Source organism: Thalassophryne amazonica, chromosome 16 (genome assembly GCF_902500255.1).
Source record: "Thalassophryne amazonica chromosome 16, fThaAma1.1, whole genome shotgun sequence".
Taxonomy (NCBI): Eukaryota; Metazoa; Chordata; class Actinopteri; order Batrachoidiformes; family Batrachoididae; genus Thalassophryne; species Thalassophryne amazonica.
Window position 1 is genome coordinate 63,822,236 of NC_047118.1, and position 576,716 is coordinate 64,398,951.

The window sequence follows — 576,716 nt, forward strand, 5'->3', positions numbered from 1 at the left end:
AACTGTAAGAAACCACCTAAAGGAAATGGGATTTACATACAGAAAAGCTAAACGAAAGCCATCATTAACACCTAAACAGAAAAAAACAAGGTTACAATGGGCTAAGGAAAAGCAATCGTGGACTGTGGATGACTGGATGAAAGTCATATTCAGTGATGAATCTCGAATCTGCATTGGGCAAAGTGATGATGCTGGAACTTTTGTATGGTACCGTTCCAATGAGATTTATAAAGATGACTGCCTGAAGAGAACATGTAAATTTCCACAGTCATTGATGATATGGGGCTGTATGTCAGGTAAAGGCACTGGGGAGATGGCTGTCATTACATCATCAATAAATGCACAAGTTTACATTGATATTTTGGACACATGACAAGGCTTCAACCTGCAAAGCTGATCTGGCAACAGCAATCAGAGAAAGTTGGAGCCAGATTGATGAAGAGTACTGTTTGTCACTCATTAAGTCTATGCCTCAGAGACTGCAAGCTGTTATAAAAGCCAGAGATGGTGCAACAAAATACTAGTGATGTGTTGGAGTGTTCTTTTGTTTTTCATGATTCCATAATTTTTTCCTCAGAATTGAGTGATTCCATATTTTTTCCCTCTGCTTGGTCTAAAAAAGTAACCGTTACTGACTGCCACAATTTTTTTCCTGATTTCTTATAGTGTTTCTTAAAGCCAGAAAGTTGCCATTTGAAATGACTTTAGTTTTGTGTCATGTCTGTGATCTGCTTTTTTTTCTACAAAATTAAACAACTGAATGAACATCCTCCGAGGCCGGTGATTCCATAATTTTTGCCAGGGGTTGTATAACAAGATGTTAAATCTATCATAAACATACTTTACAGTTGCTTATAAGAAAGAATGAACATGTAACTGTTGTATCAAGCTATTACAATATAAACATTACAAATACTTACCTTTTTAGGCTGTTCCAAATACATTCTCCACCTCAGCACATGAGACAGAGAGAGGAAAAAAAAAGCTCTAGATGAAACAGTCCTCTGTGATTCCAGAAGTGATTAAAGGTGGTTTTCAATGCCCAACTGTAACAGAAAATGATTAATCCGCTACAAAGTAATTATTTTATATACAGCGTCCAGCGCAAAAGCAGGTTGGAATTGTAGCGTGCAAGAGGGCAGAGCCAAAAATAGCCTGTCCTGTCCTCGTAGCCGCCAGGTTCTGGATAACGGGCTTGTTAACAGCCTCGCCTCACCACAAACATGCCTCTAAAAATCCTTGTTTGTCCTCGTAGTACCTTGTACAAAACTGCCCCACACTATTGTTCCTAAATTTTGAACTTCTTGAAATTAGGGCCACACTTAAAGATGAGCCTCGTTAGCCGAATATTCTGCCTCTAACAGCCACTATTCTCCCACGATTGTTGAATAACTGGACTCCTACAAAAAAAAAGCTCCGTGGCTCATTAATCATCCTTCATTATTCGGTGGGACCAGGGCTTGATTCCTCTATAACTGGAACACATTCTCCAGCCCTTTTTTAAAAATGGTGACCACCATCCCAGTTTACCAATCCCAGAGGTACTGTCCCCAACTTCCATGCAATATTGTACAGGCATGTCAGCCATGACAACCCAACAACATCCAGACACTTCAGAATCCAAGGGCAAATCTCATCTGCTCCCAGCAACTTGCCATTGAGGAAATTTCTGACTACTTCAGTGACTTCTGCTAGGGAGATGGCACCAGACCAGATCCACCTGACTCTTCCATCCTTGCCTCATCAATGGATGCAAGGCAGTGAAGTTGAGAAGATCCTCAAAGTGTTCTTCCAACCCCTGGTAGATCTCCTCCATTGCTGAAAATACACATCCATTGCCTCATTCTTCTGAGACACCAGATAGAACCACTTTGAAGCTGACCTAAATTCATTCTCTGTGGTCTCGCCAAATTCCTCCCACACCAGAGTTAGGCACCTGCTGACTCCACAGACGTCTGTGCCATCAAGACACAAAAGCCCAAAGTAGTTAACCAAAGGTAGTAGCTGTGTCCATATTCCTGGCATACATGGTGGGTGTCAGGGCTCTTCTAGGGTGTCCCTGTCACCAATCTTGTTCATGATGCTCATGGACACAATTTCAGGGTGCAGTCATGGACTGGAAGGAGTACAGTTTGGTGATTCAGAATTACATCGTCTGCTTTTTGCGAGATGATGTGTTCTGTTGCTTAATTCTTCCTACTCCAGTGCACACTGGGGAGGTTTGAGGCAGAGTGTGAACTGACTGGGATGAGATTAGTACCTCCAAATATGAAGACCACAGTCCCCTGTCAGAAAGGGTGGACTGTCCCGCTGGGTCAGGGGAGAGCTGTTGCCCCAAGCAGAAGACTTCAAGTGTCTCTGGTCTTGTTAATGAGTGGGGTTAAGTTGAAGCGTGACATCAATAGACCGATTGTGGCCGTGTCTGATGTTCTGCGGATGCTGTACAAGACCATCGTGGCTCCCATCCTCGCCTATTGTTATGAACTGTGGTTAATGACCAAAACAACAGTCATGCATACAAGTGACGCAAATGACATTTCTATGTTTGGTATCTGGCCTTACATTCCTGGACAGGGCGAGAAGCATTAATATCCATGAGGGATTTGGACATAAAGCCTCTATTTCTTTGCACTGAAAGGAGCCAGTTGAGGTGGTTCAGCCATCAAGTGAGGATGCCCTTGGTCATTTCTCTAGGGATGTCTTTCAGGAATGTCCAACTGGAGGAGGCCCCAGGGAAGAGTCAGGACATAATGGAGGGATCATATCTCCTAGACAGGCTTGGGGAGTAACGGAATACATGTAACGGCATTACGTAATTAGGATACCAAAAAAAGGTAACTGTATTCCGCTACAGTTACAGAAAAAAAAAGACGTATTCAGATTACAGGTATATTTAGTAACAATGGGGATTACTTCGCAGGATTACAATTTTAATGCATTTTATATTATCATCCAGGGTTCTAGCTAGCGCAAACTTGCGTTACGGCCCGTTACGCTATAATTTTGGACCGTTAACGATTTCAATACAGCGTCTGTAATCAACCATTTCTGCAGCGCGACTCCAGTTTGAAGCGTGAATCGAAGCAATGCTTCGATTCAATGGCTCGTGGCTCTTTGATTCGCTGCTCTTCAGAAGCGGTAAGTCCGCTTCTTCACCCCTCTGAAAGCCATTAAAATATCATGAGTCACTTTTGTGTGGATTAAAGTTATTAACTGGGACTCTGGTCTTGTTGCAGTCGAGAAACGAAAATCGTCCTCCGTTTTGTCACAGCTTCAATGCTGCACGGCTCTCTGTTGAGAGCCCGCTAATAACTTTAAATCAATCGTCGCTTTAAATAAAATGACACCTCTTACAAACATTGCAATACAGACAATAAACTTCAATCGACTAAAACGTTTTTCCTCCCAAAATGAGACGTCTTGCATTCTTTATAAACCTGACCTGCAGCACAGAACTCAGCTCAAAGGTATGGAAAGACAGTTCATGCCAATAATAATGTCTGAAAGGAAATGCTTTTGACAAACACTAACAGATTTTATTTCTGTTTATGTCCAGAGATCAAGGATCCACCATGTAGCGTTTATTATGTCCAGAGTTTAAGGATCCAGTAATCAATTTCATATTTATTTACTTTAAGACTCAATAAAATGTTGTTCAATTTCAATTTAATCAGCTTCTAAAGCGCCAAATACAACAAAGCCGTCTCAAAGTGCCTCACACAGAACAGTTCAACATGAAAAATATAAATAAATAAAAAATGCAAATATCTAATTAAAAACAGAAGTAAAAGAATAAACATAACAAAATAAAAACTACTCATAAGAAAGAGAATAAAAATAGGTTTTAAGTCTTGACTTAAAAATGTCCACGGACTCCGACTGCCTCACTGAGGGCCATGTACTGGCTAACCCAGAATGAGACTGCCCACTCAACAAACTTTTTTTTATTTTTTTTTTTTATGTGATGGGTTACGTGATGGACTCGTGGAGGAGATGGCAGGTCATGTGCCTTTACATGCTTTCTGTGGAGGACGTTGAAGATGTGTACATATTCGGCTTGGTGGTTGACCGGCTTTCTGATGTGTGGAGCGGGCACTTTGCTGGTTTACCGGAAAATCAAGAAAGTGGAAGCAGCTTTGATTGGTCCTTCCAGGCTGCCCTACATGATTGATTTGATTGGGAAGGCAGTGGCTGCGCAATCGGCGGGGGTTAACCGCACGTTGGAAAACATCTCGAGCAGGATTGCGGCCCTGGAAACCTGCTATGACCGTCTGTGAAGACCACATTCTACATTCAGATGCATTGAGAGCCACTCTGTTCTCAGAACTGTGGAATCTTTCAGGCGTCTGCTAATCTGGTTATTCATTTGGCTTCCCCAAATACAGCTGCACTTCAAGGTCGCTGTGACAAACCTCCTCAGAAGATCAACACTTAAGCCTCGCTCCCTGGTCTTCCCCCTCCCCTCAGCTTCTCCAGCTCTGTTAGAACTGTTCAGGACTGCTCAGACTGCGCAGGGCTGCGTCCCTTCCCCTCCAGGATTGTCGGACAAGGCCGTTGACGGCACCAAACAGGCTGCCTCCGGAGTGTTCTGATAACTGGTCCTTTCAAATCTCGGTTGTCGTCCTGTGTCCTGTTTTGTCTCTGTGATTATTGTTTTTTCTGTGCTGATGGGGATTTTTTTTCCTCATTGCTGCTGGTGTAATGCAGCAGCTATGAGGTTTTTTTTTTTTTTTTCTCCTTTTCCCTCGTGTTTTGCTTTCATATATATGTTTTATGTACCGGGCCGGCCCATGTGTTGTGTGTGTGTGTGTTGTTTGTTATGGATCGGTGTTGGTTTACTCAGCCCTGCTGTTGACCAAGGCAGGGATGTACATCTGGAGCTGGTCCCCGGGCGCCTAATGGCGACTTCTGCTCCTACTGGCAATTAGGATTGGGTTAAATGCAGTAGACACATTTCATTGTGCAGGGAACATGTTCATGTTCTATATTGTGCATATGACAATAAATTTCTTTGAATCTTTGAATCTTGAATCTTCCCCAGCCTTCTGGACATGATGAAGGGACTGAACATGGACCTGGCTTTTCCCCTTTGGGTACCCCTAGAATGGCCAATTTTTAGCTTGAATTTTCAAAAGCTTCCCCCCTTCCGCTTCGCTCCCTCGACATTACCACTACGCTAAAATTTTATCCTTGCTAGAACCCCGTTATCTGTATATAATTTTTTTTTCTTTGAAATGAAAACATCCCTTCATGGACAGCGACATGACGTCTCCTAACCGGGCAAAATATTGATGAAGTTCCCAGATGTTAATGCATTTTCAATGGAGATCCGTGACTGGACACACTCAGAAAAATGCTCGCAAAATACATGTTAAAAAATGCCATTTTGACCTGGATATTGAGCCAGTAAAATTAAATTACATTAAATTATGTCAGGAAAGTATTAAACTTACTCTGACACTCACACATTCCCAAATATTAGTGTTGAACGTTACACGGATCTGCACTGTTCAAGCTGCTGAGCTGAGACGTCCTGGTGCAGCTGCTATTCAGCGCAGCGCAGCTCCTAAAACCATTACAATACATTTATATACATATTCTATTTTACACAATTATCCTTTATTGACTGAGTTTCATTCATGAAGTCAGTGGTGTGGATACACATCTCACTGTGTGGGTGTGACTGTGAGCGGCACAGCGCGAGTCATTATAATCTCATTATTTTAAAGGTGCAAATAAAAAAATCCTGCGTCTTGTTGAACAATTTTAATCACTAACGACAAGTATTTTAACTAGACATAAGTGAAGAGTTAATGGTCCGAGTCATCGGGTGACACAGGTACGGCAGGAGACATACAGCTGTTTATCAACCAAATATCACAGACAAAGTGACAAGAAGAACCAAAACCACTTACTTATGGAAGGAAATATTGTCTCCCTTGTTCCTCCGTTTGTGGCTTTGCCAACATGCACAGCTTTCCGACATATTCCACCTGTTTCTTGAACTTCTATGTGCGCAAATCACTAACTTGCCCGGAATTAAAATGGGGATCACACCTCCTTACTGACAGTATTTACTTAATGGTTTTCATTATGCTGTTGTTCTTATTTTGAAAGTTTGAGTGTACTGATATGTTCAACATGGTGCGAATTTACTGAACAAGCAGTAGACTTCTTTTTTTTTCGTTTGTGTATTGTTCTGTAAGCCACTTTTAATTACAAATTAATCCGCACAGCACCGCCTGAGTTTCATATCCTTCATTTGTTTGGCATTTTTTGTTGAAAATTTAGCAGGTGAACACTGGGTGTGTTTAAAACAATATTGTGGTGCTCTTAATTCATAATGTGAAGTAAAACAGAGCATGCCATGTAAAAGAAACAGTTTTTGCTTAAACTGTACTATGTGGTCAAGACTATTTATATTTAGTTTCTTTTGTCTGTATTAGCATATTTGATATTGGAGTAATCCAGAAGTAATTGAAAGTAATCAAATTACATTACTTTAATATATTGGTACTTGGATTACATTACTGATTACATTTTTCAACAGGTAACTAGTAACTGTAGCGGAATACATTTTTAAAGTAACCCTCGCAACCCTGGTCAAAACCATGAAACATTATCTGAAGCAATTGTTTGATAGTCAGTCCCTTCTGCTGCTCCCTTGTTTTCACTCGGGTTCGCCACATGTTGATTTAGCACAAGTTTTTTTTTTACGCCGGATGCCCTTCCTGATGCAACTCCACATTACATGGAGAAATGTGGCAGGGGTGGGATTTGAACCAGGAACCTAACCTAACCTAGCATGGTGTCTAACCAGATCGTTACTCTGGATGGCATTTCCCTGATCTCTAGTAATACTGTGAGAAATCTTGGAGTCATTTTTGATCAGGATATGTCATTCAAAGCGCATATTAACAAATATGTAGGACTGCCTTTTTGCATTTACGCAATATCTCTAAAATCAGAAAGGTCTTGTCTCAGAGTGGATGCTGAAAAACTAATTCATGCATTTATTTCCTCTAGGCTGGACTATTGTAATTCATTATTATCAGGTTGTCCTAAAAGTTCCCTAAAAAGCCTTCAGTTGGTTCAGAATGCTGCAGCTAGAGTACTGACGGGGACTAGCAGGAGAGAGCATATCTCACCCATATTGGCCTCTCTTCATTGGCTTCCTGTTAATTCTAGAATAGAATTTAAAATTCTTCTTCTTACTTATAAGGTTTTGAATAATCAGGTCCCATCTTATCTTAGGGAACCTCGTAGTACCATATTACCCCATTAGAGCGCTTCGCTCTCAGACTGCGGGCTTACTTGTAGTTCCTAGGGTTTGTAAGAGTAGAATGGGAGGCAGAGCCTTCAGCTTTCAGGGCTCCTCTCCTGTGGAACCAGCTCCCAATTCAGATCAGGGAGACAGATACCCTCTCTACTTTAAGATTAGGCTTAAAACTTTCCTTTTCGCTAAGGCTTATAGTTAGGGCTGGATCGGGTGACCCTGGACCATCCCTTGGTTATGTTGCTTTAGACGTAACTGTGGGGGGGTTCCCCATGATGCACTGTTTCTTTCTCTTTTTGCTCCGTATGCATCACTCTGCATTTAATCATTAGTGATCGATCTCTGCCCCCCTTCTCAGCATGTCTTTTTCCTGGTTCTTTCCCTCAGCCCCAACCAGTCTCAGCAGAAGACTGCCCCTCCCTGAGCCTGGTTATGCTGGAGGTTTCTTCCTGTTAAAAGGGAGTTTTTCCTTCCCACTGTGGCCAAGTGCTTGCTCATAGGGGGTCGTTTTGACCGTTGGGGTTTTTCATAATTATTGTATGGCCTTGCCTTACAATATGGAGCGCCTTGGGGCAACTGTTTGTTGTGATTTGGCGCTATATAAGAAAAAAGTTGATTGATTGATTGATTGAACCTTCTGCACTATAATGTTTAAATGTTTTGAATCACTTAAGTATTTTCTAAACTAAAGAGCACTTGTATATTCTTGTCAAAGACATTGATCCTTTTTCTGAAGCAATTGTTTCATTTACTATTTTGAATTATTTAAGTATATATAGGAACCAAGGAAACCCCACTTTTCATTCCAGTTCATGGGCATTATTTCAGGCTTGTCAAAACCATGATCATTTTCCTGAATCAACTGTTTCATGAACACTTTGAACTTTTAAAAGTAGTGAAGTTTTCATTAAAAAAAAAAATCACTGTCCACCTGTTTGCTATTTAAGGCATTGTCAAACCACGACAACAGTATCTGAAGCAACTGTTTCATTTACTGATTAAACGTTTTGAATAACTGTTTTATGAACCAAAGAGCCCTTTCTATCCACTATAGGTCACCATACTATTTCAGGCATGTTAAAATCATAGATCATTTTCTGAATCAAGTACTTCATGTAGTATGTTGAGCATTTCAAAACATCACGTTTTCTGAAGCAAATCGTTGTTGTGGTTCGAAGTTTCAAAAAGCTTCATTTCTGCTCCATCACTGTGTGAAATAAATCCTGGGGGGGGGGCTCTAAGCCCACTTACATCTACCCCCATAAATACACCTAATGTTTTCTGCATTTGTTCCTTTACATTCTTCGGACTGAACGCTTCAAAGTGTTGTTAACGGATTTTAGTAGTTTTTATTATTATTATGAAGAAGAAAAATAAATAAATATTGAATGAAAAATTTCTTTAGCCGTCAACAAAATGCCTGAAGTCCATCCCCACATGATAAAGCCATACGTTGATGAAAATGTGCAGTAATTTGACATTTTTGTGGATTGTGTGTGAGAAGCAGAAAATGAATGAGCAGCGGCTCAGCCCTCACCTTCAGCCCGGCAGCCTGCAGCCCGCGACGTTCAGCATCAGAGCGGAGCACCGAGGACGTGCAGTACCCACAGGAGGCCTCTCGGCTCCTCTCTTTACGATTAACTTTAGTTTAAAGTGTTCTTCTATTAGCGTCTGTGCTTTTCTGACAGTCACATCAAACGCTGACTGTCTGTTGCTGCAATATCCACGGCAAAAATATACAGTTCCTGTCGTGCCTTTCAAAATAAAGTCTCTTAACAGAAAAATAATAAATAAAACAGCGCCTTAGTTCAAATGTTTGCACTTGTATCTGTTGACCCCAGTTTTAGAAAACAAATTTAAGCTTTACCTCGCAGAATATTTATATTATACTGTATTATCCCTTGCAAAAGAGATTTGATCTCAATGGGACTAACCTGGTTAAATAAAGGCTAATTAAATTAAATTAAATTAATTATATTTCAAACTTTTCATTTTTATGGACAGCATTTTAAAATATACAGAGGAGCAAAATTTTATAATGCAACCACGATCACAGGGGCAGTTCCAGAGTTGAATCCACACCTGCTGTGCCACACATCAACTTTATATCACAAAGAGCATACATGTTGCTGATTAAAAAAAATATCTGGTTTCATCTCAGCCTGTTTTATTAGATTCAATTAGATTAGATAGAATTATATTAATCCCTTTGGAAGACTCCCTCAGGGAAATTGAGGTTCCAGCAGCATTGTATAGCAGCACACAGGGTAAGAAGCACACAGAGTATCAAAAGTAGAAGTATAAAACAATTTGCAAAATGTAAATACAAATATAAATACCAGAAATACTGCTCACTACTGTCTTATGGGCTACTACTGTTCCTCTCCTTCCCGTCCCCTGTCTTCATGTTACTCCTCCTACTCCCCCCCGCCCCAAGTGGTGTCATAAAGACATATCCAAGTTCTCTGGTGCCTAGTGATGCCTCCTTTTCCAAACCACATCACTGTACTTCGTCAGGAACAACAGATTTTTAGGTTTAAAAATAAACACACAACTTAAGGACATCATAAAGATCATATATGTGGCCAAGATTTTTTGCTTTATTCTCAGCCTGTTTCATGGTGTCACAAAAACATACAGAGCTAAGTTCTCTGATGTCCAGTGAGATCGCCATTCATGACCACACAATTGTACTATTTCAGTATCAACCAAAGATGATTAGTTTTATAATCAAACACACCCATGACTGCTGGCCTAGGCTCCAGCTACTCTGTGACCCTACAGTGGAATAATCAGTATAGAAAATGAAAGAATAAATCACAGCACACACACACTCACTATCTTTATGACATCATAAATATCGTACATATTGCTCACTCAGAATTCAAGCTTTAAAAGTTTATTTTAATGTCAATTAGTCCTCCAAGAAAATAAACAGCAATGCTTTGGGAATCTTTTTACTTGCTTGTCTTTTGTCAGCCTATTCAATCATTGTAACAGCTTGTTGATATGATACATGGGTATGCTCCTTTTCTTTTTAATCTCTTTAGATGGAGTTCACTTGACCTGAAGGTGCTGTAAGTGTTCATTATCAGGCCCTCTCCTCTTAGGTTGATGTTTCACAACAAAATTATTCTGAGGACATATTATTTTCTACCCATTTTCTCTGCGGCATTCTCTGAATCAGCTCAAGAAGCCTCCCTGGGTGCTTTGATGTGTATGCGCCCAAAACAAACTTTTCTAATTGATCAAAGTAAAAAAAAAAAAAAAAAAAAAATCTCTATTGCATTTTTTGAAATATAAAGCTATTTTAGGTTCCTATAATCAAATATATTTTGGGTTTCATTATTATTTGTACAAAACTAATAAGCTGCCCGCTTCAGCTCTGGCGAATTAGTGGAAGTTGTTTTCTATTATTTGCACGAGATTTTTTTTTTTAAACTACAAAATAAATTATTTTGGCTTATTAATGAGCTGACAGGCAAATAAATAATGACGACAGCCATTAATTGCTGATCTAAATTTAATTCTCTCTGGACACATTTATTAGTTTGGTTCGCTAACTTGCTATTATTTCCGTTAAACTTTTTGCTTGACACGCCTCCAAAACAAATGTCGCTGTTTCCGGTACGAGGAAAGCCCCCCGCTTCACAAACCGGGACTTTAACACACGCGCGAACAAATATCCTGTTTGTGTTTGGAAAATAATAATAAATAATATAAATAATATAAAATAAAAATAATAAATGATAATTTGGGAAAAAAATAAATTATTTTACGGCAACAAAAATCATGGCCTGATCCAGTTTACAACGTCATGACTGACGTTTTGAAGCGCTCGTGCACCATAGCTGGACTCAGAGCGTCACGGTCACGTGACAGATTCTAACGTTTATTCACCTTTTTTCCCCTGGTGCACATTCTAATTCTCTTTTTTTTCCTACATCTATGCAAACAAGTCACTCTTCTGAGTAAAAAAAAAAAAACATTTCCCCCAGACATTTCTATCACTGCACTTTATTATAAATGTTATAAGGTATTCTTATGTAGCTGTGCTATGAAAATAAAATCATACAACCTTAAATACAAACATGAATGTATGATGTTCTGTCTGCGCCAAATCTGATCATCATAGTTTCTATCATCCCGAAAGGGAGACTGTCAAAAAATGAAGTGTTGCTACGGTAACAATCAAAAGCCACTAAATTCTGCTCATTACACACGTCAGTAACTGCTGAGGCTACAGAGCAGATTTTGACCTTAAATTACGCAGTGATGCAGCTGTCCCTCTTTGACCTTTGACCATAATGGCGTGACCACTTTTGGGGGGAAAAGATGTGGGCAGCTTGCCAGGATAATTCTGATAGGCATGAGATTTATATTGAAAACAAAAGGATGCACAAACTAATTTTAGTCAGACGACAAAAAATTTAATAAATGATGATATAATCACGAACACTCTAGTGTTTGTCATTGCGGCATCCCAAGAACCTGCTAGTGGACACTAGCAGTAAGGGAAGCCGTTTGGCTGAAGAAGGAGACCTGTCATGCCTGGTTGTCACAGAGGTCTCCAGAATCAGCGTAAAGGTACTGGTAGGCCAGAAGAACTGCAGCCTCAGTGGTGACTGAGGCAAAAACGCATGCATGGGAGAAGTTTGGAGAGGCCATGGAAAATGACTTTCGGTCAGCCTCAAAATGGTTATGGCAAACTGTCAGGTGCCTCAGGAAGGAGAAGCAGTTCTTTGCTCTGTGTTCAGCAGAAGAGGAGAGCTGCTAAACTGGACTGAGGATATTGTCAGGTGGTGGAAAGAACACTTTGAGGAGCTCCTCAATCCTATGTACTGTCATGTCCTCTGTTGAGGAGCTGGGGATTTCTGCACATTTCACTGAGCAACATAATTATCCAAAAGTGCCCTCAATTTCAGTTTCTAGTATTTCTAACAACACACCAAGTAAATTTGGACAGCATTTCAGTCCTCCTTTTGATGACAGATACAAGATTTCCAGTTGTTCTGCCTGGTTCCTTTCATGTTCATACCTAATTAACATGAATTAGCATATTTTGGGCCCTTTCATCCCTTCTACTGTTCTCTATTTTTTAAATATGTTATTCCTGGGGTAAATCAGAGGAGAATCCCACATGAAACATTGTTTTTGCAATTAGTGGTGGGTTGGAACCTTAAATCGAATAACTTGACTGGACTCTCAATTTACCAGTAGTTTTATACTCCTATGCTCACCTATGGTTGGGTAATGACTGAAAGAACAAGATCACAGATACAAGCGGCGGAAATGAGATTCTTCAGTCAGGTATCTGGACTCACACTCGTGGACAGGACGAGAAGCTCAGCTATCCGAGAGGGAGTCAAAGTAAAGTCCCTGCTTCTTTGTGTTGAAAGGAGCCAGCTGAGGTGGTTCAGGCACCGGGTGAGGATGCCCCCCAGTTGTCTCCCTAGGGAGGTCTTCCAGGCATGTGCAACTAGAAGGAGGCCCCGGAGAAGACCCAGGACATGCTAGAGGGATATTTCCCAGCTGGCTTAGAAACACATAGGGATCTTTTGTTCAAAAAAACATTACTTTTTATCACAAAACATTTGACAGGACTATAGTTAAGATCTTTTTTAGAAATACTGTGAGGAAAAATAAGTATTTGAACACCCTGCAATTTTGCAAGTTCTCCCACTAAGAAATCATGGAGGGGTCTGAAATTTTCATCTTAGGTGCATGTCCACTGTGAGAGACATTAAAAAAAAATAAATAAAAAATAATCTGGAAATCACAATGTATGATTTTTTTTAAATAATTTATTTGTATGTTACTGCTGCAAATAAGTATTTGAACACCTGTGAAAATCAATGTTAATAGAGTAGTCTTTGTTTGCAATTACAGAGGTCAAACGTTTCCTGTAGTTTTTCACCAGGTTGGCACACACTGCAGCAGGGATTTTGGTCCACTCCTCCCCACAGATCTTCTCCAAATCTTTCAGGTTTGGAGTTTCATCTCCCTCCAAAGATTTTCTATTGAGTTCAGGTCTGGAGACTTGCCAGGCCACTCCAGGACCTTGAAATGCTTCTTATGGAGCCCCTCCTTAGTTGCCCTGGCTGTGTGTTTGGGGTCAATGTCATGCTGGAAGACCCAGCCATGACCCATCTTCAGTGCTCTTACTGGGGGAAGGAGGTTGTTTGCCAAAATCTCGCAATACATGACCCCATCCATCCTCCCTTCAATACGGTGCAGTCGTCCTGTCCCCTTTGCAGAAGAGCACCCCCAGAGTATGATGTTTCCACCCCCATGCTTCACGGTTGGGATGGTTTTCTTGGGGTTGTTCTCATCCTGTTGTGAAAGTGTAGTGACACGGACCCACAACAGGGGGCGCAAATGAACGGTCAATAGATGAGCCAAAAAGTAACAATTTAATGTTGTGAAGGTGCACAACGAATACACAGACAATCTCAGAATCTGATAACAGTCAATCCACAAAGGTGACGTGTGGGCAGGCTTGAGGATAGAAGACGTCTGTCCTGAGAAGAGCCGGAACCATACGATTTCCGCCGCCACTGAACCTGGTGAATACTGGAGCCGCCAAGTCCCGAATAACCAGGTGATCACCGTCCCCGACTGTCGGATCTGGTACTGCTGGCGAAGAACAGACAGTCAAGTGTGGGTGTGTGTACACCCCGTAACAACAACGGTGGGAATGCCACCTCCACCTCTAACACACACTCGTGCAGCGTCTGTTTAACCACTTATCTGACGGACGTAGGACGAAACAGTCGCGACCCACACCGGTCCTCTGGTTGACAGCTGCAAAACAATAGCTCTTAGAATCAATTAATACTGACAGTGACAGTTACCTCCATAGAAGTACGATATCTCGGCAACGAGGTGGAGATGACGTCTGGTCTTTATAGAGTGAGATGCTGTAGAGTAGATGGGTGACAGCTGTCAACAGCTGTCAAGAGATAATGAGTGACAGCTGTCACCCCCGGCTGTGTCCGTGGCGGCAGCGCCCTCTCGTGCCTGAAGCCCGCACTTCAGGCAGGGCGCCCTCTGGTGGTGGGCCAGCAGTACCTCCTCTTCTGGTGGCCCACACAACACATCCTCTAAACATGGTAAGTGGAGTTGATTCCAAAAAGCTCTATTCTGGTCTCATCTGACCACATGACCTTCTTCCATGCCTCCCCTGGATCATCCAGATGGTTACTGGTGAACTTCAAACAGGCCTGGACATGTGCTGGCTTGAGCAGGGGGACCTTGCTGCCCTGCAGGATTTTAAACCATGACAGCATCATGTGTTACTAATGTAATCTTTGTGACTGTGGTCCCAGCTGTCTTCAGGTCATTGACCAGCTCCTCCTGTGTAGTTCTAAGCTTTTGTCAGAATCATCCTTACCCCACAAAGTGAGATCTTGCATGGAATCCCAGACCGAGGGAAATTGACAGTCATCTTGTGTTTCTTCCACTTTCTAATAAATAATCATAACAGTTGTTGTCTTCTACCAAGCTGCTTCCCTGTTGTCCTGTAGTCCATCCCAGCCTTGTGCAGGTCTACAGTTTTGTCCCTGGTGTCCTTAGACAGCTCTTTGGTCTTGGCTATGGTGGACAGGTTGGAGTGTGATTGAGTGAGTGTGTGAACAGGTGTCTTTTATACAGGTAACAAGTTCAAACAGGTGCAATTAATACAGGTAAAGAGTGCAGAACAAGAGGGCTTCTTAAAGAAAAATTAACAGGTCTGTATGAGCCAGAATTCTTGCTGGTTGGTAGGTGATCAAATACTTATTTGCAGCAGTAACATGCAAATAAATGATTAAAAAATCATACATTGTGATTTCCAGATGTTTTTTTAGATTATGTCTCTCACAGTGGACATGCACCTAAGATGAAAATTTCAGAACCCTCCATGATTTCTAAGTGGGAGAACTTGAAAAACCATTTTCCTCACTGTAACTAACAGGGTACCCAGGCAACGGCTAGGTGTGATATTTTGTAGATATTTGTGATTTTCTTCACCTTTGACTGTCCAGGTTTTAGATGATAGGTCCCTGGAGTCAACGGCGTGAAAGGGTTTGAGGATAATTTAATAAAAACACTGAATTCATGTACTTGCAGAGATAATGATATGCAGTACTTTTGTATGACATGAAGGCCCCCTGGTGGTGATTGCATAAATTAGTGCACATAATCAAGGTATTGCATGTCTTCTGGACATTTTTTTTTATTTTTCATGTATACATTACACAAGTGTGGTGTCCAGTGTGGTAGACCTACTATGCAACATTATGTAACCACATGTAGAGTGAAACCCTACGGCAAGAGTGACGTACATATGTCACATCCTTATAGTGCCATTATGGGCCATTTGTGTCATAAAGTAGAGACTTGACACAGAATTCATATGTAACTATTTGAATTCTGTGTTTTTATGAAATTATTCTCAACTTACAGTATGCACATAATGAAGGTATTCCACATATTCGGGAGGATAAAATAAATGTTATAATGTCCCTTTTTTGGCCAGTAAAAGTTTTTCATGGACATACACACAGATGCAGACAGCTGTCTTTTTTTACAATTACATGAGAAAATAATTAAGCTGTTTATTGTAATGTCTCCAAGTAATGCCTTTAAAATGTTCTGTCTTATAACAAATTAAGAAATTTCTTATATATGAGAAGCTGAAAAAGACAAAATTTTGAATTATTTTGCTGTTGAAGAGTTAGTAATTTTATGTAACCCAAAACATCGCCATAAAAAGCTGTATTACATCATCCTACCAAACAGAGTGCTGGATTTTAATGTTTATTAACGTATTGAAGCATTTCAAAGTGCAAAAAGAAGCAAAGTTATAAAATGAACATTTAGGAACTTCGCTATGAAAACAGCAGTGACTCCTTCAGTTTGCCATCATCACAGAGGCACGTTGTAACAGTGAGATTGTAAACATAATGCTGCATTTACACATAGGCAGGACGTGTTACGAATGTCAAATCTGCATCATTCTTGGTACATTCCTGACATTCTTAACGTGACTTAACGCATCTGAATAGGTTTCTTAATAGTACGTGTTGGTGCGTGATATTCGTGATTTTCGTGGAGCATGTTTTTGGCTGTCAAAAAAATCTTCCACGAATGTCACGCACCACCCTCATTCTGCCTCATGTCGTAGTGGTCATAACTGAGCGTGTTGATCCATCTTGATTAGTGATGATCCTTAATAGAGTGTGACAGCGTTCTTCTCTGACGTGTGCCCAATTAAACCCTGCTGCACCGCATTCAGTTTCATTGCTGCAGTATGCTGAAGGACAGTGACGCCAAGTCGGCTAAAAGTTTTGTTCCAATGCTCCTCAGCGTGCTCCTGCAGGTGTTCCACTCGCTACTGCTGCTGTGCCTGATGTTTGGGAAAACAAGCAAGACGAGAGCCGCGTGAAGCCACACATATGGCTCTCTGTCTCCTCCTCCTTTCTGCTCCACTCCATGGCACAGAGCCCAACTAAGCATGCAATTACAAAGTTCTTGTGCTGTGGATTTTGAGGAGCAAACTGGAGCGATCTGAACTGATCAGCATCTGATGGATGAATATGGAGGTGTGTGTGGAGACAATCTGCCTCACTGACAACGTGACAGAACGTAACGATGCGCTGTTACGTGCAATAGCGCAGAGCAGCGCGGAACATTATTCTTGACCGTACGTAATGGTTCCTGATAATTTGCCAGCAACATGTGCCATTAATCGTAACGCGTGGTAACAGGTTGCAGCAGTTCCTGAGGACACCTGATGCCTCTGCCTCAAATCAACACATTCGTGATCAGCGGCCAAGAATGTGTACTTCGTGGCATTCGTGACTTGTCGTCGTTATGTGTAAATGCAGCATAAAAGTACACAGCGAGCTGTAGGGTGGCTCAGGAACATCAGCTGTTGGCAGCCCAGAAAGTACACAGCTCCCAAAGGTTCATGAGTAAGCCCTCACAGAGTCCACTGGACTGTAAAGGCCTCTGACATGGACAACGCCAGATCTGTCACTGTCAACACCTGTGTGAAGAGGTGACAAGAGTCAGAGCAGCACAGTGTGCGTGCACAGCGGAAATGCCGTGTCACTACTCACGTTGGTGTCGCTGCGATAGCTGAAGTCACGCACTTTCTCCCCATTGGCCCACACAGACTGCGGCGGGGACATCACCCCTAACACCTGCAGGCCCCCTAAAACCAGACCATCAAGCATCCCATTCAGCCGCAGAGGGTCACTCACGACCTGCGACTAAAGCAGAGGAGAGAAGTGAAGGTTTGAAAACAAGAACTCAGACGTCCAAATCCGTGCTAAGGTATTGCTCAGCTCTTATCTACCTGCCCCGCACTGAAGAAAAGGTAGCAGTAGTTTCCTGTCTCAAATGTGTCAAGGCTGTCCCCATCGTCCCAGAACAAGTCACCCCAGGCCCAGCCTCCTGCTGACAGCGCCACCGTCAGGAAGAAGGCATTTCTGCGTGAAGCTGTGGTTGTCAAAGCAGGCGCCTGCACAGGAAGCAGAGAGAACATTTAGAGAATCATCGAAAAGGCCCATTTTTCTACAAAATCACAGGATGACTTTTTAAAGAAAAAAGTTGAGTTCATGAGTTATATCTTACCACTAGATGGAGTCACTACCTTAAAAACAGGAGGGTGAGAAAGCCTCAGACATATGGGCTTAACCTCTATTTTTATGTATAGCTGCTTCCCGTGTCAGACGTTATAGTCAGAGAGACACTGAGGTCACGAAGCGGGAGGTCACTAACTCAGTGTCATAGATCGAATCACTCTAAAAATTGGTAGATATCTGAAGCTTAAATTCAGCATTATTTCATCATAAAAGACGGAGGAAGCGATCAGAGCGCCGCAGCTACATGAGCTGCTAGCTGATGCGTTCACTGCGCGTCGGTCATTTCAGTTAAGAGGTTTACCTTGTCATCTGATGGTTAATAATCCCATTAATCCACTTGGGTGAAGAGAGTCTGTCTCAGAAGAGCTGCTGAGCTCCGAAATGACGCATGCGCAGTGGAGGCAGGGTGGACCGTTTGGTCTGCGACACCGGGATGAGCACAAACTATCTTAACTTGTTAGCACCCAATGCCTTATTGAGCATCAGAGTCGCAGCAGGACCACATGGGTGAGAGACAAACCGTGGATTGTTTGCAAAAAACTTGTTTTTATCACAAATAAAAGACAAAAACAAAATGGTGCATGTTGAGGGAGTGTTTCTACAGTTGACACCTACCTGCTGGGGGATAATGTGTCCCTCCCTCACATGGACGTTAATGATGTCCAAAGGAGCTGGAAGGAGGAGGTACTGGCCTTTACTGTAGAAGGGCTGGCCCTGAGAGGCACCAAACATGAAGCAAACCTTTAAAGAGTTTGCATTATGCACACACCTGGTTAGGTAGAATATATAGATACAGCGCATTTGGAAAATATTTACAGCATTCAATTTTCCACATTTTGTTATGTTTAGCTCTCATCAACTAGCAATCTCATCCCTACAGTGAAGCATGGTGGTGGCAGCATCATGCTGTGGGGATGTTCTTCAGCAGCAGGAACTGGGAGACTAGTCAGGATTGAGGAAACGATGAATGCAGCAATGTACAGAGAAATCTTGGATGAAAACCTGCTCCAGAGCGCTCTTGATCTCAGACTGGGACGACGGCTCATATTTCAGCAGGACAATGACCCTAAGCACACAGCCAAGATATCAAATGAGTGGCTTCAGGACAACTCTGTGAACGTCCTTGAGTGGCCCAGCCAGAGCCCAGACCTGAATCTGATTGAACATCTCTGGAGAGATCTGATGGTCCCCATCCAACCTGATGGAGCTTGAGAGTTGCTGCAAAGAGGAATGGGCAAAACTGCCCAAAGATAGGTGCACCAAGCTTGTGGCATCATATTCAAGAAGACTTGAGGCTGTAATTGATACCAAAGGTGCATCAACAAAGTAGTGAACAAAGGGTGTAAATACTTATGTACATGTGATTTCCTAGTTTATTTTTTTTTTATTTTTGCAAATTTATTAAAAAGAAAAACTTCATGTTCATGTTTCATGTTGTCGTTATAGGGTGTTGTGACTAGAATTTTGAGGGGAAACAAAAGAATTTACTCCATTTTGGAAAAAGGCTGTAACATAACACAATGCGGAAAAAGTGAAGCGCTGTGAATTCTTTCTGGATGCACCGTACTCCCAATAATACAGTAATCAGCAGGTGCCTTAAGTTTGTAGCTGTTAATATTCTATAGAAGTTGTGGTGATTCATTCCTAAAACAACAACAATAAATACACAAATCCAGTTCTGGAATAAACATGCTGCTGATGTTTCTGTTGCATGAAACAAGAAAACAAAAAAACAACACACAAAAAAAACAAAAACACAAATCCATTTCTGGAAAAACATGCTGCTGATGTGTCTGTTGCATGAAATGAAAATAAGCTGCTTTTTGCCACGCTCCCTCTCCCTTTAAAAATTGGGTATCACCATTGCTCTCCTATTGACCATGTGGGTGTGTTTTGTAGCACACAGATAGCACAGCCGGCATGTCCAAATCAAGCAGGAGTCTTGATATGGACAGAAACATACGAGTCCTTCTTGGCCTAAATGTTTTTTCCAATAAGAACTTTTCAAATTTGAGAATATCTCACATGATTCCTCAAATATCTAAGTGCAAAAAGAAAATACAAAAGATCTTGCAGCATGCAACAGCATTAAAGTAAATGATATTAGTTTTGTTGAGAATTATCTTTTGCTGGTAATATGCTTACATACAGACTCACATTGTGCAGACTGTACCAGGTTCCAGGGGGAAGGTAAGCAGACACTTCCACTGCTCCCTGTTCTAAAACTGGGCTAATGAGAAGAGAACTCCCCCACAGGAACTGTTGGTCTATGGTCTGACAGTTAGGGTCAGCAGGAAACCTAAGCCACAAACACAGGAGAAAACAGGCAGTTCATTAGGACAGAATAAACTGGAATGCCTGGAACTGGGCCACTGATCTTTGGGTCCTTAACTACTGAGTCACCTATTCTGTTTATACTGGCATGAAACAGTCACTTTGAATATATATATATATATATATATATATATATATAAACACACACAGTAGTGTTCAGAATAATAGTAGTGCTATGTGACTAAAAAGATTAATCCAGGTTTTGAGTATATTTCTTATTGTTACATGGGAAACAAGGTACCAGTAGATTCAGTAGATTCTCACAAATCCAACAAGACCAAGCATTCATGATATGCACACTCTTAAGGCTATGAAATTGGGCTATTAGTAAAACAAAAAAGTAGAAAAGGGGGTGTTCACAATAATAGTAGCATCTGCTGTTGACGCTACAAACTCAAAACTATTATGTTCAAACTGCTTTTTTATCAATCCTGTGAATCACTAAACTAGTAATTAGTTGTATAACCACTGTTTTTCATGATTTCTTCACATCTGCGAGGCATTAATTTTGTTGGTTTGGAACCACGATTTTGCTCGTTTACTAGTGTGCTTGGGGTCATTGTCTTGTTGAAACACCCATTTCAAGGGCATGTCCTCTTCAGCACAAGGCAACATGACCTCTTCAAGCATTTTGACATATCCAAACTGATCCATGATACCTGGTATGCGATATATAGGCCCAACACCATAGTAGGAGAAACATGCCCATATCATGATGCTTGCACCACCATGCTTCACTGTCTTCACTGTGAACTGTGGCTTGAATTCAGAGTTTGGGGGTCGTCTCACAAACTGTCTGCAGCCCTTGGACCCAAAAAGAACAATTTTACTCTCATCAGTCCACAAAATATTCCTCCATTTCTCTTTAGGCCAGTTGATGTGTTCTTTGGCAAATTGTAACCTCTTCTGCACGTCTTTTATTTAACAGAGGGACTTTGTGGGGGATTCTTGCAAATAAATTAGCTTCACACAGGCATCTTCTAACTGTCACAGCACTTACAGGTAACTCCAGACTGTCTTTGATCATCCTAGAGCTGATCAATGGGTGAGCCTTTGCTATTCGTTATTCTTCGATCCATTTTGATGGTCGTTTTCCATTTTCTTCCACGCATCTCTGTTTTTTTTTGTCCATTTTAAAACATGGGAGATCATTGTAGATGAACAGCCTATAATTTTTTGCACCTGCGTATAAGTTTCTCCTCTCCAATCAACTTTTTAATCAAACTACGCTGTTCTTCTGAACAATGTCTTGAATGTCCCATTTTCCTCAGGCTTTCAAAGAGAAAAGCATGTTCAACAGGTGCTGGCTTCATCCTTACATAGGGGACACCTGATTCACACCTGTTTGTTCCTAAAACTGATAAACTTGCTGACTGAATGCCACACTACTATTATTGTGAACACCCCCTTTCTACTTTTTTTTTTTTTTTACTAATAGCCCAATTTCATAGCCTTAAGAGTGTGCATATCATGAATGCTTGATTTTGTTGGATTTGTGAAAGTCTACTGAATCTACTGGTACCTTGTTTCCCATAAGAAATATACTCAAAACCTGGATTAATCTTTTTAGTCACATAGCACTATTATTATTCTGAACACTACTGTGTATATATATATATATATATATATATATATATATATATATATATATATATATATATATATACATACATACATACATACACACACACACACACACACACACACACACACACACACACACACACACACACAACACACCACACACACACACAGCACCTTTTAATCAGAATACTGCATCACGTCAATTCAGCTTCTGGGATATTGATCTGGTCAGTTAATTAGCGTGGGGGGGGAGTAATCAGTTTCAACTGCTTTGGTGTTAAGGAAATTAACAACAGGCGCATTAGAGGGGCAACAATGAGACAACATCCAAAACAGGAATGGTTTTACAGGTGGAGGTACTGACATTTTTTTCCCTCCTCATCTTTTCTGACTGATTTTACACTAGTTTTTCATTTGGCTAAGGTCAGTGTCACCACTGGTAGCATGGTGGTGTGATACCTGGACCCTACAGAGGTGTCACCGCTAGTCCAACTCCTCCAGGATGGCACATCAATATGTGCCATGGACAGAAGGTTTGCTGTGTCTCCCAGCACAGTCTCAAGACCATGGAGGAGATTCCAGGATACAGGCACTTACTCTAGGAGAACTGGACAGAAGGTCCTCAACCCATCAACAGGACCAGTATCTCTTTGTGCAAGGAGTAACAGGATGAGCCCTGCCAGAGTCCTACAAAATGACCTCCAGCAGGCCACTGGTGTGAATGTACCTGACCAAACACTCAGAAACAGACTTCATGAGGGGACCTGAGGGCCCGGCGTCCTATAGCAGGCCCTGTGCTCACTTGCTGGCAGCATGGAGCTTGACTGGCATTTGCCATAGAACACCAGAATTGGCAGGTCCACCACTGGTGCCCTGTGCTTTTCAAAGAAAGCAGGTTCAACTTGAGCACATGTGAATTATAATCAGGCATGCACGTAACTGGTACTCATGGTGCTTGTGCGTGCTAAAAACAAATGATGTGCAGCAGAAAACACAAAGGAAGTATTTCATAGGAGGAAAGCAATGACAGATTGTAGAAAAAATGTAGAAAAAATGTTTCCCTCTGTCTGCTGTGCATCAATGATTTTTAGCACACGAGCACCATGAGTACCAGTTATGTGCACCCCTGATTATAATGTAGAAAATTTTGTGTCTCATAAGCATGAATTAAAAAAAATAATAAATTAGTTTTTCATAATCATAGAAGAAAAGTCAAAAGATTAATGTTTTAATCTCATAATTGGGCAGCGCAGTTTCGTTTTTGAGGGTGGGCACTAAAGGGGTAAAATAGGACGCATATGATGTAATTCCTCTACTTCCGTGGACAAAAACACAGCATTTTCTCTGAGTTTTTGGGCAAATTACACACAAAGTGAAAATACAAAGACAAAGTGACGATGCGGTGGGAAAGTGGACGTGTTACGTATGTTTATGACCTGGAGCTCAAACATGTCAAGGTGGTTTTGCAGGCGAGAGAACGGAGCTAATCTGGTTAGTTGTGTAGGCTAATACTTACCGACACGACCTCTCCCATTTGCCTCGTCTTCCCTTCTCCACTGGGAACCGGAAAAAAACAAAACAAAAACAAAAAACACTTTCACGACTGCTTCGGTGATTGCAGCTGAAAACAAAACAGTACACCATTCTTCCGCGTGAAGTTATACTGTGTATATATGGGACAATGGGACCGGCTATACTCATAAGTGGTCAAATCCCGCGATATCACGTAGCTTTCAAACGAGACTGCGCTGCCCTATTACGACATGGAAAGTTTAGCTTTTGACTTAGTGTCTCATAGTTTTGTCTACATGTTTGTCTTTTCGCCATTATTCGATAACTGTTCGTCACACCCACTCTCCCCTGTATGCAGAGAACAGAAGACACATACTCCATGAAGAGAGGTCTGGCCACAGTCTCAGCAGATGTGTGAGCATGATGAAAGAGTGTGTAGAGAAATGGAAGGAGGGAGTAACGGAGATTCACTGCCGTCCTCATGGCAGCCTGGGCCTTCTTCCCAAAAACATACGGCTCCTGAGGCTGAAGATCACAGACACTGATAATGAACACTAAAACATAAACAGCACAGGCAGTGCAGACAGTTACTTCAACGTAAAATTCTCAGACAATGTTGGAGGCTGCAGCTCTCACAGCATTGGGCTTGCCGTTGTGGTTCCTCATAAATGGGTAGAAGGCCCCCAGCTGCATCCAGCGCACACACAACTCCTCAGTGGTGTTGCCACCAAAGCCACAGATGTCAGCTCCGACCAGGGGAACCCCGAACAGACTGAACTGCAGCACCGCTGGACACAACATGTACAGAACAATAAAGTCTGTGTTCTCCACAGAGAAATGACCAAAAACAGTTTCTGATGTTCTGCTGAACCTTTTGATCTGCAACTGAAATCATCGGAGGCTAACATCACAGTGTACATTGTACAAGAGTAAAGCACTCGTTAGAGTGTAGAAGACTACCGAGCTCCAAAACACGCCACCCCACGTCAAACATATCTGTTACAGTCCTTTATCCAAATTCAGATAAAAAAAAAAATCATGGGCTATATTAAAAGGTTTCCATGAAGGTCAGTTGTAGTGTTTCATCATATATTGCAAAAAATAAATAAAATAATTATCATTTCTTAGTCCTACCCCTTTGTGTAAATATCAATTCGAGGACAGCTTTCATAAAATCAATTTCTGGTTTTGTCATATGATCGCCATCATTATGTACTTTCAACAAGTTTCAGAATAGTTGGCCCACTGGTTTATGTTTATGTAAGTAAACTAAATGGTATCAATATAAAAACAAAATTAGTTTAACAGAATTTAAAAAGATGAGATATGTTTAAAGCTTCAGTGTGTGGGATTTAGCATCATCTAGTGGTGAAGTTAGTGGTTCATTACCCAGCTAACACATAACATTTTGGTAACATTATATATTGGTTATATTTAGGTTATGGTTATCAGAAATGTTTCTACAACGTTTTCCTAATGTTATTACTTCCTTTTATTGACAAGTCATGTTTCTAGTTGAGGGAAATTTCACAAATATATTAATTCTAGTGTCACAGTCTTTCTTACTCCAAATTTCTTTCAGTGACTATACTATGACTTTACTCAACGTTACCAGAATGTTCTGGGAACCAAAAAGAAACTTTCCTTAAAAACATTTCCAGAATGTTAGGCCTAACGTTCTCAAAACATTTGTGCTAACATTACTGTAACATTCGAGAACTTTAGAGCAAAACCTTTATTTTTTTAGCTGGATATGCTGTTGCCAGTCATGATATTGTTTGGACTCACAGTTTTGCTTCTTTCTTTCTTGTGCTCCTTGTGATGGGGATTCATGCTCACTTGCCTTCTCTTATTATAAGCAATACGGCTGCTCCCGTTTTGTTCGGGGTCGCCACAGCGACACAGCCAGATCCGTATTGGTATTTGGCACAAGTTTTACGCCAACTGCCCTTCCTGATGCAACTCCAGTTTGACCTGGAGAAACACACACAGCCGCTGATGTTCCAAAGAGATCTCCCATCCAAGTACTAACCAGGTCTCGCACTGCTTAGCTACTGAGATCTGATGGGATCAGACTGACACAGAGCAGACCAACTGCATAAGCAATATGTATGATCCCCGTTTAAAAAAAAAAGTTTAAAAATTGTAAGCTTGCACTTAGCAACCAGTAGAAACTGAATCCTCTACTTTTTCTTCAGTCTTTTGGGTGCAATGCAAAATGTGAAAGCCTGAGTAAGTACTCCCCTTTTGTGCTACTGTAGAGGTGAAAGGAAACATCCAGTATTGTAATAATAGTATCAGGGACCTGGATCAGATCATACCTATTTCTTTAAATGAACATCCTGATGCCATGAAAAGTCTACTATTGTATAGAACAAATAAAGACTTCTTACCGAAGAATTATATATGGTTTATAAAATATACAAACAACATTACATTTTATACTTAAGAATATTTGTTTCTTTAAAGTTAAATATTTACCACAAATTACCGTCGACATAATTAGTGTAAATAGCAATGTAATTATGTATCCAACATGGGGCTGCAACATGTTGGTCTTGAAGCGAGGGCCCACTCCCATGGAGATATGACAGCCTGAATCTAACCTCATGAAAAGACATTGATTTTGCAGTTAATTATATATAAATGAACAAACAGTTATGACTGCTGTATTCCATTTCTGCCGATACTTGCTCCTAAAGCCTACAACACTGTAGCTTTAAACAAAATCACATGACTTCTAAAACCTACAGGAGGGAAATTATTAACAAAACAGCACTGTTCTATGATGGAAAATATACATGGATTTTTCAAAGACCTTGTGTCCTCACCAGGGATGGAGTATCGAAGCTGTTCCCAGTCACTTTGGACATCTCCTGTCCACACTCCGGAGAAACGACCAATGCCGGAGTATGAGGAACGCGACAGGACAAAGGGTCTCTTACCACGGGTATTTATAAGGGCACTGAAACCACACCCAGTACAAACAAATAAATACATCTCACAGAAAACTCTACTTACTGTGACCTTAATGTGGTCTCTGTTCTTCAAACCCTAATAATAATAATAATAATAATAATAATAATAATCAGTGTGATTAATGTAACTGTCTGAGAAATATATTTAAAAACGCTACATTTTGGAGAATTTGCTCTGGTTTAATTTTAACAGTCATATATATATATATATATATATATATATATATATATATAGTAATGACGAAGTGCGCGCGAGTGTGGAGGCAAAATATCCTGTCCAAAATAGCATGTCCTCTCCTCGTAGCTGCCAGGTTCTCGGATAATGGGCTTCTAACAGCCCTGCACTCACCACAAACATCCTTGTTTGTCCTCGTAGTACCCTGTACACAAACTGCACCACGCTGTTTTTGATAAATTTTGAACTTCTCTAAATTAGCACCACGCTCAGAGATGAGCCTCGTTAGTCAAATATTCTGCCTCTAAGAGCCTCTATTCTCCCACGATTGTTGAATAACTCGACTCATACCAAAGAAAACATGCTATGTGGCTCATTATTCATCCTTCATTATTCGGTGGCACCAGGGCTTACGGACACAAATACGGTACCCTGCAGCCGAATACACGTCAGCAATTAGTGAAGAACTGACTGGAGCACTGTGCACGTGTTGTAATCAAAAGCAAAATATGAAGTTTGTGTTTTTTGACTGAAAATGTGTGAACAAATTTAAACTTTAATTGTTGTATACAGTCAACTTAGTGAAATTGACTGTACATCATTAGCCATATTTTAAATAAAGTCAAAGAACATAAACAGTTTGCTGATTCAGGACAACAAGTAGACATGATGAATTAATTATAACAGCGTGTTGTCACTTATAACGCCCCACAACAAAGCTCATGTTTGTTTTCCCCTCAGTGATCACCAATGAAGTCATTTGTTAAAACGCAGTAAAAACACTGACTGTGAGTTGGAAGTCTGATGGCTACATGATCTAACAACCTGTGAGTGGCGGCAGCTTCCGTCAGTCCATAAACGTTGTGCAGGTTGTAGTGAGTGGACACATTCTGCTGAGCCGACACACAAAGAGTTCCCGAGTTCAGCCGTCCGCCAACGACCGCTGCACACACAACAGTCACATACAACAAAAGATCAATTCAAACAATAATCAATGACGAGGGTATCTGCTCATTTTTATATGTATGAATCAACTACAGTCTGACCAAGCTGACAAACAGCTCAAACCTACTCAAACAGGTGCCATTTTGGTGACTGGACTTTATAGAGGACATAGTGTACCTCGTTCAGAAGTTATCATCGAGAAACTGCTCTTGGACACATTTTCCTCAAGTCTGTTTGTTAACCGACCACAGAAAGTATCTCACAATAAATAGATAAATGTTTTAGAAGACATATTGCTCAATATTTGGGATTTCTCTTGAACACTTGTACATAAATAGAATGTGTTTGAACTTTTCAAAAACTTCACAGTGAAAGAACAATTTGAATGACAAATCAAACAAAGATACACAAAGAAAAAATTAAACCATTCACATCAGCACCACTTTCAGCTTGAGCATAAAAAGTTTATATTATATTATATTACATGAGGCCGCTGAAGCAGAATAGAGATGTGATTACGTGGTGTATAAGGGGGGTTCTCGAAGTCATTGTCAGGACAACCATCCACTGAACCCTGGACAAAACTGGCTGGTTCATTCATGTCCTGGGTGATAAATGGGAGACAAAAGTTTGAAAACTGAAAACAGAAAATCTCTAAATAATTAAAGACAACATCATGACCATAATACAGTGAGCAAATTAAAGACTTTACTCTGTGAGTGAAACAAACTCACAATCCACAGACCATCCACAGGAACTTTAGAGTGAAAAGTTCTGATGCAGTCGTCCCACCAGCATCTCGTTTCAGGGTTGGTGAAGTCAGGAAAGGCTGTGGGTCCAGGCCAGACCTGGATTAAGAGAGGACGGGTAAGGTGACATCTATACAAACACTGACATGCAACACAGGTCAAATTCACCCCACAAAAACAAGACGTCTGACCTTCCCTATCAGGACGTGTCCGGTAGCATTTTTAATGAAGACGTCTCGTTTCAGTCCGTCATCAAAGGGGGCATAAGTTCCAGGAGGACTGGTGCTGCTGATCCCAGGGTCCTGAACCACAAACCAGGTGTCAGCAGGTTAACTAATACTCACTACCACCAGATAGACAGAAAGTTATTCAATAAAACAATTAAACTATTAATCCTTTATTACATTAATCATTTATTTCACCCCATTAAACGTCATGACTGCGTTTCGCCTGGCTGTTCCAGATAGATGGTTATTTTAAAGATATGGGAATGGACCGGTCCTCTTGATTGGGTGGTTGCCATTTAGTACCCAATGCAGATAGATACTTGGTGTCGTGGATGTGGTGAAGCACAGCACCAGCGCAGGGAAAAGACTTGACTTAAACATGAGGATTTATTATTTTCTGCTTTGAAATGAATGGAATTTGACTTTTACAAGCTGTGTACTAACGGCTGAACTGCTTTAAACAGATATTATACTTCAATTTGAAATGGATTCATCAGGTTTGCATCAACGTTAAAATGTGTTACAGTGGAGTTAATGGTATATGCTTTTGTTTAATCTAGACTAGAACATAGTAACTTTTTGTCTTGTGGTTTGCCACACACTAAAATTAGAGGTCATTAATTGGTTCGGAATGGAGCTGTATGAATTCCAGTCAAAATCAGGAAGTTTGACCATATTACCCCAATTTTGGTCTCACTTCAGACATGGATCTGCATGTTCATTTGGTACAAGTTTAACGCAACTCCACATTACATGGAGAATAGGCAAGGGTAGTCTTGAACCGGTGTCACCGACCGAACAGTCCCCGCTAAAAATCGGTCTGCCTTTTGCATCTGCACATGCGTCATTAGCCGCGGTTCACTGATTAAAACCTCGTTTCTGTTTAAAAGTGCACTCCAGTCATCATTTATCTCAGCAACCGATAACTAAAGGTTTTGTACAACAATCATTTCCACATAAATTCAGCATTATTTAATCAAAAAGACAGATGAAGCGATCACAGTGCTGCGGCTAAACGAGCTGCTAACTGATGCGTTCACTGCGTCATTTTAAAGCGTCACGGAATTTCGCCAGGTTTCTGCTTAAAATGGCCTTGTTTCTGCTTAAAACTGACTTTAGAATGATTTAAGAGGTTTTACCTTTATCATCTGATTGTTAATAATCCCATTAATCCATTTGATTGCTTTGGGTGAAGAGACTCCATCTCAGACGTGCTGCTGTGGTCCAAAATGATGCATGCGCAGATGCAAAAGGCGGACCGATTTTCAGGGGCGGACCGTTCGGTCTGCGACACCGAAACCTTCTGCTCTAAGAACCAGAGTAGTGAATGATTTTCTGTGCGCAATGGATTCAGACACCACTATGGTTTTGGTGCTTTAAGATCTCAGTGCTACATTTGATATCGTGGATCATCGTGTTTTACTTGATAGGCTGGAAAATGATTTTGGGATTACTGGAAGTGTCCTTGCTTGGTTGATGTCATACTTGTCCAGTCATTCTCATTGTGTTGTGTATACTAACACTACCTCTGGCCTTGGTGACGTAAAATTTGGGGTTCCACAGGGGTCTGTGCTGGGCCTCTTGCTTTTCTCCCTTTATATAGCGCCCCTTTGGCATATTCTGCAGCATTTTGGGATTGCCTTTCATTGCTATGCTGATGATACTCAATTGTACATGCAGATAACTGCAGGTAATCTTATCCACATAAAATCATTAGAATATTGCCTTGTATCAGTGAGAGGTTGGTTGTCTAGTAACTTCGTACTTTTAAACTCTGATAAGACTGAAATGATGGTTCTTGGTCCAGCCCGACATCAGCATCAATTTTACCAGCTGGCGCTTAGTTTGGGTTCGTGTGTTATACATCATACGGACAAAGTGAGGAATCTTGGGGTACTTTTTGATCGTACGTTGTCCTTTGACCTCCACATTAGAGATATTATGAGGACTGCCTTCTTCCATCTGCGAAACATAGTGAAGATTTGTCCCATCTTATCTATGGCTGATGCTGAGATTCTGATACATGTATTTATCTCTTCTAGATTGGATTATTGCAATGCTTTATTTCCTGGTCTGCCACAGTCCAGCATTAGGAGTCTGCAATTAGTGCAGAATGCTGCTGCCAGACTTTTGACACAAAACAGAATGTTTGACGACATTACACCCATTCTGGCGTCCCTTCATTGGCTTCCGGTTTCTGCCAGATCGGATTTTAAAGTCCTGTTGCTGGTCTATAAAACTGTTCATGGACTGGCTCCTTCCTACCTGGCGGACTTGGTCAAGCCCTACGTACCGGCGAGGCCCTTGCTTTTGCAAGGCGCAGGACTTCTGTGTGTTCCAAGGGTGAATAAAAAGTCAGTGGGGTATAGAGCTTTCTCTTACCGTGGCCCTGATCTCTCGAACGATCTACCTGTATCTATAAGGCAGTCCGACATGGTGGAGACTTTTAAATCAAGATTGAAAACCCACTTTTTTAGACTGTCTTATCGTTAATTTATTATGTTTTTATGTTTGCTTTGTAATTTCTTTTTATTCTACTATGTTTTTACCTTTTTACTGTGCCCTTTTCGATTTTAATTCACTTTGTACTGCTATGAATTGTGTGTTGTGTGAAGCGCCGTGAGGCAACTGTCGCGAGATGGTGCTATATAAATTAATAAAATTGAAAATTAGTAAAAAATTGAATTAAAGAAACAAGTGCACTAACCGCTTAGTCTAGTTTTATTTTAGGTGTAATATAGCCTGGTTGGCAGTGCTTTCATTTCCAATTGTTTAACAGGAATTAAAACACTTAACCATATATTAGCTGAGTTTTTAAACCCTTTATAAAATAAATTACATGATTGTAAAGCTGGAGTGAACTAATTACATTACAGAAAGTGGTTTTGATTGATTGGGGCTTCAATGAGAAATGTAGTTTGTTCTTTGGACAGTTTTTTTTTATGTAAATACAATCAACAGATTAACTTAAAATAATAATTAACTGCAGCCTGATTAAAGCAATGATACTATGAACAAGTTAAACATTTATGTGTTGTCTGTGTGGCTTTTTGTTTTGACTGCAGAAAATGCCCAAACAGGCTAACATGTGCTTATTACTTGGTAAGATGTCAAAAATCAAAGATGTCACACCAGAATCAGGATGTACTTCATGCCTCTGCTGTGGAATTCCTCCACCATCTCTGGGAGATCCCCGAATCGCCAGGGGTCAAAGGTGAAAACAGTGCGATTTTCTGCATAGTCTAGATCGTTCCACTGCACATCCTGAAGGAAAAAAAATGATCACCTGAGCAATTTTACATGTACTGACAAATGTCAATTGTGGCAAAGTGGATTTTATCTCTATACCTGAAATATGTGTGTACTCCCCTCTGAGGTACTTGGGCAAATTTCCCAGAAACTTTATGTGTATTTCCAGACCACAATGGAAACAAGTGTTTTTTTTCACTTTGTTGCACTATCCGTGTATTTTAACAGGCAATTATGTATGTATTTTGTGCATTAGTTTACTAAATAAATTCAGTCATATGTATGCTGACCACAAAATTGCCCTTCAGGTTCTGTTTTAGCAAAAGTCACTGTGGTCAAAGCCAAAATTATGAGCCCCCCCCCCCACACACACACACACACACACACACATACAGAGCGCCGACATACTGAGAGCAGAGACAATTGGCGATATGTGGCAGCACTCTTTCCTAGCTAGATTAACATTGCACACTGCATTTGCTCTTGATGCATGGCAAATCCAGAGTCATGCATGTGTTATTGTTACCTAATGCGGTTCATTTAGATCTAGAAAACACATCTGAAAACTTATTTACATAATCTGACTTTTAACACTGAAAAACATTGCTTTTGCTAAGTTCTTTTATTTAAGCATATGAACAACCATCCAAATCTAAACATCGCCTGCTCTTACATCTGATCCTTGAACACTTAAATACGCGTATGAATGAAAAACAATAGGAATCAAACATTTTTAGACATTTTACTCACATAAGAAATCTGTGGCTGTGTTAAATTAATGAGTGTTTTAGTACAAAAATCCACTACTCGACATACAAACGCGCACGAAAGACACATTTTAGATAACTCCATGACAGTTATTAAAGCGAGTTACTTCCATAAGAAATTAATTAAGAGTGTAATGTAATTAATGTTTGACATATATGTGCAAAATAAACACAGCTCTTTATGCTTCACCTTTCTGATGTGCTTAAATCATGATTGATTTTCAGAATAATATTTGGTGGTATTTTTCATTGGTGCTGTTAAAAAATACATATTTCTGGCCTGACACTGAGGTCAATCAAGTTAACATATTTGTGAGGTTATTAGCTCTAGAATTATTAACTAATCTAAAATACCGTGTTATTTTTTCCACCCATAATTCTAATACAAAAGCCTGAAAGACAGAGCCTGCCTTCACACTATGTCCTGTAAGCATGAGCTGCGTGTTGCTGTATTTTATCATATTTTTGTCCTTTCTGTATCTGGAAATTTGCATATTTTATATTAGTTTTCAGATCAATGTTTGCATCCATATGAACTACACACTCTCATTTTAAACTTTCTGGAGAGTAAAACCATGCATCCAATGTGATAAATTTGCAAGCACTCTAGAAATTGGAAAAAATATGGAACTTGTCAATCAAAACACAGAGACACAATGTCGCCACTCTTAGTATGTAGGTTTTTGCCGATTTCTGCCAAACATGTAATGACAAACAAAGTTTACCCCAAAAAATGTCCTTAAATAATCAATTTTGACATTTGAAGGATCTGATTTTCATAAGGAGTTGGACTAAATGTGGCACATACAGTGCATCTGCAAAGTATTCACAGAGCTTCACTTTTTTCACATTTTATGTTACAGCTTTATTCCAAATTGACTACATTCATTTTTTTCCTCAAAATTCCACTCACAACAACCCATAATGACAACATGAACAGTTTTTTTTTAAATGTTTGCAAATTTATAAAAAAAAAAAAATCACATGTACATAAGTATTCACACCCTTTGCTCGGTACTTTGTTGATGCACTTTTGGCAGCAATTGCAGCCTCAAGTTTTCTTGAATATGATGCCACAAGCTTGGCGCACCTATCTTTGGGCAGTTTTGCCCATTCCTCTTTGCAGCACGTCTCAAGCGTCATCAGGTTGGATGGGGTGCATTGGTGCATAGCCATTTTCAGATCTCTCCAGAGATGTTCAATCAGATTCTGGGGTCTGGCTGAGCCACTCAAGGACATTCACAGAGTTGTCCTGAAGCCACTCATTTCATATCATGGCTGTGTGTTTTAGATCATTGTCCTGCTGAAAGATGAACCATCACTCCAGCCTGGAGCAGGTTTTCATCCAGGATGTCTCTGTACATTGCTGCATTCATCTTTCCCTCAATCGTGACTAGTCTCACAGTTCCTGCTGCTGAAAAACATCCCCACAGCATGATGCTGACACCACCATGCTTCACTGTAGAGATGGTGCCTGGTTTCCTCCAAGCATGATGCCTGGCATTCATGCCAAAGCGTTCAAGCATTGTCTCATCAGACCAGAGAATTTTGTTTCTCATGGCTAAGGCCCTTCTCCCCCGATCGCTCACTTTAGATGGTGGGCCAGCCAATAGGAAGACTCCTGGTGGATCCAAACTTCTTCCATTTACGGATGATGGAGGCCAAGCACCCTTCCCCAGATTTGTGCCTTGAGACAAAGGGTGTGAATACTTATGTACATGTGTTTCCTTAGTTTTTTTTTTATTTATTTTTAATAAATTTGCAAACATTAAAAAAAACGTATCATGTTGTCATTATGGGTTGTTGTGAGTGGAATTTTGAGGAAAAAAAATTAATTTAGACAATTTTGTAATAAGGCTGTAACATAACAAAATGTTGAAAAAGTGAAGAGCTGTGAATACATTCCATATGCACTGTACTTTCAGAATATTTCCATAATTGTTATAGCACAATCAGCCAGAAGTCAATCACTTCTACAAAGTTCAAGGTCATTGGGGTCAAATACCAGTTACTATCTTCATGCCCATGTGTACTTTAACCAATTTTTTTAAAATGTTCAGTATGAAAGAACTGTTATGGAATTGCTTTTAAGAGTGTGGGTTTTTCCTCTCTGTGTTCAGTTACCAGAGGAAACTGGGCGTCGTGCATGCGTTGGACCACCTCCCGTGTTGCATTAGTGGTGGTGTAGCCCCAACGACACAGGTGAAAGCCCAAAGACCAGTACGGAGGCATCATGGGATAACCTGCAGATGGATAAATGGAAACATTTTGTACAGTTTGCTTCTGTCACCCTCAAATATACTTAGACTGACAACTAAGAAGTGACGATAAAAATGGACCACACATACCAATGACCTGTAGGTACTGTCGGATGACACTCTGAGGGTCCGGACCTAAGAAAATGTAAAGATCCAGGATTCCACCAATGGCCACCCAGGTAAGAGCCGGCGTTGGTTGCAGTGACACCTCTGAGAACACAAATAGCTTCTTCATACAATAAGCTTCAGAAAATAACTATAAGAGATGTAAAAACAAAGTGATAAGTGTCATTAGGTTAATTACAAAAGGTGTGTTCATTATAGAATCATTATAGAACATACCATACATACCAAACATACCATATTGGTATGTTTTTGAATGTGTGATGACTGGATAGTTACTGTATTTTAAATGCAGTTATAATTTTTTGTTATATTTTATATATATATATTGACTATAATTTTGTTATATTTCTACTCTGCAATGTTTTACGTATTATGTCCTGCATGTCCTACTGTCTTGAGATATGTCAATGGTAAAACCAAAGATGAATGTCCACTCTGTAGACAACAAATGTTTCGTATTCGCAATCATTGAACAAAGAAATTATTATCTTTGAAATTTTATTTTTTACACATTTTCACTAGGAAAAAATACACAAAAACTCTAAGTATTTTATTGTTTTGCCGACGACACTCAGTTTTACATCTCTAACTCTGTTGGTGATCTGAGACCAATAAAGGTGTGTTTGTGTGCACGTGTATGCGTGGCTCTTTGTGATTTGTGTACAAGTGAGGGTATTTTTTTTATTTTCTGTGACCTAATTTATATCATTCTTTGTTTTTGTTTGCTTTTAATGCAATATTCCTTTAATGCTTGGTTTTTCATGTACAACAAGGTTACTTCAATAAAAAGTACCATATGAATACTAAGACACTCAAGAGAGTCCACACCTTTGCCAAGGCCACATAAACGACTTCTGGATCCTGGACTCACAATATTTACCAGATCAAAATGAAAATAAAATCCCTAACTTTCTACAACATTATCCATCTGCTCACTAGATTTCATGAACATGCTCTCACAGTGTTTTGAGTTAAATGCTGCTATGTGGATCTCAGTTCCAGAATATATTCCAGTTCCCCTCCCAAATTGAATAACTTGTTTCCTGGAATATTATCTATTTGCGGACCACGTTGAATTGAAATCCACACATTACTTCCTTGGCAGAGGTAAAAATGGTCTGGCCTACCAACAGCATTGCTGTTCAGAAGAAAAACTCCATTTGCCATGCCGTCCTCTTCCTGTACGATGTAGAACGGGTGGGAACCATAGGAGTTAGCATGAGCCTGTGGAGCAGAACAGCATTTACAGTGGGAGGAGCAACAGAAACAACAATTAATATACAGTACATGAGGAAACATAAAAATGGCCACTCGGCTCGCCACTTAAAAACAACATGACTCTAAGTCATAATCGGGAACACTTCAGTCAGTTTGGTCATATCGAGTTCAGCATGTGCTCACTCTGTTTTTATTTCTGTCAGGCATGGCACAAACCGAGCAGGACACAAATGCAAAACTCTCACAAACAGACTGGTGTAAGAAAAAAGTTTAATTACAAGCTGGGATTCGGTACACAGGAGGTCCAGGAGCGAAGGCAAAGTTACAGATGTGAGGCTGAGGCTTGGTCCAAAAACAGGCTGTGGTCAAAAACACGGCGTGGAGGTAATCAGAGGCAAAGACAAGTACAAGGTCGAGGGCAAAACAAGGTCAGATACCGGCAGGCTGAATACAAGACGTGAGTGTTGGAAAGTGAAATCATTCAACAATCGAGCAAGGGACTGTAAGGCTGTGAGGGTTTAAATAACTGGTGATGTAATTAGTGGAACAAGACACAGGTGTCAGGGAAGGTTCTGGAATGGGGCATGACCAGGGAAGATAAAGGTAAGTGCAAGAGAGTGAAGGCAGGAAAACACAGTGGAGTGATGAAAGTAACAAAGACACGTGAGCAAGTGCAAGAGCGGGAGTGAGTGAAAATACAAAGCAGACAGAAACAAAGTGTGAGACACAAACACAATGGCTGGTGCAGTGATATGGAGTGGGAATATATTTGGGCAGAACAGAAACAGAATGACAACAGCCAGTGACTATAAGATATAAATAAAAGGACTTAACAGATAAATAATAAATGGAACATAATCAGAGATAAATAATGACCAATACCTGTGACAAAAGCAAAATACCAAAAATGTGATAAACCGAACTGTAGATCAAAGCATAAATGAACAGAAACAAACTAGGACTGAAGTGACTAAGTGAACATGAATGACAAATACCAGGATAACAAAAACAAAACTAATGATAACATAAGCATGACAACCTGACATGAACATGAAACAAGACCAGACATACCCTAAGTGGGACTATACATGACTAAAAGACAAAAGGCTCAGAACATGAAAGAGGAAAAAACAAAGTCCAGAATCAAAACAGCTGGCCCAAATGGGCCAGATCATGACAGTACCCCCTCCCAATGGATCGCCACTGGCAGTCCCCAGAGAACCACACCCGCAAGATGACTACGGGTGGGGAGATGGGGGAACGGCAGGAGGGCACAAACAACCAAGATAACGGGCTGGAATTCAACAGAACTGCCTATAAACAGAAACAGCAAGCCGGGCCGAACAACTAACCGGGAAAAACCAACCCCCACTAGGGGCCAATCTGGTACAAATGAGGGAAGAACCGTGCAGGCGGATAAATGGGCAAACGTGGCATCCGGAGGACAACCATGAGGCGGGCAACAGTGAAACGGAGAGGCCGGAGGCCGGCTACATGATACAGCAGGCCCAAGATGACGGATAGAAGAACCCCGAACAACCCCAGGTGAGTTGGGAAGTCGGTCCTCATGGGTAACTTGAGCTACAGGGGAACACCCAGGACAGGTGGCAGGAAAAGTAAGAGGCCCTGGGTCAACCTTAGGGCACAAAATGGCAACTTGATCAACACTCCCTAGGGTAACCAACCTAAGCAGCCGTAGTGGACACACTGACTTTATGAACTTGACAAATGCACAGAGAGAGAGGAACTTTCTCATGAACGAGATGTTTAAGAGGGGGAACCTGGTAAAACAAAAACCCATTAAAGAAAAACAGACAACCCACAGAAGTAACTGAGGAAAAGCGAAACTGCTGAAAGACACTGGAAACAAAACCCATGCAATATCTGAAAGTAACATGTGGAGAAACAAATATAAAGACCCGCACTGGATGTAACCAAAAATAGCTAACCCAATCACGGAACAGAGCAAAAAAGAAACCAGTAAACAGCCTGAGGGAAAATCTTTCTTACATAAGAAACATAAAAATGGGAGAATCCAATGAAAAGAAATGCTATGAGGGTCAAGAGAAATTAATAAATCAACAGCACAACCCCTAGTGGAGCAAAACTGAGTAACCATGGACCTTAATACACGAAAAAAAACCTTTGAAATGGACTGACTGAGCTGACAAAACAGGACAAACAAACAAAAAAAATGTGCACGAGAGAACTGCTTAACCAAGGGGATCCCTGCCTGACTGGAAAAATCACTAAGGGCCCTTGGGCAAGGCCTTTAATCCCCTATTGCTCCCGGTGTGTAGTGAGCGCCTTGTATGGCAGCACCCTGACATCGGGGTGAATGTGAGGCATAATTGTAAAGCACTTTGAGCGTCTGATACAGATGGAAAAGTGCTATATAAATGCAGTCCATTTAACCAAGGCTTACATTCGGAAGAAAATCCAGTGACACGTACTCAGGGGGTTACCAAAAACAGAGAATTTACAAAAAGACCTCGCTGAAAACTTAGCAAAACTGCAATTAGGGAGATGGAGCCATTTCAAACAAAAATGTAAACATTGCACGGTCCAGAAACATAAAGGCACACAGAAAAACAAAATAGAAAAAAACATTGTTAAACTCTTAGAGGCGAAGTCCTTAGACCAACCAAAAAGGTACTGACTGGAAAGAAAATAATGTTTTCCTGGTGGACACAACAGGTGGAATATTATTTCAAAATCCATTTTTTTTTTTTTTTTGGATTCTTGCTCTCAATCGGGACGGTTGCATTTTTCTCTCCTCCTCCCTCCCCAACTTTCCTGCTACTGTAGCGTGTTTTGTCTGAGAGGCTGCCAGCCCTGCTGCTCTGGAAAACGGCAATATGGATCTGATCAAGTGGTTTCTGAACGCAATTGATACTATTTTTTCCACAAGGCATTCGGGAGCGGAGGACCCAACCTGTCCTGCCGGGACACATGTTGCGGGTTACGTGATGGACAGCTGGCGGAGGTGGCAAGTCATGTGCCTATACACGTTGTCTGTGGAGGACGTTGAAGATGTTTACTTATTTGGAGCTGTGGTGACCGGGTTTCTGCTGTGTGGAGCAGCCACAGCACTAGTTTACCGGAAAATTAAGAAGGTGGAGGCAGCATTAATTGGCCCGTCCAGGCTGCCCCACATGATTGATTTGATTGGAAGGACAGTGTCAGCTCAGTCGGCGGGGGTCAACCGCACGTTGGAATCCATCTCGGGGAGAATGGCTGCACTGGAAAACCGCTTTGATCGTCTGTAAGACCACATCTCTCCTCTATTCAAATGTATTTGGGAGCCACTCTGAAGTTTCAGACAGTGGAATCTGCCAGGCATCTGTTAATCTGGATATCTATTTGGTTTCCAAACACCAGCTGTCCTTCAAGGTCGCTGGGATAAAATCCTCCCACCAAAGAACACTCCTGATAGCCTCGCTCCTCGTCTCCCCCGCCTCCTTGTCTTCCCCTGCCCCTCCCATCCCAGTCCTGAGATGTTGACTGTGGGACCATGAGACTCTGGTGGACTGATTCAGGACTGGGATCCCCCCTCCCCCAGGATGGACAGATAAGGCCTGATGGCGCCTCAAGGGCGGCCTTTCCGGGCTGTCTGGACACTGGACACATCCAAGTCTCGGCTGTTGTCTGTCGTGTTTTTTTGTTTTTGTTTTGACTGTTTTCTGTGCTATGGGTTTTTTTTTTTTGCTCTCCAGTGGTGCTGCGGGAGTTCAACTCAGCAGCAATGGAGGTTTTTCTTTCCTTGTGTGTGCTTTTATGTGTGTTCATGTACCGGACCGGCTTATGTGTGTTGTTGATGTTAAGTGTGTCATGAGGCCGGTCAAGGTTTGCTCAGCCCTGCTCGTGACCTAGGGCAGGGATATACATCTGGAGCTGGTCCTCGGGCGCCAAAAAGGCGACCTCTGCTCCTAACTGGCAATTAGAATGGGTAAACTGCAGTAAACACATTTCATTGTGTAGGGAACATGTTCCTATGTGCATATGACAATAAACTTCTTTTGAATCCTTGAATCCTTTGAATTATGTCAAAAAACAAGCAAACAGTCCTACCAGCAGAATCGTCTTCATTCTTCTTCGAGAACGGTACCGAAACTTTGGCGTAGGGTGGAAGTGCTGGTGCAGCAGATCTGATGAGATCGCCTGAAGATGGGCGTGACGCAGGTTCTCCCAACAATGCTGACGATTCCGGAAGAGGGCACGTTGCGGGAGATGCCTCACAAGGAGCCGTGATGTTTTCCAGTAGCTCTGGCAGTTCAGACCGCGTGAGCGGTGCTGACGGCTCTGGAGGTGAATGCCTGCTACAGGTTCCCAGCGGTATGAGGGCCGTGGACTGCTGAGGCATGGAGTTCCTCCCTGGATCCATCACTGAAGACGAGGGAGAGGGTGACAGAGCTGCTGCGAGCCGAGAAGACGAGAGCATCTGCGAAGACGATGAGCCGACAGTAGGCGCTGGTGTGGTCAGTTGCTCTGCGTCTGGTGACGCGTGCTCCACGCGATTCATGGCTGAGGGTTCAGGTGGTGAGAGCTCTCCTTCCGAATGCTGAGGAGATATGACATTTCCAGCAGGTGCTTCAAAATACATGAACGGTTCAGCTTGGAAAGGAGGCGGGGACACAGGGGAAGCCCCGGGAAGTGCAGATATGCGCAATGATGACGTAGACTTTCCCGATGGCTCTGAGGATGAACTCACTGACGTCATCCCTTCCGAAGGGTCAGGCAAAAATTGCTCTTCTGCGCTGGTGACAGAGGAGTATGAAGGAGCCGAGGCCTGGAGCTGAGGCGAGCGCTTCCTCCTTGGTGCTGGGATTGGAGCTTGGCGAGGCATTTGTGGCATCACTGCGGCTGCCGGGCCATGTGCCTGTCCTCCTGGCTGCTGCGGTCCGGGTGGCGTCTGCGTGACTAAGCGTTGTGGAGCTGGGGTAGGGCGTGGGCTGGGCGTGGTTAGCATCGCTGCAGGTGACAGCCGGGGATCTGATGTGGATGAAGGCGGAAGTGTGATAGCAGCGTCAGAGAGGGTGATGGAAGGAGGCGGACTCAAACCGGGTTCATATAGTTCAGACACAAACAAAAATACATGGGATCTTCAATATATAGTGGGATTTGACCTTGATCAAACAGCACCTTGATATTATTTAAGTCTGGGTACGCAGACATAATGTCAGGCTCAGCCTGCAGTATTTCATCTCAAGCTGAAAAAATACGTTGTCTGCGCCAACGATCTGAACTGCCCAAAAACTCAAAAAAACAAGTCCAGAATTTTAAAAAATACCGTGGCGATTTCTTAAAGCCTCTGACCTTCAGCCTCAGATGTCATCTCATCCTCAATGTCCTCCCACTCGGAGTCGCTGTCTGTGAGTGAGAGGCTGGATGACAGGTGGCATTCGGGCTGATTTAATCCAGGCTGGGAATTTTCCCGCAGCAAAAAATTCATCCAGCTTTTCAAGGTCTGGGAAATACTTACACAGCCAAGTGTTCACCTCTACCAGGTCCAGGGAGATAATCAAACTTCTTCTTGGGTGTGAAGCAGGAGTGGAAACAGTCAAAAAAGATGTCAATTTCTGAAAAAGTGTCACAGATGGTGGCAAAATCTGCAGCTGAGACAGCAGGAAGAGAGTTTGCTGTGTCCATGATTGGCTCGATTGTTCTGTCAGGCATGGCACAAACCGAGCAGGACACAAATGCAAAACTCACAAATAGACTGGTGTAAGAAAAAGGTTTAATTACAAGCTGGGATTCGGTACACAGGAGATCCAGTAGCGACAGCAAAGGTACAGACAGATGTGAGGCTGAGGCTTGGTCCAAAAAACAGGCTGTGGTCAAAAAACATGGTGTGGAGGTAATCAGAGGCAAAGACAAGTACAAGGTCGAGGGCAAAACAAGGTCAGATACCGGCAGGCTGAATACAAGGCAAAACAAGGCAAGGACGTGAGTGCTGGAAAGTGAAATCATTCAACAATTGAGCAAGGGACTGTGAGACTGTGAGGGCTTAAATAACTGGTGATGTAATTAGTGGAACAAGACACAGGTGTCAGGGAAGGTTCTGGAAGGGGGCATGACCAGGGAAGACAAAGGTAAGTGCAAGAGCGTGAAGGCAGGAAAACACAGTGGAGTGATGAAAGTAACAAAGACACGTGAGCAAGTGCAAGAGCGGGAGTGAGTGAAAATACAAAGCAGACAGAAACAAAGTGTGAGACACAAACACAATGGCTGGTGCAGTGATATGGAGTGCGAATATATTTGGGCGGGTGTGAAAGAAACATAGAACAATGAACAGAGCTAAAACAGAATCATATATAAACCAGACCTGACAGAACTAAGAAGATGGCAGTAAACAAAGAAATGAATTATCTTAAAACTATAACCGGAGTGAGATGGATAAAAATATAAAAGTGAATGCAATAAACAATGGTGAGATGACAGTATAAACTATGACTAAATAATGAACAGAATGACAACAGCCAGTGACGATAAGATATAAATAAAAGGACTTAACAGATAAATAATAAATGGAACATAATCAGAGATAAATAATGACCAATACCTGTGACAAAAGCAAAATACCAAAAATGTGATAAACCGAACTGTAGACCAAAGCATAAATGAACAGAAACAAACTAGGACTGAAGTGACTAAGTGAACATGAATGACAAATACCAGGATAACAGAAACAAAACTAATGATAACATAAGCATGACAACCTGACATGAACATGAAACAAGACCAGACATAACCTAAGCGGGACTGTACATGACTAAAAGACAAAAGGCTCAGAACATGAAAGAGGAAAAAACAAAGACCAGAATCAGAAAAGCTGGCCCAAATGGGCCAGATCATGACAATTTCAGGTTTAGGTGTAACCAAAATGTTGAAAGTGGAAATATCTCTGCAAATTGCAGAACCTAACTTCTGGAATCCAGATCCTAATCAAGATCTGGCTGACCTTAGATTAACACTTAATTCTGACAATGTAGCTTGTGTAAGAAAATTTTCAATCATTTGGAGGCATTTCATCAGTGAGATGGGCCAAAATGTCACAAATATGATGTAAGAAGCCTTTAAAAAGCAGCAAATGTGGCAAATGAGTTGGAAGAAAAAGAATGAATGAATGAATGAATGGCCATATTATCTCAATTATAATGAATACTTTATTAATCTAAAACCTGCATTTTAATCTGACGCATCCACAAAATCACTCCTTCAAATGCGAAACTTCAATAATCAATAAATTACGTCTGGTAGGATTTGGACTTTTGTATTCTCATATGTGTGGGTCTTCTGTTTAGTTACTTTGTTTTACTGTTTTCTTTTGATATTAGTTCTCTTGCTGGTTTTTTGTCTCTATCTCTCTTGTCTGGCTCTTGGTGCCTGGTGGTGGGTGTTTCACTCTGTCTGGCCACACCCTTGTTCTGGTGCTTTTTACACACACACACGCACACGCACACGCACACACACACACACACACATACACACACACACACACACACACACACACACACCTGCTTCTAATCTGTAGCTCATCACCTGGGCGTATATAAGCTTCACTTGGTTCTCTAGTCCCTTGCCAGATCGATGCACCTTGTGCCTTCTTTCCAGCTCTTTTTGTATTTTTCCTCGTCCTGCCTGCCTCATCGTGTTCTTTGACCTCCTGCCTGTTTTCTAGACCACGCCTTTAGCCTGATGATTATTGTACTGTTGTATTTTTTGGACTGCCTTCTCATGTACCAACCCCAGCGTATCCTGCAAGTAAACTCTTTTAAAAGCCAGAGCTGTTTGTCCGAGTCCTGCATTTGTGTCGAGCCATTCCAGACCACCCAGCCTGATAAAATAAAAATATAAATCAATTAAATTACCCCTAATAACAGACATCTTGACCCCCAAAATTTTCCCCCACTATGCTTAACACTCAAGTTACCGGGTGGGGTCATTTATGATCCCGGGCATTCTTGTGCACCATTTTAATGGGTTTCTTACCATGAATTTCTCAATCTATTTATCCTGCATTTGTTCATAGAATTTTGCAAGGATCGCCTGATCCGTGTGGCACGTATAATCCAAACTTGTGCGGGGTCAGTTTTGGCCCCACGGGAAGATCTGTGAGATGTGCAACATTGTACTTCAGATGGTGTTGTAATGTGCCAACTCTAATCATTATATTTTACTGTTCTGCAGGGATCATGGCTAACAGACCTAGAATAGCAAGATTTACAGCTGCATAAGCTTTAAGACTGACTCTTGATGCCCAGAGTGAGGATGAAAATAGCTCATGATTGTCACAAAGGATGAACAATGGGTTCATTGAGATTTGTGTTAAAGTATTGGCATATCTGCTAGTCACCGGTTCTTTTATATTTGATGCTATCTTATATTTGTCGCACAAATAGCTTCGTCGATTGAGGCTTAAAGGAGGGCTTGCTACAGTACTGTAACTCACATCATGAGGTGCCATGTCTCTGTTCCAGAGAGTCAGAGAGGTCCAGTTAAGGTCCAGGAGGAGGGCAGTGTAATGTTCTCCAAGACCTGACACAAGAGAGGAGGCGAGTGCGGTGGAGATCTGCAGGTACTGATCAGCGAACAACAGAGGAGCGACTGTGGTATTCACACTGGACAGGAAAGAGGTGGAGAACATGAACTATGTCATGTCATCAACATAACAATGTCACTATGAGGTAGAGTGGAGGCTGAGCGGTAAAGACTTTAACTGTGAGCCACGACACTTCATCAGCAGTGGCGACCCAGTGAAGACAATATGAAGTAAAGCAGCATTAGCTTTTTGATTAAACATGGGGAAATTAATTGCACCCATGACACAAGTGGAGAGCTGCAAAGGTTTAGATTTTGACTGACAGAATTTTGCATTAATCAAAAAAAGGTAAATTTTGTTGCAAATTGCAAAATGATACAAATACCATAAATGGCATCACCCTTCTACTAACAATTAATGTAACACTAGACATGACAAAATATAATGTTGTACACAAATCACTGGTGCCCGTCTCATATAGTATAAAAGGCAGAATATGTTTGTGGACCTGAGTATACAACTATTAAGCAGAGTGGGATAGGGCAATGTCCAAATACTTATGGACCTCAGTCATTGCAATCGCCACCAGGGGCATTTCAGTGACACAGTATATAAAGTTCTCCTTGGTTAACATGACAACCATCTAAAAGCCTCTTGCTGAAACAATCATACAGAATCTATGTTGTAACAGACTTATGGAGTCTGTGTATCGGTCCATCTGTCCAGAGCATCACGTGCACGTGAAAATCTTGTTGATGACATCACAACATTAGGAGCTAATGTTACAGCGACAACAGTACTGATTAGTCATGCTCAAGATCAGTGAGCATGATGAAAGCTGGATTAAATCTCACTCAATGCCATTATGGCCTAAGTCGCCATAAAAAAAAGAAAGACAACAGTAAGACAATTCACCATAGCAATGGTTGGAGAAAAGAAATGGCTCAGTTCTACTATTTTGCCTCAGTGCAGTTAATACTGATTATGTACATTAATTCAGGCAACTGCCACCAATTACAAATGTTTATGCTCTGACAGCCAGGCACTGCCCGCATTCCCTACTGGTAACAGCATCAAACAAAATATGCGGAAGTGTGAAAAGCTACTCACATCACTCTTCCATTGGATTTACGACGCACAATAAAGCCAAATGGATCAGGGTGGAATTCCGTTGTATAGAGAGGATCCTGGGTGTCAAGATTCCTGTGGGAATGACCAGCAGGAAGCTGTACTTCATATCGCTGAGATGACGGGTCCTTAAACTACAGAAAACATAGTTAACAGAATGAGTTATGCATTGAATTGTGTCAAGTTAGTTTAACCATGTTTATACTGTGCAATTTTTTTAATATATTTCCCTCTGGATATTTCTTTCCTACTGGAGAATCTATGAAATAACAGAAGGACAAGTACTCACAGTGATGTGTAGGCACCCTGCATCCTCCTCTACCACGTCTAAACGGAGAGTGGCGATATCTCTGGGGAGATAGGATGGGTTGGTCCGCACCAGTGTGGCAGTCTGGCCTTGCCAGGTGGGAGTGAGCGGACCCATTTTATAGCCGGGGTAAGTACTTGGGTAGAAGCACCATGGTGGACCTGTAGAGTCCGGCAGAGGCGCGTAGCAGCACCCTCTGTCTTCACACTGTGACCGGCTCAGGGCTCTGTCTCTGGCACAGTCAAAGCGGCTCTCTGGATCCACTGTGCATTGCTCATTTCTGGAAGCAATTTCCTCCTCTGTGGGTGGGATAAGCCAACTACCAACAGAACCGCTCTGGGGTTCTGATGGACGATTAACACGTCCATTAACAGTCTGTTCAGCACGGGCTGACCTTAAGATCCTGATGTCACTGTCAGACAAGTAGCTCAAGTGCAAACAAATCGACAAAGCAAACCCCATCAGGAAGACGATGAGGACAGACTGCAGCTCCATGCCCGAGGTGTGCCGAAGACCCAAAGTGACTGACAGGAAATTATAGAAAAAGATAAAAACCACGATTATATTTTTCAGGCATCATGGAGGTGTCAGTAAATTGATGTTTGCTGAAGAGTCCAAAATCAAATTCAGTTGGTTTTAATAAACAATGCTGATGTTTAGTGTAGAGTTCATGGAAAACTGTTGAAAATAGTTTTTTTTAACCTCCCCCAAGGATGTAATAAAATCATCTGCACTTATTTGCCTCTCTGACTGTTAGCAGGATTACGTCAAAACTACCGCACTCAAAGGCTGCAGTAATATCCAATGGTACTACCTCATCCTTCTTTGAATTATCACGTGGGGCCCACCAATGCTGTTCACTGAGTCCCTTCTTGTTTCTCATATTTATAGAAACTTTAGCTGTGAGCATTAGAGCAAATGAGAATATTAAGGGTGTGTTTGTGGGCAACAGGAAAACAAGATGCTTATCTATGCTGATGATATTTTAGCTATCATCGCTGAACCTCTTTCTTCCTTACCGTATCTGATGAGCACCATAGAGTCTTTCTCAAGGGTATCGGGATATACAGTTAATTGGGACAAGTCCGAGGCAATGCCTTTGTCTTTCGTCTGTCATCCATACATGGTAGAGAGATTTAAATTCAAATGGGTACCAAAGGGAATGAAGTATTTGGGAATCAAACTTTGTCAAAATATGGAAGACATGCCTCAGTTTAACTTTGATCCAGTGTTGCTTAAAATTATGACAAATTTAGAAAAATGGGAAAAACTACCAATTTCACTCTGGGGTAAGATCAATATAATTAAAATGATTATATCCCCTCAGTTCAACTATGTATTAATGATGCTGCCCATTGTAATACCATTGACTATCTTTAAACAGTATGAAAACTTACTTAAACAGTTTTTATGGGAGGGTAAAAAAGCCAGAATTAAAATGACCAAACTGTATGCACCAAGGGAGAAGGGTGGCCTGGGACTGCCCGACCCAATTTTATACTACTTATCATTTGAAATGGTCAAATTAGTGAAATACTGGGAGCAGACTGGGGGAGGACTCGATTGGTTGAAGTTAGAAGCTGATATCTGCACTCCTTTTGAGCCAAAACATAAATTATCGCAAAAAAAAAGGACTCCACAAACCGAGTTCTTATACATTCTGGTCAGGTTTGGCTGAAAGTACATAAAATAATTAAACAATCCCATTCTGTTCAAAAATATGCATCACTTTGGAACAATCCTTATATTTGTACTGATAAGAAACCTGTGTTTTGGGGAAAGTGGCATTCCTGTGGTATTCATACCATCGGAGATTTATACAGAGATGGGCATTTTATGTCCTATGCAGAACTTGTTTGCAATTTTAAACTGGAAGGGAAGGAAAATTTTTGGAAATATCTACAAATGAGACATTGTGTGACATCCAAATTTAAAGAGGGTGGTGAGAATCTCATTCTAGATTTTATTAAGTTGCCACGAGAACGTCACACTGCCTCTCAATTCTACATGTTGCTGAATAATGATAGAAGTGGTGATTCTTCAAATATCAAAATGCTATGGCAGAGGGATCTTGACATGGAAATCTCACAAGACAAATGGTTGGATATGTCAAAAAATGGTAAATATGTGAAGGAAGCCAGAAGTAAATGCATACAGTATAAAAATTTAAATAGGTACTATCACACTCCATCTAGGCTACATACAACCCCTGGCAAAAATTATGGAATTACCGGCCTCAGAGGATGTTCATTCAGTTGTTTAATTTTGTAGAAAAAAAGCAGATCACAGACATGACACAAAACTAAAGTCATTTCAAATGGCAACTTTCTGGCTTTAAGAAACACTATAAGAAATCAAGAAAAAAAGATTGTAGCAGTCAGTAACGGTTACTTTTTTAGACCAAGCAGAGGAAAAAAATATGGAATCACTCAATTCTGAGGAAAAATTATGGAATCACCCTGTAAATTTTCACCCCCCAAATTAACACCTGCATCAAATCAGATCTGCTCATTGACATTGACTCTATGCCATGACATTGACCCTATGTGTCTTTTTGCAAGGAATGTTTTTGCAGTTTTTGCTCTATGGCAAGATGCATTATCATCTTGAAAAATGATTTCATCATCCCCAAACATCCTTTCAATTGTCCAAAATATCAACATAAACTTGTGTATTTATTGATGATGTAATGACAGCCATCTCCCCAGTGCCTTTACCTGACATGCAGCCCCATATCATCAATGACTGTGGAAATTTACATGTTCTCTTCAGGCAGTCATCTTTATAAATCTCATTGGAAAGGCACCAAACAAAAGTTCCAGCATCATCACCTTGCCCAATGCAGATTCGAGATTCATCACTGAATATGACTTTCATCCAGTCATCCACAGTCCACAACTGCTTTTCCTTAGCCCATTGTAACCTTGTTTTTTTCTGTTTAGGTGTTAATGATGCCTTTCGTTTAGCTTTTCTGTATGTAAATCCCATTTCCTTTAGGCGGTTTCTTACAGTTCAGTCACAGACGTTGACTCCAGTTTCCTCCCATTCGTTCCTCATTTGTTTTGTTGTACATTTTTCGATTTTTGAGACATATTGCTTTAAGTTTTCTGTCTTGACGCTTTGTCTTCCTTGGTCTACCAGTATGTTTGCCTTTAACAACCTTCCCATGTTGTTTGTATTTGGTCCAGAGTTTAGACACAGCTGACTGTGAACAACCAACATCTTTTGCAACATTGCGTGATGATTTACTCTCTTTTAAGAGTTTGATAATCCTCTCCTTTGTTTCAACTGACATCTCTCGTGTTGGAGCCATGATTCATGTCAGTCCACTTGGTGCAACAGCTCTCCAAGGTGTGTTCACTCCTTTTTAGATGCAGACTAACGAGCAGATCTGATATGATGCAGGTGTTAGTTTTGGGGATGAAAATTTACAGGGTGATTCCATAATTTTTTCCTCAGAATTGAGTGATTCCATATTTTTTCCCTCTGCTTGGTCTAAAAAAGTAACCGTTACTGACTGCCACAATCTTTTTTTCTTGATTTCTTATAGTGTTTCTTAAAGCCAGAAAGTTGCCATTTGAAATGACTTGTTTTGTGTCATGTCTGTGATCTGCTTTTTTTTCTACAAAATTAAACAACTGAATGAACATCCTCCGAGGCCAGTGATTCCATAATTTTTGCCAGGGGTTGTAGCATGAAACTTATGCCTGATAATCTTTGTTGGAAATGTAAAATTGAAGTTGGGACGTTTATACATTGCTTTTGGAAATGTTCTTCTGTTTCTCCATTTTGGACTAAAATCATTGCTATTCTGAAAAGGTGGTGCGGATCGGAGGTACCTTTAACACCAGAACTGTGCTTACTAGGAGACAGGTCGCAAGTTCCCAACATCCCCAAGACAGCTTTCTCTGTGCTCATGGTTGGACTTGTAACAGCATCAAGAATAATTTTGAGACACTGGAGGACTGCCACTCATCCCAAATTGAAAGATTGGTTAACAGCAATGGCAGAAACTGCTTCTTAAGAGACTATGCTTAACAGACTGAGCGACAACACAGAAGACAAGGACACAGATTGGGACAACTTTTGGAATCATTTAAAATCGCAGGACACTACAGGTAACATTTATATAGTAATTGGACTTCAGGTAAAGGTCAGGATCTTTATATATTCATGTATGAGATTAAAATTCAGTGATGTCATAAACCTGTCCCATGTAAGACTGTGAAATAGGGGAGGGGGGAGGGACATGCGCCAGCCATTTTTTTTTATTATTATTATCATTGTTTTTTTATCCTGCACATTGTTGTACATTTTTTGTGTATTTTCGCTAAGTTAAAAATCAATAAAAATTTAAATTACAAAAAAAAAAAAAAAAAACTACCGCACTCATTTTGGTGAAATTTTCACCACAGATAGATATTAGAGCATGGAAGAGTCAACTGAATTTTGGAGGTGATCCGGTTCACATCAAGATTTCACTTTGTACAGGCTTTGAAGGATTAGGTTAAAAAAAACAAAAAACTTCACAGATTCTCACCAAATTTTCACCACAGATATATATGAGGCCATGGAAGACTCTACTGGATTTTGGAGGTGATCCAGAATCAACATTTCACTTTATATAGGCTTTGAAGAATTATGTCAAAACTACTTAATGGATTTTCACCAAATTTCCACCCCCCATGCTGGTATTAGGCCTGGGAAGACTCCATTAAATTTTGGAGGTGATCTGGATCTGGATTCTGGATCAGGATTTCACTTTGTAGACTTTTATGGATTATGTCAAAACTACTTCATGGATTCAACATCATGATGTAAAACCAAGATCAGGAAGACACTACGTTTTAGTTCAAAATGGCTTAATAAGTTTAAAACTGTCTATCTTACAGACGTTTAGAAGCAGATTAAAGTAGATCATCTGGAATTTAATCAGATGAAACTTCTAGGACATTTAGTCATGTTTGCAAAGTGTACAAAACAAAATCTCAGTGAAATCATGACACAAACCTTAGTTTTAATAAGTCAATTTTTTCTTGCCAACTCATGTAAACTGATTAGCTCTAATCATAAGCTTTATATATGAATAAAACACACAATGACGTACTGCAAAGACATAATTGGTATAATGTTGGTGCACTATAATTACTTGAGATAAAGAATATTTAAAGGTACTTCCGCAAACTATCAATACTAAAGAAATTATGACATTATAATTTACAAGACAAGCACTTTACAAGAAATAATGGCGCATATAAACGTTCCCGTTTATACAACCCTGGCAAAAATTATGGAATCACCGGCCTTGGAGGATACTCATTCAGTTGTTTAACTTTGTAGAAAAAAAGCAGATCACAGACATGACACAAAACTAAAGTCATTTCAAATGGCAACTTTCTGGCTTTAAGAAACACTATAAGAAATCAGGAAAAAAAATTGTGGCAGTCAGTAACGGTTACTTTTTAGACCAAGCAGAGGGAAAAAAATATGGACTCACTCAATTCTGAGGAATAAATTATGCAATCACCCTGTAAATTTTCATCCCCAAAACTAACACCTGCATCAAATCAGATCTGCTCGTTAGTCTGCATCTAAAAAGGCGTGATCACACCTTGGAGAGCTGTTGCACCAAGTGGACTGACATGAATCATGGCTCCAACACGAGAGATGACAAATGAAACAAAGGAGAGGATTATCAAACTCTTAAAAGAGGGTAAATCATCACGCAGTGTTGCAAAAGATGTTGGTTGTTCACAGTCAGCTGTGTCTAAACTCTGGACCAAATACAAACAACATGGGAAGGTTGTTAAAGGCAAACATACTGGTAGACCAAGGAAGACATCAAAGCGTCAAGACAGAAAACAAAGCAATATGTCTCAAAAATCGAAAATGCACAACAAAACAAATGAGGAATGAATGGGAGGAAACTGGAGTCAACGTCTGTGACCAAACTGTAAGAAACCACCTAAAGGAAATGGGATTTACATACAGAAAAGCTAAATGAAAGCCATCATTAACACCTAAACAGAAAAAACAAGGTTACAATGGGCTAAGAAAAAGCAATCGTGGACTGTGGATGACTGGATGAAAGTCATATTCAGTGATGAATCTCGAATCTGCATTGGGCAAGGTGATGATGCTGGAACTTTTGTTTGGTGCCGTTCCAATGAGATTTATAAAGATGACTACCTGAAGAGAACATGTATATTTCCACAGTCATTGATGATATGGGGCTGCATGTCAGGTAAAAGCACTGGGGAGATGGCTGTCATTACATCATCAATAAATGCACAAGTTTACGTTGATATTTTGGACACTTTTCTTATCCCATTGATTGAAAGGATGTTTGGGGATGATGAAATCATTTTTCAAGATGATAATGCATCTTGCCATAGAGCAAAAACTGTGAAAACATTCCTTGCAAAAAGACACATAGGGTCAATGTCATGGCCTGCAATTAGTCCGGATCTTAAGCCAATTGAAAAACTTTGGTGGAAGTTGAAGAAAATGGTCCATGACAAGGCTCCAACCTGCAAAGCTGATCTGGCAACAGCAATCAGAGAAAGTTGGAGCCAGATTGATGAAGAGTACTGTTTGTCACTCATTAAGTCCATGCCTCAGAGACTGCAAGCTGTTACAAATGTTGTATGGCTGGGGGGCCTGGCTGCCTTTTTGTTTCTGTCTTTTGTTTTTCCTTCCAGGTGGCTTGCATTTGGGACTGAGTGGCTGTGTAGCTGAGTTTATCAGGACCTCACCCTGATCACCTGCGGCTCGTCAGGACTCACAGCTGTGGTGCATCTACATGGATTGGAACATGGTGGCATTTAAGACTGGAGTACACAGTGTGTATTTGCCAGAGACTCGACCTTGTGACCAGACGGGTGAGATCGTCGTCTCGAGAGCCATCTCATCATCAGTGGATGCAGAGAACGTCCAGGTTTGATGCATGGTCTGTGAAAGAGGAGGGGGTGAGGTCTCACGCTCGTCAGCACACTTCCTGAGGTACGTTAGATTTTGTGACTAACATTTATACAGTCAGTAAATATGGTATCCCTCACACCTTATTATATTGAGCTGTATGTAGTCGTTTAATCAGCTTCCACTGCTGTGGAGTTTTGTGAACTGGATGTTCCATGCCTGCAGGGTGGGAAGCTGATTAGTAATTAAGCCAGGAAGTGTTTGCTGTTTGTACACCTTTGAGCGTTCTCTCTGTGTGTTGAGTGTGGACTCATAATGATTCCTTCTTTCACAGACTCGGTTTGTCGCGGCCACCTGGGGGGTGTCGGCGGGGTCCTTGGGTCCGAACCAGTTCTGGCTCCGGACCGTTAGCGCTGCTGGGAGCGCACCGCAATCCACCACGCCAGACCGCGCACTTTTATATTTTTCACAGCACTCTTATGTTCATTAAACTCTGTTATCCTTTGTACCGTGCTCTGCTTATTTTATACTGGGTCCTTCAAACGCTGGTCGGTTCTCCGGGCTGCGTCTGACACATAACAGTAGTCTCTGGCCAAACATCACGGACCCAGCGGTAGCAGAGACGGTAACGCGCCGGGAAGGCGGCAGCAGACGTTCAGAAGTTATCCGGATCAGTTGCGGGTGCTCTCCGCCCGGATGGTGCGCGTTGGAGAACCCATTACCGAATACTGATTTGAGCGCTCATGCAGCCGTGTTCCTGTGTGTGCCTTATCCGAGGGTCGTGGTGGAGTGTGACTGGCGACGGCTTCGCGTCACGCTCCGACCGGATAAGAGGTTTAAACGGGAGCTGCAAGAGTGTGTCTGTAATGGGTGCACGCGCACGGCGGAGCTCTGTGGCACGGGTCGCTGTGCTTCCCATGTGACAGTTGTAGCCCCATTTCCCCGGATGAAGATAACTACTGCGTCTGTTGTGTCAGCTCCGGTGTTATTTAGTTGAATCACATTTTTGGTTGTGTGCTGCTCACAGGAAAAGCAGCATGAGTTTGTTTTCTCAGTTACCAAAGGGGTTTTTTCATTTTTAGCACTTTGGCTCCCTCTTTTGGTGACTGAGTCACATTACCGTCAAGCTCTTAAGTTGGAACAGGTGTGTTCCATTTGTTTGAGCTTGACGGTATAAATCACTTATTTGTTTTGTGTTAGTTCATTTTGTGTGGGTGTTTTTTGAGTTGGTTTTTGTGTGGGATTTTATTTTTTGTTTTTCACTATTAGGGTCTGGGGTTGTGACCCTGCAGTCTGTCTGGAAAAAAAAAGGACCCAAGCAACTTTGTGTTAGTCTGTTGGTCTTTCTTTTTGTTTCTTTCGGTTTCGCCTCCCGGGGTTTGATGGGACGGTCCCCTGGGGGATCATGGGGGGGTATTTGGGTTGTTTTTTCTTTTTTTTTTGTTTTTTGTTATGCCCTCTCTTCTCCTCTGACTCCAGCCGTGTGAGCCGTAGTGTCGGCGTTGCTGGAGTGGTGCAATTTGGTTATGCTGGGCGTTTCCCAGGTAACCTCTGCACCTGGGGGGGATGTTTTTGTTTGTTGTTTCCCTGTTCCACCTCCGGCTTCAGCACGCCTTTGAGCCGTCTGCCATCGGCGTGGCTGAGGTTTGGGGCAGTGGGCTATACCCGCAGCTGGTGGCTGGTTTAGAAGTCGGAGGAGTGGCGCCGTTTTGTGCTGTCTGCCATAACCGCTGTTCCACTCCTCCCGGTTGGCTTCTGGGGTATAGTCACGGTTGGTGACACTGGACGTGCTTCCAGTTTCCACTGCGCCAAGGGGGTGGGGTTGGGGTTGTTTTGTTTGTATGTTTTTTTTTTTCTCCTTTTGTTTTTCCCCCCAGTTTCCGCCCTCAGGGTTTGACTGTGGTGTCCTCTGGGGGGGAAAGGGCTGTGGGTCCATCTAGCCATAGATGGCCAGGGCTGGGTCCGTTGGTAATGAGGGGAGGCGTCTCCTGGGGTTGATGGAATGGTCCTCTGGGAGGCGCTGGGAGTCCCCGTGGGTGACGTTGGATCCCAGAGGGACCTCAGCTGTGGTTATTACTCCTGGAGCTGGCGGGATGTCCTCTGGGGGGTGTTGGTCCCTACATGTCGTTGGGGGGGGGGGGGTGTTAGCAGTTTTATTTGCAAACTTAAGTTTGGGTTGTTTTTCTTTTCTCCCCTTCCCGGGGTTTGATGGAACGGGCCTCTGGGGAGGGGGGGGGGGGTGTTTTGGTTGTTTGTGTTTGTCTTTTTTGTTTTATGACTAATCAGACTGTGAACATGGTTGGACAAAGGCTGACCGCACAGGTTCAAGAACTCCTGGCCACACCTGTGCTAATTGACTGATAGAAACAAGGGCAAAGATGCAGCCAGAGGAGAAGACACCTACCGTTCTGTAGATGAAGATTCTGTTGGAAGATGAATGCGGATACGGTTTCCAGCCATGGTCCCTGGAGGGGGGTGTTTCTCCTGGGCCAGGTTTGTGTGGTCGCCGGGAGGCTTCCCGTGAGGGTGGGGTACTGTTGTATGGCTGGGGGGCCTGGCTGCCTTTTTGTTTCTGTCTTTTGTTTTTCCTTCCAGGTGGCTTGCATTTGGGACTGAGTGGCTGTGTAGCTGAGTTTATCAGGACCTCATCCTGATCACCTGCGGCTCGTCAGGACTCACAGCTGTGGTGCATCTACATGGATTGGAACATGGTGGCATTTAAGACTGGAGTACACAGTGTGTATTTGCCAGAGACTCGACCTTGTGACCAGACGGGTGAGATCGTCGTCTCGAGAGCCATCTCATCATCAGTGGATGCAGAGAACGTCCAGGTTTGATGCATGGTCTGTGAAAGAGGAGGGGGTGAGGTCTCACGCTCGTCAGCACACTTCCTGAGGTACGTTAGATTTTGTGACTAACATTTATACAGTCAGTAAATATGGTATCCCTCACACCTTATTATATTGAGCTGTATGTAGTCGTTTAATCAGCTTCCACTGCTGTGGAGTTTTGTGAACTGGATGTTCCATGCCTGCAGGGTGGGAAGCTGATTAGTAATTAAGCCAGGAAGTGTTTGCTGTTTGTACACCTTTGAGCGTTCTCTCTGTGTGTTGAGTGTGGACTCACATAATGATTCCTTCTTTCACAGACTCGGTTTGTCGCGGCCACCTGGGGGGTGTCGGCGGGGTCCTTGGGTCCGAACCAGTTCTGGCTCCGGACCGTTAGCGCTGCTGGGAGCGCACCGCAATCCACCACGCCAGACCGCGCACTTTTATATTTTTCACAGCACTGTTATGTTCATTAAACTCTGTTATCCTTTGTACCGTGCTCTGCTTATTTTATACTGGGTCCTTCAAACGCTGGTCGGTTCTCCGGGCTGCGTCCGACACATAACAATAAAAGCCAGAGGTGGTGCAACAAAATACTAGTGATGTGTTGGAGCGTTCTTTTGTTTTTCATTATTCCATAATTTTTTCCTCAGAATTGAGTGATTCCATATTTTTTCCCTCTGCTTGGTCTAAAAAAGTAACTGTTACTGACTGCCACAATTTTTTTTTTCCTGATTTCTTATAGTGTTTCTTAAAGCCAGAAAGTTGCCATTTGAAATGACTTTAGTTTTGTGTCATGTCTGTGATCTGCTTTTTTTCTACAAAATTAAACAACTGAATGAACATCCTCCAAGGCCGGTGATTCCATAATTTTTGCCAGGGGTTGTATACATTTTGTTCATTTAAAACAGGGGTTGGCAAATTGTTCCAGAAAGATCCAAGAGGGTGCAGGTTTTCTTTGCAGCCACTGATTCCACCAGGTGATTTCGCTGATTAATATCACTTTGAGCAGATGGAATAAGTTAATCAGCGAAATCATCTGGTGGAATCAGTGGCTGCAAAGAAAACCTGCACCCTCTTGGATCTTTCTGGAACAAGTTGCCAACCCCTGATTTAAAATGTCAAGCTTTTCTAGTTTCAACTAATTTTAAAACAGCTGCAGTACAACATTCGGACACCAAGGTGTGCTGTCGTCATACAAGATGAGAACTTTGAAGTTAACACAAGCGTGGCTTAAATGGTCGTCAAAAGAGAAAGGCACCACGACATTATATTTAACACATTCATATCGACTTTCTGCTCCGTTAATCTTTATAGAAACAATTAATTTTAAAAGGTTTTTAAACTACACCTTCTTATAGCTTTAGCTAGCAGTTAGCTAACACGAAGCGCTCGTTCAAATGTGCAACGAATATCAAACCAATTACATATGAGCAGAAGCAGAAAGAAACAAGGCTTTTCTTTCAAAAAATCAGCGGGCAACATAGATATTAATATGTCTAAAATGAACTAATATCTTTGTTTAGACAAGAATGTGACGTACATGCATAAGATCTTCTTCTTTTGATTTTTTGATTGATAGAAAACCAGCCTTTGGTGCATTACCGCCACCACCTGATCCGGAGGACTAATCAGAACCATAGACTGTATGATCAGAAAGTTTTTAACCCCCTACCATCCGCCTCATTTTGGCTTGTCAGTATCTCAAAGAAAAAGTGAAATTTGCCATTGATGGGATATACAGGCTTAGAAAGGGTTAATTCATGATAAATCCATATTGGTTCCAAACTGTTTGAGTTAATCAGTTATAACCCTTAGTTTGACCTTTCAAGGTCACCCAAGGTCAAGGGCATGTTGCCAAAACCTGCAGCATTGCAGCCAATGAGTGTCTTAGTGGCTTCCCTCACTTGTGTCCTTCATGTACATAGTCTGTAAAGATTGTACTGTACTGCAATGAGAGTGCATTGCAGTCTGTGTGCTGCAGTCTGTGTTCTGTGCACAGTGCCATTAACATGCAGACTTTTTATCTTGCCAAAACAAAGTTTTTCAAGATATTTTAGTCAGTATGTATGTTTGTATTTTGTTTTTTTGTAATATTGCATTTTTCACCTTTAACTCACTGTGTAGCACAGTTTACATCGCAGACTCTTGCAACTTCACATATAGCAGCCATAGCATGGTACCTTTCAGCACACCAAATGAGCAACCTCAAGGTCAAAGGTCAAGGTCACAGCAAGGTCAAACAAGCGAAATTCAACAAAACAACTTTCCTGGTCGCAATTTTTGAAATTTTGCCTCCAAATTTGGCATGAACATAGTGATTGGCTTTGCCCATAAGCCATTACCTGGGATAAGCAATAAACCTTGACCTTCAGGGTTTACCTTGAGGTCAGAGGTAAACTAAATTAGGTCAAATTTCATATTACAGTAAAACATGTCCTGTAATACAGTTCTATGGAGATACTTTTCAGCACACAAAAGGATCAAGCTCAGGGTAAAAGGTCAAAATCACAGAAAGGTCAAACACTAAATAAAAAAAAAAAAAACAACTTTCCTGGTCACAATTTTTGAAATTGTGGCCCAAAATGTGACATGCATATAGTGATTGGCCGTGCCCATAAGCCATTAGCTGGGATAAGTGATTGACCTTGACCTTCAGGGTTTACCTTGAGGTCAAATGTGAGCTAAAGTCAGTCAAATTTCAGATTTCAGTAAAACATGTTGTGTAATACATCAAGTTAAAGGGCTTGACGAGAGGATCCAGAACATGTCAAAAGTTTTAAGGTATGATGTCATTTGATGATGTCATCATGAAAAAACTGCCAAATTTGTGCTTTTTGACTCCAAATTTGAAATAAATATAGTGAATGGCCTTGCCCATCAGTCCCTCTTCATGGTGGTCGTCTCTCTTGTTCATCTTTTTGTAAGATACTCATCACCCTTTGGGTGACAGTTTAAATTTTTCTATTATTTTTTTCCACGTGTGATTGTACAGTTAGAAATGCATGGTTATTATTAGTGCATCTACTTTCTTTCAATATAGCTCTGTCAGCTTTGTTCACCTTCTTGTAATTTATAATTTATTTATTGACTAGTTTATTTATAGTGCTTCACCTCACACTACCTTTGAGTGGATGGGTGGGGGGTTACCTTACCAGAATAACTATGTTTTATTTTTAGCATTACACTTTGGTGGGGGGTTTTCCCCTCTTGAGGAATGAGGGGGAAAAATTTGTCATTGCATAACCAAACTTTTCCTTCTGTATCACTACGGATTTTTTTCCCTTCAACTAAAAAGACCTTTGAAAGAAAGAAAACTGAAATTGTTAATTAACTGATCTTAAAATTGTCAACACCATTAACACTGTATTGTATAAAAGGTTGATATGCTTAGCTACTATAAAATTATGAACATCATTCTTACAAATTGCTCAAAGTATATGTGAAGTTGTTCTTAGAGTTTGTAAAACTACCATTCAAATGAGATAAATAAATTGAAAGTTTCTCTCTCCTGATTGTGGACAATCATGGAATACTACTATTACTGTTAGGGGTGAGATAGTTGTGAAATTTTTTTTAACGTTGTTTTGCCTGCAAATGTGCCATGAAACATTCAGGTTTTATCATAGAAACTTTCAGTTATCACAAACTGTTGTCACTTTTTCATTTGGGAAATATGTTGCGTTGGAACTGCAAGGAAACCATGCCATTATACACCAACTTTGTGAAAATGACACAGAAATCACAGGTGGCATTTTTATGCACCTGCATTTAAACCCTGGCTCTTCCACTCAACAGATAACAAAAACTCAGTTGTCCTGCAGGGTACCTGACCCCAGTCCGTGATCTCTGTACTCCTCTGACGCTGTGGTTCAGAGTTCTGGTTAACCAGTTATTTTGTTCTTCCTCATATCACCTGCCGACCGTCAGCTCCGTCTTGGCCGCCTGATCCTGTTTCCTTGTTTCTGGGAACTGGCTCTACAACCTGCACTATTCATTATTCTCTTTACAATAAACTGCCATATTTTCTACTTGGTCTGTTCATGCCATTTGGGTCCTAATAACTCTTTCATTTGGGTTTCAGTCCCTAACAGCATTATGTTGAGTGTCATATGCAGGGGTTATGTTTTCAGAAAGAGAGCTGGCGGGGGTGGGGGGTGGGATTTGGCATTTAAAGTTAGACTGCATTACAAAACATGAGAAATTTTGAAAAATTAAGTGTATAACTGCGTAATCTGGGCATGAATGACTCACTTCTGTTGTTTTTGTATGAAGTTTTCATTCAAGTTTTCAAACCAGAAGGATTTAAAAAACCTTCAAATTTGCAAAAATTCCACGGGAGAAGGACTGAGTTTTTTCCCGGTCAATGGAAAAACAAGTAGTATAAAAGTATAAAAATCCTTCCATTTAATTTTTTGCATAATCTCTGTCCAAGTGACAGCTCAACAGAAAATAACATGCCTAAGTAGCTTCGCTTCATGTTCGATCCCAGATCTGAGGATGAACGTACACCACACACCATCACCCAAATGAATTTGGAGTGCTTGCATGGAGTTACAAATGGACAGGCAGGTGTACTAACATTTTTTCCACCAGACGAACATCCAAATCATCAAACTGCAGTGACTACAATGTTGCCTTGTGAAGATGTCACAGGTGTAATACATAGTGAAGCTTTACTACCCACAATGAAAGAGCTGGCTTCTGATCACCAATCATACACTGCACTTTTTGTCAGCTGCAACAAGTCCTTTGGAGCACAACTGTGTATAGCATTTGTCAATCACCACAAGAGATCAGACGGTGTGCTGAATGGTTGAAGTACAGAGTGGGTTGTATAACTGCAAGCAACCTGTATATGGCAACACACAAAGTGAAGGGATCATTGCCAGACTATTCTATCAGTCAACAAAATACCTCCGAGTCTGTGATGAATTATGGCCCAACAGCCTTTTCACCTGCCATCCACTGGGCTCAGTACAAAGAGGGAAGTGCACTTAGGTCATTCAAGAAGATCATACGAGAACAGCACACCAAGGTCGAGGTACATGGATGTGGACTCTGTGTATGACTGCTGAAACCATAATTACTGCTTCACCAGATGCAATGGTCACCTGTCGTCATGGCACCTCATCAGTGGAAGTTCAACATCCACACAAGTACAGGAAGAATTTTCCTTGATCCGATGCATCCATATTACACCCACGTTCAGGCACAGATACTAGTTACCAACAGTAAAAAGATTTTTTTTTTTATGTAAAAACTGTTTCCCCACATAATAAGTTCCAGTTTGAAGAAGTTTCATTCAATCCATTGTTCATGGAAGGAGTTGTTGAAAAGGCGACACGCATTCAAGAACATCATCATCCCAGAACTCCTGGAAGGCTCTGTTAGGAAAAGTATCACTGATGATCCCAACAACAATGTTGCTTCTAGTGACCCAACAATAAATGAAGGCATTGCATCCAGTGAAAGTAAACAGACTCCTATATCGACCACAGAATATCCTTGCCAAGTTTGCAAGCAGGAATGCAGTGAGGAACTACCCTCACATGAATATGAGCATTTGTTGTGACAAGTGTGACAACTGGTATCACAGGGTGTGTGTTGGCATTAAGGGACAGAACGTTTCCTCAAAACTTAAGACTTTCTTTATTGTCATTGCACAAAAACACACAGTGAGTCTTTGCTTAGCTACCAGTGCACACACCAAAAACAAACAAGTTATAAATACCTATAAGACATAGCTATACTCAACAAAAATATAAACGCAACACTTTTGGTTTTGCTCCCATTTTGTATGAGATGAACTCAAAGATCTAAAACTTTTTCCACATACACAATATCACCATTTCCCTCAAATATTGTTCACAAACCAGTCTAAATCTGTGATAGTGAGCACTTCTTTGCTGAGATAATCCATCCCACCTCACAGGTGTGCCATATCAAGATGCTGATTAAGACACCATGATTAGTGCACAGGTGTGCCTTAGACTGTCCACAATAAAAGGCCACTCTGAAAGGTGCAGTTTTGTTTTATTGGGGGGGGTGATACCAGTCAGTATCTGGTGTGACCACCATTTGCCTCATGCAGTGCAACACATCTCCTTCGCATAGAGTTGATCAGGTTGTCAATTGTGGCCTGTGGAATGTTGGTCCACTCCTCTTCAATGGCTGTGCGAAGTTGCTGGATATTGGCAGGAACTGGTACACGCTGTCGTATACGCTAGTCCAGAGCATCCCAAACATGCTCAATGGGTAACATGTCCGGTGAGTATGCCGGCCATACAAGAACTGGTACATTTTCAGCTTCCAAGAATTGTGTACAGATCCTTGCAACATGAGCCGTGCATTATCCTGCTGCAACATGAGGTGATGTTCTTGGATGTATGGCACAACGAGCCTCAGGATCTCGTCACGGTATCTCTGTACATTCAAAATGCCATCAATAAAATGCACCTGTGTTCTTCGTCCATAACAGACGCCTGCCCATACCATAACCCCACCGCCACCATGGGCCACTCGATCCACAACAATGACATCAGAAAACCGCTCACCCACACGACGCCACACACGCTGTCTGCCATCTGCCCTGGACAGTGTGAACCGGGATTCATCCGTGAAGAGAACACCTCTCCAACGTGCCAAACGCCAGCGAATGTGAGCATTTGCCCACTCAAGTCGGTTACGACGATGAACTGGAGTCAGGTCAAGACCCCGTTGAGGTTGACGAGCATGCAGATGAGCTTCCCTGAGACGGTTTCTGACAGTTTGTGCAGAAATTCTTTGGTTATGCAAACCGATTGTTTCAGCAGCTGTCCGAGTGGCTGGTCTCAGACGATCTTGGAGGTGAACATGCTGGATGTGGAGGTCCTGGGCTGGTGTGGTTACACGTGGTCTGCAGTTATGAGGCTGGTTGGATGTACTGCCAAATTCTCTGAAACGCCTTTGGAGACGGCTTATGGTAGTGAAATGAACATTCAATACACAAACAACAGCTCTGGTTGACATTCCTGCTGTCAGCATGCCAACTGCACGCTCCCTCAAATCTTGCGACATCTGTGGCATTGTGCTGTGTGATAAAACTGCTCCTTTCAGAGTGGTCTTTTATTGTGGGCAGTCTAAGGCACACCTGTGCACTAATCATGGTGTCTAATCAGCATCTTGGCATGGCACACCTGTGAGGTGGGATGGATTATCTCAGCAAAGGAGAAGTGCTCACTATCACAGATTTAGACTGGTTTGTGAACAATATTTGAGGGAAATGTTGATATTGTGTATGTGGAAAAAGTTTTAGAACTGAGTTCATCTCATACAAAATGGGAGCAAAACCAAAAGTGCTGCGTTTATATTTTTGTTGAGTGTATATTTTATATATATATATATATATATATATAAAACAAACAGTAATATTTGAGAAGTGAAATGAAGTTTATACGATTCACAGAAAGTGTGCAATAATTCTTTAAACAAAATTAGGCAGGTGCATAAATTTGGGCACCCCAACAGAAAAAAAAAAAAAAAATCAATATTTAGTAGATCCTCCTTTTGCAGTAATAACAGCCTCTACACGCTTCCTATAGCTTCCAATGAGAGTCTGGATTCTGGTTGAAGATATTTTGGGCCATTCTTCTTTACAAAACATCTCAGGGTTGTTGGTTTCCGAGCACGGACAGCCTGCTTTAAAATCACACCACATATTTTTAATAATATTCAGGTCTGGGGACTGAGATGGCCATTCCAGAACGTTGTACGTGTTCCTCTGCATGAACTTCATTTCACTTCTCAAATATCGGTGTGTTCGTTTGCTATACGATATATTTGAAATTTCTGACAACCAATGATTTATAAGGGAAAATCATGAAAATTATCATGGGTGCCCAAACATTTGCATACAACTGTGTACATATACATATAATTTACTTATTTATATGTGTGTATACACACACACACACACACACACACACACACACACACACACACACACACACACACACACACACACACACACACACACACACACACACACACACACACACACACACACACTCACTCATAAATACAAAAAAGAAGTCATGGTAATTAAAAGTAATTGTTATAATTAAATTGTAATTCTATATTATTAGTCCAGTATACCATGCCATTTTGTAAATACTTTGCTAATTACTGCAACAGTCCACGTTATTATGTTATGCAGTATCAATTGTTTCTGGCCATCTTGTTTTGTAATAATGCATATACGTACATGTATATCAGTGTGAGCATTCAATTAATATAGCTGCTTTTATTTTGTAATAAAATGTGATTTTTAAACTCAATTTTCACCCCACAATTAAGTTCTGACTAACCTTCATCAGAGCACTATCATATTTACAGCTTAAAAGATGAATCCTTTAGCATTAAAAATTATGAATCAATAGTGTGTACACATCATATAATATTCAGCAATACTGAGAATGATGGAGTTCACTTAATGATGGAGCTGTCCAACTGCAAGTTGTTTATATTTGTGTATTTGATTACAATAATAAGTTTGATACCAATAGGAATCAAAACTTGAATTTTACAGAATAATAAATGGCAAAATAACCTTTGTCATAAAATATTTATTTATAAAACTAAAAGTCAAGATTACAATAGGTACAAATTGTTTAAATATCAAGTAAACTGGTGACGCTGGATGATTAAGAAGGGAACGATTGCTTCTCCCTGCTTTTCTATTTTTTTGAGGTTCAGTTTTTTTGTTTAGGTAGAATTTTTTTTTTTAGGTTGACGTTTTTGAGGCTAAATATTTTTGATGTTAAACAAATTCAACCATAGAAATTCAAATTCAAACTCTGATGGCACAGATTTACTTCCATATGTGACAACGAGACCAAATCGAAAGAAGACGTGATAAATTGCTGAACATTGGATGATTGAGGCAGGGCTCAATTGCTTCTCTCTGCTTTTCTATTTTTTTAGGTAAATTTTTTTTAGGTTGAATTTTAATTTTATTTTTATTTTTTTGGTTGAAGTTTTGAGGCTGAATATTTTGATGCTAAAAATGTAGACTGGGTGGGCATACTCCCAGGCCCCCTCCAGGATCCTTGTGAGAGGGAATTGCTGGTCGGTTGTTACACGACCAGGACAGAAGCCGCATTGTTCCTCTTCAATCAGAGGTTCGAATATCGACTCAACGCTCCTTTCCTGCACCCCAGAGTAGACTTTAGGGCCCTGTCCCACTGGCATTTAGGAGGACTTGCGGATGGAATGCGCACAAAAGTGGCCCACATCTGCCAAACAACCGCAATAACCGTGTAACATTCCTGTATGAGTCGGCCGCCATCCGAACACATCCGTGATCATCCGCAGAGGCACGCATGTCCGCAGCAGCAAATCCTGCTGCGGATGAGATCCGCATCACTGCCTGAACACATACTGAAGACATACGCAGGACATACACAACCAACGCGCCGCATATCCCCTGTCATCCTCTGATATCCGCAACCGACGGGTTGGCGGCGGACCGGGACAGCGTGTAAAACAGATATGACGTGTGCCCAGTACGGCCACATCACGGTCGCAAATGGTATGTCGTGCATGCAGACAGAGTGGGCATGGATGAAGCGAGTGCAACACGGCCGCTGTGCCCCTCATGGGGGCGCCTCCGTGGTCGTCTTCGCTTCTGTTCCCTGTAATATCCGCTTTTCTTCCTCATGTATTCGCTGATCCACCCCGGGACATTTGTCATTTCCGCCCACCTTTGTTGCAGACGCTCAGCTTTTGTCTCCTCATTTCATGCGCAAATCCTCCTAAACGCCAGTGGGACAGGGCCCTTAGCAGGGAGGCTGAGTAGTGTGATGCCTCTGTAGTTGGCACACACTCTCTGGTCGCCCTTTTTAAGTATGGAGACCACCACCCCAGTTTGCCACTCCTTAGGCACTGTCCCAGACCTCAACACAATGTTGAGGAGACGTCTCATCCAAGACAATCCCTCCACACCCAGAGCCTTCAGCATTTCTGTATAGATCTTATCAACCCCCGAGTTGTTTGAATACCTGTTACTTCCATCAAGGAAATTGATGAAAATCCTCCATCAGGTTCCAGCTCTGCCCCTACTATAGAGGACGCTCCGGTCTGATGCAGGAGTTCCTCAAAGTATTCCTTCCAGCGTCGGCTAACATTGCCAGTTGAGGTCAACAGAGTCCCATCCTTACTGTAGACAGCTTGGATGGTTCCCCGTTTTCCCCTCCTGAGGTGCCTCATAGTCTGCCAGAAGCACCTTTGTGCCGACCGAAAGTCCTTCTCCATGGCTGCTCCAAACTCCTCCCACACCCGCTGCTTTGCCCCTCCCACAGCAGAGGCTGCTGCCCTTTGGTACCTTGCAACTGCCTCCGGAGTCCTCTGAGATAACATATCCTGGAAGGACTCCTCCTTCAGTCAGACGGCTTCCCTGACCACCGGTGTCCACCAGGGTGTTCGAGTGTTGCCGCCCTTTGAGGCACCTAAAACCTTCAGGCCATAGCTCCCCGCTGCAGCTTCAGCAATGGAAGCTTTGAACATTGCCCATTATGGTTAAATTCTCCCAACCTCCACAGGAATGCTAGAAAAGCTCTGCCAGAGGTGCGAGATGAAGATCTGTCAGAGAGTGAGCTCCTCTAGACGTTCCCAGTTCGCCCGCACTACCCCTTTGGTCTTACCAGGTCTGTCCAAATGTAAATTCTGATTTAAAAATAATCCCTAAATCTATTCAGATTACAGAGTTCTGATCTGCTGGAGGCTTCTTTCTGGCCACCTACAGCCCTCTATTTATGGCATTTTATGTCAAACATTAAATGCTTTGAACAGATGTCTTTTGTAAACCAGATTTCACCAACCAGTGAAAAATGAATTTGGAGAAATTTCACAATCTGTATTCTCGCTCTCTCTGTGCAAACACTTTTTCAGTAAGGCTTTTAAACCATGTAGTTTAATAAAAGAACAGCAGATGGAAAATTTACGCTATGAAACAGCACATGCAAGAAGTGCCTGTTTTGCAGAACAGAAACATGGTGCATCCATTAAAACAAGCAGTTTGGGATGTATTACCTGAGTCACATGAATCCATGAAATCATTTCAAAGCTACATTATGTATGGATTTAGTGACACTTAAAGGTAAGGTTGCACGTTGGATCATGTCGTCGCCCATCATGATTTTGCTTTCCTTTACGTTTTTGTTTTTTGGCAATTCATGCTCCATTGACTTCTGAGCGTCCATTACAAACATATTAGCCTGCACTAGCAGCCAGTCATCAGTGTGCAGGGGAGCAACCACTGATTCCTTTTCTTTCTTGTCCAGTCTTTTGGCCATGCTGTGAAATGCAAATGGTGGAGTAATTCTGTCCCTTTTGGGTTGCTGTATCAATATGGCGGTGCATACCATGGCGGCGTCCATGAAGGGGCCTGCTCCCATGTCAATATGAAGGGCTCTTTGTTACCTTAAAAAACACACTGAATCCTTGTTTTATATGCAAATGAACATTTGCTTGTGAAAGCTATATTCCATTTCTGCACTCATAATCCTCCATTCTGTAGCTTTAAGTGCATGTACACGGAACAAAAGTATAAACGCAACACTTTTGCTGCCATTTTTCGTGAGCTGAATTTCATGAACATCTAAAACATTTTCTACATACACAAAAGACCTATTTCTCTCAAATACTGTTCACAAATCTGTCCAAATGAGCACTTCTCCTTTGTCGAGATAATCCATCCAACCTCACAGATGTGGCATATCAAGATGCCGATTAGACAGCATGATTATTGCACAGGTGTGCCTTAGGCTGGCCACAATAAAAGGCCACTCTGAAATGTTCAGTTGTGCTTTATTTGGGGGGAGGGGGTGTCTGGGGTCAAAAAACCGGTAAGTATCTGGTGTGACCATCATTTGCCTCATTCAGTGCAGATCATTTCCTTCACATATAAGGCTGCTTTCCATTACACAATGCTAGATTACACAATGTTAGATCTGTGTAACAACAACCCAAGGCACTGCCTAATGATGTCATCAGCGCAACCACAGTGCTGTGTAACACACACAAAACTGACATCTCACTACAGAAGAGACCATATTTATCTGATGGGAATTGCATGGTGAATATTTTCTTTACCTTTCACAGGATCATGCAAACTAACTATAGGAGGAAGGACTCTACAGGAAGGACTCTGTGTTGTAAAGTTACAACATAGAGTCAGAAATATCTCTGAACTTTTCTGCCAAATGTGTTTGATCTATGATCAAAATGTAACTGGTGGGTGTATTGCAAAAATTATTAAAATATGACAGGAGAGGAAGAAGTGAAAATGTAAAAGTGACAAATCACAGCCTTTGCGGTCTTAGTCCTTTAGCAGGCTACGGGGATGGCTCGTAGCCACGCAGAGGGCTCTGATCTAAAGCAGTTGTCTTTGGTTCACCACACCCAGGGATATGTGTGAAACATTACAGTGCAGGCAGGAAGCAGTATTTTGTTAATAATCACCTGCCTCGTTTAGGCGCCCGGTCTGAGCACGGTTTAAAAAAAACAAAATACACTTGAGCTTTTAATCAAGGAAATACAGTACCCACTTTTCTCGAATCGGCAAGTGTCAGTGCTGAACTTCATTTCATACCTCTGTTACTGGGCACATCTAGACTGCTCTGTCCGGTATATGCGAGGGGTTTTTAACGGAAATGCATTGCGATTGGGCGGGACGTTTTGTCCGATGCAAGCAAAAATCTAGTATACGTATATGGTGTTTATTACCTAGAAAACCTTACAAAAGCATTGGGAAGAAGTTTGCTTTTGTCCGGTGAGTGCGAGTATCTGGTTTATACGATGACAGTTTCGGCAGGTTTTACTATGTAGTGAGCGTGTCTTCTGGCATTTCTGTAATATACTTCTATGGTGGTGTCAGATCGGTTTCACTTAAGTGTCGAAGATGAAAAATCCTTCATTATGAATAATCTGCTCTGTTTGTGTTGATTCAATGAAAAGTTAACAGCTGACTTGATTGCGCCATGAAAAATTAGTGTTTGGTTGACTCGGTGTACCACTAGAGGGAGCCCACATACCACCAGTGGTATGCATACCAGTTTGAGAACTATGGCTCCAAATTATTCAATAAATAAACAAACAGGCCTGATTGTCAGACTTCATCAATTGTCAGAAAACATCTTCCATTTCAAATGTTGGCCCATGTGAGATCATCTCTTCGAGAGGGATTTTAGCTTGTTTTGAGAAATTGTCAATATTATTAGTATGTTTTATCATTTTCTATAAATTGACCCATCTTTGACGTGGTATTTCTATTCAGCTCACTTTCTACCCTTGTTCTACCTTAAAATAGAACATAATTGCCCCAGTACTCCATCAAGGCACGAAAAAGACCATTTTGAAACTAATTAAAGATTTTAAGGCGAAATGAGGTCTTAAAAGTTTTATTACAGAAAAAAAGCACTATTACAGCAGCACTTACTCCAACTCAACATCTTCATTCTTCTTGACTCATATTCATCATAGCTGTTCTTTAAATTTTGAGTCACAAAGAAGAAAGAGACAAACATTTCTCATTGGTTCAACGCCATCATAACATCGTTTTTCTTATAGCATTGTACATCCACATCTTACGTAAGCAATATTCAAACAAATTAAGTTTGAGGAATGTTTTCTAAAAATTTAAATCAAAACATGTTAAAACACCATAAGATATGTTAAGAAATATAAATTGATGTATTAAAAAATTAAAATGCAATGTTAAATTTGCTCCTAAAAATCATTCTATTCTTAAGAAGCATGAGAAAGAAATTGTACTTGAAACTGAAAATGATCATCAGAACCAACAACTCACGTGAATCATCAAATGAATAATTTAATGCTTATCAGCAGTAAAAATAAATAAGGAAAATAAGGGGGAGAAAACTAATGCAAAATATAAAAACATTATGAAATATTTTCATGATTTATAAACATGTTTTCTTAACTTGATAATATACTGCTGAAGCTATTATATTAAAAACTTCTGTACATCGTGCAAAGCAGAAATTTGGCTACAGGAAGTGTGTTTGTGACACTGGAGAAGTCAGGAGGTTTAGTTCTGTATCTCTGTATTTAATTTTGCATTCCTTTATTTTTGGCTCTTTTTCTTGTACTTTCTCAGCCTTCTTTGTTCCATATTGCATTTCGTCTGGATGAACCAAGTGTTAATTAGTAAATGTGAGGCATAATTGTAAAGCTGTTCTCAGACAGAAAGTCGACGCTCACTTTTTGGCCCACGGATATGCAAGTTGACGGAGCCCGTTATCACATGACTATTGTTCAAGAAGAAGCCAGGTCTTTCACCATGATGTCATAAGCAACTGGGCCTCGGAATGTAAATCCAAGGTAGAAATGAATGTTTTCATTACCATGAGGCACTGAAGGTACATAAAGAGGAAGGATATTGAACTTCTTTTTCTGTGGGCCCTCAAGATAAACGGCTCCATCTTCAGTCCATCCAGAAACACGTTTCAGCATCTTGGCAATTTCAGGCATTCTCCACGCTTTCCCGCTAAACCATTTTATGCGTTTCTCAGAGACAGAGAAACCCTTGGTAACACTTTCAAACTTACTCTTGTGGACAAACTTATTCAATCCACTTCCATTGCCCAGAAAAAAGTGTGTGTAAATCCTCCTCTTCCGCTGTGGAATATCTTTCATCTTGGTCCAGTAGCTCTTTTCCAGGTGTTCGATGGCTGTTTGTACAGTTTCATATTTGATTTCTTTCTCATGGTCTGTATCATCATCTTCTGGCCAGAATAGTAAAGTCAGCAAAAACAGAGCACTGGGTAAACATTTTCTTTTATCAACTGGGAACTGGCGACAAAGTGCCTGCATCTCTCTCAGCGGAACTGCCTTTGCAGGACTAGGTGAAAGGCAGTTCCGAGCGATATGGGCCACGATGTAATTGACAATATCCCGTTGTGTTAATCTAGCCTCTAAAGGATTTTGAGGGTAGAGTGACAGAATGCACTCCAGCACATCTGCTGGATTCTTTGGGTCAGTCAACTTGGAAAGAAGGGATGTTACATTACCCCCACCAAGGCGACAAATGACCATGCGCTTCTGAAAAGGTGTCAGACTGGATGGGTTTGACTGCCCTGGTTGAAGTGGAGTATTATAACCTTCACTGAAGTACTTCCCATACTCAGATGATTTTTTTGCTAGCCATGCTAATGGATGGCTTATCTTTTCCTCTGGACTTACCATGGTTCTTTCTCCTTCATCTGCATCAACATCTGTCTGGAAGTAACTCAGATCTTCTGAAATCCATTCTAAGGCATACTGCACTGTGTTCTTAAGGTTCTTCAAAGAGCCATGAAACCTTTCCCATGGTTCATTGACTTCCTCAGGAATGTAATCTGTAAGCAAGTACTTTGTACATTCAGAAAGGCCATTGGCTTTGTTTGAAAACACGTCCAATGAAGAAATGAGTTTGAGTAGGCTGCATCCAACCTCAGCCTCAGCAAAAAAGCATGAATTGTTTACAGATTCCATATCTGCAAGAGCTGCTTTCTCGGACTCTTGAAAACACTCCAAGGCTTTCAGAGCAGTCTCAACAGCATCTGATGTATTTTCTGCTGTTTTTAGTTTGTTGTCACTATCAATAGCTTTGCACTTTGCTTGGAACCATTTCCTGTACACCTGACCTTTGGTGTCGAGAATGTAGGAGTTGTGGGGCAGGTCTTTGGCTGCAGTCTCTGCCCAGTATTTTGCTTCTTCAAACTTCTCATATGTATAGTGAATACGAGCAAGCTGTTGTGCAAAGAATGGATCTCTCTGAAAACGATAGCAGGCCTCCTCAAGTACTTCAATTGCTTTGTCTGGGTGTTCATATTTACACACATGCTCAATCAGAGGAGAGAAAAAACTGTCATACGCGTCCCCTCGGCTTATCCTGGATCGCCTTATGAAGAGAGCTCTCAAAAAGGACAGATACTCCTCCCTTCCAAACCTGTGCTCAAAAAGCACATCCTGATGGAGCAAATCTTGTGCCAAACTGCTGTGAGTCCACTTGTTGCCCAGAAGCTGTTGGAGAATTTCCTTTGCAATAAGTGGATGGATGATTCGGACTGAGTCGATGTGTGTCGTGTCATCTTTAAGATGCAAGAAGACTAGTTTGGCCGGATCACTGAGAGAGTTCTTAAACTCATGTTGGCGAAACCTTTCCAGGTGGATTCTTAACGAAAGCAAAGCTTCACAATGTGACTGAGAGATAAAAGAGTCCTGGACATATGTATTCAGCAGTGCAACATACTGAATGAGGCGGGTGTCAACGGATTCGTGATTGATGTCTTGGAGCAGATGTTCCACAAATCCTTTAACATATTTCTCATCAAATCCCTCACACATCAAAACAAAAGTAAGGATGAACTGTGGCTCATAATCTTCTTCAAGTACCTCTCGCTTCCCAGCAAACATCTTTTTCTCTTGAGCTGACAGTTTGTGAGTGACAGACACGTTCTGTAAGGGAGACTCCTTGCATCTTTTTTCTGGATCATGGGATCTTCTACAGCTCAAAAGAATGAAACACAGCATTCCATTTGGCATTCTCTTGGTGTTAATGGCAACCTCTAGCTCATTTCTGATGTCATCGATGTATTCTTTATCGGAGTCTTCAATGAGAAGAAGCACAGGAACACACCTCTGTGGTTCTTCTTCTTCATATTCTCTGAACTCAACGGCGTGCTGTGCCACAACCGCAGCAGAGTATGATGGCTTCAGGATGGCGCACCTGAGATTTTTCCTGTTGTTCCACAGCACTTGTCTTGCCACAGTGCTTCCACCACTTCCTGGATGATGGTAGATGTTAATATGGTTTACATGAGTCTGATCTGCATTCACTTCCAAAGCGTTTTTGAGGAGTTTGGACACATCACGATAAGCATCTCTTTTAATGACCTCGCCGACATGCTTATGCTCAGCAAGCCAGAAATTCAGCCAGGTCACTCGCCCTCCACGGTAGAACTGATGCTCAATACTTTTTTTCTCCTCAGTGATGAACTCTTCTGTAGTTTCATCGCAATGATCAACTGTCAGAATCTCAAGCGAATACATCTGTTCCTCTTTGTTTGTTTTGAGGAGACATGTCCCCTTTGAGAAGACTGCTAGTTTTTTGGTGGCATGTGGATTTGTTGGCTGTATTTGCTGCATAGTTGCATTAATGTGACTCATTTTCATCCCGACAACACTGGAATTGTCAACCATTTGTGTTCCACATGAACCCTCTGCAAAGCTTTTCCACTTCTGAAAGTTTTTCTCTGATTCACAAATGCAAATGATGTCTTCGTGGCCTTCCATGTCTGTGAAAAACTCATAAAAGGTGTGCAAGACTGGTTTCTCAACTGGTGATGTGAGAAGGAAAATGACCTGAAATGTCCCTTTTGGAAGAATTTGTTTTGAAATCAAGGACACCGATTCCCGCAAGAGTGTCATTTTTGTCTTGATCCAAGTCATGTCATCACATTCAATTTCATTTCCTTTAAAGTCAGTCCGGCCATTACAAAAGATCCAGCTAGTTTGCTCAAACAAATGCAACTGGCGTGTGAATTCTTTGATGCCTGTGCCACTGGGCATCCTGTAGCTCTGCAGAAAGTGCATGTTTGCAGCATGATGCAGAAGGTATTTACTGCAAAGGCCTGATGTCTTTGAGTCAGGGTCAAAGTCAAATACACAGAATATGTTCATGTTATGCAGCCATTCAATGTGACAGAGGTCTTCAGGCTTGAATTTGTTGGTGACAAATATGAACCATTTCTCCTTTTCGATGAATTTCTTCCCACTAGTCATCAGCATCATCAGTTTCCTTCCAAGGTCTTGGCAGATGTGTGGTGCATTGAGGAACTGGTATCTTTCTGCTTCTTCTCTTTGGACATCTCGATCTCTGACTCGCTCGTAGAAGTCACTTCTGTCTTGTTCACTCACTGGCTCCGTTTTCGCCCCTACCCTTCGGTAAATTGTTGCTTTCTCAAATTCGACTTTGTTCGTAGAGTCTTTGAAGTTTGGCAACTTAACAGAGTATACTTTATTCTTAACAATATTTATTGAGGGAACAATATCAACCTCTACCACATACCTCTTTTCTTTACCTTCTCGATCTACTACCTCAATGAACCGAGGTGGCCGCACACATTGGCGTACATGCTCCTCATTAGAGGAGAAACTTCTCTCAATGTAGTCCAAGGCATCAATATAAATGTCTGTCTCTTTTACAGGGACACCAATAATCTCACCATGTGTATATTGATTATTATCCTTACTGTCCATCACCCCAAAGTGTATTGTGCCGTTTGTTCTGATATTCATACAGCCAGTGGCAAATTTCAGGACCTCTTTGGCAAATTTTGCTTGCAGTCTTGCACGATCCAATTTTGCAGCTTCAGCTAAAGATTTAAATTCATGGCATGGAGATATCAAATCAAAGGCACCTGACTCGGGCTGGAGGACCCTGTGCTTTACATATAAGAAATCAATACCTTCTGTATCAAATGGTCGTGGTTTGCAATCTTCCTTTGAGGGCAAAACACACAGTCCCTGAGCAGTTTGTTTCTCCTCCAAAACATTCTGAGTTTGAGCTGGGGAACTTCCACAAGTTGGAACAATCTGAACTGATTTCTTCTCCACCTCATTTTTTCCCGCACTATTGGACTTTTTCTTCTCCTGAGACTTTTTCTGAGAGTTAATAAGCTCATCCCTCCTTTTAATAATCAAGTGAGCAGGTCCTGATTTCATGCAAAACTCTTTCTTGAGGTAGTCCTCATCCACAGAACAAAGGATTTGTCCATTTACTTCTTCGTCATAGAGATTTTTTACATACTGTTCCTTCACCCCGATAGATTTGAGCCAGATGCTCACTTCTGATTCTGTCCAGTCCTGGAGTGGCTGCTGAAGGTTGTCAGCTACATAATGACAGAAAACAAGAATACGAAATTTACTATTCAAATTAGAAATCCAACATAGTCATCTACTAAAAGGTTTGTGCTTTAATATTGTTTCTTGTTTGAAATCATATTTATCCATTCAAACAATACGTTTTACATAATAAAAGTATTTTCCAATCGTCTGTTGCAAATATGGGGCATCCCAAGGTGCTGTTCTAAGTCGTTTGTTATTTTCATTTTATATAGTACATCTTGAACAGGTCATATGAATCTATGGAATTACGTTATCCTTTATGCCAATGACACTTTAAAAGCCCATTAATGCAAATATCTTTCCGATTAATAATTATTTGAACTGATATTCAATAGTGGAATAAATGTCATTCACAGCTGTGCAGATTCAAAACAATGAGGTTCAATAATCAATTGTAAAACTGCATGTCAGTGCTGCTTTATCATGTATCAGTGATTGAACTAAGGTATTATTGAGGCAACACACCTGAATCACTGGGGACCCGAATAAACACATTGAAATTAACCATTTCATTGTCATTTTAAGTCATTCAGCCATTTCCAGGTTGGTCAAAGTAAAATCAGGTTGCATTAAGCGAGTGGGCAACTGGCTTTTTAAACACAATCAACACGATGCGTCTTTCAACAAAAATCCAGAGTCAACGGGAAAACATCACTTCATAAAAAAAATAAAAAAAAACTCAGGAAATTTTTTTTTTGTTACAAAAACCTGCCTTACTGCTGGCGAGAAATGTCGCTGGAAGGTATTGCATTCACTGCACAGACTTTCGGGCTCTGTGTTTCACTGTTTTGGTGTAGTCACGGAGGCAGTGTTTTCCAGACTGAAGCATGCCTTTACCGAGTGGACAAGGCCGAAATCCCACTTTTGCTCAAAATGTCAGTGTCCTAACTGTGTTACGTGCTGATAAGAGATATAGCGAGCTACATTACCCAGAATCCTCAGCAGTACCGAGGTGGGAGTTGCAGGATGAACATGTCACTCAGTAAAAGTTCAGAGAGAAACCCATGCTGACCATCTCCAAGCCTTCTTTTAAAATGCACTACCCAGCATAACGTGGTGTCAGACAAAGGAGTCTGTAGAGCAGGGGTAGGCAACCTGTTCCAGAAAGAGCCATGAGGGTGCAGGTTTTCTTTGCAGCCACTGACTCCACCAGGTGATTTTACTGATTAATATCACTTTGAGCAGATGTAATCAGTTAATCAGTGAAATCACCTGGTGGAGTCAGTGGCTGCAAAGAAAACCTGCACCCTCATGGCTCTTTCTGGAACAGGTTGCCTACCCCTGCTGTAGAGCGACAGATGACTGCAGACCACAGAGCGACTTGTAGCTAAGCAACAAGGTGAGCTACCAAAGGTTACAAGCAGGCTAATCAATGCTAATGGCGGAAGCTAGCGGCAATGGCAGCGAGAGCAGCAACATGCCAGAGCTAGCGTCAGGGCAAAGTCCACAGCAAAACTCCACTACGGATAAGCTAGGTCTAAGTACACCCTCACCCACGCACTTCACTGGAAATCTTGCTGATAACTGAAAACATTTCAAGCAGAGATTTGAATCTTTATATATGGCTGCAAGTGGAGCAGGAGAAAGATGAGAAAGTGCAAGCTCAAATCTTTCTTCATATGATAGGTGAAGATGCACAGGACATTTGTAGCAGTTTTCAGACTGATCCAGAAAATCTCAAATTGTTGGGCGCTGGTGAGTGATAACATGGAGTCATGTTTTTGCGGCGCTCCTGACGAGGGCAAACTTTTTTATAAATATTTTACTTTTTTCGGTCAACCCCAAATAGAGCTGACCAACTCACAGTATACTGATCCATCAAAGCTTTTGGTTCCCAATTTTGCACACCAATTATGACAGATCAGAAGCTGCCATGAGCAAAAATAAATCCTATAAAGTCCACGCCGCTAAAGCCCTGGGCTCTGCTAGAGCCTTGAGCGACAAGGCTGTGGACGTATCTGAGGTGATGGCTGGATACTGTCTCATAAAGACTCATGCACGCATGATTTAAATGCCAAAATAGGCTCTGCACGGGACAATATGGCGAAACAAGAAACTCGTCTGAAGGATCTGGAAGGCAGACTGAACATGTACTTGGATAAGATGACGAATATGGAGGGGGATGTCAACTGGCTAAAGTCAGAGGTTGCTATGCTACACCTAAAGCTAGATGACCTGGAAGGACGGCAGCACCGAGGCAATGCTCGCATTATCGGGATAAAAGAGGGAACTGAGAACAGCAGAGGCCAGCGACCTACAGATATTTTTTTTTAAAGGTACTTCAAGAGCTGCTGGACCTCGACTTTGCTCCGACTTTGGACAAGTCCACCATGGCCTGCAGCCACCACCCAGCGAAGGAGAACCCCCGAGAGCTATTGTGGTGAAATTTCACTATTTTCAAGTGAGAGAGATGGTGTTCCGTAAAGCTGCCCGCACAACCTCACTGACCCTCCGTGGATAAAAAATGGGTATCTTCCCCGACTACACCGCTGTGGTGTAGAGGAGAACGGATTTCACGGAGGCTAAGTGGCACCTGAGGAACTGTCAGGGGATCAAGTTTGGGCTCGTCTTTCCCACAGTTCTTTGTATTACCATGTCAACAGGCCAAGAAACACGATTCAAGGACCCATCTGTAGCGACTGACATTATTCGGAAGAATCTAAAGCCTTAACACCGTATTGACGGCTAACAAGAATTACCAGCTAACTGCTGATGATAGTTTAAGACATTGAAAGGGGAAGCTTCCACTCAGATCATGTAACTTTCCTTTTTTTCTTGAATGCAGGACTAGTAATGTGGTCTTTATTTATTTTTGTTTGCTTGTATGTGGACCCCCGAGGGAGGCTAGACATTGCTACACGAGAGGCCCGGGGCTTCCCTCCTTGTTGGCTGCTGGTGAAGAGCCGCTGGCAGGCCTCATACATTGTGGTCGCGTTGTTGCCGAATGTGACGTTGCTCCGCGGGTGTCGATATGAAAAATATTATTCCTATTATTATTACAACATAAAAAATAATGAAATAAATCTAATGTAAAAAAATACCACAATCTAATCCTCATTTCCAATGTTATTTAAGAGTTGTTGATTTTAAAAAAAGCTTGCTGTTGCTGACCAACTTTACGGAGATGCAGATTTCATTTTCCAACAGGACTTGGCATCTGCACACAGTGCCAAAGCTACCAGTACCTGGGTAAGGACCATGGTATCCCTGTTCTTATTGGCCAGCAAACTCGCCTGACCTTAATCCCATAGAAAATCTATGGGGTATTGTGAAGAGGAAGATGCGACACACCAGACCCAAAAATACAGAAGAGCTGAAGGCCACTATCAGAGCAACCTGGGCTCTCATACCACTTGAGCAGTGCCACAAACTAATCGACTCCATGCAACACCACATTGCTGTAGTAATTCAGGCAAAAGGAGCCCCAACTACGTATTGAGTGCTGTACATGCTCATACTTTTCATGTTCATACTTTTCAGTTGGCCAACATTTCTAAAAATCCTTTTTTGTATTGTCTAAGTGCAACCCAAATTCCAATGACGTTGGGATGTAAAAATGTAAATAAAAACAGAATACAATGATTTGCAAATCCTCTTCAACCTATGTTCAATTGAATCCACCACAAAGACAAGATATTTAATGTTCAAACTGATAAACTTTATTGTTTTTGTGCAAATATTTGCTCATTTTGAAATGGATGCCTGCAACACGTTTCAAAAAAGCTGGGACAGTGGTATGTTTAGCACTGTGTTACATCACCTTTCCTTCTAACAACACTCAAACTTTTGGGAACTGAAGACACTAATTGCTGAAGCTTTGTAGATGGAATTCTTTCCCATTTGTGTTTTATGTAGGACTTCAGTTCAACAGTCCAGGGTCTCCATTGTTGTATTTTGCGCATCATAATGCACCACACATTTTCAATTTTCAGGTCTGGACTGCAGGCAGGCCAGTCTAGTACCCGCACTATTTTACTACGCAGCCACGCTGTTGTAACACATGCAGAATGTGGCTTGGCATTGTCTTGCTGTAATCGTCCCTGAAAAAGACATTGCTTGGATGGCAGCATGTGTTGCTCCAAAACCTGGATATACCTTTCAGCATTGATGGTGTGATCACAGATGTAAGTTGCCCATGCCATGGGCAAACACACCCCCATATCATCACAGATGCTGGGTTTTGAACTTTCACTGGTAACAATCTGGATGGTCTCTTTCCTCTTTTGTCCGGAGGACACGACGTCCATGATTTCCAAAATCAATCTGAAATGTGGACTCATCAAACCACAGCACTTTTTCACTTTGTGTCTGTCCATTTCAAATGAGCTCAGGCCCAGAGAAGTCGGCAGCATTTCTGGATGTTGTTGATGTATGGCTTTTGCTTTGCATGGTAGAGTTTTAACTTGCACTTATAGATGTAGCGACGAACTGTGTTAGCTGACAATGGTTTTCTGTAGTGTTCCTGAACCCACATGGTACAATCCTTTATACAATGATGACGGTTTTTAATGCAGTGCTGCCTGAGGGATCGAAGGTCACGGGCATTCAATGTTGGTTTTCGGCCTTTCTGCTTATAGTCTATCGGCGTAGGTAATTTTTTAAAACTTCTGGGAAGAATTTTCAAAAATGCAGTTAATTTATTCTAAATACTCCATAAAGTAACAAAAGGCATGTTGCCAATTTTTATGAGGGGTTTCGGGTATTTTGAGAAAGGAAATGTATTTAAGCGTGAAAAATGGGGGAGGTGGCCCAGAAAGCTAAATCATTTGGCTGTAATAATAATTATATCGAATGCAATTTCTAAAAAATATTGTTCTCTAGTTTTTTATTATAATAGCAAATTAAGAAAGTATTTCAAACACAACAGAAATGTTCTTTATGTCGTTTTTTTCATCTTTTTATTTAGCTTTAAGTGTCTTTCCTTGTTGATTCTTTTGACCATATGCATTAGGGCTACTTCACATCGTCATCAACTTCCTCATCGTCGTCTGGTGGCAGAGATGATCTATTGGCACAAATGTCCTCTTCTCCTCTGCAGTGACGGAGTTCTGTGCAAGCTTGTTCTTCTTACAGGAGCACTGTCTGGTACACTTCATTGAATATTGGCTGCTTGCACCACAGGCACACTTCACTAGCTTTAGCATACAGTCTGGTGCTAGAGACTCTCTGGACAGCACAGGCATCAGTTTACCATCTTCTTCATTCCAACCTAGAGTGAGTGGATCAGGGTTGACTGGTTCCAGAATGATATCCTGAGTCCAGATGTTCCCTTGCAGATGAGCCCGTCGAATGTGTTCGGCCCAGGCTCCTGGTGTTGGTGGAAGTTTGTCCACTCCCTGGTCTGGTTTCAATTGCTTGAACAATACCCACCTCAGATCTTTGGCTTGTGTAACTTTTACTCTTTTTGGGCAGAAGAGGGCACACAAATGCTTCACAGCCACCAGCAACCTCTGTTGATGGCTCATCGCCAACACCCAGGTTTATGAGGGCAGAAATCACCTTGGGGACAGCAGCCATAAAGGTGTTGAAAGATGTCACCTTGCCTTTTCCTCTGATATGCCCTGTGGTGTCACACCCTGTAAGTGCATGCCAGTTGATGAGGGCAGCTGCCTTTCTAGGTCCAAGAGCATCAGAGATAGGCTGCAATAGAAGTGTGCGGCAGCAGTCTCCAGTACCCATGATGAGTGCAGCATTTCTGTCAAGTTGAGGCACTCTACGGAGAGCCAACAGAAGAACATCTGTGTCCTCTGAATAGATGTGGACAGTGACACTGGCTACTCCCCCCTCCCCCGCAGACAGAGAGCCGAGCAGCGCTGCAGCAGAAAAAAAACTCAAAGTCTTCACATAAAACGAGCTCCTTCTGCATGCATAGCTCCAGAAATTCATTTATAGGCTTTATTTTACAGTTGAAACCCTTCATGTTTCCAAAGTTTGCTCATATACAGTGTGAGAGTGAAGAGTCTCTGGTTCCCTCAGACACACACAGAGAGAGAGAGAGAGAAAGAGAGAGAGAGAGAGGAGAGAGGAGAGAGGGGGAGAGAGAGAGGGAGGGAAGGAGGAGGAAAAAGTGTTATTAGATGTAAAAAAGCAGGGAAGCAATTTTAATAAACGATCAGCTTCACCACACAGCCTCAGTGAAACAGTGAAGTGTGAAAAACTGATTCAGAAAGTTTTTTTAATCCAGGATTTCATCTTTAAAAGAGCAGATTTACTCCTTTACTTCTTCCAGAATTTTTTTTTTCATTTTCTTTTTATTATTGTTGTTTATGCACCAATGACACCAGATCAAATTACTTGTATGTGAGAACTTACTTGGCAATAAATTTGATTCTGATTTGACAATCAAATCAATCCAGATTTAGCTCTTGTTCAAACAAGACAATTAGGGTTTTTTTATATATATATATATATATATATATATATATATATATATATATATATATTAATTAATAAGTATGCAATTCCACTCAAAAATGTTGAAAAAAAAAAAAAAAAAAAAAAAGCTAAACTGTCAACATGACAGAAAAACTCTGCCTGGACTCTTACTGGACTAAAGGTACAGTGTGTCATTTTTTTTAAAGAAGACAGCAAATGTTATGTCCATCAAATATTAATGTGTTTTTAAACTTTTCGATGTCATATACGTATTTTCTTAACAGACAGAAAAATACAAAAAAGAACGTATTTTGATATTACAACATAAGTGTAAATTTTTTTGTCTCTTATTCTTGCTTTAAATGCATCTAAAACCAGTCAAAATGACTCGCAACGTACCGCCTCGGGTGATAATTGCCAACAGCACCCCCATACTAAAAATTTCTGGGGAGAACCCTGTATCGTGTGCACGAGACCACTGTATGGAGAGTGCGTTCATAGCATCTTCTTGCAAGATACTGTGGCGGGAAACATTAGATAACAAACATCGCATCAATTAACATGCCTTTTGAAGAATATATTGAACAGAATGTCCTTTCTAAAACCTCCAAAACCGGGCCAGATACCAGGGAAAGCGCCAGTCAAACGCAAAGCATCAACCCCTGCAAGTGCAGAAGCTTCAAAGAAGAGGTATGAAGAGAAAGGAAGAGAGAGGAAGTTTGTGAGTAGCTGGACACAGGTTTATCCGTGGCTGGGGCAGAAGGAAGAGGACAACACAATATACTGCCATGTCTGTCGGGATTTTCCTTCAATTGCGGACCAGTAAGTCATTTTTAAATGTTGAAATAAAATAATTTGATTTGCTTTATCAAAAAACATACTGGCAAATGATCATGCATTGAACAGTGATGAATTCAGAAAACACAAGGAGAGAAGCAGATGCATATTGGCATCTACCAATTATTTAAAAATTTTCCCCAATTATGAACAATCGCAGGAGAGAAACATTATGAGCTATGTCTTGGTTAACAGATTAAAAGGCTCGAGGCTATGCATGCAATATGTAAAAAAAAAATAGTTTTTTGGAAATTCAATTTTATTACCCACACAGGAGAGAAGCAATTTCTGAAAAAGTGTAATTTCAGGACTTCCACAGTAGCATGCCCCCAGACACCCCTAGGTGACACGCGCCATTGGCGTATGTATCGAGTGCCTTTGGCACGCTTCATGCGGCTGGTTGTCCGGACAACCAGCTTTTCCTATAGAACAAGTAAACCACCAGGGTTACTTGTCCTATGGACAAGTACACTAAAAAGCTTAATGTCAATGCCTGCACAGGAACACCTAAAATGTCAACCCCAAATAATATGTTCACAATAATCTTGAAATGGTCAAGGAACTTGGTAAAAATACCAGTGCAATACGTAGTAAACACGGCGGCGGCATGTTCACTGTTTTCGGCGATCTTTTTCAAAACTTTCACCATTTATTTCCTATTCTTTCGTGAAAATAACCTAACTAAACACGGATGAATGCAATGCCAGGCACTCAAAAATGGCAAAAACCCGAAGTTAATGAAGGTGGTCCGCAAGTAGTAGCTACACTATCGCTGCTCCGGAAAAATAACAAAGGCGATAAACAGACGCTAGAATCAAAAATGCTATAATTATAGTATTAGAAACAGCAGCAACAAAAATCAAAGCCTCCCTTACCATTCCGTATTCTGCAGCCTTTCAAAATCCACTGGAATTGGCACGTCTCTTGCATCTGCTTCAGCTCCGCCATAAGCACCGTCTGCATTATTTTCGCTGCCAGAATGCTCCTGGTTTGAATGTTCGTCCGAAAGATACGGCTCCAATCTGTAGGGTCTAATCACTGCTGCAACATCCTCAGGATCCGAGTCAGTCTCGATTTCCTCACAGAAATAATCCACACTTGAAGAGGAATCAGAAAAGTTCGCAATCTTGTCACTGTCCATGCTGAGGTCCATCTGTTCCTGTTGTCAATCTAACAGACAAAGACGGGACTCTACACGCTGTGACATCACAGCATCACATGCCCTGCTGATGGAACGCTGCCAGCGCGCTTTCCAAGAAACACACTTTTGAGAAGTTGTACAAACTTTATTTCTCAGTGATGATTAAAATCACTTTCAACATACTATATTGTATGTATATTTTTGATATTTATATCAGTTTGACCTAATTTTTTAGGTGTCATATCCACTTTAAACATGCAATCATGAAATGTCTTGTCAGCATCGTCCCTGGGACCAAAGAGATGGCACTCTTTTAGTACAGCCTTCAGTTTGGTGATTGCCTGGTCCTAGCATACAACCTTGGCCTGGGAGAGGCAGTGATGCTGCTGTGCTGTAGCTCTGTCAGAAATTGTAACCAGCTGCTCAATCTCTTCAGAGAGCCTTGCTAGCTCAGGTCCTGTGAGACAAAACTTGAGCAAAGTCTGAGGGTATGTTGTGATTCCTGATATGTTTTTACATATTTCTCTATAAATATTTATTTTTGGTTAGTATGAACACTATTGTTAAAATATAATATCTTAAAATTATATTTTAAGAGCACTTTGTTAAAGTAATCTTCTTAAGGTGCATTTACACATAACCAAGACGCGTTACAAATGTCATTTTTCTGTCATTCGTGACACATTCCTGACATTCTTAATGTGACTTAACGCATCTGAATAGGTTTCTTAATAGTGCGTGTTGGTGCGTGATATTCTTGATATTCGTGGAGGATGTTTTTGCCTGTCAAAAAAATCTTCCACGAATGTCACACACCACCCTCATTTCGTCTCATGTCGTGGAGGTCGCAACTGAGTGTATTGATCCGTCTTGATGAGTAGTGATCCTTAATAGAACGTGACAACGTTCGTAGTGGTTCCTGTGATGGTTCTTGGAGCCCAAACTGTCACGCATTATTACGAAGTGACACGGAAACTGTCAAGTTTTGACACGACAATTAAACTCAGCTCCAAATGTCGTTCCACAGTTCCTGCTGAAGCTCCTCAGGACGCTCCTGCAGGTGTTCCACCTGCTGTTGTAACCGATGAGCGGGAGAACGAGTCTGAGCCAGAGGAACCAGAGGAGCGAGAGGAGACTCACGTGCAGCCAGACATCTCTGCACCTCCTCCAGTCCGGCGGAGGAAGAATCGTGCGCACAATTAAACCCTGCTGCACTGCATTCAGTTTGATTGCTGACACCAAGTCGGCTAAAAGTCTAATTTCAGTGCTCCTCAGTGCGCTCCTGCAGGTGTTCCACCTGCTGCATGTGCCTGTTGTTTGGGAAAATGCGCGAGACGAGAGCCGCATGAAGCCACACATCTGGCTCTGTCCTCCTCCTCCTCTCTGCGCCACTCCATGGCACAGAGCCCAACTACACGTGCAGTCACAAAGTTCTTCTGAAAAACTGGAGCGATCTGAATTTGGTTGGATGAATATGGGTGTGTGTGTGTGTGTGTGTGGAGACAATTCACCTCATTCACAACATGACAGAACTTAACGATGCGCTGTTACGCGCAATAGCGCGAAACACTATTCTTGACCGCGCGTAATGGTTCCTGATAATTCTCCAGCAACACGCGTCATTAATCATTAAGAATAGTGTTTCGCGTTGTATTCTTGACCGCGCGTAATGGTTCCTGATAATTCTCCAGCAACACGTGTCATTAATCATAACATGTGGTAACAGGTTGCAACAGTTCCTGAGGACACCTGACGCCTCTTCCCCGAATCATCACATTTGTGATCAGCGGCCAAGAATGTGTACTTCGTGGCATTCATGACTTGTCGTCGTTATGTGTAAACGCAGCATTACATAGAAACAGCATTTGGAAAATTAGGGTTTTTAACACGTTTAAATATGGTTTCAAAAACTACCTAAACCATTATAGAAAAATTGGCAACATCACTTTTTGTATTCAATATAGTCCAAATATTAGTTTTAGCATGGTTGCCAAAATTCTACCCAAAATTTTTAAAACCTTTATTATTTTTTTTTAACATTAGCCGATATACTATTATGTGTAGAAAGTTCTCCAGATTCTCTGAATCTTCTGATTATATTATGGACTGTAGATGATGGAATCCCTAAATTCCTTGCAAATGAACGTTGAGAACATTGTTCTTAAACTGTTGGACAATTTTTTTCACGCAGTTGTTCACAAAGTTGTGATCCTCACCCCATCTTTGCTTGTGAACAGTTGAGCCTTTTGGGAATGCTCCTTTTATACCCAATCATGATACTCACCTGTTTCCAATTAACCTGTTCACCTGTGGAATGTCCCAAACAGGTGTGCTTTGAGCATTGATCAACTTTCCCAGTCTTTTGTTGCCACTGTCCCAGCTTTTTTGAAATGTGTTGCAGGCACCCATTTCAAAATGAGCAAATATTTGCACAAAAACAAAAGTCTATCAGTTTGAATATTAAATATCTTGTCTTTGTGGTGTATTCAATTGAATATAGGTTGAAGAGGATTTGCAAATCATTGTATTCTGTTTTTATTTACATTTCACACAATGTCCCCAACTTCATTGGAATTGGGGTTGTAGTATGTGCTTTGTAAAAGAAAGAAAATAAAATTGTGTGTGTGGGTGGGAGGAGTAAAACAGTTATTCATGCACTCACCCATAGTTTCTTTTTTCTTACATCAGCGTGTTCTTACGAAGTCTGAAACACAAAAAGCACAAGCATTTACAGTTAGAGCATTGCTGTTAAGGACAAATAAAAATAGACATCTCACTAAATTTCAGATGTAAACTGGTGTGAGGTGTGAGGTACAATTTGCTTTATCATTCATACCAATGTTTAAGAAAAATGTCAAATTGGATTGAGGTGAGAGCAGGAATGACTTATTTCAAAGATGAAATCAGTAATTTACTAATGTGGTCTACTTGGCTGGAACTCTGATCTTTGCCTCCTGGTTGTCCATGATCTGACAAGTGTGTGTTGTTTTATTTGTTAGTATGTCCAAAGCAGATGGTCACCCATCGAGTCTGGTCTGCTTGAGGTTTCTTCCTGTCATCAAGAAATGCCAGAGTGTTTTTCCTAGCCATTGTTGCTAATGTGCTTACTCATGGCAAGGGTAAGGTTTAAACCTTGTTTGTGTGTGTGTTTATCTTGTAATTTGGTGCCATATAAATAAACTGATGTGAATGTTTTTGTGATGTCCACTTTAGATTTTTCACTAACTTCACATTTGTTTTTCTAAATAATTCAGCAGAAAACAAGTTAGATCAAATTTTACAGGCAAAAATGCAAAGTTAGTCCGATTCAAACTTTTGCTTTCATCCTTTGTCTATGCTATACAGATGTGTTGAAGCAACATGGGCTGTATGATGCGTTTCCCACTGTGGCTTACCAAGGTTGGTTTCCCAGTAGCTATGTTTGTTGTTGACTTAGTGGGGGTGCCCCGTATGCCTGCATCCACGTAACACATCAGGGTCCCCAAGGGTGCTGCAGGGCTGCTGAAGTTGGAGGGTGAGCCGATATGGTACTACTCTCGGTCCCACTACACTGCGAGGTACATTTGAAAATGATCTAACAGCGATGCCTCACATTCACCCATTCACACAAAAATGTCAGGGTGCTTACCATGCAAGGTGCTCAACTACACACCAGGAGCAACTTGGGGATTAATGGCCTTGCCCAAGAGTCCTTAGTGATTTTTCTGGTTTGATGGGGATTTGAACCAAGGATCCTCTGGCCTCAAGCTCACAGCATGAATCACTTGGTCATAACCTTCTATGTAACATAAACAGTAACAAAAATAAAATATTCTTTAAAAAATGCCATAGATGCAGTAAGCTTGAAAATGCTCACACTAGACAGAAAAACTAAACGCATTTAGCAAGTTGTCAGAATGCAAACAAAGCAGAATAACAAAATGACCATTTCCATTAACTGATGGAATGTAGCTGCTGGGTTGTGTGTTCTAAAGATAAATGTCATTCCAGTGAGGGAACTGTAAATCCTGTAGACATGGTGAGATCCACCAAATATTCCTTTTTGTTTTTTCATCTAATACTGCTGTAAAATCTTTTATTTTGGTTAACAGGCTCTTCATCTGTTACTCTGTCCACACTTGCACCTTCATGTATTTCAGAATGTCATGTGATGCTTTCTGTCCGTCATATAACCTGTAACAGCAGAAAAACTATTTCTATTACTGTTTTTTGAAACAAGGCTTATTTGAATGGCCTGAAAAATCAACTCATTCGAGCATAAAAACTTTTTTCCAACATGTGACTATCACCAAAAACATGTTTACATGAAACATATTTTCAATTCGCTGCTTCATTTTGCACAATTTGGAAGGTCATGGAAGGTGACTATTGTCATTTCATTGTGGTTGCTGCTTCCTCTGTTCTGTTCCACATGTCTGGGGTCTTTTTTCTGTCTCCCTGCTGTAGCTAAGGCACATGAAGAGGCAAGGAGGTGCCCTCCCAGAACAGAGCCGCATTGCTAAATAAAGAAGCAATGAAAAAGATTTCCATTTCCCTAAAGTGGTCCTAAATTAAATAAATTAACTTTATTTATTTTTGCAGTTTAAAATATTTTGTCTCATTTCCAGCAACAGCCCAGCTGTAAATTCATAACGTGACTGAAAAATAAAATAAATTAAATTTATTTCCTTAACTTGAAGCACTCAAGAGTGCAAACCTCCGCCAAGGCCATGGGGTCACTGACGCCATAACATCTACACGCCGTGGAATCACTGAACCTAAAAAAGTCCAACAATGATGTTTGCTCAGTAGTAAAAAAGTTTCAAAAAAGTTTTTTTAGTTTGGGAGGTCCTGCGACTTGTACTACAGTTTGATAGATATACAGGAAATCACGCATTCATTATTAATAATAATTATTTTTATAGGACTTTCCCAGGAATCGTAGTTTGTCTTCTGGGGTGCTTCTGGCAAAATTTAAACATGCAGTGGTCCAGCCTTTGATTAAGAAGCCCAGCATTGATCATACAGTCTTGGCTAATTATAGGCCCATCTCTAATCTGCCTTTTTCATCTAAGGTTTCAGAGAAAAATATTTATTGCCAATTAAGTCAGCTTTTGAATGAAAATGGGATTTTGGAAGCATTTCCGTCAGGTTTTAAGCCGTTTCATAGCACAGAGTCTGTGTTACTTAGGTCTTTAATGACATTTTCTGGCATGTGACGCTGGGAACTGTGTTATTTTGGTTTTACTCAATTTAACTGCTGCTTTCTATACTGTTAATGACAGTATTTTATTATTTCGACTTCATAATTTGGTGGGCATTGGTGGTACTGTGCTTGAGTGGTTCCAGTCTTATTTGACAGACAGGATGCTTTCTGTGAATATTGGTGGCTTCAAATGTTCTGTAGTCCCTTTGTCATGTGGCGTTCCACAGGGCTCTATTTTGAGGCCTTTGCTCTTTTCACTGTATTTATTGCCTCTTCTTAGTAGGTACGCCTTCTTAAGCTGGATCGTGCTAACCGATACTCAGCATTGAGGCCAGGCGTTACTCAACGTACCAGACCCATCATTATAAAATTGATAATACTAGTTATGAATAAGTTGTGTCTCTGTACCTGGAATGTAAGGGGTATTCACAATCCTATTAGGTGGACAACAATACTTGCATGTTTAAAGAAGGATGGTATAGATGTTGCTATGCTACAAGAGGCACAATTTGACGATAAAGAGCATTCAAAGTTGCAGCAAAGTGCATTTGGACAAGCATTTTGCTTCATATTTTACATTAAGAAGTAAAGGAGTAGCAATTCTAATAAAGAAAAGTGTACCTTTTAATATATCTAAGTGTCAAGGACCCACAGGGTTGCCATGTAATAGTCAAAGGAACTCTGCAAGGTCGAAACATCGTAATGATGAACAAGTATGCTCCACCTGCTTATTCAGTTACTTTCCTCACTAAATTGTTTCTGGATTTAGCTCCATTTCTTTCTAATTCTACTGTTATTGTTGATGGGGATTTTAATTTAGTATTTAATCCGATTATAGATAGATTTCCACATAGTAGTATGACTCCCTCTCTTCAGGCTAATACACCTTCTGCTTTATTTGAGGAGGTTGGGCTGACTTATGTTTGGAGGTGCATACACCCTTTGGATAAACATACACCTTTTTTTCTACACTGCATAAGTGTCAAACCAGAACTGATTACTTTTATCAAGAATGGACTTACATTTAGTTTCATCATGTGATATAAAAAGTATAATTATTTCTGATGATGCTGGAGTGATTATGGACTTAAATCTTAATTATTATTATTAGTATTGTATCAGTCTTGTCACTGGAGATTTAATAATACAATTCTTAAAGATGAGAAACTTATATCTTACTTTTCTACAGAATTTAAAGTATTTCTGAAAATTAATATTCCCTCGGCCAGCAATGCCTGAGAAACATGTAGGGCTTGTGCAAGAGGGCTAATTATTTCATATTCTGCAACAAAGAAGCGTCAAAGAGGGGAGAAAATTTTTTTTGAGAGAGTGAGATAACGGATAAAGAAAAAGTCTATATTCTTTCTCCATCACTGTGGCAGGAAATTACTACACTTAGGTCTACTTTAAATTGCCTTCTTACTAGGGATGCAGAGAAGAAAATTAAGTATGCTAGATAGAGGTTTTATTAGTATGAAGACAAAGCGGGGAAATGTCTGTCCTATTTTGTTAAGAAGAGTGCGGAATCTGATACTATTGTGGCTGTATCTGACAAAGAAGGCCATAAGATTTACAAAAATAGACTGATAAATGACTGTTTTAAGAATTTGTATATTAAAAAAAATTTTTATTCCTCAGAACAAGTGGATAACTTTTTTACTCAATTTAATTTCCCAACTTTGTCAGAATAGCAGAAGTTGCCCTTAATGCTCCTGTAACAAAAACTGAAGTGATCAGAGCTATTACATTACAAAATGGAAAGTCGCCAGGGCCCGATAGTTTCTCTTGTGAATTTTATTAACAGTTTCAAAATATTCTGGTACAACCTCTGTGGGATATGTTCAATCACTCTTTAGCTGTAGGTGAATTCCCAAAAACACTGAAGGAGGCTAGTATATTTTAATTTTGAAAAAAGGGAAGTGTCCTGAATTTTGCACATCTTATAGGCCTGTAGCCCTTTTAAATGTAGATAGATGCTTTCTAAAATCGTAGTCTTCTGTTTGGAGAATCTTGTACCAATATTGGTAAAGGAAGACCAGACAGGTGTTATTAAGGTCTGGAACTCTGTTGAACGCCATTCATGTTTTTAAACAAAAAATTCTATTTGTGGTCTGGTGCTTTTCCTCGATGCAGAGAAAGCATTTGACCGAATTGAGTGGTCATTCTTATTATCTACACTGGGTAAATTTGGGATGGGGACAATTTAGAAAAATGGGTTAAAATTATATATACTAGAGCACAAGTAGCAGTTTTGACTAACAGAATCCAGTCTGACTACTTTAACACTTACAGAGGTGTGATGCAGGGTTGTCCTTTATCGCCCCTTTTATTTGCTTTAAGCTGCGTTTACACATAACGACAAGTCACAAATGCCACGAAGTACACATTCTTGGCCGCTGATCACGAATGTGATGATTCGGGGCAGAGGCATCAGGTGCCCTCAGGAACTGCTGCAACCTGGTACCATGCTTTACGATTAATGGCACATGTTGCTGGAGAATTATCAGGAACCATTACGCACGGTCAAGAATAGTGTTCCGCGTTGTTGCGCGCTGTTGCACGTAACAGTGCATGGTTAAGTTCTGTCACGTTGTGAACGAGGTGAATTGTCTCCACACACACACACCCATATTCATCCAACTGTTGCTAATAATTCAGATCGCTCCAGTTTTTCAGAAGAACTTTGTGACTGCATGCGTAGTTGGGCTCTATGCCATGGAGTGGTGCAGAGAGGAGGAGGAGGAGATGGACAGAGCCAGATGTGTGGCTTCATACGGCTCTCCTCTCGTGCGTTTTCCCAAACATCAGGCACATGCAGCAGGTGGAACACCTGCAGGAGCGTGCTGAGGAGAACTGAAATGCGACTTTTAGCCGACTTGGTGTCAGCAATCAAACTGAATGCGGTGCAGGAGGGTTTAATTGTGCGCACGCTTCTTCCTCCGCCGTAAGTCTCCTCTCGCTCCTCTGGTTCCTCTGGCTCAGGCTCGTTCTCCCGCTCATCGGTTACAACAGCAGGTGGAACACCTGCAGGAGCGTCCCGAGGAGCTTCAGCAGGAACTGTGGAATAACACGTGGCTGACTTCGCGTCACTGTTCCTCTTCGGCATACTGCATCAGACTGAATGTTGTGGAGCCGAGTTTAATTGTGTGCACGTGACAGAAAACTTATTCGTCGTGGCGCGCAGTGAAATGTGACGCTGCGTTACAAGTCATGTCAAAACTGGACAGTTTCGTGTCACTTCGTAATAACGCGTGAGTTTGGGCTCCAAGAACCATCACAGGAACCACTACGAACGTTGCCATGTTCTATTAAGGATCACTACTCATCAAGACGGATCAACACGCTCAGTTGCGACCTCTACTACGTAAGGCGAAATGAGGGTGGCGTGTGACATTCGTGGAAGATTTTTTGACAGCCAAAAACATGCTCCACGAATATCAAGAGTATCACGCACCAACACGCACTATTAAGAAACCTGTTCAGATGTGTTGTCACTTTAAGAATGTCAGGAATGTGTCACAAATGACAGAAAAATGACATTCGTAACGCGTCTTGCTTATGTGTAAACTTACCATTAGCTATAGAGCTACTTGCTGGGGCTATAAGTGTGACAACTACAATACGTAATTAAGAGATCAGACAGTTGTGTCAAAATAACATTGTATGCAGATGATGTTTTAATTCTCCTGACCAACCCTGAACCAGCTATATGAGGACTTATTGATGTGATTGACAGATTTAATAGATTTTCTGGTTGTAAGATTAACTTGGCCAGAGGCTATGCCCTTGGTTCTCTTTCAATGATACCAACTATAGAGCTTCCCTTTCCTTAATGTCTCCTAATGGGTTTGAGTATCTGGGAAATCAATTATATAGAGCTAACTTCATACCTTTATTTTTGAAAAATTAAGCAGGACTTAGAAGGTTGGATGTCTTTACCGATCTCTGCGTTAGACCATATAGCCCTGGTTAAAATTAATGTGTTGCCCAGGTTGCTGTATCCTATTCATCCTATTCAAATGGTCCCTGTCTTATTCGCCAAAAGGGTGTTGAAGATATACGAGTAAATGGTGGGCTCAGGTCTTATTTGGAACAAGCGTAGACCCAGGTTAAAGATGACAGTACTACATTTACCAAGTTGGAAGGGGGGTTTGAATTTGCTTAATATTACAATATACCAATTGTGCGCCCACTTAAGGTTTATAAAATGACTGGGTTAAGGGTCAAGATTCAATTTGGATGACTACTGAGGCGGCATTGTCACAGTGCAGACTTAAGGACTTATTGTTTTTTGATAAGTTTAAGGAACTTAAAGTTCATTGTACAAATCCTGTAACATGCAACGCTTTAAAAGCCTGGCGACTTGTGTGTCGTTTTGAGGGAAGCGCGAATATTACCTTTAGGTTTACTCCAATAATAAATAACCCTGCTTTTCCATCAGGCTCTTCAGATTCTTGTTTTCATTCATGGCTTACTAGGAATATCAAATCTCTCAATGATCTGTTTTTAGAGGATGAACTTTTGCCATTTGAACAACTAATTAATATAGGTTCCTGAAACAGGACTTTCTTTTTCATTTTTGCAAATAAGACATTAGATTATTCATAGTACAACTCTTATTGATCACCCTGAAATATCTGCAGTGAAGAAAATCCTGTTTGGACAACAATCGAAAGTATTTTTGAGTTAATTTTATCGAGTACGGAATGGTTTACATATTACAGATACACAGGGGGTAGAGGTGTGTGGAAGGAGCTGTCTGTGACTATAGATAAAGAAATATGGGATGCTATTTGGTCTTTTGCAAAAAAGATTTCAATTTGTACTGTGACAAGAGCAATAAAATTTTAAATTTTACAGACTGCAGATATCTCTTCATTGCAGGCACCTCTTTAACCAAATTCTATACCCTTTGTGTCTGAAGTGTAAAACTGAAGTGGGAAACTCCCCGTTTATGGTCTTGTCATGAGCTTCAAAGATATTGGCTGAAAATTAACAGTGAAATTGAGAAAATATTTAATATCAATATAGCAGTGGACCCTATGACTGACTCTGGGGCTGCCAAGCAAATATGTTAAAAAAGTAACTGATAAAAGAATGTTTAAGACTGTTAAAAGACTGAATATTTTAACATTTGCAGTAATGAAAAATATTCTTTTGCAATGGGTTAGTGATAAGTCTCCTGTCTGTGGCTGACGTAAAAACATTTTTTTGATCTTTCTTTGGAATACCCGATAATGAAGACCAGTTTTACAAAACATGGTGTCCTTTTTTGGACTATATTGGATTGGACCCCTCTTGTTTATGTTAAATGGAGAGAGAGAAAAAAAAAAAGAAAATCCCAATAAAAACAATGAAAATGAATGATCAGGCCTGTGAGAGCCAGAATTCTTGCTGGTTGGTAGGTGATCAAATACTTATTTCATGCAATAAAATGAAATTAATAATAATAATAAAAAAAAATCATACAATGTGATTTTCTCAATTTTGGTTTTTGTTTTTAGATTCTGTCTCACAGTTGAAGTGTACCTACGATAAAAATTACAGACCTCTCCATTCGTTGTAGGTGGGAAAACTTGCAAAACCCACAGTGGATCAAATACTTATTTGCCCGATTCGCAATATTCACGACAGTTTTGAGGCAGGACATGACTATTCTCAATGGGGCGCCACAGCGAGAGACAATATCCATGACCATGTGTAATGATTCCTAATGAATCGCCAGCAATTTGTGCCATTAATCGGAATGCGTGTTAACAGATTGGGACAGTGCATGACGCCTCTGCTCCGAATAATCAAATTCAATTTCATCTCCATTAACAAAATAATAATAATAAAAAAAACTGACAAACATTTTCTCTTTTTTTATTAAAGTGAATACAACTTTCTTCCATACACATATATAAAATAAAAACCTGGCAGCACCACAACAATTTGGTTAAAAATAAAACATAGTGCTAAAAACTTATTCACTTACAGAGCTTGGCATTACTTCTTAAACTGGCATTACTGTGATGTCAGATCATAAAACCAAACCCTAAAGGCAGCTCTTTGTCAGCAAAATAACATACTACCAGGAAAAATTTGAAGAAACTAAACATCAGGGCCAGTTTCTTATATTCAATTTCTACATGTTGTGTGGGCTGTAGTCAAAGTTTCCACTGTTTTTTGATTATTCTGATTTGGCAGGTGGTAACTTGGGTTGGGTGGTCAGGTGGCTCGCTGTGATTGCTGATGAAATAGTGGACTTAGTAGAGGACCAAGCTGAGATGCTTGCACATCATTTAGGAGAGGTTAACTCACCTGTTCCAGACTAATATGACCCCAATGAACAACTTGAGATATGTGCCAAAATCTCTATCAAAGACAAACAGCCCAAAATGCCCACACCCTTTTTCATCCCAAGTGTTACTTCAAATACAGATGTATTTTCTAAACAGCAGCAGCTACAGATTTTCCAAGGTGTTGAACATGTTGAAAATGACCAGTACATTTTTGGGAGGGTCAAAGAAAAGTGTAAAATTTCTATTTTGATATTTTAAGAGAAAATGACTAAAATAAGTGGGTCAACGTATTACCACACATCCAAAGAAAATGAACATTTTCCAAATATTTAATTTTTATTTTCAGTCCTACTGTTATCAATGGAATATGCATTTAAAGTGAAAATACAAAAACTTTGTATCTTTGGCAGACAGCACTATCTAGAGATCTTAAATGTTTTAAAGATTATCAGGGAACATCCACAACAGAAAGTTTAAGATATTAAATATGTGGCAATTCCAGACTGTATGTAGGTCATTTGACCTGATGTTTTTTTCGTAAAATATAAAAATTTGAAATTTTACACTCTATGACCCTTCTAAACATGTACTGGTCATTCTGAGCATACCAAGTACCTTGGAAAACCTTCAGCTGCTGCAGTTTAGAAAATCCAGCTGTATTTGAAGTAACACTTGGGATGAGTGGTCATTTTCGGGCTGTTACATGCTTGTCTCAGCGAGGTCCCAGACTAATTTTGTTCATGTAAATGTGGAGCTGATGAGTAGGATTGAGAAAGGAGAGCCTGAAGACCATCAAACAATTGCCCTATAATGCTTTCAGTTGAGCGGGTACTTTCTTCCATAAACCTGGAACGAAGCCTCTCTTCTCTTTCCAGATTCCTCTCGTGCTGCTGTTGTATACTGTCCAGGAAAGATCTCTGCTGGGCTGACCGATCACTCAGGAGCTTGGCATCACCAGATGATGACTTTCGATCTAGAAAGAATGTATAATTGCAGATAGCAAAGAAAAAAAGGTTTGTTTTTCTCTTTGTGGATCTCTCAGTCATGTATTATACCAAAGAATCATCCTGCTTCTATATTCAAATATGTTGTAACTTATCCACACGGCTTTTGACTTCACAAAGCTCAAAACAGGAAAACAAAATTGAAATGAAAATGTTTGTGTCTCAACTGTCTAAAGGATATTAACTGTCATATTCTGCTGGAACTTTGTAATATTACCATTTCTAAAAAATAAAGCACTGCAAATAAATAAATATGCAATGACTTGAACATTTTTTTTTTTCAACAAGCTCTACAGGAAATTTCAATAACTCACTGGGGTCTTATTTTGCAGCATATTACTCTTTAAAAAAGCTCACTTTTTTTGTCTGGAGCCTCCTCTGTGTGGTCTTCAGGTTGTTAAGCTGCTGTCATCAATCTCCTCCGACGTGCTGTTTCCATCATCATCTGTATATAAGAGCAGAAAATAACGTGATGTACTAAAGTGAACGAGGATAAAGAGTGTTGGTTAACTCGATGCCAGACTGTGGTCATGCACTTTACTCCGCAAATAAGCTTATGGGATAACTTAACATGAATCCCCAATATTAACTTGAACTAAAGCCACACATTTGGCTCAAAGTACATCTAGTAAAAAAAAAAAAAGAAATGCTGAGTTAGCGTGATATTATCAGGAGTTACCTCCAGGCTTTCCGGTGTCTTCGGTGAACTTTCCTCGGGTGGAAAACCGACTTCTACTCCAGTGTGCTCCTTGGAAAGCAGTCGACCTCCGATTATTACTCCATTAATACATAATAAGTGAAGCTGGTTGGAGCCACGCCGCTTCTGCTCGTTTTTAGCTGCTTGTACAAAGCGCTCGTTGCTTCCCAGCGGTTTTTAATTTGCTCTACTGACCTGCTGACTCGGGACACAACAAGTCTATGCTGCCAACTTACGTCCGTCAAGCTTTTCCACTTATTTTAAATTATTTAAAAAAGTTGACGAGTGTCGGATCTTGTAAGTCCAGCTGTATTATTTCCGGGAACATAGAGCAGGAAGCGTCACGTGGTGATGTGACGTAACAGACATGCGCAATAAGGCTTCACACAGGCGGACAATCCGATGTGCCGTTTACATGGAACGCGATCGGGTTAAAACAGGGTTACACCACCTCCTCTAACCCGATCATAATTTCGATTGGATTGGGCTATTCTAATCAGATGGAGCTGTTTACATGGCGTGATTTTGATCTGATTGTTCAATCTGATTGTTCAATCAGATTACTTTTGGTCCATGTAACCGCAGCAGCGCGCCTTTTTTGTTTGGAGCCGGAAGTTGAAAATCACATGATGCGTTGCGTCACGTCTTAACAACCGGATAGTGGGACTTTCAAAAACGTGATCCAGAACTAGGCAAATGACTGTATTTGGAGTCAGCCTGGGTCAGTCTGCCGCTAACGTGAACCCCACATAATGGCTCTTTCCTGTGATCCAGGGAGATTTGTCCAGGTTCTGTCACTAAATCCAAGCATTCCTCCTTACTGTTTTTGCTGGAAATGGATGGAAAGATATTCCGTGTCTGTAACGATAGGTGATACAGATGCAGCATATAATTTTAACACGAAACGAGCGAGATGGCAAACGAGTTGCTGTCGCCCCCAGAATACCTAATACAGAATACCTACAGCAGGCGCTGAACGAGGGGGCCGGAAGTATCAAATCTCCAAAACCTTACTGAAACAACAGTAAATATTAACCTGATATTGACCTATATAATTCTAGTTTATATGGTAAAGACGTTTTGTAGAATGACTACTAGATTTACTCGTATTCTTAACGAGCTTACGCATTTCCGTCACCGAATAGGATTCCGTTTGTCGACTGGAGATCCAGTGAGTCAGCAGAAAAACGTAAGAGCGACAACACAAATATTAATTTATATTCTGCACTCGCTTATAATATAATATAAGCACACATGTTAAAAGAGAAAATGAAAAAGATGGCGCGTTACTTACCTACCTGCTCAGTATTTTAGGACACAGAGCGGGATCGGACACAGTCAGTTGGTTTAGTTTCTGGAGAGCTGCCCCGCCCCTCCCCGCTGCTCCAATCATCTGCGGCGACACGAGCCGCTTTCTTGAGGTTTCGTTTTTGGAGAAACGCAATGGAAACAGCAGGAAGCCACCCCGTGTCACAGAAACTCGTGCCAAATCAAACGTCGAATGCCACCGTGTCTCAGCATTAAAATGAGCAACTTAGGAAAAATCCAACTGTTGCTATCACTGCCCATTTTCGCAACTAAAATCTCAAATAGAAATACGTTTTGAGCAGTAGTGGAGATAGTTGAGAGTAACATAAATACACAAAGTATTCAGTGCTACACACTTTTTACAGAGTTTATGTCACAGCCTTATTCCAAAATGGATGAAATTTTTTTCCTCAAAATTCTACACACACTACCCCATAATGACAATGTGAAAAAAGTTTTGAGATTTTTGCAAATTTGTTAAAAAAAAAAACACTAAGAAATCACATGTGGGTGATTCTTAGACTACGGGCACTTATGTCCTTTGATCATATTGTATGAAAGACAGAAAAAAGGGGGAAATTTCACACTTTTATAGTTATCTTTGCAATGAAAGTGTGTTAAGAAAGTTGTTCTAGTAGTCTATGATGACTTTTTCACCTTTTTTCAGCATCATTATATGCAAATATTGCCGTTTTGTGCTTGTCCCACACCCAGACTTTTGATCTTCAATGATAAAATGAATGGTAAAGAAACATTTTTCTAATGTTTTAAAATATCTCTGAATAAAATATCAGTAAAATAATCAAAACATAATTGGAGTATTCAATGTCATACAACTGTTGTGATTTTTTTAAACAAAATGTAGTTGTCCCACACTATTGCCGTAATTTCCACCACAACACTAATGTCCCTTTAAACAGTTTCTATGAAAGATTGTTTGGGTAGTTTCTATGGAGATAAACAGTGACATCAGAGCACATGTATATAGCGCCAAATCACAACAAACAGTTGCCCCAAGGCGCTTTATATTGTAAGGCAATGGTGTGGTGGAAATTACATTTACAAGGCCAATAGTGCCCGTAGTTAAAGGATCACCCATGCACGTAAGTATTCACAGCCTTTGCCATGAAGCTCAAAATTGAGGTCAGGTGCATCCTGTTTCCACTGATCATCCTTGAGATGTTTCTACAGCTTAATTGGAGTCCACCTGGAGCGAATTCAGTTGATTGGACATGATTTGGAAAGACATACACCTGTCTACATACAAGTTCCCACAGTTGACAGTGCATGATAGAGCACAAATCAAGCATGAAGTCAAAGGAATTGTCTGTCGATCTCCGAGACAGGATTGTCGAGGCACAAATCTGAGGAAGGGAACAGAAATATTTCTGCAGCTTTGAAATTCCCAGGGAGCACAGTGGCCGCCATCATCCATAAATGGAAGAAGTTCGGATCCACCAGGATTCTTCCTAGAGGTGGCCGCCCGTCTAAAGTAAGTGATCAGGGAAGAAGGGCCTTATTCAGGGAGGTGACCAAGAACCCAATGGTCACTCTGTCAGAGCTCCAGCATTCCTCTGTGGAAGAGAAGAGAACCTTCCAGAAGAACAACCATCTCTGCAGCAATCCACCAATCAGGCCTGTATGGTAGAGTGGCCAGACAGAAGCCACTCCTTAGTAAAAGGCACATGGCAGCCCACCTGGAGTTTGCCAAAAGGCACCTGATGGACTCTCACACCATAAGAAACAAAATTCTCTGGACTGATCAGATAAAGATTGAACTCTTTGTTGTGAATGCCAGGTGTCATGTTTGGAGGACACAGGCACCATCCCTACAGTGAAGCATGGTGGTGGCAGCATCATGTTGTGGGGATGTTTTTCAACAGCAGGAACTGGGAAACTAGTCAGGATTGAGTGAAAGATGAATGCAGCAATGTACAGAGACATCCTGGATGAAAACCTGCTCCAGAGCGCTCTTGACCTCAGACTAGGTTTATCTTTCAACAGGACAATGACCCAAAGCACATAGCCAAGATATCAAAGGAGTGGCTTCAGGACAACTCTGTGAATGTCACTGAGTGGTCCAGTCAGAGCCCAGACCTGAATCCAAATGAACATCTCTGGAGAAATCTGAAAATGGCTGTGCACTGACACTCCCCATCCAACCTGATGGCACTTGAGAGGTGCTGCAAAGAGGAATGGGCAAAACTGCCCAAAGACAGGTGTGCCAAGCTTGTGGCATCATATTCAAGAAGACTTGAGGCTGTAATTGCCACCAAAGGTGCATCAACAAAGTATTGCGCAAAGGGTGTGAATACCTATGTACATATGCTTTCTTAGCTTTGTTGTTGTTTAAATACATTTTCAAAAAAAAAAACTTTCATGTTGTCATTATGGGGTGCTGTGAGTAGAATTTTGAGGGGGGAAAATGAATTTACTCCATTTTGGAATAAGGCTGCAACATAAAATGTAGAAACAGTGAAGCGCTGTGAATTCCTTCTGGATGCACTGTAAGTACACTTAGGTATAAAGTACAGCTATTACGGCTGTTGTTGGACCACATTAGTACAAAGAGCACTGCAATTTCCTGATAGGCAATATAATTTGAATATCAAAGTAATTGCTGGGAAAGTTGTTCCCTGGACCAGTTCTCCTATTTAAGACTACTATAAAATAACAAATTACAAAAATGTTTCATATAAAACTACATTTTCATGATATCAGCATAAAAGAATTGTGAAGTGTTGTGAATTGACATTTGTTCTGCAGGTACGCTTGATGGATTTGTAGAAATTAAAATTTTATTTAAGTTTAACAACATAACTTGGGGGGAAAATGTACTGGAAAAATGAAAAACTACTGTAAGCTGTGGCCAAACCAATGATTGCATGTAAAAATAGAAATAAACTCTGATGTCAAGACTTGCAGCTTCAGACTTGTTCTCTAAAGCGGTTAAGTCTGAAAAGGGAGGAAACCCTTTAACTAAAAGGTCGGACTGGTTGTTCAACAAGCTTTGTTGCAGTGACTTAAAAAAAAAAAAATCTTGTAATAAATGTCAGTCTGAAATGATCCAGACTGTATGAATCATCTTTTAAGACAACTGGATGAATACCAATGAACCCAAATGCTCATGTGTCAATGAACAAGCACAACTTTAGTATAAAAAAAAACTAGAATTTTATGTGCACGTCAATAACTTCATTCTCATCCCCTTGAAAAATTTATCTACAACATTAAACGTTCTGCAGCCTGACCTCTAAACTCACAGCTGAGCAAAATAATCACAAAATTAAAGTTTCTGAACACCCTTTGGAACCGTTTGCTCAGTCAGCACGGTAAGTCTTGAGAGAAGAAGCAGTTTAGCAGCATTATCTAAAATAAAGCACATTTAGGGTAATGCACTTTAACAATGCCTGAAAGCAAAGTGCTATTTTTTTTTAAAGGCACATTGGTAGAATTAAACCATTTATCATTAATGATCCAATCTCTAGAAAAATATACATATCTGTGCAGTGAGCAGGCTCACTGAGAAATGCAACACTGCACGACCGTTCAACAACATCCAGACACGTTTCTGCACAACAAATGGATTTTTGAACATGTAAAATAAAATAGATTGTCTTTGCTACATGAAAGCATCCAACAAAACACTGTTGGTTTAACACACTTCTTCAAAGTGAAGGCAGCAGACCCATGAACGGTTCTGTTGGGGATTACTTAATACATACTGGGCAGAAGGCACTTATTTTGGGGTGCAGCTGCTCCACCTTGCAGGAGGTTCCAGGCACTGCAAACTGGTCACCACCAGAGGGCAGCACTCATTCAGTGTCCCTCTATACTTCTGCGTGCATTGGCTCCACTGGACCCTGGTTCAGTTCACAGTGGCTCACCGTGTGATGTAGCAGAGTCTGACACTGTGTGCACGTCAGACTGACTGGATCCTGTCTGTGTCAGTGGAATGGAAGCAGATTCTGAGGCATGGTTCTCAGTCTGTGTGGATAGTTCTGGTACTGTCTGAACTTGTAAATTTGAAGCTGTAGGTTCTTCTGGTGCAGGAGGAGCCTCCGATTCAGTCCATATGGTATCGGAGACCTGCAGCTGCTGTGAAGGTTCTGCAGACAACAGTAACTGTGTATGTGAGGAAGGTGATGGTGTGAGTGTTTGTAAATGTTGACTGTGCGTCTCCTTTTGTTCTTCCATGTCCTGGATTTGTGATTGTACAAGCCGCTCTGCAGTAGAGTAATATGGCAGGAATGGCCGCTCTGCCGCACAAGACCGCATGGCTCGGTAGGTGTGCATCAGCAAGTGGGGGAAACGGGATGTGAAATAGGAGACAAAGTCATCAGGGATGGAGCCCAGCGTCTCCTGGACCTCAGCAGGCAGCTCTCGGTAATGATGTTTCTGTTGAGCAAAGCAAAGCTCTAAGTCTGACAATGAAGAACAAAACCAAACATTTAAATAACTCACTGTCACAGTTACCAGGACAAATTCTTACCTTGTTTCTCATTGCACGAAGCAGGTCTCTTACTGAGCCTCCTTTATAGGAGCGAAATTTACGGAGATCTGCCGAACAAAGACACCAAATGCCATCCATCCATCAAAACAAGAACCAAACATTTTATAACATTTTTTAAAAGCAAACCTATCAATAAAGTGCCAACATTTAATCAGTGCAGTTTAAAAACAAAATAACCAAGAACAATCAGAGATTTCTGACATCCACCAAGAGTTGACAAGGACTCAAAATAAAAGATATGTGATTCACATGGTGACCTGGGCTTTACCTGGATCTGGATGCCACAACACAATGCAATAATTGAATACTGATCCAGAATGGTCTGACTGATTGAGTTGTTGCAATCTGATATTTAATTCACAAGCTGAAAAAAAAAAAATAGTGTCTTCCTGATCTTGGTTTTACAACGTGATGTTGTACCTTTCTGCTGCAGAATCTGCATAGTGATCTGGATCACTCCCAACAAATCGTGAGAAAGGATTTGTATCCAGTTCACCTCCAAAATTCAATGGAGTCTTCCATGGCCTACTATCTATCTGTGGTGAAAATTTCATAAAAATCAGAGCAGTACTTTTGACATAATCCTTAAAATCTACAAAGTGAAATCCTGATCCAGAATCTGGATCCAGATCACCTCCAAAATTCAATGATGTCTTCCCAGGCCAAACACCAATGTGTGGTGAAAATCTGTTCCGTTTTGACGTAATCTTTCAAAGCCCACATAAAGCAAGATCATGATCCAGAATCCAGATCACCTCCAAAATTTAATGAAGTCTTTTATGGCCTAATATCTATCTGTGGTGAAAATTTTGTCAAAATCTGTACAGACGTTTTGACGAAATCCTGCTAACAGAAATATACGCCAATCTAGTCCATGGGCAAAGCAGGTTTTCAGTACCACTGAAGGTGACCAAACGACACTTAGAATCCAGCCTCAGTGTACCATAGCCTACACAAAAATGTATGATAACCATCACTGGGTGGGAGCTGTAACCAGCTACAAGTCAATGAAGAATTACACAGAGGTCAAAATGTAAAAATGCTCCAATCATGTTGAAAACTATATCACATTATTTGTCTGATCAAAGCTATTCTAAAAAGGTATAGTTTGGACTATCTGTGACCGAATGTTATGGAGTTATGGGGTAAAAACAGCAAAAATGGTGACAAAAGGTCAGTTTCAGTTTGTACAGGGGTCAAAAGTTAAAGTTGCTCCAATTTCAGTAAAAAATGATGCAAATTATTGTTTGGGTTAATAGGGTTCTAATAAGGAATAGTTTGCATCATTTGTCATGCTTAGTTACAGAGGTGTCAAATCCAGCTTCAGAAAGTAAAAGTCCAGCCACATATTTGTTCCATCTTCCCAATAAACCAGCTGATTGTAATTAGTTCAGCTCTTCAGGCAGGTGGATGAGCTAATTATTGAGATCACCTGTTTTAGGTGCACAGGTAGAAGCCACACATGGGAGGGTTTTTACTTTCTGAAGCTGGATTTGACACCTTTGCTTAGTTATCACATTACAGGGTAAAATAGGTCTCAAGTCATCGAATCCAATGGACATCAACCTTGTTTGACCTTTACTTTGGAGACCAAACATTCAACACATTCAAAACTATTCCATTTATTAATCCTTTTATTTCAACAAATGTTGTTGTTGTCCATTCGGCTGCTCCCGTTTTTGCTCGGGGTCGTGTGCATCATTTTTCTACTGAAATTGGAGCAACTTTAACTTTTGACCCCTGTACAAACTGAAACTGATCCGTGTTGCCATTCTTACTGTTTTTACCCCTTAACTCCAGAACATTCCAGCACAGATAGTCCAAACAATACCTTTTTGGAATCGCTATGATCAGACAAATAATGCGATATAGTTTTCAACATGACTGAAGCATTTTTACATTTTGACCTCTGTGTAATTCTTCATTGACCCCTAGGTGGCTACAGCTACCACCCTGTGATGGTTATCATACATTTTTGTGTAGGTCATGGTACACTGAGGCTGGATTCTAAGTGTCGTTTGGTCACCTTCAGTGGTACCAATCAGGTCAAAATTGATTATTGGCTCCTGGACTAATGATTATTAGATCCTTGGTGAACATAACCAGTGAACAAAGTTGGGGTCAAAAACAGAACTGGATCACCTGTGAATTTTACAACAACATGAGAACTGATCAGAAAAAGTACTTTGTTCCAGAGTCTGACTGTGTGTGTGCAAAGATCCGGCATCATACCTGTCTGCAATGGCACTGTGATGTGTTTTCTCCAGTCGCACTTGACAACAGCTCTACCTCCTCTCTCCAGCTGCCTCACAACTGATCCGTCTAACAGTTCCTTTTCTATTCTGTCACTCACATCCTGCAATAAGCCACAGAAGACCTCACTGCATGCACCAGACGTCTGCAGTCTCAGTTATTTTACATTATCGTGTTAGTTAAAACTGAAAGGGAGAAAGTTAAGGTAATGTCTAATATATCTATTGTTCAAAATCAAAGACATGCATTTATTTAAAGAGATCACAGCAGCCAACATGCTAATTTTATCTGTTTTTCACCATCTAGTTGCTTTAGATTATTGGTTAAGGAACTTTCACTTTTATTTAGCATAGCTATAAAACATACAGTAGTGTTCAGAGTAATAGTAGTGCTATGTGACTAATACAGGTTTTGAGTATATTTCTTATTGTTACATGGGAAACAAGGTACCACTAGATTCAGTAGATTCTCACAAATCCAACAAGACCAAGCATTCATGATATGCACACTCTTAAGGCTATGAAATTGGGCTATTAGTAAAAAAAAAAGTAGAAAACGGGGTGTTCACAATAATAGTAGTGTGGCATTCAGTCAGTGAGTTCGTCAATTTTGTGGAACAAACAGGTGACCTAAAGAGAAATGGAGGAATATTTTGTGGACTGATGAGAGTAAAATTGTTCTTTTTGGGTCCAAGGGCCGCAGACAGTTTGTGAGATGACCCCCAAACTCTGAATTCAAGCCACAGTTCACAGTGAAGACAGTGAAGCATAGTGGTGCAAGCATCATGATATGGGCATGTTTCTCCTACTATGGTGTTGGGCCTATATATCGCATACCAGGTATCATGGATCACTTTGGATATGTCAAAATACTAGAAGAGGTCATGTTGCCTTATGCTGAAGAGGACATGCCCTTGAAATGGGTGTTTCAACAAGACAATGACCCCAAGCACATTAGTACACGAGCAAAATCTTGGTTCCAAACCAACAAAATGAATGCCTTGCAGATGTGAAGAAATCATGAAAAACTGTGGTCATACAACTAAATACTAGTTCAGAGATTCACAGGATTGCTAAAAAAGCAGTTTGAACATAATAGTTTTGAGTTTGTAGCGTCAACAGCAGATGCTACTATTATTGTGAACACCCCCTTTTCTACTTTTTTTTACTAATAGCCCAATTTCATAGCCTTAAGAGTGTGCATATCATGAATGCTTGGTCTTGTTGAATTTGTGAGAATCTACTGAATCTACTGGTACCTTGTTTTCCATGTAACAATAAAAAATATACTCAAACCTGGATTAATCTTTTAGTCACATAGCACTACTATTATTCTGAACACTACTGTAAATCGTGTTCTCTGAACTTTTACACCGTGCGGTTCTGTGGTACACTTTGGAGCTGGAACTGAGTACAGTGATTGAAAATAGCCCAGCTTCAGGGCGAATACTGCCATGAACACTACTGGCCAGTAGATGGCAGTAGAGACCTTGAAAACTTGCCAAAACAAAATTCCACATAATCTGTGTTGCTGCGTTTAAGATGCGTGGAATTTAATAAATGTAAACACAATAACAACATCTATAAACCCAGAGAATATATTCACAAGAGTTTTAGGCACTAGAGTTTAATGCTGTTGCCCGTGGAGCCTGATCAGGGTGTCTCAAATGCATTTCTTATGTAGTGAACCTACTGAGATTACCCTATCCTACCCATATGGTCTATTTGAAGAGTTTCAGTCAGGTTTTAGAATTCATCATAGTACAGAAACAGCATTAGTGAAGGTTACAAATGATCTTCTTATGGCCTCAGACAGTGGACTCATCTCTGTGCTTGTTCTGTTAGACCTCAGTGCTGCTTTTGATACTGTTGACCATAAAATTTTATTACAGAGATTAGAGCATGCCATAGGTATTAAAGGCACTGCACTGTGGTGGTTTGAGTCATATTTATCTAATAGATTACAATTTGTTCATGTAAATGGGGAATCGTCTTCACAGACTAAGGTTAATTATGGAGTTCCACAAGGTTCTGTGCTAGGACCAATTTTATTCACTTTATACATGCTTCCCTTAGGCAGTATTATTAGACGGCATTGCTTAAATTTTCATTGTTACGCAGATGATACCCAGCTTTATCTATCCATGAAGCCAGAGGACACACACCATTAGCTAAACTGCAGGATTGTCTTACAGACATAAAGACATGGATGACCTCTAATTTCCTGCTTTTAAACTCAGATAAAACTGAAGTTATTGTACTTGGCCCCACAAATCTTAGAAACATGGTGTCTAACCAGATCCTTACTCTGGATGGCATTACCCTGACCTCTAGTAATACTGTGAGAAATCTTGGAGTCATTTTTGATCAGGATATGTCATTCAAAGCGCATATTAAGCAAATATGTAGGACTGCTTTTTTGCATTTACGCAATATCTCTAAAATTAGAAAGGTCTTGTCTCAGAGTGATGCTGAAAAACTAATTCATGCATTTATTTCCTCTAGGCTGGACTACTGTAATTCATTATTATCAGGTTGTCCTAAAAGTTCCCTGAAAAGCCTTCAGTTAATTCAAAATGCTGCAGCTAGAGTACTAACGGGGACTAGAAGGAGAGAGCATATCTCACCCATATTGGCCTCTCTTCATTGGCTTCCTGTTAATTCTAGAACAGAATTTAAAATTCTTCTTCTTACTTATAAGGTTTGAATATCAGGTCCCATCTATCTTAGGGACCTCATAGTACCATATCACCCCAATAGAGCGCTTTGCTCTCAGACTGCAGGCTTACTTGTAGTTCCTAGGGGTTTGTAAGAGTAGAATGGGAGGCAGAGCCTTCAGCTTTCAGGCTCCTCTCCTGTGGAACCAGCTCCTAATTCAGATCAGGGAGACAGACACCCTCTCTACTTTTAAGATTAGGCTTAAAACTTTCCTTTTTGCTAAGCTTATAGTTAGGGCTGGATCAGGTGACCCTGAACCATCCCTTAGTTATGCTGCTATAGACTTAGACTGCTGAGGGGTTCCCATGATGCACTGAGTGTTTCTTTCTCTTTTTGCTCTGTATGCACCACTCTGCATTTAATCATTAGTGATTGATCTCTGCTCCCCTCCACAGCATGTCTTTTTCCTGGTTCTCTCCCTCAGCCCCAACCAGTCCCAGCAGATGACTGCCCCTCCCTGAGCCTGGTTCTGCTGGAGGTTTCTTCCTGTTAAAAGGGAGTTTTTCCTTCCCACTGTACCAAGTGCTTGCACAACAGGGGGGTCGTTTTGACCGTTGGGGTTTTTACGTAATTATTGTATGGCCTTGCCTTACAATATAAAGCGCCTTGGGGCAACTGTTTGTTGTGATTTGGCGCTATATAAATAAAATTGATTGATTGATTGATAATGCACCTGGACACAGCATGTCGACACTAAACCCTTAAAAATTAGCGCATTACTTTAAAACTAAAACATATATCTGATATTTTCACTTTATAAAACATCAATCAATTAAATTAAATAACCTGTCCGAAATTAGTTTAGTTAAAATTTGAACCATAAGTTAAAAATGTATGCCTCTGGATGACTTGGGTGATATTGCCATCGTATCAGTATGGGGTTAAAAGAAATGATTTTTTTTTTTTTTTTTTGGTGACCAGTTTTCCTTTGCCTGCAGAGGATGGAGCGGTTTCTACTGGAAGCAGCTCTCCTCTGTTTGCAGAGTGTAGAACTACATATCTGCTACAAAACATTTAACAGGTACTTGTAGGTGCTCAACTGATTTTAAATTTTATAAGTGTTTGTAGCTGTTCAGCTTTGTTTACCACACTAACGGTCTAAAAAATTATCGGACAAAAATTTATCGGAAGATAATTAGTCTGATAATGGTTTTCAAAGTTATCTGAAAAGATAATGAAAACATTATCTTCGATAATTATCGGTTACTGGATTATCGGAACTGTGCCCACCACTGAGTTTATGTAACGGAGGCCAGCAGGTGTCGCTGTGCATAGGTAGTTAGTAAGCCTCACTCTCAACAGCGCAAAGAATTCTCTGGTCACAAGGCCAGAGCTCTGGGTTTTAGCCCTTCTGTTAGAGAGTCCGACTTCCATGCCAGAGATCGTGAGTTCGCGTTCCGAGGGGAGTGACTGGGCGGAGTCATAACAACACAACGCAGAGTGTAGCCGCTACATTTATACCATTATGAAAAACTGCAAGTTCTGTTCATAGGCTGCCATTTAGCATTTTTCATTGTTTTTTGTTGTTGCTGTTTTTTAATAAAGCAGATTATTGTCAACAAGTAAACCAAAGAATGCATAAAAAATTTTATCCCAAAATATGATAATTTTTTAGTCAGAAATTTGTCACTTTTTATTGAAAATAACTAGATTTACATAAGTTTAATTAACTATAAATTGTTAAGTTACTAAAACTTTAACAATTAAATTTTTGAAAATTATTTTATTTAAGTTGGCAAACTCAAATGGTTTAAGGCAATCAGTTTCCTCAAATGGTTTGAGTTCAACTAACTTATTGAGTTTTACAGTGCAGAGGTATGTAGAAACAAGGCGTGAAAGTAAGGGGTCAAGACAAATTTCTGCGACTTCTAAGCAGCTTCTGGTTCACTGCATTTGTGGTACTCTACATTACACCCTGCTATGGGCTTTAAATACACTTTCACCAAAAAAGGAAAACGTATACAGTAAAACCGTCATCGTATAAACTGGATATTCGCACTCACTGGACAAAAGCAAAAGACCCAATGTTTTTGTATGGTTTTCCATATAATAAACACCTTATACAATGGATTTTGTATAACAGATTTTTGCTCACATGGGACAAAATGTCCCAACCCATTGTAATGTATTTACATTAAAAACCCCTCACATGTACTGGACAGAGCAGTCTGGACGTGCCCAGTAACAGAGGTACGAAATGAGGTTCAGCACTGACACGCGCCGATTCAAGGAAAGTAGGCAGGGCGTAATTCAAAGCTGGTGACTATTAACAAAATGTTGCTTGTTGCCTGACCTGTAATATGGTGTTAAGTTTCACACAGATATCCCTGGGTGTGATGAACCAAACTACTTTAGATCAGAGCCCTCTGCATCGCTGCAAACCTCTGCACCTGCTAAATTGGAGACCACAGAGGACTGTGATTTGTCACTTTTACGTTTTCACTCTTTCCTCTCCTGTCCTATATTAATAGTTTAAAATATTACATTTTGATCATAGATCAAATATGTTTGGCAGAAAAGTCTGCAAATATGACCAACTTTTTAACAAGGAGTCAGAAAAAGACACTCAAATGACCCACAATTCATGGAGAAAATTGTGCATACCGTGTCATTTGGATTGGAGGTCGATAATTGTTTTATACGTATAACGGATTTTGTCCATTTTATACATATACCGGTTTTGATTGCAACAGACAACATTCGCTGGTCTACCGAAATCCAATGAATGCAAGTTTTACTGTATATATAAAAAGAGGCAATAGCTGTTGTTACTGCATTTTGAAAAGTAGATTTTCAGGGATGCTCCCCCCCCGCCACCAAAATCACCTGGAAGAAACGCAGCTCTTTCTCTAGGCTCCAGAAAAACGGATGTTTGAGAACGCACTCAGCTGAAGGCCTCTTACACGGCTCCATGCTCAGCATCTGGTCCACTAAATCTCTGGCTACAATGTCCCCTGAAAGAATAAACACAAGCAAACCTTTTAGAACATTTGTTATTAAATTACACGGCCTTCCCTAGGTGTTCCAAACTGTGACACCTACTATCCACACCACCCCATTTTAGGGCCCTGTCCCACTGGTGTTTAGGAGGATTTGCGCATGAAATGAGGAGACAAAAGCTGAGCATCCGCAACAAAGGTGGGCGGAAATGACAAATGTCCCGGGGTGGATCAGCGAATACATGAGGAAGAAAAGCGGATATAACAGGGAACAGAAGTGAAGGCGACCGCGGAGGCGCCCCCATGAGGGGCACAGCGGCGGTGATGCACTCGCTTCATCCGTGCCCACTCTGTCTGCATGCGCGACATACCATTTGCGACCGTGATGTGGCCGTGCTGGGCACGCGTCATATCCGTTTTGCACGCTGTCCCGGTCCGCCGCCAAGCCGCGCCAACCCATCGGTTGCGGATATCAGCGGATGACTGGGGATATGCGGCGCGTTGGTTGTGTATGTCCTGCGTATGTCTTCAGTATGTGTTCAGGCAGTGATGCAGATCTCATCCGCAGCAGGATTTTTGAGCCGCTCAAAAATCCTGGCTGCGGACATGTGTGCCTCTGTGGATGATCATGGACGTGTTCGGATGGCGGCCGACTCATACAGGAATGTTACACGGTTATTGCGGTTGTTTGGCGGATGTGGGTCACTTTTGTGCGCATTCCATCCGCAAATCCTCCTAAACGCCAGTGGGACAGGGCCCTTAATGATCAGCATTAAACCGGCACATTACTAACAATAGTTCATGTTATTCCTCACCGTGTTTGTCAGTTTGCAGATAGTCCAGACTGTACGCCCCGAGCAGGATGTTTGCTTGTCTCTGCAGAGATTTGCCAAAGGGGTGACTGCCCTGCGACACCACGTAATAAAATACGCAACCAGCCGAGAAGATATCCACCGCACATGTCTGCAGAGAAACACATGCACACGTTGATAGATAACACCAAAATTTAACAGCTTCAATAAAACAATTAGAAGTGAAGAAATAAAAAGATAAGAATTAAAACAAAAATGGCATAAAATTTTGTAAAACATTTTGACTCTGTCCATGATGATGTCATCATGCAGCCACAGTGTAAAATACAGTGGTGGGCAATTAGTTTTCCCACTGAGCCACGTGAGTAACAGAAAATACTGTGGCGGGCCGGACCAAGAAACTGAACTCAATTCTGCTCATATTCATTTTATCTCTTTATAAAAAGCAGTCAATTGTATTGTTTTAAAAAGTTGTGATTATGATTAAGCAATGAAAAACAGGCTTAGTAAACACACCAACATTATATAATTAATTCTATCAAAATTCCCAAAAACAATAGAAAACAAACCATTTCTCAAAGATCAGCATTCAATCAGCTTCATACAAAATGCTATTACATTCTGCTTTTAGTCTAACCACTTAATTTGCCATTCTTACATTTCACTTTATTATTATTCAGTGAGCGATTTTGTCTCTGTTGGGCGGGCCTGAATAAGTACACTGACATCACAACACACTCTGATGTATATATAATACAACAGAAAATATCCATTTCAGTTCTGGGGTCATTTTAATTGTTTTAACTTGCATTCACTTCAAAAGTTCAACGTTTTTGCTTGTCAGATTTGGAGAACGATCAGTTGTAATGCATTCTGATCCGTCCAATTTCAGGCCGAGTTTGCATTTACACTGGGCTGTGTCACACTCGCACACATCATAGCTCTTGTCCAGAGCCAACGGGAAAAGTTTGAAATTGTCCGCTCTGTTTTGCAGCTGAAGTTCTCATTCCCCATGATGAGCTCGATCTTTTTCATTACGTTTTGGCGGGAGGGGGGCACGTTCTTGAATGCTTTTTCCCCAGAGACTTACTGTTTTTTTGTGATTTTTGTAGGATATTAGAAAGATGGTCTTGGCCACTGCATCCCTGGATGTGCAGAGCTTCACATGTCCAGGCAAGCTCATCAGCAATCAGGTTTTTGTATTTACTTGCACATTTAGTCTCATAATGGCAAATCAAATTGTATTCTTTAAACACAGCAATCTGTTCTCCACTAACTAAACACACAGTTTTACTTTTGACTTCAGTAAATAAATGCGCAGTAGTCCAAGTTTTATTAAAAAAAAAATACAAATTCTGCATAATTCTTTCTTATATCAGCATGATCTGATTTTGGGGGGGCTAACAGCTAATGCATTGCTCATAAACAGCAGGGATTTAAAGCAAAAATAAATAAATAAACAAAAAATCTTCTGACTAAATTTATTTTACCACCTAATCGTAAGCTTTTCACACTACCTTTTTCAAGAAACCCTCTTGCGATCATGTCCTTGAATAGTAAACTGAAACAGTAAAGTTGTACACACGCACAATATACCTAAACTGAGAATGAAAGACGCCTTCAAAAAACAACACAGTTGTATTTCATGGATGATGTGTAAACGTATTCATGTTTAATTTCTAATTTCTAAATGATTTCACACAGACCAGTCAGAGATGGCCAAAGGGCCGGATGTGCCCTGAGGGCCGTACACTGACCAGGTCTGGTCAAATATGTCAGTGAAGCTGGAGGAAGATGAGTGCCATCAGCCAGTTGGCACTCATCTGCCCCTTAGTGCATAACTTTGAAATTTTATAACATCAAGCAAATATGTGAAAAACATTTTCTAAATGGGTGTCCTTTACATTAGCTTGTGAGCTGAAGATTAAATATTGCAGCAGTCAGAGGAGAAGTTCATTCTGACATGGGACCCTGCAGCACTGGGACTCTGGCTGGCTGTAAATAATTGTGATTTACTGTGTTATCTGTTAAAATTACGCAGCGGTTCCTATGCTTTGTGGGTGTGTGTTGCATGAAATAGGTTATCTCTTGGGGTCATGTGTGAAAGAGGCTCCAAGTTACTGTCCCTAAAAAAAAAAAAAACAACATTATGTGCACTGAAGTCTTCTCACAAGCATCACTACAATGTTTTATACCTTCCAATTTTTATCTCTGATAGAGCTTTTTCTTATATGAGATCTAAATTCCTGTAGACAGTTATTAGGGAAGCCGACAAAACTTTTCGGTGTAAGATCCTCTGATATCTTTAGTGGGCCATAGGGATGGGTATTGATGAGATTTGATCGTTATCAATGCCATTATCGATTCCACTTATCGATCCAATTCCTTATCAATTTCCTTATCGATACCTCTTGTGAATTTTCTGTGTATTAAAAGTAGGCTTTACAGGTTTTCTATGTCAACAGTGTGCAACATTCACTATCTTTTTTATTTTTTTACCACCGTTGTCGTGCGTTACCTGTGCTGCTCCGCAGCCTGTCTAGTGGATTTTTATTTTATTTTTTACCACTGTTGTCGTGCGTTACCTGTGCTGCTCCACAGCCTGTCTCAGTGGATTTTTATTTTATTTTTACCACCGTGTCGTGCGTTACCTGTGCTGCTCCACAGCCTGTCTAGTGGATTTTTATTTTTATTTTTTACCACCGTTGTCGTGCGTTACCTGTGCGCTCCACAGCCTGTCTAGTGGATTTTTATTTATTTTTTGCCACCGTTGTCGTGCGTTCCTGTGCTGCTCCACAGCCTGTTCTAGTGGATTTTTTATTTATTTTTTGCCGCCATTGTCGTGCGTTACCTGTGCTGCTCCACAGCCTGTCTAGTGGATTTTTATTTTATTTTTTTGCCGCCAATTGTCGTGCGTTACCTGTGCTGCTCCACAGCCTGTCTAGTGGATTTTTTATTTTATTTTTGCACCGTTGTCGTGCGTTCGCTGTTGCCGTGCGTTACTTGTGCTGCTTCATGGCCTGTCTGGTGCCTTAACTAAAGCACTCCTTCTGCTGAATCACCTCTAAATTATTTACACATTATTCACTTTGCGTGTTTTTTAGGAATCCACTAGGTTGCGTAGCTACTAGCTTTTAGCCGATTTAGCATGGCGGCTTCTCCTGTCTCTCCCGCACTTTTCTGCTCTGGTTGTGAAATGTTTAGTTGTTCCTCGGCTTCCTTTAGCAGTAACGGTACTTGTAATAAGTGCAGCTTATTCGTAGCTTGGAGGCCAGGCTGGGCGAATTGGAGACTCGGCTCCGCACCGTGGAAAATTCTACCAGCTAGCCAGGCCCTGTAGTCGGTGCGGACCAAGGTGGCTTAGCCACCGTTAGTTCCCTCCTGGCAGATCCCGGGCAGTCGGGAAAGCAGGCTGACTGGGTGACTGTGAGGAGGAAGCGTAGCCCTAAACAGAAGCCCCGTGTACACCGTCAACCCCTTCACATTTCTAACCGTTTTTCCCCACTCGACGACACACTCGCCGAGGATCAAACTCTGGTTATTGGCGACTCTGTTTTGAGAAATGTGAAGTTAGCGACACCAGCAACCATTGTCAATTGTCTTCCGGGGGCCAGAGCAGGCGACATTGAAGGAAATTTGAAATTGCTGGCTAAGGCTAAGCGTAAATTGGTAAGATTGTAATTCACGTCGCAGTAATGACACTCGGTTACGCTAATCGGAGGTCACTAAAATTAACATTAAATCGGTGTGTAACTTTGCAAAACAATGTCGGACTCTGTTGTTTTCTCTGGGCCCCTCCCCAATCGGACCGGGAGTGACATGTTTAGCCGCATGTTCTCCTTGAATTGCTGGCTGTCTGAGTGGTGTCCAAAAAATGAGGTGGGCTTCATTGATAATTGGCAAAGCCTTCTGGGGAAAAACCTGGTCTTGTTAGGAGAGACGGCATCCATCCCACTTTAGATGGAGCAGCTCTCATTTCTAGAAATCTGGCCATTTTCTTGGATCCTCCAAACTGTGACTGTCTAGCGTTGGGACCAGGAGGCAGAGCTGTGGTCTTATACACCTTTCTGCAGCTTCTCTCCCCCTGCCATCCCCTCAGTACCCCATCCCCGTAGAGACGGGTGCCTGCTTCCAGACCACCAATAACCAGCAAAAATCTATTTAAGCAAAAAAATTCAAAAAGAAAAAATAATATAGCACCTTCAACTGCACCACAGACTAAACAGTTAAATGTGGTCTATTAAACATTAGGTCTCTCTCTTCTAAGTCCCTGTTGGTAAATGATATAATAATTGATCACGTATTGATTTATTCTGCCTAACAGAAACCTGGTTACAGCAGGATGAATATGTTAGTTTAAATGAGTCAACACCCCCGATGTCACACTACTGTCAGAATGCTCGTAGCACGGGCCGGGGGCGGAGGATTAGCAGCAATCTTCCATTCCAAGCTTATTAATTAATCAAAAACCTAGACAGAGCTTTAATTCATTTGAAAGCTTGTCTCTTAGTCTTTTCCATCCAAATTGGAAGTCCCAAAAACCAGTTTTATTTGTTATTAGCTATCGTCCACCTGGTCGTTACTGTGAGTTCTCTGTGAATTTTCAGACCTTCTTTCTGACTTAGTGCTTAGCTCAGATAAGATACTTATAGTGGGCGATTTAACATCCACACAGATGCTGAGGAATGACAGCCTCAACACTGCATTTAATCTATTATTAGACTCTATTGGCTTGGCTCAAAAAGTAATGAGTCCACCCACCACTTTAATCATATCTTAGATCTTGTTTTGACTTATGGTATGGAATAGAAGACTACAGTATTCCCTGAAAACCTCCCTTCTGTCTGATCATTTTTAATAACATTTACATTTAACCCTGATGGACTACCCTGCAGTGGGGAATAAGTTTCATTACACTAGAAGTCTTTCAGAAAGCGCTGTAACTAGGTTTACGGATATGATTCCTTCTTTATGTTCTCTATTGTCATATACCAAACACAGAGCAGAGTAGCTACCTAAACTCTGTAAGAGAGTTAGAGTATCTCCGTCAATAGTTTTACATCCTCATTGAAGACAACTTTGGATGCTGTAGCTCCTCTGAAAAAGAGAGCTTTAAATCAGAAGTGTCTGACTCCGTGGTATAACTCACAAACTCGTAGCTTAAAGCAGATAACCCGTAAGTTGGAGAGGAAATGGCGTCTCACTAATTTAGAAGATCTTCACTTAGCCTGGAAAAAGAGTTGTTGCTCTAATAAAAAAGCCCTCCGTAAAGCTAGGACATCTTTCTACTCATCACTAATTGAAGAAAATAAGAACAACCTCAGGTTTCTTTTCAGCACTGTAGCCAGGCTGACAAAGAGTCAGAGCTCTATTGAGCTGAGTATTCCATTAACTTTAACTAGTAATGACTTCATGACTTTCTTTGCTAACAAAATTTTGACTATTAGAGAAAAAATTACTCATAACCATCCCAAAGATGTATCGTATCTTTGGCTGCTTTCAGTGATGCCGGTATTTGGTTAGACTCTTTCCTCTCCGATTGTTCTGTCTGAGTTATTTTCATTAGTACTTCATCCAAACCATCAACATGTTTATTAGACCCCATTCCTGCCAGGCTGCTTAAGGAAGTCCTACCATTATTTAATGCTTCAATCTTAAATATGATCAACTTATCTTTGTTAGTTGGCTATGTACCACAGGCTTTTAAGGTGGCAGTAAATAAACCATTACTTAAAAAGCCATCACTTGACCCAGCTATTTTAGCTAATTATAGGCCAATCTCCAACCTTCCTTTTCTCTCAAAAGATTCTTGAGAGGGTAGTTGTAAACAGCTAACTGATCACCTGCAGAGGAATGGTCTATTTGAAGAGGTTCAGTCAGGTTTTAGAATTCATCATAGTACAGAAACAGCATTAGTGAAGGTTACAAATGATCTTCTTATGGCTTCGGACAGTGGACTTATCTCTGTGCTTGTTCTGTTGGACCTCAGTGCTGCTTTTGATACTGTTGACCATAAAATTTTATTACAGAGATTAGAGCATGTCATAGGTATTAAAGGCACTGCGCTGCGGTGGTTTGAATCATATTTGTCTAATAGATTACAGTTTGTTCATGTAAATGGGAATCTTCTTCACAGACTAAAGTTAATTATGGAGTTCCACAAGGTTCTGTGCTAGGACCAATTTTATTCACTTATACATGCTTCCCTTAGGCAGTATTATTAGACGGTATTGCTTAAATTTTCATTGTTACGCAGATGATACCCAGCTTTATCTATCCATGAAGCCAGAGGACACACACCAATTAGCTAAACTGCAGGATTGTCTTACAGACATAAAGACATGGATGACCTCTAATTTCCTGCTTTTAACTCAGATAAAACTGAAGTTATTGTACTTGGCCCCACAAATCTTAGAAGCATGGTGTCTAACCAGATCTTTACTCTGGATGGCATTTCCCTGACCTCTAGTAATACTGTGAGAAATCTTGGAGTCATTTTTGATCAGGATATGTCATTCAAAGCGCATATTAAACAAATATGTAGGACTGCCTTTTTGCATTTACCGCAATATCTCTAAAATCAGAAAGGTCTTGTCTCAGAGTGATGCTGAAAAAACTAATTCATGCATTTATTCCTCTAGGCTGGACTATTGTAATTCTTTATTATCAGGTTGTCCTAAAAGTTCCCTAAAAAGCCTTCAGTTAATTCAAAATGCTGCAGCTGGAGTACTGACGGGGACTAGCAGGAGAGAGCATATCTCACCCGTGTTGGCCTCTCTTCATTGGCTTCCTGTTAATTCTAGAATAGAATTTAAAATTCTTCTTCTTACTTATAAGGTTTTGAATAATCAGGTCCCATCTTATCTTAGGGACCTCGTAGTACCATATCACCCTAATAGAGCGCTTCGCTCTCAGACTGCAGGCTTACTTGTAGTTCCTAGGGTTTGTAAGAGTAGAATGGGAGGCAGAGCCTTCAGCTTTCAGGCTCCTCTCCTGTGGAACCAGCTCCCAATTCAGATCAGGGAGACAGATACCCTCTCTACTTTTAAGATTAGGCTTAAAACTTTCCTTTTCGCTAAGGCTTATAGTTAGGGCTGGATCGGGTGACCCTGGACTATCCCTTGGTTATGCTGCTTTAGACGTAGACTGTGGGGGGGTTCCCATGATGCACTGTTTCTTTCTCTTTTTGCTCTGTATGCATCACTCCGCATTTAATCATTAGTGATCGATCTCTGCCCCCTCCACAGCATGTCTTTTTCCTGGTTCTTTCCCTCAGCCCCAACCAGTCCCAGCAGAAGACTGCCCCTCCCTGAGCCTGGTTCTGTCTGGAGGTTTCTTCCTGTTAAGAGGGAGTTTTTCCTTTCCACTGTTTGCCAAGTGCTTGCTCACAGGGGGTCGTTTGACCGTTGGGGTTTTTCATATTATTGTATGGCCTTGCCTTACAATATAAAGCGCCTTGGGGCAACTGTTTGTTGTGATTTGGCGCTATATAAAAAAAAAGTTGATTGATTGAGTTGATTGATCATGTACATATCATGTAGGCCATTACACAAGCATATTTTATATTTCCCTTCTTACAGTGTATATTTCTTTTTATTACATTATTACATTTTTATTACATTGCTTGTTATATTCTGTTGTTCTTACCAGCATGCTTATTTTATGTTATTTCATTTTTTCCCTCCACTTATATTTAGATATTTTATACTTAGTTATTTATATATATATATTTGGGCATCCAGTGTGGGCAGCAAAGTAAGAATTTCATTGCACAGGGAAACATGTTTCTTTACTGTGCATATGACAATAAAAGCTTTAAATCTTGAGTCTTAAAGTAAATAAATATGAAATTGGTCACTGGATCCTTGATCTCTGGACTTAAATAAAATCTACATGGTACATCCTTGATCTCTGGATATAAATAGAAATAAACAAAATCTGTGGTTTTTGTCAAAAGCATTTCTTTTCAGACATTAATGGCACAGATGTAACTCCATAGCTCCGAGCTGAGCTCTTACAGCCGGCTGCGCTGCACATGAGCATCAATGCAATTCATTAAAAACAGAGGATCATTTTGGCAGCAAAAAAAACATTTTGGTCAATTGTAGTTTATTGCTCGTATTACCGCATTTGGAAAGAGGTGTCATTTCATTTAAAATGCTGATTCGCTTTGAAGTTATTAATTCCGACTGGACTCTAACTTGACTCAGCAGAGAGCGGCGCAGTGGTTGGAGCTGTGTGAATGGAACGAAGGACAATTCTCGTTTCTTGCCCGCAACAAGACTAGTGTCCCAGTTAGTGACTTAATACACACAAAAGTGACTCACGATTGACATATTTAAATGGCTTTGAGAGGGGTTAAGAAGCAGACTTGCTGCTTCTGAAAAGCTGCGAAGCAAAGAACCACCAAAACAGCGGGTCAGAAGACTGCTTCGTTACTTCAAGCTTCAAAGCGGAGCCGTTACAGAAGTGGTTGATTACAGACCCGCTGCAGGGTCTGTAATCAACATAGAGAAATGATCATTTTCCTGACAAACACCCTCAAAAACAACGGCCGCTCTGAAGGACCGATAAGGGAATCGTTAACTGAAGCAAAAAGGCTATTGATGTCAGTGAATCGAATCATTTCTTAACGATTCTCGAAAAGAACCAGTTCTCAATACCCAACCCTAGAGGGCCACGACTTAATTGCCAATGATCTCATCTGATATTTAGGATTTTACAGTCTGTATCTGTGAAGGCCCTTTCTTAAAACTAAACTAAAAAAATAAATAAAAAAAAAAAAAAAAAAAAAAAAAAAAACCTCACCGGGTTGTCTTTGCAGTCCTCACTGAGGACCTCGGGGGCGATCCAGCCCTCAGTGCCTGGCACACCAGACCTTCTACTGAAACTGTTGCGGCCCACTCCTAGCTTCTTACACAAGCCAAAGTCAGAGATCATGGCCTGCACCCGACCATGAGCATTGGGCATGGACACCAAGATGTTGTGGGGTTTTAGATCTCTGTGGACTGGAGACCAAGCAGGAGGGTAAGAAGAAAAACAAGCCAAGATGATTTACTTCAACTGCACACATAATGGCAATAACATTGAATAAAGAATAATGAGAATGGACTGTTTTAAGTAACAGATACCTATGTTCAGTGAGTGCAGATGGGCCAGCCCTGACATGGCCTGCTGAAGGAGCATTACAGGCTCTAATCCATGACGGTCAAAATCCTTCCTCTCCACATACTGAAGACAGACATGACAACTCAGACTCTGCTTATTCAAGTACAATAACTGTTGTATACTAGCTTCCAGGTTGTTTACACCCCCACCAGATAGGCAAAAATAGGACAGTAGCTTTGCCGTTAGGTAACCATTAAACCAGTAATTACCTCCTGAAGAGTTGCGGCACACAGCTCGATGGCGATGTATTGGAACTGACGGTCCCTCTCAGTGCAGAAGTAACGTATGACATTTGGGTGTTCATCTGACTCCCTCAACAGCTGAACTTCTCTGTCTGCAAAGCTGAAGCATTCTGGGAGAATTCGCTTCACAGCCACTCGGCGGTTGTCAAACTGACCCCTTACAGCAGCAGAAATAAAAGTGCTTGGATGTTACATCTTACATACAGCGTGACTACTTCATTACCCATTACATGAAAATCATCAGCCTTACCTGTACACAATGGTGCCCTCAGCACCGTGACCTAAAACCTCTTTGGGATGGAACATTATGTTTCCCACTCTGACAACAGCAGATTCTTCATCTGATATGAGAAATTAATTCACATCAGCATGATATACTATCAATATCACTGCATTTCAGACATTTGTGGTGACTTATAATACAAGCTAGTTTACTAAATGAATTACTGTAATGGGTTGGAAAAGGTAACCGTGGTAATGCTGTTGATTTAGTAGCTCATGTATCATCCAAGAAGCAATGCAAGTTTTTTTTGTTTGTTTTTTTTACCTCTGTCTTCGTGCTCATTGGTAGAGCTCACCAACTCAGACAACGACAGGTTGGAGTGGTTGGAGGCACGTGGGGTGACATTAGGACTGCTGTGGTCTGAGCAATCAAGACGATTTCGGGCAACTTCTAAGTAGTCACTCTCTTGGGCCAAGCCCAGGCTCACGTCTGTAGATGGGAAGGGCTGCTGCCTCTGGAGGAGCTCCAACTTCTCCTCCATCTGCCTCTGGAACTCCTGGTGCTGCAATAGTTGCTGCTTGCGCACACTCTATAGTAGGAAACAACAAAACCTCTAAATCTTCCAAAAACATACAAACCTGGTGTCACTTCAACACACCACTAGGTGGTGATGTTGACTTGCCTTAGGGTAAATAATTACAAAGGCCACCCAGCCAGCCAGGAGGAAGGTGGAGAAAATAATGGTAGCCATGTCTTTCAGCATAGAGTCCACAGGAGCCTCTGGACGCAAAGGGCGACCACCAACCCCAGGTTCCTGGATCGATGTTCCAGGCACAGGAGAAGGGGCACTATCATCCATACCGCCACTGTCATTCACCTTCTGTAATAAGGAGGCAAAGCAGTGAGCAATGTGATCTATGAAAGAGTATTTTATGGCTCAGATAATGAGACAGACCTCCTCTACTTTCTTATCAGTCGTAGGAGGGATGACGTTGCCGTGATTACGAGGAAAACAGTCAGGGAACTTCTCCAAGATTTTGGTGTGAGCTTCAGGTGGGGTCTCATGATGACCTGAAAATGAACTCAGGCATAATTAAAAGAACAAACAAACACGACAACAGGCAAACCTATGATCATCTTGGTGGGCATGATTAGACATGACAACAGACGGGCAATTAATGTTTATCCATGAAGTAAAATTGAAATTACAGGACAAATATGTTTATTGTATTTTCAGCAAAAATATGAAGAAGCATCAGTGAACATACAAATTCAGTATCTCAGAAAATTAGAATATTGTGAAAAGTTTCAATATTGAAGACACCTGGTGGCTCACTCTAATCAGCTAATTAACTCAAAACACCTGCAAAGGCCTTTAACTGGTCTCAGTCTAGTTCTGTAGGCTACAGAATCATGGGGAAGACTGCTGTCTTGATGTCTTGCATGGGCTAAAGACAAAAAGGACTGGACTGCTGCTGAGTGGTCCAAAGTTATGTTCCCTCCACGTTGCTTGAGGTCCAGTGTAAAGTTTCCACAGTCAGTGATGGTTTGGGGTGCCATGTCATCTGCTGGTGTTGGCCCACTGTGTTTTTTGAGGTCCAAGGTCCACACAACCGCCTACCAGGAAGTTGTAGAGCACTTCATGCTTCCTGCTGCTGACCAACTTCATGGAGATGCAGATTTAATTTTCTAACAGGACTTGGCACCTGCACACAGTGCTAAAGCTACCAGTACCTGGTTTAAGGACCACTGTATCCCTGTTCTTAACTGGCCAGCAAACTTGCCTGACCTTAACCCCATAGAAAATCTCTGGGGTATTGTGAAGAGGAAGATGCCACACGCCAGACCCAACAATGCAGAAGAGCTGAAGGCCACTATCAGAGCAACCTGGGCTCTCATACCACCTGAGCAGTGCCACAGACGACTCCATTCCACACCGCATTGCTGCAGGAATTCAGGCCAAAGGAGCCCCAACTACGTATTGAGTGCTGTACATGCTCATACTTTTCAGTTGGCCAACATTTCTAAAAATTCTTTTTTGTATTGGTCTTAATTAATATTCTAATTTTCTGAGATACTGAATTTGGGGTTTTCATTAGTTGTCAGTTATAATCATCAAAATTAAATGAAATAAACTTTTGAAATATATCAGTCTGTGTGTAATTAATAAATATATAAGTTTCACTTTTTGAATGGAATTACTGAAATAAAATCAGCTTTTTCATGATATTCTAATTATATGACCAGCAGTTGTTGGCGATATAGACTTAAACTCATAGAACAATAAAAGAACATAAACTACAGTGAGAACTTTATCATTCTTGACACAACTACCTATACCTGTGCAACCAAAAGCTCACGTTTCAAATTTTGGAGAATTTAGTATGAAATGATGAGGAAACATTAACTTTGTCAAACTTATACAGTAGTCCATCCTCAAGCACAGGGTAGTGTCCACACGATACAACAAGACATAGTGTGCAATGATGTCACAAGCATCACGTGGTTTTGTGTCCAAAGTGGCCAACTCTGTGTATATACAGCGTGGCCGATACTGGATCGTTGGTGGACAGCCAAGCTAATTTGTCCGATATAGCTAAAGCACGCTATCCTGAACGTCAGAAGAGGTAGTTATAGAAAATACAGAAAATCAACATGGATCCCTACAATATTTCCCTCGAGAAGTTCACCAGTTTTATCGATTTATCGATTTGCGAAGCCAGATGTGCGATATCCATATGTCATTTTCAACTACTTTATCAACACACATCACCCTACACAGGAGAAGCCCTGCAGCCATATAAACGTTTGCATGCCTACAGCTTCTTCGCAGCTGGATGGGTGCAGAATGTGGTCATCAGTCGGGTTACTGTTGATGACATCTCTGTAATATAAGCCCGAGTAGTAAAACTCGCCTGTATAAACTCACACGCACTGGTTAAAAGTCCCAGTGTTTTTAATATGGTTTTCCATGTAATAAACACCTTATATAACAGATTTTTATAACGGATATTCACTCACATCGGGACAAAACGTCCTGTCCAACTGCAATGCATTTCCATTAAAAACCCCTCGTATGTACCGGACAGAGCAGTCTGGACGTGCGCAGTAACAGAGGTACGAAATGAAATTCAGCACTGACACTCGCCAATTCAAGGAAAGCGGATACTGTATTTCCTTTATTAAAAGCCCAGATGTTTATTTTTTTTTTTCAAACTCTGCTCAGACCTGGGACCCACAGTCTGCATCGAACATCGCAAAAGGGCGTGATTTACTTTATGGTTTCACTCCTTCCTCTTCACGACATGTTTAAATAGCTTTTGCAGTACGCATACTGATTATATTTCGATTATGGATCAACTACATTTGGCAGAAAAGTCCACAATATGACCAACTTCACAACAAGTGGTTAAGTAGTCAAAAACTACAAAGTCAAATGACCCCGCAGTTCATGGGAGGAAATTGTACACTTTACCTCATTGAGGGCCAAATGAATCCAGAAATTGCATAAAGCTTCGGGACTCTGGCGAGGACAGCCGCATCTCCTTCTCCTCTCCTCTCCTTCTGTGTGTTTCTGTGCCCACCCCCACCCCCCTCCCCGCCCCTGCTCATGCAACTCCCTTCCCCCTTTGGGGGCAGTGCTGCTTTAGCTGCGGCAGCTCCCCGTTTCCCCCCAAAGCTTGGCTGCGCGGCCACGTGCTGCTGCGGCTCCCCACACTCACATTTCCTCAATTCGGATGACAGACTGTTTCAAAGTTTAGCATACATAAACAATCAAATGTACATGCGGTTGTTTTAATTCTGATGTGTGCCATTATTACGTTCAACTAGTAATAATTGTGGATTAATTGCTGTATTTTTGTCTGAGGTAACTAGGTGTGAAACGAATTGCTCTTTTAGGGATCAATAAAGTTGTCTGAATCTGAATCTAAAGATGTGACGGAGAACTTTACAACTGTCACATTTCCCACGCTCTTATATCAGGCCGGAAAACGATTTTAAAAAGTATCACGGAGCCCTTCTTTTGACGCCTCCTGTAATCATATGCACAGCAATGAAACACCATGTTGGTATAATTTGTCACAAATAAAACAAAAGAGCACATTTGCCGTTCATGCAATGCGGAAGTTGCCATCCAGTATGGCTGTGTGACCACATATCACGTGATCCATGGCGTCACCTGCACACTATCTATTCCAGCAGCAGTCTATCAACTTGTAGACTTCATGATGCAATAACAAGTCTATCAAATGTTCCTGGAAATTATGACATTATTCTATTTTGGAAATGACTTTGTAAGCCTTAACATATGAAAGTTTAGACTAGTTTAGACTTTTTTTTGTGTGTGTACCTATGATAAGCAGGTAGTTCCTCATGAAATTGATGTGATGCCGCTCGCGGAGCACTGCGTTAAACTTTACATTAGTGCTCGGTGTGATGAAGCACCCATTGTCCTCTTCAGTCTCCTGGCTGTCAGGACCCTCTAACATGGGGAAGGTGCTGCCACGAGGCTGCAAATGTACACAAACATCTACACTTGGATCAAACTCGAATGAAGGGCACAATACTCTCAGTGTATGATTGCATAAGCAAAACAACCAAATACACTCTGGGAAAAGTAAACATGTATTTCAAAGAGATGAACCAGTGGGGCAAAGTGACCAGAGATGGGGCAAGATAAAACCACTGGAACAGAATGAAGGCACACAGGCTCACATGCTTAACTTCAAAGCATTGGGAAATGAAAAATCTCAGTTTTTAGAAAACATGACAAATATTTGTCAAGAACAATGTACGGGTGATTCTTTAACTACGGGCACTATTGGCCTTGTAAATGTAATTTCCACCACACCATTGCCTTACAATATAAAGCGCCTTGGGGCAACTGTTTGTTGTGATTTGGCGCTATATACATGTGCTCTGATGTCACTGTTTATCTCCATAGAAACTACCCAAACAATCTTTCATACAAACTGTTTAAAGGGACATTACAGTGTTGTGGTGGAAATTACGGCAATAGTATGGGACAACTACATTTTGTTTAAAAAAAAATCACAACAGTTGTATGACATTGACTACCCCAATTATGTTTTGATTATTTTACTGATATTTTATTCAGAGATATTTTAAAACATTAAAAAAAACATTTCTTTACCATTCATTTTTATCATTGAAGATCTGGGTGTGGGACAAGCATAAAATGGCAATATTTGCATATAATGATGCTGAAAAAAGGTGAAAAAGTCATCATAGACTACTAAAACAAAGTTCTTAACACACTTTCATTGTAAAGATAACTATAAGATAAAGATAACTAAGTGTGAAATTTCCCCTTTTTTCTGTTTTTCATACAATATGATCAAAGGACATAAGTGTCCATAGTCTAAGAATCACCCGTACACAGAAATTAATTTTTAGAAAATTCTTTAAATCTTTAGTGAGAGAGAGAGCAAGAGAGACCCATGTGACCTAATCTGAGCTCTAGGATGGGGTGGGAATGAAAGATGGTCTACCATGGGGATTGCAACAAAATGTGACACTGTGTAGTTTCAGGAAGTGGTAGAATGAAATCTCTCTGACATTCTGTCGCTGGTCTACGAATCCATAGATCCTAGAGGGATAAAATAATAATTCCTTTCTCAGCCACTCTTTCCTAGAGTGCCTTGATTAGAGAGAGTGGCGACATGAGGAATCGAAAAAAAATCGGTCACGTGACTCATGGTGCCTTCTTGGGTTCAAAGTAACGTTAGCTGTTAATGTGTCTGCATGTAAATCCAGCTATTATTTATTTGCTGAAAATGAGGGTTGTTGAGCATTTGGATTCACAGTCACAGCAAGGGCTTCAAGATGTACAGATTCCCATCAGATCCGAACAGAAGAAAAATTTGGGAAAATAAAGTCAGCTGTGTGGGATGGAAGCAGACTTCATCATCAAAGCTTTGAGAGGTAAATTTATTGTTCAGTCCCATGTACAGTAAAACTCACCTAAACTGTTGTCGTATAAACCAGATATTTGCAGTCACCGGATAAAACAGTCCCTAAGTTTTTATATTTTCCATGTAATAAACATCGTATAGGGCAGCACGGTGGCTTAGTGGTTAGCACTGTTGCCTCACAATGAGAAGGTCATGGGTTCAATTCCCGCCTGTGGCCTTTCTGTGTGGAGTGCATGTTCTCCCTCCGGGTACTCCGATTTCCTCCGATATCCAAAGACAGTGTTGTGTGGGCCGCCAGAAGAGGAGGTACTGCTGGCCCACCACCAGAGGGCGCCCTGTCTGGAGTGCGGGCTCCAGGCACCAGAGGGCGCAGCCGCCTCACAGGAGCAGCCAGGGTGACAGCTGTCACGCATCACCTGCAACAGCTGTTACCAATCATCTGATCGGCAGGGGTACATCAGCAGGACGACGTCTCCACCTCTTTGCCGAGATATCGTTCTACCTGGAAGGTAACGTACTCAGCTGACTGTTTGACAGTGATCTTTTGTGACTTTTGTGCGACTCCTTTTCCAACGAGAGGTGGAGGTAGTTTTCCTGCCGTGCGGATTGCTGGGTGCAAACGCGCCCACATTTAATTGTTTTTTGTTCCTTGCCAGCAGTACCAGGTCCGACACGCGGAGGCAGTGGCCACCTGGGAGTTCGGGACTTGGCGGCTCCAGTATTCCCGGGGTCTGGTGGCGGAGGAAATCGTGTGGTTCCGGTTCTGCTTTGGACAGACGTCTCCTATCTTCGAGCCTGCCCACACGACACCTTTTGTGATTTGGCTTTTGTCTATTGTTGTAATCTGTTGTATTTGTTGTGCCCATTCACAACAGTAAAGTGTTGTTATTTGACCTCCTCCATTGTCCGTTCATTTGCGCCCCCTGTTGTGGGTCCGTGTACCTACACTTTCCCAACAGGATATCTCGGCCAACGTCATGGACCCCGAGGGGCGTCAACCGGCTGTTGAACGGCCAATGGAAGAGCAGGGCGCACAGGCGTCTGCAGGAGGAATGGTCGGTGAGTTGCAGCGAATCCTCACCGCTTTTACGGCTCGGCTGGATCTGATGACCGAGCAGAACGTCCTCCTTAACCGCAGGGTGGAGGCGCTCGCCGCGCAGGTGGAGGTGCGCCCTCAGGGTGCTGCTGCGGCTCCCCCTCCTGTCGATCCTGTGCGCAACAGTGACGTTCCACAGGTCGTTCAACGACCCCTCCCACCTTCCCCTGAAGCATACATAAGCCCTCCAGAGCCGTACGGGGGTTGTGTGGAGACATGCGCGGACTTTCTTATGCAGTGTTCGCTCGTCTTCGCACAACGTCCCGTCATGTACGCGACTGATGCTAGTAAGATAGCTTATGTGATTAATTTGCTTCGCGGCAAGGCACGCGCTTAGGCTACAGCGCTCTGGGAGCAAAATTCACGGCTCCTTCTGACATATGATGGGTTTGTGAGGGAGTTCAGAACAGTGTTCGATCACCCAAATAGAGGAGAGACCGCTTCAGCTGTGCTGCTGTCAATGAGACAGGGGCGCCGGAGCGCAGCTGCTTATGCAGTCGACTTCCGCATCGCGGCCGCGAGGTCCGGCTGGAATAACACTGCCCTCCGCGCCGCCTTCGTAAACGGACTGTCATTGGTCCTGAAGGAGCTCCTGGTGGCCAAGGACGAACCGCGGGATTTAGACGGGCTTATTGATCTCGTTATACGATTAGACAATCGGTTAGAAGAACGCCGTCGGGAACGAGACGAAGGGCGTGGCCGGGCACGCGCCGTCCCTCTCCCTTCCGGTTCCGACTGAGTTCCGCCCTCCCCACGCCCTCTACGCTCCGTGTGGTGACGGCTCCCCCTGTTGACGAAGCTATGGACACGAGCAGGGCCACATTTAGGGCACCAGATAGACAGAGGAGGCTGGCCCACGGAGCGTGCTTTGTTTGTGGCTCAATAGAGCATCAAGTAAGGGACTGCCCCGAGCGGTTAAAACACCAACGCCCGCCCCTAGACACTGGGTTAGGGGTGGGCCAAAACATTCATGTAGGACACACCCATATTGCCACACGACTCCCAGTGACAATCCTTTATGAGGATTTAACCCTGAAGGCCCCAGCACTGGTGGACACGGGCTCTGAAGGGAATCTGTTAGACAGCAGATGGGCCAGGGAGGTAGGGCTCCCTCTGGTGGCGCTTACCTCGCCTGTGCAGGTGCGGGCACTAGATGGCTCCCTACTCCCTCTAATCACACATAAGACACCACCAGTAACTCTGGTGGTGTCAGGAAATCACCGGGAGGAGATCGAGTTTTTTGTGACTCCTGCCACCTCCCGCATGATTCTAGGGTTCCCCTGGATGTTAAAACACAATCCCCGGATCGACTGGCCGTCCGGGGTAGTGGTTCAGTGGAGCGAGACCTGCCATCAGGTATGTTTAGGTTCCTCGGTTCCTCCCGGTTCCCAGGCTAAGGAGGAGGTCAGAGTGCCGCCCAATCTGGGGACGGTGCCGGTGGAGTACCATGACCTTGTGGATGTGTTCAGTAAGGATCTGGCGCTCACCCTTCCCCCCCACCGTCCGTATGATTGTGCCATTGATTTGGTTCCAGGCGTTGAGTTTCCGTCCAGCAGGCTGTACAACCTCTCACGACCGGAGCGTGAATCAATGGAGACCTACATCCGGGACTCTTTAGCCGCCGGGTTGATCCGGAATTCCACCTCCCCGATGGGTGCAGGTTTCTTTTTTGTGGGTAAAAAAGACGGCGGACTTCGTCCATGCATTGATTATAGGGGACTGAACGAAATCACGGTTCGTAATCGATACCCGTTGCCCTTGTTGGATTCAGTGTTCACGCCCCTGCATGGAGCCCAAATATTCACGAAGCTAGATCTTAGAAATGCGTATCACCTGGTTCGGATCCGGAAGGGAGACGAGTGGAAGACGGCATTTAACACCCCCTTAGGTCACTTTGAGTACCTGGTCATGCCGTTCGGCCTCACAAACGCCCCCGCGACGTTCCAAGCATTGGTTAATGATGTCTTGCGGGATTTCCTGCACCGATTCGTCTTCGTATATCTAGACGATATACTCATCTTTTCTCCGGATCCTGAGACTCATGTCCGGCATGTACGTCAGGTCCTGCAGCGGTTGTTGGAGAACCGGCTGTTTGTGAAGGGCGAGAAGTGCGAGTTTCACCGCACTTCTTTGTCCTTCCTGGGGTTTATCATCTCCCCGAACTCCGTCGCTCCTGATCCGGCCAAGGTTGCGGCAGTGAGAGACTGGCCCCAACCCACTAGCCATAAGAAGCTGCAACAGTTCCTCGGCTTTGCAAATTTCTACAGGAGGTTCATTAAGGGCTACAGTCAGGTAGTTAGCCCCCTGACAGCCCTGACCTCACCAAAAGTCCCCTTCACCTGGTCGGATCGTTGCGATGCCGCGTTCAAGGAGTTGAAACGACGCTTCTCGTCTGCACCCGTTCTGGTGCAGCCCGATCCTAGTCGCCAGTTAGTGGTTGAAGTGGACGCCTCGGACTCAGGGATAGGAGCTGTCGTTTCCCAGAGCGGGAAGACCGATAAGGTCCTTCACCCGTGTGCCTATTTTTCCCGCAGGTTGACCCCGGCCGAACGGAACTATGACGTCGGCAATCAAGAACTCCTTGCGGTGAAAGAGGCTCTTGAAGAGTGGAGACATCTGTTGGAGGGAACGTCCGTGCCATTCACGGTTTTCACTGACCACCGGAACCTGGAGTATATCAGGACGGCCAAGCGGCTGAACCCCAGGCAAGCCCGCTGGTCACTGTTCTTCGGCCGTTTTGACTTCCGGATCACCTACCGTCCCGGGACCAAAAACCAGAGATCGGATGCCTTGTCCCGGGTACATGAAGATGAAGTCAAAGCGGAGTTGTCGGATCCACCGGAACCCATCATCCCGGAGTCCACTATCGTGGCCACCCTCACCTGGGACGTAGAGAGAACCGTCCGGGAGGCCCTGGCACGAAGCCCGGACCCCGGAACTGGGCCGAAGAACAAACTATACGTCCCACCAGAAGCTAGGGCTGCAGTCCTGGACTTCTGTCACGGCTCCAAGCTCTCCTGTCATCCAGGGGTGCGAAGAACCGTGGCAGTTGTCCGGCAGCGCTTCTGGTGGGCGTCCCTAGAGGCCGACGTCCGGGATTATATCCAGGCCTGCACCACCTGCGCCAGGGGCAAGGCTGACCATCGCAGGGCATCAGGACTACTCCAGCCGCTGCCTGTGCCTCATCACCCCTGGTCCCACATCGGCCTGGATTTTGTCACGGGCCTCCCGCCGTCCCAGGGTAACACCACCATCCTCACGATAGTGGACCGATTCTCCAAGGCGGCCCACTTCGTGGCCCTCCCGAAGCTCCCAACAGCCCAGGAGACAGCGGACCTCCTGGTCCACCACGTCGTCCGGCTGCATGGGATTCCAACAGACATCGTCTCCGATCGCGGTCCCCAGTTCTCCTCGCAAGTCTGGAGGAGCTTCTGCCGGGAACTGGGGGCCACGGTGAGTCTCTCATCCGGGTACCACCCTCAGACCAACGGGCAAGCAGAACGGGTAAACCAGGAGGTGGAACAGGCCTTGCGCTGCGTGACTGCCGCGCACCCGGCGGCCTGGAGTACCCATTTGGCCTGGATCGAGTATGCCCATAACAGCCAGGTGTCTTCAGCCACCGGCCTCTCCCCTTTTGAGGTGTGTCTGGGGTATCAGCCCCCGTTGTTTCTGGTGGTTGAGGGAGAGGTCGGTGTGCCCTCGGTCCAGGCCCACCTACGGACGTGCCGTCGGGTGTGGCGTGCCGCCCGTTCTGCTTTGCTAAAGGCCCGGACGAGGGCAAAAGCCCATGCAGACCGTCGGCGGACCCCGGCCCCTGCGTATCGGCCAGGGCAGGAGGTGTGGTTATCCACAAAGGACATTCCCCTCAAAGTGGACTCCCCCAAGTTACAGGACCGTTACATCGGCCCTTTCAAAATCCGTAAGGTCATCAGTCCAGCCGCAGTGAGGCTTCAGCTTCCGACCTCACTGCGGATCCATCCTGTGTTTCATGTGTCCCGAATCAAACCACATCACACCTCACCCCTCTGTACTCCGGGTCCGGCGCCGCCTCCTGCCCGGATCATCGATAGCGAGCCGGCTTGGACAGTACGCCGGCTCTTGGATGTCCGTAGGATGGGCCGGGGCTTCCAGTATTTGGTGGACTGGGAGGGATACGGTCCCGAAGAACGCTCCTGGGTGAAGAGGAGCTTCATCCTGGACCCGGCCCTCCTGGCCGATTTCTACCGCCGCCACCCGGACAAGCCTGGTCGGGCGCCAGGAGGCACCCGTTGAGGGGGGGGTCCTGTTGTGTGGGCCGCCAGAAGAGGAGGTACTGCTGGCCCACCACCAGAGGGTGCCCTGTCTGGAGTGCGGGCTCCAGGCACCAGAGGGCGCAGGTGCCTCACAGGAGCAGCCAGGGTGACAGCTGTCACGCATCACCTGCAACAGCTGTTACCAATCATCTGATCGGCAGGGGTACATCAGCAGGACGACGTCTCCACCTCTTTGCCGAGATATCGTTCTACCTGGAAGGTAACGTACTCAGCTGACTGTTTGACAGTGATCTTTTGTGACTTTTGTGCGACTCCTTTTCCAACGAGAGGTGGAGGTAGTTTTCCTGCCGTGCGGATTTCTGGGTGCAAACGCGCCCACATTTAATTGTTTTTTGTTCCTCGCCAGCAGTACCAGGTCCGACACGCAGAGGCAGTGGCCACCTGGGAGTTCGGGACTTGGCGGCTCCAGTATTCCCGGGGTCTGGTGGCGGAGGAAATCGTGTGGTTCCGGTTCTGCTTTGGACAGACGTCTCCTATCTTCAAGCCTGCCCACACGACACCTTTTGTGATTTGGCTTTTGTCTATTGTTGTAATCTGTTGTATTTGTTGTGCCCATTCACAACAGTAAAGTGTTGTTATTTGACCTCCTCCATTGTCCGTTCATTTGCGCCCCCTGTTGTGGGTCCGTGTACCTACACTTTCCCAACAGACAGGCGGGTTAGGTGGATTGGAATCGTTAAATTGTCCGTAGGTGAGCGAGTGGGTGTGAATGTGTTTGATTGTCTGTTTGTGGCCCTGTGACAGGTGTACCACGCCTCGCGCTCTATGACTGCTGGGATAGGCTCCAGCCCCCCACGACCCTTGATTGGACTAAGTGCTTGAAGATGAGTGTGTGTGTGTGTAAACATCGTATATAACTGATTTTGTACAGTGGATTTTTCGCTCACATCTGATAAAATTCCCGTCCGATCACAATGTATTTCCATTTAACCCCTCGCATGTGGGACCAGAGGCATTTACGTGATTAAAAGTCCGACCGTTTATTTTTTTCACACTGTGCTCAAAGTTGGAGCCACAGCCTGACGTGCACCTGTTAAATCCTCAAACACAACAAAAGGCTGTGATTTGACACTTTTCTGCTTTCAATCCTTCTTCTCTCATCACATTTTAATAGTTTTCGCAGATAACATTTTGATAATGGATCAAATACATTTGGTAGAAAAAAAAAATTCAGAGGAAATTTTTCCCCAGTCATTAATGAGGCGTACATCCCGAGGCAGGATTCCTGTAGATGTTCGGTGCCTCCGATCACAATGTATTTTCATTAAAAACCCTGAGCAGTCTGGACGTGCAGAGGTACACATTAAAGTTCAGCTGTAACACTCGCCGATTTGTGGAAAGTAGGAGAGGAGTCATTTCTGTGATTAAAAGTCCGACCGTTTAGTTTTTCAAACCGTGTTCAGACTGGGACCTGAAGTCTGACATGCATCTCTTAAATCAGACACAAAAGGCTATGATTTGACACTTTTCTGCTTTTAATCCTTCATATTATCCATCATATTATATAGCACGCACGCTGATAAATGGATCAGATAAGTCTGCACATTTACAGCAGGAAGTTGGTAAAAGAGAAAAATATACAGCTTACCTTTGATATGGAGGTGATGATTGTAGAAAGAAAAGCTTTTCGAGGGTCACATTAGTCCATAATAAAGCATAATTCAGAGACGGAGATCTTTAAAACTGTCACGCACGTCATTGTATGACATGGAGTTACAGAGAAGCAGCTGCACAAATCAGGCTTTAAATTAATTAAATAAAATCATTAATTGTAAATTTGATAGCTTAACTATTTTTATATGTATTTTGATAGCACCTGTACCTGGATGTGTTGCTGTATGTGCTTAAATTATTTTTAAAAATGTTGAAAACAATAAAGGTCCATTCAGTAGTTCAGCGCACTTGAACTCAAAATGGAGCCATGTTCTGAGTTGACGCCACTCTCCATTCAAGGCACTCTACTCTTCCCTGCCCCTCCCCCCTGCACCCCCACCGAACAGAAAAAAAAACATCTGTTGGAGGCTTTTAACACACCTAACAAACAGTATGTGGATTATAGTCTGACTACCTTCTTGATCCCAGAAGCATTTTTAGCCTCTAAATGTGTTTTTTGGACATCTCTGGGAAGCAGCTGCCACCTGGTATCTTAAAAAAGTTCAACAACTATGTAATGAGTACAGCTGTCTCTTTATAAACATAAGGACAGGCAACAGTTTGACAGGGTAGGTCTCATTTGCACAAAATGTACACATGCAGAAATCTCACATGAAACGTTCATCTGCAGCCAGACTGAAGCTGCCTTGACACTTGCACAAATTTAATCTGCGCACTGGTACGCAATCTGCCGTGCAGGAGAGTAAACTCGTTGTAAACTGTGCACGGCTTTGTGCAAGTGCGCAAAGAAGTTTTGAAATGTTCAAAATCTCTGTCATGCATTAATTATGTGAACTTCACACAAACATTGTGCAAACAATTAAAAAACACTGAGTGTCAGTGCTAGGCATCGTGTCAGTGCACCGCATCACAGCGCAGCTCATCTGAATGATTATAACGAGATGTTAAATCTATCATAAACATAATTTTACAGATACTCATAAGAAGTTATGAAAATAGAACTGTTTACCAAGCCATTACAATATAAGCATTACAAATAATGACCTTTTAGACTATTCCAAATGCGTTCTCCACCTCACAAAGCCCACGAGAGGGAGGGAAAGAGAAAAAAGCTGCAGCTGAAACGGTCCTCTGTAATTCCGGAAGCAATTAGAGGTGATTTCATCAGCCAAACTCAGAGAAAATGATTAATCTGCTATGAAATAATTCATTTATATACGCAGTGTCCAGCCGCACAAAGTGTGGCATCCAGCTGGGAACACAGCAGGTGGCAGATATTCATCCAGGATGTCACAACGGCATCACAACAGATGTCTTGATGCCATGATGGCATGTCACAACGAAATTGCGCGACAGTGTGGGGATTAAATGTGTCAAAGCACCTTAAGAATGTAAACGGGACAGAAAAACGCAGAGCACAGAGGGTGCGTTGTGTCATTCTCTGCACAGGATGCCCTTAAGCCACTAAGTCAATACATCAAAAATAGTTACTAGTGGCTATATCCTCCTAAGTATCTGGTAGGTAGTCAGGAGGATACTAATGTGTAAAATGCTATGTAGGTACAGGTAATATAGTGATGTAAAGGATGGTTTGACAGTTGAATGGACAGATGTGAAACAGAAACATGAAACTTCACTCACCACCACTGTGACTCCATCATGCACCAGGGAGGGTGAGGCATAGAGACTAGTGGAGTATCTACCCACATACAACGTGGCCCTGAAAGAGAAAAAGCACATTTGCTTCCTCACTTATGTGAAATACAGCGGGTAGAAACTTGTGTGACTCACATGCAACCAGCACACTCACTCACTCACAGTTCAAAGACTCTATGACATAAAATGTGACATAGTACTTGCAATCAAAGTTCTCAATAACACAGAAATTGTCAAAATAATCCAAAAAGAGTATTTTCTAGTAATCATTTAAAACTGGTGACACATCTGGGAGAAACTGAATCATGGACGGCTATGGATGGTTATTGATACAACTGGACTGTAAATTGTCTTCCACAGAATGATATGCCCAAAGGGGGTCTGCCCCATTTTCAGAAGGCCCAGTTGTCAGAAAATGTGTCTTTTGGGGATTCCATACATGTGTATGTTTTCAGAGACTTTATTTTTGACACTGAACTTTGTGCAACAATTTACAGTAATAATGTTATACAAAAGGTGTTAGAGGATATATTTTGTTGGCTAATGCAGCTGTTTTTCATGGTTTGTTTGTCGATTTATGTGCAGTTCCTCTGCTTGCAGTGTTGAGCTAAGTACATGTTCATATGCATGCTATTCATTTGGGCTGGTGTTTATTTTTTATTTTTGAATTAATTTTAAATAAAGCTGAAGACATTTTCTACTTTTCACGGTTATTGTTCAGAGGTTTTTCTACTGAAATCCAACTGATTTTCTAACTACCAGGCCTCCTGATGAATGGCACTTCTGACAACTATAGTGCCTGGAAAAAACTTTGACGTAGGGTCCACGCGCATAACAACGACAACAACGATGACCACAGATGGATCATTCATTATATAGACTCACATTGTATTGCATGTGAGTCAATAAACTACAATATTATAGTTTTATACATGAAATAAAGTGACAGAATATCAGTAACAAATTCAATTGAGTTCTCATTAAGCAAAATTTTTTAAATAATAGTCACCAAGTCGTCAAACTCGAAAAATCCCTTTTGTCTATTCCACCTAGACCCCATATAAACAAAGCATATAAATATAAAATGATACTGCAGTATAAAACCAGAACTGCTGCATTTCCTGTGTCACACCAACCAATCTCTCATCACCATACCTTCATTTAATATTTTCCAATGATTCATAGGCATCAAAGTTTCAACACGTTTCGTGTGTGTTTGCTAATACTTGTTCTTTGGATAGCATTCAATCCAACTAATGGCTGAAGGCTGACATTCATTTTCAAATATTTGGCAGATTTATGTAAAAGCAAGAATCCAATGACCAAATTTTATTTTTCTCCTGATACCAATTCTGATATAGGTATAAAAAAGGTGTCTGACGTTGTGGTTACCAATCAGATATATTTGCATAAAATATTAGATTCCATCACAGGTGCTCAAATCGTTTTTTCTGAAAATCAACAAATTAAACTGGATGCAGGGCCACAGGCCAAAACTAAACCTTGATGTTGTGCGAACAACATACAACCCCAATTCTAATGAAGTTGGGACATTGTGTGAAATGTAAATAAAAACAGAATACAATGATTTGCAAATCTTCTTCAACCTATATTCAATTGAATACACCACAAAGACAAGATATTTAATGTTCAAACTGATAAACTTTATTGTTTTGTGCAAATATTTTCTCATTTTGAAATGGATGCCTGCAACACATTTCAAAAAAGTTGAGACAGTGGTAACCAGAGACTGGGAAGTTGATGAATGCTCAAAGAACACCTGTTTGGAACATTCCACAGGTGAACAGGTTAATTGGAAACAGGTGAGTGTCATGACTGGGTATAAAAGGAGCATCCGCAAAGGCTCAGCCATTCACAAGCAAAGATGGGGTGAAGATCACCACTTTGTGAACAACTGTGTGAAAAAATAGACCAACAGTTTAAGAACAATGTTTCTCAATGTTCAATTGCAAGGAATTTAGGGATTTCATCATCTACAGTCCATAATATAATCAGAAGATTCAGAGAATCTGGAGAACTTTCTATACATAAGCGGCAAGGCCGAAAACCAACATTGAATGCCTGTGTCCTTCGATCCCTCAGGCGGCACTGCATTAAAAACTGACATCATTGTGTAAAGGATCTTACCACGTGGGCTCGAACACTTCAGAAAACCATTGTCAATTAACACAGTTTGTCGCTACATCGACAAGTGAAAGTTAAAACTCTACCATGCAAAGCGAAAGCCATACATCAACAACATCCAGAAACGCTGCCGCCTTCTCTGGGCCCGAGCTCATTTGAAATGGACAGACTCAAAGTGGAAAAGCATGCTGTGGTCTGATGAGTCCACATTTCAAATTGTTTTTGGAAATCATGGACGTCGTGTACTCCGGACCAAAGAGGAAAAAGACCATTCAGATTGTTACCTGCGCAAAGTTCAAAACCCAGCATGTGTGATGGTATGGGGGTGTGTTAGTGTCCATGGGATGGGCAACGTACACCTCTGTGATGGCACCATCAATGCTGAAAGGTACATCCAGGTTTTGGAGCAACACATGCTGCCAGCCAAGCAACGTCTTTTCAGGGACGTCCCTGCTTATTTCAGTGAGACGATGCCAAGCCACATTCTGCACGTGTTACAACAGAATGGCTTCGGAGTAAAAGAGTGCGGATACTAGACTGGGCTGCCTGCAGTCCTGTCGCCCGCTGAAAATGTGTGGCACATTATGAAGCACAAAATATGACAACGGAGACCCTGGACTGTTGAACATCTGAAGTCGTACATCAACCAAGAATGGGAAAGAATTCTACCTACAAAGCTTTGTTCTCAGTTCCCAAACACTTATTGAGTGTTGTTAGAAGGAAAGGTGATGTAACACAGTGGTAAACATACCACTGTCCCAGCTTTTTTTGAAACGTGTTGCAGGCATCCATTTCAAAATGAGCAAATATTTGCACAAAAACAATAAGGTTTATCAGTTTGAACACTGAATATCTTGTCTTTGTGGTGTATTCAATTGAATATAGGTTGAAGAGGATTTGCAAATCATTGCATTCTGTTTTTATTTACATTTTACATAACATCCCAACTTCACTGGAATTGGGGTTGTACACACAATAACCTGCATTATATTTTGCAGAACATTAACATTCTAAATGAAAAATATAATTTCAAAATAATAAACCAGTCTAACAGTAAATTATTAATAATTATGAAAAACAAGGGGAATGTGGGTCAAATGTGGCCAGAGGTACCCCAAGTTGGGCAGCAATGCTCTCAAGTTGATAGGACTACATACAGGCTTACTACAAGAAGCAATTACAAACACCCACATTTCATTTAAAATGATGGCAGGTACTTGCGACAGCAGACTTCAAACAATAGTCTCAGAAGGTGTGAGTAAATTCTAGTCAAACTCATTACTTATGATGTTAATAAGTGCTCATTAAAATGACAGTACATGAGAAAGAATATCAAATGCGGCTTGCACCAGTACGAATAAATGTGTTAGTATGTACATCTCGTACTTTAAAAGTAAAAATAATCCTCATGACTACAGAAAAAAAAGTTTACTACACATTTACACCATGTAAGATTCACCCTACAAATAAAGTGCAACAATGTAACAATCAGAAAAGAAGACCAACCCCCCCTCAAAAATCTATCTATAACAGGAAACTTTGAAAAAGAAAAATTAAACAAAAGTGTTACTTCCAGTCATCATCTTACATGAATTTATTCTTGGGCTTCTTCTCCCTGGGAAATGGATACTTCCACTGAGTAATGCGGCCGACCTCTCCAGACATAAAAGTGAGGTAACGCAGGGTTTCCACGGCCACATTAGTATGTGGAACCTTGCAGAGGCCTTCACGTTGCCAAACATACAGAGCCACCACTGGAGAGTTATAGTTCTGGACCCACTGAACATCTCCAGACTCACTGTCCACAGTCACCACCAGACCATCCCCATTGGACACAAAATGAGCCATCTCTGGAGGACCAAAGAGCATAAACATGATGGCACAGATTTCTAACTTTAGAGCACACTGGAGGTGTTTCCAGCTATCTTACTGTATTTGGTGTCATCATCAGGAAGGGTGGAGGCATAGTCAGAGTAGGTGGCATTCCAGCGCAGCTCTCGGCTCTTGGTGTCATACATGGTGATGGTGTATTCTAATATGAGGATAAAGAAGACATGCCCACACAGAAAGATGAAATCAGATGCCCTGCACTGACATGGCATCTCATGATAGTTATTATGTCGGCAGAACCTCGATAATTTTTGTCACTTGTACGTATGTTGCCTGTTGTGTTCACATGTGCAATTGTTTTCAATAGAATGTTGCCAACATGACGGCAGAATAAACAGCATGGTTTTTACAACTGTAGTGCAGCATCTGAGTGTCGCCCACCACAGCACCTACGCTAAATTAACAGAATGTATTTATTTGCGCTCTGATTGGCTGATTACCGGTCTGATATTTTCTCATATTTGACCAGTTACCATGACAATCGGTCCACAACGTATATTTTCATTACAAACCAGCAAGCTAAAAACATGATGAGAAAAACCAAGTCAGACATGAACGTACTCAAATATCTAAACAGCACTGGAAAAAACACACAGATTGGAAGCTTACCAGCTAACGACTGGACCATCTGTTAAGATAGTGGAGGTGAAGAAGGTGAATGAGCCCAACACCGTAAGCAGCATATTCAAGTGACACTAAGTTTTTGTGTTTATATATATATAGCAGTGGTCTCCAAACTATTCCAGAAAGGGCCAAGAGGGTGCAGGTTTTCTTTGCAGCCACTGACTCCAGCGGGTGATTTCACTGATTAACATCACTTGGAGCAGGTGGGATGAGTTCATCAGTGAAATCACCTGCTGGAGTCAGTGGCTGCAAAGAAAACCTGCACCCTCTCGGCCCTTTCTGGAATAGTTTGGAGACCACTGCTATATATACGAGGTCTGTTAGAAAAGTATCCAACCTTTTTATTTTTTTCAAAAACCTGATGGATTTGAATCACGTGTGCTTGCATGAGCCAACCTCGAACCTTCGTGCGCATGCGTGATTTTTTTCACGCCTGTTGGTTGCATCATTTGCTTGTAAGCAGCCTTTGTGTGAGGATGGGTGGAGTCTCTCGTCGTTTTTTTCTTTACAAGGAAATGGCGGAATGACTGGAGCAGCGCGACTGCATCAAATTTTGCCACAAACTGGGCAATAGCCAGGTGGAAACCATTTGGATTATTCATACGGCTTTCGGTGACGATCCTCTGGGCATCACACAGATTAAGGAGCGGTACAACCGGTTTAAAGACGTCCGCACAACGGTGGAGAGCGCGCCGAGCTCCGATTGGCAACAACACGCTGAAACGACCGGATCATTTCCAAAGTGAACACTGTGGTGATGTGGGACCGTCATGTGACTATCCGAGAAATTACGAAAGAGGTGGACATCAGCACTTTTTCGGCACATTCCACTGTGAAAGAAGATTTTGCCATGAAAAGAGTGGCGGCGAAATTCATCGGCACGAAGCTGAACGCGCAGCAACAGCGCCTCCGTGATGAAGCCTCACAGGACATGCTGTGACGTCCAGCTTGTCCACAATTTCTCGGATAGTCACACGACTGAAAAGCCACCGAAAGCCGTCTGAATCTTCCGAATGGTTGACAAGCTGGGCATGTCACAACATGTCCCGTGAGACTTCAACATGGAGGCGCATTTGCTGCGCCATCAGCTTCATGCCAATGAATTTTGCCGCCACTCTTTTCATGCGCACGAAGGTTTAAGGGTGGCTCATGCAAGCACACGTGATTCAAATCCATCAGGTTTTTGAAAAAAATAAAAAGGTCGGATACTTTTCTAACCCTAACCCTCGTAGTAAGTCCGTTCAGCTGCTCCCTTGTTTGCACTCGGGGTCGCCACGGCAAATCCAAGGTGGATCTGCATGTTGAATTGGCACAGGTTTTACGCTGGATGCCCTTCCTGATGCAACTCCACATTACATGGAGAAATGTGGCAGGGGTGGGTACCTTCTGCACTGAAACCAAGCACATTAACCACTTGGCCATATTACCCATATAATAAATGAATTATTAACCTCGCTTACTCAGTCTGTACGGGGATATCAGACCTCTGTTTTTCGCACCGTCAACACCTCGGTCTGATATTTCCCTGTACAGACCTCTCACTCGGTTAATAATCATTTATTTTTCTGACATTTTTAGCCACTATATTGCTGCTGTTGTCAACACATGCTGTCGATGTCTGAGCTTCAGATGACTTATAAAAAGTCTGATCTGTTATACAACCCTGGCAAAAATTATGGAATCACCGGCCTCAGAGGATGTTCATTCAGTTGTTTAATTTTGTAGAAAAAAAGCAGATCACAGACATGACACAAAACTAAAGTCATTTCAAATGGCAACTTTCTGGCTTTAAGAAACACTATAAGAAATCAAGAAAAAAAGATTGTGGCAGTCAGTAACGGTTACTTTTTTAGACCAAGCAGAGGAAAAAAAATATGGAATCACTCAATTCTGAGGAAAAAATTATGGAATCACCCTGTAAATTTTCATCCCCCAAATTAACACCTGCATCAAATCAGATCTGCTCATTGAGAGAAGCTGCAGAGAGGTCTTACACACCTCTCTGCAGCTTCTCTCCCCCTGCCATCCCCTCATTACCCCATCCCCGTAGAGACGGTGCCTGCTCCTAGACCACCAATAACCAGCAAAAATCTATTTAAGCATAAAAATTCAAAAAGAAAAAATAATATAGCACCTTCAACTGCACCACAGACTAAAACAGTTAAATGTGGTCTATTAAACATTAGGTCTCTCTCTTCTAAGTCCCTGTTGGTAAATGATATAATAATTGATCAACATATTGATTTATTCTGCCTTACAGAAACCTGGTTACAGCAGGATGAATATGTTAGTTTAAATGAGTCAACACCCCCGAGTCACACTAACTGTCAGAATGCTCGTAGCACGGGCCGGGGCGGAGGATTAGCAGCAATCTTCCATTCCAGCTTATTAATTAATCAAAAACCCAGACAGAGCTTTAATTCATTTGAAAGCTTGACTCTTAGTCTTGTCCATCCAAATTGGAAGTCCCAAAAAACAGTTTTATTTGTTATTATCTATCGTCCACCTGGTCGTTACTGTGAGTTTCTCTGTGAATTTTCAGACCTTTTGTCTGACTTAGTGCTTAGCTCAGATAATTATAGTGGGCGATTTTAACATCCACACAGATGCTGAGAATGACAGCCTCAACACTGCATTTAATCTATTATTAGACTCTATTGGCTTTGCTCAAAAAGTAAATGAGTCCACCCACCACTTTAATCATATCTTAGATCTTGTTCTGACTTATGGTATGGAAATAGAAGACTTAACAGTATTCCCTGAAAACTCCCTTCTGTCTGATCATTTCTTAATAACATTTACATTTACTCTGATGGACTACCCAGCAGTGGGGAATAAGTTTCATTACACTAGAAGTCTTTCAGAAAGCGCTGTAACTAGGTTTAAGGATATGATTCCTTCTTTATGTTCTCTAATGCCATATACCAACACAGTGCAGAGTAGCTACCTAAACTCTGTAAGTGAGATAGAGTATCTCGTCAATAGTTTTACATCCTCATTGAAGACAACTTTGGATGCTGTAGCTCCTCTGAAAAAGAGAGCTTTAAATCAGAAGTGCCTGACTCCGTGGTATAACTCACAAACTCGTAGCTTAAAGCAGATAACCCGTAAGTTGGAGAGGAAATGGCGTCTCACTAATTTAGAAGATCTTCACTTAGCCTGGAAAAAGAGTTTGTTGCTCTATAAAAAAGCTCTCTGTAAAGCTAGGACATCTTTCTACTCATCACTAATTGAAGAAAATAAGAACAACCCCAGGTTTCTTTTCAGCACTGTAGCCAGGCTGACAAAGAGTCAGAGCTCTATTGAGCTGAGTATTCCATTAACTTTAACTAGTAATGACTTCATGACTTTCTTTGCTAACAAAATTTTAACTATTAGAGAAAAAATTACTCATAACCATCCCAAAGACGTATCGTTATCTTTGGCTGCTTTCAGTGATGCCGGTATTTGGTTAGACTCTTTCTCTCCGATTGTTCTGTCTGAGTTATTTTCATTAGTTACTTCATCCAAACCATCAACATGTTTATTAGACCCCATTCCTACCAGGCTGCTCAAGGAAGCCCTACCATTATTTAATGCTTCGATCTTAAATATGATCGGTGGCAGTAATTAAACCATTACTTAAAAAGCCATCACTTGACCCAGCTATCTTAGCTAATTACAGGCCAATCTCCAACCTTCCTTTTCTCTCAAAAATTCTTGAAAGGGTAGTTGTAAAACAGCTAACTGATCATCTGCAGAGGAATGGTCTATTTGAAGAGTTTCAGTCAGGTTTTAGAATTCATCATAGTACAGAAACAGCATTAGTGAAGGTTACAAATGATCTTCTTATGGCCTCGGACAGTGGACTCATCTCTGTGCTTGTTCTGTTAGACCTCAGTGCTGCTTTTGATACTGTTGACCATAAAATTTTATTACAGAGATTAGAGCATGCCATAGGTATTAAAGGCACTGCGCTGCGGTGGTTTGAATCATATTTGTCTAATAGATTACAATTTGTTCATGTAAATGGGGAATCTTCTTCACAGACTAAAGTTAATTATGGAGTTCCACAAGGTTCTGTGCTAGGACCAATTTTATTTACTTTATACATGCTTCCCTTAGGTAGTATTATTAGACGGTATTGCTTAAATTTTCATTGTTACGCAGATGATACCCAGCTTTATCTATCCATGAAGCCAGAGGACACACACCAATTAGCTAAACTGCAGGATTGTCTTACAGACATAAAGACATGGATGACCTCTAATTTCCTGCTTTTAAACTCAGATAAAACTGAAGTTATTGTACTTGGCCCCACAAATCTTAGAAACATGGTGTCTAACCAGATCCTTACTCTGGATGGCATTACCCTGACCTCTAGTAATACTGTGAGAAATCTTGGAGTCATTTTTGATCAGGATATGTCATTCAAAGCGCATATTAAACAAATATGTAGGACTGCTTTTTTGCATTTACGCAATATCTCTAAAATCAGAAAGGTCTTGTCTCAGAGTGATGCTGAAAAACTAATTCATGCATTTATTTCCTCTAGGCTGGACTATTGTAATTCATTATTATCAGGTTGTCCTAAAAGTTCCCTAAAAAGCCTTCAGTTAATTCAAAATGGTGCAGCTAGAGTACTGACGGGGACTAGAAGGAGAGAGCATATCTCACCCATATTGGCCTCTCTTCATTGGCTTCCTGTTAATTCTAGAATAGAATTTAAAATTCTTCTTCTTACTTATAAGGTTTTGAATAATCAGGTCCCATCTTATCTTAGGGACCTCGTAGTACCATATCACCCCAATAGAGCGCTTCGCTCTCAGACTGCAGGCTTACTTGTAGTTCCTAGGGTTTGTAAGAGTAGAATGGGAGGCAGAGCCTTCAGCTTTCAGGCTCCTCTCCTGTGGAACCAGCTCCCAATTCAGATCAGGGAGACAGACACCCTCTCTACTTTTAAGATTAGGCTTAAAACTTTCCTTTTTGCTAAAGCTTATAGTTAGGGCTGGATCAGGTGACCCTGAACCATCCCTTAGTTATGCTGCTATAGACGTAGACTGCTGGGGGGTTCCCATGATGCACTGTTTCTTTCTCTTTTTGCTCTGTATGCACCACTCTGCATTTAATCATTAGTGATCGATCTCTGCTCCCCTCCACAGCATGTCTTTTTCCTGGTTCTCTCCCTCAGCCCCAACCAGTCCCAGCAGAAGACTGCCCCTCCCTGAGCCTGGTTCTGCTGGAGGTTTCTTCCTGTTAAAAGGGATTTTTTCCTTCTCACTGTAGCCAAGTGCTTGCTCACAGGGGGTCGTTTTGACCGTTGGGGTTTTACATAATTATTGTATGGCCTTGCCTTACAATATAAAGCGCCTTGGGGCAACTGTTTGTTGTGATTTGGCGCTATATAAAAAAATTGATTGATTGATTGATTGATTGATTGATTGACATTGACCCTATGTGTCTTTTTGCAAGGAATGTTTTTGCAGTTTTTGCTCTATGGCAAGATGCATTATCATCTTGAAAAATGATTTCATCATCCCCAAACATCCTTTCAATTGTCCAAAATATCAACATAAACTTGTGCATTTATTGATGATGTAATGACAGCCATCTCCCCAGTGCCTTTACCTGACATGCAGCCCCATATCATCAATGACTGGAAATTTACATGTTCTCTTCAGGCAGTCATCTTTATAAATCTCATTGGAAAGGCACCAAACAAAAGTTCCAGCATCATCACCTTGCCCAATGTAGATTCGAGATTCATCACTGAATATGACTTTCATCCAGTCATCCACAGTCCACAATTGCTTTTCCTTAGCCCATTGTAACCTTGTTTTTTTCTGTTTAGGTGTTAATGATGCCTTTCGTTTAGCTTTTCTGTATGTAAATACCATTTCCTTTAGGCGGTTTCTTACAGTTCGGTCACAGACGTTGACTCCAGTTTCCTCCCATTCGTTCCTCATTTGTTTTGTTGTACATTTTTCGATTTTTGAGACATATTGCTTTAAGTTTTCTGTCTTGACGCTTTGATGTCTTCCTTGGTCTACCAGTATGTTTGCCTTTAACAACCTTCCCATGTTGTTTGTATTTGGTCCAGAGTTTAGACACAGCTGACTGTGAACAACCAACATCTTTTGCAACATTGCGTGATGATTTACTCTCTTTTAAGAGTTTGATAATCCTCTCCTTTGGTTCAATTGACATCTCTCGTGTTGGAGCCATGATTCATGTCAGTCCACTTGGTGCAACAGCTCTCCAAGGTGTGTTCACTCCTTTTTAGATGCAGACTAACGAGCAGATCTGATATGATGCAGGTGTTAGTTTTGGGGATGAAAATTTACAGGGTGATTCCATAATTTTTTCCTCAGAATTGAGTGATTCCATATTTTTTTCCTCTGCTTGGTCTAAAAAAGTAACCGTTACTGACTGCCACAATCTTTTTTCTTGATTTCTTATAGTGTTTCTTAAAGCCAGAAAGTTGCCATTTGAAATGACTTTAGTTTTGTGTCATGTCTGTGATCTGCTTTTTTTCTACAAAATTAAACAACTGAATGAACATCCTCCGAGGCCGGTGATTCCATAATTTTTGCCAGGGCTTGTACACCCAATTGTTCCGTCTTGTGTTCACAATGACGGATTGTTCATAAGCCAAGATTTCCAAGTGCAATAGTTATGACAAGCCCACATGGACCACACTGGACACTGAAACTCTGCAGAGAATTTGTTTTTGGGTGTAAAAACGCTGCTTTGCAGGATTAAATTTCCTCTCTTTCTAAGGATGAAATACAGAGAATATAAGTGAGCAGACTGTGCAAAGCTAAACCTTACATGCAGGTCGGTTTGTTTGTCTCATGTGCAGAAATAATAATAATAATAATAATAATGGCTCAATGTAGGCCTGAATGAGGAAAAACTGCACATGATCTACTAATATAAATGCACATTTGGCCCATCGATGCATGTGGCTGTTGCCGCAATCAAAGTGTTGCAACAGAAAGCTACAAAAATCTGAGCCCACTGCGCTTTTTGGCACCAAAATGAGAGCAACCTGAACAAGCTTTGGTATCAAGTTCACTGTAATGTTTATCATGCCAGCTTCCTCGGGCATTATGATCTACAAAAACAAAGCATGCACTGTTTTGTTGTTGATGCTCAGGCATGTATACTGAACAAGAAGAAGGATGAGGACGAAGAAGAATAAATAAAGAATTTGGATTTAACAGAATGGAAGACAAGTTAGCTTCATTCAACAGTTAAACATAAAAGTAAACTGCAAAGAAATGATACTGTTTTGGATGTTTTGTTGCTGCTTCACTTTTTACCCGTGCGCCCCAGATAAAGTAGAGACGACGACGGGCACAGCATCTCAGCGAATGAAGATGTCAGGGTTTGCTGTTTCTCACCAGTCAGGAGGTCCACCACGTACCACAAGTCCTGCTTCTTTCCTGTGCACAAACATCAAAAGATTACCAACACAGAGGGCAAAGGTCATCAAGAGGGGTATGACATCTATATGTTTTTTGTTTTTTTACTCTTCCATCCAGAAAATATGACATGGATGGTGCTCAAAAAGTACTTCTGATACTGCATCAACATGCTGGTGGCAAGCAGCAGATGTAAATGAGATGTTCCCACATTTCTAATAAGAGGAAAATGGAAAATCTGCAAATGCTGGACATCTAACGCTACAAACTTTGGACTTGTTCCACTTGCTTCCGTGACAAGTACAAATCAGATTACAGATTGTCCCAGTATATTACTGGTGTGGCCCAGATTCAAGAATATCAGTTGAAAAATCCCTTTTCAGGTTGGGGCTTAGAGTCATTGCTTTCCTGCATGTTGACAGGGAGAAGCGTTTCTTTGCCACATGGACAAGTGTTTGTCCCAACATCCAGTCATATGTCAGTCAGTAAGAGTGATGGCTCCCAACCCCAGTCCTCAGGGACATCTAACCTGCACATTTTTCACCTTTCCTTTCTCTGCTAAAAACTGATTAGGGAATTCAGGTGCTCAGCCAACCAGACTTGAGTAGGATTACTGCGAAACGTAATTAGTTACTGAATACAAATACAGTTGGAGTATTTTTGGAATACCTACAATGTAAATACATTAATAAAAATGATGCACCTCATACATACAGGCATGAGAAATCCTCAAATTTGTCCAGGGTCTGGGGGCCCCCTAGGGCTCCTGCCAGATCCATGGCAAAGACCTGCCAGGGAGTGAAGCCCCCAGAACCTCCTGGGTTTTAGGCAAAATTGGACACCCTTTCAAGCATTATTTTGGTGTGTTTAGGCCTCAGTATGTTAAATGCCCACAAACTAAATTGTCAGTAAGATGGAAATCATTTGTCATTAGTCCTACCATCAGTGGTCTTGCCTAACAGATGCTTGGAAAAGTTACAGTACTTATTCAGTTATTTTTCGAAACTGTGGACTTTTGCCAACTTGGCTGTGCACACACTTTGAACACAACGCTTGGCCCAGTGAGCTCAAGACCGTACAGGGTAGAAACAATGGACACTTCCTTCAACTCTGTTAATTTTTTGAGAGATTTTGTTGATTTCTGCATCCAGACATGCGCAGAGGCTGCCATCTGTAGGCGAGCATGAGGCCGTTTTAGCCCAGTTAACAGGCTGCATACACGCACAGCTGAAAATCCCCACAAGGCCATTTTTCAGACGCTGCTTGTACACACAGCTGTATTTCTTCCACTCATACCTGTCAGTTACTGTATGGATGACAGACACTCATGAGTGTGCACCAAGGTGTCTCAACAGCAGAGTATAAGGTTGTTTTTAACAGGCTGTGTTCACAAATAAACAACATGCACATGCAGCTACAGCCCCTCCTTTCACAGTGTGATTTTTACCACAACTGCATTGAAGTTAAAGCAGTTATCACTTTTAAAACAAGTCATCATGACATGAATCACACTTAAGGAAACTCTGCAATTAAGCTACAGTTCACATGTTCCAATGTGTGTGTGGTCCATATGAACCACACATCAACTGTGATGTTACACCACTACGAGCAGCCAAAAAACCCCAAAACATTTTCTCTCGAATTTGCATTGATCTCAGGAATGGTCCAGATAGTCCTAAAAATCCAGAATTCTGAAAAAATATTGAAACTTCTCAAGCCTGCACATACTAAAACCAGACAACCACAATATATGTTTTTTGTTTTTGTTTTGTTTTGTTTTTTTTAATCTGACAAGCTATAAATTCATTCACAGGGGAGTTGGAGCCAACGCAGCAGTCATTGGGCAAGTGGTGGGGTACACCCTGGATGGGACACCAGTGCCACATATGGACAGACAAACACATTCACACTCTCACTTACACCTACAGCCAATTTCAAGTTTCCAATTCACTTAACATGGCCCACTTTGGAAGTGGGAGGAAGCCGGAGCACCCAGAGGGAACCCACGCAAACATGAGAAGAACATGCAAACTCTACACAAAAGGTTGCGGTCCAGGTGGGAAGCGATCCCAGTACCTTCTCACTGTGAGGCAACAGAGCTAAGCATTAAGACACCGTGCCACCCCTCTAATTATAAATTAAAACCAGGTATCTCAAAACATGGATTCATTTTCTAAAAGGATACATGGACAACCTTTATTGTACCGTGACTACAACTTTGGCACAGCAGTTTTTTGTTTTTTTTTTAAGTTAAACATTTACACTGTACTGTGAAAACTCATCAAAAATCATACATGGTAGCCAAGTCCAATCAAGTAAGAACAGCTATTAGACATTTATTAACGTACACACAGTACTGGGTGTCACCATTCAACTATTAAAGGTTACCATAATGTTCTTGGTGGAGGTATTAATCCTGACAAAGCGTCTCTGTACCTGAAGCTCAATGCAGGGCGTGGCCAATGGCATTGGCTTATTTAGCCAGCAGTTCAGGTCTGTCACACTCTACTTTGAAAACCTCACACGGACCGATGTGACAGAAGAGAATTTCAGCCTCCAGCGTTTTCAGACATTTGCACCTGCAATGTGCTTTGTATCAAGACATTCACTTGTATAAAAATAAAAGCGTCACTGATAATGAGGGAAATGGCACCTGCTTCCCCTTCAACATTACCCAGTCACTCAGGATGATTATCTTTTAGACCTGTTCAAAATGTCAAATGTTACAAAATCTTTTGGACCACATGTTGTTCTTGTTCCACTAATAAAATAAAAGATCTGTGCCAAATTTTACTGTAATCGGATGTTGTTTAGTGGTCCCCCACAAAGCAATAATTTTCCCCAAAGAAGCAATGAAGAAATCCAGTAATTCCAATAATGTTCTCCTCTGGGTGACCAATCAACCACCACTTTTTGCGAATAGAAGCCATCACATGTGCCTGTAAAAGAAAAATAATGGCATCAGAGTCTTCTCCCATTAGGGTGACGTTGCCTTGCCAGTGGAGGGAGAGGAAAATGTGTCACTCTGGGGGACCTCTAAATCTTATCTGATTGAGCTCAAAATTGGTCTGCACCTATAAAACCCCAACTGGAACAAAAACAACATGTGACCTGAAGTCTCTTACAACTTATATTTTTTCACTATATAACATGAACAGCCCGAGGAGTCACCCAGGGATGCTGGATCCATTCATATATGATGAGCATTTCACAAAAACTATATTCATCCTCACCATCATAGTGCTTAATGTCACAGCGGTCAGTAAAAAAGGACAATTCAGCAAACACAATCACGTTTTCAGCCTTACCCATGTAAAGGACGCCATCAGATGTTCGACAGGGAGAGGCTTGGACCAGTTCAGGAATAGTGAAGGGCAATTTCTGTTTTTTTTTTTGTTTTTTTTTGGTGGGGGGGTGGGGAGAGGAAAAAAAAATAGAAAGCTTAAGATGGGCTCCCTGAGACTACCAGATCATGCACAGGCATAATGTTACTCAGTCAGTGTTTGTAAAACTTTGTAAAAACCTTGTAACTGTTAGAATGGCCTAAGCAGTGGGTCACCCCTCTGAGTCTGGTCTGCTTGAGGTTTCTTCCTCAGTATCATCAGAGGGAGTTTTTCCTTACCACTGTCGCCTGTGTGCTTGCTCTAGACCTCAGTGCTTGCTCTGGACTTGTTTTTAATCAATTAGACTGCACGCAAAGCAGCCAAGTTAAATCCAGCCTGTAACATTAAGTGGTCTGAAGACATTTGGGTGTGCGTCACGGAACATTTCGACAACTACTCGTTTGAAGTGCCTTGAGGCAGCTTTGTTGTGATTTGGTACTAGATGAATGAAATAAACTGGAATTGGAATTCAGTGGGTCTGCAAAATTTCTGTCAGTAACTGGATTAGAAACTACTGCATATTCAGCTTTGAAATATTGGATTCTGAAAGCTACAGGTAAGAACCGGTGCACCTGTTATTTTGAGCCACATTGGCATCTTATCATTTGCAGTATTCTTTCATATATAAATTTTAATAAGAATGTTGGTACAGTGGGACATATCTGGGCTTGTTTGCATGCAACTGAATGCTTGCTTCTAGTCACAGGGTTCTGGGTGCCATAAATGCCACTGCTGCTTATCTTATAACAAAACGTTGCATTCACAGACAATGAAGCAACTTCAGAACGAGCATGTATTAATTTCAGACTGATGTACACAGGCCCCACAACTTGATCCCAGATAAGCGGTTGAAGATGAGTGAGTGAGTGAAATGTACATATGCGGTGAAAAAGACCGTTTTCACCTGAAGCACAGAACTGAGAAGTGAGATTATTTGTGATAAAGTTATTTCCTCTTACAGTCAGGCCTTCGTTGTTCTTTCCTCCCAGAGAGTACAGGCTGCCATCATTTGGGTCAGGCAAAAAGGCTGGCCTGGAAAGTAAAAAGCGGAAACGGCATGACATTGCACGACCATCATAGCCACGAGGTCACTTTAGCAGCTGAAAGATACTTACTCTGCCACATGTGTTGGGACCTGAAGAACTGGATCTGTGAGCAGAGACAACGTGAAAAGATGCAAGTCAGGATTAACAGGAATATTAACCTGCAATGGAAAATATGGCCACCAGCAGGAGTGACGTACTCGATCACACAGACCAAAGTCCACATGCAAACAGATTCCCTTGCGGCAAACAGGAAAGTCAAACAATCGTGTTAAAGGTTTTTCGTGAACGAGTCAGGCAATAACTTTGGGAACACAAATACAGTCTAATGAGTTCACATTAGCTTGAGTCAAAAAATGTACTTGTGAGCCTTCAAACGAGCTGCTGTTAAATGCTGCTTCCAACCAGTTACCCAAGGAAAACTTGCCAAGCAGATTTTTAGTCAAAGGGTTACTGTTTCAGTGGAAATGCATGCTAGTGACACTGTAGAAATATACTTTGATGTTTCCAGCTTTTACAGTGCGACATTTCTATTGTTGCAGATTTGAGTGAATTTGTGAAACGGGACAAGACACAACATATACAGATACCACCCGTGGAGAATTAGCAATAGCTCGCCTGTGCACTCACTCCTTCGGCTCCACTATCTGACCAACCTCCTCTACTTCAACAAATTCAACCACTTTACACAACCACATGTCGGCAAATGGAATAAATTGTCAATCAACTTCCAAAAAACACACAGCCGGCTTGTACTTTGTAATTTGAGAGGAATTAGAACCGACAAGGTACCACACAGGTCGGGGCTCAACTGTTCACACAAATAGTGCAGCAAATAACTGAAACAATAATTCACATGATGATACAAGCACCAATCCAGCAAAAATTTTCCTTAGATGTTGCTCTTTTGAAAAAACTGAGGAGCCACTTGCATTTTCAATAGGCGGCCACGTAGGGGTCAATTGAAGAATTACACAGGGGTTAAAATATAAAAATGCTCCAATCATATTGAAAACTATACTGCATTATTTGTCTGATCATAAAGATTCCAAAAAGGTATAGTTTGGACTATCTATGACTGAATGTTATGGGGTAAAAACCTTAAGAATGGTGACAAAGGTCAATTTCAGTTTGTACAGGGGTCAAAAGTTAAAGTTGCTCCAATTTTACTAAAAAATGGTGCAAATTGTTGTTTGACCTACTTGGATTAATAAATGGAATATGTTGTGTGGGCCGCCAGAAGAGGAGGTACTGCGGGCCCACCACCAGAGGGCGCCCTGCCTGAAGTGCGGGCTTCAGGCACGAGAGGGCGCTGCCGCCACGGACACAGCCGTGAGTGACAGCTGTCACTCATTAATTCCTGACAGCTGTCACTCATTAATTCCTGACAGCTGTCACTCATTCTTCATCATCTCACTCCATAAAACCCAGACGTCATCTCCACCTCATCGCCGAGATATCGTACTTCTATGGAGGTAATATTCTCTGCCAGCATTCAGTGATTTCCAGAGCTATTGTGTTGCAGCTGTCAACCAGAGGACCGGCGTGGGTCACGACTGTTTCGTCCTTCGTCTCGTCAGATAAGTGGTTAAACAGACGGTGCACGAGTGTGTGTTAAAGGTGGAGGTGGCATTCCCACCGTTGTTGTTACGAGGTGTACACACACCCACACTTGACTGTCTTTGTTCTTCGCCAGCAGTACCAGATCCGACATCGGGGACGGTGATCACCTGGGAATTCGGGACTTGGCGGCTCCAGTATTCACCAGGTTCGGTGGCGGCAGAAATCGTGTGGTTCCGGCTCTTCTCAGGACAGACGTCTTCTATCCTCGAGCCTGCCCACACGTCACCTTTGTGAATTGACTGTTATCAGATTCTGAGATTGTCTGTGTATTCGTTGTGCACCTTCACAACATTAAATTGTTACTTTTTGGCTCATCTATTGACCGTTCATTTGCGCCCCCTGTTGTGGGTCCGTGTCACTACACTTTCACAACAGGAATAGTTTTGACTGTGTTGAATGCTTGGTCTGTAAAGTACCGGTTAAATAATGTTGACGTCCATTGAATTCTATGACATGTGACATATTTTACCCTGTAATGTAATAATTAAGCATGATACATGGTGCAAACTATTCCTTTTTGAAACCCTATTAACTCAACCAATAAGTTGCATCACCTTTGAACAAAACTGGAGCAACTCTAACTTTTGACCCCTGTACAAACTGAAACTGAACTTTGTCACCATTCTTGTTGTTTTTACCCCATAACTCTATAGAATTCAGTCATAGATAGTCCAAACTATACCTTTTTGGAATCTTTACAATCAGACAAATAATGTGGTATAATTTTCAATATGATTGGAGCATTTTTATATTTTGACCCCTATGTAATTCTTCAATTGACCCCCTACGTGGCTGCCTATTGAAAATTCAAGTGGCCTGTTGGTTTTTTTCAAAAGAGTAGTATCTAAGGTGTACTTATGACAAATTTGGTGCTTGTATCACCATTTGAAGGATTCCTCTGTAAATATTCTGTTATCTGCTGCAATAAAATCCCACTTAATGAGGTTAAAACATTTATACACCCCCTAAGATATGCTCTCTCGATGAGAAAGAAGACATTTTGTAATTTAAATAATAATAAGAGGCAGCATGGGGGCTTAGTGGTTACCATGGTTGCCTCACGGCAAGAAGGTCCTGGGATCACTTCTCACCTGGTCCTTTCTAAGTGGAGTTTGCATGTTCCCTCTAGTTTCTTTCCACTTCCAAAGATATGCAGCTGAGGTGAATTGGTGACTCTAAATTGACTGTAGGTGTGTGAGTATGAATGTGTTTGTCTATGTGTGTCCCTGAGACAGACTAACGTCCTGTCCAGGGTGTACCCCGCCTCTTTCCCTATGAGTGTAGTGTTAGGCTACAACAGTCCTGTGACCGTTATTTGGAATAAGTGGGTATAGAAAACGAACGAACGAACGAACCACCACCAAATCTGACATGTACGAGGTTTGTCCAAAAAGTATCATACCTTTTTATTTTTTTCAAAAACTATATGGATTTGAATCACGTGTGATTACATCAGCCAAGCTTGAACCTTCGTGCGCATGCGTGAGTTTTTCCACGTCTGTCAGTTGCGTCATTCGCTTGTGGGCAGGCTTTGAGTGAGCACTGGTCCACCCCTCCCGTCGGATTTATTTTGTCTGAGAACTTGCTGAATCTCCTGTAACAGTGGAATGTGCCGCAAAAGTGCTATGTCCAGCTCTGTTGCCATTTCTGTGGTAGTCACATGATGTCCCAGATCAACACAGCGTTCAGTTTAGAAATGATCTGGTCGATCCAGCCTGTCGAATGGCCGCTCGGCCACTGTGGGCGGTCTTTAAAAAGGTTTTAACAGTCCATAATCCGCGTGACGCCGACAGAATCTTCACCGGTATCCAACTGAATCTATCGAATGGTTTCCAACTGCCTGTCTCTAACAGTTTCTGAAAAAAATTTTGTGGAGCAAAGCAGCAGCCTCTCAGCAAGCTCTCAGACAAAAGAAATCCGACGGGAGGAGTGGACCAGTGCTCACTCAAAGCCTGCCCACAGGCGAATGACGCAACCGACAGGCGTGGAAAAACTCATGCATGCGCACGAAGGTTCAAGCTTGGCTGATGTAATCACACGTGATTCAAATCCATATAGTTTTTGAAAAAAATAAAAAGGTACGATACTTTTTGGACAGACCACGTATTGAGGCAAGAATTAATCAAGCAGGGTCAAGATGGGCCCCATTCACTAGACTTGTACCATCTAACTTGCATGATATTACCACCGCCATAGAAAATGCAGGAATTAGCAAAGTATGACAAAGTTTGGGATGGAAAAAGATTCATTTTCAATCACCTTGAAAATTCCATGACAAAATTACAGAATATCTCGGTGTATCACGGACACTCTCCCACATGCTGTGAAGTTTTGCAAGGCAGTCAATCAATCAATCAATCAATTTTATTTATATAGCGCCAAATCACAACAAACAGTTGCCCCAAGGCGCTTTATATTGTAAGGCAAGGCCATACAATAATTACGTAAAAACCCCAACGGTCAAAATGACCCCCTGTGAGCAAGCACTTGGCGACAGTGGGAAGGAAAAACTCCCTTTTAACAGGAAGAAACCTCCAGCAGAACCAGGCTCAGGGAGGGGCAGTCTTCTGCTGGGACTGGTTGGGGCTGAGGGAGAGAACCAGGAAAAAGACATGCTGTGGAAGAGAGCAGGGATCAATCACTAATGATTAAATGCAGAGTGGTGCATACAGAGCAAAAAGAGAAAGAAACACTCAGTGCATCATGGGAACCCCCCAGCAGTCTAAGTCTATAGCAGCATAACTAAGGGATGGTTCAGGGTCACCTGATCCAGCCCTAACTATAAGCTTTAGCAAAAAGGAAAGTTTTAAGCCTAATCTTAAAAGTAGAGAGGATGTCTGTCTCCCTGATCCGAATTGGGAGCTGGTTCCACAGGAGAGGAGCCTGAAAGCTGAAGGCTCTGCCTCCCATTCTACTCTTACAAACCCTAGGAACTACAAGTAAGCCTGCAGTCTGAGAGCGAAGCGCTCTATTGGGGTGATATGGTACTATGAGGTCCCTAAGATAAGATGGGACCTGATTATTCAAAACCTTATAAGTAAGAAGAAGAATTTTAAATTCTATTCTAGAATTAACAGGAAGCCAATGAAGAGAGGCCAATATGGGTGAGATATGCTCTCTCCTTCTAGTCCCCGTTAGTACTCTAGCTGCAGCATTTTGAATTAACTGAAGGCTTTTCAGGGAACTTTTAGGACAACCTGATAATAATGAATTACAATAGTCCAGCCTACAGGAAATAAATGCATGAATTAGTTTTTCAGCATCACTCTGAGACAAGACCTTTCTAATTTTAGAGATATTGCGTAAATGCAAAAAAGCAGTCCTACATATTTGTTTAATATGCGCTTTGAATGACATATCCTGATCAAAAATGACTCCAAGATTTCTCACAGTATTACTAGAGGTCAGGGTAATGCCATCCAGAGTAAGGATCTGGTTAGACACCATGTTTCTAAGATTTGTGGGGCCAAGTACAATAACTTCAGTTTTATCTGAGTTTAAAAGCAGGAAATTAGAGGTCATCCATGTCTTTATATCTGTAAGACAATCCTGCAGTTTAGCTAACTGGTGTGTGTCCTCTGGCTTCATGGATAGATAAAGCTGGGTATCATCTGCGTAACAATGAAAATTTAAGCAATGCCGTCTAATAATACTGCCTAAGGGAAGCATGTATAAAGTGAATAAAATTGGTCCTAGCACAGAACCTTGTGGAACTCCATAATTAACCTTAGTCTGTGAAGAAGATTCCCCATTTACATGAACAAATTGTAATCTATTAGATAAATATGATTCAAACCACCGCAGCGCAGTGCCTTTAATACCTATGGCATGCTCTAATCTCTGTAATAAAATTTTATGGTCAACAGTATCAAAAGCAGCACTGAGGTCTAACAGAACAAGCACAGAGATGAGTCCACTGTCTGAGGCCATAAGAAGATCATTTGTAACCTTCACTAATGCTGTTTCTGTACTATGATGAATACTAAAACCTGACTGAAACTCCTCAAATAGACCATTCCTCTGCAGATGATCAGTTAGCTGTTTTACAACTACCCTTTCAAGAATTTCAAGAAGGCAGTGACCTTCCGGGCTACAAATCTATCAAAGTAAGAACGAAGTTTTAGCAATTCATCATGCTATTTTTGCCTTCAGTGTTATTTGGTTTGCAAATAAATAAATAAATAAATACACATATTTCACCTTGTAGAAAACCATTTTTACCCAAGGCCAACATATGGCCATCGGGTATTGCGAAGACCTGGCGTCCGCCTGTCCGTCTGCCTGTCTGTGTTCAACATAAGTCCAGTTTTGTTACTGCCACAGTATTCAAATTCACAGAGAACATTCTTGGGACACAGACCTTGGAGAAGTTCAATGATGGCTAACTTTGACATATTTTAAGAGGTTAAAATGTCACATTCTGTTTGAATCTGTTCTACATCGTTTTTGAGTGGCGGGGGATGACAGCCAAGAGTAGAGCTGCACCGTGACGTCAGTGGATGGTCTCTTCAAAACCGCTTTGCTTTGTGTTTATATGCATGTCTCTCATATATTATGTACAACCCCTGGCAAAAATTATGGAATCACCACCCTTGGAGGATGTTCATTCAGTTGTTTAATTTTGTAGTAAAAAAGCAGATCACAGACATGACACAAAACTAAAGTCATTTCAAATGGGAACTTTCTGGCTTTAAGAAACACTATAAGAAATCAGGAAAAAAAATTGTGGCAGTCAGTAACGGTTACTTTTTTAGACCAAGCAGAGGGAAAAAAATATGGAATCACTCAATTCTGAGGAATAAATTATGGAATCACCCTTTAAATTTTCATCCCCAAAACTAACACCTGCATCAAATCAGATCTGCTCGTTAGTCTGCATCTAAAAAGGAGTGATCACACCTTGGAGAGCTGTTGCACCAAGTAGACTGACATGAATCATGGCTCCAACACGAGAGATGTCAATTGAAACAACGGAGAGGATTATCAAACTCTTAAAAGTGGGTAAATCATCACGCAGTGTTGCAAAAGATGTTGGTTGTTCACAGTCAGCTGTGTCTAAAACTCTGGACCAAATACAAACAACATGGGAAGGTTGTTAAAGGCAAACATACTGGTAGACCAAGGAAGACATCAAAGCGTCAAGACAGAAAACTTAAAGCAATATGTCTCAAAAATCAAAAATGCACAACAAAACAAATGAGGAACGAATGGGAGGAAACTCGAGTCAACGTCTGTGACTGAACTGTAAGAAACCGCCTAAAGGAAATGGGATTTACATACAGAAAAGCTAAATGAAAGCCATCATTAACACCTAAACAGAAAAAAACAAGGTTACAATGGGCTAAGGAAAAGCAATCGTGGACTGTGGATGACAGGATGAAAGTCATATTCAGTGATGAATCTCGAATCTGCATTGGGCAAGGTGATGATGCTGGAACTTTTGTTTGGTGCCGTTCCAATGAGATTTATAAAGATGACGGCCTGAAGAGAACATGTAAATTTCCACAGTCATTGATGATATGGGGCTGCATGTCAGGTAAAGGCACTGGGGAGATGGCTGTCATTACATCATCAATAAATGCACAAGTTTACGTTGATATTTTGGACACTTTTCTTATCCCATCAACTGAAAGGATGTTTGGGGATGATGATATCATTTTTCAAGATGATAATGTATCTTTCCATAGAGCAAAAACTGTGAAAACATTCCTTGCAAAAAGACACATAGGGTCAATGTTATGGCCTGCAAATAGTCCGGATCTTAATCCAATTGAAAATCTTTGGTGGAAGTTGAAGAAAATGGTCCATGACAAGGCTCCAACCTGCAAAGCTGATCTGGCAACAGCAATCAGAGAAAGTTGGAGCCAGATTGATGAAGAGTACTGTTTGTCACTCATTAAGTCCATGCCTCAGAGACTGCAAGCTGTTATAAAAGCCAGAGGTGGTGCAACAAAATACTAGTGATGTGTTGGAGCGTTCTTTTGTTTTTCATGATTCCATAATTTTTTCCTCAGAATTGAGTGATTCCATATTTTTTTCCCTCTGCTTGGTCTAAAAAAGTAACCGTTACTGACTGCCACAATTTTTTTCCTGATTTCTTATAGTGTTTCTTAAAGCCAGAAAGTTGCCATTTGAAATGACTTTTTTGTGTCATGTCTGTGATCTGCTTTTTTTCTACAAAATTAAACAACTGAATGAACATCCTCCGAGACCGGTGATTCCATAATTTTTGCCAGGGGTTGTAAAAGCTAGCGAGAAATAAACACTTCTAAAAATCTAAAACGCCATTTTTAGAAGCTAATAATACCTCTGAACTTATTTTGCAGATGTTAGCATAGTGATGTCACAGGCTGTTAGCTAGCTGCAAAACTAAGTTTCGTTTGTGTGTAAATATGTCCTCTTTGTCATATATTATGTAAAAGATAGCAAGAAATAAACACTTCTAAAACTGAAAGCACTCTTTTTGTAACCTGATAACAGGTGCACGCTAACTTACGCCAACTCAAAGCTAGCTTCCTACGGAATTAAATTTGTCTCATTAATACTAGCAAATGCACAGAGGGTGATCTACAAATATTCCTTGATTTGCATAACTTCTGCTTTTGTCAAAAGGTCATGTACATGCACACGCAAAGCCTCCTGCAGACGCTGTTAAAACATAAATATTGTTTCTGATTGACTGATTAATAGAGGGGCTTCATTAAACATGTACAAATTGTATGTAAGACAACAGGATCTTAATAATTAATTAAACAACTACAAATTATAAAGAACACAAGGCTCATACGGCCGACGCTATTTTAGCATTGCCTTATATTATTCATTACAGACAAGGTTCTATATTATTATACCGTGTGAAACTATTGAAAAAATTTAATTTTGTCTTAAGATGTACTTTTTTTTAAAATAAGCCTGCCTAAAGGGCCATCAACATTAATTATGCTGAATCTTCTGTTAGTTACTGTTGTGTGGTTGTTATTCTGAGCCTATTAATACTAAACACCACTCACACAACAAGAAAAGTGATCAGCTGGAACACCTGCACCCTGACAGTTTACTACAGACCTGTCAAAAACAGTTAACAACGCAACTAATTCCATTTTAAAAGCACTGTACTTAACCAAAGACAATATTTTTCTTCCAGACACCAACCCCCCCACCTTTAATCCAAACAGTTGAACACACTTTTCTGTGCAGTGTGAATATACAGGGTGTGGAACAGATGGTGTTTATCTCTGTGAAGGTGCCTGAAAGGTCAACAGCAGCAGCATGAGACCATAGGAATTATCCAAAGGTGGACAATGAATGCTGTGTTCAACAGGCATCAGTGTGCTTTAGGTGTAATTGCACAGTGGGAGGTGTTAAATAGACGGATTGTCGACCAAGCAGAGCTCGAAATGTGTGTTTGGAAAGCTGAAGAGGGCAGACACACCCGATCAGGAGATAGATGTGTCCGACACCGGTTGTCTGGGTTGTACACTGTTTAAAGAAAAGCTGCATGCTTCTCTCTAATTGGGTGACATTTATCTGACTGGAGCCCAACCTGTTTAAGCCTGGTATGGTCCTGTTGAGAATGAGATCTATATTCAGTAGGTGATCCAGAAAAACAGGTGTTGCAAAGGAAACAGGCTCTACTTTTGTCTGATCTCGTGGGCATTGGGTGGCTCCTATTATGCTGTGAGTCCATTTGACCCAATTCCACTTCTGAGTTTGATAAAACCCTCATGCACTTTGCTTAAAATTGGCTTGAATGATCATAATCTTACATAAGTACAAAAGTAGATAGACTGATATGTTGTGGAACATTTGTACAGGGTCTGTACACAAAGATAATGTTGAGGGTCATTTTGACCACAACAGCATTCAAAGAGATTTGCAGAGAGAAAATAAAAACATGTTTGATGTGCACTGTTATAACTTGTTCTGATTACCCTGTAGGGTCAAAGAGAAGCCTCACCACACTTTTGTTCAAACCTGTAATAGACTTTGTCAGAGGTAGAGCAAGATGAATAAGTCCTATGCAGGCCCTTAGGCCGATCAGGCCGGTGCTTATCCCTGATACCTACCTGAGTCTACGGCTCCACATGGACACTAGTCCATCACAGGTTCATCCCCATTCAAAGACAGTACCCATTTACAGCAGGGTGCATTGGGACAATACAGATGAAGTGGTCTGACCAAAGATACAAGAAGGCAGCATGAAGCATACACCTGCAATCAAACCAAGGCAGGTTATACCACAGATCTACCTGCTCTGAGGTAGATGAACCCAAATGGGCTCTAAATAGGGAGGGGTGCTATTTCAAAAAATTTGGAAATCTATAAATGTTTGCATGGAATATGGAAATATACATGGAATAAACCATAGCAGGATAAATTTTGGGTCATTTGGTTCCAAAAACCCATATGGACGGCGCCAGTGAAGGTATCGGGTTCAAACATCGCCAAAAAATATCCCCGAAAATGTCATATCTTGAGAACTGCTGCACCTAGAGACTTCAAATTTGGCTCCAAATGTTGCTTGACTCCAAGTTTCTATTGAACTTCTATAGTAACATAAGCCTATCTGGTGTTTTTTAAGAGTAATTGACAAAAAAACTAATTTCAGTACATATGTTATGACCAATTGTAACAAACAAAATCTATGTAGTTTTTATTTCAGGAACATCAGTTGAGTATAATCATCACATGTAAAGAATGACATGGCCACAATGACCTAATTATAAGCAACAGAGTGGTTTTCTACGTCAACAGCACATATACAGCACATAACAGCACATATAACAGCACGTTACTTGAAATTTTCAAACGCTCCATCCATATGGGTTTTTGGAACCAAATGACCCAAAATTTATCCTGCTATGGTTTATTCTGTGTATATTTCCATATTCCATGCAAACATTTATAGATTTCCAAATTTTTGGAAATAACACCCCTCCCTACTCTAAATGCCAACTGCCAAAACTCTTGAAATTATTTTTGACTGAGCTGACATGGGGGAAGTGGTTCAGAGGCAGAGGATGGTACAAGTGAAGAACCAGATGTTCATTTTTCATCTGGTGAAGAAGATTAAGACAGTAAGTCTGCTTTAGTCTCACCTCCATCACATTAGACCACAACAAGCATCAAAGACCCATTTTTTTCAAGATGGCAGCTTGTTTTTGTTTGCTCAGTGTTTGTCTGTTTTTACTGTTTTCTATGGATTTTATTGCATTTTTTCACTTCTGAAAAAGGTTTTTACTTTGCTGTACTTAATTTATTTGAGGTATTTTGGACATTTTTGGGACTGTGGCCTATTTACCCTGTTATTTTTGTGAGCTGTTCTGAGGCCTGTCCTCTTGTTGCATCTACTCAGAGATCTAGGGATCTGCTACAGCAGTGGTGTCCAATGTATTCCAGAAAGGGTCTAGAGGGTGCATTGATGATGAAAGGGTGCTTTGAGCAGATGGGATGAGTTCATCAGTGAAATCACCTGCTGCCATCAGTGGCTGCAAAAAACCCTGCACCATCTTGGCCCTTTCTGGAATACTTTGGACAACACTGTGCTATAGTGTGGCTTGTCCACACTCTCACGAGCGCCATTAGCTTAGCTTATGACAAGCTAAAAGTGGACGCTCTCGGTATGGCCAAATAACTGTCCAGTTTCTGGGTATTAGGTGTTAGTATACGCCCGCGGCCGACGTACTTGATGAATTCCTGCTCAAAAGTAGTTCCCAGATAATTGTGATATATTCCTGTGAGATAATGAGTATATCTCATCTAAACCAATTCTAAAATGTACCAGTAATAAAAATATAAAGATAACTGAAGTTTTAAGAGTGGCCGTAATAAATATTTAAGAAACCTAAAGTTTATGAGCAACTTCACCTATCGCTCATTTATGAGCATTCTTAACATTGACACGATGGAGTTTGATGCAAAGAGTTCAGAAAGATACGATTGGAATGTTTTAATTACCATTTACAGTTGGCGATGAAAGACTTGGGTGTTAACTTTGTGTTAAAGTCAGAACAAGAAGCTGCACTGAAAGAGATCTTTCTGGGAAGAGACACATTCTGTGTGTTGTCGCTCCAAGAGCGGCATGCTGAGCAGGGTGGTGAAAGTAGTTCGGTAAGCTCAATCTGTGGGCGCAAACTATCCCACAATGCTAACATAGCAGAGATGTCGGTTCAATGACAGTGGCACTCTGATCAGGGTGTGGCTCATCTTTAGCCTAAAGCTGTAGCAACAATACAGCAACACACACTGCAAATCAGCAACACATAGACCTATCCCCTGCAGTGTGGTTTGCTTATACCCTGAATTGTAGTGTCAACTCAGCTATAGTGGCCAGGTTGGCTTGATCTGGGTGCCATCTACCCCGCACTGAGGCTAGTGCTGTTTTGCTGGGGCCTGTGCTGGTTGCTGAAGGCATCTACTCCATGCTGGGGTCTGTGCTGCTCTGCTGAGGTCATCTTCATCATTCTGCGGTCTGTGCGGCTAATTAATACATATGAGGTCTATTAGAAAAGTATCCAACCTTATTATTTTTTTCAAAAACCATATGGATTTGAATCACGTGTGATTGCGTCAGACAAGCTTGAACCCTCGTGCGCATGCGTGAGTTTTTCCAAGGCCTGTCGGTTGCGTCATTCACCTGTGAGCAGACTTTGACTGAGGAGTGGTCCAGCTCCCTCGTCGGATTTTCATTGTCAGGAAATGGCGGAATGATTTGGGCTTTTTTTTTTCCATCAGAATTTTTTCAGAAACTGTTAGAGACTTGCTGCTGGAAACCATTAGAAAAATTTATCTGGCTTTCGGTGAAAATGTTACGGGCTTGGTAGAGAATAAGGAGTGTTACTGTCGCTTTAAGGACGGCCCCCAGCGGCTGTGGGGCGCGCCGCGCTCCGAAGCTGCCATCGACAGGCTGAACGACCATTTCATTTCTAAACGGATGGCTGTCTGGATCCGTGACCAGTGTTTGCCATGCCAGAACATGTCCCATGAGGCTTCATCACGGCGTTGCTTTGCGCCATGCGGCACTGCCGCGACACGCGGAATTCCTCCGCACGTCTGTCTCAATGTGCCGAAAAAGTGCTGATGTCCACGTCTTTTCACAATTCCTGTGCTAGTCAGACGACGTCCCGGATAAAACACAGCGTCCAGTTTGGAAATGAACGGCACATTCCACTGTTACAGGAGTTTTTGTCATGGAAAGAGGAGCGGAGGCTTCGCGCTTCGCGGCGGTGCCGCATGGCGCACAGCAACGCCCTGATGAAGCCTCACGGGACATGTTCTGGCATGTCCAGGCACAACCACAATTTCTCGGATAATCACTCGATGGAAAAACCACCAACAGCTGTCTGAACGCCATCTCAAAGCCATCCTGTGAGACCAAAACGGAGGTGGTTTTGTCTCGCTCTAGTAGCTAATCCATCGTGACGCGCGAAGCCTCCGCTCGGCTTTCCATGACAAAATCTCTTGTTAAAAGTGAAATCTGCCGGAAAATGGTTGATGTCCAGCTCTTGTGATAACCAGAGAAATGGCACACGATGGTCACGGATCCAGACAGCCATCCATTTAGAAATGAAATGGTCGTTCAGCCTGTCGATGGCAGCTTCGGAGCGCGGCGCGCCCCACAGCCGCTGGGGGCCGTCCTTAAAGTGACAGTAACACTCATTATCTACCAAGCCCGTAACATTTTCACCGAAAGCCAGATAAATTTTTCTAATGGTTTCCAGCTGCCAGTCTCTAACAATTTCTGAAAAAATTCTGATGGAAAAAAGCCCAAATCATTCCGCCATTTCCTGACAATGAAACAACGACGAGGGGGGTGGACCACTCCTCACTCAAAGCCTGCTCACAGGCGAATGACGCAACGACAGGCGTGGAAAAACTCACGCATGCGCACGAGGGTTCAAGCTTGTCTGACGCAATCACACGTGATTCAAATCCATATGGTTTTTGAAAAAAATAATAAAGGTTGGATACTTTTCTAATAGACCTTGTATTTACTCTGCAATGCCAAGTGCTGAGAGTTGTGGACAATGGCAATTCTTATGATTTTATTATGTCTATTGACTGCATGGGACTTTGGGGCAAAGGATTGATCCTGGGAGAGTACATCTAACAATGTGTTTAGCCTGTGGGACATGGCTCATAGCTACACTTGCACTATGGATACACTACAAGCTGTGCAACCCACCAATCCAAATGATCAAGGACATGAACTTATCATCTGATCTTCCCAGAGATTTACCTCAATTTAAAAGCCTTGAAGCTCTCCATAATTACCCCACGCTTAGAAAGAGATCATGCTTGGTTCCAAAATACTAGATGTCAAATTTAATATGTAATGTTATGAAGCAGTGACTGTTGTTTGCTTAATTATTACTCTTATCAGGTAATGTACAACCAAACCCTGGCCCTGAGCTGCAGTGTATTCAGACACCATTTGATTTTAAATCCTTGTCTGGTCTTAAAATTGTTCAATTGAATGTGCACAGCTTGTTATCTAAGATGGATAGGGTCAGGATTTGGGTTAAATCAACAGATGCTGATATTGTTGTAATTTCTGAAACCTGGCTGACAAAATCTATTGCTGATGAAGACATTAATGTGGTTGGATACAACGATGACAGTGCTGTTACTTATGTTAAATCAAAATTTGATGCCTCGATAGTTCTGTCTGAATCCATCTGTAAATAACTGGAATTCCTGGCACTGAGTGTGGAAATTGCTAAGGGCCTTTGTATAACTGTCGTTGGGTGCTACAGACGTACAGAAGTATTACAATCTTTGAAGCATCTGTTGTCTAGACTGAATTATAATGAACTTGTTTTAGTTGGTGATTTAAATTGGGATTGGCTTAAAGCAGTATCTGAGGATTTTTAAATGTATCTTACCCAGTTGGTAAATTTACTCACTCGGGCAAACCTCAAAAGCCCTGCGACGTCTACCTTGATTGATTTGATTTTGACAAATGTTCCTCATAAATTCTCATCTCTTGGTGTTTTCTGCAATGATAAAAGTGATCACTGTGTTGTTGTTGCTTTCAGAAACACTAAGGTACCCAAATCAAACCCTTGCATCATTAATTTAGGGACGGTTTTATGCAAATAGTAAATAAACATAAATAAACATGCCCTATTAAGGCGATTCAGGGTAAAGGGCAAGATAATCTCTGGTTTTCTCCAGAGCTGGCAAATATTATTCATGGCCTTCTGACGGACCAGTCATTGGTATACTTTTACATATAAAGTAATACTCGGACTGTTGCCTTCCTACATTTGTACCTTAAATGTAAGTCTAAGTGCTGGTCCTTACTCTTTCCGCTCACAAGATTACTTTTTCTTTTCTGTTCCATATGCCCATACTGAACTGGGTAAAAGGGCTTTTGTCTACTCCGCATCTTTTGCTGTGAATAAGTTGCAAGAGGAGTGGAAATTAACAGCATTAAGTTCACAGAGCGCTTTTAAATCCAAATTCAGACTACTCGAGGCCAACTCCACATCATGCACTTGTTTTTTATAATATTCTTGTAATTTTAATCTTTTTAATTGTCTTTTCTTTGTGTCTGTGTAATTGTGTAACTATGTTTTTTATTTGCTGCTGCCTATCTTGGCCAGGTCTCCCTTCAAAAAGAGGTTCTTAATCTCAATGGGATTTTCCTAGTTAAATAAATAAAAAAGTGAGTTAGGGCCAAGGAAAATTGAACAGTCATGTTCACCTCAGCAAAATGAAGCTTCCAGTGTTCTCAAAATGGTTTTAGGCTCTAAAAGGAAATGCATGAAGTTCCCAGTGAGCTTGTGGAGAATAGAAGGGTGCAGAACATCATCAACAAGAATACTGTAATTGTTGTTTGAATGATGTGTAATCTGAGTGAAGATTACCCCTCTGGAGTCAAATGACGTGCCCTCGCGTAAAAAGTCACATGACCTAATTAAGTGGATGGAACACTCAATCTGCTGCACTCTGAGGCTCCCTTTAAATGCGTGTTGAACGTAGCAACTTCAACCTTTACAGCACTTTTTTTTTTTGTTAATAGTCCTAGTATAACTTACGAGTATTTTTTTACGCCATGCGTTTTCATGAATATTATTGTCATTTTTCGCTGCGCGTTTATGTACACACACGCAGCCACAAGGATCATTTCCTTCTCTACTGCAGCAGCAACAGCGGTGGGAAGAAATATGACTCCTTCTTCCTCATTGGTTGGCTGGCTTGTGAATTTTCCACCAATCAGAAGTCACTAACCCCATGTGTGTTTGATCACAGCCCACCCACGCCACATGGGTCTGATTGTGTGGTCGCCTTCTCTTTCTACCTAAGTGGCTCTACTCTACTCTTTTCTACTCTCCTATTTTACTCTTCCTTTTTAGATATTTAGATATACCTTTGTATACTGGCATAGTTCCACCTTAGAATTGGAATATAATATATAAGATATACCTTACTGAATTTTCATGGAAGATTTAGTTCCTCGACATGGATATACCTCACTTGTAGAGGTGGTTTGGATTTGAAAACACAGATGATGCTCAAAATACAGACGTCAGAATGATGTTGCTGTTAAAAACAGCTCAACAGTGAACTTGTTTCCCCACCTGCGAATTAAGGAATACTAGCGTGTTGCCCGTGGGGATTGAGACTGGGTAGCGTTTATAAAATAGGTAGCTGACATTTTTCAAGGGTGGTAATGAATTATGCAAAGTTTCTATTATGATTTTTAACTGAAAGTGCAGGAAATTAAAATAAGAAAGTTTTGTGAACAATTGTATTTATGATTTGGCACATTTAGTTGATGTCATGTGTTACAACTGGCAAGGTTGAGATATTTTCTTTGTTCAGAGGTTGTCTGGTTACCAGGAACTGATTAATGGTGACATCAACATCCACTGTTCACTTTTTTTTTGTAATTTATCCATAAAAAATAGTCCCATCAACTTTGTTTTTGCGGCGTTCATACTTCACCCAAAATACATAAGCATACCAAACAGCAAATGTCAGCTCTCCCAGTTTCTCCATGACCAAGGGTATACACACACACACACACACACAGCTTCGCTTTTCATATATAGATGAAGAATCTGAAAATCCTGCAAAAAACAAAACAAAACAAAAACAAAACACTAAATCAGCAAGTGTTTGCACAACACACTCTGCAAACGTGATATAATTTCACTAATATTTATGATTAACATTTTTCTATTATTTTTACTTCATTTCTTAAGTTTTAAGAAAATAAATAAGAGCTGTTTTTGTTACACACTGTCCGTCAACGTCATTAGTAGACAATTGACGTCTACTAGTACTTAGATGTTTACAAACACAATTTTGAAGAATATCATCCAACTATCATTATCCTCAAAGTCAGAAAAAAAAATTATATTTTTTTGTCCATATCACACACCCCTGGTGGCAATATAGGGCAGAAACATACATTCCTACAAATGTGTTGTTTTTTGTTTTGTTTTGTTTTTTTGAAAATTCATAATGCACAAAAGTAAATAAGTCCCTTCGCCCCCCCACTGGCGGTCACCAGAGTTGATGTGGCACAAGTTTTATGCCAGATGCCCTTCCTGACATAAATCCACATTACATGGAGAAATGTTGCCACCACCCCTGCTTGTTTCATAAAGCACAAAAGGCAAAAAAATGTTCTTGTAGTAAGCACATTGCCGAAAGGAATATCTCTGAGTCACAGAGAGGATATGAAGCCACAAATTAAAAATGTTAAACACTCCCAATATCCAGAGGCAAACACTACTTGGAACTTCCAGCCTCTGCAGCTACTGTCCAGAGATTTCAAACTGAGCCATCCAGACTTGTATCCAAACAATGGATCTAGTGATGACCAAAAAAAAAAAACCTGATCTGACCCCTCAGTAAGTCAGTAAAACGGCTGCTGCTTGTGTAAACTGCACACCTATACACCTACGCAAAGCACACTTGCGCTCAGCATGTGGAGAGTAGCCAGGTAATTACTTTGACAAAAACTACAAAGGTGACCCTTGATTGGAAAAACAGGGTTGGAAAATAAATGAATGAAGATACTTATTACAAATTTAAATACGGTCTTTGCATTAAATGTGTTCATATTTCTCTTTCCTTTCTTTTTATTTTGCCAGAAAAGCTAAAATAAAGTTCTGTTGTCCAACTCTCTGCCTAGTTTGGCTGTATTTAAGATGTGCGGGTCAAGTTGATGTCATTCAATTTATTTCATTTATTTAGGAAATAACCCTGTTGTGTCTGATGATTTGCGGATGTTATTGCTGAAATCTGAAATCTCACATGATTAATCAATCAGATTTGTGCAACAAATGTAACTGGATTAGAATTCAATTTATTTCATTTATATAGCACCAAACTGCAACAAAGCTGCCTCAAGGTGCTTCACACAAGTAAGGCAAAAGTCATTTTACATAGAGAGAGGCTCACACAATCAACAGTGTCAATCTTATCCAAACATTTAGCCATTTACGGAATCTTAAAACCCTGTTTGAGAGCAAAAGGTCTGTAGGCTATTGGAGCTTAAAGAAACAACAAAGACAAACTGAAGACAAACTGAAGTTTAACAGTCGCCGATCAGTCAGTTGTATTTAGTGTCAACAGACTGAACAGTGGCAACATGAACACGTCTGTAGGCGATACGGCAGCAAACATACTCACTCTTTCTCCAGCCTTGTTTACAGGCTATATTTGCCCACTCTCGCTTAATAATTAATCTGTTTCCAGGCTTAACCGGACGTTTCCCTGCATTTATAGAATCAGAGATAAAATGAATCCCATTGCCAGCCGGCGATAAATCTACACATAAACTAACACCAAATCAACAAATTGCAGGTATATTCAAATCAAATTGAGTAAAAGATGAAAAAAAAATCAAAACTTCACTGTATAAAATAAAAAAGACCAAATATAAACACTTGCACTGAAACATCCATACATATCGAGTTGGTTGAATAAAAAACCTCCAGCGTGTAAAATCAGGCCGAGTCAGAAAACCTTCAAACAACTTCTTTAGAACAGTTTTGACGCCCTCATGAAATCAGGAAAATATGTGCTGTTGAACCTGTGAATGTGATTCCTTTATTCCCTTTTGGAAAAATAAGAATATTTTGTTACTCTTACTTAGCCAAAATGATACCAATCTTTATTTTAATTTTTAACTTGTTGGCTGAACCATTCAGAAGGATGATAATGTCTTTTCCAAGTGTAACCTGAATTAGGATTAAGGTCCCCAAACAAAAAGCTGACAGTGAGGAACACTGGACTAGAGTCCTCTTACCTTCTTTCAGAGTCCACTTTATGGAGCCCGACTTCTTGCTAACAGCATGAAGGTTTCCGTCCAAAGTCGACACAAAGAGCAGGTTTTCTGGTAGGGAGACTGTGCTGGCATCACAGAAGGACTGCAAAAAGCAAAGAAAAAGGACATGATGTTGAAATTGTCTTGATTAATGGTCCAAAACAACATATTTCCTTTAGAGAAAAAGAAATAAAAGCATGAAAAATAAACAAAATTGCAAACACTTATTTTGTTATTGATCAAGTAATCAGCCAGTTATTTTCACCACTAATACAAAACCAAAAAACCCTTAATCACCAACAAGCAGGCATGGGCCTAAACCCAGCCACATCAATATGTCTGATCTTCATGAATAATTATTATTCCTCTCAACATGGACACGGATCCCTCAGAGGTAATATATTAACATACTAATGAACGTGCACACTGATCTGAACGATTGTGGCAGAAGGGTGATCAGCTCTGACCTGAAGCACAAGTAGCGACTGCTAAACTGATACAAGTGACAGATATTTGAATCTCTACTGATTTTACCCAGAAAAAGTACATCTAGGTCAACTCCCTCTGGTGTCACACCAGGTAGTTGTAAGATGAACTTGCACCTCAAATATTTTGGGTCTGCAATGAGTTGGTGTTGAGTAACTGATGGGCACGCACACACAGAGGCAGAGCCCATTTTTTATAGACTCTCTCTGGATGGGGTGGCAAGTTGGACTGCTGCATTAAGGAGAAATTAACACAATGCAAAAATCTTATGACAGTTACAGGCTGGGTTACAGGCTGCAGTTGGCAGTATGTTGTACAGCACTATCATCTAAGTTATAAAGTATTCTAATGATTTTTTATTATTATTCTATCTTCATAGATAACTTAATTAAAAAAAATAAATAAATCAACATTTCCCAAAGCCTAATGAGACATCTTCAGATTGGCACTCTATAAAGAAAATAAACTGAAACAGAATTAGATGTATCAAACATACTGTGCAGTCATGTTACCAATGGTATTAATTATAAAGAAAATAAACTGAAACAGAATTAGATTTATCAAACATACTGTGCAGTCATGTTACCAACGGTATTAATTTTTCACCAATAATAACAATAAGGGTGGGGAAGCATCAGGTGTCTGCCTGGGTGGTTGCCATCCAGGACCCGGGATGGTTCTGTGGTCTGGTGGATGTGACACCAGTGCACAATCTCAATCTTGACTTGTTGAATAATACAAGAAAATCTGTGAATTTTAAAATCAGATTTCAGGTCAACTGGAACCAGTTAAACATGGGTATTTTTCCTTTGGGGAATTAATCTGTGACATCTTGACAGAGTCCTCTCCAGGGCCAGTCCCACTCTCATCCACTTCACATTATGGTATCTGGGGATCAGTATCACCCTGACGGGCCTCAGTGGCTGGACAGGACTTACTTCTACTTCTTGAAAACTTACTAAATCCTATTTGATCACCAAAATAGTTACTTTTCTTTCTAATCAAATAATCATCTGGTTTCTCATTTAGAGGGACACGGATAAAAGTGAAGGTCAACCTTGTGCATATTTTAAATAACAGATTAGAGAAAGAGAGCTTAATTCTGTACTGGTGGCTTTTATAATTGGGCTTGCAGCGAAGGAAAGAAATGCATCAGTTTTCTTCAATTTATTTATTTATGAAGCTCCAAACTACCAAACATAAGTCACCTCAAGGCCTTGCACAGGAGCAACATATAGCTCTTTCTCACCCACGAGCTCGAACATGAGTGACATTTGTATGCTGGGCTGAGACGGTACACAGCCAGAACAGTTTATTTGCACATTCAGAAAGTGTGTAGACACAAGCTCCCATCAGGGTGTTATCTAGAAAGTATGCAATCCTGGCATAAAAAGCAGCTTATTTATCATGGGTCATCAATTCCACTTAGTGCAGAATTGTAGTAGCAAAACTGGGACACACAAGAGTCATAATTGAACAAAGTTTTTAATGTTAACAAGAGCCATCTGTAATACAAAGTGTAGTGGGATCACCCAAGTACACACTTGTGCTAAATATGAATGAAATTGGTCAACTGGTTCTTGAGATATTGCGCTAACAAGTGAAAACTGACAAAGGCGGACAGACATGCTGATCGCTATATCTCCCCAAACTTCATACTGGGGGGACAAAAATGCATAAATTGTCATTATCATGAGTATCATTATTATTATTGTTATGTAAAAACTCTTTTTAAATGTCTTCAAAAGTGGACCTTTAAGGTGGTGGTGGCACAGGGGGGTTCGTCCCCTTGCCTCTCTGGCTACGCACCTGCAGCATTTCTTTCACCAAGAGGAAAACAAGTACAATGAGTAGGAAATCTTATTTACTTATGTCAAAATCACTACCTGATTGGCCGGTAAGAGGAGAGTATCACATGCATCACACACGTGATGCATATTTAAAGCAAAAGGAGCACAAAATAGTTTATCGCTGCATTGGCACGGAGCTCATTAAACAAAGTCAGACTGATGCATGTACTGTTGATCCATAGGAATAAAACAGACTGGCTGGCTGCTGTGTCACACTGGCCAATGACAACACGGCAACTGTACACAGTGGTTACATAAAAATGGAGTAGCTGACTTCTAGTTTAGGCCAACAAAAAAACGGGGTGAGGGGTATCTCGAGAACACACGAAGGCACTTTGTCATTGAACATCACACACACACACTACAAATCTGTTGTGTGAATTTTATTTAGCCAATTTACATTTAGAGACAATCTAATGAGTGGGGGCACATCAAGTTCCTCAGGACCCAACCTCAGGTCCACAGATGCTACCCTAGTTTTGGGCAGTGGCATGAAACTTAAGTATCATTTTTGATGGTGACAAGAAACCAGACAGCCTGCAGCAAACCCACACAGACATAAACTCTCAAAGAAAAGAACTATCAGGGAACCAAATCCACAACCTGCATGCTATGAGGCAACAGTGATAACAAATCGACATGTAACAGTGGACCCATGACACATAATAGGAAAAAAAAATGACGGTGAGAGAAAGATTGCATAAAGACCAAAACTTACACAAAAAGAAAAGCCTAAATTAAGACTCACCCAGTTAAAAAAAAAACAAACAAAAAAAAAAAAACACACAGCTGAATCATAACCACAACAGACGCAAACCTTCATGACGAGGCTTGCGGCAGAATTACCAACAAAGTGGCGATGTGTATTTCACTCACCCTGTGTGGATTTGTAAAAAGCTGCTGCTCTGCAACTAAACTGTGGGCCTTATGACAGAGATCCAACTATGGAACCAAAGCACCAAACGTCATGAATTCTCCAAGTATTCAATATATTTTGTTGCTGTAAAATATCTTCAACCAGTTAACCAAACATTTGCTGACAAAAATATGTTCATGAAACTCAGAAGGAATTGTCTATGGACAATACATAACACTTTGGACAATTTCGGTGTGTTATTTCTTGATACTGTAAATCTGAAAATCAGAGCTTTTAAACATTTTTCCAATCAATATATCATTGATAAATAGCCAAATCTCCATAAACCAGTTAGAACTTTGGAGTTATATTATGATGAAATGTGATAAAAATGTATTATGTCAGAGAAAAAGGTGAAGTTGGTTGGAAAGAAGACGCCTCCTGTGGAATACTTCTGAAATAATATTTAGGATGGCATCATTTGTCAGTGTTAATAAGAAAGGAGTAATAAAATCTCTGGATAAATTCAGAATATCTGATGAAGACACATTTTTCAGCTGCAACAAAACTTTTGATTTCACCTGAAAATAGAGACAATATTTCATGAAATTGGTGATAGTGGTGACACTGGGGTTTTGACTTATTATTTCCAGCACTAGAGTGATCTGGCATTGATCACATTGTAAATGACACACATATCAACACAGCAGGTTGTCGGACACGTGGTTTTACTCTCCAAAAGCTTTCAAAAATGACAAGCTGTGCATATGGATGCAAAATGTATAGATTTTCTGCACATACAGAAAGGACAAAAAATATATATGATAAAGCAACATCCAGCTCATGTCTGTCAGGCAAGTTCATGTCCAAACTTATACATAGTGTGTAGGCTGTACCCTTCAGGCTTCATTGTAATTATGACTGTAAAACTAAAACGTTAATTTACATTAATTATGAAGTTGATGATGTCAAAAAAGTTTAAAGTGAAAAATCTCACAAATACCATGCCAGTAATATATATATATTTTCAATAGCACCAATGAAAAATGACACCAAACAGAAAACACTCAACTCCTGATATATCAAAAGGATTAGTTCCGTGTTTGGGTGCTATTGTGAGTCAAGCATCTGCTAGGCTGTCTCGAGCAAAGCGCAAGGCCCTGAGAATGTCACACATGCAAAAAATGCACAATGGCTTTGATTTCACTGCAACTATGCATCAAGAATTACACAACTATTACTTTAAAATTAATCCACTCTGACTATAAATGTGTATTTCACACATTATGCAAACTTTGCAATAAATCCACGGCTCATATGCATGCTGAACTACGGGGGACGGTCCATCCAGATACACTATGGTCCATTATGTCATTAGGCCTAACAAATTACAGCCATCGTTGCTCGGTGCATACACCTCATGAAGTATACAGCTCAGCCAAAATTAGCAACACAACTGGTACCCAGCACACTGGGGCAGACGGTGCTCAATCAGCTCAGACAGACATCACAAGGACTTTACTAGGGTATTTGACAAGTATAACGGCCAGTCCAACAAGTTTGGACGTTTGTGTTCTCACATATAGCTCATCCACATAACGTCCAGGCGGGTTTGGGTGCAGAGCACGTTTGAAATACACACAGTATTCGTCTGGGTATGACAAGGATAAAAGGTGGGGGTGAAATTGCTCAAGACACACACAGAGAAATCAGCAGTCAGTAATTCAGGCCTGAGCATGTATCATGCTGTACAAATACAACCATCAGAACCACGCAGAGGTGTTGTGTTGTTACGCTGTGCTTTACCCAGCATGCATTTTGTTCTAAAACCCAAGTCATTAAAATTACCAGACCTTTCACACATGGTCAGTGGTGCAAGTCCAAGATTTAACAGTGTTCAGTTTCTGTGCGCTGTTCAACCCCGACTTCAAGTGGTCAAATCTGGAGTACTACAGGGTTTCAGTTGACCTAACCGAAACAAAACAAGCAGGTTTAATTTCCCTTTTCATAGTTTCACAAAATCTCCAATGTAAAAAAAAAAAGGAAAAAAAACAAAACAAAAAAAAAACAGGTCATTAAACACTTGCCTTGAAATGCCCTGCTGTAATCTCACGTCACGCACTGTCAATAGTGTACATCTGTGACCGTTCCCACCAAAAGTGTCACTCAGCTGTTCTATGGAAATCATAACGGAGCCGTTTTTGGGTCTCTCATAACTTCTGTCAGCACTTTTGGTTTCACAAACAAATATTGCTCCTGACATCTGTCAGCCCCCTAATTTTAAAGACAAACCGATATTAAACAACTGATGGATGTTTTTACAAAGTTACCGTTTTAAACACATCATTTATGGTCATTTTACAAAACGGTTTTCAAATGCATGCTGTCATGATGAAACCTCTCAGATCAACATATGTGTAACTGGACAAAAGTGTGGAATCAGGGAGTTTCTCAAGAGCATGAGGAAGTAGCACGAGGTCTGAAATGCCCCACAGCCCCCCCCACCCCAAACCCCCCCAAAAACCCCCCCCAAAAAACCCCACACAGACACAGAAAAAAAAAAGCCCCACCTGTGACCATATTCTTTACTTTGACTATAGATTAATGTGAATGAATGCGCACAGGCTAAAAACATATTTATCTTGTGTGAATTAAATGCATGCATTTCTATTAAATAAAAAAACTATAATGAAGTCTTAACATAATAAGACCAATTTAATTTGGTAAACAATAATTTAGGGGCAGCACGGTGGATTAGTGGTTAGCACTGTTTCCTTACAGCAAGAAGGTCGTGGGATCACTTCCCACCTACTCTTGTCTGTGGGGAGTTTGCACGTTGCCCCCATGTTGGCGTGGGTTCCCTCTGGGTGCTCCGGCTTCTTCCCACTTCCAAAAACATGCAGGTTAGGTGAACTGGTGACTCTACAGTAGGTGTGTGTGTGTGTGTGTCTGTCTATATGCAGCCATGTGATGGACTGGCGCCCTGTTCAGGATGTAGTAGGTCACACCCTCTGATCTCTGGGATAGGCTCCAGTCCCATACGACACTTAACTGCAGTAAGGAGGTATAGAAAATGAATGAATGAATATAATTTATCCATTGATAATTTAAGGCAAGTGTACACAAAAGAAGATTCACATGAAAAGAAATTATACACTACATCTCTCATAGTATGGCACATTAAAAAAAAAAAGTGTTAAAACAAGTCATCAAATTAAATGTAATGCTGCACCATTCTTAGTGACACAGAAATTCCTTAAATAAATAGTTTTTGCATGCATTATAATACTGCATGCATTAAAAATTGTTTTTGGATGAACAGACAGACCTCTTTGATATGGGAGGTGATTGTCTAGTGGTTAAGCGTTGGGCTTGAGACCAGAGGATCCTCGGTTCAAACCTCAGCCTGACCATAAAAATCACTAAAGGACCCTTGGGCAAGGTCCTTAATCCCCAAGTTGCTCCCGCTGTGTAGTGGGCGCCTTGCATGGCAGCACCCCGATATCGGTGTGTGAGTGTGTTTGTGTGAATGGATGAATGTGAGGCATAAGTATAAAGCGCAATGCAGTCCATTTACCATTTTACTAAATACCTGAAAGAGGCATAAGTTCTCAAAAAGTAAGGAAAAAACCTGTTTTACCTTCAGTGTTCCAGTTGGATATTTTGTACAATTGTTACAGTGTGCACAATACATACTGGGCTCAAACAGCAAAAAAAAAAACATTTCACAATTTATTTATTTATTTTTAAAATTGTACCTTTTTTTTCTTAAAAGGCAAACACTTTTCTAAAACACACCAACTTGCTAGAAAGCATTAATGACTGTGCAGCCTACATGTATGATTGCAGAAACCATGACAGGAACTGTGAAAAACTGATCACGTGTAGTGGAGACGGGACAGCCATAGACAAGTCCTCAATCAACGCATTTGAAAGTCAACTGATAAACTTTTTTTACTTGATCAAACATGAGAAATGCTGTCAGTCAGAAGGTTTGAGACAGACGCAGCTGTTTGCACGTTTGCCTTCAGGGCTCTGCAAACGTGAAAGATGACACAGGCTTGGAGATGTTTGAGGTTCCTCCCAGTGACGCTCAACAAATGCCAAATTAAATTTCACAAAAGACACAAGAATACACATCAGGTTCGCACTTTTTAAAGTGAGCGTCGTGGCCCAGAATGTGTCCGTTCAGCTGCTCTCTGCGTGGTTCTGCTCAGCGGGAAGGATGTCACGTAGTCGAGCACACAGTCAAACGACATCTACCGTTCTGATAAGACGGTGAGAAACCACAACTTTTCATCAGCAAATAAGACTGTCTCACAAAGACGACAAGTAACAAATAGTTCAATAAGCTCATCACGAGGAGCACCAAACGACAGAGGTTGTGAGAGAAAAGAGAATGTAGTCAAATAAGGTAGCTGTGCAATTAAAGAAACAGCTGTTCAGAACAAACAGTAAAGCCTAATTATTAAACAATTCTCAAGATTTTAGGCTGGTGAAAAAAAGTTGTTTAACAGCAGATAGAAAATCACAATGACTGGAAAAAGTAAAAACAGGCCACACACTGAACCATGTGACCCCAACACAAACCATTAAGTTCAATGACATACTAATTGCTTGCCCGTATTGTAAATGAAATCCAACAATTTTCCGATTAAAATTTTGAACTGTAATAATTTTTCTTCACGCACATCTTCCCACGGTGCGCTACCATTGTGTGAAGTGTGCTTTACAGGGCTATTCCACACGGCGCCGTTCCATTATGATGACCCATGGACCAAAAAAGTGCAGAAAAAGGGATGAAACAGTTTAACCAACTTGCCTCCTAACAGGTCTGCTTATAAAGTGCAGACCTGGCAACCCGCCCGAAAACTAAATAAAGGAGCTGCGCCCTTAGCCAGATTCCCAGTCATGAACAAAACTGCAACGAACGCTACTTTGGCTTCAAATTTTTACCCCAATGGATCACAATTAAACAGGTTTCAAGCCACAGTCACTATGAACTCCCCGTGTAAAGAAGTTTGACCGTAAATGAAATCTTTACAACTACAAGTATGAATACCTGGCAGTTACCACGTACTATCAACAATTTCAAGAATCGAGATGACATTTTTAAACCGACTGGATGCTGATTTCACATCCGGTGCCGATGATGGCTGTAACTACAACATATACCAAGTTTGTTCAAGATTGACACAGATGGATCAAGATGATGCTTCGAAATGTGCCCCGATTTGCCTTTCAGGATTAAATGGGAAGGAACGGTGCTCTGTGGAAGGAGTTAGGAGGAGTTGCAATTACAAGAGAGACTGATGGACAGAATGATGTGTATGGGTAGGGAGGGGAATATATATACTCGACATCTGCTGGAGTCACTGGCTGCAAAGAAAACCTGCACCCTCTTGGTCCTTTCTGGAATACTTTGGACCCCACTGCCCTAGAGTGTTCACAACTAGCGATTTGAAGCCATATTGTTTTCGACCTCGATCTGTTGCACACTGCATTCACTGAGTTTTATCTGTGCGCTGGAATGCTCTACCCCGAACATCAGCCCACCCACTTTTATAATAAAAGTTGGCTAAAACATCACCTTAAATGAAATAAATTTCCTGACCCCAACACAGTGTAAAAAGCAAAAAATAATGAGTTTTCCTGAAGTTGTTCCCATCACTTACATGTCTTACCTGTGACATCATCAATGTGTCTTGGTCTTCCCAAAGTTCTCTAAATATACCAGGTGACCCACAATAACTTTTGTTTTGCATGGGGAATTAATACTTTTTTAAATTCATTAATTATTTTATACATGCATTCAATGTTTTTTTTTAATCAGTAGTCGTCACATGACAATAACGCCACTTTGAGAGTTTGCAGTACAAGAGTTCTGTGCAAGGTGGAGCAGATCTGGCACAGTCTGGCACGAAATGGGCATTTGTGATGAAATCAGACATTTCATTGGACTATATGGAGGGGTGGGCGTTCCGACAAAAGCAATAATAGCTGTGTGCTTGTGCATCCACCCCCTATTCAGGCAGTTTTTTGCTCAGAATCCTCTGGTGTTCCGAAGCACAGATAAGGTACATGATAACTCCACGGTCATAGCAGTCTTATCGTCACCCAATAGGGCTAAATTTAGATTGAGGAGAACACATTTGAAAATGTTTAATTTATTATTTAAGCATGCAAATAATCATGTGCATCTATACATCACCTGCTCCTATATTTGATCAATGACTATACATTATTTCAATACAAATGTGCACATTCCTAGTAGCCTGACTGTGGGAACAGTGGGGTGCACCTCTTTTTTTTTTTTTTTTTTTTTTTTATAGGCCACTGCTATTGATATTGTACCATACGTAATTTGCAAATTTCTATTAGTACAACCCACAGTGCTATTTAAACTCACAAATGTCATGTTTCATGCACAATCCTAATCCTAAACCCAAGTTTTGAGTTTGAAATTCATTCATTTTCTCCTGTACAGCTTTGATACCATTACATCCCTCTTTATCTCATGATAATCGCCGTACGATCACAGTGGTTTGTTACTGGATATCGTACAAGAACCAGAGCCATTGGGAAATGACATATCTTCCCCGGGTCTCACAAATCAGTAATAGAAAGTGTTGGAGTATCACCAAAGTACACGCTTATGCTAAATATGAATGAAATTGGTCAACTGGTTCTTGAGATATTGCACTAACAATGGTGGCACTGACAATATCTTGAATATCTCACTGTGACCTTGAAACTGACCCCAATCGAATAGTGCTGGGGGATCACCCAAGTACACCCTTTTGCTAAATATGAATGAAATTGGTCAGATGGTTCTTGAGATATCACACTAATAAGCGAAAATGGATGGACATGCTGATCGCTAGATCCCCCGTATTTCATAACCGTGGGATAAAAAGGAATCCAGTCCTGTATCAATAGACACATAAGGGAGTTTTTTAACCCCTGACAAAAAAGGCTTGCATTGTGGAGAAACATTCCATGGATTTTGACAATCACTCATTTAAAGTCACACATAAAGAAAAAATGGCTAATTTTGACTGGTTACAACTTCTTAAATATGGGTACTTTTGCTTTTGTCTTTTTTTTTTTCTTTAAACTGGTGATACAACCACCTATATGGCCCCATACTTGTGTGTGGCTTAGTCCTAGTGCTGATATATTGTAGGTTTGGTTCAGAGTTAATGATACTAGTTCATCAGCAGCTTGGGCGGTTCATTACTGAAACAGCAACTTTGTGCTAGTCTGTTGGGCACCACCTGCTTCACTGAGCAAAGTACCACAAAGCGTTGCTGTGCACATACTTGCCGTAGCATGAAGTGGAAGGTGGTATTCGGTCAGCCAAACTACGTGAGATCTCAGATGTATTGCCCAATTTCACTTTCCAACCCTTTCATTATTTGACAGAGTATAGAACAACACTTGGCAACAATACGGTCAATATGTGGGCCGACCAATTACCGAAAGCATTACATAGTTCAGCCAGTTTTCATCAGGAGGTACATGGCTCATCCCAGGTAACAGCACAACCACCGCTCAGCACAGTGCAGCAGACAGCACCTGACAACATGACTGGGATCTGAATGCACCGGAAGAATAGCCGGTATGTCACAGAAGTCCGAGAGTTCCAGACTTGTACTTGACACCACACATTTCTTTAAACTGAAGTGGTGGAGGATTAGGAAACATGCTGTACTGGATCCAGTGGTTCCTGGAGACCTCTGAACTACGCAACCTCAGAACCAGCAGTGGGAAGACAATCTAAGAACCAACACAACCTCGAAACCACAACGATCTCGGTATCACATGTACTATGTCATACATTTTGGTCACATACAATTTTACCAACAGCCTTGAAAAAAAGGGGTAAATTTGTGCTCTCAGAGGCATTGCAGAGGTGTCGCTGAGCAGCGGGGGCCGTCCAGCTGCCAGAACAGTGTGATTTGACATTATGTCCTGATATATAAAGTCTAGATCCTGCAATCAATGTAGTGTACATACCATCTACATGGTAACATTCACTGTACAGTGAATATCAAATTCAGTGATGTATACCAGGCTGACTCAGTTAAAACAAAATTTTGGGACTCTGTAAAATTCAACGTATAATTTTTGAAGAGAATTACATGAGGAGCACATTAAAAAACATTAGCTCGATAGGACAAATATTAAGGGAGATATGGACCAAAACGTATATTAATACATGTACCGAGATTGTAGTGGTTCCGGGATCACATCGGTACCACTGATATTGAAGTTGTGTGGTTCTGAGGTCTCCAGACACCGATCCAACACACTTCTGCAAACGCAAGTGCCAGAGGAATAGCCAGTATATGATCCATCCAGGACCATACCATTAGCAACAACTTTTAAAACATATAAAGACAGAAACAAAAATCAGACATTTTCTAATAACTCAAATGAAGGTTAAAAATAATCAGCAATTGAAATTATCACTAATTGCAGGTTTAAAGACAAACCGAATAAGTTTACCACGAGGTAGGAGATGGAATATTGGTGATCATCTACAGAAGTTTAAGTTTTGGTGAGCTAAGGCAGAAACGTAAGACTGGACAGTTAAGAATCATGTTTCTTGTCTGTAGGATGGAGTTTCACTGAATGACACACACACACACACATATATATATATATATATATATATATATATATCAAGGCCTTTTTTCCCTGTTTTTTTTTTTGTTTGTTTGTTTGTTTTGTTGTTGTTTGTTTGTTTTTACTTGGGTAGTAGTTTATATCACATTTACCTTTTGCCCAGCGCAGAAAATCATGGTCAGAAAACACATCAGGGCCCGAAAGCTGACTATCCGGATCATAGTGGCAGGTCTCATGGCGGCTTCAGATTACAGAGAAAAAAAACATAGTTTGTCTCCCAAATACATTAAAAAAAATGTCACGTAGAATAAAACGACAAAGGCATGAAGACAGCTGCGGTGAGACAACACTCCAGCTGCTTCTTCCTGGAATGAAAACCGTGTGGGCGGGACTTCGGAAAGATTTCCTCACTAGTGGAGGAGGAGAAAAGGAAACGGAAATAAAAAAAAGAAGAAGAAAAGGGACGCTCTGTTGCCAAATACGTCCACTACAAGCGATCTTTTTCTTTATTTACATTTTTTTTTAATTTTCTGTTAAATAAAAAAGTAATTTAAATAAATAACAAAATTAATAAAGAGAGATCACGGGATAGTTAACAGCATATAACAACAACAAAAGTAGTCACAGCATGAACGTCAAATGTTTGACTTTGCAGAATCTGCCAGTCTGGATAAAATATGTATGTGAAATAATCAAAGAGAGTCCATTGCATACTTAAATCATGTAAACTAACAGAATTTAATATTGACATGTTTAAAGTTACTTGGGGAAAGTGTAAATTTATTTTTAATGCTAAACTGAAACATCCATATATATATATATATATATATATATATATATATATATATATATATATATATATATATACAAATAATGGATGGTAAGGAGTCGAACATAGGGAAATACTGGATGAAGAAAAGTTATATTGGACGAGGCGTAGCCGAGTCCAATATAACAGAACTCAGCAAACCTCGCTGGCAGACGATTTTCTGCTGCTGTTGACATGTTTGTTGCCATTTTTTCAACCAGCGTCTGTCAGCTAGTTTCTGACCTTTGTATGCTGCGCTCTGATTGGCTAGCTGTTGGCAGTAAGCTCTTACGCTATTGGTCAGTGGGAACCAATCCAATATAACTTTTGGTTCTAGCCTTTTTGGATCCTTTTGGATCCAACATAACTTTCTGGTGCCAAGCATGCCAAAATACAGGTAAATGATGGACAGAAAGGCTAATCTGTGATTGGCTATTGCAATCTGAGTGGAGAACATATATATATATATATATATATATCAATCACAGATTAGCCTTATATATATATATATATATATATATATATATATATATATATATATATATATATATATATATATATATACACACTCTTGGAAATTAAAACAAAAAACACAAATGAATGGTGATGTTGATACACCCAGAGCTAGCTTCTGCCGCCCCGGTCTGGTCTGTCGAGGTTCTTGACTTTCACTTTCACTGCCACCCATGGGTCAGCACACAACTGACCCCAGCGGTTCCCCCTACAGGTGGTGAGCCCACAGGTTGGAGATGGAAAGCCCACATTGCCTCTTCAGGCTGAGACCAGCTGGGCTCTGTGGCAAGCCCAGTTGCTAGCAACTTGCTGACGGGCCCTCCGTCCAGACCTGGCTCCCGACAGGCCCCCGGTTTCGTCTGGGCCGGGTCATGTTCCCTCTGCATTGTTAGGATAGAATTTAGCCAAACATTGTACATGACAACAAAATACTTTACTGTCACAATCAACATTTTTCTTTAAAAAATATCAGTCAAAACAACTTAAAACAAAATTTCCTGAGGTAGAGGGCTAACTCGAGGAGAGCGCTGAGTGGGCAGGCCAGGCTGTTGACTGGCACTGCTGATCCACGTGACGGCACAACAAAACACCAAAGGGGGGAGGGTGCACTGCTCCGTGTTGTGTGACACAGCGCAGGGCTGCTCTTACAGACAGAGAGTAGACTTTGATGAATCTGCGTGCGCAGCAGTCAGTGCGTGCGGGAGAGAAAAAAAGCTTGAGTATCGATCTTTTTACACGAGGATCGTTCAGTATCAATACCAGCGTTGGTATCGATATTATTGATATTAGGATCGATCCGCCCACCTCTAAAGAATGAAGCCCCAAACCAGAAATGACATGGTGAGATGTTGAAGAGCTTCGCTCGTTCATGTCCGCAACATTTACATAATAATAGTAATAATAATGTGTATCCACAATATCTATTTATCCAGTAATACATTTGTGAAGTTATTGACAATTTTTAGGATGTTGTTAATTTAGTTTTTTCTGGGCTTGCTTTTGTGGTGCTGTATTGAAATCTGGCAACACTGTGAGGAAGCAGAGGCTCACAGAGCGGATGTGGTCCGAAATACTACACGAGGGCATTTTCTGCTGTAGAAGCGTTTTTTTTTTCTTCTTCTTCTTCTTTTTTTGTTGGTTAATTTCGGTTTGTGCTGTTTGGAGTTTAGATTTTGAATTGTTGCTGATACGTGCTGGCAGGATGTTTCAGTAGGAAATCAAATATTTGGTGTTTTGATGTAGCGTTTGATTATCAGTCGGTCTCGTGGAAAACCTGACAGTAAAGTTGTATTTGTTTTTTCATTTACAAAATCATAAACCCAATGTTGTAACGCATAATGTTTTAATTACTCAGTCAAGACATGTACATATTTTAAGCAAGAAATCATTTCCTTTGTATTTTTTTATTTTATTTTATTACTTTTATTAAATTTTGTGTTAAATTTGATTTCAGTACACAGGAAACGGTTTTGTTTATTTTTATTTTTGTCTAGGTCGTGTTTTTTTCTTTCTTTTTATTGTTTTTCTTATCCAGAGTTGCTGATTGGTTGATGATCGTGGTGCGTTTTCACACATGGCGGCGCCCACGTGAAGGTGAGCGCGCTGTATATTTCCTGTCAGTTAAAATTCCTCCTTGTGCTTTAAAATGATGTTGATGCGTTAGACTTCTGATATGTAAATGAAGTCAACATTCCCTCTGATTTGAACACTTTAACCTGTTGGTGTAAACGTGTTCCACTCGACGGCCTCACTCAGACATTTCTCTGCAGACGCTGTGATTCACCGTTGATGGATTCCTGGACGATGTGAACCGTAAGTGTGCTCATGATGATCTGAAGATGGTTTCTATGGTCATAAGTGATGATTGTGATACGTTAGATATTTGATTCGGCACTGATGAAAATATTGATCTGATGTGACCATCATAGTGAATTTGTTTTTTTGTTTTTTTTTTTATACTGCACTAATTGAATGCAGTTTTGTTCTGCAGGTGTTGGACAGATGTTCTCTGTAAATGGACATGTGAGGTAACATTATTTGTGTAATTTTGCACTGGAAGGTTAACAGTTACACATGCATATAGTTAGTCTGTTTCATTCGTTGGATTTGGTGAAGTACTTAATGTTCTCTTCTTAAATTAGGTGCACTGTCATCAACCTGAGTGGTAGCCAAGCTGTTGGTGAGCTTGCTTCGAAATCAAAAGGTTCCCAGTACAAGACCACCTGTGCCCGTTCTACATGTAATGTGGTGTTGCATCAGTTAGGGCATCCAGCATAAAACGTGTGTCTAATCAACGTGCAGATCCATGTGTGATCTTCGATCGTGAGCAAAAAAGGAGAAGCTGAAAAACTTTAAACCTGTCGTTCTCTGTTGTAGTGCAGCATCAAACCAGGACTTATGACTGGAGTTTCTCCTTTTATAAGCATCCTTCATCCATTCACAAGCTGCAGATCGTCCACGTCTCCGCAACATCCCACTGCTTAGAACTGCCATTTAACTTCTCAAATTACGCTCTATTTTCTTTTCCCTCATCTCTTCCTTTTTCCATCCAAAATCTGACTTTAGCTGCAAACTGTTGTCCCTGTGTGCTCCAATCTGAACGGGAATCACTATGGTAACAGAACAGCGTCATCCTATCATGTAGGAGGTCGTCTTGATAATGTGGTGCGAAAAAAAAGGGGCAATTCTGCAAGCTCCATCGTTCAAATTTCCAGCCGTTTTATGTGTTTGAGAAAATTAAACTCTCAGCCTAAAGTATTTAGAGAAAGTTTGTGAGATTGTTGTGTAGCTGAAGCATCAGTTTACAGCCTTAATCCAGAGCTGCACACACCATCCTGGAAGTGGCAGTCTCAAGGCTATTTATTTCTTCTCTCTCCCCTTCTTTAATGCCTCTGCCTCGCCCTGTAATGACTCTGTCTCGGCCTCTGTATTGTCCGGCCTCAAGGAGTAAGCTGGGGCAGTAATTATTTTTCAACTGAACAAAAAAAGTGCATTCACGGTAACTTTACACATACCATGATCTGTGCAATGCTTGAATGCATTTTCTAGTCAACTATATGCACACATAGAAGCATGCTACGCCTGTGAGTACTAGCAAGTACGTCTAGTGATGGGATGATGATACCTCAAGGAGTGTATTGACACACTACACAAACTGTGTAGGCACTGTATTGACACTGTGTTGGTCGCTCAATAGTGACCCCTGCAGTAGTTATAAAATCATTGCAGGTAAATAAAATGAAAATAAGATCGAAAAGCTAACCTGCTGCAAACGCAACATCAGCCTGTGAAATAGTTAATCGCCAGTCCTCTTATTTAAAATATGATCTCATCATTGCATAATTTCATGTGCTCAATTTGTGTGTTGAGTTAAGCTGTTCATGAGAAGAGTTTAAAATTTGCTTAAAACCTTGTTTAAATGCTAAACTGAGTTGGTTTGTAAAATACAGCAAATTTGTAATAAAATTCAGAGTTAAAATGTAACGTATGTATGGAAATTTGTTAACTCAAGTGTTAAAGCATATGAAATAAAAGACTAAAAATAGATTAATTTATGCATTTTTATTGAGGAACAAAGGTTTCTGAAGTGTCTTTGCTCCAAGGCGATTTCTCCTCTTACATACCAGTTCCCCTGCCTTAGAAAAAACTCTTTCACAGGGTACAGATGAAGATGGTGAGCATAAAAATTTCAGTACGAGTTGATAAAGGTGTGGATATGTTTTCTGGTTATTCTTCCAGTATTGTAAAGGAGTACAAACATATCTAATTGGAAAAATAACAGTAAACAATGCCAAAAGGAGAAACAGATTTACCTTGTTTGGCGTCAAAAGATCAAAATTATTCCAGACGGGAGAAACGTCTTTGAACGATCCATGAAGTCAGTGGAACAAGGTGAGGGCAAACAGAACTCCGTCCAACAAATCCGCAACATGTCGATACAGTTTGTTTCCTTATAAACAATTTGGCGCGGTGCAGTCGAACGACAGTTACTGTATCGGTCACATGATTTTGTCTTAAAGCGATACACGCACCAATACGGGATTTCACTCTTGTGTGCTCGGCACAGTGTTGACGCACCAGTGTTGTTCATCCCATCACTAAGTACGCCCCTTCATCTTCTCCCTTGTTTTCAGGGCCCCCACAGCAGATCCAAGGTGCATCTGCATTTTGATTTGGCACAAGTTTTATGTTGGATGCCCTTACTGATGCAGCTCCACATTATGTCGTGAAATGGGCAAGGGTGGACCTAAAACTTCAGAGCATTATTATATTCCTTTGCCGTGTTAATGTCTGTGATCCCAACACATTATATCTCGAAAGTACACTGCTGTTCATTCGGCTGCTCCCGGTTTTGTTCGGGGTCGTCACAGCGGATACAACCAGATCCGCATTGGTAATTGGCACAAGTTTTACGCCGGATGCCCTTCCTGATGCAACTCCAGTTTTACCTGGAGAAACACACACAGTGTTCCAAAGAGGTCTCCCATCCAAGTACTAACCAGATGCTGCTCTGCTTAGCTTCTGAGATCTGATTGGATCAGGCTGACACAGAGCATTATTTAAGGCCACGTACGACTTACTTGGCTGGGGCTCGAAATTACGCACGAGTCCATGGAAGCATAATAGACTTCGACAGCTACGATGGATTATGTAGAATCCTCAGTCTGGATTTGTTGTGACCCCGTCTTGGCCTGTTATGTTTTTGGAACAGTTTGTTCACTTACTGTTAATTTGACTCACTTATAACTGTAGGAGATAAGATGCCATGCTAATTCGCTGAGGTTTTTGACTTTGTTCCTCGCCCCCTTTGTCAAAACTTGGCCGAGCTGCACTGGATGTCACTCATTTGCCTGATGTTTCAAAACACAGTTATAAACTACGTGTAAAACACGGAGGGTTTGAGTCATATCCAAAACCGAAATATTAAATTTGCATGAGCGTTAAAAAAAAGAGTAGCAAATTCAGAAAAATGTGAGAAATTATTTTGTGTGTTTGGATAAATAATAAAATAAGCACAGTAACGAGCTGCTGGATCCAAAGAACATTTGATGTCTTTGCATCATAAATTATGAAAATGGTAAATTTTTCATCCAACCACAAAGAAACTTATTTCATCTTTCTTTTTTTCCCTCTCTCTGATAGAGTTGCTGATTGGTTAATGGTCGTGGTGCGTGTTCATGGATGGTGGCGCCACCGTGAAGGTGAGCACGCTGTATATTTCCTGTCAATTAAAATTCCTCCTTGTGCTTTAAAATGATGATGTTGATGCGTTAGACTTCTGATATGTAAATGAAGTCAACATTCCGTCTGATTTGAACACTTTAACCTGTTAGTGTAAACGTGTTCCAGTCGACAGCCTCACTCTGACTTTTCTCTGCAGACGCTGTGATTCCTGGACCATGTGAACCGCAAGTGTCCTGATGATGATCTGAAGATGGTTTCTGTGGTCAGAAGTGATGATCGTGACACGTTAGATATTTGATTCGGTACTGATGAAAATATTGGTCTGGCATGACCCAAGTACCATAATTTGTTTTGGGATTTTTTTTTTTTTTTTTTTACTTTTACTGCACTAATTGAATACAGTTTTGTCCTGCAGGTGTTGGACAGATGTTCTCTGTAAATGGACGTGTGAGGTAACGTTATTTGTGTAATTTTGCACTGGAAGGTTAACACTGACTCATGCAAATAAAGAATGTTTCTTCACACTTGGAGTCGTGATGATTTATTTGATTTGCTAAATGATTAACATTCTCGTGTTTAATTAAATGCACTATCAACTGAACCTGAGTGTCATTCTCTGTGGTCATGCAGGTCAAGAGTAGTGCAACATCAAGTCACGACTTGTTTGGACTGGAGTTTCTTGGCAGTTTTCACCAAGTCTCTCCTTTTTTAAGCCAGTTACAAAATCTGATTATAGCTCCGATTGCAACTTGCACAAAATAAGTTAAATTTTGGTATTTGTAAAGTCCTTAAAAGATGATTATATGAGCGAAGTGTCGCAAAGCTCACTCATGGTACAGGGCGTCCTATTCAAATCTGCAGTAAAACAGGAAAGATCAAATGTCAAACACTTCCTGGATTGACAGACGAGATTCTATGGAATCTCGCGGGAAGTCAGTGGCAAGCTCACACTCAAACGAGAAGTGCAGAATTCTCAGTCACAGTGAAACAGGAAATGTCAAATGTTGAACACTTCCTGGCATGGGTGGGTCTAGAGCGGAGGCCAGGGTTTCACTGGACTCCCCTGAAATCTGATTGGACACAGATGATTGACATGTCATGGCACCACACTAGTTGAAAGACCTGCATTTTGAAATCGAGTCACATTGACTGCTAGGTTCCTCCTGTGCAGTAGTTGGTTCTGTGTACCACAAAAAGTTCTAATCCACCTTAAGTAGAAGAAAAATGTTTGCCTCAGGTTTGAACTACACGTCAATAGACCATATTTTATGTATGCCAGACATGAGGTCCAGGTTGTTAAAAGCATTTCTCCTTTAATTCTGGTTGCCTTATGTACATGTTTAAGCTAACAGACAGCAGCTGGTTCATACTCTGTTGCCTTATTAGTGCAGCAGATAACTCAAACAATCCTTCAAATGGTGATACCTGCATCAAATTCAGCACAAATACAGCTGGAGCAAAATTAATGGAGCAACTTTAACTTTTGATCCCTGTACAAACTGAAATTAACCTTTGTCACCATTCTTGCTTTTACCTCGTAACTCCAGAACATTTAGTCACAGATTGTCCAAACTATACCTTTTTTGGAATCTTTATGATCAGGCAAATAATGTGGTGGTGTTTTGGAGCATTTTAATTTTGACCCCTGTGTAATTCTTAAATTGACCCCTACCTGGCTGCCTATTGAAAGTTCAAGTGGCCAATCAGTTTTTTTTAAAGAGTTCATGTCTATGGGTTATTTGTGTCTAATTTGATGCTTGTATCACCATTTGCAGGAATCCACTCTAAATATTCTCTTATCTGCTGCACTATATATGAGATGTAAGATGCTGCTCCTCAGTGTTTCTCAGTTGCCCTCAAAAGTATTGGAACACTTGGTATTTCACACATTTTAATTTGTTTATTCCATTTCAAATACATTTTTTTTTCTAAATTTATCTTCCTTAACTCAAACTGAAAGCAAATCTCTACAACTTGATATAAATTAATTAAAAATATAAAATCCAGCTTCCTGATGAAGTGGTGTAGAGGAGGATTTTCTTAAAAAGAAGACCTGAAAGATCAGCTACAATTTGACAGAAAGTATATTTGAGATGAAAGACTAGATTTGATGTTTTGGTGAAAGAAACCTTTGTATTTCTTAATAATTGATGTAAATAAAGTCCAAGACATATTCAGTGACTTGGAAATGTTCATGTTTCCATCCCCTGACTTGTCTAAAGAAAACTGGCAATAAAACTGATTTACAGGTTTTATCAAGTTTTAGAGATTTGCTTTCAGTTTGAGTTTGAGGAAGATAATTTTAGAAAATTTTATTTATTTATTTTGTATTTCTTGTACTTAAAATGGCTTAAACAAATGAAAATGTGTGAAATTCCAACTGTTCCAATGCTTGTGGGGTAGCACAGTATCTTAACCTTATGATGAGTGCAAAATGAGTGTGGTATTATTACTGTTTTAAGAATATTTAATTTTCACTGTTGCTGCACTTTGTCAGATCATAGTCATATCGTATATCATATTGATATGAAAATTCAGTAAGGTATATCTTCTATTATACATTACAACTCTAAGGTGGAACTCCACAAGTGTTTACTAAGGTACACCTAAGTCTCGAGAACCAGGGATGGTAGGTTGAAAACCTTTTTTTATCCCATTGGAACTCTCCCTACCCACCTAAGTGGCTCAAGAATATGGACAGCATGTAGCAACATTTACATGACAATTTATATGACAATACTGAGATATGATAATTTGGCCATATTTTACAGCCCTACTGTCAACTAGCTGAAAACTTTGAATATTAATTTACATCTACATTAAAAAAAAAATGCTTAAAGCAGCAGGGGGTTAAGAGGGCTGTAACTGGGGGGGGGGGGGGGGGTCAGCTGAAAAGCAAAAATAAAAATGCTTAAAAAGGTGGGGAGTATGGGGGGCAGAGCCCCTCCAGAAGCTGAAAGGCAAAATATGGAAAATGCTTAAAAAGGTGGGGGGTCTGGGTGGGTGGAGCTCCCCCCCCGAAGCTGAAAGGTTTTATTCATGCTCATGCTCCCAAGAACAATTTGGTTAGATTGCAAGGAGCTTTTCCACGCATGTGAGAGGCAAATAATGAAAAATGCTTAAAAAGGCCGGGGGGGGGCTGAAAGGTTTTTTGCCATGCTAATGCTTCCCTGAAGCATTTACTCAAAATAAAGTCTGAAGGACCTAAATGACATGGTGAGATGCTGACGAGCTTCGCTCATTCATGTCTGCGACATATGCATATTAATTTTTGAAAATCAACATATTAAGTCCAAGAGGATGTACCACGTGCCCTGCGTAACTGACCACGTTAGGTCTGTGATGGCAAAAAGTTATTTTTCTTTTGCTCAGTTCAGTTGATTGTTTCAGTAAATATAATTAAACCCCTTTTGATTAAAATCTGGATTTCTTCTTCAGTTTTTCTTCCTTTCGGTATCATGAGACTTTCTTTACCCGAAGCAAAATGTTTTATTGATCTACAATGATTAGAACCATAACATCCTGTGACATCACTGAACACAACAGCAAAGTTTCGTATTTCTGTCTTGGCACCAAACATGAGTGAAACCAAACGGTGTGATGGCACATAAAATATTTTCCATCAAGTGAAGCAGCAAATGTGTTCGCTCACTATGAAGGAATGTTTGACTATTTCCAAGGCACTTTCTGCCTCGTACACTTTTCTACACATGTACATAAAACATATTGTCGTCTGTAAAGTAGCCGAGTTTCCTGGCAGATGAATTAACAGACCCCCCCCCCCCCCCCCCCCCACAACAGATACAATTAAAAACAGCAACTTAAAAAGAAGCATTCATCAGCTGGACATGTCCTGATAAGAAAGTATATGGCTAATATCCAGTATGTCATTTATGATCACTATTCAACTACATCTTAGCAGTGGAATCGATGTTTTTTTATGTAATGCCATATATAAACAAGAACAACAGATTGCTTTGGCAAATATAAACTTGTTTTCTTCAACTCAACAGAATGAGACAAGTCGAGAAATACAAATCCCTCATACCGGAAAAAAAATAAATATTTTGGCTTATTTTCAACTCTTGGCTGTCAAATGTGAGACAATCCTTTATTTAAAGGTGTCTAATGAAGACTACTTGAGGCTTCTTATTGTCAGTTGGCCACCTGAAATAAAATGGAAATATTTTGTCCAAAACAGCAGCTGCAGGTCATGTGACTTAATCACAAACAAAAGTGTAAAATGCAGCATTGTTTTAACAAATAAGAATGGAACAAATTATTGGAACAACAGGGGGCATATTTTATCTGGTTACATGTGACCAACTTATAGCAACAGAAGTAACAGCCAAGTATGAATTAAAACAAGGGCAGAAATGTTCAAAATATGGTAATATTTTCGGGAAAAAATTGGAACGAGCAGTTTTTCTGAAACAAAACCTCAATATTTGTAAAACGTGGCCAGTTCGAAAAAGTCTAGAAATTAGTTAAAGAATTGTGTGTTTTATTCAATTTCTCTAAAACAAACTAATTAAACACATTTTAAACTAATAACAAAAATTACAAAATATAGCCGTGCTTTATGTAAAACAAATTTATAACATGTTTTGGTAAAACGTAAGCCTGGCTATATTTTGACTAAACCAAATTTGGAAAGTGTGGCTGTTTTTATTAAAGCTATGAGAAAAAAAAATTGCAAGGCAACAGCTAACTAACAGCAGGTACTGTAGCCACTTGTACAACTATGCTGTCAAACAATTTCTAGAAGTTTAAAATGTTCATGCCAGATACCTGCGAGACCTAACTACTTTGTCCAGTTACAGCTGGTCCCAGGCTACGGTTCTGGATTTGATTCTTTAGTCTATAAATGTATGCATTTAGGATCGGTTCTCAAAACACTCCCAATTTGCAAAGCTTGGCCACGTTTTAGGAAAAATTTGAAAATGAATTCGTAAATTGTGTGCGTTCATATTTTAAGTAACATGAGAAAATGAAGCCATATTTTCAGAGTTCCAATAGCTTAAGGAAAGATAAATTTGAGAATTTCTTTTTTTATTTCAGTCAGAATTAAATTTAAGACCAACATTACAAAAAATAATTGGAAACGTGTGTGTGCATATATATATATATATATATATATATGTGTGTGTGTACGTGTACAGTAGTGTTCAGAATAATAGTAGTGCTATGTGACTAAAAAGATTAATCCAGGTTTTGAGTATATTTCTTATTGTTACATGGGAAACAAGGTACCAGTAGATTCTCACAAATCCAACAAGACCAAGCATTCATGATATACACACTCTTAAGGCTATGAAATTGGGCTATTAGTAAAAAAAAAAAAAGTAGAAAAGGGGGTTTTCACAATAATAGTAGTGTGGCATTCAGTCAGTGAGTTTGTCAATTTTGTGGAACAAACAGGTGTGAATCAGGTGTCCCTATTTAAGGATGAAGCCAGCACCTGTTGAACATGCTTTTCTCTTTGAAAGCCTGAGGAAAATGGGACGTTCAAGACATTGTTCAGAAGAACAGCGTAGTTTGATTAAAAAGTTGATTGGAGAGGGGAAAACTTATAGTCAGGTGCAAAACATTATAGGCTGTTCATCTACAATGATCTCCAATGCTTTAAAATGGACAAAAAAAAAACCCAGAGACGCATGGAAGAAAATGGAAAACAACCATCAAAATGGATAGAAGAATAACCAGAATGGCAAAGGCTCACCCACTGATCAGCTCCAGGATGATCAAAGACAGTCTGGAGTTACCTGTAAGTGCTGTGACAGTTAGAAGACACCTGTGTGAAGCTAGGTTATTTGAAAGAATCCCCTGCAAAGTCCCCTTGTTAAATAAAAGACGTACAGAAGAGGTTATAATTTGCCAAAGAACACATCAACTGGCCTAAAGAGAAATGGAGGAATATTTTGTGGACTGATGAGAGTAAAATTGTTCTTTTTGGGTCCAAGGGCCGCAGACAGTTTGTGAGACGACCGCCAAACTCTGAATTCAAGCCACAGTTCACAGTGAAGACAGTGAAGCATGGTGGTGCAAGCATCATGATATGGGCATGTTTCTCCTACTATGGTGTTGGGCCTACATATCTCATACCAGGTATCATGGATCAGTTTGGATATGTCAAAATACTTGAAGAGGTCATGTTGCCTTATGCTGAAGAGGACATGCCCTTGAAATGGGTGTTTCAACAAGACAATGACCCCAAGCACACTAGTAAACGAGCAAAATCTTGGTTCCAAACCAACAAAATTAATGCCTCGTAGATGTGAAGAAATCATGAAAAACTGTGGTTATACAACTAAATACTAGTTTAGTGATTCACAGGATTTCTAAAAAAGCAGTTTGAAAATAATAGTTTTGAGTTTGTAGCGTCAATAGCAGATGCTACTATTATTGTGAAAACTCCCCTTTCTACTTTTTTTTTTTTTTTTTTTTTACTAATAGCCCAATTTCATAGCCTTAAGAGTGTGCATATCATGAATGCTTGGTCTTGTTGGATTTGTGAGAATCTACTGGTACCTTGTTTCCCATGTAACAATAAGAAATACACTCAAAACCTGGATTAATCTTTTTAGTCACATAGCACTACTATTATTCTGAACACTACTGTATGTATCAACATGCCTCACTATGGGTAGCAATACTAGAGGGTTTCACGGAATGATTAAAGTCTTTCCCATGTCTTGACATTTAAGACTTTTGAAAGACAATTTTGAGACATTTTAAAACCAATTAAGGCCTTATTTTTACATTAATAAATTAAATGCTACTGCTTTTAAAAAATCCGCAGGACCCTGACTTTACATAAAACAAGAGTCATCAGGAGATGACATGTCCCCCTGGTCCCCACAAATCAGTAATACAAAATGCTGGGGGATCACCCAAGTACATCCTTATGCTAAATGTGAATGAAATTGGTCAACTGCTTCTTGAGATATCGCGCTAACAAGTGAAAACGGACAGACGGACGGACATGCTGATCGCTATACTCCTCAAAATTGATATAGCATGGCCTTGTTGTAGTAAAGAAAAAAAAAGATGCCCCTATTTTTGCTAAAGTAACAAATTTGGGAAGTGTAGCCACATTTTCATAAAAAATTATGCATGGGCAAGAAAAAGCTGTTGTTCCCAATATCACGAGGGAGACAGAAATGTATTTGTACGTTCATGAGATGGAACATGTTGAGCTGCTGTGTTTGCAGACTCATTATTGGTCAAACAAACCTCCTAAAAGCACAACAAACAGTGTCCACAGCATCGCCGTCACTCAATGTGTAGCCAGATTAGCTCGGACACAGGCAGCGTTACTGGATACGAGTCTTTTGTTTGCTGCAAATCACAACCTGTTCACGAACCACAACGAAATGTTTAAACTGCAGCCTCAGAATCAGTGAATGTCAACGATAAAGCACTCATTTGGGAAGGTTACACTAAAGTACACACTGTACAACAAAGGTTTGGCGCAGCTGTACATCACAGGTATTATGGTTCTTCAGAATCAGATGGCTATTCGTCACATTTTGAAAATGCCTCAACACGCCCCGTGTGTTCCATCACAGAACCAACCTTAGTGTTTAATATCACACAAAACTCTTGCTAGATGGCGATCACGGGGTCACCGTTCTCTTCCACTGGCGTGCAGTTGGTGCAGCAGTGTGACTGACACGTTTGAGTTGGTCCTGGTCACTGCTGCGCTGTCATATTGGCACCGTGACGAAATGGTCTGAAACATGAGCAGTCTTTATATGTCAGACGCGTCCGATTCCAAATGTTCTGAGTCCTTCAAGGCATCGTTTGTCACAGTAACCAAGTTGGCATTTGAACGGGTGTCCATGGCAGAGTGCATTATGGGTAGCCACACATCATCCATGTTTGGCATCACAAATATTTTCTGTAAAAGGACAAACAAAAACACAAAAAAACAGCACATTATCAAAATCATGTAATAAGATTTTAGTGAACGTATGAAGAAAGCAGCAGAACATTCAGTTTATTGCATGTTTTTAACGGACACAAACTGCTGCTTATGATTTATATCTGATTTGTCACATTGAACATCCTAGAATTATTTGAAGCTGCAGTGTGGATAATTTAGGTTTGCTTATTAACATGAACGGACTAAAGCATTCATAACCATCTGTTCATTGGTGTGTAATTACTTACATTAACACACCTGTGTGTTTTCATAAGCTCAGGATGAGCCCCACATGGGAGTGGGCCACCATGTTGCATCGCAATGTTGATACAGTAAATGACAAGGAACATACTTCTCATTCTGCAATGTGGTTGGAACATTGTGATTGTTCAGTTTTACAGTTTCTTGTTGCACCCAGAGTCTGGACACTGTCCAGCAAACTATACTTTTTCCCCTCATGGAACAGGTTTCATCAAGAATTTCCTCATGGAAAAGAAAATTTAAGTGCACTGTAAAAAACAAACAAACAAACAAACAAACAAACAAAAAAAACTCAACTAACTCAACTCAATGAGTTAGTTGAACTCAAACCATTTGAGGAAACCAATTGCCTTAAACCATTTGAGTTTGCCAACTTAAAATAATTTTCACAAATTTAATTGTTAAAGTTTTAGTAACTTAACAATTTATAGTTAATTCAACTTATGTAAATCTAGTTTATGTTTTTCAATAAAAAAAGTGACATAAATTTCTCCATAAAAAAATTGCATTACATTTTGGATTAGATTTTTTGATGCATTCTTTGCTTTACTTGTTGACTCTGCGTTGTGCTGTTACGACTCTGCCCATTCGCTCCCCTCGGGACATGAACTCACGATCTCCGGCATGGAAGTCGGACTCTCTAACCAGAAGGCTAAAACCCAGGGCTCTGGCCTTGTGACCAGAGAATTCTTTTGAGCTGTTGGGAGTGAGGTTTACTAACTACATCTGCACAGCGCCACCTGCTGGTCTCCGTTACATAAACTCAATTAAAATGAGTGAATGGAATGCACTGGAAATACATCACCAACACTTAAATGCCCCAAAACTTTAAATGCACTTAAAGGAACTGAGTTGTTATGACAATTCATTTTTGAGTTAGTTTAATTAATGGAAATGAGTCACTATAACTTTTTTCAAAGTTTGAGTTACATTAACTTAATTACTGTATTAAAATGTTCAGTTTAACAGTGTGCTATACAGGCCCTGAGGCCCATTGGTGTCTGTGCTCATCTTCAAACCCCTCACGTGAAGTGCATGAGAGTCTAGGAGATGCCAATCCCCACACAGGTTACTTTCTCAAGGCAATCTACCCATTTACAGCTGGGATGACGAAGAAGTGTCTTATACTCTGACAAAGACAGGTAACATGACCAGAAATGGAACCCAGGTCTACATATCGGTAGCCCAACTCATTATCTTATTAAGCTACCTGCTTTAGAGGTGGTTCAGAATGTAGCTGAACCAACAGAACTTCAAAGTCCTGCACTGAATGGTCTACATGACTGCGCTTGTTGAATCATATGTACCAACTGAAGCATGACAAGGGAGGCTTGTTTGACGTGTCCCCAAATTTAATAAGAACACTGGGTGGTTGAGCATTAGGCATCTGGTCAAGCACCATTGCTATAGAAGAGTCTACTGATGGAGAGAATGTTATGGAGATGAGATTGTGATCACAGGATCAAATCCCAATGACTTCAAAAACACTAAAGTCCCTTGGCTAAGTGTACTTTCATGAACTAAAAAGTGGGCTACAACTATATACTACCTATGAGATTATGTAGAAGAATTTTTAGGTCCATATTTGAACTGTGATGAACTATCAAGTGTCCTGATCCGAACTGTATGTCCTCTGGTTGAACTAGCAGGTGTTCAACCCAAACAAAAGGGCTCTATTAGTCATTCAGTCTGTCAGGGGCTTTCCAAGGCCTTTTAGGTGCTTTCCCGCAGGCCACGTGCAGGGGCCTCAGGCCAGCTGCACGTGTGACTGAGGCCACGTGCGGGGGGGGCCTCAGGCCAGCTGCACCTGTGGCTGAAGGTCTTTTAAAAAAATCAGTTGTAAATCCTTCACGTTTTAAAGGGAGCGTTTGTCACATTGAAATAATGGCCTAACACCTGCTTAGGGTTCACTAGAGGACGCTTCCAATAGAAAACCATGTCTTGGGAATGAAATAAATAAAAAAGTTGAAGGAGGAGCGATGCCCGCGGGTCTCCAATAAATAGACGAGCGCGGTTGTCATATTCAGTCTCTCTAGAGGACTCAGTTTGTCTAAGCTCTGTGTCAAAGGCTTAAATAAACTTAAAAACTCTGTGCATTTTATCTTGCTTAAGGCTGAATTATTCTAAAGTGTTGTGTCCTTTTCTAGCATATCACTTGCAATTAGTTTGTGTTATCTAAAAGACGACATCCTGAGAAGACTAAAGACGAGCCACGACAGAACTTGGCGAGCCAGCCAGGAGGGTCCAGGGGCATTCCGGCAGCCTGGGGCAGTCCAGCTCATCCCTCCAGACCGTAAATAACAGTGATCACGACTAAAAGGTAAGCAGAAACCTTTTATAACTTCTGCACGATCTGGAGGAGTGAGTCGGGATTTCCGCCCAAGTTGACAGGTGATATTTTTAATTGCCTCTTACCCAAAATTTATAAGAGACCAAAAAAAGATAAGACTGAAAATTATCAGGCCTTGTAGATAAAATGCTCAGAAGGTGTGTGTGTTCCCGGGAAAAAGAATGTCTGTGTGAGTGAAAGGTCAGGAATGTTCATGAACTCTGGTGCGGAAAAGAGTGCGTGGAGAATTAACCTGGATGCTTGGGGAATAATTGGTGTTGAAATTCATTACTAACGTGCCGGCTGATAGCATGCGCTGTAGGGGTTAATTTAGGGGAGTATACTGACAAATAGATACAAGGTAATACAAGGTTATTTAAAGAGTTTAACAGAGACTGAAGTGAAATAAGTGAGAAAAAGAGTTTAACAGAGAATACGTGCAGAGGAAGCACAAGATAAGCACCTGAGGGGGCGCAGTAGAAATACCGTACGTGATAAAGAGATTTAAAGAGAAAAGTGCAAAGTAGCACAGCTGACAGTAAGTAAAAGAGCTCAATAAAGGACGTCATTTTTTAAGAAAAGAGAAAAACTATAAAAAAATAAAAAAATGAATGAAGAGTTAGTGCAGAATACATGAGAATTAATGAAGCAGAAAATAGTGCAGTAAGGCACCAAATACACGCTTGTGGGGCGTGGGAGAAGACTAAGTAATTAAGTACACAGTAATATGAGTTTTTTATAAGAAAAGAAAAAGAGAGTATTTTCAGTGCAAAGGCACATTAAGCTCACGAGGAGCTCAGTAAGTGAAAAAAAAAAGTAGAAGAAAGTGCAGAAAGGCACAGGATACGCACGCGAGGCGCGGTAAGGCGTAGAAATAAATGAAATATTGTATGCTCAGAGAGGAGCTGGTGAAAAATAATATATTAAGCACAGGATACGCACGCGAGGCGCGGTAAGGCGTAGAAGTAAATGAAATATTGTACGCTCAAAGAGGGCTTGTAAAAAAATAATATATGAAGTTGCTGGCAGCGCCGGAGAAGCTGTCTAACGTGAAGAAGAGATACATGCTTAAACAGAACACATTGGTGTTAAGTGAATAAAAAGGTTGTTTAAAGCCGCGGAGTGAAAAGTGGCAGAAGTCTAGATAGAGATATATAGAAAGTTGTTTTTAATAATTTTTGTGTATAAAGCTTTTGAAGATTGGTGTGTGGGAGAGTGGAGAGTAATCTGTGTAAAGCTGTGAGGGCTTGCAGGCTGGCTGACATACAAGATTAATGTGAAAGAGTACGAGGAGGAGGTGTTTAGACCCAACAGAAGGACTTGGGAGGAGCATGACAGGCAGAGAGGAAAGTGTGAAACAGAGACAGTGAAGAAAAAGACAGGATAAGAGACTGCTATGTAAATACAGAGAAGGTAGATATTATTTCAAAGAAAGAAAACTAATAAACAAACATAGCAGAAAAAGACGAGAAGCAGAAAGTTAAAAAATTAGAAGGAAAATAGAAAGTCGGGAGCAAAGACATTAGGAAGCGTTAGGGTTGTAAGAGGATTAAATAAATAAAGTTGGTTATAAATCAAAAGAGTTAAAGCTTAGATTATAGTGAAAAAGCTGACAGACTGATCAATGCTTGGGACAGTCATTGATGGGAGACTTAAGTGATGATGAAATAATACTCCCAGAACATTACTTGACAGACGGAGACATCGAAACCCAGGGAATCAGGACACATTTTTGGCTGGAAAGGACCTATTTTGACAGGGTAGGAGCAGAACATTGGCAGGACGAACAAGAGATCAATCAGAAATTATGGCAGATTACTAAGGTAATCAATCTGAAGCACAAGAAAGAACAATTCCCTCTAATTAATTGGGAGCTGCTGATAAGACGTCTGTGGCATCAGGGTTTAACCCCATGGCTGGAGCTGCTTTGTGCTGATCCTAATAAAGAACTTAGCATACCATTAAATCATTTAATAACACTGCCAACCGATCCAGGTGAAGAACTGTTTCCTAGGTTGACTCTGACTGTGGTCCCAAGGAAGGTTCGGTGGGAAACAGGTAAATTTTCGTATTTAGTTAAAGAAAAAGAAGACGGGCATAACAGTTGGAAATTTAATCTTTTTAAGGGTTTAAAATACAAAACAGGTGTTACAGCCAGCAAGTTATTGGTCTGGATCAGGACAGCCCCTGAGGGACTACCAGAACACCATAGAAACACCTCACATAGCGTTTGTCAGGGTTACATGGGTAACTCTCAAGGTCAAGGTCGGGAAAGTACCCCGCTAGACTTAGTACTAAGAAAATATCCAGGAAAACGCACTAAGGCCAACCAATGTATGAGAAAGTGGCACAAAAGGTCACATGGGGGCAGGCAATGGCCTTTGGAGGGATCATTTGATCCGGTGATGTGTGAAGCAGTTGCGGTAGAAATACAGAAAAAAGAAATTAAAGATCAGCAGAAGAACGTGAATAACAACAAAAAACGCACTGAAGAAAAAGAAGTTTTGGCCTTGTTCAAGCAGGAAGCACAGAGGCTACAGCAGAAAAGAGAAAAAATGACAGAGGAAAGATCCAAAGACACTAAAGCCAGTGCACCGAGCTGGGAAGCAGAGCCACCCCCATATAAACGTCATGATATGGGAAAGACAGCTGGACAATTTGTATTAGGAACTCGTGAAGAGGACCAAGGCATGGATGTGGAGGGCAAATTCACACTGACACTAAAAGCTCGAGAGCCACAAGGAGACAGGTCCTCAGTCTGTCAAATGGATCGTACAAGGTCTCCAAGTCCGAAAGTAGGTGGTCGCTCACCACGACCAGCAGGGGGGGCCACAAATAACAGTGACACGGAGGCAGACGAGGATAAAGAGAGAGACCTGAAGGCTCCGCCTGCACATCGAGGTCCACTGAAAACCGTCCCCTCCCACCATAAGTCAGCTGACTGGACCTTCACAGGCTATAGAGGCTCCGAAGAGTGGCACAAGAGCTTCTGTGACACACTGGATCTGGCCAGAAGAGATAATGAAGAACTAGCTGAGCAGCTTCGGCTAGCGAAGGAAAGAATACAAAGACATAGGGACGCCGAGGAAAGAAGAATATTACAACAATCGACGCCCAATCAAGGGAATCACATTATACAGCCACCCACCCGAAAAAATTTCTGGTGAGATTGTCATTGAGAGTGCAAAAGAGGCCCGACTCAGGCAAAGACAACAATGTGTAGCCAAAGACATAGCGGCTTTAGAACAGAATATAACCAACTGGATGGACTGCCTGGAACCAGTCAGTCGCACTCGATCTGGAAGACAGTATGGAGCCCCCACAGAAGAAGAGGAGGACGAAGACCTCATATGCCCATTGGTGGTTAGAAATGGTCATCATGTGTATACCCCATGGAGCTGGACAGACATGGTGGGGCTGGCCAACAGGCTGCCAGACATCACCCAAGGAGCTGGGAGATGGATAACTGCCTTAGAAGAGGGCACTGCAGGGGTAACCTTGTCTTTAGGTGACATAAAAGCCTTGCTAATGCATGTCATGGGAAAACATGACACTGAAGAATTAGCAGGAAAGGTTGGACTAACACAAATGATGGGCACTAATCAACAAGTACCCTGACGTCTTGGATCCCTCTAAATTGGATGATGAGGAGTGGACACCTGAAGAGTGCCCAAAGAAGTTCCTGCACCGATTCCAGAAGAGATGGGCGGAGGAAACAGGAAATGCATGGAACCATTCTCCAGCAACTGAAATCCTGTTTAAAATAACTGTAAAAAAGGCTCTACCAGATGAGGTTCAGAAAGCCCTAGATGGAGTCGTGGGACTATCAAAAATGAATTGGGCTTTATACTCTGAGCATATTTGTCACCATCTTGAAATCTACAAGAAAGAAAAACAAAAAGAAGAAGATGCAGCAAAATCCCTGACGAAAAAATTGGTGCAGATGCAGTTGGGAGAGCTAACCAAAGTCAAGAAAGAAAAAACAAAGACCCAGGCACCAATGATGACCCCTGTTCCTTCTGAGTCGGCAAGCACAGGCCCTACGGCAAACACCCATCAAGGACTGCAAATACACTTTCCTGACGAAGCACTCGCCAACATTATGGTGCTTATGGACATGGAAAACAAGGTCCGACCTGTGCAACCCATGGTATACTGGCTGAAGTTACAACCAGAAAATTCAAATCTTCAACTGGAATGGGAAAAATGGAAGCCCTGGGCAGAACAACACTATGAAGCAGTATGTACACCTAGTTTACCTTTACATGTCACCCTGATGTTCAATGCCAAACAAGAACAAACTAACTATGCATGCTGCTGGGATGCATTGATGAATCAACGGCTGTTTCACATAACCACCACAGAAATTTATTTAGGCCCCCAAGGGGCCGCAGCTTCTGTCAAGCTAACTTCAGCTGAACAACAATGGCATCAAGTGCCGAATGCCACGCCTCATGTGACCCTTTTAGTCTCTGAAAAGCACGAATCCCATGAACTAGGTCCAATGGTAAAGACAGCCTCAGAAGTTGAAGAATGGCAAAACATGGAAAGTCCACAAGTACATCTGTCAAAAGACCAGCAGTTTATACGAATTAATTTAAAAGTAAATGATGAGGCTATAGCTCAAAAAGTGGAGCTCAATCCTAGACCAGAGGGACAGATGGTGTTATCGGCCCAACAAGAGAAATTGTTAGAGCAAATACCACCAGTGGTGTGGTCCAAAAGCAAAACGGATGTAGGACTAGTAAAAACAGCCTTACCAGTAAAAATAAAAGTAAAACCGGGAGCAAAACTGCCTCACCAAAGGCAGTATCCATTAAAACCTCAGGCTATTGAAGGCATAAAACCAGTAATTAAGGGACTAATGGCAGCTGGAGTTTTAATAAAAACTGCAAGCCCATGCAATACTCCTATCTACCCTATCCCTAAAAACAATACCAAAGAGTATCGGCTGGTACATGATCTGCGTCCTATCAATGCAATAATAGAAATGGATGCACCTATAGTACCTGATCCGCATACTATACTATCAAGCATCCCTGCTGGAGCAAAATGGTACACAGTAATCGATCTGTGTTCAGCCTATTTCAGTGTGCCTGTGCACCCAGACTCACAACATTTGTTTGCATTCACATTTCTGGGACAACAGCTAACGTATACACGGCTACCTCAGGGACTGAACCTGTCCCCAGCCATCTTTAACAAAGTCCTGGCTGAAGATTTACAACACCTTGACATACCCAGTACATTGGTGCAATATATGGATGATCTCCTTATTGCATCAGAGACTCAAGAACAGTGTGAAAAAGATTCATTAATTGTATTGCATGCATTGGCAGATGGAGGTCATAAAGTAAGTAAGGACAAATTGCAGTTCTGCAAACAACAAGTAGAATACTTGGGAAGACAGTTGTGTGGGACCACGCGATGTATAGCCCCAAGCCAAGTGGAGGCTATAATCAAGGCTCCCAAACCCCAAACAGTGGGACAGATGCTTTCATTCCTTGGGATGGCAGGGTACAGTCGGCCGTGGATTTGTGATTATGCTATAAAAACTGCACCTTTGCGTGCCATGATTAGAGCAGTGGGGCAAACAAGCAATGCAGCTCTCCTCGTCTGGACAGATCAGGCAACGGGAGCTTTTGAGGCCCTAAAAACAGACATGCAATCTGCTCCCGCGTTAGGTAACCCAGATTATGGGAAACCTTTCCATTTGTATGTTACTGAAAAAGCTGGTTATGCTTGTGCTGTACTAATGCAGGAAACAAATGAAGGAAAACAACCATTGGCCTATTATAGTACAAAGCTTGACAACATTGAAACAGGATTGCCACCATGCTATCAGGGTCTAGCAGCAGCTGCCTTTGCATTTCAAAAAGCATCATCCATAATCATGGGACATGCAGTAACGTTGTACACGTCGCATCAGTTACATGCCCTGCTAACCAGTCAACGTTTTGTCTTAACACAAGCTAGACGCACTGGATATGAAGTTGTGTTGTCCGCCCCAGAAATAACAATACAACGTTGTCACACGGTGAATCCTGCCACCAAATTGACCACACCGTTAGATGGTACTCCACATAACTGTGTGGCAGAGACAGAGAAATTTTTGAGAGCCAGAGAACATTTGTATAATCACGCCATAGATGCAGATCTAACCCTGTTCGTGGACGGCTCATGCTTTCGGGATGCCGCGGGATTGCATGCGGGTATGGGGATTGTTAAACTAAACACGGATGGCGAGACCTTTGAATTACTGGAGTCCCAAGGAATTGATCAGCCTTGTTCAGCCCAACTGGCAGAAATCAAAGCCTTAACTATGGCTTGCCAGATAGCTAAAGATCAACGTGTTAATATCTACACAGACTCAGCCTACGCTTATGGCGTATGTCATGTACATGCAAACATTTGGAAACAAAGGGGATTCCTGAGAGCAGATGGCACCCCTGTCACTCATGGAGAAGCAATTTCCCAACTGTTACAAGCTCTCCAGTTACCGTCTGAGGTAGCCATCATTAAATGTGCAGGTCATCAAAAGAATAATAACATCATAGCTCAAGGTAACAACCTAGCAGATGACGCAGCTCGCAAAGGAGTACAAGGGGAAAATATGTTTCCCCTGCTAACCATCCAAGATTGTGCCCCACTGGTTTCACTTGACGCACTGATAGTGGCTCAAAGTAGGGCCAGTGGAGAAGAAAAACAAATGTGGGTTAAACGAGGCGCTATTGAGACACGTAGTCAGGGGCCAGCGGACAAGCGCAGAAGTCGCAGTAGTCATGGACATTTTGTGTTACCCACCAATTTATTACGACATGCAATCATTTGGGCCCACGGACCCGATCATTGTTCGCGAGTCCAAATTATGAACAAACTAAAAGCTGTCTGGTGGTCACCATATATGGCAGCTACAGTGGACCGTTTGTTGAATGAGTGTGAGGTATGTGCACAGTACAATGTCCGGAAATCATTCACAGCCCCTTTAGCCCACATTCCGGTCCCTGATGGGCCATTCAGACATCTTATGATGGATTTCATAGACATGGGAGCTGAAAATCGAGTTAAACGAATGAGATATGTTTTGGTAGTGATATGCAGATTCAGCCGATGGATTGAGGCAGTAGCCTCTGCAAATCAAGACCATAAAACGGTAGCCAAATTCTTGTGCCGAGATGTCTTTCCAAGATTTGGCATTCCAGATACTATCTCATCTGACAACGGTAGGGCTTTTGTAGCCAAGGTTACACAAGAAACATTCAAACAATTGGGTATCAAACAGAAGTTTGGGTGTGTTTATCACCCCCAATCAAATGGGGCGGTGGAACGGGCTAATGGCATTTTAAAGAACAAACTAGCAAAAATCATAGCAGACAGCAATGGCAAACTAACCTGGCTGGATGCGTTGCCGCTTGCTTTATTGTCAATGCGCTCACAAACTAACCGACTAACCCATTTGACACCATTTGAAGCTCTTACAGGTCGGCCGATGCCTATTCCATACCTGAGAGGACCCTACGAAGGACCATCGCTGGAGCAGCTACAAGACGAATGGCATAATTATCTGAGACAGTTAACCCAAATACACAAAACTATCTTTTTGCAGGTCAAAGGTGCTACAGAAGACAGAGAAGCAGAGATTCCACTCGAAAATCAGAGCATCCAGCCTGGTGATCTGGTTTACGTCAAGGTGTTCAAAAAGAAGTGGGACAGGCCCCGCCGAGAAGGTCCTTTTAAAGTTATTCTTGCCTCACGTACAGCAGTCAAAGTAGACGGTAAGGACACTTGGTTTCATTTAAACCACTGCTGTAGGGTTGGTGGCCCAGCGCCCCTGCGGCCTCGGCAAGCTCGTCTTGGCAGAGCCGCCGGGCCAAGGGGGGAAGCAGGAGAAGCCAGAGACCCTACAGCAGCACCGAGGGACGGCCACGCCTCCCTGCAGCCAGAAGAAGCACCGAGGGAAGGCCACACCTCCCTGCAGCCAGGCGAACACCGGCCAAGGCGCTCACAGAGACTGATTGAACAAAGACGACGCACAGCTTCAGAGAGTAGTGGATCCCTGCCAGATAGAGCAGTGACAGACTCAGATGCAGACTCAGAAACAACTGGAGATGCAGGCCAACAGACAGACAGAAATACAGACCGACAGATAGACAGGCCACAGGAGACATCAGACTCGGACAGCAACTTAGTAGATTTACCGACAGAAGAACCACAGGAAGTACAACCCAGACAAAGCACAGATACACCACACATCCCTAGTGACAGCTCATCTAGTGACGGCTCACTCAGTAGCACATCTAGTAGCACATCTCAACAGTCATCAGAGCAATGATTAAGGAATTATTCAAGGGATTGACAATACTACTGGTGGTCAGTATGGGAGAAAATAGACATCCAAAACATACAACGGAATGTGCCGTGGCCATGGCCGCAATAGCAGCTAAACAAGGCATTCTAAACACAGGAAAAACATATAATTTGGTATACATTAAATCAAAAGCCTACAAGAACATAGGAATACAGGGAAAGCTGGGGGATTACATATTAGGCGAAGCCATTAGCATCAAATGTGAAGAGGAGGGAACACTCAACATAGAGGTAATTTGTGATAAAAGAGGATGCAGGGAAACCAAGCAAGACGTAACTGTTACAGTACATGAAGCCACAAAATGGGTAAAAATCAAACCAAGGAAAAAGAGGACAATTAGAAGCCTAGAAACAAGCAGTCACTTAGGGAGATGGGATCCCAGTACAGACCTAGCCCGCACACAAGGGTTGAAGACCAATTTATTTTACCAATGGTTGAAATTTTCGGCTAGGCAGATCAGTGAAAAGCCTTGCATAGCCTGTCACCGGAAAGGTGTGATACCTCAGGCTAAACCCCTACCTGATATCAACAACTGTTATAGGAGTCCCCAACATAACTCAGACCAAGCAGAATGCTATACACAATGTGTTATGAAAATGGCAGTAGGTGATGAAAAATATGCTGCCGACAGTAAACTTTGTCCAGTGCCCCTAAGTACAGAAGGAACCGTTCCACCTATGATTAAAATAGAGAAAGGGATGATACACCCATTCTGTATAGCTAAAGGCTTAGTAGCACAATACATAAGCGATTGGCAGGTAGGGACGACCCAGCCAAAACACCATATACAGTGTATGCAAAAGCAGCAAGAATACAAACCGGCCAAAACAGCATGGAACATTACCGTCTGTCACACCCTGCCAGCAGCAGGCATACAGTGTGAACAAATAGTACCGGCCACAGGGGGGTCTGTAATTGGACTGAATCTCACTCATGCTTCATGGGTATCTACTCCAAATTTAGCTAAGGGAACGGTACCCTTAGCTGACATCTTTTGGATATGCGGACAAAGAAGGAAACTCCTGTCATCGCTGTCCCCTAATTGGAAAGGCCTTTGTGCTCCTGTGATGCTCACAGGAGCTATAACAGTAATTGAAATGCCAAATTCAATACAACCCATGCCACAGAAACTTCGTAAGAAAAGAGGAATAATGACGTTTAAAACAGACTACAACATCACAGTAAGAAACGGGATACCAGAAGGGATACCCCGACAGTTAGAAGCCATAGACAGTAGCAGAGTTAAAGCAGATGAAGACGCGGATAAATGGGGATGGGCATTGGCTCTGTTCGGGGTTACTCCAAAAATCCGTTCTAGGTTCCAGGAGGTGCAGTGGATTAATTACTTGTGGTATAATCAGCAAAGATACCTGAACTGGACATTGGCAGCAGTAGGAGCCTTAACCGAACAACTGCACGCCACCTCGCTAATGACAATGCAAAATAGATTAGCTATCGAGATGATGATGGCTGATGAACAAGGAGTTTGTATTATGATCAAAGCCACCGAATGTTGCACAGCTATTCCCATGCGTACAGGGGAAGACGGAAATTTGACAGAGCTCTTAATCACACTTGAGGAGATGCAACAGGAACTGTTAAGTAACTCCATAGGAGGGAGAAATGAAACTGACGATTCTGGATACATTGTAGGGAATGGAATGAATATTGGCCCACTATTTTCACTGTTTGGGACTCTAAGGAGAGGGTGGATATCATGGAAAGACTGGTTATACCAGATAGGTGTAATCTTGGCACTAACAGGGGTGGCGGTCTTGCTGGTAATATGTTGTGGTATTCCCTTGATAAAATTTCTGGTCAATAAATTGATTTCATCCACAGTAGGACAGCTCCCACTGTTAGCCATCCGAGCCCTGGAAGAAAGCACAAACGAAACAGACAGAGAACCAGAATATATGGAAATGGATGAAATACCAATTATCCTCCCCGACAGCCCCCAGCTCCCTAATATTGTGGCGTACACCCCAGATAGGGAGGACTGGGATGGACCGTGCTTGGTGATATTGTAGACGAGGAAGAAGACATGCACGCACATTTACATTCACACACATGCACCCACAAAAATGAGGGATAGGATAGACAATATCTGAAAGAATGACATGGAGCTGTAATAATGAACGTATATGTATATTACTAGGACACAGGAGTATGGCTGAGAGACCAGACTCCCCTGATCAGGGACCTATGCCTGATCTGCCTCTATCAAGTCTGATTGGACTCTCAGAACTGTTTGGAGAAGAGGATATACAGGAGGGATGGTCGAGACATGATTGGTCGCCACAGCCGCCATCCATCCAGCAGCTAAACCAGTTGGCAACAGAAGGATCTTCATCGTCCAGCACCTGGCGATGACGGCTTCACAGAATCTGCCTGCAGCAAGAGTCGGCCCAAGGACTCCACCATCACCTGAAGGACCCTTTGGACTCAGGAACACACCCCTTCCGCAGATGCCATGGAGACAGTCACATGTGCCAGTGGCAACGATACCCTCCAGGGGAGGCAGCCAAGGTCGGCCATATGCAGCAACCGCCCGAGTGCATCCTAGACCCAATTCACTGCTAGGACCTGTCCCCAGCTTTCCACCCCCAAGGCAGGAGAGATATTCTGATCAGCCCAGTACCTCTGGAGGAGGATCAGCAGGGGTGGACCTTAGTCGAACTCACCCACCAGGACAGAGGGGAGCTTTGTACAGGCTGCTAAATGCCCAGAGTGTCCCAACCACTTGCCTGTGCAACATCAACAATACTCCCCCCACACACGAAATGCCTTCCCCCTTGTACTTCCTGTCCCCTGGACTGCACAACCTTAATCTGGTCATGGTCACCCCACAGGACATGGCAATCTTGGTTCGAGAGCTTCGTCTTCCACAAGAGTCTGTTCCAAAAACCTTGGAGCAGCTCCTGCCCCTCACAAATCACATTCCCCATGAGCTATTTGAGGAAATCATGCCACAACTGAGTCAGACAGCTGCATACCTGTTAAGGATACACCGTGACAATGCCAACATCTCTTGTGCTCAGGAGGGCCTCCATACTCAACTGTGTGGTCTTCAGTCTAGTATGGACATGCTAGCCAGCATGATGGAGCATATGGAAAGGGAGCAGCTAGGACTGGCCACCACCACCCTGAATGTGGGCAAGAATTCTCTGGGGGCCCTGTACAACCTGGCCAAGCAGCACAAGGAGCTGGAAAGATCCATCAGAGAACTGCACGACTGTCTGAAAGCCAGAATTCCTGATCCTTCCCCCACTACCCCTGAAAGGCCAACCTCCCCATATTCCCCAACTTCTCCCAAAACTTCAGACGCTGAGTAAATGCTGAGGAGCGCGGACTGACGTAATGGCACTGAAAACGGACGATGACCTTGGTTCGTGAGTTTGAATTACGGACTGGTTTCAGAAATCTGAGTGTAAATAAAAAAAAAAACAAAGAAGGATATATGTTAGTAACGAAGGTTGGGTAAATGTCTGTCCTTACCATCATCTGCGTAACACAGATAAAGCTAAATGCATACACATAGATATCACATTGCAAAGTTATAAAAAGGGGACCCTTACACGGCGTGTTTGTAGATTTAGTAGTAAAGATGCACCATAGGGACCCCTTTTTCTTAAATTATAGCATGCCTCAAGAGACATGCATCGCCTAAATTTGGCGTCTGGCCAAAAAGGGCATTAGAAAACAAGCTGAAAAAGAAGAAAAACAAAGTGAAGAATGTTGAGAAATGGCCTATAATGAAAACCATTATATGATTGACTAAGGCAAATGACTTAAGGACGGACATGAAGGGAAACCATTTATTGTGTTTATCATTTAACTAGATATAGCTGCGCTAACCTTAGAATAGTTTCTTGATTGGTTGACTAAATAGTGGTAACGTAGGGGTTATTTGATGCATTTAAGTAATAAATGTGTGACTCTTTAACAAAATAATATGTAGAACCAAGTATAATGGGTTGGAGCCTCTGGTTGAGTGAGACAATAGATGCCAGAAGATGATTGGTTGCACTAATGTCAATGTAATGCCTTTACTTTGCCATGATTAAGAAGTTGCTGTAACTTGTTTTATGTGGCCATTTTAAGTGCCTTGAATTACACCAAAACTCAATGTTTGAATGTCACCTTGCGTTGATATAATCCGGCTAATTGCTCACCTTGTGCCTTAGTATGTAGGTTCACCTGCACTTCAATATATTTACCGTGTGAAGTATCACTGATATTCATATCCGCACCAGAGTTATCAGTAAGTCGAGTGATGTGTTTTTCTTTTTTATTATTGCAATGCACAAATGAAGATGTCTTGTCAGTAAACAACCCAAGAGTATAGTAGTATAGTGCGGGGGGGGCCTCAGGCCAGCTGCACCTGTGGCTGAAGGTCTTTTAAAAAAATCAGTTGTAAATCCTTCACGTTTTAAAGGGAGCGTTTGTCACATTGAAATAATGGCCTAACACCTGCTTAGGGTTCACTAGAGGACGCTTCCAATAGAAAACCATGTCTTGGGAATGAAATAAATAAAAAAGTTGAAGGAGGAGCGATGCCCGCGGGTCTCCAATAAATAGACGAGCGCGGTTGTCATATTCAGTCTCTCTAGAGGACTCAGTTTGTCTAAGCTCTGTGTCAAAGGCTTAAATAAACTTAAAAACTCTGTGCATTTTATCTTGCTTAAGGCTGAATTATTCTAAAGTGTTGTGTCCTTTTCTAGCATATCACTTGCAATTAGTTTGTGTTATCTAAAAGACGACATCCTGAGAAGACTAAAGACGAGCCACGACAATTACTTGCACTATAAAATTAGTTGTGTCATCATTTCTACTATGAAAATAGTCCTGTAGTGTGTGGCTACCCAACCCGGGCCTAACAGACAAATGTTTCCAAATGATGCTCGGGTTCAGGTCAGGTTCAGTCACGTCAGCACAACAGTGAATGTACTTAACTTTTCTGAATGATTATCCCATAGCCCTGCCTCTCTAGGCTAAGCAGTACATGATCACAGGTAGGTGTTCGCCTGCTATGGTATATGCTCCCTAACGCACCTCCTCCAGTGCCTATGGGTTGGCCTGCTGCAGGGTCGTCAGCCGGGTACCACCGAGCCTTGATGTTTCGCCCCTTTGAACCCGGAACATCCCCTGGTGGCGGGGCAGTGACGTCTCCCAGACGCCCCCTGCAGCCTGCCCTTGAGCTAGGTTTTGCCCCAGCATGTATCCCTCCTTTTGAGCCAAAGCCAAAAGCTACTTCTCTCCGCCTCCTCTGCCAGGTCTTTCATTGCTTTTCGGAGACCTGCCCCGCACACACCCACCTCCCTCAGGAGGTGGATGACTGATGTTCCAACGAAGCCACGGCAGCCAACCTCCACAGTGTAAATAGTGGTCCTCCAGCCTGCCTCCCTGCACTCTTCTGCAAGGTCAGAGTATTTGATCCTCTTCCGCTCCCATGCCGCCTCCACGCCTGCTTCCCATGGGACTATGAGAAGCACTGTCTTGGTGCTGCTGGACCACAGCACAATATCTGGACGCAGGCTAGTGGTGATGATCTTGGCAGGAAACTGCAGCTTCCTGCCCAGGTCGACTCTCATATTGCAGTCCTGGGTCGCAAGCAGTGATGACTGTGGAAGCCTCCGAGGAGCCTACAGAGTGGTCTTTGCTCCTGTCTCCCCTTCATGAACAAAGTCAATGTGCCGGTCCCTTAGTGAAGGGTGCCTTTTGCTTGCCTCCTGCCTCTGCCCCTCTAGGACCTCCGCCAGCTTTCTAAGAACCTGATCATGCCGCCATCTGTAGCGTCCTTGAGAGAGTGCAGTCTTGCAGCCTGACAGGATATGGTTGAGGCTTGCACTCCTGGTGCCACAGAGAGGGCAGCATTCCTCTTTGCTCAACCAGAGTTCTAGATTCTGTGGGCAGGGGAGGGAGTCATATGTGGCTCTCACCAGAAAGCTGAGCCTAGCCTGCTGGATCTTCCATAGGTCAGCCGCATTAATGGTTTTTCCAACCACGCACTCCCATGTAGTCCATTCCCCCTGGCGTCCCTGAGCAATGGCCTTGATCTTGAGACGATCACTCTCCATACCTGTCACCTCAGCCACAATCAGCTCCTTCCTCTCTTTCCTAGTTGCCTTTGACCAGAACTTTGGGGCTTCTCCATATCCAAGGCCAGCTCTCCCTACTTGCACTCGGCCGATTATTTCTTTGTGCTGCAGCCTGCTTATTGTCTTGGCAACTTCAGCCTGGGCATCCCACTTACGGCCAGTGCGGACCCGGACGTTGGCAGCTACAACTATATACTACCTATGAGATTACTTGCACTATAAAATTGGTTGTGTCGTCATTTCTACTATGAAAATAGTCCTGTAGTGTGTGGATACCCAACCCGGGCCTGACAGACAAATGTTTCCAAATGATGCTCGGGTTCAGGCCAGGTTCAGTCACGTCAGCACAACAGTGAATGTACGGAACTTTTCTGAAACGATTATCCCATAGCCCTGCCTCTCTAGGCTAAGCAGCTCATAATGAATGACGTTGTTGTTAACAGTGTCATTTAACTTTTTTTTTTGTCTTGGTGGATCATTAATGGGATTTATTTTCGTCGCTAGCAAAATGCTGAAAACACAACGGATGGCTGTGGTGAATGCTGACAGTGAATAAATGGAGCGCTGTGATACTACTAAAATAACTGCATAAAGGACTTTCAGCTTTTAAAATAAGTGATTTTTACTTCTTGTTGGTGGTGGAACAAAGTGGTGGCTTCCTTTGGCTCAGGCTGAGAAATGCCCCCGGATCCCTGTATTATAACATAAAGGGACTTCTTTAAAAATACTGCATTTATTCATAAGCAATTTCCACTATAAGGAATTAAAGTATTTCCAGATGTCATCTTCCAAAATAAGGCTGTCTTATGTGGATAACAGTTTTCATCAGGCTGTGATGATGAATCCAGCTGAAAGAACACAGCAGGTCAGATTAAAAGACTTTATTTACTCTGTGGACTGGGGTAGCCAACAGGACTGCTTCACGTGATGCAAATGTTTGTTTTTGTTAATTAAAAAAAAAGATATTACAGGTAATAGCTTTCTTCACTCTCACACCACTGATGACTATGACCCCGGTGTACACCCTCCCCCATTCCCAGACAACTTCACCATCCTGGAACTTTACTGGTTACATCTTTGTTAGATTTGAGTAAACTGCCTCATTTTATTAGCTTTACTTTTGCTTTGGGAAATATATTATTTATTTCTTCAAAAAAATTTTACTGTACAAAGAACCCACAGTGGAACATATTCATCATTGTTGAACTGTTCATGTGACATCTAATCTTCATGCTTGTCCATGGCTACAAGTACGCATCAAAAGCACATAATAATAAGCTCTTGAGGAGGATAAATGTAGCTCCGTGCTCGACCTGACAGGGCCGTCGTTTGAGGCTCAGCCTCTGGGTGCTCATCTGACTACAGCTCTATAATTATGATGAGGGCCAGAGCCACAGGAATGCTGATTAGACTTATGTGGCAAACCATAAATAAATCCCAAAGATGTCCCTAAAAGACCTGGTTGGTTTTCAGTTTGTGCATTCTTCTATTTCTCATCATGTACCTGAAACTCCTGATCCAGTTTCTTCTCAATCCACTCCGTCACATGACCGAGGGTGACTTCTCTCTCGCCAAGTTTAGGTCGAGCTTTCAGTTCCAGGTGAGGGGGGCTCCGAAAACCATACCTAAATACCAAGAGAACATTTGATGTTTACAAAGTATCACAAAAAAGTATTTGCAGCACTTCACTTTTTCCACATTTTGTTATGTCACATCCATATTCCAAAATGGATGAAATTCATTTTTCCTCAAAATTCTATAATGACAATGTGATTTTTTTTTTTTTTTTTTTTTGATTTCTGCAAAAATAAATAAATAAATTTGCTAACTTTCCGGATGCACTGGACATACATTAACTGATACATACATATGAGGGGAGGATGCTTAATACTCATAAACCATAATACATACAGCCTTTTGCAACCCCACATTTGAAAGATAATATTTACTGTGTGTACTAGGGTGGAAGGTTTGCCAGGGTGCTATATGTAGACCAATCAATGTTAGATGCAAAATATAAGCTGTTCTGTCACAGCTGTAAATCAGTGTTCATACAGTTTATCTTGTGTAATATCTCCCTCTTGCGGCCACTCATTTAATTTACCAGGCTATTTTTTTTTTTAGATTTAACATTTCATGCCCAAAAGATTGTGTAAAAGCTTCAACCACATGGCTTCTGACAAATGCAATCTAAAGCTTGTAGCTTCTCCAATCAAAGTCACTGATGCTCCTTCAGAGTTGTCTTGGTGGCTTTCCTCAGTCGCTCACTGGTTGCACACTGACTCCATTTTTGATGATTGCATTTTGACAACAGCGATGAGTTGTGTTGCATTAAAGGGTGTGAGTAAATATGCACACAGTATTGCCACTTGTAGCGGAGCATATTATAATCATGTGCGTGTGTGTGTGAGAGAGAGAGACTGTACAAAATAACTCAGAAACAGGTCAGCAGACTGTCACCAAAAGTGGTTGGGCTTTTCCTTAACCAAGACTCTATAGATGTTGTATCTTTTGGAATAAACCAGTCAAAGGTCGAGTACATCAGAAATATACCCCGAAAAATACATTTTCCAGGATATCTCCACAGCCAATTGAGCTGCAGAGGTGATCTAAAGCTGATATCGGTCATTATTATCACTTTACCGAGGCGTTGCTAGGCTGGTATCGTAGATTTACGTCAATGCTATCTGGCTATACCCACCCGCTGTGCATAGACAAATGACGTCATAGTGCGCACAGCCCAAGAACTGTCCGCAGAGGAAAACATAAAAAGGCGAGAATTGTGTGTGTGTTGGTCCCAATATGGATATTCCGGATGATTTTCTCATGGACAGTACGACAATGAACAGCGCAGCCAAAGCAGCCAGCTTGATGAGGACGCACTGCTGAATTTGGAGAGCAGCGTGCGCCAGCCGTCACGACAAAAGTTAAAGTGAGCCAACTTGTTATGTACGCGTTACGTGTTGTGTAGCTCATTAAAGTGATAATAATGCAAATAACATGCTTTTGGAGGGCGGTATGCATTTTCAGAGGCCCGACGTTCATGGCCAGTCGCCCAAAATTACAGATATTCACCCGAGTTAAATGCATACCGCCCTCCAAAAGCATGTTATTGTATTATTATGTGGTTTCAGTGACGTGATAATGACGACATCAGTATAATCTGAAAAACACATTTATTATGTGGGTGATTGATGCACAACGTATGCAACGCCGCTCCTAAACTTTTCATTTGTTTTATGCTTTCATTTAATCGTGCTGCACATACTCACTTACAATTAAATTCTACAAAACATTCAGAGGCCTCTGTAGTAGATAAGTTAATGTTAACATACCACATCAGTATTACTTACTAGGTAATACTACCTGTGAACATAAATACAATGAGAGCTATGACAATCTTACATTTGACAGATTATAGTTTTGGCAATTTTGGAATTCACCCACATGATAAAAATAAAAATAAGAATAAATAAATAAATAAAAACTGCACAGCTCAACTTAAAAAATTAACTTAACGTTTTGCATGGATCTTTTTTAAGTAATGTCACATAACCTTTACAGTCAGACTAAATTAAAGCATGTACTTAAGTAGTAAGGTACACTTTAAATGATTAGTCCTCTACAAGGCCAATGAAGCTGAAGAAACTTAATTAAATGGTTTTGGAGTTATTAGGTGGCTAAATTATTTAATTTAAGTTATTCTAAGTCTTCCAATCTACTAAAAAATATCTATGTAAAGTGTTATCTTAATTTTGTGTGTGTGTTTTTTTTTTTAAGTTTTTGGGAACTTATGTCACTTGAATCAAAATAATTTACATGCTGCAATTTCAGCTTTAAGAGCAAAACTGATGTCTAACAGTTGTTTTTAAGATGAACAATTCTGTGACAATGTCTTGTAAGTTTCGTATGAACTCACTAAAATGTGAATGTACTTAAAATAAATAAATAAATAAATGTTTTTTCCTTGCTGAAAATAGTGTTCAATTGAAGTTATAAAAAGTTATAAAAACTATCCCCATGAAGCTTTGTGTGTGTGTTGTTTGTGCTACACTAGGTCCAAACTGGGTTGAAAATCTAATTCCTTGGTCTAGACTTTTGCCAAGATGATTTCTTTAATGCAGTTTTGGGGTCAACCTTCATTGCCATAATGCATTTGGTTAAAATCAGCAAGAGGACCAGGAAGGAGCCGGATGCACAACAAACACACTGGCAGACGTGATCTCGACCCCAATGATTGACCTTTGACAAATTTGACCTTGCTGGGCAATTTTCGAGCCTATCTCCATATGTGTGCCAAGTTTGGTACAAATCAGAGCGATAAATAAAATTTTGACCTTCGACACCAATGACCTTGACCCCAGAATGTGCAGACAGAATGAGAGTTTGTTGGTACACTGCAGAATCAGAAACTTAGATTTAAACCTTTTTTCCCAACAAACCCTTTAAAGGGCAATTTTGGGCTTGCCCATCATCTACATAGCAAGTTTAGTGGAAATTGGACAAATTATACTCTGAAGTACATGTGCATATTTGTAGTTATGTTACTACAATAATGAAGGTACTCGGCCAGCAGAGGGAGCACTGATGTTCTGTATGTGCAATGACAAGCTCCTGCAGCTTGTTTGGAGGTGAACCTACCAGATCCTGTCTGTGGGCGGAGGGGGGATGTTGACTGCCAACGTCCCGCGGCACTCTTGCACCTCCACGGTGAGCAGCAGAGGCGTGTTCGATACCTCCTCCATCTTCTTCTTAATGAATTCCGTCTCGGTGGCTTTCTGGAAGTACTTTGACTTGGCTATCTTGTCCACAAAGCGCATGATCTTGCTGGGCCTGTGGCCTCCCACAAAGCTACGTGAGCAGAGAGTTATGCCAGTCAGGTTTTCAAACACGCTGTGATAAATCAGCAGTGACATTTGAGGTTGTGGTGACTGAGTGGATGAGCAGATTCATGCACGTTCTCACTCACCCTTCACCTCCAGGAACAACGGCTTTGTCACTGAAGAGTTCTGGAGGATCCTCCTCATCCGACGAGCCGGCGCTGGACGATTCCTCATCGCTGTCTGCCAGACAGTATGTCTTTGGCCTGGACCTGTGGCACAAAGTCAGGCCGCAGCAGCTAAACACTAAATCACTTTAAGCAGCTACAATGAAGAATTAATCCTAATCAGTTTAAAAATTAAACTCTAATCCTGATCAAAAGTACTGTTTGAGTGACAAGTGTCTATTCCCAAACTCACCCAAAGTGGCGAGGGTCCAGAGGGGAGGATTAGTGTCAGCCAGAGGGGAAAAAGGGGGAGGAATTATGAAAAATCAGCTGTGACGAGTAACATTTCTCCAAATGCAAACCAACCAGATTAAACATTTATCTCAGGGATTTTCAAATTAAACTAATGTCAGTTTCTTTGGGGTCAGTCGCTGAGAACGCAAAGACTAAAAGAAGCTGTTCAATATATTTAAACATGACAAAACATTTTAAAATCAGGCTCCTTTTTTAAACAGTAAATCGCTGAAGCTGAAATCGCATGAAGCCTTTTTGAAAGCTGGAGCTTAGCAATATTAAACTGCTTTTTCACGGTCAAGGGTCAACTTGACCTTCACCCAAAACTTTAAACGATTAAAAACTATAATTATTAAAAAAAAAAAAAAGAAAAAAAAAAGAAAAATATCTAATTTTAAGATGCAACAATTTATTATTAAAACACCAACTATTGTGAGAATTAATCATTTTATCTTTCTTAAAATGCTAAATTCTCTGACTTCATTTTCTTAAAATATTATTACTTTTTTGTTTCTTTAAGATGTCTTTTCTACTCTGTGATATTAACTAGCATGTTGCCCGTGGGGATCCATGGGCTCTAGATTGGGTAGTGTTTCTAAAATAGGTAGCTGACATTTTTTTAAGGATGGTAATAAATTATGCAAAGTTTCTATAATGACTTGGAATGGTGTGCAAGTCCAGAATGTTTTTAGACCGTTAGACCTTAAAAGTTCTTTGAAGAAGAACTCAGCCCTTTTATTTCCTGTTAATTATGTCTTTTTTGATGTTAATTGACTGTCTTAATGTATTTATAAATTGTTTAGGTTCTTGTTATCATATACACACTATTATTATTATCAGTATTATTATTTTATTTTATTATTACTTCTATTTTGGCATTTGATTTTCAAATGGACCACAATAGAAATAAGTGTTTTCACTTTCTTGTGTCATCCATGTATTTTAACCGATTTATAATTATATTATGTACTTACATTGAACTTACTAAATAAAATCACGCACACTCTCACGCTTTTATTATAAAGATGATTTACTGCTCCCTGCTGGAATGCCGTGTGAGTAGAGAATGTAGTTAGCAGCATCCATTGTCAGTGTTCTCATTGTCAGCTTCTCCAAAAATATTAGTCCTATCAACTTTCTGTTTTTGCTGCATTCATCCTTGACCAAGAATACATAAGCATACCAAACGGCAAATACACACGCACACAGAGGCCACTTAACTATTATAATATAGATATACAGACTGTGTGTGCTTCTTACCCTGTGTGCTGCTATACAATGCTGCTGGAACATCAATTTCCCTGAGGCAGTCTTCCCAAGGGATCAATAAAGTTCTAGCTAATCTAATCTAATCTAATGCTACTGGTACCTGTTTCTATGTCCTTGAAAAGCCCAATTATAATTAAAAAAATGAAAAAAAAAACAACCTTGACCTTTGAATTTGACCCTGGAGAAAGTACAACACAGCCTTATTGATGAGGTGGTGCTTTTGTCTGCACTGTTTAGGATTTTCTTTAGTTGCTGTACTTCAATTATGAGATCAGTCATGCCCCACCCCTTCAAAGGTTAAACTTTTTTCCATCAGAGATCAAAACTTCCCTTGTTTTCAGTTCCATGTTGAAATCTTTTACATTTTATAAAATGAACACCCATTGGATAGTAAATACTTAACAGTTCTGAAATCCTTACCACTCTTTGCCATGTTCCCCGAGACTCTTGCCCTCTTTTCCCAGACGGGCCAGATTCATCTTGGTCTCTAGCGTCATGAGGAAGGAACCCGTGTAGGAGACTTCGAGATCAAACCACAGACCTGGAGACAAAGTAAAAGAAACACATGGAAGACTGTGCTACATGTTTTGCGCCCTCATCACTGTAGCAGCATTCTGACTAATTACTGCGATCTCCCACAGAGCTGTCAGGAAGAGGAGCTGTTCTGCAGAAAACATGGAAAAGGTCAAGCTGAGGCCAGTGGGGTCTCCTCAGTGGCTGAGATCAAGCTATGACCTGCTTACACACTGCACTTCTCAGGAGACAACAATGGAAAGACTGACATGAGTGTCCTTCATTCCTTCAAATGCTTGCCGTCCTTCATCCTCTTTGTTTGGCACTCTCTATGACTGATCTTCGATTTGTAATTTAGTAATATAACACAATGCTAAAATACCCTCGGCTGTATGAGCACTGTCTTCTTTACAATTATTAAAATCCTACTGTCTTACTTACAATTTGTACATGGTCAATGAAGCCCCTCTATCAATCAGTCAATCATAGACAATGTTTAGGTTTAAGAGGTTTTGACAAGAGCGGAAGATAGCTCTGAGTTAGCGGAAGTTAGCGTGCACGCTGACATCCACAAATGTCTTGTAAATAGACAGATAAATAGAGGTGTTATTAGGTTACAAAAACAGAATTTTCAGTTTTAGAAGTGTTTATTTCTTGCTAGCTTTTACATAATATATGACAATGAGGTTATGTTTACACACAAACGAAATGGTTTGCAGGTAGCCTGTGACATCATCATGCTAATGTTCGCAAAATGTCTTGTAAATCTTGTAAGTTTTCAGTTTTAGAAGTGTTTATTTCTCGTTAACCTTTAAATAATATATGAGAAATATGTTGTAAACACATAAATGAAGCGGTTTTACAGAGACCTGCCACTGACGTCACGGTGCCGCTCTACTCTGATTGTCTGTCACCCCGCCGCTCAAAAAAAAAAAAAAAAAGATTAAAACAGAATGCAGCTTTTTAGTCTCTTAAAATACCTCTTGAAATAGGTCAAGATTAGCCATCTTTGAACTTGTCCAAGGTCTGTGTCCGAAGAATGTTCCCTGTGAATTTGAAGACCATACATGATGGCCTCGGGTAAGAATCAGTGTCAAAGTGAAGCTAAGATAGTAGGAATCACCATAGACACTATATACATAGAGGCCTTGCTGCAACATAATCCAGCGTCTCCGCCATATTGGATGGGTCTCTTCACAATAGGTTAGCACCAGAGTCAGCCGGAGACAATGGAGAGTGAGCAAAGATGCCGGTATTTTGTGCTGCTTACGGCTGCAATAACTGCGCAGTATAGAAACCAGATCGTGTTAGATTACCTTGTACAATTAAGACTGAACAATAATTTTGGCTATTTTACCATTTGTAATATTATAATATAATATAATATTATAATATAATATCCCCTCACAGGGAACAGTGAAGGTGGTCAGAGCAGCAGAGAGCGTGATTCACCAAAACACGCAAAGAGAACAAGGTATCAGTGTATCCTTCGTTAACCATTTCGTTCGGGGGGAGATTGGTACAGAGGATGTGTACTTACTTGGGGAGCACATTACAGAAACCCTATTTGAAATTGAGAACCATAATTTCATGCTTCAGTCATTTGTGGTGTCTGTATTTCACAAAGTAAGGCTGCACCACATCGCAAAATTAACTACATTGGAGTTACAGAGTGCCAGCACACACAAGAAGCTGTGCAGAACAGTTCTTTCTCAAGGGTTTAGCTCTCTAGCCCCTGTTGCAAGCCTAACAAGGTAGTTTAAGACCCTGGAATGACCTGAAATTTTTTGCTTTCTTTTCCCAGCCTTATAAAAAATGTTCATCTTTGTAACAAAACCTGGTGTTGTGTGGGCCGCTGAAGAGGAGGTACTACTGGCCCACCACCACCAGATGGCGCCCTGCTTGAAGTGCGGGCTTCAAGCACGAGAGGGCGTCATAGCAACCGGGAGTAACAGCTGTTACTCGTCATCAGCACCAGCTGTCACTCATCCACATCACCACCACCTTAAAGGCCGGACTGCAACTCCACCTCCCCGCCGAGAAATCAGATACCTTGGAGGTAATTTCTCTGCTACACTTAACGCTGACTAATAGTCTGAACTTCTTTGCAGCCGTTTTCCTGTGGTGATGCCTTATCTGTGGGATTGGCATTTGGTGTGATCAGCGACGGCTTCGCTTCACACCCCAACCAGATAAGTGGTTAGACAGGAGCTGCACGAGTGTGTGACTGGAGGTGGAGGTGCTCCCTCCCAAAAGAACACAGACTGTGGGATTACTGCGTGTGCGTACTCACACTCACCTGTGCTGTTTCTGTTCTCTGCCAGCAGTGCCAGGTCTGACAGCTGGAAACGGTGACCACCTGGGGACTCAGGACTTGGCGGCTCCGGTGTTCTTCAGATCCGTTGGCGGTGAGGGCCATGTGGGATCCGGCTCGGTTCTGGACGGGCGTCTCCTATCCTCAAGCCTGCCCACACGTCACCCAATGTGTAATTGACTGTAGTTCCAAACTTGTTGTTGTCTGTATTCCGTTGTGCACAATTTACAACATTAAATTGTTACTGTTTGGCTTATCCATTGCCCGTTCTTTTACACCCCCTGTTGTGGGTCCGTGTTCCTACACTTTCACAACAGGATTTCTCGGCCAGCGTCATGGATCCCGAGGGGCGTCAACCATCGCTTGAACAGCCAATGGAAGAGCGAGGTGCACAGGCGCCAGCAGGAGGCGTGTTAGGTAAGCTGCAGCACATCTTAACCGCTTTTACTGCTCGGTTGGACTTAGTTACCGAGCAGAGCATTGTTCTCAATCGAAGGATGGAGGCTCTCACCGCCCAGGTGGAAGCGCATGCTCAGGGCGCTGCTGCAGCACCTCCTCCTGCTGACCAAATGCCAGAGACAGACATTCCACTGGTCGTTCAACGAACCCCCCACCTTCCCCTGAAGCATACATAAGCCCTCCGGAGCCGTACGGAGGCTGTGTTGAGACGTGCGCGGACTTCTTGATGCAGTGCTCGCTCGTCTTTTCACAGCGTCCTGTCATGTACGCGTCAGACGCTAGCCGGGTGGCTTACGTTATAAATTTGCTTCGAGGAGAGGCACGCGCCTGGGCTACGGCGCTCTGGGAGCAGAATTCACAGCTCCTAATGACTTACACTGGGTTTGTGAGGGAGTTCCGACAGGTGTTCGACCACCCTCATAGAGGCGAGACCGCTTCAAGCGTGCTGCTGTCGATAAGACAGGGGTGTCGGAGCGCAGCGAAGTATGCAGTCGACTTCCGCATCGCGGCAGCGCGAGCCGGCTGGAATGCTGTTGCGCTCCGTGCCGCCTTTGTAAACGGACTGTCCCCGGTCCTTAAGGAGCACCTGGTGGCGAAGGACAAGCCGCAGGATTTAGACAGGCTTATCGACCTGGTTATACGGTTAGACAACCGATTAACAGAACACCGACGGGAGCGAGACGAAGGGCGTGGTCAGGCACCAGCCGTTCCTCTTCATCCCGGGTCCGAAAGGGAGCCGACTTCCCCATGCTCCACAGCCAGGGCACTCCACATGACAACAGCTCCCCCTGCTGACGTTGCTATGGAAACGAGCAGGGCCAAAAGGCGATCAGAGACAAAGGAGGCTGATCCGTGGGGAGTGTTTTCTCTGCAGCTCAACCGAGCACACACAGAAAGAATGCCCCAAATGGTCAAAACAGCAGCACTCATCCTTAGAGACTGGGCTAAGGGTGGGTCACAATACCCACGCAGGGATCCCCGAAAATCTGCACGTATCCCAGTCACGATCCTGAGTGGGGATCTAACCCTTCACGACCCAGCACTGGTGGACACGGGGTCGGAGGGGAATCTGCTGGATAGCAGATGGGCAAAGGAGGTTGGGCTCCCTCTAGTGGCCTTACCGTCACCATTGTTGGTGCGGGCACTAGATGGCACCCTTCTTCCACTAATCACACACCAGACACAGCCAGTGACATTGGTTGTGTCTGGAAATCACAGGGAGGAGATTGTGTTTTATGCAACACCTTCTACCTCCAGAGTGATTTTGGGTTTTCCATGGGTATTAAAACACAATCCCCGGATTGATTGGCCGTCTGGGGTTATGGTTCAGTGGAGCGAAACCTGCCACCGGGAGTGTTTAGGATCCTCGGTTCCACCCGGTGTGACAGCTAAGGAGGAGGTTTTAGTCCCCCCCAATCTGGCGGCGGTGCCAGCCGAGTACCATGACCTTGCTGACGTCTTCAGCAAGGATCTGGCACTCACGCTGCCCCCGCACCGTCCGTACGATTGTGCCATTGATTTGATACCGGGCGCTGAGTACCCGTCCAGCAGGTTGTACAACCTCTCACGTCCGGAACGCGAATCAATGGAGACCTACATCCGGGACTCGTTAGCTGCCGGGTTGATCCGGAACTCCACCTCCCCGATGGGTGCTGGTTTCTTTTTTGTGGGCAAGAAGGACGGCGGACTCCGTCCATGCATTGATTACAGAGGGCTGAACGAGATCACGGTTCGCAACCGATACCCGTTACCTCTGTTGGATTCAGTGTTCACGCCCTTGCATGGAGCCCAAATTTTCACAAAATTGGATCTTAGGAATGCTTATCACCTGGTTCGGATCCGGGAGGGAGACAAGTGGAAGACGGCATTTAACACCCCGTTAGGTCACTTTGAGTACCTGGTCATGCCGTTCGGCCTCACCAATGCGCCCGCAACATTCCAAGCGTTGGTTAATGACATCTTGCGGGACTTCCTGCATCGGTTTGTCTTCGTATATCTAGACGATATACTCATCTTTTCTCCGGATCCTGAAACCCATGTCAAGCATGTACGTCAGGTCCTACAGCGGTTGTTGGAGAACCGGCTGTTTGTGAAGGGCGAGAAGTGTGAGTTCCACCGCACTTCTTTGTCCTTCCTGGGGTTCATAATCTTCTCCAACTCCGTCGCCCCTGATCCGGCCAAGGTTGCGGCGGTGAGAGATTGGCCCCAACCAACAAACCGTAGGAAACTGCAACAGTTCCTCAGTTTTGCAAATTTCTACCGGAGGTTCATCAAGGGCTACAGTCAGGTAGTTAGCCCCCTGACAGCCCTGACCTCCACAAAAGTCCCCTTCACCTCGTCGGATCGGTGCGAAGCCGCGTTTAGGGAGTTGAAACGCCAGTTCTCGACTGCACCAGTTCTGGTGCAGCCCAATCCCAATCGCCAGTTTGTAGTTGAAGTGGACGCCTCTGACTCAGGGATAGGAGCCGTGCTATCCCAGAGCGGGGAGTCCGACAAGGTTCTCCATCCATGTGCCTACTTTTCCCGCAGGTTGACCCCGGCTGAAAGGAACTATGACGTCGGCAATCGGGAACTTCTTGCGGTGAAGGAGGCTTTTGAGGAGTGGAGACACCTGTTGGAGGGAGCATCGGTACCATTTATGGTTTTCACGGACCATCGGAACCTGGAGTACATTCAGACCGCCAGGCGTCTGAACCCCAGGCAAGCCCGCTGGTCACTGTTCTTCGGGCGTTTTGACTTTCGGATCACCTACCGCCCCGGGACGAAGAACCAACGATCTGACGCCCTGTCCCGGGTGCACGAAGAGGAGGTCAAGACCGAGCTGTCAGACCCGACGGAAACTATCATCCCAGAGTCCACTGTCGTGGCCACCCTCACCTGGGACGTGGAGAAGACCGTCTGGGAGGCCCTGACACGGAGCCCGGACCCGGGGACAGGTCTGAAGGACAAATTGTACGAATTGGAGCAGGCCCTCCGCTGCGTGACCTCTGCGCACCCGACGGCCTGGAGTAACCATCTGGCCTGGATCGAGTACGCTCATAATAGCCAAGTATCGTCTGCTACCAGCCTCTCCCCATTTGAGGTGTGTTTGGGGTACCAGCCCCCATTGTTCCCGCTAGTGGAAGGAGAGGTCGGGGTGCCCTCAGTCCAGGCCCATCTGAGAAGGTGCCGTCGGGTGTGGCGTACCGCCCGCTCTGCCCTGCACAAAGCCCGGACGAGGGCCAAGAACCATGCAGACCGCCGGCGTGCCCCGGCCCCTACGTATCAGCCTGGGCAGGAGGTTTGGCTTTCCACAAAAGACATTCCCCTGCAAGTGGAATCCCAGAAGTTAAAGGACAGATACATTGGACCTTTCACCATACTCAAGATTCTCAGTCCAGCCGCAGTGAAGCTGAAGCTGCCAGCTTCGCTGCGGATCCACCCGGTTTTCCATGTGTCATGCATCAAACCTCACCACGTTTCACCCCTCTGTACCCCCGGACTGGCGCCGCCTCCTGCCCGGACCATCGACGGGGAGCCGGCATGGACCGTGCACCGGCTCCTGGACGTCCGTCGGAAGGCCCGGGGGTTCCAGTATTTGGTGGACTGGGAGGGGTATGGACCCGAAGAACGCTCCTGGGTGAAGAGGAGCTTCATCCTGGACCCGGCCCTCCTGGCCGACTTCTACCGGCAGCACCCGGACAAGCCTGGTCGGGCGCCAGGAGGCGCCCGTTGAGGGGGGAGGTCCTGTTGTGTGGGCCGCTGAAGAGGAGGTACTGCTGGCCCACCACCACCAGATGGTGCCCTGCTTGAAGTGTGGGCTTCAAGCACGAGAGGGCGTCATAGCAACCGGAAGTGACAGCTGTTACTCGTCATCAGCCCCAGCTGTCACTCATCCACATCACCACCACCTTAAAGGCCGGACTGCAACTCCACCTCCCCGCCGAGAAATCAGCTACCTTGGAGGTAATTTCTCTGCTACACTTAACGCTGACTAATAGTCTGAACGTCTTTGCAGCCGTTTTCCTGTGGTGATGCCTTATCTGTGGGATTGGCGTTTGGTGTGATCAGCGACGGCTTCGCTTCACACCCCAACCAGATAAGTGGTTAGACAGGAGCTGCATGAGTGTGTGACTGGAGGTGGAGGTGCTCCCTCCCAAAAGAACACAGACTGTGGGATTACTGAGTGTGCGTACTCACACTCACCTGTGCTGTTTCTGTTCTCTGCCAGCAGTGCCAGGTCTGACAGCTGGAGACGGTGACCACCTGGGGACTCAGGACTTGGCGGCTCCGGTGTTCTTCAGATCCGTTGGCGGTGAGGGCCGTGTGGGATCCGGCTCGGTTCTGGACGGGCGTCTCCTATCCTCAAGCCTGCCCACACGTCACCCAACGTGTAATTGACTGTAGTTCCAAACTTGTTGTTGTCTGTATTCCGTTGTGCACAATTTACAACATTAAATTGTTACTGTTTGGCTTATCCATTGCCCGTTCTTTTACGCCCCCTGTTGTGGGTCTGTGTTCCTACACTTTCACAACACCTGGTGAGCGAAGCAAAGGAAAGTGATGTGTGTGTGTGAGAGAGAGAGAAATAAATTCAAATGAACAATCTAAACTTGTTTCTTTACTCAATTCTAAAATTAATTCATTTATATATTTACCAATATGCCATACCATATGTCTTTGTTAAAGACATTGAGACAAAGTCTTTCAGCATGAAAGTATGTATTTTTAATGTGTGACAGCATCCTGTATCGTAAGTGAATCTCTGCTGTTTTAACAAACCAAACCAATGAAAAATCAGGTAAAACGTCCGGGAGTTACGGATTGTTGTTGTTGGGGATACACTTTCCACAGTACAAATAAATGCACTGGGGGTGAAATAGGGACCCATCCAAGATGGCGGGCCGTGCTGATACATCAGCTCCAATAGGCAGCAGCAGTCTTAGCCCGACAACCGGCCTGAATTAGGTCAGAAACCTATCTCTCTCTCGTAGCCTGTGATTGGTTGGCAACCGAGATGCTGATGCTGATCCGAGATGTGTTGTCAGCCTCAATTTGGTCAAGTCTGGGGGTGTGGTGCGAGTGCTGCTCTCCTATTGATCGTTTGCAAAAGGGATTCCCCGACCTAATTTCTCAAACTTTCAACAGAAACGAACGCAACCGCATACTTTTACAACGAAACTGCATGAGCTTCTGAAGTAATGCACAGCAAACAGTCCGTCAGCCTCAACTATTGCGCCATATCATTATCGCGTGTCACGTGACCAGCGCCAGGCCAAGCAGGTGTCAGGTCACAAGGAGTGGGAACTCCTACTCCTAAATGGCAGCCAGTATCCGGCCCAATTCAGGCCGGCTGTCGGGCTGTGGCAGTCCATGAGGCGTCTACGTATATAATGTCTATGGGAATCACACCATCTCAGATCTTGCAAGTTACAGTGAGCTGCAGGTTGTAATTTGCAATGTTTTGTTAACTGTGTGATGTTTTTATTCCACATTTAAAATGTAAAGTGTTGGATTTTAACCTAAACTGTGTGTGTGTGTGTGTGTGTATAGTGAGGAAAATAAGTATTTGAACACCCTGCGGTTTTTCAAGTTCTCCCACTTAGAAATCATGGAGGGGTCTGAAATTTTCATCTTAGGTGCATGTCCACTGTGAGAGACATAATCTTAAAAAAAAAAAAATCCAGAAATCACAATGTATGATTTTTTAATCATTTATTCGTATGTTACTGCTGCAAATAAGTATTTGAACACCTACCAACCAGCAAGAATTCTGGCTCACACAGACCTGTTAATTTTTGTTTAAGAAGCCCTCTTATTCTGCACTCTTTACCTGTATTAATTGTACCTGTTTGAACTTGTTACCTGTATAAAAGACACCTGTTCACACACTCAATCAATCACACTCCAACCTGTCCACCATAGCCAAGACCAAAGAGCTGTCTAAGGACACCAGGGACAAAACTGTAGACCTGCACAAGGCTGGGATGGACTACAGGACAACAGGCAAGCAGTTTGGTAGAAAACAACAACTGTTATGATTATTTATTAGAAAGTGGAAGAAACACAAGATGACTGTCATTCTCCCTCGGTCTGGGATTTATGTAAGATCTCACTTTGTGGGGTAAGGATGATTCTGAGAAAGCTCAGAACTACACAGGAGGACCTTGTCAATGACCTGAAGAGAGCTGGGACCACAGTCACAAAGATTACATTAGTAACACATGATGCCAGCACATGTCCAGGCCCGTCTGAAGTTCACCAGTGACCATCTGGATGAGGAGGCATGGGAGAAGGTCATGTGGTCAGATGAGACCAGAATAGAGCTTTTTGGAATCAACTCCACTTACCATGTTTAGAGGATCAATCAATCAATCAATCAATTTTTTTATATAGCGCCAAATCACAACAAACAGTTGCCCCAAGGCGCTTTATATTGTAAGGCAAGGCCATACAATAATTATGTAAAACCCCAACAGTCAAAACGACCCCCTGTGAGCAAGCACTTGGCTACAGTGGGAAGGAAAAACTCCCTTTTAACAGGAAGAAACCTCCAGCAGAACCAGGCTCAGGGAGGGGCAGTCTTCTGCTGGGACTGGTTGGGGCTGAGGGAGAGAACCAGGAAAAAGACATGCTGTGGAGGGGAGCAGAGATCGATCACTAATGATTAAATGCAGAGTGGTGCATACAGAGCAAAAAGAGAAAGAAACAATGCATCATGGGAACCCCCCAGCAGTCTACGTCTATAGCAGCATAACTAAGGGATGGTTCAGGGTCACCTGATCCAGCCCTAACTATAAGCTTTAGCAAAAAGGAAAGTTTTAAGCCTAATCTTAAAAGTAGAGAGGGTGTCTGTCTCCCTGATCTGAATTGGGAGCTGGTTCCACAGGAGAGGAGCCTGAAAGCTGAAGGCTCTGCCTCCCATTCTACTCTTACAAACCCTAGGAACTACAAGTAAGCCTGCAGTCTGAGAGCGAAGCGCTCTATTGGGGTGATATGGTACTACGAGGTCCCTAAGATAAGATGGGACCTGATTTTTCAAAACCTTATAAGTAAGAAGAAGAATTTTAAATTCTATTCTAGAATTAACAGGAAGCCAATGAAGAGAGGCCAATATGGGTGAGATATGCTCTCTCCTTCTAGTCCCCGTCAGTACTCTAGTTGCAGCATTTTGAATTAACTGAAGGCTTTTTAGGGAACTTTTAGGACAACCTGATAATAATGAATTACAATAGTCCAGCCTAGAGGAAATAAATGCATGAATTAGTTTTTCAGCATCACTCTGAGACATCCCAACTGTGAAGCATGGGGGTGGAAACATCATACTCTGGGGATGCTCTTCTGCAAAGGGGACAGGACCACTGCAGTGTATTGAAGGGAGGATGGATGGAGTCATGTATTGCAAGATTTTGGCAAACAACTTCCTTCCCTCAGTAAGAGCATTGAAGATGGGTCATGGCTGGGTCTTCCAGCATGACAATGACCCCAAACACACAGCCAGGGCAACTAAGGAGGGGCGCTGTAAGGAGTATTTCAAGGTCTTGGAGTGGCCTGGCCAGTCTCCAGACCTGAACTCAATAGAAAATCTTTGGAGGGAGCTGAAACTCCAAACCTGAAAGATTTCAAGAAGATCTGTATGGAGGAGTGGACCAAAATCCCTGCTGCAGTGTGTGCAAACCTGGTGAAAAACTACAGGAAATGTTTGACCTCTGTAATTGCAAACAAAAGCTACTGTACCAAATATTAACATTGATTTTCACAGGTGTTCAAATACTTATTTGCAGCAGTAACATACAAATAATTTATTTAAAAAAATCATACATTGTGGTTTCCGGATTTTTCTTTTTAGATTATGTGTCTCACAAGATGAAAATTTCAGACCCCTCCATGATTTCTAAGACACCCAACATGTAAAATGCCTCTGGTTTAACAGGGTGTCAGGCTCATCTTCCTACCTTGGTGGTCCACAGAAGGTTTGGAGGCACGGAGTATCTTAGGAATGGAAAAGCCCATGTCAAGTTCTGTCAGAGTCAGTTCATTCATAACGTACGGCAGCTGAAAGACAAAAAGATCTCAGGTGATGACGCCTCATTTAAGAAATAAATCTAATCAGAACAGGCATTTAAAAAATAACCATCTTTCACAGGAAGTTATGTGGACTGTCAAGTCTATCTGATCAATAATCCTACAAGACAGTATAAATAGTACGAGTTATCAATAATCCGCTTTCATGTTTTCTTCAATGATGTCAAAGATTTCAATCATTGTTTTAATCCAAAAACATTCTTAAGAGTTCTGATCTCAAAATTATGTTTTTTCCATTTTCCAACTGCAGAAGCAAAAATGTTAATCAATGGGTCTCTCACATCTATAGCAAAGACGACATACATCCTCAAAGGCATATCCGGGATCAGGTTGTGGAGAAAGACTACATAGTGGTCAAATCTTTAAGATAGTCCAAACATCTTGAAAAGTATATAAGATTATTTGTCTGATCATAAGGAGTGTTTGGGCTGAAATTTATGGAATTATGGGGTAAAATCAGTCAAAGTTTTGGTAAACAAAAAACAGAGGCTAATTATTGGTTGAGCTAATATGACTTTAAAGAGGAATAGTTTGGACCATGTGTTAGGGCCCCTTCACACATAGTATGAATAAGTACAAATCAGGGCGAATCACAGCGGAACAGCTCGTATGAGTGAACCACGAAAAATCTAACCCGCTGTGATGGTGTCATGCACGCGACGGTATCATGTGAGCAGGAACACAGTGCAAGCAGCTGGGACGTGGTGCGCCACATCGCACTGCTGATGTGGAGAAAAATAAAATAAAAACCAGCTGTATAATTAGTGAATATCACTGGGTTGATATAAATAATAAATAAAAGGGGACTCAATACAGAACCCCGTGGTTAAATAACCCTGGTTAATTAAAAAAAATAATGCCACTCACGGGATTTGAACATGCAATTTACAAAACTCTGATCACGAGACAGAATCTTTACCACTGCGCTACAATCACTGTCTTACAACCCCAATTCCAATGGAGTTGGGACGTTGTGTAAAATGTAAATAAAAACAGAATTCAATGATTTGCAAATCCTCTTCAACCTACCGGTATATTCAGTTGAATACACCACAAAGACAAGATATTTAATGTTCAAGCTGATAAACTTTACTGTTTTTGTACAAATTTTTTTGTACAAAAAAATTTGTTGTTTTTTGCTCATTTTGAAATGGATGCCTGCAACATGTTTCAAAAAAGCTGGGACAGTGGTATGTTTACCACTGTGTTACATCACCTTTCCTTCTAACAACACTCAATAAGCGTTTGGGAACTGAGGACACTAATTGTTGAAGCTTTGTAGGTAGAATTCTTTCCCATTCTTGCTTGATATACGTCTTCAGTTGTTCAACAGTCCGGGGTCTCCATTGTCGTATTTTGCACTTCATAACGCACCACACATTTTCAATGGGCGACAGGTCTGGACTGCAGGCAGGCCAGTCTCGTACTCGCACTCTTTTACTATGAAGCCACGGTGTTCTAACACGTGCAGAATGCGGCTTGGTATTGTCTTGCTAAAATAAGCAGGGACGTCCCTGAAAAAGACATTGCTTGGATGGCAGCATGTGTTGCGCCAAAACCTGGATGTACCTTTCAGCATTGATGGTGCCATCACAGATGTGTAAGTTGCCCATGCCATGGGCACTAACACACCCCCAAACCATCACAGATGCTGGCTTTTGAACTTTGCACTGGTAACATCTGGATGGTCTTTCTCTTCTTTTGTTTGGAGGACACGACGTCCATGATTTCCAAAAACAATTTGAAATGTGGAGTCATCAGACCACAGCACACTTTTCCACTTTGCGTCTGTCCATTTCAAATAAGCACGGGCCCAGAGAAGGCGGCGGCATTTCTGGATGTTGTTGATGTATGACTTTCGCTTTGCATGGTAGAGTTTTAACTTGCACTTGTAGATGTAACTGTGTTAACTGATCAATGGTTTTCTGAAGTGTTCCTGAGCCCACATGGTAAGATCCTTTACACAATGATGTCGGTTTTTAATGCAGTGCCGCCTGAGGGATCGAAGGTCACGGGCATTCAATGTTGGTTTTTGGCCTTGCTGCTTTCATGTAGAAAGTTCTCCAGATTCTCTGAATCTTCTGATTATATTATGGACTGTAGATGATGGAATCCCTAAATTCTTTGCAACTGAACGTTGAGAAACATTGTTCTTAAACTGTTTTGGGCTATTTGTTCATGCAGCTGTTCATAAAGTGGGGATCCTCACCCCATCTTTGCTTGTGAACGGCTGAGCCTTTTGGGGATGCTCCTTTTATACCCAATCATGACACTCACCTGTTTCCAATTAACCTGTTCACCTGTGGAATGTTCCAAACAGGTGTTCTTTGAGCATTCATCAACTTTCCCAGTCTTTTGTTGCCCCTGTTCCAGCTTTTTTAAAATGTGTTGCAGGCATCCATTTCAAAAAGCTCCAGTTCAGCTTGGGACTCCCACAAAGGCAGTCACATCTCCTCCACTCTCCCTTATCTCTGTTCTCTGCCTTTGACCTTCAAGTCCCTACTTCACCAGACTGTGAATTCCTCAAATTATATTAGATTCTGGATCTATTGGACTACTATTGGATTAACCATGGAATTGATCAGCTGGTCTCTGAATGCTATTGACACCATTTTTTCTACAAGAAGGTCAGGACCGGGGGATCCTACCTGCCCAGATGGAACGTATCCTGCGGGCTATGTTCTTGACTCCTGGGGGTCTTGGCGTGTTGCATGCTTGCCGCCTTTCTCCGTTAAGGACATCAAGGATTTATTCATTTTTGATCTCATGGTAGCAGGCCTGGTACTTTTTGGCTTATGTGCTGCCCTGATCTACCGGAAAATTGGCAAGACGGCGGCATCAAGAACAAGGGCCCCTCGCTTGTCAGTCATGATTAACGAGGTTGGCAAGGCAGTGCATTCTCAGAATGCGATGACTCTTGAACTCAGACGCAAATTGGATGACATCTTGGAGCAGATGCGTGCCTTGCAGTTGAACCTGAAGATTTCAGAGGCTGGTGAATATTCTTAATTCATAATTGGGATTTGGTTGGAAGTGGAACTGTTAAAAGTGATTTCACTGCTGTAATAATAACATTACAGGCTTATCAAGCCTGGAGGTCAAATTGCCCGACTGTTTCCTCCAGAGGAATTTGTTTCAGCCTGGGGAACATTGTCTGTTTCTTATCTCATCTCACAAAGACAATAAACTGTTTTTCTCAGGACTGAAGCATGTTTCATTCCCTTCCCCCACCCCCTCCCTCCCCATCAACAGCTCCCCTTTCCGGAGCCCACCAATGTCATTCTTTCCCCCTTTGGTGGGGGCAGTGCAGTTTTCACTGCAGCCCACGTCTCCCCCCAAGCTGTGGGCGGAGCATCTCAGGTTGCTGCATGACCTTCACCCACTTGCCTCAATTCGGATAACGGACTTCTTCAAACTTAGTGCACATAAACAATGTCAAATGTGTATGTGTTTCCTTTAATTCTGATGTGTGCCATTATTACGGTAAACAAGTAATAATTGTGGACTAATTGCTGTCTGAGGTAACTGGAGTGTAAACATAATTTCTCCATTGTGAGATCTATAAAGTATATCTAATCTAATCTAATGTAAAATGAGCAAATATTTGCACAAAAACAAAAAACTCTATCAGTTTGAATATTAACAATGTCCCAACTTCATTGGAATTGGGGTTGTATAGCAGGAGCTGAAATGGATAAAATCAACAAGGAGATAAATGTATTTTTAAAAAAAGAGAAAAAAGCACCGTGATAACTGACCAAATGGTGTTTGTTACAGCTATTTCTGCTGATATGTGACTGAAAGTGGAGTATTCAAAACAGTCAAAACTATTCCATTTAGTAACTCTGTTAGCCTAACCAATAATTTGCATCATGTTTTACTAAAACTGGAGCAACTTAAATATATTTAAAATTTGTTTACCGTTATCACAATTTATTTTTGAATTTGTGAACACTTGTTCAAATACAAAAGGTGTTTTAGAATAGTAATTTGTTTTCCTACATCTGACAACAATGACACTTTAGCTCTCAGACTCGTACCACAATGCATCTTAAGCCCCTTTCACACCGGGCCTGCTTCGAGTTGCGTCATGTGGCGTCATGATGATCCCAAGTTTATGCAACCTAGCACCGAGTTAATGCAGCCTAATCCCACATTACTGTGAGGGGATGCAAAGGGCGACGCAAAACGGATGCAAAAAATTAAACATGTTTAAACATGTTAAATTTTTTCACGGATGTTCAGCGTAGAGCACTGGATGTAGAAAGGAAGCAGTTTTCACACAAGTTGAGGCAACGTAACGGTACTTAACGTGACTGGATGCCACACCCACACAATATAACGCTACCTGACGCCAACTTATGATTCCTGCTGTGCTCCATTGTTGTCAAGCTATAAATCACACAGCTTGGCTGCAGCTCCTCGGCACTCTCACCTCCTCATGAGTTCTCTCACAATTGTGTGAAATAAAGTCCATCAACTCTTGCTCACAGACCAATCGCCATGTAGAGGACAAGTCTACATCCAGTGTCCTCACGGAGGACATCTCCACATCCACCCACGGATGGATCGCACACGCGATCACCGGCTGCAGCTCCGCGGTCACAGGAAGAAACTAGAAGAGAAATCAGAGCGCACACCTGCAGCGCTGCTCAAGATGAAATATAAACGGAAGAGAAATCAGAGCGCACACCTGCAGCACTGCACAAGAAGAAATATAAATAAAGAGAAATCAGAAGCCGACGAAATAATGTGCGTGTGGTGAATCTAAAAGAGGGACTCGAGCCATCCGGGAAGATGGCACAGTATGTGGAGAAGATACTAGCAGACGCTTTTGGCTGCAAGGATGCTGAATTTGAAGTGGAACGTGCCCACAGAGTCCCGAGCACACCCATGCCTGACCTGAATAAACCCCCGAGGATGGTGCTGGTGCGTTTTCTACACTCCTCGGCGAGAGAGAAGATTTTACGCATAGCCAGAGAGAGGCGCAGATGCGACTGGGAGGGCACACGGCTTTCTATCTTTGAGGATGTCTCGAAAGAGCTGGCGGAGAAGAGGAAGGCATTCGGCCCTGCTAGGAAACACCTCAGAGAGCTCCAGGTGAAGCATCGATTGGTCTACCCGGCTCGTGTTTGAATGGAACGGCCAGAACAAAACTTTTACTGATGGAGAAGAGGCGAAGAGGTTTCTGCTGCACGGGTCATAAGGATTGAACGAAGAAAGAAGTGTATGTAAATATAACATTGCAAGGTCAGTAAGGATGGGCGGGGGGTGTTCACAAGGAGCAGGCAGTCGACAAGTGCTAGTCTCACGGACCAAGTAAACTGAGGGAACTCGAGCTAATGTTGGGGATGGCTCGGGGGGCCGGGGAGGGGGGTCACGGGAGTTTTGTTTGTTCAGTGTGGTTACGCTACACTTTTTGTTCTTTCTTAAGTTGTTCGTTCAGACAACATTCTATATGGGCCAAGAGATTTTTATTGCAAAGTATTTTGTTAAATGCCTATACATTCAAAGCTACTGCTCACGGTATATATTCTAATTCATGGTAATGTCTAAGTATATTAAAATCACATCTTGGAATATAAAGGGTTGCGGAGATCCAATTAAGAGGAGGAAGGTTCTTTCATACTTAAAAACAAAGAACACAGATATAGCGTTCATTCAGGAGTCACATATGGCAGGGGAGGAAGAGGCACAGAAATTTAAAAGGGATTGGGTGGGTACTGTATTGCATAGTTCATACTCAAAGAAACGAAATGGTGTCATGATACTGGTAAATAAAAGTTTAAGTTTTGTATTATCAAAGATGTATAAGGATGGGGAGGGCCGTTTCATTTGTGTAGAAGCCCTAATTAATGGAATTAGGATAATTTTGTGTAATATTTATGTTCCTAACACAGAGGATCCAAATTTTTTTCATTCAATCAATAGTGTAATAGGTAACATGGAGGGTCAAATAATTTTAGCTGGAGATTTTAACCAGGTTATGGATGGCATTACTGATAAAAGCAAATTAAGTGGAAGGTCTTCACCCAGGGACAGAGAGGCATTACATTTGTTAGCGGAGGAAATGGGCTTGGTGGACATATGGAGGCTGGTTAACCCATCTGAGAGAGAGTACACCTTTTATTCACATTGTCATAACACATATTCAAGAACAGATTTCTTTTTGATATCTAGAGCTTTAGTCGACTCGGTGGTGGGATGTGACATTGGAACAATTCTTATTAGTGATCACGCTACAGTAGAATTACTTGTAGATCTGAACGTGGATAGATCAAAGAGGGGTCAATGGAGGCTCAATACTATGTTATTACAAGACAAATTATTTAGTGAGGAGATTTCAGAGGATCTTAAAAAGTTTTATGAAATTAATATGGGTTCCACAGATAAAGCTGCTTCAGTATGGGTGTTGGAGTTATTCTGTAGATACACTGTTTTATTTTATCATGCATGTTTTGTGTTCTCTAAATAATTTAAATTCTAATAAATTATACTGAAATTACCAGGACAGCTCAGAAAGAAGGAGAGCCATGGACAGAGTTTAGATGCAGATTTGAGAGTGTATTTAAGGTCCACAGTGGCATAATGCCAGGAACACCAGTGTATGAACAACAATTGAAAAACGCTCTGATCCAGCAATCCAACAAGGATATAAAAGCTTGGATACAGAAACATTGGATTGGACTGCCTACAGGCACATTGGAAGAAACACGCCCATATTTCAGCGCACAGGTGGTGTTAACATGGTGAGAGAAGAAAGCGATGACCCCACATTCCACTATTACTATACATTTGACATTTCTGAAGAAGATGCTGCAGGATGGGGTAAAGATGTCGTCTTGCAAGCAACAGCCCTACTGAAACATCCTGAACAAAAGATGTCACCACCTGACCTGCATGTCACAATGTGGCATAAAGATCCTCCAGGTCCGGATGGTGACTATGAAAACAAATTGAAAGACATTTCACCTGTAGTTATAAGACCAAAAACAGAATACAGACCATGTGTAAGACAGTATCCATTGAAACCTGATGCAATTGAAGGAATCAGGCCAGTAATAGAGGATTTGTTAACAGCAGGAGTAATAGTGCCATGCCCAGATTCACCATGTAACACACCCATATTTCCTGTAAAAAAGGCTCCGCCCTCAGTGGGATGGAGAATGATTCAAGATCTGCAGGCAGTAAATGCTGCTGTGATTAAAAGAGCACCATGTGTCCCAGATCCACACACCTTGTTAAATTCGCTGAGACCAAATTCTAATAGTTTCTCAGTAATTGACATAAGTAATGCATTTTTCTCTGTGCCAGTACATCCAGATAGTCAATGTTGGGTATTTTCTCCTCCAAACATTCTTAAAACTTTTAACAAGACAAACAGAGTCAAAAAACACCAGTGAGACAGAAAGTCAATTTTAGCTCGCGAGGAGTGCAAGTCAGGCTGTACACCAAAGCTACACTAAAGTCTGGCCTGCGCTCCTGCTCTTTTATTTAGGACTTCCCTACATACATGGGCGGTACAGCTCCTAAGGGGAGGAGTGATAGCGCGTGAGCTGTTGCCGCAGAACCGCTGATTGCACAATACATTCAGGACTTTCAGAACCTTTTTAATCTTGGGCTCGATTAAGATGTGTTTAAGACATCTAACGATTAATCACACTTCTTCTGACACAAGGACTAATGTATCATAATCACACTGTGGTTGGAACATTCAATTCTCTATTCTTTATCTCACTGCTCCGCTTATGGCTGCATTCTGCCTGGGTCATCTTCACATGTCCTGAAAAAGAGCTTAGCGTGCACACAGAGATACCACAACTTGCAGAAGCACGTCATGTCACATATCTTAAGTAACCTTCACCCATCACATCAGTACAGTACACTTTATCAGAGCAGAGAGAACTACATTCTACCAGAGCAGAGAACACAAAACATGCATGATAAAATAAAACAGTGTATCTACAGAATAACTCCAACATTCCCCTCTGTTTATCATGCATTCCAACGGTATTACATCTTCACCTAAAAGTAAACAATTGTTACTAAGCAACCACTTCTTATTCAGATTTTCAGCTGCAATTTTCAGGCACCACAGACTTTAGGTGCGTCAACAAGTCCTTGGCTAAAATGGGAATGGCTTTTACTGGGAGGAGTAGGGACACTAAAGCACAGTAGGCACTCCTTTGGGGACTCCTATCGCATCAATATATGTTGGATCTCCCACTCCTTTCCAATCTCTTTTTACTCTATGTCTGGTTATGCCTTTCTGCCAGTCTTCAGGAATGAGAGAGGCTGTATATGTCATGACTTCTTCAGGTGTCATGGGCATGGCTTTAACTGGTAACAATAATGATATAAATGCACAATAACCTGACACATTTCTTGGCAGTCTGTCAAAGATTCTGTTATCACCACACCACCACCACACGTCACTTCGGCTGACTGGTATAAATGAACCGTTTTCTGTATTATTCGACTACACCACTTGTCTTATTACTTTTTCAGCTAAAGCTTCATAGGCTAAGAGTGTGTTAACTCATCACGTCAACAGTTCAAGCTTGAACTGGAGTTGTGAGCTTTTCAATATCATCATAATTCTCAGTACAGTCATTATAGTTTTCTCCACTAAGGTCTGACTGTTTCAATGCTTGATATTTTGGCATAGTTTGTATGAAGGCCCGTGTTGATCTTTTGGATACGCCCATCCCACACAGTACAATTGTGTATGTGGATGGATCCTCCACTAAAAATGCTTATGGACAAACACAATCTGGATATGCTGTTGTCACAAATTCAGAAGTATTGGATTCTACTTCATTGCCATCGTCATTCTCAGCGCAAGCAGCTGAATTAGTTGCTTTAACTGCAGCTTGTCATTTGTTTAAAGGAAAAGCTGTGACAATCTATACGGACAGCCAGTACGCTTTCAGCACAGTGCATGTGTTTGCAGAACTGTGGGAAGAGCGTGGAATGGTGACATCATCTGGAAAGCCAGTGACTCATGCCACTCTCCTAACTGCACTACTGAAAGCTGTAAAATTGCCTAAACAAATTGCTATATGCAAATGTGCGGCTCACACCAAAGGCTCTGACAGTGTTTCAAAAGGAAATGATTTTGCTGACAAAACCGCAAAGGCAGCAGCAGCTTTTTCTATTTTTCTCCTACACAAAACCCCTCCGGATTTGCATTTAGGTCATACACTGCTTGCTGACATGCAACAGCAGGCAACTGAAAAAGAAAAACAAATGTGGTTAAATAAAGGAGCTACATATGCAAATGATTTGTACTTATGACCACAAAAGAAACCCATATTGCCAAAAAATATGTTTAAATGGGCAGCTATCATGAGCCATGGCATGACGCATGTCTCATCAGGGGGTATGATATCGCAATTACAATCTATTTTTTGTCTTTATGGGTTCGATGCATATGCAAAACAGCATTGTAGAGCATGCATGACATGTGCAAAACACAATTCACAAGGCAATTTGAGACCCCAAAGAGGCAAATTCCCCACACCACAATATCCCTTTCAAGTGATTCATATGGATTATATACAGTTGAGTAAACATGAAGGGAAGGAATTTTGTTTAGTCATAATTGATGCCTTCTCAAAATGGGTAGAATTGTTCCCCACAAAACATGCAGATGCACTTACAGTGGCTAAAGCATTGTGCAAAGACATCATTCCACGATTTGGAATACCAGAAACAGTCTATTCAGATAATGGAGCGCATTTTGTTAATACAATAGTGCAATACGTAGGAGAAGCGCTACAGATTAATCTCAAAAATCATTGTGCTTATCATCCACACAGTGCAGGATTAGTGGAAAGGACAAAGGGCACAATAAAAATAAGATTAAGGAAATGTATAGAAGAGACAAAACGAACCTGGATTGAATGTTTGGACCTAGTAAAATTGTATATGAGAATAACACCAACACCATCAGGGTTAACACCATTTGAGATACTTTATGGATGACCATATCGTCTACCAATTTTGACATGGATACTAAAACAGCAGATGAGGAACAAACATTAGCAAATTTTATGAAAAAGACATTAACACAGAAAGAGATAACTTAAACACATTTACTGCCGAATAATTTTGATCTTCCACAGGACGGCCTTCCAGTAGTCTAGCCAGGAGACTGGGTGTTCATCAGAGTGATTAAGAGGAAGAACTGGTCCAGTCCTCGTTGGGAAGGTCTATACCAAGTGCTGTTAACAACACCAACTGCAGTAAAGATAGCGGAGAGATCAACGTGGATACATCACTGTAAGATACAGCGTGTGTTGGCTGCCTCCACAGTGTAAGGGGAAGTCTGGCTACAAAGGGAGTCTATTTAATTAGCAATAGATTGTCTCAATGCCAGTGAAGCAGGGAGATCCTTGCACTATTAGGTGAGGTTGGTTAACAACACTGTATCCTAGCAATCATGACTGAACTACAGCAGACCCCGGAGCGGCGTGCTCAGCACCGCCGCTGCCGGACTGTTGGTAGGGCAGCCGGTTGCGTTGTGATCTTAGTGTGTTTCGTGCTCCTCGGATTCCTGGCCTGGTGGTTGACCCAAGAATTGCAGCTCACTGTGGACCGAGCCAGAGAACAACGCAAGCAACGTCAGAAGAGGTTTATTCATAATGTGAATGAGACAGATGGACACCCTCATATATACCATACTAATATGTGGTACAGATATGTTCATTTATTGGCTATGGAATTACGTTACCAATTGTTATGTTTGTTCGCAAATACCTATATCCTCAACACACCCAGCTCTGACGGCTAAACCGTACCCTGCTAGGGTGACAGAATGTCTTATCATACGGATGCATAATCAAACTGTATTTCGGGGGCAGTTCTAACACCACTTGCCTCAGTGCAACCACTTATATGATAGGGATTTCAACAGAGGACGTACAAGCGTGCCCAAGTGCTGCTCCATTGACTAGACTGAAGGGAAACGCAAAAATATCATCACGTTAAATTGTCATCACAACGGCCATTCCCAATTTGCTTTTACGGGACAGGGAATAAAACTGTAGGTAAATTAAGAAACGTCTGTGTACCCAAACGTATGTTTTATCAAATAATTTAAGCCTAACCAAAACATAATATGTGGATGGTACTTATCTTCATCACATTGGACGGGGATGTAATTATACAGGCTCCTGTCCATGGGGAACGGATGAATCATGTGCTTATGTTAGTAAGTTTTTGCTACCACCTGTAAATGGTACTCCGGTGTATGATGACATCTATTGGCTTTGTGGTTCCAGACTGTACATGAGTCTCCCACCAAATTGGGGTGGTGTGTGTGCACCTACCCAGGTGACTGACCATACATATGTGGTAGTGCCAAGGACCTCCACAGAGAAGAATGGCAGCACCAGACGGAGGAGATTGATATACCCAGATGTGTTACCACATAATCACATGTGGGGCTCGGATGTACCAAAGGACCAAAAATTGTGGTCTGTAGGAGATAAAATAGCACATTCATTGTTCCTCTGGATAGGAGTGGGAAAAAATTCATTAATGATTGAAACTCTGAATTATCGATTGGGTCTGTTCATGAATGTAACTGAAAAAATAGTAGCAGCTCAAAACACTGAAATAGATGCTTTACGTACCATGGTGATGCAAAATCGCATGGTTTTAGACTTGCTTACTGGTTCACAGGGAGGAGGTTTGTGTTCTGCTGAACACAACATGCTGTACTTTCATCCCAGACTCCATTCATTCAGTGGATATGCAGGACGCATTGGAAGAGCTGAATAAACTTCGTGATGCAATGCATAAAGACACCCTAGCCGTGAACCGGTGGAATCCCTGGTCCTGGTTGACTTCATGACCATGTTGGCAGTTACTATTGAAAATGGTGACACCAGTTATTATAGTCCTAATTCTGATTGGACTTTGCATGTGTTGTGTGATCCCTTATATCAAAACAATGGTTGGCAAAATGGTGTCAAATACATTTGTACAGTGTAATCTGGCCTTCCAACAAACTATGCCAAAATATCAAGCATTGAAACAGTCAGACCTTAGTGGAGAAAACTATAATGACTGTACTGAGAATTATGATGATATTGAAAAGCTCACAACTCCAGTTCAAGCTTGAACTGTTGACGTGATGAGTTAACACACTCTTAGCCTATGAAGCTTTAGCTGAAAAAGTAATAAGACAAGTGGTGTAGTCGAATAATACAGAAAAACGGTTCATTTATACCAGTCCGCCGAAGTGACGTGTGGTGTGGTGATAACAGAATCTTTGACAGACTGCCAAGAAATGTGTCAGGTTATTGTGCATTTATATCATTATTGTTACCAGTTAAAGCCATGCCCATGACACCTGAAGAAGTCATGACATATACAGCCTCTCTCATTCCTGAAGACTGGCAGAAAGGCATAACCAGACATAGAGTAAAAAGAGATTGGAAAGGAGTGGGAGATCCAACATATATTGATGCGATAGGAGTCCCCAAAGGAGTGCCTACTGTGCTTTAGTGTCCCTACTCCTCCCAGTAAAAGCCATTCCCATTTAGCCAAGGACTTGTTGACGCACCTAAAGTCTGTGGTGCCTGAAAATTGCAGCTGAAAATCTGAATAAGAAGTGGTTGCTTAGTAACAATTGTTTACTTTTAGGTGAAGATGTAATACCGTTGGAATGCATGATAAACAGAGGGGAATGTTGGAGTTATTCTGTAGATACACTGTTTATTTTATCATGCATGTTTTGTGTTCTCTGCTCTGGTAGAATGTAGTTCTCTCTGCTCTGATAAAGTGTACTGTACTGAGGTGATGGGTGAAGGTTACTTAAGATATGTGACATGACGTGCTTCTGCAAGTTGTGGTATCTCTGTGTGCACGCTAAGCTCTTTTTCAGGACATGTGAAGATGACCCAGGCAGAATGCAGCCATAAGCGGAGCAGTGAGATAAAGAATAGAGAATTGAATGTTCCAACCACAGTGTGATTATGATACATTAGTCCTTGTGTCAGAAGAAGTGTGATTAATCGTTAGATGTCTTAAACACATCTTAATCAAGCCCAAGATTAAAAAGGTTCTGAAAGTCCTGAATGTATTGTGCAATCAGCGGTTCTGCGGCAACAGCTCACGCGCTATCACTCCTCCCCTTAGGAGCTGTACCGCCCATGTATGTAGGGAAGTCCTAAATAAAAGAGCAGGAGCGCAGGCCAGACTTTAGTGTAGCTTTGGTGTACAGCCTGACTTGCACTTCTCGCGAGCTAAAATTGACTTTCTGTCTCACTGGTGTTTTTTGACTCTGTTTGTCTTGTTAAAAGTTTTAAGAATGTTTGGAGGAGAAAATACCCAACAATGGGAAGCATCCAAAGCTTATTTAAGGGGTAAGATAATTGCACATGCCACAAAATTAAAAAGAGAAAAGTTGGAAAAAGAAAAGATTATGGAGAAGGAAATACAAACATTAGAGAAAAAATCAGCTAAACAATTTTCAGATGATAAATATAAGGAACTTTGTAAGAAGAAATTTCAACCAAATGATATATACAACAGGAAAGCTGAATATGCATTGTTTAGACTAAGATCTAAATTTTATGAGGGAGGGGAAAAAATGGTAAGATATTAGCAAGACAACTAAAACAACAGGATAATCTTTCCAATATACCAATAATCAAAAAGGATGAACAAGTATAACTTCATCAAAGGAAATAAATGACATTTTTAAATCGTTCTATCAGAATCTATATACATCCGCAGGAAAGATTTGGAATTGCCAAAACTAACCACTGATCAAAGGGAAAAGTTAGATGCGCCTATAACAGAAGTAGAAATAAGAGCAGCAATATCATCCATGAAGAACGGACGGTCACCTGGTGTGGATGGATATCCGATCGAATATTACAAGAAATATATAGACATTCTGAGCCCAATATTACAAAAAGTTTATTTAGAAGCATTTGATTTGGAGTCCCTACCAGGCTCATTTAATGAGGCACTAATATCTCTAATTCCTAAAAAAGATCGAGATTCCTCTGACCCAGCAAATTATCGTCCGGTAAGCCTTCTGGGAGTGGACTGTAAAATTCTAACAAAGATACTGGCATCACGGCTGGAAAAAATACTGCCTACGATCATTGATGGCAATCAGGTTGGCTTCATCAAGAACAGATGTTCTGGAGACAATGTGAGGAGACTTATTCATATAATGCACAAAAGTGGGAACATGCCTGGATCCGGTCACGGCCTTCTCCCTTGATGCGGAGAAGGCTTTCGACCGGGTGGAGTGGGGTTTTCTCACGGCAGTCTTGTCTAGGTTTGGTTTTGGGCCAGCATTTTGTACCTGGGTGAGGACCATATATTCAGATCCTAAAGCCGCAGTTCTTACCAATGGGTTGATTTCAGGTTTTTTCTCTCTCTCTAAAGGAATGAGACAGGGATGTAGCTTATCTCCGTTACTTTTCACAATATTTCTGGAACCTTTAGCTTTAAAAATACGTGCAGATTCAAGAATTAAAGGGGTGATGGCTGGGGGCAGAGAACATAAGTTGTTCCTGTATGCGGACGACATCTTAGCAGTGTTAAATGACCCAGTACAGTCTCTACCAGCTTTACTTCAATGTGTTGATTCTTACTCAAATATATAGGGATATAAAATAAACTGGAGTAAGTCGGAATGCATGCCTCTTTCACCTACATGCTTGTCTGGATATGTCTCTCCTTTTAACTCTAGATGGTTGCCGTTAGGTATGAAATATTTAGGTCTTCTTTTGAACCCTAATTAGAAGAAATAATGCAGATCAAATATGGAACCTCTCCCTCCTCAAAATAAAAACAAATTTAGATAAATGGGGGAAATTAAAACTTACATTATGTGGGAAAAATAAATGTGATTAAAATGATAATTTCTCCGCAATTCAATTATGTTTCCATGATGTTACCTGTGAAAATTCCACCAGATATATTTGTTAAATTTGAGAGGATGATAAAAGACTTTTTATGGGAGAAAAAAAGACCAAGAATAAATATAAAAAAGATGTGTTCCCCAAAAGAAATTGGAGGTCTTGCACTTCCAAATGTAAAACTTTATAATCTGGCTTTTGAAATGTCAAGGTTGGCAAAACACTGGACAAAAACGGACTTGGATATGAGCTGGAATCAAGATTGAGCAGGAGTTGGCTGAACCATTCACGTTTCTGGACATTTTATCTCAAGAGTCAAATACTAATTGTTTGGGATTACATGACAACCCAGTCCTCACATATTCAAAACATGTTTGGAGTGAGGTACATAAATATTGTGGGGTATCTCATTTAAGACAACATTATGCATCTTTGTGGAATAATACTGCTATACGAATTGGGAAAAAAAAACTGTCAGTTGGAAGGAATGGATTGAAAAGGGAATTACTAAAGTTGGTCAACTTCATGAACATGGTGTGATAATGTCTTTTGAGGGAATCATTCAAAAATATAGGTTGGAAAGGAGAGTGAATCTTTGGAAGTATTTACAATTGAGAGACTGCATTATCAAAGGCAAATTTACTCATGAAATAAACCCTGTAGTGGAGTATTGTAAACTAACTACTGGAGTGCAAAAAGCAGCTCTGTTTTACAAAGTTTTTATTAAGTTAGGAAAGGACATATGTGATAATTTGAGAGTTGTTTGGCAAAGGGACCTGGGTAGTAATATAAATAAAGAAGAATGGGATAGGATACTTTTGCATTCTTATAAATATATAAAGGAGGCTAGAGGCCAGTTTACTCAATATAAACTTTTGCACAGATGGTACTACACACCATCTAAACTCAAAAGAATGGGGATTATGGTGAATGATAAATGCTGGAAGTGTCACTTAGCCCCTGGAACCTTCTTGCATATGATTTGGGAATGTGGAAAAGTTTACCCCTTTTGGGAAAAGGTTTTAGAATGTTTGGAAAGGTGGATTGGCAAAACAATACCCAGGTCACCAAGATTATGTTTATTAGGAGATCAGTCATTAATTCCAGGAATTACAAAATATGAATATGTGGTCTTGAAGACAGGAGTCATGACAGCAGCACGGGTAATTTTAACGGTGTGGAAGGATCCCTCTCCTCCAACTTTTGATAGATGGATGGATATCACAATGAAGGTAGTTTCATATGAGAAGTTATTGGCAAGGTTAAATGACAATTCAGACATTTATTCTAAATCATGGGGATGTATTTTTGATTAAATAGTGGGGTTGGTTTGAGAGGAGATACTTGAGGCAAAACTTTTTCCTTTTTGAGTTGTGGTAATTTTGGAGAAAATCAATAGAGGCAATTCTAAATTCTATTGACCAAACTGAACTATTAGGCAGTAACTATTATAAATATATATATTTATATTTTGCAGTTTGTTTATTTTATGAAGGGGACACGTATTGTTCAAGGTTGTGTCAATTTTGCCTGCAGTACCTCTTTTTTCAGTACTACTGGGGGGACTTTGTATGAGTATTGTACACTTATGGCATAAATTTTATTTTATATAGTTTTTAAAAATTTTTTTTACTATTATTATTGATTTTTATTTTACTTTTCTTTAATTCCCTTGGGCCCAGTAGGAAATGTATAATTTGGGTTGCTGTCTGTTATGTTTAAATGTTAAAAATGAAAAAATGAAAAAATAAATAAAAACTTGAATTACAAAAAAAAAAAAGAGAAATCAGAGCGCACACGTGCAGCGCTGCACAAGAAGAAAGATAAATAAAGAGAAATCAGAGCGCACACGTGCAGTGCTGCACAAGAAGAAATATAAACGAAGCGAAATCGGAGCGCGCACCTGCAACGCTGCACAGACGAATAAAATGAGAAGAGAAATCAGAGCGCACACCTGCAGCACTGCACAAGAAGAAATATAAATGAAGAGAAATCACAACGCACACCTGCTCATAACAGTCTGGCTGTAGCTCCTTGGCGCTCGTACCTCCTCAAGCGTCTCCCCCCGCTTCGCGCAACTGAGGCAGACATTCCTGTATTATTAGATAAACAGCATATGCAACTTGAAACAGGCGCAGTGTGAAAGGGGCTTTAGTAGAAGACATGGATTTGTGCACGGTAGGGTCAGTACACACCCTGATCTTACTGAGCTTCATTTGGATCTTCTTGGAGACGACATTTGCCCAGTACTTCTCTCCCAGGAAATCCCAGAATATCCGTCCCAGAAAAGCATTTACCCAGGCTTCAGGTTCCACAGTTTCCGCTGAGCTCTTGGGTTCCTGAAGGACACAGATGAACTCTCAACATAAAACCAACAAGCTGAGATGTTGGTAGAACCCCGGTCAGTCTCTTACCTTTGTGGTGGATTTCCGGCTGCCCTCGGGGCTGTGACCAGGGCTGTCCGTGTCGACTGGACTCCTCACCGGTGTCTCTGCATTGACATATTTGGCCATATAGACGTTATAGTCCAAAAGCATTTTCTGCTTGGTGCCTCCAGTAGAACCTGAGATGGTGGCTGCATCTCTGAGGCGGGTCTGACACGACTCCTCCAGGCTTCCCCGGCTGCTGCTCCTGCTGTCAGGATCCAAAGCGCCCCCAGATTGAGTGCTGCTGCTGCTGCTGCGGCTGTTTGAGGGCAAGAAGGCTACAAAGTGCAGGAAAAATGAAGAAATTTAATATGCAAAATGTCCTTATGCACAAATACTTTTTCGAACAAGATTCTGTGAATCAGCCTGACTGAGATCTTCTGTGCCTCACAGTATCATCACTGCAATAGTCATGTTCAACCACAAAACAGCCAGATATTATTAATCATCTTCTCAGTGAGTCTGCTCACTGTGCTCATGGTCCAGCAATGTGCATGTTAATAATTGGGCTCTCTGCACGCCGCGCACACCCACAGTGGAGCTCAGCGAGACAATCCACTGCTCCTCTGTGCGTGTAATCTCTCTGACACGTTCACACTCCTCTGCCGGCTCTCCTCAGGGGGACAACTGTCCCTAAGTTCATGCGCAGACTGAATGTCCATGCAGTTTATCACAAGATGTTTCCACAAATAAAAACAAGTCCACAATTTAAGATCGCAGTCTGGTTGCCTGGAATTACTTCAGACCACTGTGATAACAATATCAACAATTACAACTATTATTTAAGAGTTCTCCAAGTCCATTTTTGGATACACACAATATTGTGCAAAAGTCTTAGGCACAGTGGGCTGAAACACACTAATCAACATTTACTGACACGGCTAATTAAAAATACATATATTCTATCCTGGAGTTGCCCTTCAATGGGTTGGTTTCATTCATGTTTGCTTCACGTGTAGGTGTGTTTTTGAATTACCCACATGGGGTCAAATTTGCGAAGGGTCAATCACTGGGGTTAAAGGTCAAAATTTGAACATTCACTCCAGTTTGCACCAGACTCGTCACACATATGTTGGTTAGTTCCTGTATTACCCAGACAAGGTGAAATTTGCCAAAGATGAATCACTGGCATCAAGGTCTTGCTGTCTGTTCGATGGCCTAGTCTTCCTAGGTCCTTTGTATGGTTTACACCAAACATGGTATGTAGATGAAGTTTGACTCCAGAGTCACCCTTAAAGGGTTCATTTGGGAAATGGTCATTTGAATTTCAACCTGATTTGCACCAAATATGGTCCAAATCATATGTAGGTGGATCCATATGTAAGTGGATTCCCAAATTGTCCTGGCAAGGTCAGTGAATAGTGAGACATTCAGGTGAAGGTCAAGGTAATTGGGTTCCTCCACAGTGAATTGTGTTGTTTACCAGGAAATTTTATCCTAAACAAGGCGACCACACCCATGTTGATGACTAAAGACTAATAGTGCAGCAGATAACTGAAACAATCCTTCAAATGGTGATACAAGCACCAAATTTGACACAAATACTCTTTAGACATTACTCTTTTGAAAAACCGACTGCCCACTTGAATTTTCAATAGGTAGCCAGGTAGGGGTCAACTGAAGTATTACACAGGGGTCAAACTTTGAAAATGCTTCAATCAAATTGAAAACTGTACCACATTATTTGTCTGATCATAAAGATTCCAAAAGGGTATAGACTGGACTACCCGTGACTGAATGTTATGGAGTTATAGGGTAAAAACAGCAAGAATGGTGACAATTTCAATTTTCAATTTCAATTTATTTTCATTTATATAGCGCCAAATCACAACAGAGTTGCCTCAAGGTGCTTCACACAAGTCTAACCTTACTAACCCACGAAGCAACACTGGTAAGAAAAAACTCCCTCTGAAGAAGAAACCTCAAGCAGACGAGACTCAAAGGGGTGATCTTCTGCTTGGGCCATGCTACAGACATAAATTACAGAACAATTCACAAAACGAATATACAGGAAATGCTGTTGGTGCACAGGACATGAGGGTCGCCAGCACAAATACAACTTTCATCTCTGGATGGAGCTGCACCTTAAACAGAGAGAAAAAACAGAATCAGGCATGAGAAAGACAAGAAATACTGTATAATTTGCCAACATTAATCAACAAGAAAAACAGCAAATACTAAGGTGATCACTGGCTACTAGCCCTAAGCTTCTCTAAAAGAACCACAATTTAGGTAAAGTTGAGGCCGCGGCACGCTCTGTTTACTAATAAAATAAATTAAAAGAGTAAAAAGCGTAAAACAAAACTATACCCATATGCTAGCCATATGAAAGGGAAAATAAGTGTGTCTTAAGTCTGGACTTGAAAGTCTCCACAGAATGTGACTGTTTTATTGACGCAGGGAGATCATGCCACAGAACAGGGGCATGATAAGAGAAAGCTCTATAACCTGCAGACTTCTTATTCACCCTAGGGACACAAAGTAGTCCTGCACCCTGAGAACGCAAAGCCCGGGCCGGTACGTAAGGTTTAATTAGGTCAGCTAAGTAGGGAGGTGCCAGTCTGTGAACAATTTTATAGACGAGTAGCAGAACCTTAAAATCTGATCTCACAGGGACAGGAAGCCAGTGAAGAGATGCCAAAATGGGTGTAATGTGATCGAACTTTCTGCTTCATGTCAAAAGTCTGGCTGCAGCATTTTGAACCAACTGGAGAGCCCTAATGCTAGACTGCGGTAAACCAGAAAATAGAACATTGCAGTAGTCCTATCTAGAAGAGATAAATGCATGGATCAGGGTGTCAGCATCAGCCATAGACAGGATGGGACGAATCTTCGCTATATTTCACAGGTGGAAGAAAGCAGTCCTCGTAATATTTCTAATGTGGATGTCAAAGGACAATGTAGGATCAAAAATTACCCCAAGGTTCATCACTTTGTCAGTGTGATGTATGACACACGAGCCGAGGCTGAGTGTTAACTGGTCAAATTGATGCAGATGTCTCACTGGACCAAGAACCATCATTTCAGTCTTATCAGAGTTTAAATGTAGGAAGTTTCTATACATCCAGCTTCTCACTGATGCCAGCCAATCTTCTAAGAATTTTATGTGAACGGGATTACCAGCAGTTATCGGCATGTATAACTGAGTATCATCAGCATAGCAGTGAAAGGTAATCCCAAAATGCCGTAACATGTGCCCAAGGGGCGCTATATAAAGGGAGAAAAGCAGGGGGCCTAAGACGGACCCCTGTGGAACCCCAAATTTCATGTCACTACGGTTAGAGGTAGTGTTCCTGTACAAAACACACTGAGAATGACTGGTCAAGTATGACGTCAGCCATGCAAGGGCACTCCCAGTAATCCCAAAATGATTTCCAGCCTATCAAGTAGACTATGATGATCCACTGTATCAAATGCAGCAGTGAGATCCAACAGCACCAGAACCGTAGTGGTGTCCGAATCCACTGTAAGCAGAAGATCATTCACCCCTTTAGTGAGAGCCATCTCTGTGGAATGATATTTTCTAAAAGCAGACTGCAGTGGCTCAAAGAGATTATTCTCAGTAAGATAGTCCACGAGCTGCCGTGACACCACTTTTTCCAGAATTTTAGAGCAAAATGATAGATTTGATATCAGCCGATAGTTTTTCAATACACTAGGGTTAAGATTAGGTTTCTTAAGTAATGGTTTAATCACTGCAGATTTGAAACATTTAGGAACAGATCCAGAAGTTAAAGAAAGATTAATAATTTCCAGCACAGTCGGCCCAAGAGTGGGCCACAGGTCCTTAGGTTGTGCTTTTTGTTGACGTTATGAGTTTTGTCAGCATGCCAAGTGAGATACTATCAATTTCTGTAAATCTAGGTAATACCTCAGTAATGGAGCCCACCTCAATAGCAGGGTGTAGTGGCTGGGATAAGGCATGCTGGGATATGTTTAACCTAATGTCTTCTATTTTCTTCTCAAAGTAATTCAGGAAATCTTGTGCTGCAAAAGGAGAGCAAACTACAGGTGGTTGTCAATGAATAAGTGTTGCCAACGTGTCGAACAAGAACTTTGAGTTATGCTTGTTTTTGTTGATCAAATCAGAGTAATAGATCCGCTTTGTAGCCAAAAATGCATGCTTATAGTCTAAAATAGCATCATTGGTCATTGGTTGACAAAGGTCCATTTCAGTTTGTCTAGGGGTCAAAAGTTAAAGTTGCTCCAATTTTGAGAAAAAGTGGTGCAAATTATTGGTTGTAGGCAATTCTCCAGACCAGTCAGTGGGACATGATACTGGGAATGTAACAAGCAATGTGTTTTTGTCTGTCCAAAAAAATGTTAGAATAGTTTGTGGTTGGAAAGTTACATTTTTTGCTTAGAAGAATGCCTTGTATACTGATCATGGAGAGTGATGGATGATATAAAGACACTTTTGTTTCTTTGTATTTTGTGTTTGTAGATCAACCTCAAACTTACCACTCTTGCAGGCGGCGGACAGAGTGACACTTCGCCCGACTGATTTAATCTGAGATGCCAGGAGAAATCTTCGAAACCATTCCTCCTTTTCCCGGCCTGTCCTCCCAAACAGGTAGATAGTCAGATCACCTCCTCGGAACGTTTGTTTTTTGGGTTCCTCTCCTGATCCCGGTTCATCCACTTTCTCGCTCTTATCTGATCGCTCCAGTTTCTCACTCAGCCCTGCTGTTCTCTCCTCCGTGGCTTCAGCCTGCTCTCCGTGCGTCTTGGACATAAAGTCGTCCTGCTTTGCCAGCTCAATGCAAATGGGGTACTTCTTGTTCCAAACTCTCTTCCGTGCCAGACTCTGGGGCATCAGATAGATCTAAAGGACAAAAGTTTCAACAGGCATTCAATACACGTGTAGCTGGAAATCTGCTTACACACGTTAGCTCGCCAGAAAGCAGACGTTATAATATGCTTTATGAGATGCCAGTCCACCACTGACAGATTTAGACTTTGTCTAATTATCTAGTAGTAGTGCATTAATTTGTGCTCTTGTGGCTGTGTTGGTCTAAAAGTAAGGTGTGGTCAGGCTCATTGCTAGCATGTCAATATCATCTCGCAGCAAGATGCATTTGCACTGTAGACCAATAGAAATCTGGTCTAAAGTTCAGTGCAGTGTGTTTTTAATTTAACCTTTATTTAACCAGGTTAGTGTCATTGAGATCAAGACCTTTTCTGCAAGGGAGACCTGGAAAATTCTAAAGTTTCCAATTCACTTAACCTGCATGTCTTTAAATGTGGGAGGAAACCAGAGAACCCGGAGGGAACCCACGCAAACACGGGGAGAGCATACAAACTCCTCAGACAAAGGCCACAGGTGGGAATCAAACCCATGATCTTCTTGCTGTGAGGCAACAGTGCTAACCACGAAACCACCATGCTGCTCTTGTTGTGTTTGTGCTATAGAGGGTGTAATACTCAGATATGCCTTGCTTAGGGCACCTTCACACATAGTACGAATGTGGTCGAATTGCGCATGAAGCAGGAGTCATATGCAATACGTGTAAAATCAGAGCTGTATCAACGCCTCGTACACCTGCTGCAACAACTATTTGCACACACCAGCGGCTGAAAGAGAGTGCGCTGTGAGAGCCCATCAAACACTCTTGCGGCAGGTGTCGGCCAAATTCCAGGTGATACACAAGAACATCTAACACTGCTCACTTAGCACTGAGAAAATGTGTGGCCATTCACACTATTAACACAAAAAGGGTGAGCAGACGATCACGTTTGAGCTGGCGGTGAAATCTGTCTAAGTGCCCCCACTACTGTGGAGTTGCAAAAAGCAACACACATGTGGTGCATGTGTCTCGCACGTGTGCGCGTGTGTCGCGCTCCCCCCCTTCCCGCCAACACATGTGGTGTGCTTGGGGGGCACACTTGCATAAAATTCTTATATGTATGTACAGATCTGATCACATGGGGCCCGTACAGTAAGGTCTGATCGCACACAGCATGGGGAGGGGCCTGTCAGCTGATCACAGCACACTGACAGCTGGATGATGGCTCAGTTCACACATTAAAAACACAGAAACCACCGCCAGGACAGGTATATAAATAATTACATTACCTACATACGCAATTACATAACAAGTAACGAAAATGAATGACCACATAATACAGAGTGACACACTGGTCTGGGCACTGAATGGACAGGGGGTGAATGTCCACCCACAGCCGCTGTTGTTGTGATCTCTGCTCCTGGACATCCCAGCTGGAGAACACGTACCGTGTTCTGAAGGACATGAACTTACAACATTCCTCCATGAGGTGTGTGTCCCTGCCTGCTGTCCTCACGTGGAAATACGTAAAACATCTTTGGCCTTTGCACCAGGCTGCAAGCGGCTGCATGCAGCGCACCTCATCCATGTCCTTTTTAAATTTCAGGCATTTTCCGCACCATTTACAGGCCAGCAATGGTAGTGCAGTGGTAAAGTTTCTGGCTGGCAACCAGAGCTTTTGTACATTGCAAGTTAGAATCCCGTGGCATGTATTATTTTTCACAGTAGCTGCGCGATGTGGTTACACATACTCCAGCTGCTTGCACTGTGTTCCTGCTGTGATGGTTTCATGCATGTTCGTGCACAACACTGTTGTGTGCACAAAACCGTCGCAGTGGGTTCGTTCACGCCTGCCCGTCGGCTTGATGTTTTCGTGGTTTGCTCATACGAGCTGTTCTGCTGTGATACGCCCTGATTTGTACAAGGGTAGGCTGAAAAGTTCTAAGGCTCACCAAGAAGGAGAAATGCCATTTCAATAAAACCTGGCATGCATAACGTTCAACTCTTCTGATGACTAACTGTGTTATTTTCTTCCAGGTTGTGAGGTAGTCTGTGGTTCATAGCCAAGTTTGAAAGTTCATGGTAGAGGGGAAATGGCAAAAATGGACAAAATCTGGCATCCCGGTGTGATTAAGTACCTGCATAAGAAGGGGTTAAAGCCCAAGGACATGCATGCGGATATGGTTGCTGCATTAGGGGATGAAGCTCCCTCCATATCTACAGTGCAGAAGTGGGCAGCTGAATTTAAGAGGGCAGAGAGAGCCTTGAAGATGACCCAAGGTCTGGGCGGCCTGCGACAGCCACAACCCAGAAAAACATTGACCTTGTTCATGAAATGGTGATGGACGACAGACGATCGACGATTAATCAGCTAGCAGATGTTGTGGGAATATTCCGTGAGAGAATTGAACACATTCTGCATGAAGAACTTAGAATCAATCAATCAATCAATCAACTTTTTTCTTATATAGCGCCAAATCACAACAAACAGTTGCCCCAAGGCGCTCCATATTGTAAGGCAAGGCCATACAATAATTATGAAAAACCCCAACGGTCAAAACGACCCCCTATGAGCAAGCACTTGGCAACAGTTGGAAGGAAAAACTCCCTTTTAACAGGAAGAAACCTCCAGCAGAACCAGGCTCAGGGAGGGGCAGTCTTCTGCTGAGACTGGTTGGGGCTGAGGGAAAAAACATGCCGTGAAGGGGGGCAGAGATTGATCACTAATGATTAAATGCAGAGTGATGCATACGGAGCAAAAAGAGAAAGAAACAGTGCATCATGGGAACCCCCCCACAATCTACGTCTAAAGCAGCATAACCAAGGGATGGTCCAGGGTCACCCGATCCAGCCCTAACTATAAGCCTTAGCGAAAAGGAAAGTTTTAAGCCTAATCTTAAAAGTAGAGAGGGTATCTGTCTCCCTGATCTGAATTGGGAGCTGGTTCCACAGGAGAGGAGCCTGAAAGCTGAAGGCTCTGCCTCCCATTCTACTCTTACAAACCCTAGGAACTACAAGTAAGCCCGCAGTCTGAGAACGAAGCGCTCTAATGGGTAATATGGTACTACGAGGTCCCTAAGATAAGATGGGACCTGATTATTCAAAACCTTATAAGTAAGAAGAAGAATTTTAAATTCTATTCTAGAATTAACAGGAAGCCAATGAAGAGAGGCCAACACGGGTGAGATATGCTCTCTCCTGCTAGTCCCCGTCAGTACTCTAGCTGCAGCATTCTGAACCAACTGAAAGCTTTTTAGGGAACTTTTAGGACAACCTGATAATAATGAATTACAATAGTCCAGCCTAGAGGAAATAAATGCATGAATTAGTTTTTCAGCATCACTCTGAGACAAGACCTTTCTGATTTTAGAGATATTGCGTAAATGCAAAAGGCAGTCCTACATATTTGTTTAATATGCGCTTTGAATGACATATCCTGATCAAAAATGACTCCAAGATTTCTCACAGTATTACTAGAGATCAGGGAAATGCCATCCAGAGTAACGATCTGGTTAGACACCATGCTTCTAAGATTTGTGGGGCCAAGTACAATAACTTCGGTTTTATCTGAGGTCATCCATGTCTTTATGTCTGTAAGACAATCCTGCAGTTTAGCTAATTGGTGTGTATCCTCTGGCTTCATGGATAGATAAAGCTGGGTATCATCTGCGTAACAATGAAAATTTAAGCAATACCGTCTAATAATACTGCCTAAGGGAAGCATGTATAAAGTGAATAAAATTGGTCCTAGCACAGAACCTTGTGGAACTCCATAATTAACTTTAGTCTGTGAAGAAGATTCCCCATTTACATGAACAAACTGTAATCTATTAGACAAATATGATTCAAACCACCGCAGCGCAGTGCCTTTAATACCTATGACATGCTCTAATCTCTGTAATAAAATTTTATGGTCAACAGTATCAAAAGCAGCACTGAGGTCCAACAGAACAAGCACAGAGATAAGTCCACTGTCCGAAGCCATAAGAAGATCATTTGTAACCCTTCACTAATGCTGTTTCTGTACTATGATGAATTCTAAAACCTGACTGAAACTCTTCAAATAGACCATTCCTCTGCAGGTGATCAGTTAGCTGTTTTACAACTACCCTTTCAAGAATCTTTGAGAGAAAAGGAAGGTTGGAAATTGGCCTATAATTAGCTAAGATAGCTGGGTCAAGTGATGGCTTTTTAAGTAATGGTTTAATTACTGCCACCTTAAAGGCCTGTGGTACATAACCAACTAACAAAGATAGATTGATCATATTTAAGATTGAAGCATTAAATAATGGTAGGACTTCCTTGAGCAGCCTGGCAGGAATGGGGTCCAATAAACATGCCGATGGTTTGGATGAAGCAACCAATGAAAATAACTCAGACAGAACAACCGGAGAGAAAGAGTCTAACCAAATACCGGCATCACTGAAAGCAGCCAAAGATAACGATACATCTTTGGGATGGTTATGAGTAATTTTTTCTCTAATAGTCAAAATTTTGTTAGCAAAGAAAGTCATGAAGTCATTACTAGTTAAAGTTAATGGAATACTCAGCTCAATAGAGCTCTGACTCTTTGTCAGCCTAGCTACAGTGCTGAAAAGAAACCTGAGGTTATTCTTATTTTCTTCAATTAGTGATGAGTAGAAAGATGTCCCTAGCTTTACGGAGGGCTTTTTTATAGAGCAACAAACTCTTTTTCCAGGCTAAGTGAAGATCTTCTAAATTAGTGAGACGCCATTTCCTCTCCAACTTACGGGTTATCTGCTTTAAGCTACGAGTTTGTGAGTTATACCACGGAGTCAGACACTTCTGATTTAAAGCTCTCTTTTTCAGAGGAGCTACAGCATCCAAAGTTGTCTTCAAAGAGGATGTAAAACTATTGACGAGATACTCTAACTCCCTTACAGAGTTTAGGTAGCTACTCTGCTCTGTGTTGGTATATGACATTAGAGAACATAACGAAGGAATCATATCCTTAAACCTAGTTACAGCGCTTTCTGAAAGACTTCTAGTGTAATGAAACTTATTCCCCACTGCAGGGTAGTCCATCAGGGTAAATGTAAATGTTATTAAAAAATGATCAGACAGAAGGGAGTTTTCAGGGAATACTGTTAAGTCTTCTATTTCCATACCATAAGTCAGAACAAGATCTAAGATATGATTAAAGTGGTGGGTGGACTCATTTACTTTTTGAGCAAAGCCGATAGAGTCTAATAATAGATTAAATGCAGTGTTGAGGCTGTCATTCTCAGCATCTGTGTGGATATTAAATCGCCCACTATAATTATCTTATCTGAGCTAAGCACTAAGTCAGACAAAAGTCTGAAAATTCACAGAGAAACTCACAGTAACGACCAGGTGGACGATAGATAATAACAAATAAAACTGGTTTTTGGGACTTCCAATTTGGATGGACAAGACTAAGAGACAAGCTTTCAAATGAATTAAAGCTCTGTCTAGGTTTTTGATTAATTAATAAGCTGGAATGGAAGATTGCTGCTAATCTTCCGCCCCGGCCCGTGCTACGAGCATTCTGACAGTTAGTGTGACTCGGGGTGTTGACTCATTTAAACTAACATATTCATCCTGCTGTAACCAGGTTTCTGTTAGGCAGAATAAATCAATACGTTGATCAATTATTATATCATTTACCAACAGGGACTTAGAAGAGAGAGACCTAATGTTTAATAGACCACATTTAACTGTTTTAGTCTGTGGTGCAATTGAAGGTGCTATATTATTTTTTCTTTTTGAATTTTTATGCTTAAATAGATTTTTGCTGGTTATTGGTAGTCTGGGAGCAGGCACCGTCTCTACGGGGATGGGGCAACGAGGGGATGGCAGGGGGAGAGAAGCTGCAGAGAGGTGTATAAGACCACAGCTCTGCCTCCTGGTCCCAACGCTGGACAGTCACAGTTTGGAGGATCCAAGAAAATTGGCCAGATTTCTAGAAATGAGAGCTGCTCCATCCAAAGTGGAATGGATGCCGTCTCTCCTAACAAGACCAGGTTTTCCCCAGAAGCTTTGCCAATTATCAATGAAGCCCACCTCATTTTTTGGACATCACTCAGACAGCCAGCAATTCAAGGAGAACATGCGGCTAAACATGTCACTCCCGGTCCGATTGGGGAGGGGCCCAGAGAAAACTACAGAGTCCGACATTGTTTTTGCAAAGTTACACACCGATTTAATGTTAATTTTAGTGACCTCCGATTGGCGTAACCGAGTGTCATTACTGCCGACGTGAATTACAATCTTACCAAATTTACGCTTAGCCTTAGCCAGCAATTTCAAATGTCCTTCGATGTCGCCTGCTCTGGCCCCCGGAAGACAATTGACAATGGTTGCTGGTGTCGCTAACTTCACATTTCTCAAAACAGAGTCGCCAATAACCAGAGTTTGATCCTCGGCGAGTGTATCGTCGAGTGGGGAAAAACGGTTAGAGATGTGAACGGGTTGACGGTGTACACGGGGCTTCTGTTTAGGGCTACGCTTCCTCCTCACAGTCACCCAGTCAGCCTGCTTTCCCGACTGCCCGGGATCTGCCAGGGGGGAACTAGCGGCGGCTAACCTACCTTGGTCCGCACCGACTACAGGGGCCTGGCTAGCTGTAGAATTTTCCACGGTGCGGAGCCGAGTCTCCAATTCGCCCAGCAAGGCCTCCAAAGCTACGAATAAGCTGCACTTATTACAAGTACCGTTACTGCTAAAGGAGGCCGAGGAATAACTAAACATTTCACACCCAGAGCAGAAAAGTACGGGAGAGACAGGAGAAGCCGCCATGCTAAATCGGCTAAGAGCTAGTAGCTACGCAACCTAGCGGATTCCTAAAAACACACAAAGTGAATAATGTGTAAATAATTTAAAGGTGATTCAGCAGAAGGAGTGCTTTAGTTAAGGCACCAGACAGGCCATGAAGCAGCACAGGCAACGCACGACAACGGTGCTAAAATAAAATAAAAATCAACTAAACACGCTGTGGAGCAGCACAGATAATGCACGACAACAGTGCTAAAAGAGAAAAAAAAAAAATAAAAAAAAAATAAAAAATAAAAATAAATAAAAACGAAAGCGTTAGCAAGCTAGTTAGCTTGCCAACGCTGATGAAAGTTAGCTGATAAAAGTGCTCCGTCGCGATGTTTTGACCGTTAGAGGTCTTCCTTAGGCGTTGGAGCACAGTAAAAAAGTAAAAAAAAAAGTAAAAAGGTAAAAAAGTAAAAAAGTCTTGAAAAAGACTGTTAATTCAAGTCCAAAGCAGCAGGTAGCAGTCTCTGTGTAAACAGTCCCAACAGAGAGCCAAAATTCTGATCATGTCAAAGGTGTCAGCTCGGTGGGTGCCACGTCTTCTGACGCCTGATTAGAAACGCACCAGACTAGTCATGTCGAAGGCAAACTTGGCGCAATTTGAAGAGGATCCAGCCAATTACATAGAATGTTTTCTTACCCATGATGAGTGTTGGGTTCACCACTTTGAACCAGAGACAAAAAAACAATCAATGCAGTGGAAACACCCAAGGTCACCACATCCAAAGAAGGCCAAGGTTGTTTTGTCTGCGGGGAAGGTCATGATTTCAGTTTTCTGGGATGCCAAGGGCATTGTGTTTGTGGACTATCTTGAAAAGGGACAAAAGATAAATGGACAGTACTATTCTAACCTACTGAGACAGTTACGTGAGGCTATCAAAAAGAAGGGGTGGTGTTCCATCAAGACAATGCCCCAGCTCACAAGTCAACAGTGGCCATGGCCACTATCCACGAGTGTGGATTCGAACTGGTAGATCACCCACCATACTCCCCTGACTTGGCACCCTTGGACTTTCATCTGTTCCCAAACCTGAAAAAAAACTTGGCTGGGAAGCACTATCGGAGCAATGATGAGGTGATGGCTGCCGTTGAGGACTATTTTGACTCTCAAGATGAAAGCTTCTATGTCAAGGGAATCGAAGCACTCAAGCACCGCTGGAAGAAGTGTGTGGAGTTACAGGGAGACTATGTAGAAAAATAACCCTGAATTTGTTCAATTCGACAACTGCATCATAGTCAGCCTTAGAACTTTTCAGCCTACCCTCGTACGTATTCGTACTATCTGTGAAGCGACCCTTAAGCAGGTTCACGAAGCACATAATCTTGCTTGTATACACTCACTCATCTTCAACCACTTACTCCATTTAAGGGTCATGGGGGGAGGGGGAGGCTGCAGCCTATCCCAGCAGTCATAAGGCGTGAGGCGGAGTACACCCTGGACAGCATGTCAGTCTGTTGCAGGGACACATGCACACCTACGGACAATTTGGATGTGGGAGCAAGAGCCAGAGCACCCAGAGAAAACCCACACCAACACGGGGAAAACATGCAAAATGTGCTTGCATACACAAAAAACGAAATTAAAAACAAATACCAAATGGAATAAATGTCATAGAACAAACAAATCATCACCTTCCTGCTTCACCTCAGGGAGCTTTGATGGCCACTGTGTGCTGATGCTCTCTGAGGTTGGTGATGATCTGTTACCTTGCCAGAAAGCCTCTTGTGTTTGCATTCTCAATACCAGGTTGCTGAGTGTCTTGCACACTCAGTTTTAAAAGAAGTGACATGTGACACTCTGGTTAATGTTATGCCCACAATTAAGTAGGTGACTTTAACCAACCCCTTTGAGAGTAGCGCCCACGTTTGTGCTCATATTTTGTGTTGCATAGACAATAATGTGTGGTCGGACATGCCTCAAATGCTGAGGGGGTAGGTAAGGCAAGACCTTACTCATTTGTAGTACCTTAGGATGACTTCTGTTGTGATTTGGCACTAATTGAATTGAAGACAGGGCCGTCAGTGAAATCCAAAAGAAGGGCATTCTAGTATAAATTTTGCTCAAGGCAGGTGACTTTTTGAAAAACCGTCCTCTTCTTTGCAGAAAATAAAGGGTAGTTGTACGAGAATGAGCTTTTCTCTATGACACAATGAAGTGACAAATGGTTCAGACTTTCCTTCAAATATGCAGACCTATGGGATCAACACTCAATATACACAAAGAAATGTGTTGAGCCACCGCACCTTGCTGTTGGTCAGGTCATAGATCTTCTGACTGATATAGGTGACATCAGGTTTGGGTTCATTGTGGGTGGCCCGACGGGAGATGTTCCTGTTGGGTTTAGACAGACGCAGGACAGACCCCTCCAGACGGATGAAGACTGAATGAGTCAAGGTGGCGTGGTACGTCTCTGGGTCATAGCTGTGGATCTCATTCATCCAACCCTGGTTGATTGTGAAGGAAAAATTACAACTTTCAATGACAACATGCCTTTTTCCTTTCCTCGTGTCTGGTAGCTTCATCCTCAGCATCTTTCTCCCTATATACCCTTCATTTCATCTCTGTACTGTCATTGTTTGGAGTTCATATTTTGCCTCTTGGGATTCTGATTCTGCCTTTGTAATTTATACTGGGGAGGTGATGGTTTAGTGGTGAAGCACTGGGCTTCTGACTAGAGGGTCCTCAATTCAAAACCCAGCCAGACCGGAAAAGTTGCTAAGGGCCTTTGGGCAAGGTCTTTAATCCCAGAGTGTGTAGCGAGTGCCTTGCATGGCATCACCCTGACATCGGTGTATGTCTGTGTGAATGGGTGAATGCGAGGCATAATTGTAAAGCGCTTTGAGTTTCTGGTGCAGATGGATGAGCGCTATATAAAATACAGTCCATTTACTCATATTCTCCTTGTGCTCTCTCTGTGTTAGTTATCCTTCGTGCTTTTACTTTGACGTCTGCTCTCTGCCATATTGTTTTTGGGTCTATGCCTGCTCTCTCTTGCAGCAATTCCCTATGTTTGCTTTACAGTTACCTCCACCTCCACTTCCAGCTCTTATCTTTTTATAGTAGAGAAGCTTGAATCTTCGACTGGACTGGGTTGCTTGATGCGAGGACGTTTAGTATGTCTACCAATCTGTTCTTCATCAGGTCAGCAGCTCTCTCCCTTTACCAGTCATACTGCCAACATCCAAATTTATGACTGTCTTCTCCACAATTTTATCCTTTCTTCTCTCTCACTGCATCTACATGCCCTTCCCTGAAAAAGGTAAGTCCTGTATAGGGTGTGAGGCCCATTGGTGCCTGTACTCATCCCAGGATTCTTTAGCATGAATTTATGAGAGTCTATGACTGCCCCTGGATGGGACACCAGTCCATCACAGGTTACTCTGCCAGCCAAGGTCATTGCTTATATACAACAATAAATAGTTGTTTTGAAACTTGGAGAGAAAAATAGTTAAAAATTGAAATGACTATTTGGACGTTGGATTGTCTGGCTTTAGACAAGAACTGAAAAAACAATGTAACCTTTTCTATGCAGACAAAAAAAACAAAACAAAACAACAACAACAAAACAACAAAGAAAGAAAGAAAGAAACTGGATTAGTGGTCTTGCTTGTGTATACCAAGTGATCTAGGGCCTTTGTTTCGGAAATCGGACACTTGCCTGGAAGTTTCCAAAACACTGAGCAAGTTTAATTGAGAACAAGGGGAACAGATCTTTTTTGTCTGATTCTTTGTTTTAAAACAACCTCCAGCCAACACACGAGAAAAAGTAACCTAACTTCACTGTGTTGTTCCTGGTCCCTGAGGGGTTTTACAGTTGTTCTCATTCAGACCGCTGCCTTATCAGTCCCAAAGGAGGCACTCTGAGCAAAGCCAATTTATTTGAACAGCAGGAGAAATTTTAGTGTATGAAGACAATAAAATAAATGTAGGGTACAAAACAATAGCATAGAAATGTGTTTTGTTTACTGGGGAACAACAATATTACCTTAGTACAGTTTCTGCATGAACATAAAACAACAGAAACACACAGAACTCCGAAAAATACTGTCAAAATTCTGTATTTTGTCTTGTATGTTGTATACATTTATGGATCACATTAGATATTTAGCAGTTTTTCCTTGTTTTTCAAAAATTTTATGCACATTAAAAGCTTTAAAGTCTGTTGAATGCTAAAGTGTTTTGGTGCATTTTTACAGCAGCACTGAATGCAACACTTTTATAGTGTTTTATGGCACCTTCCACTGCAGTCAATTAAATACCGGGGAAAAAAAAAATACCTGATCAATAAACTGAAGTTTAACGGAGCACCACAATAAATACAAGTCAATGGCACCCAGGAAATGCAGATAAAAGTGCTTTCAGTATTTGCGTTTAGAATGTGCTTGCCAAGAATGCAAAGTTCAAGATACTGTGACAGTTCTAACATTAAAACGACACAGGATATTTGTTTAATGAAACATCATACATATACTGTACACACTCCTTGGCCACTTTGTTAGGACACCTACTCATCTGCCCATTGAAGCACACAGTTTATCAGCCAATCATGTGGCAGAAGCTTGATGCATTTTGGCAATGTAGACAGAGAAGACCTGCTGAAGTTCAAAACAAGCATCGGAATGGGGAAACAAGATGATTTAAGTGACTTTCAAAGTTCTATTTTTGGTGCCAGGCATAGCGGTTTGAGGATTTCACAAACTGCTGATCGACTGGGACTTTCAGCAACAGAGAATGGTCCAAAAAGAAGACCCATCCATGAAGCAAAAGTGCCTTGTTAATGGCAGAGGTCAGAGATGAATAGGGATGGGTAGTGAAAAGATTTTATTGATATTGAGACCATTATCGATTCCACTTATCAATCCGATTCCTTACTGATTCCCTTATCAATACCTCTTGTGAATTTTCTGTGTACTAAAAGTAGGCTTTACAGGTTTTCTATGTCAACAACATTTTATTGAGTCTTAAAGTAAATAAATATGAAATTGGTCACTGGATCCTTAAACTCTGGACATAAATAAACTCTACATGGTGGATCCTTGATCTCTGGACATAAATAGAAATAAACAAAATCTGTAGTTTTGTCAAAAGCATTTCCTTTCAGACATTATTGGCATGAATGTCTTTCCATACATCTGAGCTGAGCTCTTGCAACTCGCTTTGTGCACATCAGGATGTAATTCATAAAGAATGCAGGATGTCTCATTTTGGGAAGAAAAAAAAAAGTTTTAGGCGATTGTAGTTTATCGTCTGTATTACAGCGTTTGGAAAGAGGTGTCATTTTATTTAAAGTGGCAATTTGTTTTGAAGCTATTAATTCCAACCGGACTCTGTCTCGGCAGAGAGCCGCGCAGTGTTTGGAGCTGTGCCAACGGAATGGAGGATTATTCTCGTTTCTTGACTGCAACAAGACAAGCGTCTCAGTTAGTGACTTTAATCCACACAAAAGTGACTCATGATTGACATATTTTAATGGCTCTGAGAGGGGTTAAGAAGGGGACTTGCCGCTTCTAAAGAGCAGCAAATCAAAGAACCAATGAGCCAGTGGATCGAAGCACTGCTTCATTGGTTCACGCTTCAAAGTGGAGTTGTGCTGCAGATGCGGTTGATTACAGAGCCGCTGTAGGGTCTGTAATCAAGGTAGAGACATGATCATTTTCCCGACAAACACCCTCAAAAACAGCGGCCGCTCTGAAGGACCAATAAGGGAATCGTTAAGCAAAAAGGCTATTGATGTCGGTGGATCGAATCAATTCTTAACGATAACCGAAAAGAAACGGTTCTTGATATGCAACCCTACAGATGAATGGCCAGACTGGTTCAAGCTGATAAAAACGCAAACACTTGTTACAATCAACTCATGCACCAGAACGTCTTTGACGTCACAAGTTTGATCCCTGAAATAGATGACCAACAGCAGCAGAAGACCACACCAGGTGTCACTAGTGTCAGTCAAGAACAAGAAACAAAGGCTACTATGGATATAGGCTCACCAAAAGTGGACAACACAAGACTATATAAACGTTACCTAATATGATGTGACTCGAAATCTGTGGTGCCATTTGTTGTGAAAGTGTAGGAACACGGACCCACAACAGGGGGCGTAAAAGAACGGGCAATGGATAAGCCAAACAGTAACAATTTAATGTTGTAAATTGTGCACAACAGAATACAGACAAGTTTGGAACTACAGTCAATTACATGTTGGGTGACGTGTGGGCAGGCTTGAGGATAGGAGACGCCCGTCCAGAACCGAGCCGGATCCCACACGGCCCTCGCCGCCAACGGATCTGAAGAACACACCGGAGCCGCCAAGTCCCGAGTCCCCAGGTGGTCACCATCTCCAGCTGTCAGACCTGGCACTGCTGGCAGAGAACAGAAACAGCACAGGTGAGTGTGAGTACGCACACTCAGTAATCCCACAGTCTGTGTTCTTTTGGGAGGGAGCACCTCCACCTCCAGTCACACACTCGTGCAGCTCCTGTCTAACCACTTATCTGGTTGGGGTGTGAAGCGAAGTCGTCGCTGATCACACCAAACGCCAATCCCACAGATAAGGCAACACCACAGGAAAACGGCTGCAAAGAAGTTCAGACTATTAGTCAGCGTTAAATACAGCAGAGAAATTACCTCCAAGGTAGCTGATTTCTCGGCGGGGAGGTGGAGTTGCAGTCCGGCCTTTAAGGTGGTGGTGATGTGGATGAGTGACAGCTGGTGCTGATGACGAGTGACAGCTGTCACTCCCGGTTGCTATGACGCCCTCTCCTGCTTGAAGCCCGCACTTCAAGCAGGGCGCCATCTGGTGGTGGTGGGCCAGCAGTACCTCCTCTTCAGCGGCCCACACAACACCATTCAGAGGGTAGAGTCAGAATTTAACAAGCAATACAGCAATTTAGGCTAGTGGTAGTGGTGTAAAGGTGTGGCAACCATGTGATGCTACAATTCTAATATGTACCAAAATCTCTGAGGAATGTTTTTAGCACCTTCTGGAATCTATGCCATGGGTCCAACCCAGTGTAGCAGGCTAGACTGTACCAATGGCAAAATATACCCTGGAATACAAAGCAGCCCGGTCTAGTTTATACCCCAGGTTCCATTTCGGGCTATGCCACTACCCTGTGGTACAAACTGGACTAGCCCAGAATACACCCGGTGGAATAAAACGTGCTGACCCACTTTAAACCAGAATATAGTCTGGGCAAGTGGTATATCTTGAACTGCTACACCACTGTAATAGTCAGGCAGCAGAGAGGCTGAACCTAGAAGCAGCGTATAGCAGTGGTTATAGGAAACTGAATGATGACACTCTGTCATCTTTGAGCATTTTTGTAAAGTTGCATATTTTCCAAATTGTCATCAGCAAAATTGTTTTCTTCACTTTTACAGATATAGTATAAATCTTGTTCCACATTTTCAATCAATTATATGTAATATTGTACTGCAAATATCCTCCAATGTCTATTTTGCATGATATTATTTATAAATACGCTTTGCTTGAGCTGCTGCCCCCGCGACCCGACTCCGGATAAAGTGGAAGAAAATGGATGGATGGATGGACGGAATTATTTATAAAATATCCGCTGAATTAGGTATTAGCTAATTTGCACATTTTCAAACATGATAATCAATGCTTTATTCTGGAATAAAATTACGGGCTCAAGTCTTCCTTTTTGCAATGTATTTCAGTATTTCTATTTCAACATAATGTAACATGAACACAAAATTTTGATTTATTTCACATATAAAGCTAATTTTCGATTGCATTACTAGCTTTTTTCATTGAATTTTGAATAATTAAAACTAATATTTTGAGTTATTTTCTAGCTAGTTAATGAAAGTCACAGCTTCTTTGTAAGCTCTTGAGCCATGATGAGGCCAGCTAGAGATTCCAGTTCTTTGTTTGGTTTTTAGTTTTAATTTTTTTTTCTTTTTTACATTTTCAAATAAAACTAAAACATATGTTTCAAGACTTATCTAAGTATACATGAATATTTCTTAAGTGGCTGTCTGATCAAAGATAATCAAATCCTTGAAGCAACTGGTCAACTCTTGAAGACTCAGCATGCAATTAGTAACATCAGTTATATTAATAGGGGTCAGATACATAGAGAAGCAAATTTCACATGTAATTTCTGCATCAACTATAGTCATAACGATCCGTATTGTTTAGAATGTGGATGGATTGTTAATCTTGGGATTAATACCTTATCTGTATGTGCATGTTGTGTTTGGTCACAATAACATACTAAGTATTCATTGTACATGGTAACTAAGAAAAACTTTGACATTCCTACTCCTAGGCTACATCTTCATCATCATCATCATTTTCATCATCAACAGTATCTTTAGTATGAATGTTTTTCACTTATTTGTAGACTCACATCTGTAATATCTTGTGCATGACAATGCTGAAGATACAAAAGAGCACTTTTTTGTAAAGCAAAGCATATTTGCCGCACAAGAGCATGAAACAACCATCAGTAACTCCCATGTCATAGCCTGGAGGTGAGCCCGGAGGACATGATGCTAAGGGAATCCTCTGTGGGAGGCAACATGTTGATTCGGGGTGTTTTCACCTTTTTGGAGGTGAAAATCTTCAACCTGAGTTGCTTCATATTCAGGTCCCTAGTTTGTTTACCACATTAAAGCCAGACAAAGAAGATTTTCCCTGCTGTTTGCACATCCTTTCTCTCACTTTGTTTGCAACTGAATATCTATAGTTTCCATCAAAACACCGAGTGCTGTGATTTTTCCTTTTCTGAAAGGATATGACACAGAGTCACACCCAGTAATGGCATGAAGTGACAGTAGATCCACGTTTTTTTTTCTGACAGTGCCTCAGCAGTAGTGTTGCCAGTTACTTTGAAAAAGTAATCCAATTACTGATTACTGACTGCTCATTGAAAAATTAACTTACAGTGGCTTGCAAGAGTATTCATACCCCTTGAACTTTTTCCATATTTTGTCACATTACAACCACAAACATAAATACGAGGTCTCTTAGATAATAAACCGACCCTTTTATTTTTTTTTTAACTATATGGATTTGAATGACATGCGATTACACCAATCATGCTTGAACCCTCGTGCGCATGCGTGAGTTTTTTCACACGTGTCGGTGACGTCATTTCCCTGTGGGCAGGCCTTGAGTGAGATGTGGTCCCGCCCTCTCGGCTGAATTCCTTTGTTTCACACGCTGCTCCAGACGGCGCGCGTTGCTTTATCAACATTTTTTCTGGACCTGTGAGGAATATCCGAGTGGACACTATTCGAGAAATTAAGATGGTTTTCTGTGAAAAGTTTAACGGCTGATGAGAGATTATGGGGTGTTTCTGTCGGTGTAAGGACTTCCCACGGAGCGGGACGTCCTGCAGCGCTTCCAGGCGCTGTCGTCGGCCTGTTTCGAGCTTAAAACATCCTAATTTAAGGCTTAATTCACCCAGGACATCGTGAGAGAACAGAGAAGATTCAGAAGAGGCCGGCATGAGGAATTTATGCGGACATTCCACTGTTTAAGGACATTTTTTTAATGAAAGACGTGCGCGCAAATTCGCCGAGTCGTTTCCGTGACGACTCGGTGAATCTGTGTGTGCCGCGACAGGAAAAACACCTCCGTGTTGAAAACCATTTGTAGAATTCAGGCGGCTTTTAATGGCTTTCAACAAGTGAGTAACTGAGAAATTGTTTAACAGCTTGGGCATGTTCCAACTTGCCCGTTAAGATTTCCAACGGAGGTGTTTTTCCTGCCGCGACCCCCCGCGGTCGGGTCCGGTCCGACGTGTGACTCTGCCCGCACGTTCTTTCATTACAAAATGACCGTTAACAATGGAATGTCCGAATAAACTCCTCATGCCGACTTCTTCTGAAAGTTCTCTGTTCTCTGACGACTTACTGCGTCAACAGAGCCTGAAATGTGGAAGTTTTCAACTTGAAACGGCGAGACGCTGCCGCCTCGAAGCGCAGATCGCCGTCAGGCGCCGTGGACCGTCCTTAAAGCGACACTACCAGACCAAAATCTCTCATCAGCCGTTAAAATTTTTACCGAAAACCAGCTGAATTTATTGAATGGTGTCCACTCAGTTGTGCCTTACAGTTTTGAAAAAATTTTTACCAAACAAAGCAACAGTCTCTGAGCCATTCCTAAACAATGAAAAAAATCGACGAGCGGGTGGACGACTCCTCACTCAAAGACTGCCCACAGGCGAATGACGTAACCGACAGGCATGAAAAAACTCTCGCATGCCCACGAGGGTTCAAGCATGTCTGATGTAATCACACGTGATTCAAATCCATATGGTTTTTGAAAAAATAATAAGGTCGGATACTTTTCTAATAGACCTCGTATATTTTATGGAATTTTATGTGAAAGACCAACAGAAAGTGGTATATAATTGTGAAGTAGAAAGAAAATATACATGATTTAAAACATTTTTTACAAATAAAAAACTGAAAAGTGCAATGTGCAAAAGTATTCAGCCCCCCTGAGTCAATACTTTGTGGAACCACCTTTTGCTGCAATTACAGCTGCAAGTCTTTTAGGGTATGTCTCTAGTACTAACTTTGCACATCTAGAGACTGAAAGTTTTCCCCATTCTTCGTTGCAAAACAGCTCAAGCTCAGTCAGATTATATGAAGAGTGTTTGTGAACAGCAGTTGTCAGATCTTGCCACAGAACCTCGATTGGGTTTAGGTCTGGACTTTGACTGGGCCATTCTAACACACAAGTATGTTCTGTTTTAAACCATTCCATTGTAGCTTTGGCTTTATGTTTAGAGTCATTGTCCTGCTGGAAGGTGAACCTCCGTCCCAGTCTCAAGTCTTTTGCAGACTCCAACAGGTTTTCTTCTAAGACTGCCCTGTATTTGGCTCCATCTTCCCATCAACTCTTCCCTGTCCCTGCTGAAGAGAAGCACCTCCAGGGCATGATGCTGCCACCACCATATTTGACAGTGAGGATGGTGTGTTCAGAGTGATGCGCAGTGTTAGTTTCCCGCCACACATAGCGTTTTGCATTTTGACCAAAAAGTTCAATTTTGGTCTCATCTGACCAACACACCTTCTTCCACATATTTGCTGTGTCCCCAACATGTCTTCTGGCAAACTGCAAACAGGACTTCGAGAGGTTTTCTTTTAACAATGTTTCTTTTTTCTTGCCACTCTTCCATACAGGCCAGATTTGTGCAGTGCACAACTAATAGTTGTCCTGTGGACAGATTCCACCACCTGAGCTATGGATCTCTGCAGTTCGTCCAGAGTCACCATGGGCGTCTTGGCTGCATCTTGTTCGGCCTGTAAGTTTAGGTGAACGGCCTTGTCTTGGTAGGTTTACCGTTGTGCCATACTCTTTCCATTTCGGGATGATGGATTGAACAGTGCTCCGTGAGATGTTCAAAGCTTGGGAAATCTGTCTATAGCCTAAGCCTGCTTTAAACTTCTCCACATCTTTATCCCTGACCTGGCTGGTGTGTTCCTTGGACTTCATGATGCTGTTTGTTCCCCAATATTCTCTTAACCAACCTCTGAGGCCGTCACAGAGCAGCTGTATTTGTACTGAGATTAGATTACACACAGGTGGACTCTATTTAGTCATCAGGTCAACATTCGATCATTCAGCAATCATCAGGCAACTTCTGAAGGGAATTGGTTGCACTCAGAAAAAAGGGGGCTGAATATTTTTCCACACTGCACTTTTCAGTTTTTATTTGTAAAAAATGTTTTAAATCATGTATAATTTCCTTTCTACTTCACACTTGTATATCACTTTCTGTTTATGTGTCTTTCACATAAAATTTCAATCAAATATATTTATGTTTGTGGTTGTAATGTGACAAAATGTGGAATGGTTCAAGGGGTATGAATACTTTTGCAGGTCACTGTAGATACTTTACTGATTACTCAATTTTAAAAGTGAGTAACCCTAACCCTAACCCCCCCCCCCCCCCCCCCCCCCCCCCCGCCACTTCAACATGAAAATGATAACCCATTTTGCTAGTACTCACTCTGGGGAGGTGATGGTCTAGTGGTTAAGGTGTTGGGCTTGAGACTAGAAGATCATGGGTTCAAATCCCCACTTGACTGGAAAATCACTAAGGGCCCTTGGGCAAGGCCTTTAATCCCCTATTGCTCCCGGTGTGTAGTGAGCGCCTTGTATGGCAGCACCCTGACATCGGGGTGAATGTAAGGCATAATTGTAAAGCGCTTTGAGCGTCTGATGCAGATGGAAAAGCGCTATATAAATGCAGTCCATTTACCATTTTACCATTTATAGTCACCCTTTCTTGACTTCAATGAACATAAATACTTGTTTTATAAAAAATAAAGTCAGTCTTTCTTTCTTGACCTCATATTTAACTGTCGACAGCACTATAACAGTAAAACTTGCCATTTCTAACTTACATTATTTATAAATGTAATTATTAAATTCTAACATTCAAATTCTCTCTAAACATTTTAGTTGATGAAATTATTATTATAAGCAGCAGCAGCAGTAGTAGTAGTAGTAGTAGCAAAAAAAAGGCTTCAAAAGTGGACCTTTATTCTAGGGGTGTTTTGGGGGGAGGGGGGTGCGTCCCTGCCCCTCTCCACGCCCCCCTTTCCATCTGGATTTGTCCCTGCTTTGGCTTTTGAGCAGAAGAATGGATAATGTTTATTTATGCAGAAAACATGACCAGACTGGCAGGGAAGAAAGTTTCCTCAGTGTTTTTTATATCATGTCATCCTAAGAAAGAGAGTTTAGGTGCCGTCGGGTGGGAAAAAAAAGTGTTAGTTGTTAATGCGCCGCAGATCAGCTGTTTTTACCGAGGACACACGGAGCGCCTCAGAGTTTTAAATAAAGGGGAAAAAAGCATAAAAATGTCTTTGCAAAGCTCAATGCAGGTGTGCAGTCATCACTGCGCTTTGAGAGACGCCAACTGTTTCTTCACTTCAGAACTGCTGCAGAAAACTGCGGATGAAAAGCTCACAGCTTGCTGAAAGTGGGTGAAGTGGGCAGTTCAGTCAAACCCCGACCCCTGCCCATGGGCCAGTTTAATGCTGCGATTGACCCGCAATGCAAAAATAATACTAACGCACAGTGACTTGGAGAAGTAACTTTAATCTGATGGCTCATTTGGAAAAATTAACGTGTTAGATTACTCCTTACTGAAAAAAAGCGGTCAGATTAGAGTAACGCATTACTAAGTAACACATTACTGGCATCACTGCTCAGCAGTCACCTTTACATCAATGAAGTTTCCATTGCTTTGCTTCATGTTCACAGGAACAATCAGCTTGTGCTTCCAGTAGAAATGGAGGAGCAACACAAATATGTCAGCATCATCTGCTGTGATTTGAATGTTCTTGGCTCCATTGTCTCTGGATGTCAACATGTAAGCAATGATATTCACATCTGCTTCCTCGTGTCCAAACCTGTGTTTTTTTTTGTCTCCAATAAGATGCAGCCTGCTTTCAGTCTCTGCTCGACAAATCAAGTTGATCAGCTTCTCCTTGTTTCTGCTGGATTTCGTGATTACCTCCCTTGAGGACAAAGCAGTATTCTGCTGCAAGTCATGCTCTGTTGGGATCATTCCAACGTGATCGCTCATGTGTTTTGACAGAATTCATATTGTAGGGATGGAATATGACCACCACCTCATGCTGCTTCCCCCCTCACAGATTTCACAAATCGTTCAATGAGGTCACCAACTCAGGCCCGGATCCAGACCGGTTTGGACCAATGCAGTTGCATCGGTCAGATTTTTTTACGCATTGTTCGTCATTGGTAAAAAAAAAAAAAAATCTTGAATAATCCCAAATAGTGCCGAACGTGTCCCTGCGGTGAACACAGCTTTTGATTTGATCCCACAATGCACCACGCAGGTGTACACAGGAAAATTCAAACCAGATCAAACAAAAATAGCGTCAGTCCAGTCGAGTCGATGATCATGGCATCCAGGAAAAAAAGTTGTGCAAAGAAAATTGGGCGCTTATTTCAGCAAGAAACGGTGAGTGGTTTATAAATAGTTTTCAGACAATAGTGTGTTTGAAAGGCATTCTATGATGATTGAAATTACATTTTCAGTGGTTTTCTGACCATACATGTCAACCTATACGGATTGTCCGTAAATTATACAGATTTTTCCGAGTTTCAGAGTCATACGGACGTACAAATAAAGTCGGATGTTCAGGGTTTGGTCTGCAGCGGGTCTGTAACGAACCGTTTCTGCAGCGCGACTCCACTTTGAAGCATGAACCCTTGAAGCAATGCTTCGATCCACTAGCTCGTTGGTTCTTTGATTCGCTTCAGAAATGGCAAGTCTGCTTCTTAACCCCTCTCAAAGCCATTAAAATACCATGAGTCACTTTTGTGTGGATTAAAGTCACTAACTAGGACTCTTGTCTTGTTGCAGTCAAGAAACGAGAATCGTCCTCCGTTCCGTTGGCACAGCTCCAAACGCTGCGTGGCTCTCTGCCGAGACAGAGTCCAGTCGGTATTAATAACTTCAAAATGAATTGCCGCTTTAAATAAAATGACACCTCTTATTCTTTTATTCCGGTTGCAGTTGGTGTTTTAAACCAGTCTTTGTAACTGTAATTGTTGTTCATCTTTTTAATTGTCTATTTTTTGTGTTATTGTTTTACTGGATGTGTGAATTGGTGTGTAATTTTGCTGCTGCTGCAAACCAAATTGCCCCTTTGGGGATAATAAAGACTCTTTGAACCTTGAACCTTACAAACGTTGTAATATAGACAAGAAACTACAATCGACTAAAACGTTTTTTTTCCTCCCAAAATGAGACGTGCTGTATTTCTTTACAAATTACATCCTGACGTGCAGTACAGCAACTGCAAGAGCTCAGCTCAGATATATGGAAAGACATTCATGCCAATAATGTCTGAAAGGAAATGCTTTTGACAAAAACTACAGATTTTGTTTATTCCTATTTATGTCCAGAGATCAAGGATCCACCATGTCAATTTTTGTTATAGTGTTGTTGTTTTTAGGACATCATATTTATACAAATAAGAAGTGTTCACTATGGTCCATGAAGTATAAAAAATATATTAAAAGAAGTGTGACAGTGTATGTTGCACACAAATAAAAGAATGAAGATTATTGAATAACAAGATGCGTATGATTTTTATTTTATCCTTGGGCAAAAATGCATCTGTCAGATTTTCTCTCTGGATCCAGCCCTGCAACTGTACCTATCTTTGGCCAAACGAAGTGGTACAGGTGTTCATTACCATCATATATTTTACAGTCAACTGCAGAAGGTGCAGCACAGACCAACTTGACCTTTTCTGGATGGTGCCTTTTAAAGCAAACCAACCAATCTCGCACAACACTTCACCTTCATCATTAAACTTACGTAACATCACCTAAGTCTTCACAAAGACAGGCGATCAGGTGTTTTCTGGTGTATGCATCAGATGGGTTTCCTGGAAATTCTAGAAATGTTTCATGTAAGTCAATGGATGTCCATATGTGTGTAGGATCATCCTTCATTTTTGTGATCAGTTTTGTTAGGGCCAAATTCTTGTCCTGACCTCTTCTGATTTCAGATAGCTGTTTACTTCTTGCACCTTTGAACTCCTTCAAACCGTCTCTGTGATACTGGGCATCTGCTCCATGCAGATCTGATGGGGCTCCCAGTATCCGCAAACATACAAGATCAGCCTTTTCATCCCCTCTTTCATCACAGATGTCTAGTATCTGATCTTTCATGGCCTTTTTACCAGGTACATCATTGGTACTGCACTGGCTAACTGGCCGCCAATGAGATGTTTTTTTTTTTTTGGATCCCTTGGTAGACACTTCACCACCAAAATATGCAGTGGTTTCTAAATTCAAATGACCTTGACTAAGAATACCTTTTTGCAGGAGGTTTACTTTTAGATTACCTTGATATCCCCCTTTTTTCAAATATCTGCTGACATGTATTTTGGATGTTTATGTTGATACAAAGTATCTGTGACATTGTATGTGCAGATTAGGGTTAAATCTTAGGTCTTGTGCTAAATCACAATACATGATACTGGTCATCTCTCTGTTCACTTGAATTTATTATTTTCTGTATACGATCTGGTCCCGCGTCAGTCATATCAAGGGCATCAGCACAATAAAATATTTCCGGAAGGTATAGCATTGAACATTTTCTCTGTCTGCCATGCTGAATAATTCAGACCTTCAACAAGTTCACCTATAATGAAAAACCGAATCCACACAGTGAAAAGTCAATTTTATACAGAAAACAGATATTAGGTTTCATTTTTGGTAACAAGCAGCACTACTGAACACTTCCGACATTCAACACGTTTCATGTATGCCTATCTATAGCAAAAAGTGGATTTCATATGAAGCTAAAATTTGTATTGCAATTCATAAGGTAGACTTGACTTCATATCTCTCTGCTGGGCCTGATTGTTCTATCTATAATATGCAGAATGCTACGTCCCGTGATGTCATGAATATGGTCAGGTGGGTTTATTGACGGATCTGGAAGCATACAAAGACCTTTGTTGTAGGTTAGTGTAAGGTTTTGAATGTATTCGGAGGCCGTGGAATCACTTCCTGAACTCGAAGACGCCATACTTTCTCTCTTTCGTGGTATCAATTTGTGGTGTCAATGTTTGTAAACAAGAAGTATCGCTATATAATGCTTCTCTGTTTAGTCACTGGGTCTGAGCACAGTTTGAAAAAATAAACGCCTGGGCTTTTAATCAAGGAAATAGAGTACTCACTTTCCTCAAATCAGCTAGTGTCAATGCTGAACTTCATTTCGTACCTCTGTTGCGTCTGGACACACCCAGACATGCTCTGTCCAGTACATGTGAGGGGTTTTTAATGGAAATACATCATTCAGGTTTTGTCCGATGTGAGCAAAAATATGTTATACAAAATCTGGTATATACATGGAAATCCATACAAAAGCACTGGGACTTCTGCTTTTGTCCGGTGAGTGCAAGTATCCAGTTTATACGATGACGGTTTAGACGAGTTTTACAATAAATTAGAGGCTGCTCAGATTTAGAGAGGTATGGATTCTCCAAATGCTTACATCAGGTTTATAGCGTTTTAACAGATCAAAACCATAATATTTGACAATAATCAACATCGAACCCAAAACCGTGATATAGTGAGCAAGTTACTGTGGTTTTATAGTCTTCAATCATGAATTGTGACGAGCCCAGTTTTATAATGTGTCTCACCTTGTATATATCTGGTTCTTTAATATCCAACTGAGAAAGATTCCAGTGCTGAACGTTTCGCTTCCCTCTGCTCAATCCCGAGGAGGAGCCCGTAGAGGAGGACAGCCAAAGGACCAGGACAGCCAACATGAAACCTCCTACCATCCCATGCACCACCGCACATACATACGGCGGCATAGGAAGGACTAGATACCAGTACACCAACTGTGTGAGGAAAATGAGCCCAGCTACAGGCACAGTCTCCAACTCTTCCTCAGTTTTTTCTTCTTCTTCTGTATTATGTTCACTGCACATACCAGTACTATCAGTATGGGGCTGCAGGGACCCAGGACCATCCCCGTCTGGGGTTTCTGTGTCAGTACATAACTCAAAATCTTCGCTGTACAGCTCGCAGAAGTCCTCATCTTCCTGTCGAGCTACCAAAGCCGACATGGAGCAGCGGCCCAGGGTTAGAGATGGAGATTTGGACAGAGTGGATGAGGGGGCCTGGGTTTGGGCTAGAGGTGTTCCCAGTGGTGGGAATGAGAAAAACACAGAGTCAGGGCCTTTGCCAGTGGGGGTTGCTTCCTCCTCTTCTCCTTCTTGGCTCTCCTCCTCCCTGATGCTGTAGTTGTTACTGCCTTCAGCATGTCCATTCATAACTGTCATCGCACTGAGCTCCGATGCACTGGATGACAGGGATTTGGCACGAAGCGTGGCAGTTCCCACAGCCGCTGTTCCAGATTCATCCCCCATGATCTTACTGAAAAGCTGCAGGGGGTCTGATATCACCTCGGACAGCCGTCGCTTGGTGTCTTCTATCTTTGCTTCCACCTCTTGAACCTTGAAGAAAGACCTCCCATCTGGGGACATGACTGGGGAGGAGGGGGCCGTTTTGGAGTCACCACCTGCTTGACTGACAGTGATGGTGCTGGTTGATAAGCGAGGCTGTGAGAACTGCTTGAAGAGCTGCATGTTGCGACGTGACTCAACCAGAGGCCGTTGGGATGGCTGCATCTGCTGCTGCTGAGGAGGAGGAGGATGATGATGAAGGTAGTGATGCTGAGTCCCTTCTTGGGGTTCAGTTTTTGAAGTGTCCGTGGACAAAGATTTAACAAAAGATTTCATTAAGTGGCGATGGCGTGCATGTGGTGGTGCAACACCAGTGGATGTAGTTGTAGTTTCCCGAGAGTCAACATCATTGGACAAAGACCTGACCAGGCTGAGGAAAGGCTTTGAGGATGAAAGAGCTGAAGACTTACAAGGGGAGGAGGAACTTGAGCTTGTGAATTGGGGGCTGGCTGAGGTCCGATCAGAGGGCCAGGATGAACTGGCAGGAGGAGTGGAGCTCAGGTGGGAGTATGTAGCACACGGGATAATAGTCATAGCTGCAGACATTGTGTGATGGTGTGTTTGAGCTTCTGAGGGCAGCACATGCAGGATGGTGGGTGACACAGGCAGCATGGCAGCTCCTGAGGAGGACTCTGCACCAGCAGATTCAAATAACAGCTCCTCTTTTGCCTCCAGGCCAGTGATGACAGCCTGACTATCAGCCCCTAATGCTTCTGGACATTGAAGACCACCTGATCCATCAAGCCCAGCTTTAGTTCCAGCAGGTCCCCCAAAGAGCTCATCTTCCTCATCATCTTCTTCCTTCCCTAAAGCAGAGAAGTGGATGGTAATGGTGTCACGAGAAAGAGAGCGCTGCACCTGGAGCTTTGGTCCAGGAGTGTGACATGGTGGAGGAGTGTTTGCGTGCCAGCCGCTGCCCCGGCTGCTACTGCCCTGACTGCTCATCACCACCGTGCACAGGACTTACAGCCTGGAAAAGAGAGAATCCAAAATTAATAGTACACTATTAACAGCAGCCATCACAGATGACAGGCCTTCAGAAAGTACACAAAGCAGTTACAAAGTAGTGGATGCGAATGTTAACGACTTTGTGTAGTTCCAATGGCAGTGTTTGTCGCAAGTGAGCAAAAACAGCATAAAGTGTCACTGAAACAAATCAATATATTATTATTGTAAAGTGGACAGTAACAGAGAGTCAGTGGTGGGCACAGTTCCGCTTATCTGCTAACCGCTGATTAGTGAAGCTAACTTTTTCGTTAGCGGATTTGCTTTTCAGCTAACTCTGAACACCATCAGTGGACCAATTAGCTTCCTTAGCGCTTGGCATCACAGTTTATTGCAACTTGCACCTTTCCCAGAAGCTACTGTCATCTGAGCACTGATATTGATATTGCATGTGCTTATAGACAAAAACAAATAAGAGACAAAATTCAATTTATTATTCAACTAAACTGCAAATATATAAATTTTTTAACATTTATGAAACACTTCTCTAAACAAGGCCATAGGGTCACTGACCCTAAAGAGATTCCCTCCTTGGCACAGTGATCTATTTCTTTTTGTCTCTTTCTCTAAAATTGTATATAATAATAATTAGATTATTAATATATAAACAAAAATAAATTCAAGAAATATTACAATTTGAAAACAAATTCACCCGAACGTGATGACAGCTGCAACTGCTTAATGCTAACGTTTAACATTGAAAATGCCACATACATGCTAACACGTTAGCATCGGGATCCGGATCGTGATCCGGATCACCACTAAAATTTAATCACTTGTTCCTCTTGTCATTTCCAACCACTCCACAAAATTTCATCAAAATCCATTCAAAACGTTTTGAGTTATACTGCTGACAATCAGACAAACAAACACGACCAAAAACATAACCTCCTTGGCGGAGGTAACAAACAAACCCGAACTCCCTTAATGCATGGCAGCAGCAATCAACACTGTGTCTGCTTTAAAGACAGCATGTACATGCAAATATTTGCTTTTTTAAAAATTGAAAACACACTTATTTATGGAGTTAAATTTGTCTAATTAATACCTGCAAATGCACAAAGGGTGATCTACAAATACTCCTTGATTTCCACACGTGTTTTGCGATCCACAAACATTTGTTTTGTAACTCGTGCGTTGGTTTTTACAAGTAAATGTGTATTTGTAAATGTCATTTTTTATTTGTAAAAAAATGCATTTACAACAAAAATGAAATTTCTGTTTGTGAAGTGTGATTCAACATTTGTAGATTACCGATCACACGTTGGTCACTCACACTCCCATTCAGTAGATGGCAGTATTCTATGCATTTTGACGGGGGGGATAAGAGGAGACTCATTTCCCATAATGCCTTTTGGTGCGTGTGTCGGTTAGTCAAATCAAATCAATTTTATTTATATAGCGCCAAATCACAACAAACAGTTGCCCCAAGGCGCTTTATATTGTAAGGCAAAAGCCATACAATAATTACAGAAAAACCCCAACGGTCAAAAGGACCCCCTGTGAGCAAGCACTTGGCGACAGTGGGAAGGAAAAACTCCCTTTTAACAGGAAGAAACCTCCAGCAGAACCAGGCTCAGGGAGGGGCAATCTTCTGCTGGGACTGGTTGGGGCTGAGGGGAGAGAAGTTAGTGCTCAAACCTTCAGAATTAGTGCATTACTTTAAAAGATGTGTGCGATATTTTACCCATTATATCTGGGTAATGTTCAGGTTCCACATTTGGATCTAAAATTTTCCAACTTTTTTGAGACTTTTGTCACTTTCTCCAAATTAATGCTGATGTCGATGAAACGTATCAATTACATGTATCCTGTGATGAAAGATGAGGAAAAATTTGATATAATAAACTGATAATAAGAAAGTTGCTGTATTGCGATAAAACAGTTCAACATGCATGATAAAGTTCCCAATAAAATAATGTCATTAAAATTCCAATGCAAAATTTCAGGATTGTTAATCTGTGGTAGAGGGATGCCCTTCTAGTCATTATATGTCACTGTTCTTTTCTATGTTGATGATACAGTCATATAATGCTATAAAGCTGCAGATTTTATTTCATGATATAGGTAAATGTGAATGTTTCACAGTATTTCTTGTTGTTTGTGGATGACCAATTCATTGCTGTGCTTACGTCACAAAACATTTATTTATAGGTATGTGTATAGGTAAAGGCCAGTGTTCTTTTCTATGCTGATGATATTGTAATAAGATGCTGCACTTAAGTCACAGCAGTATCTTACCACAATCTATTTTTGGGATATAGGCAAATGTCAATATTAAAAGTTACATGTTTGATACAAATGTGCTTGCGAATGTTTAGTTTTGTGTACCAATTTTTTTCAAGTTATGCTTTACCATTACCACTGTATTTTCATTTGGATTAATCTCGTTCCTTGCGCTATGTCTTCACATATTGTTTATAACTTACCATTTTTGTCAATAGTGTAGCTACTCCCCACTCCCCCCAAAAAAACAAACAAAAAGCAAATAAATATAGATACACATTATTGTCTAAAGAACCTGGTTAAATAAAAGTTTAATCAAAATTATTTTTGTTCAATGCTACTGTGTTGTGGTACAAAACTAAAATGACCAAAACCATGTCGCTGTGTAACTATGCCCTATGCCAGCCATAATCACACATCAAAGTACAGTAGTGTTCAGAATAATGGTAGTGCTATGTGACTAAAAGATTAATCCAGGTTTTGAGTATATTTCTTATTGTTATATGGGAAACAAGGTACCAGTACATTCAGTAGATTCTCACAAATCCAACAAGACGAAGCATTCATGATATGCACACTCTTAAGGCTATGAAATTGGGCTATTAGTAAAAAAAGTAGAAAAGGGGGTGTTCACAATAATAGTAGTGTGGCATTCAGTCAGTGAGTTCGTCAATTTTGTGGAACAAACAGGTGTGAATCAGGTGTCCCCTATTTAAGGATGAAGTCAGCACCTGTTGAACATGCTTTTCTCTTTGAAAGCCTGAGGAAAATGGGACATTCAAGACATTGTTCAGAAGAACAGCGTAGTTTGATTAAAAAGTTGCAAAAAATTATAGGCTGTTCATCTACAATGATCTCCAATGCTTTAAAATGGAAAAAAAAAAACAGAGACGCATGGAAGAAAATGGAAAACAACCATCAAAATGGATAGAAGAATAACCAGAATGGCAATAGCTCACCCATTGATCAGCTCCAGGATGATCAAAGACAGTCTGGAGTTACCTGCAAGTGCTGTGACAGTTAGAAGACGCATGTGTGAAGCTAATTTATTTGCAAGAATCCCCCGCAAAGTCCCTCTGTTAAATAAAAGACGTGCAGAAGAGGTTACAATTTGCCAAAGAACACATCAACTGGCCTAAAGAGAAATGCAAGAATATTTTGTGGACTGATGAGAGTAAAATTGTTCTTTTTGGGTCCAAGGGCCGCAGACAGTTTGTGAGACGACCCCCAAACTCTAAATTCAAGCCACAGTTCATAGTGAAGACAGTGAAGCATGGTGGTGCAAGCATCATGATATGGGCATGTTTCTCCTACTATGGTGTTGGGCCTATATATTGCATACCAGGTATCATGGATCAGTTTGGATATGTCAAAATACTTGAAGAGGTCATGTTGCCTTATGCTGAAGAGGACATGCCCTTGAATTGGGTGTTTCAACAAGACAATGACCCCAAGCACACTAGTAAACGAGTAAAATATTGGTTCCAAACCAACAAAATTAATGTTTTGGAGTGGCCTGTCCAATCCCCCGACCTAAATCCAATTGAGAACTTGTGGGGTGACATTGAAAAAGCTGTTTCTGAAGCAAAACCAAGAAATGTGAATGAATTGTGGAATGTTGTTAAAGAATCTTGGAGTGGAATAACAGCTGAAAGGTGCCACAAGTTGGTTGACTCCATGCCTCGCCAACTGTGGTCATACAACTAAATACTAGTTTAGTGATTCACGGGATTGCTAAAAAAGCAGTTTGAACATAACAGTTTTGAGTTTGTAGCGTCAACAGCAGATGCTACTATTATTGTGAACACCCCCTTTTCTACTTTTTTTTTACTAATAGCCCAATTTCATAGCCTTAAGAGTGTGCATATCATGAATGCTTGGTCTTGTTGGATTTGTGAGAATCTACTGAATCTACTGGTACCTTGTTTCCCATGTAACAATAAGAAATATACGCAAAACCTGGATTAATCTTTTTAGTCACATAACACTACTATTATTCTGAACACTACTGTAGGTGTTTGACTCCAGTGATCCCGTGAATAAGGCATCGACTGTATCATCTCGACACTGTGCAGCCAGCGGTCATTCATCACTCAGTGATTTCACTAAACAAGACAGTGCTTTCTTATTGAGTTACTCCTCCACATTGTATAGCCTCCATCAGTCTGAATGTGACAACAAACACCTTTATGGCTTTCAGGTGGCTTAACAGCATGTAATGGACAAACGAGCAAAACACCACAGTTAACGAGTGTGATTTTCTGCATTTCTGAGAAAGCAGCATCCCTTGAGGCTCTCTGCTTGGCACGGTGTCCCCAGAAATTGTATTTTCTGGGATGAAATAAAGCGTTTGCCTCTCACTCGGGTATGCTACATTGGCTTTTGTGTGCGCCACTCTGAGTATATGTCAGCGGCAGTTAAGCTCTGGGTGCAGCAGACTGAGAAGACACAATAAAAGAAAGATGGAACCAGGAAGAGAGAATGATGACGAGCCACAGGGAGTCGCAGATGATGTGCAAACCGTTTTTTAGAGAGAACTTTAGGAAGGAAAGAGTACATATACAACCCCTGGCAATAATTATGGAATCACCGGCCTCTGAGGATGTTCATTCAGTTGTTTAATTTTGTAGAAAAAAGCAGATCACAGACATGACACAAAACTAAAGTCATTTGAAATGTCAACTTCCTGGGATTTTTTTCCAGAGGGAAAAAAATATGGACTCACTCAATTCTGAGGAATAAATGATGGAATCACCCTGTAAATTTTCATCACCAAAACTAACACCTGCATCAAATCAGATCTGCTCGTTAGTCTGCATCTAAAAAGGAGTGATCACACCTTGGAGAGCTGTTGCACCAAAGTGGACTGACATGAATCATGGCTCCAACACGAGAGATGTCAATTGAAACAAAGGAGAGGATGATCAAACTCTTAAAAGAGGGTAAATCATCACACAATGTTGAAAAAGATGTTGGTTGTTCACAGTCAGCTGTGTCTAAACTCTGGACCAAATACAAATAACATGGGAAGGTTGTTAAAGGCAAACATACTGGCAGACCAAGGAAGACATCAAAGCGTCAAGACAGAAAACTTAAAGCAATATGGTTCAAAAATCGAAAATGCACAACAAAACAAATGAGGAACGAATGGGAGGAAACTGGAGTCAACGTCTGTGACCGAACTGTAAGAAACCGCCTAAAGGAAATGGGATTTACATACAGAAAAGCTAAATGAAAGCCATCATTAACACCTAAACAGAAAAAAACAAGGTTACAATGGGCTAAGGAAAAGCAATCGTGGACTGTGGATGACTGGATGAAAGTTATATTCAGTGATGAATCTCAAATCTGCATTGGGCAAGGTGATGATGCTGGAACTTTTGTTTGGTGCCGTTCCAATGAGATTTATAAAGATGACTGCCTGAAGAGAACATGTAAATTTCCACAGTCATTGATGATATGGGGCTGCATGTCAGTTAAAGGCACTGGGGAGATGGCTGTCATTACATCATCAATAAATGTACAAGTTTACGTTGATATTTTGGACCCTTTTCTTATCCCATCAATTGAAAGGATGTTTGGGGTGTTGTGTGGGCCGCCAGAAGAGGAGGTACTGCTGGCCCACCACCAGAGGGCGCCCTGCCTGAGGTGCGGGCTTCAGGCACGAGAGGGCGCTGCCGCCTCCAGGAACAAGCCGTGGTGACAGCTGTCACTCATCATCCATGACAGCTGTCACTAATCATCTACTCACATCTGGAATAAAAGCAGGAAGACACCTCCACCACATTGCCGAGATATCATCTTCTACAAGAGGTAATATCCTCAGCCGTTTTGTGTTATAATATTATTTGTATATTGTGAGTGTTTGCAGGAGTACCGGTACCTCTGTCGGTGGAAGCTGAGAGAGCGCTAGAAGGCACTCTTTTTCCCTGAGGAATCACTACAGTACTCTGCAAGTTATAGAGTGAGAGGGTGGAGGTGGAATTCCCACCAGGATTGTTACTGGGTGTTCACACACCCACCCTTGACTGTCTTTGCTTTCTGCCAGCAGTACCAGATCCGACATGCCGTGACGGTGGCCACCTGGGGACTTCGGGACTTGGCGGCTCCAGTATCCCTCGGGTTCGGTGGCAGTGGAAATCGTGTGGTTCCGGTTCGTCTCCAGACGGGCGTCTCCTATCGTCGAGCCTGCCCACACGACACCTTTATTAATTGACTTGTGTACATTCTGTAATCTGCTGTGTTTGGTTGTGACATTCACAACAGTAAAGTGTTCTAATTTAACTCCTTCCATTGTCCGTTCATTTACGCCCCCTGTTGTGGGTCCGTGTCACTACACTTTCCCAACATGGGGATGATGAAATCATTTTTCAAGATGATAATGCATCTTGCCATAGAGCAAAAACTGTGAAAACATTCCTTGCAAAAAGACACACAGGGTCAATGTCATGGCCTGCAAATAGTCCGGATCCAATTGAAAATCTTTGGTGGAAGTTGAAGAAAATGGTCCATGACAAGGCTCCAACCTGCAAAGCTGATCTGGCAACAGCAATGAGAGAAGGTTGGAGCCAGATTGATGAAGAGTACTGTTTGTCACTCATTAAGTCCATGCCTCAGAGATTGCAAGCTGTTGTAAAAGCCAGAGGTGGTGCAACAAAATACTAGTGATGTGTTGGAGCGTTCTTTTGTTTTTCTTGATTCCATAATTTTTTCCTCAGAATTGAGTGATTCCATATTTTTTTCCCTCTGCTTGGTCTAAAAAAGTAACCGTTACTGACTGCCACAATTTTTTTTCCTGATTTCTTATAGTGTTTCTTAAAGCCAGAATGTTGCCATTTGAAATGACTTTAGTTTTGTGTCATGTCTGTGATCTGCTTTTTTTCTACAAAATTAAACAACTGAATGAACATCCTCCGAGGCCAGTGATTCCATAGTTTTTGCCAGGGGTTGTAGTACACACATAAAAATGTAAAAAAAAAAAAAAACCCAGGTTGAAGGACAGATCAAAAACTAGAGGCCAACAGCGTTAGGGGAAAATGTTTTAGCTTACACAGGTTTTAGAAGAGCTACAGCACGCAAAAGTAGAAATGAGAGAAATTGCCACTTTAATGTCAAACCAAAGCTTTGCTGGGTTAAGCTTTGGTTTTATTCTGAATTTGTCAATTTGTGTAAATACACTCAAAGCACAGACATCAAACAAGTTGTCTATCTCACATTCAAGCACTTCCTCTTTCACACTGATTTGATTCGAGAAACTGCAGTCACACACACTTGTGCTGCATCAGCCCCATCACACTCTGCATGTATGCACCTTCACACCTTCACTCGTTTTGTTGGTTTTCAATGATTGTCTGCTCTTACCTTCAAGTTCCCTTTTAACATTTTTCTTTCATACAGATTTTTTGAGCCTGCCAAGTTTAACATATCTGAGATTTTTTCCTCCTTCATTCAGTACAGTCACTTGCCCAGTTCCGGATCATTGCCGGTTCCAGATCACTGCTGTAGTATTTGCACCACCGTTTCTCGTAATCAGCACGAATAAGCTAATACTTGGTACCAATGGAAAGACTGATGTTTTGTCTACAAATGACCACAAGCTCGACCGGATCCAGCCATCCTTGTGATCAGCAGAGGAATCAAAACATCTGGTGTCTGCGGTGTGCGCGCTTTTTCTCACTGACTCATTCCTGCAAGTTTGAAAGTAACGATCTCTAAGACAAAGGTGAGTTAGCAGGGCTTAATTTGAGGGGGAGCAAGCCGGAGCGCACTCCGGAACCTCGGACGCGCGCTCCGGAATCCCTGATGTTGGCTTCGCCAACTATTTATACTGGATCCGGTGATCCGCCACCTCTCTTGACTAACAAAATATAAAAAAAATCACTGCGATTGCTCTCACTGACACTCACACTGCCCTCCTGTCTGCTGTGCGGAATTGCGCCAAATCTGGCAACAGGTCCAGAGGCTATGCTCGCTGTTTTGATCCGGATTTTGACCGTAGCCGCAGAGCTCCTTGGCCACCGAGAGAGGACTTGGATTCTTTGCGGGTCCCGTATCCCTACCCCCGGAGGCAGTGAGCGAAGGGAGAGCCGTGCATTGTGTTCTGCGTGTGTCTGTTTATAATCTTCTCACACAGAAGAAAAAAGAGAGTGTTTACACAAGAGAGAAAAGTGAGAAAATGTTAATGCCTGTTTGAGAAAAGTGTGTAGTGAGGGGTTTTACAGCCTTAAAACATCTATAGTAATTGTAAAAAATAGCACTGACTACTTCGAGGATTTCGTTTAAGGGACCACTGTACATCATTAAACAGGAATTTGTACTCTATCCGGATTTGGTGTGACTAGTGTTATTAGGCCTACAATACATGCCTAGTTTATTTTCGGTGTGGCGCACAGCGTTGTTCGCAAGCCCCCCCCCTTCTTTTTTTTTCCTGCACCGGAACCACCTATCCTTTGTGCTCCGGGACCTCCCACTTTACAAATTAAGCACTGTGAGTTAGCCATTCGGTGTTTTATGTTCTAGAGTGGGAAAATACTTACTTACTTGGGTAGAAAATGTCAGTGTGTTACTGCTGTTTAATTGCTGCACGCATTTATCTCTGACGTGAAAATTTGCCAGTTGTGGATCACTGAAGCAGCAGCCTCGTGTCTGTAGTTGTGAGCCATGTGGACTTTGGGGGTCATCTCAACATCACGAATGGACATGAATGTGGGGGCTTTTACTTTTTAATTCGGGAGAAATCTCACCTCCACACTTCCTTTTTGCTCGTAAAAACGTATAGCAGTGCCTTCGAAACCAAGTAATATCATTTTATGTTCAAAACACATTCTCGGGCACAGTGTGTATCATTTTGCATTAGAAGGGCTCCAGCCAGATGCCAGGAATGCCCCCAAAGTGACACAGAGTGTCGTGATCCAGAACCGGGCAAAGTGATCCATTTCTGGCAAATATTTGCACCACACATAATGTGGCTTCACACTTTAAGCAGAAGGGCTACACCATCCTGACTTTTTCAGCTAGATAACATCCAAATACCCAATACAACAATACCCAATAAAGGATATTCAGTTGTGTTATGGCTCCGTATAGCGGGACTTTAAAAAAGGTGATCTGGAACTGGGTAACTGTCTGTACTTTTGTTTCTTTTCTTTGCCACATTTGTATCACAGAGACAGAACTCAGAAATCCAGAATAACAAGAAAAGATAAACTTAGCATAGCCTTGTCAGTTTGTCATGGCTATATATGTCTCATGTTGGCCAAGCCAAGGTGCTAAGCTGTTAGAATGGCCTGGAGCAAGCTAACTGCATAGAATGCATCTCCATAGCAACATATCTACTTTCATGATAATTTATTTTATTTAGAATGCCAAATCACAACAAAGCTGCCTCAAGTGTGGCCTCATGTGACCTTACTTGTGCTTCACACAAGTAAGGTGTAATCTTACCAACCCCTAGAGCAAGCACACAGGCAACAGTGGAAAGGAAACCCTCCATCTGATGACTTGAGGAAGAAACACAAGCAGACCAGACTCAAATTGATGCTACCGACACACATTAATAATTGGAAAATTCCAGCTTAATCTACTGTTCACAATTGGTGAAACAGCCATATGGTCTTCCTATAATATCTTGTTGAGTGAAGCGTGTATTTGGACTTGAATTTGAGTCTCCCGGAGTATATTGTGTATTGTCCCTGTGTATATAAGTGTATTTTTGTATAACGGCTGAGTGGATCCTTGTCATTTGATTGGTGCTTTGTATGTCACGTGACATGGATTATTCATCTCATTTGTGTTGCATTGCATTTACTGTGCAAATCTGGTTCCATATGTTTGGTACCACTGCACTCTGCGCACACACACGCACACACACAAAACAAATACACTGCTGCTAATGAAAAGCTTGACTAATTTCTGACGTGATTTTTTTCACGCGGTGCAAGCGTGCTCACACAAGTGGGACACCATTTAGTTTTAAAACAAACGGCGGAGTTTGTGTTCCTGACGAACGACGATTTCTTCTAACACATATACACACACACACACAAAATCCACTCCGCTGTAAGCCGTCTGGAGGCATGAAGAGCTATACGTCACAATTTGGACTCCCATTTAAAGTTCGTATTGGACTTTAGCAGCAGTGGAACACCAAGATGTAAGTCCCTTTTCTGTTGTTTATAAATTAATAAAATATCAAATGACAAGGATCTATTTTAGCCGATATATTAAACAAATAATGAATGTTTTTATATTCTTTCAATGGTACGAATATTTCATGAGGTGAAAGCTGGAACATACCATTCAACGAGCCTCGTTGAATGGTATGTTCCAGCTTTCACCTCATGAAATATTCATACCATTGAACTCATAAACATTCATTATTTGTATATTAACCCACGTGGCTAAACTGCATCCCAGAAAAAGTGAATTTTGATCATTTTGGTCATGCAAGAGTGTTAAACTGTTATTCTCATGTTATAACCCTTATTCTAAAACCTTTATTCTAATTAAAGTGTTGAAGAAAATCCTTTAATGACTAAATGATTTTAAACACACACACAACACACACACACACACACACACACACACACACACACACCACACACACACACCACACACACACACACACACACACACCAACACACCACACACACACAAACACCACAAAAACAAACAAAAGGGGAAAGTTGTCCAACATGACTGATGTTTGCCAGCATGTCCGCCTTGTAAGATCCTGTGGCAATTTTAAAAGCTGATTTCACTTACATCCAGTGACTTTGAGATGAGGAAACTGGTTTGGCACAGTGACAAAAAACAGCCACTTAATCAAAGCTAACGGAGCCACTCTAATTAGCCATCGCCAGCACTGTCTGAGACGAGGAGCGAGGAAGAAGGGAGGGAGGTTAGAACAGCAGGGTACAAGGACAGAAGCACCAGCAGAGGAGAAAGGAGGTGACGAGGAGGCTCATGACTGAAGTACGTCCAAAATACAGACAGAACAACTGGTTTCATGCTCTCACATTTTACCACTCAGTGAGTGTTACATTAAAAAACAACACAGCATAAACTGCACAAAGAAATCTTTGGCACAATAGAAAACCCCTCCCGCGAGTTTTACAAACCAATTAGACACAAGTGTGCACAAAATACAAACAGAATTATTTGGAAAATGCATTGAGAGCTTCAATGAACATGATAAAACGGGTTGTTCAAGTTGCACAATAATCACAATAATTGTGTTGAAACATAAGCAACTTGAAAAGAACTTCAGTCAAGGTGTAATGCATACAATTTACAAAATATTTCTGGATCCATCGTCTTCTTGACCCAAACCTGCCTCTGATTATATTACAGGCTGAGACCAACTAATTCAACAAGTTGTTGTGTGGGCCGCTGAAGAGGAGGTACTGCTGGCCCCACCACCACCAGAGGGCACCCTGCTTGGAGTGCGGGCTCCAAGCACGAGAGGGCGCCAGACCCAGAAGAAGTGACAGCTGTCACTCATCCTCTGCACCAGCTGTCACTCGTTCATCAGCACCACCATAAAAGCCGGACTGCAACTCCACCTCCCCGCCGAGAAATCGACTACCATTACCAAGGTAATTTCTCTGTGAACTTAAGACTGTGTATCTGTCTAAACTCTTCTTTGCAGCCGTTTTCCTGTCGGTGAGACTCGTCTGTGGAGGTGGCGTTTGAGGTGTTCAGCGACGGCTTCGCAACACCTCCCACCCAGATAAGTGTTCAAACAGGAGCTGCACGAGTGTGTGATTGGAGGTAGAGGTGCTTCCTCCCTCTCTAACTGTGGATTTACTGAGTGTGCAGACTCACACTCACTCATCATATTTCTGCTTTCTGCCAGCAGTACCAGGGTCGACAGCCGAAGACAGAGGCCACCTGGGGACTTGGGACTTGGCGGCTCCGGTGTTCTTCAGACCGTTGGTGGTGGAAGCTGTGTGGGACGCAGCTTCTCTCTCGTCGGGGGTCTTCTATCTTTGAGCCTGCCCACACGTCACCTGGTGTTAAATTGACTGTGCAGATTACAGTACGTTTCGTTGTGTATTATCACAACATTAAATTGTTACCTTTTTGGCTTATTCATTGTCCGTTCATTTGCGCCCCCTGTTGTGGGTCCGTGCTACGACACCTTCCCAACACAAGTGTTTTAAAAAATATATTCATAATGATGCCAATACAAATATTTTATTTCCCCAACTTGCCGTAAAGGTCGGAAGGGGGATAGAGAACCATAGACATTATAAAGAATAGTCAACACGTCGACCGCTACTGCCTATTGGCGCTGACGAGCCGTGGGGCCGCCATCTTAGACCGGTCATCCGACCCGCTCCACTCAGTGCTGTTTGGCAGGCGCAGTACATTTAATCCATCCTAATTCTCTGAATACTAAACTGATGTATGTGTGTATATATATATATATATATATATATATATATATATATATATATACACTCAACAAAAATATAAACGCAACACTTTTGGTTTTGCTCCCATTTTGTATGAAGATGAACTCAAAGATCTAAAACTTTTCCACATACACAATATCACCATTTCCCTCAAATATTGTCACAAACCAGTCTAAATCTGTGATAGTGAGCACTTCTCCTTTGCTGAGATAATCCATCCCACCTCACAGGTGTGCCATATCAAGATGCTGATTAGACACCATGATTAGTGCACAGGTGTGCCTTAGACTGCCCACAATAAAAGGCCACTCTGAAAGGTGCAGTTTTATCACACAGCACAATGCCACAGATGTCGCAAGATTTGAGGGAGCGTGCAATTGGCATGCTGACAGCAGAAATGTCAACCAGAGCTGTTGCTCATGTATTGAATGTTCATTTCTCTACCATAAGCCGTCTCCAAAGGCGTTTCAGAGAATTTGGCAGTACATCCAACCAGCCTCACAACCGCAGACCACGTGTAACCACACCAGCCCAGGACCTCCACATCCAGCATGTTCACCCTCCAAGATCGTCTGAGACCAGCACACTCGGAAAGCTGCTGAAAACAATCGGTTTGCATAACCAAAGAATTTCTGCACAAACTGTCAGAAACCGTCTCAGGGAAGCTCATCTGCATGCTCGTCGTCCTCATCTGGGTCTCGACCTGACGCCAGTTCGTCGTCGTAACCGACTTGAGTGGGCAAATGCTCACATTCGCTGGCGTTTGGCACGTTGGAGAGGTGTTCTCTTCATGGATGAATACCGGTTCACACTGTCCAGGGCAGATGGCAGACAGCGTGTGTGGCATCGTGTGGGTGAGCGGTTTTCTGATGTCAATGTTGTGCATCGAGTGGCCCATGGTGGCGGTGGGGTTATGGTATGGGCAGGCGTCTGTTATGGATGAAGAACACAGGTACATTTTATTGATGGCATTTTGAATGCACAGAGATACCATGACGAGATCCCGAGGCCCATTGTTGTGCCATACATCCAAGAACATCACCTTATGTTGCAGCAGGATAATGCACGACCCCATGTTGCAAGGATCTGTACACAATTCTTGGAAGCTGAAAATGTCCCAGTTCTTGTATGGCTGGCATACTCACCGGACATGTCACCCATTGAGCATGTTTGGGATGCTCTGGACCGGCGTATACGACAGTGTGTACCAGTTCCTGCCAATATCCAGCAACTTCACACAGCCATTGAAGAGGAGTGGACCAACATTCCACAACTGACAACCTGATCAACTCTATGCGAAGGAGATGTGTTGCACTGCATGAGGCAAATGGTGTTCACACCAGATACTGACTGGTATCCCCCCCCCCCCCCCCCCCCCCCATAAAACAAAACTGCACCTTTCAGAGTGGCCTTTTATTGTGGACAGTCTAAGGCACACCTGTGCACTAATCATGGTGTCTAATCAGCAATCTTGATATGGCACACCTGTGAGGTGGGATGGATTATCTCAGCAAAGGAGAAGTGCTCACTATCACAGATTTAGACTGGTTTGTGAACAATATTTGAGGGAAATGGTGATATTGTGTATGTGGAAAATGTTTTAGATCTTTGAGTTCATCTCATACAAAATGGGAGCAAAACCAAAAGTGTTGTGTTTATATTTTGTTGAGTGTATATATATATATATATATATATATATATATATAATATATATATATAACTATATATATATATATATATATATATATATATATATATATATATATATATATGTGGAGTATCAATATGATAATATGATCAATATATCAGAGGAAATCATATAATTTCATCATTATATAGCACTTTACACAGTGCTAAAACACACTTTACAGAACAGAGAACATAAAGAACAAAGAAACAATTAGAGAGATAAAAAAATAAACAAGATTATAAAATCAAACCTTCACGTACCTTGTGATGGAATCACTATGATGACCGGTCCAAGATGGTGGCCGCATTTCTTGCACCTCAGCAACCAGTGCGACGTCTACTCTTTATAATGTCTATGCACTCTCCTTCTCGTGCATATTTACAAATACAGATTTATTTGTAAAAACCAACACACAAGTTACTGTAACGTGTAAAAACCAACCAACCACTGATGACAGGAAGCTCCATTTTTCCATAATGTCTTTTGGCATGTGTGCCTATAAATGCTAAAACCTTCTAATTAGTGCATTACTTTAAAACTAAAACATATAGCTGATATGTAAACAAGCTATAGTAGGGGGATAGTAAGAGACGAACATGGTTTCCTTGAGCTGAGGAATTCTGGAAAAGCTAAAAAGGCCTGTGACCAAGAATGCAATTATCTACAATCAACATAAGTCTGTATTTTTCACAGATGGGAAAACCCTTTGAATTGTTAAAGGGTTCCAAGTGACATTGGGGGGAGTGGCCAAAGGGAAGATGTTGGTTGTTCTGAGATTCTGGTGTTAGTGCAACATCTAGTGGTACTATATGGTTTATGGACCTTGAAATTTTGAAATCAGAACTGCCAATATTATAGCATGGTTACATTAGCAACACAGATGGTTGTTTTTGTTTCCAAATGTAGTATTAGAAGACAACAGACAGGCTTCACTGGATGTGTCAGAATTCATAATTGATCAAACTAACACAAAGCCAACTGAATATCGTGATATAAACTGCTGGCATGGGATGCTCATCACACACGTGTGCATTCTTGTTTTCCTAATTTAAAAAACAAAAGGGTAAAACAACAACTTTCATAATATTTGAAAAAAAATGTGATGGTCTCGTGGTTAAAGCGTTGGGCTTGAGACCAGAGGATCCCCGGTTCAAATCTCAGCCTGACTAGGAAATCACTCAGGTCCTTAATCCCCTAGTTGCTCCCGGTGTGTAGTGGGCGCCTTGCATGGCAGCAGCCTCATATTGGGGTGAATGTGAGGCATTGATATGTAACGCACTTTGAGCGTATGATGCAGATGGAAAAGCAGTATATTAATGCAGTCCATTTACCATTTTAAAAAAGATCATTTATTTTCATAGCCATACGGTCGTTGTCAGGGTCCAGCTCCGGGGTGGGGTAAGCTCACTTATTTCCCATTTCCACAGCTCAATTTTCTGTTATTAGTTTCATTCTGAGTTCATTTATTTTCTGTTCAGTATTCAGTAGTCTTTGATTTTGTTTCCTGTGTATTTTGTATGTTCTGTTTTCTTACTTTAGTCACGTGGTTTATTCAGTTGTAGTCTCTGTCCAGTTATTGTTTTTCCATTATATTATGCTTTTGTTTTTGGTTTTATTTTTTGCTTCTTATTATGTAGTCTTTATTTGGTTCATTCCTTTTCTGTGTTACAGTTTATTCAGTTGTCTTGGGTTTTGTTTTCTGTTATGCTATTATGCCGTTTATCTCTAGGTTTCTTTGTTATGGTTATTATCTTTTAGACTTCAGCCATGTGTTTAGTTTGTTACCTTAGTAGTCTCTGATTTTGTTCTCCATTTGTATGTCCTTCACATACACTCTTGCACCTGTCTGTTTCTTCTTTGTTCACCCGTGTGTTCACTTACACTCTTGCACATGCTTGTTTCATCTTTGTGTGTTTTCCCCTTACGTTCACTTACTCTCTTGCACTTGTCTGTTTTATCTTTGTCACAGTCTTCCTGAATCACTACCTCACTCTCTTGCATCTCTTCCTTCCTCTTGGATTCACCCGACCACACCTCCCTTCTGGAACTTTCATCCACACATGCACCTTGTTAACCTAATTACTTCACCTGTGTATTTAAGGCCTTCACTTTCTCCACTCCCCTGCCAGTTCGTTGCGACCCATGTATCCACATTCCAGCCTCTTGTTTCTGTCTTGTTTTTGCTTCAGTGTGTTACGACCTTGCATTGTTTACCATACCTTGTTTTGGCCTCTGACTTTGATACAGTATCTCACCGTGTTTTTGAACCCAGCCTGTCTCTCGACCACATTTTTGCCTAGCTCTTATCTGTACCTCTGCTTCACTGCCAGCCTTCCCGTGTACCATACTCCTGCCTGTGAAAACGATAAAGATTATTTTCTACTTATAACACCCTGTCCTCGAGTCTGCATTTTGTGCCCGCCCACATTCTGTGCCATGCATCCACGAGCCTTAACAGTTGTGCAGACGTGTCAGCAGAGTCACGCACAGCAAGGCAGTTTTGACTTATGGTTAAAATTTGAAACACACTAATTCCAGACAGGTTATAGAAATTAACATCACTTCTGTCGTTTTTACAAAGTGAAAATATCAGCTATATGTTTTAGTTTTAAAGTAATGCACTAATTTTGAAGGTTTTAGCATTTACAGACACACATGCCAAAAGGCATTATGGGAAAATGGAGCTTCCTGTCATCAGTGGTTGGTCGGTCACAATGCTCAGCATGTCGCTCTCATTGGAGCGACATCTCTGCTATTTTAGTATTGTGGGATAACTCGCCAGACTACTTTCGCCTGACACAGCACTGAATTTGCCAACATGTGAAGATGCTGCTGGATGAGTGTGAGTATTGATTTGCTATCATTTAGGTATAAAAACATATGAGTGGTTTTCAAAGTTATCTGAAAAGCTAATCAGCTAACAAAAACGTTAACTTCGCTAATTAGTGGTTAGGGGATTAGCGGAACTGTGCCCACTACAGCTTGTCGGATGTTAGCTCATTGTAGTTGACGATTACAACCCATCCCTAGTTTGAAATCCAGTCACACAGGAAACTCACTATCCTTGAGCCAGGTCCTTTGTCTCAAGGTGGTTCCAGGCTGCAGTTGAGTGCCTTCCATGGCAGCACGCTGGCATTAAGGTGCCTTGACACTTGCACGGATTTGGGCTCCTCACTCTTGTGCACAATCCCACCTGCTGTGTTCCCAGCTGGATGCCGTGCATTGTTCCGCTGGATGCTGCATATATAAAATAATTATTCTGTAGCGCATTAATCATCTTCTCTCAGAGTTTGGATGTTGAAAACACGTCTAATCGCTTCCGGAATCACAGAGGACCATTTCAGCTGGAGGTTTTTCTCTCTTTTTCCTGCTTCATAAGGTGGAGAACACATTTGGAACCGTCTAAAAGGTAATTATTTGTAATGTTTATATTGTAATGGCTTGGTATAACAGTTGCATGTTCATTCCTTCTTATGAGCAGCCGTAAAAGTATGTTTTTGATTTTATGATTTAACATCTCGTCATAATCAGATGAGCTGCGCTGGGATGCAGTGCACTGACGCAATCATTCACATTCATACGCAGTGTTTTTAATTGTTTGCGCAATGTTTACGTGAAGTTCACATAATTAATGCATGACAGAGATTTTGAACATTTCAAAATTTTCTTTGGGCACTTGCACAAAGCCGCACACAGTTTACAATGGTTTGCGACGTTTACTCTCCTGCACGGCAGAGTGCGTGCAAGTGTGCAAATCAAAGTCGTGCAAGTATCAGGGCACCCTTAGTGTGTGTGTGTGTGTGTATGAATGAGAGAGAGAGTGAGAATGGGGGAATGTGAGGCATCATTTTAAAGCACTTTGAGCCTCTGCATCAGATGGAAAAGTACTATAGAAATATAGTCCACCTTTAAAACAAATACTACATGAAAAATAAGAAGTAAGATGTGGATGGCGGCGGTTCAGGTTTTAGGCCACCTCTACACACCTACATCCACTTTCACCGACCCACAGCAGTAGTGACGCAAACTCCAACCCCACTGACAACCAGGAAGCCACATCAGCACAGGTCTTGAAATAGCTCTGAGGTGTCGAGTCATTAGTTCCATAACACCAGTCAGATGGCTTAAAGCCCGAGCTGGAGGACAGGCAGACAGTCATAGAGGAAAAGGACATGCTGTTGACCATTTTCCAATAAGTCAAAAACAAATGCCAGTTGTGAGTGATGTCCACACATTATTCCGTGTTATAGTCTCTTTAAATAGGAAGCCTTTAATCTGTAAATTAGGCCATAAAACTGACTTTACATACTGCTTACTTGGCTGTCAGAAAGCTGCATCATCAATACTAATGTTACTGCATGTTCAAAATATTTACGACCTCCACAGACCGATTTTCTTTTTTCAATGCCTCAGTCCTCTGTTGCCACATAAAACCAGAACAGAATAACACAAGAGGAAACACGGCTTTCAGTGCGAGTGCAAAAGAGGTTTTGATGTCTAAATATGACATTCGGAGGCTGGTCCGCATAAAATCAAACACGTCATGTTCCAAACCACTGTTTGGATTTCAGTCTCTTCCACTGGTCGCCTTGGCAACCAAGAGCTGGTCTGCTCCTCACCTGTTTCCTGTTAGCAACTGAGAACTCTACCGATGCTGTATTCTAGACAACTACATGTGTAATTGTTAGTGTCTGCCTCACAGCTTCTGGTCCACTGCACTTGTCTTTGTATGTCTTCTGTAGCCAGCTTGTCATGCAGTTCAAGTTTTGCTCAGTTGCTTCGGCAATTTTCCCCTCTTTCTTCTTCTTTACAGTCTTTATTCTTTGCAATATATATGAGGCAGAGTAAGTGGCTCTGTGGGATTGGAGCAACCTAAAGACCAGGGTTCAGTTCCAGGTGTGTCCTTCATGCTACTAGTCTGTGTCCTTGGACACAAGTCATTTCATCTGTATTGTCCCAGTCCACGCAGCTGTAAACGGGAACCAACGTTGGATGTGGAGGCAGGAGGAATTGTAGACTCTGATCCACTTCATGCTATAGTATCTGGGGCTAATCACTGGTATTGGATGAGATTGGGGCATGGACGATATTTGGACCCAGAGGTTAAAATATCATAGCGATAAGATTCTTAATGTATTTGTCACTTACCCATTTTTGTTATTAGCTAATGTTATTTTGCCCTCTGTTAGGTCAACTTACATGTATCAGTTTCTTATCACATATTACAACAAAAATATGCCCTATACTCAAAAACCAGCCCTCATGAAATACAAGATAAAATAGGGCTGATAAATCATACATTTTTACTATCAATTTTACTGTCCTGGAAACTGTGGCATAAAATCAGGGCGATACAAACGTTAAAACAGGGCCATACAAAAAAAGACATTGAAAATACCAGGCTTTGTATCGCCCCGCTTTTCATCCAAACAGGAGCCTTCTTATCAGAGAGAATTCTACAGCTTGAGTCTCACATTGAAGTTGTGAGACACCAAGAAGTTGGTGAAGAGGACAGTCATGACTTTATAAAGAGACATAAGAACAAGAACACCACCAGGAAAACAGAGAGGGATGTAAACTTGTTCACTAAATGGCTGAGTGGAACCAAGAAGGAGAAGAGGGGCTCCTTGTTCTTTCTCCGGTGGAACTTGACAAATGGAGTTGATGATAATTATATGGTTCTTGTTCTTTATTTTTGTTGTAATATGTGATAAACATCTTATTACATGTCTGTTATGTATCACACCTTGCATCATGTCCCGATGTATATGTACCCTAATCCTAAACTTGCTTTATTATCCCATTGAAGAACAATTTTAAAACGGGTAATATAGTCTATCATTAATATATCTGGGGTTCCATTTGTTCCCCTCAAGATACCTTCCTTACAATATGAAATACTATCAGTTATCAAGTTGTTCACCAATGAATATGGCTTTATACACCCTGAAGAAAACCATACATCCTGAGGCCGAGGTAAAACAACTTGATAACGATTTTATCATATACCTATAAATAATAAATGCACGCAGAACACAATGCGCATGCTCTCCCTTCGCTCACTGCCTCTGGGGGTATGGATGCGGGACCCGCAAAGAATCCAAATCATGGCCACGGAGCTCTGCGGCTGCGGTTACCGAGGCCATGCAGCGGGCGCTGCGTATCAAAACAGCGAGCGTAGTCTCTGGACCTGTTGCTGCATGCAGCTCGGTACAGCAGACAGGGGGCGGTGTGAGTGGCCCGCTGTGGCGCTTACCGAGCCCGCAGACTCAGTAAGCGCATCGGAGGGCAGTGAGAGCAATCGCGGTGTTGCCGACCGGTGTCACGTACAATTCTTTTCCGCCTCGCTTAGGAAACAGCACTTGGAACTTGAGGTGGATGGATGATGCAAGAAGCAAAACACGTTCGCAATTTACAGCGATATTTTGATGAGTTTTTGATGATTTCTTCATTTACAGCAGCTTTATTAAACAAATGCACTCAAATAACTGGCAACTGTCTTCTAGTGTTAGCGGAGGTTAGCCTGTAAGCTCGCCGTCGTGCTGATAATCATTCAAGTACATCTGTTTGATGAAGCTGCTGTAAATGAAGAAATTAATCAAAATATCGAATAAATTGCGAATGTGTTTTTGCTTCTTTCATCATCCATCCACCTCAAGTTCCAACCGCTGTTTTCTGATTGGCTGATTACTCAGGTGGTATGAAAAATATTACCCGTCCGCGAAAAGGGTGTATTGCTATTTATTCTTTAGTGTTTTATCCAATCAACGTTGGTGTATCATTTATAGGTATATGATACTTGCTTTGACTTCCCTTTTGGCGAGAAGGTCGTATCTTACTCCTCTGGAAGTCACCCAATCTCCACCTGTTTCTTTATGGCTTAAGGATCTTATGTCATTTCTTTATGTCGGAAATATGTCTTTAAACTATTAAAGGTAAGGTTTTTTCCCACAAATCAAAATCATTTCATTGAATGCTTCAAGTCATCACAAGAGTTCAGTTAACACACCAGTTTATGATTCCTATACTCAATGGATTATGTTAATTTTGTACTTTAAAAAATTTTTTAATTATTTTTTCCTCTCTTTTTATTCATTTGTCCATTTTGTGCAGAGACACTGTATGTTCTCTTCTGTAAAAAAGAAAAATTTAAGAATCTAATGTTGTTTTGATTTGACACTGTGTTTGTTCTCTCCAAAAATAAAATTTAAAAAGTGTAATATGAGATTATAAAGCATGGCTAAGACATTCTCCATTGATTCTGGTTTTATGGCATTTAAAGTTGTAAAAAATACAGTTTTTGTAACACGGTGTATTTGTACCCTCAGGTCCAAATATCAATGACACTAAATGGGCCTCAGCTCAGGACCTGAAAAGGACTGAGCTTTGTTATTAGTTATTAGCTGTCGCTATTGAGCCGGAGTGGACGTATTGTGTCATCACCTTGTACATTTAATCAAACCTGTAATTAGCAATCCTGCTGGGGGTGTATGTGCTTGTGATCGCTTTGGACTCCAAGCAAACTATGCACATAAGATATATTATGGGACACCTACTCCAATTGTGATCCAATTTGGTAAGGACACTGGGCTGAAAGATGGGAAGAAGTGATTTGATTGCTGTTAATATGCAGGAAAAATGGTAATTTTATAGAATGACAAATGAGATTAGATATTTTATTGTTAGTGAGGTGGTTTGCATTTTTCACTACATGCCTGATACTTTGAAATGTGGGCGTGGCGTCATGGTGAGCCCTTTCCATGGAGCTCTTTTTACCTTTGCAAGATGATGGAGGTTTGCACTCTTTGTGCCCTTCTATCTCAGACATGTGCTCAAACCTCCCACTGCACAGCTACAGGGTTTTAAAATCACAAGCTGACAGAAAAATCCGGCAGCATCAAAGAGAAGAGCGTCTGCGATCAGAATCAGAATTCTGCATCGTGCAGCTCTCTCACAGGAAAGAGAATGAAATAAAATAAAAAAAATATACAGCCATGAAGATAAAAAGCGCTCACGCAGTTACACCGGATCAAACCGGTTTTCCTCACCTCACTAAGTCAGAATCTACACATCAAACCTGTCCATGCAGATGATCTGTTGGTTACCATGCCAACAGTGAAGCATTCATCTTTTCTACTATTATTATTCCTCTTCCCTCCTGTCACTCATGTACATCTTTTTTTATTTTATTTTTATTTTTTAAATTATAGGGGTGCTGCTTTCTCAAAACATGATCAATTAAGCTATAATTATGGATGTCAAAATTACTAACTGACATCATTTGCTGTCTGAACGTCTCTCAGAGCAGAAATAATGAAACATGATCATTTGTCTACATTACAAGCTGCTAAGCTGCCGCTGATTTTAATTCTGTGGTCTCCTCAACAAAACAAAAATATAAATGCAACATTTTAATTTTCATTCCCATTCTTCATGCATTGAATAAAAAAAAAAAAAATCTAAAATTTGATAATAATAACAACAATGATAATAATAATAATAATAATAATAATAATAATATGAGCGAAGCATCGCGCAGCGGCGCAAAGCTCACTCATGGTACAGGGCATCCTAAACAGGAAGTGTCAATTTTCAAATCCACAGTAAAACAGGAAATGTTCAAATATCAAACATTTCCTGGATTGACAGACAAGATCCCATGGAATCTCATGGGAACTCAGTGGCAGCTCACACTCAAACAGGAAGTGCTGAATTCTCACTCACAGTGAAAAAGGAAATGTTCAAATGTCAAACACTTGCTGGCATGGGTGGAGCTAGAGCGGAGGCCGGGGTTTCACTGGACTCTCCTGAAATCTGATTGGACACAGATGACTGACGTGTCACAACACCACACGTCTGGTTGAAAGACCTGCATTTTCAAATCAGTGTCACATTGACTGCTAGGTTCCTCATGTCCAGTAGTTGGTGCTGTGTAAAACAAAAAGTTCTAATCCAACTTAGTAGAAGAAGAAAAATGTTTGCTCCAGATTTGAACTGAACACATTGTTTGAACTATGGACTTCTAATGAAACCAAACTTATACTGGTGAGTAAATGACCGTATTTTATGCCAGAAATGAGTTCCAGGTTGTTAAAAGCAGCATTTCTCCTTTAATTCGGGTGGCTTATATACACATCTTTAAACTAACAGACAGCAGCTGGTTCTGTTGGCTTATTAGTGCAGCAGATAACTGAAACAATCCTTCAAATGGTGATACAAGCATCAAAGTCTGCACAAATACAGCTGGAGCTAAATTAATGGAGGAACTTTAACTTTTGACCCCTTACAAACTGAAACTGACCTTTGTCACCATTCTTGCTGCTTTTACCTCATAACTGCATAACATTCAGGCACAGATTGTCCAAACTGTACCTTTTTGGAATCATGATCAGGCAAATGATGTGGTGTAGTTTTTAATATGATTGGGGCATCTTTTAATTTAGACCAGGGGTGGGCAACTTTCACTGATTAATATCACTTTGAGCAGATGGAATCAGTTAATCAGTAAAATCACCTGGTGGAATCAGTGGCTGCAAAGAAAACCTGCACCCTCTTGGCCCTTTCTGGAACAAGTTGCCCACTCCTGATTTAGACCCCTGGTAATTCTTCATTTGACCCCTACCTGGCTGCCTCTTGAAAATTCAAGTGTCCAATCAGATTTTTTTTTTTAAAGAGTTAATGTCTATGGATTATTTGTGCCAAATTTGATGTTTGTATCACCATTTGCAGGATTCCACTCTAAATATTCTCTTATCTGCTGCAGTATATATGAGATGTAAGATGCTGCTCCTCAGTGTTTCTCAGTTGCCCTCAAAAGTATTGGAACACTTGGTATTTCACTATTCCATTTCAAAGATATTTTTTTTCTAAAATCATCTTCCTTAACTCAAACTGAAAGCAAATCTCTACAACTTGATATAAATGAATTAAAAATAAAATCCAGCTTCCTGATGAAGTGGTGCAGAGGAGAATTTTCTTAAAAAGAAGACCTGAAACTTCAGCTACAATTTGACAGAAAGTACATTTGAGATGAAAGCCTAGATTTGATGTTTTGGTGAAAAAAAAAAAACAAACAAAAAAAACTTTTGTATTTCTTCATAACTGATGTAAATAAAGTCCAAGACACATTCAGGGACATGGAAATGTTCATGTTTCAATCCCCTGACTTGTCTAAAGAAAACTAGCAATAAAACTGATTATTATTTACAGGTTTTATCACGTTTTAGAGATTTGCTTTCAGTTTGAGTTTGAGGTAGATAATTTTATAAATTTTAATTCTTTATTTTTTTTGTATTTTTTGTATTTAAAATGGCATAAACAAATTAAAATGTGTGAAATTCCAAATGTTCCAATACTTTTGGAGGGCACAGTATCCTAACCTTATGATGAGTGCAAAATGAGTGTGGTATTGTTACTGTTTAGTTTAAGAATGTTTAATTTTCACTGTTGCTGCACTTTGTGTCAGTTCATAGTCATATCATATATCATAATCATATTGATATGAAAATTCATTAAGGTATATCTTCTATTATACATTCCAAATATAAGGTGGAACTCTACTAGTGTTTACTAAGGTACACCTAAATATCTTTAAAAAAGAGAGAGAGAGAGTCGAGCCACTTAGGTGCCTGGTCTTGAGAACCAGGGATGGTAGGTTGAAAAGCTTTTTTATCCCATGGGAACTCTCCCTACCCACCTAAGCGACTCACGAATATGGACAGCATGGATATAAGTGACATTTACATGACAATTTATATGACAATATTGAGATACGATAATTTGGCCATATTTTATAGCCCTACTGTCAACTAGCTGAAAACTTTGAATATTAATTTACATCTACAATTAAAAAAAAATGCTTAATGTGGCAGGGGGTTAAGAGGACTGTAATTAGGGGGGGGGGGGATCAGCTGAAAAGCAAGAAAAGAAAAATGCTTAAAATGGTGGAGAGTATGAGAGGCAGAGCCCCTCCAGAAGCTGAAAGGCAAAATAAAGAAAATGCTTAAAAAGGTGGGGCGGAGCTCCCCAGAAGCTAAAAGGTTTTAGTCATGCTCATGCTCCCAAGAAACCATTTTACTGAAAAAAGTCTGAAGGACCTAAAGGACATGGTTAGATGGTGAGGAGCTTTTCCAAGTATGTGAGAGGCAAATAAAAAAAAAAAAGCTTAAAAACGTGGGGATCGGGGGGGGGGGGGCGATGCTGAAAGGTTTTTGCCATGCTAATGCTCCCCTGAAGCGTTTACTCAAAATAAAGTCTGATGAACCTAAATGACATGGTGAGATGCTGACGAGCTTCACTCATTCATGACTGTGAGATATGCATATTAATAATAATAATAATAATAATAATTTTATGTAGTGCTTTCAAAAAAATCAAAGCACTGAAGAAGGTAAACACAAGAAGTAAAACTACAATACAACATTTCACATATAAAATAAAAAAAAAAAAATCATTAAAAAGCTAATAAAAACCAAACCCTCAAACAATTTTGTGCAATTATACATCATCATTAAATGTAAACAGCAGAAAATGAATATGTCTCGAGTCTGGGCTTGAAAATACACAAAGACCTTTTTAAGTCATTTATTTTCTGCCGCTGATGGATAAAGGAGTGGGGGTTGGGAATCATACACTTTTTGAGGAGTTCAACAAAATTTGGTTCCTTGTCGATTTTTGGGTGCTCTTTTTGACAGGATGATGACAACACACATGATCCGAGCACTCCAAGACCCCCAAAATTCATTAATTTTACGAACAATGGTTCAAGTAAAGTACTACAGGTACATGTTTAATGAGAAGGTTTTAGAAACTATTTGTTAACAAAAAGTCTTGGAAAAAGCATTTTTCAAGATGGCACCATAAAAAGTTATATATATATGTAAACACTATATATATATATATATATATATATATATATATACACTCAACAAAAATATAAACGCAACACTTTTGGTTTTGCTCCCATTTTGTATGAGATGAACTCAACGATCTAAAACTTTTTCCACATACACAATATCACCATTTCCCTCAAATATTGTTCACAAAATTGGGCAGTCTAAGGCACACCTGTGCACTAATCATGGTGTCTAATCAGCATTTTGATATGGCACACCTGTGAGGTGGGATGGATTATCTCAGCAAAGGAGAAGTGCTCACTATTACAGATTTAGACTGGTTTGTGAACAATATTTGAGGGAAATGGTGATATTGTGTATGTGGAAAAAGTTTTAGATCTTTGAGTTCATCTCATACAAAATGGGAGCAAAACCAAAAGTGTTGCGTTTATATTTTGTTGAGTATAGCTATGTCTTATAGGTATTTATAACTTGTTTGTTTTTGGTGTGTGCACTGGTAGCTAAGCAAACACTCACTGTGTGTTTTTGTGCAATGACAATAAAGAAAGTCTTAAGTTTTGAGGAAACGTTCTGTCCCTTAATGCCAACACACACCCTGTGATACCAGTTGTCACACTTGTCACAACAAATGCTCATATTCATGTGAGGGTAGTTCCTCACTGCATTCCTGCTTGCAAACTTGGCAAGGATATTCTGTGGTCGATATAGGAGTCTGTTTACTTTCACTAGATGCAATGCCTTCATTTATTGTTGGGTCACTAGAAGCAACATTGTTGTTGGGATCATCAGTGATACTTTTCCTAACAGAGCCTTCCAGGAGTTCTGGGATGATGATGTTCTTGAATGCGTGTCGCCTTTTCAACAACTCCTTCCATGAACAATGGATTGAATGAAGCTTCTTCGAAGTGGAACTTATTATGTGGGGAAAGAGTTTTTACATCAAAAAAAATCTTTTTACTGTTGGTAACTAGTATCTGTGCCTGAACGTGGGTGTAATATGGATGCATCGGATCAAGGAAAATTCTTCCTGTACTTGTGTGGATGTTGAACTTCCACTGATGAGGTGCCATGATGACAGGTGACCATTGCATCTGGTGAAGCAGTAATTATGGTTTCGGCAGTCATACAGAGTCCACATCCATGTACCTCGACCTTGGTGTGCTGTTCTCGTATGATCTTCTTGAATGACCTAAGTGCACTTCCCTCTTTGTACTGAGCCCAGTGGATGGCAGGTGAAAAGGCTGTTGGGCCATAATTCATCACAGACTCGATGGAGGTATTTTGTTGACTGATAGAATAGTCTGGCGATGATCCCTTCATTTTGTGTGTTGCCGTATACAGGTTGCTTGCAGTTATACGACCCACTCTGTACTTCAACCATTCAGCACACCGTCTGATCTCTTGTGGTGATTGACAAATGCTATACACAGTTGTGCTCCAAAGGACTTGTTGCAGCTGACAAAAAGTGCAGTGTATGATTGGTGATCAGAAGCCAGCTCTTTCATTGTGGGTAGTAAAGCTTCACTATGTATTACACCTGTGACATCTTCACAAGGCAACATTGTAGTCACTGCAGTCTGCAATTTGATGACTTGGATGTTCGTCTGGTGGAAAAAATGTTAGTACACCTGCCTGTCCATTTGTAACTCCATGCAAGCACTCCAAATTCATTTGGGTGATGGTGTGTGGTGTACGTTCATCCTCAGATCTGGGATCGAACATGAAGCGAAGCTACTTAGGCATGTTGTTTTCTGTTGAGCTGTCACCTGGACAGAGATTATGCAAAAAATTAAATGGATGGATTTTATACTTGTATACTACTTTTTTTTCCACTGACCGGGAAAAAACTCAGTCCTTCTCCCGTGGAATTTTTGCAAATTTGAAGGTTTTTTAAATCCTTCTGGTTTGAAAACTTGAATGAAAACTTCATACAAAAACAACAGAAGTGAGTCATTCATGCCCAGATTACGCAGTTATACACTTAATTTTTCAAAATTAGCAAAACCAAAAGTGTTGCGTTTATATTTTTGTTGAGTGTATATATATATATATATATATATATCTATCCAGTAAGTATTTCTTTTTTTAAATGGAGAAAAATGCAGTTGAAAATGAAGATTTAAAGGAAACCATATTCGGAAATGCACAGTCTTTCATCAATAAAATGAAAACAGTTTGTTCAAATTCTTTCATATTTTGCACACTGATGGTCCACTTGACAGCCAAGTACATGTTGGCCTCAACAAAAAATTTATGGTTTTGGAGATACTGGGTTATCAGAACTAAATTTATCGGGAGCTAATTGGTCCGCTGATGGTTTTCAAAGTTATCTGGAAAGCTCATCTGCTAATGAAAACATTAGCTTTGATAATTAGCAGTTAGCAGATTAGCGGAACTGTGCCCACCACTGGCTGTTCCTGTTCTCTGCTGCCAGACCACTCCAGCCAACCCTGCCTACATCTCATCAAAATAAACTGTAAAAACCCTCTCTGTCTCCAGGTTGTCTGTATTTTGGGTCTTATCATTCAGATCCTGGGTCAACCATAACAATTAACCAGTCTTTTCATTGGCAGTATGAGAAGAACCCATTTGTAGAGTAAACATCAACTTCGGATCAAGAGCCCTACTTTTTAGATTACAAACTTTCTACTATTATGCATAAATAAATAAATCTTACAACTGCAGACCACCTGTATCCACACCAGCCCAAGAGCGTCACATCTGACTTCTTCGCCTTATAAAGATCTTTCTTCCAACATTAACTGTATTGCTGTGCAATTTTCGTGCTCTTTAATCAAAATCTTGGCATACCACAGCAGCCAGGTGCAGTATTTCCCTGATAACAGTAGGGCCTGGGAAACAAAAACCATTTCCAGACTTGAATTTTTTAATGACGCCACTGAAAAAAAGGCCAACACAATGATGAAAAGCCAAATATCCGTTAACTTATAAATCTATAATTGTGTGGCAAAACCGCAGCATTTGTGTCAGAACCATTCAGAGCTTTCAATAAATGGAATCAGACATCAGAATCTGACGTCTACCTGACAGATTTGGACTCCCATCGGCATAACAAAAGACAGACATTGCCTCCTACCTTCTCCCTCCTGGAATATATTTTGCTCTCCAGATGTGTTTTTCAGGAAACTCTCTCGACATTTGTGCGATCAGTTAAAAAAAGACAGCAAAAAAAAACAAAAAAAAAACTGATTCTGTAATGTGATCCACATGATTGTTTGGTAGGACAGCGGCTTAAGTCAATCGCTGTGAATCCGGGGTACTAATTTGTAGATCATGAGCCAAACATGCACCCCCCCCTTTTGTGTTGACCTGTTTCACCAGGGTTCTTGTAGTTAAACGTTCAAGAAAAAAGTGAATGTACTTGCACCTTGAGATCTGCCAGTGCTGACTGGTGGGATTCTGATAATATATATGCACATTAAATTTTGCTTTCTACCCAAATATATAATTTACACCAATGCAGTTGATGATGGCAAGGTTAGTCATCCTAGTCTTTGGATATTCTTTAATAGTCCATCCATCCATCCATTTTCTTCCGATTTATCCGGAGTCGGGTCGCGGGGGCAGCAGCTCAAGCAAAGCCGCCCAGACCTCCCGATCCACACACACCTCCCCCAGCTCCTCTGGGTGAACCCCAAGGCGTTCCCAAGCCAGCTGAGAGATGTAGTCCCTCCAGCGTGTCCTGAGTCTTCCCCGGGGCCTCCTCCCAGTGGGACGTGCCCGGAACACCTCTCCAGCGAGGCGTCCAGGGGGCCCACAAATTTATCGGAAGCTACAGATAACCGATAACTTCCAGTATAATCTCCGGTACACTTGCAACTACTAATAAGCTGATTTTGAGTTTTAACACCACAATCGCTTCTGGTAGCATCAAAGGCGACTACAGACCCAAACAGTGACTCAGCACTTCTGTCTTTGAGTGCCCTGCCCTCTGCTGCCCTCAGCAAAGCTCAACTCTCTACACAATAACAGCGTTGCTGTGAGGTGGAGGTCTTGGAAAATAAAGCAGTGCTGACTTATAGTTTGGTTTATAAATAAAATTAATACTGATAGAATAACTCCATTAATGTCAATTCTGTCATTTGTACAAAGTTAAAATATTACATATATCTTTTAATGTTGAATAATGCATTAATTCTGAAGTTTTGTAACAAACACAGACAGATGGCAAAGGATTATGGGTAAAATGTGCCTCCGCTAACACTGATTGGTTTACTCATTCATTCTATGTAAACCAACACATTAATGTGAGGTGTGTCGTGTGTTGGTGTTTACAGATAAATGTGCTTTTGTAAAATATGCCATTTTTTATTTGTAAAAAATAGGCATTTTCAAAAAAAAAAAAAAAGCCAAGTTGTAATTAGATAACCGTCTGATATAAGGTGTCAAAATAAATAGAACACTGCCAACTACTGGACGCTCAGTACTAGGGCGAATACTGCCACGGACACTACTGGCCAGTAGGTTGCAGTAGAGACCGTGAAATCTTGCCAAAACAAAATTTCAGATAATCCCTGTCTGCTACGTTTAAGATGCGTGGAATTTAATAAATGCAAACTGAATTTCAGACATCTTATATATATTACTCTGGAACAAAGACAACAGACAGTGTTTGACATAAGCAGGACTCTAATAGCAAACAGGAATCGATTGCTATGATTCTAATTGAAAATAATGCATAAGCAACCTGAGCTGCTTCTGGCATTTTTACATAAAACAAACACAATATCAATGTCTATAAACCCTGAGAATATATTCACGAGACTTTTAGGCACAATATACAAAGAGGTTAATGCTGTTGTCCGTGTGGAGCCTGATCAGAGCTTCTCAAATGCATTTCTTCTGTCGTGAATGTACTGAGGTACCCATAATGCACTGCTGGGCACAGCATGTACACACTAAAACCTTCACAATTAGTGCATTACTTTAAAACTAAAACATATATCTGATATTTCACTTTATAAAACTTCAGGCGTGACGGTAATTTAAATAACTTGTCTGAAATTAGTTTGGTTAAAAATTTTAACCATAAGTTGAAACTGTATGCCTCTGGATGACTTGGGTGATATTGCTAGCAAATCAGTATGGGGTCAAAAGAAATTAGCTTTTTTCTTTTTTGTGACCAGTTCTCCTTTGCCTGCAGAGGATTGAGCGGTTTCTTCTAGAACCAGCTCTCCTCTGTTTACGGAGGATAAAACTGTGCATTTACTATAAAACATTTAACACGTAGCTATTTAACTGATTTTAGATTTCATAGATGTTTGTAACTATTCAACTTTGTTTACCACGTCTGCAAAAATACATTAGCAGTCTAAAAATTATTGGACCAAAACTTATCGGAAGATAATTAGTCTGATGATGGTTTTCATAGCTATCTGAAAAGCTAATCCGATACTGAAAAGATTATCTTCGATAATTAGCAGTTAGCAGATTAGCAGAACTGTGCCCACCACTGCCTACACCTTATCCCACTACAGTTATGGCAGAAGATGGTTCTGTCAAAGGCCATGAAACAAGTGAAGACGGAAGAGCTCCAAGGATCTGTGGCACTGGAGCTGAGCTCCTCCATGTGAATGGAGATGCTGTTCTTTTGGTATTGTAAGCAATCTTTGTTTCAATCCTGGAGACAGGTGTCTGTAGAAGAATTTTTAGGTCCATATTTGAACTGTGATGAACTATCAAGTGTCCTGATCCGAACTGTATGTCCTCTGGTTGACCTAGCAGGTGTTCAACCCAAAAAAAGGGCTCTATTAGTCATTCAGTCTGTCAGGGGCTTTCCAAGGCCTTTTAGGTGCTTTCCCGCAGGCCACGTACAGGGGCCTCAGGCCAGCTGCACGTGTGGCTGAGGCCACGTGCGGAGGGGGCCTCAGGCCAGCTGCACCTGTGGCTGAAGGTCTTTTAAAAAAATCAGTTGTAAATCCTTCACGTTTTAATGGGAGCGTTTGTCACATTGAAATAATGGCCTAACACCTGCTTAGGGTTCACTAGAGGACGCTTCCAATAGAAAACCATGTCTTGGGAATGAAATAAATAAAAAAGTCGAAGGAGGAGCGATGCCCGCGGGTCTCCAATAAATAGATGAGCGCGGTTGTCACCTATTCAGTCTCTCTAGAGGACTCAGTTTCTCTAAGCTCTGTGTCGAAGGCTTAAATAAACTTAAAAACTCTGTGCATTTTATCTTGCTTAAGGCTGAATTATTCTAAAGTGTTGTATCCTTTTTCTAGCATATCACTTGCAATTAGTTTGTGTTATCTAAATGAAGACATCCTGAGAAGACTAAAGACGAGCCGCGACAGAACTTGGCGAGCCAGCCAGGAGGGTCCAGGGGCATTCCGGCAGCCTGGGGCAGTCCAGCTCATCCCTCCAGACCGTAAATAACAGTGATCACGACTAAAAGGTAAGCAGAAACCTTTTATAACTTCTGCACGATCTGGAGGAGTGAGTCGGGATTTCCGCCCAAGTTGACAGGTGATATTTTTAATTGCCTCTTACCCAAAAGAACCTGGACTAAGAAAATTGATAAGAGACTAAAAAAGATAAGATTGAAAATTATCAGGCCTTGTAGATAAAATGCTCAGAAGGTGTGTGTGTTCCCGGGAAAAAGAATGTCTGTGTGAGTGAAAGGTCAGGAATGTTCATGAACTCTGGTGCGGAAAGAGTGCGTGAAGAACTAACCTGGATGCTTGGGGAATAATTGGTGTTGAAATTCGTTACTAACGTGCCGGCTGATAGCATGCGCTGTAGGGGTTAATTTAGGGGAGTATACAAATAGATACAAGGTAATACAAGGTTGTTTAAAGAGTTTAACAGAGACTGAAGTGAAATAAGTGAGAAAAAGAGTTTAACAGAGAATACGTGCAGAGGAAGCACAAGATAAGCGCCTGAGGGGGCGCAGTAGAAATACCGTACGTGATAAAGAGATTTAAAAGTGCAAAGTGGCACAGCTGACAGTAAGTAAAAGAGCTCAATAAAGGACGTCATTTTTTAAGAAAAGAGAAAAACTATAAAAAAAATAAATAAAATGAATGAAGAGTTAGTGCAGAATACATGAGAATTAATGAAGCAGAAAATAGTGCAGTAAGGCACCAGATACACGCTTGTGGGGCGTGGGAGAAGAATAAGTAATTAAGTACACAGTAATATGAGTTTTTTTATAAGAAAAGAAAAAGAGAATATTTTCAGTGCAAAGGCACATTAAGCTCACGAGGAGCTCAGTAAGTGAAAAAAAAAAAGGTAGAAGAAAGTGCAGAAAGGCACAGGATACGCACGCGAGGCGCGGTAAGGCGTAGAAATAAATGAAATATTGTATGCTCAGAAAGGAGCTTGTGAAAATAATATAGTAAGCACAGGATACGCACGCGAGGCGCGGTAAGGCGTAGAAGTAAATGAAATATTGTATGCTCAGAAAGGAGCTGGTGAAAAATAATATATTAAGCACAGGATACGCACGCGAGGCGCGGTAAGGCGTAGAAGTAAATGAAATATTGTACGCTCAAAGAGGGCTTGTAAAAAAGTAATATATGAAGTTGCTGACAGCGCCGGAGAAGCTGTCTAACGTGAAGAAGAGATACATGCTTAAACAGAACACATTGGTGTTAAGTGAATAAAAAGGTTGTTTAAAGCCGCGGAGTGAAAAGTGGCAGAAGTCTAGATAGAGATATATAGAAAGTTGTTTTTAATAATTTTTGTGTATAAAGCTTTTGAAGATTGGTGTGTGGGAGAGTGGAGAGTAATCTGTGTAAAGCTGTGAGAACTTGCAGGCTGGCTGACATACAAGATTAATGTGAAAGAGTACGAGGGGGAGGTATTTAGACCCAACAGGAGGACTTGGGAGGTGCATGACAGGCAGAGAGGAAAGTGTGAAACAGAGACAGTGAAGAAAAAGACAGGAGAAGAGTGCTATGTAAATATATTATTTCAAAGAGAGAAAACTAATAAACAAACATAGCAGAAAAAGACGAGAAGCAGAAAGTTAAAAAAAAAAAAAATTAGAAGGAAAATAGAAAGTTGGGAGCAAAGACATTAGGAAGTGTTAGGGTTGTAAGAGGATTAAATAAATAAAATTGGTTATAAATCAAAAGAGATAAAGCTTAGATTATAGTGAAAAAGTTGACAGACTGATCAATGCTTGGGACAGTCATTGATGGGAGACTTAAGTGATGATGAAATAATACTCCCAGAACATTACTTGACTGACGGAGACATCGAAACCCAGGGAATCAGGACACATTTTTGGCTGGAAAGGACCTATTTTGACAGGGTAGGAGCAGAACATTGGCAGGACGAACAAGAGATCAATCAGAAATTATGGCAGATTACTAAGGTAATCAATCTGAAGCAAAAGAAAGAACAATTCCCTCTAATTAATTGGGAGCTGCTGATAAGACGTCTGTGGCATCAGGGTTTAACCCCGTGGCTGGAGCTGCTTTGTGCTGACCCTAATAAAGAACTTAGCATACCATTAAATCATTTAGTAACACTACCAACCGATCCAGGTGAAGAACTGTTTCCTAGGTTGACTCTGACTGTGGTCCCAAGGAAGGTTCGGTGGGAAACAGGTAAATTTTCATATTTAGTTAAAGAAAAGAAGACGGGCATAGCAGTTGGAAATTTAATCCTTTTAAGGGTTTAAAATACAAAACAGGTGTTACAGCCAGCAAGTTATTGGTCTGGATCAGGACAGCCCCTGAGGGACTACCAGAACACCATAGAAACACCTCACATAGCGTTTGTCAGGGTTACATGGGTAACTCTCAAGGTCAAGGTCGGGAAAGTACCCCGCTAGACTTAGTACTAAGAAAATATCCAGGAAAACGCACTAAGGCCAACCAATGTATGAGAAAGTGGCACAAAAGGTCACATGGGGGCAGGCAATGGCCTTTGGTGGGATCATTTGATCCGGTGATGTGTGAAGCAGTTGCGGTAGAAATACAGAAAAAAGAAATTAAAGACCAGCAGAAGAACGTAAAAAACAACAAAAAACGCACTGAAGAAAAAGAAGTTTTGGCCTTGTTCAAGCAGGAAGCACAGAGGCTACAGCAGAAAAGAGAAAAAATGACAGAGGAAAGATCCAAAGAGACTAAAGCCAGTGCACCGAGCTGGGAAGCAGAGCCACCCCCATATAAATGTCATGATATGGGGAAGACAGCTGGACAATTTGTATTAGGAACTCATGAAGAGGACCAAGGCATGGATGTGGAGGGCAAATTCACACTGACACTAAAAGCTCGAGAGCCACAAGGAGACAGGTCCTCAGTCTGTCAAATGGATCATACAAGGTCTCCAAGTCCGAAAGTAAGTGGTCGCTCACCACGACCAGCAGGGGGGGCCACAAATAACAGTGACACGGAGGCAGACGAGGATAAAGAGAGAGACCTGAAGGCTCCGCCTGCACATCGAGGTCCACTGAAAACCGTCCCCTCCCACCATAAGTCAGCCGACTGGACCTTCACAGGCTATAGAGGCTCCGAAGAGTGGCACAAGAGCTTCTGTGACACACTGGATCTGGCCAGAAGAGATAATGAAGAACTAGCTGAGCAACTTCGGCTAGCGAAGGAAAGAATACAAAGACATAGGGACGCCGAGGAAAGAAGAATATTACAACAATCGACGCCCAATCAAGGGAATCACATTATAGAGCCACCCACCCGAAAAATTTCTGGTGAGATCATCATTGAGAGTGCAAAAGAGGCCCGACTCAGGCAAAGACAACAATGTGTAGCCAAAGACATAGCGGCTTTAGAACAGAATATAACCGACTGGATGGACTGCCTGGAACCAGTCAGTCGCACTTGATCTGGAAGACAGTATGGAGCCCGCACAGAAGAAGAGGAGGACGAAGACCTCATATGCCCATTGGTGGTTAGAAATGGTCATCATGTGTATACCCCATGGAGCTGGATAGACATGGTGGGGCTGGCCAACAGACTGCCAGACATCACCCAAGGAGCTGGGAGATGGATAACTGCCTTAGAAGAAGGCACTGCAGGGGTAACCTTGTCTTTAGGTGACATAAAAGCCTTGCTAATGCATGTCATGGGAAAACATGACACTGAAGAATTAGCAGGAAAGGTTGGACTAACACAAATGATGGGCACTAATCAACATGATGAAGTCCCCTTTAATCGCTATAGAAACTCCATGTGGGAAGGACTGAGAAGAAAGTACCCTGAGGTCTTGGATCCCTCTAAATTGGATGATGAGGAGTGGACACCTGAAGAGTGCCCAAAGAAGTTCCTGCACCGATTCCAGAAGAGATGGGCGGAGGAAACAGGAAATGCATGGAACCATTCTCCAGCAACAGAAATCCTGTTTAAAATAACTGTAAAAAAGGCTCTACCAGATGAGGTTCAGAAAGCCCTAGATGGAGTCGTGGGACTATCAAAAATGAATTGGGCTTTATACTCTGAGCATATTTGTCACCATCTTGAAATCTACAAGAAAGAAAAACAAAAAGAAGAAGATGCAGCAAAATCCCTGACGAAAAAATTGGTGCAGATGCAGTTGGGAGAGCTAACCAAAGTCAAGAAAGAAAAAACAAAGACCCAGGCACCAATGATGACCCCTGTTCCTTCTGAGTCGGCAAGCACAGGCCCTACGGCAAACACTGCTGCCACCATACAGGCACCTGTGGTAACAGCCGCACAGAGCCCCCAAGGAGCAGCAGGGAGCACTCCTACAGGAGAAGTCTCGGCACCAGTGGAGCATCACTATCACTACCATAGCACTGGCACACCCGGAAATGGACCCACCTACAGTCATGGGTGGAGAGGAGAGTCACGGAACTTTCAAGGTCAAAGAGGAGGGTGGCGAAGAGGATCTCGCCAACCTTCATTTGGAAGCAGATTCCAGAACTCAGCTCCCAGGAACAGTCAAGCGGGACCGCCTATGGGACCAACACCCCCAATAGGGGATCAACCCTCTAATGAGTGTTGGAGCTGTGGACAACCTGGACATCGAATGAGAAATTGTCCGGCCCGACCTTGGGTTGGACCCTCTGCCTATTGGCAATAGGGAGGCCTAGAGAAGACAGAGGGGGAAACGGTGGCATTGGCTATTTCGATGATACCTAAGGAAGAGCCAACCGTCACCGTTAATATACAAAACAGAGATTTCCCTTTCATGGTGGATACAGGGGCAACATACTCTTGCATAGGGAAAATGGGCGCTCATCTCCCCCTCTCTGGGTCTGTAATTAAGACCATCGGCTTCTCTGGGAAAACTCAAATAATACCTTTTACACGCCCACTTCCTGTAACGATTGCAGGAAAAACAATTGAAGCACCCCTGTTATACTCACAAAATACACCTGTGAATTTGCTGGGAAGAGACATTTTATGTAAGCTACAAACCCAGATAGTGTGTACCCATCAAGGACTGCAAATACACTTTCCTGACGAAGCACTAGCCAACATTATGGTGCTTATGGACATGGAAAACAAGGTCCGACCTGTGCAACCCATGGTATACTGGCTGAAGTTACAACCAGAAAATTCAAATCTTCAACTGGAATGGGAAAAATGGAAGCCCTGGGCAGAACAACACTATGAAGCAGTATGTACATCTAGTTTACCTTTACATGTCACCCTGATGTTCGATGCCAAACAAGAACAAACTGACTATGCATGCTGCTGGGATGCATTGATGAATCAACGGCTGTTTCACATAACCACCACAGAAATTTATTTAGGCCCCCAAGGGGCCGCAGCTTCTGTCAAGCTAACTTCAGCTGAACAACAATGGTATCAAGTGCCGAATGCCATGCCTCATGTGACCCTTTTAGTCTCAGAAAAGTATGAATCCCATGACCTAGGTCCAATGGTAAAGACAGCCTCAGAAGTTGAAGAATGGCAAAACATGGAAAGTCCACAAGTACATCTGTCAAAAGACCAGCAGTTTGTACGAATTATGTTGTGAAAGTGTAGGAACACGGACCCACAACAGGGGGCGCAATGAACGGACAATGGAGGAAGGTGAATAACAAGGTTTACTATTGTGAAACGAGCACAATGAATACAACAATCACAATTTGGGGTCGAATCCGCTGGTGTCGTGTGGGCAGGCTCGAAGGTAGGAGACGTCCGTCTCAGTCGAACCGAAACCACCCAGATCTCCTCTGCCACCGAACCCTGGAAATACTGGAACCGCCAAGTCCCGAAGTCCCAGGTGGCCACTGCCTCCGCTCGTCGGATCCGGTACTGCTGGCGGGAGAGAGCAACAACACAGGCGTGGATGCGACAGCACCCAGCAACGGAGAGGGGAGAAGCCGCCTCCACCTCCAGTTACAGTATGACAGGCAGGTGAGTACTTATCTAAGCAATTCAGCTGTCCTGAAAAGGTTTAACAAATCTGTTAGCTATTTAGTCAGAAAATGCAGAGAACGTTACCTTCGTCTAAAGGCGATATCTCGGCACTGAGGTGGAGACGCCGTCCTCCTGATATACCTCTGTGCTGAGTGGAACAGCTGTGTCCGGTGATGGGTGACAGCTGTCACCCAGGCTGCTCCCATAAGGCGGCAGCGCCCTCTGGTGCCTGGAGCCCGCACTCCAGGCAGGGCGCCCTCTGGAGGTGGTGGGCCAGCAGTACCTCCTCTTCAGCGGCCCACACAACAAATTAATTTAAAAGTAAATGATGAGGCTATAGCTCAAAAAGTGGAGCTCAATCCTAGACCAGAGGGACAGATGGTGTTATCGGCCCAACAAGAGAAATTGTTAGAGCAAATACCACCAGTGGTGTGGTCCAAAAGCAAAACGGATGTAGGACTAGTAAAAACAGCCTTACCAGTAAAAAATAAAGGTAAAACCGGGAGCAAAACTGCCTCACCAAAGGCAGTATCCATTAAAACCTCAGGCTATTGAAGGCATAAAACCAGTAATTAAGGGACTAATGGCAGCTGGAGTTTTAATAAAAACTGCAAGCCCATGCAATACTCCTATCTATCCTATCCCTAAAAACAATACCAAAGAGTATCGGCTGGTACATGATCTGCGTCCTATCAATGCAATTATAGAAATGGATGCACCTATAGTACCTGATCCGCATACTATACTATCAAGCATCCCTGCTGGAGCAAAATGGTACACAGTAATCGATCTGTGTTCAGCCTATTTCAGTGTGCCTGTGCACCCAGACTCACAACATTTGTTTGCATTCACATTTCTGGGACAACAGCTAACGTATACACGGCTACCTCAGGGACTGAACCTGTCCCCAGCCATCTTTAACAAAGTCCTGGCTGAAGATTTACAACACCTTGACATACCCAGTACATTGGTGCAATATATGGATGATCTCCTTATTGCATCAGAGACTCAAGAACAGTGTGAAAAAGATTCATTAATTGTATTGCATGCATTGGCAGATGGAGGTCATAAAGTAAGTAAGGACAAATTGCAGTTCTGCAAACAACAAGTAGAATACTTGGGAAGACAGTTGTGTGGGACCACGCGATGTATAGCCCCAAGCCAAGTGGAGGCTATAATCAAGGCTCCCAAACCCCAAACAGTGGGACAGATGCTTTCATTCCTTGGGATGGCAGGGTACAGTCGGCCGTGGATTTGTGATTATGCTATAAAACTGCACCTTTGCGTGCCATGATTAGAGCAGTGGGGCAAACAAGCAATGCAGCTCTCCTCGTCTGGACAGATCAGGCAACGGGAGCTTTTGAGGCCCTAAAAACAGACATGCAATCTGCTCCCGCGTTAGGTAACCCAGATTATGGGAAACCTTTCCATTTGTATGTTACTGAAAAAACTGGATATGCTAGTGCTGTACTAATGCAGGAAACAAATGAAGGAAAACAACCATTGGCCTATTATAGTACAAAGCTTGACAACATTGAAACAGGATTGCCACCATGCTATCAGGGTCTAGCAGCAGCTGCCTTTGCATTTCAAAAAGCATCATCCATAATCATGGGACATGCAGTAACGTTGTACACGTCGCATCAGTTACATGCCCTGCTAACCAGTCAACGTTTTGTCTTAACACAAGCTAGACGCACTGGATATGAAGTTGTGTTGTCCGCCCCAGAAATAACAATACAACGTTGTCACACGGTGAATCCCGCCACCAAATTGACCACACCGTTAGATGGTACTCCACATAACTGTGTGGCAGAGACAGAGAAATTTTTGAGAGCCAGAGAACATTTGTATAATCACGCCATAGATGCAGATCTAACCCTGTTCGTGGATGGCTCATGCTTTCGGGATGCCGCGGGATTGCATGCGGGTATGGGGATTGTTAAACTAAACACGGATGGCGAGACCTTTGAATTACTGGAGTCCCAAGGAATTGATCAGCCTTGTTCAGCCCAACTGGCAGAAATCAAAGCCTTAACTATGGCTTGCCAGACAGCTAAAGATCAACGTGTTAATATCTACACAGACTCAGCCTACGCTTATGGCGTATGTCATGTACATGCAAACATTTGGAAACAAAGGGGATTCCTGAGAGCAGATGGCACCCCTGTCACTCATGGAGAAGCGATTTCCCAACTGTTACAAGCTCTCCAATTACCGTCTGAGGTAGCCATCATTAAATGTGCAGGTCATCAAAAGAATAATAACATCATAGCTCAAGGTAACAATCTAGCAGATGACGCAGCTCGCAAAGGAGCACAAGGAGAAAATATGTTTCCCCTGCTAACCATCCAAGATTGTGCCCCACTGGTTTCACTTGACGCACTGATAGTGGCTCAAAGTAGGGCCAGTGGAGAAGAAAAACGAATGTGGGTTAAACGAGGCGCTATTGAGACACGCAGTCAGGGGCCAGCGGACAAGCTGTGGCGCAGTAGTCATGGACATTTTGTGTTACCCACCAATTTATTACGACATGCAATCATTTGGGCCCACGGACCCGACCATTGTTCGCGAGTCCAAATTATGAACAAACTAAAAGCTGTCTGGTGGTCACCATATATGGCAGCAACAGTGGACCGTTTGTTGAATGAGTGTGAGGTATGTGCACAGTACAATGTCCGGAAATCATTCACAGCCCCTTTAGCCCACATTCCGGTCCGTGATGGGCCATTCAGACATCTTATGATGGATTTCATAGACATGGGAGCTGAAAACCGAGTTAAACGAATGAGATATGTTTTGGTAGTGATATGCAGATTCAGCCGATGGATTGAGGCAGTAGCCTCTGCAAATCAAGACCATAAAACGGTAGCCAAATTCTTGTGCCGAGACGTCTTTCCAAGATTTGGCATTCCAGATACTATCTCATCTGACAACGGTAGGGCTTTTGTAGCCAAGGTTACACAAGAAACATTCAAACAATTGGGTATCAAACAGAAGTTTGGATGTGTTTATCACCCCCAATCAAATGGGGCGGTGGAACGGGCTAATGGCATTTTAAAGAACAAACTAGCAAAAATCATAGCAGACAGCAATGGCAAACTAACCTGGCTGGATGCGTTGCCGCTTGCTTTATTGTCAATGCGCTCACAAACTAACCGACTAACCCATTTGACACCATTTGAAGCTCTTACAGGTCGGCCGATGCCTATTCCATACCTGAGAGGACCCTACGAAGGACCATCGCTGGAGCAGCTACAAGACGAATGGCATAATTATCTGAGACAGTTAACCCAAATACACAAAACTATCTTTTTGCAGGTCAAAGGTGCTACAGAAGACAGAGAAGCAGAGATTCCACTCGAAAATCAGAGCATCCAGCCTGGTGATCTGGTTTACGTCAAGGTGTTCAAAAAGAAGTGGGACAGGCCCCGCCGAGAAGGTCCTTTTAAAGTTATTCTTGCCTCACGTACAGCAGTCAAAGTAGACGGTAAGGACACTTGGTTTCATTTAAACCACTGCTGTAGGGTTGGTGGCCCAGCGCCCCTGCGGCCTCGGCAAGCTCGTCTTGGCAGAGCCGCCGGGCCAAGGGGGGAAGCAAGAGAAGCCAGAGACCCTACAGCAGCACCGAGGGACGGCCACGCCTCCCTGCAGCCAGAAGAAGCACAGAGGGAAGGCCACGCCTCCCTGCAGCCAGGCGAACACTGGCCAAGGCGCTCACAGAGACTGATTGAACAAAGACGACGCACAGCTTCAGAGAGTAGTGGATCCCTGCCAGATAGAGCAGCGACAGACTCAGATGCAGACTCAGAAACAACTGGAGACGCAGGCCAACAGACAGACAGAAATACAGACCGACAGATAGACAGGCCACAGGAGACATCAGACTTAGACAGCAACTCAGTAGATTTACCGACAGAAGAACCGCAGGAAGTACAACCCAGACAAAGCACAGATACACCACACATCCCTAGTGACAGCTCATCTAGTGACGGCTCACTTAGTAGCACATCTAGTAGCACATCTCAACAGTCATCAGAGCAATGATTAAGGAATTATTCAAGGGATTGACAATACTACTGGTGGTCAGTATGGGAGAAAATAGATATTCAAAACATACAACGGACTGTGCCGTGGCCATGGCCGCAATAGCAGCTAAACAAGGCATTCTAAACACAGGAAAAACATATAATTTGGTATACATTAAATCAAAAGCCTACAAGAACATAGGAATACAGGGAAAGCTGGGGGATTACATATTAGGCGAAGCCATTAGCATCAAATGTGAAGAGGAGGGAACACTCAACATAGAGGTAATTTGTGATAAAAGAGGATGCAGGGAAACCAAGCAAGACGTAACTGTTACAGTACATGAAGCCACAAAATGGGTAAAAATCAAACCAAGGAAAAAGAGGACAATTAGAAGCCTAGAAACAAGCAGTCACTTAGGGAGATGGGATCCCAGTACAGACCTAGCCCGCACACAAGGGTTGAAGACCAATTTATTTTACCAATGGTTGAAATTTTCGGCTAGGCAGATCAGTAAAAAGCCTTGCATAGCCTGTCACCGGAAAGGTGTGATACCTCAGGCTAAACCCCTACCTGATATCAACAACTGTTATAGGAGTCCCCAACATAACTCAGACCAAGCAGAATGCTATACACAATGTGTTATGAAAATGGCAGTAGGTGATGAAAAATATGCTGCCGACAGTAAACTTTGTCCAGTGCCCCTAAGTACAGAAGGAACCGTTCCACCTATGATTAAAATAGAGAAAGGGATGATACACCCATTCTGTATAGCTAAAGGCTTAGTAGCACAATACATAAGCGATTGGCAGGTAGGGACGACCCAGCCAAAACACCACATACAGTGTATGCAAAAGCAGCAAGAATACAAACCGGCCAAAACAGCATGGAACATTACCGTCTGTCACACCCTGCCAGCAGCAGGCATACAGTGTGAACAAATAGTACCGGCCACAGGGGGGTCTGTAATTGGACTGAATCTCACCCATGCTTCATGGGTATCTACTCCAAATTTAGCTAAGGGAACGGTACCCTTAGCTGACATCTTTTGGATATGCGGACAAAGAAGGAAACTCCTGTCATCGCTGTCCCCTAATTGGAAGGGCCTTTGTGCTCCTGTGATGCTCACAGGAGCTATAACAGTAATTGAAATGCCAAATTCAATACAACCCATGCCACAGAAACTTCGTAAGAAAAGAGGAATAATGACGTTTAAAACGGACTACAACATCACAGTAAGAAATGGGATACCAGAAGGGATACCCCGACAGTTAGAAGCCATAGACAGTAGCAGAGTTAAAGCAGATGAAGACGCGGATAAATGGGGATGGGCATTGGCTCTGTTCGGGGTTACTCCAAAAATCCGTTCTAGGTTCCAGGAGGTGCAGTGGATTAATTACTTGTGGTATAATCAACAAAGATATTTGAATTGGACATTGGCAGCTGTAGGAGCCTTAACCGAACAACTGCACGCCACCTCGCTAATGACAATGCAAAATAGATTAGCTATCGAGATGATGATGGCTGATGAACAAGGAGTTTGTATTATGATCAAAGCCACCGAATGTTGCACAGCTATTCCCATGCGTACAGGGGAAGACGGAAATTTGACAGAGCTCTTAATCACACTTGAAGAGATGCAACAGGAACTGTTAAGTAACTCCATAGGAGGGAGAAATGAAACTGACGATTCTGGATACATTGTAGGGAATGGAATGAATATTGGCCCACTGTTTTCACTGTTTGGGACTCTAAGGAGAGGGTGGATATCATGGAAAGACTGGTTATACCAGATAGGTGTAATCTTGGCACTAACAGGGGTGGCGGTCTTGCTGGTAATATGTTGTGGTATTCCCTTGATAAAATTTCTGGTCAATAAATTGATTTCATCCACAGTAGGACAGCTCCCACTGTTAGCCATCCGAGCCCTGGAAGAAAGCACAAACGAAACAGACAGAGAACCAGAATATATGGAAATGGATGAAATACCAATTATCCTCCCCGACAGCCCCCAGCTCCCTAATATTGTGGCGTACACCCCAGATAGGGAGGACTGGGATGGACCGTGCTTGGTGATATTGTAGACGAGGAAGAAGACATGCACGCACATGCACCCACAAAAATGAGGGATAGGATAGACAATATCTGAAAGAATGACATGGAGCTGTAATAATGAACGTATATGTATATTACTAGGACACAGGAGTATGGCTGAGAGACCAGACTCCCCTGATCAGGGACCTATGCCTGATCTGCCTCTATCAAGTCTGATTGGACTCTCAGAACTGTTTGGAGAAGAGGATATACAGGAGGGATGGTCGAGACATGATTGGTCGCACACAGCCGCCATCCATCCAGCAGCTAAACCAGTTGGCAACAGAAGGATCTTCATCGTTCCAGCACCTGGCGATGACGGCTTCACAGAATCTGCCTGCAGCAAGAGTCGGCCCGAGGACTCCACCATCACCTGAAGGACCCTTTGGACTCAGGAACACACCCCTTCCGCAGATGCCATGGAGACAGTCACATGTGCCAGTGGCAACGATACCCTCCAGGGGAGGCAGCCAAGGTCGGCCATATGCAGCAACCGCCCGAGTGCATCCTAGACCCAATTCACTGCTAGGACCTGTCCCCAACTTTCCACCCCCAAGGCAGGAGAGATATTCTGATCAGCCCAGTACCTCTGGAGGAGGATCAGCAGGGGTAGACCTTAGCCGAACTCACCCACCAGGACAGAGGGGAGCTTTGTACAGGCTGCTAAATGCCCAGAGTGTCCCACCCACTTGCCTGTGCGACATCAACAATACTCCCCCCACACACGAAATGCCTTCCCCCTTGTACTTCCTGTCCCCTGGACTGCACAACCTTAATCTGGTCATGGTCACCCCACAGGACATGGCAATCTTGGTTCGAGAGCTTCGTCTTCCACAAGAGTCTGTTCCAAAAACCTTGGAGCAGCTCCTGCCCCTCACAAATCACATTCCCCATGAGCTATTTGAGGAAATCATGCCACAACTAAGTCAGACAGCTGCATACCTGTTCAGGATACACCGTGACAATGCCAACATCTCTTGTGCTCAGGAGGGCCTCCATACTCAACTGTGTGGTCTTCAGTCTAGTATGGACATGCTAGCCTGCATGATGGAGCATATGGAAAGGGAACAGCTAGGGCTGGCCACCACCACCCTGAATGTGGGCAAGAATTCTCTGGGGGCCCTGTACAACCTGGCCAAGCAGCACAAGGAGCTGGAAAGATCCATCAGAGAACTGCACGACTGTCTGAAAGCCAGAATTCCTGATCCTCCCCCCACTACCCCTGAAAGGCCAACCTCCCCATGTTCCCCAACTTCTCCCAAAACTTCAGATGCTGAGTAAATGCTGAGGAGTGCGGACTGACGTAATGGCACTGAACACGGACTATGATCTTGGTTCTTGAGTTTGAATTGCGGACTGGTTTCAGAAATCTGAGTGTAAATAAAACAAAGAAGGATATATGTTAGTAACGAAGGTTGGGTAAATGTCTGTCCTTACCATCATCTGCGTAACACAGATAAAGCTAAATGCATACACATAGATATCACATTGCAAAGTTATAAAAAGGGGACCCTTACACGGCGTGTTTGTAGATTTAGTAGTAAAGATGCACCATAGGGACCCCTTTTTCTTAAATTATAGCATGCCTCAAGAGACATGCATCGCCTAAATTTGGCGTCTGGCCAAAAAGGGCATTAGAAAACAAGCTGAAAAAAGAAGAAAAACAAAGTGGAAATGTTGAGAAATGGCCTATAATGAAAACCATTATATGATTGACTAAGGCAAATGACTTAAGGACGGACATGAAGGGAAACCATTTATTGTGTTTTATCATTTAATTAGTCATAGCTGCGCTAACCTTAGAATAGTTTCTTGATTGGTCGACTAAATAGTGGTAACGTAGGTGTTATTTGATGCATTTAAGTAATACATGTGTGACTCTTTAACAAAATAATATGTAGAACCAAGTATAATGGGTTGGAGCCTCTGGTCGAGTGAGACAATAGATGCCAGAAGATGATTGGTTGCACTGATGTCAATGTAAAGCCTTTACTTTGCCATGATTACGAAGTTGCTGTAACTTGTTTTATGTGGCCATTTTAAGTGCCTTGAATTACACTAAAACTCAATGTTTGAATGTCACCTTGCGTTGATATAATCCAGCTAATTGATCACCTTGTGCCTTAGTATGTAGGTTCACCTGCACTTACACTTAAATATATTTACTGTGTGAAGAATCACTTATAGTCATATCCGCACCAGAGTTATCAGTAAGTCGAGTGATGTGTTTTTCTTTTTTATTGCAATGCACAAATGAGGATGTCTTGTCAGTAAACAACCCAAGAGTATAGTTGATGTAATGGAACTCTTTCGAGTCCCAGAGGAGGGACTGTAGAAGAATTTTTAGGTCCATATTTGAACTGTGATGAACTATCAAGTGTCCTGATCCGAACTGTATGTCCTCTGGTTGAACTAGCAGGTGTTCAACCCAAAAAAAAGGGCTCTATTAGTCATTCAGTCTGTCAGGGGCTTTCCAAGGCCTTTTAGGTGCTTTCCCGCAGGCCACGTGCAGGGGCCTCAGGCCAGCTGCACGTGTGGCTGAGGCCACGTGCAGAGGGGGCCTCAGGCCAGCTGCACCTGTGGCTGAAGGTCTTTTAAAAAAATCAGTTGTAAATCCTTCATGTTTTAATGGGAGCGTTTGTCACATTGAAATAATGGCCTAACACCTGCTTAGGGTTCACTAGAGGACGCTTCCAATAGAAAACCATGTCTTGGGAATGAAATAAATAAAAAAGTCGAAGGAGGAGCGATGCCCGCGGGTCTCCAATAAATAGATGAGCGCGGTTGTCACCTATTCAGTCTCTCTAGAGGACTCAGTTTCTCTAAGCTCTGTGTCGAAGGCTTAAATAAACTTAAAAACTCTGTGCATTTTATCTTGCTTAAGGCTGAATTATTCTAAAGTGTATCCTTTTTCTAGCATATCACTTGCAATTAGTTTGTGTTATCTAAATGAAGACATCCCGAGAAGACTAAAGACGAGCCGCGACATGTCATCCCTATAAATTGTTAGAAAGGACCTGGTGCCCCAGTCTGGAAAGGAAAGGGTGATTGTATGGTCCCTAACAGCTATGAGGGTATCACACTGCTCTCTGTGCCAAGGAAGGTAGTTACAAAGATCATTCTTTATAAGATCCAGTTCCAGCTACTTGCTGTTTAGTGACCGGAACAGTTTGGCTTCATGCCCAAGAAGTCAACCATCAACTTCATTCTAGCCCTGGGAGCATGAATATTAGTGGTACTTCTTTGCAGCCTATGTTAATTTTTATAAAGCAATTAATTCAGTTGACTGGACTGCACTCTGGGGCATCCTGAAAACGTACTGAACATCACAGCCAGCTTACACATAGACACTATGAGTGCTGTGCACAGTGGAGGCAGAGACCGAGTTTTTGCCAGTGAAACTGGTGTTCATCAGGGGTGTGTTTTGGCTCCTACACTGTTCAATGCTTGCATGGACTGGGTGTTGACTAGGGTTGGGGAAATCAGTAACTTGGGTGCTTTTGTGGACAAAGAAAGGTTTACTGACCTTGACTTCGCTGTTGCTGTGACCTTTGCGGGATCAATGAATAGTCTGATTACAGTGCTTGAGAAGCTGAGCGAGGAATAAGAGTGTCTAGGTTTGTGATTGTCCTGCAAGAAGACTAAAATTCAGGCTTTTCACAACTTCCTGGTTATGTGGTCAAAGTGTTGAGCTTGTGCAGACAGTGACTTATCTTGGTAGTGACACACGTCTCTGGGTCCCTACCCTTTGAGATTGAGAAGCACTTGGGAAGAGCTTAAGGAAACATGAGGTCGCTGGACAGAGGTGTCTGGTGATACCAATATCCTTGCAGGAGAACAAAGTTCTAAAAGTCTTTAGGGTCCTGGTGCTACCCATCTTGCAATACAATTGTGAGATTTGGATATTAAAGCAAGCTAAGGTAACCACTAGATGGCTTTGGTACCAGGCCTCTTTTGAGGATCCTTGGGTACTGTTGGAATGACTTTGTATCAAACAAGCAGTTACTTAGAGAGACAAGATAAGGACTATCACTTGCATTGTGAGGGAGTGTTAGCTTTGGCATGTTGTCCATGTGGTGCATTTCTCTGAGGATGATCCACCACACAGATGCCTGACTTTTGAGGACCCCAGTAGCTGGAAAAAGCCAAGGGGACATCCATCTTTCACCTAGCTGTGGCAGATAGATTATCTTAGAAATGTGAGGAAAGACCCTTTGTCTACCTGGTTTGTTGCTATCCAGGATCCATGGCAGTTCCGTGGTGTTATGGATGCAACGATGCACTGCCCCAGTGTATACATAAATAATAAGCACATCACTTTACCATTTGCATTTCTGAGAGTATATTTCCCTACTATTCACCCTGCGATTTGAGGGGCTCTTGTTCAGTGAGTACCACAAAATATGAAAAAATAAATAAATTCTAGAGTAAACACTGCAGGAGAAGGGTCTACTAACACATCTGTGAACAAAATTTGAGGGAAATAAACCTTTTGCGTGCATCAAAGCAGTTAATTTCTTTACTTTAACTCAAGAAATATGGGAGCCATCAGTTAGAGCCGTTAGTTTTGGGGATGGAAATTTACAGGGTGAATCCATAATTTATTCCTCAGAATTGAGTGAGTCCATATTTTTTTCCTCTGCTTGGTCTAAAAAAGTAACCGTTACTGACTGCCACAATCTTTTTTTCTTGATTTCTTATAGTGTTTCTTAAAGCCAGAAAGTTGCCATTTGAAATGACTTTAGTTTTGTGTCATGTCTGTGATCTGCTTTTTTTCTACAAAATTAAACAGAATGAACATCCTCCGAGGCCGGTGATTCCATAATTTTTGCCAGGGGTTGTATATCGCATACCAGGTATCATGGATCAGCTTGGATATGTCAAAATACTTGAAGAGGTCATGTCCTCTTCAGCCATGCTGAAGAGGACATGCCCTTGAAATGGGTGTTCCAACAAGACAATGACCCCAAGCACACTAGTAAACGAGCAAAATCTTGGTTCCAAACCAACAAAATTAATGCCTCGCAGATGTGAAGAAATCATGAAAAACTGTGGTTATACAACTAAATACTAGTTTAGTGATTCACAGGATTGCTGAAAAAGCAGTTTGAACATAATAGTTTTGAGTTTGTAGCGTCAACAGCAGATGCTACTATTATTGTGAACACCCCCTTTTCTACTTTTTTTACTAATAGCCCAATTTCATAGCCTTAAGAGTGTGCATATCATGAATGCTTGGTCTTGTTGAATTTGTGAGAATCTACTGAATCTACTGGTACCTTGTTTCCCATGTAACAATAAGAAATATACTCAAAACCTGGATTAATCTTTTTAGTCACATAGCACTACTATTATTCTGAACACTACTGTATAGTGCGAAGTCTGAACAAAGTGCACACTTAGTGAGCATGACGCAGGTATTGTGTGCAAACGTGTAATGTCATCCGTGCCGCCAATGCCTCGTGCACCTGTTGCTAACTATTTGCACACACAACCGCCTGAAATACAAAGTGTGCGCTGTGAGAGCCCATCGCACCCTCTCGCGGCAGGTGTCGGCCAAATTACAGGTGACAAGCACGGACATCTAACACCGCTCGCATGGCACTTAGAAAATGTGTGGCCAGTCGCACTCTTGGCACAACAACAGCACTCTTGGCACAACAACAGACTGCAGACAAGCACTGTTGTACTGCTGTGAAATTTGTCTAAGATCCCCATGAGTGTGTCTTTGTAAACACATACTGACACGTGCGTGTGTGCGCTCCACTCATAGGAGGCATGGCTTCCAACAGAAGCAGCTGTGGTGATCTGTCATTCTGGACATTCCAGCTACACAACACCTACTGTGTACTCATGGACTAACAACTGTCCACTGTGAGGTGCATGTGTCTGATTGCTGTATTTACATGAACATAAATAAATAATAAACATATATCGCCGTGGTGGCGACAAGCTGCAGTGAGAGAGCGAGTGCACAGAGCGGAAAATGACAGCCCCCCCAGGTTGAAACGGACCATCAGATCAGAACACGCAGCGGGCGATCTGACCGTCACCTCACCCATGTGAGCTCTGTACCTGACATGACCTGGTGTCTGTGCTGCGGCGCGCCGTCCACAAGACACGCGTGTCAGGCAGAACGTGTGGCCGACTGGACACACCTGACCAGTAGATGTGGACATCAGAGCACACTGCTTCTCAATTCATGTCATTTCATGACTGTATGTCAGTGACCATGGGTCATCACCAGAGGAACAGATGGATCATATTTGTATTGCTCGCCTGATAAATGAGGTTTTTATATGGTGTGGGATTTTAATTTATTTGTAATACTCCCATGTCCTTCCTGATATGAGGCAGCTTCCCGCAGCTTTCAAAGAACAGCTCTGTAGCTCAGTGGTAATGTCACTGACTGGGAATCAGAGCTTTTGAAAGGTGCGAGTTCACGTCCCGGGTGGTGTGTTTTTTTTTTCCTCCTTCTTTTTTAATTGTGGCACGATGTGGTCCCACAGGTACCGGCTGGTTTTTATTTTTTTTATTTACTCCACATAAACGGAGCGATGTGGTCCCAGAGGCACCGGCTGGTTTTTATTTTTTTATTTACTCCACATAAACAGCACGATGTGGTCCCAAAGGTACAGACTGGTTTTTATTTTTTTTATTTACTCCACATAAGCGGCTCGATGTGGTTCCACATGTACAAGCTGGTTTTTATTTCTTCCACATAAGCGGCGCCATGTGGATCCACATAAGCGGCTCGATGTGGTTCCACATGTACCAGCTGGTTTTTATTTCTTCCACATAAGTGGTGCCATGTGGTGCACCTGGCACTGTTCCCGTTCGACGGACACCGGCACGTGCACAAACTCTCACACAGGGTTTGTGCACGCTTGCCTGTTGGCGCAATATTTCATGCGGTAATTTTGAACTGTTTCGCGCTGTTTTTGTCCAAAGGCCGTCCAAACTTCGCACTGTGTGTGAAGGGGCCATTACTAGAACACACAAAAAAACAAGAAAGAAAAAAAGCTTTGGTTATTTATTTTAATTACACACGTTTCTACAGCCTTTTTGGCAGTGGCCTCCATAATTTTTGCTATAACTATGAGGTCTGTGAGAAAAGTATCGGACCTTTTTATTTTTTTCAAAAACTATATGGATTTGAATCACGTGCAATTACATCAGACAAGCTTGAACCCTCGTGGGCATGCAAGAGTTTTTTCACGCCTGTCGGTTACGTCAGTCGCCTGTGGGCAGGCTTTGAGTGAGGAGTGGTCCACCCCTCCCGTCGGAATTCCTTTGTCTAACAACTGGCTGAGAGACTGGCGCGTTGCTTTATCAAACTTTTTTCAGAACCTGTGAGGCAGATCGAAGTGAACACCATTTGAGAAATTCAGCTGGTTTTCGGTGAAAATTTTAACGGCTGATGAGAGATTATGGAGTGTTACTGTTGCTTTAAGGACTTCCCACGGAGCGGGACGTCGCGCCGCGCTCTGAGGCGCCGTCATCAGCCTGTTTCGAGCTGAAAACCTCCAAATTTAAGCCTCTGTTGACCCAGGACGTCGTGAGAGAACAGAGAACTTTCAGAAGAGGTCGGGATCAGCAGTTTATCCGGACATTCCACTGTTAAAGGAGATTTTGTAATGAAAGATGTGCGGACGGATTGGCGCGCCGCCACAGGAAAAACACCTCCGTTGGAAGCCTTAAGGACAAGTTGGAACATGTCCAGCTGTTAAACAATTTCTCAGATACTCACTCTACTGAAAGCCATCAAAAGCCGCCTGGTTTTTACAAATGTTATCAACACGGAGGTTTTTTTCCTGTGGCGCCGCGCCGGCTACCTAGTGACGCGCCAATCCATCCGCACGTCTTTCATTACAAAATCTCCTTTAAACAGTGGAATGTCCGGATAAACAGCTGATCCCGACCTCTTCTGAAAGTTCTCTGTTCTCTCACGACGCCCTGGGTCAACAGAGGCTTAAATTTGGAGGTTTTCAGCTCGAAACAGGCTGACGACGGCGCCTCAGAGCGCGGCGCGACGTCCCGCACCGTGGGAAGTCCTTAAAGCGACAGTAACACTCCATAATCTCTCATCAGCCGTTAAAATTTTCACCGAAAACCAGCTGAATTTCTCGAATGGTGTCCAGTTCGATCTGCCTCACAGGTTCTGAAAAAATTTTGATAAAGCAAAGCGCCAGTCTCTCAGCAAGTTGTTAGACAAAGGAATTCCGATGGGAGGGGTGGACCACTCCTCACTCAAAGCCTGCCCACAGGCAAATGACGTAACCGACAGGCGTGAAAAAACTCACGCATGCGCACGAGGGTTCAAGGTTGGCTGATGTAATCGCACGTGATTCAAATCCATATAGTTTTTGGAAAAAATAAAAAGGTACGTTACTTTTCTCACAGACTCCATATAAATTAAAATCTCAAACATCTCTCTGGTTACAGTTTTGCACTGATTGAGATCTGCCTTAGTTTTCTCCAATTTACTACATCGTCAAAAAGGGTTACAGTGAAATGATAGAGGAGAGCTAGAGAGCTAAATAGAAAACAGCCTTTATCAAAGAGTGGTTTGCGGACCACTGATGTTGCGTGAGTAACCCCTAGTGGTCCATGAGCATATTGGTAAAATATCACATTTTAAATTAATACCATATTGTTTATTTTGTACCGAAACAGTAAATGTTTAATTTGTTTTGTTTTTGTTTTTTACAAGTACAACAATCTTATACAAAATCACTAGAAGACATTTGTACAAGATGTTTGAAAAAATTGCACATAACTCTGAATAACTCTGGGCAGCACGATGGCTTAGTGGTTAGGGGAGGTGATGGTCTAGTGGTTAAGTGTTGGGCTTGAAAAGGGGGGATCCTTGGTTCAAATCCCAGCCTGACCGGAAAATCATTAAGGGCCCTTGAGTAACGGCCTTAATCTGCTAGTTGGCAGCACCCTGACGTGGGGGTGAATGTGAGGCATTATTGTAAAGTGCTTCGAGCATCTGATGCAGATGTAAAAGCGCGGTATAAATGCAGTCCATTTATCATTTAGCACTGTTGCCTCACAGCAAGAAGGTCATGGGATTGATTGCCACCTGTGGCCTTTCTTGCGTGGAGTTTGCATGTTCTCCCCATGTTTGCATGAGTTTCCTCTGTGTACTCTGGTTTTCTCCCATATTTAAAGACATGCAAGTTAGGTGAATTGCAAACTTTATAATTGTCCAGGTCTCCCTTACAAAAGAGATCTCTATCTCAATGGGACTAACCTGGTTAAATGAATTCCAAATTAAACTCTCAATAACTCTGTTCATTATGTTTTCATCCTGCAGATGGGGGAGGAATTATACAGCCTGATTGCCACAGGCAGGAAAGACCTCCTGTGGCGTTCTGTGGTGCACCTCGGTGGTCTCAGAATGATACAGATAATAAAGAATGACAAAGAATGATAAAAATCAATAGAGATAGATATAGAGATAGAGAAAAAGAAAGATAGATGTATAAATACAGATATACGAGGGCTGTCAATAAAGAATAGGTCCTTTTTATTTTTTTCAAAAACTATATGGATTTCATTCATATGTTTTTACGTCAGACATGCTTGAACCCTCGTGTGCATGCGTGAGTTTTTTCCACGCCTGTCGGTGACGTCATTCGCCTGTGAGCACTCCTTGTGGGAGGAGTCGTCCAGCCCCTCGTCGGAATTCCTTTGTCTGAGAAGTTGCTGAGAGACTGCCGCTTTGTTTGATCAAAATTTTTTCTAAATCTGTGAGGCACATCGAAGTGGACGGTTCGAAAAATTAAGCTGGTTTTCGGTGAAAATTTTAACGGCTGATGAGAGATTTTGAGGTGATACTGTCGCTTTAAGGACTTCCCACGGTGCAAGACGTCGCGCAGCGCCCTCAGGCGCCGTCGTCAGCCTGTTTCAAGCTGAAAACCTCCACATTTCAGGCTCTATTGATCCAGGACATCGTGAGAGAACAGAGAAGTTTCAGAAGAAGTCGGTTTCAGGTCGGGACGCAGCCGGCGCGGTGCGGCGGCACAGGAAAAACACCTCCGTGTTGATAACCATTTGTAAAATCCAGGTGGCTTTTGATGGCTTTCAGTGGAGTGAGTATATGAGAAATTGTTTAACAGCTGGACATGTTCCAACTTGTCCTTAAGGCTTCCAACGGAGGTGTTTTTCCTGTGGCGGAGTGTCGCAGCGGCTGCGAGCCAACGCTGCAATCCGTCCGCACGTCTTTCATTAAAAAAATCTCCTTTAACAGTGGAATATCCGGATAAAATGCTGAAACCGACTTCTTCTGAAACTTCTCTGTTCTCTCACGACGTCCTGGATCAACAGAACCTGAAATGTGGAGGTTTTCAGCTTGAAACAGGCTGACGACGGCGCCTGAGAGCGCTGCGCGATGTCTCGCACCGTGGGAAGTCCTTAAAGCGACAGTATCACCTCAAAATCTCTCATCAGCTGTTAAAATTTTCACTGAAAACCAGCTTAATTTTTCGAATGGTGTCCACTTCGATGTGCCTCACAGGTTTAGAAAAAATTTTGATCAAACAAAGCGCCAGTCTCTCAGCAACTTCTCAGACAAAGGAATTCCGACGAGGGGCTGGACGACTCCTCCCACAAGGAGTGCTCACAGGCAAATGACATCACCGACAGGCGTGGAAAAACTCACGCATGCGCACGAGGGGTCAAGCATGTCTGACGTAAAAACATATGAATGAAATCCATATAGTTTTTGAAAAAAATAAAAAGGACCTATACTTTATTGACAGACCTCGTAGATGGATGTGGAGACAGAAAAATTGACCTCTAGATAGAGATAGCTGTAAAGATACAAAAATGGACAGAGATAGATACAGACAGCGAAAGACAAACGTGAACCAAATGAGTCAACAAGAATGACTGACACAAGAAAACGGATCAAATCACTACTTGAGTCTCCCATGTGCCTTCTGGCAAACTACAGCTGAAATTTCAAATCTTAAGAAAACACCTTCTCTGTTCCTCTCCACCATTCACCCTATTGAGGTTTCAAATCCCATAAAAACTTTGGAGAGTTCGCCACTCTGTGAGATATCATTAACACTGAAAACTGCAGTGAGACGCTCTGATCAGGCTGCAATTTAACTGTTGCACACGGACAACAGCATTAACATCGCAACATAAAACTCTTTATATATTGGGCCTAAAACTCTCGTGAATGTCAGGTTTCAGCCCGGATCTGGGGTTTTGATCCAATTTTTGCCTCCTTTCTTTTTCTCATTGTCTGCTCCAGCTTTGATTTATTAGTTGTTTTGTCACTTGTTTATTTTCTGTGCTGTTTTGCTTTGTCACTTTGTTTCTTTGTTACTTTCAATACTCTTACCATAGTTTAGTTCCATTCTAGTTTGTTCTGCCAGGTTGTTTTCATTGTTTATCATCAGTTGATCACTGGTTTATTTTGTTCATCTCATTTCTGATTTTATCAGTTATGCTGTAGTATCGGGTTTTGTTTTCTGTTTATGATTTTGTCTTTTTGTTTTGCCATCTGGTTATCTTACTTCAGTCATAAGCCAGTTCCAGTCTAGTTTTTTATTAATATTTATTTTCTTGTTATTCTCTGATCAGTTCCCATGTAGCTTTTCTTCACTTATTATCAGATGGTTCGCTTTTTAGTTCTCACATTCATGCTCTGATCTGGTTCTGTTCATAGTCCTCAGTTTCTGTTTGACCTTTGTTCTCTGTTTTCCCTCACTTCCATTTGTTTGTGTCCAACCATCATCTGTGTCTCGCCACCTCGCATCATGACAGAACGAACTGGCTAGAACCAGGACACAGCAGACTCAGAGTCTGATATGCACTTGAAGCTGAATGCTGTCAAGGAGATTTTTTCTGACTTAAGGTTTTTTCACACTTGTTTTCACCACACCTACTCTCCGAGGGAAAAATTTGATTACCTAGATCAAGCTTGGGAGTTAGTCGAAGCCAACACTTGGTTATATAACTTCTACCCCGAGTTGGAAGACCTGGACAATCTTTTTACTGAGGAGAGGCTTCCAGACTGGGTTAAGCAACCGGAATACCACCAACTGTCTATTACTCCGCCTTCTGATGACGACGCTGACTGGACTGACCTGGATGAGGATTCATCATCAGAGACAGACGAGTCAGTGTTTCAGGACATCGTGGCAAGTCACTGTTCAAGCAAGGTCAGATCCCCCATGTGCTGAAGATCCCATGGATTTCCTGGTGGTATCTGAGATCTACGATGCCTGCCTCGACACGCCCCACACAATAACCCTATCTGATGCAGCCGTCACGCATCCTCAGCTATTCGCACCAATCACACCCAGCCTGCCACCAGTACCAGCTCCTCGGCATTTATCAACACAGAGGCCATTTGAGCAGAATTTGCCAGGAGGGCCGACTACGCAGCCATGCGCCACTCCAGCTCTGGCCATGCCCCGTGGGCTCCCTGTGCCGGCACCCCGAAAGCTTTGTGCACCTTGGTAACTGCTCACGGCTTCTATGCTCACCACATCTAAGGAAGAGGAAATTTTTTCGATGCCTGACTCCCCTGTAAAGGCCACGCCTCCCAAGGAGCTCGCAGGCCCATCGGGAAAGCTGACATCACCACGGTGCTCAGCGACACCCACACTCAACGCGCACGCTTCAGATTCAAGCGGAGCTGCTCATGCTTCTGGGGTCGCCATTAGAGCTACCCAAACCTTCTGGTTCCCCTACAGAAGTTCCAATGCACTCTCCATTTCAGTCATCTGAAATGCCCAACGAAGATGTTCCGGTACGCCCATCTCCACCGTCATCAGCTGCAGAGATTGAAGCCACACCAGCACGTCCGCCTCCACCATCATCTGCCACGCAGACGGAAGCCGTACCGGCACGTCTGCCTCCATCGTCTCATCCAGTCGTCAGAACCCACCCCGAAAGAGACCTTTGAATCCATGACTAGCAGAACTGTGAGTTTTTGTTGCATTACTGGCTCGGTTACTTTCTGTGGAGTGAAGAGTATGGTCCAGTTTTGATCCCTCAGAATCCCCACATTAAGTCAGTAGCATTCATTTCTTTTCTTTTTTTTTTTTTGTTTTCCTGGTATTTTTTATTCTTTTGTCGGCCACCTCATGTCTCGTTTGTTAAGATCCAGCAGGCATATTGTCTGTTTTGTGATTTGGTTGCTCACACTCTCAGGCCCATTATTGAATTATCCGTCTCAGAGTTTACCTTGCATTTCTTTTTGGGGATTTTTCAGGTTAAACATCTGTTTTGTGAACAGCTTCTCATCCCATGCAGAGCTTTTGTTAGGTTAGTCATGTGCAATGTAACTCAATGTTTTTTTGGGTCAGTGGCCTCCCCATTTTTGGTGTTCTGGGCTCAAGAAATTAAATTCCCCACATATTTATTTTGTGGTCCCTCCATGTAAGTCCTTATCTGTTTTTTGTGTTTTGAGGGTCTTACAAAGTTCCTTTTGCTGGGTGGCTCACCATTTGCGTGCTTTTGTTGAATTGCTTAGTCTGTCATGGAACTTCTTTGTGAGCTCGTGTGTTGCCAGGCTCAAGATATGTTTAGTTGGTTTATTCCATTTGTGCACTCGCTTTTTCATCAAATTTGTGCCACATATTTTTTCTCTATTTGCGCCCCTCATAGTTTTTTGGGTTTGATTGTTTGTGGTTGTCACCATAGTGGGTTATGTTTTTGGTTCTTCCGCATTTTGTGTTTTGGTTTGAGTTGGCTTTTGTTTGTCATTTCGTCCGCTTTTTTGTCTCCCTCCCGGTTGTTTTTTTTGGGTCGTCGGGTTTTTGATACTTTTTTGCTTGTTCCCCCAGGCTAGGTGTCGCATTTTGACTCTGGTTCACCTCTTTTTTTAGTTCAGTGGTCAGGTTTCTTAATTCACTTCATTCCTCTGTTGCCCTATGTTGGTTTGGTTTTTGCAGATTTTTACTTCTTGTGTCTGACCACTGTCCTCGTCATGACTCTGTCACATTGCCCAGTCAGTTTCATGGCCGTCCCCCGGACTCATCCTCGAACCGTAGTAGGTCTCACGGCCGTCCTCCGGACATGCACGTGACCCTGAATTGGTCTTGTGGCCGGTCCCCCGACTTATTCATGCACCAGGTCACACCTTGTGGCCTACCTCCGCCGAGTGTTTTGCACCCTGTTTACCGCTTGGTGGGTCCCTTATCTCTTTTCGGTCGGGTAGTAAGTCACCCTACAGTCTTGTAGAGTTTTTTTTTTTTTTTTTGCTACCTATGTCTCTGTTTACCCCCGTCCTGGGTCCCCCACCTTCCGCCCAGTGTCGGAGTGCCATTTCTGGCGTTATGCGACCGTTGGGGGACGTCCGCCTGGGAGGGGGGTATTGTCAGGTTTCAGCCCGGATCTGGGGTTTTGATCCCATTTTTGCCTCCTTTGTTTTTCTCATTGTATGCTCCATGTTATATGGCTGGGGGGGCCTGGCTGCCGGTTTGTTTCTGTTTTTTGGTTTTCCTCCCAGGTGGCGTGCGTTTGGGACTGAGTGGCTGTGTTGCTGAGGCTGTCAGGACCTCACCCTGATCACCTGCGACTCGTCAGGACTCACAGCTGTGGTGCATCTGGATGGATTGGAACATGTTGGCATTTAAGACTGGAGTGCACAGTGTGTATTTGCCAGAGACTCGACCTTGTGACCAGACGGGTGAGATCGTCGTCTCGGGAGCCATCTCATCAGCAGCGGATGCTGAGAACGTCCAGGTTTGATGCACAGTCTGTGAAAGAGGAGGGGGTGAGGTTTCACGCTCGTCAGCACACTTCCTGAGGTACGTTAGATTTTGTGACTAACAGTTATACAGTCAGTAAATGTGGTGTCCCTCACACCTTATTGTATTGAGCTGTTTGTTAGTCATGTATCAGCTTCCACTGCAGTGGAGTTTTGTGAACTGGATGTTCCATGCCTGCAGGTTGGGAAGCTGATCAGTAATCAAGCCAGGAAGTGTTTGCTGTTTGTACACCTTTAAGTGTTCTGTGTGTAGAGTGTGGACTCACATAATGGTTCCTTCTTTCACAGACTCGGTTGTTGCGGCCACCTGGGGGGTGTCGGCGGGGTCCTTGGGTCCGAAACAGCTTCTGGCTCCGGACCGTTAGCGCTGCTGGGAGCGCACCACGCCAGGCCACACCTTTTTGTTATTATATTATCACTGTTATGTATTAAATTCAGTTAGCCTTTGTACCGTGCTCTGCTTATTTCATACTGGGTCCTTCAAACGCTGGTCGGTTCTCCGAGCTGCGTCCGACACATAACACTCCAGCTTTGATTTATTAGTTGTGTTTGGCCGTGTTCCTGTGTTGTGCCTTATCTGTGGGTCGTGGTGGAGTGTGACTGGCGACGGCTTCGCGTCACGCTCCGACCGGATAAGAGGTGTAAACGGGAGCTGCAAGAGTGCGTTTGTAATGGGTTCACGCGCACGGCGGAGCTCTGTTAGCACGGGTCGCTGGGCTTCCTGTGTTACAGTCGTAGCCCCGTTTCCCCAGATAAAGGTAACTACTGCGTCTGTTGTATCAGCTCCGGCGTTATTTAGTTGAGCACATTTTGGTTGTGTGTTGCACTCAGCTGCGCACATAAAAGCAGCTCGTTTGTTTTTTCTGTCGCCAAAGGGGTTTTTTCATTTTTAGCACTTTGGCTCCCCCTTGTGGTGACTGAATCACGTTACCGTCAAGCTCTTGAGTAGGAACAGGTGTGTTCCATTTGGTTGAGCTTGACGGTATAACTCACTGATTTGTTTTGTGTTAGTTCATTTTGTGTGGGTGTTTTTTGAGTTGGTTTTTGTGTGGGATTTTATTTTTTGTTTTCCACTATTTGTCTGGGGTTGTGACCCTGCAGCCTGTCTGAAAACGAACAAAACAAGACAAAAAAAAAAAAAAAAGGGGGACCCAAACAACTGTGTGTTGGTCTGTTTGTTTTTCCTTTTATTTTTTTTTTGTTTCACTTCCCCAGGGTTAGATGGAACGGTCCCCTGGGGGGTGATGGGGTGGTACTTGGGTTGTTTTTTTCTCTTTTTGTTTTTTGTTATGCCCTCTCTTCTCCTCTGACTCCAGCCGGGTGTGCCGTGGTGTCGGCATTGCTGGAGGGGTGCAGTTGGGTTGTGCTGGGCGTTTCCCAGGTAGCCTCTGCACCCGGGAGGGGAGGGGGGGGTTTGGGGTATCTTTTTGTTTTCCCCCCCCCCAGTTTCCGCCCTCAGGGTTTGACTGTGGTGTCCTCTGGGGGGGAAAGGGCTGTAGGCCCATCTAGCCATGGACGGCCGGGGCTGGGTCCATTGGTCATGAGGGGAGACGTCTCCTGGGGTTGACGAGTGGTCCTCTGGGAGGCGCTGGTAGTCCCCGTGGGTGACGTTGGATCCCAGAGGGACCTCGGTCGTGGTTATTACTCCTGGAGCTGGCGGGAGGCCCTCTGGGGGGTGTTGGTCCCTACATGTCGTTTGGGGGGGAGGAGGGGGGGGTGTTGTAGCATTTTTGTTTGTGAGCTCAAGTTTGGGTTTTTCTTTTCTCCCCTTCCCTGGGGTTTGATGGAACGGTCCTCTGGGGGGGGGGGGGTGTTTTAGTATTTTTGTTTGTAGGCTTGGGTTTGGGTTGTTTTTCCTTTCTCCCCTTCCCTGGGGTTTGATGGGACGGTCCCCTGGGGAGGGGGGGGGGTGTTTTGGTTGTTTGTGTTTTGTTTTATGACTAATTACACATGTTTGGATAAAGGCTGACCGCACAGGTGTAAGAACTCCTGGCCACACCTGTGCTAAGAGACTGTCAGAAACAAGGGCAAAGATGCAGCCAGTTCAACCAGTCTGTTGGAGGATGAACGCAGACGCGGTTTCCAGCCATGGTCCCTGGAGGGGGGTGTTTCTCCTGGGCCAGGTGTGTGTGGTCGCCGGGAGGCTTCCCGTGAGGGTGGGGTACTGTTATATGGCTGGGGGGGCCTGGCTGCCGGTTTGTTTCTGTTTTTTGGTTTTCCTCCCAGGTGGCGTGCGTTTGGGACTGAGTGGCTGTGTTGCTGAGGCTGTCAGGACCTCACCCTGATCACCTGCGACTCGTCAGGACTCACAGCTGTGGTGCATCTGGATGGATTGGAACATGTTGGCATTTAAGACTGGAGTGCACAGTGTGTATTTGCCAGAGACTCGACCTTGTGACCAGACGGGTGAGATCGTCGTCTCGGGAGCCATCTCATCAGCAGCGGATGCTGAGAACGTCCAGGTTTGATGCACAGTCTGTGAAAGAGGAGGGGGTGAGGTTTCACGCTCGTCAGCACACTTCCTGAGGTACATTAGATTTTGTGACTAACAGTTATACAGTCAGTAAATGTGGTGTCCCTCACACCTTATTGTATTGAGCTGTTTGTTAGTCATGTATCAGCTTCCACTGCAGTGGAGTTTTGTGAACTGGATGTTCCATGCCTGCAGGTTGGGAAGCTGATCAGTAATCAAGCCAGGAAGTGTTTGCTGTTTGTACACCTTTAAGTGTTCTGTGTGTAGAGTGTGGACTCACATAATGGTTCCTTCTTTCACAGACTCGGTTGTTGCGGCCACCTGGGGGGTGTCGGCGGGGTCCTTGGGTCCGAAACAGCTTCTGGCTCCGGACCGTTAGCGCTGCTGGGAGCGCACCACGCCAGGCCACACCTTTTTGTTATTATATTATCACTGTTATGTATTAAATTCAGTTAGCCTTTGTACCGTGCTCTGCTTATTTCATACTGGGTCCTTCAAACGCTGGTCGGTTCTCCGAGCTGCGTCCGACACATAACACTCCAGCTTTGATTTATTAGTTGTGTTTGGTCACTTGTTTATTTTCTGTGCTGTTTTGCTTTGTCACTTTGTTTCTTTGTTACTTTCAATACTCTTGCCATAGTTTAGTTCCATTCTAGTTTGTTCTGCCAGGCTGTTTTCATTGTTTATCATCAGATGATCACTGGTTTATTTTGTTCATCTCATTTCTGATTTTATCAGTTATGCTATAGTATCGGGTTTTGTTTTCTGTTTATGATTTTGTCTTTGTTTTGTCATCTGGTTATCTTTACTTCAGTCATAAGCCAGTTCCAGTCTAGTTTTGTCTTAATATTTATTTTCTTGTTATTCTCTGATCAGTTCCCATGTAGCATTTCTTCTTTACTTATCTGATGGTTTGCTTTTTAGTTCTTATGTTCATGCTCTGATCTGGTTCTGTTCATAGTCCTCAGTTTCTGTTTGACCTTTGTTCTCTGTTTTCCCTCATTTCCATTTGCTTCTGTTCTCACTGGACCTACCTCATATCTTTGTCTCTCACTCTCATTCTGTCTGTTTAGTGTATTCATCCACTCACGCTCTTTACTCTGGCTCATGTGTCTCTGCATTTTACATCACTCCACTTTGTGTTGTCTCCACTGCACCATCTTGCACCTGCTTCCCTCATCTTTGTTTCAACCAGCCACACCTCCTTCCAGAATGTTTCCCACACCTGTGTCTAGTTCCTCTAATCACCTCCCCCCTTATTTAAGTAGCTTCAGTTCACCACTTCCCTGCCAGTTCGTCGCAGTTTTTGTCGTCGTTCCAGCCCTTCTCACAGCCTTGTTTTGACCAGGTTTGATTGCTTGCCTATATTTTGACTTCGCTCATTTTTTACCTTGCCTCTGCCTTGCCTTTGAACTCCTCGATGCCGTGTCCCTGAAACCTGCTTGTTTTGTTGGCCCGCGCCTTAGCACTACGTCTGTCTGTACCTCCGCCTCGCTGACTGATACACTGTGTACCGAATCCTTGCTAGTATTTTTGATAAAGCCTTTTCTACTAACCCTACATTCTGTCTGTGAGTCAGCATTTGTGTCCAACCATCATCTGTGTCTCGCCACCTCGCATCATGACAGTGAATATATTATCTGGGTTTTTAGATGGTGTTATTGTGTTTGTTTTATGTAAACATGCGAGAAGCTCAGGTTGTTTCTCCGTTATTTTCAATGGGAATCGCTGTGAGCCGCGATCACTTCCTGTTCATGTCGTTCTGGGGGAAAGTGAAGTTTGCTCTCTTTACTCACTGCTTATTGTCCTTTACAACACCGTTTGTACTGTTTGTTCCAGAGTAAGACATATAAGATGTCTGAAATTCGGTTTGTGTTCATGAAGATCCACGCAGGTTAAACGTAGCAGACACAGAATATTTAGAATATTTGTTTTAGCAAGTTTTCAGGGTCTAATGCATGCAGTCTCTTAATGTGATGAGAAGCATAAAAAATTACATTTTGGTCGTATAATGTTCATTTGCAAATGTTATCATGTGATTTCTCTGTTGTTTAGACTGCTGCGACTCTGGCGTGCACGGGATATCTCAATAGGGTGAATGAAAGTGTAGCTGGTGATGTAACATGCAACAGTTGCAGTCTGCATAGTTTCTCCAGTCACAGAAGCCTATAACTCCTTCAGAGTTGTCAGGTGTCTTGGTGGCTTCCCTCACTAGTTTCTCTCATACATGGCTACTCAGTTTTTCAGAACTGCCTACTCCAGAAAGATTGACCATGCAGTATAATCCTGCTTGTGTTGCTTAATGAAGTCCAAGACATATTCAGTGCCTCAAGAAAACTTGAGATGTTTCTACAGGTTAATTGGAGTCCACCTGGGATAAATTCAGTTGATTGGACATAATTTGGAAAGACACACACCTATCTACATATAAGGTCCCACAGTTGACAGTGCATGTCAGAGCACACACCAAGCATGAAGTCAAAGGAATTGTCTGTATTCCTCCAAGATATGATTCTCTCAAGGCACACATCGAGAAATCATCCTCTAAGCAGCAGAAATCACAATTTCTGCTGATTTGAAGCTCCCAATGGACACAGAGCCCTCCATCATCTGTAAATGGAGAAAGGTCAGATCCACCAGGACTCTTCCTAGAGCTGGCTGCCCATCTAAACTTAGCAATCAGGTCACTCGATGGTCACGCTGTCAGAACTCCAGCATTCTTCTGTGGAGAGAGGACAACCTTCCAGAACCATCTCTGCAACAATCCACCAATCAGGCCTGTATGATAGAGTGGCCAGACGGAAGTCACTCCTTAGTAAAAGGCACATGGCAGCCCGTCTGGAGTTTGCCAAAAGGCACCTCAGACCATGAGAAACAAAATGGTGGTGGCAGCATTATGCTGTGAGGATATTTTTTAGCAGCAGGAACTGGGAGACTAGTCAGGATTGAGGGAAAGATGAAGGCATCAATGTACAGAGACATCCTGGATGAAAACCTGCTCCAGAGCCCTCTTGACCTCAGACTGGGCCTACGGTTCATCTTTCAGCAGGACAATGACCCAAAGCACACAGCCAAGATATTAAAGGAGTGACTTCAGGACAACTCTGGGGATGTCCTTGAGTGGCCCACACCTAGGCCAGACCTGAATCTGATTGAACATCTCTGGAGAGATCTGAAAATGGCTATGCACCAATGCACCCCATCCAACCTGATGGAACTTGAGAGGTGCTGCAAAGAGGAATGGGCAAAACTGCCCAAAGATAAGTGCGCCAAGCTTGTAGCATCATATTCAAGAAGACTTGGGGTTGTAATTACTGTCAAAGGTGCTTCAACAAAGCATTGAGTAAAGGGTGTAAATAGTTACATACATGTTTTTAATTTTTAATACATTTGTAAAAAATTCAAAAAAAATGTAATTATTGTCATTATTGGGTGTTGTGAGTAGAAGTTTGAGGGAAAAATTAATTTACTCCATTTTGGAATAATACTGTAACATAAAAGGTGGAAAAAGTGAAGCGCTGTGAACACTTTCCGGTTGTACTTTATATGCCAGAGCTGTATGTGGTGCTGTAACGCTCCCACAAAAAAGGCAGAAGAAGATGTGGAGCATGCACATAAAGCTGTAAACAAACCTATAGTCTATGAAACAAACCCACCAAGTTACAATGTCACAGCAGAAGTGAGAACTTTACAAAGCAGCATACTGAGTAAATATATAGTCTTTTAATCTGATCTTTTGCATTCTTTCAGCCATATTCATCATCACAGCCTGCAGAAAACTGTTCCACATAAGACGCCCTTGTTCTTGAAGACAACATCTCGAAATACTTTAATTCCTTATCATGGAAACTGCTTGTGAATAAACGGAGAGTGAACGTGTTTTAAAGATGTCCCTCTGTGTTTATTTTCCTGTTGATTTTTGCAGACTGGAGTCCGACAGCGAGCCTTCTGCTCCAGGTGCAAAGACGCCCATGCTTGTTCCGCCACCAATAAGAAAAAAAATACCTTATTTTAAAAGCTGAAAGTCCTTTCTGCAATTAATTTATTAGTCTTACAACAGTTCCTTTATTCATGCCAGCATTCACCACTGCCATTGTTCATCTCTTCAGTATTCTACTTGCGATGAAAATAAATCCCATTCAGGATCCACCAAGATAAAAAGTATGTTAAATACGAGCTCTGTTAGAAAAGTATCGTACCTTTTTATTTTTTTCAAAAACTATATGGATTTGATTCATATGTTTTTACATCAGCCAAGCTTGAACCTTCGTGCGCATGCGTGAGTTTTTCCACGCCTGTCGGTTGCGTCATTCGCCTGTGGGCAGGCTTTGAGTGAGCACTGGTCCACCCCACCCCTCTCGTCATTGTTTCATTGCGAGGAAATGGCGGAATGATTTGGGCTTTTTTTCCATCAGAATTTTTTCAGAAACTGTTAGAGACACGCAGCTGGAAACCATTCGAAAAATTTATCTGGCTTTCGGTGAAAATTTTACGGGCTTCACAGAGAATGAGTGTTACTACAGCTTTAAGGATGGCCCACAATGGCGCACGGCGCGCCGCGCTCCGAGCCACCATCGAGAGGCAGAAACCACCACATAATTTCTAAACGGATGGTTGTGTGGAGCCGGGACTGTCGTGTGCAATTTCTCTGGTTATCACAAGAGCTGGACATCAGCCATTTTCTGGCAGATTTCACTTTTAACAAGAGATTTTATCATGGAAAGCTGCGCAGAGGCTTCGCGCGTCACGACCGAATCGTTGATGAATCGAGACAAAGGAACACCTCCGTTTCGGAGTGCCAGAGGACAAGCCCAGCTCTCCACAATTCCTCTTATACTCACTCGACTGGTAAGCACTGAAAGCCGAGATAGGCATGTCCCAACTTGTCCTCTAACACTCCGAAACGGAGGTGTTCCTTTGTCTCGCTTCATCAGCGAATCGGTTGTGACGCGCAAAGCCTCCGTGCGGCTTTCCATGACAAAATCTCTTGTTAAAAGTGAAATCTGCCGGAAAATGGCTGATGTCCAGCTCTTGTGATAACCAGAGAAATTGCACACGACGGTCCCGGCTCCACACAGCCATCCGTTTAGAAATGATGTGGTGGTTTCTGCCTCTCGCTGGCAGCTCGGAGCGCGGCACGCTGTGCGCCATTGTGGGCCGTCCTTAAAGCTGTAGTAACACTCCTTATTCTCTGTGAAGCCCGTAAAATTTTCACCGAAAGCCAGATAAATTTTTCGAATGGTTTCCAGCTGTTTGTCTCTAACAGTTTCTGAAAAAATTCTGATGGAAAAAAAGCCAAAATCATTCCGCCATTTCCTCGCAATGAAACGACGACGAGACGGGTGGACCAGTGCTCACTCAAAGCCTGCCCACAGGCGAATGACGCAACCGACATGCGTGGAAAAACTCACGCATGCGCACGAAGGTTCAAGCTTGGCTGACGTAAAAACATATGAATCAAATCCATATAGTTTTTGAAAAAAATAAAAAGGTACGATACTTTTCTAACAGACCTCGTATACTGTTAACAACAACAACAACATGTCATCCATTATGAGAGGGAGACATCAGTACACTCAGTGAGAGAATTAAATATAAAAACATTTTTTCTTGTTGTTACGTGACGTCTTGCGGCCAGCTCAGGTTAGAGAGGTGGGGCTATGACATCGCCGTTTCACAAAAAAATTCCATTTTGCTTGTACAGACAAAAAAGCACTGGCAGTGTTTTCAGACCACTCTGGGACCCGTTTTCAAAAAGTAGCATTTTCAGCTCCCAAAACCACCGGTTCCATGTGGACGAAATGGCAATATGATATAAAACTTTTGCAGATGTGCCTAAATTTGTCTGCATGTGGACAGACAGGGCCTTAAAGAAGTTTAAAAAAAAAATTTGTGACATAGCGAAAACCCTTGAATAATTGGTGCAGGCTGGGGGTGATCTTGTGTAAAATAGGTGAAAGTGTATAATCAGGTACAATATGCAGTAATCAGGACTGACTGTTGTCTGAGCAGAAGCCTCCATTTGATCCACACCCTCCACCCCCCCCACCCGGGAACATGAACGCTACAAAAAGCGTATTGCACGATTCTACAGATGATAATTTTGAGATATTACCAAAGATCTGTTAGGTTTCCTGAAAATTTTGAAGAAATGGGGAATTAGTGTTTAATCGCGTAATGGGAATGGTACATACTGAGGTATATTCAGCAATAATCAGTTATACTTGTACATAAACGGATATAAAATATTAGGAAATATAAATTTTGCCTATTATCCAAAAAAAAAAAAAAAAAACGGGCCTGATTTCCTCCACTTTGAAATTGTGACAGAAACTGAGCCTACAAATGGGCAATGAGACTGCAATCTCCAGAATTGTTTAGAAAAATTAATGATGATGTTTATCTGATTATTACTGTTTTAAAAAGACAAGACACAGAACACAAAGAAAACATGCTGCATGATGTTCAACTGAATTTTACATGCAAATACCCACAATGTAAAGATGAATTTAATGCTGCAACAGCCTTTAAATTTGTAAATGAATAAAATTTACAACATGCACTTTGATCCCAGTGATGATGTAAATTTCTGCACCAGCTTAGTGCACATTGCAGGTGAAATCTCATCATCTAGTCAGGCTTCCTTCCGCCTTTATCTCCACTACCAGCTTCCTGTTTGAGGCGGTTGTAACGGCCGTGAAGGACGCCTCCTTTACTTTTAACTAGCACAGAGATGAAACACAAGCTCCACAAAGAACAACGTGGTGGTCTCAAGCTAATCAAGTGACTTGCTGAGTTTTTATTTTATTTTTTAAAAACCAAAGGGGGGTTCTTAATATAGGCTTGGTTTTGAGAGCCTGATTGCAGGATCTGGCAACCTTTGGTGTCTGTAATCACCTCTGCTGTCATCTAAACAGAGGCACCGGGAAGCTTTGGGATGTCTCAGATTAACAACAACAAGTCGTACCTTGAGATATTAGAGGCATTTGATCTCCGCCTGCAAACCATTATGTCCTGATGCGCACAGTACAGCCATGGCTAACGGGACCAACACGCCTAAAAACAAACAAACAAGCAATTACAAAAACATACTTATACTGTAGCCATACTTTGCCAATGTAAAATGCAGAATCACACAGTAAAAGTTCTCCAAAACCCCCCCTGTGGCTTTTACATAATACAAGATGGCCTCCAAAATGGCCACTATTTAATTTGTTTTCGCATATCTTTGCTTCTGCAAAGATTAAACACCTAATTAATATGTCTAAATATATGTATTAAGGTGCATTAAATGCTTTACAATGATTATCTGGAGGTTTCAAGGATTACAAATGTCATAAACTAAGACAGTAGCCACATTGGAATCCAAAGTATCTGCAACTATGTATTTTTTTATTTTATTTAATTCTCTCTTTCATATAACTTCCCATTTAGATAATTTCTAGGTGAGGTTAAACATTGGGCTTGAGACCACAGGACCCTCGGTTCAAACCCCCACCAGACCACACAATCACTATTGGGCCCTTAATCCCCGAGTTGCTCCTGGTGAGCGCCGACTCTAGAAAGGGCAAAGAGGGTGCAAGTTTCTTTGTAACCACCAACTCCACCAGGTGATTTCACTGATCAACAGCAGACAGAATGAGACCCAACTATGACAAAGCATTGAGATCTAATACGTTAAAATCGGTATATTATATCATGTTCCTAACCTTTCCAGAAGCAAGATATTTAAAAAATAATACAAAGAAAAACTGAAGTGGTGACCATTTTGGACACCATCTTGGATTTTGAAAAAGTTAACGGGGGATTTTCAAGTACTTTCTGGAAATATCCTGAAATTTTCAGCTTGTTCTGCAAGATTTCCTTTATTTGCCAAATGAACTACTTGGACAAATATAATATTGACTGTGGTCACAATGGGGAGGGTCGGTCTTTGCTGCATGATTACTCACCACCAAATCGTTGCACACCCAAGATATTTGGGATATAAGTTCCCTCTCACACCAGTGCTGAGGGCACTGACTTTAACCTACAATTTATGGATATGAACCAAATCAATGCAGAAATGCACACCATCGGCAGGCACCTGACACCAAATCTTTGCAGACCCAAGACGCAAGTTCATCTCACTACCATGTAACATGGATTTAGAGGGCCTACTTTTTCTGGTGTGAAAATATACCTTTATTGTGACCTTACTTGACACCAAGTTGTCTCCAACCCACAATAATCATTATTTATAATGTAAATGTTAATCTCACAACCTTATTGTGAGAGTTCAGAAAGCATCGACCCAATTTATCTTTGTTTTTTTCATTTATCTTTGATGTCTTTTTAGTAGAATGCAATGGGCCCCAAACCTGGGGCCTAAAGTTGCACCCTAGGCTCTATAGTTATCCTAACCAGAGCTGGCATTGTATCCGAGGGCTCTCTTCAAGATGGTGATCGTTCCCTTAATTGTAGACAACTGCACCTCATGTGCACTTGGGTGACCGGGGATTGCCTCAAGGTATTTCTTCAGGTTCTTCTTCATCAGGCCTGTTGCTCCCACCACAACTGGGATGTTATTGATGTCTTTCAATGACCATGTTGTTCGTAGGTCATTTTTCAGGTCTTGGTATTTCGAGATCTTTCCCCTTTCCACTCGATTCAGGCCATAGTCATTAGGGACTGTCACATCGATGATTTTGGCTGTTTTCTCTTTCTTGTTCCAGATGACAATATCAGGTTTGATTGCACCTCCTTCGATGTGTCTTCTTACTTTTCCATTGGATGAGACTGGTGCTGGCTCGTGCTCCCAGACATGCTCTTTGACTTCCATCTCCAGTTCCTTGCAGACCTTCCAGTAGAGATATTGACAGATCTTGTTGTGTCTGGATGTATAATGCCCATCTGCCATGAGGATCTGGCATGCTGAAGTTAGATGGTTTACACCCTCAACAGCTGTATGACAGAATTGGCATTTATCATTCTGTGAGATCCCTGCCATTTTTTGAAGCCATTTGTTAGAAGTCCCTGATCTTGTGCTCCAATCAGAATTCTTTCTCCATCAAAACCAAGTTTTCCATTTTTTTTAGCCACTGCATTGATCCAACTTTGTCGATGTATTCCTTTTCGAGTTCTTCTTGGAAACGCCCGGCTCTTTTGTGCTGTTTCCATCTTTCCACTCGATGTTTTCCTTCTCTTTTGCTGTATTGTTCTCTGGTCTGTCTTGCAAGTTTTGTTGCAGGCATGAGACTGTTGCTTTTTCTCTCTTGTAGAAGTTCTCCGCCAAAATTTTTTGCCAGTTTAGTGATTGAGGTCCGTTCGGTTAAGGCCTCGTGGTGTTGTGCAACCTTTTTTACGATTACTTCTTCAGAACTCTTTAAGTAAGTGAAAACATGTATAAACAGGTAGGTCTTCGCTGTGACACTACTTGACACCAAACTGTTGTGACCCAAAATATTTAGTATAAATTCATATCACGACCATCTACACGAGTTCAGACAGAACTGATCTTTACAGACTTGTGGGTCATAACCAGGTCAACATGACAAAGTTCACCCGATTCAAGATTTTCCTCACTCAGTTTTCTGTGGGATGCCAGCATGATTAAAAATATTAATCGATCAAACTCCATCCATGATTCAAAAGCTGTTTCACAGGATATATTCCGCCCAGTATGTAAACCAGGACAAACTCAGATTTATTTGCACTCCCAAATCAGACCATTTCTGAAAGGGTGCTGCCCGATTCCAGTGTCTTAACAAGCCTTTAAAACTGAAGTCTCTCAGATGCCTTAGCAACACTGGAAATAGCTTTATTTTAAATCTATTAGGATTTATTTTTTGTCACTTATTTATTAAGCTTTATACAGATTTTGTACAGAACAAACTATAAGTGAACATGTCTGGGTAACACATTGCTAATTGTTTTTCTTATAAGAGTGCCATTTTTCCAGTTTTTTAACCATTTGTGGCTCCTGCAGTCTGAGTCTGTGTGAGTTTTTCTATTAAAATGATGTCTTCTATAGTTGCTATCCATTGGTCTTTTGCTGGCACGTTAGTCTTCCTCCATTTCATTGTTATACACTTTTTAGCTGCTATCAACATTTATCTTTATCAGATATTCATCACATTTATGGATTGTGTCATCACAGAAATTACAGATATAACAGTTCGGGTTTCAATGGGATTGTGTATCCCAATACTTGACACAGGACACGACAAACAGTTTCCCAAAAGTTTAAAAGTTTTGGACATTTCCAAAATATATGTGAGTGGTCAACATCTACTGCCCCACATTCCCTCCAACAAATCTGGTGTCTTTTTAACTGTTTACTTTTTATCAAAGGTGTAAAAAAAAAAAAAAAAAAAAAAGTATCAGATTTTCCCAGGCAACCTCCCTCCATGTCCGGGAGCCGGTAGCTGTATGGTGGAATTTACACATTTTTAGCCAATCCTTATCATCGATCAAATGTCAAATTCTGTTTCCCATTTTGCTTTTACTTTTAGAGTTGTGTGTTTATCTGTGTTTACTAGGGCTTTATATATCGCTGAGATTATCCTAATACTACTACCTTTATTTAGCTAATATTTGAACAACTTCGGTTCCGTTCATAGAGGGATCCACCTTTATTTCTCTATTATAATCATCTCTCATTTGGAGATAACTAAAAAATCATGATTATCAAGTTGATATTTTGTGTCAGTGTTTGGAAACTCTCCAGCTTCCCATTAATCTCTAAAACACACCAAGCTGTGGCTCCTTTGCTTATCCAGTGTTTGTGGCTTTGATCTAATTTGATGGCATAAATTTGTTGTCATATGCCATCCATTTTAACTTTGTTGTATGTTTTTGAATTTCATATATCTGAAGCATTCTATACCAATTACTTAATGTATGTTTTGTTATTACATCCAAACCACACTTTTTTGTTCGTAAGTCTCTTTATCACCAAGAAAATTTTGAATTGGCTGTTCAAATGTTCCAATTTCTGTTTTTTTTCCATTTACTATAGTAATATGGGTTACACCAACAATATATATATTTGAATTGTGCCGCATAATAATACGAGGTCTATTAGAAAAGTATCCGACCTTATTATTTTTTTCAAAAACCATATGGATTTGAATCACGTGTGATTACATCAGACATGCTTGAACCCTCGTGGGCATGCGAGAGTTTTTTCACGCCTGTCGGTTACGTCATTCGCCTGTGGGCAGTCTTTGAGTAAGGAGTCGTCCACCAGCTCGTCGATTTTTTTCATTGTTTAGGAATGGCTCAGAGACTGTTGCTTTGTTTGATAAAAAATTTTTCAAAACTGTAAGGCACAACTGAGTGGACACCATTCAATAAATTCAGCTGGTTTTCGGTAAAAATTTTAACGGCTGATGAGAGATTTTGGTCTGGTAGTGTCGCTTTAAGGACGGTCCACGGCGCCTGACGGCGATCTGCGCTTCGAGGCGGCAGCGTCTCGCCGTTTCAAGTTGAAAACTTCCACATTTCAGGCTCTGTTGACGCAGTAAGTCGTCAGAGAACAGAGAACTTTCAGAAGAAGTCGGCATGAGGAGTTTATTCGGACATTCCATTGTTAACGGTCATTTTGTAATGAAAGAACGTGCGGGCAGAGTCGCATGTCGGGCTGGACCCGACCGCGGGGGGTCGCGGCAGGAAAAACACCTCCGTTGGAAATCTTAACGGGCAAGTTGGAACATGCCCAAGCTGTTAAACAATTTCTCAGTTACTCACTTGTTGAAAGCCATTAAAAGCTGCCTGAATTCTACAAATGGTTTTCAACACGGAGGTGTTTTTCCTGTCGCGGCGCACACAGATTTGCCGAGTCGTAACGGAAACGACTCGGCGAATTTGCGCGTACGTCTTTCATTAAAAAAATGTCCTTAAACAGTGGAATGTCCGCATAAATTCCTCATGCCGGCCTCTTCTGAATCTTCTCTGTTCTCTCACGATGTCCTGGGTGAATTAAGCCTTAAATTAGGATGTTTTCAGCTCGAAACAGGCCGACGACAGCGCCTGGAAGCGCTGCAGGACGTCCCGCTCCGTGGGAAGTCCTTACACCGACAGAAACACCCCATAATCTCTCATCAGCCGTTAAACTTTTCACAGAAAACCAGCTTAATTTCTTGAATAGTGTCCACTCGGATATTCCTCACAGGTCCAGAAAAAATTTTGATAAAGCAAGGCGCGCCGTCTCGAGCAGCGTGTGAAACAAAGGAATTCAGCCGAGAGGGCGGGACCACATCTCACTCGAGGCCTGCCCACAGGGAAATGACGTCACCGACACGCGTGAAAAAACTCACGCATGCGCACGAGGGTTCAAGCATGATTGGTGTAATCGCATGTCATTCAAATCCATATAGTTAAAAATAAATAAATAAAAGGGTCGGTTTATTATCTAAGAGACCTCGTATTCTTTCAACTTGGACAGTGCCATTCCTCCTTTCTCTATGGGAAGCTGGAGAGTTCCATTCTTCACCCTGGGCCTCTTACTTTCCCAAATAAACCTGGATATTATTCTACCCCATGTTGTGAATTGAGTTTGAGTGACTTCTTCTGGCAAAGCTTGGAATAAATATAGGAAACAAGGTAATATAGTCATTTTCACAATTTCAACTCTGGAACTCAGGTCCAGGGGTAAGGTGGCCCACCTTTCAATGTCTTTTTGTATTTTATCTTGAACTTGCAAATAATTTATTTTGTTTATATCTTGAAAGTCTTGTTATTTCTACTCCTAAATATTTTATTGATTCCATTTTCCAAATCTATTAGGATTTAATCTTGCTGAAATGTATGTGAAGTCTGGAAATTTGAACAATAATTCTGCTCCAGACCACAGCTTTACACACTTCTGGAACTTGTACTGTAGCAATTATAGAATATTTCTGATTCATTAACTGTGCAGAATACATCTGCAAATTCTAACTCATCGTGCACCCACCCAGCCCCACCAAGAAAACTCCTCTGGAGCCACCACTGATTAGTAGCTCTTGAGTCCAGTTCACATAAGGACACGCAACACAAACTGCTCCCACAGAATGATCCAGACACCGCATGCATGTCATGTTGTCACCCCAGACTACAGGAGGGACTTGGTTTAAATCGGTGATCCAGGGATGAAGGTTTGCCTGATCTGATCCATCACTGCTGGTGCCGAGTCCACTCCGATCAAAGCACATCTGATCTATCAGTTCATACGTTTCACACAACAGCTGAAAGTCAGGTTATAAACCTGATTTCATTTGAATTCAGTTTCACCCCGCTGTAGCATCATTTAAACGTTTCTGCAGACAGGATTAAACTAATCCAAAATATTAAAGCTGCAGACGCCCCTTTGTTCTCGCATTTAGTCCCGATATGATCCGGTCTGGCAGACCGCAAATAAATGATGTAGGGGGAGGGAAAAAAAAAACTGAACCATCTTTAACCTTACCGCAGTCATGTTGTTGTTCCGTTCCGAATGTGCGCAGCGCCAATTCGGATCCGCGCGTGGATCGTCTGCAGCACAGCGGCCTGTCCACGCGCCCCCAGCGCGCGGGGACCAAACCCGACCGGGGTGCGGGTTTTACGGCGCGCGGTGCACGAGCGCTGGGCGTGTACTGTTTGGGTGTAGGGGGCGCGTGCGGCGCCACGCCCCCCCTCCGCCAGCCACGTAATTAAGATGTTTCATATTTTATCGTGTTGCAGCACCACAGAGCAAATTGCGTCATGACTTTGCAGAAGTCGGATTTCCCTCCACAAGCGACAACAGAATAAACAACAGTGAAAACACGACGGATTATATTATTTTTAAATGACGTAGTTTTTAAAAGGGGAACAGGAAAAAAAACATGAAAATCCCTGGACAAGAGTGTTCTCGGTTTCTGCGGTAATCCTGAAAGATTATTAAATTTTTACTTGCTTGAGAAGGCTGATATCTAGTGGCCGGAGGTGAAAATGACAACGTGGATTTTAATGTTGCCTTTTAAAAATCTGTGATCAAATCTGTGTGATCCTTTCAGCATGAGTGCATTACAGTTAATAATAATTTCACTAACTACATTTTAAACAAAAATGGGTACGCAGACTTACATTTGACACAGATAAATATTAATAATCATCATTATTATTCATAATAATGATAATTATTCATAATAATGATAATCATTATTATGAATAATAATGATTATTATTATTATTATTATTATTAATGGTTAGCATTATTAATAATAATAATAATTATTATTATTTTAGTCAGTAATATCATAATATAGATATGTGATCAGAAATATTCCACCATGCGTAATCCAGACTGGCTGTAAGGTTGTTATAAATGAAATTCAGTTTGACCTTTTAAGCTCACCTAAGGTCAAAGGTGAGAGAGCCAATAGAATGGTGATGGATGACTTCACATTAATATTTTTGTCCTAACCACAGGTGTATCTGTAACCATTTCACCAATTCCCCGAAATAGCCATTTTATATATATCAATCTATCCCTGTAAAGCCTGGCACATCCATAAATGGGTGATTCTTTAACTACGGGCACTATTGGCCTTATAAATGTAATTTCCACCAAACCATTGCCTTACAATATAAAGCGCCTTGGGGCAACTGTTTGTTGTGATTTGGCGCTATATACATGTGCTCTGATGTCACTGTTTATCTCCATAGAAACTACCCAAACAATCTTTCATACAAACTGTTTAAAGGGACATTACAGTGTTGTGGTGGAAATTACAGCAATAGTGTGGGACAACTACATTTTGTTTAAAAAAATCACAACAGTTGTATGACATTGAATACCCCAATTACGTTTTGATTATTTTACTGATATTTTATTCAGAGATATTTTAAAACATTAGAAAAAACGTTTCTTTACCATTCATTTTTATCTTTGAAGATCAAAAGTCTGGGTGTGGGACAAGCACAAAACGGCAATATTTGCATATAATGATGCTGAAAAAAGGTGAAAAAGTCATCATAGACTACTAGAACAAATTTCTTAACACACTTTCATTGTAAAGATAACTATAAAAGTGTGAAATTTCCCCTTTTTTCTGTTTTTCATACAATATGATCAAAGGACATAATAAGTGCCCGTAGTCTAAGAATCACCCACATAGCCATAACGCCTCCTCCTACGCCTTGTGAAACCACAGATGTTTTGTTCACTTTTGTCTTTTCTTTCTCCTTTCCTCATAACTTTGTATCCTTTTGACATTGTGACTGTTAAACACATTATGTATAAGCTCTCTCCATCCTAATCTATCATTCACAGCAGTGTCCCATTGACTCAGTACGTGAGCATTCTTCAAGGCTTTTTTTACACGAGTCTTTAAACCTCAGTTTCGGTCAGCCAACAGGTCGAGTTCCCTGAGCTTGTTCGCCATACAGAAGTGCTTTCACAGGTCTGTCATCATCTAATCTGCAAACATGGCCGGACCAGTGCAGTCAACTTCTAATCAGTGTCAATTCTATATCAAACAATTCTACATCAATTCTAAATTAAAAAATAGGCAAAAAATAAATAAAAAATACTCAGAAACTTGAGTAGCAAATGTGATACAAATGGCTTTACAGGGCTAGATATATACGCGTACATCTGTGGTCAGAGGTTTGCATATACTCATCAAGGGCAGGAATAATAATAATTAATAAAAATAATAATTTCTTTGTCATTCTACATACATACATTAATTTTGCCCTCTGCGTTTAACCCATCCTTATTACAGTTAGACACAACCCTAAAGCCACAATCATGAATGTCATGGTAATTTTGGGCTTTTAATGATGTCTTTGAACTGTTTGTTTTTGTTGTTGTTTGTTTGTTTTTTGCCAGGGTGGAATGACTGTACAGCATACATCTTTAATGGCTTTAAAAGACAAGAACTGGGGTACACAAGTTTGAATTTATTTTGGATCTTCTGTGATCCACACAGTCAAAATTATACATACACAGGGGCGTCGGAATGGGGGGGGGGGGGGGGGGGGTAAAGGGTACTATGTGCCCAGGGCACAGAGCATGGGGGGGCCCACAAAAAAACTGGCATTAAATAAATTTTTGTGTTGCATATTATTAATATCCATACAATTCATGTTGTAAAAGAATATAATTTGAATGAATGTATAAATGTTGCAAAACATAATTCTGCTATAACAATAATATTGAACGCTCTCTGAGGGCCCTTCCTACCCCTGCACAGTTGTACAATGGTTTAGTCCAGACGCACAGGCGACACCCCAACCCCCCCCCCCCACACACACACACACGTCCCAAACGGGATCTGACAGAAAAGGGAGGTGTTTAGAGCTGGAACAACTAATAGATTCAATCGATTATTAAAATAGTTGTCAACTAATTTTGTCATCGATTAGTTGTTAAATAGGTTTGTTTTACCACAAATGTTTCGTTTCTTCCATATAAATCAACCGTTTCTGCAGCGCGGCTTTGAACCTTGAACCAATCGAAGCAGTGATTCGCAGATCGAAGCAGTGCTTCGATCTTTGCTTTGTTGATCCATTGTTTTATTTCGCTTTATCTTAATTTTTCCCCACTAAAGCCCTAAAGAGCATATGTCTGTGAGTAATATTTACCTTTTTCTGTTAATCTGACCTGTTAGGGTCTTCTGAAACAGTAGTTGATAGATGTATTTTATAACTTAATAACGGGACCGATGCTAATGCGTTAGCATGTCTATGGCGTTTTCAGTGTTAAAATTAGCATTAAGCTGTTGCAGCTGTCAGCACATTTTTCTGTATAATAATTCGTGGCTCAGCGTTTGTTGTCGTAAAACAGTCAAATGTATTACAAATTGTAATTTTTTAAATTATTTTTTATTTGTATATTAGTAATAATAACAACAACAATAATAGTAATAATAACCAGTAATGCTACAATACAATTTTAGAGAAAGAAACAAAAGAACCTGATTAAACACAACAGAAAAGATAAAGCCAACTAACAATGAACATAAATAAATAAATATAGAAACTAGAAGCACTCAGAGAGTGCAAACCTCCAACAAGGCCATGGGGTCACTGATGCCATAACATCTACACGCCGTGGAATCATTGAACCTAAAAACGTCTAAATGATGTTTGCTCAGTAGTAAAAAAGTTTCATCTGCTGTGACTGGATAGCATGTATCCTTAGCGCTTGGCATCACAGTTTATTGCAACTTGCACCTTTTAAAATAGTTTTGTGGACTCTTGCTGTAATATGTTGTAGGCATCTAAAAATGCTCATAATTGGGTGAAACCTGATAGAAATCTCTTTGTGGTGTGTCAGTGATGTATGTATGTGCAAAATAAAACAAAACACTACTCCAGGTATGTTTTTGACGAGAATATAACATCATAACTTTGTTACAAGGTCAAATGTTGATATTGTGTGACAAAGCCTTTTAATAATAATTCACTTCAAGAAATAATAGTAAAACTCACATGTAAGTAAAAAAAAACCAAAATGATTAATCGAAAAAATAATCGACCGATGAATTGATTACTGAAATAATCGTTAGTTGCAGCCCTAGTGTTTAGGCTGAAATAAATGTCTTTCCTAAAAAAATCAAAGTCCAGATTTCAAAAAAGAAGAGAAAAAAAGGGAAAGAAAACTAAATGAGGGAACACAGCTGCTAACCAAATTCTTTGAAAAGAGGTGAGCTTGAAAGCTAGCTATATTGAGTTGGGGGATCTGGGGGACCAAATTGCACCATTTTCTAGAAAAAATGGTGCAATTTGGTGCATTCCTGTGCATTTTAACAGACGGGAATGCACCAAATTGCACCATTTTTCTAGAAAATGGTGCAGTTTGGTCCCCCCAGACCCCCAACTCAGTATTGCTCCCCCAACTTTAAAAAGGGTTCTGACTCCCAGGTATGATCTAAGGTATACATGATTTAGACCTGGTTTGACTACACATTAGAAATTTGGTGTTTGCGTTAATAAAAAAGAACATAACAGTGTGTGTGTGGGGGGGGTCTTCAATATGGCTAGTACCTAGGGCCCAGAATTTGGTGCTACGCTCCTGTACATACAGGCCAAATACAGACATATACACACACAGATACAGCTCAGTCCAAAAGTATTTGGCCCCATGGTATTTCACACATTTTAACTTGTTTATGCCATTTCAAAAAGAAAAACTATCAAAAAAAAAAAATCTAAAATTGTCATAGTTAAACTCAAAGCAAATCTCTACAACTTGATACAAATTAATTAAAAATATAAAAGCCAAGATGATGGGTTGCATAAGTAATCAGCCCCTTTTGGTATAATACCTGTAAATAATAAGTTTTATTGCCAGTTTTCTTCAGACAAGTCAGGGGATGGATACATGCACATTTCCAAGTCACTGAATATGTCTTGGACTTTATTTACATCAATTACAAAGAAATAAAACCAGTATCGCACTCTATGGTAAATCTCTGTGGAGTAGACAGTTCTCAAAAACTGAGTGATGGTGCAAGAAGGAGAAAAATGAGGAAAGCCATCAAGACACCCAGACAACCCCAAAGAAGTTATAGGCTTCAGTGGCTATAATCAGAGAAACTGTGCATAGTGGATGTTTTGCATTTTGTATCCCCAGTTATACAGCTTCATGATGAAGTGGTATAGAGGAGGATGTTCTTAAAAAGAAGACCTGAAAGTTCAACTACAATTTGCCTGAAGGTGCATCTGAGATGCAAGCCTAGATTTGATGTTTTGGTGAAAGAACAATCCCCAGTTAAGGCACACCTGTGGCAAACAGGGAAACCCAATAATGGACAGACGAGGATATACAATGACAATTACCATGAGGACATGGAACTGACATACAATGACCACAAACCAAGGACTCAGACAGGGGACAGATCACAAAGACAACCAACAGAAAGACATGGACAGAACACAATGACAATCAACACAGGGGCAAACCACAACACACTGCCTGTGCAGCAGTGAAGGGAAAAAAAGTTTATTTTTTGTAGAAATTGTGAGCTGATTGGCCTGGCAGTGGTGGCGGCCAAGAGTTAAGTGTACCTGTTACCATTTTCCATCTAATGTGGAGTTGCGTCAGGAAAGGCATCTAGTGTAAAATTAGTGCCAAATCAACATGCAGATTTATATTGGATCTGCTATGGCAAACCTGACATAAAAGAGAGAAACCAAAAGAACCTGCTAACTGACCGGCCACGAGAAGCGGTGTGTTTTTAAACTTTCTCAGCCTTTGACCACTCCATTCTTAGTAAATAGAGTGAGACCTGACTTCCGGTTATGGCGACCGCGTAAGGAGACATGCCTAAGACCGCTCTGCTCATCGTGATATAATTGTCGTCTTAATTCGAATTCTTTGCCGCACAGGATTACTCAAGTGGACGCAAGAATGCCTACAAAGGCTAAAACTAATCAAGAAGCCCCTGACAAGGCAAAACAACCAAAGTTAACGGAGTATGGACTGCGCAACAAGACTCAGAAAGCTAACGATGCTAACGACAGCATGCTACCAGGAATGATGGTTTCTGAAGAGGACAGAACTCAGAGCAACAAAGTGGATGCAATATTATCCATCGTTACTGCCATTAAAAGCGATCTGGACAACATATGCCAAGAAGTTAAAGCCTGCACTGAACGAATAACGCAAGCAGAAATACGTATTTCTACTAATGAAGACGAAGTTGAAATTGTACGTGTAAAAATTAATACGATGGAACCCAAACAAAAATCACTGGAGGACAAAGTAATGGACTTGGAGTCGAGAGCAAGACGCAGCAATATCAGACTTGTTAACTTGCCTGAAGGCACGGAGGGAAGAGAACCATGTGGATTTTTGGAGAAATGGTTACCAGAGGTCCTGGACATTACTCTCTCAAATCCGGTGTTTATTGAAAGAGCACATCAAATAGGACCACGAAGAGGAGAAAACGCAGCACCCCGCACTCTGATAATGAAAATCCTCAACTACAGGGGCAAGGAAGCTATTTTAAAAGCAGCAAAAGCTAAAGGAGACATTCGCTACGAGGGGCAGTGGATCCGCTTCTACCCAGACCTCGCCACGGGTATGCAACAGCTCCGGAAACGATTTGACGCTGTCCGTGAAGATTTACGTAAATTTGGACTGAGACACGGCGTGTCACACCAAGGAAAGCTCCTGGTGACTTATGAAGAAAAGACGCATGTTTTTACGTCCCCAGCGGAGGCGCGTGTGTCAACAAGCTACAGGATAAGTAAAAAAAAAAAAAAAAAAAAGAACAGCGGATTTTTTTTTTGATATCCTTTTCAAGAATGGGTATTCCAAATTATTTTAATTTGGAAAATAAGACTGTATTTAGCAACTCTCGTTGTTGGTTAAATCAAAAGGGAAGACAAACTACTGGTGTAAACAAGAACTATACAGCTTCAGCAATGGAAAAATGTACAAACGGCAAAGAATCGATAAATACTGCTACAAGAGTGCGATCGGCAGCAGTTTTGTTGTTGTTTTTTTTTTTAGTTAGAACTAAGTGGTTAGACTGCTCATCCCACAATGTGGAGCAGTCAGCGCAGTAGCAGGAAATGCAAAGAGGGGGGTGGGAGCTTCACAGAAGTGGAATTGGGAGGGGGTTCTGTTCATTTTATATACGAGGTCTGTTAGAAAAGTATCGGACCTTTTTATTTTTTCAAAAACTATATGGATTTGAATGACGTGCGATTACATCAGACAAGCTTGAACCCTCGTGGGCATGCGAGAGTTTTTTCACGCCTGTCGGTTACATCATTCGCCTGTGGGCTGGCTTTGAGTGAGGAGTGGTCCACCCCTCCCGTCGGAATCTCTTTGTCTGAGAACTTCCTGAGAGACTGGCGCTTTGCTTGATCAAAATTTTTTCATAAACTGTGAGGCAGATTGAAGTGGACACCATTCGAGAAATTCAGCTGGTTTTCTGTGAAAATTTTAACGGCTGATGAGAGATTATGGACTGTTGCTGTCGCTTTAAGGACTGCCCACGGAGCGGGACGTTGCGACGCGCCCTGAGCCGCCGCTGTCTGCCTGTTTCGAGCTGAAAGCTTCCAAATTTAAGCCTCTGTTGACCCAGGACATTGTGAGAGAACAGAGAACTTTCAGAAGAGGTCGGGATCAGCAGTTTATCCGGACATTCCACTGTTAAAGGAGATTTTGTATGAAAGAAAGTGCGGACGGGTCCGCGTGTCGGGACGCAGCCAGCGCCGCGCGCCACCACAGGAAAAACACCTCCGTGGGAAGCCTTAAGGACAAGTTGGAACATGTCCAGCTGTTAAACAATTTCTCAGATACTCACTCAACTGAAAGCCATCAAAAGCCGCCTGGTTTATACAAATGGTTATCAACACGGAGGTGTTTTTCCTGTGCCGCCGCACCGCGCCGGCTGCGTCCCGACGCACAGTCCCGGCCGCACTTTCTTCATTAATAAAATCTCCTTTAACAGTGGAATGTCCAGATAAACTGCTGATTCCGACCTCTTCTGAAAGTTCTCTGTTCTCTCACGACGTCCTGGGTCAACAGAGGCTTAAATTTGGAAGCTTTCAGCTCGAAACAGGCAGACAGCGGCGGCTCAGGGCGCGTCGCGACATCCCGCTCCGTGGGCAGTCCTTAAAGTGACAGCAACAGTCCATAATCTCTCATCAGCCGTTAAAATTTTCACAGAAAACCAGCTGAATTTCTCGAATGGTGTCCACTTCAATGTGCCTCACAGTTTTTGAAAAAAGTTTGATCAAGCAAAGCGCCAGTCTCTCTAGAAGTTGTCAGACAAAGAGATTCTGACGGGAGGGGTGGACCACTCCTCACTCAAAGCCAGCCCACAGGCGAATGACGTAACCGACAGGCGTGAAAAAACTCACGCATGCGCACGAGGGTTCAAGGTTGTCTGATGTAATCGCACGTGATTCAAATCCATATAGTTTTTGAAAAAAATAAAAAGGTACGTTAGTTTTATCACAGACCTCGTATTTTGTTCACTTTTCTAAGTTTGTGTTGGGCCAGGTTAAGCTTCAAAAATGTTTTTTTGTATTTTGATACAGTCTCAAGGAAAGTCAGTAAATGAATTGTGAAAGTTTAAAATGACGTGGAAATGTTATTAAAATTGTTACCTGGAACTGTAGGGGGCTCCAATGTTTCAGAAAGGTAAAACAAGTCATGACTAAGCTGAAGGATATGGAATCTAAAATTATACGAGGTGTATTAGATAAGAAACCAACACTTTTTTTTTTTTTAACTATATGGTTTTGAATGACGTGAGATTACACCAATCATGCTTGAACCCTCGTGCGCATGCGTGAGTTTTTTCACATGTGTCGGTGACGTCATTTCCCTGTGGGCAGGCCTTGAGTGAGATGTGGTCCAGCCCTCTCGGCTGAATTCCTTTGTTTCACACGCTGCTCAAGACGGCGCGTGTTGCTTTATCAAAATTTTTTCTGGACCTGTGAGGAATATCCGAGTGGACATTATTCGAGAAATTTAGCTGGTTTTCGGTGAAAAGTTTAACGGCTGATGAGAGATTATGGGGTGTTTCTGTCGCTGTAAGGACTTCCCACGGAGCGGGATGTCGCGCAGCACTTCCAGGCGCCGTTGTCGGCCTGTTTCGACCTGAAAACATCCTAATTTAAGACTTAATTCACCCAGGACGTCGTGAGAGAACAGAGAAGATTCAGAAGAGGCCGGCATGTGGACTTTATGCGGACATTATACTGTTTTTGTTGTGAAAGTGTAGTGACACGGACCCACAACAGGGGGCGCAAATGAACGGTCAATAGATGAGCCAAAAAGTAACAATTTAATGTTGTGAAATGTGCACAACGAAATACAGACAATCTCAGAATATAATTACAGTCAAATCACAAAGGTGATGTGTGGGCAGGCTCGAGGATAGAAGACGTCTGTCCTGAGAAGAGCCGGAACCACACGATTTCCGCCACCACCGAACCTGGTGAATACTGGAGCTGCCAAGTCCCGAATTCCCAGGTGATCACCGTCCCCGACTGTTGGATCTGGTACTGCTGGCGAGAACAAAGACAGTCAAGTGTAGGTGTGTGCACACCCAGTAACAATAACGGTGGGAATGCCACCTCCACCTCTCACTCAATACGCTGATGAATGTACAGTGATCCCTCAGAGGAAAAGAGTGCCGTCCTGCACTCACTCAGCCTCCACAGGAAGAGGGACCGGTACTCCTGCAAACACTCACAATATACAGATATAGATAAACACAAATGGCTGAGGATATTACCTCCAATGAAGTATGATATCTCGGCGATGAGGTGGAGATGACGTCTGGGTTTTATGGAGTGAGATGATGAAGAATGAGTGACAGCTGTCAGGAAATAATGAGTAACAGCTGTCACTCCCGGCTGTGTCCGTGGCGGCAGCGCCCTCTTGTGCCTGAAGCCCGCACTTCAGGCAGGGCGCCCTCTGGTGGTGGGCCAGCAGTACCTCCTCTTCTGGCGGCCCACACAACAGTTTTAAGGACATTTTGTAATGAAAGACTTGCGCACAAATTCGCCGAGTCGTTTCCGTAACGACTTGGCGAATCTGTGTGCGCCGCGACAGGAAAAACACCTCCGTGTTGAAAACCATTTGTAAAATTCAGGCGGCTTTTGATGGCTTTCAACAAGTGAGTAACTGAGAAATTGTTTAACAGCTTGGGCATGTTCCAACTTGCCCGTTAAGGTTTCCAACGGAGGTGTTTTTCCTGTCGCGACCCCCCACGGTCGGGTCCAGACCGACATGGGGGGGTCGCGACAGGACATTCCATTGTTAACGGACAAAATGTCCGTTAACAATGGAATGTCCGAATAAACTCCTTATGCCGACTTCTTCTGAAAGTTCTCTGTTCTCTGACGACTTACTGGGTCAACAGAGCCTGAAATGTGGAAGTTTTCAACTTGAAATGGCGAGACGCTGCCGCCTCGAAGCGCAGATCGCCGTCAGGCGCCGTGGGCCATCCTTAAAGCGACACTACCAGACCAAAATCTCTCATCAGCCGTTAAAATTTTTACTGAAAACCAGCTGAATTTATCGAATGGTGTCCACTCAGTTGTGCCTTACAGCTTTTGAAAATTTTTTTATCAAACAAAGCAGCAGTCTCTGAGCCATTCCTAAACAATGAAAAATCGACGAGAGGGTGGGCGACTCCTCACTCAAAGACTGCCCACAGGCGAATGACGTAACCGACAGGCGTGAAAAAACTCTCGCATGCCCACGAGGGTTCAAGCATGTCTGATGCAATCACACGTGATTCAAATCCATATATGGTTTTTGAAAAAAATAATAAGGTTGGATACTTTTCTAACAGACCTCGTATTTCTACAAGAGACACATTTAATAGAGGAGGATGAAAAAAAGATCATGAGAAGATGGCAGGGCAGAGTATTCACAGCAGCATTTACTTCACGGGCTAGAGGAGTTATGACTCTGATTCATGAATCAGTTCCATTTAATGTAAAAAATGTTATTAAAGATAAGAGAGGTAGATACTTGATAATCCAAGGATCAATGCTGAAAGAAAACTTGAATTTGGTAAACGTATATGGCCCAAATTCAGACGATGCAACATTCTATGAAGAATTATTTCTCTTGTTAGTAACATTACCGGGGCAATATGTAATAGCTGGGGATTTTAACTGTACTCTAGTACCGAGTTTTGACAGATCAACAGGTATGGATCACTCTCATCAATCTTGCAGAATGACTATTAAAAGATTTATGTTAGATCTGAAACTACTAGATATTTGGAGAGAACCAACAAACAAAAGCTTACTCCTGTTACTCAGCAACATTCCAGACATATTCAAGAATTGATTATTTCCTAATCTCATCTGATTTGCTATAAAAAATCAAAAATTGCTCATACGATAATATTGTAATATCAGACCATGCACCATGTTGTTTAGAATACTTGGATGAATCACACAGTGTTCATCCTAGATGGAAATTTCAACATAAGTGGCTCCAAGATGAGGATTTTGTCAACTACGTAGGGAGGCAGATAGATGAGTTCTTTCAAATAAACACAAATCAGACATCAGCAAGTACAAAATGGGATTCATTCAGAGCATTTCTTAGAGGACATATTATTAGTTACATAAGTTTTAAATCTAAAAAAACAAGGCAAGATATGTCTAATTTGGAAAATAAAATAAAAAACACCCAGAAGAAAGTTTATGAAAACAATGATCCTGAAGGTGAAAGGGAGCTATTGCTTTTGAGAGCAGAATACGAGAAACTGTCAAGCTTCAAAGCAGCTGCCAGCCTTTTAAGGCTAAAACAGATATTCTATGAACAAGGTGACAAAGCAGGAAAATTATTAGCATGGCAAATTAAACAATTAGAAACTAAAATACCAATTACTTCAATTTTAGACAAAAATAAAACAATAGTGAACCCAAAATATATCAATGAGACCTTCAGGGATTACTATCAGAAATTATATGAAACAGGAACAAAAAGTAGTTTTCAGGAAATAGATACTACACTTAAACTAGACATACCAACCATTCCAAATGAAGATAAAGCAGATTTAGACTTAAAAATGAGTAAAGAGGAAATTGCACAAGCCATAGATGGACTCAAACCAGGTAAACAAGCGGGACCAGATGGTATTCCAATAGATATTTATAAAAAATTTAAAAACAAATTGCTAATACCATTATTGGATATGATAAATGAAACATTTGAGAAAGAGGCCCTTCCCCCTTCACTAAATCAAGCACTAATAATTCTGCTTCCAAAACCAGGTAAACTACCCAACAGGTGTGAGAATTTGAGGCCTATTAGTCTTCTCAATTCTGATCTTAAAATAATCTGCAAAGTACTAGCGAAACGGATGCAAAAAATTCTTCCCGATTTGATACATGCTGCAGCTAGAGTACTGATGGGGACTAGAAGGAGAGAGCATATCTCACCCATATTGGCCTCTCTTCATTGGCTTCCTGTTAATTCTAGAATAGAATTTAAAATTCTTCTTACTTATAAGGTTTTGAATAATCAGGTCCCATCTTATCTTAGGGACCTCGTAGTACCATATCACCCCAATAGAGCGCTTCGCTCTCAGACTGCAGGCTTACTTGTAGTTCCTAGGGTTTGTAAGAGTAGAATGGGAGGCAGAGCCTTCAGCTTTCAGGCTCCTCTCCTGTGGAACCAGCTCCCAATTCAGATCAGGGAGACAGACACCCTCTCTACTTTAAGATTAGGCTTAAAACTTTCCTTTTTGCTAAAGCTTATAGTTAGGGCTGGATCAGGTGACCCTGAACCATCCCTTAGTTATGCTGCTATAGACGTAGACTGCTGGGGGGTTCCCATGATGCACTGTTTCTTTCTCTTTTTGCTCTGTATGCACCACTCTGCATTTAATCATTAGTGATCGATCTCTGCTCCCCTCCACAGCATGTCTTTTTCCTGGTTCTCTCCCTCAGCCCCAACCAGTCCCAGCAGAAGACTGCCCCTCCCTGAGCCTGGTTCTGCTGGAGGTTTCTTCCTGTTAAAAGGGAGTTTTTCCTTCCCACTGTAGCCAAGTGCTTGCTCACAGGGGGTCGTTTTGACCGTTGGGGTTTTACATAATTATTGTATGGCCTTGCCTTACAATATAAAGCGCCTTGGGGCAACTGTTTGTTGTGATTTGGCGCTATATAAAAAAATTGATTGATTGATTGATTGATACATAAAGATCAAAATGGATTCATAAGTGGAAGACAAGGGTTCCACAATGTAAGAAGGGTTCTCAGTGTTCTTTATTCTAAAAATGAGGAAAAAGTCACAGCGCTCCTGACTTTAGACGCTGAAAAAACCTTCGACAGGGTCGAATGGCCCTATCTTTTTCGGGTATTAAAGATATTTGGGATAGGAGACAACTTCATAAAATGGGTCAAGATATTATACAGTAACTCTACAGCAGAAATTTTAACAAATAGAGTCCTTTCCTCACCAATTGAAATCAGAAGAGGTTGTCGACAAGGTTGCCCCCTCTCTCCCCTCCTCTTCTCTTTAGCAATAGAGCCATTTGCAATAGCTATTCGTGAAAATATGCAGATAAGTGGAATCTCAATTGGCCCCACAGAACATAAGATTTCTTTATTTGCTGATGATGTGATTCTATTTTTATCAAAGCTTCACTCTTCAATTCCAGCAGTTCTGGAAGTAATTCAGCTATTTGGAAACATATAAGGTTACAAAGTGAACCACGCTAAATCCTCCATTTTACTACTAAACACTCTGGAACGAACAAATCCTGCACCACAAATAACAAATTCTAATTTTAAAGTAGTTGATCAGTTTGAATATTTAGGGATAGAAATACTGCCAAATGTTGAAAAAAATCATTAAAATTAATTATGAAGCAAAAAAACCACGAAATTAATAATTTAATAGATAGGTGGGTGAAGTTACCTATATCGGTGATAGGAAGAGTAAATATCCTAAAAATGCTTATGCTACCAAAGCTGCTGTATCTATTTCAAAATATTCCCTTGCCGCCTCCTCCAAATTTAAGTGGATAAAAAAACTACAGTAAATTTTATTTGGAACAATGGTAAACCAAAAATCCGACTGTCTTTGCTTTACCTACCATTTGATCGTGGGGGGTTAAAAAGCCCCAACTTCCTATTGTACTACTGGGCCACACAGCTGCGCTCGCTGGCATTTTACTTCTCAGAAAAGGAGAAACCACACTGGGTAGAGATGGAATCACAAAATCTAAAATTATCACTAACTCTGTTTCTATATTCTGATACAGCAAAAAAAAAATACTTAGATAAAAAATCCAATTCTGAAAAACACGGTGAGAATCTGGATGGCAGTCAGAAAATATTTGAAAGAGACAAGCGTTTTCTCACAGTTTAGCCCAATTTGGGGAAATCAGCTCTTCACTCCAGGAAGGGCAGATGGCACTTTCAAAATATGGGCATCAAAGGGATTAAAAACAATAAGTAACCTGTATCCACCAAAGTCAGATGTTTTTATGTCTTGTGGGGAACTACAATTGAAATTCAATTTGGAGAAAAAAACATTATTTCAAATTTTTACAATTAAGAAGTTTTGTGAAGACAAATCAAGGCAATCTTAATAAGATCCCCCATACACAAATTGAAAAGATGCTTCTAAAAAATATCTCAAGGAAGGGTATCATTTCAGAATTCTATACTCTTTTGTTGAGTAATGCAACAGATAATTCCAGAAAGAAATTGACTTCCTGGAGTGAAGACCTACTTACTAATATTAGCGAATTGGACTGGGAAAGAGTATGCAGTAAAGTTCATACAATGTCAATCAACAGTCGTCTAAGAATCTTGCAATTTAAATGGCTCATGCGCATTTATACAACACCAGTGATATTGAATAGGTACAATAGAAATATGCCAGATATATGTATAAAATGTGGTTCAAAAGAAATGTTGATACATTGTATAATGCGGTCAAATAAAGGGTTTTTGGGTTGAAATAAAAGAATAATTGAAATAACTGGAAAGCAGATTTTGTTGGATCCAAAATGTTAGTAATGGCTTTATACCCAGATAACCATAAATTCAGTAAAGCAGAATGTACCTTTATTGATTTTAGTATGCTGATTGCCAAAAGGTGTATGGCTTTGAATTGGAAAAATGTTAAAGGACCAGTCATCTCTCAGTGGTTAAAACAAATGTTATCCAGTTTAGCTTTGGAAAGAATAACATATATTCGAAAATTAAAACAACACATATTTGAACAGATTTGGAGACCATTATAGATTTTGTTAAGGACTTGAACTTTTCTGATGATGTGACCAATTGAAATACATTAAACAGTTTCAGTGTAAGTATTGTGTTGATTTAATCGCATACTTTCCATTCAGAAAGAAGCTTTGTTCATGGAAGGCCCAAGTTTATTTTTCTTTTCTTTTTTCTTTTTCTTTCTTGCTTTCTTATTAAGTAATATTTGTAAAATGTGAAATACTGAAGTTTTGTAAAAGCTTTTTGTTGTTGTTGAACTATATACTATTGCACTGGGAAAAAAAACTAATAAAATATGTTTAAAAAAAATAGAGCGAGACCCTCAATGTTTACAGAGCAGACACCCATCTTATAGCAAAGCAGACAACGTACATTCACTTATTTGGTGACTCTGGTTTAACTAATCCCATATCAATCAAAAATGCCTTGATTAAGCATTTCTGCCCAAGAAGATATGCTTCTGTGTTGCCATCCACATGCTGATGCATGGCTTCCTGATGTCCCAAACTATGGCACAAGCTAAGAGGTACAGAGGATGTGTATGCTAATCAGCACTTTTAAAAAATGAGTTGGATTAAAAGCAATTTGCGTTCCCATGTTATTGTCATGCTGGCATTGACAACCCTAATATATACAGCGTATACAGAAAGTATTCACAGTGCTTCAATTTATGCACATTTTATGTACAGCCTTTTTTCCAAAATGGATGAAATTCATGTTTTCCTTAAAATTCTACACACAATATCCCATAATGACAAAGTGGAAAAACTTTTTTCTTTAGAGCAAATTTATTAAAAACTATGAAATCATAAGATAAGATAAAACTTTATTGATCTCACAAAGGAGAAATTCACATGTTACGTCAGCTCTTAAAAAACACACAAGATGGGTACAAGTAGAGGAAAATGTTCATTTAACAGCGTGTGCAAGGATAAGCAATAATAATACTTGTAACAGTACAGGACATAACAAAATGAGGTTTTTATTTTTTTCAAAAACTATATGGATTTCATTCATATGTTTTTACGTCAGAGAAGTTTCAGAAGAAGTCGGTTTCAGCATTTTATCCGGATATTCCACTGTTAAAGGAGATTTTTTTTAATGAAAGACGTGCGGACGGATTGCAGCGTCGGCTCGCAGCCGCCACGACGCTCCGCCACAGGAAAAACACCTCCGTTGGAAGCCTTAAGGACAAGTTGGAACATGTCCAAGCTGTTAAACAATTTATCCTCCGTGTTGTACCATTTGTAAATCCAGGCGGCTTTTGATGGATTTCAGTGGAGTGAGTATATGAGAAATTGTTTAACAGCTGGACATGTTCCAACTTGTCCTTAAGGCTTCCAACGGAGGTGTTTTTCCTGTGGCGGAGCGTCGTGGCGGCTGCGAGCCGACGCTGCAATCCGTCCGCACGTCTTTCATTAAAAAAAATCTCCTTTAACAGTGGAATATCCAGATAAAATGCTGAAACCGACTTCTTCTGAAACTTCTCTGTTCTCTCACGACGTCCTGGATCAATAGAGCCTGAAATGTGGAGGTTTTCAGCTTGAAACAGGCTGACGACGGCGCCTGAGAGCGCTGCGCGACGTCTCGCACTGTGGGAAGTCCTTAAAGCGACAGTATCACCTCAAAATCTCTCATCAGCCGTTAAAATTTCACCGAAACCCAGCTTAATTTTTCGACCCATGTCCACTTCGATGTGCCTCACAGGTTTAGAAAAAATTTTGATCAAACAAAGCGCCAGTCTCTCAGCAACTTCTCAGACAAAGGAATTCCGACGAGGGGCTGGACGACTCCTCCCACAAGGAGTGCTCACAGGCGAATGACGTCACCGACAGGCGTGGAAAAACTCACGCATGCGCATGAGGGTTCAAGCATGTCTGACGTAAAAACATATGAATGAAATCCATATAGTTTTTGAAAAAAATAAAAAGGACCTATGCTTTATTGACAGACCTCGTGTGTGTGTGTAATATATATATACACACACATGCATGTATATATGTACGTACATATGTAAGTACATATGCTATGTACTTGATATGGAAAGACACACACCTGTCTACATATAAGGTCCCACAGTTGTCTACATATAAGGTCCCACAGTTGACAGTGCATGTCAGAGCACAAAGTTTGAGCATGACCTCTGAGACAGGATTGTCTCGAGGCAGAAATCTGAGGAAGAAACATTTCTACTGCGTTGAAGGTTCCAATGAGCACAGTGCCCTCCATCATCCATAAATGGAAGACAATTGGATCCACCAAGACTCTTCCTAGAGCTGGCCACCTGTCTAAACTGAGCGATCGGGGAAGAAGGGCCTTAGTCATTGTGGTGACCAAGAACCCGATGGTCATTCTGTCAGAGCTCCAGCATTCTTCTGTGGAGAAAGGAGAACTTTCCAGAAGGACAACCATCTCTGCTAGAATCCAATCAGGCCTCTATGATAGATTGGCAAGACAGAAGTCCACTCAATTACTCATCTTCAACCGCTCCAATTCAGGGTCATGGGGGGGGGGGGGGGGGGGGTGCCTATCCCAGCAGTCATTTGGGTGAGGTGGGGTACACCATGGACAGATTGCCAGTCTGTCACAGAACCACATATAGACAAACAAACACATTAACACCCATGCGCACAGCTAAGGACAATTTAAAGTGTCCAGTCCACCCAGCTTGCATGTCTTTGGATGTGGGAAGAAGCCAGAGCAAAGTTCAAAGTTGGGAATCGATCCCATTTATTCCTGTGAGAAACAGGGCGAACCACTAAGTCATCGTGCTGCCATGCAGAAAGAATCCACTCCTTAGTAAAATGCACATGGTAGCCCACCTGGAGTGTGCCAAAAGGCACCTGAAGGACTCTCAGACCACGAGAAACAAAATGTTCTGGTTTGATGAGACAAAGATTGAATTCTTTGGTGTGAATGCCAGGTGACATGTTTGGAGGAAAACAGGCACCATCCCTACAGTGAAGCATGGTGGTGGCAGCTTCATGCTGTGGGTATGTTTTTTCAGTGGCAGAACTGGAGACTACTCAGGATTGAGGGAAAGATGAATGCAGTAATGTACAGAGACATCCTGGATGAAAACCTGCTCCAGAGCGCTCTTGACCTCAGCATGGCAATGACCCTAAGCACACAGCCAAGATATCATAGGAGTGGCTTCAGGACAACTCTGTGAATGTCCTTGATGGTCCAGCCAGAGCCCAGACCTGAATCCAATTGAACATCTCTGCAGAGATCTGAAATGGCTGTGCACCGACACTCCCCATCCAACCTGATGGGAGCTTGAGAGGTGCTGCAAAGAGGAATGAGTAAAACTGTCCATAAGATAGGTGTGCCGAGCTGTGACATCATATTGCTGCCAAGGTGCATCAACAAAGTATTGAGCAAAGGGTGTGAATACTTATGTATAGGTCATTTCTTATTTTTATTTTTATTTTTAATACATTTGCAAAAAAACAAACAAAAAACCCCAGGTTTTCTTCATGTTGTCATTATGGGGTGTTGTGAGTAGAATTTTGAGGGAAAAATTTATTTATTCCATTCTGCAATAAGGCTATAACATAACAAAATGTGGAAAAAGTGAAACGCTGTGAATATTTTCCGGATGTACTGTATATATAACATCAGAAAGAAGCAGCACAAGAAAACTGAGAAGTACCAGGAGCTGAAGTAACAACTGGAGCAGATGTGGAAAGTAAAGTCCAAGTTGGTCCCAGTGGTAACAGGAGCACTGGGAGCTGTAACTCAAAACTGGAAGATTGGCTCCAGCAGAGTCCAGGTGTAACATCAGAGGTCTCAGTCCAAAAGAGTGTCATGGTTACAGACTGAACAAAGCAGGACACAAATGCAGGACTCACACACAGGAAGGATTGTTCAAAAGGCTTTAGTCGTTGTTCAGGCTGGAGTTGGTATGCGGCATAACAGGTAGAACAAACCAAAAGTATCCAAAACATGAGACAAGTAGCGAGGTCGGTAGACAGGCGAGAGGTTGGTACACAATGTGACAAAAACAAGGGACAAGGACACTGGGACATGAAAGCTAGAAAAGGAGGCATAGAGGAAAAACGATCAGGCAGAGAAGTGCAGGGAAAGAACGGGCTAAAGAACAGAAGTAATCAGATGCAGGTGGGGGAGAGTGACCAGGAAGAAGGCGTGGCCAAACAAGAGGGAACCAGACACACCCACACCAAGAAACAGTGAGAGACGAGAGTGCCAACAAAAACACCAACCAAAACCGGCACAGAAAAAAAACCCTACACATTAACTCCAAATAAAGCACACAGATAACCCACAACCCCACATCAAGACAAAGAGTGCAATCCTAGGAACATCTAAGATACTGTGCAGAACCCTCAAACTCCCAGGCCTCTAGTAGAGAACCCAAGCTTGATGAACACACATACCACATACATATGCACCCATGGACACTTTATTAGGTACACCTTGCTAGTACCGGGTTGGACCCCTTTTGCCTTCGGAACTGCCTTAATTCTTTGTGATGCACATTCAAGAAGGTGTTGGAAACATCCCTCAGAGATGTTGGTCCATATTGACATGATAGCATCACACAGTCGCCCATTCAACCACTCTGCCCATTCTCCTCTGACCTCTGACACCATCAAGGTATTTTCATTCAGACAACTGCCGCTCACTGGCTGTCTTCTCTTTTTGGATTATTCTCTGTAAACCTTAGAAATGGTTGTGTGTTGAAAATCCCAGTAGATCAGTTATTGACATACTCAGACCAGCCCGTCTGGATCCAACAATCATCTCATGTTCAAAGCAACTTAAAATCGCTTTCTTCCCTATTCTGGTTTTCGGTTTGAACTTCAGTAAGTTATCTTCACTATGTTTTAGATGTCTAAATGCATTAGGTTGCTGGCATGTGATTGGCTGATTAGCTATTTGTGCTAACAAGCGGATGAATAGGTGTACCTAATAAAGTGGCTGGTGAGTGTAAAATGGCTATGCCCCTATACCTCACTTTAGAGACAGTTCAGGAGAATAACACTACATGTTAAAAATACACCTCACATCAGATCTTCAGGCTTCTTTTGTAGGTGTAACAAACACAGTATAGAAAGAACACGCCAAGTATATATCTGATCTGCAGGTTTTCCAACAGCTTTATCTGCCTCCCTGAAGTTATTTAACATTATGACTCACGTCAAAGCTTCGTGGCCCCCTGCTGCTAAACTCAAAGGCCAGACTGGCCCTCTCTACAGGGAGGATGCTGCCTCACTGTATCACTGCAGATGGAGGGACCAGCTAATACAGACTAAAGACAGACGCGAGTACTGCCTCCTTTGGACTCCTCTGGAACTAAAACCTTTAGATAAAGCAGAGGATTGTTATGTTTGTATATTTTCAAAGAAGAAATCTAATAATGTGTTTGCCCTGAATGGGAAAAGTGAAACTGTTGAAAAGAGAACTGTGCTGTTTGCTCAATTAAATGTAGATCCATAAAATTAAATGTATTTGCTGGCATCCTTTTTTGTAAAATTCAGAAATTACCAAAGACATGAGACAATGGCTTGTGGGCTAGTTAGTGGTGGTCACAGTTCAGCTAATCTGCTAACCACTAATTAGCCACGCTAACTCTCTGTTAGCAGATTAGCTTTTCAGATAACTTCAGAAACCATCACCGAACCAATTAGCTTCCAATAAATTTAGTTCCCATAACTTTTAGACTGCTAACATTTTTTTACATAGTTAGTAATGGTGAAAAACATTTAGAAACCCTGTTGGCTCCTGTCTGCTACATATTTTACAGCAGTGAGACAGCTGAGAGGAGCTGAGCTCAACTCTACCCCAGCAAAAGGGACCTGGCCACCAAAAAGCAAAAAAACAAAAGTCATTACCCTTGACAGCATACAGCGGTCCAGCCGTGAGGCAGATGTCTTGAAAAGGAAAGCAAATTTGACTTATGGTTTTGATTTACACTCAACAAAAATATAAACGCAACACTTTTGGTTTTGCTCCCATTTTGTATGAGATGAACGCAAAGATCTAAAACTTTTTCCACATACACAATATCACCATTTCCCTCAAATATTGTTCACAAACCAGTCTAAACCTGTGATAGTAAGCACTTCTCCTTTGCTGAGATAATCCATCCCACCTCACAGGTGTGCCATATCAAGATGCTGATTAGACACCATGATTAGTGTACAGGTGTGCCTTAGACTGTCCACAATAAAGGCCACTCTGAAAGGTGCAGTTTTGTTTTATTGGGGGGGGATACCAGTCAGTATCTGGTGTGACCACCATTTTGCCTCATGCAGTGCAACACATCTCCTTCGCATAGAGTTGATCAGGTTGTCAATTGTGGCCTGTGGAATGTCAATCAATCAATCAATCAATTTTTTATATAGCGCCAAATCACAACAAACAGTTGCCCCAAGGCGCTTTATATTGCAAGGCAAGGCCATACAAAAACGACATCAAACGACCCCCTGTGAGCAAGCACTTGGCTACAGTGGAAAGGAAAAACTCCCTTTTAACAGGAAGAAACCTCCAGCAGAACCAGGCTCAGGGAGGGGCAGTCTTCTGCTGGGACTGGTTTGGGGCTGAGGGAGAGAACCAGGAAAAAGACATGCTGTGGAGGGGAGCAGAGATCGATCACTAATGATTAAATGCAGAGTGGTGCATACAGAGCAAAAAGAGAAAGAAACAGTGCATCATGGGAACCCCCCAGCAGTCTACGTCTATAGCAGCATAACTAAGGGATGGTTCAGGGTCACCTGATCCAGCCCTAACTATAAGCTTTAGCAAAAAGGAAAGTTTTAAGCCTAATCTTAAAAGTAGAGAGGGTGTCTGTCTCCCTGATCTGAATTGGGAGCTGGTTCCACAGGAGAGGAGCCTGAAAGCTGAAGGCTCTGCCTCCCATTCTACTCTTACAAACCCTAGGAACTACAAGTAAGCCTGCAGTCTGAGAGCGAAGCGCTCTATTGGGGTGATATGGTACTACGAGGTCCCTAAGATAAGATGGGACCTGATTATTCAAAACCTTATAAGTAAGAAGAAGAATTTTAAATTCTATTCTAGAATTAACAGGAAGCCAATGAAGAGAGGCCAATATGGGTGAGATATGCTCTCTCCTTCTAGTCCCCGTCAGTACTCTAGCTGCAGCATTTTGAATTAACTGAAGGCTTTTTAGGGAACTTTTAGGACAACCTGATAATAATGAATTACAATAGTCCAGCCTAGAGGAAATAAATGCATGAATTAGTTTTTCAGCATCACTCTGAGACAAGACCTTTCTGATTTTAGAGATATTGCGTAAATGCAAAAAAGCAGTCCTACATATTTGTTTAATATGCACTTTGAATGACATATCCTGATCAAAAATGACTCCAAGATTTCTCACAGTATTACTAGAGGTCAGGGTAATGCCATCCAGAGTAAGGATCTGGTTAGACACCATGTTTCTAAGATTTGTGGGGCCAAGTACAATAACTTCAGTTTTATCTGAGTTTAAAAGCAGGAAATTAGAGGTCATCCATGTCTTTATGTCTGTAAGACAATCCTGCAGTTTAGCTAATTGGTATGTGTCCTCTGGCTTCATGGATAGATAAAGCTGGGTATCATCTGCGTAACAATGAAAATTTAAGCAATACCGTGTAATAATACTGCCTAAGGTAAGCATGTATAAAGTGAATAAAATTGGTCCTAGCACAGAACCTTGTGGAACTCCATAATTAACTTTAGTCTGTGAAGAAGATTCCCCATTTACATGAACAAATTGTAATCTATTAGACAAATATGATTCAAACCACCGCAGCGCAGTGCCTTTAATACCTATGGCATGCTCTAATCTCTGTAATAAAATTTTATGGTCAACTGTATCAAAAGCAGCACTGAGGTCTAACAGAACAAGCACAGAGATGAGTCCACTGTCCGAGGCCATAAGAAGATCATTTGTAACCTTCACTAACGCTGTTTCTGTACTATGATGAATTCTAAAACCTGACTGAAACTCTTCAAATAGACCATTCCTCTGCAGATGATCAGTTAGCTGTTTTACAACTACCCTTTCAAGAATTTTTGAGAGAAAAGGAAGGTTGGAGATTGGCCTATAATTAGCTAAGATAGCTGGGTCAAGTGATGGCTTTTTAAGTAATGGTTTAATTACTGCCACCTTAAAAGCCTGTGGTACATAGCCAACTAACAAAGATAGATTGATCATATTTAAGATCGAAGCATTAAATAATGGTAGGGCTTCCTTGAGCAGCCTGGTAGGAATGGGGTCTAATAAACATGTTGATGGTTTGGATGAAGTAACTAATGAAAATAACTCAGACAGAACAATCGGAGAGAAAGAGTCTAACCAAATACCGGCATCACTGAAAGCAGCCAAAGATAACGATACGTCTTTGGGATGGTTATGAGTAATTTTTTCTCTAATAGTTAAAATTTGTTAGCAAAGAAAGTCATGAAGTCATTACTAGTTAAAGTTAATGGAATACTCAGCTCAATAGAGCTCTGACTCTTTGTCAGCCTGGCTACAGTGCTGAAAGAAACCTGGGGTTGTTCTTATTTTCTTCAATTAGTGATGAGTAGAAAGATGTCCTAGCTTTACGGAGGGCTTTTTTTATAGAGCAACAGACTCTTTTTCCAGGCTAAGTGAAGATCTTCTAAATTAGTGAGACGCCATTTCCTCTCCAACTTACGGGTTATCTGCTTTAAGCTACGAGTTTGTGAGTTATACCACGGAGTCAGGCACTTCTGATTTAAAGCTCTCTTTTTTAGAGGAGCTACAGCATCCAAAGTTGTCTTCAATGAGGATGTAAAACTATTGACGAGATACTCTATCTCACTTACAGAGTTTAGGTAGCTACTCTGCACTGTGTTGGTATATGGCATTAGAGAACATAAAGAAGGAATCATATCCTTAAACCTAGTTACAGTGCTTTCTGAAAGACTTCTAGTGTAATGAAACTTATTCCCCACTGCTGGGTAGTCCATCAGAGTAAATGTAAATGTTATTAAGAAATGATCAGACAGAAGGGAGTTTTCAGGGAATACTGTTAAGTCTTCTATTTCCATACCATAAGTCAGAACAAGATCTAAGATATGATTAAAGTGGTGGGTGGACTCATTTACTTTTTGAGCAAAGCCAATAGAGTCTAATAATAGATTAAAGGCAGTGTTGAGGCTGTCATTCTCAGCATCTGTGTGGATGTTAAAATCGCCCACTATAATATCTGAGCTAAGCACTAAGTCAGACAAAAGGTCTGAAAATTCACAGAGAAACTCACAGTAACGACCAGGTGGACGATAGATAATAACAAATAAAACTGGGTTTTGGGACTTCCAATTTGGATGGACAAGACTAAGAGTCAAGCTTTCAAATGAATTAAAGCTCTGTCTGGGTTTTTGATTAATTAATAAGCTGGAATGGAAGATTGCTGCTAATCCTCCGCCCCGGCCCGTGCTACGAGCATTCTGACAGTGTAGTGTGACTCGGGGGTGTTGACGCATTTAAAACTAACAATTCAGCCTGCTGTAACCAGGTTGCTGGTAAGGCAGAATAAACATCAATATGTTGATCAATTGTTATATCATTTACCAACAGGACTTAGAAGAGATGAGACCTAATGTTTAATAGACCACATTTAACTGTTTTAGTCTGTGGTGCAGTTGAAGGTGCTATATTATTTTTTCTTTTTGCATTTTTATGCTTAAATAGATTTTTGCTGGTTATTGGTGGCTGGGAGCAGGCACCGTCTCTACGGGGATGGGGTAATGAGGGGCGGGCAGGGAGAGAAGCTGCAGAGAGGTGTGTAAGACTACAACTCTGCTCCTGGTCCCACACCTGATAGTCACCGGTTGGAAGGATTTAAGAAAATTGGCCGATTTCTAGAATATGAGAGCTGCTCCATCCAAATTGGGATGGATGCCGTCTCTCCTAACAGACCAGGTTTCCCCAGAAGCTTTGCCAATTATCTATGAAGCCCACCTCATTTTTGGACACCACTCAGACAGCCAGCAATTCAAGGAGAACATGCGGCTAAACATGTCACTCCCCGGTCTGATTGGGGAGGGGCCCAGAGAAAACTACAGAGTCCGACATTGTTTTTGCAAAGTTACACACCGATTAATGTTAATTTAGTGACCTCCGATTGGCGTAACCGGGTGTCATTACTGCCGACGTGAATTACAATCTTACCAAATTTACGCTTAGCCTTAGCCAGCAGTTTCAAATTTCCTTCAATGTCGCCTGCTCTGGCCCCGGAAGACAATTGACTATGGTTGCTGGTGTCGCTAACTTCACATTTCGCAAAACAGAGTCGCCAATACCAGAGTTTGATCCTCGGCGGGTGTGTCGTCGAGTGGGGAAAAACGGTTAGAGATGTGAACGGGTTGGCGGTGTACACGGGGCTTCTGTTTAGGACTACGCTTCCTCCTCACAGTCACCCAGTCAGCCTGCTTTCCCGGCTGCTCGGGATCTGCCAGGGGGTAACTACGGCGGCTAAGCTACCTTGTCCGCACCGACTACAGGGGCCTGGCTAGCTGTAGAATTTTCCACGGTCGGAGCCGAGTCTCCAATTCGCCCAGCCTGGCCTCCAAAGCTACGAATAAGCTACACTTATTACAAGTACCTTTACTGCTAAAGGAGCCGATGAATAACTAGAACATTCACACCCAGAGCAGAAAAGTGCGTGAGAGACAGGAGAAGCCGCCATGCTAAATCGGCTAAGAGCTAGTAGCTACGCTAAGCTAGCGGATTCCTAAAAACACGCAAGTGAATATGTGTAATAATTTAGAGGGTGATTCAGCAGAAGGAGTGCTTTAGTTAAGGCACGTAAGATTACACTGGAAACAATGCGTAATCTAGATAACTAATCATCTAACTGCGCAGGTAAAACAGCTACACAGATACAGAAAAAACCCCGCTGGTCTCCGAACAGGAAGTGATACAATACCGCAGTGAGAGCCAACCACCAGTAGAGGTCAATGTTGGTCCACTCCTCTTCAATGGCTGTGCGAAGTTGCTGGATATTGGCAGGAACTGGTACACGCTGTCGTATACGCCGGTACAGAGGATCCCAAACATGCTCAATGGGTGACATGTCTGGTGAGTATGTTGGCCATGCAAGAACTGGGACATTTTCAGCTTCCAAGAATTGTGTACAGATCCTTGCAACATGGGGCTGTGCATTATCCTGCTGCAACACGAGGTGATGTTCTTGGATGTATGGCACAACAATGGGCCTCAGGATCTCGTCACGGTATCTCTGTGCATTCAAAATGCCATCAATAAAATGCACCTGTGTTCTTCACCCATAACAGACGCCTGCCCATACCATAACCCAGGGGTGGGCAACGAGGGCCGAGACACTGCGTGTTTTCCTTGCAACCAATCACCTCAGCAGGTGGGTTGCTGATGAGCTTCTCCCTTGAACATAAACACCTGGTTGTCAATGAAATCACGACTGCTGCAAACACCTTGAACATTATGCAATAACCTGCTGAGGTGATTGGTAGCAAGGAAAACCTGCAGTGCTTCGGCCCTTCGATGGCGACATAGATGCCACACCCTGCAATAACCGGGCCCACTGCCACTATGAGGCCCACGTTCGATCCACAACATTGGGACAGTCAGAAAAAGCGCATAACCACACAACAGAACCACACACAGGGCTGTTCCGGACCATCTGCCCGGAACAGCGTGAAACGGGATATCATCCGTGAAGAGACACCTCTCGCAACGGCCAAACGCCCAGCGAATGTGAGCAGTGTTGCCCACTCAAGAGAGTCGGTTACAACGCGAACTGGAGTCAGGTCAGGACCGGCCAGATTAGGATGACGACATGTCAGATGAGCTTCCCTGAGACCGGTTCTGACAGTTTGTGCAGAAATTCATTTGGGTTGTATGCAACCCGTATTGTTCAGCAGCTGTCCGAGTGGCTGGTCTCAGAGACGATCTTGGAGGTGAACATGCTGGATGTGGAGGTCCTGGGCTGGTGTGGTTACATGTGGTCTGCGGTTGTGAGGCTGGTTGGATGTACTGCCATATTCTCTGAAACGCCTTTGGAGATGGCTTATGGTAGAGAAATGAACATTCAATACACGAGCAACAGCTCTGGTTGACATTCCTGCTGTCAGCATGCCAATTGCACGCTCCCTCAAATCTTGCGACATCTGTGGTATTGTGCTGTGTGATAAAACTGCACCTTTCAGAGTGGCCTTTTATTGTGGGCAGTCTAAGGCACACCTGTGCACTAATCATGGTGTCTAATCAGCATCTTGATATGGCACACCTGTGAGGTGGGATGGATTATCTCAGCAAAGGAGAAGTGCTCACTATCACAGATTTAGACTGGTTTGTGAACAATATTTGAGGGAAATTGTTATGTTTCGGATGCGGTCGGAGCACCGACCCAGCGTTTGAAAGGACCCAGCATAAAATAAGCAGAGCACGTTTCAAAAGATAACAGAATTTAATAAACATAACAGTGTGTGACGTGCTAAACAACTAAAAAGTCCGCGGTCTGGTGAGGTGGAAACACGGCGCGCTCTCAACAGCGCAAACGGTCCGGAGCCACAGCAGTTCGGACCCAGGGACCCCGCCGACACCCCCCAGGGGCCGCGACAAACCGAGTCTGTGAAGAAAGAAAACTGAGGTGAGTCCAACTCCCACAGAGAGACACAACTCAAAGGTGCACACAATCAGCAAAAACTTCCTGGCTTAATCTATATATCAGCTTCTCACCCTGCAGGGACGGAACAACTCAGTTCAAATCTCCACTGCAGCAGAAGCTGATTAGACAATTAGCATAACATAACAGCTCACTAACACAAGGTGTGAGGGACACCAAATCCACTGTCATTACTTCATAAAGTCACCAAAACCAAATTACCTCAGGAAGTGTGCTGAACAGCGTGAGACCTCACCCAATCCTCCTTCACAGACTGTGGCGTCAAACCTGGAGCGGTCTCTGCGTCCGTGATGGTGAGATTGTTCTCCTGACGTCGATCTCACACGTCTGCTCACAAGTTCGAGTCTCTGGCCATCACACACTGTGCATTCAAAGTTTAAATGCAGCAATCTCTGATTAAGACAAAATACACCACAGCTGTGAGTCCTGATGACCTGCACGTGATAACAAGCCTCAGGTGTTCAGGGTGAGGTCCTAATGCTCAGCCACTCAGTCCTGAATGCATACCACCTGGTGGGAGAAACAGAAAACAAAAACCAAGCCAGCCAAACACCCCAGCCCACAACAGAAATGGTGATATTGTGTATGTGGAAAAAGTTTTAGATCTTTGAGTTCATCTCATATAAAATGGGAGCAAAACCAAAAGTGTTGCGTTTATATTTTTGTTGTGTATAAATCAAATGAATCCGGATAGAATAACTACATTAATGTCAACTCTTAAAATGTACAAAGTGAAAATATAACACATATCTGTTCATTTTAAAATATTGCACTAATTCTGAAGATTTGAACATTAACACACAGATGCCCAAAGGGATTATGGGTAAACTGAGCCTCCGCTCATACTGATTGTAATTCATTCTATGCAAAAACCAACACAAGTTTTTTTTGAAGGCAAGTTGAAGAAGGGCAAGTTTTTTTTTTTTTTGCCTTCTTGATCTCGGCTGAGACGGTCGCATTTTTCTCTTCTCCCTCCCTCCTTATCTTTCCTGCTTCTGTGGCGTGTTGTCTGTGAGGCTGCAGCTTTGCTCTTCTGGAAACAGCAAAAATGGATTTAAGTGGTCTCTGAACGCAATTGACACTATTTTTTCTACAAGACACTCAGGAGCCGAGGACCCGACCTGTCCTCCCGGGACACATGTGATGGGCTACGTGATGGACAGTTGGAGGAAATGGCAGGTCATGTGCCTTTACACGCTGTCTGTGGAGGACGTCGAAGATGTGTATATATTTGGCATGGTGGTGACCGGGTTTCTGCTGTGTGGAGCAGGCATAGCGCTGGTTTACCGGAAAATTAAGAAAGTGGAAGCCGCAATAATTGGCCCATCCAGGCTGCCCCACATGATTGATTCGATTGGAAGGGCAGTGTCAGCTCAGTCAGCAGGTGTTAACCACGCGTTCGATACCATCTCAGAGAAGATTGCTGCGCTGGGAAACCGCATTGATCGTCAGTGATGACCACATCTCTCTTAATTCAGATGTATTAGAAGCCACTCTGTCTGTCTCAGACTGTGGAATCTTTCAGGCGTCTGCTAATCTGGATTTTCATTCGCTTCCCAAAACACAGCTGTACTTCAAGGCCGCTGTGATAAAAACCTCCTCGTCTCCCCCCGCCCTCTAGCTTCTCCAGCTCTGACGTTGACTGTGGACAGTGGACTGTTCAGGGCTGGACCCCCTACTCCCTCCAGATTGGTCAACAAGGCCATTGATGGCGCCTAAAGGCGGCCTCCGGGTGTTCTGTCTGATAACTGGACTCTTACAAATCTTGGCCGTCGTCTCTCATCCTGTTGTTGTGTGTGATCATTATTTATGTGCTGATGGGTTTTTTCCTGCTTTGCTCCTGCGTGATTTAATGCAGCAGCAATGAAGGTTTATCTTCCCAAGTTTTACCTTGTGTGTGCTTTTTTTATATGTGTTCATGTACCGGGCCGGCTTCGTTATGAGGCCGGTCAAGGTTTGCTCAGCCCTGCTGATGACCATAAGGCAGGGATATACATCTGGGAGCTGGTCCCCGGGCGCCTAAAGGCGACTTCTGCTCCTAACTGGCAATTAGGATGGGTTAAATGCAGTAATCACATTTCATTGTGCAGGGAACATGTTCCTTTGTGCATATGACAATAAAATTCTTTTGAATCCTTGAATTGAATCCTTGAAGTTAATGTAATGTGTGTGTCAGTGTTTACAAATAAATGTGCTTTTGTAAAATATGTAATTTATTTTATTTGTTAAAAAAGGCATTTTATTTAATGGGGTCATCTCTTTAATACAGCATCTGGTTTTCCAAATCCATCTCCTGTCAATATTTGAGTCTTAAGTTCACTCACCACATTAAATTACCGTGTGGGGATCTCAGGCAAAAAAATCCCCAACACCACCAAACTTGGTAAACATAATGTAGGTGGGCTGTGGAATTGTCCAGGTGAGGACAGATTTTCCAAAGGTTAATCACGGGGGTCAAAAGTCAAAATTCAATTTTTTTTTCACTCCGTTTTGCACCAGACTTGGCACACACATGGAGGTGGATTATCGAATTGCTTTGCAAGGTCATCTTGGCCCAAGGTTGATCTCTGGGATTGAGGTTCGCATTCGTCTGATTGTTGGTCTATTCCTGTAAGGTCCGTTTGCTGATTTCAACCAAACTTGGTATCTCAACGAAAGTTGATGTCAAAAGGTTGCTTCAAGAATTAATTTTGGGAGAGTCAATGATTCGGTGGATTCCAGCAATATCTACATATATATATATATATATGTATATATATATGTATAAATATACATACAACCCCAATTCCAATGAAGTTGGGACGTTGTGTAAAATGTAAATAAAAACAGAATACAATGATTTGCAATTCCTCTTCAACCTATATTCAATTGAATACACCACAAAGACAAGATATTTAATGTTCAAACTGATAAACTTTATTGTTTTTGTGCAAATATTTGCTCATTTTGAAATGGATGCCTGCAACACGTTTCAAAAAAGCTGGGACAGTGGTATGTTTACCACTGTGTTATATCACCTTTCCTTCTAACATCATGACATCATGGAAATTAGGACCAGGTTTGGTTTTGATGCATCATGTAGAAATGATCATGTAGAAATGACAACATATGGCCATTGGGTCTTGCGAAGACCTGGCGTCCATACGTCTTTCTGTCTGTGTTCAGCATAAGTCCAGTTCTTATTACTGCCACAGTCTTCAAATTTACAGGGAACATTCTTAGGACACAGACCTTGGACAAGTTCGAAGATGGCTAACCTTGACATATTTTAAGAGGTTAAAAAGTCACATTCTGTACCTAATTTTATGGCATGATCTCGCGGACGTTAGCGTGGTGATGTCACATGCTGATAGATAGGTGGAAACTCTGTTTCGCTTGTGTGTAAATAAACCTCTTTGTCTTATATTATGTGAAAGCTAGTGAGAAATAAACACTTCTAAAACTAAAACTCTTTTAGAGACCTATTACTTCTGAAGTGATTTAAAAGACATTTAGCAGATGTTAGCGTTCAGTTTTAGTTTTTGAAGTGGTGGGGTGACAGCCAATCAGAGTAGAGCTGCACCATGACATCACAGTCTGGTTGCTAGCTGCAGTTTTTGAAACCTGATACTTAAACAACTGTAAATTATACAGACACAGTGCTCATATGGCGAGGGAATTTTAGCATTGCGTTATATTTTTATTTCTAAAACTCAGCCACAAACTGCTTGTACAGTTATTATTATAAAAGTTATTATTATAACTTTTGAGAATTGTTGTTCTTTAATGTGAAAACCTTGATTATACACTCACTGGCCACTTTATTAGGTACACCTTTTAGTCCTGAGTTGGACCGTCTTTTTTCCCTTCAGAACTGCCTTAATTCTTTGTGGCATAGATTCAACAAGGTGTTTGGAAACATTCCTCAAGAGATGTTGGTCTACGAGATCTGTCAATAAGTAACGGTCCTTTTTATTTTTTCAAAAACTATATGGATTTCATTCATATGTTTGTACGTCAGACGTGCTTGAACCCTCGTGCGCATGCGTGAGTTTTTCCACGCCTGTCGGTGACGTCATTCGCCTGTGAGCATGCCTTGTGGAAGGAGTGGTCCCAGCCCCCCTCGTCGGATTTTCATTGTCTGGAAATGGCGGAAATGAAAGGACTTTTTTTCCATCAGAAATTTTTTCAGAAGCTGTTAGAGACTGGCACCTGGAAACCATTCGAAAAATTATCTGGCTTTCGGTGAAAATTTTACGGGCTTCACAGAGAATAAGGACTGTTATTACAGCTTTAAGGACCCCTTTAAGGACGCTCGGCGGCGCCCGCTCTCCGAGCTGCGATGATGCGGCACAAGCCACCGGACCATTTCTAAACGGATGGCTCTGTGGATACGAGACCGTTGTGTGCTCTTTCTCTTGTTATCACAAGAGCTGGACATCAGCCATTTTCCGGCAGATTTCACTTTTAACAAGAGATTTTGTCATGGAAAGCCACGCGGAGGCTTCGCGTGTAAAGACCGATTTGCTTTGGAAGCGAGACAAAGGAACACCTCCCATGACACGCCGAAACGGAGGTGTTCCTTTGTCTCGCTTCCAAAGCAAATCGGTCGTGACGTGCGAAGCCTCCACGCGGCTTTCCATGACAAAATCTCTTGTTAAAAGTGAAATCTGCCGGAAAATGGCTGATGTCCAGCTCTTGTGATAACCAGAGAAAGAGCACACGATGGTCTCATATACCACATAGCCATCCGTTTAGAAATGGTCTGGTGGCTTGTGCCGCGTCGTCGCAGCTCGGAGCGCGGCGCGCCGAGCGTCCTTAAAGGGGTCCTTAAAGGGGTCCTTAAAGCTGTAATAACAGTCCTTATTCTCTATGAAGCCCGTAAAATTTTCACCAAAAGCCAGATAAATTTTTCGAATGGTTTCCAGGTGCCAGTTTCTAACAGCTTCTGAAAAAATTCTGATGGAAAAAAAAGTCCTTTTCATTCCGCCATTTCCAGACAATGAAAATCCAACGAGGGGGCGGGACCACTCCTTCCCAAGGCATGCTCACAGGCGAATGAGGTCACTGACAGACATGGAAAAACTCACGCATGCGCACGAGGGTTCAAGCATGTCTGACGTAAAAACATATGAATGAAATCCATATAGTTTTTGAAAAAAATAAAAAGGACTGTTACTTTATTGACAGACCTCGTATATTGACATGATAGCATAACGCAGTCGCTCATTCAATCAGCCTGTCCATTCTCTTCTGACCTCTGATGTCAACAAAGCATTTTCCTCCACAATTGTTGCTTACTGGATATCTTCTCTGTTTTAGATCATTCTCTGTAAACCTGAGAGATGGTTGTGTGTGAAAATCCCAGTAGATCAGCAGTTTCTGAAATACTCAGACCAGTCCGCTGGCTCCAACAACCATTCCACATTCAAAGTCACTTAAATCTTCTTTCTTCCCCATTCTGATGCTCAGTCTGAACTTCAGCAAGTCCTCTGGATGTCTCAATGCATTGAATGCTGCCAATGTGATTGGATGATTAGCTATGTGTGTTAACAAGCAATTGAACAGGTGTACCTTAATAAAGTGGCCCGTGAGTATTTACTGTGGAATGTTGAAAACTAGCATTTGAACAATTTAGTTTCTTCAAGAAGATATATTATTTGTTTATTTTGAAATGGTAATTTCATGCCTATAAAAAAAGATTTGGATCCCCTAAAAAAGACATTGTGACAATCAAATGCACATGCCCGGTTTAACCGTATGTGTGTGAACAGGTTTAGGTAGCTGAATGATCAGCATTTTAAACTCTGGAAAAGTACAGAAAAGTGCACATAAGGTCCTTTTTCTTTTTTCACAGCCATCTCTTTGGTGTCTGTAACCTTTTGATCTAATGAAGGAATGGAAAAAAAAACCCTGGGCTTTGGAGGACCGATGTGTGAGAGAGACGAGTTATTGTTAAAGACTCGAGCGGGCCCCTGACTTAACCACCTTTTCAGGTAACCTGTTCATTTATCTAACGAACGTCATTGCTGGTGACAAAGCCTCACTGCATATCATCATCACTGTGTGTCAGGTTTCCGATCGGGTCCATTGGAATCGTACGATTTTACAAAAAAAAAAAAAAGTGAAAGAGGGCAAAAGAGGAAAACTCTTGAAAGCTATTTGAAGTTCTCTGGCAGAGTTCAAATAAAACATGTGCATGGAATTGAGTGGCTGATTTGTATGAACGAAGAAAGCAAGAGGGATGAAAGGATGGAGGTGATCGTTTGGAGCTGCAAGGATTAAAAAAAAAAAAAAAAAGTTTGGATTTTGGTGTCACTGCACAGAAAGAGAAGAAGAGCCTTTTATCATGTTGGGTAGTTGCCCAAATATTCCGTTACGTGCCACCGCTGTCTGATGACTGTGTGTAAATTTGGAATCTGATATAGTTTGCGGTCCTGTGTCAGTCGCAGTGCTTTCTTTAAAGAATTCTGCATTTTTCCAGTGGTGTTTCGCTCTATACAGAACGACAATCAACTTACCTGCTGCACAGCAGAATACCTTATTAAGAGCTGTTGGATCTCAAAGATAATTTTGAACCTGTGTCCTGTGATTCATCTTTATAAGACAAACATCACATACCCTGAAACCTCATGCAGGTCCAAGGTTCCACTACCAGAGGACAGGAACCACTGAGCTACTGGCATCATGACTCCATCAGGTTACATAAAAACAACTTGCTCCACTCTCATCCCAGACATCTATTGCCACGGTGTGGCAACTGAAGAAATGAGCTCCATCTGTGGGCCTCATAGCGTAATAATAATTCAATCTTGTTATACAGTAAATCTGGTGTGGATCTGCATGTTGGTTTGGCAACAGGTTTACACCAGTTATCCTTACTGCTCCACATGTGCAAGGACAATGGTGCACGTAGGTGGCACAGAACTGGGAACCTTCTCGCTTGGAGACAAATTGGCGATTACTTGACCCCAAATGCTTGAAGACCTTAAATATTTGGGATACAAGTTCATCTGTCATCCCAGCTAACGTTATCATAACATTACCCTATGGTTCTCACAAGGTCATGAATATCAGTGGTTTTTAACGTTGTCAGAACGTTCGGATCGATCCTTAAATTTTCTGAAGTAAATCAAATGGGAAAAGGAACTTAATAATTTACAAGCATTGTCTGTAATTAGCGCTTCTTTTTATTTTGTAAAATCCAGATGATAACTCACTGCAAAATTCTAGTTTTTTTGTAATGTTATCAGAATGTTGTAGGGACTGTTGTGAAAGTGTGAGTGACACGGACCCACAACAGGGGCGTAAATGAAATGAACGGAGTCAAATATGAACACTTTACTGTTGTGAAAAGCACAACCAAACAGCAGATTACAGAATATGTACAATAGTCAATTAGCAAAGGTGACGTGTGGGCAGGCTCGAGGATAGAGGACGTCTGTCCTGAGAAGAACCGGAACCACACGATTTCCTCTGCCGCCGAACCCGGAGAATACTGGAGCCGCCAAATCCCGAACACCCCAGGTGGCCACTGTCGCCGCGTGTCGGATCTGGTACTGCTGGCGAGGAGCAGAGACAATCAGATGTGGGTGTGTGAACACCCAGTAACAACAACAGTGGGAATTCCACCTCCACCTCTAACACACACTCGTGCAGTGTCTGAGTAACCACTTATCTGAATATGCAGGCTGAGAGGGTTACCTCCTAAGGTAGACGATATCTCGGCAACGAGGTGGAGATGACGTACGGTCTTTATGGAGTGGGATGATGAAGTGTAGATGGGTGACAGCTGTCAAGAGATAATGAGTGACAGCTGTCACCCCCGGCTGTGTCCGTGGCGGCAGCGCCCTCTCGTGCCTGAAGCCCGCACTTCAGGCAGGGCGCCTTCTGGTGGTGGGCCAGCAGTACCTCCTCTTCTGGCGGCCCACACAACAGGACCCCCCCCCTCACGGGCGCCTCCTGGCGCCCGACCAGGCTTGTCCGGGTGACGGCGGTAGAAATCGGCCAGGAGGGCCGGGTCCAGGATGAAGCTCCTCTTCACCCAGGAGCGTTCTTCGGGTCCATACCCCTCCCAGTCCACCAAATACTGGAACCCCCGGCCCATCTGACGGACGTCCAGGAGCCGGCGCACTGTCCAAGCCGGCTTCCCGTCGATGATCCGGGCAGGAGGCGGCGCCGGTCCGGGAGCACAGAGAGGTGAGGTGCGGTGTGGTTTGATTCTTGACACGTGAAAAACCGGGTGGATCCGCAGTGAAGCTGGGAGTCGGAGCTTCACTGCGGCAGGACTGAGGATTTTGAGGATTTCATACGGTCCAATGTACCTGTCCTTGAGCTTTGGAGAGTCCACCTGGAGGGGGATGTCCTTCGTGGAAAGCCACACCTCCTGCCCAGGCTGGTAAGCAGGGGCCGGGGACCGCCGGCGGTCTGCATGGGTCTTCGCCCTCGTCCAGGCCTTTAACAAGGCAGAACAGGTGGAGCACCACACCCGACGGCACTTCCGCAGGTGGGCCTGGACTGAGGGCACACCGACCTCTCCCTCCACCACGGGAAACAACGGGGCTGATACCCCAAACACACCTCAAATGGGGAGAGGCCGGTGGCAGAGGACACCTGGCTGTTATGTGCGTACTCGATCCAGGCCAGATGTTCACTCCAGGCTGTCGGGTGGGCGGACGTCACACAGCACAGGGCTTGCTCCAATTCCTGATTGGCCCGTTCTGCCTGTCCATTGGTCTGCGGGTGATACCTGGACGAGAGGCTCACAGTGGCCCCCAGTTCCCTGCAGAAACTCCTCCAGAACTGGGAGGAGAAACTGAGGACCACGATCTGAGACAATGTCGGTAGGTATCCCATGCAGACGGACGACGTGGTGGACCAGAGGTTTGCAGTCTCCTGGGCCGTGGGGAGCTTCGGGAGGGCACGAAGTGAGCCAGCCTTGGAGAACCGGTCCACTATCGTGAAGATGGTTGTCATGCCCTGGGACGGCGGGAGGCCCATGACAAAATCCAGACCGATGTGGGACGAGGGGCGATGAGGCCAGGAAGTGGCTGAAGAAGTCCCTGTGCCTTCTGGTGGTCTGCCTTGCCCCTGGCACAGGTGGTGCAGGCCTGGATATATTCCCGGACGTCGGCCTCCAGGGACGCCCACCAGAAGTGCTGCCGGACCACTGCCACGGTCCTTCGCACCCCCGAATGACAGGAGAGCTTAGAACCGTGACAGAAATCCAAGACAGCAGCTCTTGCCTCTGGTGGACGTAGAGTCTGTTCTTCGGCCCTGTTCCGGGGTCCGGGCTTCTCCACGTCCCAGGTGAGGGTGGCCACGATAGTGGACTCCGGAATGATGGGCTCCGGTGGATCCGACAGCTCAGTCTTGACTTCATCTTCATGCACCCGGGACAAGGCATCCGATCTCTGGTTCTTGGTCTCGGGGTGGTAGGTGATCCGGAAGTCAAAATGCCCGAAGAACAGCGACCAGCGGGCTTGCCTGGGGTTCAGCCGCCTGGCGGTCCTGATATACTCCAGGTTCCGATGGTCAGTGAAAACCGTGAACGGCACAGACGCTCCCTCCAACAGGTGTCTCCACTCCTCAAGAGCCTCTTTCACACCGCAAGGAGTTCTCGATTGCCGACGTCATAGTTCCGTTCAGCTGGGGGTCAACCTGCGGGAAAAATAGGCACACGGGTGAAGGACCTTATCGGTCTCTCCGCTCTGGGATAGCACGGCTCCTATCCCTGAGTCAGAGGCGTCCACTTCGACCACAAACTGGCGGCCAAGGTCGGGCTGCACCAGCACTGGTGCAGTCGAGAACCGTTGTTTCAACTCCTTGAATGCGGCTTCGCACCGATCCGACCAGGTGAAGGGGACTTTAGGAGAGGTCAGGGCTGTCAGGGGGCTAACTACCTGGCTGTAGCCCTTTATGAACCTCCTGTAGAAATTTGCAAAGCCGAGGAACTGTTGCAGCTTCCTCCGGCTTGTAGGTTGGGGCCAATCTCTCACCGCCGCAACCTTGGCCGGATCAGGGGCGACAGAGTTAGAGGAGATGATAAACCCCAGGAAGGACAAAGAAGCGCGGTGAAACTCACACTTCTCGCCCTTCACAAAAAGCCGGTTCTCCAACAACCGCTGCAGGACCTGACGTACATGCTGGACATGAGTCTCAGGGTCCGGGGAAAAGATGAGAATATCGTCCAGATATACGAAGACGAATCGGTGCAGGAAGTCCCGCAAGACATCGTTTACCAAAGCTTGGAACGTTGCAGGGGCGTTAGTGAGGCCGAACGGCATGACCAGGTACTCAAAATGACCTAACGGGGTGTTAAATGCCGTCTTCCATTCGTCTCCCTTCCGGACCCGAACCAGGTGATACGCATTCCGAAGATCCAATTTTGTAAAGATTTTGGCTCCATGCAGGGGGGTGAACACGGAATCCAACAAGGACAACGGGTATCGATTGCGAACCGTAATCTCATTCAGCCCCCTGTAATCGATGCCTGGACGGAGTCCACCATCTTTCTTGCCCACAAAAAAGAAACCTGCACCCATCGGGGAGGTGGAATTTCGGATCAACCCGGCAGCTAATGAGTCCCGGATGTAGGTCTCCATTGATTCGCGTTCAGGTCGTGAGAGGTTGTACAGCCTGCTGGACGGGAACTCCACGCCTGGTATCAAATCAATGGCACAATCGTACGGACGGTGCGGAGGAAGGGTGAGTGCCAGATCCTTGCTGAAGACGTCAGCAAGATCGTGGTACTCAACCGGCACCGCTGTCAGATTGGGAGGGACTTTGACCTCCTCCTTAGCCTGTAAACCGGGAGGAACCGAGGATCCTAAACACACCCGATGGCAGGTCTCGCTCCACTGAACCACCACCCCAGACGGCCAATCAATCCGGGGATTGTGTTTCAACATCCAAGGGAAGCCCAAAATCACGCGGGAGGTAGAAGGAGTCACAAAAAACTCGATCTCCTCCCGATGATTCCCAGACACTACCAGAGTTACTGGTTGTGTCTTGTGCGTGATTAAAGGGAGAAGGGTGCCATCTAGTGCCCGCACCTGCAATGGTGAAGGAAGCGCCACCAGAGGGAGCCCTGCTTCCCTAGCCCATCTGCTATCCAGCAGATTCCCTTCTGACCCCGTGTCCACCAGTGCTGGGGCTTGAAGGGTTAAATCCCCACTCAGGATTGTAACTTGGAGTCGTGTGGCAATACGTGTGTGTCCCACGTGCATGTTATGACCCCCCTTTAGCCCAGTCTCTAAAGGCGAGTGTTGTCGTTTTGGCCGTTTTTGACGCAGTTTCTCTGTATATGCTCCTTTGAGCTGCAGAAAAAGCACTCCCCATGGACCAGCCTCCTCATTCTGTCATTTGATCTTATATTGGCCCTGCGCGTTTCCCTAGCAACACCAGCAGGGGGTGCTGTTGCCCCACGGAGCGCTGCGGCTGTGGAGCGTGGGGAGGGCGGAACCTTTTCAGACCCGGAAGGGAGAGGGACGGCGCGTGCCCGGCCACGTCCTTCGTCTCGCTCCCGACGGCGTTCCTCTAACCGATTGTCTAACCGTATAACAAGATCAATAAGTCCATCCAAATCCCGCGGTTCGTCCTTGGCCACCAGGTGCGCCTTCAGGACCGACGACAGTCCGTTTATGAAGGCGGCGCGGAGCGCAGCGTTATTCCAGCCGGACCTCGCAGCCGCAATGCGGAAGTCGACTGCATAAGCGGCTGCGCGCCGGCGTCCCTGTCTCATTGACAGCAGCACAGTTGAAGCGGTCTCTCCCCTGTTAGGGTGGTCAAACACGGTTTTGAACTCCCTCACAAACCCAGTGTACGTATGAAGGAGCCGTGAATTTTGCTCCCAAAGCGCCGTAGCCCAAGCGCGTGCCTCTCCTCGAAGCAGATTAATTACATAAGCTACTTTACTAGCATCAGACGCGTACATGACGGGACGTTGTGCAAAGACGAGCGAACACTGCATGAGAAAGTCCGCGCACGTCTCCACACAACCTCCGTACGGCTCTGGGAGGCTTATGTATGCTTCAGGGGATGGTGGGAGGGGTTGTTGAACGACCAGTGGAACGTTTATATCCTGCACAGGGTCGGCAGGAGGAGGAGCTGCAGCAGCGCCCTGAGCGCTCGCTGCCACCTGTGCGGAGAGAGCCTCCACCCTGCGGTTCAGGAGGATGTTTTGCTAGGTCATCTGATCCAACTGAGCCGTAAAGGCGGTGAGGATGTCCTGCAACTCACCAATCACGCCTCCTGCAGACGCCTGTGCACCCTGCTCTCCCATTGGCCGTTCAATGGCTGGGTGACGCCCCTCGGAGTCCATGACGCTGGCCGAGATATCCTGTTGTGAAAGTGTGAGTGACACGGACCCACAACAGCGGGCACAAATGAACGGACAATGAAAGAGTCAAATATGAACACTTTACTGTTGTGAAAAGCACAACCAAACACAGCAGATTACAGAATATGTACAATAGTCAATTAGCAAAGGTGACGTGTGGGCAGGCTCGAGGATAGAGGACGTCTGTCCTGAGAAGAACCGGAACCACACGATTTCCTCCGCCGCCGAACCCGGAGAATACTGGAGCCGCCAAATCCCGAACACCCCAGGTGGCCACTGTCTACGCGTGTTGGATCTGGTACTGCTGGCGAGGAGCAGAGACAATCAGATGTGGGTGTGTGAACACCCAGTAACAACAACGGTGGGAATTCCACCTCCACCTCTAACACACACTCGCGCAGTGTCTGAGTAACCACTTATCTGGATATGCAGGCTGAGAGGGTTACCTCCTAAGGTAGACGATATCTCGGCAACGAGGTGGAGATGACGTCCGGTCTTTATGGAGTGGGATGATGAAGTGTAGATGGGTGACAGCTGTCAAGAGATAATGAGTGACAGCTGTCACCCCCGGCTGTGTCCGTGGCGGGCAGCGCCCTCTCGTGCCTGAAGCCCGCACTTCAGGCAGGGCGCCCTCTGGTGGTGGGCCAGCAGTACCTCCTCTTCTGGCGGCCCACACAACAGGGACGTTTTATATATATATATATATATATATATATATATAATGAAATAGATTGGTTCTTATTTAAGCATGGAATCCATTATATTGAAAATATAACATACGCAGGAACTAATATTTATAATTTGATCTGTATGTCCATCTGTCTGTCTGTCTAGCTAAACTGGCTGTCTGTCTTTTCTTTCTTCCTTGCTATTTAAATTGCTTGCTTTTTCAAAACTGTAAGGCACAACTGAGTGGACACCATTCGATAAATTCAGCTGGTTTTCGGTAAAAATTTTAACGGCTGATGAGAGATTTTGGTCTGTAAGTGTCGCTTTAAGGACGGCCCACGGTGCCTGACGGCGATCTGCGCTTCGAGGCGGCAGCGTCTCGCCGTTTCAAGTTGAAAACTTCCACATTTCAGGCTCTGTTGACCCAGGAAGTCGTCAGAGAACAGAGAACTTTCAGAAGAGTCGGCATGAGGAGTTTATTCGGACATTCCATTGTTAACGGACATTTTGTAATGAAAGAACGTGCGGGCAGAGTCGCATGTCGGGCCGGACCCGACCGCGGGGGGTCGCGACAGGAAAAAACACCTCCGTTGGAAACCTTAACGGGCAAGTTGGAACATGCCCAAGCTGTTAAACAATTTCTCAGTTTACTCACTTGTTGAAAGCCATCAAAAGCCGCCTGAATTTTACAAATGGTTTTCAACACGGAGGGTTTTTCCTGTCGCGGAGCACACAGATTTGCCGAGGTCGTCACGGAAACGACTCAGCGAATTTGCGCGCACGTCTTTCATTAAAAAATGTCCTTAAACAGTGGAATGTCCGCATAAAGTCCTCATGCCGGCCTCTTCTGAATCTTCTCTGTTCTCGTCACGACGTCCTGGGTGAATTAAGCCTTAAATTAGGATGTTTCAGGTCGAAACAGGCCGACGACTGTGCCTGGAAGCGCTCCGTGGGAAGTCCTTACACCGACAGAAACACCCCATAATCTCTCATCAGCCGTTAAACTTTTCACCGAAAAACCAGCTTAATTTCTCGAATAGTGTCCACTCGGATATTCCTCACAGGTCCAGAAAAAATTTCGATAAAGCAACGCACGCCGTCTCGAGCAGCGTGTGAAACAAAGGAATTCAAGCCGAGAGGGCGGGACCACATCTCACTCAAGGCCTGCCCACAGGGAAATGATGTCACCGACGTGAAAAAACTCATGCATGCGCACGAGGGTTCAAGCATGATTGGTGTAATCGCACGTCATTCAAATCCATATAGTTTTTTTTTTTTTAAATAAAAAGGTAGGATACTTTTCTGATAGACCTCGTATGTGGGCTTGTGAATTATTCTTCAAGATTACCCAGTCCGAGATCAAATGGCTATAGACCAGGGCTGAAACGATTAGTCAAGTAATTTGAATAATTTGATTACAAAAAATGTTTGAGGCAAATTCTGTGCCTCGAAGCTTCATTTAATGTTGTAGTACATATGCCAGGCCTGTGGGTGGCGCTGTAACATCCCCAGAAAAAAACAGAAGAAGACAGTGACACAGGCCAGAGTGTAACAGCTAATCAATTTAGCACAAAAGCTACCGCTTCCCATACGACAGAGTAAAATAAAGCCTTTTAAGAAAAATAGACTCAAATAGACTTACTACGCATTTAAACCGAAGTAGTGTTTGTGTATTCTTAGAAAACACATGGTCCGCTCGATGTGGGGAGTGACTACCCTAGGAGAATGTTCTCCTAGGGTTATCCTAATGTTTCTTGTAACATTCCCATAACATATTTAGTAACGCTGAAAGGACGTCAAGAAAACCATCCATGAGAATGTTTTGCAAACGTTTTCCGTAATGTTCTGGAAACATTTCTGGTTTTTTGTTACCTGGGATCCCTCTCGTATGTCTTCAGCTGGCACCAACTTTGCCCAACTTTTTTTTAGTCAAATAAGTTTCAACCTATCACCGACTTGCCCAACTTTTTTTAGTCAAGTAAGTTTCAACCTGTCAGCAGTGGTGGGCACAGTTACACTAATCCGCTAACTAGGAAAGGTAAAGTTTTCATTATCGGATTAGCTTTTCAGATAACTTTGAAAACCATCATTGGGATCAGTATCTTCCAATAAGTACCTACCTGTTAAATGTTTTGTATTAGCTGTGCAGTTCTATCCTTTGCAACCAACGGAGAGCTCATTCCAGAAGAAATTGCTCTATCCTCTGCAGGCAAAGGAGAACTGGTCACAAAAAAGGAAAAAAGCTCATTTCTTTTGACCCCATACTGATACGCTGGCAATATCACCCAAGTCATCCAGAGGCATACAGTTTTAACTTATGGCTAAAATTTTAACCAAACTAATTTCTGACAAGTTATTTAAATTAACGTCACGTCTGAAGTTTTATAAAGTGAAAATATCAGATATATGTTTAAGTTTTAAAGTAATGCACTAATTTTGAAGTTTTTAATGTGGACATGCTGTGTCCACATTATGGGTAATCGCAATACATTCACGACAGAAGAAATGCATATGAGATGCTCTGATCAGGCTCCACACGGACAACAGCATTAAACTCGTTGTATAGTGTGCCTAAAACTCTCGTGAATATATTCTCTGGGTTTATAGATGTTATTGTGTTTATGTAAAAATGCCAGAAGAAGCCCAGGTTGCTTCTCCATTATTTTCAGTTGGAATCATTGGAATCGATTCCTGTTTGCTCTTTAACATCTTGCTTATGTCAAACACTGTCTGTCGTCTTTGTTCCAGTGTAATACATATAATGGCCAGTAGTGTTCATGGCAGTATTTACCCTAAGTACTAAGCGTCTGGGTACCAGTAGATGGCAGTGTTCTATTTATTTTGACACTGGTTATATTTATAATCACAACTTGGCTTTGTTTTGCAAATGGATTTTTTTTTTTTTTTTTTACAAATAAAAAAAATGGCATATTTTACAAAGCACATTTATATGTAAACACACACCTCACTTTAACGTGTTGGTTTTTACATAGAATGAATGAGTCAACCAATCAGTGTTAGCGGAGGCACATTTTACCCATAATCCCTTTGGCATCTGTCTGTGTTTGTTACAAAACTTCAGAATTAGTGCATTATTTAAAATTAAAAGATATGTTACATCTTAACTTTGTACAAATGACAGAATTGACATTAATGGAGTTATTCTATCCGCATTAATTTTATTTATAAATCAAAACCATAAGTCAGCGCTGCTTTATTTTCCAAGGCCTCCGCCTCACGGCAACACTGCTATTGAGTAGAGAGTTGTGCTTCGCTGCTCCTCTCAACTGTTTTACTGCTGCAAGTTATGTAGTAAACAGGAGCTTCCAGCAGTGGGCAGGACGCTCAAAGACAGAAATGCTGACATATTATTTGGGTCTGTGGTTGTCTTTGATGCTAACAGAAGCGATTCAACTTGTTAGTTACAAGTGTAACTGGAGACAATACTGAAGTTATCGATTAGCTGTAGCATCTGATATTTTTGGGGTGTTTATTCGGTGTTTGCTATATAAAAGGTAACTTTTCAGTTAGCTGATTATCTGTTATCAAAGCTAACTTTTTGGTTAGCTGTGCCCACCACTGCCTGTCAGTGTGTGTGGCCATCACCAGGTGATTACTGAACAGCAAATCTTGGGTGACCAAAAATATTTGGAGTCATCTCGCAATTTTACTGCATGTGGTCAGAGGGTCAAATCAGGGAAAACCGAAATCTTGTGAGTACTGGAAAAACCCATTTCTCCCAGTGGTTCCCAACTGTGGTCCTCAGGAACTCAGGAACCCCTACCCTTTATATGTTTCTCCTCGGCCAAAAGCTGATTAGCTCATTCAGATGTGCTCAGTCAATCAAGAGCTGAATGAGCAAATCAGCTTTTGGTAAAGCAGAAAAATGTGTTGAGTAGGGACGGGGCCAAAGGCAATGCCATGGTGTGGTGAATGTGGTTACATATGCTTCCACGCTTGACTTGACGTGTTGCAGGGTATGTTTTAAAAATAATTATGTCCCTGTGTTCTCTTGTATTTTATAGTCTCTCCTATTGACTTCCATTGTTTTTACAGTACCTTCACCTGCACAGTTAGGCTTTGGTGATGGTTTGTGCTGTTTTTGTGTGATCTCAACTAATTTGATTTGAGGCTAATGATTTGTTGCAGACTATTTCAGATGTTAATCTACACTGAGGGAACCTTGAGTCTGAAGGAGTCACTGACTGCTTCAGTCAGCTTGTAACCACTTCTGGGTGGGTACAAGCTCAACCCAGAAGTTCATGTATAGTAGGAGAGTACCAAAACAAGCAGGAACTTAAAAATGGTTCAGGAGTTGTTTTTCAGATCTGAAAAAGTTGATGTGGAAAGTCTGAAAGTGTCCATTTCTGTTGACACTATTTGAGCAAAAGTGCCTTGTTGAGTTTCGAAGGAGCCAAGGATCTGGTTGGTGATGGAGAAGGGAGACGTGGATTGTATTCTATACTCTGCCTGTCACACTAAGGCTAGTATCTCACTGGGCTGCGACAGCCTGCGAATGACATTCTTGAGGAAATTTACGCAGTTTGGTGCAAGGTTCGCAACCGTTCACTGTCCCCTCACATCAGTCGTAGGTCTGCTGAGGTTTTTAGCAAAGGCAAAACTGAACCCAAAATGCAGGCAGCAAGGAGGCAGATGGTAAATTGCAAACAAGATGATTTAATGTTCCACAAAATGACAAAACAGTACAAATGAGTGACGTGAAGGAACAAGGGTACACAGTCCAAACAAAAACTTGCCAAAGGGGTCCAGTCACAGAGTATACCAGGAAACAATCAACACAACAAAAAAGCCTAGACACAGCAGCACCCGGAGGTGACAAACAATTCTCAGGGCACTTACAAATGAAGGAGAAAACAACGTGAGACCACCGTACAACATAAAGGAACCAGTAAAAACACAGGCGCAAACACAGACTTAAATACACACTAAGGTGGTGACACAAACTGAAGACAGGTGAGGGGAAAAATAATCAACCCCAGCTGGGGAAGAAAACATAGGAAGAAGTTTACTCAACAAACAAGAACAGTCAGATCACCAAAATAAAACAGGAAGACAAACTACAGTTGATAAAGAAACAAAAACCATGATCAAACTAACTACAGGAATAAGAAACCATAACAAAGGAAACTAAACAAGTGAACCCACAGAATATTAGTCACCTCTTCACCAGTCATGCGTCAGTGAGATGCTAGCCTTTCACGCAATGTCGCGGCTTCACCTCCTCTCCACCAGTCGTGCGTCAGTGAGATACTAGCCTTTCGCGCAATGTCGTGTCTCTGCCCCCGTGTTTTCACCTACAGCCTCACTGACTTTTCTTGATGATGGCAGATGTTTTGGGGGAAATGTATCATGTAATTAGTGGTTTCTCCAAATGGGCCTCCACATTCTCAGCAGCTGATCTTTCTGTTTCCCAGTCATGAAGGACAGACGTCTTTTCCTCTGTGGGAATGTGGAGGAGCTGAACCAGGCTCTGCTGGAAGCCGTTTTCATCATCCTCTGTTTGGCCCGACATATAAAGCTGGGCCCTGGGAGTCGCCTGCTTTTACTCTGATCACCAGCTCTGCAGCACAGGCCGTCCTGCCAGCTCTTTTATCCCCGCCACTGCACACCCAGGGCAGGCAAAGCCAGACTGACGGTCCCCCGCTGTCTCCAGAGCCACCGTCTCACGTAGCCGCCCACCTCCCCTCTCAGCTTTTCAATCATGGACGCAATTAGATAGCGATCTCTTTCTTTTATCATCTATTCCCGGGAAGAAGAAAAGCAAGAGAAAGAGAGGGGAAAAGGAGGGCCAAGTTGTTGATGGTGGTGGAGCTCAGGCCGACCCAGGAGCCACTTGTGAAGCCCTGGGTATTAGGACTCATATGGTTTGTTTGGAAAGGCTTCTCAAGGGGCCAAAGTGGGATTACGTTGCAGATTGCAAGTTCCCATGGAAGGAGCCTGTACCAGCGAGGGCTTTGCTGTGTGGGTTTCAGGTTGGGGGCCACAGAAGAGGTCTTTATGAATTTGGGGTCTGTCTGAATGGAAAGGGCCAACTCCCAGCATGCTAGCCCTCCATATTAGATGGACACAGAGAGGCTATTGAATTTACCCAGATGCCCCCCCCCCCCCCCCCCCCCAGTTTCTTTTTCTTTCTTGTGCTGCTCTTGAAGGCAAACTTGCCCATCCAAGAAAGAATAAAACATTTTCTGGAGCTGGGATGCATTTTTGTTTGTTGGGATAAAATATCAGAACAAATATGCAAAAAAAAAAACAACAACTTTTAAAGCAGTTATCTTTACCAACTGAAATACAGGTTACATCACAAGTAATTCTGACAATCAGAGTAACTGTTACATACATGGACAGAGTCATTTCCTCATGTAAAGGGAGAACATTTTGCATGTGCACTAACACTGACACAACCGTCCAACACAAATAAAAAGTGTATTTGTAATTACTGAAAAATTCCAAGCTATCTGAGAGTTACATAATGCATCAAATGTTGCTGGTTTGTTGACCGGAAAAACTTCAAAAACAGGAAAATCTTAAAATACTCTATCATGAGTCTTGTATTGAAGTGCATTCTGCTGCCCTCTGGTGTTACACTTGTGGTACTACAGGGTGGTTTCACTACAGCAACACACAAACCAACAAGTGTTTTACACCAGTATAGGTAATTTAAATGTGACCCTATAACGGGAGATAAAAGAAGAAAACTGATGGACAGTATCTTCATTATTAAACAAAGTACTTTATCCATAGATGCAGACTTCTTAAAGCCAAACTATTGCTCATAAAAAAAGAGAAACAAAAGTGAAATGTATAAAACAAACCAACAAAAACAAGCCTTGATTGTTTAAAATACATGCATTTGTTGATTTCTAATTAGACTTCTGTGCCCTTTGTCTTTTTTGCATCATGGTCTAGACATTGCTTTGTCGAGGGAATCATTTTGTCAGTCATTCAATCATCATGCAGCAGTTCTCTTGTGAGATTACTTCAGTTGTACCGGCCCGATTGTCACCAAACGTAGTATATGCATTACAAATAGTGACTCTAAGAAACCTATCGATTTCAGGGTTAAAGGTCAAGGTCATTAAATCGTACTTGTGAAAATCTTGTGAGTGCAATAACTTCTTTTCTTTACATTTATTTTATATTTTACATTTATATTCCTTTGCATTTACTTCTTTACATTTAGTTGCCTGATTGGCCCGTGACGTGTGTTTGGCATAGTGACCCCAAGAACCCCACTAAGATTGGGGTCAAAGGTTAAAAAAAATAATTAAACTGTACATTGTAAAAGCCTTCTGCAGAAAAGTGTCACTTGTCAATAGTGAACTTATTGTTTGCATAGAGTGCCTTTGGTGAGTGCAGACTATGCACTTGTTTTATTACTTATTACTGTTTATTTCTTTTCTTCTTTTTGCTATTGACACATGCTCAGTCTGAGTTGTATTTATGTTCATATGGATCTTGTATTTGTTGGATTTTTTTAAACAAATAAAGTTCCTAACAAATCTCTATTTTATAATTTAACATTTATTCATGTACATCAAAATTCATTCATACATCTTGTATGCGCGGCCCTCACGGTCCAGTTGCGGACAGAGAATCGCAGTAATTCCTAATACTGAAGTTTACAATACATTATCTGCAGGAAAGACATGGTTTATTAATAAAGGCTGAGTTAGAATACAGAGTGAAATTAAACTGATGAGTGTAAGATACAATACGCAACAGCAACAGTTAAGCGAACCGATGAGTTTCCATCTAATAGACGCAACAGACTTACATCAGCAACTGCTTTGATGCTGACAAACAGAGATTTGATGATAATATAATAAATTTAATGCTGCAGACTACATTTTGTTTGCTATCAGCAAATATAGTATAAGACTTGAATGTACATTGTTGGATTTGCTGCCATTTTGGGTTTTATTCTGTGCATTCTACTTCTAATTATATTCAGAACTTCAAACAGCCCTGATAAATCTTCGTAAAACAATGACAGTATGTCTCCTGACCTAGTTTCAGTTTGAATAGGAAATTGTCTGGCCATTGTCGATCTTGCACGTTTTCAGTCTGTTAGGTTGCTCTCCAGATGTCCACAACCCAAAACCATCATCACCTTCGTGCCCGTCAATCTCTGTGGCCCCGCCCCAGCACCCCACCAGTCTGCCTGCAGACCAAAGATCCCAGTACGCTCCCCCCAACCCCCTCCAGTGAAATCCCTTTGAGCTGTGCCGCTGTTGTGCATAAATACATAAATCTGCAGAGTGCGGCTGGAGATGTTGACATATAGACGATATGTCTGCAGCCCCACAGGCGGACTCCTTTCATTTGTCACTACATCACAGATGCTCAGTGTTTATACAGCAGAAACATAACCGGACCCTGTCTCCTGCCTCAGCTGCACCATGCAGAACCTCTCACCCTGGCTGGGGAAGCTCGGGAACAAAAGCTAGGAGTGGACCTGGAGGTGGTGGTGCCAGACTGACTCTCTGATGTGGGATACAGTCAGAGGTCAAACAGGCCGTAAAGTCAGCTAACCATGACATCTTACCCCACCCGCCCCCAACGCTCGTTTCACGATGTTGTGTCTCAGGTCTGTCATGTCACCCATCTTCAACTGTGAACAATTCATACATCAGAAAGATGATTTATTTGATTCTATCAGTCAAGGGGGTAGAAATGTTCAGGTCGAAGAAATCAAGAATTCAGTGGAATGAAGCCAATGAGACTTGTGCAGCTCAAAGAGGCTTAGTGGAGCCATGATGGCTTGAGATGGTGGAGTTGTCATGCAGTAAGTATTCAACACCCAAGCAAAAATTTGTAGGTGCAAGAAAACTTACCTCATCTTGGGTAAGTCCAAGAAGCAGCTTGTGGGAGCTTTGTGGTGTGACTGCTGTCATAGCATTAGTGTTGCATTACCGTGGAGGATGATCATGTATGGCTCATGAAGGGAACAGAACATTGGTTAGTCAAGTCATATCTGGAAGTGTATGCCGCACATAGCTCTATCCACCATGCTGGGCTCTGGTTGACAACCACCAAGACTGACAACCAATCCATCCTCAGATCTCAAAAGTAGCCATCTATCTATTGCAGTCAGGTGAAACGTGGGCATGTCCTTGTCTTTCTGTAGCAGCTGGGGTCCTCAACACTGAGGAACCTACATGTTGGATCACGCAGAAGGAAATGGGCCACATAGCCAAAATTTTGAAGCTGTCATTCATTCACAGTGCATTCACAGTGCAGAAGCCTGATATTGTTTATCCCCAATGAGGTGAGTCAGAGTGTCTGGGTTTGTGATTGGTGTGGATTAAAACTAAGATCTAAGCTTTCAATGATTTCCTGGACTCGACCATCAGAAGTTTATCTGTATGTGCTGAAAGTGTTGAACTTGTAAGATTGTAGATCATCTCAGCCTGTAAGACCATCAACCACCTCAGAAATAATTATGGCATGATGTGGTCACTGGACAGAGGTGTTTGGTGATACCAGTGCCTTTGCAGGAGAACAAAAGTTCAAGTCTTTATGATCCTGTTGTGTTATTATCTGGTTGTGACACTTGGATGCAAAACAGTTACCAAAGGCTAGACTTTGGTACTAGGTCTCTAGTAGTAGGATCCTTGGGTACAGCTGGGATGACTTTTAGTCAAACAAGCGGAGGAGAATCACTTGTGCTGTGAGGGGGCGTCAGCTGTGACATTTTGTCCATGTGACACATTTTTCTAGGCACAATCCAGCACATACGTGCCTTGGTGTTGAGGATGCAAGCAAGACCAAGGACACACCCATTTTTCAGCTTGCCCTGACGAACAAAATTTACTTTTGAGAGGTGTGGATGGCCAGCTTGTCTGTCTGGGTGGTTGCAATCTAGCACACCAGGCTGTTGAGTGAATCTTCAGATGTCAGTGGAGTGCTCACCATATCTTATAAAGTCGCCATTATACATAAAAATATGACCATTTACAAAACTTTTGTAGCTACTGCCTGACATCTTGAACCCTCAGATGACACGAGCCACTGGGTTTCATTCCCAGTGATGCTCGCGGTCGTCTTCAATTCCTGATTCTTCTTGAAGCATAGAGTTCAGTTTTGCCTTTAACATGTGAAATTCTGTTCAACTGGGTTCCAAACAACAGTTGTTGAAACCCCCGGCTTCAGTGGGTAAAAGTCCTACCACATATTTTTCTCCTGTTTTAGGTGCACAGGCATAAGGAATCCATGGTAGGACTTGCATTCATCTCTATTAATCAACTAGATGACTTTGTCATTGCAGACCATGTCCTTCGTTGGCTCAAAGATTTGTGTTGATTTTGATGTTTTGCTTACTGCCCATTTGAATGCAAACAAATAGTATCTACACATGAAAATACATCCTGCTGTTATTTGTGAGAAGCAACATCATCAGTATGTTTCAAAGATCAGGGGGTATAGTTTGAATCATGAGATGTTTATTCCGTCGGTACACAGTCTCTTATGTCCAGGGCATGTTTTCCTGAACTGTGCCAGCTTTATTTTTTAGATTTATTTTGCAAAATCTTGTGGTTAACCAACTGCAGAGCTCTTGCATTTACTCTGGTGGAGTCTTCTGCTGGATTGTTGACTTCAACACATTTGCCAACCTCTGCAGGATGTTCTTGATCTGACCAGCTCTTGTGAAGGTGTTTTTCTTCACCAGGAAATCAACTTCAGTCATCCATTACAGTTGTTACCCACGGTCTTCCAGGCTTTTTGTTGTTCCTGAGCATACCTTGTTTTTCCACAATGCATAATTTTGAAAATGCCTAATGATTTTATTCTCTTGCAATAATATCTTTATTTTATTCATTTATTTTTAGATTGGTTTGAATTATTTTCGTGTTCCTCATGGCACGGTTTACTGACAGATAACTTTTGTACACAGGCGGCATAAGCAAATTTCACTGGGGTGGGGTGGGAGGACTGAATGACTGAGTGAATGGTGTCATGCACCAGCAGATGTCGCCAGTATGATGAAGTGGTTACAAAGTTGGAAAAATGACACTGATCCAACAATAATGTATACTGAAATCTGACATACAACACAGAAAATACATTGGACTTGAAAACTGGATCAATGTAGAAATTGTAAAAGTTGGATCAACATAGATATTCCCTATAGACATTCAATATAATATTGAACTCATTATGATAAATGCTAAGATCTTCAAGTAACATATCTGCTGCTTTGTGTAAACAATATACTTCTGACAGGTTTCTAACAGAAATTATAAATAGATCAAAATACACATGAGGGGCTGAACCACATTTCAACAGCATATCAGCCTCATTCTGATAATGTTACAATACTGATACAAGGTTGACATCATGTTGTTTGGCATCAAAACTTCATACAACCAAAAAAAACAACACTAATATAACATCATCTCCACAGGGTGACAACGAGGGTATCCTGCTGGCTTTCCCAATACTAAATAGTGTACTCTGAAGCTTTGTTTTGGTGTTTTGTATATTTAAGTTAATCATTTGTTAATAATTTTTCTAATTTACGTGATTTGTGCACTTTGTATCATATTAAAAGGTTTACTATTGTGCAATTTGATGAGTTGATTTAGTGTATGTAAAACAAGTCAAACCCACACCCCTGCTTATGCTGTCTGTCATTAATGTCATAGTGAAATGCAAATGTCATATTTAAAATCCTTTGTACACCTTTTATTTTGCATGCGAATGAGTAATTACAGAACATTAACCACCTGGCTATGCCACACCACACCCACTGTCCAATTACTTTGAGCTTCTAAAAGTGAGTATCTGTTTAACAAAAATTACTTTACTTTGTACAGTTTTCACTCCACTGGGATGTGAATAGCCTCAGAGTACAGCTGAAACTTGAATTTAAATTTTGAATTCAAATTTATGGTGGTTTGTTCATTTTCTTCTTCTTTGGCTGCTCCCATCAGGGCACAGCAGATCAACCATTTCTCTCTCGCCCTCTTCTCTCCATCATTTTCTGTAACACCAGTTGCCTGCATATCCTCCCTCAGCACATAAACCTCCTCTTTGCCTCCCTCTTCTCCTCCTGCCCGTGGCTCCATCCTCAGCATCATTCTCTCTATATGCCCCACAGATCATTAACTTATCTTAATTATACCCCACTCGTCCATTTTTATCATTAATATAACAACATTAAAAAACGATACATGGTGTGTGTGTGTGTGTGTGTATATATATATATATATATATATATATATATTCATTCATCTTCTACCGCTTAGTCCAATTAAGGGTCACGGAGGGCTGGAGCCTATCTCAGCAGTCATAGAGCGCGAGGCGGGGTACACCCAGGACAGGACACCAGTCTGTCGCAGGGCCACAAATAGACAAACAAACACAGACACACCCACACACACACCTACAGACAATTTAAAGATTCCAGTCCACCTAACCCGCATGTCTTTGGATGTGGGAGGAAACCGGAGCACCCGGAGGAAACCCACGCAAACACAGGGAAAACATGCAAACTCCACACAGAAAGGCCACGGGAATTGAACCCATGACCTTCTCGCTGTGAGGCAACAGTGTTAACCACTAAGCCACTGTGCTGCCGTGTATATATATATATATATATATATACACACACCCTGGTCAATGAGAATTCCATGTCTAACTGAGGGGACTGACGAGAAGAACAGCAAAAGCAACGGCGTAAAGATTTAACATCGGACGAACTGGACAAGATTGAAGACGGGAAAGAAGAAGAGAACGGTTCTATCCTTGCGGGCGGCCGAGTGCTCCGCATCAAAACAGCGAGCGTAGTTTCTGGACCTGTTTGCCAGAGTTTGTCACAACTCCACACAGCAGGAGGGGGGGCGTTGTGAGTGGCCTGCTGCGGCACGAGCGCCCGCAGACTCGGTAAGCTCATCAGAGACAAAACATAAAATAGTCCCAAATACTCACACATTTTTATCAAGTTCTATTAACTTAAATAAATATTGTGTGTTAGCTCACTGTGTGGGACCATGGTATAACGGATTAACAACTCAAAGCCGTGCATTATACGGTTTGAATGCACTTCCCGGAGTAACACCGACAGACTCCGCGTTGTGCATTCAAACCGTATAATGCATGGCTTTGAGTTTGTTTAATCCTTATATATATATATATATATATATATATATATATATATATATATATATATATATATATATATATATATACACACACATACAGGGTGGGCCAAGAAAATGTTATACCACTTTTGTAATCCAAAGAAGAGGAGCGTGGATGGAACATGTCATCAATTATTGAACTATGCGGAAAACAAGAGACAAAGTGGGAAACCTTTAGTAAAATGTTAATTTGATGCTTCTGTTACAAGTCTGTAAATAAAATTTTCGAATAAGTTCTCATTTCAAAAACGTGTACGATCAAAAAGTGGTAACATTTTATTGGCCCACCCTGTATGTATGTATGTATGTATATATATATATATATATATATATATATATATATATATATATATATATATATATATATATATATATATATATATATATATATATAGGTTAAAGATTTAAGATTACCATTTCAGCTCTGATTTGGTTCTACTTTCCAAAAAAACGGCACCAAATTCAGCTGACTGTCAAAGTTCCACAGTAACAACTGTGAACCTCGTGGTGTGTTGAATCCTTTTCTTCCTCCCTGAAAAAGAAGATCAAAGGAAATGAAAATGAAAGAGCAGAAAACAACAAACTAAAGGAAGCATTTTATCCCGCTGCATTAAACTGTGTGTAACTACAACTGATTCGTAGAGGTTGAAAAAGGATGAGAAAATACGCCCACATGCAACACAACAAAAACAAATTAACATCTAAAATGCTTCAAACCCTCATCAGGCCTCTAATGCGAGGTGAGTTCAAAGCTCCACGACGCTCATGCGTTTTCCTCTCCCTCCTCCATTTCTTCCCCCGTGAACTCCTCTTCAACCTCCTCCTTGTGCACACGCCTCTTATTTTTTGTCAGTGTTTGATTTTGCGGCACGTTCAGCACTCTGCAATCTCCTCGTTCTCTGTGAGCCCAGTTTCATCATGTCAGTCTTTTAAATTTTGAAGGATGTTGGTCAGCTCGCAGCAGTCCACGATGCTGTCCTGCTGCGGGCACGTTCAGAGAACTCTGTCCAACCCTGGAACCAAGCAGAGCCTAGAACAACAGCCTGTCCTGGGTCTGATACAGACGGCTCTTCGGCTCTGCAGGTATCAGTCAGAATCAAAACTCTCTCCTCTTTCTCTTTTTACTCTCGAAGATGGCACTTGCACAAATGTTTAACTCCAGCTATCTGCTCATTAAGAGGTCTTCAAAGCCTCCCATTGATATAAAAGCATCCATTTAAATTTGTAATCACTCTTTTCCACGCGGCTGCTGCGCTCAGCGTAATTTTCACTGGATTTTCTGATAGCTGGCTCAAAGAGCTCTAACAACCCGTTTCTCTTCTCTGAGTGGCGCAACAAAGAGAGGAGCTTGAGTGAACTTTTTTGGAAAGTGGGGAGGTGCGTATTTTTGAAGGTCTTGGCTTGTTTATATGTGCTGACAAAGAAACGGAGAAGATATAGAAATCTAGATAAGAGCAGAGAACAAACCAGACGAGGTTTGTTTGAAGATTAAAGGCTGGGTCCCGTCATAGGAAAGGCTAGTTCCATGAAAAGCCACGATAGCATCTACAGGGAGAACTTTTCAGTGGTAGATATTTTAAAACATTCCATTTAGGGTAACAATGCTGGTTCTTCAAAATAAATCCAAATCGTCAGTATACACAGATCTTTATAATCTTGTCATATTTTTAACGCAGGGAGTTAGGCATCAAATGGGATTGATTCCTGACTCATATTGCTCTTTTTGCTCCCACAGACCCGTTAGCTCCTTTGCATAATGTTTGGGAATTAAGTCAAGTCTGGAACACGCACCAGCGCCACGCATCACTGCATTCACTATACCACAGAACCAATCCAGGTCCTGGATGGCAACTAGCCCAGGCAGACATTCACTTTATCCCTACTTCTCATAAACACTGATCGATCTTCCACCAACAGATGGAACAGTGGTACATTCTGAGCCTTCTTCAACTGCTGTGGTCCTCAAAACTGTACAGAAGTGTTTGAAGGTCTTTATGGGTTATTCACACATCTGTATAAAGTAGCATCGTGCAAGTTCTGCCAGGAAGACTTGAATTCACCTAATCAATAACAGTTGTAATCCCTAAACTGGCCCCCTTTCAATCATCAACTTATGACTAATAGGAAACGTCCAAGTTATTTTAAAAATTGTCAGTTCTAACTCAGCTCTCTACTGCTTGCAGTCACTGATCTAGACACAAACTCCTCCATTCCACTTCCACTGGTCGACCCCTGTATGATGCCTGGGAGGACTGCGTATTTTTTTCAGCAGCAGGATTTAAGATCTGCGTATCCTTCCACTGTTGTGACTATGGAACCGTCTCAGTTAAACCATAATGGCAAATGGGAAGCAAAGTGTTTCCTGTAACAATGTTGTACAAAGGCCCAATGTTGCTGAAGCCAAGGGAGCAGACCTGAATGATTTGAGAGTAAAGTGCAGAAGTTAGCTGTAACTCAGGAAGAATTTGAGTTTAAGGTTAGTTAGTTTATAGACAGACCCAATGTGTGACTTGTCAAGGTTTACATGTAAGTGAACAAATGAAAATGTCAAAAAGCCAAATTGAGTTTTCGACCTATTAGTTGCATGGGTTCAGTCAAACCTCATGAGCCAAATCCTGTTTTCCTGTCTGTATCTGGTTTGTGTGAATAATCGCCACCTGCCATGGGCCTACAGTAAATTGGTGCTGAATTAATTGAATAATTGCTTGTGGTGCACCAACGGCTTGCATCGTGCCACAGTTGCACATCTACCATCTCTCTAATGATGTCACAAAACCACACCACCTCCACAGATAGCTTCTTTCTTTGGTGAGGGGGGGGCATTTCTTCAAATTTGAAATTGACCATTTGTGTGGGTATACAATAATGAATTTGTGACCTGACACAAAACAGGAACAAGTTCTTCTGACACAAATAGAGTAAGATATTGAAGAAATGACAGGAATCTGATGAAGAGGACGAGAAAATGGTCCAATCTCCAGGTATCCATAAAACCTTTCAGAACCTGATGTTCTCCTTAATGTATATGGCATTATTTGATTGAACTGTTATTTGTTTATCTCTGAAAATGTATGGTGTCCACTTACCTGAGATGCACAGGTCAATTTGAACACACACAGGATGATACAACACATAGATTTAGGGCATAGTGGGTGGGAATAGAATTGGTCAAGACAAAATGTGATGGTGTCACTCATCACCACATCATAAAACCAAAAGATGTGCCAGACGGCTGGCAGTGCCAGGCAGACAAGCGGTCCATTCTCACCTCTTGAAAGCAGCCATCTATCTGCTGCAGCCAGATTAAACATGGGTGAGTTGTTGGCCTTTTCCAGCCACTGGTGCAGCAGATAGCAGAATATTGACAGTGGAATCCTGCGAATGGTGATACAAGCATCAAATTCGCCAAAATAATCCATAGAAATGAACTCTTTGAAAATAACAACTGGCCACTAGAATTTTCAATAGGCAGCCAGCTAGGGGTCAATTGAGGAATTACACAGGGTCAAACTTTTAAAATACTCCAATCATATTAAAAACTATACAAATTATTGTCTGATCATAAAGACCCCAAAAAGGTATAGTTTGGAGTATATATCTGTGACTAAAGTGTTCTGGAGTTATGGGGCAAAAAGGCAGAATGGTGACAAAGGTCAGTTTCAGGTTGTACAGGGGTCAAAAGTTAAAGTTACTCCAATTTTGGTAAAACGTGGTGCAAATTATTGATTAATAGGGTTTCAAAAAGGAATACTTTGCACCATGTGTCATCCTTAGTTATCATGTTATGGGGTAACATATGTCACATGTCCTAGAAATCCAATGGATGTAGACATTGTTTGACCTTTACCTTTGGAGACCAAACATTCAGCACAGTCAAAATTATTCCATTTATTAATCCTAACCACACACATCAATGTCAGGGTGCTTCTACGTACATTAGTAATAATTAATAATGTCTCACGTGCCACTTAGTATCGGCATGCAACACGTTCAGTCATGAAGTTTCACTTGTTTAGCTCTCTCAAGCCATCACTAAAATGCTGAAAAGGAACAAAATCATGGAAAATCATCAGATCCTTCAGGCAGAAGAACATACCTTTAGGTTTGGATTTCCTCACAAGAAGGAAGTGTTTGAAATCTAATACATAAAAATTTTCCCCCTCAGCTCGCTAGTTTGCCTTCACCTGTGGAAAAGCAAATGCTTCTTCTCAGTCATTTTGGGAAGTTTTCTGCAACAGCTCTCCTTCAGGAAGTTCTATAAGAGGGCTGAATGGGATTTGGCTGCTGCCATGTTTCATCAAAGGCACTCATCGTCTTGAGCCATTGCAGACCTGTCTGTCAAACAGCTCCAGCTTCCAGAGGCGTCTACAGAAGTGCGGATATTACATGACTAACTCACAGGGGAGTTAAACAATATCGCTGCTGAATTCTTAGGACTCACAGACAAGGATGACTCAAAAATGTCTCATCGTTAACTGCCAGTTCGTGTCTTCCTCCTGCTCCCCCTCTTGGATGTTAAGCCGTTACTCCTAGTGTAGAAGTTGTGTCCTTCACTACATCATTGGCCTGTCTGAGCCCTGGCCAGGGCTGAGCCTTGATCGAGGGTGAGGTACAGGAGATTGAAGTCATCTCCAACACAGTCAAGCCATTTTCTTTGGGTCCTTCAGCCGACAGTCTTGAAGTTAACTGTATAAGACAAGATGAAGAAGTCTTTCTCTTGCTAGGTATCTTGTTTAGATGCTGTTCGCTTTGCCGGAGGATTTTTTTTTTTCATTTCCGAGAAACTCTGACAAGACTGACTTTTCCAGATATTTCAGTATGTTAAAATATGGAGCCACTGTTGGAAGCTTGTCAATGGAGCTGAAAGTCTGATATTGTCCCTGAAGCCCTTTGGACCTGGTACTTTTCCTGGATATCGTAGCATGAAGCAGATGAAAGTCGATGATTCCCTGTGGATAAGACACGGGCCTGGATTTTTGTGGCGAAATTAAAATGTTGAGGTCAAGTCACAGTCCCAAGACACTCTGGGCCAATGATTAAGATTTAGTATCAGACTAAAATATAACCACACTTTGAGCCATTTAAGGTTTCCCAAGAGTCTTCAACTAAGGAAAGTACTAGACCAATGTTTCTCAAACTTTTTCAAACCAAGGATCACTTTACCAGTTAAATAGATAGATAGACAGACAGATAGATAAGATAGATAGATATCATGGGCCATCTAACTCCACAAATATCTAAAACAATAAGTCTACTTACCACTCCAACACCATTGCAAATTACAAAATTAAAAAACTCCAAATTAACAACTTAACCAGTTGTCAAAAGAGATTCAAATCCAAATTTTTGGACATACAAATTCAGTCAGTAATTACAGTAATATATATATATATATATATATTATATATATATATATATATATATATATATATATATATATATATATATATATTATATGTTATATGTATGTATGTATGTATGTACGAGTATGCCACTCTCTATTAGACTTTGGAGTCATTTTTTTAGCAGTTTGAGAAACACTGGTAAAATATATCAGTTTAAATGGGATGTTCTACCAGTATGATCACAGACCACTAGATGCGGCTCACTCTTTAAAAAAGGCTGTCTTAGACTAAAGCTGCGTATGAACCAAGTGTCATGCAAAATAGCCAGAATTTTCTTGGCATGCTCGATAACCGGAAATTTGTATCTTTGTTTTGGTTTTGTTTTTACATTTGTCAGTGTGTATTCTGTGGATCAATTCGCCCTATTCCCTACTGAGATAGTCCATAATCCCTTGCACGCCAGAGAGTTGCTGCAGTCTAAATAACATGGAGAAACCACATAATAATTGCAAGTGACCATTATACTACCAAAATGTAATTTTTTATGCTTTTCATCATGTTAATAAGAGACAGCATGCTTGAGACACTGAAAACCTGCTAAAACAAATATTCCAAATAATCTGTGTCTGCTACACTTAATCTGCATGGATCTTCATAAATGCAAACCAAATTTCAGACATCTTATATATTACTCTGGAACAAATTGGCACAAACAGTGTTGTAAAGGACAATAAGCAGGGCGTTAAAGAGCAAACTTCACTTCCACCAGAATGACAATGAACAGAGAACGATCACAGCGGAAGAGTGATTCCCATTGAAATAAAGGAGAAACACCTGAGCTTCTCACAGGTTTACATAAAACAAACACAATATAAACCCAGATAATATATCACGAGAGTTTTAGGCACATATACAAAGAGTTTATGTTGCGATGTTAAAGCTGTTGTCCGTGTGCAGCGGTTAAATTGTAGCCTGATCAGAGCATCTCAGTGCAGTTCTCAATGACATCTCACAGAGCGGCGACCTCTGTAAGATTTTGCAGGATTTGAAACCTCAATAGATCGAGTGAAGAAATCAAATGAATCAAATGTCAAAATGAAACCTAGCCCAACAACCGGCCCTGAATTGGGCCAGATACTGACCTCAACCTCCTAGCCTGTGATTGGCTGGCAGCTGAGACACTGATGTCAGCCTCACTTCTCATGTGGTGCCCGCACTGCTTCCTATTGGTCGTTTAAGAATGGGAATTCCCACTCCAACATGGAGGCCAGTATCCAGCCCAACTCATAGCCGGGCCGGTTGTCGGGCTGTCCAAATGAACCACCACCACAACAGCAAAAAGCTAAATAGAAGTTGGTTCTATATTCTTGGGTTAAAATTTGAGTTTGTTGAATTAAATAAACACTGTCAGAACACTGTCAGGAACGCGCAACACTATGGGGTGAATTTGGGGAACCAAAAGGGTTTTCAGCTCTCGTAGGCTTAATACTGCATGCACCTTCCTGCAATTTTCAGCAAATGTATGCCATAAAATGTCCTTTAATATATTAAGGATATTATATTATCCCAGGTACCATAAAGGACCCCCCCCCACACACACACATCAAAATCAGCCAAAAATATCACAGATTTCAGGAATTTGACTATTGAGTATAATTCCCTGAAGCACGTCCAGACACAAGTGGTTTCTCCAAGTGACAAATTCATTAAAATTCTCCCACGTGAAAACTTAAAACATAGACAAATCGGCTATTAGCTCTTGAGAAAAATAAAAGACAAATCTTGAAATTAAACACTTAAGGCACTTTTCTACTACAAAGCTCCAGCACTACTCGGCTCTACTCTACTCAACTCTACTCGGTTTGGTTCCAAGCGCGTCCTTTTCTACTGCAAATAGTACCTCTTCAACGTGGGCGGGGTCAGCAGAGCAAACTGCGGTGACGTCGTTTTATACACGACACAAACATAAACAATGGTGGACTCCGTGTGTTTACTGCTGTGAGCTTTTAAGAGAAAGTTGCTGGCGGTGAGACAAAACACGCTTGAGAAGTACAGAAGACTTTGGGAATTCATACAACAATATGAAGATGAAGATGAGAAGATACAAGCTGCTAAAGAGACGAAGAGACAAAGCATGACGGTAAGCTAATCGTGAGCTTCCTAAGTAGCTCATACTCTGCATTGTATTGTGATTTTGACTCCTTCCACTCACTATTCCCCTCAGGACACAAATTCACGATCTCTGGCATGGGAGACAGGTGCTCTGTCCAGTGGGCTAAAAGCCGTGCTCCAGTCTGCGTGACCATAGAATCCTATGGCTGTTGAGGAAGTGAGGCCTCTTGACTACCATATGCACAGCGCCTCCTGCTGGCCTCCTTCACACCAATACACTCTCACTCCCAACTCTTCACATTTATACACTTCATCAGTGCCTCTTTCCAACACAATGAGTTGCGTTAGGGAGCCCTGTTGCATCATTTAGTGAAGGGTGAGGAGTTGTGGCTTTTAACAGTTGTGTCATTTCTCTCTGACAGCGTGCGGAACAATCTGCTTTATGTCCGCTTCATTGGGGAACGTTCAGTTGTTTTAAGGATATGGTTGGAGGTAGTGTTTCCCTGCGTGTCACACAGTGAAGCAACTGGGGTACCCTACATGTCACAGATTGATATTTGGTCAAAATGAGCAGTTTGCATCAGAATGTGATGACTTGGGTGTGAGACTGGTTTGAAAATACACAACACAGGTCTTGTACAAAACAAACTATAATAACATAAATAAAAGTGATCTCATTAGTCTTATTCGCTGTTAACAATAATTCAACTACTAAATCTAAAATTTACACATTTTTATAGCTTACAACTAATTAAAATTTTATTTTCATTCCGAATTTAGACACAAATGCCAAATGCAAAAACTAATAACACATGTTACACAATACTTAAACTACTGCAGAAACCTACACAATAGCATTGCGTTTTTATTGGTGTATTTTGGTTAATCTGGAACACGGTAATAAAGCAGTAATTTATGCGTGAACTGGTGGCAGACATGTCACCAGGACCATTGACTCCAGTTTAATCCCTTCCTGATGGCTTTTTCTTCAGACGCAGATGGAGACTAGGGACTCTTGACCTTTGGCCTGGAACACTAAATCACATCACCCTTTGGCTGTGAGGGCCTCTGGGCCCCAGGATCCCAACCGACAGATGGGTAGCACACTAACATGCAAGTCGACAAATATGCAATAATCTAGCACATAAAGGATCAACCACAGACGTGCACTAGGGGAGTGATTTTATACGGTCCTCCATTCACAAGATGACATACAACACAACACACTCTTCACTACTTCACTTTCATGCACAGGGTAACAGGTTTATGTGAATATGTGCTGTGTTTGAATGTTGAACACTTCCTGCATCCACACTTTTATCTGGATACACTCCAAACTGTAGTGGTCGCCCTTTCCAATCCAGGCCAAGCCTTTTCATCATGTGCAATTTCATGTTGTAGAAGCTTAAATACGGAAGGGTATTGCATTCACTGGATAAAAAAAAAAAATAGACCACTGATCTCGTAATTTCGAGATCTTTTCTCGTAATTACGACATCCTGATCTCGTAATTACGAGAAAAGATCTCATAATTACGAGATCAGTGGTCTATTTTTTTCCCTTCTCGGTCTGAGACACTGAGAAATACTGATATTTCTTAAAAATGAGGATGATATTAATATTAGTATGTCAACACTGCAGGTATCTCAAGTCCTTGGGATTGTTCCGGCAGAAAGCCCAGTCTAACGTGCTGGACGTCGCTCTCTTTCTTACGTACGGAAGCTCTGAGCTGCCAAGCCCTAATATATATTTGGCTCAGTATCATGCAATTACGTGAAAAGTTTCATGTTATAACGTGATATTTATCACGTTATTTCGTCATATGAAATTATCATGTTATTTCATGATGCGGTATTTTCACGTTATAACGAGAAATTATCACATTATAACAAGAAATTATGCTCCACGTCGCCGTAATTATGAGATCAAGCTATTGTTTTTATTTATTATTTTCTATGTGTGTGTGTGTGTGTGTAATCGCTTCCGTACTTCCAGTCCAAGCGTGAGAATGCCCGAGTCATAATTGAAAATAGGCCAATTTATAACCTCCGACACTGCATTGTGATCCACACCACGGCGCGCACAAAGTGTGGATTTCCCACTAAACTGTTGCTGGATGAATGAAACTCCTCCAGCGAGGCGAGGCACAGCTCGGGCACACAGACTGGCATGTGCCCGGGTGGGAGTGAGCCCCGCTGTGTCCCTCAGTGGTTGGTGGGTCTTTGTGAGTGAAAGCTGGAAGTCGCCCCATGCTCCTCCCTGGACATTCATCCGGGAGCACTTCAGGGGGAAAATCCACACTTTGTGTTTGATTATAGTGTGTTATCATCGGCTGTGCTCAGCTCACGTCTGTGCTGAGGGACTGCAAGTACGGAAGTATATACATAAAACTATTTACACACCTGATCAAGATCTCGTAATTACGAGATCAGTGGTCAAAATTTTTTTTTATCCAGTGAATGCAATACGCTTCCGTACTTAAAGGCCAAAAATGTTCTTTTTAGAAATCGTGGAGAATAGTGTCTGAAATTTTAAGAGCAAATATTCACTTGTGCAGAAAGAAAGTAATTTCAGTTACAATGATGTTGTGAAGGTTAGCTATACCATATCAAAGTAGGTTTATTTTTTCATGTTTTTCCCCCATCAAAATGTGAATGATTTGGGTTTATTTTCCATCTATTTCATAAACTGATTTTTCAGTCTCTGTATAAGCTTTGTAATACCACTATCCACATTGAGAAGGGAACACAAGCAGAAATTGGCTTGTTCAGATCATAATGTCCAAAATTCTTTGCATTTAAACTACTTTCATGGGTGTGTAACATCACGAAAGTTACAACAAAATCCCGTTGAAATTTCTGTGAATGTTCCAAACTGCAAATTTTTTGTAACTGAAATAGAATGACATATACTGTAACGTCAGTCACGTAACATCAGTCACACATAATTATGCAATCATTCAGTTTATGCCTTTGATTTGTAACATGCAAGGAGATGCAGAATGACAGTTACTTGCAAGTTATATCCTAGAATTAGGGGAGGTGATGGTCTAGTGGTTAAGTGTTGGGCTTGGGAGCAGAGGTTCAAATCCCAGCCTGACTTTAAATCACTAAGGGCCCTTGGGCAAGGTCCTTAATCCCCCAGTTGCTCCTGATGTGTAGTGAGTATCTGTATGGCAGCCACCCTCACAATCGGGGTGAATGTGAGGCATTAGTGTGTAAAGTGCTTTGAACATCTGATGCAGATGGAAAAGTGCTATATAATGCAGTCCATTTTCCATTTAGAATAAAAAGAGTTGTTAACCCTGCTACAGTTTGAAGACAAAGTTGCAATAGTTTATACATTTTTTAATGGCGTGTTATGTTGTAATGCCGGTCACGCCCATAGTATTGAGAACCACCAACTTGTACTACGCACCAACAAACTTTCCTTCCCTTACCAAGTAGAACTTGTCTCAAGTATGCCTTCCACAAGATCGGAACACTCGGGCTGTATGTTTTAAGTCCTGGTTACTTCAAAAAGCCTGTTTCCTCTTTGAATGTAATGTCAGTCACCATGGAATTGCCCTCATGCTTTTGATTAGTTAAAATTTTGCCTATTAATTTACCACAAGCAACATGCAGATTGTGCATGTAACAGAGAGTGCACTAATTGTTGCCTTTACATATAAAATTCATATCTGATATGGATGCACCTTCCTGACCATCCAGCAGATGCCATTCTTCACCGCTTGGCAGCACAACATGCGATGTCTTCCTTTCCTTGCAAAATCTGGAGCAATGTTGAAACTTCGGTTTTCCCAAAGATTTTAAAATGTTTTTTGACAGCATGTTTCAGATTAGCTATCACTAATTTGCAGTACAGACAGAAAGGTTTGGCATCATCTCAAGGTGCATGTCTGTTTTTTAATTCCTGCTTAACTTTTTTGTTCTGTTTTATATTTTACCCATATTATGATGTCTTCATTTTCAGGTGGACACTGAAATAATGATTAAAAAACGGGTGTTTCAAAGGTTTTGAAAATTTCAAAGCACTGGTTTGGGTTAGCCATCACTAATTTGCAGTAATGACAAAACATATGGCATCAAACCCAGCCACACATCCTATCTAATCTTTAATTTTCATCTGTGGCAGGATGAAGTGCATGCAAGTACACAACTGTTTGGATTTTTTCCATAATCCATTCATCATCCACTAAGCATCCAGCAGGTAGCAGAGGCGTCTATGGCTTTTTACACAGGCAAAACAAAGTTGTTTTTTCCTTTGAGCTGGTGCATCAAAGGTCACTACACATTAAACAGTCTGTCTTCATTTTGTGGTAATTTTAGTTTAGTGTGTTTCAAGATGACAGAATTTATTACCTCTGCCATTTGTGAACAGCCTGTAACCCAAAATTTTTCATATATCATTATGATTTTTTTTTTTTTTTTTTTTTTTTTTAACAGAGGATTCATATCTGATAGGCAATAACTGACTCAATTTCAAGGTCATAGATCAAAGGTCAAAGTCAGAATATCTTGGAAAGTTGGACAAATCTGTATCGTTAACACTGAATGAATTTTCAAAATTTGTAACTATCAAAAAGGTGGCAATTTCTTTCATATTTTGACAGCATGTATGTAGGATGGTATCGTTTACTGACTAACAAAGTTTGATCTGGATCTGGTCCGGATTACAGATTTTGTGGCCATTCAAATTTAACATTGAAACCCCAATTTAATGTATGTTTTACATTCTATCTAAATCAAATGTGTCCCAATCTCTCTCATATTTGAAGTGAGGTGCAGACTGGCACTCACTATCACCTGACAAAGTTTAATCAGGATCTGATCCGGATTGTGGATTTTGTGGACATTTGAATTTAATACTGAAAAGCCCATTTGGTGTACATTTTTTGCATTATATCTCAATTAAAAGTGCCTCAATCACTCTTATTTATGACAATGAGCTGCAAACTGGCACTCTCAAAGAACAGACTAAGTTTGATCCGCATCTGATCTTTATTGCGAATTTAGCAGATATTTGATTTTAACATTGAAAAGCCCTTTTGATCTATATTTAATATTGTATTTTAGCTTATGAAAAGCCACTTCTAACAGGACTTTGACCTTGAAAAGTTTTTCCAAGGTAAAAAGTTTAGGCAGAGGTTTGCGCTCTACAAGGGTGGTGCTCTAGTTGTTTTTGAATCACTGTCTACACAAGCTGGCTGGGATGGACTAACTGTCACGCACCCACTCATCTATATTTTTGCTGTTACAAGCGCAGGGAATGACGATGTTCCAGAATCTGTCATCATCCGCTCCCATACTTGACAGTGACTCTGCCGTGACGACAGGTAACACCAGTGTAAACCCCTCAGCATACAAATCAAACATGAACAAAGTTATTTTTATACAATCTGTCTGGAGTTGCCGCATTTTTATTATTATTACTATGAGCTGTAGAAACACGCCATCCAAACTCTACTTTGAAGAGCTGCTTTGCATGAGAAGTAGGCAAACAACACTGGATGGTGGGTTGGGTTGTGTCACACCGATGTGCGGCACGCCGACGCTCCGCTCCGATGGAGGTCCTGTCCACTTTGTTGTCCTCGCAGCAGGCACCTGCATTCCTGGCATAGCTGTCTCCAAACTTTCAAGAGCAACTCACCATCTCCTCTCTGCTGATCTCCATCTCTTTGCTCAGACCTCCTTTGCTGTGTTGCCTAGAGACGAAAAGAAAGAGAGTGGGGACAACTGAGGGAGAGTAAGAGGGGGCCTTACCAGAGGAGGATGAAAGGAGAGCGAGAGATCAGAGGGGAAGACAGACCAGCAGGGAGCAATGAAGTTTGTTTTGGATACTTTGGATTTTTATGGCCTTTGTGTGGCGCCAGCATACTCTCTTTACGCCATGGCTCACTGCTTCAAGGCATCAGCATACTTCAATAGTTGTTAGACAAAAAACAGTCCTGAAGAAATGAGTTACTTCTATGCCACTTGATGTGGGGAGAGTGTGCACGGTGCAGACGTGCCTACTTGTAACACTGGAAACATGGCAATGGAACACAGAGTTGCAATGGCAATGATGAAAGAAGCTTAAAGCAAATTGACACTTGTATGAATTTGATCCATGCACTGCTAAGCTATCTGCCGTGCCAGAGAGTAAACCCGTTGTGAACCATTGTAAACTTTGCACGACTTCATGCAAGTGCGCAAAGAAAGTTTTGAAATGTTCAAAATCTCTGTCATACATTAATTATGTAAACTTCACGTGAACATTGCGCAAACAATTCAAAAACATTGAGTGTCAGTGCGAGTCACTGCATCAGTGCACAATTATGACAAGATGATAAATATATCATAAGCATAATTTTACAGCTACTCACAAGATGGAATGAACATGCAACTGTTTTACCAAGCTATTACAATGTAAATATTACAAATAATTACCTTTTTGACAAGTCCAAGTATGTTCTCCACGTTATGAAGCGCATGAGAGAGAGAGAGAAAACAAAACAAAGCTGTAGCTGCAGAAAATTCCTCTGTGATTCCGTGTTATTTTATATAACGCAGTATCCAGCGGCACAAAGTGCAGCATCCAGCAGAACACAGCGGGTTGCATTGGCACGACGAATTGCGCGGCAGTGCGGGGGGTTAAATGCGTGCAAGTGTCAAGGTTCCTTTACGCTCAGGAGGTTGCAGTGGCTTTAGAAAGAAAATAATAAGGCAAAAGAAATGATAAGTTTGGCCTGCGGACATCTACTGTAGAAGTGCAGACGTCTACAAGACAGCCCTCGAACAAGTTCTTGAGTTAGTGAATGAGTCAAGAGAGAAACCACTGATGCAACTAGTTATGTGATATTATAATTAAAGAGACACATTAGAAGGAAAAACAAGCAAAAAATAAATAAAAATTTGTTGGAAAACTTGTTAGATCCGCATTTAAAAAAAAAGCCAAAAGAGTCAATGCCCTGTCATGCAAGTTCTACTTTTTTAATAAGGTTCTAGCACTGTGACGCCGGTAACTACATGATGAAAAACTGAACCTTGATTTATTGTATGGGTGATTTTTTAACTACGGGCACTATTGGCCTTGTAAATGTAATTTCCACCACACCATTGCCTTACAGTATAAAGCGCCTTGGGCAACTGTTTGTTGTGATTTGGCGCTATATACATGTGCTCTGATGTCACTGTTTATCTCCATAGAAACTACCCAAACAATCTTTCATACAAACTGTTTAGGGACATTACAGTGTTTAAAAGAAATTTGTGTTTAAAAAAGAAATCACAACAGTTGTATGACATTGAATACCCCAATTATGTTTTGATTATTTTACTGATATTTTATTCAGAGATATTTTAAAACATTAGAAAAAACGTTTCTTTACCATTCATTTTTATCACTGAAGATCAAAAGTCTGGGTGTGGGACAAGCACAAAATGGCAATATTTGCATATAATGATGCTGAAAAAAGGTGAAAAGTCATCATAGACTACTAGAACAAATTTCTTAACACACTTTCATTGTAAAGATAACTATAAAAGTGTGAAATTGTTTTTCATACAATATGATCAAAGGACATAATAAGTGCCCGTAGTCTAAGAATCACCCGTAAATTAACAGTATGTTATAGAAAAGGAGAAATAACACAGTATTAGGTTTGTGTTTACACTTGGTTTTGTGTAACAGCTTAGACAGAGAACCCCAATGGTAGTAGGTAAAAACTGGTTTATGATTACAGTTATAGCAGGATGTGTCACTGACACAGGCTGAGGTCAGGAACAAAGGAGGTCAGTCCAACACGCAGCAGAAGGGTTATCTAAAAACAAGCAGACAGATCAATCATACCAGGCAAAGCTCAGGAAACAAGAAACAGCAGTGTGGGTAAGTGGCACCCTAGTCACACTAAATTAAAAATAAGACAGTAACCTTCTTCCAACTATGGAAAAATGGTGTTCGCCTGGTGATTACAGTGAATTATGTAGCTACCAGTGAGAGATTGCAAAGAGCTGCAGAGACCAATGATCCTAAACACACAGCCAAGATATCAAATGAGTGGCTTCAGGACAACTCTGTGAATGTCCTTGGGTGGCCCAGCCAGAGCTCAGACCTGAATCTGATTGAACATCTCCAAAGAGGAATGGGCAAAACTGCCCAAAGATAGGTGCGCCAAGCTTGTGGCATCATATTCAAGCAGACTTGAGGCTGTAATTGCTACCAAAGGTGCATCAACAAAGTACTGAGAGAAGGGTGTGAATACTTAAGTTCATGTGATTTCTTAATTTCTATTTTTAATAAATTTGCAAAAATTACAAAAAAAAAAAATTAATTGTGTCATTATGGGGTGTTGTGAGTAGAATTTTGAGAGAAAAAATTAATTTACTCCATTTTGGAATGGAGCTGTAATGTAATGTAGAAAAAGTAAGCACTGTGAATACCTTCTGGATGCATTGTATATTGGCAAAGGGGGCACGCAATATGTTTCTAATTTATGAATTGACACACTGACCACAACGCTGCAATCAACTGGAGTCAGCCTGCAGCCCACTGCAAACCATACGAGGTCTGTCAATAAAGTAACGGTCCTTTTTATTTTTTCAAAAACTATATGGATTTCATTCATATGTTTTTACGTCAGACATGCTTGAACCCTCGTGCGCATGCATGAGTTTTTCCACGCCTGTCGGTTACGTCATTCGCCTGTGAGCACGCCTTGGGAAGGAGTGGTCCCGCCCCCTCGTCGGATTTTCATTGTCTGAAATGACAGAATGAAAAGGACTTTTTTTCCATCAGAATTTTTTCAGAAGCTGTTAGAGTCTGGCACCTGGAAACCAGTCGAAAAATTTATTTGGCTTTCGGTGAAAATTTTACGGGCTTCACAGAGAATAAGGACTGTTACTACAGCTTTAAGGACGGTCGGCGCCGCGCTCCGAGCTGCGACGACGAGGCACAAACCACCGGATCATTTCTAAATGGATGGCTCTGTGGATACGAGACCGTCGTGTGTTCTTTCTCTGGTTATCACAAGAGCTGGACATCAGCCATTTTCCAGCAGATTTCACTTTTAACAAGAGATTTTGTCATGGAAAGCCGCGCGGAGGCTTTGTGCGTAACGACCGATTCGCTGTGGAAGCGAGACAAAGGAACACCTCCGTTTTGGCGTGTCAGAGGACAAGTTTGGACATGCCCAGCTCTCCACAATTTCTCTGATACTTACTGGACTGGTAAGCATTGAAAGCCGAGATAGGCATGTCCAAACTTGTCCCCTGGCACTCCGAAACGGAGGTGTTCCTTTGTCTCGCTCGATCAGCGAATCGGTCCTGATGTGCGAAGCCTCCGTGCGGCTTTCCATGACAAAATCTCTTGTTAAAAGTGAAATCTGCCGGAAAATGGCTGATGTCCAGCTCTTGTGATAACCAGAGAAAGAGCACACGACGGTCTCGTATCCACAGAGCCATCCGTTTAGAAATGATCCGGTGGTTTGTGCCTCGTTGTCGCAGCTCGGAGTGCGGCGCGCCGACCGTCCTTAAAGCAGTCCTTAAAGCTAGTAACAGTCCTTATTCTCTGTGAAGCCCGTAAAATTTTCACCGAAAGCCAGATAAATTTTTCGAATGGTTTCCAGGTGCCAGTCTCTAACAGCTTCTGAAAAAATTCTGATGGAAAAAAAGTCCTTTTCATTCCGCCATTTCCACACAATGAAAATCCGACGAGGGGGCGGGGCCACTCCTTCCCAAGGCGTGCTCACAGGCAAATGACGTAACCGACAGGCGTGGAAAAACTCACGCATGCGCACAAGGGTTCAAGTATGTCTGACGTAAAAACATATGAATGAAATCCATATAGTTTTTGAATAAAATAAAAAGGGCTGTTACTTTATTGACAGACCTCGTACATATATAATGCACTTACGTCATCCAAACTTGTTCCTAAACATAAATCATCCACCCACCACCCATCCAATCATTATTACAATTATTGTAATTCTCAGTGGGTGATTGTAGAAGTCAGACAGTGACATTGCTCCAGCAGTGCTGATGAGAAGCCTGGGCTGCTTTGTGAATGAAATATGCCATTCCCCCCCCCAAACATAAAAGGAAGAGAGAGAAAATAAATTCTTTCTTTTCAAAATCTTTTTATTAAATTTCCCAACGCGAATGTATTCACATACACTCAACAAAAATATAAACGCAACATTTTTGGTTTTGCTCCCATTTTGTATGAGATGAACTCAAAGATCTAAAACTTTTTCCACATACACAATATCACCATTTCCCTCAAATATTGTTCACAAACCAGTCTAAATCTGTGATAGTGAGCACTTATCCTTTGCTGAGATAATCCATCCCACCTCACAGGTGTGCCATATCAAGATGCTGATTAGACACCATGATTAGTGCACAGGTGTGCCTTAGACTGACCACAATAAAAGGCCACTCTGAAAGGTGCAGTTTTGTTTTATTGGGGGGGGGGGGGATACCAGTCAGTATCTGGTGTGACCACCATTTGCCTCATGCAGTGCAACATATCTCCCTTGCATAGAGTTGATCAGGTTGTCAATTGTGGCCTGTGGAATGTTGGTCCACTCCTCTTCAATGGCTGTGCGAAGTTGCTGGATATTGGCAGGAACTGGTACACGCTGTCGTATACGCCGGTCCAGAGCATCCCAAACATGCTCAATGGGTGACATGTCCGGTGAGTATGCCGGCCATGCAAGAACTGGGACATTGTCAGCTTCCAAGAATTGTGTACAGATCCTAGCAACATGGGGCCGTGCATTATCCTGCTGCAACATGAGGTGATGTTCTTGGATGTATGGCACAACAATGGGCCTCAGGATCTTGTCACGGTATCTCTGTGCATTCAAAATGCCATCAATAAAATGCACCTGTGTTCTTCGTCCATAACAGACGCCTGCCCATACCATAACCCCACCGCCACCATGGGCCACTCGATCCACAACATTGACATCAGAAAACCGCTCACCCACACGACGCCACACACGCTGTCTGCCATCTGCCCTGAACAGTGTGAACCGGGATTCATCCGTGAAGAGAACACCTCTCCAATGTGCCAAATGCCAGCGAATGTGAGCATTTGCTCACTCAAGTAGGTTACGACGACGAACTGGAGTCAGGTCGAGACCCCGATGAGGACGATGAGCATGCAGATGAGCTTCCCTGAGATGGTTTCTGACAGTTTGTGCAGAAATTCTTTGGTTATGCAAACGGATTGTTTCAGCAGCTGTCCGAGTGGCTGGTCTCAGACGATCTTGGAGGTGAACATGCTGGATGTGGAGGTCCTGGGCTGGTGTGGTTACACGTGGTCTGCGGTTGTGAGGCTGGTTGGATGTACTGCCAAATTCTCTGAAACGCCTTTGGAGACGGCTTATGGTAGAGAAATGAACATTCAATACACGAGCAACAGCTCTGGTTGACATTCCTGCAGTCAGCATGCCAATTGCACGCTCCCTCAAATCTTGTGACATCTGTGGCATTGTGCTGTGTGATAAAACTGCACCTTTCAGAGTGGCCTTTTATTGTGGGCAGTCTAAGGCACACCTGTGCACTAATCATGGTGTCTAATCAGCATCTTGATATGGCACACCTGTGAGGTGGGATGGATTATCTCAGCAAAGGAGAAGTGCTCACTATCACAGATTTAGACTGGTTTGTGACAATATTTGAGAGAAATGGTGATATTGTGTATGTGGAAAAAGTTTTAGATCTTTGAGTTCATCTCATACAAAATGGGAGCAAAACCAAAAGTGCTGCGTTTATATTTTTGTTGAGTGTATACATACACGCACCTACATATATATATATATATATATATATATATATATATATATATATATATATATATATATATATATATATATATATATATATATATATATATGTATATATATATATATATATATATATATATATATATATATATATATATATATATGTACATGTAGCTACACACATGGAAAAAACAAAAGAAAAAAAAAGGCAGCAGATGCACCTTGGAATTGTATATTACAAATATAACAATAATAACAACAACAGAACATATCTTCCCAATATTAGGCAGGTACCGGTATGGAAAGTACAGTTAAGTGCTCTACCCTCCCAAATGTTATGCAACACCTGTGTAGGAGTGTATGATTACTCCTCTTGATCTTATCAGGATAGAGGGAAGGACGTTGAACCTGCCCCCCCCCCCCCAAAGAAATACAGCTAAGGCACACACAGTAGTCAGCAGGCTTGTCGTTCTTCAGATATTGAGCTACTTAGATGTCAGGGGCCTACTCCGCAATCGTATTTTACAACGCGTACGAATCATGAAAGTAGGTTAGGAAGGATCCCCAAGTGCCTTTCAGTGAGAAGCGCATCTTTTCTAGAGCAAGACAGTGCATAATGTCCCTCAGCCATTGACTATGTGTGGGCGAGGTCGCCTCCCTCCACTTAAGCAAAATGGTCCGCCTGGCCAACAGAAGAGAGAAGGAGACCATGTGGTGCTCCGCCGAAGTCAGTCGGGGATCGTCAGGCCCAAAGGTACCAAATAGGGCCATCATAGGATTTGGATGGAGTTCACGTTTCAGGATATTTGAAAGAGTGCGAAAAATCTCACTCCAAAAGGTTTGTAAATGGGGGCATAACCAATACATGTGGAAGAGGGCAGCATCGCCTAATTTACATTTGACACAGGTGGGGGTAACGAAAATAAATTCTCCCCCACGTCTTCGTACAAATTATGGTTTTCTTCAAAGCATGGCTGCACTTTGAGCAGTACGAATGACGACAAGATGGATGCAGTGAGAACATGGTAAACGTGGTGTGATGTCACTGCATTAACGAACTGGAAACAGGTGGTAAGAAAATCATGGAAACAAAATATTTTACTCTTCCATGGTTTAGTTCATCCACTTGCATCCCATCTGCAATTAATCAGAATTCTTTTTTTATTATTATCACTTCCGCCAAAGATGTAATAAAATAATCAGTGTTTATTTAATTACTTGTCTGTAAGTCTGTCTGTTAGCAAGATTACATCAAAACTACTGTACGAATTTTGATGAAGGTTTCACCACAGCAAGATATTAGGCCAAGGAAGACTCCATTAAATTCTGGATGTCATCTGGATCTTGATTCGGATTCTGGATCACGTTTCACGATAGGCTTTGGAAGATTACTTTTAGCAGGATTACATCAAAACTATTGCACATATTCTCACCAAAATGGCACCACAGATATTAGGCCATAGAAGACTCCATTAAATTTTGGAGGTGATCCAGATCCAGATCCGGATTCTGGATCAAGTTTCACACTATATAGGCTTTGAAGGATTACTTGAAAACTACTTCACAGATTCTAACCAAATTTGCAGCACAGATACATATTAGGCCATGGAAGACTCCATTAAATCTTATAGGTGATCCAGTCGGTGTAACAGTATATCCCCTCCCCCAGGGGGAGGGGGGATATCATAGGATATCTTTCCCCGCACCCTGGAAATCTTCCCCCCCACCCCTGACAGGCAACATTCCTACAGGGCAGCACTGATTAACCTAAACCTTGATAAGGCCCAATCAGGATAGAGCAACCTTAAAACTCTATATGGTTGTCTTATGGTACCAGATGAAGCAGTCTGATTGATGATGAACGATACTGGTATTCTTTCTGTATGTATCTATAGCTATCTACAATATTAATATTTCCTATTCTGAAGTATCTTTAAGCACCTTTATGGAAGCTCCTAGTACTGGTTTGTCAATGTGATTATTAATTCAGATATAATTATTTGCAGAACTCAATTAATGTAATCTGCATTGGCTATGAAATAAACAGACTGTCTTCAAAAAATGAAACACATATTTACATCATAAGTTTCAGGACGTCTCATTTCAAAGGCTTCTTGTGAAGCAGCCAATGTTCACAATCTTCTTTCCCTGAAAAATGAAGGATACAACAGCCGTATACTTCACTGCCAAAACAATTCCATGAGTCATTGCATTTTTTTTTTTCTCCAAGACAAAATAGACAAAAAATTCAAAAGGACACTTTTTAGGCTCCATATATACAACTGTAAATAAGTAATATTTATAAGTAAAACATGAACAAGTACTAAAAAATGATGACTAAATTACAGGTTGCACCCGCTATGCTAGCCTGGCACATGCAACTGCCAAGGTTGCCAGGTGGCAGGAGGTAAGGTAGGGGCAGGGAAATGTGATGACGCAACAGTTAGATGTCTCATTTCAGAAGAGTTTCTACCAGTGTTGCCGGCCAAACTGTCCCCCCTAAAAATCGGTCTGCCCTGCCTTCACTGCGCAGGCGTCATCAGCCGCGGTTCTGATTAAAACTGCACTCCAGTCATTATCTGTCACGGCGATAGATATCTGAAGCTTTTGTACAACAATCATTTCCACATAAATTCAGCATTATTTCATCATAAAAGACAGAGAAAGCGATCACAGCACCGCAGCTATATGAGCTGTTAGCTGTTGCACTCACTGCGCGTCTGTCATTTCAAAACGTCACAGAATATTGCCTCGTTTCTGCTTAAAACTGACTTTAAAATAATTTAAGAGGTTTTACCTTGTCATGTGATGGTTAATAATCCTAATAATCCATTTGATCGCTTTGGGTGAAGAGACTCTGTCTCAGACGAGCTGCTGAGCTCAGAAATGACGCATTCGCAGTGAAGGCAGGGCGGACCAATTTTTGGGGGGGGACCATTCAGTCTGCGACACCAGCCTCCGCAGTGTCTGAAGGCCTGAAGTCTGAAGAGTTTCTTAGGACAGCCCAAAGAAGGGTACAGACCCTAAATTAGGACACAGTCTATGTCTGTCCATTACCTGCCAAGTTTGAAGAAACTTTGCCTTCAGATTGGTCCATCTTACATGACCGAAAATGGTTTTACATGAAGAATTAAAGCAGCTTGAAAGGAACTGGATCAGATTCTGATTTAAATGGCTTTGAAGATACCATCAAGGAGACCCATAAAGGGATTAGAAAGGGTTTTTCTTTCCTTTTGACCATGGCACTTGTGATGCAAAACATGCGCTGTCTATTGGCACCTGAAATCAAATCCAAAACAAAATTCTTAAACTCTATCTTCCGTGGTTACAACACACATACACACACACCTCAGTTCCTTAGTGAGTGTGTTTGAGAACACAATGAATTTCCCATTCTGGAATCTCAAAATTCTCATTTCTTGCTCGCCACACTGTTCAACCATCCTGTCATTCATTTTTTGCCTTCTATCCCAAACATGGAAAGCCTCAGGAACTAAGGCTAAGGAAGATACAGTATGGCTTTTTCCTCTTTGGGTAGTACTGTAAGGAGGTTTGCTAAATGCTCTATGACATCATCAGCTGGTCACAAATGTTCTGTCGCAGTGCTTTGGATTCATCTTTGAAAACGAATGCCACACTTTAAGACGTGTCTCATGGTTTGCCCTCTCTTTCATCCTTCTGTGCAGTAAGGAACATCAATGAAGATTCTGAACAAGCATGTTATTTAGGCGGTGATGTCACGGCCACTGGGAAGCTGTGTTATGTTGTCTGAAGTGGGCAGCACCGGAAGGGAGAAAACACAAGATTTAGATATGGTGCAATGTGGCTTCAGCACACAAAACATAATGACAGTAGACTGATCCATCATTGAGGATTCCTGTGTGTTTTGTCTTAACCCTTTTGTGAAGGAATAGCTGTGGGAGAAAACAAGGACTCTTCCATACAGCCAAAAATTAAGGTCAATTAGTGCAATTCCTGTCGAATGCCTTCAGAAGAGAGAGAAAACAACTTTTGAACTGTGCAAATATTAGAATTGCTAGAAATCTCTTACTCATACAGTAAATAACAACCAAATAAGCATGTAGCTCATATGGTTTCTATTCAGGAAGCTGCCAAAATCCTAAAACGAGTTGACCTAAATTTTGTTGCGTGATTAATCAGCAAGCCTCCTGTTCCACATCAACTTTGAGGACAGATTAAACATTTAGGCAACATTAAACAAATCAGCCATAACATTGTAAACACCTCCCAAATATTGTGTAGGTCCCTCTAGGTATGGATGCCACTAGACCTCTAAAGGTGTGCTGTGGTACCTGGGATGTTAGCAGCAGATCCTTCTGTAGGACTGGACCTTCTAATCGGACTGCCAGCCTTCACTCCTCACACATCAAGTGAGCCTTGGTCACCCTTGACCCTGTTGCCAGTTTGCCATTTTTCCAGCTTCAACACCTCAGAATTCACCTGATTTTGCGCGACATTTGCAGGATGTCACGATTCCCTTGCTTGAGTTGCATGTCGGCGATCGCATGTCACAAAAATTCTGGACTGGTCAAAGTTGGTGATGTGAGAAAGGTCTTCCCAATATGCTCCCAGTCCCTGATGTCATGCAACCTTCTGAATATACAATTGCTAATGTGTGAGATTTATCAGAGAACTGAGAGATGGGTGGGTGACACACAAACTGCCCTGGGAGCACACCAGAATAGCGGAGATGACCAGAGAGGAACAGCTGCTTCTGGAAGTGGCTGAGTTGCTGCCAGCGCATGCAGTCGCAGAGAGCTTCAGGACTCCAGTCCGCGATTTCCGGACTTACAGTAGTGTTCAGAATAATAGTAGTGCTATGTGACTTTCAAACTCATTTTTTCACCCAAGAAACACGCATCTCCAAAATAACAAAAAAAACAAAAACAAAAACAGAAGTTTAGAAACTTCTGAAAATGCCATATGAGATATGGTGACACAACATTTTTTAGGGCCCCTTCACATACAGTAATGTTCACAATAATAGTAGTGCTATGTGACTAAAATGATTAATTCAGGTTTTGAGTATATTTATTATTGTTACATCGGAAACAAGGTACCAGTAGATTCAGTAGATCCTCACAAATCCAACAAGACCAAGCACTCATGATATGCACACTCTTAAGGCTATGAAACTGGGCTATTAGTAAAAAAAAAAATAAAAAAAAGTAGAAAAGGGGGTGTTCACAATAATAGTAGTGTGGCATTCAGTCAGTGAGTTTGTCAATTTTGTGGAACAAACAGGTGTGAATCGGGTGTCCCCTATTTAAGGATGAAGCCAGTACTTGTTGAACATCCTTTTCTCTTTGAAAGCCTGAGGAAAATGGGACGTTCAAGACACTGTTCAGAAGAACAGCGTAGTTTGATTAAAAAGTTTACTGGAGAGGGGAAAACTTATACGCAGGTGCAAAAAATTATAGGCTGTTCATCTACAATGATCTCCAATGCTTTAAAATGGACAAAAAAAAAACCAGAGACGCGTGGAAGAAAATGGAAAACAACCATCAAAATGGATAGAAGAATAACCAGAATGGCAAAGGCTCACCCATTGATCAGCTCCAGGATGACCAAAGACAGTCTGGAGTTACTTGTAAGTCCTGTGACAGTTAGAAGACGCCTGTGTGTGGATCTCAGAACCGAGGTCAAAAGGATGACATAAGCATTCTTGGGAGGACTGGACAGTGGATCCAGCAGGGACATCATTCTGTAAGTCGTGAGTGCACTGTCCACACATTTGTTCCTGTTTTTTTCCCCCTTCTATGGAGGTCTGTTAGGCTTTTTATTATTATTATTATTATTATTATTACAACCCCAATTCCAATGAAGTTGTGTGAAATGTAAATAAAAACAGAATACAATGATTTGCAAATCCTCTTCAACCTATATTCAATTGAATACACCACAAAGACAAGATAGTTAATGTTCAAACTGATATTTTTTGTTTTTGTGCAAATATTTGCTCATTTTGAAATGGATGCCTGCAACACATTTCAAAAAAGCTGGGACCGGGGCAACAAAAGACTGGGAAAGTTGATGAATGCTACAGAACACCTGTTTGGAACATTCCACCGGTGAACAGGTTAATTGAAAACAGGTGAGTGTCATAATTGGGTAAAAGGAGCATAAAAGGAGCATAAGTGTCAATAAGTGTTTGGGAACTGAGGACACTCTTGATTGGGTATAAAAGGAGCATCCCCAAAAGTCTCAGACGTTCACAAGCAAAGATGGGGTGAGGATCACCACTTTGTGAACAACTGCATGAAAAAATAGTCCAACAGTTTAATAACAATGTTTCTCAACGTTCGATTGCAAGGAATTTAGGGATTCCATCATCTACAGTCCATAATATAATCAGAAGATTCAGAGAATCCGGAGAACGTTCTACACATAAGCGGCAAGGCCGAAAACCAACATTGAATGCCTGTGACCTTCGATCCCTCAGACGGCACCGCATTAAAAACCGACATCAGTGTGTAAAGGATCTTACTGCATGAGCTCAGGAACACTTCAGTAAACCATTGTCAGTTAACAGTTTGTTGCTACATCTACAACTGCAAGTTAAAACTCTATCATGGAGGTCACCATGTTGCACTGCTATGTTGATACAGTAGCTCAAAAGGGACATATTTACTCAGTCTTTTGAATTTTGCAGTGTGGGCTTAAGACTGAAGAAAAAAAGAAGAGGAATCAGTGGTTGCTCCCATTTACACTGTCTACTGGTTGCTAGTACAAGCTAACAACTTTGAGATCCCTTATTTTTTTTAAATGTGTGACCATAGGATCTTTGTGGCCGGGATGGCGGTGGGATCGAACCCGAACAGCTCACACTAAAGACCATTCCTCTACCAGGTCAGCCAAAGGGGAATTCCCCATTAGCCAAGCTAGCGGGAATGTGCTTGTGTGAAGCTAATTTATTTGCAAGAATCCCCTGCAAAGTCCCTCTGTTAAATAAAAGACATGTGCAGAAGAGGTTACAATTTGCCGAAGAACACATCAACTGACCTAAAGAGAAATGGAGGAATATTTTGTGGACTAATGAGAGTGAAATTGTTCTTTTTGGGTCCAAGGGCCGCAGACAGTTTGTGAGACGACCCCCAAACTCTAAATTCAAGCCACAGTTCACAGTGAAGACAGTGAAGCATGGTGCTGCAAGCATCATGATATGAGCATGTTTCTCCTACTATGGTGTTGGGCCTATATATCACATACCAGGTATCATGGATCAGTTTGGATATGTCAAAATACTTGAAGAGGTCATGTTGCCTTATGCTGTAGAGGACATGCCCTTGAAATGGGTGTTTCAACAAGACAATGACCCCAAGTACACTAGTAAATTAGCAAAATCTTGGTTCCAAACCAACAAAATTAATGCCTCGCAGATGTGAAGAAATCATGAAAAACTGTGGTTGTACAAATAAATACTAGTTTGGTGATTCACAGGATTGCTAAAAAAAGCAGTTTGAACATAATAGTTTTGAGTTTGTAGCGTCAACAGCAGATGCTACTATTATTGTGAACACCCCCTTTTCTACTTTTTTTTACTAATAGCCCAATTTCATAACCTTAAGAGTGTGCATATCATGAATGCTTGGTCTTGTTGGATTTGTGAGAATCTACTGAATCTACTGGTACTTTGTTTCCCATGTAACAATAAGAAATATACTCAAAACCTGGATTAATCTTTTTAGTCACATAGCACTACTATTATTCTGAACACTTCTGTATGCGTTTAATGTTTTTTTATTTTTTAAAATTGAGGAGCACAATGGAAGTTGAGTTTAAAATCCTACAGCTGTCCGATGGTTCATGCGGGTGGTAATTCTGTAGCAGAGAGCACCCGGTGTAGCTGTTTCCGGTCAGACAGTGCTGTGTGGTTTTTAATCTTTTTTATCTGTAGATCTTCACATGAGTGCTGTGTGTGGATCTCAGAAGCGAGGTCAAAAGGATCACATAAGCATTCTTGGGAGGACTGGACAGTGGATCCAGCAGGGACATTATTCTGTAAGCCGGTGAGTGCACTGTCCACACATTTGTTCCTGTTTTTTCCCCATTCTATGGAGGTCTGTTAGGCTTTTTATTATTATTATTACAACCCCAATTCCAATTAAGTTGTGTGAAATGTAAATAAAAACAGAATACAATGATTTGCAAATCCTCTTCAACCTACATTCAATTGAATACACCACAAAGACAAGATAGTTAAACTGATAGACTTTTCTGTTTTTGTGCAAATATTTGCTCATTTTGAAATGGATGCCTGCAACACATTTCAAAAAAGCTGGGACAGGGGCAACAAAAGACTGGGAAAGTTGATGAATGCTAAAGAACACCTGTTTGGAACATTCCACCGGTGAACAGGTTAATTGAAAACAGGTGAGTATCATAATTGGGTAAAAGGAGCATAAAAGGAGCATAAGTGTCAATAAGTGTTTGGGAATTGAGGACAAGCGGGAAGGCCGAAAACCAAAATTTCCTTCGATCCCTCAGACAGCACTGCATTAAAAACCGACATCAGTGTGTAAAGGATCTTACTGCGTGGGTTTTTTAATCAGGACCCGGGACCTTCATCCCGCTACATATCTCCCCACCATTTTTGACTTTGTCCCGAAGTCACAGGTGCATTTAAGCATGATCTGTGACTACCCACATCCTGTTCATGATGCCAGATTGTGACCGTAGGACCTTTGTGGCCGGGACGGTGGTGGGATCAAACGCGGACGGCTCACACTAAAGACCATTCCTCTATCAGGTCAGCCAAAGGAGAATTCCCCGTTAGCCAAGCTAGCGGGAACATCTTTTCAATCAGGACCTGGGACCTTCATCCCACTACAAATGGATAACCATACATACTGCTGATCACGACAGAAGTCAAGGGAGCACGAATCCCCACCGCCAAAGACACAAGAATCTGAAGGGAAACAAAATCATGACAAGGGTGTTGCCAACATGCATAATGCTGATGTGTGAAACAGTTCAGGATGTGGAAGAAATACAGAAAATGCATGGGGAAGACAGATGAGAAGCGTGATCTGACCTACCTGCTGCATAGTCCATGTAGCATTGTAGCTGAAGTAGCTCTCAGCCTCGACCAATGAGCAAAAGATATTTCTCTAAACTTGTGAAGGGCTGTGATGATACACAGCTAACCATTTCATTCAATGCACAAAACTGGAAGGAAGGGAGGATGTCTGAAAACAGGTTACAGGAAAGACAGGATCCAAAAAGATAAAGTGCATATTTTCAGTGTTGTGGAGAAAAATAAGAGTCACATATCTTTGTGTAAATTACACCAAAACATGTTGAAAAGTGTGCTGCTGAAACTTGGTACAAGACAGCTAAATGAAGGTGGGGGAGGAGGAGGAGACTAATTTGAGAAGATGAGTGGCGACAGTCATCCTATCTCTACAAACAGGTCTGTGATTGCTGCACACAAGCCGACGCACAAGTAAGTGTTGATGCCAGCATCGCTTTCTTTGGCATGTCGAAGTTGGAGCCAACAATAAACGTCCTGTGTGTCTCTGGGTTTGTTTGTCTTCATATTACACATCTTAGCTAAGTAATAGTTGAGGCAGCCTGAATAAATGGTGACAGATGTTTGTATTCATCTCTCTGGACCCTATGTAACTCCACAGTGCCAGGGTCATTGCTAGTTTTTAACTCAGTACTTGCCATTTATTTGCCCTGTTTGGTCTAGATTATGATACCACTTGCACTCTTGTGGGCCTGCTGGTCTAAAAATGAGGTGTGGTCGGCCACAGAGCTTTTGTGACGATATCGTTCATCATCACTAAAAAAAGTTATCCCATTAGACCACAATAAATCTGGTCTGAAGTTCACTGCTGCACAAAGAGTGAAAAAGTCAAATTCATAATGCACTTACACTCTGCCTGCACATATCATCACCAGCAATGGTGTAATATTAATATAACATTGTATTATGGCCACTGTAGGCAAACTGGGTGTAGGGACAGCTGTACATTCATAAAAGTCGGCACAAATCTGTTAACACACAAATATCCTTTGCCTTGTGTCCAGTGTTGCCACAGTTACTTTGAAAAAGTAACTTAGTTACTTTACTGATTACTCAATTGTAAAAGTAACTTAGTTACTTTACTGATTACTCAATTGTAAAAGTAACTAAGTTAGATTACTAGTTACTTTTTTAGTTACTTTTCCCAGCTGCCGACAACAACCCTCTGCCACCTCAACATGACAATGATACCTGTTTTGCCAAAACTCACTTTACAGTCACCCTTGCTTGACTTCAATGAAAATAAATACTTGTTTTATAAAAAGTAAAATAAAGACGTCTTTCTTGACCTCATATTCAACTGTTGACAGCACTGTAACAGTAAAACTTGCAATTTCGAGCCTACATTGTTTATAAAGGTAACTATTAAATTCTAACATTTTTCTAACATTTAAATTCTCTCTAAACATTTTACTTGTCGAAATTATTATTATTTTAAGCAATATTAGTTGTAGTAAAAAACGGCTTCAAAATTGCACCTTTAATCTAGGGGTGTTGTGGGGGAGGGGGGCACATCCCTCCCCCACGCCCCCATTCCATCTGGATTCGCCCCTGCTTTGGCGTTTGAGCACAAAGAATGGATTACATTTATTTATGCAGAAAACATGACCAGATTTACAGGTAAGAAAGTTTTATTGCGTTTTCACATCATGTGGTCCTCAGAAAGAGAGTTTAGGTGCATTTGAGTGGAAAATAGTGTTAGTTGTTGACACGTCGCGGAGGATCAGCTGTTTTTAACGACCAGATACGGAGCGGCTCAGCTCAGAATTCTAAATAAAGGAGGAAAAAAAGTATAAAAATGTCTTTGTAAAGCTCAGTGCAGGTGTGCTGATCACCGCGCTTTAAGAGGTGAGGACGAGTCGAGCAGCAGCAAAAAACCGCGGATTAAAAGCTCACAGCTCACTGAAAGTGGGCAGTTCAGTCGAACCCCGACCTCCTGCCCACAGACCAAGTTTAATGCTGCTATCGACCCACAATGAAAAATAATAGTAACGCACAGTGACATGGAGAAGTAACTTTAATCTGATTACTGATTTGGAAAGACTAACGCGTTAGATTACTCGTTACTAAAAAAAGTGGTCAGATTAGAGTAAGTAACGCGTTACCGGCATCACTGCTTGTGTCTGCTATTTTGATACCACAGTGCACTGGGATTGTTTGACACAGTATGTTTGGACTACAACACACCCATGCCTAATAAACACTATAAATTCAACCCTTTTACATTGAGTGCGCAGTATTTCAATATATCATCCGATGACACATAGCCTCATTTTTTACTTCTTTACAAAATTTTTTGCTTTATGTCCCCAAAATGATATCTAAAGCCTGATTTATGCTTCTACAACTCTGTAACTCCGTGGCCATGCAGTCATGTGGACGCGGGCGTGACCCTTTCAAAGTTCTCTGTCCTGTTGGTGGGTGTCAGAATGCAATTTACCGCTGGAATAGTAGGGGGTGCAACGTGAAGAACAAGGCAGGGACTTTTTTTCCATCTGCATCGCCACTGCTCCTGGTCATTCATTTTGTTTGTTTTTTTTACCCCTTTTTCTGGACCAATTTGTCCCTCAACAACCTTCACTTCTTTGTACAATCACTGACCTCCAAACCAACATTACCTACAGTTTCCCTCCATCAGTTACTGGTCATTTGAGTGTTGTTGTAGTTTTTTGACTCCTTACTGTAAAGATGGTCATATTTGTAGAGTTCTTCTGCCAAATATTCCTTGATTTGATTCATGATTTAAAAAAAAATGCAATCAGCGTGCGCACTGCAAACTTTTAAATATGACAATGGATGAAGGAGTGAAACTGGAAAAGTGGCCAATCACAGCCCATGCGATCTCCGTCGTTTTGGCGTCTAGTTTAAATTTTTGAGAAGTGCACTTCAGGCTACTGAGAGGGCCTTGGAGAGGGTTCACAGCGACGCAGAGGGCTCTGTGTGGCCATGGAGCTGTGGAGATGGAGTGCATGAATCAGGTTTAACTCCAGTAAAACAGGATCCCAGCAGCCACATCCATGTTAAAAAGAAAAACCCTGCAGCTCCACGGGTAAACAGAGTGTGCATGTTAGATTTGGACCGCTTCTTAATGGTGTTGTTAGCACAGCTTGACTTCCTGTCAGTCAGTCAGTTGTATTACTCTCTCGCCTGCGTCCTGGGAGTAAGATATCTGCTTCCTCAAAGACTAAAGAATTTGTAGATTTTTAAAGTCGGAGGTTGTGCCAAGTCTCAATCTGAGCCAAGCCCCGAAGCCAACGTGTTCTCCAGTTTCAGCCACCAGGAATGAGCAAAGGTGAGACAAGAGGTAGACTGACTACAAAGACGAGTGTGTACGTGCTGGGTTTGTAATTCAACCCTGCCAGATAGCTCCAGGGAGAAGGACATTCTCTGTTGTTGTTTCCCCTCTCCTGCATTCCTGCCTCCCCTTGACGTGTGGCACCAGAGAAGGCGAAAGAGGAGGAGGTGGGTTGTTTTATGCCAAACTGATGGCCTCCCTCCCGTCTAGAAAGTAATCACATTAATTCCAGCCGGCACCTGCTCTCATCAACCCACAGACGTGCACACACACTCTGTCTGTTACCGTCTCCTTTGAGCTGGTGCACGCTTTCCAACCACAGCGCGCCGCTGTCAGGACCCAGAGCAAACAAGAGTCTTTCCCACTCACAAGTCAGTGCAGCACTATTTTTGAGTGCAGAGGATGATGATGATGATGATGATGATAATGAGGCCACACAGAAGCTGTGTGCCAAGCGCTCAGGGCTGGGGAAGCCAAGAATACACAATATAAAAGCAGAGCGTGACAGCTGGAAAAGAAGGTTTGCTCAGGTAGTTTTTGGAGTGGAGCCGACTGTTTGCAGTGGATTCAAAAGTTTGTTACAAAGAGCAAACTAACTCCTAAGGGAAGCTCTATATCTGCTTTTCTGCACTGAAGTGTAATATCAACTGAAGTGTATGATGCATGTCTGTGTGCACATAAGATTGATGTGAGTGTGATAAAACTATCAAGACCCATACACGATAGTTGAGTTTTATAAAAAAAAAAACAATATCAGCAGGGCTCTAAGACACATCACTTTTTGTTTGTTTAACAAAGAAAAAAGACAATAGTTTAAAGAAAATGAGCACTTTATGACATCACATGGATCTCTCAACATCCTGCTGACAAATATAGTGTTGTGGCTCGCTGGATGCATTTGACCTCTGCTTTAATCCATCACCAAAATACAGCAAATTATCTTTGAAAACTACACTGAAGTAATGGAGGGTTCAAAGCCGGCCCTCAGCTCTCTGGAGCCCTATGCAAAAGTCTGCCTGACGACATGAAAAAAAAATGGCCTTTTTTTCTACACAAACAGACAACTATAGACCTGTGGCACTCACTCCGGTAGCAACGAAGTGTTTTGAGAGGCTGGTACTTCAGCATATCAAAAACAGCCTCCCAAACTCTTTTGACCCACATCAATTAACATACTGGGCTAACAGGTCTACTGAAGATGCCATCTCCATAGCCATCCATACCTCTCTGTCATCTTGAACACCAGATGAAATACATGAGGATGCTGTTTGTAGATTACAGCGCAGCATTCAACACCATAATTCCTCACACACTCCACCACAAACTACAGGACCCCGGCCCCCCACACCCACCTGCTCATGGATCAAAGATTTCCTCCCCAACCCTTCACAGACTGTCAAACCTGGACCCCACCTCTCCTTCACCATCATGCTCAGCACGGGTGCCCCACAAGGCTGTGAATGAATGAATGAATGAATTTATTTATTTATTTATTCAGCACACACAGACCCAAAATACCAAAGTAAACTCACAAAGAAAACAATCCAACAACGCGCCCATGTGCCTGAAAGGGTGTAGGCAGAAGCAAAAGCTTATGAACGCTCCCCTTAACCAAAAAAGTAAAAATGTACACATATGTATATAAAAATATACATATACCCATGATAACTAATACAAAATACAGTGGGGAAAATAAGTATTTGACCCCCTGTCAGTTTTGCAGGTTTTCCCACCTACAAAGAATGGAGAGGTCTGTAATTTTTATCGTAGGTACACTTCAACTCTGAGAGACAGAATCTAAAAAAAAAAAAAAAATCCAGAAAATCACATTGTATGATTTTTAAATAATTAATTTGCATTTTATTGCATGAAATAAGTATTTGAACACCTACCAACCAGCAAGAATTCTGGCTCACACAGACCTGTTAATTTTTCTTTAAGAAGCCCTCTTATTCTGCACTGTTTACCTGTATTAATTGTACCTGTTTGAACTTCTTACCTGTATAAAAGACACCTGTTCACACACTCAATCACACTCCAACCTGTCCACCATAGCCAAGACCAAAGAGCTATCTAAGGAAACCAGGGACAAAACTGTAGACCTGCACAAGGCTGGGATGGACTACAGGACAACAGGCAAGCAGCTTGGTAGAAGACAACAACTGTTATGGTTATTTATTAGAAAGTGGAAGAAACACAACATGACTGTCAATCTCCCTCAGTTTGGGATTCCATGCAAGATTTCTTCTGAGAAAGCTCAGAACTACACAGGAGGACCTGGTCAATGACCTGAAGAGAGCTGGGACCACAGTCACAAAGATTACATTAGTAACACATGATGCTGTCGTGGTTTAAAATCCTACAGGGCAGCAAGGTCCCCCTGCTCAAGCCAGCACATGTCCACGTCCATTTGAAGTTCACCAGTGACCATCTGGATGATCCAGAGGAGGCATGGGAGAAGGTCATGTGGTCAGATGAGACCAGAATAGAGCTTTTTGGAATTAACTCCACTTACCATATTTAGAGGACAAGAACAACCCCAAGAAAACCATCCCAACTGTGAAGCATGGGGGTGAAAACATCATACTCTGGGGGTGCTCTTCTGCAAAGTGGACAGGACGACTGCATCGTATTGAAGGGAGGATGGATGGGGTCATGTATTGCGAGATTTTGGCAAACAACCTCCTTCCCTCAGTAAGAGCATTGAAGATGGGTCATGGCTGGGTCTTCCAGCATGACATTGACCCCAAACATACAGCCAGGGGCAACTAAGAAGGGGCTCCGTAAGAAGCATTTCAAGCTCCTGGAGTGGCCTGGCCAGTCTCCAGACCTTAACTCAATAGAAGAGCTGAAACTCCAAACCTGAAAGATTTGGAGATCTGTATGGAGGAGTGGACCAAAATCCCTGCTGTGCAGTGTGTGCAAACCTGGTGAAAAACTACAGGAAAAGTCTGACCTCTGTAATGGCAGACAAATGTTTCTGTACCATTTGTTAAGCTCTGTTTTTCTAGGGGACCAAATACTTATTTTATGCAATAAAATGCAAATTAATTATTTAAAAATCATACAATGTGATTTTCTGGATTTTTTTTGTTTTGTTTTGTTTTAGATTCTGTCTCACAGTTGAAGTGTACCTACGATAAAAATTACAGACCCCTCCATTCTTTGTAGGTGGGATAACCTGCAAAACTGACACGGTGTCAAATACTTATTTCTCCACTGTATGGAACACGTAATGAATGATATAAGGTAACTAATGAGTGTTGAGGGAGCAGGGATTGTGCTTTATACAAAATGGCAATGATCTTTGACATTTTAGATTTAACATAATTTGTACGTGTTTTCCAACTCAATTTATCGTCAATGAAAACCCCAATAAATTTTGTTTCATTTACAAGTTCAATTTCTTATCGTGTAGCGAGCAAATTCCTACATAAATTCCTGGACTTATTTTCAAATATGATACACTTTGTTTTACCAAAATGAAGCAATAATTTATTTGAATCAAACCATTCTTGAACTTCTGTAGTTCCCTCTCTCCATCATGTCCAGAACGTCTTCCAAATGATCCCCACTACAAAACACAGTCATGTCATCAGCAAATAAAATGCAACTCACAAACTTAGAAACCAAACATATGTCATTAATATATAAAAGAAACAACAATGGCCCAAGGACAGAGCCCTGGGGCACCCCACAAGTACATTTCAAAAATTCAGAATTCACTCCACCAATATGAACACATTGATGCCTATTCTGCAGATAACTTCCTATCCAATCGTGAGCTAAACCTCTGATACCATACTTCCATAGTTTATCCAGTAATAAGGTGTGATCTATGGCAGGGGTAGGCAACCTGTTCCAGAAAGAGCCATGAGGGTGCAGGTTTTCTTTGCAGCCAGTGACTCCACCAGGTGATTTCACTGATTAACTGATTCCATCTGCTCAAAGTGATATTAATCAGTAAAATCACCTGGTGGAGTCAGTGGCTGCAAAGAAAACCTGCACCCTCATGGCTCTTTCTGGAACAGGTTGCCTTCCCCTGATCTATGGTATCAAATGCTTTCTGTAAATCGAAAAAAAAAACCCTCTACAGTATATTGCTTGTTTTCAATTGCATTTGTAATATGTTCCACAAAATCAGTTACTGCCAAAGAAGTAGTACGATTTTTTCTAAACCCATATTGCTGCTCATTTAGTATGTGATGTTTGGGTATAAAATCATGATCCTTTCATCATCTGTGTACTGAGCCCATTACTGTAGTCCCTGTACATGCGTGACTGTACAGCGACTCACCCCTCCAACGTCATTATTAAGTTTGTGGATGACACCACGGTGGTCGGACTCATTACCGGTTAGGATGAGTCCGCCTACAGGGATGAAATCCAGCGTCTGACTGAGTGGTATTCAGGGAACAGCCTCTCACTGAACACCACGAAGACCAAAGAAGTGGTACTGAACTTCAGGAGGAAACGGAGCTGAACCTGCTCCCATAAATGATGACTCCTTCCTGGGCACTGTCATCTCTGATGACCTCTCCTGGGGTGCGAATACCACGGCAACAGTAAAGAAGGCGCAACAGAGATTGCACTTCCTGAGATTACTCAGAAAGAGCACTCTCAATCAAAAAACTGCTGACAACCTTCTATCGACCTGCTATTGAAAGCATCATGACTCATGGCATCTGACTGAGGTACACCGGCTGCTCTGCAGCAGACAGGCAGGCCCTGCAGCAGGTCATCAAGACTGCACAAAAAAAATCACCTGCTTCCTCCTGACCTCCATGATGATACTGCAGGATCCCACTACCTCCGCAGAGCCCTACTTATCACCAAGGACGCCACACACCATATGTTCAATCTCCTACCATCAGGCAAAAGTTACAGGACTACAAAAACACAGACTTGCAGATTCAAAATAGTATCTCCCCCACAGCCATAAACACATTAAACTCAACCATAAAATAAATAATCTCCAGTGCAATATAATTTAAGGTGCAATACATCCTGAAATGTGCAATACATAAGTGCAGTATAACCCAAAGTGTGCAATTGTTAGATAATATCTGTGCTAATTCTTTGTTTTATGTTAGCTATTAAGTATTTGTGTTATTTGTTTGGAAGTTCTGAGAAATATGTTAAGTTTTACTCTGTCGTCTGTCCAAGTTTCAGATACAGGGAGAGCTCCCCTGTTGGTGAGAGCCAGTAACATTAGAAATATGAGACTAAACCACACCCATGTTAACACCCACAAGGTATAAAAAGTGTTGTATGACTCACTTTAGGGGCCTTTCACAAGATGGACACTGTCTGTGGGGGTCCCAGGCCTGGTTTCTAACGTGACCTTGAATAAACTCAAAATGAGGAATACAATGGTTTGGTTTTTGGTAAGGGGCAGAATTTTACATAAAAAGAACCAGGTAGAAATAACACAATATAACCTTAAGAGTGCAATAACCACAGCAAAATGTATAATTTTTAACTTGTCTTTACTGCACTACTTGCAATTTTTGAAATCTTAAATTTTCATTTAACTGTATCATTAAGTGAATGCATGAATGAGAGTTTTTGTTTTTGATGTGCTCCTAATTTCATTGTACTAGAGTGTTTGGATTAGATTTGTTTGTGTTTATAAAATAGTTGACATTTTTCAAGGGTGGTAATAAATTAAGCAAAGCTTGTATGATGAGTTGAAACGATGCATGAGTCCAGAATGTTTTTAGAACCATAGACCTCAACAGTTTTTAGAAGAAGAACTTAACTTTTTATTTCCTGTTAATTATGTAATTTTTAAATGTTAATTTACTGTCTTAATGTATTTACAAGTTGTTTATGTTGTTGTTATCATATACACATTTTTATTATTATTATTACTATTGCTATTATTATTACCGCCCCCTGCTGGAATGGTGTGTGAATCCAGAATGTAGTTAGCAGCATCCATTGTTCAGTGTTGTTATTCATTTTGGCGGTGTTCATCCTTGACCCAAAATACATAAGCATGCCAAACAGCAAATGTCAGCTGTCCACAGTTTCTCTTTGATCAAAGTTACACAGACACATGCACGCACGTATGCGTATGCACACACACGCACACACACACACACACACACTATACTCGTCTCACTCATGGTAATGGTAGCATGAGACTTAACTAAACTGACGAAACCAATTGAATTACAAAACACAATAAATCAATGACAATAATAACACTGTTAAACTAACATGAACCACAATAACAACAAAAACTCCCAAACCCCAAACTCCCATGGTACATTGCAGCACAACATCCATTGTTTACTGGTGAGCTAAAATTGCTAATTTGATTTGAGGTTTCTTCCTCAAATCATCAGAGGGAGTTTTTCCTTAGCAATGTTGCCTGTGTGCTTGCTCTGGGGGTTGGTAAGTTTAGACCTTACTTGTGTGAGGCGCATTGAGGCAACTTTGTTGTGATTTGGCACTATATAAAATGAAATAAATTGAAAATTAAATTGAAATTGAAAGAAAACCTGCTCCAGAGTGTTCTTGACTTTAGACTGGAGCGATGGTTCATCTTTCAGCAGGACAATGACCCAAAGCACACAGCCAAGATATCAAAGGAGTGGCTGTTGTGAGAAGGACTTTGAAAGAGAAAAAAAATATTTACTCCATTGTGGAATAAAGCTGTAACATAACAAAATGTGGAAAAAGTGAAGCACTGTGAATACTTTCCGGATGCACTAATACAATGCTGTTTTCTGTGGATTAATTCATTGTTAACAGTGGGGAGAAAATAAAGAATTTCATCATTTTAAACTACAAATTAACACTTATCCTGTGTTTGTGTGTGTGTGTGCGCATGTGCGTGTGTGTTAATTAAAGCCAAGCGTGTCGCCAGCGTCAGCAGACCTTTGCATGGCATGATTGATTGATAGTGTCGTGCCTCTCGGTCTGGAGTGTCCCTGCACCGGGCCCTGAACAAAGGATTACACGGGCTCTTTGTAACCTCAGCTGGCTTCATGTTTGTGGGTCCAGTGGGAGACATTAGCATTTTTGATCAGCAGGCTGCACCAGGGCTGTTGCAGAGTGCCTGATTACTGTGTGCTGCCTGAGACAGCAGGGTGGAAGCATCGATACAATGGATGACAGTGTGCAAAAAAACTAGACCAGTCAGAGGAACGTCAGTAATTACGAATTCATAACAAGTGCCACTCATGCATTACACATTTGTGTTCTTCACATTGATCGCCCTCATTTGTAAAGCCATATCAGGAGACCCCAACACAGAGAATCACAACAATGGTAGGTGAAAAGCTTATTAAAGCAGTTCTATTAGTCTGTGTGAGATCTTCAAACACAGTTGTCCACACACAACAGTCCTCGAAGAACAGGATGAGAAGACTAGTTGCTTTATGAGGCAGGGGTCAGGTACACAGGAAATCAGCCCAATGACCAACCGTGTGCTTACAGGGAGCGGCAGAAGAGTTATCCAAAAACACAAGCAAAGGTTCAGTGCACTGAGATCTGTCATGTCAGGTGACCAAATCAGGAATCATCAGATAATGTGCTCAAGAGGCAAACACTGGAAGCAACCAAAAGGTAAAGGCCTTTTTATGCTTCTACTCGACCACACAATCACTTCGATACAGTTGTGAACCTTTCGTAATTCTCTGTCGGTGTTGGTGGGTGTCGCAATGCAATTCACCACCAGAACAGTAGGGGGGTGCGATGTTTGTCTTGAAGACTGGCCTACTATTCCAAAGTCATTCACTGTGAAACCGGAAACGTGAGATTCCGGAAATGTTGTTGCTAGCAGACCAAGCACAGCCCATGTGGTCTCCGTGTGGTCTCTGTTGTCTTGACATGTAGTCACATTTTTTGGGAGGTGCACGTCAGGTTATGGAGAGGGCCTCAGAGGGGATTTGCAATCACAGAGGACTCGGCATGTCTATGGAGATGTGGATATGGAGTAGCATAAATTGGGCTTAAGCTCTGCCAAAAATGAGGCACAACAAAAAGTTTAAGTGGTCACTTGAAGTTGGCACAAAAAAAAAAGAGCAGGTTCCCATTGAAGACCATGTTAAAATATCCAAATAAACATGTTTACAGCCTGGTACAAAAAAGCAGTTTTGGCTTCTATAGTTAGTTTCCTCCTCCTTAACAAGTGGGAGGGTGAATTTATTTCTAACTAATTAGTTTAAGAAATTTCAAACCATAAAGTTATGCATAATTAAGGGCGTGACTCAGAGCTGTGGTGGGACAGAGGCCACGCTAGCTGTGACTGCTAGTTGTTGTGGAGGACTGCATCTGTCCTTTCTGAACATTTTATTACAAATATCTGGAATAATATGGCTTGTTATGTGATTAATTGTGATAAGGATCGTGTCCGTGCTTCAGTATTTCAGTAGAGTGAAATTTTAATCTTATTTAATTTTGTGTGCTAATGGTGTTAGCACTTTGAGCATCTTTTGGTAGCATGGTACTGGGTTGTAATTTTAATAACCAAACCCAAGAAAACTGTTATGAAAACCACTGCTCAATCCACAAAAAGTATGATTTAATAAATATGCAGACACTGGGTCGCTTGTTAGCATAGCTTCTTCTGTATCTTGAAGATGGGAGTGTGGAGGGGTTTCATTCGTCCCACCCAGGTCACGCATGGTCTCGCCCATGCTCCACCACTTTATCCATTTTAGAGTTTGTCACTTTTATCCCGTCACGTGACAGTAACAAAAAAAAAAAAAAAAACAGACTGTCAGTTATAGTTCCAGCAGCCAGAAAGATAGTACTGTTTTTTTTTTTAAAAAAACAGCCAATGAACAGAAGTGGGCGGAGCTTTTGTCTTGATTTTTATATTCAATATTCTCGACCCATCACAATGAATGTTTGTTTGAAAATAACCTTTCCTATGCTGGTGTGCAATTAAATATGAATTAAAATAATGAAATTAGTATGAATAAAGTCTTTGTGGTCTCTTTCAGTAAAGATTGTTTCTTTCTCAAAGAAGTGACTTTTTGTTGTTTACTTGAAATGCATGTCTTTGTTAAGTTAAAATGATCTCAGTACAATTTCATTTAGTTCAATGAACTTATTTTTGCTCTTAATTAACCTATTACAATTTTGCAGACCTTGATAACTAAGTAAATTAAATTAACGCCTATATTACATTTTTTGATTAGGCTCAAGTCTGCCATGTGCTTTCTGGCTGAAAATTCACATTTTCTTTTCCCAAAAATCTGTCTTCTCTCCACTCCACCATGAAGTACTGATAGAACACACAAAAGTGGCACTATGCACAGTTTGAATTGTTTGAAGAAAACTGGGTGTAAATGTGATGATTTGTGTTGTACTAAAAAGGCACATACTTTTATTTACATTAAATCATGTTGTGGAGATGCCCTGAGATAAACTGTGGTCTTGTCCAGGGTGTACAGGGTGTCACGCCCTATGACTGCTGGGATAGGCTCCAGCACCCCATGACCCTTAAGTAAAGTAAGTGGGTATAGAAAATGGATGAATTAATGAATGTTGTGATTTGTTGTCACTGAATTTTAAACAGTATAATTTTAGAAACTATCATAAAGAATCCTAATTTCAATCTTTTTAAATTTCATGTCATAAAAAATACCGTATTTGTGCATCTGAGTGTCCAGGGCATTCCATGTGAAACTCTGCCTGAAGAGGGGCTGGGCTGATGCACAAACACGGTCAATATTACGTTCGTTGGGCCCCATTTCAATAAAATGTCTAATTTCATCACAAGTAAAAACAAAATCACAAATAACTCACCCATTTGTGTTTGTTTGTGTCCTCTATGGATCCTTTTCTCATTCATTAAATGTGTTCTTTGTCAGGTGATGTCAGCTGATTTCTGATGAATCCATTGGAAAGTTTTGTATATGCTCAAAACTTTGAGCAACCATCAGACAGATAACTTTCCTGATGGTGACACATTTGTTTTGTCCTGTCTGATGTTAAGCTGCTTTTTCATATCAGCAGCAGAAAAACTGTCTCGGCAGAATTCTGTCTGCAACAGCAGACTGCAGGAAGTGACGTCAGGTGCAGTGCACACTCATTCAATCAGAGCCCAAAATCCAGCGATTGCTAGCTTTGTGAAGGTTATGGTCCATTCACACTCTGATGAACTGCACAGTATTTGTTGACAGAGAGTGAAAAATTGCTTTGACCAACGCCAAGGTCTGAAAGAGCTAGGTCGATATCAGTCAGGCAATGCTGATGTTCGTTATGGTCCCGCAAAATTTTCAGCATGCTTAAAATCTTCAACATTCAAGCTAAAATGCCAGCAAGAACTGAGTTCCACTACCGCTATGGCACCTCTGCTCGTACTCTGTTACTGTTCCGGTCACCTCTGCTGGCCTCCGCTGGCCAACGTCATAAGCTTGACAGAACGCACCACCTTCTCTGGATCCCTTGACCATGAAGAAATATGTAGAAATATGAAGGAATGTGAAGGAATAACTAAAATCTTTCTTGAAGAAGCACCAGTAGCAAGTGATGCAATTGCAGATTTACGCTGCGTTTATAAAGGCTATGTCACTTGATGTCGCTTGATGTTACAAACATTGAGATGACGATCAGCTCTATGTTACTGTTTCGAGGACTGTGCTACCAATGTGCCCGCCTTCCGACAGTGGTAGTTAAACTACGTCCTGTCTGAGTCAGTGGACCATCCCCAAATATTGAGATCTGCCAGTACAACGGTGTCTTCTGCTGGGCTAAGTTGATCTACATTGAAGACAGGACAGATGGACCTTTAGAGTGTGCCTTCGCCGGCGTTTCACAGAGATTTTTGTGAATCTGCTACGTCGGCCATCATCAGCCACTTCAGGTCATAGTATGAATGGGCCCTTAAAATACTAGAACTTCTAACATATCTTCTAACTTCTTCATAAAGCTAGCCATTGCCCTGGAACATTTCCTGTTTTCTTGCACAAGAGTCTTACAAAATAAGAACATATTTCAACATAAACTTCAATTCCATCGTTCCATCAGTGACATTGTTAGAGCTAAGATGCGGAAGAGACAAGAAAAGCATTGTGAAAATGCTCCTTTTTTTGGAGATGTATAGACTCATGAAATTCTTTCATTTTTGGTGGGAATTTAATCAACTATAATAAAAATTCAAAGTTTTAATTTTGATTGGGTGTTTAACCAACTTTCTTCCAAATAGGGAGTGGGCTGATGCTCAGCTGTGGGCACTTCAATGGATGGATACGAAATTTAATGTGCAAAAATTGTAGCATGTTAGAATTAAGTGAAAGCAGTTAGTTATGGAAATTATTTGTAGGTTCACGGTTCCGGTTATATTCCTTGGAAAAATGTTTGGCAGCATTATAACATACATGCTAATGTTTTACATTGGGTTCAAACCGCTAAATAGCTTTTATGGTCTTTTAATAGCGTTCAGAAGTCGGTTTGCCGCAATCAGGAGATGTTGCACTGTTCTAATTAAAGAGTTTGTCCCAGCATAAGAAGAGGGGTTTTTTTTTCTTCTTCTTTTTGAGGATGATATTTACACAACATTTGAAAGACTCCTGCACAAACTGTCAGGAGGTGACCCGCTGAAAAATACAAACAGGCTCAAGTTCAAACCAGGAGCAACACAAAGTTGTGTTGTCTGTATATGTGCACTTGTAGTCGTCTGGTTTGCACTCCTGCAGGAGATGGAGCTGAAATAAGGACAAAAAGGTGCAGGAGAGAGTCCTCCATCTGCACTCTCCTGCCTGTTGAGCTTTAAAGAAGCTGGTCCACTCTAGCTCCTTTACTCCAGCAGATGAGGAGAGACACACCAAAAGGAACACAAAGAACAAAAATAAAGAGTTGAAAACAGATTCTGGCGAGACGATAATGGCTACTAAAAGAGCAATCTGAGGTTCCAGGCTCTCGTCAGACTGATCAGCTGCATAGTGTGGAAACACATTTCAGACCATTGGTATACGTAAATGAACTTAATGGACCCATCTAATTTATCTTACAGGACTGGTTCCTGTGGTTGTACTGGCTGTACAACCACATGGTGATTGTACAACCATGGACATATATTAAGGAATCATGACAGCCACTTATGGTAATTTTATTGACGTTTTAAAGCTTTTTAGTAAGCTATAATCAAGTGGCAATCTCAAGTGCTGGAAAATGAAGCAACACAGAAGTGCAAAAACTTGCAGTTTCTTGAATGGCAACTTGGGGCTGGTTCCAAAAGCGAGTCGCTTCTTGCTGACGACATTGTTAAAAAAGTTATTAGCCAGGTTCAAAAAAACAGTTTTGGTCTCTATACGTAGTTTCGTCATTCCTGACAACTGTACCGGTGTGAATATTTCAACCCTCTCTCACGGAATTTCATGATGGCATCACGAAAAGTACATTAATCTATTGGCTCGTGATACCGTCAAGAAAATGTGGTGCTCTTCATGACAGGAGCATGAATGGGGCAGTGCAGTTTCGTTTGAACCCCTGCGTGAAATCACGGGATTTGACCACTTTCTGGGACAACCTGCCAGTACACAACACAAACACAGCGTCACTTCACATGGAATGATGGTGTAATGTTTTGTTTTTGGCCGTCTACAAAATCTGTGCTCCAGTGTTTGTTTTGTGAAATTTTACCATGATTTAGTTTGTATGGTAGTACTATGAGCACTGATCAGCAGCTATCAATAGTTTGGTCATGCAAGCTAACTACAGTACCAGACTTGACCAACTCGTGCAACACAATTCAGACTCGCAGAATATTCATGGCGTGGAGGAGTTTATTGTCAATACGATCAGACAAGCCTCCAAGGTAACAGTCCCTTTATTAGTATTAGTATTAGTATTAGTATTAGAGCCAAATTCAAAAACCATGGGTAAACCAGGAATATCAAGAGATCCTACTAAAACAACACCATGAGAAAGATCTAGTTAAAATAAGGGCCCATGGAGATGATATAAAGAAACTGCATCCGACTGAAAAATGCCTAATTCAAAGCCAAGGCAGACAAGACCATAATACTGAAGAAGAATGCAGACTAATGAAGGAATACACATCACTGGAAATGTCCAAGAAACTGCCTATACCAATACCTAAACTAATAGATCACTTTTCAAAACATTTTAGTCCATGAACATCTGAGCCCTAACCGGAATTAGAACACCCGGTGAACCATCCATATGTACTACCACCGGTTGATATCCCGGACATTGATACATGTGTTCCAGACAGTTCGTAAATTAAAGCAGGAATGAAGAGACTTAAGAATGGGAAGTGCATGGGAACGGATAGAATATATTCCGAACACCTGAAATATGCGAGCTTGGAACATCTTCTGCAATACTTCATGCACATTTTGAGCCTGATATAGACATACCTCCAAGTACCAACTTGTTGGCTCACAGCAAGCAGCACCTACCTTTACAAATTTGGTCTGAAGTCCTGCGCTGAGAACTACAGGGAATTGGGTATTATTGCAACTCTGTCAAAGACAATAGTGGCGATAATCGTTGAAAGAATTCAGGATGGCTACGAATATATCCTCTTGCTATCACAGTTTGGATTCCAGGCTAATAAGTCAACCAATGATGCTGTACTGTTACACAGAGAGATGCGTATGCAGAAAAGACTGTTTGTATTCTGTTCAATTCTGCTGCTGCCCCCTAGTGACCAGATGCGAGTAGGGTTTAGTTTCTTCTTCTTCTCTCTCAACAAAGGTCAGTCGGGCTAACATAGCCATTCCACAGTGTAGTACAAACACAGTTCATCAGCGTTCTTTAAGCCTTGGAGTATCTTTGTCCGTAAGTTACCAAATGTTATGGTGTTGAAATGTTGCTTTAATTGGAAATATCTCAGTTTTTCTCTGTTAGCAATTTATGAATGTTGTCATATTGGTTGCAACTTAACATGAGCAGGTTGCTAGCTTTCTGCTAGCTCTGAGTGAATGCTATGCTATTACAATTAAAATGCATTGAGGTAAACAGAAATGCAGACCTATAAGTTAAAATGCTACGTCTTGGTTAAATTTGCATACGCTTTATGCATTTTTATTTAATTCATGTATTTAATTTGAATGCTGAATGTATTCACAAGGTGTCCATTGACACACATTTTCTTGTTTATTTTTCAGTTTTACATAAAAGATGAAGGCATCTTCAACAGCCTGAGGTCTTTTTGTTCGCTATCTGTCTAGCATAGTCCAGCACGCCTGTGTGAGGACAGAATAGTAAAAGGACAGCTACACGTAGGGCTAAGACCAGATGCAGTGTTGACTGCTCACTGTGATCAAGACAAGAACAACATGGAGCAACAAAGTGAAACTGGCCAAGCATTTAAAGATTTTGAGGTCACCTCTGAAGTCACAAGCTCCAAGTCATCTGGGAGATCAAATAGATCCTCAGCCAGCGCAGCAGCTACCAAGGCTAAGTCTAAAGCAAAGGCGGCCTTAGTAGAAGCTAAATTTGCAGCTCAAGAAGCAGAAATGATGAAAGAAAAGGCCCGCATTAAGGCAGAAAATCAAAAAATGTTAGCTGAAGCCGAACAGCGTAAAGCAGAGTTGGAGACAAATCTGTATGTCCTAAAAGTAGAGAGGAGCGCTACAGCGGCCTCAGCAGAAGCAGCAGTTTATGAGGCTGCAGCAGCAATGGAGTCAGATCCTCTCAATGACGCCCAGATTTCTCCTGAAGATCGTGTTCAGCAGACCAGTGAATATGTGCAGTCCCACTACGTGACGCCAAACGCTCGGCAGCAAGCTCCTTTCTCACAGGAACCTCTCATCATACCCACAAAGGCAGAACAAGCACAACCAGACCCAATCCAATGGTATCCACTTAGTAATCAGGTGGCCTGCCGGTCTAAGCCCTTCATTAAAGATGAGACTACGCCTGGTGCACAAAGCGGAGACTACTCACCTTACGTTCCTTCGCCAGTGTCTCACACATCCAGTCTGAGAGATTTTCCATGTGAAGCAACACAATTGACTGATCTCACCAAATACCTTGTCAGGAGAGAAATGGTAAGCTCTGGTCTACTAAAATTTGATGACCACCCAGAAAACTACTAGGCCTGGAAAATGCATTTTCAAGACACCACTAGGGATCTCAACTTAACAGCCAGAGAGGAACTTGACCTGCTAATGAAGTGGCTCAGTCCAGACTCGTCTCCACAAGCCATGTTTTCTTCATCACTAATTGAAGAAAATAAGAACAACCCCAGGTTTCTTTTCAGCACTGTAGCCAGGCTGACAAAGAGTCAGAGCTCTATTGAGCTGAGTATTCCATTAACTTTAACTAGTAATGACTTCATGACTTTCTTTGCTAACAAAATTTTAACTATTAGAGAAAAAATTACTCATAACCATCCCAAGACGTATCGTTATCTTTGGCTGCTTTCAGTGATGCCGGTATTTGGTTAGACTCTTTCTCTCCGATTGTTCTGTCTGAGTTATTTTCATTAGTTACTTCATCCAAACCATCAACATGTTTATTAGACCCCATTCCTACCAGGCTGCTCAAGGAAGCCCTACCATTATTTAATGCTTCGATCTTAAATATGATCAATCTATCTTTGTTAGTTGGCTATGTACCACAGGCTTTTAAGGTGGCAGTAATTAAACCATTACTTAAAAAGCCATCACTTGACCCAGCTATCTTAGCTAATTATAGGCCAATCTCCAACCTTCCTTTCTCTCAAAAATTCTTGAAAGGGTAGTTGTAAAACAGCTAACTGATCATCTGCAGAGGAATGGTCTATTTGAAGAGTTTCAGTCAGGTTTAGAATTCATCATAGTACAGAAACAGCATTAGTGAAGGTTACAAATGATCTTCTTATGGCCTCGGACAGTGGACTCATCTCTGTGCTTGTTCTGTTAGACCTCAGTGCTGCTTTTGATACTGTTGACCATAAAATTTTATTACAGAGATTAGAGCATGCCATAGGTATTAAAGGCACTGCGCTGCGGTGGTTTGAATCATATTTGTCTAATAGATTACAATTTGTTCATGTAAATGGGGAATCTTCTTCACAGACTAAAGTTAATTATGGAGTTCCACAAGGTTCTGTGCTAGGACCAATTTTATTCACTTTATACATGCTTCCCTTAGGCAGTATTATTAGACGGTATTGCTTAAATTTTCATTGTTACGCAGATGATACCCAGCTTTATCTATCCATGAAGCCAGAGGACACACACCAATTAGCTAAACTGCAGGATTGTCTTACAGACATAAAGACATGGATGACCTCTAATTTCCTGCTTTTAAACTCAGATAAAACTGAAGTTATTGTACTTGGCCCCACAAATCTTAGAAACATGGTGTCTAACCAGATCCTTACTCTGGATGGCATTACCCTGACCTCTAGTAATACTGTGAGAAATCTTGGAGTCATTTTTGATCAGGATATGTCATTCAAAGCGCATATTAAACAAATATGTAGGACTGCTTTTTGCATTTACGCAATATCTCTAAAATCAGAAAGGTCTTGTCTCAGAGTGATGCTGAAAAACTAATTCATGCATTTATTTCCTCTAGGCTGGACTATTGTAATTCATTATTATCAGGTTGTCCTAAAAGTTCCCTAAAAAGCCTTCAGTTAATTCAAAATGCTGCAGCTAGAGTACTGAAGGGGACTAGAAGGAGAGAGCATATCTCACCCATATTGGCCTCTCTTCATTGGCTTCCTGTTAATTCTAGAATAGAATTTAAAATTCTTCTTCTTACTTATAAGGTTTTGAATAATCAGGTCCCATCTTATCTTAGGGACCTCGTAGTACCATATCACCCCAATAGAGCGCTTCGCTCTCAGACTGCAGGCTTACTTGTAGTTCCTAGGGTTTGTAAGAGTAGAATGGGAGGCAGAGCCTTCAGCTTTCAGGCTCCTCTCCTGTGGAACCAGCTCCCAATTCAGATCAGGGAGACAGACACCCTCTCTACTTTTAAGATTAGGCTTTAAACTTTCCTTTTTGCTAAAGCTTATAGTTAGGGCTGGATCAGGTGACCCTGAACCATCCCTTAGTTTATGCTGCTATAGACGTAGACTGCTGGGGGGTTCCCATGATGCACTGTTCTTTCTCTTTTTGCTCTGTATGCACCACTCTGCATTTAATCATTAGTGATCGATCTCTGCTCCCCTCCACAGCATGTCTTTTTCCTGGTTCTCTCCCTCAGCCCCAACCAGTCCCAGCAGAAGACTGCCCCTCCCTGAGCCTGGTTCTGCTGGAGGTTTCTTCCTGTTAAAAGGGAGTTTTTCCTTCCCACTGTAGCCAAGTGCTTGCTCACAGGGGGTCGTTTTGACCGTTGGGGTTTTACATAATTATTGTATGGCCTTGCCTTACAATATAAAGCGCCTTGGGGCAACTGTTTGTTGTGATTTGGCGCTATATAAAAAAATTGATTGATTGATGTGTATCAGGTCAGCTCATGTCCACAATCCAGCAGCAGGTGTCGCTATGGTTTGGCAAAGAATAGATGATACATATGGCTCCCCTGAGATTATTGAAAATGCTCTGCTTCTAAAACTAGAGACTTTTCCAAAAATATCTAACAAAGACAGCCAGCGTCTCAGAGAACTAGGTGATATTTTGATAGAAGTTCAGTCAGCCAAGTCAGGGGGACAGTTACCAGGTTATCCTATCTCAACACAGCGAGACAGGTTAACCCTATTGTAGAAAAGCTTCCTTATGGTTTACAAGAACGCTGGATTACACAGGGCTCTAAGTACAAGGAAGAACATAATGTTTCCTTTCCACCATTTAGCTACTTTGTAAGTTTCGTATGTAACCAGGCAAAACCCCGTAATGATCCAAGTTTTATGTTCTCTACATCCAGCACTATGACCCCTGTAAAGCCAGAGAAACCTGTGAGACACAACAACAATTACAAAACAGTGTCGGTGAGAAAAACTGAAGTTGCAGTTACACCTTCAGTCACAAATAGTGTACCAGAAAAGAAATCAGATGAGCCAGCTGATCGGTGCCCCATACACAATAAGCCACACCCCTTAGCAAAGTGTCGTAGGTTTAGAATCAAGCACTTAGATGAAAGAAAAGCTTATCTGAAAGAGAACTCTATCTGTTTTCGTTGTTGTGCGTCTACTAAGCACCTAGCTAAAGACTGTAAAGTTGTCAAGTGCAAGGAGTGTAATAGCGACAAGCACCTTACTGCGCTACACCCTGGCCCTGCTCCTTGGTCTACAGAGGGACAAGTGACACAGCAAGAGCATGGCAGGGAGCAAGACAATAGCTCATCTTGTGAAATCACTTCAAAATGCACAGAAATCTGTGACAAGTCTCTTGGACTCAGGTCTTGTTCAAAAATCTCCCTTGTAAATGTGTACCCTGCAAACTGTCCCAACAAAGCTCAAAAAATGTATGTGGTCTTAGATGACCAAAGCAGTCGATCTCTTGCCAAGTCAGCTTTCTTTGTATGTGGTCTTAGATAACCAAAGCAATCGATCTCTTGCCAAGTCAGCTTTCTTTGATCTATTTGCCGTCAGTGTAGCCCCCTCCACCTATACTCTCAAGACCTGTGCGGGCATAAAAGAGGCAACAGGAAGGAAAGCTTATGATTTTGTTGTCTCATCTCTAGATGGAAAGACTCATGTAGCACTGCCACCTCTTTTAGAATGCAATACCATGCCAGATGATCGCTCAGAAATCCCCACACCTGACATTGTAAAGCATTTTCCTCACCTAGCTCCTGTAGCAGATAAAATCCCACCAACTGAACCAGGCATACCCATCCTCCTCTTATTGGGTCGAGATGTCTTGTGGATACACAAGGTAAGCAAACAGTACAATGGTCCACACAACACACCGTATGCCCAGCGGCTAGATTTGGGCTGGGTCATCGTCGGCGAGGTGTGCCTTGGAGGGGTACACAAACAAACAAGAGTGAATGTTTACAAAACTAATGTGCTAAATAATGGCCGCACTTCATTTCTTGAGCCTTGTCCTGGTGCAATCCACGTAAAGGAGAAATTCAGTGCTCCTATACAGCGAACTATGGACCACACGTTCTATGACATGCAAACAGCTCCGCTCAAATCGACAGACAACTTGGGGCTTAATGTATTCGGAAGAAATCCCGATGATGACAAAACAAGTTTGTCTATTGAGGACAAAATCTTTCTTGAGCTAATGGACAGAGAGGTTCATATGGACAATGATAACTACTGGATGGCTCCATTACCATTCCGTACACCACGTCTTCTACTTCCCAACAACAGAGAACAGGCTCTGAAGCATCTCACTGCTCTGTTATGGACACTAGAAAAAAAGAAAGACATGAGAGAGCAATTCACCGAATTTATGCAGAAAATCTTTGACAATGACCAGGCAGAAAAGACACCACCACTCACACCGGGTGAAGAATGCTGGTACCTTTCGACATTTGAAGTGTACCATCCCCAAAAGCCGGGCAAAATACGAGTTGTGTTTGACTCAAGTACCTTATTCAACGGTATTTCCCTAATGACATTCTGCTTAGGGGACCAGACTTAAACAATACACTGCTGGGAGTTCTACTGCGCTTTAGGCGAGAACAAGTTGCAGTTACTGTAGATGTTGAGCAGATGTTTTACTGCTTCAGAGTCCAAGAAAGCCACAGAGATTATCTCCGGTTTTTGTGGTTCCAGGAGAATAACTTCAGCAAAGAAATCAGTGAGTTTCGCATGAAGGTCCCTGTTTTTGGGAACAGCCCATCCCCAGCCATCGCTATCTATGGTCTCAGACAGGCAACAGAACTTGGAGAAGAGGAGTATGGCTCCAATGCAAAACAGTTTGTCTACCGCAATTTTTACGTGGATGATGGACTAGCCTCTGTGTCTAGCGAAAGTGAAGCCACTGAACTTTTGACAGCAGCGAGAAACATGATGGCAGAGTTGAATATAAGGCTTCACAAAATAGCCTCAAACGTCGGTCAGGTAATGAACGCATTTCCACTGGAAGAGAGAGCAACAGATCTTAAAGATTTAGATCTAGATGTTGACCCTCTGCCTCTTCAACGGAGTCTTGGCGTGAGTTGGAACTTAGAAAACGACTGTTTCACGTTCAGAGTAGCTAAAGACAATAAGCCTTTCACTCGCAGAGGAATACTTTCTGTTGTCAATAGCCTCTATGATCCCCTCGGGTTTGCTCCCCCAGTCACAATCCAAGGAAAAGCATTGTACAGAGAGCTAACTGTAGAACAACAGGATTGAGATGAGCCTCTACTGGTAGACTGGGAGGCAGAGTGGGTAAGGTGGACTGACTCACTTACTGCGCTTGAACATGTCCAAATCCACAGACCCTTTGTTCCAGTTTCATTGTCACACACTCAAAGAAGGGAGTTGTGCATCTTCTCAGATGCGTCAACAATGGCTATAGCAGTTGTAGCATACCTTCAGGTCATTGACACTGACAGCCAGTGTTATGCTGGGTTTATCATGGGTAAAGCTAAATTAGCCCCATCTTCTGCCCACACTATCCCACGTTTAGAATTATGTGCAGCTGTATTAGCCGTGGAATTGGCTCAAGTGATTGCAGATGAAAGTGACATTGAGTTACATGCAGTCAACTTCTACACAGACAGCCAGATAGTTCTAGGCTACATTCACAACACCACTCACAGATTCTACGTGTATGTCGCAAATAGGGTTGCTCAGATTTGCGAAACTACCAAACCAAACCAGTGGCATCATGTTACCACAGACCAAAAACCTGTGGACCATGGGACTAGACCTGTTCTAGCAGCTCATCTGCAGCATACCACTTGGCTGTCTGGCCCATGGTTCCTGTCACAGGCTGACACTGACCAGAGAGACACGGTTCAGGACAAAGAGACTTTTGACCTTGTGGAACCCTCAGCCGATGTTGAAATTCGACCCCAAGTGACTTCCCTGACAACAAAAATAGAGGAAAAGAGGCTTGGGTCCCACAGGTTTGGACGTTTCTCAAGTTGAAAGTTCCTGGTAAAAGCAATAAAAACTCTTATTCACCTTGCTAAGTCATTCTCTAAAACATCAAGTACATGTAAAGGTTGGCACTGTTGTAATCTTACAAATACTACAGAAGTCTCACAAGCAAAAATGGCAATCATCCAGTGCATTCAAACAGAGACTTACAAAGAGGAAGTGGAGAGCCTCAAGAAAGGCAAAGAAATCCCCTCCCGCAGTCCACTTAAAAAACTTGACCCCTTCATCGATAGTGAGGGTTTGTTAAGGGTTGGGGGATGCTTAAAATCAGCAGATCTGGCAGATCTGGAGAAACACCCCTTGGTAATCCCGCGTACTCATCATGTGGCCGTTCTTTTAGTTAGACATTACCACAACCAAGTAGCTCACCAAGGCCGACAGTTCACTGAAGGGGCTCTGCGCACAGCAGGACTATGGGTTGTTGGGGGCAAGAGACTAATTTCCAGCACCCTTCACAAATGTCACATGTAGGAAACTGAGAGGCTGGCTAGAACAACAAAAAATGGCCAGTTGTCTGCAGACAGACTTGAAGTTGACCCACCATTCACTCATGTATGCCTGGACGTTTTTGGGCCTTGGAATGTCACATCCCACCACACAAGAGCTAATAGCGCTGACAGTAAAAGGTGGGCTGTACTGTTTACCTGCCTGAGTACCAGGGCCATACATACAGAAGTCATAGAGTCAGTGTCAACTTCGAGTTTCATCAATGCCTTGCATCGATTCCTGTCAATCAGAGGACCCTGTCAACACCTACAATCAGACCAAGGCACGAACTTCATTGGTGCCTGTAAAGAATTACAAATCCATGTTGAAGATCCAGAGATCAAAGACTACTTAGAGGACCAAGGCTGCACCTGGACATTCAATGCCCCGCAATCGTCCCACATGGGAGGTGTGTGGGAGAGAATGATTGGACTCGTCCGACACATCCTTGATGGCTTGTTATTAAGAACCTCAACCACCCGGCTCACACACGAGGTATTAGTCACCCTTATGACTGAGGTTATGGCCATAATAAACGCAAGGCCCTTAGTCCCTGTTTGTACCGATCCTGAAACACCTGGGGTTCTCTCACCTGCAATGCTTCTAACACAGAAGGCCAGTGCTGTTTCAACACCACCTGGAGACTTTGAACTGAAAGACCTTTACAAGGCCCAGTGGCGGCAAGTTCAGGGTCTCGCGGATTGTTTTTGGAAGAGATGGAAACAAGAATATCTTGCCACACTGCAGACAAGGCGAAAGTGGAAGGGAGAGAAACCAAATGTTAAACAGGGCGATATCATTCTGTTAAAAGACAGTCAAGCAAAGCGTAATGAGTGGCCTGTTGATATGGTAGTCAAAGCCATTCCCAGTGAGGATAACAAAGTGAGAAAGGTTGAGGTTAAGGTTGTGAAACAAGGTACTGCCAAAACATACCTTAGACCTGTTACTGATGTAATAGTACTTTTGTCTCAGATTGATAAAAATGTTTAAATAATTGTGGTATATTTATTAATATACCAGGCGGGGCATATACTGTTACGCAGAGAGATGCGTATGCAGAAAAGACTGTTTGTATTCTCTTTAATTCCGCTGCTGCCCCCTAGTGACCGGATGCGAGTAGGGTTTAGTTTCTTCTTCTTCTCTCTCAAAAAAGGTCAGTCGGGCTAACATAGCCATTCCACAGTGTGGCGCAAACACAGTTCATCAGCGTTCTTTAAGCCTTGGAGTGTCCGTACGTTACCAAATGTTATGGTGTTGTAACGTTGCTTTAATTGGAAATATCTCAGTTTTTCTCTGTTAGCAATTTATGAACGTTGTCATATTGGTTGCAACTTAACATGAGCAGGTTGCTAGCTTTCTGCTAGCTCTGAGTGAATGCTATGCTATTACAATTAAAATGCATTGAGGTAAACACGTTCCTATTACATGTGTGAACAGAAATGCAGACCTATAAGTTAAAATGCTACGTCTTGGTTAAATTTGCATGCGCTTTATGCATTTTATTTAATTCATGTATTTAATTTGAATGCTGAATGTATTCACAAGGTGTCCATTGACACACATTTTCTTGTTTATTTTTCAGTTTTACATAAAAGATGAAGGCATCTTCAACAGCCTGAGGTCTTTTTTGTTCGCTATCTGTCTAGCATAGTCCAGCACGCCTGTGTGAGGACAGAATAGATGCCATATTTATAATACGCCATGTGCTTGAGAAGTCGAGTAAGTCTGGGACTCCACTATTTGTTACCTTCATTTATCTGAAAGCTGCATATGATTAGATACCATGCAAAGCCCTTATGAAATGTCTTGAGATCAGACTGAAATGCCTTCAGATTGTAGCTGTCCTCAGAGTACTATACACTAACACAAGCGCGTACAGTAGTGTTTCAGATAATAGAGTGCTATGTGACTAAAAACATTAATCCAGGTTTTGAGTATATTTCTTATTGTTACATGGGAAACAGGTACCAGTAGATTCAGTAGGTTATCACAAATCCAACAAGACCAAGCATTCATGATATGCACAAGCTTAAGGCTATGAAATTGGGCTATTAGTAAAAAAGGGGTAGAAAAGGGGGTGTTCACAATAATAGTAGTGTGGCATTCAGTGAGTTTGTCAATTTTGTGTGAATCAGGTGTCCCCTATTTAAGGATGAAGCCAGCATCTGTTGAACATGCTTTTCTCTTTGAAAGCTTGAGGAAAATGGGATGTTCAAGACATTGTTCAGAAGAACAGCATAGTTTGATTAAAGAGTTGACTGAAGAGGGGAAAACTTATATGCAGGTGCAAAAAATTATAGGCTGTTCATCTACAATGATCTCCAATGCTTTAAAATGGACAAAAACTACCGGAGACACGTGGAAAAAAATGGAAAACAACCATCAAAATGGATAGAAGAATAACCAGAATGGCAATAGCTCACCCATTGATCAGCTCCAGGATGATCAAAGACAGTCTGGAGTTACCTGCAAGTGCTGTGACAGTTAGAAGACGCATGTGTGAAGCTAATTTATTTGCAAGAATCCCCCGCAAAGTCCCTCTGTTAAATAAAAGACGTGCAGAAGAGGTTACAATTTGCCAAAGAACACATCAACTGGCCTAAAGAGAAATGGAGGAATATTTTGTGGACTGATGAGAGTAAAACTGTTCTTTTTGGGTCCAAGGGCCGCAGACAGTTTGTGAGACGACCCCCAAACTCTGAATTCAAGCCACAGTTCACAGTAAACAGTGAAGCATGGTGGTGCAAGCATCATGATATGGGCATGTTTCTCCTACTATGGTGTTGGGCCTATATATTGCATACCAGGTATCATGGATCAGTTTGCATATGTCAAAATACTTGAAGAAGTCATGTTGCCTTATGCTGAAGAGGACATGCCCTTGAAATCGGTGTTTCAACAAGACAATGGCCCCAAGCACACTAGTAAACGAGCAAAATCTTGGTTCCAAACCAGCAAAATTAATGCCTCACAGATGTGAAGAAATCATGAAAAACTGTGGTTATACAACTAAATACTAGTTTAGTTATTCACAGAATTGCTAAAAAAGCAGTTTGAACATAATAGTTTTGAGTTTGTAGCGTCAACAGCAGATGCTACTATTATTGTGAACACCCCCTTTTCTACTTTTTTCTTTTACTAATAGCCCAGTTTCATAGCCTTAAGAGTGTGCATATCATGAATGCTTGGTCTTGTTGGATTTGTGAGAATCTACTGAATCTACTGGTACTTTGTTTCCCATGTAACAATAAGAAATATACTCAAAACCTGGATTAATCTTTTTAGTCACATAGCACTACTATTATTCTGAACACTACTGTACACCTAAGTAGATGTGGTTTTCTGCATAGCAGTTGCATACTTTTTCCTATTCGATTGAGTTTCTGTGGATGGATTTAACCTGAACTACGATGATTGAAACAGTTGGATGTATGTTTCTTACATTCCAATCAGTATCTTTCTCAGAGAGGAAAAAGCAGAATAAAATGACATCGTGTTCAGATCAGTCGTCTGTTTTACCACATCAAAGATCCTTCCTGCTTTAATAAATGGTGCCATGCCACCATTGCCCGCTGCTGAGCGGTTAATGCGGCTTGTGTGGTGGTGGCTGTAGCACAGGCAGCAACTTTAGCTCGTTGGGTTAAAGTGATGAAATAACTGCAGAGTTCACAGCTGCAGTTCAAAGCCAATCAGGGTTTGAATCTTAACAAGAAGGAAAAAAGGGCCCTGTGCATAGGGAGAGGGGGCAGGGGCGGGCTTAGATCTTCAACGTCTGTGTGTGTGTGTGTGCTCAAAGTCACGGCTCAGGAAAACACATCAAAACACAAACATTAAAGAGTGCACAGACAATCACATCAAGACGTGTAGCAAGAGCCACAAGAGTGCTGACACACAAACATACACAAAACAAACAAGCTTGTACACACGCGTGGAGAAATCACAGAAAATCACACGTGCACAGGCACGGCATGAGTCCGGCGTCCCTGGTCGGCCAGCTGTGGGAGGTCACACAGACACGACAGTTATGCTATCGGGCCAACATTAAGGCCTGCCGCTTTAAACACAACTGTTTGAAGTCACACCAAAGTCAGACACTAGGATCTCTCATCTACCATCTCCCTTTTAACACTGCAGGCCCGACATTTCATTCGGCATCCCTTTTTATGCTTCCAGCTTTGAATTCTGTCTTTTTAAAAGACCAATTTTAACTTCTTCAAAGCTGGAAAAACAGGCAAAGGCATGCCGTTAAGATTCTTCTGCCTGACGTGATTCTTTTTCAGCCAAGTAACAAGAGTTCAAAGGTACCAAAGGTCCACCAAAGAGCAGCTTTGCCTCTGATGTTCAATGCCAGCGGGCTGTCAGTAGTTGCGTTGTGCCGCTGACAAGTGTTGCACATTTTCTTTTACCTTGAAGACAACACAAAGGTTAAATCATTACATTTACACTAGCATGTTGCCTGTGGGGATCCATGGGCTCTATATTGGGTAATGTTTCTAAAATAGGTCGCTGACAATTTTGTGGTAAGGGCGGTAATAAATTAAGCAAAGCTTGGTATATGAGTCCAGAATGTTTTTGGAGCCTGAGATCTCAAAATTTTTTAGAAGAACTCAACCTTTTTTATTTCCTGTTAATTACAGTTGTATGTAAAGGTTTGGGCACCCCTGATGATTTCCATGATTTTCCTTTATAAATCATTGGTTGGCTGGCTCATAAATTTCAGTTAAATTTATCATATAGCAGACAAACACAGTGATATTTGAGAAGTGAAATGAAGTTTATAGGATTTACAAAAGGTGTGCAATAATTCTTTAAACAAAATTAGGCAGGTACATAAATTTGGGCACCCCAACAGAAAAAATACATCAATATTTAGTAGATCCTCCTTTTGCAGAAATAACAGCCTCACTTCCTATAGCTTCCAATGAGACTCTGGATTCTGGTTGAAGGTATTTTGGATCATTCTTCTTTATAAAACATCTCAAGTTTGTTGGTTTCTGACCATGGATAGCCCACTTAAAATCACACCACAGATTTTCAGTAATATTCAGGTCTGGGGACTGAGATGGCCATTCCAGAATGTTGTACTTGTTCCTCTGCATGAATGCTTTAGTAGATTTTGAGCAGTGTTTTGGGTCGTTGTCTTGTTGAAAGATCCAGCCCCGGCGCAACTTCAACTTTGTCACTGATTCATGAACATTGTTCTCAAGAATCTGCTGATATTGACTGGAATCCATGTGATCCTCAACTTTAATAAGATTCTCAGTACCTGCACTGGCCACACAGCCACACAGCATGATGGAACCACCTCCAAATGTTACTGTAGGTAGCAAGTGTTTTTCTTGGAATGCTGTGTTCTTTTTCAGTCATGCATACCACCTCTTATATTCAAATAACTCAATTTTAGGTTCATCACGCAACAGCACCTTATTCCAAAATTAAGCTGGCTTGTCCAAACGTGCTTTAGCATATCTCAAGCGATTCTGTTTGTGGTGTGTATGCAGAAAAGGCTTCCTCTGCATTACAGCATCATACAGCATTTCCTTGTGCAAAGTGCACTGTATAGTTGAACGATGCACAGAGACACTATCTGCAGCAAGATCATGTTGTAGATCTTTGGAGCAGGCCTGTGGGCTGACTATGACTGTTCTCACCATCCTTCACTTCAGCTTATCTCATATTTTTCTTGGCCTGCCACTTCGGGCCTTAACTAGTACTGTACCTATGGTCTTCCATTTCCTCACTATGTTCCTCACAGTGAAAACTTACAGCTGAAATCTCTGAGATAGCTTTTGTATCCTTCCCCTAAATCATGATATTGATCAGTCTTTGTTTTCAGGTCATTTGAGAGGTGTTTAGAGGCTCCCATGTTGCCACTCATTAGAAGAGATGCAAAGAGGGGAAACATTTGTAAATGGCCACCTTAAATACCCTTTCTCAGGATAGGATTCACCTACATGTATTCAAATCAAAATGACAAGGGTGCACAAATTTATGCACCTGCCTAATTTTGTTTAAATAATTATTGCACACTTTCTGTAAATAGTATAAACTTCATTTCAGTTCTCAAATATCACTGTGTTTGTCTGCTATATGATATATTTAACTGAAATTTCTGATCCAGACAACCCATGATTTATGAAGGAAAATCATGAAAATTATCAGGGGTGCCCAAATTTTTGCATACAACTGTATATACTGGTAGTCCATCTCCTGTCCCTCAGAGTTTCCTACCCTGATCCCCGACAGTGCAATGCCTGGTTGTTCCACATTATTTTATGCAGCGAACCATGGCTCAAAGGACAATTATATATATAGTTTTACATGACAATGCAGGTAGACATTTTTGGCAGTTTCTCATCCTTGTGATCCACTTTTTTTCTCTTCTGCAGCTGTCTCATGCATGCCAGTGAGAGAAGTACTTTTAATGATATGCAACAGAGTTCTTTGGACAAGACACTTCCATCTGCATGGTCCCTGTCCCACACAGCTGTAAATGGGTACAAGCCATGTCTGGGAAACTAACCTGTGTTGGGCTGGTGTCCCATGCAGATGTTGTCATAGACTCTTATCCACTTCAAGCTACAGAATCTTGGGATAAGTGCCAGCATCATTAGGCCTCAGGACCTATATCAGGCTTAATTCTTTAGATTTATTCAATTAACTTTATGAAATATAGAGAAATCTCCCAAATAACACAAGCTAAGTGTTTTAGTAAGTTTCTTTTGCCCTGGTATTGCAGGGGTGGTGGCCAAGTGGTTAGTGTGCTTGGTTTTGGTGCAGAAGGTTCCTAGTTCAAACCCCACCCCTGACATATTTCTCCATGTAATGTGCAGTTGCGTCAGGAAGAGCATCCGGTGTCACCAACCGAACAGTCCCCCCTAAAAATTGGTTCACCCTGCCTTCACTGTGCATGCGTCATTTCAGACCACAGCAGCACGTCCGAGACGACTCTCTAAACCCAAAGGGAATAATGTGATTATTAACCATCAGATGACAAAGTAAAACCTCTCCGAAATGACGCATGCGCAGTGAAGGAAGGGCAGACCAAATTTTATGGGGGACCGTTCGGTCGGCGACACTGGTGTAAAACTTGTGCCAATTCAACATACAGATCCTTCTTGGGTCTGCTTTGGTGACCCCAAGTGAAAAAAAACAAAGGAGCACCCAAAGGGACTTTTTTGTTGCCATTGTATTCATGAAATATGAATACTACATATAGCTACTATAAAATCTGCATTATTATGATTACAGCTAATAAATTTTATTACGATGTATATCGCTAATGGGCTAGCATTAGCATGAAAACTTGCTAGCATCATATAACGCTATGCTATCATGAAAACATTAGCATGAAAGCTTCCTAATGGGCTAACATTCATATGAAAATGTGCTAGTATCACATAACATCATGCTAAGGGGCTAATGTTGGCATGAGCTGAACACCTCCATTGTGAGCAACGGGGTTTATAATGTGCTTAAAAAACATCTTACTATATATTCAGGTCATTTTACATGTTGCCTGAAAAAAATGAGAATCTAAACTATGACATACAATCAAACACACAGATTTGGGCCTGAGAAAATTATATCTACACTCCACAGCAAATTAGTACACAAGGTACACACAGCATTTAAAGTGTTGGAGTCAGTGGAGCTGTCAGACACAAACATGGCAATTTTGTTGCCAAAATGAAGAGTTTCCATTTGTTTTTTGCAACCAGCTTCAATCTTCCTCAGTAAGAACAACCTGAGAATTGTGCTACATGATAGAGACGTCCTTGAAGCTAAAAAAAAAAGTGCCAGTGAAGACGTTTCCGTAAACAGAAATACACATAAAGAATCTATAGGAATCATGAAACTGGTCCTGGGGTAAAAGTGTCCTTGACTGATTCAGAAGCGGACGCCGCCACATTTCATCAAAGCTCGAAATAGGCGATGACAGGCTGAATGTGAGCTACGGAAAAGTGGTCACCACAGGCCACGGTGAGAACGCCGTCGTTTGCTTTTGGGTTGGAACAGCTAACTTGTTTTGGTGTGTACGCGCCTCCTCTTTCACACACACAGTTTCCACAGCTCTCCTCTGTGGCCGACCCGGGCTCGTTTTTCTGTTTACTCCTCTCAGTGTTACACAGATCAAACGCTGTGCATTTGTTTACTCCAGCTCTGACCCACGCCCAGCCAGCGGCGTGCAGTGCCGAGACTTTTTTAACATTTAGCTTTCCCCCCTTTACATCTGGATCACAGCTGTCCCTCATTCTCCAGCTTTGACCCTGTGAGGTCCGCTCACCAAACACCCAGAGTCCCTCGTGTTTACGGTTCACATCCCACTTTAATAAATTTTGTCCTTAATTTGCTTTGACTGCACCTGCCAGGATTTCCCCCACCATCGTGCACCTCAGCACTTGTTTCAGGGCAACCTCATGGAAAAGTTTTAACTCTCACCCTCTCCAAGACCTTTGCCCTGCCTTCATACCCCTTACAATAAAAAGCCAATAAAACATAAAGGCAAACTCTGGAATTTTCAGCGTAGGGTTTAGTACCTTTTTGGTTTCACCATGTCACCCCTTGGTCACATTTGCTACAAGAGACAGAGGAAAGCTGACCAGTTGCCATTTTCAATCAGAGTGGATGTTTTCCAGTAACAAGAAGCAACTGGTCACTATGCTTGGCAGGGCCAAAATAGACAAGAACTCTATTTTATGCAAATGTTGAGCAATGTGACTGCCAATCCGAGAGAAAACAGCGTGACGTATGCTGGTCAGTTGCTTGAACAAAATAAATCAAGATTTGGGAATACGCTCCCAGACATCTATATTTATGTACAAATCTTTATCATTTTTTCCTCTTATATTTTGTATAGGCTAGTGAGAAACATAAATACTTTAAAATCTAAAAACCCTGTTTTTGTAAATAGATAATACCGCTGATGGCATTTCCAAAAAACCTTACAGACATTAGCAAGTTAATTAGCGATACAGGATCATCATAGTGACACATTTTACTGAAACAAATCAAATGAAATTTGGTTCCATCAAGCATGGAGGAAGAGCTCATAGTGACCATCAGGTTTCCCTATCCTTTATAATCTGTCTGTTGCAGGTATTGTGGATACATGTCTAAATAAATCACCGGGTTTCTCACATACTTCCTATGTTTGGCTGCCTGCATTCTGGCTTATCTGACCCTAGGGTCAGAGAACACGTTGAGACTCTGATCTCTGCTGTTTGCTATTTGATACAAAGAAAATGAGGAATATATTTCTTATTATTTTACTTACTGGTTTAAAATGGCAAAACAATGACTCTATAAGCTTGAAATACGATCAAATTGGTACATTTTCAGCAAAATTTCAGTTCATTTTTCAGAAATTCTGTGCTGGGGAGCACAGCCAATTGAACACGAGAGACAATTAAACTACAACAATTAAACAACAATTCAGTCACTCACTCATCTTCAACCGCTTAGTCCAATTAAGGGTCGCGGTGGGCTGGAGCCTATCCCAGCAGTCACAGAGCGCTCGGCGGGGTACACCAGGACGCCAGTCTGTCACAGGGCCACAAAGACAAACAAGCACAGTCACGCCCACTTGTACACCTACATTAAACAACAATTAAACAATTAAAATAGTTTTTGTTCTCCATGAGAAGATGAACCCCAAAATGTACAACCCCACTTCCAATGAAGTTGGGACGTTGTGTGAAATGTAAATAAAAACAGAATACAATGAATATGTAGGACTGCTTTTTTTGCATTTACGCAATATCTCTAAAATCAGAAAGGTCTTGTCTCAGAGTGATGCTGAAAAACTAATTCATGCATTTATTTCCTCTAGGCTGGACTATTGTAATTCATTATTATCAGGTTGTCCTAAAAGTTCCCTAAAAAGCCTTCAGTTAATTCAAAATGCTGCAGCTAGAGTACTGACGGGGACTAGAAGGAGAGAGCATATCTCACCTATATTGGCCTCTCTTCATTGGCTTCCTGTTAATTCTAGAATAGAATTTAAAATTCTTCTTCTTACTTATAAGGTTTTGAATAATCAGGTCCCATCTTATCTTAGGGACCTCGTAGTACCATATCACCCCAATAGAGCGCTTCGCTCTCAGACTGCAGGCTTACTTGTAGTTCCTAGGGTTTGTAAGAGTAGAATGGGAGGCAGAGCCTTCAGCTTTCAGGCTCCTCTCCTGTGGAACCAGCTCCCAATTCAGATCAGGGAGACAGACACCCTCTCTACTTTTAAGATTAGGCTTAAAACTTTCCTTTTTGCTAAAGCTTATAGTTAGGGCTGGATCAGGTGACCCTGAACCATCCCTTAGTTATGCTGCTATAGACATAGACTGCTGGGGGGTTCCCATGATGCACTGTTTCTTTCTCTTTTTGCTCTGTATGCACCACTCTGCATTTAATCATTAGTGATCGATCTCTGCTCCCCTCCACAGCATGTCTTTTTCCTGGTTCTCTCCCTCAGCCCCAACCAGTCCCAGCAGAAGACTGCCCCTCCCTGAGCCTGGTTCTGCTGAAGGTTTCTTCCTGTTAAAAGGGAGTTTTTCCTTCCCACTGTAGCCAAGTGCTTGCTCACAGGGGGTCGTTTTGACCGTTGGGGTTTTACATAATTATTGTATGGCCTTGCCTTACAATATAAAGCGCCTTGGGGCAACTGTTTGTTGTGATTTGGCGCTATATAAAAAAAATTGATTGATTGATTGATTGATTTGCAAATCCTCTTCAACCTATATTTAATTGAATACACCACAAAAAAAATATTTAATGTTCAAACTGATAGACTTTTTTGTTTTTGTGCAAATATTTGCTCATTTTGAAATGGATGCCTGCAACACATTTCAAAAAAGCTGGGACAGTGGCAACAAAAGACTGGGAAAGTTGATCAATGCTCAAAGAACACCTGTTTGGAACATTCCACAGGTGAACAGGTTAATTGGAAACAGCGCAAAGTTCAAAAGACAGCATCTGTGATGGTATGGAGGTGTGTTAGTGTCCATGGCATGGGCAACTAACACATCTGTGATGGCACCATCAATGCTGAAAGGTACATCCAGGTTTTGGAGCAACACATGCTGCCATCCAAGCAACGTCTTTCTCAGGGACGTCCCTGCTTATTTCAGTGAGACAATGCCAAGCCACATTCTGCACATGTTACAACAGTGTGGCTTTGTAGTAAAAGAGTGCGGGTACTAGACTGGCCTGCCTGCAGTCCAGACCTGTTACCCATTGATCATCAAACAAGAATGGGAAAGAATTCCACCTACAAAGCTTCAACAATTAGTGTCCTCATACCACTGTCCCAGCTTTTTTGAAACATGTTGCAGGCATCCATTTCAAAATGAGCAAATATTTGCACAAAAACAAAGTTTATCAGTTTGAACATTAAATATCAATCAATCAATCAATCAACTTTTTTTTTATATAGCGCCAAATCACAACAAACAGTTGCCCCAAGGCGCTTTATATTGTAAGGCAAGGCCATACAATAACCATGAAAAACCCAACGGTCAAAACGACCCCCTGTGAGCAAGCACTTGGCTACAGTGGGAAGGAAAAAACTCCCTTTTAACAGGAAGAAACCTCCAGCAGAACCAAGCTCAGGGAGGGGCAGTCTTCTGCTGAGACTGGTTGGGGCTGAGGGAAAGAACCAGGAAAAAGACATGCTGTGGAAGGGGGCAGAGATCGATCACTAATGATTAAATGCGGAGTGATGCATACAGAGCAAAAATAGAAAGAAACAGTGCATCATGGGAACCCCCCCACAGTCTACGTCTAAAGCAGCATAACCAAGGGATAGTCCAGGGTCACCTGATCCAGCCCTAACTATAAGCCTTAGCGAAAAGGAAAGTTTTAAGCCTAATCTTAAAAGTAGAGAGGGTATCTGTCTCCCTGATCTGAATTGGGAGCTGGTTCCACAGGAGAGGAGCCTGAAAGCTGAAGGCTCTGCCTCCCATTCTACTCTTACAAACCCTAGGAACTACAAGTAAGCCTGCAGTCTGAGAGCGAAGCGCTCTAATGGGGTAATATGGTACTACGAGGTCCCTAAGATAAGATGGGACCTGATTATTCAAAACCTTATAAGTAAGAAGAAGAATTTTATCTTATCTTATCTTATCTTAAATATCTTATCTTTGTGGTGTATTCAATTGAATATAGGTTGAAGAGGATTTGCAAATCACTGTATTCTGTTTTTATTTACATTTTACACAACATCCCAACTTCATTAGAATTGGGGTTGTAAAAAATATAGCCCCCCCCCCACACACACACACACCAAACTCTAGGCCAACCTAAGACTTGTTGAGTCCTGTTGATGTCAGACATTACTTTATGGTATCTATTGGGCTGGGAGGGCATGCATGCACTACAATATTTTTTCCAAGTCAAATCTGGGAGCATGTCATGTGTCGCCACACCACAGAATTTCCCTGGGTTTGGATGGCAACCACCCAGCACCTGAGTGAAATGTGGGCTAGTCCTGGGCTTTCTCCAGACACTGTGTTCCTCAACTCTGAGGAACCTGTGTGCTGGATCATGCCCAGAGAAACGCATGATATGGCCAAAATGTGGAAGCTGCCGCTCCCTCACAATGTAAGTGATACTTTTCATCGTGGTCTCCCTGAGTACAAAGTCATTGCAGTGATACCCAAGCATCCAAAGGGACCAAAGGAATCTAATACCAAAGGCATCCAGTCATGGCCTTAGGTCAGTGGTTAGTCTTACAACCATACAGTAAGACATGAAGCACCAGGACCCTAAAGACTTGGATCTTCATTGTCTTGCAAAGATACTGGCATTGTCAATCACCTCTGTCCAGTGACCTCATGACTCTATAAACTTTTCCTAGCAGTCTCTCAATCTCAAAGGCTGAGGATCCAGAGAGAAGAATGTCACTGCTGAGAGAAGTGAATGTCTCTACAAGTTGAACACTTTTCTCACATACAGATACACTTCTGATGTCCGAGTCCAGGAAGCCATTGGAAATCTGGATCTTTGTCTTGATCAAGTACAATTGCAAACCCAGACACCTCTAATGGTTTGACAGAGGGAGAATAAAATCCTAAGCATTGCTTATTTGTTGTTGTCTGTTTGTGGCTGCAGGAGGCTTTAAGAGGGTTGTGTATCATTGAATAATCAGTGGAATATTTAGATTGCAGATGCCGGTTGGAGCAAAGAGAAGTCAGAGCCTCCATCTCTGTGTGAAGCTGTGCAAAGCACAGAACCACATGTCTGAGCCCTCTCTCTCTCTCTCTCTCTCTGTTGTCGATTAGTCACCCTCTCCCTCTCTCCTTAATTCTCTTCCTCGGCCTCTCCACTTCCCTCTCCCCGCCCCATCTCCATGCTCCAGCCTCTCCGCAGCCCTTCACCCTGGGAAACAATGTGGAAGCTCAAAGATTCAAAAACATGTGGTTAGCCATAAAACTTCACATGCACTCTGTGTACCCTAAACCCCCCACGCTCCCACCCCATCCCATCACACATACATAAGAGGAGACATGGCAACAAAGGGATGAGGGGAAGCGGCATCAGGCAAAAATCTGAGCTGTCTGTGGCGGGGTGCAAAAACAAAGGCGTTTGGAGGGGTAGGGGGGGCCTTGTGGCGGGACAATGGCGACAGTCAGAAAGAAGGTGACTGCAGGCTACTCTTTCTGCACAGACCCAGAACAGTGCCTATCCTGTGCTTGGTGGGCTGCACCGTGCACAACGTGAAACCTAAGACAAACGTAAACACCATAGGAGGACAATGGTGCTTGCTCTGCACACAAAAGCTGCTTTTTCTTCAGCGGTGGGAGGATGCACACAGAGTCCCCTGGCATGGCCCGGATGGCTATCATACCTCACGTCTTCACTGGCCTTTTAGCCGCACAGCATCCGATCCTGCCACGATACATCGGTGGGGGATTGGATTTCTAACCCTGTCAAAGCGTCATCGTCTTCATTTCCCAAAGCATTTGTGAAATAGATAATCGCTTCGCAGTCCTGCCATGTGATCGGGGAGGGGAAATATAATGCTTTTTTTCCTTGTAGTGTTGAGGAAAAAATGTCTTTTTTTGGCAGATTTGTTTGAGCTTTCCAGTTTTTTGATCTGTTCAGTTTTTTCTTCGAAATAGGAGCCCTCCACATTTTTAGATATCTTCTCTTGTTATTCTATGTGACCTCCTACGACCGCTCCCTGCATTCTTCTGGCAGATGAACAATAATACTGAAGCTGAAGAGTGCATGACCCTGTTGTTTCATTTTAGTGGCTTCTGATCATCCAGCAATGTTGGTGGATCTGGCATTGAATGAGATTGAAACTCCTGTGATTGTTTCTGTTGCACAATCAGGCAGTGTGTAGTCATGTGATTGGTCACATGGTTGGGAACTCTGCTGCAGCGGCGCCTGGCTAAACTCCAGTCGAGGCCCCTGGTTGACCACAATCCCATGGTTGTCTGGATTACTGCCTATATGGAACAACTCAATGGCCAATCCAGGCTCCAAATGAAGGGGTTCAATACCCAAAATTGGGGGTCTAGCGTTCTCATACTTCCTCATATCCTCCATAGTGGAATGATTGGAGTGTATTTAAATGAAGCATGATGGTAACCCAACCCCATCCACCCGCCAAATGTCTTGTTGCTCCGCTGTGCTTCGGTTTAATGAGCTCTACATTTTCCTGCATTATGCTTGCTAATATAATCAAACTGTTACTCCTAAAAAGGCTTATGCAACACTTTGTGATCTTTGACAAGGGTTACGCTCACATCTCATGCACTATAATAAGCCATACTGAGCAGCACCGGCTGCACACAAATATCAAAGCCTTTTCTCCGACAATCAAAGTGTAGCTCTCTGATCCTGGTTCCATGTCCTGTTTATTTTCCTGTTTGCTACTGTTCACAGTCACAACCTTGGATCTTTGCTCATGTGGGCGGGACAGGTTGATACTATCATTGAAGCAACAATAGCAGGCAGAGATGTGGACCGACGGCAGCCAAGGTTGCACAAACTCATGCCAAGTCCTTCCGGTCCACAACTGATTTCTAAGTTGTACCTCTGCGACCATCTCATCAAGCAGACCATTTTACCACTTTTCCTGTTCTTTACTTTGACAAGTTGAGTTAGACTTCTAATACAGTAAAACTCGCATATAATGGATTCAGGTGGATCAGCAAATTTTGTCCGTTATAATCGAAATCTGTTATATGTAAAAAATAGACAAAATCCATTATTCGTATAAAACCGAAAAAATCCATTATATGTATGTAAAGGATTAGTTACAATTAGAAGGCACTGAACGATCTACGGGGAATCCCCAGCACCAATTAGGCTTATGTATTTCCTTGAATAAAAGCCTGACCTTGAATCTGGACCTGCCTCATTTAAAGACCGGGTCAACTTTGTCTGAAAAAATAAATGCCTGTCTTAAATAAATGGCGGGCATTATGTGTATTAAAAAGATTACATTTGGTCAAGTCACTCTTTTTTCTGTCAGCCGTGGAGTGGTACCTTAAAATCCTAAAGCCTGATTTATGCTTCTGCATCCCTGTAACTCTGTGGTCATGCAATGACGCTAACGTGCGCGTGACCCTTTTAAAGTTCTCTATTAAATCTTTATGTAATTTACAGCAGGAACAGTGGCTTTTTCTGGATCAATTTGTCCCTCAATGAGCTCCACTTCTTTATATAGTCATCATCCTCCAAACCAACGATACGGTACATAGAATTTCCTCCATGAATTGCGGGTCATTTGAGTGTCTTTTTCCAACTCTGTGTTGTGAAGTTTGCGGACTTTTCTGTCAAACATATTTGATCCATGATCGAAATGTAATCACCGTGCACACTGCAAAAACTATTCAAATATGGGGGAGGTAATGGTCTAGTGGTAAAGGCGTTGGGCTTGAGACCAGAAGATCCTAGGTTCAAATCCCAGCCTGACTGGAAAATCACTAAGGGCCCTTGGGCAAGGTCTTTAATCCCCTATTGCTCCCGGTGTGTAGTGAGCACCTTGTATGGCAGCACCCTCACATCGGGGTGAATGTGAGGCATTATTGTAAAGAGCTTTGAGAGTCTGATGCAGATGGAAAAGTGCTATATAAATGCAGGCCATTTACAATTTATGACGGGAGAGGAAGGAGAAAAATGTAAACGTGACAAATCACAGCCTTTATCAAATCAAATCAATTTTATTTATATAGCGCCAAATCACAACAAATAGTTGCTCCAAGGTGCTTTATATTGTAAGGCAAAAGCCATACAATAATTACAGAAAAACCCCAACGGTCAAACTACCCCCTATGAGCAAGCACCTGGCGACAGTGGGAAGGAAAAACTCCCTTTTAACAGGAAGAAACCTCCAGCAGAACCAGGCTCAGGGAGGGGCAGTCTTCTGCTGGGACTGGTTGGGGCTGAGGGGAGAGAATCAGGAAAAAGACATGCTGTGGAAGAGAGCAGAGATCAGTCACCAATGATTAAGCAGAGAGGTGCATACAGAGCAAAAAGAGGTGAATAAAAAGAAACACTGGGTGCATCATGGGAAACCCCCCAGCAGTCTAAGTCTATAGCAGCATAACTAAGGGATGGTTCAGGGTCACCCGATCCAGCCCTAACTATAAGCTTTTTCAAAAAGGAAAGTTTTAAGCTTAATCTTAAAAGTAGAGAGGGTGTCTGTCTCCCTAATCCGAATTGGGAGCTGGTTCCACAGGAGAGGAGCCTGAAAGCTGAAGGTTCTGCCTCCCATTCTACTCTTACAAACCCTAGGAACTACAAGTAAGCCTGCAGTCTGAGAGCGAAGCGCTCTATTGGGGTGATATGGTACTACGAGGTCCCTAAGATAAGATGGGACCTGATTATTCGAAACCTTATAAGTAAGAAGAAGAATTTTAAATTCTATTCTGGAATTAACAGGGAGCCAATGAAGAGAGACCAATATGGGTGAAATATTCTCTCTCCTTCTAGTCCCTGTCAGCACTCTAGCTGCAGCATTTTGAATTAACTGAAGGCTTTTCAGGGAACTTTCAGGACAACATGATAATAATGAATTACAGTAGTCCAGCCTAGAAGAAATAAATGCATGAATTAGTTTTTCAGCATCACTCTGAGACAAGACCTTTCTAATTTTAGAGATATTGCGCAAATGCAAAAAAGCAGTCCTACATATTTGCTTAATATGTGCATTGAAGGACATATCCTGATCAAAAATGACTCCAAGAGTTCTCACAGTATTACTGGAGGTCAGGGTAATGCCATCCAGAGTAAGGATCTGGTTAGACACCATGTTTCTAAGATTTGTGGGGCCAAGTACAATAACTTCAGTTTTATCTGAATTTAAAAGCAGGAAATTAGAGGTCATCCATGTCTTTATGTCTGAAAGACATTCCTGCAGTTTAACTAATTGGTGTGTGTCCTCTGGCTTCATGGACAGATAAAGCTGGGTATCATCTGTGTAACAATGAAAATTTAAGCAATGCTTTCTAACAATACTGCCTAATGGAAGCATGTATAAAGTGAATAAAATTGGTCCTAGCACAGAACCTTGTGGAACTCCATAATTATCCTTAGTCTGTGAAGAAGACTCCCCATTTACATGAACAAATTGTAATCTATTAGATAAATATGATTCAAATTTATACAGAGATTTATGGTCTCTGTCGTTTAGCAGGTGCACAACAGACTACAGAGAGGGTTCACAGCCATGCAGAGGGCTCTGATCTAAGCGGTTGTCTTTGGATATCAATCAATCAATCAATCAATTTTTTTTTTATATAGCGCCAAATCACAACAAACAGTTGCCCCAAGGCGCTTTATATTGTAAGGCAAGGCCATACAATAATTATGTAAAACCCCAACGGTCAAAACGACCCCCTGTGAGCAAGCACTTGGCTACAATGGGAAGGAAAAACTCCCTTTTAACAGGAAGAAACCTCCAGCAGAACCAGGCTCAGGGAGGGGCAGTCTTCTGCTGGGACTGGTTGGGGCTGAGGGAGAGAACCAGGAAAAAGACATGCTGTGGAGGGGAGCAGAGATCGATCACTAATGATTAAATGCAGAGTGGTACATACAGAGCAAAAAGAGAAAGAAAGAAAGTGCATCATGGGAACCCCCCAGCAGTCTACGTCTATAGCAGCATAAACTAAGGGATGATTCAGGGTCACCTGATCCAGCCCTAACTATAAGCTTTAGCAAAAAGGAAAGTTTTAAGCCTAATCTTAAAAGTAGAGTAAGGATCTGGTTAGACACCATGTTTCTAAGATTTGTGGGGCCAAGTACAATAACTTCAGTTTTATCTGAGTTTAAAAGCAGGAAATTAGAGGTCATCCATGTCTTTATGTCTGTAAGACAATCCTGCAGTTTAGCTAATTGGTGTGTGTCCTCTGGCTTCATGGATAGATAAAGCTGGGTATCATCTGCGTAACAATGAAAATTTAAGCAATACCGTCTAATAATACTGCCTAAGGGAAGCATGTATAAAGTGAATAAATTGGTCCTAGCACAGAACCTTGTGGAACTCCATAATTAACTTGAGTCTGTGAAGAAGATTCCCCATTTACATGAACAAATTGTAATCTATTAGACAAATATGATTCAAACCAACGCAGCGCAGTGCCTTTAATACCTATGGCATGCTCTAATCTCTGTAATAAAAATTTTATGGTCAACAGTATCAAAAGCAGCACTGAGGTCTAACAGAACAAGCACAGAGATGATTCCACTGTCCGAGGCCATAAGAAGATCATTTGCAACCTTCACTAATGCTGTTTCTGTACTATGATGAATTCTAAAACCTGACTGAAACTCTTCAAATAGACCATTCCTCTGCAGATGATCAGTTAGCTGTTTTACAACTACCCTTTCAAGAATTTTTGAGAGAAAGGAAGGTTGGAGATTGGCCTATAATTAGCTAAGATAGCTGGGTCAAGTGATGGCTTTTTAAGTAATGGTTTAATTACTGCCACCTTAAAAGCCTGTGGTACATAGCCAACTAACAAAGATAGATTGATCATATTTAAGATCGAAGCATTAAATAATGGTAGGGCTTCCTTGAGCAACCTGGTAGGAATGGGGTCTAATAAACATGTTGATGGTTTGGATGAAGTAACTAATGAAAATAACTCAGACAGGACAATCGGAGAGAAAGAGTCTAACCAAATACCGGCATCACTACAAGCAGCCAAAGATAACGATACGTCTTTGGGATGGTTATGAGTAATTTTTTCTCTAATAGTTAAAATTTTGTTAGCAAAGAAAGTCATGAAGTCATTACTAGTTAAAGTTAATGGAATACTCAGCTCAATAGAGCTCTCACTCTTTGTCAGCCTGGCTACAGTGCTGAAAAGAAACCTGGGGTTGTTCTTATTTTCTTCAATTAGTGATGAGTAGAAAGATGTCCTAGCTTTACAGAGGGCTTTTTTATAGAGCAACAGACTCTTTTTCCAGGCTAAGTGAAGATCTTCTAAATTAGTGAGACACCATTTCCTCTCCAACTTACGGGTTATCTGCTTTAAGCTACAAGTTTGTGAGTTATACCACGGAGTCAGGCACTTCTGATTTAAAGCTCTCTTTTTCAGAGGAGCTACAGCATCCAAAGTTGTCTTCAATGAGGATGTAAAACTATTGACGAGATACTCTATCTCACTTACAGAGTTTTAGGTAGCTAACTCTGCACTGTGTTGGTATATGGCATTAGAGAACATAAAGAAGGAATCATATCCTTAAACCTAGTTACCGCGCTTTCTGAAAGACTTCTAGTGTAATGAAACTTATTCCCCACTGCTGGTAGTTCCATCAGAGTAAATGTAAATGTTTATAAGAAATGATCAGACAGAAGGGAGTTTTCAGGGAATACTGTTAAGTCTTCTATTTCCATACCATAAGTCAGAACAAGATCTAGATATGATTAAAGTGGTGGGTGGACTCATTTACATTTTTGAGCAAAGCCAATAGAGTCTAATAATAGATTAAATGCAGTGTTGAGGCTGTCATTCTCAGCATCTGTGTGGATGTTAAAATCGCCCACTATAATTATCTTATCTGAGCTAAGCACTAAGTCAGACAAAAGGTCTGAAAATTCACAGAGAAACTCACAGTAACGACCAGGTGGACGATAGATAATAACAAATAAAACTGGTTTTTTGGACTTCCAATTTGGATGGACAAGACTAAGAGTCAAGCTTTCAAATGAATTAAAGGTCTGTCTGGGTTTTTGATTAATTAATAACCTGGAATGGAAGATTGCTGCTAATCCTCCGCCTCTGCCCGTGCTACGAGCGTTCTGACAGGGGGTGTTGACTCATTTAAACTAACATATTCATGTAACCAGGTTTCTGTAAGGCAGAATAAATCAATATGTTGATCAATTATTATATCATTTACCAACAGGGACTTAGAAGAGAGAGACCTAATGTTTAATAGACCACATTTAACTGTTTTAGTCTGTGGTGGAGTTGAAGGTGCTATATTATTTTTTCTTTTTGAAAAAAATATGTGTGAAAGTTAACACCATATTACAATGTAGGCAGCAAGCAGCATTTTGTTAATAATTACCGGACTTGAATTACAGCCTGCCTTGTTTAGGCACTTGGTCTGAGCATGCTTAAAAAAATAAATGCTCTGTCTTTTCATCAAGGAAATACAGTACCCACTTTCCTTGAATCGGCGAGTGTCAGTGCTGAACTTCATTTTGTATCTCTGTCACTGGGCACGTCCAGACTGTTCTGTCCAGTACATGCGAGGGGTTATTAATGGAGATGCATTGTGATCAGACGGGACATTTTGTCAGATGTGAGCGAAAATCCGTCATACAAAATCCTTTATATATTGTGTTTATTACATGGAAGAACATACAGAAGCATTGGGACTTTTGCTTTTGTCTGGTGAGTGCGAATATGTGGTTTATACAATGAAGGTTTAAGCGAGTTTTCTGTATATACATTTTAGTGCCACCCTACAGGATTGGAGATACATGCTGATCCCAGAAATCATACCCTCTCAGGAAACATGTGATACATCACATCTTGAGTCCCTCCCCGCTGTTTTTGTTGAAGACTTTCCGGTAAATTGTGTGTAGCATTTTACATAGTTGTAAATGCGGCGTGAGTGGGCATTTATGCAGAAGGTTTAGTATTAGTATTTATTAGTTGTTTATTTTCATCATGGTTTATTCTGTTATGTTTATGAGTCACTTTGTTTTCTTGTCACTTTTCTTACTTTAGCAATGGCTCAGTTCTATTCTAGTTTGTTCTGCCGGTTTAGTTTTCATTATCATTTAGTTATCTGTTACGCTGTTTATATCGGGTTTTGTTTTTTCTGTTTATTATGTCGTCTTGGTTTCCCGTCATCTCTTTGTCCCAGTGTTTACTTTTCATTTGTTCCCTGTTATTCCTCACACCCAGTTAATTATGTTCACTCCACTATCTACACCTGCCATTATGTTTGTTCCCTTGCTTTGATTCAGTCTGTTGTGTTTCCATTCACTCACGCTCTTGGCACCACTCCATGTCTTTGTCAATTACATCACTCCACTTGGGCACTCCCCTCCTCAAATCTTGCCCGTGTTTATCTTTGTTCACTAGCCACGCCCTGTGTCTAGATTGTTCTCACGTGCACCTCGTTAACACCACCTGTCCTCGTTTCACATCCTGATTAGTCCACCTGCATTTAAACCTCAGTCTTTCACTTCCCTGAAAGATTGTTGTCTCCGTACACTTTGCCGCGCCTTCCACAGTCCTGACTTTTGCCACGCCATGTTCTAATTTTTGCTCTGTTCTCCTCGACTATGCCTCTTGCCTCTCCCCGGATGTCCGTGTTTGCTAGTGCCACAGAACCCTGCTGGTCCATGACTGCGTCTCAGCCTGACTGACAGACTGGAATGGGTGGACACAAATGCAGGGCTCACACAGACACCTCTGGTTGCAGAAGGGTTTTAATGTGGGAAGCAGTGGTCGGTACACGTGAAGGCAGTCCAAAATACACAGCAGCGGTACAATGAGCATCAGGCTTAGTCATAGTCGTAACAGGCAGGCAGGAGGTCAAGAACACACAAAAGCAGGCAGGACTAGACAACACGAACTCAAGAGCTGGAAAGAAGGCACAGGGCGCATCAATCTGGCAAGGAACAGACACAAGGAGTGAGCATATATACTCCCGGGAGCTAATCAGTAAATCCAGGACAGGTGTGCATGGAAAGGACCAGAAACAGGGTGTGGCCAGAGACCGAGTGCAAGAAAGCAGCAGACACACCCCAAACAGAAAACAACGCACTGGACTGGACGGGTTTAACCTGACTAACATGAAATGTAGGGTGAACACGCATGGACTGGGGGAGGCGGAGACGAACAGAAACTGGATTAATGACCTTGGAAACAGGGAAGGTGTTGGAGTTATTCTGTAGATACACTGTTTTATTTTATCATGCATGTTTTGTGTTCTCTGCTCTGGTAGAATGTAGTTCTCTCTGCTCTGATAAAGTGCACTGTACTGATGTGATGGGTGAAGGTTACTTAAGATATGTGACATGACGTGCTTCTGCAAGTTGTGGTATCTCTGTGTGCACGCTAGAGCTCTTTTTCAGGACATGTGAAGATGACCCAGGCAGAATGCAGCCATAAGCGGAGCAGGTGAGATAAAGATAGAGAATTGAATGTTCCAACCACAGTGTGATTATGATACATTAGTCCTTGTGTCAGAAGAAGTGTGATTAATCGTTAGATGTCTTAAACACATATTAATCGAGCCCAAGATTAAAAAGGTTCTGAAAGTCCTGAATGTATTGTGCAATCAGCGGTTCTGCGCAACAGCTCACGCGCTATCACTCCTCCCCTTAGGAGCTGTAACCGCCCATGTATGTAGGGAAGTCCTAAATAAAAGAGCAGGAGCGCAGGCCAGACTTTAGTGTAGCTTTGGTGTACAGCCTGACTTGCACTCCTCGCGAGCTAAAATTGACTTTCTGTCTCACTGGTATTTCTTGACTCTGTTTGTCTTGTTAAAGGTTTTAAGAATGTTTGGAGGAGAAAATACCCAACAGAAGGAACCAACAAACCTGGGACCCAACTTTTTAGGCACGCCCAGGGCAAGGTGGTGCATCAATAGCCAAACCCTCTGGCCCGGAGTGTACGATGGGGCCGCTGACTGACGACGTTCAGCAGCGGACTTGTACACCATCAAGGAATGTAACAAAGCCGCACGAGCCCGGTCCCAGGTCCGTTGGCAACAAGAATCAAAGTAAGGGCGGAGGGAACTGTGGAGTCGAGGTTAATAGAGGGAAACAGCATGGGTTAGTGACCAAAAACAACATGAAATGGGGCGTAACCGGTGGAACTTGAAGGCAAACTATTATGAGCTAGTTTGATCCACGGAAGCTGTTTAGACCATGATGCGGGATGGCGAGACGTGACAATTCGGAGCCCCTTTTCTAGGTCTTGGTTAAGCCATTCTGTTTGCCCATTGGCCTGTGGATGAGAGCCCGAAGTTAGACTACTTGTCACCCAGAGGAGACGGCAGAATTCCCCCCAAAAATGAGATACAAACTGTGGACCCTGATCAGAAACTATATTTTGTGGCAAACTGTGTAGTTTAAAAACTTGGTTAAGCATAACTTCAGCCATTTCCTTGGCGGATGGTAATTTTTTTCAACGGTATGAAATGAACCATCTTAGAAAGATGATCTACCACAGTCAGCACAACAGTGTACCCCCCTGAACGTGGAAAACCGGTCACAAAGTCTAACGCGATGTGGGCCCATGGGCGAGTCGGAACCGGCAACGGAAATAAGGCACCAGCCGGCGGATGGTTAGATGATTTGTGCATGGCACGTACTTGGCAGGCAGAGACATAATCAGTGACATCCCTCACGAGCCCAGGACACCAGAATCTTTGTTGTACTACGTAAAGGGTCTTCTTAAGACCTGGATGACAATACATGTGGTTGTCATGGCACCACCTAATAGTGTCCCCTCTAAGGTAACCCAGAACGAAAAGCTTGTCTTGTGGACAACCTGCAGGAACCGGTGCATCACCGGTGCAAACAAAAAATTGAATAGACTCACAATGATTACCAGAAACTAACAACGAGACAGGAACGGTCTGATGAGTTATAGCGGGGAGAGGAGTGCCGTTAAGTGCCGAGACCTGGATAGGGGAGGGTAATTCAATCACAGGAATGTGGGCCTGGTTGATCATGCTGGGATCCAAGAAATTGGCATCAGCACCAGAATCTAAAAGGGACTGGAGTTTAAATGACTGATTTAAAGAAGAGTGTGACTGGGATTTGGGTACGTGACGCATTACTCACTAAAAAAACGAGTGCGGCTCACCAATAGCCCGGGGTCTATTGGTGAGGGTTCTCTTTTGGGCCGAACTGGGCATTCAAGAATAATATGTCCCCAGGCACTACAATACAGGCACTCCCCAGCTGACAAGCACTGGCTACGCTCTTCTGGTGTCAATCGAGCCCTACCAAGCTGCATAGATTCCTCGGCAGGGGGCGCTGTGAGTGCAGGGAGTGCATTCCCGGTGGAACGCGAGGAAGAAGGAACAGGATCCGCCTGTGGAGGGATCTGAGGGGAAGATGCACGTGCCACCCTTCGGCTTCTCTCCCACCGTCTTTCCCTTAACCGATTATCAATTTTACTGGTTAAAGAGATGAGGTCGTCGAGGGACGAGGGAAGATTGCGGACCGCCAGCTCGTCTTTAAGCGTCTCGGATAATCCATTAATAAAGACACTCTGCAGCGTGGCAGTGTTCCAAGCCCGATTTAGCCGCCAAGATGCAGAACTCAATGGAGTATGCCGCTACACTACGGTTCTCCTGCTTGAGAGCCAACAATCACTGGGAGGTCATCCCCGCATCGGATGATCGAAGACCATCTGGAACTCCTGCTTAAACCGGCTAAAAGAAGCTAACACTGGTGACTGCTGCTCCCATAACGCGGTTGCCCACTCCAGGGCCTCCGCCCGAAGCAAGCTAACCAGGTAAGCTATCTTATCTTTATCTGTGGTGTACATGGATGGTCTTTGAGAAAAAAACAAGCGAACATTGAAGCAGGAATGAAGCACATTTATCTACTGAACCGGTGTAAGGGTCAGGGTGACAAAGGAAAGGTTCTTGACGCTGAGGTGTTGATGCTACTGTGGAGATGCTAGTGGCAGCTGGCTCAGCTTACGGCGCTGTTGCTGGGGCGACTAAAGCTGAGCTATCAGTTAAACGCTGAGAGAGTGCAGAAATGCTGGTGCATAACTGAGATACCTGTGATTCGAGGGATTGCTGTTGATTGGATAAGGTGGACAGAAGATGCTGTTGTTACCCGAGTAATTGTCCCTGCGAACTGAGGGCCAGGTGAAGTTGCTCTGCTTCCGTTGAGTACATTTGGTGGCCGGAATCTCCTGTTAGGGGACAAATCCACAGAACAGTTAGTTGGACCCAAAAATGCAGGAAACAGGCCAAAGTACCAAAATATAATGATTTAATGATATGAATGGTAAGAGTTTAAACCACGAAGCCAGGCACTGGAGGAAGGAGAGATCGCTGGAGCACACAGGAGGCAGAAACGTCGCACCCAACACAGATTGTCCAAAACCAGCTCAGAACTGGACCAGGTGGCTCAGTTAAGCTGACGGAGCACTGGAGGTAACTGTAGTTTCCGGCGTCTGAGAGCGTGAAGAGAAGCAGTATTTGTACAGGAGGTTGATGAGTGTGAACAGGTGAATGCAATCAATTCCACAGATGGCTCCAGCAGACACAGGAAGGGAGAGTGAGTGAAGCAGATTCTGCAGCAAGGTGCAGAAAACAAAGGCAGCACAACAGGCAATGGATAGCGGTTTTTCACAGTAATGTTAATCAGACCGCGATGATCAATGCAAGGACGAAGAATCCTATCTTTCTTTTCTACAAAAAAGAACCCTGCCCCGTGGGTGAAGATGAAGGTCGAATCAGACCGGCCGCCAAGGACTCCTGGATGTACGCATTCATTGCATGACGTTCTGGTGCTGACAAAGAGAAGAGTTTTCCCCATGGTGGACTCGCACCGGGGAGAAGCTCTATAGCGCAGTCGTATTCACCGTGTGGCGGTAATGATTTGGCTCTAGCTTTGCTAAACACTGCAGCAAGGTCATGATAGCACTCAGGTACCCCGATGAGATCCAGATTTGAACCCCACGGGGTGCCTTCTGTGTTTTGCAGACAATGGTTATTACAAGCCGGGCTCCATGAAATTATTTCCCCTTTAACCCAGTCAAAATTAGGCCCGTGCCCAGTGGTGGGCACAGATAACCAAAAAATTTACTTCGATAACAGATAATCAGATAACTGAAAAGTTATCTTTGATAAAGATAAACCAATAAACCACCCAAAAATGTATCAGAAGTTACAAATAACCGATAACCAATAAATTCCAGTATTGTCTCTGGTACATTTGCAACTACTAACAAGCTGAATTTGAGCTTTAATACCACGATCGCTTTTGAAAGCATCAAAAGCAACAACAGACACAAACAATGAGTCAGAACTTCTATGTTTGAACATCCTGCTGGAAGCTCTTGTTTACTACACAGCTTCCAGCACCCTTAGAGCAGCCATAAAGCCAGCTCTGTACCAATCACAATGCTCCGGTCAGGCAGAGGTCTTGGAAAATAAAGTCATGCTGACTTATGGTTTGGTGTGAATACTCATAGAATAACTCCATTAATGTCAATTCTGTCAATTGTACAAAGTTAAAATATAACATACGAGGTCTGTCCAAAACGTATCAGACCTTTTTATTTTTTTCAAAAACCTTATGGCCATCTGAATCTTCCGAATGGTTTCCACCTGGCTGTCTCTCACAGTTTCTGGAAAAATTTGATGCAGCAAAGCTCCAAATCATTCAGACATTTTCCTCGCAATGAAAATCCAACGAGGGGGGAGGACCAGTGCTCACACAAAGCCTGCTCACAGGCGAATGATGCAACCGATGGGCGTGAAAAAACTCACGCATGCGCATGAAGGTTCAAGGTTGGCTCATGCAAGCACACATGATTGAAATCCATATGGTTTTTGAAAAAAATAAAAAGGTCTGATACTTTTTGGACAGACCTCATATATCTTTTAATGTTGAATAATGCACTAATTCTGAGGTTTTGTAACAAACACAGACAGATCGCAAAGGATTCTGGGTAAAAGGGTCTCTGCTAAACACTGATTGGTACAGTCATTCATTATGTAAACCAACACGTTAATGTGACGTGTGTCATGTGTTGGTGTTTACAGATAAATGTGCTTTTGTAAAATATTCAATTTTTTTTATTTGTAAAAACAGGCATTTTTACGGAGCCCTGGAAGTGTCATCGCAAAATGTTTTGCATGTGGAGAGAATGTGCGCACGTTTTATTAGTGCCGTGTGCACGTTTTATGATGTTGTAAAACGTGCACTCAATATTGTCTTGACACATAAATGTTGGCTTTACACTGTGCGAGTTTTGGCCTTTTTTCAGCTGATTTTTCATTCGTGCGAGAATTTTTTGGACCGAGTTTCAGGTTAATCGCACGTCCTGCATCATGTAGTGTACATGGAGTAACATGCTGCGTTTAACATCTCACGACCACCTCCTGATCACCGATCGTATGGTCAAATGAAAATCAAACCTGTTTGATATTATTCTGGTCAGACGTCATGAGGGTATCCTGCTGCTGAAGAGCTACAAGCATTCAACTGCTCGCACTGTGCATGTGCAAACACAGCAGAGCTGTCTTGTAATGTTTTTTTTTGTTGTTGTTTTGTTTTGTTTTTAAACTTTGATGTCTCCCATCAAGAGTTTTTGTAAATTAAGTTTGAAAAAAGCTTACGTTTTACTACTGGAAACACAAGTCCACGTGTGGTTTTTAACATACAATGTGTGTGAGAACATAAATCGGGCACTTTGAACTTTTACACCGTGCGGTTCTGTTGTACAGTTTGAACTGAAACCGAGTACAGTGATTAAAAATATCATACAGTGTCTGCTCAGCTTCAGGATGAACACACTACTGACCAGTAGATGGCAGTAGAGGCCTTGAAAACTTGCCAAAACAAAATTCCAGATAATCCTTGTCTGCTACATTTATGATGCGTGGAATTTAACAAACGCAAATACGAGGTCTATTAGAAAAGTATCCGACCGGAGACTTCCGCCTACGTCATGGCCTAGAGCGACACGCTTTCCCTCGGCTCTAACAGATCTTGTCAAATATACCTGAAACCTGACATATAACTGACAGATGAACACTCGACTACGTGATAAAGAAACAATAGTGAACATGTCCAACCAGAAGGTGCAAAGAAAAGACCCGAAAGGAAGTAAAAATGATGAAGCGAAGGTAGGCCAAAAGCAGCTAACGCTAACCGAGGCTATGGCTACCGATGCTACACAAGTCCCATTGAAACATATGGAAGAAGCTAACCCGGAAAATGCAGTGCTAACTGAATTGCGGAAACTTAGACAAGAGAATGCATTTTCGTTTCAAGAGTTAAAGGACTCCTCTAACAGGCTGGAGACTAAATTGGAGGAACTTAAGCAAAAAACGGATAGTCTCGAGGGAAGAGTGACGGAAGCGGAGAAAAGAGTGAGTGATGTGGAAGATGTGCACACAAAACATGAGCGGATGCTAAGCTACTTGCTCCGCCGAGAGGCTGAGCTAGTAAACAAATGTGATGACATCGAAAACCGCATTCGCCGCAATAATATAAGAATCTACGGGATACCAGAGTTAGCCGAGAAAGACAATATGATGACTTTTGTGACAGACTTCCTGAAAAGTACATTGGAGCTAGAGTATGGGACTGATATTAGACTGGAAAGAGCACACCGAGCCCTTGGGCAGAGACCCAAAGACACGGCGCCACCTCGGTCAATTATTGTACGCTTTCTGGACTTTCGAGTGAAACAAGCAGTGCTACAACAGGCATGGAAACAACGTAACATTCAATACTTGGGCCACAGAGTCTACTTTGTCCAGGATTACTCGTCTGAGGTGCAGAGAAAGAGAAAGAGATTCCGAGAAGTGATAAAGAAGCTTAAAGAGTGCAACATCAAAGCGCAGTCACCGTATCCTGCTCAGCTGAGAATCTTTCTTGCATCAGGCACTAAACTTTTCCCCTCGCTGCTGGAGGCACGCTCTACATCGGAAGAGCTGGGTGTGAAAGTGGAGATAGACGACAGAGAAGCTCTGGAAATGGAACTGGCCCAAAACGCCTGGACAACACAATCCAGCGGGAGGAGGAGCCAATACCAACCGAAAACATCGGCGATAAGAAGTTTTATTCAATGGGACTGAATGTAGGGAAATATAATAATTTGCGGATGACTGAAGAAGACGTACGCATAATCATCACTTGGTCGAACTGTTAGATCTTAAAAGAAGTATAACATGAATGGGGAAAAAATAAATATAATTTCATAAAATAGATAAAAGACAAAAAAAAGTACAATAATGACTGAAAAAATAGCACTAAATAAACTTAAAAAAGAAAGAAAGTGTAGAAGAATTTTTAGGTCCTTATTTGAACTGTGATGAACTATCAAGTGTCCTGATCCGAACTGTATGTCCTCTGGTTGAACTAGCAGGTGTTCAACCCAAAAAAAGGGCTTTATTAGTCATTCAGTCTGTCAGGGGCTTTCCAAGGCCTTTTAGGTGCTTTCCCGCAGGCCACGTGCAGGGGCCTCAGGCCAGCTGCACCTGTGGCTGAGGCCACGTGCGGGGGGGGGCCTCAGGCCAGCTGCACCTGTGGCTGAAGGTCTTTTAAAAAAATCAGTTGTAAATCCTTCACGTTTTAATGGGAGCGTTTGTCACATTGAAATAATGGCCTAACACCTGCTTAGGGTTCACTAGAGGACGCTTCCAATAGAAAACCATGTCTTGGGAATGAAATAAATAAAAAAAGTCGAAGGAGGAGCGATGCCCGCGGGTCTCCAATAAATAGATGAGCGCGGTTGTCACTTATTCAGTCTCTCTAGAGGACTCAGTTTGTCTAAGCTCTGTGTCGAAGGCTTAAATAAACTTAAAAACTCTGTGCATTTTATCTTGCTTAAGGCTGAATTATTCTAAAGTGTTGTGTCCTTTTCTAGCATATCACTTGCAATTAGTTTGTGTTATCTAAAAGACGACATCCTGAGAAGACTAAAGACGGACCACGTCAGAACTTGGCGAGCCAGCCAGGAGGGTCCAGGGGCATTCCGGCAGCCTGGGATGGTCCAGCTCATCCCTCCAGACCATAAATAACAGTGATCACGACTAAAAGGTAAGCAGAAACCTTTTATAACTTCTGCACAATCTGGAGGAGTGAGTCGGGATTTCCGCCCAAGTTGACAGGTGATATTTTTTAATTGCCTCTTACCCAAAAGAACCTGGACTAAGAAAATTGATAAGAGACTAAAAAAAGATAAGATTGAAAATTATCAGGCCTTGTAGATAAAATGCTCAGAAGGTGTGTGTGTTCCCGGGAAAAAGAATGTCTGTGTGAATGAAAGGTCAGGAATGTTCATGAACTCTGGTGCGGAAAAGAGTGCGTGGAGAACTAACCTGGATGCTTGGGGAATAATTGGTGTTGAAATTCGTTACTAACGTGCCGGCTGATAGCATGCGCTGTAGGGGTTAATTTAGGGGAGTATACTGACAAATAGATACAAGGTAATACAAGGTTATTTAAAGAGTTTAACAGAGACTGAAGTGAAATAAGTGAGAAAAAGAGTTTAACAGAGAATACGTGCAGAGGAAGCACAAGATAAGCGCCTGAGGGGGCGCAGTAGAAATACCGTACGTGATAAAAAGAGAAAAGTGCAAAGTAGCACAGCTGACAGTATGTAAAAGAGCTCAATAAAGGACGTCATTTTTTAAGAAAAGAGAAAAACTATAAAAAAAAAAAATAAAATAAATAGAGAGTTAGTGCAGAATACATGAGAATTAATGAAGCAGAAAATAGTGCAGTAAGGCACCAAATACACGCTTGTGGGGCGTGGGAGAAGAATAAGTAATTAAGTACACAGTAATATGAGTTTTTTATAAGAAAAGAAAAAGAGAGTATTTTCAGTGCAAAGGCACATTAAGCTCACGAGGAGCTCAGTAAGTGAAGAAAAAAAAGTAGAAGAAAGTGCAGAAAGGCACAGGATACGCACGCGAGGCACGGTAAGGCGTAGAAATAAATGAAATATTGTATGCTCAGAAAGGAGCTGGTGAAAAATAATATATTAAGCACAGGATACGCACGCGAGGCGCGGTAAGGCGTAGAAGTAAATGAAATATTGTACGCTCAAAGAGGGCTTGTAAAAAAATAATATATGAAGTTGCTGGCAGCGCCGGAGAAGCTGTCTAACGTGAAGAAGAGATACATGCTTAAACAGAACACATTGGTGTTAAGTGAATAAAAAGGTTGTTTAAAGCCGCGGAGTGAAAAGTGGCAGAAGTCTAGATAGAGATATATAGAAAGTTGTTTTTAATAATTTTTGTGTATAAAGCTTTTGAAGATTGGTGTGTGGGAGAGCGGGGAGTTGCAGGCAAAGCTGTGAGGGCTTGCAGGCTGGCTGACATACAAGATTAATGTGAAAGAGTACGAGGAGGAGGCGTTTAGACCCAACAGAAGGACTTGGGAGGTGCATGACAGGCAGAGAGGAAAGTGTGAAACAGAGACAGTGAAGAAAAAGACAGGAGAAAAGACTGCTATGTAAATACAGAGAAGGTAGATATTATTTCAAAGAAAGAAAACTAATCAACAAACATAGCAGAAAAAGACAAGAAGCAGAAAGTTAAAAAATTAGAAGGAAAATAGAAAGTCGGGAGCAAAGACATTAGGAAGTGTTAGGGTTGTAAGAGGATTAAATAAATAAAATTGGTTATAAATCAAAAGAGATAAAGCTTAGATTATAGTGAAAAAGCTGACAGACTGATCAATGCTTGGGACAGTCATTGATGGGAGACTTAAGTGATGATGAAATAATACTCCCAGAACATTACTTGACTGACGGAGACATCGAAACCCAGGGAATCAGGACACATTTTTGGCTGGAAAGGACCTATTTTGACAGGGTAGGAGCAGAACATTGGCAGGACGAACAAGAGATCAATCAGAAATTATGGCAGATTACTAAGGTAATCAATCTGAAGCAAAAGAAAGAACAATTCCCTCTAATTAATTGGGAGCTGCTGATAAGACGTCTGTGGCATCAGGGTTTAACCCCGTGGCTGGAGCTGCTTTGTGCTGATCCTAATAAAGAAATTAGCATACCATTAAATCATTTAATAACACTACCAACCGATCTAGGTGAAGAACTGTTTCCTAGGTTGACTCTGACTGTGGTCCCAAGGAAGGTTCGGTGGGAAACAGGTAAATTTTCATATTTAGTTAAAGAAAAAGAAGACGGGCATAACAGTTGGAAATTTAATCCTTTTAAGGGTTTAAAATACAAAACAGGTGTTACAGCCAGCAAGTTATTGGTCTGGATCAGGACAGCCCCTGAGGGACTACCAGAACACCATAGAAACATCTCACATAGTGTTTGTCAGGGTTACATGGGTAACTCTCAAGGTCAAGGTCGGGAAAGTACCCCGCTAGACTTAGTACTAAGAAAATATCCAGGAAAACGCACTAAGGCCAACCAATGTATGAAAAAGTGGCACAAAAGGTCACATGGGGGCAGGCAATGGCCTTTGGAGGGATCATTTGATCCGGTGATGTGTGAAGCAGTTGCGGTAGAAATACAGAAAAAAGAAATTAAAGATCAGCAGAAGAACGTGAATAACAACAAAAAACGCACTGACGAAAAATAAGTCTTGGCCTTGTTCAAGCAGGAAGCACAGAGGCTACAGCAGAAAAGAGAAAAAATGACAGAGGAAAGATCCAAAGAGACTAAAGCCAGTGCACCGAGCTGGGAAGCAGAGCCACCCCCATATAAACGTCATGATATGGGAAAGACAGCTGGACAATTTGTATTAGGAACTCGTGAAGAGGACCAAGGCATGGATGTGGAGGGCAAATTCACACTGACACTAAAAGCTCGAGAGCCACAAGGAGACAGGTCCTCAGTCTGTCAAATGGATCGTACAAGGTCTCCAAGTCCGAAAGTAGGTGGTCGCTCACCACAACCAGCAGGGGGGGCCACAAATAACAGTGACACGGAGGCAGACGAGGATAAAGAGAGAGACCTGAAGGCTCCGCCTGCACATCGAGGTCCACTGAAAACCGTCCCCTCCCACCATAAGTCAGCCGACTGGACCTTCACAGGCTATAGAGGCTCCGAAGAGTGGCACAAGAGCTTCTGTGACACACTGGATCTGGCCAGAAGAGATAATGAAGAACTAGCTGAGCAGCTTCGGCTAGCGAAGGAAAGAATACAAAGACATAGGGACGCCAAGGAAAGAAGAATATTACAACAATCAACGCCCAATCAAGGGAATCACATTATAGAGCCACCCACCCGAAAATTTCTGGTGAGATCGTCATTGAGAGTGCAAAAGAGGCCCGACTTAGGCAAAGACAACAATGTGTAGCCAAAGACATAGCGGCTTTAGAACAGAATATAACCAACTGGATGGACTGCCTGGAACCAGTCAGTCGCACTCGATCTGGAAGACAGTATGGAGCCCCCACAGAAGAAGAGGAGGACGAAGACCTCATATGCCCATTGGTGGTCAGAAATGGTCATCATGTGTATACCCCATGGAGCTGGACAGACATGGTGGGGCTGGCCAATAGGGGATCAACCCTCTAATGAGTGTTGGAGCTGTGGACAACCTGGACATCGAATGAGAAATTGTCCGGCCCGACCTTGGGTTGGACCCTCTGCCTATTGGCAATAGGGAGGCCTAGAGAAGACAGAGGGGGAAACGGTGGCATTGGCTATTTCGATGATACCTAAGGAATAGCCAACCGTCACCGTTAATATACAAAACAGAGATTTCCCTTTCATGGTGGATACAGGGGCAACATACTCTTGCATAGGGAAAATGGGCGCTCATCTCCCCCTCTCTGGGTCTGTAATTAAGACCATCGGCTTCTCTGGGAAGACTCAAATAATACCTTTTACACGCCCACTTCCTGTAACGATTGCAGGAAAAACAATTGAAGCACCCCTGTTATACTCACAAAATACACCTGTGAATTTGCTGGGAAGAGACATTTTATGTAAGCTACAAACCCAGATAGTGTGTACCCATCAAGGACTGCAAATACACTTTCCTGACGAAGCACTCGCCAACATTATGGTGCTTATGGACATGGAAAACAAGGGCCGACCTGTGCAACCCATGGTATACTGGCTGAAGTTACAACCAGAAAATTCAAATCTTCAACTGGAATGGGAAAAATGGAAGCCCTGGGCAGAACAACACTATGAAGCAGTATATACACCTAGTTAACCTTTACATGTCACTCTGATGTTCGATGCCAAACAAGAACAGGCTGACTATGCATGCTGCTGGGATGCATTGATGAATCAACGGCTGTTTCACATAACCACCACAGAAATTTATTTAGGCCCCCAAGGGGCCGCAGCTTCTGTCAAGCTAACTTCAGCTGAACAACAATGGTATCAAGTGCCGAATGCCATGCCTCATGTGACCCTTTTAGTCTCAGAAAAGTACGAATCCCATGACCTAGGTCCAATGGTAAAGACAGCCTCAGAAGTTGAAGAATGGCAAAACATGGAAAGTCCACAAGTACATCTGTCAAAAGACCAGCAGTTTATACGAATTAATTTAAAAGTAAATGATGAGGCTATAGCTCAAAAAGTGGAGCTCAATCCTAGACCAGAGGGACAGATGGTGTTATCGGCCCAACAAGAGAAATTGTTAGAGCAAATACCACCAGTGGTGTGGTCCAAAAGCAAAACAGATGTAGGACTAATAAAAACAGCCTTACCAGTAAAAATAAAAGTAAACCCGGGAGCAAAACTGTCTCACCAAAGGCAGTATCCATTAAAACCTCAGGCTATTGAAGGCATAAAACCAGTAATTAAGGGACTAATGGCAGCTGGAGTTTTAATAAAAACTGCAAGCCCATGCAATACTCCTATCTACCCTATCCCTAAAAACAATACCAAAGAGTATCGGCTGGTACATGATCTGCGTCCTATCAATGCAATAATAGAAATGGATGCACCTATAGTACCTGATCCGCATACTATACTATCAAGCATCCCTGCTGGAGCAAAATGGTACACAGTAATCGATCTGTGTTCAGCCTATTTCAGTGTGCCTGTGCACCCAGACTCACAACATTTGTTTGCATTCACATTTCTGGGACAACAGCTAACGTATACACGGCTACCTCAGGGACTGAACCTGTCCCCAGCCATCTTTAACAAAGTCCTGGCTGAAGATTTACAATACCTTGATATACCCAGTACATTGGTGCAATATATGGATGATCTCCTTATTGCATCAGAGACTCAAGAACAGTGTGAAAAAGATTCATTAATTGTATTGCATGCATTGGCAGATGGAGGTCATAAAGTAAGTAAGGACAAATTGCAGTTCTGCAAACAACAAGTAGAATACTTGGGAAGACAGTTGTGTGGGACCACGCGATGTATAGCCCCAAGCCAAGTGGAGGCTATAATCAAGGCTCCCAAACCCCAAACAGTGGGACAGATGCTTTCATTCCTTGGGATGGCAGGGTACAGTCGGCCGTGGATTTGTGATTATGCAATAAAAACTGCACCTTTGCGTGCCATGATTAGAGCAGTGGGGCAAACAAGCAATGCAGCTCTCCTCGTCTGGACAGATGAGGCAACGGGAGCTTTTGAGGCCCTGAAAACAGACATGCAATCTGCTCCCGCGTTAGGTAACCCAGATTATGGGAAACCTTTCCATTTGTATGTTACTGAAAAAGCTGGATATGCTTGTGCTGTACTAATGCAGGAAACAAATGAAGGAAAACAACCATTGGCCTATTATAGTACAAAGCTTGACAACATTGAAACAGGATTGCCACCATGCTATCAGGGTCTAGCAGCAGCTGCCTTTGCATTTCAAAAAGCATCATCCATAATCATGGGACATGCAGTAACGTTGTACACGTCGCATCAGTTACATGCCCTGCTAACCAGTCAACGTTTTGTCTTAACACAAGCTAGACGCACTGGATATGAAGTTGTGTTGTCCGCCCCAGAAATAACAATACAACGTTGTCACACGGTGAATCCTGCCACCAAATTGACCACACCGTTAGATGGTACTCCACATAACTGTGTGGCAGAGACAGAGAAATTTTTCAGAGCCAGAGAACATTTGTATAATCACGCAATAGATGCAGATCTAACCCTGTTCGTGGATGGCTCATGCTTTCGGGATGCCGCGGGATTGCATGCGGGTATGGGGATAGTTAAACTAAACACGGATGGCGAGACCTTTGAATTACTGGAGTCCCAAGGAATTGATCAGCCTTGTTCAGCCCAACTGGCAGAAATCAAAGCCTTAACTATGGCTTGCCAGATAGCTAAAGATCAACGTGTTAATATCTACACAGACTCAGCCTACGCTTATGGCGTATGTCATGTACATGCAAACATTTGGAAACAAAGGGGATTCCTGAGAGCAGATGGCACCCCTGTCACTCATGGAGAAGCGATTTCCCAACTGTTACAAGCTCTCCAATTACCATCTGAGGTAGCCATCATTAAATGTGCAGGTCATCAAAAGAATAATAACATCATAGCTCAAGGTAACAACTTAGCAGATGACGCAGCTCGCAAAGGAGCACAAGGAGAAAATATGTTTCCCCTGCTAACCATCCAAGATTGTGCCCCACTGGTTTCACTTGACGCACTGATAGTGGCTCAAAGTAGGGCCAGTGGAGAAGAAAAACGAATGTGGGTTAAACAAGGTGCTATTGAGACACGCAGTCAGGGGCCAGCGGACAAGCTGTGGCGCAGTAGTCATGGACATTTTGTGTTACCCACCAATTTATTACGACATGCAATCATTTGGGCCCACGGACCCGATCATTGTTCGCGAGTCCAAATTATGAACAAACTAAAAGCTGTCTGGTGGTCACCATATATGGCAGCTACAGTGGACCGTTTGTTGAATGAGTGTGAGGTATGTGCACAGTACAATGTCCGGAAATCATTCACAGCCCCTTTAGCCCACATTCCGGTCCCTGATGGGCCATTCAGACATCTTATGATGGATTTCATAGACATGGGAGCTGAAAATCGAGTTAAACGAATGAGATATGTTTAGGTAGTGATATGCAGATTCAGCCGATGGATTGAGGCAGTAGCCTCTGCAAATCAAGACCATAAAACGGTAGCCAAATTCTTGTGCCGAGATGTCTTTCCAAGATTTGGCATTCCAGATACTATCTCATCTGACAACGGTAGGGCTTTTGTAGCCAAGGTTACACAAGAAACATTCAAACAATTGGGTATCAAACAGAAGTTTGGGTGTGTTTATCACCCTCAATCAAATGGGGCGGTGGAACGGGCTTATGGCATTTTAAAGAACAAACTAGCAAAAATCATAGCAGACAGCAATGGCAAACTAACCTGGCTGGATGCGTTGCCGCTTGCTTTATTGTGAATGCGCTCACAAACTAACCGACTAACCCATTTGACACCATTTGAAGCTCTTACAGGTCGGCCGATGCCTATTCCATACCTGAGAGGACCCTACGAAGGACCATCGCTGGAGCAGCTACAAGACGAATGGCATAATTATCTGAGACAGTTAACCCAAATACACAAAACTATCTTTTTGCAGGTCAAAGGTGCTACAGAAGACAGAGAAGCAGAGATTCCACTCGAAAATCAGAGCATCCAGCCTGGTGATCTGGTTTACGTCAAAGTGTTCAAAAAGAAGTGGGACAGGCCCCGCCGAGAAGGTCCTTTCAAAGTTATTCTTGCCTCACGTACAGCAGTCAAAGTAGACGGTAAGGACACTTGGTTTCATTTAAACCACTGCTGTAGGGTTGGTGGCCCAGCGCCCCTGCGGCCTCGGCAAGCTCGTCTTGGCAGAGCCGCCGGGCCAAGGGGGGGAGCAAGAGAAGCCAGAGACCCTACAGCAGCACCGAGGGACGGCCACGCCTCCCTGCAGCCAGAAGAAGCACCAAGGGAAGGCCACGCCTCCCTGCAGCCAGGCGAACACCGGCCAAGGCGCTCACAGAGACTGATTGAACAAAGACGACGCACAGCTTCAGAGAGTAGTGGATCCCTGCCAGATAGAGCAGCGACAGACTCAGATGCAGACTCAGAAACAACTGGAGACGCAGGCCAACAGACAGACAGAAATACAGACCGACAGATAGACAGGCCACAGGAGACATCAGACTCGGACAGCAACTTAGATTTACCGACAGAAGAACCACAGGAAGTACAACCCAGACAAAGCACAGATATACCACACATCCCTAGTGACAGCTCATCTAGTGACGGCTCACTCAGTAGCACATCTAGTAGCACATCTCAACAGTCATCAGAGCAATGATTAAGGAATTATTCAAGGGATTGACAATACTACTGGTGGTCAGTATGGGAGAAAATAGACATCCAAAACATACAACGGACTGTGCCGTGGCCATGGCCGCAATAGCAGCTAAACAAGGCATTCTAAACACAGGAAAAACATATAATTTGGTATACATTAAATCAAAAGCCTACAAGAACATAGGAATACAGGGAAAGCTGGGGGATTACATATTAGGCGAAGCCATTAGCATCAAATGTGAAGAGGAGGGAACACTCAACATAGAGGTAATTTGTGATAAAGGAGGATGCAGGGAAACCAAGCAAGACGTAACTGTTACAGTACATGAAGCCACAAAATGGGTAAAAATCAAACCAAGGAAAAAGAGGACAATTAGAAGCCTAGAAACAAGCAGTCACTTAGGGAGATGGGATCCCAGTACAGACCTAGCCCGTACACAAGGGTTGAAGACCAATCTATTTTACCAATGGTTGAAATTTTCGGCTAGGCAGATCAGTGAAAAGCCTTGCATAGCCTGTCACCGGAAAGGTGTGATACCTCAGGCTAAACCCCTACCTGATATCAACAACTGTTATAGGAGCCCCCAACATAACTCAGACCAAGCAGAATGCTATACACAATGTGTTATGAAAATGGCAGTAGGTGATGAAAAATATGCTGCCGACAGTAAACTTTGTCCAGTGCCTCTAAGTACAGAAGGAACCGTTCCACCTATGATTAAAATAGAGAAAGGGATGATACACCCATTCTGTATAGCTAAAGGCTTAGTAGCACAATACATAAGCGATTGGCAGGTAGGGACGACCCAGTCAAAACACCACATACAGTGTATGCAAAAGCAGCAAGAATACAAACCGGCCAAAACAGCATGGAACATTACCGTCTGTCACACCCTGCCAGCAGCAGGCATACAGTGTGAACAAATAGTACCGGCCACAGGGGGGTCTGTAATTGGACTGAATCTCACCCATGCTTCATGGGTATCTACTCCAAATTTAGCTAAGGGAACGGTACCCTTAGCTGACATCTTTTGGATATGCGGACAAAAAAGGAAACTCCTGTCATCGCTGTCCCCGAATTGGAAAGGCCTTTGTGCTCCTGTGATGCTCACAGGAGCAATAACAGTAATTGAAATGTCAAATTCAATACAACCCATGCCACAGAAACTTCGTAAAAAAAGAGGAATAATGACACTTAAAACAGACTACAACATCACAGTAAGAAACGGGATACCAGAAGGGATACCCCGACAATTAGAAGCCATAGACAGTAGCAGAGTTAAAGCAGATGAAGACGCGGATAAATGGGGATGGGCATTGGCTCTGTTCGGGGTTACTCCAAAAATCCGTTCTAGGTTCCAGGAGGTGCAGTGGATTAATTACTTGTGGTATAATCAGCAAAGATACCTGAACTGGACATTGGCAGCAGTAGGAGCCTTAACCGAACAACTGCACGCCACCTCGCTAATGACAATGCAAAATAGATTAGCTATCGAGATGATGATGGCTGATGAACAAGGAGTTTGTATTATGATCAAAGCCACCGAATGTTGCACAGCTATTCCCATGCGTACAGGGGAAGATGGAAATTTGACAGAGCTCTTAATCACACTTGAAGAGATGCAACAGGAACTGTTAAGTAACTCCATAGGAGGGAGAAATGAAACTGACGATTCTGGATACATTGTAGGGAATGGAATGAATATTGGCCCACTATTTTCACTGTTTGGGACTCTAAGGAGAGGGTGGATATCATGGAAAGACTGGTTATACCAGATAGGTGTAGTCTTGGCACTAATAGGGGTGGCGGTCTTGCTGGTAATATGTTGTGGTATTCCCTTGATAAAATTTCTGGTCAATAAATTGATTTCATCCACAGTAGGACAGCTCCCACTGTTAGCCATCCGAGCCCTAGAAGAAAGCACAAACGAAACAGACAGAGAACCAGAATATATGGAAATGGATGAAATACCAATTATCCTCCCCGACAGCCCCCAGCTCCCTAATATTGTGGCGTATACCCCTAATAGGGAGGACTGGGATGGACCGTGCTTGGTGATATTGTAGACGAGGAAGAAGACATGCACGCACATTTACATTCACACACATGCACCCACAAAAATGAGGGATAGGATAGACAATATCTGAAAGAATGACATGGAGCTGTAATAATGAACGTATATGTATATTACTAGGACACAGGAGTATGGCTGAGAGACCAGACTCCCCTGATCAGGGACCTACGCCTGATCTGCCTCTATCAAGTCTGATTGGACTCTCAGAACTGTTTGGAGAAGAGGATATACAGGAGGGATGGTCGAGACATGATTGGTCGCCACAGCCGCCATCCATCCAGCAGCTAAACCAGTTGGCAACAGAAGGATCTTCATCATTCCAGCACCTGGCGATGACGGCTTCACAGAATCTGCCTGCAGCAAGAGTCGGCCCGAGGACTCCACCATCACCTGAAGGACCCTTTGGACTCAGGAACACACCCCTTCCGCAGATGCCATGGAGACAGTCACATGTGCCAGTGGCAACGATACCCTCCAGGGGAGGCAGCCAAGGTCGGCCATATGCAGCAACTGCCCGAGTGCATCCTAGACCCAATTCACTGCTAGGACCTGTCCCCAGCTTTCCACCCCCAAGGCAGGAGAGATATTCTGATCAGCCCAGTGCCTCTGGAGGAGGATCAGCAGGGGTAGACCTTAGCCGAACTCACCCACCAGGACAGAGGGGAGCTTTGTACAGGCTGCTAAATGCCCAGAGTGTCCCAACCACTTGCCTGTGCGACATCAACAATACTCCCCCCACACACGAAATGCCTTCCCCCTTGTACTTCCTGTCCCCTGGACTGCACAACCTTAATCTGGTCATGGTCACCCCACAGGACATGGCAATCTTGGTTCGAGAGCTTCGTCTTCCACAAGAGTCTGTTCCAAAAACCTTGGAGCAGCTCCTGCCCCTCACAAATCACATTCCCCATGAGCTATTTGAGGAAATCATGCCACAACTAAGTCAGACAGCTGCATACCTGTTCAGGATACACCGTGACAATGCCAACATCTCTTGTGCTCAGGAGGGCCTCCATACTCAACTGTGTGGTCTTCAGTCTAGTATGGACATGCTAGCCAGCATGATGGAGCATATGGAAAGGGAACAGCTAGGGCTGGCCACCACCACCCTGAATGTGGGCAAGAACTCTCTGGGGGCCCTGTACAACCTGGCCAAGCAGCACAAGGAGCTGGAAAGATCCATCAGAGAACTGCACGACTGTCTGAAAGCCAGAATTCCTGATCCTTCCCCCACTACCCCTGAAAGGCCAACCTCCCCATATTCCCCAACTTCTCCCAAAACTTCAGACGCTGAGTAAATGCTGAGGAGCGCGGACTGACGTAATGGCACTGAAAACGGACAATGATCTTGGTTCTTGAGTTTGAATTGCGGACTGGTTTCAGAAATCTGAGTGTAAATAAAAACAAAGAAGGATATATGTTAGTAACGAAGGTTGGGTAAATGTCTGTCCTTACCATCATCTGCGTAACACAGATAAAGCTAAATGCGTACACATAGATATCACATTGCAAAGTTATAAAAAGGGGACCCTTACACGGCGTGTTTGGAGATTTAGTAGTAAAGACGCACCATAGGGACCCCTTTTTCTTAAATTATAGCATGCCTCAAGAGACATGCATCGCCTAAATTTGGCGTCTGGCCAAAAAGGGCATTAGAAAACAAGCTGAAAAAGAAGAAAAACAAAGTGGAAAATGTTGAGAAATGGCCTATAATGAAAACCATTATATGATTGACTAAGGCAAATGACTTAAGGACGGACATGAAGGGAAACCATTTATTGTGTTTTATCATTTAACTAGACATAGCTGCGCTAACCTTAGAATAGTTTGACTAAATAGTGGTAACGTAGGGGTTATTTGATGCATTTAAGTAATAAATGTGTGACTCTTTAACAAAATAATATGTAGAACCAAGTATAATGGGTTGGAGCCTCTGGTTGAGTGAGACAATAGATGCCAGAAGATGATTGGTTGCACTGATGTCAATGTAAAGCCTTTACTTTGCCATGATTAAGAGGTTGCTGTAACTTGTTTTATGTGGCCATTTTAAGTGCCTTGAATTACACCAAAACTCAATGTTTGAATGTCACCTTGCGTTGATATAATCCAGCTAATTGATCACCTTGTGCCTTAGTATGTAGGTTCACCTGCACTTCAATATATTTACCGTGTGAAGTATCACTGATATTCATATCCGCACCAGAGTTATCAGTAATTCGAGTGATGTGTTTTTCTTTTTTATTGCAATGCACAAATGAGGATGTCTTGTCGGTAAACAACCCAAGAGTATAACTGATGTAATGGGACTCTTTCGAGTCCCAGAGGAGGGACTGTAGAAGGATTTTTAGGTCCTTATTTGAACTATGATGAACTATCAAGTGTCCTGATCCGAACTGTATGTCCTCTGGTTGAACTAGCAGGTGTTCAACCCAAAAAAAGGGCTTTATTAGTCATTCAGTCTGTCAGGGGCTTTCCAAGGCCTTTTAGGTGCTTTCCCGCAGGCCACGTGCAGGGGCCTCAGGCCAGCTGCACCTGTGGCTTAGGCCACGTGCGGGGGGGGCCTCAGGCCAGCTGCACCTGTGGCTGAAGGTCTTTTAAAAAAATCAGTTGTAAATCCTTCACGTTTTAATGGGAGCGTTTGTCACATTGAAATAATGGCCTAACACCTGCTTAGGGTTCACTAGAGGACGCTTCCAATAGAAAACCATGTCTTGGGAATGAAATAAATAAAAAAAGTCGAAGGAGGAGCGATGCCCGCGGGTCTCCAATAAATAGATGAGCGCGGTTGTCACTTATTCAGTCTCTCTAGAGGACTCAGTTTGTCTAAGCTCTGTGTCGAAGGCTTAAATAAACTTAAAAACTCTGTGCATTTTATCTTGCTTAAGGCTGAATTATTCTAAAGTGTTGTGTCCTTTTCTAGCATATCACTTGCAATTAGTTTGTGTTATCTAAAAGACGACATCCTGAGAAGACTAAAGACGGACCACGTCAAAAGACAAGTAGTAATGTTAAATAAGAAAGGGGGTTTCGGTTCAATAAGTAAATAAAATTTGAATCAGGTCTGCGGGGGGTTGGGGGTAAGCAATTTACAACAATGAGAGCTTGGCCTTTATGGCGATCTAAACATAATCACAGGATTTCCTGGGAGATCGTTGCTGCTGCACCGAGTGCAGTTCACCCAGAGAGTTGTTACTCTCTGCCCAAAGGACAACGGGAGTGGCACGTTCATTTCGCACTTATTTTCATTAGGGGTTTTTTTGGGAGATGTGTCACTGGAGTTCTGGAGGTCTGTTTTGATGTTTCATGTTCTGAAAAATACTTGTTCCACCAGTTGTTATTCTGTTCTTTGGCTCTTAAGCAACAAGTTTGTATAATGTCATGTTTATTATTTTTTGATTTTACAAATGAACAAACTAAATGGTATTAATCATGCCATAAAGAGGAAAAAAATTTTGTCCCAACTAAAAAAAAAATAAATTGCTCAATTGCATTGCTCCAAGAGACCCACCTTGATGAAAGAGAACATTTAAAGCTAAGAAGAGAATGGGTGGGACAAATATTTAGTTCAGCATGTAAAGAAGGTAAAAAAAGAGGAGTAGCCATTTTGTTACATAGGGCTCTAGATTTCATTGTCGAAAAGACTCATAGTGATAGGATGTGGCGTTACATTCTACTGGTGGGCACGATAGGAAATATCAAAATATCAATTCTAAACATATATGCACCAAACACTGATGACCCCTCTTTTTTTTAGAGAAATATCAGAAGTTTTATCTTCTTTTGCAGAAGGGTTTTTGATTGTGGGCGGAGATTACAACTGTATTCTGAACCAGAAATTAGACTGACAGCCTTTTGAGCAAGGACAAATGACAAGAAAATCAAAAGTACTACAAAATATAATGGATCAGATGGGCTTGGTGGATATATGGCGCCATACACACCCCAACAAACGTGACTACACTTTTTTCTCCAAAGTCCATAAGAGTTATTCCAGGATAGACATGTTTTGTGTACCAAAGAAAGATGTATATAAAGTCATTAAATGTCACATAGAATCAATAACCATTTCAGACCATGCCCCAATAATTCTTCAATTAAAGTTAGATGACAACATTGGCCTGAAACAATGGAGATTGAATGTGTCCCTCCTGAATGACACCAAAGTGCTACAATACATAAAACAGGAATTGAAAGAATATATGGAAAATAATGATAATGGCGACGTATCAACATCCACTCTCTGGGACTCAGCGAAGGCCGTACTGAGAGGCAAACTCATTGCACTTTCATCTAAAATAAAAAAGGAAAGAGGAAAAGAACAGGCAAGACTGGAGAGAAACATTCTAGATTTAGAAAAAGAACATAACAGAACTAACGATGAGGGCACTTTAAATTCTTTAAAACAACAGAGACAACTATTTAATGACCTGTTAACATATAAAGTTGAAGGCTCATTCCGATTTGCTAATCAAAGGTATTATGAATCGGGAAACAGAGCTAGTAGATTGTTGGCATTCCAATTACGGAAAGCCCAAGCCAATCGTACAGTAGCAAAGATCATAAATCCTGCCTCCAAAAAAGTAGTATCCCATCCTAAAGAGATAGCGGACGCCTTTTCTGTGTATTATAAAATGCTTTATAGCTCTTCTAATATTCCTGGTAAAGAAGGCTTGATAAAAACGTAAAATGCTTTATAGCTCTTCTAATATTCCTGGTAAAGAAGGCTTGATAAAAACGTTTTTTGAAAAAATTAATCTACCAAGACTTACAAATTCCCAATCCGATGCATTAACCAAACCAATCTCCAGAAAAGAAATTGAAGATGTGATAAAAAATTTAAAAGCGAATAAATCCCCGGGCGTCGACGGATATCCTGGGGAATTTTATAAATGTTTTAGGGGTGAACTTATTCCAATACTGCAGCGAGTGTTCAATTATGCATTAATAAAAAATGATCCACCCAAGTCCTGGTCCCAAGCAACAATATCAGTGATTCACAAAGAAGGGAAAGACCCTACTAATTGCTCATCGTATAGACCAATAAGTTTATTATGTAGTGATTTAAAAATACTATCTTCAATACTGGCTAAAAGATTTCAAACTCATATAAATTTTCTGATAGGAACAGACCAAACTGGATTTATCCCAGGTCGATTAGGGACAAACAATATCAGAAGGACATTAAATATTATGACAGTTGCCAAACTAAACCATGAATCATCAATGCTTCTTAGCCTAGATGCTGAGAAAGCATTTGATAGGGTAGATTGGATATATTTGGAACACTCGCTGGAAAAAATGGAATTTAATTCCAGTTTTGTTAAGTGGATTAAAGTGCTGTACCTGAACCCCACTTCAAAAGTGAGAGTAAATGGATGTGCCTTAGAAGAATTTGAATTAGAGCGCGGGACTAGGCAAGGCTGCCCGTTGAGCCCCCTGCTGTTTGCTCTGAGTATAGAACCTTTAGCTGAAATAATTAGAAAAAAAATCCTAAAATATGAGGAGTAACAGTAGGGGGAACAGAATATAAATTGTCACTGTATGCAGATGATATCATTTTGTATATCACCCAACCATTGACCACATGTCCAGAGCTTTTGAACTGTCTGAGGGAGTTTGGGCAAGTCTCTGGGTACAAAGTTAATGAGTCAAAATCACAGGCTATGATGATGGTAGGGGAGAGACTAAAAGAGCTGGACAAAATAGTCGCATTTAATTGGCCTACACGGGGTTTTAAATATTTAGGGGTCATGATCACACCAAATTTCTCTCAACTGTACAGTGAGAATTATGGTAATTTACTTTCAAATATTAAATTAGATTTGGAACGATGGGATATTCTTCCACTGTCTCTCTTTGGTAGGATTGAATCTGTAAAAATGAACATTTTACCACGTCTGCTATATTTCTTCCAGGCCCTCCCTGTTTGGATACCTGCATCTGTATTCAAATCCATGGATAAAATGATCTCTAAATTTATATGGAAAGGAAAAAAGCCTAGAATTCGCAGGAAACTTTTGACTAGCTTAAAAGCAAATGGAGGTTTGGGGCTACCAAATTTTAAGTTCTATTATTGGGCAGCAGAAATGCGAGGGCTTGTGGACTGGGTTGTTCAAGATGTGGAAACCAGTTGGATCGGACTAGAGAATTTTGCTTCCCAACCATTCCCCTTAGAAGTGGCTCCTTTTTTGGAACAAAAAAAATGGAGGGCCCTCCATATTAAAAATCAGTGGATTCAGTGTACACATCGTGTCTGGCTAATTATGAGAAAAAAATTAGACTTACCACTTGCAAATTCACATGTGTCACTTATTGACTTTGAACCGAATAAAATGGATGCAGGTTTCTCAGATTGGGCAGAAAAAGGTTTAATAACTTTACACCAATTGTTTGATGGGGACATTTTACAATCATTTAAACAACTACAACATAAGTTTGGTTTGTCTTCAAAGGACTTTTACTGTTATTTACAATTAAGGAATTATATACAGTCAGGAGAACGATGGGAGGACTTAAAAAGGTTGCCATCTCCGATAGAATTATTTTTAATCAAAACCATTGAAGAAAAAAGTAAAAACAAACTTGTATCCAAATTGTATAATCTGTTACAATCTGATTTGTCAGAGAACTCGTTTGATGTAAAGGGAAAATGGGAACTAGAAGCAAATATAATTATTGAAGATAAAGATTGGACCCGGGCATGTGAAAATGTACATAAAACAACAAATAGCCCAGTTTGGAAAGAATTTAATTGGAAAGTCATGATGCGTTTTTTTTAGAACTCCCTCAGTGATATTTAAATTTGATGGCACCAACTCAAATTTATGTTGGAGGAACTGTAATCACATCGGAGACCATACACATATTCTTTGGGATTGCCCTGTCTTAAATGTATATTGGAAAGGCATTTTATCGGAGATCGGAACCATAATAGGGAAAACTATCCACAGGGACCCCACATACGGCTTCTTTTCAATATTTTTGGGACATGGACTGGAAAAATATGAGATCAAGCTTACTCAGATACTCCTACTTGTAGCAAGGAAAACAATTACGAAGTCCTGGTTAAAAGTTGCACCTCCTACTATAGTCCCATGACAAGAAAACCTGAAAAAAGTTTACTTAATGGAGAAAATCACAGCACAGCTCCATCTTACTTTAGATAAATGTAATGATATATGGGCTCCTGTAGTGGGACATTTTGGGTGGTCAAACAAATAATAAACAACAAATTATAAATTTATATGAATACTAATATACCACTCAGATTGTTTTTCTCTCTCTCTCTCTGTATAGAGATCCTCTTTTGGGATACATTTTGTAAATTGTATTTAGATTTATAACAATTTAATTACATTAACAATTTATATTCTATACTGTAATTTTTTATTTTTTTTTTAGACTGACTGCTGAGAAGCCAATTGTTCTGTGTTTCTATACATGTACATTGTAAGTAGCATATTTTGAAATAAAATATGTTCAAAAAAGAAAAGTATCTGACCTTATTATTTTTTTTAAAAAAACATATGGATTTGAATCACGTGTGATTACACCAGCCAAGCTTGAACCCTCATGGGCATGCGAGAGTTTTTTCACGCCTGTCGGTGACGTCATTCGCCTGTGAGCACGCCTTGTGGGAGGAGTGGTCCAGCCCCCTCGTCGGAATTCCTTTGTCTGAGAAGTTGCTGAGAGACTGGCGCTGTGCTTCATCAAAATTTTTTCAAAAACTGTGAGGCACATCCGAGTGGACACCATTCGACAAATTAAGCTGGTTTTCAGTGAAAGTTTTAACGGCTGATGAGAGATTTTGGATTGTTTCTATCGCTGTAAGGACTTCCCACGGAGCGGGACGTCGCGCAGCACTCCGAGGCGACGTCGTCATCCTGTTTCAAACTGAAAACCTCCGCCGCATCGGCTCGCAGCCAGCGCGGCGAGCCCGCCACAGGAAAAACACCTCCATTGGAAGCCTTAAGGTCAAGTTGGAATATGCCCTGCTGTTAAACAATTTCTCAGATACTCACTCAACTGAAAGCCACCAAAAGCCGCCTGGATTTTAAAAATGGTTATCAACACAGAGGTGTTTTTCCTGTGGTGGGTGCGCCGCGCCAGCTGCGAGCCGACGCGCCAATCCGTCCGCACGTCTTTCATTAAAAAAATCTCCTTTAACAGTGGAATGTCCAGATAAACTGCTGATTCCGACCTCTTCTGAAAGTTCTCTGTTCTCTCACGACGTCCTGGGTCAACAGAGGCTTAAATTTGGAGGTTTTCAGCTTGAAACAGGATGACGACGTCGCCTCAGAGCGCTGCGCGACGTCCCGCTCCGTTGGAAGTCCTTACAGCGATAGAAACAATCCAAAATCTCTCATCAGCCGTTAAAATTTTCACCGAAAACCAGCTTAATTTCTGGAATGTTATCCACTCGGATGTGCCTCACAGTTTCTGAAAAAATTTGATGAAGCACAGCGCCAGTCTCTCAGCAACTTCTCAGACAATGAAAATCCGAGGAGGGGGCTGGACCACTCCTCCCACAAGGCGTCCTCACAGGTGAATGACGTCACCGACAGTCTTACATCTTACATCTCCTGATTTGCCTGAAAAGTGTTCTGGGCACGACAACTGGTTACACACAAAAGGGGAGGGTACAGGAGCCGGTGAGGTGGCTGGCGGCCCCGGTAGGGTGTTTGAACTCCCAGTGGCTGCGTCCGACATAGCCAGAGGATCCAATCGGGACAGTATTTGGTTCATCTGGGTGCTCACAGAAGACAAACGCGTCCTGGTGTTTTGAAAGTTCGCTAATCCCGGCGCTAAGCGTAGAGAGCTGGTCTTCCTGTTGGGCAAGCTGCTTACTATGGTGGCGTACCGCCAACTGGAATGGATCTGAGCCCGCTGTGTCCATCGTGGGCCAGATTGATCTGACAGACTGGAATGGGTGGACACAAATGCAGGGCTCACACAGACAGCTCTGGTTGCAGAAGGGTTTTAACGTGGGAAGGAGTGGTCGGCACACATGAAGGCAGTCCAAAATACACAGCAGCAGTACAATGAGCATCAGGCTTAGTCGTAGTCGTAACAGGCAGGCAGGAGCTCAAGAGCTGGAAAGAAGGCACAGGGCACATCAATCTGGCGAGGAACAGACACAAGCAGTGAGCATATATGTACTCCAGGGAGCTAATCAGTAAATCCAGGACAGGTGTGCATGGAAAGGACCAGAAACAGGGCGTGGCCAGAGACCGAGTGCAAGAAAGCAGCAGACACACCACAACCTGAAAAGGAACATAAAGAAAAGCATACATGAACAAATAATAATTCATGTGAGGTCATTTAGTGGTAACACTGTGTTATTGTACATTTTGGCAAATATGCGCTGTGCCTTCTGTTTTGTGTCGCTTATAATGGTCATTGTAGATGGCCACCATAAGTGTGTCAGGTCTGCTTGAGGTTTCTTCCTGCCCCAAAAAACAAAGTGAGATTTAGTTAATGAAACCGGTGTTTAATTGCCAGTTTAGTTGCACGTCTGAAAAGGTGCTTAACAGCTGGTGGGTTGGTTGGTTTTTGAAGTCCCATAAATGTAAAAAAAAAAAAAAAAAATCCTGACTGCTAAACAAGACTTTGCTTAACACAACTCATTAATAATCAGGCCCCATCAAAAAAAACTGTTTCATCTTAAAGTAGACCTGCATTAAAATAAATGTGGTCAGATCTCAGAAAGAAATAGCTGATATGTATTTATAAGACCCTTATGAATGCAGTAAAGTAAATCTGCAAGCCCAAATTTGTAATTCAGCGGAGAAATCTTCATTTCAAAATGACAAATTTGCAGCTAAAATTTGGCCCTCAGCGAAAACTGTGTACATCCGGGTCATTGCAGTGACGTCCGGCAGAAGACGGAGCGCTCCCGCCTTCAGTCCGATCCCGCATTGAAATTGATTTTACCTGTTAGTAATGTTACTGTTATACACATCCTGGTTTCAGCATCGAAAAGTATGCTGCAATGAATGTGAGATACAGCTCTGCATGCTCAGATCAGCGGCAACATCGACAGCGGGCGACGTTCTTCCCCGACGGCTCGCTCTCTGCCTCCGCTGCGCTTACTGAGTCTGCAGGCTCAGTAAACGCCGAAGCGGGCCACTCACATCGTCCCCGTGTCTGCTGTGCAGCCGGCACCACGTCCCTGTCTCCTGAATGGAGGTGCAGCCAACTTGGCAAAAGTCCAGAGACTACGCTCGCTGTTTTGATGCGGAGCAGCCGGTGACACCTGTTGCTGCAAGGACAGACTTTCCGCAGTGCCGCACGTCTCGGTAATCGGAGCCGCAGAGCTCCATGGTCGCTGAGAGAGGTTTATATCTTTTTAATGACTTGAATTCTTTGCGGGTCCCGCCTCCGTACCTCGCGACGGTAACACCAGAGGCGAAAGACAGTAGATTTTCAATGCGACACCACTCAATCAAACGGGCGTATGAAAAAGTCCCCCAAAATAATTTTCAAGCACAAATAAAAGAAATGTGTACTCACCAAACGTGCCGCAAGACAATATGAAGTTTTAAAAAAAGTAGATCCTTCCGTATAAGACAAGAAAAAGGTGCAGATGCAAACTGATGTAAATCTACAAATTACAGTTGGCGCGCGCAATGCATGCTGGGAGAGGGTCTTTTCCCTGACGTCTTGTCCCGGATGTGATGACAGTTTTGCGGAGTGCTAAATTTTAGCTGTAAATTTGTCATTTTTAAATGAAGATTTCTCCATTGAATGACAGATCTGGGCTTGCAGATTTACTTAACTACATTCAGAAGGATCTTATGTGTAAATATAAGTCATTTTTTGGTCCAAAGATCTGACTGCATTTATTATCAATGCAGGTCTACTTTAACGATGTTCTACATTCTCACCAAATGATCATGTCACAAAACAGACATAAAGTGTTTTCCAGCAACCTTTAAATGCCTCAAATCTTGATATAGGCCTATTTTTCAAAAGCAGCTCCGCCGGTTTGAATAGCAGTGTAGAGTCATCCTCTTCAAAAAGATGACCCAATCTAAAATAGCCCACCAACACAAAGACCAGTTCACAAGGCCGTCTGAGAGTGCAGCACCTCGGAGTGCGGGCCTCTTAGTTCTGAAGAGTCCAAAGGTTGGCCTTCAGGTGTATGCACTGACCTTTGCTGATGAAAGAGCTCAAAATGGTATTTTAACAATATCGTGATGCCCTTTCAATATGAAAGGTGGCGTAAGAAACCCTCTTAGCCAATCAAAGCAAAGAGATGCAGTATAGTACAGTGGAGGAAGAGCCAATAATCAGGTATGGCATGAAACGTGTGCCAAATAAAAGGTTAGGGAAATATGGGTTTCTGTAACATCTTTTCATCTGAGAACAACTGCAATTTGGAATCCAGCGTCTTACTCAATGACACGTCACTGTATAGAGAGGAGGAGTCACAGAATGAACCAATGACCCTCTGGTCAGTAGACCATGTTGGCGAAAGCTGGTCCCACAAATACAAAATGATCACGAGTTGGTTTCTTTATGTTACTATGCAAAGTACAAGCTAATATATAGAAAGGAAAAGTGTGACATATCTGGGTTGAAAGAAAGAAACACACAGATCTAAAAAAAACAACTGAGAAACACTTCCACCTGGTGCAACAGTGTACAACAAGCATAGCTGCTACTTTCCAGTCGATGCGCTTGTCCTTTTCACGCGAAGTACCCACGCTCTTTAAATAGTGAATATACTTGTGCTCATCTGTGTGTGTTGATGTTTGTTGTCTGACACAGTGCTATCACGTTGCAGCAGAGCACGTCTGCGCCACAGACTACCAAAAACATGCTCCAAAATAAAGCGCAAAGGTTTTCCTGATATTTACAGTGTATCTGGAAAATATTCACATTTTGTTATGTTACAGCCTTATTTCAAAATGGAGTAAATTCACTTTTTCCCTCAAAATTCTACTCACAATAAAAGTTTTTTTTTAAATTCTTGCAAATTCATATATATATATATATATATATATATTTGTTGCTGTTGTTGTCCATTCAGCTGCTCCCATTCATATGTACATATGTATTCACACCTTTTGCTCAGTACTTTGTTGATGCACCTTTGGCAGCATTCTCATGGTCTGAGAGTCCTTCAGGTGCCTTTTAGCAAACTCCAGGTGGGCTGCCATGTGTCTTTTACTAAGGAGTGGCTTCTGTCCTGCCAGTCTACCATGTAGGCCTGATTGGTGAATTGCTGCAGAGATGGTTGTCCTTTTGGAAGGTTCTCCTCTCTCCACAGAGGAATGCTGGAGCTTTGACAGAGTGACCTTTAGGTTCTTGTCACCTCCCTGACTAAGGCCCTCCTCCCTTGATCGCTCAGTTTAGACAGGTGGCCAACTTTAGGAAGAGTCATGGTGGATCTGAACTTCTTCCATTTACAGATGATGGAGGCCACTGTGCTCATTGGGACCTTCAAAGCAGCAGAAATGTTTCTGTACCCTTCCCTAGATTTGTGCCTTGAGACGATCCTGTCTTTGAGGTCTACAGACAATTCCTTTGACTTCATGCTTGGTTTGAGCTCTGACATGCACTGTCAACTGTGGGACCTTATATGTAGACAGGTGTGTGCTTTTACAAATCATGTCCAATCAACTGAATTTACCCCGGATTGACTCAATTTTAACATCTCAAGGATGATCAGTGAAAACAGGATACACCTGAGCTCAATTTTGAACTTCATGGCAAAGGCTGTGAATACTTATGTACATGTGATTTATGAGGCTTTTAAAATTTTTAATAAATTTGCAAAAAATGTAAAAAAAAAAAAAACTTTTTCACATTGTCATTAAGGGGTATTGTGTGTAGAATTTTGAGAAAAAAAAGAATTTCCTCCATTTTGGAATCAGGCTGTAAGATAACAAAATGTGGAAAAAGTTAAGTGTTGGGAATACTTTCTGGATGCACTGCGTAGAACACAATATTCAGATTATGCCTTATGTGGCGGGTTCATGGTGCTCCTGTATGCTGCTTTTAAATGCAAAGAAACTGAAGTGAAAAACAATACATGCATTTAGTGAATTCATAGTCCCTCCCCCTCGGCATCTCCCCAGAACTGTGTACAACCCCAATTCCAATGAAGTTGGGATGTTGTGTAAAATATAAATAAAAACAGAATACAATGATTTGCAAATCCTCTTCAACCTATATTCAACTGAATACAAAACAGAGACAAGATATTTAATGTTCAAACTGATAAACTTTATTGTTTTGTGCAAATATTTACTCATTTTGAAATGAATGCCTGCAACACGTTTCAAAAAAGCTGGGACAGTGATATGTTTACCACTGTGTTACATCACCTTTCCTTCTAACAACACTCAATAAGCATTTGGGAACTGAGGACACTAATTGTGAGTGTCATGAATGGGCATAAAAGGAACATCCCCAAAAGGCTCAACTGTTTACAAGCAAAGATGAAGCGAGCATCACCACTTTGTGAACAACTGCGTGAAAAAAATAGTCCAACAGTTTAAGAACAATGTTTCTCAATATTCAGTTGTAAGGAATTTAGGGATTCTATCATCTACATCTAATTGTTGAAGCTTTGTAGGTAGAATTCTTTCCCATTCTTGCTTGATGTACAACTTCAGTTGTTCAACAGTCCGGGGTCTCCGTTGTCGTATTTTGGGCTTCATAATGCGCCACACATTTTCAATGGGTGACAGGTCTGGACTGCAGGCAGTCCAGTCTAGTTCCCGCACTCTTTTACTACAAAGCCACGCTGTTGTAACACGTGCAGAATGTGGCTTGGCATTGTCTTGTTGAAATAAGCAGGGACGTCCCTAAAAAAGACGTTGCTTAGATGGCAGCATGTGTTGCTCCAAAACCTGGATGTACCTTTCAGCACTGATGGTGCCATCACGGATGTGTAAGTTACCCATGCTGTGGGCACTAACACACCCCCATACCATCACAGATGCTAGCTTTTGAACTTTGCACTGGAAACAATCTGGATGGTCTTTTTCCTCTTTTGTCTGGAGGACATGACGTCCATGATTTCCAGAAACAGTTTGAAATGTGGACTCATCAAACCACAGCACACTTTTCCACTTTGAGTCTGTCCATTTTAAATGAGCTCGGGCCCAGAGAAGGCGGCGGCGTTTCTGGATGTTGTTGATGTATGGCTTTCGCTTTGCATGGTAGAGATTTAACTTGCACTTGTAGATGTAACGACAAACTGTGTTACCTAACAATGGTTTTCTGAAGTGTTTCTGAGCCCACGTGGTAAGATCCTTTATACAATGATGTTGGTTTTTAATGCAGTGCCGCCTGAGGGATCAAAGGTCACGGGCATTCAATGTTGGTTTTTGTCCTTGCAGCTTACGTGTAGAAAGTTCCCCAGATTCTCTGAATCTTCTGATTATATTATGGACTGTAGATGATGGAATCCCTAAATTCCTTGCAACTGACTGTTGAGAAACATTGCTGGACTATTTTTTCATGCAGTTGTTCACAAAGTGGTGATCCTCGTCTCATCTTTGTTTGTGAACGGCTGAGACTTTTGGGGATGCTCCTTTTATACCCAATCATAACACTCACCTGTTTCCAGTTAGGTGTTCTTTTAGCATTCATCAACTTTCCCAGTCTTTTGTTGCCCCGTCCCAACTTTTTTGAAACGTGTTGCAGGCATCCATTTCAAAATGAGCAAATATTTGCACAAAAACAATAAAGTTTATCAGTTTGAACATTAAATATCTTGTCTTTGTAGTGTATTCAATTGAATATAGGTTGAAGAGGATTTGCAAATCATTGTATTCTGTTTTTATTTACATTTTACGCAACATCCCAACTTCATTGGAACTGGGGTTGTAGGTGAATAGTACAAACACAGTAGCAGCAATGGAAAATTATTATGGAGCTGATCAAAAGAAGTGAGACTTTTATATGTCATGATCATGCAGACAAAACTAAGTGGTTACAACAAACCAAAAACATACAAGATGTGTATCACAAACATTAATACAAGTATTAAAAACTGGTAGCCAATACAAAGTGAAATCAGCACTTCACCAAATTACATCATGAAGTCAGAGACACATCAGCATGTGGCGATCTGTTTGCTGATTCATACACACTGCTTCAGGGTTACTGCAGTAAATGGATTGTTTTATATTTCATGTCTCATGGCTTGAGTTTGGAACATCATTGTGACGTCGCATTTAGCTCAGCAGATGGTACTATGTTTGTACTTTATGTCATTCTTTTAGCTCTAGTTTTGGACTTATTGCAAAAAATGTGATTTTCAGACTATTCTGTGACCTTGACTGATCTTGACCTTTGACTCTCCTATTATTATTCACATGTGTGATATGAATGAAATCAGCTAAGTGATTCATGATATACCCAGATGGGGATACACACACACACACACACACACACACACACACACACACACACACACACACACACACACACACACACACACACACACACACACACACACACACACACACACACACACACAAGCAGACAATGCGATTACAACCATCTCACAAACCCCTCAGTGGGCTCAACTGATCACTGACAGAAAAACATGCTTCACGTCAGGCACCTTTGGTTGCTCATGCTTTGAAACATTGCACACCAGGTGCTGGCACACCCCACCTCCTTAAGGGGGCTACAGAAAACACACCCATGACTAATTACAACCCTTTGCACCCTGAATCTTACTTCACATTCAGATTATGTGCTGTGTAAATAGCAAAATGTTGTTGGACACGTCCCAAATGCACTTTAAACTGTGTGCCAGAGTATCACATTAGAGCCCCTAGAAACCAAACACGGGTACAAGAAGTACCCACACAGTACACAGTACACAGTTTGACTGCATCACACAAACATCACACAAACAAACTGGAACAGAGACAGGCACAGAGCTGATACTTAAACCGGACTTGTTGACGAGTGAAGACGGCTGAGCAAAGATAAGAACAGTGTGTTCACCATTCAACAGGGGCGGAGACTAACCTTAACCCTAACCCTTCACTGATCATATGACACTGGGACCCTGTGTGTGTACAGTATTCTATTCCACAGTGTTACCACTAAATGACATACTTGTAATATCATGTTCATGTTGTATGGCTGGGGGGACCTGGCTGCCTTTTTGTTTCTGTCTTTTGTTTTTCCTTCCAGGTGGCTTGCATTTGGGACTGAGTGGCTGTGTAGCTGAGTTTATCAGGACCTCACCCTGATCACCTGCGGCTCGTCAGGACTCACAGCTGTGGTGCATCTACATGGATTGGAACATGGTGGCATTTAAGACTGGAGTACACAGTGTGTATTTGCCAGAGACTCGACCTTGTGACCAGACGGGTGAGATCGTCGTCTCGGGAGCCATCTCATCATCAGTGGATGCAGAGAACGTCCAGGTTTGATGCATGGTCTGTGAAAGAGGAGAGGGTGAGGTCTCACGCTCGTCAGCACACTTCCTGAGGTACGTTAGATTTTGTGACTAACATTTATACAGTCAGTAAATGTGGTGTCCCTCACACCTTATTATATTGAGCTGTATGTTGGTCGTTTAAATCAGCTTCCGCTGCAGTGAGTTTGTGAACTGGATGTTCCATGCCTGCAGGGTGGGAAGCTGATTAGTAACTAAGCCAGGAAGTGTTTGCTGTTTGTGCACCTTTGAGCGTTCTCTCTGTGTGTTGAATGTGGACTCACATAATGATTCCTTCTTTCACAGACTCGGTTTGTCGCGGCCACCTGGGGGGTGTCGGCGGGGTCCTTGGGTCCGAACCAGTTCTGGCTCCGGACCGTTAGCGCTGCTGGGAGCGCACCGCAATCCACCACGCCAGACCGCGCACTTTTATATTTTTCACAGCACTGTTATGTTCATTAAACTCTGTTATCCTTTGTACTGTGCTCTGCTTATTTTATACTGGGTCCTTCAAACGCTGGTCGGTTCTCCGGGCTGCGTCCGACACATAACAGTAGTCTCTGGCCTAACATCACGGACCCAGCGGTAGCAGAGACGGTAACGCGCCGGGAAGGCGGCAGCAGACGTTCAGGAGTTATCCGGATCAGTTGCGGGTGCTCTCCGCCCGGATGGTGCGCGTTGGAGAACCCATTACTGAATACTGATTTGAGCGCTCATGCAGCCGTGTTCCTGTGTTTGTGCCTTATCCGTGGGTCGTGGTGGAGTGTGACTGGCGACGGCTTCGCGTCACGCTCCGACCGGATAAGAGGTTTAAACGGGAGCTGCAAGAGTGTGTCTGTAATGGGTGCACGCACACGGCGGAGCTCTGTGGCACGGGTCGCTGTGCTTCCTGTGTGACAGTTGTAGCCCCGTTTCCCCGGATGAAGATAACTACTGCGTCTGTTGTGTCAGCTCCGGTGTTATTTAGTTAAATCACATTTTTGGTTGTGTGTTACACAGAGCTGCGCACAGAAAGGCAGCATGAGTTTGTTTTCTCAGTTACCAAAGGGGGTTTTTCATTTTTAGCACTTTGGCTCCCTCTTTTGGTGACTGAGTCACATTACCGTCAAGCTCTTAAGTTGGAACAGGTGTGTTCCATTTGTTTGAGCTTGACGGTATAAATCACTTATTAGTTTTGTGTGTGTTCATTTTGTGTGGGTGTTTTTTGAGTTGGTTTTTGTGTGGGGTTTTTATTTGTACACTATTTAGTGTCTGGGGTCGTGACCCTGCAGTTCTGTCTGGAAAAAAAAAAGGACCCAAGCAACTTTATGTTAGTCTTAGTCTTTCTTTTTATTTCTTTCAGTTTCACCTCCCAGGGTTTGATGGGACGGTCCCCTGGGGGGTCATGGGGGGGTAATTGGGTTGTTTTTTCTTTTTTCTTTTGTTTTTTGTTATGCCCTCTCTTCTCCTCTGACTCCAGCCGGGTGAGCCGTAGTGTCGGCGTTGCTGGAGTGGTGCAGTTTGGTTATGCTGGGCGTTTCCCAGGTAACCTCTGCACCTGGGGGGGGGGGGGGGGTGTTTTGTTTGTTGTTTCCCTGTTCCACCTCCGGCTTCAGCACGCCTTTGAGCCGTCTGCCATCAGCGTGGCTGAGGTTTGGGGCAGTGGGATATACCCGCAGCTGGTGGCTGGTTTAGAAGTCGGAGGAGTGGCGCTGTTTTGTGCCGTCTGCCATAACCGCTGTTCCACTCCTCCCGGTTGGCTTCTGGGGTATAGTCACGGTTGGTGACACTGGACGTGCTTCCAGTTTCCACTGCGCCAAGGGGGTGGGGTTGGGGTTGTTTTGTTTGTATGGGGTTTTTTTTTCTCCTTTTGTTTTTCCGCCCTCAGGGTTTGACTGTGGTGTCCTCTGGGGGGGAAAGGGCTGTGGGTCCATCTAGCCATAGACGGCCGGGGCTGGGTCCGTTGGTCATGAGGGGAGGCGTCTCCTGGGGTTGATGGAATGGTCCTCTGGGAGGCGCTGGGAGTCCCCGTGGGTGACGTTGGATCCCAGAGGGACCTCGGCTGTGGTTATTACTCCTGGAGCTGGCGGGATGTCCTCTGGGGGGTGTTGGTCCCTACATGTCGTTGGGGGGGGGGGGGGGGTGTTAGCAGTTTTATTTGCAAGCTTAAGTTTGGGTTTTTCTTTTCTCCCCTTCCCGGGGTTTGATGGAACGGTCCTCTGGGGGGGGGGTAGTGTTTTTATTTGTTAGCTTAAGTTCTGTTGGAAGATGAATGCGGATACGGTTTCCAGCCATGGTCCCTGGAGGGGGGTGTTTCTCCTGGGCCAGGTTTGTGTGGTCGCCGGGAGGCTTCCCGTGAGGGTGGGGTACTGTTGTATGGCTGGGGGGCCTGGCTGCCTTTTTGTTTCTGTCTTTTGTTTTTCCTTCCAGGTGGCTTGCATTTGGGACTGCTTTTTGTTTCTGTCTTTTGTTTTTCCTTCCAGGTGGCTTGCATTTGGGACTGAGTGGCTGTGTAGCTGAGTTTATCAGGACCTCACCCTGATCACCTGCGGCTCGTCAGGACTCACAGCTGTGGTGCATCTACATGGATTGGAACATGGTGGCATTTAAGACTGGAGTACAGAGTGTGTATTTGCCAGAGACTCGACCTTGTGACCAGACGGGTGAGATCGTCGTCTCGGGAGCCATCTCATCATCAGTGGATGCAAAGAACGTCCAGGTTTGATGCATGGTCTGTGAAAGAGGAGAGGGTGAGGTCTCACGCTCGTCAGCACACTTCCTGAGGTACGTTAGATTTTGTGACTAACATTTATACAGTCAGTAAATGTGGTGTCCCTCACACCTTATTATATTGAGCTGTATGTTGGTCGTTTAAATCAGCTTCCGCTGCAGTGAGTTTGTGAACTGGATGTTCCATGCCTGCAGGGTGGGAAGCTGATTAGTAATTAAGCCAGGAAGTGTTTGCTGTTTGTGCACCTTTGAGCGTTCTCTCTGTGTGTTGAATGTGGACTCACATAATGATTCCTTCTTTCACAGACTCGGTTTGTCGCGGCCACCTGGGGGGTGTCGGCGGGGTCCTTGGGTCCGAACCAGTTCTGGCTCCGGACCGTTAGCGCTGCTGGGAGCGCACCGCAATCCACCACGCCAGACCGCGCACTTTTATATTTTTCACAGCACTGTTATGTTCATTAAACTCTGTTATCCTTTGTACCGTGCTCTGCTTATTTTATACTGGGTCCTTCAAACGCTGGTCGGTTCTCCGGGCTGCGTCCGACACATAACAGTTCATCTGTGACAGTACGGTGAAGTTGTGGTCATTTACAGTCCAGCTCAGTGTGATGACAAACTCGCTGTCAGAATCCAAGCAGATCCTCACGGTAATCAGAGCAACATTAGTTTCGTTATTCTTTAAATCCTCCCAGGTACAATGGCCCATTTCCATCAAATGTGGTATGTGAATGAAGGTCAACGCTGGAATTGCTTGTTGGCCGACTCCTTGCAGATCCTTTCGCCAGTTTTAGCCAAAATTAGTTTGCAAATGAACATCAGGCCTAATGTCAAGGTCATCGGGGTCAAGGACGAGGAGCTTGAGTTTCAGTGTTATTTGGACAAAGACACTCACTCTTACTCTTTCACCATCCTGCTGATGTCATCAGAAAGATACTTTTATCCAATCACAAAAGCTTGTTTAGTGGATACATTTTCACCACATTATTTAATGCAAACTGACAAACATGAAGGCGTCTTCTCTGTGCTTTTGCAGTTTCAATGTCAAAATGTTTGCTCTTCTTAAGAGCAAAGAATCCTCCAAAGTGTTTAGAGATCTCAACAGATGAAAAAATGTCTCGGACGTGGATTTGGCAGCAGATCTTACTGGTCTTGGGGAACTGGGTGTCGCTCTTCTGAGTGTAAAGTTCAGCCAAGGTCCAAAAGATATGTTTCAGTATTTACTGGCTTTACCTGTTTTTACAGCCACCCCCCAAAAATTTAGTTTGTTTCAGATGAGACTACAATTTTTCACGAAGTTATGCAATAAAACCACTCAATATAATTATTAATAGGGAAAAACCCTCTTTTTGCTGCTCCTGTTTTTGCTCAGTGTCACCACAGCAGTTTTCCACCGGAAGCCTGATCTGATTACACTCCAGATGTCTATGAAGATTGGAGCACGTGTGGCTTTGAACCAAGGAACTTCTATTCTTCAAGTATTAGCAATGAAAAGTTTAAAGATACTGTCGATGGGAGGTAGCTGCTATTGTAAAATTACAATAGTGCTGCTATTGTAAAATTAAAAGCACTGAGGAAGATTTGCTAATCTACCCAAGTGCAAAATCTTTTCACACCTGTTCCATTGTGTGTGCAGCGGGATTGTTTTTAGTCATTTGTACATCTGTATGTGAACACAATAACTTGGTAAGTTTTGATCCAGGAATTGGGAAAAGATGCACCAGTGTTTATTATTAAACACAAATATGAAGTCATATATCACCTCTCTATTGGTCACAGGACTTTTGTCCTTCGTTGGCCTTGAAATGACAAACTCAAGGTCTCAACAGCTTAAATCAAACAGTTTTGATCTTACACCCCTGTTCCACAGGAATGCACAGGAGTCAAATATCAAAATCTTATTTTTCTTTTTCACTCCACTTTGCACCAAATTTACATGCATAGATGTTTTCCAGAATTGAACAGGTGAGAACAAATGTACTAAAGGTCAATCATTGGGGTCAGAGGTCAAAATTTAAAGGCACACATATCGAGATAGGTTCTAAAATTGCCAGCAAGGTCAAATTTCTAAAGGTCAGCCACTGGGGCTAAGGTCTTGTTCTGTTTGTTGGCCGATTCCTCGCAGGTCCTTTTAACTTGGAATGTCAGTGGATGTTTGCCTCAAAATTGCGCAACAAGAATTCATTTTGTCAACCCACTTTGGACAAGATATAGTGAATTCAAGGTACACCAGAGGTCAAACTTTATGGTGAAGGTCAAGGTCACTTGGGTCAAATGCCAGATTGGTGTAGTACTTAATCTCTGCAGATGGGTACTACTACCAGAAGGTTAAATGATAAAATGGAATTAGTCGCCTTTTTTGGGATTTTATGAAAGAAACTTGAAAACAGTTGTTATGCTCGAAATTCACAAGGTGGATTCTGAATGGCCGGTGCTCCGGGAGAAATGGACAAGGCAGAATTTATTTTTGGAAAGTACCCACAAGCCTGTTGGTTTAATTTTTAATTAGGCACACGTTTAATGATGCGCCTAAGAGATTTCAACCAAACCCAACTCAGCCGACACTAAAAAGCACATAACATTCACAGACAGTTCATAAAGAGCTGCGGGAGGCCGAAAAGGTTCAGCATGTAAAAAGCCTACGGCACATATTTCCTCAGTGTCTCATTAACACACTTGGATAGTTATTTTTTTTAAATATATGATTACAAATGGACGCTCTGGTGGCCTAAATTAATGCTGCACATTTAAACTTCCTACTGGGATTAAATTAAGAGCTGATAATAGATGCAAACTGTGTCAGATTCCTCACTGCATCTGACAAGTTGTGCGTGCCGCAGCGGGGTGCGTGCGTCATGGCAAAGTGTCTTCTGCACAATATCCCAATTAGACCTTATAAAAGAAACACACACACAAACATAACCATACAAAGCCATTTGGTAATTTGAAAAATAGAACATTTTAATAAAGGCTACATCTCTTTTATAATTACAATAATTAAAGTACCGAGGCATCTTTTCAACTGAACTCTATAGAACGCATAATTTACAGTTTACAAGTGGAGCTGAAGAAGCCATGAAAAATATTATAAAACAAATATGAGGAAATGAATACTAAAAAGCATAAAAATATCTTTTTTTTAACATAAGGCCCCTTGTAAAAACCAAGGGAGTAATAAGACCCTGAAACTGGGCAAAACACGGAATCCATGTAGGCACAGCTACTGTACTCAGTTAAAACACTACGGACATAGTGTCAGTCTTCACCGTCATGATCAGCGTTAGGTAATCCTACTCACACGGGTTTGGGAGCACATTATAGAGCTTCTGTTGGAAGAATATTGATGTAAACACATTTTGGGAACTTGAGAATTGGCTCAGGACCGGTTCTTCTCAGTAAAAAAACAAAACCCAAACCCAAACCAAAAAACACAGGCTATTTGTGCGACGCCTGCGCTGCTGAAACAAAGGCACTAAGACGCGACAGATCAAGGCTAGCTGGGCTCACTTCCAGAGTCTGGAATTAAACATTAATAGTGTTTCTCTCTCCTTTTCATGGTGCATTTGGGGCCCTTCAGAGTGAACGGGGACACTACAGTAGTAAATATATTATCAAAATCTTCCCGACAAGAGAGCCGGTCTCAAAGCTTCAAAGATGTCCCGCCAAATCTCTGGGAATGGGAGCAGTTTTTAAAGAGGTATTTTTTTCTATTTTATTTTTTTAAGTCTACAGTTCAAAATGACGGGCCCAAAATTAATCAATTTGCTCAAGAACTGAAAATGTTCCCATGTGGGAAACTGGAGTAGTTCCTCCATATTCAAGCAGCTTGTCCATGGAAAAATAACGGGGTCGGAAAATGGATCATTCCAATAAATAGCAATAGAACTCTTTACACAACAATACGACCGTCACAATAAAAAGCAATCTACATGTATATCTGCGTATACATATTAGCAGGATGCTAGCGGGCGCCTGTTGACAGGCGCTGGCAGGGGCGGGGAATCACATCGGAACCCAGCTTCTTTAACGAGTGGTCTTCATCTCAAGAGTCTCTGGAGTTTTCAGGAAACATATTTCAGAGTCCATCGCTGTCGTCACTTCACGGCGGCCCGATCACCTGAGTCCTGTTATCTGTTTCTCGTCTAGTCCACATGGACGACATCCTGCCAGCAACACCTCCAGTCTGACCATCTTTAGCTTAAAGGACACACCAGCTGTGCTTTGTGTATGAGCAAGTAAATCCAGGCAGGCGTGGCTGTGGATTTCACTCCATCCTCTCCACCTTGCCCAGGATCTTGCCCTCATATGTTGGCAGCAGGGAACCATCATCTGACACCTCCTCAAACACGGCACCACACTCGAACTCATCACTGGCCTTCTTGAAGTAGTACCTGCAACAAAGAAATCAAGAGGATTTAGTTTTTTTTTTTTTTTTTTGATGACTTTCACTCATTAACATTTGCAAGTTGAATTTTGGGGGTGTATCATTAAGGATGCAATGATGCATTGTGAATCAGTTAAAAATAAATAAATCTGTGAAGATTCGAATTGGCTGAGATGAGAAATGAATCGTGATGCTCTCTGACTCACACAAGCAGAGGCCGCAGTGAAGTTAGTTTTAGTGTGGAAATTTGACAGCAAATATCAGTGGAATATCCAACCTAAAACTAAATTCAGCGCAGTATAGATGTTCCTGGTTGTGCCAGTTGCAGCTTTAATGCATCACTTTCATGAAAACGTGTTGAATTCCAATACTGTGCGGCCGGGTGGTGTAGCCATGTATTTTGGAGGATTATTAAAGTGAAATTCTAAGATTTAATCCGAACATATAAAGCGAGAAATGCTGCATTTTGTCCTGACCTGAGCCGGGCTGAGCGACCTGCAGGTTGTACAAATGTATAAAGCTAAGAACATTAAAAAAAAGTGTGTTGTCTTTTCATTTAGTTCTCCCATTTCAACATATTGACGTGCACTTGTCTAAATTGTTTACTGTTAAGCTGCTCATTCTAAATGGATTTTTCCAGCATCAGCTACGTCCAGTACGGTGGTCTGTAATCTTGTGCGTATCTTTACAGACGATGGAGCTGCTTTTATGCAGACTGGAAGTGGAAAGGTTCAGCTGAAATCTGAACTTTTCTTTCCTTTTCTGGCAGAAAAGCACTTTTAAACAAGACACCCTGGAGTCAAACCGGGTACAATCTACCAGCATAAAGACTCCTCAGAGGTACGAGTGTAACCTGTTACTAAAAATGCTGCAGTCTAAAGTAAGAGACCTGCTCTCTTCATCCCTTCCTCCACCTCTTCTCGCTTTCCGTTTCTCCATCAGGCTGTAGCAAATGTTAGCTAACAGGGGCCAATTAGACCAGCGTGCAAATGAAGGGCTCCTTTGACAAAAGCTGAAATTTTGGGTGCCTGCTAGTCTGCCCGTCATTTACAGACCCCCCCTTACAGCAGCTTCCACATTATGACAGAAAGACAGATGTAACATTTCCTCATTCTCTGAATTGCAGAAAGAGAAAGAGCAGTCACATGTCAACACGTGCGTCTTTTCAGGAGTAAACATTAACTCTTTTCCCACTAACTTTACTAGCCAACCTTTGAAAGATGGGGCGCAAATCGTTGACCTTTCTTGCTGAAGGAACAACTACGGCCATGGGTATGTTGACCCCATACCTGAAGGTTTTAGACTACTGCAGGCCGTGGCTACATCCTAAAACATGTAAGCGCTCAATTCCTCTGCTGGCCCACTGAACCAATGAAGTTTGGTGCTCGTGACCAGAAATTCCATCAAACCCTTTCATGCATGTGAGAATTTTTAAAGCTGCTTCTAAGCCCTGTTCTCACTTTCAAAGACATGCATCCCAGAAGGTCATGGTTTGAAAACTTGTCCATGTCTTGGAAAACCAGGAGGGTATCCACGATAAACCAGGACATTCCATCATTGTGCTGTGTTCTTGTTTTAATCATGTTGGGATTTTGAAGATGCATTTCCAAGTGTCCCACAGACCTGTCATTGTGGTAATGTTATAATTCAGGTGCTATGGTTGTTTCTGCAAGTCACGTGGTATAAGTCCGACATGTTACATCATCAAACCATCCACTTTGACACCTGCGTACTCCAAGTGGGGGACTGGAGCCTATCTCAGCAGTCATATGGTGTGAGGCCCTGGACAGAACTCCAGTCCATCACAGGGCCGTCATCAAACCACATGCAAGATAATATTCGTGGATAACTGTGATCTTCACACAGTGGTTTGTAAAAATGATATTCCTTCTTTTTTTCTTTTCTTTTTATTCAAGAGTGCGGCCTTCCAGTTAGAAAAAGAACAAATAAACAAACAAAAAACACTATTTCTTAAGAACAAAGAACTGTCTTCTCTTAGCCACTTTATTTGGCACAACTAAGTTTCATGATCAGATAAAAGACTGGGTTTTATTTGAGTCTCTGTACAGAGCATGAAGTTGCTGTTTGGGACTATTGTGGCTCGTCATTTAATAATTGATGATGGATTATCACGGGTGGATCAGACAATCCGAGTCTAATAACAGCGTAGGCTCTGATGTTTGGCATACTCTAGTTCGGGCGTGGTGTTCTTTGTTCCTGCATCATTTCCTGAATTTAATGTCAGTGTTGCAACAAAAAGGTGAGTCCAGTGCAAACCCAGCTCACCGTGACTTTTAGCTGTTATTGTAGCACGTTTTGCTGTTTGGTAAAGATGTTTACGAAAATGTCTTTTATCTTTGAAGCCCGACGACAGATAAAGATATGAGGAAAACTCAAAGCGGTAACGCCAACACGATCACTCATACAACGCATCAAGTGTGACCTGACATTTTAAAAACATGCTGCAAATAATTGAGCCCTGTTACAGTCCCACCCCCCACTCCACCATTTATTCATCCACTCATTTTCTATACCCGCTTACTCCAACTAAGGGTCACCGGGGGTGGGGAGGACTGGGGCCTATCCCAGCAGTCGTAGGGCATGAGGTGGAATACACGCTGGAGAGGTCGTCAGTCCAGGGTGAAAATGTGCAGTTTTGTGTAAAATGTGCAATCTTGACAGAAGACTGGTCTGAGCAAGTGGGTCAGTAGGAATGCTGAGCCACGGACATGAAACTTTTCTGGCTGTATCCTAAGAAAGCGTTTTCTCTCTTAGCCCACGGAATCACTAAAATATGAGGTTTGGCATCCTGTTACCTTATCTGGCACCCAGAACCTTTTACATCGATCCATTTAGCAAGTGATAATATACAACTATCAACATGGAACTTAAATCATATCATAGTTTGAATGCTCAGGACAAAAATGCCAATTTCAGTTTCCATGTTTTTGGCCATAACTCAAGCCCTAAATTCAAGTGGTAAAACAACCATCTAAAGATCAAACCATCCAGCCACATGTTCTTTATAACTGACAATTCAATTTCAATTTATTTCATTTATATTGCGCCAAATCACAACAAAGTTGCCTCAAGGCGCTTCCCACAAGTAAGGTCTAACCTTACCAACAATGACCTACTTTATCTGAAGCTGAGATCAAATTTTACACTAAATATGTAGTTTTTCAATCACTCACCCCTAACTGACTTTCAGCCACATAAAATCTGGTTTCTAACTGTCACATTACAAATTGGTAGCTGGTTACCAGCTGCTTCCTGTCCAGGGAGGTCTAGTTTCAGACTTATTTTGTTAAACAACTGATCACTGATCGATGTCCACCTGAGGTCCTACAGATTCCTTAAGCCAGGCAATATGTTAAATTCATATTCCCGTCTCATTTTGAGACTACATTCCCTGAAAGTTTTGGAGGCCGAGTGTTTCAGGCTACGAAAACACTCAACATACTGATGGGCAGCAGCTCAGAGGATTCTTCTGCACGAGCCAATCACCTAGCACGGTGAAACATGAAAACCATATTTCTGTGGGAGAGACAGGGAAAGATTCCCTGAAGCAGGAAACCTTTTGACAGGACTTTTAATATTTGAGTCTAACCTACAGTGTACAGGATTTAGTGTCATCTAATGGTAAGGTTGCAGATTGCATTATGCCACCACGGGTGTAGCAGACCAAACAGTCCACCCCTAAAAACTGGTCCGCCTTTTACATCTGCGCATGCGTCATTTCAGACCACAACAGCACGTCTGAGATGGAGTCTCTTCACCCAAAGCAATCAAATGGATTAATGGGATTATTAACCATCAGATGATAAAGGTAAAACCTTTTAAATCATTTTAATGTCAGTTTTGAGCAGAAACGAGGTGAAATTCCTTGACACTTTGAAATGTCCGATGTGCAATGAATGCATCAGCTAACAGTTTAGCGGTGGCGCTCTGATCACTTCTGCCGCCTTTTATGATAAAATAATGCTGAATTTATGTGTAAATGATTGTTGTGGAAAAGCTTCAGATATCTGTTGCTGTGATAGATAATGACTGGTGTGCAGTTTGAAGCAGAAACGAGGTGTTAATCCGTGAACCGCGTCATCAGGCGGGACCGATTTTTACGGGGACCATTCGGTCGGCAACACCGGTCCTGAGTTTGCTTCCTTCCATGTTTTTGCTTCTTTGGTGACAGAGATTCATGCTCCCTTGCCTTCTGTTGCGATAAACAAAACATATGATTCTCCTTTTTACAAAAATTAGGTTTCTTGTTCACCCGCACTAACAACTAGTAGACCGTGTACAGGGGAACGACCACTGACTCTTCTTTTTAATTCAGTGATCAACTTGCCCTTCAAAATGCAAGAGATGACGTAGTTAATGTATCTACATGGTGGTCTTGCCCGCATGTAGATACGTACCGCTCATTCTAGCCTTATGAAAACACAGACTCAATGTTGTGGGCAGTTATACATTAATGAATAGACAGTTATTCATTCATTCATTTTCGATGCCTGCTTATTTCAATTAAGGGTCAAGGAGGGAGCTGGAGCTTATCCCAGCGATAGTGGTCGAGAGGCCGGGCACGCCCCAGACGGGCTGCCACTCTATCGCAGCAAACACATTGTTATGAATGCTATATTCCATTTCTGTGAGTAAACATGTCTAAAACCTACACACTGTAGCTTTAAATCAATTAATCATTTCATCTTTAGTGTAAAGGAAAAAACTAAATTGAGGGAGGAGACTCCTCAGCCATGACTTCACTCTGCCATCAATGATGCAATGCCCCCTCCCCACCTCATTTTAGAGGAAGACAGACTAACGGGGGGGGGGTTTGCTCATTAACAACGTAATGGAAAAATGGCTCCATTTGCTCTGCGTGTGGGGCGATTGGAATGTCAGTCTGTTTGTGGGCATTTCATGTTTAACAAAAGCCAAACACACCATACGTACAATACTCGCAGATAGGTGCCCACGCGTGCACATGCTCCAATCACAGCAACAGAGGACAATAATGGAGAACAGAAACAGGAAGACTTCAACTACACGGAATTACAGGTGGTCGGCGAGGGAATTATCGTGGCTAAATAAGATGCCATGAAAGAGCACAAAACACGCCTGATAACTGTATCCTGCTTTCCTATTTAGAGGAGGTGGACGAAGAAAAAAAACTTCTACTCTTTAAAAAAAATCTTCAAAGGGCTGTGATCTTTTTTTGCTGAGAGACACAGAGAGGCTGAATTTCCAGTGGAACATGTTTTATGTGGTGAGATCTGTTTTCCCCCTTCTCTTTCTGTTTGCACTGACATCTGGCACCAATATCGTCTGGCAGGGCCCAGCGGTACTGTTCTTTGTTGAACCGCTGCCATGCTGAAATGACCCAACTCCACACATTCTCTGGCTGCTGTTAAAGCACCGCACAGTGCGCTTTCCAAAAAATGTGCATGATATGACACAGGAACTGAGAGAAGCAGACAGACAGATGTGGAGTGCTCCTTACATTTGTGGATTAAAAAAACAACGAAACGTTTCACACATCTGCACGGTGAACCGGTTTCTAAAGGCGCTGCCACCGGACCGTCTGTTGCCATGCACTGAGGTGAACATGATGGCATTTAACAATGTGCCTTTTACAAAACATCCATTAAATGATTACAAGGTGTGCAAACATTGTGCACCTTCGATGTGAGCACGTTCAGTATGGCACAAGCAGAAAAAGAGGCCTGATAGCATCAGCAAAGAATTTGCATGCCGACATTTGTGTGAGTCTTTGTTGGTGGAAATGAAAAGGGCCGAGGCTTCAAAGCAAATGTGTATTAAGTGTGCCTCTGCGTGGAAATCAATACCAGATGCGACCCAAATCGCTGAAGTTCAAACTCTGCCTCTACCCCCCCACCCACACACACAAGCCTGAATCTGACTTTGCAAGCACACAAACACTGATGCAGCATTCCAAACTGTTTTGCTTTGTGATTACCAAGTCATAGTTTGCAAAGACTGATTAATTAAATAAATGACTTTTGCATGAAAACACACTGAAAGATTTTAGAGATTTTTTCCAGGCTGCCTCTCAAATCAGCTTAGGCTTAATTAAAGCATTTGAACGAGTTCATCAGCTGAGTTTATTACCTGTTTTCACCAGATTTTATATTTTTCAGACACATTTAGTCAAAAACATCTGGACTGATTTTCATGAAGCCTGTTAGAGCGGGGGGGGGGGGGGGGGGCAATGGCCAAGGATAAACCTATTTTGATATAGATCGGCTTGCAGGGAAATCTAGGAAATGGTTTTCATGATATAGGGGCATTTACATCAGTTTGTCATGAATTAATACACCAACCTCAATTAAACTAGCACAGGCCAAGTGTTTGTGTGTGTGTGTGATGGAGTTTTGTGCACACAAGAACCAGCATTGTTGCTTGTTGTGCAACTTCAACCACACCTGCTCCTAATTTCCATCATGTTAGTGATGATGAGAGTGTTTCCCAAAACAAGGCCAACACGTGTGCTGTAAATTCCATATGCAATACAAAGTTGCCTTTTGTATTGATCTGGTACATCAAAATAAATTTTCAAAAAATTTTAATTAGCTTATCTTCTTTATATGCCCTTTTATGTTCGGAGACTTACGAAATGGTAGATTTATTTATTTATTTTTTTGTTTGTTTCTAAGTTATTGTGGTCATAAAAGTGGAGGGGATGGGTTTGTTTATTTGTTCACTAATTGTATTTTACTAGGCTTTTACCAACATCTAAAACTCATATAATTTGAAGACATTAATTGAGAATGAAAATAAAATTTAGTTTGTGTGCAAAATGGCCAAAAAGTAATATCTCACTATTTTTACGACTTTGACAGTAACAATAATTAGAGTAAAAACAACAGGAAAAAAAATCATTCAGAATTAAGTGCAAATTAAGCGTGTTGTGCAGGCACCCACTGATTTTAGGCTTTTCTTTGGAGGGGAGTCTCAAAGTTTTTCATATTCCTTACTGTGGTTAGTTCACAGGTGGTGATCCACATTTAGCAACTAAGGTCCAGTCCCAATATGCTCCCTTCGCCCTTTCAATTCATTTTGCACATACACGTGAATGTAAACATTCACATTTTGAGGTTAACTACAAGGCTGGAGGTGTCTGCATGTTGTCTCAGTTTTCCACTCATTTTTTAAAGTTTTTTTTTTTTTTACCTCAGTCATGTTAAGAGTTAAGTTAACCTGTTTTGCAGTGAAAAACAGAAGCGTTTAACCAACTTAAATGAATTGTTTCAATTGGTAACATCTAAATGAATTAAGTTCTTTGAACCTATGTTAATGAGTTACATCAAAGTTCAAACAATTTAATTCATTTAGATGTTATCAATTGAAAGAACTTTTAAAGTTGGTTCTTTTGGCAGTGCATGTGAATCTCCACTTTGCTGCAATGTTGCCAGACACAGCTGATGATTTCCAGTCTTAAGGCTGCTCAAAACCCGCCTTCAGCTCACAAAATAAAATTCAAAATGGCCCAATCTGGCAGCACTGCTCTGCTATACCCAGGAGACTTAAATACTCGATCAGATTGCATTGAAACAACAATCATGATCTTATTGTAGATGACTTATCACACAAAATGTTTAAATGAATGCATGGTGATATTGTTTTGTGGACAGTCAGCTCATAAACCTCACAGGTCAGGAGAGATGGGAAGAGTCACACAATTGATACAGACAAAAATTTCAGATGAGTTGCAGAATGAAGCTTTTCAAATGCTGCCAGAAGACAGCTTTGAAAAATGAAACCTGTGCACGATCCCACTCAAAGGTCACAGACAGAAACCGTAACAGAGGCTAAAGTTTCATATAACAGTGCCAGGACAGTGCTACTCATGACCTTAAACAAATATATATACGCGAGCAGGTTTTGTTCTCACTTCAGCCTGACTTCACTTGTGAAAGTGTGGAAGTGGTGCGAACGTAGCAGGCATTTGCAATGAAAATATAAAACCCAGAAATGCAAAGAGTGGAGTTCCTACAAGCTGCCACAGGTTCCAGTAAAAAGATTAAAGTGGGACTGACAAGTACAGATATGAGCTTGAAGACCTGCCAGGTGCCAAATCTCTGCCCTGCGGTTTAAACTATGACTAGACAAAGTTAAACAGTCAGCGTGTCATTCGTGGTACAACATGTGCTACAGCTTACATCTATTTGATTGGCAAACAGGCATCATCAGATAAGGTTCATTTCATTCTGGCAAGTGTTTAACCAGGATCAACTTTTTGACTGTATAACGATGACCGGAAGCCCTGCTGTTACTGCACCAATACTGATAACTGCTCCAGTTTTGGAAAACACCTGCAAAGTCAGCCAAAGTACAAGTAGAAGGAAGTACAAAGTAGGCCCTGAACCCCACTGGCACTGGTGCTTATGCTCAGGTAATGTAGTGCGAAACAGATTAGAGTTTACGACTTCCTACGAACAGGATACCAGTCCATCACAAGTTACTTCCCCAGCCAAGTTAAGGACACCCGTTTACAGCTGTATGCAGACAAGACAGGTAGGACGACTGGGAATCACACCCAGGTCGACATATTAGCAGCAGCCCAACTCCTTATCACACTGAGCTCTCTGCAGCAAGAGAAGATACTGGAAATTACACGATTACAACAGGGTCTTATCTTATTTTCCTCTTTGCACCTGCCGCTTTAGACAATTTGGTCCTGTGAGAAAGCTCAAACTTCTAACAGTTTCAGTTTGGGGCCACATCCTGTGCATCACAAGAGGTGAATTGTTCATATTTTATTCTCAACTGAGTTTACATCCACGACTTCCAGGGCAGATCTAACATCAATTGATGAAAATTTTTAAAACCCAAAGCCTTTCTGCCTGCATTTTATGGCAATCTAGGGAGCTAAATACTGTCTCTCTAGTTATCGTTTTAAAGTATAATGCTTATTTTTACATTTAGTCAATTGAGCTGGACTGTGCACTGCAGTAACTAATTCTGCATGCAGCACAGTTCATCAATCAGCCTTTGTTTACGCGACACCATTGACCGGTGGCTCGGGGGGGGGGGGGGGGCTGCAACCCCTCAACCCTCTAGATATGCCACTGGACGTCAGTAAAATCACACGGTACTGCTCTGTCTGCGCTCTACATACCTGTAGCTGCCCTTCTTGCGGAGCTGTTCCTTGAAGTGACCCAGCGTGAGACTGTGGCTCTTCATGGTCCTTCGGTAGGGGATCTCCTCACCACAGAAGAAATATGTGACCACCGTCTCCCCGCTATTCCCCTTCTTGCACTCCTTCATCCTGTCGGCCAATCAAAGAGAGAAAGGTGTCACAGGTGTTATTTTGACCAAAATAACGCCTAACATCATCAACAATCTAATGTTTGCAGCTTGAGGACACAGAAGGAAAAATTAAGTGAAATATAAAGTAGTTTGAGTAACTACACCACTGAGTGACCCAGTGCCATTAACGAGTGTTTGTGTGTATGTGTGTGTAGAAGGGGCACAACATTACTGATTCCCCTTTAGATATGTCCAAGTCTTTGTAGGCCCACTTCAGAGGCGCATCTCTCTTTGCTAAGCTCTGCTCGCCCCAGCTGACTGACAGTCCACTGAAGGACAGCCAATAAAAATGATACAGATGTATGAAAGTGATGCCTCAGTCAGGTCACTGTGTCACTGTGCACAGCGTAAATGCACAAGGCTCAGGCAATTAAAGGTTCTGTACACAAAAAATGTGTGTATAATATGTGCTCAGCTACCTCCCTACATCAATCAATCAATCAATTTTTTTATATAGCGCCAAATCACAACAAACAGTTGCCCCAAGGCGCTTTATATTGTAAGGCAAGGCCATACAATAATTATGTAAAACCCCAACGGTCAAAACGACCCCCTGTGAGCAAGCACTTGGCTACAGTGGGAAGGAAAAACTCCCTTTTAACAGGAAGAAACCTCCAGCAGAACCAGGCTCAGGGAGGGGCAGTCTTCTGCTGGGACTGGTTGGGGCTGAGGGAGAGAACCAGGAAAAAGACATGCTGTGGAGGGGAGCAGAGATCGATCACTAATGATTAAATGCAGAGTGGTGCATACAGAGCAAAAAGAGAAAGAAACAGTGCATCATGGGAACCCCCCAGCAGTCTACGTCTATAGCAGCATAACTAAGGGATGGTTCAGGGTCACCTGATCCAGCCCTAACTATAAGCTTTAGCAAAAAGGAAAGTTTTAAGACTAATCTTAAAAGTAGAGAGGGTGTCTGTCTCCCTGATCTGAATTGGGAGCTGGTTCCACAGGAGAGGAGCCTGAAAGCTGAAGGCTCTGCCTCCCATTCTACTCTTACAAACCCTAGGAACTACAAGTAAGCCTGCAGTCTGAGAGCGAAGCGCTCTATTGGGGTGATATGGTACTACGAGGTCCCTAAGATAAGATGGGACCTGATTATTCAAAACCTTATAAGTAAGAAGAAGAATTTTAAATTCTATTCTAGAATTAACAGGAAGCCAATGAAGAGAGGCCAATATGGGTGAGATATGCTCTCTCCTTCTAGTCCCCGTCAGTACTCTAGCTGCAGCATTTTGAATTAACTGAAGGCTTTTTAGGGAACTTTTAGGACAACCTGATAATAATGAATTACAATAGTCCAGCCTAGAGGAAATAAATGCATGAATTAGTTTTTCAGCATCACTCTGAGACAAGACCTTTCTGATTTTAGAGATATTGCGTAAATGCAAAAAAGCAGTCCTACATATTTGTTTAATATGCGCTTTGAATGACATATCCTGATCAAAAATGACTCCAAGATTTCTCACAGTATTACTAGAGGTCAGGGTAATGCCATCCAGAGTAAGGATCTGGTTAGACACCATGTTTCTAAGATTTGTGGGGCCAAGTACAATAACTTCAGTTTTTATCTGAGTTTAAAAGCAGGAAATTAGAGGTCATCCATGTCTTTATGTCTGTAAGACAATCCTGCAGTTTAGCTAATTGGTGTGTGTCCTCTGGCTTCATGGATAGATAAAGCTGGGTATCATCTGCGTAACAATGAAAATTTAAGCAATACCGTCTAATAATACTGCCTAAGGGAAGCATGTATAAAGTGAATAAAATTGGTCCTAGCACAGAACCTTGTGGAACTCCATAATTAACTTTAGTCTGTGAAGAAGATTCCCCATTTACATGAACAAATTGTAATCTATTAGACAAATATGATTCAAACCACCGCAGCGCAGTGCCTTTAATACCTATGGCATGCTCTAATCTCTGTAATAAAATTTTATGGTCAACAGTATCAAAAGCAGCACTGAGGTCTAACAGAACAAGCACAGAGATGAGTCCACTGTCCGAGGCCATAAGAAGATCATTTGTAACCTTCACTAATGCTGTTTCTGTACTATGATGAATTCTAAAACCTGACTGAAACTCTTCAAATAGACCATTCCTCTGCAGATGATCAGTTAGCTGTTTTACAACTACCCTTTCAAGAATTTTTGAGAGAAAAGGAAGGTTGGAGATTGGCCTATAATTAGCTAAGATAGCTGGGTCAAGTGATGGCTTTTTAAGTAATGGTTTAATTACTGCCACCTTAAAAGCCTGTGGTACATAGCCAACTAACAAAGATAGATTGATCATATTTAAGATCGAAGCATTAAATAATGGTAGGGCTTCCTTGAGCAGCCTGGTAGGAATGGGGTCTAATAAACATGTTGATGGTTTGGATGAAGTAACTAATGAAAATAACTCAGACAGAACAATCGGAGAGAAAGAGTCTAACCAAATACCGGCATCACTGAAAGCAGCCAAAGATAACGATACGTCTTTGGGATGGTTATGAGTAATTTTTTCTCTAATAGTTAAAATTTTGAAGTCATTACTAGTTAAAGTTAATGGAATACTCAGCTCAATAGAGCTCTGACTCTTTGTCAGCCTGGCTACAGTGCTGAAAAGAAACCTGGGGTTGTTCTTATTTTCTTCAATTAGTGATGAGTAGAAAGATGTCCTAGCTTTACGGAGGGCTTTTTTTATAGAGCAACAGACTCTTTTTCCAGGCTAAGTGAAGATCTTCTAAATTAGTGAGACGCCATTTCCTCTCCAACTTACGGGTTATCTGCTTTAAGCTACGAGTTTGTGAGTTATACCACGGAGTCAGGCACTTCTGATTTAAAGCTCTCTTTTTTTAGAGGAGCTACAGCATCCAAAGTTGTCTTCAATGAGGATGTAAAACTATTGACAAGATACTCTATCTCACTTACAGAGTTTAGGTAGCTACTCTGCACTGTGTTGGTATATGGCATTAGAGAACATAAAGAAGGAATCATATCCTTAAACCTAGTTACAGCGCTTTCTGAAAGACTTCTAGTGTAATGAAACTTATTCCCCACTGCTGGGTAGTCCATCAGAGTAAATGTAAATGTTATTAAGAAATGATCAGACAGAAGGGAGTTTTCAGGGAATACTGTTAAGTCTTCTATTTCCATACCATAAGTCAGAACAAGATCTAAGATATGATTAAAGTGGTGGGTGGACTCATTTACTTTTTGAGCAAAGCCAATAGAGTCTAATAATAGATTAAATGCAGTGTTGAGGCTGTCATTCTCAGCATCTGTGTGGATGTTAAAATCGCCCACTATAATTATCTTATCTGAGCTAAGCACTAAGTCAGACAAAAGGTCTGAAAATTCACAGAGAAACTCACAGTAACGACCAGGTGGACGATAGATAATAACAAATAAAACTGGTTTTTGGGACTTCCAATTTGGATGGACAAGACTAAGAGTCAAGCTTTCAAATGAATTAAAGCTCTGTCTGGGTTTTTGATTAATTAATAAGCTGGAATGGAAGATTGCTGCTAATCCTCTGCCCCGGCCCGTGCTACAAGCATTCTGACAGTTAGTGTGACTCGGGGGTGTTGACTCTTTTAAACTAACATATTCATCCTGCTGTAACCAGGTTTCTGTAAGGCAGAATAAATCAATATGTTGATCAATTATTATATCATTTACCAACAGGGACTTAGAAGAGAGAGACCTAATGTTTAATAGACCACATTTAACTGTTTTAGTCTGTGGTGCAGTTGAAGGTGCTATATTATTTTTTATTTTTGAATTTTTATGCTTAAATAGATTTTTGCTGGTTATTGGTAGTCTGGGAGCAGGCACCGTCTCTACGGGGATGGGGTAATGAGGGGATGGCAGGGGGAGAGAAGCTGCAGAGAGGTGTGTAAGACTACAACTCTGCTTCCTGGTCCCAACCCTGGATAGTCACAGTTTGGAGGATTTAAGAAAATTGGCCAGATTTCTAGAAATGAGAGCTGCTCCATCCAAAGTGGGATGGATGCCATCTCTCCTAACAAGACCAGGTTTTCCCCAGAAGCTTTGCCAATTATCTATGAAGCCCACCTCATTTTTTGGACACCACTCAGACAGACAGCAATTCAAGGAGAACATGCGGCTAAACATGTCACTCCCGGTCTGATTGGGGAGGGGCCCAGAGAAAACTACAGAGTCCGACATTGTTTTTGCAAAGTTACACACCGATTTAATGTTAATTTTAGTGACCTCCGATTGGCGTAACCGGGTGTCATTACTGCCGACGTGAATTACAATCTTACCAAATTTACGCTTAGCCTTAGCCAGCAGTTTCAAATTTCCTTCAATGTCGCCTGCTCTGGCCCCCGGAAGACAATTGACTATGGTTGCTGGTGTCGCTAACTTCACATTTCGCAAAACAGAGTCGCCAATAACCAGAGTTTGATCCTCGGCGGGTGTGTCGTCGAGTGGGGAAAAACGGTTAGAGATGTGAACGGGTTGGCGGTGTACACGGGGCTTCTGTTTAGGGCTACGCTTCCTCCTCACAGTCACCCAGTCAGCCTGCTTTCCCGGCTGCTCGGGATCTGCCAGGGGGTAACTAACGGCGGCTAAGCTACCTTGGTCCGCACCGACTACAGGGGCCTGGCTAGCTGTAGAATTTTCCACGGTGCGGAGCCGAGTCTCCAATTCGCCCAGCCTGGCCTCCAAAGCTACGAATAAGCTACACTTATTACAAGTACCGTTACTGCTAAAGGAGGCCGAGGAATAACTAAACATTTCACACCCAGAGCAGAAAAGTGCGGGAGAGACAGGAGAAGCCGCCATGCTAAATCGGCTAAGAGCTAGTAGCTACGCTAAGCTAGCGGATTCCTAAAAACATGCAAAGTGAATAATGTGTAAATAATTTAGAGGTGATTCAGCAGAAGGAGTGCTTTAGTTAAGGCACGTAAAGATTACACTGGGAAACAAATCGTAATCTAGATAACTAGATCAATCTAACTGCGCAGATTAAACAGCTAACAGATACAGAAAAACACCGCTGTGCTCCGGAACAGGAAGTGATACAATACCGCAGTGAGAGCCAACCACCAGTAGAGGTGCTGGCGACATGTTTAGTAGTTTAAAGGGTGGAAGTACACTGAAAGATGCAGGCTATGGCTGTGAGGAGGAGGAAGAGGAGCAGAGACCCTAGAGGCATCGTACTGTTCTGATTGGAGAGCGGGGCCGGCTGTGAAGAGGCCAACAGGGCTGGGATTGACTGGAGGCAGAGGGACGGAACCTCCACCCTGGACAGGCACTAGGTGGCTCTTCTCTCTGTGAAGATTGGACAAAGAATGTCTGCAGAGAAAGAGAGAAATGATAGGAAGGTCAGGATGACAAGAGACATCAGACATCTAGGCCTTGGCATGTCAATACTACCTAGAGTGGCAGACCTTACCACCTAGGTAGGTAGTATTTCAGTAATGTTCCTGCTATGGCAGAAGCATTTCTCTGATCGAATGAGTTAGGATAAATGAAAAGATACAAATTCCATTCACGTCTCCCCCTCACCTAGTCTCATATGTGCAGCATCATAGGAGTGAGCAGGCACACGAAGCTCAGCATTCAGCACACAGTACAAATGTTTTAAAAGCACATTATCACACTGCTTCACATAAAATATGCAACACCCCTCTATTTTAATCACACACATCACCAGCAGTGTGTTTGCTGTTTCAGAGCGCAGTGCCAATGCAAAAATAACAGGCAGCAAAAATACAAGTATCGGCTCATAACTCTGGATCGGCAGACACTCAATATTATATATATATTTGGGTTATTTCGTCTTATTTGATCTACTTGCCACGCAGCAAGTAGATATGACCCCCAATTTGCTCAGCACTGTGAGTGACATCCAGAACCTAAGCATGGAGTCCTGTAGGGCTCTGAGAAGGACGAGCCTGCCTGCACCAACTGTTATACTCATTTATGTTACAGGCTATCATGTTGACCTTATTTGACCGTTACTTTCTAGACCAAGCATAAAATAAAAAGTCACAACTATTCAAATAATTAATCGTAATAATTCATCCATCAATTTGCATCACTTTTTACCAAAATGAAGCAACTGTAACTTTTGATCCATGTACAAACTGAAACTGACCTTTGTCACCATTTTTACTCTTTTTACAGGATCACAGTATGATCGCAGAAAATTCACAAGAGGTATTGTTAAGGGAATCAATAAGGAATCGGATCAATAAGCGGAATCAATATTGGCATCGATATCGATAAAATCTTATCAGTAGCCATCCCTAGTTGTAAAGACGTTGGTAATACAGACACGTCATGATTAGTAGATGTGCAGTTGCCACTTTTGAAACTCAGACAAGAGATAACGGAATCAAGACAGTTTTTCTTTTCTACAAAAGTCAAAGTTACCAATCAGGACCAGAATACTAACTGTCAGAAGGACCATGGTAACTTTTACCCACTCACTTTCCACTGAGGACATAAGCCATTCACGCTGGCTTATGCCTAGGGCTGCAGCTATAGATAAGTACTTCTGCGGTTTTAAACATTAATAGTCCACGGCTCTGCTTAAACAATAGCACAATGTTGCTGTACCAGTTTTGACATTTTGCTGAAATGGTGATGGGATGTGGTTTGTGTTTTGTTTTTTCCCCAACTTGTAAAATTAAAACATTTTTGTTTTTTTGTTTTTTTTTAAGGTTGGTGGACTGGGTCCCTGCATTAATTTTTTTTAATCCCTCTTTCTCTGCAATTCAGCCGATGCATTTCATTTGGAGGTTGAACATGCAAGCCTCACAGTAATTTCTTTTATTATTATTTTATTTAAGTTACAGTCTTTGAGAAGCCTTGTGTGTTGCCCAAAAAAAGCAAAAAATTAAAAAGCGAAACACTCAATGCGAGTCTGAGCAAAACACAGAAGAAAGAGTGGACTTTTGCTGAGAGGATCTTTCAGAAACTGTTTGTCAGTGTGGCCGGGGATGGAGCTGTGACTCGCCGGTGTGAGCAGAGTGCTGTGAGTCCCTCACACCGAGCAGAGAGAGACAGCAGCCGGCCGCCGGGCGAGTCACTCCCCACGTCGAGTGGACCGTGTGTTTTTTAAAATATACAAACACACAGCTTCACTTTAAATGCGCAGTTTCAGATGATCAGTGTGGACCCTCTTTCTCTTAAAAGGCTTTATTTTACTCTGTGTGTCACGATGGAAAGCTGTAGCTTTTGGATTAGCCTTTACACAGTTTATGGGCATGCTCTAGTCTTCTTCTGTTTTTTTCTGGGGATGTTACAGCACCACACACAGGCCTGGAATATGTACTACAATGTTAAATGAAGCTTCGAGGCACAGAATTTGCCTCAAACATTTTTTGTAATTGAATTATTTGAGTTACTCAACTAATTGTTTCAGCCCAACTAATGCCCTCATTAAAATCTTTCTGTACACAAACTAACACGTACCTTTGCTTTGTGGTTTTGGTGGAGACCTCCTCCAGTCTGCGGCAGGCCTCTTCCAGTGTTCCCAGAGTGTTGGGAGGCGGCAGTGGAGGCATTGCAGGGTCCTGGACGAAGGGATGGGCCGGCTGATGGCTGCGTAGGTGGCCACAACTTCCACCACCGCCCCACGTGTGCGTCTGAGTGGATGATGCGCCAAAGGATTTCTTGGTAGTCTGTGCACTGCAAAAAAAAAAGAAAAAGAAAAAAAAAAAAAAAAAAACTTTCACCCACCAAGTACATACAAAATATAATGGCAGAAAGCAAAGAGAACTACAGGTGTGTTACATGTTTAACAAATCCTGTAAAGTCCTGAAGAATTCACGCTAACCTGTGAGGCTTGTGTTTTCCCTGTCGTTCACTTTCCAGAATCCACTGCCAGACATTCTGTGAGGGGTTGGTGGTGTCGCTGGGCAGCTGCAGGGGCCCACAATCATCTATGCACGTCTCTGCTACACCATCCTCAGCCCCGGACCGGCACACACGCCTGGACAGAGAGCTGGAGCGTCTGGGTGGGGAGAAAAAGGGAGCGATGTTAGTCTGATTCTTTTAATTAACTAATTAAGAGATTATAATGTTAAGACAGTTAATGTGACATGCAGGGAACTGACCCCATGCTGAGGTCTGCTGATGCGGCTCCACACATCTCCCTCCCCAAACTGCGGCTCCGCTGGTTAGGTGGACACGGCTGACAGTCACCACTGCTGGAGCACAGGCCATGCACCCTGAGTGCTGCCTCCCTTTCAATCTGCTCCTTAGTCTTGGGACTGGCATGATGGTGGATGTAGTGGTGATGGATATGCTTTGTGCTGTGACGGCTAACCATGGCCCTGCTGGGGCCCAAAGCCAGCATGAAGCTTGCTTGATCGGGACCGGAAGCTGATGAACTGGAGGGCCCTGTCCTCACCAAGGCCTTGATTCCAAAGCTGGTCTGGGCAAATGGCCTTTGCTCTGGGGAACGGGAGCGAGGTGACTGGCGGAAAACAGCAGGAGACTGGCAGCCGGGAGTCTTGAGGACCCGAGAGAGGTGCTCATCCAAAATAGCTTGAGGATCCTCATCAGAGGAGCCAGGGAGGAAGGTCAAAGGGTGGGGTGAAAGCTGGGGGGCACTTCCCATCATCTCTGCATCATCTCTCTCCTCCTCCTGCACAAAAATAAAAGCAACACCACCTCAGTAATCAAGGAACACTGCTACATTTTCCCTGTAAATACCAATCACAAAGAGGTGTATACCTCCTGGATCTGCTGTAACCTCTCCTCCAGTGAGCTGATGGTGTCCTGCTCTCTCTTCAGGCTTTCCAAACGAGAAATAAGCTGGGCTGCAAACTCTGCTGGCTCCATTGGTGCCATCTCTTTGGGAGGACGACGGGTGCGCTGCAGGTGGAAAGAGATCAATTAGCAGGTGTAACACACCGGCCAACAGTCTTCTGCACAAAGCCAATGCCCTCTCCTATCGTCTCAATAACAACAGTATTGTATTTTCCTATCTTTTTCTGGAAGTGGAACTTTTTAACACAGCATTTGCCTGGGGGTGGGTTTAACCACAGAAACCAGCTCAGTGTAGCAAACATGCACACCACAGCATGTACTGTTACTTAACACAAGGACTTTTTAATTCCAAAAACAAACAAGATGGATGTTATTTGAAACATAATGGATGTTATTTGATGCAGATGGACAGATTGTTGACTCACAGCATTAGTAATACACTAAAAACACGAGTCCATTTAATTTTTTCACTACCTCTTTAATTTGGGATTTTTGTGTTTTGTTGTAGTGTACTTTATTATTGGAGTTCATTTTGTTGAGTGTTGATTCCTGGGAAAGCCTTATAAGGAACGTACGAACTAGAAAATAAGTCCCAGGACCTACAAAACTAGCCAAAACAACAACAAAAACCAAACTGCAACTTAATACTCCAGAATATATGGTGCTCCTCTTTACCACCTATCTACGCACTGTTCTCCACCTCCAGGGCACTTAAAGCCACCTAGGATTATGGGGTTTGTTGGCCTGGTGTCCGGTCACATTGAAAAAGTCTTTGGCTGGTTCCCTCTGTCACAGTCAGCGGGCTTCTTCAAAGTTAGCTCACTTCAAAGCCTTCTTCGTCAAATATCAAACGCTCGGGTGGAAGGGGTGGGGTGGTGGAGGGATAAATGATGGCACGCAGTAGCTTTACATCTAGGAATAAAAGCACCATATCGACAGGGGGTGGAACACCAGAACTCCGGGGAGGAAGGGATGAGGGATTAAAAAAAATTGGGAGAAGTTGAGATGAAGCGATGCGTGCTAGCAGGAGGTGAGGAAGAGAGTGAGTAAAGGAGATAAAATTGTCAAAAACAATGGGAGATCACAAAGGTTAGGGTAATTTATTCCCCTCTTTTCACACATTGGCCACCTTTGAGGTGCAGTATAGTGACAGTAGAGAATCTTAAATTATTTGCATTTTAGCAGTGGGGCTTTTTTGATATTTCTTCCTCTTTTCTGTTTTTCCGATCTCTTTGTAGTTGAGATGAAGGGGAGAAAACAGTGGAGAGAAGGAAAAAAAGGCACTGTCTGATGGAGCCTGGGGCTGGTGCACCAGGGGAACGGCATCCATCGCCAAATATCAGACAAGAAACAAAAACAAGAATAAAAGTGAAAATAACGGGGAGAGAAGAGACGGCGGAGTGGCAACAACCAATCGGTGACTCTTCTCTCAATTTGAGATGCTAAGAAATGAGGTTACGATAACTTCTCCACACGCATATTTCCATCCTCCTCTTAACCTAAAGCATCTCCTAAAAGTCTTCAGATACCAGTTCCCCTCTGACCCAGTCAGATGACACGCTCAAACTCTTGTAAGGGTGGGGGGGTGGCAGAGTGTGTGTGTTTTGGGAGGTGGCATCTATGTGTGTGTGTGTGGGGGGGGGGTGCAGCTCTGTTGGAAGTTGTCACTTCCCTGCGTGTTTGCTCAATTCATCCCTGGATCAAAGCACTGCGTGTGCACGCATGTGCATGTGAATATGTCTGAGTGTCTTTGTGTTTTTGTTGGGGAACTAGGCTGATTTCAGAGCCCCCGGGACAAAGCGGCAGATCTTCCTCATCTCTCCGTAGTCTCTATATTTACAGCATCGGTAGGAAAGCAAAACTGTGGTGTTTTCCGAGCGATAAACAGCTTAGACCCCCCCCCCCAAAAAAAACCTCCAGCCGACTTCAAGGAACCCTAATGGAGGTGTAGGTGACACCAAAGGTAGCACGAGGGCTTGTGTGTGTGTGTGTGTGTGGGAGGCTGGGTCTTTGACGTTACTCTTCGGATCTTTGTGGGTGTTGTTGAATTGAGAATGCAGTTTGCGCGCTGCTATTCATAGAACCAAGAGACACCCAGAACAGAGGGTGGTATGGAAATTACACTGTGGGACCCAGGTTCAAAAAAATTTCTGAGCATGCGCATGTTCTGTTACGTGCACGGCTGTGTACTTACAGGGAAAGCAGGCAGAGAGACCTGGCTGTTCATTCTTATGTTGCGCTGCATCTCCCTCTGCAGCTGTTTCTTGGAGCCCAGTTTGTATGGAGGGATGGCATCTCTGAGAAGACACACACAGAGCAGAACTGTCAATAAAGACCAAACCGTTACTCAGGAAGACGCCTGATGGACCACAGTCACACTAGGACCAACGAAATGTTATTATTGAGAATAGAAGCTTGATGGTACTGTCTCCAACTACGGCCTTTATCTCACTGGTAACCAAATCCTAGTTACCTATGTCAAGCAGGATTTATGTTTTGTTGCTGTTAATTTGCTTGTTTGTCTGTAAAAAGGACAAAAATGGATTTCAGTGACATTTGGCAGAGAGGGAGGTCTTATGATCCCGATTCTGCCTTTGATTCTTGATATTTGAATCTAATTCATTTTAGCATATAAACAGTAATCTTTGATTTTCAAAATGACCCTGATTCCTTTCATCCCAATGATCTTGATACAAAAAGACTGACCATGATTCTTTTGACCTAGTAATCAGTAAACTTTAGCTTTTGAACTCTAATCAGAATTCCTTTGTGCCTAGAATCAGGATTCATTGGGGGTTTTTGTAATTCTGATTGTGATACCTTTAATGATTCTTTTTAAACTCTGATCCTGAGTCCTTTCATTTTCTCATCAGGAATCTTTTTAATCGCTGATCCTAATTCCATTAATCCAGTAATCAGTGATCTTTGACTCAAAATTTATTTGATCCTATAATTAAGAATCTATGGTTCTTGAACTCTAATCCTAATTCCTTTGATCTTATAAGCAGGAATCTTTTTTCTTTGATCCAATTCATTTGATCCTCTAATTCTGAATATTTGTGATTTCTAAACCTGATTTTAAGTCCTTTACTCTGGTAATCAGGAATCTTTGTTTTTTTTCCCCCCTTAACTTTGATATTGAATCATTTGACACTACAATCAGGAATCTTTGATTTTTTCAAAACTTTGAACTCTATTCCTTTGACACTGTAATCAGGAATCTTTGGCACCTGAACTGTGATGCCAATTCCTTTGGTCCTGTAATGGAGATCCAGGTTTAACAAAAAAAGATCAAAGATCTTTTGAAGTGTCCTGCAGACAAGCAAAAAATAAAATAAAAATCAGTTGGCTCATACAAACAGCAACAAAAACATAACCTTCTTCACATCAACAAGGCTATGATTTCAAAAATCAGGATCTAAATTCAGTGATGATGATCAAATGTCAGGAAAATGTTGAAAGACAATTGATAAGGATCAAAGAAATTAAAAAGTCATCATACACCATGTAAGAAGAGGACTGTTGGACCTTGGCAGAGGAATGTCCTTTCTTGAATGCCATGCTAGTATACAAATGTCACCACAGCCAATTTGTATTATTCAGAACAAACAGGAATGTTACATATTTGCTGCCACGGAATACATTATATGTTCACAAAATAGACCAACAAGCTCATGTTTAAGGCAGATATGTGCGAGTTAGCATGTTACGCCACTGTAGGGCAGCTAATACATGGATAAAAATTTTAATTAAAACAGAATATTTGATCCATGCTGTTAAATTTCTTCCACAAAAGTGCAACTCTCACGAGTCTGTTTTTGGAACAGTTTATATTTTGGTAAAGCAGGATTTTATAAAGATGGCTCATGTGACACACTTAGCTGCCTACATTTTGGACATCAGCTATTTCAACAAAGTTCTGAAGCAGTGAGACATTTTGAGATTAAACATAGACAGGAAGTCAAAGTCCACCCATGCTGAACTGAATTCAAAATATCCACACACATTACACAATTAAATATTCAAGTTATTACATTAACTGGAGAAGAAAACATGCAGCTGAATCATGATTTCCAGGCTTTGTGTATGTTGTGGAGCAGAACTGATCTTGTGGATCTGAATAAATTGGAAGAAGAATTTGTTTCGTATACAAATGGCATTTACTGTCAGGTTTTCCTTTTCTGCAGAAATGGACACCCTGCTGGCCATTTCCTGTCAACGCACTCTGCAAGCTGCGTTAGCATCAGTACTGTCCTAGCATTAGCTTCTCATTAGTCTAATACACCCAACAAAGGTGCTGGTAAAGACTATCAGAGGGTGGAATGGGGAAGAGTTGACTCTGTAAATCAGGTTTTCTGGAGACCCATCCTATAACCAAGAAACACTTTTCCACTTTTGCTTTGAAATGCCACAGTCATGTGCATAAGCAAAAAAGAAACCAAAAAAACCCAATCTTCATTTGGCAAGCTCCGCCGCAGCCAGCCTCTGATCTCCACACATCAAAAGGCTGGTTTGTAAGATAAGGTAATGTTTGAAGTCTGCGCAGCTGCATTCCCCAGCGTCCAAGCAAATCCATAAATAAGATATAAGCAAAAAAAATGATTAATATATATATATATATCCCTCTGCGAGTCTTTCTCTCTTCCCACCAAACCAACTCTCTCCCCTGTTGTTTTTATCCCCTTTTCTTTTCTTTTTCTGTTAATGAGAATCAAATATTTATAGGTCATTTTATCTGACCTAAAGACAGGTAGATATTCTGATCAAGGCCAGAGAAGGCAGGAAATGAGACTGGGTGGTGCGCCCTACGGCCAGAACAAAGTACAGCAGAGTTGGATTATATTGGCCCCGGACTCTTTGAGGCAGAGATGACTGGAGATATGAGTGAGCAGACGAATCTCTGTTGTAAAAAACTCTTTATAGCAGCCATATTCGCACTGATAGCTCAGCCGAGTGATTACACCTCGGCTTTGTCTTGGTTAAATAAGACCACCCCCCCAAAAGAAAGCCAAGGTTTGACTAGTTCTCAGAATGCAAAAACTTTCCTATTTTACAGCACTCTGAATGTATTTTAAACCGGGTAATTACTTTAAGTACTCAGCTCTAAACCATGTGATCAATTATCTTAAACTGGTTGCGGTCTGGTTAAAGCTACAGTATGTAGAATTTTGTGCCATCTTGTGGTGACGCTGCACACAGCATTATGCATAATTTTGTTTCCCTGCACATTTTTGCTTCTATGATGGGGGGTGGGGTGGGGGTGGGGGGGTATTCATGCTCCCTTGCCTTCTGTTGTAATAAGCAACTATATTTCAAATGAGGGTTCTCAGACTTGCTAGCCTGCATTAGCAACCAGTAGACGTGCAGTAGACTTGAGGAGCAACCAGATTCCTCTCCTTTTTTCTTCAGTCTTTAGACCACGCTGCAAAATGTGAAAGTCAGAATAAGCATGTTCCCTCTGGGTTATTGTTTCAACATGGAGGTGCAACGTGGTGTCCTCCATGAAGGGACTCGCTCCCATGTATCAAATCAAATCAAATCAATTTTATTCATATAGCGCCAAATCACAACAAACAGTTGCCCCAAGGCGCTTTATATTGTAAGGCAAAGCCATACAATAATTACGGAAAAACCCCAACGGTCAAAACGACCCCCTGTGAGCAAGCACTGCACTTGGCGACAGTGGGAAGGAAAAACTCCCTTTTAACAGGAAGAAACCTCCAGCAGAACCAGGCTCAGGGAGGGGCAGTCTTCTGCTGGGACTGGATGGGGCTGAGGGAGAGAACCAGGAAAAAGACATGCTGTGGAGGGGAGCAGAGATCAATCACCAATGATTCAATGCAGAGTGGTGCATACAGAGCAAAAAGAGAAAGAAACACTCAGTGCATCATGGGAACCCCCCAGCAGTCTAAGTCTAAAGCAGCATAACTAAGGGATGGTTCAGGGTCACCTGATCCAGCCCTAACTATAAGCTTTAGCAAAAAGGAAAGTTTTAAGCCTAATCTTAAAAGTAGAGAGGGTGTCTGTCTCCCTGATCTGAATTGGGAGCTGGTTCCACAGGAGGGGAGCCTGAAAGCTGAAGGCTCTACCTCCCATTCTACTCTTAAAAACCCTAGGAACTACAAGTAAGCCTGCAGTCTGACAGCGAAGGGCTCTATTGGGGTGATATGGTACTATGAGGTCCCTAAGATAAGATGGGACCTGATTATTCAAAACCTTATAAGTAAGAAGAAGAATTTTAAATTCTATTCTAGAATTAACAAGAAGCCAATGAAGAGAGGCCAATATGGGTGAGATATGCTCTCTCCTTCTAGTCCCCGTCAGTACTCTAGCTGCAGCATTTTGAATTAACTGAAGGCTTTTCAGGGAACTTTTAGGACAACCTGATAATAATGAATTACAATAGTCCAGCCTAGATGAAATAAATGCATGAATTAGTTTTTCAGCATCACTCTGAGACAAGACCTTTCTAATTTTAGAGATATTGCGCAAATGCAAAAAAGCAGTCCTACATATTTGCTTAATATGCGCATTGAGTGACATATCCTGATCAAAAATGACTCCAAGATTTCTCACAGTATTACTAGAGGTCAGGGTAATGCCATCCAGAGTAAGGATATGGTTAGACACCATGTTTCTAAGATTTGTGGGGCCAAGTACAATAACTTCAGTTTTATCTGAGTTTAAAAGCAGGAAAATAGAGGTCATCCATGTCTTTATGTCTGTAAGACAATCCTGCAGTTTAGCTAATTGGTGTGTGTCCTCTGGCTTCATGGATAGATAAAGCTGGGTATCATCTGCGTAACAATGAAAATTTAAGTTTAAATTTAATTTAATTTATCTACATTTATTTAATGTAGATAAGAACAGCTCATCCTAAGCTTGCGGAAACATACTGATTACTTTTTTCTTGCTGGTAAATGCTCGAAGGAGCAAATGATCCTGAATATTAAACTCCATTTCTCCTAATAAACTCCCCAAAATTCTACACATTGTACTTTTAAATCTGAGATAACATAGATTTAAGCAGAAATGTAACAGCTGGTTTCTAACATTTCACAGACTAAACCTTGAATGGCCCAAACTTATAAGATAACTGACTGCACTTTATTCAAAACTTTCTTCTTGAACCTGCTCTTCATATCATCCTCTTTTAATTGACAGCATTTTATCCTCATCCTCTCATGATTGCGATGTTTTTATTTATTTATTTTAAATGACCTCTCAACTGCAGTGCCTTCACAGACCACCGGGGCCCATGCTTTTGGAATCAATGGTCAAGTTGACCTTACCCTTATGCTTTGAGGTGACTCATGTTATAATTTGCCTCTATATAAACACATTAAACTAAGCTATTTGTGTCTTGTACAAGTCGGGTGGATGAACAAGCACCAGAGAAGAACCGGGTTAGTGGACCTATGGGTTGCATGAGTTTGAGACCCCTGACACAAAAAGATGACCTCAGCGTTCCCGGCCTTGAGCTGTGCACCACAATGATGGCACGGCACCTTGTCACTCAAGTGACACGTGAACACATTAAGTAATCCCCACAGGAATGAGGGACACGGCACGTACACAGATAAGCACAAAGCTCACGTGCACAGCAACCCAATGCACAGCAACCTTTACGTACAAGCACTTGATAGATCTGTGTTATAAGTTTGCAGATTGTCTGCATATTCCTTGGGGCAAATCCCTAATTATTCAGGGCCATAAAACAATCCATTAAGATGTTCCACCTGCAGAAACCCAATTTGGAGTTGGACAGAAGTCCAAATTCTCAAGAATACACCTTGGGGGGGGGGGGGGGTTTTGGGCTGACACCTGATATATTTTTAAATTTCCACACCACCTCATTTCACATTCTTGGAATGCCAGTCGGTGCTGGCATTCACTCACGTTTGCTTAGTGTACACTTACACGCTGCTGTCAGTCATAGACATGGAGTCGTCTGTCAAGGCGTCACTGGACACCTCGCTGTCATTGGTGCTGCTGACAGGAGCGAAGGAGCCCGCATGGCAGGAGCTAAAGGCGTCTGCTCTCTTGTACGACCTGCAGAGGTTACACAAACACTTCGGCTTAAAATGAACTCAAGATAATGACATAACATCAAACAGGAGGATAACTTTTCAGTTTCTGCACCCTGAATGCAGGTTTGTGATTTAACACCTGGATTATTATTACCAGCCAATCTGGGGACTTTTTCTCACCCATAAATTAAAGTGAGGCCTAAAACAAAAACCCTGGTAAGACTTCCACTTTAACAAAACCATGAAAAAGACGAGAGAAAGACCCTACAAAAGGAATGTCAGCTATTGTTGTGGAACAAATTTTTTTTATCAACTCATGACCTCAAAGTCACAACGTCCAAACAGTTTAAAAAATTGTAAAAAAAAAAAAAAAAAAAAAAAAAATCCATCCATCTATTTACTATACCCACTTACTCCAAGTAATGGTCATGAGGGGGAGGGCGCTGGAGCCTATGCCAGCAGTCATAGGGCGTGAGGTGGGGTACACCCTGGACAGGACTAAAAATTATACAAAAATGTGAACTAAAATTTGATTTTCAAAAGTTATGCTTAAAAAAAAACAAAAAAACAACAGATAACACTTTGCCCAAACTGTCCATTCTCTACATAAAACAATAATCCTCTGCTCTTATTTTGATGTTAAATAGTTTCTTGGTCTGGGATGTTGTGGGTTTTACTCTTCGGTTCCTCCTCTGTACCGATAACGACAAGTGCACTCAGTACAATGTACACTTCTATCATACCAAATTCAAACCAAATTCCAACCCTTAGTCCACTCTAGTGGATGACCCCTATGCAAACATAGATATCTGTCTACCAGATATGTCACAATACACAAAAATGTAGATCATCATCTGTACTTGGATATGTTTTTAATGGTTGACCTGTGATTCTGATCCTGAGCTTCTATCTTGAGCACTCATCATGTTCCTGACCTGTGAATCTGATCTTTGTTCTTGATCACTCAGCTTTGATCCTGATCTTCACTCCTGATTACAGATTTTTGTTCATAATGTGGAACTTTAATCCTGATTTCTAGTCTTTGATCATTTTCCTGACTTTTAATCCTGATTGCTGGTCTTAACCTTACCACTAACCTTTTGATCCTGACCACTAAACACTGAAACTTAAAAAAATAAAAAAAAATAAAATTCCTGGATCTGATTTGAATCACCATCAAAAATGTAATGATTTTTTTTTTTTTTTTTTTGGTTTGGCCCATGTCCCACCCCTTCACTGAGTTTCATTCAAAATCAGTTCATTAAGTTTTTGCGTAATCATACCAACACACAGATGTGGGTGAAAACACAAGCTGCTTGTCAGAGGTAACAAAGGCAAATAAATAAATAAACAGATAAAACAATTTGCTAACCAGATGTTTTGTGTTTTGTTTTGTTTTTTTGTAACACAAATCTGATTGTGCCCACATGGATCTAGTTCTGTTTTAACCTTTTCTTCGTGTCCCCGCCATTTCGGTACGACTGCTGTCAACCTCAGTCACAAAAGACAACAACATGCGCATCAGCTAATCAGAAGACAACATTGTGAAGTTTCAATGCAGTAAACAATTTAGGTTTGACTCTGAAATGGTAATTTTTGTGTCACATCACATCCGTCATAGTAAAGTTCCTGTCACATTTACACAGAAAACCTAACTGCTGCGAGATTTAACCATCAAACCAACATCGACTAGACGAGACAAACTCTGATTTTCTACTCCAACGATTCTTCAAAAGTCCAGGATTTCTCATTTTCCCCACATCGCCCGTTCACACTCAGTCTTTCCTCAGCATTCAGCTCCCACTGTCAATATGTTCCTACCCTGGTACAGGAGGAGAAAAATGGGGGGAGTGACCAAAAAAAAGAAGTAAAGAGCGGAAGCATGAGAGTATGTTAGAGATGGAAAGAAAGGGGGCTCCTCATGACGGGAGAAACAGACCCAGCATGACTAAAGCCGGAGGCCCCCGGCTCTAGGCTGACCTTCAGCAAAGAGTCAGGTATTTAACACAGCTGGCTTTGCATTCTTCCCTCTCTCACCCCCTCATTTATCCTCCCTCCCTTTCTTTCATGAGGTGCATTTCCTCCACCCCTCCCGTCTGAATCCTTTCAGTTCTCCATCCCCTCACTCGTCCCCATCAGTGAGTTTTCAAAACCCAGAGGAAGGAATGCCGGACAAAATCAGGAGAAGTGGGATGGAGAAGCAGGAGAGAAAGTTTGGGGGTGTTGACTCTCAGCTAAAGCTGTGATTGGTTTCTTTCCTCTTTTCTTTCTTTTTTTTTTAAGAGAATCTGAGTTGAGATTAGAAGATGTGAGCAGAGAAAAGAAGAAATCCACGTTGTTAACCTGTAGAGTAACAAGAACACAAAACTTGCAAAATGCACAAAAACAGGGAGCTGGAAGATAACAGTTGGTCCAGTATGACATTCATCAAAACAGCTTCACAACTGAAGGCAACTTTGAGCTTTGCTACAATCTGAAATACGTCCAAGCAGCAAGTCCCAAACATATATTGCACATTCATATCTAATTCTTTTTTAAATCAGTAATGTGTTAAATACTCGTATTCTTAAGACTCAACAATTCATCATTAGTCTATGAAATGGCAGAAAAAAGTGGAAAAGCCAAATCATGTCAAACCAGATCAATCAGTCTACGCCCTCCAGGTGGTCAACAGGATAACCCAAAAACAATAAACGCCATCATCTTGCAACTCAACAAATTAAACAGACATAAAACAAGGACACATTCCTTAAAATCTCATGAAATTTTGATACATCAGATTGATGCAAAACCAGCTTTGCTTTGCCGTTGCAATATCCCATCGACCCCCACGATGGACTGGCGGCCTGTCAAAGGTGTACCCCACTTCTCATCCAATGACTGCTGGGATAGGCTTCAGCACCCCTGTGACCCTTACTTGGAGTAAATGGGTATTTTAAAAAAAATGGATGAATGAATATCCCAAAGACGTGTCTGCCATCTGCTGGATGTTTAGTGGATGATGGATTGATGATGGATTAGGAACAGATGCGGTTGTGCACAGAAACATCCAAAATCAGAGAAATAAACATTATTTTATGATCGGTTTCACAGGGGCTACATTCTCTAAGTCAACAGAGCTGTACCTATACACAACCCTGCCAGAAGTATTTTGTATTAATTTAACCACAAAACAAAAAAAGAGTGAGGGACATGCATATAGTGACTGGGGTCCAGGAGAGAAAGACAATTTTCCCACAGAAATGTACTAAACTGGAGAAATAAACTGTTATTTTCTGACTGTTTAACAGCAGTTATGCTCTAAACCTCAAATAACCCTGCATAAAGAATTTTTTTATAAATTCAGTTACCACAGACAGTTCTTCTTTCTTTCTCTTGACATATATGTGGTTTGTCAAGTTACATGTTGCTTCAAAATGCTCTTGTTTCTTTCATACCCAAAGCCTAGGCCTGCCTATAAAGAAGACTAGACCTGCTTGTCTTCAAATTACTTATTTTGTGCAACTAACAGCAGTAAATTCAAAGATTTTCAGAGTGCTATGTGCCCTCATATTTAGCCATTTAAAAAGCAGTGCCAACAAGAGGAGCACTCAGGACAAACCGAAAAGACGACTCCAACTCAAAACCTTTGGCTATATTCTGTGCTTTAAAAAAGAAGCTTTGTGCGGATGTAGCAAGAAATATGCAAATAAAGAAAGAAATAAAGAGAGTGAATGGGAAATATCTTGGATCAGAAGTCACACACACACCCTACCCCATGTTTCATGAAAATTAGTTCATAGCTTTTTGAGTAATCCTCAACAAATGAACAAGCCAACACAACCAAGTGAAACCAAATGGCTTATAACCACTTCACCCCCCCCACACACACACAAACCTGTCTGATGTGGATTAAAACCACTTTAGTCCAGAAGTTTAAAGTCTGTTCTAAATTTATTTTATCGGCTAGTTTTGAACAATTTCAACCAGTAGAAAAAGAGCGCATATATTGGTTTCAAACCAGTTTAACACTAGTTTAAAGTTATTCAAAAGCAGTTTATCACAGCTTTCATTTCTCCACAGCAGCTTAAAATTAGACAGCCTGTCCATTTAAAACCTCTTTATCTAAACCAGAAAAGGCAAAAAAAGAGTCCTTGTTAAATGACACGTCTAAAAAGTTGGAATAGACTGATTTATTAAGACTGTACTACAACTCTTTTAAAGGTTATAGGTTTATTTCTGCCAAAGGCCTGGACCCTGTGCTAAAGGAGTTGTAGCACTGCAGTGGCATCATCTATAATTTGCTGGATGGGTCCAGAGCCAATAGACTTCTGTGAACTTTTGCTGTGGAAGACAATCCCTCATTCTGAAAAAGTATTTCAAAGCCAAGGAAATCCAGGGGAGCGCCTGGGCACAGAGAGCAAGAGAGAGACAGAGAAAGTGTATGTATGTGTGTGTTCATCATGTTGTTGGGGCAAATGTTTATGTAATCACACTTTGGGGCCTCAAGACAAAACTTTCATCACCCAAAGAGAACAGTCATAGATTTTTATGGTTATGACTTTTTTGTTTGTTTAGGGTTGGTGCTGTAGTTTTGGTAAAAGTTGGAGCAGTGGGAGGGAGCAGGAAAGCAGGAATGATGCAGTTAAGGAAACAAACAACTGACTCAGGTTGGTTGGAGGTAGAAAGTGCAATCCAAGAACACATACCTCTAATAACATCCAAACCTCCAACAACCAACTCAGGAGGGTTTTAAACTTAGGTTTGTATGACATCACAAAGCCAATTCTTGAAAAGAGATTTGAAATCAGATCTGGATCTGAATTCTTCCTTGAACCCTCTCTCAAATAAAAAATTTATCTAAATCTATTGAGTACTTTTTGAGCATCCCACAAGCTCCACTTAATCCTTCAAACCCAGGTTAGCAAAATTTGTTTTTCAAGCACAAAACCATGTAAATAAAGTACAAGATGGGCAGATTTTTAATAGGTGAGGAAACCAAAATAAGACACCTTTGCTTAAGTTCACTTTCTTAAAAGTTTAAGTGGGAAAATGGACTAAGTATGATCCTGATTCTGGACTCATGGAAAAGTTTTGGAACTACAGTCAACAACAATCAGGATCCACGTTTGTAAATCCAATCAGGCTTACCTGTATCCTCTCTCCATTATCTCCACCACCCTCATAGACACGGGGCTCCTGTGTTTCTTAGAGGAGAAACCAACCAGGGCTTTGGCTTTGAAGTCACAGCTCCACTCCTCCTCTTCATTGAGCGTGGGCAGGTATCCACACACCACCTTCAGGTCGCCCAGCCCGTTTGAGCTGACGTGGTTCGTGTTTTCTCCCCCCGTGCGCACGTACTCGAGGTAAATGTCAGAGGTCAGAAACATCTGGTAGGCGCTCTCCTCCATGTTGCTCTGGATCTCTGTCTGAGCCTGGTCGAACATGGCAGAATCGATGTGTTTTTTGATATTATCCCGGATGAAGGTTTTGGTCGCAGGTTTGAGCTGTTTGGCCACGATGCTGTGGTTTTCGATGAAGCGCTTGTAAATTGCTTTGGCGACTCTCTGCGTTTTGGGATCCTTGAGGTCCATCTGCCTGAAACCGTTACAGGCGAACCAGAAGTCCAAAGTGTCCGCGCACTTCTCCCGCTCCAGGAATGTCCTGAAAAGCAGTGCGCCGTCCTGGTCCCCGAGCAGAGAGTGCAAAGACTTGGTCCACCGGGACAGAGGAGAATCCGGGGAGGCGCTCCCCTCCGGCTCCCCGAGACCATCCTCGTTCCTCCTCGCGGAGGAGCCGGGCGGGACAGATGCGGGGGATTCCGGGGCTTTCATCGCGGAGGGTTTGCCGCGGCAGCAGGGCGCCTCGCCCTCCTCTCCCGGCACCGGGGGGCGAGGAGCATCCTCTCGGAAACTACTAACGATATGATCCGTCAGCACGCGACTCATGGCTCCGGAGCAGCAGGATAAAGGAGCCCGTGCGTGGTTAGTCTCCTCTGCGCTCCTCCTGTAATCTCCTCACTCTCTTATGTCAGCGGGGAGCTTCTCTCCGGCTGCGCGTCTCCTCTCTGAAACACAAAGTATTGATCTAATCAGATCCAGATCCACCCCGACTTCAAAGGGAGGGAGGGAGTGGGGGGAGAGCTCCTCTCTTTCAGACTTCACTAAAACACAGAGAGATCTGAGAAAATACAGCCAACTCGTCACATCTTCAATCTGGAACCAAGCCGTGCGCTCTAGGACGCAAATGAACAAACATAAAACGAACCTTTAAACTCATTTGCACTTTTTGATTTCGTAATAGAACAGAGCGACCCGAGAATACTGAATCACGCAGTGTTTTACGCACACGGACGCGGATCCATCACGGTGCGCGTCGGATCGGATCGTTTCCCATCCTGAGTTTTTTTTCCCGCAAAGTGAGACGCAGCTGATGGGAAAAAAGTGGTTCAGCTCATAAACTGGTTCAAGCCCATACATGAATTATCTGATCAGATCAGAAAAATAAAATCAGCTCCACTGTTTCAACAGCTGACACTTCACGTTGTATCGTTTAACACTATAAAACCGAATCTAACGCAGTGCGGCTCGTTCAGACCCAAAGTAACGCTGCTAGTAACTGTGTCGTTACACTTTGTGCTTCTCAAAGTGCGGGAGGAAAAAAAAATCTACTTTCAATTAAAACACGAGGAAAAGTGTGGAAAAGACGAAGAAATTAAGGATAGTTGACGGTTTTTAACGCGCAAAAAAAGAGCCGCTCGTTTCTCCGGAACGTGACTTCAAAGGCGGCACATCAAAAAGAAGCTCCGCGGGATTGAGGAGGCGCAAAAAACTTACCATCGACCCGGAGTTCGCTCCTCGATTTACTCGATATTCCACTTGTCGTTTTATCCGAAAAGGAACTCAAATAATCCACAGAAGCGGAGTCCACGCACGGTCCTTTCAGCTCGGAAAGGAAAAATACATTCGAAGGGAGCAAAGCGCAGCTTTTCTCCTCCTCCTTTTCTCCTCCTGGAGGTGACTCCTCCGACACAAACTCAAGCGCGAGCGGCTCGGGCGGCGTACTTCAAAGCGAGGAGGCGCCTCGCGGGTCCCGGAAGCTACATAACAACAAAATGGCTCAAAAAAAAAGCAGAAAACGCGCGGCCGCCGCTACCGCGCGCGCCGCGTTTAGTCCCAAAGTGTGGGACTGAAACGCAAATTGAAGCTTTTTGGATTTGTTACAGCTTCTGGGCCGGTTTTCACCAGCTTTTTTTTTTTTTTTTCCCCAGCTGCACTTTGAGGACCTTATCAAAGAAAAGAGATCTGGAGCCAAACTCCCCGAGGCTTTGGAGCGTCACAAATAACTGATCCGCCGCCCCGACGGCATCACGGGCTCGATCCCTGTGCACAAAGCATGCGCTCTTCAAAGTGCACACCTCCGCCAAAGCCTGCCAAGTTAAAGACAAGTTTTCAATAAGATGACTGATTGGGCTAGTTGTAGAGCTGCAGAAACTAGACTAAATGGTACCAATACATTTTTGTTAGTTTGGTCACATGGTTCCATGAGTCAAATAAAAAGTCATACAGTATATTTGCAGCAGATGCTGTACAGGAATGGGGATTGATAATAACAAAATGGGGGTAAAAGCGTAACGAAATGGAGCATTGACTGAAGTCTCATCTCTTGAACGCCAGATGGCGCACCTGCCCCTACTACATGTATTGAGCGCATCTCACAAAAACAAACAAACAACAACAACAAAAATCAAAAGCCAAACAATTAAATAAAAGTACTTATTTGGAGTCAGTCTGGTTCACTCTGGTCCATTTCATTAAATTTTATCCCCATTTTGTGATTATCAGTCCCCATTTTGGTTGGTCATATACCAACACAGAGCAGAGTAGCTACCTAAACTCTGTAAGTGAGATAGAGTATCTCGTCAATAGTTTTACATCCTCATTGAAGACAACTTTGGATGCTGTAGCTCCTCTGAAAAAGAGAGCTTTAAATCAGAAGTGTCTGACTCCGTGGTATAACTCACAAACTCGTAGCTTAAAGCAGATAACCCGTAAGTTGGAGAGGAAATGGCGTCTCACTAATTTAGAAGATCTTCACTTAGCCTGGAAAAAGAGTTTGTTGCTCTATAAAAAAGCCCTCCGTAAAGCTAGGACATCTTTCTACTCATCACTAATTGAAGAAAATAAGAACAACCCCAGGTTTCTCTTCAGCACTGTAGCCAGGCTGACAAAGAGTCAGAGCTCTATTGAGCTGAGTATTCCATTAACTTTAACTAGTAATGACTTCATGACTTTCTTTGCTAACACAATTTTGACTATTAGAGAAAAAATTACTCATAATCATCCCAAAGAGGTATCGTTATCTTTGGCTGCTTTCAGTGATGCCGGTATTTGGTTAGACTCTTTCTCTCCGATTGTTCTGTCTGAGTTATTTTCATTAGTTACTTCATCCAAACCATCAACATGTTTATTAGACCCCATTCCTGCCAGGCTGCTCAAGGAAGCCCTACCATTATTTAATGCTTCAATCTTAAATATGATCAACTTATCTTTGTTAGTTGGCTATGTACCACAGGCTTTTAAGGTGGCAGTAATTAAACCATTACTTAAAAAGCCATCACTTGACCCAGCTATCTTAGCTAATTATAGGCCAATCTCCAACCTTCCTTTTCTCTCAAAGATTCTTGAGAGGGTAGTTGTAAAACAGCTAACTGATCACCTGCAGAGGAATGGTCTATTTGAAGAGGTTCAGTCAGGTTTTAGAATTCATCATAGTACAGAAACAGCATTAGTGAAGGTTACAAATGATCTTCTTATGGCTTCGGACAGTGGACTTATCTCTGTGCTTGTTCTGTTGGACCTCAGTGCTGCTTTTGATACTGTTGACCATAAAATTCTATTACAGAGATTAGAGCATGTCATAGGTATTAAGGGCACTGCGCTGCGGTGGTTTGAATCATATTTGTCTAATAGATTACAGTTTGTTCATGTAAATGGGGAATCTTCTTCACGGACTAAAGTTAATTATGGAGTTCCACAAGGTTCTGTGCTAGGACCAATTTTATTCACTTTATACATGCTTCCCTTAGGCAGTATTATTAGACGGTATTGCTTAAATTTTCATTGTTACGCAGATGATACCCAGCTTTATCTATCCATAAAACCAGAGGACACACACCAATTAGCTAAACTGCAGGATTGTCTTACAGACATAAAGACATGGATGACCTCTAATTTCCTGCTTTTAAACTCAGATAAAACTGAAGTTATTGTACTTGGCCCCACAAATCTTAGAAGCATGGTCTCTAACCAGATCTTTACTCTGGATGGCATTTCCCTGACCTCTAGTAATACTGTGAGAAATCTTGGAGTCATTTTTGATCAGGATATGTCATTCAAAGCGCATATTAAACAAATATGTAGGACTGCCTTTTTGCATTTACGCAATATCTCTAAAATCAGAAAGGTCTTGTCTCAGAGTGATGCTTAAAAACTAATTCATGCATTTATTTCCTCTAGGCTGGACTATTGTAATTCATTATTATCAGGTTGTCCTAAAAGTTCCCTAAAAAGCCTTCAGTTGATTCAAAATGCTGCAGCTAGAGTACTGACGGGGACTAGCAGGAGAGAGCATATCTCACCCGTGTTGGCCTCTCTTCATTGGCTTCCTGTTAATTCTAGAATAGAATTTAAAATTCTTCTTCTTACTTATAAGGTTTTGAATAATCAGGTCCCATCTTATCTTAGGGACCTCGTAGTACCATATTACCCCATTAGAGCGCTTCGCTCTCAGACTGCAGGCTTACTTGTAGTTCCTAGGGTTTGTAAGAGTAGAATGGGAGGCAGAGCCTTCAGCTTTCAGGCTCCTCTCCTGTGGAACCAGCTCCCAATTCAGATCAGGGAGACAGATACCCTCTCTACTTTTAAGATTAGGCTTAAAACTTTCCTTTTCGCTAAGGCTTATAGTTAGGGCTGGATCAGGTGACCCTGGACTATCCCTTGGTTATGCTGCTTTAGACGTAGACTGTGGGGGGGTTCCCATGATGCACTGTTTCTTTCTCTTTTTGCTCTGTATGCATCACTCCGCATTTAATCATTAGTGATCGATCTCTGCCGCCTTCCACAGCATGTCTTTTTCCTGGTTCTTTCCCTCGGCCCCAGCCAGTCTCAGCAGAAGACTGCCCCTCCCTGAGCCTGGTTCTGCTGGAGGTTTCTTCCTGTTAAAAGGGAGTTTTTCCTTCCCACTGTAGCCAGGTGCTTGCTCACAGGGGGTCGTTTTGACCGTTGGGGTTTTTCATAATTATTGTGTGGCCTTGCCTTACAATATAAAGCGCCTTGGGGCAACTGTTTGTTGTGATTTGGCGCTATATAAAAAAAGGTTGATTGATTGATTGATTTTGCTCTATTTCGTCTATTTCGTATTTTAGTATGGGCCATACACAGGAAACCCTTGGCAGGTACCCCGTAAAATGCAGTGAATATGTTGAGAGATAGATATAGAAATAAAGTATGTACCCTTACAATGGCTAATATAATAGGGCAGCGCAGTCTCTTTTGAACGTTGCGTGATATTGGAGGATTTGAGAACTTATGGGGATAACCAGTCATGTTGTGAAGTATACACACAGCACAACTTCACACGGGAAAATGGTGTACTGTTTTATTTTCTGCTGTAATCACCGAAGCAATCGCGAAAAGTGCAGATGTTTCGGTTCCCAGTGGAGAAGAAGAGGCAAATGTGACCGGTCATGTCGGTAAGTGTTAGCCTACACAGCTAACCAGAGTAGCTACGGTGTCTCACCTGCAAAACCACCTCCACATGTTTGAGCCCTGGGTCAGAAACAAACCGCAACACGTCTACTTTCCCACCGCATTGTCTCTTTTTCTTTGCATTTTCAATTTGTTTGCATGTAATTTGCCCAAAAATTCAGAGAAAGTGCTATCTGTACCCAGAAGTTGAAAAATTACATCATATGCATCACATTTTACCCCTTTAGCGCCCACCCTCAAACAAGACTGCGCTGTCCAATTCTCCAGGTCGACGCAATGTCACTTCCAGCGAAGTGGCCAATCCAAAGTGAGAATTCGTACTTCCACAACTGGCGAGTAGGGTGTCTCTGCAGAGCTGGAGGCTGCACATTTACAGCTGCACGCTTCTTCTAATGACGTTGATTCAGAACATTAGACAGCGCCAACTAATGGCTGCACTTTTACGGCCACACTCTCAGGCCGCACGCTTCTTCCTCTCAGGAAGCAGAGAATATGTACTTCTGTGGTCCACTTTACCATCAAAGGTAAGAGTAAAGTTTGTTTTTTTAGATTAAACAATGTACAATAATCTTTTTAAATGTTTGCCCCAGCAACCCGACTCCGGATAAAGCGGAAGAAAATGGATGGATGGATGTTTACTAATAGAAGTTGTTATTACCTGGAAGTAACAGTGTTACTGAATGAACTCTTATGTTTGACCAGTATTTTTCTCAAACCAGCTGAGATTTTCTTGTCTGTCAATTGTTTCCAGTGAAGTGGACGAATTTGTCAGAAGGCTGGACACAGAATTAAAGAAAGAAGGAAGACAATTCTGGTGGTAGGTGGGGCTCACTTAAAAAGGGTATATTGGCATGAATTGTTACAAATGAAAATTATGAGGCCCATGAAAGTGAAAGATGGAGAGTTTATCGGCTATATTAATGCTGAGCCTGTTTTTGCATGCTAATGTCTGTTTCTGTGTCTGTCTCTCAGGAGGCTCTGAGATCAGTCTGAGGAGCTACTTCAGTGATGCCCACATAACTTGATGGTCTTTGGGCATTTTGGATCTGTGTGTGTGTGTGTGTGTTTAAGCTTTTATTCTGGTTTAATAATGTAAAAATAGATCTAAATATCTGCTTCCAGCATTGTCTTGTCCTGTTTATCACCTTGTTCAAGACTTTCAAACTGTCCTGTTGTAGATCGAGAGAACACAGTGACCACACCATATGATTACATTATTAATTTACCTGATTATAACATTATATTGCTACACATTTTGTCCCAATGCATTAAACTAAAGTTTTTTATTAATAAGTAATATTTTTGGGTGGAATAAACCATCCATCCATCCATTTTCTTCCGCTTTATCTGGAGTCAGGTCACGGGGGCAGCAGCTCAAGCAAAGCCGCCCAGACCTCCCGATCCACACACACCTCCCCCAGCTCCTCCGGGGAACCCCAAGGTGTTCCCAAGCCAGCCGAGAGACGTAGTCCCTCCAGCGCGTCCTGGGTCTTCCCCGGGGCTTCCTCCCGATGGGACGTGCCCAGAACATCTCTCCAGCGAGGCGTCCAGGGGGCATCTGGAAAAGATGCCCGAGCCATCTCAGCTGGCTCCTTTCGACGTGGAGGAGCAGTGGCTCGACTCCGAGCTCCTCCCGAGTGACCGAGCTCCTCACCCTATGTCTAAGGGAGCGCCCAGCCACCCTGTGGTGGAAACTCATCTCGGCCACTTGTACTCACGATCTCGTTCTTTCGGTCAGGAGCCAAATCTCATGACTATAGGTGAGGATCGGAACGTAGATCAATCGGTAAATCGAGAGCTTTGCCCCCCTACTCAGCTCTCTCTTCACCACGAAGGTCCGATACAGCGGCCGCATCACTGCAGATGCTGCACCAATCCGTCTGGGGATCTCACGCTCCATCCATCCCTCGCTCTTGAACAAGGCCCCGAGATACTTAAACTCCTCCACTTGAGGCAAGGACACTCCACCGACCTGAAGAGGGCAAAGCACTTTTTTCCGGTTGAGAACCATGGCCTCGGATTTGGAGGTGCTGATTTTGGAATAAACCTTTAAAGCTTTAACTTTAAAAAAAAAATTGGGTACATTTAACCTTTACAATTATAGGTAGGACCTGAAGTTCTACTTTTTGTGCAAAGTGCTCCTGAAAGTGGCTCTAGAGATGTACTAACTGATTTGGTTAAATTGTAAGTATATTTGGAGTGAAATTAAAAGTTGAAACTAGCAAGTCACTCTTGAATCACAGGTAGGTGGCGCAGTCTCTAAAGAAATGCTCTGAATCGACATAACAGCGTGCGGCCTGAAAGTGCAGCCGTATACGTGCAGCCGTAAATGTGCAGCCTCCGGCTCTGCAGAAACATACTATTGCGACTGGCCACTTGGTGAAAACACACTCGGCCTTTATGCGGTTCTATTGAAATCAGCTGGTTTGGTTTTGTCTCTAACTTGCTTCTATCAGCCAGCTGACAGCGATCATTGAACTGGAACGTTGAGTTTTATGGACCTGAAATGAACCATAGTACATTAAACTGATGTTATTGACGAGTCTGATCCCTTTGAAACGTGACCAAATTACATGTATTTGTATCGAGTTCAGCATTGTTTTCACCGACAAAAAATGGCCCCTAGAGGGTGCTCGGATAATGCCTGACCTTGAGAATAACTCAGAAATAATACAAGCTATCTCATCTTATAAGTTTCCAAGTTAAATGGACATATAACAAGGATAAGCTGATTACACTTGGGTGATAATATCATCTGATACAAGCCTTTCACAAATGTATCAATATCTGCATTATTTTTGCCGATATGAAAACTGTTATTTTACAAAATAAAATTAAGTATGTAAGTCCCTGCTGCTTCGCTGAGACAGCAGTTCATTTTTTAGAGTTTACTTAACTGCTTGGCCACCACCCTTAAACAATACATTTAAAAAAAACACTTTGGCTGTAGCAAATGGGGCCATTGTATAATTTGCCCAGCAGAGGACGGTCTGACAGCATTGTTTCCAATGCTGTCAAGCATGGGACCCCCATCATCCCTAGGTCATGCTACAAGAGAGAAATGCAAAGTGACCAGCTGCCATTCATTTTTAATCAGAGTTGCTGTTTTATAGTGAGCAAGGTGGGGCCAAAACAGACAAGAATTTGAATTTTATGATGATGGAAGGTGACGTGTTGGTTTGTTGTTGGTTATATTTATAGTCATTTATAACAAAGTTCATGTTTAAACTTAAAATACCATTGCCAAACGGTTTGAAAATGAAATGTGAGGAATCATTGCCAATTTTTATTCACAACTGTAAGTTATACTTGTCAGGAGAAATGTCACCCTCCAGTACATCCTTCTGGCAAACATTTGTATCTTAAAACTCAAGAACCGTAAAACTCTCAAAATCAAAATTTTTATACATTAATACTGGGAGGTCAAAGCTCTGCATACCAAGAAATGATGCATTTCTGACATTTATAAATGCTTTTTTAACCACATATAACAGTTAAATCTTCTTTTTTCGACTGCTCCCCTTAGGGGTCGCCACAGCAGATTAATCATTTCCATCTCACACTGTCCTCTGTTACTCCCTCTGTCACACCAACCACCTGCATGTCTTCTCAGCACATCCATAAACCTCTTCTTTGGCCTCCCTCTTCTCCTCCTCTCTAGTGGCTCCATCCTCAGCATCCTTCTCCCCATGTACCCCAGGGTCCCTCCTCTGTACACGTCCAAACCATCTCACTCTCGCCTCCCTGACTTTGTCTCCAAACCATCCCACCTGAGCTGTCCCTCTGATATGTTCACTTCATTCCTAATCCTGTCCATTCTTGTCACTCCCAAAGAGAGTTACAACATCTTCACCTCTGCCACCTTCAACTCTGCCTCCTGTCTTTTTGTTAGTGCCACCGTCTCTAAGCCGTGCAACATAGCTGGTCTCACTGCTGTCTTGTAAACTTTCCCCTTCACTCTTGCTGATATTCTTCAGTCACAAATCACTCCTGCCGTCTTTCTGCACCCACTCCACCCTGCCTACACTCTCTTCTTTACCTCTCTACCACACTCTCTATTACTTTGGACAGTTGACCCCAAGTATTTAAACTCATCTACTTTCACCACTACGACTCCTTGTAACTGCACTATTCCACAGGGCTCCCTCTCATTCACACACATGTACTCAGTCTTGCTCCTACTGACTTTCATTCCCCTTCTCTCCAGAGCATATCTCTACCTCTCCAAGCTAGACTCAACCTGCTCTCTACTCTCACTGCAGATCACAATGTCGTCTGCAAACATCATAGTCCATGGAGACTACTGTCTGACCTCATCTGACAACTTTTTAAATTTAATTTATTTTCCTTTATATAGCGCCAAATCACAACAGAGTTGCCTCAAGGCGCTTCACACAGATAAGGTCTAACCTTACCAACCCCCAGAGCAACAGTGGTAAGGAAAAACTCCCTCTGAGGAAGAAACCTAAAGCAGACTAGACTCAAAGGGGTGACCCTCTGCTTGGGCCATGCTACAAACATAAATTACAGAAATAATTCACAGAACAATTCACGGATGAATATACAAGAATTGCTGTTGGTGCACAGGATAGGAGGGTCGCCAACACAAACACAACTCCCATCTCTGGATGGAGCTGCACCTTAGAGAAAAAACAATCAGGCATCAGAAAGACAAAAAATACTGTATAATTTGCCAGCATTAATCAACAAGAAAAACAGAATAAAATACCAAGGTGATCGCCGGCCGCTAGCCCTAAGCTTCACTAAAAGACCCAGAATTTAGGTAAAGCTGAGGCTGCAGCCCGCTCCAATTACTAATAACACGAATTAAAAGAGTAAAAAGTGTAAAACAAAACTGTACCAGTATGCTAGCCATATGAAAGGGAAAATAAGTGCGTCTTAAGTCTGGACTTGAAAGTCTCCACAGAATCTGATTGTTTTATTGACGCAGGGAGACCATTCCACAGAACAGTGGCACGATAAGAGAAAGCTCTATGACCTGCAGACTTCTTATTCACCATAGGGACACAAAGTAGTCCTGCACCCTGAGAACGTAAAGCCTGGGCCGGTACGTAAGGTTTAATTAGGTCAGCTAGGTAGGGAGGTGCCAGTCCATGAATAATTTTATAGGTTAGCAGTAGAACCTTAAAATCTGATCTCACTGGGGCAGGAAGCCAGTGAAGGGACGCCAAAATGGGTGTAATGTGGTCAAACTTTCTGCTACATGTCAAAAGTCTGGCTGCAGCATTCTGAACCAATTGGAGAGCCCTATTGCTAGACTGTGGTAAACCAGAAAATAGAACATTGCAGTAGTCCAATCTAGAAGAGATGAACGCATGGATCGGGGTCTCAGCATCAGCCATAGACAGGATGGGACAAATCTTCGCTATACGAGGTCTGTCCAAAAAGCTAGCATGTCTAGAGAGATACTATCAAATTCTGTAAATCTAGGTAATACATCAGTAGTGGCGCCCACCTCAATAGCAGGGTGTAGTGGCTGGGTTAAGGCATGCTGGGATATGTTCAACCTAATGTCATCTGTTTTCTTCTCAAATTAATCTAGGAAATCTTGTGCTGTAAAAGGAGAGCGAGCTACAGGTGGTTGTCCATGAATAAGTGTTGCCACCGTGTCAAACAAGAACTTTGAGTTATGCTTGTTTTTGTTGATCAAATCAGAGTAATAGGTCCGCTTTGTAGCCAATAATGAATGCTTATAGTCTAAGATAGCATCACGCCACGCAAGGTGGAATACTTCTAATTTTGAACGACGCCATTTCCGTTCTAGATCTCTTGCTTTATGCTTGAGGTCACGCAGGTAATCATTGAACCAAGGTGACTGCAATTTGGGGGAGCGCGGTTTCAACACAGGTAGTGCAATCATGTCGAGTGTCATTTTGAGCACTGAGTTTAAACTATCCACAAGTCTATCTACTGACTGGTTATTTGTCAAAAGTGAGGCTAAGACATTAGGCAGTCTAGCTTCTAGTTCAGTCTTAGTTGAGGAGTTGATGAATCGCTGCAGTGATAAATAAGGTTGTTGTTCCACTAAACACGGCAGCGAAACTGTAAACCTAATAAGTGAGTGATCAGAGACCACTGATGTAAGAGGCATGATGTCCATATTCGTGACAGCAATACCACGTGCAAGAACCAGATCCAGGGTATTTCCACTAGTGCGTCAACCTGTCCATCACTATTGCAAACAAGAAAGGACTCAGAGTTGATCCTTTGTGTAATCCCACTTCCACCTTGAATGAGTCTGTCATTCCTAGTGCGCATCTCACCGCTGTCACACTATCATTGTACATGTCCTGTACTATCCAAACATACTTGTGTGCCACTCCAGACTTCCCGATACAATACTACAACTCTTCTCTTGGTGCCCTGTCATAAGCTTCCTCTAAATCCACAACCACACAATATAACTCCTTCTGGCCTCCTCTATACGTCTCCATCAGCATTCTAAGAGCAAACGTTACAATCTGTAACCATATTGCTGCTCACAGATCTTCACAACTCTTTCCCATAACTTCATGCTGTGGCTAATCAACTTTATGCCTCTGTAGTTACTGCAGCTCCGCACATCTTCTTTGTTCTTAAAAATAGGAACCAGCACACTAGCACAGTTCATCTCCACTCCTCAGGCATCCTCTCACTTTCCATGATTTTATTAAACAATCTGGTTAGAAACTCCACTGCCATCTCCGGTAGACATTTCCATGTCTCCACTGGAATGTCATCTGGACCAACTGCCTTTCCACTCTTCATCCTCTTTATAGCTGCCCTCACTTCATCCTTACTAATCTCTTGTGCTTCCTGATTTACTCTCTCCACATCATCTAAACTTTTCTCACTATCATTTTCTTCATTCATCAGCTCCACAAAATATTCCCTCCACCTTCTCAACACACTTTCCTCGCTTTGCATCTTTTACCACTCTAACCTGCTGCACATCCTTTCCAGCTTTATCTCTTTGTCTGGCCAATCAGTTCAAGTCATTTCTCCTTCCTTACTATTCAACTTCTTTCACATTTCACAATATGCTTTTTCCTTAGCTTTTGCCACTTCTCTTTTTGCCTTATCCCGCATCTCCTTGTACTCCTGTCTACTTTCTTCATCTCTCCAACTATCCCAAAATGTTTTTGCCAACCTCTTGCTCCTCATGCTTTCCTGGACATCTTCGTTCCACCACCAAGTCTTCTGGTCTTCCTTCCACTGTCCAGATGACCTTCCTAGCTGTCTCCCTCACCACATCTGCAGTACTTTTCCAGTTGTCCAAAATTGCTTCCCCTCCATCCAGTGCCTCTCTCACCTGCTCAGTGAATTTCACACAACAGTCTTCCTCATTCAGCTTCCATCATCTGATCCTTTGTTGAACTCTCACTCTCCTCTTCTTCTTTACCTTTAAAGTCATCCTACAAACTACCATCCTATGCTGTCTGGCTAGACTCTCTCTTGCCACCACCTTATGATCTCCAATGTATTTTATCTTGGATCTCCTACAAAGAATGAATCTGTCCTTCCACATTCCTGTCCTTAATACCATATCTACCAATTACTTCCTCATGACCTCTGATTCCTTTGCCAACATGCCCATTGAAGGCCCCTCCTATCACCACTCTTTCATGCCTGGGCACACTCTCCACCACCTCATCTAACTCACTCCAAAAATGTTCTTTCTTCTTCATCTCACAAACTACCTGTGGGGCATATGCTGTGATGATATTCATCATCACCCCTTCAATTTCCAACTTCACACTCATCACCCTGTCAGACACTCGCTTAACCTCCAACACACTCTTAACATACTCTTCCTTTAAAATGGCCCCAACATCATTTCTCTTCCTATCTTCACCATGATACAACAACTCAAACCCGCCTATGCTCCTGCACTTACTTCTCTTCCACCTGGTCTCTCGCACACTCAATATGTCTACCTTTCTCCTCTCCATCATATCAGTCAGCTCTCTCCCTTTACCAGTCATACTGCCAACATTTAAAGTCCCGACTCTCACTTCCACCCTTCTAGTTTTCCTCTTCATCTGTTGCTTGTGGATACGTTCTCCTCCTCTTCGTCTTCTTTGCCCAGCAGTAGCCTAATTTCCACAAGTACCCTGTTTGGCAATGGCATCAGTGGCGATCATTGTGAATCTTGGCATTGACCGATCCAGTATGGAAATTAAATTTTTAGTTTGCATGGTTGGGTTGGCTTATTTCACACCAGATGCCCTTCTTGATGCAGCCTGCATTTTATTTATAAATTCTACTAAATTGGCAAATGCTGCCACCTGCTGTTAAAATGCTATAACTGCATTGGGTAATAAAGATAAAGGATTATGGCCAATGGCACGGTGGATTAGTAGTTAGCACTGATGCCTCACAGCGAGAAGGTCGTCGGATTGTTTCCCGTCCTTTCTGTGTGGAGTTTGCATATTCTCCGCGTGTTTGCATGGGTTCCCGTGGGGTGGTCCGGCTTCCTTCCACATCCAAAGACATGCAGGTTAGGTGGATTGGAAACTTTAAAGTTGATCGTAGACATGTGTGTGGTGTCAATATGTCTGTCTATCTATATGTGGCCCTGCAACAGACTCGCGTCCTGTCCAGGGTGTACCCCGCCTCAGTCCCCATAACTCCTGGGATAGGCTCCAGTCACGCTGATTTCAGATATCCCAGTCAGCTGGGATTGAGTCTAAGATATCTGAATTTACTGACCAGCTCAGAGTCAGAGTGGCCTTTTATTGTGGCCAGCCTAAGGCACACCTGTGCAATAATCATACTGTCTAATCAGCATCTTGATATGCCGTGCCTGTGAGGTGGGATGGATTATCTCGGCAAAGGAGAAGCGCTCACTAACACAGATTTAGACACATTTGTGAACAATATTTGAGAGAAATAGTTCTTTTGTGTATATAAAAAATGTTTTAGATCTTTGAGTTCAGCTCATGAAAAATGGGAGCAAAAACAAAGGTGTTGCGTTTATATTTTTGTTCAGTGTATGATCCAATTCCAAGTTGTGTCAAATCAAGTTGATCAAGTCTAATACAGTCCATTTAACACAATGATAGAGTTGATTTAACACTCATTTAAATGTGACCAATTTAATTTCAAAAATACTGTGCAGACAGTGACACTATTTTTTATTCCTCCCTTTTCCTGTTGCTCTCTCTGGGATGAGGGGAGATGCTCATCACTGCTGCAGTGATTTAAAGACTCCAGCAGGAAAGAAATTTAACATAAATCAAAAGCCCACATTTACAGTGAGAACCTGCAGACAGTTTAACCACCCACAGACCTCAGCGTGGAACCAAACATCACTCCACAGCTCCTACCAGCGGCAAATCGAGCATATGGTGCGTGCTCACACACAGGCTGTGTGCATGTCGCACATGCAGGTGGATGTTTTGTGCATGACACTGAGCTGTCATCTGATGGTTCAGCTGTGTGACTGACAGGAGCTGTTTGGATGCAACATTATATTATTGGAGAGTTTACAGTGTTTCAGATCAGTGTTTAGTGTTCAGATGATCGCTGCAGAGAAGCTGACAACTGGCTGCACGCATTAAAGGCAGACAGCAATTGTCTGTCCTCATTGTCTCATTGGACAGTGGTTCAAAACCACAGCACAAAGACTGGAACACTTTGATCGCATCGTTTGGAAAAATCACTGTAAAGTCAGCTACTTCAATGCTTCTTTCATATCATGGCTAAATTTAAAAAAAGGAACTGCGAGAGGCATCATTTCAATTTCTGCAAGATTACATCCTGTACAAATGAAAACAAAAAGATGCTCCACAGAGTGACCGATAGCTGCCACCATCATAAAGACATGAAAGACGTGATGTTACACAAGAACATCTGCACAATGAACACACACACACACACACACACACACACACACACACACACACACACACACACACACACACACACACACACACACACACACACACACACACACACACACACACACACAAAAGCATCAATAGCACCAGTTGCATAATGAGCCAACATCTAGTGTAGCGGATAAGAAAATATTTAGAGTGGAATCCTGCAAATGGTGATAAAAGCATCAAATTCGGCAGAAATACTCCTCAGACAATCCTCTTTTGAAAAAAACGATTGGCCACTTGAATTTTCAATCAGTGGTCAGGTATGGGTCAATTGAAGAATTACACAGAGGTCAAAATTAAAAGATGCGCCAATCATATTCAATACTTTAACTTTTGACCCCTGTACAAAATGACACTGATCTTTGTCACCATTCTTGCTGTTTTTATCCCGTAACTCCATAGAATTCAGTCACAGATAGTCCAAACTATACCTTTTTGGAATCTTGATGATCAGGCAAATAATGTGGAATATTTTTCAATATGATTGGAGCATCTTTTAAGTTTGACCTCTGTGTTAGTCTTCAACTGACCCCTACCTGACCACGATTGAAAAGTCAAGTGGCCAATCGTTTTTTTTTTTTTTCAAAAAAGGAGTGTCTAAAGAGTATTTCTGCCAAATTTGATGCTTTTATCACCATTTGCTTGATTGTTTCACTTATCTGCTGCACTAACCGGGCCCTGCTGCAGGATTGTCAAAGTAATTTGTTATATTACAATATTACTGTCTCTGAATTGTAATGTGTTACATGACTCCTGCATTACTTTTGAGTTACTTTCACCAAAATAAATGCAGGAGGAGGACTTTGCATTCTAAAATGCTAAAATGTAGTTTACTGCATCTCATTCTACATCCGGGGGGGATATGGAGTAGCATAATGACTGTAGGCACTTAAGGGTATGAACAACAATATAATTAGTGCAGTGAAAGATCAAGGCCAAATACAAGCAACAATCACAGCCAGAATCACAAAGGATCAAAGTCTGGTAAAATGATGATACAGATGGTGTGATTATTCAATGTATATGCCAGTTCATAGCAGATACTGATTCTTCCAGAGTTATTTAGTACCATGAGAACATATGATTGCACAAAGTCTTCTGGCCATAGCTGTGTAATTTCAGCCAGCTCTGCTGCGCGCGCTTGATTCACTGGGCTCAGACGAAGTCAGTCAAAACCAACCTTGGTATCAAAGTCAGCATGGTTCAAACCGCATTACTTTATTCTTAAATATTACAAATAATAATAATAATCATAATATTATTATGACACACAGCGTGTTTTTGTTTAATACACAAACACACCGTTTCACTTTAAATATGCAATAAGTATATTTAAAATCACCTGTGTCGTTGTTTGAGAGCACAGAGTCAATAAGAACAGACAGAGAACACTTTCTCTGCAGCTGTGGGCACAGTCTGCAGGCCTCTGGTGCAGGGCCGGAACCACAGGAGCGAGGGGTGGAAAAGGACACTCCCCCCCCCGCCTCTACCCGTTAAAGGTACACTTTTGTAGCCAATTTAAAGACTTTTTTTGCACATAATAATAATAATAATAATAACAATAATAATAATCAGATTCTAAATCTTGGGCAGCATGGTGGATTAGTGGTTAGCACTGTTGCCTCACAGCGTGAAGGTCATGGGATCGATTCTGCCTTTCTGTGTAGAGTTTGCATGTTCTCCCGTGCTTGCGTGGGTTTCCTCCCATATCCAAAGACATGTGGGTTAGGTGTACTGGAAACTTTAAATTGTCTGTAGGTGTGCGTGTGGGTGTGAATGTGTTTGTTTGTCTGTATGTGGCCCTGTGACTGGCGTCCTGTCCAGGCTGTAACCCGCCTCATGCTCTATGGTTGCTGGGATAGGCTCCAGCCCCCCGTGACCCTTAATTGGAGTAAGCGGTTGAAGATGGTGAGCGAGTGAGATTGTAATATTTTGACAAAATAAGACATTTAATATTGTTATTATTGATTTACTATTTATAATATTTAAGAATAAAGTTATTTTGCCTAAAACTCAGGAGCTTCATCCACTAAATCCCGCATGTATATGGGTGAGTCTTAGACTACGGGCACTTATTATGTCCTTTGATCATATTGTATGAAAAACAGAAAAAAGGGGAAATTTCACACTTTTATAGTTATCTTTACAATGAAAGTGTTTTAAGAAATTTGTTCTAGTAGTCTATGATGACTTTTTCACCTTTTTTCAGCATCATTATATGCAAATATTGCACACAACACTGTAATGTCCCTTTAAACAGTTTGTATGAAAGATTGTTTGGGTAGTTTCTATGGAGATAAACAGTGACATCAGAGCACATGTATATAGCGCCAAATCACAACAAACAGTTGCCCCAAGGCGCTTTATATTGTAAGGCAATGGTGTGGTGGAAATTACATTTACAAGGCCAATAGTGCCCGTAGTTAAAGAATCACCCATATAGTGTATTATTTTTAAAATGTCTGTATAAATTAAAGATTCATGTAGAGGGGAAATCCTACTCAGAGATTTCACATGCCATCACTATTCATAGCAGAGGTGCATGGGGCCATGACCATCCCCCTGTACTGTTGTTATATGATAGACAGGTAGTGGGGGGGGCACAAAACCATCATCTCAGATTGGCCAACAAAATGGCTATAGCCGGTGTCCCATTGAGATGAACTATCTGTCAAGATGAGCTCCAGCGCGCAACTGTGCATTTCTCTCTACCCCGGACTTGAACACCTCACCTGTCGAGTTGAGCTACCTCTCTTTACCGGACAACTGCATATGTGCATCTCCCCACTGGGATCCCATTGAGATGACCACACACAGCACATGGAGTGTACAGAAGAGCTGTGCTCCAAGTTGACCAGTTGGATCACTGGCATGTGGCGTGCCACAGGATGGTGCCTGGCATGGAATATATTTTTGCAGTGGTGGATGGAGAATTTGTGAGCTGATGTCGTCCGCAAATGGAGAGCATGGATGAGCTGTGCTCCGCTTTGAATGGTTGGATCACTGGTGCACGATGCGCCACAGGACAGCGTCTGACATGGGTTCTATTTTTGCTGCGGTGGACAGGGCCTTTGTGAGCCAATGTTGTTAGTACACAGCGCAGCTGGAGCAAGAGGGGTTTCCCTGGCCGTTTTCCACCCTGTGCTGTGAAACGCACTGGGGCTGCACCAGAGGTGAATTCACATGTATATTTATGGTGTCATGGGCTGGTGAAACAGTTCCACCGTCATTCATCCGACAGCGTTAGATGGTAAATATGTCATAATCTGTGTATTACGGGGGTGACATCCCGTTCAGCTTGCGGGCACCACACCTCTGACGCACCCAATTACACATGGACTCGCAGTGACAAACGTTGCTGTCGGTTTGATTGTGCTATGTTCACGTCTATTCCACATAATGGATGCGTGCCACATACATGTTGCATATCAACATATCCTTTGTGCTCCCTGAACAGGATTCAGTGGAAGTGCATGTATGTGACATGAGCGGGACATGCCAGCAGGATCTGACATGCCCAATCAGCTTGCTCCGAATGCTGTTATGACACCATACAAATATGTAGATTGCAGTGGGACTGCGCTCAGACTGCACATTGACTGCCGTTCGATGGGTGTCCCACCTGGACTACGCCACAAGTGTTTTGCACATGTGCAAAAGATTTGAAGCAGATGCACGATTGAGCTCGCTCATGTTTCGGATGTGGGCCGATTCGTCATTCTGATGCCATTCGGCCTCATTTGTGCTATGTGATGGGGGGTTCAGAATGATGTACGGTTGTGTATCTTAAGTCACACCTTGTTTGTTTATGGAGGATGTAACACATGGTAAACAGCGTCAATAATCCAAAAATGCAGAAGTGTGTTAATAACTAGCTACACTGTGCAATTCTAAAGTTTGTAAAAAACACAGTTTCAATTTAATTTGGAGACCTACTGATTACTGATTCCCATGCATTTCCTTGTTGTTTTTTATTGTCAAAGGTGAGGAGAGGTTGAAAAAAGTGAACTTGTCCTTTAAGAAGACTGTTCATGGGCTTCCGGTGATGGCTGCTTAGGGGAAAGACGTGCCTGTGGGAGCTGCGCCAATGCCTTAAGATATATTTCCTTTCTCGTTGGAGCTTAACTTAC

General features: G+C 42.0%; 5 protein-coding genes and 6 long non-coding RNA genes across 14 annotated transcripts in view; 4 read left to right on the top strand and 7 right to left on the bottom strand.

Moving 5' to 3' along the window:
- Positions 1–17,030: 17,030 nt before the first annotated feature.
- gaa (glucosidase, alpha; acid (Pompe disease, glycogen storage disease type II)) lies at positions 17,031–57,323 on the bottom strand. Its single transcript, XM_034190421.1, has 20 exons — positions 57,296–57,323; positions 45,989–46,530; positions 45,682–45,833; positions 44,482–44,650; positions 35,939–36,035; positions 34,776–34,895; positions 34,552–34,670; positions 31,544–31,675; positions 28,376–28,486; positions 28,170–28,283; positions 27,955–28,039; positions 27,316–27,433; positions 26,169–26,302; positions 23,974–24,125; positions 23,714–23,862; positions 20,065–20,206; positions 18,523–18,621; positions 17,619–17,783; positions 17,380–17,532; positions 17,031–17,306 (listed from the first exon to the last, which is right to left on the bottom strand). The coding sequence occupies exons 2-20, from the start codon at positions 46,499–46,501 to the stop codon at positions 17,241–17,243; spliced, it is 2,790 nt and encodes a 929-aa protein (XP_034046312.1). The 5' UTR covers positions 46,502–46,530; positions 57,296–57,323; the 3' UTR covers positions 17,031–17,240.
- Positions 57,324–69,256: 11,933 nt separating this feature from the next.
- Positions 69,257–86,834, bottom strand: samd9l (sterile alpha motif domain containing 9 like). Its single transcript, XM_034189726.1, has 4 exons — positions 86,685–86,834; positions 86,452–86,606; positions 85,719–85,760; positions 69,257–74,687 (listed from the first exon to the last, which is right to left on the bottom strand). The coding sequence occupies exons 3-4, from the start codon at positions 85,720–85,722 to the stop codon at positions 70,069–70,071; spliced, it is 4,623 nt and encodes a 1,540-aa protein (XP_034045617.1). The 5' UTR covers positions 85,723–85,760; positions 86,452–86,606; positions 86,685–86,834; the 3' UTR covers positions 69,257–70,068.
- Positions 86,835–94,876: 8,042 nt separating this feature from the next.
- LOC117527400 lies at positions 94,877–97,476 on the bottom strand. The gene is made up of 3 exons (XR_004565521.1): positions 96,209–97,476; positions 95,887–95,974; positions 94,877–95,498 (listed from the first exon to the last, which is right to left on the bottom strand). It is a non-coding gene; the product is annotated as an uncharacterized LOC117527400 (long non-coding RNA).
- Positions 97,477–100,686: 3,210 nt separating this feature from the next.
- On the bottom strand, positions 100,687–182,635 carry LOC117527672 (serine/threonine-protein kinase/endoribonuclease IRE1-like). Of its 2 annotated transcripts, none has more exons than XM_034190117.1 (22): positions 182,393–182,635; positions 170,400–170,520; positions 151,580–151,613; positions 151,424–151,496; positions 150,385–150,462; positions 146,980–147,097; positions 139,092–139,193; positions 138,750–139,011; positions 135,002–135,080; positions 124,753–124,912; positions 121,357–121,472; positions 121,084–121,281; positions 120,726–120,990; positions 120,429–120,519; positions 120,146–120,335; positions 119,900–119,999; positions 119,577–119,776; positions 110,772–110,919; positions 109,844–109,971; positions 104,280–104,403; positions 102,027–102,094; positions 100,687–101,932 (listed from the first exon to the last, which is right to left on the bottom strand). In XM_034190117.1, the coding sequence occupies exons 1-22, from the start codon at positions 182,474–182,476 to the stop codon at positions 101,408–101,410; spliced, it is 3,264 nt and encodes a 1,087-aa protein (XP_034046008.1). In that variant the 5' UTR covers positions 182,477–182,635; the 3' UTR covers positions 100,687–101,407. The 2 variants fall into 2 exon arrangements, with proteins under 2 accessions (XP_034046008.1, XP_034046007.1); XM_034190116.1 differs by having other exon boundaries at positions 146,980–147,102; positions 150,390–150,462; positions 182,393–182,634.
- A 2,005-nt stretch (positions 182,636–184,640) lies between these two features.
- LOC117528393 lies at positions 184,641–186,942 on the top strand. Its single transcript, XR_004565752.1, has 3 exons — positions 184,641–185,154; positions 185,331–185,373; positions 185,552–186,942. It is a non-coding gene; the product is annotated as an uncharacterized LOC117528393 (long non-coding RNA).
- A 290-nt stretch (positions 186,943–187,232) lies between these two features.
- On the top strand, positions 187,233–189,257 carry LOC117528392. Its single transcript, XR_004565751.1, has 3 exons — positions 187,233–187,890; positions 188,115–188,762; positions 188,942–189,257. It is a non-coding gene; the product is annotated as an uncharacterized LOC117528392 (long non-coding RNA).
- A 6,547-nt stretch (positions 189,258–195,804) lies between these two features.
- Positions 195,805–355,012, bottom strand: tex2 (testis expressed 2). 2 transcript variants are annotated; one of them, XM_034191025.1, is made up of 12 exons: positions 354,841–355,012; positions 277,725–279,525; positions 262,781–262,981; positions 253,410–253,773; positions 248,937–249,226; positions 248,718–248,861; positions 231,502–231,601; positions 220,702–220,822; positions 218,701–218,817; positions 218,373–218,582; positions 215,236–215,356; positions 195,805–196,648 (listed from the first exon to the last, which is right to left on the bottom strand). In XM_034191025.1, exons 2-12 carry the CDS (start codon positions 279,498–279,500, stop codon positions 196,499–196,501), a joined length of 3,594 nt encoding a protein of 1,197 aa, XP_034046916.1. In that variant the 5' UTR covers positions 279,501–279,525; positions 354,841–355,012; the 3' UTR covers positions 195,805–196,498. The 2 variants fall into 2 exon arrangements, with proteins under 2 accessions (XP_034046916.1, XP_034046917.1); XM_034191026.1 differs by lacking the exon at positions 354,841–355,012 and adding an exon at positions 298,270–298,376.
- Positions 249,296–273,274, top strand: LOC117528395. Its single transcript, XR_004565754.1, has 3 exons — positions 249,296–249,585; positions 260,967–260,969; positions 273,262–273,274. It is a non-coding gene; the product is annotated as an uncharacterized LOC117528395 (long non-coding RNA).
- On the bottom strand, positions 264,725–276,332 carry LOC117528394. Its single transcript, XR_004565753.1, has 3 exons — positions 276,090–276,332; positions 275,047–275,050; positions 264,725–264,738 (listed from the first exon to the last, which is right to left on the bottom strand). It is a non-coding gene; the product is annotated as an uncharacterized LOC117528394 (long non-coding RNA).
- On the top strand, positions 292,039–296,371 carry LOC117528396. Its single transcript, XR_004565755.1, has 3 exons — positions 292,039–292,153; positions 294,189–294,191; positions 296,361–296,371. It is a non-coding gene; the product is annotated as an uncharacterized LOC117528396 (long non-coding RNA).
- A 169,403-nt stretch (positions 355,013–524,415) lies between the features above and the next one.
- The window catches only part of LOC117528620 (axin-2-like), a 510,972-nt gene continuing 458,671 nt past the window's right edge, over positions 524,416–576,716 (bottom strand). Inside the window, exons 1-11 of one of the 2 annotated variants that reach the window (XM_034191242.1) lie at positions 558,764–558,917; positions 557,079–557,994; positions 551,839–551,970; positions 546,113–546,215; positions 543,883–544,023; positions 543,261–543,793; positions 542,981–543,157; positions 542,617–542,832; positions 540,355–540,489; positions 534,999–535,148; positions 524,416–525,866 (exon numbers count right to left, since the gene is read on the bottom strand). In XM_034191242.1, the coding sequence (XP_034047133.1) occupies positions 525,740–525,866; positions 534,999–535,148; positions 540,355–540,489; positions 542,617–542,832; positions 542,981–543,157; positions 543,261–543,793; positions 543,883–544,023; positions 546,113–546,215; positions 551,839–551,970; positions 557,079–557,875 (2,511 nt within the window). In that variant the 5' untranslated portion in view covers positions 557,876–557,994; positions 558,764–558,917 and the 3' untranslated portion in view covers positions 524,416–525,739. Of the gene's footprint in view, positions 525,867–534,998; positions 535,149–540,354; positions 540,490–542,616; positions 542,833–542,980; positions 543,158–543,260; positions 543,794–543,882; positions 544,024–546,112; positions 546,216–551,838; positions 551,971–557,078; positions 557,995–558,763; positions 558,918–576,716 lie in introns of those variants that run through there. The other variant, XM_034191241.1, reaches the window with a different exon arrangement.

Bases quoted from the DNA above. Each gene is read 5' to 3' on its own strand.
- LOC117527672 (XM_034190117.1), bottom strand. From the start codon at position 182,476: ATGAGACCTGCCACTATGATCCGGATAGTCAGCTTTCGGGCCCTGATG. The intron at 170,521-182,392 runs GTAAATGTGATA...TGCTTTTTGCAG, and splicing joins TTTTCTGCGCTGGGCAAAAG to TCCTTCTGTGATGCCAGCAC. The intron at 120,336-120,428 runs GTAAGGCTGATG...TGCTGCTGTAAG, and splicing joins GAGGGCACCATTGTGTACAG to GGGTCAGTTTGACAACCGCC.
- gaa (XM_034190421.1), bottom strand. From the start codon at position 46,501: ATGGAGCTGCAGTCTGTCCTCATCGTCTTCCTGATGGGGTTTGCTTTG. The intron at 44,651-45,681 runs GTGAGTAGCTTT...TTTCCTGTCCAG, and splicing joins AAATCCAATGGAAGAGTGAT to TGTGAATACCACAGTCGCTC. The intron at 31,676-34,551 runs GTAACTGAACAC...TTTTTCCTTCAG, and splicing joins ACGACGCCCAGTTTCCTCTG to GATGTGCAGTGGAACGATCT.
- tex2 (XM_034191025.1), bottom strand. From the start codon at position 279,500: ATGAGCAGTCAGGGCAGTAGCAGCCGGGGCAGCGGCTGGCACGCAAAC. The intron at 262,982-277,724 runs GTGAGACACATT...ACAATCAACCAG, and splicing joins AAGAACCAGATATATACAAG to GGTTGGATGAATGAGATCCA. The intron at 220,823-231,501 runs GTAGGAAGATGA...CTTTGTCTCCAG, and splicing joins ACCTTCTGTGGACCACCAAG to GTCTGTGGTTTGATCTCGAA.